The sequence below is a fragment of the Rhamphochromis longiceps genome, linkage group LG13 (genome assembly GCF_057381845.1).
Source record: "Rhamphochromis longiceps isolate RC_006_pf linkage group LG13, R_longiceps_female_GT1.1, whole genome shotgun sequence".
NCBI lineage: Eukaryota > Metazoa > Chordata > Actinopteri > Cichliformes > Cichlidae > Rhamphochromis > Rhamphochromis longiceps.
In genome coordinates, this window is record NC_140569.1 from 9,357,827 (window position 1) to 9,934,542 (window position 576,716).

General features: G+C 38.4%; 11 protein-coding genes, 2 long non-coding RNA genes and 2 other non-coding genes across 27 annotated transcripts in view; 7 read left to right on the forward strand and 8 right to left on the reverse strand.

The window, feature by feature from the left end:
* Positions 1–9,381: 9,381 nt before the first annotated feature.
* slc8a1b (solute carrier family 8 member 1b) lies at positions 9,382–158,430 on the reverse strand. Of its 4 annotated transcripts, none has more exons than XM_085427462.1 (12): positions 157,905–158,430; positions 142,011–142,933; positions 140,317–140,481; positions 138,801–139,594; positions 56,844–56,950; positions 39,580–39,725; positions 35,988–36,087; positions 20,368–20,451; positions 19,826–20,011; positions 19,595–19,684; positions 15,005–15,108; positions 9,382–14,707 (listed from the first exon to the last, which is right to left on the reverse strand). In XM_085427462.1, the coding sequence occupies exons 2-12, from the start codon at positions 142,884–142,886 to the stop codon at positions 14,435–14,437; spliced, it is 2,925 nt and encodes a 974-aa protein (XP_085283588.1). In that variant the 5' UTR covers positions 142,887–142,933; positions 157,905–158,430; the 3' UTR covers positions 9,382–14,434. The 4 variants fall into 4 exon arrangements, with proteins under 4 accessions (XP_085283588.1, XP_085283587.1, XP_085283590.1 ...); XM_085427461.1 differs by lacking the exon at positions 56,844–56,950 and adding an exon at positions 56,413–56,522 and having other exon boundaries at positions 157,905–158,426; XM_085427464.1 differs by lacking the exon at positions 20,368–20,451 and having other exon boundaries at positions 157,905–158,428.
* LOC146655354 (uncharacterized) lies at positions 86,465–92,302 on the reverse strand. The gene is made up of 3 exons (XM_085427465.1): positions 91,869–92,302; positions 89,947–90,048; positions 86,465–88,848 (listed from the first exon to the last, which is right to left on the reverse strand). The coding sequence occupies exons 1-3, from the start codon at positions 92,196–92,198 to the stop codon at positions 86,722–86,724; spliced, it is 2,559 nt and encodes an 852-aa protein (XP_085283591.1). The 5' UTR covers positions 92,199–92,302; the 3' UTR covers positions 86,465–86,721.
* Positions 92,657–423,594, forward strand: LOC146655355 (uncharacterized). 4 transcript variants are annotated; one of them, XM_085427467.1, is made up of 10 exons: positions 92,657–92,764; positions 93,291–93,415; positions 93,607–94,017; positions 94,108–94,193; positions 94,600–94,736; positions 95,191–95,250; positions 95,559–95,797; positions 95,911–96,058; positions 96,707–96,816; positions 97,257–97,998. In XM_085427467.1, the coding sequence occupies exons 1-10, from the start codon at positions 92,725–92,727 to the stop codon at positions 97,566–97,568; spliced, it is 1,668 nt and encodes a 555-aa protein (XP_085283593.1). In that variant the 5' UTR covers positions 92,657–92,724; the 3' UTR covers positions 97,569–97,998. The 4 variants fall into 4 exon arrangements, with proteins under 4 accessions (XP_085283593.1, XP_085283594.1, XP_085283595.1 ...); XM_085427468.1 differs by having other exon boundaries at positions 94,600–94,724; XM_085427469.1 differs by lacking the exons at positions 95,559–95,797; positions 95,911–96,058; positions 96,707–96,816; positions 97,257–97,998 and adding an exon at positions 423,306–423,594.
* On the forward strand, positions 345,100–376,439 carry mrps5 (mitochondrial ribosomal protein S5). The gene is made up of 12 exons (XM_085427984.1): positions 345,100–345,167; positions 346,754–346,906; positions 351,340–351,465; positions 351,997–352,110; positions 352,558–352,677; positions 355,688–355,722; positions 370,139–370,229; positions 370,864–370,910; positions 372,558–372,615; positions 374,462–374,524; positions 374,711–374,847; positions 375,847–376,439. Exons 1-12 carry the CDS (start codon positions 345,119–345,121, stop codon positions 376,069–376,071), a joined length of 1,218 nt encoding a protein of 405 aa, XP_085284110.1. The 5' UTR covers positions 345,100–345,118; the 3' UTR covers positions 376,072–376,439.
* Positions 377,279–377,372, reverse strand: trnai-uau (transfer RNA isoleucine (anticodon UAU)). Its single transcript has 2 exons — positions 377,335–377,372; positions 377,279–377,314 (listed from the first exon to the last, which is right to left on the reverse strand). It is a non-coding gene; the product is annotated as a tRNA-Ile (tRNA).
* trnai-uau (transfer RNA isoleucine (anticodon UAU)) lies at positions 377,719–377,812 on the reverse strand. The gene is made up of 2 exons: positions 377,775–377,812; positions 377,719–377,754 (listed from the first exon to the last, which is right to left on the reverse strand). It is a non-coding gene; the product is annotated as a tRNA-Ile (tRNA).
* On the reverse strand, positions 379,002–385,026 carry LOC146655359 (myelin and lymphocyte protein-like). Its single transcript, XM_085427548.1, has 4 exons — positions 384,856–385,026; positions 381,574–381,741; positions 381,357–381,479; positions 379,002–379,874 (listed from the first exon to the last, which is right to left on the reverse strand). Exons 1-4 carry the CDS (start codon positions 384,946–384,948, stop codon positions 379,800–379,802), a joined length of 459 nt encoding a protein of 152 aa, XP_085283674.1. The 5' UTR covers positions 384,949–385,026; the 3' UTR covers positions 379,002–379,799.
* LOC146655360 (myelin and lymphocyte protein-like) lies at positions 386,588–395,377 on the reverse strand. 2 transcript variants are annotated; one of them, XM_085428413.1, is made up of 4 exons: positions 395,169–395,377; positions 390,589–390,657; positions 388,787–388,948; positions 386,588–388,145 (listed from the first exon to the last, which is right to left on the reverse strand). In XM_085428413.1, exons 1-4 carry the CDS (start codon positions 395,253–395,255, stop codon positions 388,071–388,073), a joined length of 393 nt encoding a protein of 130 aa, XP_085284539.1. In that variant the 5' UTR covers positions 395,256–395,377; the 3' UTR covers positions 386,588–388,070. The 2 variants fall into 2 exon arrangements, with proteins under 2 accessions (XP_085284539.1, XP_085284538.1); XM_085428412.1 differs by having other exon boundaries at positions 390,493–390,657; positions 395,169–395,345.
* LOC146655361 (uncharacterized) lies at positions 403,330–411,422 on the forward strand. The gene is made up of 3 exons (XR_014914329.1): positions 403,330–404,780; positions 405,326–405,445; positions 411,316–411,422. It is a non-coding gene; the product is annotated as an uncharacterized LOC146655361 (long non-coding RNA).
* nphp1 (nephronophthisis 1) lies at positions 405,853–415,823 on the reverse strand. 3 transcript variants are annotated; one of them, XM_085428061.1, is made up of 20 exons: positions 415,659–415,822; positions 415,272–415,333; positions 414,866–414,926; positions 414,475–414,608; positions 414,029–414,236; positions 413,373–413,474; positions 413,009–413,148; positions 412,765–412,810; positions 412,540–412,627; positions 411,564–411,658; positions 411,353–411,481; positions 409,878–409,952; positions 409,623–409,733; positions 409,466–409,548; positions 409,210–409,286; positions 408,992–409,091; positions 408,699–408,811; positions 408,545–408,618; positions 408,252–408,296; positions 405,853–407,308 (listed from the first exon to the last, which is right to left on the reverse strand). In XM_085428061.1, exons 1-20 carry the CDS (start codon positions 415,722–415,724, stop codon positions 407,030–407,032), a joined length of 2,088 nt encoding a protein of 695 aa, XP_085284187.1. In that variant the 5' UTR covers positions 415,725–415,822; the 3' UTR covers positions 405,853–407,029. The 3 variants fall into 3 exon arrangements, with proteins under 3 accessions (XP_085284187.1, XP_085284188.1, XP_085284189.1); XM_085428062.1 differs by having other exon boundaries at positions 405,854–407,308; positions 413,012–413,148; positions 415,659–415,821; XM_085428063.1 differs by having other exon boundaries at positions 407,145–407,308; positions 408,238–408,296; positions 415,659–415,823.
* LOC146655363 (uncharacterized) lies at positions 416,860–419,734 on the forward strand. Its single transcript, XM_085428619.1, has 4 exons — positions 416,860–417,229; positions 417,549–417,726; positions 418,353–418,447; positions 419,099–419,734. The coding sequence occupies exons 1-4, from the start codon at positions 416,903–416,905 to the stop codon at positions 419,288–419,290; spliced, it is 792 nt and encodes a 263-aa protein (XP_085284745.1). The 5' UTR covers positions 416,860–416,902; the 3' UTR covers positions 419,291–419,734.
* A 3,853-nt stretch (positions 423,595–427,447) lies between the features above and the next one.
* pank1a (pantothenate kinase 1a) lies at positions 427,448–459,169 on the forward strand. Of its 2 annotated transcripts, none has more exons than XM_085427511.1 (8): positions 427,448–428,314; positions 442,583–442,729; positions 443,946–444,151; positions 445,791–446,044; positions 447,743–447,919; positions 450,198–450,321; positions 452,637–452,762; positions 452,918–459,169. In XM_085427511.1, exons 1-8 carry the CDS (start codon positions 428,026–428,028, stop codon positions 452,975–452,977), a joined length of 1,383 nt encoding a protein of 460 aa, XP_085283637.1. In that variant the 5' UTR covers positions 427,448–428,025; the 3' UTR covers positions 452,978–459,169. The 2 variants fall into 2 exon arrangements, with proteins under 2 accessions (XP_085283637.1, XP_085283638.1); XM_085427512.1 differs by lacking the exon at positions 427,448–428,314 and adding an exon at positions 428,766–429,010.
* A 2,045-nt stretch (positions 459,170–461,214) lies between these two features.
* On the forward strand, positions 461,215–472,037 carry LOC146655365 (monocarboxylate transporter 12-B-like). Its single transcript, XM_085428003.1, has 10 exons — positions 461,215–461,351; positions 463,747–463,821; positions 463,945–464,178; positions 465,793–465,896; positions 466,444–466,587; positions 468,578–468,673; positions 468,898–469,054; positions 469,392–470,111; positions 470,206–470,465; positions 470,825–472,037. The coding sequence occupies exons 3-10, from the start codon at positions 464,030–464,032 to the stop codon at positions 471,010–471,012; spliced, it is 1,818 nt and encodes a 605-aa protein (XP_085284129.1). The 5' UTR covers positions 461,215–461,351; positions 463,747–463,821; positions 463,945–464,029; the 3' UTR covers positions 471,013–472,037.
* Positions 472,038–498,972: 26,935 nt separating this feature from the next.
* On the forward strand, positions 498,973–529,541 carry LOC146655366 (uncharacterized). The gene is made up of 4 exons (XM_085427484.1): positions 498,973–499,130; positions 501,576–501,961; positions 508,590–508,711; positions 525,458–529,541. Exons 1-4 carry the CDS (start codon positions 499,120–499,122, stop codon positions 525,608–525,610), a joined length of 672 nt encoding a protein of 223 aa, XP_085283610.1. The 5' UTR covers positions 498,973–499,119; the 3' UTR covers positions 525,611–529,541.
* Positions 529,542–565,615: 36,074 nt separating this feature from the next.
* Positions 565,616–576,716, reverse strand: part of LOC146655367 (uncharacterized) — a 97,312-nt gene continuing 86,211 nt past the window's right edge. For all 3 annotated transcript variants that reach the window (XR_014914274.1, XR_014914275.1, XR_014914273.1), the window contains one exon: positions 565,616–567,063. This is a non-coding gene — a long non-coding RNA (uncharacterized LOC146655367). The remainder of the gene's footprint in view (positions 567,064–576,716) is intronic.

A 576,716-nucleotide genomic window follows, 5' to 3' on the forward strand; every position in this document is an offset into this window, starting at 1 on the left:
GGTGAGCAGGAGGTCACACACACACGTTCTTGTACATGCATACAGGTGCTTACACATACACGCACATAGTGCCTTGTCTTAGAACCATTGGGGGGTCTTACGAGGGGAGGTGCTTGTGTTGTATTGTGTATTGTAACTGTCATGTCAATAAAAAGGCTACGAGGACAGCTCCTCTTTGAAGGATTTGGGTTTGGAGACAGGTGAGGAGCGTGAGCTCCAAGAGCTGGTTCTGACCAAAGCTTCCCTCATTAGTGAGTTAAAAAAACGGTTGAAGATGTTCTGTTATGTCTTGCATTCTTCATGAGGAATTAGTCGCTAAACTAGCGAGGCATGTGGAAACACAGACCCAACAATGTTTATTGATAATGTTAAAGAAGAGAAAACCAGCTGGATGAACTCTGGAGTGTGCATGTTACAGTCCCATGAGAAGGACTTGGTGAGAAGTTTTAATAAAGGAATTTAACAAAGTTTCAGCAACAAGAAATGAATGCAGAGACAATGGTCAGAACATGGACTTTAGGTGAGTGTACCAGAGAGTGAGAGAAGATTTGGCGTTAAATAGTGACAGTGTGAAGTGAAAACATGTGTGGCCTGGGCCCTTCAGTGGCCATGTCCACTCCAGGATCAAGGTCAGAGCTCACACACACAGATGTGCGGGAGGGAAAGATAGATTGATTAGTTGGAGAAAAAAGGGGGGCAATAATAATGTAGAGATGTGCTGCCTCAGATTCAGCCAAATTATAGCATTTTATTTAAAAAGGTGGAACATTCATGTAATCTCAGCCTACTATATGTTAATTTCACTTACAGACAACAAAACTAAATACAGAGACACTGCCTTAAAGGCATCAGAAAGAATGAAGTTCAGATTCTGAGGAGAGAAGAAACTAGATTTGGCTGTTTATCTAGGCTTCACTAATGGAGACCCTTTGCTTAAAATGTTGCTATCCTTGTGTTCTTGTAAATAAGCTTGTTTAACTTCTAGTTTGGAGTTGGTCTTATGAGTCTGGACTCTTGGCCTATGGCCTATATTAATTAACTGTAGCATGAATAGGTTTTTCTTTGTTTGTTTGTTTTTAAACAACTAAAATAACAAAAGAAACACTTTACAAAAATATCTTTTTTTCTCTAGCCCTTCATTGTTTCAAAAAAAGCCAATGGAAAAGAATACAATCAACACAGTTTATTATAATAATTAGTTATTTACTTATTGGAAATAACCTAATAAGGACCTATTTAGACTAAAAAAAACCCTCATAACTGTATAAACATGTAAGCTAGAAAAGGTGTAGTCACATACACATCCATGCAATAAATACTGAAGTAACAGGCTTTAATTTACAGTGGAATGTTTAAGAAACACATGCAAGAAGAAAGACATTGCCACTGTAAAGAAAAGTGCATGTATACACACACAAGCATGCACGCACGCACACAAATCTGGTTGAAAAGTTCATGCTCTGGTAGTTCCCTGACATTTAATTTCAATCTGTTCCACGTGTGTGAAACACCTGCGGTTAGGTGCTCACACACATACACACGTGGGCTTAATGCGACTACTTTAAGCCTTTCAATCAAGCCATTATTTGCAGAGGTAAGTGGGCAAAATTTGGCCTGGAAGGCATCTACTAATTATTCTATGTGTGTGTCTGCATGCAAGGAAGAGTTCATGTGTGATGAGTCTACATAGACCTTAAGTGATGTCCCCCCCCTCCTCTTTCTTCTTTTCCCACAGGCCTGACATTTCTACGACACAAATGCCAGTTGACCTCCTGTATGCAGGGCAACGCGGTTGGAGAGAGTAAGGGAAAATATTTAAAGGGAAAAGATCAACACAGAGATATGTCAAGAGAAAAATTAAGTCGGAAATTTGCCAATGGCTTTTCTAAAATGAAAACTTTCAACAACTGGTTTAAAATTAAAATTTCTATATAGAAACAGTTATAGAAATAGTTTAATATAGAAACAGCTATAGAAATAGTTTAATATAGAAACAAACCACTATGTCAGAAGTCCTTGATGTTGAATTCTGGACCACCTGAAGATTTGCTGAGAGAGAGACATGGATGTGTTAGGCACAATAGCCAATGTGTATTTTTTTATAAAAACACCTCATAACATGTTAGGATGTAAGTTTAAAAAAAAGTATATATATCCTTTAATCTCGGGCAATTGCACTGGCAGAGTGCAATAACAGTTTGTCCATCTGTATTAGGAATCCAATCATCTTGCACCCTGCCGTTGTGCACTGGATTGTCTCAGGGGCATCTTAGCACAGCCTGCACCTGGAGTCTTGCCTGGTATATACATAATTTTACTTCACAAAAATAACATTTTAATTTTGCATGTGTAATTCAGACGTACATGATCCTGGAAGGATCCATGTCAGTGTTTTAGGTTTGCCTTTCCTTTTATTAAGTAAAACTTGATTTTCTATAAAATTATATATTCATGCATTTTGATGAAAAATCTCCACTTGCCATTTCTTGGCAAGGAATTACATAGCTTCACAAATTCAGTCCCATGTCACATGTTTAGGAAAAGTTGGTCTGATAAGATTAATTTCTTAATCTTTAAACAACAGCAACAAAAATGTCAGCATCTTGTCCTTGTAAATTAGTGACTTTGATCTCAAACAGGTTATAATTTTTCTTTAAAACTTTAAAATCTGAGTATTGAATAATTTTTGCTAAATGTTCAAATATATTCCACATTTCTATTTGCCCACCAATAAAATATACCATAAGAATACATTTAAATTACATTGTGAGCAAAGTCTCTATGGCTGTTTGACAATACATTTCTATTAGGAAATCTGCACACAAGCCTAGCTGCTATTGTTATTCCAGTGCTGACTAAGCTGTCATCCTCTGAGACAGAAGCAGATGTAAGAGAATAAATAAGTATATAAAGGGAATGAGTGTATGTGGAGATAAAATGACTGTCTAGACATTCAAAAATAAATTGACATATCGAAATATAAAGTGTCTCTATAGGCCAGGCACTTCTTCACTTACAGCCCTCTTGAGAAAATGTTGTACAAGAGTGGCATGATCCCAGGAAAACATTTAGACAAAGATGCTTACAAAAATAAACTCATATAAAAAGGTACTTTCCATCAGCACCTTTATATTAGAAGGACTTAACACAAAGAGGCCTCACTGAATACACGGTAAGGATAAAACTGATGTCAAGTATCTTCTGTAATTTTAGATAGAACAACATATTCTCAGAATATTTTAGACATGTTTTATTTTTATTTATTTCAAACATGTAAATAATATACAGATACATTTAGAAAAGAAAATAATAATAAAAACAATACATTTCAATATAGCTATCGTTCTGATTAATTTACATGTTGAAAGGGAGTGGGAAGAAGTAAACACTTATTTAATCCCACGCCATAAATTATCAGTTAATATTTAGTCAGCTTCCTTACTGATATAATTTGCAATAAAAAAAAGTGAACAGATTTCTGATATTCTATATACTATAATATCACATCATGATTTTTTTTTTTTTTAAATAGAGACATTCACTTAATTTCAATATTTTCCTTTTCTTTATAGTTCGAGGAGATCATATTTTTATAACTCTTTTTGAACAGTTTTATGTTTGGACATTGCTTTAATTCCATATTCAGACTGTTCCACAGTTTCACTCCATGAACAGAAACACAAAAGCTTTTTCTTCTAGTACGTACCTTCCAAACTTTAACTGAAGCAGGGCAGAGGTGTTTCAACTTAAAGCAAGGACACCAAACACAAGTTACCAGTTAGACTGTTGAAACCTTATAATAGAATGCATTTTAAGATACTCTAAAATTAATCACTGGGGAAAAGAAAGAAAATTAAATCTCACCATCGTCTGTTTTAAAGTCTCCTTTTTTTGGATTTACTGAACAGTCTATTATTTTTTTAAACTTTTTTTTTTTTACTTTAAATGGTCCGCTCAACTGTGTTAAAGTAACTTCCAAGAAAAAAAGAATCTTATTTATTTGGATTTACATAACAAATTTGTGTTTTGTTTTTTTTTTACTTACGTGAGTCATTTGTGTTATTTCAAAGCAATAAGGTGCATATTATGTAAAAGTCACGAACACTCTGACTGACTCAATAACCCCAAAGTTCTAAAACTCCTCTTTCATTAACATCAGCACAGAAATTGTGCACCTGGAGCTTCGTGGGATGAGCTTCCATGGCTGAGCAGCTGCTGTAGGTGTAATGTGTAAATGTCCCAGTACTGTTGTCCATATGGTGTATTTACAAACTGCATGTTCAGACTAATAAGTTATTATTTCACTGGACACACGTGCACACACTTGCCTTTTATAACTTAGTGAGGACATCTAATTGACATAATGCTTTCCATGCCTAATCCTAACCTTTAGCCTAAACCTAACCATAGCCTAACTGTAACCCTGACACTAAAACCACATTTTGAGTCTCAAAATGCCTTCAAAATATTTGGTCCTCACAAATATATATAAACATGTACACACACACACGCGCACACACACACATCTTTTAGTATATCTCTTTTGTGACAAAAGTCAGAGTCACAGGTCATACCTGTTAGGGAATTATTCAGTCTAATCCATTCCAGTAGTGTTCACTATTGCAAACCCAAGCAGATTAATCACTGTCCCATGGATAACTTGCTATTTTATTAGCCCGTTAAAGTAAATACCTGCAATGCTTCAAGATGTGCACTTTTAATCTATATCTTAAAGGTATAGTACAGCATACAACAAACTATCTTTAAAGTACTTGATTGTTTTGTAAAGCAACTTGTTGTTCAGAACACAGGCTTTGAATGAGCACTGACTGACAGAGAGCTAAAAGAAAGGATTTTCTTTAAAACAGAAAATCAAGGCTTGCCCTTTTGTCTCTCACTAAGTCGTTGCATATAGTTTGACAGCCAACTTTGACTTTCTGACAGTTTTAGGTTTTATTCAGCATTCAGGATCAACCATGCACACACACATACACATGCATAAATTCGCATTAAGTTCCCAGCATGTTAACCTTCAAGCAGTGGGCTGCCCAGACAAGAACCTGTCTAGAAATCAAATGTGACAGGCTAATGAGATTTCAGACAGACACAGCAGAGGGCAAATAATGAACAGCCAAGGCAAACACCTTTACATAAGTAACGGCATGAAACATGCTGCAACACGGTGTATTTTGCTGACTTATACGCAACCTTCAAACAACAAAAATAAAAAAGAATTTACCTAGTCTCTTGTCTCTTACCTAGTCTCTTGTCTCTTACCTAGTCTCTTGCACTTTAAATAACTACACCAGGGTTCACCTAGTCTCAGGGTGGGTCCATTGTTGTGTGGGAGTGGTTTGCCCCCTTGCCTTGTAGAGTGGGCCGACCCACGTTAGGATATCCAGTCTGCACCTGCAGGGCTCGTGGGTGCCCGTAGGCCAACTGGGTGGGATGGGGAAGCAAACATTGCTGGGTGCACCTTGTCTCAGACCCAGACCAGTTTGTCTTGTCCTTTTACTGTGTGTGTCTGTTGTTTGACTAGGTTGTTGTGGATCACCATGGATGTTGAAGGCCATTCATGTGGCTTTGCTGGCTGTACTGCCTGGCGACACCCTGAAGCACCACAGTGCTTCAATTCTGTTTGCAAAAGGTGCTAGACAGGACAGGATTAAAATAAATAAAACATCAGCCACAACTAAATGTAACAAACAGGAAGAGGATTTATTTGTGTTTGGAATAATCCATCATGCCTGCAGCAGAGAACGGGCATGATGACCATCATGGTGGCAGCTAAGGAAGAGGAGAAACCTAAACACAATTCATCTATCAATCAGCTCTTATAAAGGCTTTCTACTGACCATTGTGTAACTTTCTCTATATTTACATTCTGTTTATTTCTCTAAAAGCCCTGCAGTTTTTTCTTTTTACTCAGTTTCAAATCAGACCCCCTACTTTACCCGGAAGGCGTTTTTCCTAAGTGAGTGCTTTAGGCAAGTGTAACATGCCGTTTGGCTGCTTTTAGTTCAAATAAACCTAGAAGACATTCAGATCAAGAAAATAACAATTTACAGCAAATGGTTACACAGATTTATGAGGGAGCTCTCACAAAATGCCAATCACGGTCACACTATGAAAATCAATTTTGTCACGTGCAAGATTCGGCAAAATGTTTTTAACTAGGATAGACTGGGACTGAGCTGCAGCAGCAAACAGTGCCAGCATGGATGTATCAGGATAGTGACAGTAACAAGGTTGCATGTAATATAGTAACTGGATGTTAGGTAGTAAACACAAGTTAAGGTAGTGATTTGGAAAGGTAAGTGAAATGTGTGATGTCAATATTTGCAATGACTAATTAGTATTAAAAGGGTTGTAATATTAAGCCTGCATTCTTACTAACAACAGTGGAAAAGCCTTTTGTTGTCTATATGAACCTTTAGATCTCTCACTCTGTGACCTCAAAACACTTTTCTGATGGGTTTATGGCCACAGAAGCCCATTTACTGAATATAAAATGATAGCCATTTTTAAAATTATGGTACCGCTGCACCATTGAGAGCATCCTGACCAACTGTATAACAGTCTGGTGTGGGAGCTGCTCTAGCGTTGCAGAGGGTTTTGAAAACCGCACAGCGCATCGCTGGAGCACCACTTCCTGCCATACAAGACATCTGGAGGAAGAGGTGTCTGAAAAGGGCTGGGAAAATCATCAAAGACCCCAGTCACCCAGCACACGGGCTCTCCTGCCCTCTGGGAGCATCCGGACTAAGACCACCAGGTACTGGAACAGCTTCTTCCTTACAGCTGTATAGATCCACATTCTGTAATATATCTATATTATTGCAAAAGCACTTTCTGGATGGATGCAAACTGCATTTTGTTGCCTTGTACTTGTGACATGTGCAATGACAATAAAGTTTAATTCCATTTAGAAGGACTGTTAATCAAACATTACTGTGTGATTTAGCCTATAAGCATACAGTATCCCTTTGTTTCTCAGTTAGATCCTCATGTCCGGTTTCACATCAATGGTAATGGCAGATTGAAGCTTAATAGTGGGATGTCACTAACCAGAGGGGGATGTCACGATTCTATTCAATGAAATCTGGTTGAATTTTATTTATAAACTACCAAGCAACAGTCATCTCAAGGCTATACCAGTATTTTACTTCATTGCAAAAGTCACAAGCCAACCTTCAGCTCTTTGTGCTTTGCTTCCAAGAAGCAAAAGTGAATTGTGTTGGTCAAACCTCATTAGAAATATACTAATATACAAATTTCCCATTTATATGTGCAAATTATTTGCAAATTTTCCTCTTTTCCAAGCTATATATAAACAAATGAGTGGTGACTCAAGATTTTTGCAGAGTACTGTATATAAAGTCTATAACTACTATAAATTACACAGCAGGGGACATAATTTGTCAGATAATTAAAAAAGACCAGTGCAAATGTGAATTTAGAACATTTTTATACTCTAAAGGACAGATGTTCTATCTGTACTGCATAAAATTTATATAAGGTAGTCTCAATAACAGTCTATCCACTGGTAGATTTTTATTTTAATCCAAATTAATTATTTAGTTATTAAAATCCACAGTATTGGTACTATTGGACCTTAGTGTGGCATTTGACACCGTTGATCATGACATATTACTGGAACGTCTCGAGAGCTGGGTCGGACTCTCTGGTACGGCACTCGACTGGTTCAAATCCTACCTTAACAACAGGAACTTCTATGTGTCAATAAGCCAATTCTCATCACAAAATATAGAAATCACATGTGGGGTCCCCAAAGGCTCCATCCTAGGGCCCCTCTTATTTAGCATTTATATATATATGGATGTTCAAGTGTACAAGAGACACACAGATTCTATTTACTTATTGAATATGTAGCTAATAATAGAAACTGCATAATAAATATGTTTGATACTAAAGCTTTTAAATACAGACAGGATGTAACACAAACACACATGCTCACAAACACACACTGTAGAAAGGCAGTGCACTCACAGGGTCTCTGAAACAGGGTATCCCAAACTTTATTTTACTGGTTTTATCAGAATTACCATGTACCATGGAGAGCAGTCACAGTTAGTGGCAACACACATACAACAACTTTCCTCCTATCATTTGGTCTTGACCAGAAATTAATTTAAAAAAGAAAAGAAAATTAATACACGCACACACAGAGAAACAGCGGCAAAAAGAAAACAAATCTTAAAAATTATTACAAACATGATTATTAAAGTTACTGTTCCGTTAAGAAAAGAAAAAACCCCCACATCAAATCAAAGTGACAAACATAAAAAACCCTGAAACACCCCGAAAGTGCAAAGAGGACAGAGAAAGAAAGAGAAGATGAATGAAAGGAAGGAGTGAAGAAATAAAAACCAGAATTTGTTGGCACAAAGGAAGAATTTAGGAAAGAAAAACAAAAAGAGAATTATTCAGCAACCAAGATAAATGATCGACAGCTCGGAAAACAGATGGTTTAAATACAAACAAATTATCCGTTGAGAGACTAAATCAGATGCACAGGCAGATATTCATAACTATACTTGGATGTTGGTGAATAGAAGCAGTTCTAGAGATAATGATTTAGGGGGCATAAAAAGCAACCATAAGTGAGACACGAGTCAAAAAGACAAACTAAAAACATAACGCTGTCTGAATCAAACGACAACAATCACTGACAAAAGGCAATCTCAAAAGCCTCCAACGCCAAAATAAAAGTAAATGGAAGCAGATGGAAGGAAAAAAATTAACCAACCAAGAATGAAGAAAGAGGATGCATGGGAGGGCAGAGTGAGGCAGCGATAGAGAAATAAGCTCTAAGCAAACTACAACTTCTCCAAAAAGGCAATATATGTCATTCTTGAGTGTAGCGAGTGTTGTTGTTTCCTTTAAATAAATATGTAGAATTAATTCTCTATGGTTAGTGTGATGGTCGTATAGTCCACCTCACTTATAACACTGTACAGTATATACACATTATTATTATTATTATTATTATTTCTTTAATGACAAAATAACCTTTAGATATACATACAGTATTCCTCATCCTCTGTCAGAGAATACAGCCACAGTATTAGAAGTAGCAAGCAGTGTCTCTTTTTTTGTACAAATAACCCATGCAGCTCCCATATAGATTACTTATTTAAGATACATAACTTCTTTAAGATCTCATCTCTCATTCAATAACAGCAGATATTGCCTTTTTTAACAAAAAAACTTGATGAATTCATTAGTAATGTGCAAGTTACTCCAAAAAAAAAAAAAAGTCATCGCATCTTTGTTTAAATTAAAAACAAAATGTTGTTAAGCTCTACATACATTACAAAATGTAACTGAACAGAAAAAAAGGAAAACCTGAATCTGTACAACATTCAAACCTTTTTTAGTCAACACTAAGGAAATGGGATACAATTCTCTATAACTATATACAGACATGTTATCATTCATGCACAGTGTCAACAAGTAGCACATTGACATTCCAAAATATGGAAAACATGGCATAGGGAGACAGAGGGTAGAACGGGAGCTGGGAAGAAGATACGGAACAAAAGGAGAACTGCCTGTTTTGGTTACTTTGGCAGCAGTGAGATTGAGAAAGCAAGATAGAGAAAGAGGGTGGAGAGACACAGGGACAGATAAAGACACCATAACAATACACATGCTGGGCAGGAGAAGTCCACATCAGTCTCTCTGACCCAGAAATCAACATATGGCTGTAACTTCATTTTTTAATTATTATTATTATTATTTTCATCTTCTTTCGTGTCATCTTCTTTTTCTTTCTTCTTCTCTACATCACCATCCTTTTTTCTACATGTTAAATGTTGCATTTTAAGGTAGAGAATAGCTCTGGTAGCCTTTGTTTCCAGCGGTACATTTTTTTCTCTGTAGCAAATATTGCTCCGCTTGTACCAGTAGGGGCGTTTGTCCTTCCTTTTGCTCATTTTGTCTGTCCGATGTTGCTGTTATTTATTCCTCGGTCTGTCAGACAGACAGTCAGTTAAAAAGTGAATATGGCAACACAAACATATCGTCAACCCTTACATTAGAATCAACATTGTTAATGGTTTACAACTGATTCAACACCACTGTATTTTTACATCAGGTACATCATTATTATTGTGTAAATCAGAGACAGAAAACACAATCTCTGTTTTTTACATCAGAAGCAACTCTGTAAATGAACCAACGTAGTAGCCGTTTCACATAAGCGACAAGAACCAGTGCAATGCTTGTCCGTCATTTAAAAACCTGCCCAATTCTGTTTCAAACCCCACCACAGAAGAACAAAAGTTAAAACAAATGCAATCTACAGCTCATTTTTCTACTCCTTACTAGCTGTTAGTGTTAATATATACAGTGATGACCTGGCTAACTTTTGACCCTTTAAAATGCAGAATTTCAAACCAAAGCACGAAGCTGGACTCAAGCGTTATTGTGACTTGAGCTGGAACAAATTGCTTTACAGTCTTTGCAGGAAAGTTGCTAGTTGCAGATAGAAAAAAAAAAGTTAACTTCAACCAGAAAGTTAATATTTGATGATGTACAGCCAAGAAAAGTCTTTAGCTAAACAACAGCTAACAATGTTTAGTTTCCAGCCTTGTTTCAAACTCTGAACAGCTGTCATTAATCTGCCAATAAGGTTCATGTCAGACTAGCTCTTAAGCCAAAGTGAATACACCCAGAGAGACGGTGCAGCAACGCCAGTGCAGCAAAGCCAGTGCAGCAAAAGAGCTAAATTCCCATAAAAGAAAACTTTTAGCATTTAAAAAAAAAAATACAAGCCATAAATTTAATGCACGAAACTGCATTTTTGCAAGCATTTGATTCCTGCTCACGCTAGAGTTCACCTCAAAATATTAGGCAGCTGGCACATTTTAAGTAATTCCAACATGATTTAGCAATATCAAAGACAATACCTTACTGAAGGTACTCAAAAAGTGATGCATACAGCTTTAATATCGTTATTCCTTCTTTTTTTTTTAAAAGCAAGCTAGCATAATTTAGTTTTTTTACAGTGTATAAACCCTCAGCTCGTGCCAGTGAAGAGACAAATACATACAAATTTAAATAAAAAGATTTGAGTTCTGTTAAAACAACATCAAGCCTTTTTTAATGCTTTTCAGATTACTAATCAAATATGAATTATATTTGGTGTTTTAAGAAAGATCCATTGGTTAGAAAACCCTTTACAGATTGGACTGCAAACATTAATATCTGATATAAAGTTTTCCCTTTGGCAAAACAGGGGTAAACTGCCACTCCAAGGCCTTCACTTAAGAACAGCTACTCTAATGATGAGCCACAGATTGTGCTGAGTTTGACAAATGCAAGTAATGCAATATCTCATTATACTGTAGCTATCAAACGACATATACACCAAATGTCTTTTCTTAGTAGTTTTCAAACTGTACAACAAACAAAACTGCAGCAACAAAGCCATTTTTCTGTAGCACTGTCTTCTCAAATTTTCATCCTAGTGTTGTTGTGTAATTAATAATTTTTTCAAAAGCTATATTCAGAGTATTTATATCGTTGCAATTATCTGGATTTGCCAAACTCATCCAATCTAAGCCAGCCCAGGTCTACTTTCTCAGGGGTTAAAATCTGCCTTTTACAAGAATCCTGCCAAGTTTAAAATGGATTACATCTAGTCCGGACTACTTACTTTTACAGATGACATTATAAATACAATTTATCATATACATCAAGTAAAAAACACATTAGAAGCAGAGGAATTCTGGACTTATGGACTTTTATTATGCCTACATATACTGTAAGTTACGTGTATGCTGAGATCTTTGTGAGTTTAGCTGAATGTTGCAATAGTTAACAGTCTGAAGTCTAAACTTCTCTGACAGTCGAGACAGGCTTTAAAATGTACATAATTCTGGGCCCTTGGTGTTCGAGGTTTTGGGATCGATTTGTTGTCTGTCTAATACTGAATTACAGAAAGCAGAAGATTTCCAGACATTTAGTGTTTTGGAATTTTAGTTTGTGAGTCTTACGATCTGGCAGTAAGTTTGGTCTGCATGCAGTAGACGTAGTGTTTCATATGCCCCGGTGTCCTTTTAAACTACTAGCACACTATTAGGATGATAAATAAGTCCAAGTGGGCCTCTGTCACATCATGCACACAGACCAGGGGTAATAATTTAAGATCAGTTTACATTGTTAAACTAACAAAAGTAGGCTACATATATAATAGAATAACAGAGACTGTTTGTGCCCATGTCACAAAGAGAGATTATACACTTTAGGAGTTAATTAGCTTTTAACCAGGGTGGACTACCATGGTAACCTGGCTACTGAGAATTAAAACACTGGGCTATATACTCCACAGCAGGAGGAGATTTGTGGGGACAAGTGTTGTAACTGTATCCCTGTTAGCTTTCTGTTATTGCCCTGAAACCGGTGTGAGCTTGTCAAACACAGGCTGTCTGAGATTAGATGTAACCTGTGTTACATATCCACATTTACCCCGTCCTCTACGCTGACGTCCGGCCCAACAAAAAATCATTTTCAGCTATCCCTTTATCTGATGGCTTTTGTGTTAAGACTGAAAACTGGCAGATGAACTAATGTGTCAAGTTCAACAAGAATGAGTAAATCCCACAGATCACATTAAGGTTATTTGTTTGAAAGCAACTTACCTTTGAATAAAGAAATATGACAAAGCCAGATGGTAATTGCTTTCTTTAGGTTAAGGCCTTCGTCATCCAGACATATTATGAGTAAAATGTTTTTGACTAGTAGTGTTTTTTGGAATGAAAAGTTGAAGCCTTGTCTGAATGAGTACTTAGAAGCAGCAGGTTGCTTTTACAATATCTAGGAAATTCTTGATGCCTGGTGTGGTAACATAACAAAGACGTGCAGCTATTATCTCATGTAGCCCTGCGCTAGTTTGAAGCAAAGCTCTTTTAACTGAGAAGTCAATGTGTAAGGTTTACCAATATAAGCGCCTGTTAAATATTCCCCTTAACGACCAATCTATGTGAAACATTATAAATCAAGGGTCAGGGTTAGGGATTAGTGGTTATTACAAAGCCCTTGAAGATTTTGATTGGTCCAGCGACCAGCCAGGTTGGCGATGCACAGAGATAATGACTGAAGCTGTTAAGTAAACCAAGTGGCAGAAAATGAAGGAAAAGAAGGCCTATAATGGGTGCTAGCTAGAATTTTCAGGCTATTTAAAAGTTATGATTCAGAAATGATGGCAGCAATCCCACAGGTGGAACACCAGGTGGTTCCATAGTAAAATCAAAAATACCTAGATATTTATGCAGTGATAATAGTTTCTAACAGTTTTCGACGGTAGAGTGGCCATTTCGTCTTCTCAGACATGACCTTATTAAAGGTAAAAGCACACTAACCACTTCTTGGTTCAAATTAGTCCTTAATTCATTTACATTTACAGTATAAAGCAACAGAAAGAGGGTCCGATCAGGAGCGCATGGCGTAACCGAGACATTCAGAAGGAAAACCGTGAAGCTGTAATGTACGATCAGCTCTTTATATTTACAATTCGAACCTCAGTGACGCTTAAAACATTTCATCTCACTGAATTTGCTCTCCTGCGAAAGTCATACTCGGCATTTCTACAGGCTGGGAGAGCGAGAGTCAAAAAGACCTCGAACACGAAAGCATATCTCGCCTCACGCAGTGAGAGCAAGACGAGAGGCGTTTTTTTTCACAGTACTTGACCATCTTCCCACAACACACAAGCAGGGACACCCACTGTTACACACCAGCACACACACAGTTAGTTGTCATGAAACAATTGTGGCAATGTATCCGGTTTCTTCTGATTATGTTTTCAGTATTGTCTGGTCATGCATGCACATACTGATAAAGTTATTCTTTCTTTGTCTGTCTCACTCCTGCCTGTTACAGTGTTTGGATACGATGCACTACACTGAAAGAGGGCTCCTGCTGAAACCACTCGTTCTCAATAGGAGCTTTTATGGTGCGTACCTCTGTTTTAACCTCAGTCCAAGTGTTTAAATTCATTGTAATTCTGTAAGGTCGAGCCAGTTGGGACACGTTTAATAAGATGACTTGATTGGTTTGCACTTTTAGAGTGAGACGCGAATATATATCTTTGATTTTTTTCCTTTTCTCATTAAGCTTCCACCGTTCTGGATAATTTCGCTTCCTATTAATCTCATGTTTTTTGTTATCCTTCCATGCATCTGTACCTCTTTCCATTCTGTCTTTATCTGTTTAAATGTGCACTCCTTCATCTGTACATCCATCCATTCATCTATCATTAAATCTATTGCTGAAGGGGGGACTTATAGAACAACGAGACAGCCTTAATTCCTAAATCCAAATTCATCCATTCATCCACCTCCCCCTTGTTTTTTCCTCCATGTTTTCTTGCTTTGTCCCACCCTTCTCTTCAACATCTCCTATCATCTTAGAAGCCCTGGATGTGGCAGTAGGCTTCCAGTGAGGAGAAGAGGATGTAGAGGAGCCACAGGCTAACGAACAGCATGGTGGTAAGGGCCTTCGCAGTCCGGGGCCCACCCAGCTCTCCACCAATGTCTGGTCGCCGTCGGTACATCAGCATGGCGACACAGATAAAGGCAAAGATGGTGAAGAGTGTGACCGAGAAAGCCAGCGTGCCAGGATCTACCCTGAACTCCTCACCCCTGCTGTTGTGGTAGATGGCAGCAATGGACCACGCCACCTGTTGAACAGCAGCAAAACTGAATTTAATAACATGAGACGCGGTGAGCATGTACAACAAAGGAAACAAAAGCAAATATAGACTTTGCCAAAGGAGACAGATGGGTGTGACAGACCATACCACTTGTCAGTCACACACTCATTCATGCAGAATTAAAGAATAGGACTCATGCAGTAACCTATCATTTATACCAAGCACAACATAATAATTTATACTACAGCAAAATGACAAGCACTACTGCATTTTCTCTAAATAGCTATCAATCAATACATCTTTAATCAAATGTGCTGGACTTACCCCAATGCCCAGAAACACATTGACAGCATTGGAGCCTGTCACATTACCAATGGATGCATCTGCATACTGATCCTGGATAGCTGCTACCTTACTGGCAAATGTGTCTGGATGAAGAGAGAGAGAGAGAGAAAAAACAGAGTTGTCATTGGCCATAAAGTAACTGGTGATCGTTGTTACAATCTCTCATGTTCAAGTTAATGAGAAAGAAAAAAAAAAGATCAGATACAGCTGATCGCAAGATAAAAAACACTCTTAATTCTGATGATGACTTATTAAAAACTTTGACTTTCCTATTCTTCTTCCGTCACCAAGAAATGAATGCAACCGTTTTTGTGGAGTGAAAGTGTAAAGCAATAAATAAAACAAAATGTTCCATTCAGTGTAAATTAAGTGTTACTGACTAAATGTCTAACACTGCAAACAGACTGACATGCCTAATCACAAAATCCCCCAACTGTGCCTGTTGCCTGTAACAGTTGCCTTTGTTATCATAGAGTATTTGAACTTTTTTTTTTTTTTATGTTATTTCCACTTTCAACCAGAATAACAACAATGGATATCTATGCCAAAGGTACAAGGAGGGGAGGCAAAAGATAGATGAGGAGAGGAAAGAGGAGATATAAGTTGGATTACACTTTTATCGTCATGGACAAGGTAAGATTTCTGCACAAAAAGATGGATGACTTTGTAGCTCTTCTAAGGAATCAGTTTGACTTCCATCAGTGTATGGTTCTGCGTTTCACAGCAACACAGAATTAATCAAGATCCCATTGCTCCCACTGACAAACAGGAATAATCTAAGAGTGGTAAGAAAAGAAGGTTTAAAATACAAACGATGAAACACTGGTCACACTGCAGTGAAGATATTGGTCTGTTAGAATCAATGTTTCTCCAACAAACAGCCATGCTGCTGCTGGAAAACCCAGTAAGACTGTTACTGGAAGATTTGAATTATGCATCGTGCATTCTACGACTTTCACATGATTGAGCAGCTGTAATGGGATAATTTCCCGCTGTGAATTATGAAAATTATTCAGGATCTGGTAAATTTGCAGTGATTTCTGTGTTACACAAGACTGCATGGACAGATAAGGACACTTTTCATGCATGCATAATGTATATAGCTATTAATACAGACCACATACAGAGCACTATATAAATCTTGTTTTCTATTTTTAGACAGGCAACCTTAAATTAGGAGCCACAATCTTTAATCCAATTGCAGTGTTTCTTCTACAGCAGCCAGCATATGCACGATTTGCTCCGAGATCAAGAATTTACAAAGTTGAATTGCAGTTAGGGGGAACAAACAGATTTTGGCCTGGTGACTAAGAAGCAATGTGCTGCGTAGTCCTAAAAATTTCCCCTGCCTAATGTTTGCCAAACTACAGCAGCTCCAAAGTCATGCTCTTCCTTCCTGCACTGAAAGGAGCAACGGTGACTCTGCCAGATCTCAACAATAGGCTGTTTGGTGAGCAAATAGCCAAATGGTCAGTTAGCACTCTTTTCTGGCTAGCTTCTCTTTGTTAGTGATTCATGTCATCTTGCCTTTCTCTGCCAGATACAACAAGAAGAGACAAAAACTGTGATTACGGAAGAAAGAAAAAGATGAAAAGAGAAGGAAGGGATTACTTGAAGCAGCAGCCAACCTGGCTTTGGAAAAGAGGATGATGGGAGGATCAAGAAGTAGATACAGGGTGGTGATAGATATGACAATTGGCCTGTGAAAGAGACTAACACCTGTCTGCTGGGCTTATGGATGTGTGTCAACGCTCTGTGTGTTCCTGTTTTTGTGTGTGTGTGTGTGTTTTCTGTATTAAGAGCGCATACTGTATGTACACTGTGTCTCTGTGTGTTTGCGAAGTTTGCCACCTGGGTCCAATCTGATGCCATGTCTCTACCAGCTGGCAAAGGCATGCACGCCTGTGCATCAAATGGTCTTAGAGTGCTTGTGAGCTTGATTGAGTGGGTGAGTCCGTGGGTGTGTACGTGTTCAGCAGTGACGTGAGTGTGTGTTACTGTGAAACAGGTTCCACTCTGAAGCTCCTTATGTGACACTATGGCTCCCTGGAGAGCTTTTTGCCCTTTTCCACTACCTCTCTGTCAATCAGTCACTGCCTCGCTCTTCTCTTTTTGACGTCATGCTCCTCCTTCTTCCCCTCTCCCCTCTGTTCCTGTTTTTCCCCATTGCCTCTTAAAATGGAAGAACATGCAACTAATATGCTCAGGAAAATCTTGGAACGTTTATAGTGTTAGCAATAAAGGAGTAAAAACAGAAGCATTAATCCTCTGGGGACTGTGACTATCCAAAGGAAATCTGGCCCTCTTGAGATTCCTTATTATAGATCACTGGTCCACAAAATACTGAACAATACACAGAGGGGTATATAAATACTCAGGGGGTATAAACCAGTTGAAAATCTTTTTAAAGATATTTTGTTCTGAACTGGACAGTGCTGGGAGACTGATGTGTGGCAGCTCTTATTAGTTTAATTGAAAAACATTCAGGAATATTTATTAATTTGTTACTTTGACAGAGGGTCAAAGAGTATTCGAGTATTTTACAGTGACTGATCATAAATATCTTATCTATTTACATTTATTTGTCAAAAATCATGTCTTACATGACATATTTATTGTGATACAATATTGTGAGGATACATGATGACTATCAGCTTCACTGTCCTGAACCAACATTTATTGCACAATGCTTTTATCTTCTGTATGTATCTTTTTTTTTTTCTCTTTTAAATCCCTGCGTATTTTCCTCAGTTTATATGCTCGGATCAAATTTCTGAAGCCATTAGGAGTCATGATAATACACTGCACACATCAAGTGTACTGTGGAATCACGAACCAACAAAGTTTTACCTGAAATTTTACCCGAATACCCGCAAACTACAAAGAAATGTGAGCTTCTTTAGTTTCAAATTTTCCTAACAGCACCGCTTTAGTTGTTTTCTTTCTATCTCCCTTTCTCCATGTGTGGGTTAGCCTGGCTAACTGTGATAAACGAGGGTAACTGACATAGAACCACAGCACAGGATGGGTTTTATTAACTGTAATAGCCACAGAACTGAGGTCTGTTTCTTTGTGTGTGTGTGTATGTGCGCGTATGTGCGGTGAAGCCACAGGAGGCTCTGTTAATAAGGCTGAGAGCTTCAGAAAGGCTGAGCCACTTTGTTTTCATTCGGCAGCTCTACACATTGTGTGCAGTACTGTGACTTGAGCATCTCTGTGTATGTGTCCATAAATTCAGCTGATATCAAGTGCATATTTTTCTTAGTGTATGAGCATATATTACATGTACAGCCATATGCTAATGTACTATGTGTGTATGTATATATGTGTGAGTATAAAGTAGTATGGAGCACACGCTTTTTATCCCTAAGCTCCCTAAATGGGAGGCAAGGGAGCACCTGAGCCTGACATGACAAATAGCCTTATGGTAATAGCACATGGTGGTCACAGTACAAGTCATTGTGTGTGGGGGTGTGTGTACACAAGTGTGCAAAATCTCTTTCAAGCTTTAATGTTTTTCAGATAGATGAGTGTGCTTGTCTATTACTCAAGTCGTGCAGTCGTTTATGTTTTTCCATGTTCTAGTTTATACATCTAGCAGTCAAGTACACACTGTATGTCTGATGTATTTGTCTGTGTGTGCATGTGGGGACCAAGGTTAAAACATATAATCACCCAGCCATCGCATTTGGTCATTCTTCACACTTACGCAAGATGAGCCATGTTGCTGTCGGCAGACTGCACTGCTTTGTCTAACGGGGACCCATATGCAAAAAATATTGTGGCAAGACGCCGAGAACTACTGGGTTAGTTCTGGTACAAGTTCACTGAGAATAAGAGCTCGGGAAATGTGAGCTCTGAGGTTCTTTTGATCTACTTTTATGTTGTTTTTCTTTGGATTTGTAATAGCAGAAAAATAATATTAATGAACATCAATACAAAGATGCTTTCATGTGGAAAAGCTCTTCAAAGCTATTTGTGTAAAGCAAATTTAGTGAATATTATCATGATGCCAGAATTACGCCGATCATTTTCTAGTAAGGGATAATTACCCAAGTCCCATTCCCTGTTACTAAATAACCATGACATTTCTTTTCTGGATGAGTGAATTTGAGTTGAGACTGTATAATTTGCCATAAACCAACATAAAAATCCCCTGCATACTTTGTAGTCTATAGTGCAACAGATCACGCTGAAATATATCTCATCTTTATGAAAGTTGCTACTGTATATATAAGAATTACTAGTTACTTAGTGTTTCTCGAACTTGTGAAGTTTTAATAGCGTGCCTTGATATTCATTCCACTGTAGCTTTTGTTGATTTGTGTAGTAAATTGAGCAAAGAACTGAAAATATCAATATATATTCCTTGAGGTGGATCATTGATGAACAAAGATCTTTTCCTCATAATGACTTTACAAAGCTAAATAGCAAATATAAAGAGAGAACAGGATTTGATTAAAGCTGGCACAAGGTCCAGTAGATGGCAAAAACATATACTGTGATGGATTCATGTACGCCTACACATACATGTATATAAACATAAAGGATAAGTGCTCACACGCTTACCTGGTACTGAGGTTCCCAATGCAACAAATACTACTGCTGTGACAGAGTCTTTCAGGCCTACTGTGCATCCAAAGTGAGAGGCCAGGTCCCCTGTAAGGATAGGAAAGGAATAATTTCCATCACTATACTTCACAGCATATACTTAGAAGAAAACAGATGCGTTCAGCTGTTGAACAAACCATCATTTGTTGTGTATCTCTTGTCAATCCCTCAGGATATTTAAAGTCTTACCAATCATAGCGGTGAGCAGTCCGATCATGCAGATGGAGACTACAAAGCAGGCCCAGCCATTCCAATACTCTGTGGGCGGGACGAAGGCGAACAGAACCTTCCAGAATACAGTGAGGAAATGCATGACGTAGTCAAAACACGAGGGCAGCTTCTCCTCCCCACACTCCTCATCGTCGTCATCTTCACCTGGGAAGAAATAGGGGGAAAAAAACATACATGGTAGCTAGTTGAATCCTTGAGTCTTTGTTAAAAGCGCAGATTGTTTACACCAATTTAACCTCTTAAGCCCCAACGCCCCCTGATATGGGGGGAAAAGGCAGGAGATCAGGTAGGCTTGGGGCTTAAGAGGTTAAATAAGATCCACAAGTTTGAGACCCAGGCACATCACAGATCAGATTCAATGTCATCCCTGCACTCCCATGCCTTTCCTGTTGCTGTAGTTGAAAATGTTGTTTGAATCTATAGTCTATAGTGATTTAGCCTGATAACCTGAAAAGCAAAATCCCTGTGTGTTTGTGTGTGTGTGTGGTTGCAAGCCAAACCTCTGCTTTCAGAATCAGAATCATCTTTATTTGGCCGTGTTTGTACACGCGAACAAGGAATTAGACTCCAGTACACTTTGCTCCCTGCATGCAAAGAAAAGAAACATTTTTTTAAAAATAGGCTGTATGTTAGAAACTATGCAAACTGAGTAGTGCAATGTGAATATGTGCATATGGCCTGAATGAAAGCAGGGAGTTATTTCATAGTGTTCATGAGAGTCACGGTCCTGGTTCTTTGACTACGTTTTTGGGTTGATTATGGTTATGGTATTAGTTAGTCTTTAGTTTTATATTTCCTAGAGCCTCTGAGTTTTCATTATTTACAATTCTAGTTCTGTAATTCTTGTTGTTCATATTTGGTCCCTTTCTGTTACTTGTGTCTTCCATGATTCTCTTGTAGGTTCCGAGTTCTTAGTTTCCTCCTGGTCCAAGTTTTTATGTGTTTTTATATTTTTGCATTTTCATACTACAGCAACAAAAAGCAGCTTCATTCAGTTGATCCTTGGTCTCCGAGTCCTGCGTTTGGGTCTCACCTTACCTGCCACGGAGCGCATCATGACAATGAGAGTAACTGCCTGGGGGAAGAAACTACCTCTGTGGAGTCTGGTTTTCACAAACAGCGCTCTGTAGCACCTGCCTGAAGGTAGCAGTTTGAACAGTTTATGTCCAGGATGTAAGGGGTCTGCAGAGATGTTTTCTGCCCATTTACTAACCCTGGACCTGCACAGGTCCTGGATGGAGGAAAGATCAGCATCAAGAGCAATCCTCTCTACAAATCGGATTACTTGTTGCCGTCTGACCGGCAGCTCTTGTGGCAGGTTGTACTACCTGATTTGATGTGAAGTACAACCTCTGCTAGGTCTTCTTCCGGATAGTCTACATGTGAGGACCACTTCGAATACTGTGAAAAGGTGGTTCCTAGGAATCAGAAGTAATCCACAGTAGGTACTGTATTGTTGAGGATGGTGGAGGGGGGAGGGTTTCTCTGAAATTCCACCACAGCCAACCACGTTTGGTTAGGCTGCTATGTGCGGATCTGTGTGAGTGTTTGCTGAAAGAAGGGAATAGCTGGAACCTGAAATTTAAATTACTCTCCTCACTCAGTAAAAGAGAAACGCTCACATGCTATTAGAAGTCTGTGCGCTCGCTGTATAAGTGGCTGTTTTTCTGATCCATTTATAAATGAATGAATAAAACGAGACCACCTGCTGCTTCCATGAAACATGCTGACTTGGTGATTCCAGGGAAAGCTATAATCTCTTATTGATTTCACCCTTGTCATTCAGTCACTGCATACTATTAACATTCAAAGAGGTGGTGATGCATTAAAATGTTCCAAACAACCGAATAAAACCCCATTAGCACTCTAAACCCAGGCGAGTTTGGAGAGGTTTCAAACTGCAGCTGCTTTCCCATACGGAGTTGTATGAGGTCTGACCTTAAAAAATATATTTAGTTATGTTTTAACCTTACATCTTAACATTTAAATATATAGCATTTACACATTCATGATTGTCATGAACAACAATCCATTTGCATGTTAATAAACTGACTGCTGTTTTTTTGTTATGCTCATGAAACAACTGGAAATAATCACTGTCTGAATATTTTAAGTAACCTTCAAAAAGAGGCAGACAGCAAGACTGTTAAGATGCTTATTATTATGATATTACAAGAAGCCTGATATTTAAGTCTTAAACATACTGTACTGTGCAAAAGTCTTGAGCTGCATTTGATTTTTGATGCATATGTTGCATTCAACGAGTGAGACGTGGTTTTGAATAAGAGTTCTTTAGGCTTCTTAAGGTCTTTCAAAATTTTTGGGACATTGGCTGCTTTTTTACTCATTTTCAATCCAGTCGTTCATCTTGATCAATTTCAAATGAAATTTTTGGTTTGTTTTTTGTTCGTATAGCCACTTAATAAAAAAAAGGCCCCTCAGCCCATTAATAAACTAATCTACACATAACAAATAGCTGTTATCTATCTAAATAGAAAATATCTATTTCAAAAACAAAATTGTTTTTACTATTTTTTTTTTAATTGAATCTATGAAAAAATTCACAGTTTGACAGACTTAAAATAGTATTTTTGCATCAATAAGGTGATTCCCAGTGTGTCCATAAAAACTGGGGAAATTGGATAATGGGAGAACAAAAGAAATGGCAGTCCTAAAAACTATTTACAGATGGACAGTATCTGAAGCCATGTCCTGACACAGGACTCAATAGACGCATCAGACACTTAGGTTGATTCATTTAATGTTTGGCTCATCCGAAATGTGTTAATGGAAGGGTGGCTGTGAAGAAGGAATTCTTAAGAAAGGGAAATGGGGATAAAATGCTGAGGTCAATATGTACACAGGAGGTCAGCAGAGAGGTGCAACAGTATCTACTGCCATTTGTAAAACATAATAGAGGCTCTGTTGTGGTTTGGGGCTGCATTTTAGTCAGTAGTGTGATCTTTTATGAATTATGAACACAGTAGACCATCAGATTTTGATCCACCATGCGAAAGTTTTTGATTGGTAATGGATGGCTTTTTCAGCGTGACAGTGATCCCAAACACACTGTGGATAGTGCATACCTGCATAGAAAAACATACAGTCATGGAGTTTAACATTACAGCATCATCTTGGCAGAGAACAGAACAAAAGCCAGCCAACACCCAAAGAAGAGCTTTGAACATCCTCCAAGAAGCCTGAAGATCTATTTCCAAAGGCTACTTGAACAAAGGCTTGCTGAAGAGAGTTACGCTGTATTAAAGAATAAAAACAGTCCTATCAATACTTGACTTTCAAGCTTGTTATTCTTGTACAAAACATTTCAATATCAAAATATAAAGAAATGTGGGTAGTGCAAGACTTTTGCTGAGTTATGCACCCGATCTTGGCTGTGTGCTGTGCGGTTACTACACACATGAACTTGGATTAACATAAAAATAAATGAACTCTAATAAGGCCAATAATTTCCTCTTGGGTCACTGTTTAATGTCATTAAAAATAAATGTTTGAAATCATCAACTATAAATGAACATAAGGGCAGTGGAAAGAGCAATACCCTCATCTACAATAATGGTTTGCAGGACACACACACACACACACACACACACACACACACACACACACACACACACACACACACACACACACACACACACACACACACACACACACACACACACTCTGCAATGAATTATAAAACAATACTCTCTACCTGAGTTATGTCACTTTTCACTGTCAGCAGCTCTCCTTCCCTCCCACACAGTCTGTTACGGCTGAATGGAGCCATTTCTCTCTGGCTTTCTTTCTACTTCAGTTAATGTTTATATGTGCCCTTTTATCACAGCCTTGGTCTCACTATTTGGCTCTTTGGTCTTTTTTTGATTATTTATTTTCTAGCTCAGTATGTTTAGGTGCAAGCATCTGAGCGACAGAAATACCAGCACATTAGCAGACTGCTAATGTCCAGTAAAGTTAAAATATCTACTGCATACAGTCTAAAAACAATTTGATCTAACACAAGGAAAATATGCGCCGTTCCAACCTGTTTTGACTGTCTTGTTATTCTTTAAGTGCATCCTAAAGGGCTCAGTGTTCAATCAGTGCTTTTGACTCACACTGGGATATATGCAGCACACTGCTAGTTGACTCATTTGTCTTGAAATTTAGCATCCATTGTGTGAAAACAGGAGACAAGATAATGACTGCTGAACTGTTGTTCCTACATGCTCAATAATATGCACAAAAGCAAAAATCATGTCCAATTAAGTCATCTTAAAGGCCTTATATAGCAACAAAGACAGAGTTGTTCAAAAACTATGGATTTAATTCATTCATTTACTTTTACAACAGCATTAAAAATGTCAACTTTTCCAGTTTTCAAAGGGAAAGGGTTGCAAGGGAAAATGTGTATTCCCCAAGTGGTTGGCAGCGTTTTGGTTGCTAGCATGTTGGCTGCAGTTTTTTGCTACTATCTGTAGTACAACTTCAAAAAGCAAAGTTGTACCTCAGTACTCCAGCCAACATGCTCCAGCCAGCATCACTTCCATTCAAACAGGTGCAGTAATATGCTAGTGACAGGTGGTTGCCAGTGGGTCACTAACCGGTCTGTATTACTGTGTAAGTGGAGCTTCAGCATTCATTTTCTTAGCAACTGCCATCAGCCTTCACTGACCAGGGAATACTTATTCTTTACTCATGACTGAGGTTGCCAGGTAGTCGTTGACCATCTGTAGCCCTGTGAGGCTGGGGTCTTATTCATTGATCCTAAAGTGTCACCGTGTGATTGTCACATTTGTTAGTGTCGTAGCTGACCACTATGTTGTAACATACATAAATTTCTAAAAATTAGTAAAAAAAACCCCCCCACATTTATAAAACCCTTTCTATATAAGGATCACAAAGTGCTTCACAACAACAATGAACCAATGAGGAACAAGCAACGGATAACCAAACTGCACCCTCATCCCTCTATCTCAATCTTCTACTTATGCCTGACTTGCATGCTCTCTTTCGCCTCTGTTTATCTATGTCACACCTCAGTAACGTGTCATACTGATAATGTTTTTATACTAGAGTAAGTTCTCAATTTTCTCTTTTCATTCTTGGTCACATTTGGTTTCTACAGCAATTTTGTAGTTGTAATTTGTAATTGAATATTATGTTACTCCCCTTCAGTCGTCATTCTTCACTCAAATATGAGTGAAGAAAAAGCCAGAAAAGGATGGAGGGCCCACTCTGGGTCAGGGATGAGACCCTGCCCCAAGTGGAGGAGTTTAAGTATCTCGGGGTCTTGTTCATGAGTGATGGGAGAAGGGGGCGGGAGATCGACAGACGGATTGGTGCAGCGGCTACAGCGATGCGGACGCTGTACTGGTCTGTTGTGGTAAAGAGAGAGCTGAGTGTAAAAGCAAAGCTCTCAATTTACTGGTCGATCTACGTCCCTACCCTCACCTATGGTCACGAGCTGCGGGTAATGACCGAAAGAACGAGCTTGCGAATACAAGCGGCAGAATAGGCTTCCTCCGAAGGATGGCTAGCCTCTTCCTTAGAGGTAGGGTGAGAGGTTCGTAGAGCCGCTGCTCCTCCACATCGAAAGGAACCAGTTGAGGTGGTTCGGGCATCTGACAAGGATGCCTCCTGGGCGAGGTTTTCCGGGCATGTCCCACCTGGAGGAGGCCCTGGGGCAGACCCAGGACACACTGGAGAGATTATATCTCTCAGCTGGCCTGGGAACGCCTTGGTGTTTCCCCCGGATAAGCTGGAGGAGGTGGCTGGGGAGAGGGAGGTCTTTGCTTCTCTACATTTTCCAGCCCCAGCCCCAGATAAGCATAAGAAAATGGATGAATGGATGGATGGATGGATGGATTATGACTAAATGGCATTGTGAGTCTCTTCACATCATTCGGGGCATGTGTTTGATATCGTATTGGCATTCTCTGATATTTATTCGAAACTTTGTTTGCTTCCACAAAACAATTGCCTTTTGGGAGTGTATATAAAATCATAAAAACAAAATGAAAGAGCAATGCAAAATCACATAAAATAGTGTGTGATAAGGTTGGGCAACTAATCACTTTCTTAACATCAGGGAAGAATAGCGAGTTTAAGGGCTTTAAGAAATAAAAATTGATTTGTGGTGTGAGATGGGCTGAGGAACAGCTGTTTCCTGAGTCATCTATGTATATACATAATATGGTCTATTCACCCACTCCACATGCAATCAAGCTTTTAATAGGCCAACTTCATAAATTATAGTATAGGACAGCTAATGCATTCCTCCTCCCTCTATCTCAGTCTTCTCCCCCATGCCTTACTTGCACACTCTCTTTCCTCCATCTCTTCCTATGTCACTCTTCTGTTATGTGTCATACTGATAAAGTTGTTATTCTAAAGTTAGTTTTCAATTTTCTCTTTTCATTCTTTCATTTGGTTTCTACAGCCATTATGTAATTGAATACTCTGTGTTAAGTCCTTATTTCATCCCCTTCAGTCTTCATTCTTCACTCAAATATGACTAAATGGTATTGTGAGTCTCTTCACATCATTTGGTGCATGTTTGATATCCTATTGACATTCTCTGATATTTATTTGGAGCTTTGTTTGCTTCCACAAAGCAATTGCTAGCCTTTTGGGGGTTTATATAAAATCATCAAAACAAAATGAAAGAGCAATTTAAAATCACACAATGCTGAAGAAATGGAAGGCCAAACAAGCTAAAGACACCAGGCGCTGCCCCACATAGATATCAATATTTTTTATTTCTCACCCTACTACAGTAGTAGATATCTCTTACTTGTAGTTGCTCACTGGGCATGCCCAAAAGCTGTGCTCTCATAATCTAGGAAGAAGATAACAGACTGCAGCTCTTCTCTACATGCTTGCAGCCAAGCAGGATGCGTTTCCATGACTATGTCTGCCTATTGGAGTGTGTCCCTTAAATGATATGGTCAGTGGTCCTGGGACTTGTAAAAATCATGCCACTGTCTGTTTCTCAGATTTATAGACACACATCCAGACTCTAAAAAAGAAGCGCACAGAGGTTTGAAACTGATGTGGCCAAACAAGCTGTTTGCCAGAAAACCCCAGAGTTAAACAGATCACTTCCCATTACAAAAGAACAGAAAGAAACACTTTATTAATTCTGTCAAGCTTCTTTGCTGTTGCAAGAATTGTTAAAAAATGCCCAAGCGCATTGAAATCAACAGAAAAGGGGAACAATCCTTACAACAGGACTGTTAAGTCTAATTGTTGAATGTTTGCCATTATGCTTCTTAAATTTGTAAAGTCTGAGTTCAATCTGTAGGATCAAGACATTCCTTTGTCCCTGAGCACCTCTCCAGTCACTCTGTGCTGGGGGAGGTTTTATGCAGAAACATCCTATCTGAAAGATCTGTTTCTTGTGATGTTGCTTCCTGCTTTTATGATCCTTTTGGTGAGCAGGAAGTCATGCATACAGTGGAGACAACTGCATGTCAGTCATCCAGGTACCTTCAAACGTGGTGCTGTGATTTGTGCTGCTCGTTAGTGTGTTTCTTTGACACTTGTAATTTGAGTCAAACCACAGACGCAAGACACCATGGTTGTTAAAAATAGGCAGAACTCAAATTTCGAGAGAACCCCAGGACTTCTGAAGAACCTCCCTGCATTTCTGAGGACATGTCCATAATCTTCAAAGCCTCGTTTGCCAATAAAACAGATTTTAGCTAGCTCCTACATTCTTTGATCAAATAAAACCAGGGACCATTTTCTACTGTACTCTGACAGCTTTGAGACTGATTGTGTGTGTTTGGTGCGTCTATCAGAATTCATGCTGGCATGCTCATGTTTATATTCATGTTCCACTGGTCCTGTCATCCTGTCTGTCTAGGGCACACATTGAAACATACGCACACAAACAGACTCAGGCTGTCAGGCACCAGAGTCACAGGAGAGCTTCAAGTAGACACTTGACAGTTAAACTGGGCTAAATCTTTTCTCAGTATGACATAAAAAAAACTAATTAACCTAACTTTGTTATTCAAAACATTTTAATTACTGGTGAGATGGTCTTTTATTGCATCCAGCAAAGACTCATGCCATCCATGGATATGCTTTTGAATTTGCTTTATTTGTGCTGTCAAAGGTTTTGAGCAGCTGTCACATAGAACCCATCAGTGAATTTCTTCACTCAAGACAGACAGTAAACAAATAACAAAATCAACGGTGACTCAACCGTTCATTGTGATTCATCATCTAAAGAATGGAAATTACAGTTTGTGCACAAAAGAGATAGAAAAGTGGTGACATCAATGTAAGAGAAACAAAGTTCTTTCTTTTTGCAAACACCAGCATGAGAGTCACAGTTTGTGAAATTTTTCTCTCTGATGTTTGTCAAAAGCACCAAATCCCATAACAAAACTTAAACAAAGCATCAGCATTGGTTTAATTAGCACTCAGAAATAATAAAAAAACCTAAATCTGATGCATGAACGCACAATACAAAGACTTCTAAACGTTCTCAATCTGCGTATTTGTTCTTGTTGATAACATTTGTTGCCAGAAAATTCTCTTGTGAACATAAGTAGAATTCCATTTCTGTGGATTTATCTTCTTTCTGTGTTTTTTCCTCGAATACCTATGTTTCCCTCGGGTGTGGACGCACTCCCATAAATAACACACCCACATGGACCAGGTGATGAACAGCAAGATGTGGGCTTAGTAATTAGAGGGCAGTGGAGTATGGAGTGGTTGTACATCAATCTCTTTTACCTTGTTTCACTTTTTTCCAATCATTCCGTCTTAACAGTCCCTCTCTGTCCCCTTGATTTCCTTTCCATTGATTTTTTTGTCTTCATCTAGTTGTCCCTTTGTTTGCGTCTGTGCTCTTCAGTCGGTATTGTTCATTGCATTTAAACAAAACTGTGTTCAAAACTAAACCAGGGCCCGCATGTTCATGCAATCAGTGTGTTTATTGTTGTTTAACCACTTATCAGCCACCAGATCCACTGGCAACCCACTTAAGACAGATTAAGATCAATTTCTTTTCATGGAAACTGGCATACTCAAAGGAATAAGCTTGTGAAACAATAATTGCAATGCATATTTGACACCTTTTGGTTTTTAGTTTAATGTCTGAAAATGCCCTTTTTTGGCATGTGGCTAATTTTAACCTAACCTTCCCATATGGAAAAGAAATAGAAAAAACTTATAAAAGATTTGCATCAGCTTTAGCTTGCTTCATATAGTGAATCATATAAGGCTTATATGATTTACTCATGAAAGTGGCCACTTTCTCATTGCTTTCATATATTGTTTTAGGAAGTATCCAAAACATACAAGTTTCATTTATATAATTTTTCAAGGGATCTTATATCTGTTTTCACTCTTGTATGCTTTTCATACAAGTTTCACACAAGACAGATACAAACTTTATAAGAGTTATATATATCTTTTCCATATCGGTTAACCCTAAAGTGTATGGATCCCAGGAGACCTGGTGGATTTGAAAAGTGTGTGATAAGCTTGGGTAACTAATCACTTGCTTACCATCAGGGAAGAATAGCGAGTTCCAAGGTTTTAAGAAATAAAAATTGATTTGTGGTGTGAGATGGGCTGAGGAACAGCTGTTTCCTGAGTCATCTATGCATACAATTAATATGGTCCATTCACCCACGTTGCACACAATCAACCTGCTAATAGGCCAACTTAATAAATCTTAGTAAAGGACAACTAATGCAGCGCATCTGTGACATCTCATGCCAGTATACACGTCAGCCACATTCCTTCCTCTACACAGAAGGATAAATTAAAAATGCATTTCGGTGAAAGTGAAAAATTCACACTTGGATACAAGAATTTTGCTTAACTAATCTTCTGAGTGAAACATCACCCTCAGATCTTTATCGCTGCTATGCACCCAGCCGCTACAGAGACAGACAATTAATGTTTACGGGTCAATTTCAATCATATAAAAACATTCAAACATTGGAGCCAGTCTGCTAGCGCGTCAGCATGATGTCGCCTCTCGGCCTCGACTTTTCACGCTAACTACAAATAAACTAAAATCAGGCATGAAAATAAATTCTCACACTATTCCACAGATTTTTCACACCTATGCACATATGTGCTTATTCATCGCTCAAATTATGCACAATGGGAAATCATCGTCATTGGGATCTTTGCACTCATAGTGTGTATTCTTACTGGACAATACATATGGCCTCACCCTTTAAGAAATGCTCAAATTTTGAAACACAACATTGCAAATATAATGATAATGAGGATGAAATAAGAGCAAAAACTGTAACAGGCCCCATGACAGCCTGCAAAAGAAAGGAAAATAATGCGTTTGGGACTCGACACTATCAAGCTGCTCTCTAATGTGGATGATTTGGCCCTGCATTGTAAAGACACAATGTTAAATACATGCATAATCTCCGGCTATCTTCCAGCTTGTTTGGGGAATATTCTCCATGAGCCACACAATGCCAAAAAAGACACACACAGAGGGAAACAGGTCATTGTACACACACGAATCACAGTGACATTTGAAGGGAGGTGAATGCAGGTTTTCTGATTTGAGATGAATGTCATGGATTTGGAAGAATTAGGTTGGGACTGTGTGTCAGTGTAAGTGCCAGATTGGTTACACGATCTGGTGACCTTAAGGTCAAGACTTGGCAGACTTTAAATGTCGTTACAAAGCTGCAATCTTAGAAGAAAAGCTGTGCAAAATTTGTACCCTTCCCCATCGTTTCTTTGCGAACATACTCTCTGGAGGGCTTCAAAGGATGAGATCCTGATTGACTATAAAACTTGCGTTTGGAAGGCAGGACTAGGATGACAACAAGATGTTGTCTCAGTGATTTTTGTTTAAGATGAAGGAATATTTGAGGCTCATTTAAAGTCATTGTAATCTCAAATTCAATCTAATATGCTTGAGAGGAGATAAGACAAAGTAGGGAAGGATAATAGAGAGAGGGACAGAAAGAGTATAAGAAGCAGAAAAAGACCGACAGACAGAGAGCGGGAAAGGAAAGGATAGAGATGAGATTAGACGAAGCCAGCTTATCTCTCTGTGTGTTAAATCCACAGTATCAGTTACAGCCACTCTGGACTTGGTCAAACCAGCAGTGCGTGTCTGAAGAGATGAGCTGCCAAGTAACAGCACGTCTTCATCTGGGCTTCTTGTTTGTGTGAGAGTGTGTGTGTGTGTGTGGCAAGTTTGGAAAAATGTGTGTGAAGTTCACGTCATTTGTTCACAACAACACAAGATGCCCAAAATTAGATGTGTGAGATTATTGTGCCTCATTTCATTTTGTTAAGATAATAATTGCCCTTTCTTATTTTTATTCTCGTCTTTCTCTCTTGACACCTTTTAAAAGCCTGAAGGAGAGTTGTTGGAGCCATATTGAATCATTTTCCTTATGTACTGCAAGTTTCGGACCATTGTTATTTTTCCCTGTTAGTACTCCTGCCTTTTTGGTAATCTCTGACTGTAAGTGAGGAAAGCACACAAAAATGGACATTGTGGTAAACGTGTGGGAAATTGGTATAAAGTGAAATATTAAAAAATGTGCCACTGTTTCAGAAATCTAAATATTTCATTGCACCTCTATTCTTGCTATGAACTACACCGAATAAGCCTTGAGCCTTATTCGATTTATAACTTCTTGAGCGGCTCTATAGGAAACAATCCACAAAGATCTGACACAAGAGCTGAGAGATGAATCTGTCCCATCACTTGATCCACCTACTGTTTGCAAAGGACTCATCAGAAGAGGTGTCGTGGAAGGGTGGCCATCAGAAAAGTCATTCATAAGTACCCACGACTGGACAAATTTTAAGTTTCTGATTCAAACTGTTGTCAATATGTATGGAAACAATCAGGAGAGAGGTTCAATAGTGAGTGTCTACAGCAATTTGTAAAGCATGCTGGAGACAGTGGTGGTTTGGGGAAGAATTCCAGCCAGTAGTGTTGGAGATCTTGTGAAAATTGATGGAATTTTGAATATGGAAAAGTACAATCAGCTTGTGATCCACTGTGCAATATCATCTGGAAATGGTATTTTCAACATCTTTATTTTTATTTTTTTCATTTATACATGCTATTATATAAGATACTGTAACTTGTATACAATTACAGCTTTTGTATTATGTTTTTATTCTTTGGATAAGAGTCGTGCGGGTAATCCAAAGGATTTTGTGCTAACTCGGTAAGTTTTAAATATGTTGTGAATGAGTCTTGGTGCAAAACCCAGTGAATGAAGCTGGTGATAAGTGAATGGAGGTGTGACTTTTCAGTTGATTACAGCTAAACAAACATTTATACTACACAATAATAATATAGCAGAACAATTATTGTAAGCATTTTTCATACTATACATGAAAAAGCATTTGTTTCTATTTTCATTTATAATTTTCACAGCGTGAAAATTATTTGTTCCATCAGTTATTTTGGCTTTATTGTGTTTTCCCTCTCCTTCTCCTCCGCTTTCATTTCCACTCTCAGTTGTTTCACAGCTGGATGCAAACTGCCAGTTTGATCTACAAGCAACCAATCAGCTCGTAATCTTAGACACTTTGAACTCACACAGTGCAATCAGCTGCAGGTTTAAAGGCTCAGAAAAAACCAATCAGTCTCCAGTCTCCAGTCTGACATGATTTTGAACCTGATTTTGTTTGTCATATGCGCTTGTGTGGGCTTGTTTTTCTGTGTTACAGTTAACCTGTTCTAGTCTGCAAGCATTACAATTGTGGATTGTATAATAAAGTAAATACTATATTGAAACTGTACTGTATATGTGTGCAAGATGAACCAAGGGTGTGACAATAAGTCTGTCCTTTGGTGGAAGTTGCTCTCATTACCTTTAAACAGTTCTCTCTTTAAAACACACACACACACACACACACACACACACACACACACACACACACACACACACACACACACACACACACACACACACACACACACACACACACACACAGAGCACTCTGTCAGGCTAGACAAGCTAATCCCAGATAAGAGAGCAAAGACAACCCTTTTCATTAATGGCATCAGCTCACCAACAAAGGCTGGCTGACAGGCTGGCTAACTAAAGCACAAACAAACACACGCACGCCCACACAGGATAAAGTTATTTGAAGACACTAAAGTGACTGAGAAAGATCCAGGCAAACAATGCCCTGACAGAAACCCAGTTTTAAATGCAGCAGCAAATACGATTTCTTTCTTTAAATCCAACTTTGTATTTTGATGTGCACCGTAATTATCGGTGACATTTTTATCGCAACAAATCAACGGTCCCAGTTTAACTGTGTTAACAATGATTGACTTCTTTCTGATAGTAATTCAGCTTATATATACACAGTTGCTGAAATCCTAAACATTGTTGATGAGTTCGGGCAGTCTGAGCTGTGGAAAAAGAATACACGTTGGTTTATCTTGAATAATTGAAAATGTTTGAGTGCTCCATCCAGATACACTGATTCAACTTTCCGATTTTTCCTTACGTACATTATTGAGCATGCAGCAAACTCGTGCCAAGAAGGTAAATCCTGAAATGCTGAACCAACCCTTCATGTACTGAATAGCACTGGTGTATTGAATAGTAAGTGCAGCTATAAAGCATAGATGTTCAGTAATTTTTCAGTCAGTGTTACATTTGCGCATTTGAAAAAATCAGTTGATGAACATTATCAGTAGAAAGCAGCCGATGGAGATTCTCTGGAGCTGAAAATAAAGCCAGCTCTAACTCTTCCAGGCACAACTTCAGCCTTCCTTCAAAATGGAGTCAATCCCCATTGACTCTGATGTAATGTCCCAGCATTACAGCATCAATGTTTTTACAAGCCTGCTACATAAAACTAACTAACTAATAATAATAATTGTGTTGGGTCATGTACGGTTTGATTGATGTCCTGACACCGGAAGCTGATGCTGAGTGGTCTCTGCTAGCGTCACCTCAGCTAATTTGAGAGATTTTTAAAATACCTTTCGGGCTATTTTTAAATCGTTTGTCTGATCTTTATAAAGTCCTTGCAAGAAGTTTGAGCTTCAGCTTTGCTGAGTAAAATTCTAACATCCCAAGTCCATTAATTAGGACTAGCTAGCTAAGTAGTTTATGGAGGCAACTTGATAACCAAGCTAACTAGCCTTTAGCTGATAAATTAGCACTCCACTCTTTTTTCCTAATATGGTTTCAAAACTAACATGGTGGCATCTAGAACAGGAGATAAAGTAATAGTTCAGTCAAAATTTATTTAATATATAATCATCTCACAATACAGCAATTAGCACCATATGCCATTTTATTATAAAAGCTGCACCTCATCTATGACCATTGTTAATCTGTCCCTGGAGTCAAGCAGTAGATGTGATAATGTCCAAATACTTTGGAGTGAACTAAATGTGCAATATGCTATACTGTCCGTTGAGCAAGACACTTAATAACGAAAACAAAGCAAAGAAAGAACAAAACAAAACAAACAGACGCTGCTTAAGGATGTTTAAAGTTTAAAGAGCTGCAAAAGCTTGCCATTTGTTTGTGAATCCTTTTCCAAATAAAATCCACAACAGAACAGATTACAGCTATACCTTTCTACTCACTATTTCTCCTTCCTGCTTCCATTGATGAACTGCAGTAATGCCTCTCTGCCTCCAGAGGGCAAATTCCCACAAGTAACCACTGAACTGTGAAAATTCTGCAGTGAATGTGAAAAAATGCTGCCGTTCTCCCTTGTCCCTTTTCCCTCTGTCACTCTCTTTTGAACTGGGTGCCTCTACTTTATTTATTGCACGTGTTCATTTGGTGTCTAAATTTCCATATCCATAGCTAAAGCATCCTTTGTCGTTATACATGTTCTTTGTTCCTTGGATTATCTTTAAATTAATGCATATATTTTCTTTTCCACACTGTGCGTGTTTCTCAAAGGCATTTTCACACTGCAGGCGCATCACCTTCTGTTTGCATAATAATGTCTGATGCTTTCACTCTTCACAGGACACAACCACCTGTGCTTATATCAGATCCTGGCAGTGATGTAACATTAGTTTTAAATATTCTTCCCCCAAGATTAAGATTAGGATACACTTTATTTGGCTTCACCAGAAAAACAAAACACTTTTTCATTCTTCAGTTCTGTGAAAAATTATTTAAAAAAGCAGGGCAAACACACACACACACACACACACACACACACACACACACACACACACACACACACACACACACACACACACACACACACACGAAACAGAAGCCTAAAAAAAACTACACATTGGACAAACACCCATTTCCAGGAGCATCTTTCATTACTTGGCGTTTAGTGTCTTGATGCTGACAGGAATTAATGTTGTGTTTCAGCTGGTTATGTACCAGACGCTAGAAGCTTAAATTTACTGTATGAAATGTGGGTAGGGCCAGACGCTATTTTTTATACTTACTTGGTCAAGGCCTGCACAAAAATCAGCTGCAGGCAACAACGATTCTTAACACCAATGATTTTCATGGCAGATTTAATCAACTGGCCAGTTTGCGATTTCAGATGAACTCATCCCACAGCAGATGATACTCTCTCAAACTGCCTGGCAGAAAACTATCATCAGTTTCTGTTCAACACTACAGAGCTTCTTTCTCTACTCCTCTCTATCCCCAAAACACACACACACACACACACACACACATCCTTGTTCTTCTGCCTTTGTTGGGCAGAAACACACACAGTCACTCTCACGATTACTCTCGACGTTATCACCCATCTGGTTAGTGTTTGTCCAAACCACACAGGCCAATCCACTCTCCAGTAACCAAAACACACACACACACACACACAAACACATGATGCCATGAAACCACGAAATTACTCTAATTTGTTTTTAGACAGAGAGGGACATTTTGATTGAGGTTCCTGATATTTTAGGTTGCACCGATTGTTAGGGTGCAGGGAACAGAGGACGTCTGAGAGCTCAGACTGTAAAACTGCAGCTGTTCATACTAAAAAGAATTTACACCACACTCTCTCACTTTCTTTCACACACACACACACACACACACACACACACACACACACACACACACACACACACACACACACACACACACACACACACACAGAGTCTCGCCGTTGGTCTTACCTGCGCTTACAGTGATGGCTTCTATGAACTGGTCTCTCCAGCTGTTGGTTCCCACCAGCAGAGCCAGGTTGGTCTTCTTTATCAGCTTGTCCACTGTGTTCTGCCAAAGGAGAGACAGATTATCAGTCATTTGCATCTAGCATAGGAAATCTCTTGGATTTCGACACAGCATGAAATAAGAAACTGGCACTCAGCTTTCACAGGAAATGCATTTTTTTATGAATTTCCAGGGACATAATAAAGGTGAAAACATAAACATACTCTGTATCAGTTTCATACAATTCATGACTGAAGCTATAAGACGCACACTGCAGTGAAATATTAAAATTCAAGATTCTCTTACAGCTGCATCATTCCTGTGCATCGCTTTATACATCTTCCCCAGCCTTATATTTGTGATATTTCTGCAAGAATTCAAAATATAGTTTTCACTACCATTTATTAAATAAACATTTAGATCTACAGTAGACTTGTTTGTTTTTCTTTCCATATATGTCTCTGTTTACGTCCATTTTCCTTCCTTTTTCTTTCCACGGTTTCCTTCCATGTGCATTATTTTACAGTATTTACATTTTTATTACAGTCTTCTTCAATAGGAAGAAGCTAAAACAGACTGGGGTAACACAAACAATCCAGCATGCACACACATATACTAATTAGTGAGCACTGGGGGAATGCACTCTCCTTTTCTGAGGGAAGCTGTGATGCTACTTGTGTTGAATGGAGCTTAGGTGTGTAAATAGGGCTTCTTAGCTGTGGACACAAACATGCACAGACACAGCCAGCTTTACTCTGCCTATTGTATCTGGAGTGTTCGCTTAACTGCATTCACCTAGGTTTTGTGCATAATACCGTCTTCTACGATTGCCATTTTATCATTCTCTAATGCTGTTACTTTTATCAGCTTTGCTTTCCATCTCTTTTCTTCGCTCCCTCAATTACTTTGGACTCAGTCAGACTGAAACATGCATATGCATGGGTTTCCTGTGTGTATCCATGTGAATTTCCGCTTTATTTTGGGAGGGCCCCATGCTGGGACTGAGGAACGTTATGTATTTTTCTTCTGAAAGACACATGAAAAGACTTCTTGACTCTGTGTTTATCTTAGAAAGGGGTCAAAATCATCAAGATTGGTTTCATCATAGAAATCTAACAGACACAATGTTTGCTTTAAATGAGTGAAAACTAAATTATGTCAAAATCAAAAGAAAGTAAGTACTAGTGAAAATTATACTTGAGATAAAAGCTGCAATTTGCACATTGTAAAGTCAGTATTTTGTGGCTTATGTAATTTAATTATAACTTAACTAAAAATAAATTGTTTTTCCTTTGGATGACAGTAATTACATAACTACATAAATGACTTGAGAAGGAGTAAGTTAATATTTTGGGATGACAGTTTTTCTTACAATACTTTTCTAATCTTCAGTCAGTAAGCTGAACTGGAGTTTAGTTTTAATCCTCCAGCAAGTGGTGCTATATAATCCAGTGATGATTGAGCTAAAAGTCACAAGTAAAATTAAAAGATAACACAGTCTGACAGGCATAAAATTATACTTTTGTATCAACATAATTCCCAATGAGCTTTTATCCAAAAACTGGTATACAGGTCCTGAGTGAGTGCCTATACCCATCTGTAGAACAACATGGAGGCTCTGACATAGAAATAAGAAAGCTTGCCTAATAGAATTTAGATTGTGTTGAAGAGTAAATGTGGTCATATTGTAGATTGCAGTTCAATTTCATGAGAAGTGTAGAAATTCTCATGATTTTGAAAGTCTTATGAGAGACTTTTTGCCTTCTAGGCATTTCCATTTCTAGTCCCACATTTCAATAAATTGCTCCAGACATTTCTCATTTTCCCAGCACCATATTTAAAGAAATAATCAGTGGCTCAAGACTTTATTATTATTTATTTATTTATTATTATTGTGCTAAAAACACAAGGGTAAAAACATTGTAAAACTTTTTTTCCTTTAACCTCTCATCCTTGTTCAGTCTCTAATGTCACTCTACATCTGCCAGTGGACAGTACTTTAGATAACTATAGGATCTCTTTACACACACACATACACATACACACTGAACTACTTGACAAACTATAGTATCCTGTCAAGTGGCAAGCTATTAGTGGGTGCTATTAGCTGTCTTTTTAGAGTGATTGTGTAGGTGGAGCAGGAGCAAAGAACATGCATTAGTACACACAGTCCCACACATACACACACAAATGTAACATGGATGGTAATTACATCTGCACTCGTCTTAAGAGTCTGTGTGGGTGAAGGGAAAGGAGGAAATTAAGCAAACATAACAAATATCCAATTATTTCCTATATGTATCAGAAAAATTTGTGCATGAATATGTTATATGAGCTTTATTTTAATCCTTTGTTGCCCTTTTGTGAACATATTAGCATATTACTACACTCGCAATAGACAATAATAATAATAATACTAATAATAATAACTTTATTTGTAAATCAAAATCAAGTTCTCCATAGTTTGACTAAAACCACACAATAAAAAATAATCATACATGTTCCAGCATACAGACATGCAGTCAGCCATATGGTCTTATATTAATTCCAACATACACCCTTCCGTACACCAATTTGAGGGTCTCGAAAAGCGCTATATAAATGCAATCCATTATTACTATTATTATTATTAGATGAGAACTATGGCCAAAAATAATGGGAGAAAGATTAAGGAAAAGCTAACCTATAAAAAGGAGTTTTGAGCAGTCATGTAAAACAAACCACTGCTTGAATTGAAAGACAGGATAAGGAATACTGAGACATGTATGTGAAAACAATAATATATATGGGAGAAAATTAAAGCATGTATTCAAAGTTCCAAATTGTTGGATAACAGACAACACGTAGGTTTTGAAAGCAGACAGAGATATGTCTGCTTTTAAATATCCTATTGTGTCATGAAATCTTATTGTTCAAGGATGTTTGAATCCGAAAGTTATACTTCAGAGTAAAACATCCTCAGTTTTCCTGCCATCTAAACTTGTTTTATTGTCCTCAGATGAGATCTGTCATCTTTATCTCACCACACAAAGGCTTCATTTCAATCCAAAGTACCTAAACTGCATGCAATCTGTGTCCACTGCCATGTGCAAACTTACAAAAACTATGCAAACCAGTCAGCTGATATATGAAAAAGCATGGGATGTCTTTTTCTCCCGTTTGACTATATAGGCTTCGTTTCGGTATATTTGATGTCAGCAATGCAAAAGATTACACACTAAATGTCACAGTGTAACAGGATAGCTTTCTCCCTAGTATAAAGGGCAAATATAGCCCATATCCTTTTGTAAATCAATGCTAATGTGTCAAAGCACAATGAAAAAAGCAACACACAACTCTATATATGGCTACAGAGTTTTAAAAATGGTGGCTGCTATAAAATTCTGCTTACTCAACCAATCAATTCACCTCTACAAGCTGTATCCCCCGGAGTTCCTGTGAAGTGAAAAATGCTACCATTTAAACAGAGTCTTTTGGAGCTCTGACTTTTGTTCCTGTAGTAGAAACACACTTAGTTCCTGCACTGGAAATATAGTCAATGTGGCACCGCCTTACCTTGAATTCATATGATTCCTCGATGATCACCTCCAGTTTGACATGATCTCCCAACATTGGACGGCCCATTTCAGCTATGCGGCGTTCCTCTTCATCTTTTCCTGTCAGCGGCTCTTCTTCCACTTCTTCGTCTTTCTGCTGTTCCTCTGAAGAAACAAAACAGGGGACACAAACAGTTAGAAAAGAAACAGCAGTAAGCCAGTCAGTTGTGTTAATGCAGATTGGAATTTATGCAAGAGATTAGCTGAAAAAAAGATAATAAAGTGAGGGAAGCTAGTTGTGTAGCACACCAGAAGAAGTAGTTTCAAATAAGAAATAAGCTGATATTGTTATTTTATTTATTTATTTATTTATTTTTTAAGTTTTCAAAATCAGTTTTCTCAAAAGTTAGCATGTCAGGTGAAACCATGTCAGGTGAAGTTGTCAGGTACAACTTCAAGGTCACATTCTGAATGATCTTGTTCTAGTGGAGTGAAATCTCTTATACTACAATGAAGAGGACTTTCTTCTTCCAGTCTTTATGCCAGTCACACTGCAGTTACCATACCAAAGTGTGATGTAGCTGTTCAGGATGCCCAAACAGCTTTTATTGAGACCCAACATTGCCTCCATAAAACGGGGTTCTCACTTGCTTCATTTACCAACCTCTACACCTTTGGAGACAGAGCCTTCAGTGTGTCAGCGCCTACCCTGTGAATTCCCATCTGAGCTCGGCAGTGTCCCTTCATTTAACTTCTCAAAACCTTTTCAAACAGGCCTCCAACCTCTAGCCTGTTTACTTATTTCATCGTAGTTGCTGATGAGATGATGTGCGCTAGTGTTGTATCATCAGTCTTGTTTCAGCAAAGTATGGAGCAACGGACAGAGCACACAGCCCCGTGTGACCCCTGTGTTCAGTTTGATGAGGTCTTACTGTAAGCATTTACTGTTTGCACAGTATGCCAACTGTAAGGGCTCCAGAGAAGGTGGGAGGCTGGTTTTGATAAGATCCATGACTAGTCGGATGAATCTCTTCACATTAGTTGCACCTGCAGGTTTTCTTCTCTGGTGTAAGTTTCAGTGCCTTAAACCTCCCATAGAACTCATTCAGCTGGTTTTGGTGGGAGGGTTGTGTCGTCCACTTGCGGTATTATTTTACAGCCCGAATCTCCTGCTACATGAGCCCAGTGTCCCTGGAATCACAGAATTTGCTTTCAATTTTTCTTATGTATGCCAACTTAGTCTTCTTGATGGCTCAGTAGAGATCAGTTTTTGCCAACCTGAGCACTACTTTTACCCCCAATCAGAAGGCAGCATCCTTAATTCTCAGCTCTTTAAGGCTCTCTGATGACATCAGAAGAAGGGTTTGATAACTGTAACAACACACATACACTTGGAGCATACATGCTCCAATCAGTACTTGCAAAAAAGTCCTGAAGTGCTGTAGTTGTATCTGGCCAGGATGCAACTACTGGTCTGATCGGATTTGCCTTAATGCGTTTCAGTAATGTTCTCTATGCTGGAAAAAGCATAACAGAAATGTGATGTTTGTATACACCATATTAAATGTGTTATTGCGCCTGGTTGGAACACGCTATTGGAATTTGGATAGAACAATTTAAGTTTATGTATATGAAATCTCCAGCAACCACCTTGAAACTGTCTGAATGAACAGTCTCTAGCTCACTGATGGCACTGTACAGCTGCCACAGGATGTCCTGGGTGGTGACAGTGAATTACTATAGCTGGTAGAAGGGTTGGAATTTCACTATCATATCTTTCAAAAGAAAATGAGTTGTGACAATTCCACTGTTGCTGCACCACATATAATGTAATGTATACACACAGTCCTCCACCTCAGGTCTTACTGGTGCTTACAGAAGGCTGTTAGTCTGTCCAGCAGGAATGCGACATCAGAAATGTTGCTACGGAGTCAGGTTTTGGTCAAAACAAAAACAATACAGTGTCTCGCATCCTGCTGTGTGTGTACTTGCAGCCACAGATAATCCATCTTATTCTCTAAGGAATGAACATAGGCAAGTAAGAGTGATGGGACTGATGGTCTGTTTGGGTTAGCTCGGACGCTTTCTTCATTCACTTGTGTGTATGTGCACACTGCTTCATGTACGTCATACCCCACACAGCTCTGTCAGACCAGCTCAGTGATCTCAGCTTTCTTCAAACACAAAGTCTCCCACAGACTTCTCAAGGTTACGCCTCATTTTCAGCAGCATCTTTCGGTTGGTCCTTAATATGAGACACTCATGATGCTCAAGACAAACACAACAAATATGATGCCGTGTATTTTCCTCTAAAATTCCAAACTTTTTATCTGTAATGAATACACGGGCGATCGTGGCTCAAGAGTTGGGAGTTCACCTTGTAATCGGAAGGTTGCCGGTTCGAGCCCCGGCTTGGACAGTCTCGGTCGTTGTGTCCTTGGGCAAGACGCTTCACCCGTTGCCTACTGGTGGTGGTCAGAGGGCCCGGTGGCGCCAGTGTCTGGCAGCCTCGCCTCTGTCAGTGCGCCCCAGGGTGGCTGTGGCAACAATGTAACTTGCCATCACCAGTGCATGAATGTGTGCGTGAATGGGTGGATGGCTGGACTTTGGGGTCCTTGGGGACTAGTAATGCGCTATACAAATATTTACCATATAACACAAAACCCTCAGCGTACCAGGTACAAATACATTTTGATCACTAATTCTTCAAAGAGAGCTGGTGATCATATGCCATTATTGGCACTTTATTCATAATTGCCACTTCAAGTAGCAATCTTTGTCTTAAATTATTAACTAGAAGTGTCTGCAATTTTAACTTATTTAATTAGCTTTATATTCTTCAACTGTTTTAGCACCATTACTAAATGGAAAATACTTCCACTAGTTCCCCTGTTATCTCATTATCCCTGTCGCTCTGTCTTTCACACGCCACCCCCATCTCTTTTCTTTTCTCTGTCTTTATGGTCTGTGCCAGTAATTGAGATTCACCGTCGAGAAAGAACTCACTGCTGGTATCAAAGGGTGAGGCGTCAGACAGAATGGCCTTGATCATATTTTTCACGGGGGAACAGTTATCCATGCTGTTGCCTTCCATTATTGTGCACTGCATTGTGGGTCTACACCAACCCGTTGGTCATTTGTTCCCCTCAGTTGGGTTTGCTGCATGGAGCTTATAGCTCACTTGCACAAACAGCCATGCAAATGTCTGCCAAGAGCACTTTCATCAAACTTGTACTCCACAAGCAAGGGGCACAATTTAGAACTGTGGTGCCCAGCGTGTTCATGTAGCAACAGAGTAAAGTCTAGGGCAACCAAAAGGCAGCCTGCTATTTTTCTTTTTAATTACTGCAGTATACAAAAGCCACCTGTTAATAACAAAGCATTCACCAGGAATAAATTCCTAGCAGACTTCTTTGTTAGCCAGCTGTAGCACACAAAACAGATTAAATTAAATTAGCTGAGAATATCACCTGCCTCTTCAGTCTATGCAGATGCTTTCACTGTTCCTATACCTTAGAACCACTTTCAACACCACACTGTCTGCCCATAGCCTTTAAACTGCAGGGAAAATATAGCTGGTTCACTTCTGCCTCACTACCACATAGATAACAATGGTCATCTAACATTTCTGTTTTTCTCCTTTAATGGTGCAGTGTGTCCTGTAATAAGTCCAACATTTTGTTGACCTATCAGTCCACCCTGACCTTCACCATATAAGGATTCTGTGGCTTAAAATTACAGCTATGTCACCTCACTTCCTTTTTTGACCTGGCCAAAGGTCGACGGGTTACAATAAACTGTGTCTGTAAACAACCATGTGTATTTTTTATACTATTAGTCACTTCAGATATGACGGCAGTCTCTAAAAATAAAATTTTTATCTCAGCAGACTTTCAATGTTCGCTTTTTAGCTAACTTGAATTTACAATATAGTGATTAGCGCACACACATAAACACACACAGCTGCACCAAAGCTAATTTAATGAACTCTAATACCAGCATACAATAAGTCATATGTGAGATGAGGATGACCTGGCAGTATCCTCGTTAGCTACACTCCTTCTGTGTGAGCGTATCTGTAAATGAATCTGACAGAGGTTGAATGTTGCAGGGTAAGATGCTGCTTCTTGTCAAAGCTACTGTCTGCACAATTTATCATTCGGATTTCTTCTCCCGTTGTCCTTCTCTGTGCTCCTTTGAAGCTAATTCAATTAATACTACTGAATATGCTTTTAAGTCAGGACAGCTATACAGAAATATTACTAAAGCATTTAAATATGCGTTGAATTCAGCATTGTACATAATTAGATTCAAAATTGCATACTTTTAAACTTTTTGATAATGTATATTTGGATGAAAACAGACCTAAAATATGAGGATAGTATACGCTGTGGTATGTGTATTTTTGTTGCGTAACATTTTATACCTCCAACTCCAGCTGTCCTACTCTTTAAAATCTTTTTCATCTCCGGCTCTCATAATTAAAATCTCTAATTTGTATTCACCCTTTTCTCTGTTTGATTCTAATTTTTTCTCCTTCCTGATTTGGCTTTGTTTCAAGGGGGCTTCAGAAAACTGTGAAAGTTAAAAAACAAGGAACACATCACTAATTCAGGTAGCAATACTGACAATATGACGCAGCTCTCGAGTTAATTGTGCTCTGTGGCATATTCAGTGGGAACAAATGAGCCCATGAGGTACAGTTAGTACAGGTTAGTGCTCTCTGTCCCGCTAGCAAGAAGTCACAATTTGTACTTTTGAAAATGTAGAAAGATTATACTGTCAACTTTGCCTGCTAGGAAACAGAATTATTATTATTATTTCACTTTATTGTCCTTTCCTATCTTCCACAATGGACTGCAAATACCAATGCTAGACAGTTACAAGTTTGTATTTTATGCGACCTTTTGCAGATGTGTCTCTGATTTTTTTTCTTTAGAAAGAACCTTTTAATTCTAAAAATCTAAGCTCTAAGCTGTTTTCACACATTCATTGTGCCCGTTTTCAAGACATTATACAGTGTCCAACTTACCCAGATTGGACATCAAACTAATTTTTACTTTACAAGCTCCTAATAGCAAGTTCCTTAATCCCTGATTGATACCATTTGAGTGTGAGTAGTAGAACTTCCTGCATGGTTTACGTAAGCCTCACATGCATATCCAGTTGTGAATGTGCAGCTAGGGCAGCTACATAGAAATATAGTTGTAAAGAAAATCTGACATTTTTGTCTGGTACATGTAAGAAGGGGCGACTTCAAATAATTTCCAAATCTGATTTTTCTGAGACTGTTTGGAGTTCATGTGTGAAATTATCAAAAGAAGGCCACAAAAGAGCAGCTGAGAGGCATACACTTCACCAACCCCAATGTACTTTTATTGTTATATCAGATAACAATGATTTGGGGCTTCATATAGTATGGCACACCATAACAATTAGATTAGACTCAGTGATTACAGCATGACCATATTTGATATTCAACTATCCAACAAGAGTTGTTGTTGGATAGTTGAGAAGCTTATTGTAGAGATCAAGTAAAGAAGCAGGGTCTAAACTTGTTTATTTATTATGGCTAGCATATAAAGCTTTTCTATCAGCATAAAATTGATCCAGGTAAATCATCAGTCCAAATTCTAGGCAATAACATGTGGTCCAACACCATATACAGATGCTAGCTTCAAATGTACACCCTGGAAAGGAACATTCAGTTTCTGAACTTAAATAGTGCTAAATTTCACTCAGTCTACGTGTGTTTCTTTCTGAATTTTCTCCACGGTATTGTCTTTAGTTTAGGAATTGTGTCTGCCTCTTTGTCTGGGTGAAACATCTGTCAATACGTGTCTGACAGGAGGTAGCATGTGTTCGGTGTGCATGTGGGATTTCACACCTTGTCATGTTTGATGGAGCCCCTACTTTAACAGAAGTGATAGAAGGTGACTTGGAGGGGAAGGAGAGAGTAGAAAGGTTGAGTAAGGGGCAAAGATGAAGGAAAGAAAGAACAATCAGAGAGAAGAGAGAATTTTTGTCATGTTTAATTGACTCAAGATTCACTGGAGAACGTAGAGGAAAAAGAGGAAAGGCAAGAAGAGAAAAACAAAGAGCAGGAACAGAGGGGAGAAGCATCAGTGCTTTGGGAAGGAGGAGATATGCAGATGGAAGGAGGAAGAAGACAGGAAGGAGACAATTGAAGACAGGGCCTCTGACAGGATTAAACAGTACAGCAGGGGACAAGACGGAGGAAGAAGCAGTTGTTATACTGTCACAATTCTGAAGAGTGTCACAGAAGGAGGCACAAAAGCAGATGGACAAGAAGAACTTTTAAAGACTTAACACAGTTTTACCAGGTCCATTACATGAGATTAAGGAAAAGAAAGGGAAAAAAGAAGGAAATACAAATAAAGGAGAAGAGTATGGGGATATAGATAAGAAAGAATATCATATGGAACATTTTGAAAAAGCAAAAAAGAGACAAGAAAAGAGAGGGTGAAAATAAAACAAAAATGGGTAGAGGGCAGGTAAATGAATGTAGCAAGAGGAAAAAAACAGGAAGATGCATATGAAAGTAACAACTGGAGTTTATGCTGCTTTTCTTTTCTTTTCAGAGTTTTGTTAGAGTGACAACCCATGTTAGTCACTACAGTTAGGTACTTGTTTTTGTTTAGAATTGAAGGATGTCTGGATAATGTATCTGAGGCAGACTCCTGAAGTGCTGTGTGCTGTCAATAAGGCTGAGCTAGAAGCTGGGTTAAATGCTATCGCTTATTGTCTCCCCAGCAACACTTTCTAGTTCCTCCTGGGGGATCACAATGCATTCCTATGCCAGGTGAGAAGTAATATCTTTCCAGCAGGTTATGGATCTTCATCAGGGTCTCCTTCTAGTTCAGGGAAAAATCTCCCAGAGGAGATGCCCAGCGGGGATCCTAACCACCACAACTGACTCCTTTTCACACAGAGAAGCAGTGACTCTTGTCTGAGCTCCCTCCAGATGTCTCCTAACTCTATCTCTGAGGGTTAGCCCAGGCGCTAAGTTACACCCAGCAAGAATATGTGCTTGCTGGGTGTTGTTTTCTGTAGTAATTGTATAAGCTGTACAATACTGATTTCAAAAATTTACAATTGCTCTTATAAATAATCTTAACTTCTACAGATTTAATTAGAGTAGTAATGAGAAATTGAATGATATGAGGAGCCTGCAATTTAATTAACCTAACTTACTCTTCCATTTTAAACAATCTAGCACTGAATATGAAATAAAAAAAATAGTAATCAGTGTCCTCATTCAATAAAATAAACAAAACAACACAAGCATTAATGTGAAATGATCATTAATCATTGCATATGTGAAATTTACTTAGAATTGCATATTGCTGTATTGCTTGGTGATTTTGCAGAGTTAATGACTCTGTTTTGCAATCTCTCATTAAATAGATTTGTAATGATGTTTACTGTTCTGCACAACACAGGGTTCAGTGGGTTTGTACATTATGGATATGTAATGTACATACTAATAAACAAACAGAATATGGAGAGATACATAGAAACATGTACATAAACATACTGACTGGCATGATGAAGAGTATCATGTGTCCAATTAGTTGATGCTGTTTTGACACATGTACCATCTTAATCAATGCTGGAATTAACGATATGCACTATTGTATAACTAAACACTCAAAAATACTGATGCACACAGACGGGGGCTGAAAAAGGACATAAGGAAAAGGAGTATGAGAGGGGATGACATTGCTGTCAGACAAAATCTGTCACATATATTCATGCACATAATGTATCTCTATGCATGTGTGGGCACACTACAATGCACATATGTTTACCTCTGCATTAGTATAAATTGTATCTGTCTGTGCCTGTTTTATACTGTACACATGCTTGCATGTTTTAGGACATGGGGTCATTATTACTTTCTGCAGGGCATGTGTGTTTTCAGCCTTTTTCCTCTCAGCAATATTCCTTCCTCACGCCGCACTTTTTCCCCCAATGTGAAATATTTAGCTTCATGGGTTGTGGTGAACTATCTACTGCTTGAGGTTCCTCGGGACAAAATTTGAATGATGCTGTATCTGAGGGTCATCCAGAAACTTCAAAAATTCCATGTAAATTCAATTGAGTTTACCCTCAGAAAAAAAACAACTATGTGCATAAAACATGTGATCACTCAAAACATCTTCTGTGGGAGTCCAAGATCCATTTACTTTATTTAAAGAGAGAAACCAACACTTCACATCTGCAACAATACTGTCACCCAATTTGATATCTGCCTACACATGCAAACAATAAATATCCAGCTGCACCTGCACAAACAAGCCAGAGCTGAACAGGTACTCATACCTTCTCTCCAAAAGTTGTTGAAAGGGAGATGGAGGAAACTAGTACAAGAAGAGGATAAAATAATCGACAAAAACACATTGAAAGGCATCTTTTGTCAATGTGCTACGGTTCTATTAAGTAAAAGCAGACTCGGGTTGAAAAATAAGTGAAATTTAAGGCAGCTGAATGTTGAAGCACTGACACATGAACTTAAGATGCCTTCAAAATACTGGAGCCAAGCTACAGTTGTGGTAAACTGATGAGGTTTAAGCTGAAATCTGAGGTGGGGTGATGCTATTGTTATTGGCAAAACATTGCTCTAGGGCATCTGTGCATAATCAGTCATAAAGTATCTGAATATGCACAGACTAAATCTTGTGCGTCACGTTCTCTGCCCTGCAGTAAAGAAAATAAAGACCAGGTTCATGCAGTGATGTCTCTCTCATTTCATCCTCCTTATCACTACTGAGTTGATCACAATAAAAAACTTAGCAAACAAACCAGGTATGAGTAAAGACACTGCAGCATTCTGTGCTTCTGAATACCTGAATAACAAGAACAGCATAACAAGAAAAAATTTCATGGACTCCTATGATTGTATTTTATGTACTCTGCTTACTGTCCTAAAAAAAAAGCCTTGTTATCAATATCTCTTCTATTTCCAGTAAAGTCAAGTGACTACAGGAAATTACTGAACTACACGGTTCCCCTCTGTTCTCTTTGCATAATATGTAGCTCCTTATATCAGTGCAACAGATGTCAAACCAGTTGCCTGTTTAGACACTATATGAATTCTGTGAACCTAATTTCCTTTAAGCAAAACACAGGTAAATGAAACAGCCGCATCAAAAGACAAGAATATCAGCCTTTTATCTTTGGTTCAGAATAAAAGAACAAGAGATGAAACGGGACCTTGCTGGAAGAAAAGCTGACTATATTCTCCCAGTCATAAAACCTTGTATGTCAGAGCTGTTTTCTGGGATTCATATCTGACGGCACAATTAGCAAATTAATCAACACTGGAGAGTGAATGTGCCTCTTTTGGACTGTGCTCAGCAGCTGTCTCAGGGGTAGGACACTTAAAAGCCAATTTAAAATATGTTGGATTGTGCCAAAATGCTCTGAGAAAACCAATTCTACATTCCACAGTCTCTCTGCAGTACTTTGTACTAATTTACTGAGTTTACAATAATAATAATAGTTTACTGAAATTGCAACCTCAGTAAACACTAATTGGAAATTAAGAATACAAAACAACATAGTCCCATGTTTTCACATATTCAACTGTGTTTGTTATAAAAAGCTGCCAGTGCTACCCCTCAGCCTCCTGAACACCTATGGTATAAACTTGAAAAAATGTGGTGACTTCCTTCTTGAGTTACCACATTCATCCACAAGATTTTCTGAGAAAAGGTCCTCAGACTTCTGAGATTTTGACTTTTCTAATTCAATTCAATTCAATTCCATTTTATTTATACAGTGCCAAATAACAACAAAAGTCACCTCAACGTGCTTTATATTTTAAGATAGACCCCAAAATAATACATACAGAGAAAAATCCAACAATGATATGACCCCCTATGAGCAAGCACTTTGGTGACAGTGGGAAGGAAAAACTCCCTTTTAACAGGAAGAAACCTCTGGCAGAACCAGACTCAGACTCATCTGCTGCAACCAGAGATTTTTAATTTGAAAATCCTAGTTCATCCTTAGTTATTAGTAAGTAAGTAAGTAAGTAAGTAAAACTTTATTTATATAGCACCTTTCAAGATAAAAATCACAAAGTGCTTCACAGAAGCTAAAACCTAAAAATAAAAATCAACTAAAAGCAAGTTTAAAAAGATGGGTTTTTAGCTGTTTTTTAAAAGCGACCACTGAGTCCACAGATCTCAGGCTCAAAGGGAGAGAGTTCCACAATCTGGGGGCCACAGTTCCAAAAGCTTTGTCGCCTTTTGTTTTCAGCCTCGTGTGCTGGACAGCAAGCAAGCCCTGGTCACATGACCTCAGGGACCTGCTGGGAATGTATGGATGCAAAAGTTCACTTATATATGTTGGTGCTTGTCCATGCAGGGCCCTGAAAGTCAAGGTCAAAACCTTAAACTGGATCCTGAATTTAACGGGGAGCCAGTGCAGCTGAATCAGCAGGGGTGTGACATGAGAAAACTTGGAGGACTTGGTCAGAAGCTTTGCAGCAGCGTTCTGAACAACTTGCAGACGCTCCAAAGAGGCTTTACATAAACAAGTAAACAAAGAATTACAGTAGTCCAGACGAGATGAAACAAATGCATGAATGACAATTTCTAATTCGGAGCGCGATACAATGGGACTCAGCTTAGCAATGTTTCTCAAATGATAAAAACAGGAGCGAACCAAGGATTTTACATGGGCATCCAAAGTCAGAGCTGAGTCAATACTAACACCAAGGCTCCTGATAGATGGTTTTGCAAATGTAGCAAGTGGACCCAAGCTTTCCATAACACTAGGTACAAAATTTTTAGGAGCACAAACAAGAACTTCAGTCTTCTCCTCATTTAGTTAAAGAAAGTTTCCAGCCATCCAACATCTAATGGAGTCTATGCACTTGTGCAAAATCTGTAGCTAGAACAACTATAAGCTGCTTAGCCACAACCTTTTCTAAAATCTTAGAAATGAACGGTAATTTTGAAATCGGTCTGTAGCTACTGAGAAGAGAAGCATCAAGCTTAGGTTTTTTTTAACAGTGGGTGAATAACAGCATTCTTACAATAAACAGGGACCTGACCAGAAACCAGTGAGGTATTAATAATTGTGAGCACACAGGGACCAATAGACTGAAAGACATTTTTAAACAAAGATCCAGGTAAAATATCAAGAGAGCAGGAGGATGCTTTCATTGAATTAACCAACTTGACCAGCTCAGTTATCATGTTCACAAGAGTTTCAGAAAATCAGAATCTGACCTTGGTCAAGGTCATCATTATTCAAGCTTGCCTGAGACTCAACACTCTGTTAAATGGTAAATGGACTGGTTCTTATATAGCACTTTTCTAGTCTATCTGAGCAGTCAATGCACTTTTATTTGCCTTTACTTGCCTCATTCAAAGATATTTGGCATCCAGACTGGAGGGAATCGGACCACCAACCCTCTGAATAGCAGATGCCCTGCTCTACCACCTAAGCTACAGCCATCAGTCGTTCAGGCTGAATAAAAGTCTAAACCCAGACTTTATTTCAGACATTTATTTCTGTGCCTAACACAAACACTGAATTTGAAACTCCTCCTCTAGCGTCCTCCTAAAATAAATCGGAGAATCGTGATTAGCTGATGGCAGCTGTGCCAGCCAATTTCCCCTGGTACTGCCCCTGAACCCGCTACTGCATCCCTCTCGTGCAGTTGAGCCACACACCACATCCCACCACCATACTAACAGTTTTGGGAAATCTTAGGATTTTGCCTGCCTGCCTGTCCAGTGGAGTCATGCCTTTTATATATGAGGGGTAAAACTCCCAGGAGCTCAGCTATGAAATTACAGACCACTCAAAAGGTGGTGACTGCTGAGGTGCATGGAGCATAATAGTCGTAATAGTCACAAATGCCCTGGCAACTCAATAACTCAATAACCAGCAAAACCAACCTCTGCCATTAACATCAGCGCAAAGAATGTGTGCCGGGAGCTTCGCGGCATGGGTTTCCAGGGCAGAACAACCCTGTAGAGGTAATGTGTAAGTGGTCCTATGTCTTTGAACAATGCAATGCTGTTTTGACCAAATACAGAACATTTTTAAATGTTCAAATTCTTGAAAGAGTAGTTGTCAAACAGCTAACAGTACAGAAACAGCTTTAGTGAAGGTTACAAATGATCTTCTTATGGCTTCTGACAGTGGACTCATCTCTGTGCTTGTCCTGCTAGACCTCAGTGCAGCATTCGATACTGTTGGCCATAATGTTCTATTAGAACGATTAGCACACACTGTAGGTATAACAGGTACTAGGCTGCAGTGGTTTGTATCATATCTATCTAATCAACTCCAATTTGTTCACATAAATGGAGAGTTAATTATGGAGTTCCACAGGGTTCAGTGCTAGGACCAATTCTATTTACATTATACATGCTTCCCTTAGGCAGTATCAACAGAAGGCATAGCAAACATTTTCACTGCTATGCAGATGACACACAACTTTATCTGTCCATTAAGCCAGATAACACACAACAATTAGTTAAACTGCAGGAATGTTTTAAAGACATAAAAACCTGGATGGCATCTAATTTTCTGCTTCTTAATTCAGATAAAACTGAGGTTATTGTACTGGCCAAGAAAATCTTAGAAATATGGTATCTAACCAGATCTAACCTTACTCTGGATGGCATTAGCTTGGCCTCCAGTAACACTGTGAGGAAGCTTGGAGTCATTTTTGACCAGGATATGTCCTTCAACGCACATATTAAACAAATATGTAGGACTGCTTTCTTCCATTTGCGCAATATCTCTAAAATTAGAAATATCCAGTCTCCGAGTGATGCTGAAAAACTAGTTCATGCATTTATTACATCTAGGTTGGACTCTTGTAATTCATGTTTCCATAAAAGAGGGGCCTGAAAACTAAAGGCTCTGATGGACAAAGAACAAACATCAGCATCTGTGTAGAACTGATAAAAGTCAATTATCACTGCTGATGAAAGCTGTGTCTCACCACTCTTCAGCGGAAATGCCTGCAGTTTCCATGCCTGAAGAAATGATTTCAGAAGTGCAAGCATTTGAATGCTTGTTTCTTTTGACATTCACAGGGTTGTGCACCATGCTCTTAATTTGTCCCTGAGGGTCAGACTGTCAATCCAAATGTAGCAGGAGGAAGAAGAAGCCTAGAAGTGGAATATAGCTGCAAAAACATAGCGAGTAAATCAGGTCCACTTTTGGTTTTTCATAGATTTTATGTAACCCTGCAACATAAGAATTCTAATTTTAAAGACGTATTTCTAGAGATTTTTTTTTTCTGTCTAATCTCATCAAATACTGTTTTTTGAAGACAAAAGATATAAAAATATTTAGTATATTTGTTTATTACTAAACAGCAGTCTAAGCAGAGACACCCAGACCTCCCTCTCCCCAGCCACTGCTTCAAACTCACCAAGCTTGAGGAGGTGCTTGAACACAGAGGCATTACAATTGCAGACCAAGCGAGTCGAGGGATATAACCTCTCCCTTTGAGGTATGCCCTGAGCCTTCCTCCTATTGTGGCATGCTCAAAAAACTTCACTTAAGAGGCTTCTAGGAGTCTGTCAATCTCCCACCACTCCCCTCATTCTCCAACAAGATCCCAAGATATACTTAAATTCCTCCACTTGGGGTAGCAGCTAGGCCCTGACAAGAAACATAGCTGAGAACTATGGGCTCATACTTGGAGGTGCTAGTTTTTATTCCCACCACTTGACACTTGACTCCAAACCACTTCTCCAGTGCCAGTTGGAGGCAACCACCTGATGAAAAATCAGAACCACATCTACAAAAAGCAGAGACCAGAACAAGTGGAAACCATCTGCTACTTGGCAATTCCTAGTAATTATATCCGTAAAAATTATGACTGACATTGGTGAAAAAGGGTAACTGTGGCTGAATGGCCCTAACAAGAGGCCAGATACCTGGGCTAAGTACCCCTACTGGATCCCCTGCAGGACACAGTCCAATGCCTTCTCCATAAAACACACAAAACCTTGAAATACCTTCGGGAGGATAGAAAATTGGTCAAATGTTCTATGACAAAGACAAAAACAATAATGTTGATAATGCAAGCATACAGTGATATGTGTACGTGGCTATATGCATACAGAACATGCACAGATAAACAACAGGATGGACAAACACACGAAAAAGGGGTTAATGCCATTAAGAGATGTGCAGGGCTCATTTAGTACAGACAACCAGCACATCAGATCATAAAACACACAGACAGTGTGTGTTTGCGTGTTCCTGTGTATCCCGGAGGTGTGGTTGATCTCCTGACTGTGATAATGTGATATCCAGCCCTTGTCTTTGATCCCCTCATCACTATAAACACTGCTGATGCCTGGTAAACACATGCTGCCATTAGCACACTGATATGGCTGCTCTGTGTGAGTGTGTAAAACAGAGAGAGAAAGAACTACTTTTAATGAGTGTACCCAAAAGAGCTAAAGTACATTTAAGGTCATAAAACTCATTTTAGACAACATGTAAACAGAAAACTGAGGATATATCTCAAACTCCTTAACAGTATGTGATTTATCAATCTCTGTAGTGTGTGTCAAAATAACAATATATATAAAATGGATCATTTCTCACTTAAAACCCCCCCCCCAACAACTTTACAATAAATTACTTTGTAATAAAAAACAAGGGGGGTGAGCATCTCATATGAGATAATGGATAAACACACTGGAGATAGATTCAGCAAGTGATTAAGGGCAAACACAGAGTTGCAGACAAACACTAACATGCACATCTAAAGCCTAACTACATGGTGGAAGCATTGAAACTGAAATACTGTTTGATTCAATCATTAAATCAACATCATAGAACAACTTAGAATCAACATTTCAGTGTTATTAACAGGAAATACATATTATTATAGAAAATATATTTGGGAGCTTATAAAATTTCAATTGACTAAGCTACTAGATTACAAAACATTTTGATCACTGGTTTAACTGCACCAGATTGCTTAACAATGATGTGTGAAACATTGAAGCATTCCTCCTCCTGGAAGAGTAAAGGCTTGATATGACTCAAATAGGACTAAATTAAACTTTAGGAAACAGCTTCTGTCTGTGGAATATTTAATTTTCTAGAATGTAGAAAAGCTACAAAGTTCTTCATAAAAAGTGGCTCTGTGGAATGTCAACATGTCATGAGCAAAAGAAGAACAGCCCTGTGTCACTGTGGGTTTTTCCACCCATTAATATGTTATCAGCACAGTGAATGGCTATTATCAGTCATTATGACTCCCATAGATATGGGCCAATAGTTGCTCTTCCATCTACTAGCATGCCCATTATAATCAGAGAAGTGCTGTGTCAGTTATGTGTACTTAGGGAATTGTTAACCCCACAGTTAGCAGTCTGTTAGGTACTGCTTCTATATGTTTTTTTTAACCCAGTGATCCATAATCCAGCTGTACGAGAACATTTTGAATCAAGCAGTGACATTTTCAAACGCCAACAGAAAACATATCTCAGAAAGCTCTTGGCTGAATGACGGGGGGAACAAAGTAGATAAGAGAAAAAGGAAAGGAGAAGAAAGGAGAGGACAGGTGTAATTCCCGCTCAATTTGCTCAGGAGCAAAAAGACTAAGAATGAAAAAAATAAAGGAGGAAAAACAGAGAAGTCCAGAAGGGAGCAACACAACTGATCTGTGTATGCTCAGGCTGAATCCCAAATCAACAGACCTGCTAAATCAAGAGCAAACACAAGGGTGCTGCTCTGTGTCACTTCAGAAATATGCTATAAGTGTAACTGATGCTTTGATTTTATGTTTTATAGTGTTGCCAGCTGTAAAGTGTCAGTTCTTCCTTCTAACTGCAAAGTGCTCTTGTCTCAAATATCTTATCAGGGTTTACATAAAATAAATATGATAAAAAAGACTGAAACAAAGCTGGCTCGCTGACTCTGTAGTCTCTTTTCTTTGCTTCCATGTTTGGAGATTTGTGTAATCAGCTATGCTGGCAATGTGCAAAGGCTCATCCAGTTACAAAGCTGAGGAAAATCATGTTGTATTGCTTACAGTGACAAGAACAAGGCTTCTCTCGTGCACTGATAACCTGATGATAAAATCTATATTTTCCCTGGATATTGTTTGAGATTTTGTTTATATGCAAAATATATTATTTTTTAATTAATGTATGTTCTTTATATATGAGATATATTAGACCATGCCCTGCAGCGATTAGTCACCTTAATTATAAGTTATGTCAAAATTTAAACAGCTACTTTAATTATCAAACAACCGTTTCCTGTGGCGCAAACGTTTCAGATGCTAAAATTTACCGCTTTTCTTCGTCATATTTAAAAGTACATTTTAAATATTTAGGCTTTGGGTTGGTGGTTGGAAAAAGCAAATTTAGAAATCATAAAATAAATTCCAACATTTCAAGAACACTGCCAAATAAACTGAACAGAGACAGCCAAATGCTCCCTCCAGAAATCATATTTTTTACTTAGTGTTTCTGGAGCTTTTTCACCACCACCCACAACTGCTTTATATTTTTCTAGTTGGAAGTAACTCCATCATTTCCCAATACATAGCACTGTAATAGAACAGCGTAAAAATGAGCTTTAATTTTTGTCAATTATACGTTCTGAACATTTGAAAACTTGCTCAGATTGAGTATATTGCACGGAAATACTATAGTTATTCTTTGCGCAGAGATAACAGTTAACATTAACAGCCCACTCAGCAACTACAGTAACAAAGGAGAACTGCGTTATAAGAATGAATGAGGAACTTATTTCTGGTGATGGTCTGTTGAATCAGGATTCATGAAAGTGCATTCTCAGTGCTCATTAGTCATCAAACCTGTCTGTTCCTTCCTGTTTCGTCTCCACTGGGGGGGTTCAAGCAGAATGTAGAAGGAGGATAGCTTATTGTACTCCTCCCGGTCTAAGATCCTAACGGTTATGGTCTTCCTGTATGGGACAACACACGTACACATACATAGAGGGAGGTGGTAAATGCATGCATGATAAACAAACATCATGGCGAGGTATATACACAAAAGGCACACACAGACATGCACACAGACAAAGGTGTAGTGGATGTGGTTGATGAGATGACGTACAGTCTGCCGCATGTTCGCTGTCATATTTAGGACACAACAGCAGGAGAACAATAAATCCCCTCCTGTGTGCCTCCATGTGTTAAGAACATGCGGCCTCTGCAGTGCGACGGACACTCTGGGGTCAAGGCTTCACTATTCGCAGGATCACGAGGCTCACCCTCTTCCTGACCTTTGGTGCCATTGCTCTCCACCAGGCGAGGCTCCCCAATCTCTATGTAGAATGTTTTGTTCTTCTCATACTCCTCGTCGTCAATTATTTTCACCTTGATGGTTTTGCTGAAGAGAAGGAGGGGGAGGAGGGAGGGGGGGGGGGGAGAAGGGGAAAAAAGGAGGAGAGAAGAAGAGAAGGCAGAAAAGTGAGGAAAGGACAGGCTGGAAACTGGAAAACCAAGAGGAAACAGAAAAGAGCAGTACTCGACTTTCCCACAGATACACGTCCAGTTATCAGGTTACATAATATTTTCACATGGACGTATCTGAAGGCTGTTCTTTTGCTTTTAAAACTATGGAAAGTTTGCATATTTCCTCTGGATGTCATACTAATCTTTATTATTATGTTATTGGAGCAGCTCACATCCGTCTGGAATGATCAAACTGATATACTCTTTACTCTACCAGCATGATCAAAGCTCAGTTAAATCTTTCAATCCACCATGATATCAGGCATCTTCAGTATAGAGAAAAACAATCTTGAATGTTACCGGCTAAATGAACTGTGGAGAGTTTATCAACTCTGCTAGTCAGTTTGGTGAGTGAGCAGTCGTGAGACATGATGATGAATTTGTCAAATGCAATCAGTCAACTTTTGGGATGCAATGTTGACAATGCACTTTTTATTTCCACAAGTATTCCCTTTAAACCTTGATGACTGTGGGAAACTTAAGCAAACTTAACAATTCAATTTCCATGAAAATGTGTTGTATCTGATGTTAAAGGCTGGGATATCCAGCCTACATAAAATTAAGAATGCTACATGCATATGCTATAGCAAACAAGCATTTGTGGTTCTAGCTCTATTTAAAGTGTAGAAATTCAGCACATTTTTTAATTAGACATATCTAAGGCACTAGAACAGAAAGATCTCTGCAGCATTATTCATCACCTTCAATTAATGCTTTCAACAAGATGAGGTCAAGATTAGCTGTGCCTTGCAATTTAACACAAGAGAAACTGGCTAGAATTTAGTACAGTGCGAACAACAAACATGCTGACACGCCACGACTAAAATAGCACGAGCAAAATAACCATCTTTCTCTCTCAAAGTCTCAAAGTTCTGCAACTGGCTGAGATTTAACACAAAAACCAGCACTGAGAGTTTTATTCCACTGTTGGTCTCCATCTAAATTACAAACAACACATTGACCATTCTTCCGGCAAATTTTAACAGTGTTTTGTCAAAGAACAAAGACAAGGCAGGGATTTCTTTCTTTGAAAATTAGATTTCCACCAATAAAGTATACCAGCAATTCTGGAGAGAGAGTGTGTATCTGTGTATTTATTGTGGGAGTTGGCCTTGATCGCATTTGGCATGGCAGCTAATATTCCAGGTCACAGTGCTACAGAGTGGGGTGCGGTGAATGTAGCATTTGTGTGCTGTGTGACTGAGTGCCTCTGGACATATGCTTATGAGTGTGTTTATCTTGTGTTTCCAGTCTGAAACAAAACCCATATTCTAATCCAAATCCACTACAGGCAATAACAAAGACAGCTCAAAATCTGCCCTATAGCATGAGAAATGGGAACATGAACACACGAGCTTATATAAGCGTTATCTCTCATCGCAGACCTGCAACCAATGTGGAATCGTCAGCAAACACCGTGTTAGCAGAATTTGAATCCCTCCCTCTCTCACCACTGAGCAGCCATGTGAAAAGTAAAAGGTGTATGACAGTGCATATAACAACTTTCAAATAGAAACATGTGTCAGTCTCTAACATCAGAACAAGAAATATTCAGAAAAGGGCTTAAGGAGTAATACCATACAACAGAATTAGTATTTTTGCATTGCACTGTTATTCTATTTACAGTAGACTAAAGTAAATAATGATGCCTTTGAGAGAAAAAAAAATAATAGCAGTACTACACTGTATTTCTACAGTACAATACAGTATGTGTTCTTGCTGTACTGAAGAGTCATGTCATTGTACTTGGAAAGGCAAGAAATTGAATTCAGGTAACGCTGGAGAATTTATGCAGTTAGATTACACAGTAATAACACAGTAATTAAGTGTAAGTTAGCGGAGGAATTTGTTACTTTGTAATAAAGACTTGTGATTGAGGTGTAAGTGAAAGTATTCATTTTGCATAATGATTATTATATGATTATATCATTATCCATCCATTTCATTCTACTTATCCAATTCAGGGTGATAGAGGAGCTGAAGCCCATCCCAGGTGTTACTGGACATGAGACAGGGTACATACTGGTCGCCATCTATTGCATGGTTGACACACAGAGACTGACAACCATTGATACTTGCACATTCACACCTAACACCAGTTTAGACTCTCCAGTTAACCTAACATGAATGCTGCTGGAGTTAGGTAGCCTGGAGTAGCCAGAGAGATCCCACACAAAACACAGGGAAACGATGCAAACTCCACATAAAAAGGACCCAAAGACTAAATTAAACAGGTTCATATTTACTTCTTAAATTTAGTTGATCAGAAATATATAGCAGGATAAAATGATAATGACCTGGTAATTACAAATGTCCCACACTTATCTAGCTTATAGTTTTTAGGATTGACATCCTTAGCATCCACAGCACACCTCTTTTGTGACTGAATACACACAGCAGCTCTGATAATAATTTAATTATACACAGGAAGGCCAGGGGTTAATCATTGTATTACATATACAAACGCAGTGAAAGTCATTTCATTAAACTATTGAGAACACCAACACACACACATGCAAATGTCAGAGGTTAACTTATTACACTAGAGGGATTAGTCCATTTATCACTGTCCTATAACTGCAGATGGAGAGCAGTCTCCACCCTCTGGGATGGAGAAGATCTCATCCACAGGCTGCCAGCTAACATTCGCACAACAGCTGGAACAGCTGCCTCAAGGTGGAACCATTGAACAAGACACTGCCACTCCCAAATGATAGAGTGGAGACAGGTTATGTTTACTTTCCCCTTGTGAATAAATTCTGTTTCTACTTCCTATGAATTTACAATTACACCATCTGGACTGACACTATTGTCAGGTTTTCCTCAAGAGTAACCAACTTTGAGAGCCAATAACAGTTTTTGTAATTTTAATTCCTTTTGAAAGCAATTAACAATTTTGTGTGACCCATATTTTAAGCATGTTTTTTTTTTCCTTTTTTTAATATTGGCAGATTTGCACAGGATTGAGAGCACAGAACTCTGAAATTAACACAAATCACAGAGGGACCCAGAACAACAGCGGTCTCATGTGAATAGGGATCTGGGCTCCATTTTCCCCTAAAAAACAAAAGCATCAGGCACAGGCCAAATGTTTTGTATTATTACCCTCATCTGTCAGTGCCTTTGTAAAACATTCTATTAGTGACAGCTCGCGTGAATTTATATATGAATATATGAATATATACTTAAGACTGAAATGAAAGGTTTTGGATTCAGGCTTTTCTTCTGCAAACTTTGAGAATGACGACTTTTCTGTTGAAACTGGCAAACAGATGACCAGCTTACTGGAAAAATAAACACACACTCACGCACACACACACACACACACACACACACACACACACACACACACACACACACACACACACACAATGTATGTCTTTACATACTCATGACAAACAAGCATATCCAGACAGTGCATCAGCGCAGATATAATTGATTAATAATGCAGTGGATTTATCATCAGCACCTTCATCTCCTATCCAATCATCCTGGCTATACGGCACGCTGTTTGGTTGCCATGGTGACAACATGTTTGGGTAACCAACAGGGGTGGAGAAGATTGTTTCCAGACCAATAATGTGTGTGTGTGTGTGTGTGTGTGTGTGTGTGTGTGTGTGTGTGTGTGTGTGTGCGCGTGTGTGTGTCTTTGAGTTTGTCATGACAAGTGAGTGCATTTTAGACAAAGGCCAAATACTTAACATACACTCAACATTTTGTCATTCCCAGGCGGTTTAAAAAAAAACCTTCAGTTTTGTCAGTGGGGCTGGTAATAATGGACACCGGGAGCTGGAAGTTTGAAAAAGTAGAGAAGCCCTCATAAGGACACAGAGGGCAGAATGTGTAACAGCGGCTAAAGTCACGACCAGGCTACCAAGCTACTAAGTGACCCATTTAGCGTTTTGCACTCTGTTTTCCTTTGCTGTCTGGTCAAGTTTAGATACCAAATCTTACTTGGTTAGGTTTGGGAACATGGTTTGGTTTAAGGTATGCCCGTTCAAAATCGACCCTGCATTTTGAAAGATTGTAGCTAAAGGGTGCATTCAATATATATGACAAGTACCAACCTTGTGTGAATCTCTGAGACACCAGCAGGTTTTACAAAACTGTAGTATTTGACACCCTGAGGATGAGGACTGGCTCCCACACTACACTGATTTGTGTGCACATGTGTGAGAGGGACTTTGATAGCCTACACTGTTTGTAGTAACTAGTGCCTCTTTGCCTCTTCCTTTATAATATAATATAAAATAAAGCTGATGTGAACAAAGGTGTGTGATAGTCGCATATCAAATATACAGTTTATGGTTTTCATATAAACATGTGCAAACTCATTGAAGTTGTGCACTCTATAGTCTTTTAGCTTCACCTAACCAAACACTAACATTAGCCAACTGTCAAAAAGAAGACTCCACTCCCCTTTCCAAAAGTCATATTAGTCCCCACAGGTATACAGCACACACTCACTCAGACAGAGGTGGTATCACACTTGCATGGCAGCATTCACAAATGTATCACACTAGCACACTTTCACGCCCATGCATGAGCACACTAAATTTCAGCTGCAGGAATACAAAAATTCACACACACATGCAGATAAGCTCAGGCACGCACATTGCTCCAGGGAATACAATGTGTGTACATCTGTGTATTTCCACAGAGACGTCCTCCATCTGACTTTGCTAAAGCGTATGATAAACTAAGGGAACATCTGAGCAGCTGTGATCTCTACTCCACTGCTTCTCCAACACTCCACCACTCCTCCTTTTTCCCCTTTATTGCTTCCACGTTTCACCTCATAGCCTTTCATACATAGGATTTCTGTCCATGCTGGTATAACATCAGAACTCATCATGAAATAGCCAAACAGATAAAACAACAAATTAAACAGACAAAGAATTGCTCAAAAACAACTGACCTGAGTCACATAAACTACAAACACATACCTTTGGCACTGGGTGACCTCAATGTACCAAAATAGAATTCTCCCCCTCACTTTTCCTTTGTGGTGATCCAAGATACTCCTGTTTGGTTTCATTTTCCACAATGATTTTGTAGGTTCTAGTCTCTGGTGCTCATTGAGTTTGGACAGTTTGACAATAGTAGAGAAGACACTTAGTTACCATTTTGGAAACAGAACAAGGGAGACATCTCTCTTTTTTTTGCCTTACAAATATGAGTAATTGCTCTAAGCTTTAACTTTTCACCATCTAATTGGATCACCATAATGAGGGTACAAATTAAATATGTCTTAAAGTCTATGCAGCTCAGTGGTCTTTTGATTTTCTATCCAGTTACAGATGTGTGTTTAGCCTAAAATATATTTATATTATAGGGCACGCATGTGACACTAGGATAGCATTTTCCCTAGCCTCACACATCAACATCCCCCATACATCCACACAGGAAGTCGTAGAGCACAACAGGCATTAGCGCGGGTCACTCCCTTCTCCTCAGCAACCTGCCTTAGCGACGTATTTGGATTGGAAAATTTGAGGAACCACCGCTTTATTTTAAGTTTGAGGGGGAAAGTTCTGCTGCTCCGTTGGTGTGTGTGTGTGTGTGTGTGTGTGTGTGTGTGTGTGTGTGTGTGTGTGTGAAATGGACAGCTGGAAAAAGGAGGGCAGAGGACAACCAAGTCCAAATAACATCACCATGATGGAACAAGCCCGCATGTTTGTCTCTGTTTGTGTCGAAAGTTGTGATTAAAACCCTAATCACTTCAAGTGCTTTTAAAGAAAATGACATAGCTGAGTGTTTACAGCCAACATGTGTTTGTTTGTGTCAGGTTTGCCTGCCTATCTTTTGCCCAAACTGTTTAAAAGTGAGTTTGGAAAAGTAGGAGTTGAGTGTGGTGTGTGCGTGTGCATGTGCTTGTGTGTAAAGAACTAGCTTTTGAGACTGTGAACTGGTTTGTTTGTGTGGAACAGATTGCTGGTGGGTGGACTTTGGTCACAGACTAAACAAAAGAGGCAAGTGTGTGTGTTTGTGTGTGTATATAAGTGTACGTGATATGTATCTGTGTGTCAGCTTGTATGAATGTGTGTGCATTTATTTTAGTTTGAGCTAATTTCACTTTTGCATTAAGAGTCATTATGTAACATACAGAGAACAAGTCTATATATTGATGTCTGCACTTGCATAAATTAGAATTTGGCAGTAATTTTATAAGGAAGAGTATTGGTGATGCCACTTTACAAAAGAAAGGAGGTCTGTGTTGGTGTGTACCGTCTGCATGCAGTGTTTTTATAAGACAAAGCTGATAATGGTGCTGGCCTCTGTGGGAAACTACAACAATAAGCTGACAGCGATCAGCCATGCCTTCTCTAATAAGACCCACTCTGCTCACTAATACGTGTAATCCAGAGTGCATAGAGGCTAATGGATACAAAAAAGGTTACACAAACACACCTGCGATAAGGTTGCAATTAGTTCCTTGTGGACTATAGGGTTTCCAGTTCATCTGACTGCCTATCTGCCCATCTGACTATATGACGTTTTTGTTTTAACGTTATTTATTACTGGCTAAGAAAAAGAGCCTCTCATTTAACGTGTTCACTGATGCTTTTGATTACACAGTTGTGCCATGTATATACTGTTAGCCTGCAGGTCACAGATGTAATTTGCACGTTTAGCCTGTTTCTCAGTGTGGTCTTCTGAAAATAAGTGGTTGTAATTCTAGATGAGAGTTGTGACATACAAAGAAAAAAAATCCTGGCTTGAGTATGACTGGCTGGTTGGTTATAGCCAATCCCTCAAATGCTTAGAGGAAGAGTTTATCAAAAAGATTATCATTCCTTTGAAAACTTTTACATCTTCCAGAGTCAGCTAGAACTGTGTAGGTGTGTGTGTGTTTGTATTTGCGTCAAACCCTCCTCCCCTTGTGTCATTTAAGCTACTTTCTATCATCACCGGGAGTTTCCCTATCTTCTCTCTATTTCTCTCCACACTCTGTTTGGCTATCTCACTCCCCCTTCATTCCTATCTGCAGTATATCTTGCTGGCCAAATAAGGAGCTGGGAAAATCCACGGGACTCCCTGATACACACACACACACACACACACACACACACAGATTCTCAGAGGAAATGTTTTTAAAGAGCTTACATCTGATTAAAAAAAACATGTACGTACTAGTGTGTTTATATGTGTGTATATTTATTTATCTTACTGGGATGGAAATCTGTTTGCGTTTTGCAATGTTGAAACGTGCTTTCCTTTACGTAATGTAAATCCTTACAGTTATGGGTAAAGACAGCTCTAGCGTAAGAATTTCCCAGAAATGAGAGCATTTAAAGATACTGCCCACTACACTGATGGAAATGAAATGGTGTCTGAGTGTGTGCGCATGTGTGTCACCTATATCCAACTATTTCTTTACTTTTCGATAGGTGTTTTTTTTTTTGAGACCAGAGAGAGAGAGAGAGAGAGAGAGAGAGAGAGAGAGAGAGAGAGAGAGAGAGGGAGAGAGAGAGAGAGAGAGAGAGAGCGAATAAAAAGTGAGAAAATGGGAACGATATGGAGAAACTAACTAATGTTACCTTTAACTATTCCAGTCAGAATTAAGTAAGAGATTACTTTAAGATGCTGAGTTCAGCAAAGTACTAAACACACTCACATGCACATACACATACACACAAACTGCAAATTATAAATGCAATTAGACTGATAAAATAGTTAAAGTGAAGCATAGGAGAAGGATTGACAGATGGGTAGGCCACAGAACAGTAAAATGTAAATATAGGGCATACTTCATGCTCAGTATCTAGGAACAAACCATACATAATGAGATAGGATACAGAGACAGCCACACAGCATGTGTATGTGTGTATGTGCGTGTGTGTGAGTGAGTTAGATGGAAGCAGAAAAAGAGCAGGAGAGGATATGAATGCTAATCAGCTGATGCGGCCAAACAGGCTGCAGTGCTCCATCGTTACCAGGGCTTTATGAGCTTTAAGCTGCATGCTGGGATCAGCACTGATGGAGAGTGACGCAGAGTCAAGTGGACTGAAGAGCCTCTGCAGCCACAAGCCACAGTTGCGGCAGTGAAAACATCTCCCTTCAACCAACTGTGCCTTGATGTAATTGTAGACTGCCTGCAGTACAAGGAGCATTTGTTTAGCCCATAGTTAGCAAGCTCGTGCTCTGAGCCTCAAATCTATCATAGGCTTTTTAAAAATGTTGTAACATTTATTTACACCTTTCATGTTCTAACTTCAAGTCTAATTTGTAACATAATTGTATTATTATGAACAACTTATAGCAACATGCACAGTATGTCAGTTTGAGCAGATGTATATTGCTAACTGAAATGCTACGCTAGCTTGAAAAAGCAATGCAAAAATGTAAAAAAGGGGAGGTTTAAAAGGTGTAAAATGCAATGATCCAGCCAAAGGCTAAGAAACATTCTTGCATCATATTCTAGCTGCAATGCATTATATCTGTGGAGGCTTTATTAAAGAAGGTTCAAGGGAACTGATATGGTGCATCGGTGTAATCTGAAGATGATGGAATAGGTAAAATATTTAGCGATTGAAAATCTTCATATTCATTTAAAACAGCAGGAAAACACAAGTTTATCTTTTTATTGCTCTCTCCCAATCTCCCAGAGTGACACAGCCTTGCAGAGTTTCAGTACATTCAAAGTTTATTTTTTTTTATTTTTTATATATATATATATATTTTTTAAGTCAGATGTGAAAACCTTCACCTACACTGACACAACAGCACTTGTTGTGGGGGATCTCATTCCTTATCTATTTCCTCACACAACAAGACACAGGTGTCAAAACACTGGGCTGATGATTTCACTGGGGAAAACCATGAAGTGAATGTTTTCATCAAAAGACTGAATAGAGATCGTTTCATTTTCTTTGGTGTCATGTTTCACTTCGTGGTCCCTCTGCCTCTCCCTCTGTGTTTCTTTCTTACCTACAAGATCAACATATTTGAAAGTTTGCCGTGGATATTTTTTAATTAATGATTTTTTTAAAGGAGCATTTAAACCCAGGATTTAGATTAATTTAAGCTTAGCTAATAAGATCCAACCTCACATCCAGTTTCAGTAGAACAAGACTGAAGAGGTAAAAATAACAAATTGAAGGCTCCAAAACAGGTATGGTTAAGCCCACTTTCAATTTATCCTCTTTAGAATTTTTTACAATATTTAGAAAGTTCAAGGAAAATTATGTATTTCCATGTGGTTCAGACTGATTAAACTCAATACATCTGCTAGTTCTATAGCTATCTTATTCACTTGTTTTGATCACTTTATCTCCTTATACATACAAAACTCTAACCCTGATCCCGCGGTCTCCATTACCGCTATCACAGGCATTTCCCTTTTCAAAGACAGCTTCTACCTTTACATTATAAAAAAAAAACCTCTAAGGACAGAAAGCATCACCACAACACCCTCACAGCATAAAGATATGGACTTCTAATATTGATGTACATTGCTGCCACAAGGGAATCTAATCACAATCAGATCTTTATGGAAAAAGTGAAGCTATATATAAAAAAACAAATCAGACGTCACTTCACATTTATACATTGCATATGTAATATGCAATGAAGATGTCAGGTGTTACACATTCTCTGTCTTTAAATGCTCTCCCTTTAACATATTTATCACACAGGAGAATATAGTTTGTATAGCCAGGTGCTTTATATTCTCTGTGATTACATATTAATGGCTGTCCAACATGGTTTAAGGTTGTTAGTGATAAAAGGGTAAAGCTAATTCCATCTGTGGTGCATAGGTAGAGGATTACACCTCCTTTTCTCGCTCTCTTGCAATTATGCCTTTCATGATTCACTCTCTCTTGAGCTTGTGTATTCAAACAGCAACATTTTACTCTTCAGTATTCATGTGACTCTTATTTCCTTCCATTTCACCACTGTGCCTGTTTGACACACGTGGCTATGGTACATATGTTTACCACAGAATTACTGATTTTCTTTCTGTTTCCATTCACGTTATCCTCAGATACACAATCGATCAGTCAGTGAGCTAGGGGATGTATTTAATGTGTGTATGGAAGGAAGTTCAGACAAATATTCTGCAGACTAGAAGAGAGCAGTGACAACCCTGGGATACAAATAACACATTTCTGCAATACACACTATGTCAAAAGAATCAGACTCATTTTATGAAGTGGTGTACAGGCAGTATAAGCCTATATATTTACTGATCTGTGATGCATATTTATCTAAAAGTGAATTTGAACTGTTCAAAGTTAAACTGATCTCTCTTATGCTGCTTGACAACATTTTGCTGTCCTCATTCTGCACTGCACTGAGACCTGAAACAGTGATTTAAAAGAAGAAACAATCTGTTTGACCCTGTAAGCTTTGACAAGATGAATGACATTGGCATGTATAGAGACTGCAGGATCCACTACCTCATATTAGAGAAACTATAAACATAACCTAGTCTAGCAAACGTTCCCAAACAGCAACCTCCAGGCCTGAAAAATGAAGCCAATATGAATATGCCAAAAGAGAGTGAATCCCCATGGGAAAATGCTCAACTTGAGAACAGAAATAAACATGCCTGGAAAAATTTGTAAAAAGTTTTGGGTCTCTAGAGCTAATCTCCCACTTCAGTCCAGCTTTATAAAACCGATTTAAATTACATATTAAAGTTTTAAGTTAGCGAGCGTGCTGCTAGCTATCTGCTAGTCTATACTTTACTAATAGCCTACTAATTTAAGTCACTGAAATCTACTTCTTGACCCTGTAATTGGAGTTGGTGCCTTTTAGAGAGTTTTTTCTCTATGGAGTTTTCTGAAAAATGATATGGCTTTTAGAATGATTAAATTACTATTAGAGTAGAAGCCTGCTCACAAGTTCTGTTCACTGAAATACTAATATTTTATTTGTAGACTTAGATATCTGTGTGTGTGTGTGACGATGCAGCCATACAGTCTATGAATGCATCATCCTTAAGCCTGCTAAATAAAGCTGATAATTCCACCTTCTCATTCAAATATGGTCACTTCTGGTTCAAAATGCAACTCTGCAAACAGGTATGGTGTCTATGCCTATCTTTTATCTACAGTCTGTGGAATTAGCTCCATCCATTATGCTTTTAACAAAGTTTATTACTACCAAAATATTTCTTTCTTCAACTGATCCTATTTTTCATGTGCCCACCACAATTTAACTTGTTGTCCTTGAATTTAATTCAATAATAAGGTTTTCCCAGTATATAATTCCTGGGCCTTAATAGAGAATTTTAAACTCTTAATTAGAAATTAAGTGTTGATTGAAAGATGATTACATGAAACAAGCCTCCTTGATTTAATGATCTTTTATTACTACCCTGTAGAGATTTTGGACGTGATGGCAATGTTATAAAAACAATTATTTCGATAGCGATGTCACTGATTAGCATTTCCTGTCTGAAGCAGCTATTTTGTAAAACATTGTACATGCTTGGGTCTAATTTGCTACCAGGAAACAGCATGCACTGGTTGCTGATGTTGAGGCTGACCGCACAAAAGACAGCAGGGGCAAAGCAAATGGCAGCGCTATTCACAGGGCTGGAAACCACACAGTATGCTTCACTGTCTTTCTGTTAACGGCTTGCTCTGTGCCATTTTCCTTTACAAACTTCTGAGGGAGAAAAAAAACTATTTTCTCAGACATTTCCCCTCGTTTCTCAGATCTGCAAAACCTCTTCGTTCCTTCTTTTCCTCACCTACCTCTTCTTGTTGTCTTATTAAGTTTAGCAGTGGCACACTATTCAAGTTGGCAATAACTGCCTCTTTTTCTGCCACTTACACGCAGACTCCAAATCTCTTTCATTTCCACTCCAATTTTCAAATGAATTTTACTGGCATGAAGTGAAGAGGCCCATTCACCTCCCCTCTTCACCACCTCTCTGTTTCTGAGTCCACTTCAGAAAGCTTTATTGGCATGATTCAATGACAATAACTCTTTCACCCTTCCTGCTTCCCCCTCCCTTTTCCCAATTTCTTTGTTTCCCTCTGTCGATTGAAGCTGCTTTTTTGGCACGCCTCAAGATAACACTTGCAAAGACAGACCCAAGTGTATAAACTTAAAAAAAAAAAGATGCTATGCTGATTTGAATGTCATTTATTTTACTGCTTTCTTGTTTTTGTGTCATATCTTTGCTTCCTACACTTGTTACTGTGATGCTTTTATTTTGCTTTCGTCTTCTTTTTTGCTTTGTCTCTCCTGGCACTTTAAATTATTGTTACAGGAGTGAATCTATCTAGATTTAAAACCCGCTGTTTAATTAAAAAACAACAATTAGTAGGAGCCAATTTTCAGTTCCAATTTACACAGTGTGATAATATAGGTTGAATTATGTAAACAGGCATGGCATAGCTTATAAAGCAGTTGCCCAGCTCTACTCTGAACTTTTCTTAAATAACTAAAAATTGCATTGAGATGCCCAGGGGCATGACATGATATTCACTGAGAGAGAAAGAGAGAGAAGAATTTTGATATAAAAAATGTCAATTTTTTATTATGTGGACATTAATTTCCGAACCAGTTAAAAAAAGATAGTTTGATGAGTCTAGGCTTGGCCCCCACATTTAAATATTTTCTGGCATGGAAATAGTTGGTAGAAATATCCAACAACTCCTTATAAGGTTGTGTGTACATGTTTGAATGTATACAACTGTCAGCATGGAACCTGGAGTTTCAGGTCACAGAGAAGACAGTCAGGGAAAATTTACAGTCAGATCTCGCCTCTCCTCTCTCCTCCGCTCCTTCTGTTTCTGTTCTTTCCCTTTTTAACCAAACATGGTTGACTTGTGTTGATGGGAAATGGTCAAGTTAACTTAATTTAACGGCAAAAAAAGTATGGCTTTGATTCTTTTTTTTAAAAAAAGAGAAGAAATAATTTAAATGCACTGGTTTAAATTTCTCCTCCACTTTTAATATAATTACATATGCAAAACAGGACAAACTGCATGTAAAAAATTGATGTTACAAATGTGTAAATAGCAAAGTGTGCCTACACAGAAATGCTGTTGGTGATCATTCATCACAAAATGTGCCACAAACTAATAAGCTTAATTTACGAATGTGGTTTTACAACTTTGTTCTTCAACCAGAGGCGACCCCTGGTTGAGGTCCACTTGTATAAAATTCTGAATCAATAAATACTTTCCTAATGAAATTATGGTCTCAGATGTTTTAGGTCTAATGAAATACAATGTAAATTTGTAATCTATACCTGTCAATGTCAAAAGAAGCATAAGGCAGGGTCAGAAAACTCACAGCGATTCCATTTTAAAGACAAACCATCTCCTACTGAAGGAGAAGTAAACAAAAAAATATTTTTCCATGTTATATTTTGGCCTTTAAGGTAGGTCTACCTTTCTTCTTGTCATCACCTCACTCTTGTTTGAGCTGCAGGAGTCTAATCTTAGTCTGTAACAGATAGTGCGGAGGTCAGTAATTTGTTAAGAGTCTGATAGAAATGTTGTGTGAATGTTTTTGGCTCTTTGATGCAGTCAGATGAGGTCAAATGTATCTCTTCCGCCGTGGAAGCTTAGCTGACCGACCGCAGTTGTCATGCACACACACACACACACACACACACACGCACACACACACACCAACACACACACCAACAAAACACAAAACCAAAGCAGACACACACTCGACCTTGAGCTAGTCTTCACAAGTGTATCTGGGAAACTGCATGTGCATTTTGCTTTCATTCACACAGACACAGACTTGAGCACTGTGGCAATCTGATACAGCAGACATGTGAGGCACTTGGCAACAGGCAGGCGTAAATATGTGCACACACGCACACTGCTTCATCTTCAGGACATAAACAGATAGCTGACCCATATACAATCTTTGAGAGCACACACACACACACACACACACACACACACACACACACACACACACACACACACACACACACACACACACACACACATATACGCACACCCATATACACAACTTATGATAATATAGTCGTACCGACCGAAGATAAAACAGAAATGACAAAAAGGATGAGATTGACAAGGATGTAAGTATGTCAGTCTCCCCTGCATTACAACGGCATCATAAGGCAAATCAAGTGAGCTATAAACCGATGAGTGTCATCTGCTGATATGACTGATATAACATATTTTGAAAGACAACATTAAAGTGAAAAAGAAACTGAGTGAAAAATTGATAGGAGCCTGTTAAACAGACAAGATAAGATGGTAACACTGTGACTGACGTGAACAGAACTTAGCATGCTAAGATGGCTCCTCAAGGTCCGCTGGGCCACAGGAGTTTAATTTTGGAGAGGTAATTTGCGCACAAACAATTAATATTTGTGTCTGTTCAGTGTGCACTCTCCAGGAACAGTACACAGCTTTCTAGGACACAAGAAACAGAGTAAAGACTTTTCAGTCCAAGAAAGTAAACTTAAAAAACTATGATGAAAAGTTTCCCGTTACATTAAAATCCACGCATGAGGAAGAGTGGGTGTTAAACTTAATTGGGAATTCATAATAAGTCACTTTATAAGCCCTACATGACTGAATCAATATGCTGGACTATGATTAACATGCTGCCAAAGCTGGCATGCAAAATACCACGAGCCTTATCTATTGCTCATCTGGAGGACAGATTTAGAGCATGAGGGAGATGAAGAAGATGAGAGGAGACGTTTAGTAATTTATTGGTAATCACCTACCTCTGCTATCTAGGATGTGCACACAATAGAAATCTTGATGTGAAAAGGGACAACTCCTGGCTGATCAACGTCTGTCTATCGTACATCTTTTGCTTTCATAGCTTGTCTGATTAAGATTAAGTATAACATTAAGTTTCAAACCAGGTCACAAACTTCAGATACCGCCCTCAGCCTGCACAGCATTTAAGAAATCAGTCTGTCAGCCACACAAATCACCAGCTTCGCTTTTTAGCTTAAAATATGCCGAGCAAAATCTGATTCATGTTCCTGCTCTTCCCGGTTCTTGGTGCACATAGATCATCTATTTCCTCCACACTGTAAAAACACAGGTGATATCGGAGGGAAGAACAGGAACTGCTGGTCTGATTTCTATAGATGGCACTGAGAAGAGAATAATTGTGTTAGCTAATTACTTATTGTAAATATTGTCTTGATCAGTTTACCGGTAGTGGAGACTTGATTCATATTAAATCAAATCAGACGAAAGGTCAATTATGAAACTGGACCCATATATCAGCTTGGAATTCTCAGTGATAATTGCAGGATGAACTTAATGTTTGGCTCTCTGGGACTAAGAGAAAGAATGGAATTGAAGACAATCATATTTGCACACACAATCCAGATTACAATCGCCTCTAAACAAAATAAACCCCTCATCTAATTTTTCTATTTTGCCTCCTACTAAATGAGAAGGGTGCTGAAAGAGGGATGGCGCTGTCATTATCTTGAGATAGATGGATATTTAAGATTAAAGCCTCTAGCATCAGTTTTCTTTTTTCCCCATTTTGTCTTGCTATTGAGATGGTTTCATCTTCCTTTGTCACGAATAAACCTAAATGCTGAAAATATTTTTATTTGCTTTTCGCCTTTAAAAATCAGAATCCAACACAGTTTTAACAAAATTCAGTAATTGCAGGCACATTTAATATTTTATCAGCATCCTGGAGTCCAGCAAGGAAAAAATTAAAGCCTATGCAAAACACCACAAAGAAAGCTATCGCCATAGCAACATATATACACCCTAAAAGCAAGTTATTTGGGTTAAATTGTTAGAACAAACAAGCATTCTTTACCAAATCGAAATGTTTTGCATTCTGTTCACCATTGTCTGTCCTTTGGCTTAAACCTGTTACACAAACAGGAAGAGCTTGCCTCACTCAATCCCCACACACACACACACACACACACACACACACACACACACACACACACACACACACACACACACACACACGCAGATGACCCCACTCAGCTCCCAATGTTGTTTCCCTTGAGACTCAACTGTAGCCCTGCCGGAAACATGACATAGACTATAGATAGTGTGCTACAGATGGCTTACAAAATGACTAAATAACAACAATAAATTAATAGAATGGAATAGAATAGAATAGGTAAACAAAACATAGAAACTAAAAGGGGGTTTAAAAGGAACTTTATTGCCACTATAAGCTTTGCTCCAATAATATTAGGCGTTTACGCCAATTAAAAAAAATAATTTGTACCATTTTCCTTCATGCATGCTTTTGTTGTCATAAATTCCAAGACTCTCAAACATGACATTTAAAATTAGAATAATTTATTCAGCACGTTCTTTACAAAAGCACAAAGTCATCCATGCGCACAAAGGAAATTTGAACTTTCATGGACTAATTATTGCTTAGCAAACAACTCATTTTAATGTTGCTATAATAACATTTTAAACAAATGTTTAAAAGTCATTGCACTGGTACTCCAAAGGCAAGAAACTGTGTCACTGTAATTATATAACAAAACATGTGGAATGAAAAGATTCATGCTGAATATCTTAGGTGGTTCAGTCACTAGTTCAGGTGGTATCTTTGTTCAGTGGTCAATACATATACTGCATATACTGACCTAAACAATTAACACCCCTCCAGAGAGTGATTTTGGGTTCAAAATTCACAAAGGTCAAAGGTTAAATATTGACTGACTGTTACTATTGCACTTTTTCACAGTTATAACTAACCAGACAAGGACTGGTGTTTCCAACAATTGCACATATGTGTGTTAGAAAGTATATAGGCTTTTAAGTGTGCATGATTTGTATACATGAGATCTAACTCTAGTGCATTTGACTGTTTCCTATTCTTAGATCACTCTGTTAAGACTGCTTGCTCAGCATAAAACCATGAACAAAGATGGCCAATAAAAATAAAAGTGAATTCCAACTTGAAGCTTGGGCTTTATTCTCATCACTAAAGGTCAGTCCTGACAACCAGTTTATTCCTCTGCACCTGCCTCAGCTAATAGATTAAGCTCTTGTATCGATCGGGGAAAGTTCTATTGATTAGAGTGGCTGAGCTTTCCTAAGCAGGCAGAGCATTTTGATAAATGATCCGAAAATAAAATAAAATCATCGTTATTGACTTTCATCAGTCCCAGCTCCAAAAACTTATTTGTAAAGGTCACAAGGAATCTGATGTAAATCCACCAAAGTAACTTGCAAATAAATATATCAACTTCAGTTTCAGCTTTTCATTTTTCACCATAGCCATACTGTTAGCTTGATATTCTGAAGTCAATCCGCACCCTAAAATTACATTAAATTCAATGAAAAGGTGAGAGTATTCGACTGCCATTCTGATGCTGAAATTATTTGCTCATGGACACATCAGTGGGATGCTGCAAGACACAGGTCATGTCATTGCAATACATTTTTCAAAATGCACTTATGCAACTGTGATTCAGTCGTACAGGACCAATCTGAGGATAAACGGATGATAAAAACTATATGATGGGATTAATCTGACCCCATTTTAGGCCAGTGTAGGTTCTCAGTCATCCAGGTCATGGTAATCAGAGGATCTTGAAAAGTTGTTTCACTTCTCATCTCAGAAGAATCCTCAATTCTAAGAACAAATGGTGGAGAGCCCAAAATTCATTGAATTCACGTTTTTTTTCTTTTCTTCAGATTTCCCCTCATTGGGAGTCTAAAAAGGAAACTAAAACATGTTTAGGTAATGAACCAAGCCCAGCTTAATTGCTTCGTATTCTGTCTACATTTTTAATTACTTTTTATATATATGCTTATTTTTTCATTTTGTATGTTTTCCTAATTATATTGTCATAACATTACTGTTTGTAATGTTTACAAAACAGTTTGACTTGCTTTTTTTCTTTAAATGAAATAAAACTTTGTACAACTTCCACAATAGTTGCCTAAGTTTCTTACTGACTTTTGCGTTGGATTCCCGGGAAGTGTTCCCACCAAAACAAGCACAAAACTTTGCATGCAAGACTAACTAACATCATCGTTATGCCACAGTGACGGGCGCATGTTGACAAAGCAATCCTTCCTTTCCTGATGTTACCGGACACATGTCAATCACACCGGCCTGGCAGAGGGGTCACACTCACCCACACACAGTGCCAGTCATCGGGGCCTGCTGTCTCGGACCATTACTTGCTACTAAAGGTATGAGTGACATCCACTGCAAACTGTACTCACTGTCATACAAATGTGCAAAAAACACTGGAGATGGCACATGCACCTTTACATATTTCAAAAATATTTATTGTCAGAATTTTAAAATGTGACTTACATATACTGTAAGGTATTCAGTGGTGCTTTGTAATATGAAACCCGACTGAAAGAAGTGCTTCAAATCAGTCAGATTTTAGAAATCTATTTATTAAATGTATACCTCTCACAACTAAGGGAAATATTGGGGAATTAAGTTGGAACATTGACAGTGTGGCACACAGCAGGAAACACTGCAGCCATATTCTCTCTATTAGATTTACCCTGTTTGGGTTTGGGGAAAGTACTGACTGAGCAGAGCAAGCAGGAGGCAGGACACAGGTTGTCCACACACTCACTGAATTCACAGGAGTATTTGCTGTGCCATTCACACATCTGTGCACATTGGTGCATTAAATGGGCCTTGTACTAAGAGGCTGACAGGTTGAAGGCCCTTTTAATGTCTGATTTAAGTGCATTGGACATTTGCATTCTCACACAGCTGCATAGGGTAATGTCTTTGAGTTCAGGGCTCAAGTGCATATGCCTTAAGTGTCTTAAGTCGCCACATATCCTGAGATTTGCCTTTAATGTTTTATTTACATGGAATTATGGTATTTTGTCTATTTGTATTTGTTAAGCTTGAAGATTGCACAAATTAAAATATAATAATTTATAATAGTGCTGGAAGAAGAGACTAAGAAAAAAGAGATTGAGTCGCTGTGATTATGTGTAGGATGTATGTACACAGTGATTATGTAATGCGCATGTGCGTGTGCGTATTATTGTGTAAGACAGACAGAAGCACAGTGATAGAAATACAGAGTTGTTGACCTTGCCTGGAAGGTAACCAGCTCGTGACTTGGCAACTTTTCTAACAACAACACATACATATGTACACACACACACACACACACACACCACCCACTGCTGTTTTTGCTTATTGCTTGTTTTGCCTAGAAGCATCCATGCTGATTCAGATCATGTCACACTAAGACAGATAAACCTGAAAGTACTGTACACACCTTTTCTTTTTGTTTGTGAGCATGTATCTTTTCAAAAAGCTGCATGGTCTCTATATGCAGCTGGAAACACTGTACGTTGAAGAGAGGACAGCTACTCTTTATGTATGTGTATCAAATACCCCCAAAAGAAGGCTTATGTGGACTATATTTCTGAATTTGTGGGGTTTATGTTGTGTGTGTACGTGAGGGTGCCCGTGCAACCAACTGATAAATTGTTTCCTCTTTGGTCTTTTACATTAGCGACTTCATAATTATCACCCCATCTGCTCCTGGATTCAACTGTTCTTCTTTTCCACCAATGACTGTAGAAAACACTTTCTGTCCCATTTCACTTCGCAAAATAAAAAAGATTTCTAAACACAGCCAGGAGGATTGCTCAGTGACCAGCAAATTAATACTAGCATTGATCCACATGTAAGAAACGCTCCCCATGATACTCTAAAGTTATCTGCCTCAGGTCTCATCAAAGACTCTATCGTCTTTAGTCTAAAGGTAACTTGCTGACCTATGAGTAGGTAAAACGTTTTTAGTAAGAAATATAATGTGAAAAGTGTGTTTAGGCAGCATCAAAACCAAAGACAATCACTTGATTCCAGAGTTTTACTGAGTACTATGGCTGTTATCCATGTTTCCACAACAAGAAACTTTGATGAAACAATGTGACTAACTGGTCATCATAGTAAATCATTTAGCAGTTCAATAGCCAGAAATTTCCTTCAGGATTGAATACGCAACGAAAAAAGTAAAACACCAGCAATGGAGGATTTACACAATATATTGTTCAGTGTTAAAAATGTCAGAATGTCACTTTCATGCAATGCTGTTTATGAGAAATCTGAACATTACGTTTTTGACAGAGTGGGTCTTTGACCCAGGTTTTTTAGTTTGCTTAGTCTTTTGTTCATTTCCTGCAGGTTATTGAGATGCTAATGTTCAGTTTTGTGTTTCTAGTTCTTAGTTCTTGTTTAATTTTGTTCTGTTTCCCGTTCAGTCTGTCTTAGTCTCTCCTTGCTATGTCCTCCCCTGTGTCTCCGGTGCATAGTCTATCATGTGTGTTTATGAATGTCAAGTTTAGTGTCACTCTCTTTGTCTCTCGCGCCTTGGCTCTCTCTATTGTCTCTAGCTATTGGCTCCCCATGTTAAGTTGTTTGTCTTAGTCTTCTGTCTCATTGTGTGTTTCTCGTACTTCCTGTTTTATTCTGATAGTCACGTGTGTGCATCATGTTCAGTTTTGCTCCCCCTGTCTCATCAGTTAGATTATGTCCAGCTGTGTTTCCCAGGTGTTTCTTCTCTGCCCTTATTCCCTGTGTCTAGTTATCATCTGCATTTCCTTCTGTTCCTTATTGCAATCTCCTTCAATGCTGTGTGTTCTGCCTGCCTAGGGTCTTCCCAGTTTTCTCGCTATCTGCGAATCGGCAATAAAACTGCCTTTAAGTTCAGCTTTGCTTGTGAGTCTTGCATTTTTGGGTCCTATCCTGCCTGCTTCACACAGCACATATGACACTGGGGGGGAAAAAAAGAGCCAGGACACAGAGAAGCAGTCTGCTTTCATATAGTGTGTAGGTTGAAATGAACAGGTGGATTCCCAGCAGGGAGAAAGAGCAGCATCCATCTCCATTCTCAGACCAGTTAGACACTGCGAGGGGTTTCGAAATTAACAATGTAACGACGCTACTAATTGGCTGGAAAATTACATTTGGAAAAAACTGTCCACCCTGCAGTGCACTGTGGTCAGTAGGTGCACAGTCATAAAGCCAGCCTTTATGAACATGAGCATATAGATGAAGCTGTTTATAGTATGGGTAACCTTTGCGCCTGTGAAATTACAGATACATTCAGGCACATCCACAACCACGTATTCAGGTGATGCTTTTATATACTTAAAGATTTAAACAGAAACCAGCAAAAACCGACTGTTGCAACTTGTTCTAATGGACTGGAGTCATTGTATACAGTGAAAACTTACACTAACATGAATGTGCATACACATAGTATTGACATTCTGTTCATCCAGCAAGGCATCAATGTCAGCACACCTCTTAGAATAGAACTGCTGAGGTTTCAGAGAAGAAATCTGAGATGTTTTGGAGCGGAGTCATGAACCTGTGTTAATAAATGTACACAGATGAAACAGGAGGCAAGAAGACATGCATAAAGGAATTGTGTTATTGATTGACAGATAAATATTATGGAATAAGGTGGACCGACAGTAGAACATTCAAGAAACGCTTCATTCTTTGCACAAGACTTTATATTATTGGGACTGCCACACCCTGTACCACAGCTGTTCCCCCAGTGTGGCAGATGGTGGATTGCTTAGATATTAATTTGCAACATTCAATGAAAGCATCTATATGAACCTCCATTCATTCACTTCCGCTTATCCTTTCCAGGGTCGCGGAGGGGTGCTGGAGCCTATCCCAGCTGTCATAGGGCGAGAGGCGGGGTACACCCTGGACAGGTCGCCAGTCTGTCGCAGGGCTAACACACAGAGACACAGACAACCATTCGCACTCACATTCACGCACAGATTCACACCTATGGGCAATTTAGATTGATCAATTAACCTGTCCCCACTAACTATTGTGATTCTTTTCATAAAATCTAAATTTTTCTATGATTTTATATATTCTTCCCTTTATTGTCTTTTTAAATTAAAACTTAAAGCTTAAAGGTCTGTGTTTTCTTGCACTGCATTCTTGTCCTCAAACCAGAATGGCCAAATGTGAATGTATATTTATACTTATACTGAGGCAGCAGAACACAATTCTACCTTAAATATGGCTATCCATCAAGAGAATTTAAAGTGCTGTATGAACTCAAGGACTGCACATTAGTGGCCACCTCAGACCAGCTCCCGTCTAAAACACTGTATTCTCTGTTGACAATTGATTGCAGATTATGTGACCCTGGTTGCTGAGGCTTTATTGGTGAAGGATCAATGACCTCCTAGCTGGACTTAGTGGATCATACAAGACCTTTGGGATTTACACACAAACACACACATGCACATCCACACACAAGGCTTTGTGTTTCTAAGTGCCTATTAGATTTCTCCAGGCTCTCAAAGTGACTGTCATTCAGAGCCATGATGGCTGCCTGCCTCTCCGTAGGGACCTGCGCAATTACAGGCTATTACAGGTTGGCACATAGATACACGCTGCTGCAAGTAAATTTGGGAAAGTAGGGGACAATTTCGAAAATTAGATTTGCAAATGAGGAACTGCCTTTTGTTTAGATTTCTTCAGGCAGTATGCTACTGATATTATTTGTTCAATTTCCTCTGAGCAGATTCAATCATCATCTTAGAAAGGCTATACCCTTAAGATTCCATGAGTCTTCTAAAACAACAAGGGCTGTTCTTTGTATTAAAATTACTTTCATGTAAAGTGTAAAAAAATGACCCCCCCAGTAGATGAAAATGCAAATATTGTTTCAAATATACATTAATATCTCTTAAGGCTTAATACAGTTCAGTTTCAAACCTGTGAGGTTTTAATGGTGAGTTCTAAATAAAGTAGAGGAGTTACACAAACAGTGAGGTCTAAATTTTTTTACCATGAACCCAGCTGGGTGTGACCTTTGATAAACAGAAGCCAGTATTTACACCACTGCAAGACTGATAGCCTCTGCTTTCTCTGACATTTACAGAGTTGGGCTTGAGGTTGCCTCAGGCAAGGGAGATGTAAAGATAGATCAAAAGAAAAATGAGTTTTTTCTTTAAAGAAAATCTTATTTTTTCTCTTTTAAATCCTGATTTAACACAGTAAGACATAGTAAGCCTGCATTATGTATATTACCTGCCATTGATGTAATCTGTTAATATGTGTATTAAGTAATCACAGTGCTGGAATCATGAAAACCAAACAGGATGAACAACCTATTACAATCAGTCAGCCTTCATCAGCTCAGGTATGCCACATTCACTTCAAGATAGGAAGTCTAGTTTTAAAATAACCTATAACTGAAGCACAAAGCAAAGACAAACTTCTGATAAACTGACATCCTGTCAAATGTTGCACCTATTTTGTTTTAACAGTTATCACTCAGGCTTGGAAAATAGTCTTAGATACTATACTTAGATACTGAAGCAAAAAATCATCCAGAACAAATTTGTAGCTAAATGTGTGTTTTTGAATAACAGTGATGCTGTAATCAGCTGAGCCTGGTGGACGATGCCACTGTTCACTGTCGATACCTGGGCAGAAAATCGCTTCATCATGTTTGCTTCCAAAAGAAAAAGAGAAGATTTAGTTTCTCCAAACATTTTATAAAAAAAATGAAGAGAAGGTACGAAAAGGGTCTTTACTTAACAATATAAAGCACCTTGAGTTGACTGTTGTTATGATTCATAATAATAAAATATAATTAAATTGAATAAAATATGTATTTACCTCCTCAGAGCAGTAACTGGTGTTCATATAATGGCATGTACTATACTTTTATCTTTTTTGGGGGGCCTGCAAAAAAATAAAAAAATAAAAAATGAAATAAAAAGTATATTTCCAGCAGACTACTGAAAATCTATATTTTAAGGCGTAAGAATGTGCTGTTGAAAGTCCAAGGCTTAAAAGTCTTAAGGAGTCTGGTTTCAGGGGACAGATGGTCAAGGCAACGCAAAGTCTGTGATCTGATCCGACATATGAGATGAGGTGAGAGAAAGACAGAAAAAAAGCAGATAGTTTACTAAGCATAATACGAACAGGGGGCCAAGAAAAAGAATTAATTTCAGACATACAAAGAGAGAAAAAACACAGATCAAGTGTCTGTTGAGATTTAGAGGTCAAAAACGTCTCATGTATAATTTTTAAAAATCAAGTCACAGCTTTTATTTAGATATTAGCTGGACCTAATGGGTATTAGAGTTTTAAAACCCAATGTTTGGGCTATTTTTCTTATCCCAAGGTTTTACCATTGCAGCTTGCTTTAGTGTAAAAGCATATAAACAAACTGCTCCAAATAAATCAAAATTTTTTCCCCTTAATTTGCCAGTTGGACAGCAGCATAGCAGTTATTAGTGCTCCATATTACTAGGACCTGTTGGAGGATGCTTCACACAGAAGCTGCTGGGTGTAATCGCCATTAAAACTCCCCCACAACCACAGAAAATGCCACCAAGAGTCATGTATCAAGAATACAATAACAAAATTATTAAACAATACTTCTGGCTGTTTCTGGCCAGTGGAGATGATTTAGCTCTCAAATTTAGGGCTCCGCTGTGGGTTTTTCAACTATATTAGCGTGCTTGTTGGGGTTTATTGTTTTCTGATATCAGCTATCCTTGAAAATATTAAACCATCATATCTGCCTAGTGTTGTTGTGATTATGCCAGCAGGGGCTCTGCCAGTGAGTGCCTTTACAGTAAATATTTGTACAGTCCTGTGTTCATGCCTGATTCTATACACATTAGAATCCTGCTGCATCAGTTTTTGTTTTTTAGTTTCTTTTAATATCATTCAGCATTTTTTGGTTGCAAGAATCCGAAAGTGTTAACCCCAATCTGTCGCAGCAGATCCAGCACAGGTTTTCCATGGAGAGCAGCTTCTGAGGCAACATCAGTAAAGCATGCTGCTGCTGCAGAGCTTCAACAAGCTTACTTTAGTACACAAGCTGTTTGATTTCTTTATCAGTGTGTGACACAAATCTTCATCATGCTGAAAAGTTGGTGCACAGTTTTCTATCTATATACATTTAATGTGTCAGCATGTTTACTGTGTGAGAAATTGTTTTTTTTATATTTAGTAACAAAAACTGTGATGGCTGCTGTTAGGATACATCTGACAAATGTGACAGTGCACATGTTATTGGACGTATTAGAATTAATTATTTGCACTGACAGGCAAATAGCAGCCTTTTTAAAGTGATTTCATAAACAGAAAAGGAGGCAAGTCTGCTACGTGTTACTACAGTGTAACTCAAACCAAAAGGGTAGGTCATCAGTGAGAAGAGTACCACTGGAAAAATTACCACTGAGAAATACCTCTGTTTATATATGTGTGTTTGTGTGTAAATGTGTCATTACACATTTTCCATCTGTAAATGACTGTGTGTGTCTGTGCATGTGTCCTTTTACACTTTTTGTTTGCAAAGTCATAAAAAGGTTAAAAATAGCTCTCTGCATGTGTGCCTGTGTGTGAAGGAACACAGTAGGCTACAGTGCCACAGTAACAGTCAACATCTGTCATGTTAAAGCTAAACATGGAAAGTTTTCACCCCCTCTGTGCTCTCTGTGTGTGTGTCATATGGAAGCGTTTAACATGCTATGATTACACACACACACACACACACACACACACACACACACACACACACACGAATAGAAAGAAAGAAAGTAAGAGAGAAAAATACGTTTTGCACATAGCTTATTTTTATGTAATTTAGTAAGGGATTCCCCATTTGACCTTTTCTCCCTCTCACTCTCTCTCTCTCTCTCACACACACACACACACACACACACACACACACACACACACACACACACACTCCCCCCTTTATCTCTTCCTGCCATTATATGTTTTCTCATTTATTTCAATGTATAACAGGAACGGAAGCAGAAAACAAGTCATCAGATTCCATTTAACGTTTGAAAAAAAAGGCAAGAGCTATATATCTGTCATTGATCTACCCATGCAAACCCTGCCTGTTCTATTATTCATCTAGTTGGGGAGAAGAAAATGAAGAGAAAAGAAAAGGAGCATGATGGTGACAGAGAGAAAAGAAGAAAAAGAGCAGTGTTTTATACTTGAAGTGTGTGTGTGTGCATGTGAGCAAGTATGTATGTGCAAACAGTATGGCATTCACTGTAAATAAAAATGTAATACAATATGAGAGCACACACACACACACACACACACACACACACACACACACACACACACACACACACACACACACACACACACAAAGACCTCTTTTTGTAGCTGATATGTGAGAGCAGGCTGTAATGTGAAAACTGGAGGTTAAAACCTGAGCCTCTCCATCCCAATCTACATGTACACAGACACACAAACGCGCACACAAATAATAATATACTCCTAATATGAACTGCTTTTATTAAATTATTGAATGGTTGTATCACTCATCTTACTTTAAAGGCAATTGTATGAACAGAGAGAGAAGGAATGCGCAGTGCTGCAGTGAAGTGGTGCAGCAGCCTCAGCATGTGTGATAAGAAATTGGGTAAGTGTGTATGTACATGAAACTGCATCTGCTCATAGGCATACATTACTGCATGCCTGTGAGTGAGGTGATATAATATTAATGTTCCCTGACGTAGTGTTGCACCAGTTTCACATCAAAGCAAAGAAGAGTGGAGAAACAGCCAGATACAAGCTTCTTAAACAGCACAACAAAACACTGCAGGGATGGGCTGCATGTGTCTCAGTGCGCACGTGTGTGCTATTTACGGCTTTAATGGCTTACTTGTCACTGTGGTTATTAACCCAAGGAGGCTATACCATGGGGGTACAGGAGGTTTCTCCTTGCCAGTTATTGAGAGCCAACAAAGGACCAGTATGTATAAAACCGAATAATTTAAAAAATATTAAAAACATTACTAGAAATTTGACATCAGTGCTATCCTGACTGGAAAAACTGGAAGCTGTGGCCAGTGACAAAAAGTTCCAGCAAAGATGATCCTTTCTCTATCTTTTTCTTGCTCTCACTGTCGTTATGTTTGGATTAACACTTGACTGCTTGAAAGCTTTTATTGTAACAAATGTGGTGTTGCCCACTCCAATGATATCATTTCACTTCACCTGTGTCCTGCCAGCTCTACGTGTGATGTGTGTGAGTGAGGAGCATTAAAAGGAGGTGCACACGGACTGAGAGGAGGAGAGGATAACAGCATGGAGGATAGCAGTATGGAGTCTCACACTGCGCTGAAATGAGACCAGCGCAAAGAGATTATGTGAATAACACAAACACATTTTCTTTTCATATTTAACATTTCGGTTCTGTTTTTTACATTTTTACGACTAAATGGCAATTTAGTAATTGACATTATCCGATGCATTTGTTTGTCACATTGTTTTCTTTTACAAGGTTAGTAAAGAAATGTGTCCCAGTCTTTTCCTTAAAGTGAGCATTACAGTTTGTTCATTTAACTCTGGTTAAACTAAAACTAAAACTTAACTAAACTAAAGCTTAAAAACTGGATCAGTGAAGCTGGGTTTCAGTTATAAACTAACATTTCTTTCCTCTGTCGTGGACGCGCGACATTGACCTTACCCCACAGTTAAGCCAAACTGAACTCCTCCCTGGGTAAATGTGTGCAATGTGGTGTGAGCAGAGGACACTTTCTTTCCGTCTTTCTTGGGGGTGGGGTCTCATATCTTTATTTTCTTATACTAATCTTTTATTGACCAAAACACGTAAAATTGTGCTCCAAAAGAGCAAATAATCACAAACCACCACACAATACTGTCATTGCACCAGTCAAATGATAATTTCCAAATAGCAAACTAATATTGGCAGTAAATTCAACTTGTAGCTTGTTATTGCACCACTGAAGGACTCTCAAGTCAAAAACAATGATAGGCTAGAATTGGGGGCTAAGCAGTGAATAAAAACTCTGGTTTCTGCACTTTGGTTCATTCATTCCATGAATACCTTCTAACATCTGATTCTTTTCATTTCTATTCTGACAAGTACTTTTAGTTCCTCAGTTCCACAGAGCCAGGGAAGCTAAGAATTTTATGGAAGGCAATATCTGTTTGCATTTGATTGTTCAGGTGTGGATAATTCTTGGTCTCAAAAGAAAATGAAATACTGAGTAGTTATGAGCAGACACTGACTGTAGGTATTGACAGCCTTTGGTTTTTATGGGTCTTAATAAACCAAACTGTAAAACCCCCACTTCAGGTCCTTCAGCATTTGTGAGGGTGAGTGTGGGCGTTTCTCTCAAAAGCCATGAACCAAGTGTGACACGCTCCGTGTGCCCTCAGAGTGTGTCAGTACACTTTCCACAGTCAGTCAGCCATTTTCACAATCACAGTTTGCTCCATTTACTGTGGCTCTGCGTTTCAGTATTTGCATGTTCACGTTTAAGTAGGTGTGCTATGTGTGTAGTCTAGAGTTGCAGGTTGCTCTGAAGTGTGAGCCTGAAGTCATGGAAAATATGCAGCAAGTTTACCCTGGTTCTCTAAACAATGAGAAAGTGACAGAAAGAGAGTGAGACATACACAGGGACTAGGTGCGTGTGGGAGAGGGAGCAGGAGTGAGAAAAAAGATTGTGTGAAGTATAGCAAAGGAAAAAAACTGTGAGTCAGAGGAAGAGAAGGAGAAAGGAGAGTGATTAAGAGGAAAACATCTTTTTTGGGGGGCTCTGTCTGCCCTTCCTTGGCTGGAAAATCATATTTCCATGTGTGTGTGTGTGTGTGTGTGTGTGTGAGGGGCCTGTGTTAGTCAGCAGAACACAATGAAAGGCTGGCCAGTCATGTTTTAACATTCCCACATGTGAAACAGCCCGTGTAAGACTGTACAGCAAACAGCTTGGTGGTACACTGATGCAAAGGTCCTTTTTTAATGCTTAATATAAGTTAGTTTGTTCAATCACACAATTTTAGGTCTTGCTGAAACACAAATCAACATCATAATGTGCACGTAAGACATCAGTTATATTTTGGAACATTTACCACAAACTTTTGAATGGGATAAAAAAAAGGCAGCATCAAATGTTTCCCCCAGTGAGACTGGAAACTGTGATTTGTGCATCAAAGTAGATAAATGAAGGTTTTACAACAATTTGGAAAGCATGCAAGAGAGATCTGAATTATACCCTTTTTGTCCTGAATAAAAGAAAATGATCAAGAGACAGCAGGTCGGTGCTTTGAGAGGCAGAGAAAAACGCTATCAACTCTAAAATTGCATGTGCAAATACACTACACTGCAAAAACTCAAAATCTTACCAAGTATATTTGTCTTATTTCAAGTCAAAATATCTAATCACACTTAAAATAAGCCATAATCAGCTAAAGAGTAACGTTTCAGTGAGATATAGGAACTTGTTTTTAGACAGTGCATCTTGGATATCTTGTTAAGTGAAAAACTCTAGAAAACATATTGTTTTGAGTCATATCTCACACGAAACAAGCTTTTTTGGAATTTCATAAACGTTTTAAGCTGCTGTGTTATTTGTAAAAGATGTATCATCTTGTTTCAAGAAATAGACCTAACTTGAATCAGGACATCAAATCTACTTTATTGAGAACTGCAGGTTAATATCATGCCCAACATTGCATTATTATGAGTCTTAGTATCTTAAGCACAGTGTATTTATTTTTCTTACATACCAGTCAAACCATATCAATGTGACATTGAAAAAGAGGCAAAACACTGAAATTGTTTCCCTCACTGAACAGATTGCGCCAAAAGTAAAATAAAAAGTAAATAGAACAATTTTTTTGCCAGTCTTTAAAAACCTTATTTCAGCCCACATATTCACAAAAGACTCAAGAATAATGTTTGATGATGTCAGTTAGATCATACTTCACTGGAATGTACTTGCTGTTATTAAAGTTTACATAGTGGTATGCTGTATAATCAACAAGATTTCCAGCATCCACAAAAATATTTGCCTGAGCTAGACAGGGAACTTCTACCTCATAAGCTAAATATTGATCATTCCACCCAACTGTAGAGAGAGGCTGGCATTCAAAACAATACACAGATGCATTTACAATATAGATGTTTTTAACAAGTGCAAACTCTGGAGCATCATTTATGACATCAGAAATAACCAAAGATTTTTCACATGAATGTATATTTCCATGTAGCATAATCCACTGTACAGAAACTACATGTTCAACTTGCTCAATGAAGTCTTTAATCTTGCCTTCTACATAATGAACATTTTTCACCTCTTTGGCTGGACCCATGTCGACTTCACTTGAAAAAATGGGATGTTTCTCATGCACGTTCTGACTACATTCATAAAGTTGGTTGTGCTTCACAAGAGATTTACAAATATTCTTAAAACTACTTTTCAGAGCCCACTGCTTGAAGAAACAATGTTTTGACTCAAAACGCATACACATATGCCTCACTGTAGGACCAAGAGCCTTAATCTGAGAAGGAAGATGCAGTAAATAATGCTGTTTAGGTATAATATTTTCATCTGGAAACAGTTGTTTGAAATGTTTTAAATGCTGCTCTATTAAAAGCTTCAATCTGGAGAGAGTTGAGACAGCAATAATAGGTGAAAACAGAATTTTTATGATCTCTAACATGTTACGTAGCATTTGTGTGTAATGATTTTCTCCAATTTTGTCCATAAGAAATGGAAGGATCTTCAACAAAACCAGCATCTGCCCAGCTGACTGTTTCAATTTATTGTCATTTGATGACAGCGTACTGACAGATATGGGGCAAGGCTTATCCCTCACATCAACAGGAGAATAAGGGAAACACAAAATTGCACTATTGAATGAATCTAAGTTCATTTGCCCTGAAAGCACAAGATTCTTTAAAACACATTTGATTTCATATGGGGCAACGCCTTCAAGAATAACATGCATGATGTCTTGTGGGGTTTGATTGATTATATCAACGTGAGGAGATTCTGTTAACTTGCTTCTCCTGTTTATACCAAACGTTATTTTTAGTTTGTCTTTCAGAAAGTCCGTACTTGCCTTCTCAATGTCATTACATTGCCTGTTATGACTGGCCATGGTCCTTTTAACAAAAAAATCTTCATTAAATTTTTCCTGCATGTCTTCAAAGTGGCATTCGCAGTGCCTGCATTTACTGTAGGCAAAACCCACTCCTTCCTTAAATCCAGCCACTTCATGCTGAGCTAGAGTGTCTCCACACACAGATATGAGTGCCCCATGAATTGTCCTCTCACCACTTGCAGTGACAACTTGGACACCATCACACAGCTCAATTAAGTCACGGTTAATCCTCTCAAATATCTCATCTATACCACAACGGGAAAGATCTTTTGATTTTACCATGGCAAGCAGACGAATAGCAGGAAGTCTTGATCTGTACTTAGGGCTGATGTTACCTAAGGTGTAATAAATCAATAACAGCTTGTTCTTGTTTGCCCGAGATCCAAGAGGATTGCATAGTTCAATTTCATCTGTATATAAAATCAACTGTAATGCTGTAGGGACTTTAATAAACAGTGGGTGCCACTTAAAAATGTCTCCATCAATGAAATCATGAAGAAAGCCATCCTTGCATGGCTTTGGCCTCTCATCAATCATTGCAAGCATTCTTGGATGTGATAGCAGCTGCTCCAAACTTTTCACCAACGGTATGTAATGAAAACAATGGTCTTTAATGGCAAGAACTCTGGAGTCTCCACGCTTCGAATAACAGACTGTTTGTTTTGTGACAATAATCTCTGGTTCAACTGGTTTTAACAGTTCTTTGATGGTCTTGTCCTGCAAATGGGTGGAAGCAATGTAAGTGAAAGGGTCAACAAACTGGTCAAATACCCCCACTGCATCACTCTTTAGTTGATCCAGGTCCCCAGAATGTCTCTCAATCATGTCACTCATTTGTTGTTTTAGGTGCTCCAATAATACGGCCTGATATTGCTGGATTCCACTCACGATGTGGTTAACAGCTCTCTGTGGAAGAGGAAAAAACAAAGGAAAATCCTTAATTACAAAATTCATATGAGAACACAGTCAACATGCAAACTCACAGAGACACAATTTTTGAAAAATGAAACCTTCAGTTACATAAAGTTAGTGAGATGCAATGAGCAAAATAAGTTACCCCCACCACCCAAATTTTTTTTGTAAAGAATAATATTGCCTTATGCAACGTTAAAACCTTGTTTTCACTTAATTATAATGCATTTTGAGGAATCGGATCATAGGTGGAAATGCAAATTGAAAATTTGTGTTGTGTGTATTATGTTGTCTCTATTCTTAGCTCATGCTAAGGAAATATAGTGATAGGCAGATTTTGGATGCAACATACATGTCTATTTCCATATATAGTGGGGGAGTGAGATCTGAGTGGTCACCCATGAAGTACATGGAGACACATTCGAATGTCAGGTGTTTCACTCACATACCTATAGCTGTCCATTTATGATCAGATCATTCAAGATGCCAGGTCTGAACAGTGCCCAAGTTATAGCTTGAGCACTGTTAAGCATAAGTTAAGCATATTGCTTTTAGGTTCTCTAACAATGAAATACAATTCTGGTTGCCCATAGAAGCCAGGATAAATTTTAAAATCTTACTTCTTACATACAAATGTATCCATAAAACTGCTCCTTCATATTTGTGTGACCTACTCCATATCACCACTGTTTCCCGCCCTCTCAGATCATCATCTGCCATTCATCTTACTGTTCCGTCCTCACACCTCATTACTATGGGGAACAGAGCTTTTAGTCGCTCTGCTCCTCGGCTCTGGAACTCTCTTCCTCCTGCACTAAGAAATACTGACTCCCTCTCTACATTCAAGACACAGCTCAAAACACATCTGTTTAAACTGGCTTATTCGCTTTAATGCTGATTTTATTTGTTGTCACGCTCTGTTTTGTAATTTTAACTTATTTTTATGACTATTGTTCCTTTTATTAATTGTGTTTTTTGTAAGGTGTCCTTGGGTTTCTGAAAGGCGCCCTCAAATAAAATGTATTATTATTATTATTATTATTATTATTATTATTATTATTAATTCAATGGAAAATTAATGGCATAAATTACCTGTGTCAGTCGATGGGTTTCCTTGGCTTGAAGAAGAAATGCAGTTGCATGTTTATAAATGTCAAGATTCAGGTGACCCTCTCCATCTTCTTGAAATCCACTCTGAAACAGAATAACAAAAACATATCTATTAAAACAGAAATAAACAATTGCATTGATAGGTAGCAATCACCAAACAATATTGCATTCATTAGTTAGCTAGATTCATGCCCATAAGGTACAAGGTAGATGTATTTTTACTGACTGATGTCTTTAATTTGAGCTTTTAAAATGACAACTAAAATGACAAACAAAGCAGTACTTGATAATAGATTAATAAGACTAGCAAAGCACATGGAGAGTTCAGTACAGTATAGTTTAAATTCCTTGATCATGCCTGATCACCCCCAAAATTGAATTACTTGTTTATTGGCCCATTTGTGACATTTCCTGAAAATTTAAAATCTGTCCATAACTTTGAGTTATTTTGCTAACAGTCAGACAAATGCCACCAAAAACATAACCTCCTGAGTTACTAAGAAAAAAAGGTAAAGAAAAGAAAAACAAAAGATAGTTTTAGAAAAAAAAGTAACAGTTAATGTTGTCAGTAGTCTTACTGTTACTTCAGAAATGCAAATAGTTATTTATAACTGATTACTCATTTAAAAAATATACAAAATAACTTACTGATTGGTTTGTATGAAAGTAATTAGTTATGTCAGTTATTTACTGTCGGACAAGTTACTGACAATTTGAAATATGTTATATTTAGTAGTTTCACCTTTAAAAAAAATGACCAATACTGACAATAAAAGTAATATTGACTATAATGCTCCTATTAATGTGAAGATGAGTATTTTTTTGTGTGTTTAAATTTTTTTTTGACAGTAACTCTGAACAAATCATGTAATTTTGGTTTGCTTTGCCTAATAGTCATTCTCTTAGGCTACGTCCACACGTACCCGGGTATTTTTGAAAACGCAGATTTTTCTATGCGTTTGCACCTTTCGTCCACACGTAAACGGCGTTTTTGGTCACTGAAAACGGAGATTTTTAAAAACTCCGGCCAGGGTGGATATTTTCTAAAACTCCGTTTTTGCATTTACGTGTGGACAGAAAAATGGAGAAAACGCAGTGTCAAAGGTGTGCTCATTTTTTGACGTCACACTGTGCGCCACGTTATTATTTCGGTGAAATGAATTTCTACAATACTGTTACTGTTAATTCTACTCTCTGCACTGTTTAAATGCTTACATATACACACAGTTACTGTCCCTCCACACATACGACTCGGTTCTGCTTCTATGCCCCAGCTTTGTTTACTTTTTCCCACTGAGGCTTCTAGACTTCTGATTGGCCAACATTTCTGCACGGTTAGGAATATATCGCCACCTGTTGCTTTGGCATGTTCCTAGCAGTGTTTTCCTTCATTTCTGCCTTTACGTGTGGACGGGATTATTTTTTAAAACGAAAACGGAAAATCTCCATTTTCAAAAATACCCGTGTACGTGTGGACATGGCTTAAATTGACCTTGAACACATATGTAAACATGATAGCGACCTATTCAGTTAGCTGACTGACTTTTACCAGCTGATTTCAACACGTATTTCAACAATATATCAACTTTTTTTAAACTAATAGGACTTTCTGCAAAGTTTGGATGCATTCACCGGAGCGAACGAACGGATGACTGAAAAAAAAAAACAGTCTGACAAGACTGCAGCTTTGCGTTTCTGCCACAGCTCTCATTTACGTTTCAGGTGAGTTACTTAATTTAGCGAAACAACTAGTTCGACACTCATCACTGTTAAAATAAAAGTACAACATGAGTCTGTCAAAAACAACACATTTAATGGACGTACTTGGATCAGCCAAAGTAAATGCTAACATTATGTTACAGCTTCTGCAGCTCGTTTCTCTGGCTTTTGTTAAAATAACTTACCGTTAGTGCGGGGATGCTTGAGCCCTCGTCAGTTACTGAAGAACTGGCGTTAGTTTGGTTGATTGGGGCCGTCCTTTCACCTGCTCCAGGTAAACCGTGGCGGGTTGATCCATCCTCCTCATCCGCTTCCACTCCGAGAAGGTGACGCGCGTGTGTCCGCTTTACGTGATAGTAGAAAGAGTTATATACTCTGTACTCACTCGGACAGCCATCAATTCCACACACCACGCGAAAGTCAGGGCTGCGGCTGTGCATGGTATTAATGTGACTCAAAAGTTGTCTCAGACTCAATGCTACAAACACGTAGCATATAAAGCAACGCCAAGTCATGTTGGAAGCTAGTATGTTTCATTCGGTAGCGCGGGCTGCAGTTGTGCCGTAAAATAACTCGTTACCATGGTTAAACGCGCCTGCTAAATTGTCGTAAATGTGGGGGATAAAGTAAAAAAAATTTTTTATTAACCTATAATAATTAACGTTATTTTGCAATGCACAAAGACAGTTGTTTGGTTTAAAAACCAATCAATCATCCTTTTAGGATTTTTGGGCCAAAGAAATGTCAGGCAAATTGAAGACGAACTTCGTTTCTGGCTGTCGTGAATGATCTGGTGGACATCTTAAGTTCATGTAGACACGTGCCTGCCACTACTGTCCCAGAGTTCTTTGCATTCGCGTTTCATTGGAAGTAAGTTAAAATGTATTATACAGTGCTCATTTTTTGTACATATTACACTCCTTTCGAAAGTTCTAAATGTTTTGGTGTGTTTATATTGTGTAACGTTGCAGCCGAACAGTGACTGGACGAGGCAAGCTAACGCCAAAAAAAGCTAACTAGTGTGCTAAGTAGGCTAACAGCATGGAAGGACTGGATGAGGTCACAGTGTCGGTTTTAAAGGGTAATGTATGCAAATTTATTTTTAAACAGATTAAATGGACTTATGTTTTACATAGGTGTATGAACACGGAAGTGTGCAAATTACATTATTTTATAAATAATGTCGTTGATGATGTTTAAGTAATTTTTTTACCTTCCATTTCATGTGATCATTTCCTCATTTTAGGAACATTTGTAGTTATTTGTTTTACTTATGCAAGTGTATTTATTCATCCTTAGAGGTGGATAATTCTCAGTAACATTTACCAATTTACATTTAATTGATTAACTTTTGGGGAAAAAAGTACTTAAGAGTAGTTTTACTGCACTATAGTTTACACTTTTACTTGAGTAGATTTGTAAAGAAGTAACTGTACTCCACTACATTCCAAAAAGCTCAGTTCCTTTAATAATACCTAAAGCTGGATAAAAATTCAGTTCAACACAATTTTAATGAAGTGTCAACTTTCATAGTCTCATCTCTCATGCAGTTTCCTTTGTAGGGCATAATTTCATCTTGCTATGTTTTTCTTCCAATGTGTTAATAGCTGCAAACATCAGCGAGGGAATGATGGGCACCCTGTCTCGTGAAGACTTGCAGGATCTTTTCCCAGGCCCAGAGAACTTTTTACGGAGAAAAGCTGTCTGGCGTGCCTGTCAGGATGTACTGGAGGTCAGTTTCCCAGTCACTCACCACCACTTAAAATTGGCATCGTCGTGTTTTTGTCCGATTACAACTAGTTTAACCGTGGGCAGAGTTGAATGGCTCTTCACTATTCCCCCCTCTCCACACACACACACACACACACACACACACACACACAAATTGCGTTTTGCTTTTATTCATTATTATTTATTTTATAGGAATCTGGCCAAGATGACTCAAAATCTTCAACCAGCTCCTCCATTAATGAGTCACCCAAGCAACAGACATCCACTACTGTAAATGCAACTGCTTCAAAATGCACAAGTTCTGAAAAGGTTGTGAAGTTATTCTATCCAGAATATGTATTGCACACTGACACTGAGCTTGAGCAAGTCCGCCAACAATACTTTGAGTTGTCAAAGAAAGGTGAAGAGCGCAGCTGCAAAATGTCAAAGGAGCTCAGATGTCGGCTCATCCGAAACACCATGACTAGTATGATTGCAATCCTGAGGGCAAAAGGGGATGGAGAATCGCATAGATACCCATCAAAACCAGAAATTACAGCAATGGCAAAGAGAATAGTGCAGTACTACCCTATGCTACAGGACCAAGGCATCAAGAATACATGGGTAAGTGAAATGCATCCACTTCAATACCAAAGTGTTTCATGTTGGACATTTTAGTAGTGGTTGGAAAAATGTATTAAATGTCCTATACAGGTTACTGTGTACACACAGCTAAACAAAAGACTGCAAAATGTGAGATCCCCCCAAAAAGCCACTCCAGATGGGAGACATTCAAAGAGGTAAGGCTGCAACTAATTAATTTTAATTTTAACTATGATAATTCTGTTATTCATTTTCCTCATTAATTGATAAGTTGTTTAGTCAGTACGATGTTTGAAAGTTGTGAAAGTTTTTCCCCAAAAGTCTTCTTTTGTCCACAACCTGACAATTTTAATTTCAACGATAGAGGACAAACAAAAAAGCTAAAATCATGTTTGGGCATTTTATTAAGGAAAGAAAGAAGTGATCCAATGTGATCAATCAAGTATTTGGTGACCTGCCTTTAGTTTCCTCACCTGTTTTAGCATGAAAGGAAGAAGCACTTTGTGTTACACTTTGTATATATGAAAATGGCTATACAATAAAGATATGAATTGATTGAGTTTATAGTTGATAACTAATTGATTAACTGACTAATCTTCGCAGCTCTGCCAAGAGGCGATGTCTTGATCAGCCAAGTGACGTAGAAGAAATGGATTCAAGTGACTCAACAATCATTCTGGATCTGTCCACAGAAGGGAGGAGCAGCCCAGAGTCGGCCAGTAAAACAAGTGAGTTAGAAGGTGAGTTTCAACTTTACATTTACAAACTGTGTGGTCATCATAAAAAAATAAAACAAATATACCTGCATGTTGAGTCAAGATGGCAGTCCTGACATGACGGAAGTAAAAGGCTTTAAAATGGTCATCAGAAAATGATAACTACATCACATTTTTCCTGTTTTATCATCAGTTTGTTAACATTTCTGTGGAAATTAATGTTAATAAAGTATTGGTATTAATAAAAGCCAGTATATTATAAATTTAAAGAGTTTGGTACTGTGGTGTGTTTATAGTATAAGTCTGTGCAACATCACTGTCTCTAACCACTCAGTATATCCTGTAAAGTAATGTTTTTAAAAAACAATGTGCCTCACTAGAGGCTTTTCTCTTTTTAACTGTTTTTTAATTTAGGTTCCAAACTAATTTTTAAAGTGTATTACCCTGACACAAAATATCTCTTTGCTATGTCTTTAAGGAAAAAGGAAAGCACAAAACCTACTTGAAGAAGAACCCTCTACCCTGCCAAGTCCTAATAGTGAGTCCATCCAACTGCCGCTGTGTGTGTGTGTGTGTGGGCACATCTTTATAGGGGTGCACTTGTGTGCCTACATATAATTGTATATGATTGCATGACCATATGTAAATTGGCATTTACATGGTAAATATTTTGAAAAATGAATAAGTATTTAATAGTTAAGTTCAGAGCTGTATTTTTTTTTTTTTTTTAAGATTTAACTCCATTAAAGTATAGTCTATAGACACTTGTCATTTTAATGACATAATTAATGACAGATTTTTTTTTTAAAGTGAGAGACATTGTTTATGTAATTTTGTGTCTTGCAGCAAACAAGCCTGCAGATATCAACAGTCCAGACACCCACTGTCCAGCAACCTTGGCCAAACACTACAAGACCCTACAAACTTTGTTTAAAAGAAAATACCCAAACCAGCAGGATGTCTCTCAGCTCCTGGATTTGGAATTTTCAGCCAGAAGAGCATTCATTGATTCAAATACTATTCGCGAGGAGGACAGACACAAAAAGGTTCTAGAAGCATATCCTTGCTTCAAGGACATTGGACATGTAAGTCATTGTTGAATCCATGTGATTCAAGCCAAACAATGTTTATCATACCAACTTCTTGCTCCTCAGTGATGCATTGACATGTTTGTATTGGTATGCTGAATATTTTATAGGTGATGGAGGAGCTTCATCGCATTTTGGATAAAGAAAATGCCAACTTCATCAATGAACTGAAGGGAAGATGGCAAGATTTCTGCCAGAAGGTGCAGTTTTTTGGTGTATGGAAAAAGACGCTGAAGCCCCCAATGGGAATGGATAAAGGTAAGCAATGATGTTTTGGTGTTATTGGTCATCAGAGTATAGTTTGGATCTTTACGGACTACTGCTTTAACATGCTTAAAGTAATGTCACTGAGGACAGGAGGAGGAGAATTTGAAAATTTAAAGGCCTAATCCCCCACCCCCCCTCTCCTTCTTGAAGGAGCTGAAAGCCGCACCTTTACTAGTTACGCGCAGGGAAAACAGACTCAACGCTACAAAAGGCTAAAAATACAAACCAACAGGCCGGTTTAGGAAAAGGTTGTTGTGTAGGCTCACTACACAACATACAATGTAAGATAAATCCCTTTTTGTTCCCCCTCCCCTCCTCAGCATTAAGTTTTACAGACTAACATTAATGCAATGTAAGTCAATGTAGGTGTAGTTAGCATTCAAGCATAAGTCATATTAGCCTACTGTAAACACAGTATACAACAATTATCTACACCATTTAGCATTTTTTAGGTTACTGTGACAAGTTTAAACTATGGATTACAGCTTTAACTTTCATGTGCTAGTGTCTTGTTGTTCACCTTTTCAATCCACGATGGTTGTCACTGGCCAAATATTTGTTGTTGTTGTTTTGTTTTTTTTGATCTTGAGGATTTTGTTTAAGTGTGGTAATGAGATGATGATTCTTTCTTCTGTATAGCTGAACAGGCTCTTGAGATCCTACATGTGCTGCCATCACTGTTCCCATCCACCTCTGCTCCTCCAAAGAGGGCACGTGATGCGAGTGAGGCTCTGGTGCATGTCCTTGAGGTGAGTTGTGTAAAATGTAGTAGTTGTTTTTGTTCTTTTTGGGACAACGGTATTAAAAAATGCTTCTTCTGATGAGTGCCAAAGTATTTTATATTCACATATTATATGTTCTAAGCCTTCAAAAGGCACCTAAAACACATTTTTGGAATGAGGGTTCTCACAGGTTAGATCTCTGTGACCAGTAAATACAAACATGGATGCATTACGTGGTAGCACATTTTTATCACCTCAATGACACCTAATTAAATGTAGCCTTGATTTTCTGTTTTTCAGGAAGGCTGGACAGATGTGAACAGTAATTCCATCGAGAATAATTAAAAGTAGCAATTTCAGATGTGTTTTCTCAGAACCTCAACTTTTGTTGTAATTTAGCTTTAGTTATGTGTTTGAAACAAAAGTGCATCATCCTTACAAAAGTATGTCCGTGTTATGTGTTAAAGGACCAAGAAGACCCTAATACCTATCTGATGAAACGTCCTCTCTCCTGCCAAGTCCTGATTGTGAGTCCATCCAACTGCATCCTAGCGGTAGGAGATGTGTCAATAACCACGTTTCCAAAAGACTTGGTTACCGAGGGTGCTTTATACCTTATGGCCTACTATTACACCCTTCACCTTACATACCCAAAGTGTGTAGCCACTCTGCTTTCCGTCATACAGACGGAGGTTCTCTTGGACAAAATCCATGAGAGAGATCTCACATCATCTTACAAGAAGAGCATGGCTGAGTGGACTGCTTTTATTGGCCAGTAAAGCCAATATGGTCAGATGGACTATAGGAAAGCACTTCCTCTCTCCTTCCACGGCTACTACAGTCCATGTTGGTTGTGATTGATTTTTGTTTGTAATTTGGTCAGGTTAGCCCAGTGTTATAATTAAGGGTGCACAATAATATTGGCTAACATGCCGGCATTTTGTGTTTGGTTTGTGCAGTGCAGACAGCCTCGCTTTTAGTTAATTTTAAGATTTTTATTTTTTTTTTTAATGAGTTTAGACAGAGGACTATTCAGAAAATAGGCTCTACTGTGAAAGAGTAAATTGACTAAGCTGAGACTGACTAGTTTGGTATAAAAGTAAGAATTGCTTTATTGTGTATTGGCTAGTACAACTGTAAAATATTAGATATAGCTGAAAAATCAAATACTGTGCATCCTTAATGATGATGTTATGGTATTGTTTGAAGAATGTGGTCAAATGTTCATGTTAAAAGCACTTTGTAATAATAAACGTTACAGGTTGAGGAGTTTTAGCCTAGCAGTGTTTGTCTGTACTTTGCCTGTGCAATGCACATATGTTACAGGTGTGTTTAGTGTTAGATTGGGCAGGGGAAAAAGTCACTGCAAAATGGCTTTCTTTTATGTAGTCCCCTCTGTTTATGGGGTTTTATCAATAAAGTTGTTGCTTTTGAAGTCTATAGTTCTCTTTTTTTTTTTTTTTTTTTTTTTTTTTTTTGTCTTATAAGCAGTAGGTAAAAGTCTTGAATATGGGGTAAATGCACTAGAAATAGAGAATTATTACAAAAAAGATTGCCTAATACTAGTAAAAGAATGCTAACTTTAGTACATTTTGTCTCGAAATGCCAATTTCTAATCTTATTTCAAGTAAGGTGTTGGACTTAAATCTAGATGGGTGTCACGTTTTTAGAACTGAAAACAAGTTATATACACTGAAAACAATGAGGATGATGTTGGGAGGTTTATAGAAAAAATGCTTTTTTTGAGGCGAAAATACTACTTTTGAGCACCACAAACTTATTATGAGACACAAAAACTTCACAACACTAGTAAAATATAGCTAAGAATGAGTTTTTCCAGCTAATTTCAAGATCTCGTAAGGCTTGATTCACTGTCTTATTTCAAGAAATCTTGTCAAGAGAATTTTCACTTGTTCCATTGGCAGATTTTTTCACTTATTTCAAGCAAAAAATAACTTGTCTTAAGTTTTTTTTTTTCTTGTTTTTGGAGGGCCATTTTTTCCAGTGTACTCTCAAGACACTCATGAATATGAATGAATTAAACACATAAATGCAGCACAAACATAATAGTTGTAATTACATGCTCCACATCAATATACAAGAGAAAAATAAATCACAAGTATACACCGAAAGCCTTGTTAATGCCTTCTCGAGCAGCACATGGAAGTGTTTTCTGAACTGATGCTTCTATCTGATTAAAATCTCACCTAAATTTTTTTTGCTGTTTCCAACCTATTGTGCTATTTATCCATCTCAACCTCCTCTTTTTTGGGATTTCAACATACTACATTCTTATTTTCCACCAACACATTAGAGCAATAATTTCATGTGTCATTTTTGATGTGTTTATCTAGAAAGAAATGTGCAGTAAATGGCCACAAACCTGTGCATAAGACGTGAGATATACACCAAGCAGCCCCCTAATCAGCCACAACTTGTGCTTCATTTTCTCAAGCAACTGATTTCGAGGCTCAAATTGGAAACAGTGAGACTAAATCCTGCTTCTTGTTCCTCTTCTCCTTGTATTTGAAGGACCCATCTGGGCCCATCCATCCTGGCTGCCAGTCTGAATGAACAGCCCTCACTGACAACAGCTGCCAATCATTCTACCAGGCCAGTGGCCAATTAAGGAAAGGGTTGTCATAGTTACCGGAACACACTCACACTCTCTCATTTCTCACCTCCGACGATTTCCGCCTACTCATGGCATGGAGAAAGATATGGAGGGAACGATATGAAGATGAAAGGAGAGAGTGTGAAAGAAGAAATGAAAAAAAGGCAACGGCAAAAATCACATATATTCCTACATTAAAAACATTTAGAACCAAGTGTCAATGCTGAGTGCACATGCTGGAGCCTAGGACCTCAACTGCATTAATAAAATACGCCAAGCAGAAAAAAGCAAACAGGTTAAACAACTGTGCACTTTGCTTTATAGGACGTAGTTGTTTTCCAAAAGCAGATATAGTCTTCTATTGTGGTACAGTTTTATATTACAGTATATCATCAAATCCTGCTCTTGTACTTCTGTTACAAGCAACAGGAACAAAAATTTTCTGTCTGAACCATTAACATGGGTGAATACAATGCTACAATCTTCAATCTGAGTGGAGGACCCATCAAATTCACCCAAAGGTCAAATAATGCAATGCTCAGAGAAACTGTTTGCAAGTGTTGAAACCGACACAAGCACACACATGCACACCCTTCCAACTGGAAATGCTGCCTTAAAGGGACAATCAATAAAATTCTTCTTAAATTCCTGAGCTTTACAGAGAGTGAGAGAAAGAGAAAGAGGATGTCTGACAGTTGTTCCCACTCCTTGCTGATTCAATCTTTGCTCGGTATGGATGGGAGAAAGACAGTATGCAATGGGAAGAGAAAGAGAAACCCGTAGGAGGAAGAAAAGTGTGCGCAAAGGGAACAGAATCAACATTTACCGGAGGCTTTACAAAAGCACAGGGGTGGGGGGTGGGGGGTGAGTTATTCATTGCACTAAGGATAACAGAGACTGGAAGGATCGGAGAGTGAGAGAGGGTGAGGCAAACCTCCGAATCCAAGACCAGAAAGGTGAACGGATAGATGAGAAAGCAAGATGAGTTATTTGAAAAACTAAAAGAAGGCACGGAGATGGGGGATAAGCACAGGAAGACTGTGGGATCAGTTACTTAAAGACAAGAGGGCCTCTGGGAAGAGTGAAGGGAAGGCTGAGTGACTGAATGAAAACTAGAAAAAACAAGAATGTATTGAATTAATACATGAGTAATGACACAAAGAACAAAACACATATAACAATGACTTTTTACAGGCTAGACAAAAAAATGGACAGCAGAACAAAAAGATGGAGCTACGGAATGAGATCAAGCCACTGACTGAAAAGAAAGTGTACAAGAGGGTAAGGACTGAAGAACAAAGACAGCAAAATAGGAACTGACAATTGAGAAAAGACAGAGGAAGAGGCAAGAAAAAAGGAACATCAATGCAAGGATGGGAAAGAGAAAAAGAGAGTGGCTAAACTGGAAGCCTAGAGGGAAAAAAGAGATGGTAATAGAAATTAAAAAGGGGACAGAAGAGAGAGGGGGATGAAACCTTGGTTATCAAACATGTGGAAGAAAGAAAGGGAAAGACGGATGGATGGGAAACATCAATACATGATCAATAGTGATTAACTTGGGGCAGAAAATAGAAGGAATTTAGAGAGAGGTTATAAACTGAGTCAGTTGAAGAGACCATAAAAATACTAAAAAAACATCTGCTCAGTTGAGATATGATTCTCAATGACAAGCCCCATCAGCTGTCATACCACCAAATTCTTTCCTACTCACAGAAAGGTTTTTACAGAGATTTGCAGGGAAATACTTACAAATCAGTCGTTAATCCCCAACGTTATAGAACTTAATTTAACTCCTGATTTGTTATGTTGCTGATCTCCAAGGTATTTGAGATTGTCCCGAGTAAGAAAATCCTAATAACTCAGCTGTAAATGCACCTCAAACAGCTTCCATCAGAGCATGTGATGAGAACGAAGGTGTACTTTCAACAATGGGGACAGCTTGACTGATCAAAGCAATACTCTAACAAACAGAACTGCAGCTGAATTTGTACACCAATTTCCCCCTGGTGTGTTATTACTGTCAAAGGGGTCAGCTTTCAGTCTTCCTACCACTTTCTACATCTGAATGCATGTAACATTAAGGGCTGACACCAGGAGGGACCTTGGATTAAAAACTATATTTTACAGATGAAAGAATTAACCACAAAGAAAAGGTAAAAGTTAAAGACAGTGACAGAGTATGGAGCTAATGATAAATGAATTCAATTTAAAGATAATTCTATATCCTTGAAACGTGTTCTCTCTCTTGCTCACACATATTCTGTATACACCAGTTCAGACATGCTCCTTGTGAAACATTCATTATACCGACCACAGATCCCACAGATCTCTCTCAGCCATCCATCATTTAAAGCTGGAACCAGCTGCACATTTTGTAGATGGATGTGTCAATTTTTCCAAATCTCAGAGTGCAGCTAAGGACAGTACTATGGAATGTGGTGTGTTTCATTTGCTATGATTTTAGAGGATCTTTCCGCTTTCAAACATTTTTTTTGTCATGGACCTAATTGGACATGGTGCGAGTCCAAATATACACACACGTGCACTATCTAATAAAAAACTATCCAGCAATCAAGAAGTTGTAATCATTTATCCAAATGCTCTGCTTTCTAAAAGTAGCTTTTAACCTCATTTAGCATGTCTCAAGCTGACACACATGCAACACACTAGACAGTTGAGCTGGTTTGTAGCTAATTGATTCTCCATTGATTGCTCTGATTGGTCACTTAATTGAACCATCGAGTCTCCACTGATTAGAGCTGCTCCATGCACATTTGTCACGTTCCCAACACACACACACACGTATGCATGCATATTTAATTTCCCATCAAGCTGAATGACACCTTTCGTTTTTGATTTAACAAGAAATGAATCATGAAATTAATACCAAATAACTCAACTAGGAATAAACATCACTTCATTATGCTTTTTATCACAAAAACATGCAAACCTAATCACTCAAATAAAGATATTTTACCATAGCTAAACTTATTTGAATATATCAAAATCACCAAAAAGGACCCATTAGTCCCAGCATTACCCACAGCACATTGTAGTTGTGGCTCCTGAGATGCAAGTGAGATGCACAGCAAAGCTATTCCACCATAAACATCTTCTTCAGCTTCAAAATGTACGCTTTACAAACTACACAAATATAGGTATTAACCTATTATCCTCTAAATCCCTTTATATGGCAACATATGCTTGCACACAGACACTTCCACTCAACCATGGATATGAAATACAAAATTGCTGAGTGGCAGATGAATAAAAGATGACAGCAGAGGCTGTGTGGCAGGACCTATACTGTCACATATTACTTAAATCAAACCTTAGCTGGGATTTCCTCTTTCTTTGTGTTTATGGGGAAGTGTCAGAATGTAGCCACATGGGCAGGGTTACATTTCCCCTGAGTCTATCTTTAGTCTCCTACCCTTTGCTCCAGTATGCTTAGCTGACAGGTAGCAATGCTACATATCCAGCTGACCAGAAGGATCTCAAAAACAGTAGAAGGCTAGTTGTGCATATTTTCCTATTTAGATGCCTGCAGTTTTTCCCCATGGTTGAACAGCTTGTAATAATACAAGTTGCAGTTTAAAATAGGTTAATGTGCCATGAGGATTTATTGCCTGGCTTCTTTTCTAGATCCTGGCAAAATCACAGGGATGACAAGAGGTACTGATGTGGATTTTCTTACCTTCATTGAGGCAAACTCTTACTAGATTGTGAAAATCCTTTGAAAATGTGGTGGGTATTAATAAACAATGTACTGGGTTCTTTTTATAACTTCGCTCAGCATTTCACTATGGGAATTGCCTTGGCGTGACCAACTACGGAAGCTCCACTGACACCTTGTCTGTCCACGACAGACCTATCAAGCCATGTTCAGGGCTCCACCCCCTCAGCAAAGTTAGAGAAAGAACATAATCACTGGTTTACCAATACTTCCCTTCTTGCTTGGGCTCATTAGAATGAGTAGCCCTGAGCACAACTGTCATGGACAGACTTGGTGTCATTGGAGCTTCCGTAGTTTGTCACACCAAGGCCATTTCACCATGGTGAAATGCCTCACTCTGTTATCAAAGAACCAGGTATTACATTAAGTAACCCAGTGGGTTTTTTTTTTTTCCAGGATTCACTTTTATAACCAGCAGGTATCAAAATCGCATGGTCAGTGTGGCATTTCAGAGGCATCAATAATAGCACAAATGAGCCTGAGTTAACAGTAGATCAAATAAAATACTCCAAAGCCCCCTAGTCCCTCTGATTTAGTTACATCAGAAAAAAACATCCTGACAAAAACACAGATTCTTGACTTCCAGACTATGATTGCAGTGAAAAAACACATCTGGCTGATTAATAGATAATCCAGATGATCAATAAACCAATTTTTAAACTGGATTTTGATTAGAAACTACCTGCATCAGTGAAGCTATTAGAGATAGAAAAATAAAAAATAAAAATCAGCAGAGTGACAGAGGAAAAAATGGATATAAACTGAAAGAGATGCTGAGAGGATCCGGCTAACAGAGAGTCTTAGTGTTTTGGAGTATGTATGATTCAGCTGATGCACCCATCTGGTCCTCAAAGAGAAGCTCCAGGCTTATCTGCCTTCTAATGATCAACCACAGGACTTTGAATTCATTCCAGCAACTCAATCAAACTAATACAAACCTGCAGGGCTAAGGTTATTTTTAAAGTAATGTCCTCTGGTATATATAGAGCTCTTATTTACTGATGTACTAATGGGCATTACTCCTTTCTTATATTCCATTGTTAAGCTTTATAACATTATGGTTTATAATGTGTTTGTGATAGAGCAGTCTCAAACTGGGTTCAAGGGACTCTTTAATGACTAATGCATGTTTTTTTTCCAGGAAGAGACAATTAAATGTTCATAGATAAGTGAATGAATTTATTAATTTGATTAAATGCATGAATCTAATGCTTTACAGAGAACGCAGCAAATAGAAACCAATGCTACAAATGAATGCTACAAGAAACGTGACAGAATAATCAAATAAAAAACTGAAAGATAGTAAAAATTTTCATGAATGTCTAAAATAAATAAGAATGAAACAATGGATGGTAATATCACCTTTCTTTCACGTATAATAATCATAGAGTAAAATTTGATTTGTAGGCTCCGTTGTACGTCTGGCTCTACTCGTAAGATCTTCATGTATTTTAATGCTTCGAATACCGTGAGCAGATGATAACTGGTAATTGAGTACTGAGCAGGGTACACAAGTGACATCAGGGAGAAAAACATACTAAATACATGGTAACTAAAAATGATCAGCAAAAAGGGCACAATATTCTAGCAACTTTTAAACAACACAGAAATAAAAAACAAAGAAATAAAAAAACGATAAAAAAAATGAATCCTATGGATGGGCAGATGGAAACTAGGAAACCTTTCATGACCCACGTATAGGCTATAATACAATTATGTAACATCTATCAATAATAGAAACGTTTTTATAAATATATAATCTGCTCCTTGCTTCTACATATATGTGATTGAGCAGGCAGTGGGGGTGGAAGTACAGCCCCAGGGTTTTTCAGGCGGTGTCACGCAACAGTAAAGGGGAAGAGTCAGACAAATTTATGGTGAGAGAAGCTATAGCTCAGATGGCAAACGATGTAATAGACACGTCGGTAAACTGTGTCCATTTCACGCTCAAATCGTGAAATAGACACGCATGCAGAAGTTGCAGTAAAGGAGATATTTTATTTTAAAGCAACATAAAAATCATGACAAGAAAGTGTTTAAACAGACATTATTAACACATTTACTCATAAACATATATTAGCTGCTTAGCTTAATAAGGTCTCTAATTAATCAATTAAGGACACTGGAATGTACTTCATATGTTTTTTGGAGAGGCAAAGCGTAAAATGGTAACGGTGGACCAGCGTGTCTATTATACATTTTGCCATGATATTGTGTTGAGAGCAGTTAGATGTCACAGTGATGAAGTGATGTATATTTGTGTATACAAATGTACGTGATAGTATGAATCCCATTTAAAAATGCAAACACACATATGCATCTTCTTAGCTGTATGTATTGTATGTTATTTATTTCAGCCTATATTTGCAGGACAGAGTGGAGTTAAGTCAGCATCTAATGCTAGCAAGCATGCTTTGGAGGATACATCCATACACTGTATGCACTCAAGTAACTGTAACTGTTCAGCGTCAGAAGTTCATGCTTAATTTGAACATTTAAAAATGCAATGATTAATATGGGTCTTATGGATTCACCACACGAGCACACACACAAAACCTCCAGCCTGTTTGTTGTATTGTTGATTGGACCTGTAATATTCTAATTCTTAGGGCACAGTAGGTGTTCATCACATGCATACATGCTTAACTACAAATACGTGAAGAAAACACAGCTACTAATGGCAGATGTTAAGGTGAAAAAGTGACAACATTCAAAATAAAACTGCTTTTAAAATGTGTGTGTGGTGCTTGTGCTTCTCTCTGTCCCACCAAAACATGGAGAGCTGGGGAAAGGTCAAAGCAAATAGTGGAGCGTCTGACCTGCTTAAAAGGTTCAACTGCACACACACACACACACACACACACACAAATACTCAATTTTAGATTAGTCTGACAGAAAGATCTGGTCTCAGCTGGACTGTAGAATTGTATATCGTTGCATCTTTATCTGGCTGTATTCAGTACTAAGTTGGATGTTATCAGCCTTCTGGAACCACAGGCGGTTAAATAAGAGCCATTTAAAAGTAACAAATCAGTGACTAAAGAACTTAATTAGATTTATGCCTACATTTTTAAAAATGTATATAAAATCATTTTGCATTTGGTTCGATTGTGTTACCTGATTTCTTCTGTTATGGCCCATAATAAGATGCTGTGCCGCTGATGCATTTTGTCTTATTTAAGTTCACTATAGAAACGACAGTTCTTCCTGAAACATTCTATCAAACTGATTTACTTCATGACTTTGCAAAACAGACACACAGATCGCAGTTGAAAGCTACATCATTTTCTTTTATGGCTTTGGCAATATCTTCACTAGAAGGGCTTTCTTCAGTCTTGTTCCCACTACAGAAATAAACACCTAAACAATGCTTATTATTATCTTGAATGTCTATATTAGACCAACTGCAAGCTTAACAGGAGGGTATCCCAGCCTTGTTTTTGCAACACGGCCACAGAGAGCTAATCATGGTATACTTTAGTGTTCTTAAACAGAGCCAAAAGAGGGTTTTCAGTACTTACATTAGCTTTAACTTGGATTGAACTATACAGCTAAACAGCCATGCTCATTAAGCCTTTTTAAGGCTTGCTTCTCTGTAGGAACCAAGGGGACCAGCCAGAGAGGGTGAATGCTTATTTATTGGCTTCGATTTTTATATAATTGTAAAGCCACAGAATGGAGCTTGTTAGTGGCTTACTACTGCAAGGTTTCCCAGCACAAATAGCCAATGCTAACTTATTGTTGTTTAATCCCCCGGTTTTGTGACTTTCATCCTCTTCATTGTCACCATATGGACAAATACCAGCTCTTCTATCTTTGTCAGCTATACCACACGCAAACACATGCTTACACAATAGTCAGTTTGTACCATATTAAGACAATCTGATGAGAATGTTCTAGTAATATGTAGGGGCTAGACACAAAGTGGATAATGAGAAAAGGAAAACAGCACACTAATCATTCAGCTGCCGTGGGAATTAACAGTAACACACACACAGCCTGCTGCTTTTCTCCACCTGCCACAGTTCAAAAGTGAGCTGATATCCTACAAAAAAAATGTGTGTGTGTGTGTGTGTGTGTGTTAGTGTATACTTTGTATATTATTTATGGGTGCAGTTTGAATTTTACATGTGAGCGTGTGCATGACTGTGCACCACAGCTTTGTTGTAGCCCTGCAACATCTCTGCACTAATAGACACAAAGTTTTACACACAAAGAGAGGGAGTGGAGGAAAGAAACAGTGAATGTGAGAGGGCGAGGTAGAAACTTGCAGAAATGTCAGCGTGATTACTAGGACCATGTAGAGAAGTCTGCTAGTGCTGATTCAACAAAAAAGTTAGAAAGTTTTAGGGAGCACAGAGGGCTGCAGGAAAGGAATCTGAAAGACAGAAAAAGGCAAGTAAAAGAGGGATGGGAGAGGTGAGAGAAACTACTGCAGCATTTCCTTATGACATTACGCTACTATTATTATTATTTCTCTCCGATTGACAGCTTTAGCTGAACTTAAAACTTGGTTGCTTAACGGCTGCTGTTTTTTTGGGCCCATCGCACAGACGTCATTCTCTTACACAACAGACTAGAAGTGCTGTGCAGCTGTGCAAAAGTAATGTTGGATTATTTATGAGTAACTCTTTGGAGCACAATTTTCAGATTTTTTTATGCTACATTTTGTTATGCACTTTTGCACAATATGAGTTTATTGTGAAGCTAGAAAAACAAAGCTGGGACCATTTGTAAGCAACAGCCTGATAATTTTCTATATTATATTAAAAAAAATACACACTACCTAAAAGATTTTGGCTTAAGTTCATTTTAAAATGTGAACTTGTTTTGGAAAAAGCCAGATAAATAATTAGAGCAAAGACAGATTTAAAAGGTCATGGTTTCCCATAAGAGCTCTAATAATTTCTCATTGTCACTTTGACTCGCTCCACATCTTCAAGCGAATGTGCTCTAGTCATTCAGCTGAAATTAATTTCCCACCTGGAACTTATCTTTTATGGCATTCCAGGACATTAGCACATACATGGCAATTTGTCGGGAGCATAAGAATATACGTACAAGTGAAATTATGTATGAAATTGCCTTATGCCACCTGACACCTAAGTGAAAATGGAATCAAAGTGCATCAAGTACTCAGTCTTACGTGATTCACTGTACTTCTTACTCACAGCTGAGCCTAAATCATACTCCAGGTAGTAGCAAATTGGACTTCCACAGCAGACTGTAGATATTTTTATAGCATGATTAAAGAAAGGGGTAAAAAATGAGCTGGAAGTCTTCTGATGTGTCTAATACTACTGCTGTCACAAGTGGTTATCCTCATTTACAGTAGACTAGACTCTTCGTCAATTCCAGGAGAAATGTGTCTGCAATTCAGTCTGCTGCAAAAATGTTAGTAAAATATACCTTAACAAAATCAGATCACACATTTAGCATGCTGAAAATATGTAAACTGATGTGACTGCTTGGGATATCAGTTAATGGGATCATTTTCACTGTATTTCTTGGTTGGATCACATTGCTTTTCATGGTTATCACATGTATTCTGAGCCATAGGGCAAATCAAATGTGCCACATTTCCTACTGAATAGGTGGATCAGTAATGATCTTTTTGTTTGCCCTCAAACCTGAAGTGCTTTCCCCCCTTTTTAGCCACGAAATTCCACTTAAAAAGAGGCCCAGCTACAAGCAGTGTGTTGTGTAAGCCAGTGGTGATAGATGATTAGCAATGATAATATTAAGCTGGGGTAGAGTGAGAGAGCAGTGTCTGGGAGGGAGAAGAGGGTAACAAGTAACAAAATAAACCAACCTATGTGTTAGTTTTAGTAGATCTTCTGTCACCAAGTTTAAACAATTCATGGTAGGATTCGGACAACATTTAAACACCAACTTTGCTGTAGTGAACTTCACTAAACAGAAGAAATTCCATTCAGTACAGCTATGCAACGTCCCAAGTGAGCCACAAGGGAAGACAGCAGAGAACACCATTACATCATTTACAGCATAGATGAACGAGACTTTTCTGCTTGGTTTGGTCTCCAGCTTGTGTGTCTTTGTTTTGAGTGCCTGTGGTTCAGAAGGCTGATCACATTAAAGATTTGCAGCAAATACAGACAAGATAAAGATACAAGGATATGTGATTCTACAATCCAACTGAGACCGGATCTTTCTGTCAAAAGAATCTGCAGTTGTCTATTCGTGTTTGTGTGTACAATGGTGGTTAAGTAGGTCAGACATTGCATTGTTTGCTTTCACTTTCTCCAGATCTCCATGTTTTGATGGAATGTAGAGGAACAAGCATGTCCGCACACATATTTAGAAAGCAGCTTTATTTTGAGTGCGGCCACATTTTTCTTGTTTTGTAGCTATGCTTCCTTCAAAAACTTGCAGTTATGCTTATGATAAGTATGCATGTGTGCATCTGGTGAACACCTACTTTGCCCTGGGAATTAGCATATTAGAGGTCAAATCCGTAATACACCAAGGAGGCTGGAGGGTGTTTATGTGTGTGCATGCTTGCCATTTTAACCTCTATGACACTGACTGCACAACTATGACGCTTGCTCCCTTGTTAATGATGACCCCTATTGCATCAGATATATACACATACTAGACATAAATGTGAAATCCATTTACACATAGACACACACCCATAAACAGATACACACAGCCACACGCACTCAACACAGTGAACCACAGACATCAAGACGCTTTCCCAGAGGAATTCCACCCAGCTGTTGTGGAAAGCATTGCTTTAAAGTGGCGGCTTGGTGCCTCACTTGGTTATTAGGGGGTCAGCGTGTAGATAGAGATAACTACTGATATCTCTAAGCAAAAACTGGTTTTACAGTTATCAAACTATGTAGAAAGCATAACATAAACAAATTAAAGAAGACCATGTCACGGAGAAAATAGGTAATGCACAGTAATCTGATCAATCAATTAGTCCAGGTTGTTGGATGAATACTTTAGATGCTATTTCCCCCACTTTTTTTAAATAAAAAAAAATAAAAAAAGGCATTATAAAAATTATAAACATGCCTATAAAACTATATGTACTATATGTATATGTATATGTAGAGAAATGCTCACAGTAATTGTCTGACAGACGGTAAATTAGACCTAGTTTAAAAAAAAATCACTGATATTCAATTATCATGGATTTTATACCCATGAATTAAAAAAAATTGGAGGTTTTGCCTTTTCTAGACAATCCATTTCACTACTGCTCAACTTTTAATAGGATGAAACACACAAACACACACACATGCTCAGACATCACTGTAGGTAGGTGCTATTAATATGCGCCTGAACCAGGACGTGGAAGTGGGGAACGGAAGCAGGCCGGTATCCACTGGGAAACAGATCGCTGCCCCTGTTTTAACCAGAATACTGCTGGGACTGTCAGTGGGAATGACCAGTGGGAATAAGTAACGGGAAGACCGCTCATTCGCTGATAAAATCTGCGACAGCTCAGAGAAGATACATTAATGCTTTAGTCACTGACATAACAGTTGAAATTTTCGTCTCTTAAACAGTAAACCAACTTAAATCCTGTGCTTCAAATCATAACAGAACAATAACTATGCTGTGAATATTCTGCTTTATTAAAAGATCTTTATTAAAAGGGGAGGATGAGGAGAGGCAGTTTTAGGAGTGTGAGAGCAACACTCACAAAAACAAGACAGAACAACAAATATGGTGGTTAAACTAAAAAACAGATTTTTTTAAACACCAAGACAGAAATGGAAAAATATGACATATAAAAAAAAGCCCTACGTGGTCAAAGAGACACAACAGGGGAAAAAAGGGAGAGAAGATGAGAGTTTGAGGGTGAGAACTGTAGTGAGGAAAGGATGGGGCTTCATTAACTGCAACATAAAACACACCTGTTGTCCTGCTCTTTGTCTCTCCCTGCATGCATACTGTATAGTGTGTGCGAGTGTGAGGCTGTGTGTGTTATGACAGATGTTGTACCATGCTGCTTCCCAGCAGAGGACAGGCTTAAAGTTCATTAGGAGGGCCTCTTGACATTCAGCCTCGGATACAAGATACTTCTAAAACACTGAAGACTGCTGGTAGAATAATAAATACAAACCCAAAAGCAGTGTGCATGACCTGCGATTGACCAAAGCATCATGCACTTTCTTGTTCTCATTTTCAGTTTTTAAATGCCATTTGTACAGCATGATACAGCAAGAACACTGACAAAGAATCACTACAGCATAGAAGAATACATTTCATTTGCAGTGTTTCAGTGTTCAGAACAGTTGCACTGTAAGTATCACCGTAATAATACCCAGGGCAAAGTTCAAAGCCAAACAATGTTGAACTCTTTGTATGTATCTTGATATAAATTAAACTGACCTCAAGGACAGAGACAGAGGTAGAGAGAGGGCGACACATAGAGAGAGAGAGGGAGGTAAAGTCCAAGTCAGAGGCACAGAGTGCTATGTGCATTTAATGTTAGCCTTTGAACTCTTTTGTATTTAATGGAAGACACAGTAATTTATTCTGTAACCACCTGAGAGACTAGGCATGATCTTTTGACTGTGCTATATAATGAACTGATATTCATAGACGATTCAATCTCACGTCCATACAGACATGAGAAGCATGTCCTGATATCCTGGGACTTGAACTCATTTAAACCCAAGTCACGATTACTGAACAGCAGATCCTTCAGCTGTCTCTGTAAAATTGTCTATACATTAGAAGCCCAATGCAATCTCCACAGAGTATAATGAACAGTACTGACAGGCTGTTGAGATCCACCATCTCTATGGAGTCTGCTGATTATGCAAATCTCCACTTTTGACAGAAAAGTCGTTTACTGAACATTTAAATATCTCGCCGTCTCCATGGTCTGCTGAGCAGTAAAAGCCCAGCTGTTTCCATAATCATAAACTTTAGAACCCCTTATGTAGAGTCTACTAAAGATGAAAATCAGTCCTCTGCTAAAGACTACACCATTCTCTTGTGTGCAGGGAATAGAACATAACTGTACTGTACCTGAGAATTTACTCTACTCTGTACAAAATGCCTGTGACATACATTATATGGTAAATGGCCTGTATTTGTATAGCGCTTTACTAGTCCCTAAGGACCCCAAAGCGCTTTACACATCCAGTCATGCACCCATTCACACACACATTCACACACTGGTGATGGCAAGCTACATTGTAGCCACAGCCACCCTGGGGCGCACTGAACAAAAATATTAGGCCACACCTCCTGATCTTTGAATTCAGGTGTTTTCAGGTATAGAAAACCAAGCACCTGGACTTGCTGTGTGGTATTACAAGCATTTGTGAAACAATAGGTCATCCTGCAGAGTCATTATCATCTATAAGTGGTTTTATTTACATGGCAGATCACATAAAGTTACAGAACTAGACCTCTATCAAAAACTTTGTCAAAACTAAAAATTAGTCAGAGTTTTAGTTTTGTCAGTCAGAAATTAATTAAGCATTTGAAAACATTTAACCACTAAAACTACATTCTCTGTTCAGGAGCACAAGTAAAGAACTGTAATTTGGCATCTTAATCAAAAAATTATAATGTGCTGTACTGTTTTACTAGAAAACAGAAAATTAATGGGTGACAACAATAATTACATTTTAGAATTAAAAGTATTTTGATTCAAATGATTTGATTTCATTTTGATTAAAGAGCTTGTGTATACTGGTGGAGTAACCATTACAGGAGCATAAAATGATTTTAGTAATTACCAGTGTTATTAATTAAGGGCAGCTGTGGCGTAAACCTTACACTGGGTGGGGGTCTAATAAGTTTGTTAAGTAGTGTATTGTGCAGCGATGTCTGCAAAGACTCTACTCAGTATTTGAAACACCTGCTACCTCTGTATTCCACATGGCATTCGAGCCTTTTGTTTCCAGTAAATGTACTTGTCTCCAAGGTCTCTGTTAAATGTAACACATTAATGTTCTGCTGTCTCTATTAAAACCTCTCGTTACCTCTTGTCCGTTACATTTTGTGTCTCCAAAGAATCTACTGATGAGTCGAATCTTCAGCTATCACCAGTTGAGAAGATTTCATTCAGTCCAAGTTGTACTTAGAAATTCAATCTCTGTCAGTCAGTCTGCCACACACTACAGCCAACTTGCCTTCACAGAGATCCTTCTTCAGCTGTGTGCACTGACAGCATAAAAAGGAAAATGTAGACTAGCAGAGCAGCCTTCCGCTCCTTGCTCTTAAATGTTAGAGTCAGGATGGGAAATAAGAAGATTTAATGTCATGGAATTGGACAAATCAGGGTGAATTACATCACTGACAAGACTTATGTGATAGTATTTTATTAGAAAGATCCAACATGGTTAGGTTGAGAGGTTATTCACTGAATGGGAGACTCACTCATCCTTCAGGTCTGGTAACCCAAGATAGGACAGGGCAGCTATCTGGTAAGCTGCAAAGGAACCTTAACAAATGTACTAAATATATAACAATGCTGCCAAATCTTCTTAGACCAGAGATGAAATTCCCTTGAGAGTTGTGAGATGGGCCTTTAGCCTCAAGTTAAAGTGACAGGCTCTGCATCTAGCCAAACCTAACATATTTAGATGAGATCAAGTAAACATGGAAGAATGATAATTCAGGTCATGAATTGCGATTCTACTCAAAAAGAGTGTAATGTAATCCATTTTAGTGTATTTCTCTTTACAAAGAGTCCAAATAATAGTACTGTCTCTCCTTCCTGGTGCCTTTATAGACTCTGTTTAGCGATAAAATCCCCACAGAGCCTCCAAAACACCCCCCCTGACTCCACTATATAGAACATTATAGCTAGCCATGTTCCCCCAGGTGATATCGGGGCAGAGAACATATCTGAACAATTTAGGGAATAAAGCATTTTTGTGACAATTGCCCTGCTTTTATTTTTGGTTGTCTTGATATGTAACTGTTTCTGTTAAGCCATGCTCTATTGAATTCTTGCACAGTGTAGCATGACGATGGCCCATCTCCATTTGGTTCTGCTGTACTGAGACAGTGTTTGCACCTATTTCCTTTTCTGGTGTGTTAAAAACAACAGACTGTGCATGTTGCTGTTCTTCATTGGACAACTGCTAGAGGTGAGAGCATGAGAGAGCTCATTATTGATTTCCACTACAGAGCCACTTTATATGATCAGGAGATTTGAAAGGGGTGAACAAGGAGGCTGACTGACACCAGAGAGAAGTGGGGACATGCTATAGCACTAAAATTGTAATGTATCCCTGTATAAATATTGCATATTATAAGAGGAGCTTAGATGTTTAGGTAGCTTAGGTAGAGTAGGAGACTGTTTTTAAGGGATATTCTGCTGGTTGAGCATATTTAATGGTCATTCCTATAAGCAGGGGCTGAATCAGGATGACTATATGTGTTGTTTTATTTAAAAACAATCTTTGAATTTCAATGTGAAATTCAAATACTTCCAGTCATATGGGTTCACATTAGGTCCACTTTGATTTGGGATTTATTGGAATAAATTATCTGCTATTAGAGCAAAAGAAAGAGGACAAAAGGAGAGCCTGTGTGAGTAGACAGTGAATAATGTGGAGCAGTGCACTGAGCCCGCTGCTGTCTTCAATAACCAATGATGGAAGCGAGACCTGATCAATACCAGCGTGCGCGCACACTCACACACAGACACGCACACGCACGCAGAGCAAGAGAGAGACTGTACGCAAACACAAGTAAAGAAACATAAGATCTTTTTCATTTTTGTACTCTCCACACAGAAATATGCACGCAAGCAGGCAAACAAACACACATGCACACTGACCCCTGCAACTTCGTCTTTTTTTGAATGCTTGGGAATGGAAACATTCCTGTGAGAGAGTCCCCAGAGAGAGAACGAAAAGAAGAGAGAGACAGGGAGAGCGGGTTGGCAGTTTATAGGGATCTGACAAAGTCTTTGCTTAAAGGCACTCTTGCAGTCATTAGAGTTACCATACAGTATCAATAGTCTTCTTTCTTTACTCCCCCTTTACTTCATCCTCTATACACATCCAAAGTAACCTTCTTACTTCCTGATTTCTTTCCTGTTTCTCTTTAGTCATTTAACATTTTGCGTTTGTGCCTTCATTTTTTCTCTCTTTGATTTTTTTCTTCATGTCAGCACCAGTCTTAAAATAGTCTCGGTGTGGTGGAAACTGCTAGCATGCTAAGACTGCAAAACATACTTACCTTACACACACACAGGAGCAAGTGGAAATGAACGCCAGAGCACTGCAGGCCTTTTGTGTTTTCAATGGCACGGTAAAGTAATAATCATAAGTCTTACTAATTAAATATCTTGGTGATGTATGGTTGTCCCTGTGCACGGCATGTTTTATGAGCATCTTTTGTCTGTGAAGGTACTGAAGAGAGTTAAAGGTGTACCGTTCTTCTTCTGTTTAGGCAGGTATAAATCTACACTAGACAAAACCCAACGGGGATGATGGAATGCATGGATAAATGAGAGAAGGATGGTGCGAGGAAGAGCAGAAAAGAAAACGATAAAAACAAAGCATGGAAGGGGAGCAATTAAAGATAGAAAGAAGAATGGTGACATTTTAGCAGTCTGTGGTAAAGCAAAAAGCATAATTTCAGCTTTTGTCTTTATTTGGAAGGGGTTGCCACAGCAGGCTCTGCACAGTGAATTTGGCAGATTTTGAAGTTGGATGCCATTTCTGATGCAACCCCCAAGGTATTTGTGTCTCCTCCAGGGACAGAACCTGATCTATCGCTTAGCTGAATGTGTGAACCACTTAGTGGTGAAATAATAAAGCATTGCAAATTATGCAGCACTCTAAGATTACCCATGCACTAAACAGAATTCATAGGTCACCTGTGTAAATATTCCAGCTATCCCACACATTATTTAATCTCTTTGTCCATTTTTAGTCTGTCTTTTTTTTTTTAATAGGTTTTGGACTGCACATAGTTAGTGCAAATGCTGAAATAGCAACTTTTCCTGCAGGATATTCTGACATTGAAACAGTGTGCATGATTTGCATTTGAACACCAGACAGAAAATCCCTGTACTGGTTAAAATGTCCCATCTAGATTTTCCAAAGCTTAAAAACAGAGCTGGAGAGGCGATGTGGAAGTTCACTTCTGAACAACTGACATATAACAAGTGGAAATTTCACTGTACAATGGCATTTTTGCCCAATACCACCTACCTTAGCGTTAAATGTATTGTTATTTCTTTTATCATATTAAAACAGTAAGATTTTGTGTTGTACAGTCTTGTGAAAATGGGAAATTGACACACATAACAATAAGCACCATATAAGCTGCAATGAATTAAGCAGAAGTGACAGACATGGAAAAGGACAGATTAAGACCCTCAGGGACTGGACCAGCCATGTAGTAGTTGGTCCTACATCAGTGCAGTGAACTGTGAGGTGTCTAACAAAAGGCTGGTTTCATATCAGCAGCTACGTTTGACCCTCTCTCTTCTCCACTTTCTTTATGTCTCCCTGGAGGTCATGGGGGTTCTATTGATCCATTATAAACACACTGATGTAGCAATGTGGAAAACAAATCACTTTAAAGCTAGGATACAGCAGAAATATATACAGTGCATGTCGCATGGCACTGGAAGGCATGCACTCAGATAGCTACTTAACAAACATAATCGACCTTGTCTGGCATATGTGAAAAACCATACCAAAATACTGTACATTAAGTCATACCCACTCACACACATACGCACACATACTGTGAAATGACTTATGTCATTTGGAGTTTCCAGAGATGCACCACAAGCCAAGTCCAACACAACGACTGGGAGAAATGATTTCAGACCCTGGTAGTCACAGCTTTAATTACATATTCTGCTCTCTCTCCTTTCCTCCTCTCTCTCGCTCTTCCTTCATCACTCCCTCTCTTTAGTTCTGTCTCTTATTGGCTTCACTCTATGGCCAGACATTTGTCACGTTGCCATCCCCCTTATGGCTTCCTCTTTCCCTCTCTCTGTGTGAAGCAATGGAAACAGGATTTTTCTGTTCAGTCTTTCTTTCCACTTCTTTTTCGTTTACTCACCCCACCTCTCTTGCTCTTGCTCACCTTCGCCACTGACTCCTCACTATTTCAGGCATATTGAAAAAGCAAGCTTGTGCACGTTGTGCTTATGATTGCATGCAGCTGTGTGTGAAAACAGCATAAAGGTGACAAGAGTGGCTACAAATTGCGCAATGGTGACATGTGTACTGCTTATAGAGCATTTTATTGGTGTGCATATGCTTTTAAGCGTGAGTGCATGAAGTGAATGTATATAGATGTGCTTAGCCTCTGAGGATAGAGATCAATTATAAGCACTGTGAAGAGCACAATTGTGATTTGCATCACTAAAGCTCTATGTAACACTAAAGTGTTACATTTAGTATTCTCTTCAAAGTTGATAATATTTGGTGTTTTAAGCAGATTTTGAATGGAAGTAAAACACATATGGTATGTGAGCCCTTTTTATCTGATATGGACCAAGTTCACATGCAGTCCAAGAGTAAATGAGCTACCTATCAGATCGCTGAAGTGGAAATCCTTCCATTTTATCCTTCTCCATGGACATTGACTCAAACTGAGCATGAGCAGCTTTGCATATTTCTCATATTTGAGAAAATACATGCTGTTCCTAATCCTGGTAAAACATCCAATACATGCCTTCAGTTCTTCATATGAGACTAATGAATACATTTTTTTTTCCAAGAAAAGACTAATCAAAGAGTGCTTTCGGCATTTGAATAAATCTGAAGGACTGTACCCTGAGATCTTTAGAAAACAGAGAAGGCGGCTGGCAGTGCAGTCTGTGTGTGTGGGCCACTCATGTAAAGCTTGGTTTTACTGTATGGTGGAAGCAGAGGATGTAGGAAGAGTGTGTAATGGAGGAATTTTTTGTAAAGGCTCGGAAGTGGCACAGAGTGATATTCACACACACACACACACACACACACACACACACACACACACACACACACACACACACACACACACACACACACACACACACACACACACACACACACACAGGCTCAGTCCTAAACCACTTGCTGCAATTGTGCCAAGGAAAGACCTACCACACCTTCGCCAGAATAGAGAGACATTGTTGATCAGACAGGGATATAACACGCACAGAGGTCTGTGTTTAAACAGCGGGGCATGGCTAATGTCTGCTTGTCCCTATTTGTTCCCTGTGTGACACACAACAGACAAAACAGAAGGGCAACTGTAGGCTAATCACTGTGAAAGAGTGTGTGTTTGTGCACATTAAAACCATTTACCTCCGTTCATTATCTGCTGTCTAGCTATCACATGCTGTTTCAGCTTGTTAGTATATCTAAATGCTTAAATATAAGACAAATTAAGATGTTTTTAACACGGGTTTTAGCTAATTAGTCAGTCGATCAAATATTACACATGCTGAAGAAAACTAACAATGAAAACCGTGTGTTTTTTTGAGGAAGCACATTTTGCCACCTTGTTTGAAAAGTACAACCTATAAAACATTTGTATTGTATTTTGACCATTAAACATTAAACACTCTTTTAGCACTAAAATTAGCATCAATGTATTTTCCATTTCCATTTTCCATTGCTGGATACTGTCAGCAGACCATCCAAAAGAATCTCTGTCCTCAACTGCTTGTTCTTCCTCCCCTTCATTCACTTCTTTTAATACCAAGTTGGTTGTTTCATCTTTTGTTTATGCAGTGGTTTGTATTGATTGTCATTTACTCCCACTAGCTCGCAGAGTGGTGCCAACAATTCTGACTGCTTCGGGTTGCTTGTTTTTGAATCAAATTTAAGAAAATTCACAGCCAGAAATCAAAAACATTAACACGTCAAACACTCCCACAAACTGCCTACATTGATCCATGGAGGACAGTAGTCCAGATGATACATGAATTTTTGATAAAAATAAAATGCCCGATGATAAAATACAAAAAAGTGTGATCTTAAATATCGAATCTTTTTAACCCACTCTGTTTCAATTTTATAAGCACTTAATTTTTACCACGAGAACCACTGTAATATCTCATTCTATCGATCTGACATTGATAGATATGCTATTAGCAAAATCTCCCATCTCCCAAAATCTCTCCAATGAAAGGGTTAATATATTTAAAAAATCAACTTCTATTTCTCTAGTTGTCTCAGTAGCACAAAAACTACTACTGCCTTTGTAATCACTTTATTTAATGTGCAGATGCAGACTCAGTTTGCACCCTCCATCAGCTGCGTCCTTTGAAGCAGGTGGCTCTTGAAATGGGACACAATATTAGGCTGCTAGCATCATCTCCAGAGTCACAAAATAACAAATTGTACCTCTAACAGAGGTAGGTCAATGAAGAACAGGCACAGCAAAGCATTACTGAACAGAGGATGGATATGCGGTTTCTCCTTAGAAAAAGTCCACCTTTTACCCTATGGAGCCTATCCCAGCTACCACACTGTAAGAGGTGGGTACTCCCTAGACAGGTTGCCAGTCTGTCGTAGGACTGGCACAGAGACAGACAACCTTTAACACTTACACAGTATTCACACCTATGAGCAATTTAGAATTGCCAAAACTAACCTAACCCACTAACTGCATGTCTTTGTACTGTGGGAGGAAGCCTGGAGTACCTGGAGACAACCCACGCAGACACAGGGAGAACATGCAAACTCCACACAGAAAAGTCCCCGGCCCTTGCTGCCCTAAAACGTGGCATCTACTCATAAAAATGTAAAAACGAGTCGATAGATCATCTCTTTTAGGTTTTATGTATTCATACAGAGAATGAAAAATGTCTTTATTGTAATGCTCTTCATTGAGTATTACTGTGCATACTGAAAGCAAGCATAAGTGAAACAGTGTGAGAAAGTTCAAAGAGATCACATGAAAAGAGCTGAGAGTGATGAAAGACTTAAAGTATCCCTAAGAGAAAGTTAAAATGAGGGTAAAAGTGTGATTGAGGTGGACATATGAGAGATTGTGAAAGAGTACAAGAAGCAAGAGGAGCCGGAGGCCTTTCTCTCTCTCTCTCACTCCCAGTCTCTCGTCCTCTGCAGCATCATGGGAGTCAGTGTGCTACATTAGAAACAAGATCGGCTGATAGCCTACATCCACTGCTGGCCTATCTATGTTATAATACTACTCCACAGAAGTGTCTTTCTTAAAGCATTAGAAACTATCTGCAGTCACATAAACAGATATGGTAGAACATATTTAGATGTTAAACATCTAAAATGAGGACAAAAAGAGGTCACCAATGATTCGAATCCAGGTATTCTAATGCCAATTTTTTTTTTGTTTTTAACTGTAAAAGATCAGTTAACAAAAATATGTTAGGGGTACAAATACAATGGCTTTAAATGTAAAGACCTAAAACATCACATCTGCAACTTTCCTCCCTGGGAATCGATCTTAGTGTAATTGTGCTTGTGTATTTCTTTGTCTGTTTCCCTGTGTATGTAGGGCTGTGTGTTTGGAGATGATTGTGATTCCACCGCTACCCTTCATCAAGATTAAAGGCACCTCTCTGTGCCAGGGGACTACAATACCACTCACAAAAGTCTGTATTTCCACCAAGACAAAAAAGCTCGAATATTACTTCTCAACTTTCATCCTAAAATCACATTTAGACTTATTTTCCATCAAGGCAGTGAAGGTGTCGTTGAAGAACCACACAGCATTTCAACATTCCATAGCATTACATAGTGAAAGTTATGGTTATAAAAAAAACACACGAGCTACAAAATCTATGGGCTGCATCTGCAAATCACTGGTGAATTTCCTTTAGCAGTTCCTTACATCATCACTGGTGTTTTCAGTCGCTCCTATTACTTTGTCTCCAAACCACTCAATCTGAAGTGTTCCTCAAAGACAAGAGATAATAGAAAGCCCATTTTCCAGCTTCACTTCAAGACTAGACTATATTTATTACTCAGCTAGAGCCAAACATGCACAATTACACAATTATCTACTATAAAACAACAATCATTAAAATGCTAAATGGATGAAATTTTAATGTAGCTAAGCATAAATTTATTCATCTTCAAACTAAAAATTAAACTGCCTTCATTAAATTTCCCTTGACATCGACCGGTGCTCTCTTCCACTGGGCCACAATATTTCTAACTCTTAATATCTAGTCATGCCATATGTGAGTAGCCCGTGGAGCCCCAGTGATTAACCCACAGGTCTTAAGAACAGTCATTTATAATATGATCTAGAAAAAAATGTGGGGGAGTGGGTGTGCATGAGAAAGAGAGCGCATGTATGAAGCAGGCTGTTTCTCATTGTCAGTGTGTGAACTCATAAATCTTTATACACACACACACACACGGATGCGAGGCCTCCACTCACCGACAGTTCGTTCATCCACCAAGGAGACGCTTGTCACCGCGGAGACAGAAACCAGGACCACCCGGGGATTATGTGATAGCTCAGTCCTCCAACATATAGACAACCTGCCATTGCTGATAGATTGTAGAGTGGATTCATTTGCCCGTCTTCCCCTCCCTGCCTCACTCTTTTCATTTCATTCAACATGCTTTGCTGGCTGCCTCTTGTCTGTTGCTCTTCTTCTATCTGCCGGCTGCTTTCCTTGCTGTCTTGGGGTTTATATTAGTACAAATATTATGAATCAGCACGGCATGTCAAATCATATCGATTGCTTGGCTCACAGGTAAAGCTTGTAAAGATGTTTAGATTGTCACAGCTATTACTTTACTTTATAGGCACAAAATTACCTCATATTTCCTATGATTATTTAATAGGGGCATTGCATTTTTTTTGCCCTAAGAGCTGCTTATGCTGAAAGAATTTCATTAGCCTGCATTTCCATGGAGAGTTTGGTTATGATCTTATTGCCATTTTGGGGGTGTTTTCCATAGTGCCAAGGAAAAACTGTGTTTTTGTAATTAGTCTTGTATTAGAAAAAAAAAGTTGAATGTCAGCAGCTTCTCCTCCGTTTCTCTTCTCATGGATCATTTGTTATCGTTAAACTCTCAATAACCTCATTTCTCTTAATCATGAGCTGTCACAAGCTTTTCTAGAGTCCGGTCTGCATTGGTTACCACTCCTTTTATTAAAGACCTGTAATAACTCTTAACAAACCTGGAGACACTCATATGTTCAAATGCCTTCATCCTAAGACAGGAACCACGGGGAAAGAGGATATCTATCAATTTCAAAAACGGGGTGGCTCTGACCTTCGACCAGATAATCCTGGGTTCAAATTCCCCTGGTCAGGTAGGGTTTTTCTGTGAGGAGCTGCATGTTTCCCCTGTGCCTGCACCGATTCTCTCTGTATTCTCATGCTTTGTGATTGTAAATGCACAAAATACACCATAACAAACTCTGTAAAGATTCTATTGTAGCATCCCACCTCACTGCAGAGGTTGAACACTGATATTCAACACCTTACACACGATACAAGCAATAGACTGTCAGCCTCACACTTAGATTAAGTTCCTATGAGAACCACACATTGCTAAATTATGACAGCTCACTGTGATATTGAGGCATTAAGGTAGTAGTCATACACACCAAATCCTACTGCTTAATCTGCACTATTAAATTCCAGGTTGGGAAAAACTGCAAGGGAAATCCCAGCTGGAATTCCCGAATTACATTCTTTTTCCAGGGATCGCGGGAGAACTCAGTGAGGTCAGATCCCAGAGGACCCAAAATGACATAAAGAGTTATTTGTTGCATTGTTACACATGCATTATGGATATATACCAATCACACACACGTTTAAAAAAAAATATGGCAAATGCTCATTCTCCCTCAGTCGCAGAAAACCTACTTGTCAGGTCAGTGTTTAAACTGATGGCAAATCGTTAATTTGACTTAACAGGGTCCCACTTTTACTCCCGCTCAAAGATGTGGAAATGTTTACTTCGAGTAAACCTGACACACAAGCTAGCTTTTAACAGCCACAAAACCACAGAAAGTATACTGGCAGTGTTTTTAAACACACACACACAATTATATCCATACAAATCTTCTCTACAGTGTTTTGTACACTTCGCAGTTTGAAAACGAGCTTAAGGGCAACAGCGATGACAGAAAAAAAGCTCAGTGTCACATCACAACACACAGATGTGACACACAACACTGTGGCCAAAGGTCTCCAAATGCCACGATAGTTATATTCATCTCGGTTTCTGTTGGCATTATTTTGTTATTGGTTTTTGTAAAGATTAAGTTGAAGTTGAATTCCACTATTGTGGAAAATGTTAGATGACACAAATATAGCTCAGCAAAGCCACACTTTGTGGATTTTTTCCCTTAAGTTTAAACATAACTACTTAACATAAGCAATTACATTAATTAGCTATGATAGCTAGTTTCTAGCTATAGCTTCATAGAGGGAGTGATATTAGTACTGTTAGGTCTTGAGCTTTAATTGTGAATATGGTTTGCTTACCTTCTACTTTTGGCTTAGGATTTAAGTGTTTTGCACCATATGGGATTAAATTGAAGCCTCCTCTTGCTGCCAGGCCAAACCCTTTCTGGGATGTCATACTTCAGGATACAGAAAGAGCATGTGCATGTGCCTCGTGGCTAATTACACGCCTTTTATACGATTCAAATGTTTGTTAAAGTCATTAAAAAGCTTCTAGTGCAAACAGAAAGGCGCAGTGGAAGGAGGGAGTCTTCCTGCCTTAGGTTTATCGCCACAATCCACATCTGTTAAGTCTGAGTGTAACTGAGGTCACCAGACATTTTGGCACAAAGTCAAAGATTTGTTTGGCTCATCTGACAGTCACTCGTTCTCTAACACACACACTCCTCACTCACATCACTTACCACTTTTGTCACCTTGTGCGCATGAGAGCAATTATTTGGACTGGAAACTGAAGTGCACTTCATCAGTGCATTTTCAGTTTTTGGATAAAGACCTGCAGTTTGATGCCTGATTGTGTCAATGAGTGTAACGGGAGTAAGAGAAAAATTGTCATAAAAGGAAGAATTCAAATTCTTGGCTCCCCCAAAATAATATTTCAAATGCTGTCTTTAATATTTTTAATTAAATTTATGGTCTAAATTCCATTTTTATTAATAGCTTTACACAGCATCCAACTTTTTCAGATACTAGGCTGTGTTTCTAGGCTTGTCTGAGTCCGAGCACAAAATCCAGACACCGTCCCTGGCAAACTAGGACATCTTGTCATCATAGATTACATGGAAAATTCATCTAGTGGTATGACAAGGCTTTTCCACCATCAAGGAATATTATTTGTTAAACCCCTCAAACCAGGATTGCTGTACAGCAAATTTTCTTAGAAACAATGAGAATACTGGTGTTTTTTTATCATTATTATTCATTTCAAACCATTTAAACCTCCTATAGGAAAGTAAATAGCGCTCTTCTACAAATGCAGACAGAAGCTTTTAATCTGAAAAGGTAATGAAATAAATGCAAAGACCTGAGATTTTGCTTCCCCGGATGTCTTTCAAATCTTTAAGCTCCCTCCTCCCCTTTATCTAAATCCCAGCTCACGACTGAACAGATTTAATAGATGAAATCAATCAAAGAACAGAGCCTGGATTCTCCTGATCAGCCCATTTCGGTAAGAGACCATGGGGATGTAATATATTTACAGCTTTGAACACTACAGAAAGACACAGTCAGAGAAAGAGATGAAAAAGAGAGACAGATGAATTGGTATCAGATCTCTGTAAGCCCAGGATTCTGCACACTAGAGCCTGTACAGATTAGCTAACACTGCAGCTGCTGCAGCAAGAGTGTGTGTTTGAGGGTGTGTGTGTACATGTGTGTGTATGTGTGCCTGTCTAGCAGTGTACATTACTAGGGAGCATGGTCTGTGTCTTTTCTCTCCATGCAGCTATCAGAAGAGCAGAACTGTGGCTGTGAGCGTGTGTGACTATCCTCAGTGCGACTGCTATCAGATACATATTCAAGCTAAGCTCCAGGCAAGACTCACTCTCTTGCATCAAATCTGTTGCAGTGATATGGGCCACTAAGCACCATAAATCTGTTTAACTTTCACTTGGTTATCTCAGCTCAGTTTGTCCTAAGACATTTTTGTTTACTTTAATCACACAGGGTTTTACGTCTTCTTTGTACTGTACAGAGACAAACATCATAGTCACACTAGGTGCACCACTGTTTGTGGTTTGCTGGCATTTCCATCTGTGATGCAAACCGAAATCACTGATCATTCAGGTTTTACGAGTTTTGCAGACAAAATCTTCCAGTAGAAAAGTACGAGCTTTGCATTGCATCATAAATGTATTATCTTACACACATTTCTTTGTGTTATCTTTGTATGTATACAGCTGTAACTAAGGATTGTTTTGGTTGTCAACTAATCTGTCATTTTGCTTTGATTAGTCAACAATTACTTCAATAACTCTTACCTCAGCTTCCTACGGGCAAACTTTCTGTTCTTGGCTCCAGTACCAGTACCTCAACTGCTTAAGTCTGCGCGCCTGTGAATATCAACCTGCTCTCTCACCCACTTAACAGAAAATTTAAATAATGACCCAAGAAACATGATTTTGAAAATAATTTAAAAAAATGTAACATTACTCAATAGGACCGTCAGAATAAAATATAAATAAATAAAAATATCAAGTAATACAAATGAAAGTTTTAATGATAAAGAGAGGAAGTGGCGTTAGATTTGCGCATGCGTGGTACCGATCGGGTTTCCGGTACGGATCAGGTAGCGACAGTGACATTCTGTTTTGTGTTCACACTGCATTCTTCTTTTTTAGCACTAAGTGTAGCCTTGGCAGACAATAGAGGCCATATTGCCGTCATAGCTTCCTGTAGTGTATTGCAGTTACAAAAACACATTTATGTGGTATTCAAATCAAATCAAAATTTATATATATTAGTGTATGACGCGTCGACAATTTTTTACAGTCAATTATTTTTACAATCTTTGCAGCCGTAGTCATCTAATCATTTTAGATGAAAAATAAACAATCTTAAGTAAGATTGAACAATGTGTAACCTCTACAGATAGTAGTTCATACTTTAAACGACTGCATGTTACAAAAATGTTAATGGCTTTGTCTTAGACATTGTCTGCTAAGTTGAGTATGCAGACTTTTCCTCATTTTCCACCCTTTGCCTGTCGCTCATTAGCATTGCACATACATCTCTGCTGTGCTCATTAACAAAAAACCTGTTCTAGAGTCTAAGTGAAATACGAGAAAAAACAGTTTGCATCCATCTGAGCAATGAAAAAAGAAGGTGGCTCTTAAGTGTTGAACTTGTCCTCCTCTAAGTGGATTTTCTTATTTATTATTTTTCTTCATACAAGGGCATACAGGACAAGCTTTCCTTCCCCCAGAAACTACCATTTTTGTTTTTTTCTTCATTCAGCTGCTCAGGACAAATGCAAATCTCTATTGCTCAAAGCTGGAGCACCTATAGCGTATGGGAGATTACCTCCTCAGTAGGACAGCTATTGGTATGATGCCACAATTCCAAGGCCACTCCTTTACAACACCTGGTCATTGGGAATACATTTTACCATTGGGTTATTATTCATTTTTTTCCACTCAACACAGAATTACATATTAAAAGATGAGCAAAGATAACTGTTTTCCACTAATTAAAAAGGGCATATAATTAAAAGAGTGCCTTGCTTTTGGACAATATTAGAAGGCGAATTTGATTTCCACTTTTCCAAATCTTGCCATTGTTTAAAATTCCTTTTATATATTTCAACACTTATTGACACATTCTATCAAATGGATAACAGTGATTTGCACATTAACATACCAGTCTGCAGCCAGCCGCTGGACTCCTTACATCATTTACCACATCTGTACCAATGTTAGTCCAGTGTGGCCAAACATAGTCTAATCCTTTTTTGGGAAAGTTCCCCTTGTTGCTAACTGACCAAAACTATGTTGGCTGTGTCAACATGTTGTAAACAGAAAGTGGTTTACACAGGGTGTGAGCGAAGGAAAGGAGAAAGAAAGAAAAAGACATGTTTCAGAGACAGTCAAGAAGTACTTCTAGATACTCCATCACTTTGATTACTTGAGAATCTTTGCAGAAAAAAAAAAGATATGGGAATTGTACAGAGGGAGACGGAACAGAATTCCAGCCAAGAATCCATAAGCTATCATGTGTGATTATATTGTAGCAGATTTATTGGTGGATCTCACTGCAAGCTCACATCTCTCTTCATCACAATGAAAAAAAAAGGATCAAGTGAGGTACAAGCAGGTGATACTGTAGATCATGATTAATCCTCTGGGAATCATGAATCCTAGTGAAAGCTTGTCAAGGCAATAGCTGTTACATTTTACTTGAAATCACAAAAGTCAGCCTCATATTAGGATAAAACATAAATTCATCCTGATTATCGCCATTGTCTTAACAAATAATTAATTGCAATTAGACTGTGATTAAATATGTAAGTGTGGAAAAAGTGCTAGATAGACCAACTGGCAATATCTAGAATCAAATCAGAGCTAGCTAAGGTCTGGGTCATATACTCAGCAACTTCCTGGCAACCTGTTGTGTAGGAAAAATGCATATTCCCTGACTGGTAAGTGGTTGCTGGAGGTTGCTGGCTGTTGCTGGGTGAAACTTGTCACAATGAGGGCACTGCACCAAAAATATCCTTGTGATTTCTTTCCTTGTTAGCAGACTGCTGAAGTTACTATACTTTGTATAGAAGACGCACACTCACCAACTGCTGGCTGGACTGGATTTAAACCTGAATGGGAAAAAATGCTAAGGAAACAAGAAATGAAGAAAAATGACCTTTAAAATTTCTCCCTACTGCAACAAACATTTGCTAACCGAGGTACTATGGAGGTACGTGTCTCCATGGTTCACCATGGGGGCCACTGACAGGTCTCTAGGCCTGTGTGACTCAGGCCTAAGGTAACTTAAGACAGCTCAAAACCAACACTTTTTTGTTATGGTTCATACATTTGCACAATCACATTTGTCATCATTACTATTATTGTTAGACACGTTAAAGATGAGTGTATGTAATAGTTATATTATGAATGAAGATAGTGAGACACTGGATTAAGAGATACAGGAAATTTAGTAAGGATGAGGATGAGAAGGAGGTAGCAGAACAGTGCACTTTTATCTTTCACAACATTATTTTGTGGTCCTGCAGTTTGTTTCAAGTATATTTGTCAAGTTTTGTCCTTGTTTTTTGCAATGTGAGCTCTTGTTAGCACTCTCCTTTCACCTTTTCTCACTGTCCTCCATTCATTTCTCTATGGTCCTTTATTTGTGAACTTTTCTTCTATACATCCATTGATCTCTTGCTCTCTCCCCTTCCCTCTATACTCTTCACTTTCTCTGTGTGCACTGCAATAAGTGGCACACAAAAAGGGAGAGAGAGAGATGGAAAGAGAAACTCATCAAAGCGTGAAATAGTCTGAGCTTTTACTACAACTGGCAGCATGGCAGCATTTGACCACATACTGCACCAGCCATTATTGTGGTTACCCGCAGCAACACTGCGCTAAGAGAACGGCATGCTGAGAAAAAAGAAGTGGAAGAAAAAAAGAACACATACAGACGGTGTGTTCTGCATATGGAGCAGGTGTTAATGGACAAATTAAAAACATGCATGATCTCGCTTTCGCTCGCTCTCTCTAACACACACACACACACACACACACACACACACACACACACACACCGTCTGTCTTCCCAACTTCTTGTAAAACAAAGAAATGTTTTGCTTTGGGTTAATGTCTTTTACACAAAAGGCAGTGCAAGCATTAAACCAAGCCCCTTTCAATCAGCAAACTCCAAATCCTAGCAGTAAAACTGAGACCTATACCTGACCTGTCCTGTTGTAATGTTTTAATTACGTTCTCACTAAACAGAAGGATGCGATATGTGCTTGTTTTTGACACATACACAACATTTCCCATCACTTGCAATACCTTGGTTTTAAATGAAAATGAATGTGAACTAACTTTAGATTCTAAAAAATATTGTTTTCCTCGCTGAACTTGTTCACATTTGTATGTAAAACAAAAAATGTATGTAGAGGTGTGATTATTGGCCATACAGGTTATACTGATCATACAGAGAAGAGGCCTTTGCTAAATAATTGGGGATTTGGGGAAGCTCTCCTTTGGAAGGTTTTTGTATCCTTACAACTATTAAAGGCTTAAACTCTTTCCTACTCAATTTTCCTGCTGAACACTGCATGTCTTCAAAACGCATGACACGCAGGGCGAATTTCACCCAAAAGTAACTGCCAACTGAATCTGGAGATTTGGATTTAAAGCCACTCTGGTGATCGAAGTGTATGAGGGTAATATATCCTTTATTTATTCCTGTAGTGAAACTGATCCTTTAACTTGTCCTACACATTATGATGCAGTAGGAAGCCACTGTGCAGAGAATGTAAGCCAATACCTTCATGAAGAACACAGTGATAGGTGAAGTAAGTGAACATGTTTGTGATAGCATGAGCCCCCTGAGGAAACCTACACAAGCACAGGGAGGACATGCAAATGCAACTCAGAGGGACTAATGAGGAGAATATTGCTGAAAATGAACATGAATTAACTAAATCTAGTAATTGAACCCAGAAATCCATGTTTCCCAACGTCACAGAGAAAGGGATCAGAGTACTACTCTTGCACAGATTTCTATACAAACTGAAGTGTTTTTGCAACCACATGAGTCGCCCTCTGCTGGCCAGTAAAAATAACGCAATGAAATGACTTCACTTTTCAGACACAGAGGTTATATCCATCTTTGACTGTGGCAGCTGATAATATTCAAAGAACTCTCACACACAAAGTTTAACAAACGTAACCGAAATATCCCATGGTATAAACAACAATGATCTGTTTCACTTAACCTGTCAAGTTCATATACATACAACACACATTTGGCAATCTTCCGACCTCAGCGATTCCTCTGCGACTAACGTGAAGAATAAATAACCCAGTGGGATTCAGTTCCAATATCACAGACCCCGCTCACCAAAAAATTAACATCAACATAATAGCATTAGCCTGCTCATAGTCATCCATTAGAACTACTTAGTGGAGACAGACAGACAGACCAGGGAATATGCCAGTGCTCTTATTAAAGCCCCTCTTTCATAAGGATAAGCACCAAGCAAAGAGCTACACTATATACACAGTGATGCCACAGGTTTAAAAATGGCTCATGATACCTAAAATAGGTAAAGCAAGTGACCAGACTGACTTAAAAGCAGAATGCTCTTATGTTAAAACCACCACTTCAAAGCAAATGCCTCAGTTCCTGCTTTGTTGTAGGGATTAATTCATTAAGAGTCACATCCTTCTTGAAATTCTTTACTGTGAAAACAGCACTGCATGTTTGTGAGCTCAAAAACGTCGCTGTCAGTGTTTTGTCCTGGACTTGGTATCGGCAGTTGTAGATGCCTATACATGTTTAAGTGCTTGAATTCTTAAAGTGTGCAGTGGATCTCAACCGAGTCATCACAGGGTAAAGGGAGTGGCTGTTCAGTGGAAGCGCTGTTCCTTGTAGCTGAATGTGCTAGTTGGCAAACTTGTGAATGGAAGATGTGACACAATCAGTTGCAGCTATATTTGCCAGAGGGATAACAAACAAGTTGGAGGGCAAGTAAGTGAAAGCTGTAATTCAAGAATGGTTGGTGATGTATTGTGACATCTTTTTACATAGATCTACTCCTAAAAACTTCTATTAGCTTTTGTTAAAACTAGAACGACTGCAAAATTCCCTGTATCCTAAAACTGCTAAGATACATATTCATGAGCTGAGTGTGTTGCAATAGTGCATCAAGTACTTGTTTAGCAGCTAAAAAACAGTGCAAAGTTTGCGCTCATAGATTATAATCACGAAATTCAAACAACACAATTAGAAGCCACATCTGGCAGCTGTAAGAATAAATGAGAAAATATTGTTTCCCATCTGGCTTCTTAGTCTATGCCTCTGCTCTTTATCTCTTTACCCCAGACCAACCTCTTTTCCATCTTTCTCACTCTCCTGTCTTTTATCACTCTCTTGCTCCCTTTATGTCTCTGAGTATCTCTCTCTCTCCCCCTCTCACTCTCTCTCTCTCCATCCCCACCGTTGCCAAGGCAATAGTGTTTTGTGGAGGCAGCTGGTTAGGGTTCATTTGTCAAGCTGCTGACCTGCCCTCTCTTGTCCTCACCCCTTTCGCTTGCACTCTCTTCTACTTTTCTGTTATTCGGTATACAAAAAACACTGAAGAGCCTAATTGTCATACTTGTATATCCCAAACAATCATGCAGTACAAGTGGAAATGGCATATTTCAGTCCGGTCCAGTTCCCTCATTATGTTTATGAGTGTCCATCTAAAATGATGTGTGTTTTTCCATGTGAGCAATAGCTTGGCAATGATTTAGAGGTATATACAGTAAACAAAGCAACCGCTTATGGGTTAGCGTAATGAGCTTGACAAAGGATTCTGAAACATTGATTGTGCTCTCCTTCATGAGAAAGACTGTGGCAGCCTGCCGGAGATAAAAGCTGATTTTGTGGAAAGTAGGGTGAAAAAACGCCAAGATATGATGTCAGTCTTGAGCCTCTCTCCTCATTTGCTACATGTTTCCTACACTTTTTCCCAATGCTTGTGCCTTCATGTGACTGCAGCTATGATCTTAATCATCCATTAAAGATACTAATCTTTTTAATTAGTCAGTAAGTCATCCAAAAAATAAGTCACAGAACTGGAAATCTCAACCATGTTTGTGGTTTTGGTGGAACATTTTTAGTGGAATTATCTGATAATAGCCTGCTGTGTGGTACGGCCTTTCCAATAAAATTCAGCTTTGTTAAGTGTTTTATTAGTCTGCGACATAGCACTAATTAGCAGAGTCTGCACTGGATATGCACCAGTTTATGGATGTAGCTTGCTAACTAAGTTTGCTAGCTTAACACTGCAATCAGGGTGACTTCCAGCTCCAAAAAAACAAATGGGATGACATCAGTAGTGCTAACACTGAGGCAAAATCCAAAGCAAATGTGCAAAGACGCTACGGCTACATCCATCCTTTATATACAGTCTCTCATCTAAACACGTGTCAAGCTGTTACCAGAAAATGGCAAGCGAAAAATGATTGAATTTCACACAAAAGGACGTGATTTGTTTCAGTCAGTTTACTACTCCAGTCGTTTAAGCATTAGAAACAAAATCATTTCAAAGCTGAAGTCAAATGCATGCACGGTAAAAGCGCGCGCAAGATCACAGGTGTCTCCCACCTTTAGATGTGCGATAACAATGTACTCTGTAACACGAGAACACAGACTTCACACCTCATAAAGTGCAAGCTTGTTTGTGTGTCTGTGTTGAATGTGTGTACATGTAAGGAGGAAAAAGACTCAAGCAGATATTGTTTCACACTTTGCTTCATTGTCCAGAGCAACAGAGGAATTTATTAAAACAAATACGAAACACTGCACAGACACCAACGCACACACACACATACATAGTTTTAATCATCCGTCCTTAAGTGGAAAAACAAGTGCTCTCCCACAACACTTGTTATCTTTCTCTACTAATTAATTCAGAAATGTTCACTAATGGTACTGCTCTGACAGAAGGGTGCAATGTGTATGGGTACATGCATGTGACCTACAAACCCCATCAAGCCTCATTACCACCAGCATTCAAACGTATGCGTGTCCATAAATATGTCTGTTTGTTTATTGGCATGTGCATTTTATAATGATACAATTACATCATGCATGCTCGAGGTTTAGGAACTATGCAAACTGTTAATGAAAAGAAGGAGACAGTTTGATGATCTGCAGGTGTTAGCCAAGTGGTTTTTTTTATTGTGTGGTTCTCATTTAGGATTTTCTTTTTTGCAAACTTGACGAAACATTTAAAATATACATTTTACTGTGACGCAGTTCTCTTGAGCATAGAGAAACAATTCAAGTAAGGGAACAATGAAATCTATATCGATGCTACTGTGAATCTTAGAAGTAAACCTTGATCAAACCGAACCTCGATGACAAGCAAAATGTTAAAAAAAAATCAAATTTCTTTACCATCTGAATGTATTTTTAAAAAGCACACAGGCCTACTCATAAAAACACACAGACACATCCCACATTTCTATAGCTTCTAACCATGCATCTCAAAAGGCCGATCTGTCCTGGTTATTAGAGTGTGAACTCCCAGTCTGCTCATCGTGTGTATGCATGTGTATATGCATGTGTGTGTGAGTGTAGGAGGGAGCCTAATTTGATTCTCAACTACACCATGTTTCTCCACTTGCTGCCTGTTTATGGAAATTGCATAATTGGTATGTATCTATGTGTGCATATATTTGCTCCCTCGTGGGGTCAAAAAGTGACTGATTGCACAGCAAAACAACTGATGTTGTGTTCTGTAGAAGTGTGTGCACCACCAGTTTGCTTAGATGTGTAAGTATGCATGTTTTTCCATATTCGCATGTCATTGTGCATATTCACCTGCATGATCTGTTTACTCAACTTTTTGACCTCAGTATGACGGCATGTGAAACAAGGGCTCGCTCTCTTGGAAAACACTGCTTCGCTGATTACTAATGAACCACATGTTGATTGTACTTTAATTTTTTCTATATAATATCCAACCTGACTGCCCTTTCCATTTTCTAAAAATACTGTTTCAATGACAAGCTTTAGAAAAACTGAATTGCTGGCCCAGTTTGCATTAAGTAGTCTGCCAATTCCATCAGGATCATCTATAATAAAAATAGAGCCACTTAGACCGCTGGAAGGTGCTCTGGATAAAACTGCTCATCATAAGACAGGTGTTATGATACTAGTTTATAATAGCATGTATGCAATACAATAGCAGTGGTAATACAGGCATATACAGAAAAACACGTGCAAATTATTTTGTCCAATATTTAGTTTTAAAATTTGGCATTTATGTGCCTTTATTGTAGCTTCTTGTAGATTTCTTGCTACGCAAAACAAACAGCTGTGGGTGGAAGCAGTTCACTTGTTGATCAGATTGTTTGATGAGGGACTTTCATCTGCTTTTTCCCAGTAAAGGTTTTAATGAGGCAGTTTTGGATACTAGAAGCATTCTTTCTTTCACTCCACCTGAGCTCACCTTGATGGCTCCGCCTCTTTGCTGTCTGTGTAGACAGACTCCATTCTAAACAATGACAACACCATCCTCACTTTGGCTTGTGTTATCAGTCTTTTTGTGGGGCTACTTGAGGTTAATGTTGTATTAGTTTATATTCTTATGCACACTCCTAAATACATTTCCACTGCAGGTCTGATTTTAGTTACAGATGTAGTAGAAACGCTTACATGGATTAAATCACTGAAGCAAAGAATTTGGCCCAAGGATTTTTGTAATAGAGTTATTTGAGTTACTCGATGAGTTGTTGCAGCCCTAGTAGTAGTACTTTAAATTACTGCCTCCCAAGGAGTTCTTTGACTACATCCTGTTTGCACTTGGAAACCTTCATCACTGTATCTTGCAGTACTATTATTGTGGCAAAATCTGCATAGAGACAGACAAATAAACATCTCCCAAGGGCTCAAAACCATCATTGTGGTAATTCCAGCAACATCTTGTCATGATGACGGATAGACAGACCTACAAAGTGAAAACAATACCAGTGTCAATGTCACAGCTGGTAAATTCAAGCATCTGTATTGGCACATTAAACCACAAGGTGGATAGCAAAGTACACCCACACAAACACAAATGTGCAGCACTGAGCTGGTAGAGAGGTAATTTGACAGCACTGAGCACTGGATGTGGTGTTGTCTATGTGCTCTTCCTATTGTTCTCTCTCTCTCACACAAACACACACACAAGCACAATCATGTACATTTTCGTCTTTCACAAAACACACTAGGCAAGACCTCACAAGCTACTCTGGAGACAAATTGCACAGGTCCTCTTTCAGACGCAGAGATACAAAGGGGTGAAAAAGAAAATTGGAGAAAAAATAAGGCAGGGGCTAGTACGTATAGAAAATTACCACAACTTTAGAGAACTACAACTTTTCTCTTTCTCACTCCCTCCTCCGTCCACCCCACTACGCTCCCATCACTGCCTCCATTCACACTAATCTCTCTCCTCACAGTACCACCCCTATCTCTCTCTTTCTACCTCATTCCCTCTCCTCTGTCACAGAAAACAGAATCAGGGTAGAGTCAGCCTCGAGGCAATCATATTTAGATCAGCTATTTTGTAATTTCTTTTTTCTCAGCAAAATCGTTCAATGCTTTTCCCTAAAGGGACATGTCAGGGCCCCAATGGCTCATTTCTGACTTACACTGCGTATTTCTGTGGGAATGCATATTTTCTAAAAAAGCCCAGCATGGGACAAGTGTTGCAAAATAATTAGGGCCATAAATGGTATGGAACGGTAAGTTGTCGTTACTATTTGTTACCATATTATTCGTTACATGTATCTGTCCTTAAAAGTTTAGTTCCTTTGCTGTGCTTGCAACAGCATAACCAGTTTCTGGCCATATATCAAGAGCAGCTATTTTTTAACCGCATCACATTAAAGGCGTGAAACTTTATCCAGAAGACAAGGCACAGTGTAGCATCCTCCTTTTTATATGCAACAACTGCTTGACTCCAAGGCTTGGAAAGAAGGACGGTACAGTGAAGTATGAAACCACAAAGTTAAAATACTTTAACTAAGATTTATGCATGTGCACAAATTAAGTTACCATGTTGCAGTCATGTGTGTTATTCTTAAATGAAAGCTCAAGTTTTGGTTAAATTACTGTTAAAATTTCAGATATTCTATCGCTCGCCATGACATGAAGTCTTAATTTTTGGTCTCTCTGTTATTATTATTTATAATGCTTTGGGGTTTCCTTTTGATTTAGCACCTACAGTTTTAACTTATTCATATAAAAAAGTCACCACAGATGAGTTATAGGCACACTTACTCCCCAAGTGGTTAAATGACTTGTCTGGGAATCAAACCCCTGATTTCCCAATAGCAAAATGGCTTCTACATAACATAGATAACATTTGTGGCATGTTTAGAATACTTTTCACTTCAGGCACATCTCCTGTAGTCTACAGTCATCACTTAGCAACTCAGTCTTCCCCTAAAGAAACACACATATACACACACACACACACACACACACACACACACACACACACACACACACACACACACACACACAGTAACCATGATAGCCGGATGTACAGTCCATCATTTGATTTGGACAAAGTATTATTAAAACCCACTTATTCCTGGCTGTAAGCGCTATAAGCTGTGGAAACTATTCTGTCTGCCACAGGCTGAAAAAGCAAGTCCTGCAGACATCTGCTTCAAATCTGACCTAAAACAGTAGAGGCTGACACAGAAAGAGTTTAAGACTACTGTTACTAAGACAGCGTCTCTCCTATTCATTCATTATGGCAGCACACTTTGTTTAATGTCATTACAACTCTTCTTCCATCTCTCATACAAACTGAACATTTCCAAACAAGCACTGTAAGCAAACCTTTGGTTTCCAAGGCAAACTACAGTAACCAATAACTGAAGCCAGCCAGCTAAAAGAGCACAGTGCTTTCCATCTCTTTCCGCACTGCTAAACAAAGTCAAGTACAGTTTATTCCTGTAGTTCAATATCAGCTTTAAAATCTCATTTACTTATTATGAGACCACACCAGCAGCAGTTCACAGTCGTGCTCATGTTCTCTGTGAAGATAAAGAACCTCCTCCACAGCCAGAAAAGCTAAGATAAACAGTATGGGCAAAGACTCACTAACTAAACACTCTTAGCATCTGATTTATAGGTCAGAAATCCATTTTATAAGGAAGCAGTACAGTTGATTTAGTGAAATCATTTCATCAGTATACTCAGTATCAGTTACTTCAACCTCATTCCAGTTGCTATACTGGGATCGATTGAGTGGTCAACGAAACAGTGATGGTGTGGATATTTAAATGACGGTTGTTATACAGCCGGTAACATGTGATGATATTTAGGGATGATCACAGCTCCCATAAATAAACATAATGCCTAAAGGTAACAAGGTAAACTGCTGAAGTATGTTATAGGGTATATATATCTCGCTAAAGGTACAAGCCCAACAACCTTACAGAACAATGCCCAGAAATGATAATTCGCAAGAGTATTTCACCTTACTGTGAGAAATACACAATACAGAGCTCCTATTAAAAGAACCAACAGACATTCAGTTTTACATGTATACAGCTACAGGAGTGCATGTGTGTAGGCACTTTAGCAACACTGAATGACTGCATTATAACAAAGCAGACGTAACCATTAAAGACATGAGATTCAAGTCAATCACAGTTACAAGGAGAACAAATGTATACAAAACTATAGTCCACAGCAAAACTAATATGGCCACCAAAACTGGCTAAGAACCACCGCGTCAATGTGTAAATGAAGTCTGAACAACATAATGATACAATGAGCTTGATATTTACTGCTAACAAGGTTAAAACAGCTTTTAGGAGACTAACATACAAGGCTACAGTCTAAGTACAATACCATTTACCTGTATCAGCTGTACAGTTGTACTGTCAGCATGTCACCTAATGTTTTGGCAAAAAAAAATTCTTTATAATGGTTGGTAATGAAAGGACTTCAGTTTTGAAAAAATATATACACAAGAATAGAAGACTGTGGAATTATCTTCAGTTTCAAAGCATATTGACCAGTATTATACAAACATTAGACTGACAGCTGGAGCTAATTTCCCACACTTGGTGTGGGTCAGGATGACGACTACAGCAGCTGGCCGTGAGCAAAATCAACAGCGTGGTAAAAGTCCTCTTCAAATGTGGTCAAATAGCCATCACAAACCTCACCATGAGTCACCATCAGATTTTAAGCATTGGGTTGAGAAGAGCTTTAAACTGTGCCGCTCTTATTTCACAGCAGGGATCTTTAAATGGAGCTCCAGTGGAGTCCCTTTTCAACTAAGAAAGATGACAAATAAACTTCAAGCTGGCTTCGTGAGTGGTTTGTTCTGGGATGTTCTCACACATTATTAAGCCACCTAAAAGGGCAACTGTTGTTGTTTTTTTAAATCTAAATTAAGTTGACTAGATAGATGTCCCTCCTTAGCATTTCTCCAGCTCCCTGCTGTCTGTTGAGTTCTTGTACCTTTTCCAGTGTCTAGGTCCTCTTTGTTTTCCACTGCATGACTTACTCAAAGAAAGCTCAATGCATCTCGTTCAAATTCAGCGCTATGACATTCGAATTACTTGAAATTCAAACAACCGACCACCCAACAAATAATTCACTTTCCCAACTTCTCGGCACTGGAACTTATAAGTTAAACTACACTACAGAGTGCAAAAATCAATAAAATCTACAGAAGACTAACATCGCAGCACGGCAGAGACCAAGGCAGAGGTCTGAACAGTCTGATGAAAATAAAAGAAGAGCATAAGTAAGGCAAAGTAGGAAACAGAGACAAGGCAAAAAGCATAAAGGGGGTGGGGTATTGTTGATTTTGTTGTGTGCTGAGAGAGCAGTCCACCTTACCGCTCATCCCAACCACCACATCGCACTGACACCATCGCCTTTTCACTTCATCACCAATAACATTTGCAACATTACACTGACAAAATGCATAATAAACAATTACGAAAAATATGAGGATAATGACAGTGAAGCTGATCATTATCTACATGAAAACCAGTTAATGATTTTAAGAGACACTGATCAAAGTTACTCACAATATCTCATCGTTTTGAAATTCCAGGACGCCGTGAGAGTCTTCAAAGTCTTCTCCACCACCTCGCGCTGTTCCTTCCAACGTCTTGTATGGCAGCATGACCACGCCACGAGCCCCTGAGGTTCTCAGCACCTTCACCTCCATGGTGCCAACGCTCTCGCTGACATGGCATACGGGCTCCTCAAACGTAAAGATGCCGGCATGATCGTCGTCAAAGATGGTAACGGTTGCTGTGGATGGCATGCCGAGACAGGCCACTGAGTCAACGTGATTAGCTGACTCGCCCCCCTCCTCAGGTTCCTCGCCTTCTGATGTCAACACTTTGACACTGGAAAGGTGAATCAAGAAGTTTTCATCCTCCTCAAAGATGTCATCATCAATGATCCCCACACGGACCTCCTTCATCGTCTCACCAGGCTTGAAAACCACTACACCCTCGGTGAACTCGTAGTCCGAGCCAGCGTTGGCTGTGCCATCTTCTGTCCGGTACTCCACAGAAACCGTCTTGCCCAGGTCGCCGCCACGCCGCACCACATTCACTGCCACTGTGCCACAGTTCTCAAGACACTGGTAAGAACCGGGCTCAAAAAAGATTTTGGAGACAGGATCGTTTTCGCCAGTTTCTGAGCGAACCTCGTGCATGCTCACAGCCTTTCGTGCTTGATCAGCAGCATGTTTTTTCAGGATGTTGCCAGCACCTGTCATCAGTCGGGTGGCCTGGCATCGATAGAAAGCACGGCTCTTCTGCTGCTGGCTCAGGACTTGGTAGTTGGCAAGCTCAATGAGTTGCTCCACCTGGTAAGAGAAAATACAAAAAGCCACAAAGAGTGCAACAACATGCATTAATAGTAGATTTCCTGGGGGTATAAATCCCGACTCCCAGACTGCTGAAACAGTATCCTATTTTATGTTTTTAAAAGCTGTGTGTCACTGAACCAATGTGGTGGAGTTTCATCAAGCTCGGATGGATAAATAAGATCTAACTACATGTCACATCAATGACTACTGAACAAGAAACTGTCAAATAGCAGTAAAATTATAATGAGTCAAACACTTACAGTAAGTCAAGCACAGTCTGGGGGAAAAAAACAGATGTAAATTACATGCCAAGCCAACCACTTAGTTCTCTTTCGCAAATCCTTTTTCTTGTAGAAGGACAAAAAGTTTTTATTTGAAAATGTTTTCAGAATTCAGAAATTTCGTCTTTGTGTAAATAGTAAGTCTGCAGCATTTTCTTTGTGAGAGAACAAATAAAAATACTGCATATTTTATTTGGAAATGTCTTTGGTTTCCTATTAATTTTCTATATTCACCAATACATAAGTGTGAAATTCACTTGTAAATATATATAAATGCCTGAATTTATTAAGAATTTATCTAATATTCTGCAACAGACTGGTGATCTGACCCTGTAAAAATGAAAGCAAACAGCAGTAGTTTTATATATTGCAGATTACCTTTGGTCTTGTGCAACTAGAGCAGCAATAGCAAGATATATTTCTGACTTTGTTACAAACCTCTTTGTCAGGATGTTTCTGTTTAAGCTCCTTCAGGATCTTGGCCATATCTCTCCGTGTTTCCTCCTCATCCAAGTCCTTCTCATCTATATCTAAGCCCAGTGGACCATCAAGGAAGTCAACACCATGAGAGTTCAGCATCTTTCCATCCATCTCAATGTCCACCTTAAAACAGAAGCAATAGAAGGACAGAAGGAAGAAGTAATCAGTACACCTCATTTAAGATTTTGTCAATATCAATTCTTTAGGCGCTCTTCTGTAATCTCAAAGGTCAAGTGAGAACTGCATGTATGTGATGAGAACACAACAACAAGCATGAAATCAAATAGTGAGTGTTTGTGTGAATCCAGTCATGTGAACATGTTGGTGTCCAATAACACCCCTCAATCAAAGCAAAGAAGGGTGCTATTAGACACTGGTCAGTGAGAGTTTTATCTGTCAGTGTTTCAAAGCTCAGTTCTCACTGTTTTATTCTTGAAACTATTTGTTTTGTCAGCCACATTTAGGTCAAAAAACTTTTTCTTTCACATTTCCAAAGGTTTACTTTACATGTAACCATGGTAAGCTAACAGTACCAGATCCCAAAGGATGGGTAGGTAATATATTAGCCGTCAGTATTATTTTGTAGCTGTCAGAATAAAGAAGTATTCTGTTTTTCACTGACATTGCATTTTTCGTAGAGAATCATTTCATTGATGAAACGTCCTTCGTCTCTTTAAACGGGAAGGCAAGAAATACTCATTTTTTCCCCCAGGAACATATTTGAATTTAATTTAGTGATTTTTTTTCAGAAGATGAAATGAAAGTGTTCTTCATATACTTACGGAGCACTGATTCTTTATAATGCCATCAAGCAATAACACCATGGGCAATTTTCAAATGCAGAAGAAGAGACAACCAGGCTTCAAATTAACTGTAGCAAATCAACACAATCTACACCACAGTACTGAAGATTTAATTAGATGTGTGTGATGCACTTCATCTTCACATGTGTCATCAGATAATAGTCAAAATGAAAAATTAATAGCTGACAATACTTAAGAAGGTATTTGTGCGTGTTTCATAACAACAGTTTAGCATGGCAAAATGTCATTCTGTAATACAGATTTGAGGTACACATTACTCATGAACACTCTTCACGCACATACCTTAGCACCTTATCTTTTCCACCATGTGTTTGGATGAGGACAGCTTAATTATGTTTTTACTAGCTGACTCTTCTCACAGATATGTCGGATATGCTTTAGTTATAACTGTTAAGATTTTTATACGACACTAAGGAAGGCATTTTTTCTTCTGCAAAACTTGGTAGTAAGACATTGGTGCGATATGGGAATAAGAAACTGCTACAACAACAAAGTCTAACAGGGCAAATCAAGCAATTTAAGGAGGTTCCAAAAAGGAAAGGTCAGGCACATTAAAACTAATTTATTTGAACTGAAGATAAGAAAACTGTTCATTGTCCTGTCCTCACTCTTGTGTTCATTGCAAAAAACTGTACATGCCAAAGCATAGCAAAGAATAGTAGGTAGTAATGTGTGTCTTACCCTTTCTGACATTTTATTCAGTGCATTCCCCAGATTTCAGTAAATGACTAGTTAAATGCAATAAACAGTTATATGCTTTATACAAAAAATGTCTGTGGAAAATGAACCCTGGTGATAACGGCTGTGGCAACAGTGACAGCATCATACCTTGGAAGGAAGTGGACGATCACCCTCGGTCTCAATGATCATGCCACGCTGCTTGCCAGTGCGGTAGCGCTTGTACACATACTTGTAAAACAGCAGGCGGCGATCGGCTATCCAGGCGAACACCACACAAATGGGGAAGAAGAGGAAAGTGAGCAGCCCCTCCCACACCTGCACAACGCCAGGTGAGATCACTGACAGAATCAGGTAGAGCCAAATGTAGGCAAAAATACTCCAGGTGGCCGTGACAAAGAACACACGGAGGTGCTTGACCTTCCTCGTCTCGCCATCAGGAACGACATACACACAAATACCGATGATGACAAACATGTTGAATGCTGCAGAACCCACAATAGTGGAGGGTCCCAGTGTGCCAGCCTCAAACCCATGACCAATAATTTCTATAATGGACAGGAGGATTTCAGGTGCTGAAGAGCCCAAAGCCATGAGGGTAAGGTTGGAGACCGTTTCATTCCAGATCCGGACAGTAGTGGTGGTGGTTTCTCCATTGGGTTTCTTAATGGTGATCTCCTTTTCCTGTGATGTTATAACCTCTATTGATGCCATAAAGCGGTCTGCGATGATGGACACACCCAGGAACATGTAGACCAAAGCCACAAAGTAAACAGTTGCACGAGCGACCTTGTCTCCAAATGATGGGTTTTGGGGCTCCCAAATAGGCAGAATCACCCCATGTGAACACTGCTCAGGTTTACTGCATTCAGTTTTATTGGTGGACACAGCTGAAACAGAGCCACCCAGGCTTGCTTCAGGGGGTGCCCCGGCCAACGAGGGATGGAGATTAAGGAAGAGGATCACCGTAACAACTGTTAACCTCATGGTCGGGGACAGGCGGGAGGAGTGATCCCGACGGGCCATGTTGGTGTCAAGACCAGTACTCTGAGGTGTTAATGAGGATGTTGAACCTTCAGAGAGAAAACAACAGGAGAAAATACAAAGTATTATTAGAAATAAGACAAATGAATGTTGTTGAAAACAGGAACCAGTGGGGAATTCTAACATTTAAATCTCCTTTAACATGATTTTTATAATGTAGTGATTTTCACAGGAAAATATTTGTTTACTTCAATTTACTTACATTAAATGATGCTGCCTGCAAGGTGCCAATATCATGAAATATTATGATAGAATGTTGTACAAGAGCACGTCAGCATTGATAAAGTACATGATAATAGGGCTGGGCGATATGACCCAAAATTCATATCTCGATATTTTTTAGCTGGATGGCGATATAAGATGTATATCTCGATATTTTCTTTTTAAAGCCATAAGTTAAGAACAAAAAGAGAGTTCTTAGTCACACTGTGTCCCAGATGTCACACGGGCACTTTTATTTACATACAGCGTAGATGTACATGAAGAAATTACTCAAAAATAAATTATCAGCATTTATTAAATAATCATGGTCCATAAATAAAAGAAAACAATGTTGTTTTTGTGCATAACAAAAAGCTCACAATTGTGCAGTCAAAATGTAAACTAAGACGCTGAGCATAATAACAAAGAGACAGATTTCACAGCTGCACCACGTCTCTGAACAGGTGCCATTTGTGGTCCTTATACACACACAGTACGTATCACTCCGCGAGGCTCCTCCCCGGTAGCCGTAATTTTCCGAAAATCCATCAAGCGGTGCAGCTCCGTAGCTTAGCAAAGTCATATTAAAACATTTTTTGACAGATTGCTGAGCGCTGTGTACCACATAAAATCGGTTCGCGGTCAGTAAGCACAACCAGAATTCATACATAGGGCGCACTGTCGAGTTTTGAGAAAATGAAAGGATTTGTCGTTAGCGCGGTTAGCTCGTTAGTGCGGTTAGCTCGCTAACACGTTGACGCCGTCCAGCCCCACGCACGGGGCGATCCGCGGTAACTCGCTAACGGAGATTTTCCGCTTTCATCTTGTCATGCAGGTGAAGCTATGGGGGAGGGGGAGTTGTGTTCAGTGAAGGAGAGGCGAGGCCGAGTAACGTTACGTAGAGACAAAAGTGGACGAAAGAGAGGCAAACCTGCGGCTCCACAAGTATAATTATAACGTAACATAGACTATATCGATATAAACGATATTGTCCCATCTTATATCTCGTATGAAAATAAATTGATATTTTTAAAAAACTCGATATATCGCCCAGCCCTACATGATAATTTGGGAGTTGTGTGACTAAAACCAAATAGCTCAGTTCACATGAATGCCTTAGGACAGGGGTGGCCAACCAGTCAGAGACCAAGAGCCACTTTTTTTTTACTGTGTTACCGCAAAGAGCCACATCATACGCATGGGCACACATGAACATCACCCATCCTTTCCTCCCTCTCTCTCTCTCTCTCTCTCTCACACACACACACACACACACACACACACACACACACACACACACACACACACACACACACACCTCTGCTCAGCCAGATTTATTGTAAATGTCACACACCAACATGATAATGACAGAAATGGACTCCTACAGTACTAAAACCACAGGCCAGTCATTTTCAACAATGAACATTGTGTGCACTGTCTCACACACACACACGTTTGAAACAGACGGTGCAAATATTGCCAACTGAGGCTTGTCTTGTATATCACAACTCTCATCCAATGCGACACTAAAATACTCACATGCTTGAAGGTCAGAGTGCAACTGTGATTCAATAGCCGTGTTAATGTCCGATATTCTGTGTTCAACAGTGTGGCGGGACAGTTGGACGTCTGATACCATGCGTTTTAATTTGTCGTTTTCAGGAGACAAGATTCCAACAACATCACTGAGGCATTTTTTAACGAACTCCCCTTCATTGTATGGCTTTTTAGCCCGTGCAATGTTCCAAGCCAGCTGATAGGATGCGAGCGTTATGGTCTCTGACCGCTTCGTAAATTTTTGGAAAAACTGTATCTGCTTTTCTGCCTGACTTTTCAAAGTGGCCAACTCGTGCTTGCGAAGTTCAGTCCCTTTTGGAAATTCCTGGTCGATGTTAGCATGGAGTGAGCTGAAGTGGCGCTGAAGATTTGAAGCTTTGAAATGCGCTAATGACGTCTGACATATAAGGCAGAATGGCTTACCATTGCGTTCAACAAAAAAATATAAACTCTCCCACTCTGTTAAAAACGTCCTGTGTTCATCTTCATATTTTCTTTTTGCTGTGCATTTTTTTCCTGCCATTTTAAGGGCGAACTTGCTCCTACTGGGAAACTTTGCGGTATTTTCATCTCACACACATGCGCATTTGATGAAAAATACCGTATTGAACTCAAGCGAAGCGAACGCGCACATTTTAAAACAACAACATAAAAAAAATCAAAACACAAACATAAACTTTGATATGAACGTAAGAGCCGCATGAAACCAGGCAAAGAGCCGCATGCGGCTCGAGAGCCGCGGGTTGGCCACCCCTGCCTTAGGACCTTGTAAACACAACACCACAGAGATTAGCAGACATGTTTCAGGGCAGATGTTTGCGTAGTTGTTTAAGGACACCAAGTTTGAATAATCACACCAAAGATAAACTTGAGCTCCTGAGCTCAGCACTTTGGCTTTTCAAGGAGCAGCTTCTGAAACTTCCCTGCAGCGGTCCTGTAGCAATAATACTCTGCTCTACCTAATATGACACTGCTGGCAGTGGCCTTTATGAAAACAGTCTACTTCTCTCAGCAACAGTAACTTGTGAATAAGGTGGCTTTATTAAGACATCTTTTAAATATCACACACCCATAAGATGCCCACAGAGCTTCATCAATCTCCCCCGGTGAACCTTTCAGAGAAAAGGTGTAGCATTCTGAGTAATTATTTCAGATTGTATTTTTCAATGCCTGATTTGGGCTTATTGTTTCCAAAACACACTTTAGCATTGAGATGTGGGTAGTTCACAAATTAATCGTGTGCTTATTTGTGTTTTAAGTGTAGGCATTCACACAGACTAATCACTTTTGTCATAAAAAGCCCATGTAGTGACATTTAATGACAGGTACCAAAGAAAATGGGGGGGACATGCAAACTAGGGCTGCCACAAACGATTATTTTGATAATAGACTAGTCACCGATTATTTTTGCACCAGCATGCATCTGCTCTTATATAACTATCATTAGCTTACAGCTTTAAGTGTTTAAGGTATGTGCTAACTAAAAGTAAAGACAAGATGATAGTTAATTAAATGTTAATGACATTTGCAGATCGTTTCGGTGGAGTTTAATAAACTCAGCCGTCTGTTCCTTGCTATCTAAAATATAACAGTATATTCTTGAGCATCTCACAGTTCTGATAATCAGTTGTCTGCTTGAAGTTTATTCAGCTGTGTAAAAACTATAACTTTAATCTCAGCCAAACCGATTTACTCAGAAACAAATTAAATACTGAAAAAAGCCAAACAATAACATTTTTAAGTTATCTAAGTGACTTATATATGTTTAGCCTGAGTGGCGAAAGACGGCTTGGGTTTGAAAACGATTTGCCGGGAGTCCAGTGTTCTTACCGGTTCTAGTGAGCCTTGCCCCCGGCTAGCGGCTCTGACGTCTCCAAAAACGTCAGAGCGCTTTTGCAAATATGTGGTGTCTTGATAAACTGAGCAGATATTTGAGGTTTACACAGCTACATTCTCGCCTGAAAATATGTTAAACTTTATTTTGTGACCCAAAAAGAATAATAAGAGTAATATTAAAACTAACTAGCTGCCGCCATCGTTGACAACTATTCTGGGCCGCTATGAATTCTGGGACACAACTTCTTCGGGGTTTAACCAGCTGGCATCCTTGTACATGCAGTGCTGCCTTCTTCTGTTTCAGTCCGTTATTACACTCTTAAATCATACTACTCATTCCTGTGTCTTTTGGGATCTTACAAAGCTTCAAACAACATGTCGACTATTAAATTAGTCGTCTACGATTTTAATAGTCGACGTAATCGTGACTAGTGGACTAATGGCAGCCCTAATGCAAACTGATACAACTTAGTCCTAACATCAGACTCGTATCCGAGAACTAAATTCTTGCTCCAAGGTAAATAACATAATTGGAAATCTGGCATTGCAACACCTGAAATGTATCATCATAAATACAAATCACTGAAAAATAACATGGATATTTTTCATAAGGCCGCTCATTTTTTATGGGAATTAATCAAACATATTGGAGCATTGGGACTCTGCTCTATAACATGATGAGTCTATTAGTGGACTCAAGGCAATTCTCTGGCATGTTTCTATCTTGGTGGCCTTGGAGTCTTTGCCTCATCTGTTTCTGTATTGCATGCACTTTTGTATGCAACAATGTGATGGTCAGACAGCAGAGCAGTAGGCAAAATATTAGAAAGTACTTTATCTGAATGAAAGGAGGAACAGAAAATATTAAATTGCTCCAAGTGAAAGGATAAACTTAGAATTGCAATGTTCATGTGAGTTGTAAAAAAGTGCAGTTACACTGTAGTTTGTAAATACTGCACAGCTTAAATTCGAGTCTCCTGAATTAGTGAAACCTCATTTCATCAAAATTTGCATTACTATAAAAGGTGCTGGGTTGCGGATGGTTATATAATTTAGTTTAAACTTCAGGAGAAGAACACATATCCACTCCTGGACCATTCCACAGAATTAAAGCCACACAGATTTTGCACGTTTGTATCTATACTTTGAATGCCTCTATGTCTAAATACAATGAAAAGAATCTTGAAAAAAAATCCATATTTTCACAGAAAATTTTTTTTAAATGTTCTTTGCCTTTTGCTATAGCACAAAAGTGCTATAGCAAAAGTCGTCATGACTGAACCATAAAATGTGCTTGATTAAAATTAAAGGTGGCCTGTTGTGCTCATTTCCAGCTTGGTGTTACTCCCAGTTATAAATAGACTTTTTATGTGATTCTTGCCTTGGTGATGCCCCACAATTCATTCAGTTTCTGAAAAATTAGATTAAATTAAATTGTCTTCTGACTGGCTGCAGTTCACAACATACAGCACAGCTTGAGAGATCTGAGTTTGCCAAATGCATCGACCATGCTGAAACAGAACAAGTGTAGCAAATTAAAACTAATTTACACAAAACAGCAGTGTAAATTAATTTTACCACTTTTTAATTGTTTAAGAAAAGCAATAAAGCAATGATAAAAGAGGTAATCCATTGAATTAAAGAGCAATAACCAGAATTAAGAGACAAAACAAAGCTCAGATCAGAACCTTTTTCAAACAACCTTTTTTCTTTTTAACTATTCACCCACAAGTGGAGCATGCAACACCTCCAACCTCTCAGTGACCACTCTCCATTGCAAGCTGATTGCGGAGGTTGCCTGCAGGTAGGCAACCTGTCTCCAAACAAACATGGTCTGACTCAGACAGTCAGGTAATGTTCTCCATCTAGCACCTTTATCCATTTGCAGTTAATATAGCGTGGTGCAGCAGCTACGTCAGGAGGGATTTCAGAAAACCTTGTCCAGGTATGAGGTTCTGGCTGGTTTCTGAATGTAGTTATTGTGAATTTCTGTTTAATGTTAATTTTTCTGCACATTAACAGCAACAGTCTTGTGATTCTTGCCACTTTATCATAGATAATCACAGTAATATCACAAACAGACTGTATGTAATTGTTCATTTGATCCCATTCAATCACAAACTGATAGCAGACTGACTCTGTCTTACTGTTGTTTTATCAGTGTCTTGACGCACCAAAGTCTCCTTGAAAATGGCAAGTGACTGCAAGCAGTAAAAGCCCTGGATCTCATCTTTGAAGCAATGATTTAAAGGGTAATGAGATCGCATTGCATACATACAAATTCATTGCATACTGTCGCAATAATTTTGATTATGCTGCAGTTAGGAACCACTGTTTTTCCTATGTGACAATAGCTGTACACAGCACAATTTTGCCAAGCTACTACAATAACTATTATGAATATAAATATATTTTTTCAACATGAATAAAATTTTCTGTCCTATTAAGCCAAGAATCCATTCTGACGCTGTTCATAGCTAAACACACAATAAAAGTTCCTTCAAGAATCTATTGAGAATATAATACAGTATACAGTATGGAGAGTATTTGTGTGTGTGTGTGTCTCGCTTAATGGTGTTGAAGATGTTTGCTGGCTAAATCTGTTACTTTGTAATGTAAAATCCACCAGTGGTGAATTTAAATATTTGGGTTAAATGGACCAAATGTTTAACTGCTGCCCCGATGTTTACTGAGTGGGCTCTGCTGTGGTGTAAGAGCTTTGTGCTCAGACATTAGGAAAATCAACTCTCAACAAAATTACATGTCTACTTAATTAAACTTCAATTTGCCAAGGTCATAAGAAACCATTTCCCCCTTGGTTAATGCTAGTCAGCAGCTCCTTGCCTTATATGGGCTTCTTGTGTGGTCACAAAAGCCTTTATGTTACTTTTCCAACTGATCAATAATTCAGTGTGCTCTGGAATTTGGCTGTTTTCACTTAGAGATGTCATTTTTCTAAAAGGCAGATGGCTGAACATAACACCAAAAGCCAGTTCTTCTCCATTCAATAGAGTGTATGTTCTAAAGCTTCACGACACAATTGGAGGTTATAAAGGTCGCAAAATTTGTAGATATGGTCAAAAAGGACAAAAGAAAAATTACAACTGAACCTGGAACAGGGTAGGTTTGTAGAAATTCAGTAAACCATCCCTCTAAATTAGCCGTGAGTGGGAATTTTACTATGATTGATGTTGCTCAATTGGTGCAGGTACATTTTTATGTCAAACAGAAGCAGTATTGCTACAAGTCTTTGCATGTTTCCAGTAGTAATGTCAGAAAAGGAAGGAAAATGTGGTTTGTTTTCCTGCTTAGCGAGGTAGAGCCATTCATTTATTATTGCCAATTAGCAATTGGACCTTTAACGTTCCCCTAAAACATACAGGGTATGTGGGAAAGTGACAAGAAGTGTCTGGGTTGAAAAAAAAAAGGTGACATGAAGGTGAACTTGTTAAATTAAAGGTTTTTATTAATGTTTTTATTACGAATGAAACTGAAACAGACGGACAAACGACTATCACCTTTAAAAGAAAGGAAACAACCAAACCCAGGAGTTAGTCACTAAACTGAAAAATAAGTAAAAAAAAAAAAAAGGCTAAGTCAACAAAACACACACTCCTCTCCACAGAGCAGCAGTAAGCAGCCACCACACACAGCTCTCTAGCTGCAACCCAGCAAGGCTCTCTGGCACTAGAACTCACCTTTCTCTGACCTTAAGCACTCTCTTAATTGTAGAGTTATTTGCCACCATTTTTGTAACCTAAGGCAGGACACACCCAAACAAGGCCAAAATCACAGCAGGCCCTACTCCACAAGCACCACACTTGTTTATTTTGCGGGGCTTAAAAACATCACTGCAGCACGTTCATGGATAGAACTTGTTCAATGCTGTTCATATGGCTTATTTAGCCAGTCACAAATACACAACTGTGGCTGTCCTGATAACAAGTTTCACAGTTTTACTGCCGTTTACATGCATGCCGCCATCTTGGGTTGTGAAGTCAGGGTTGGTGAGGCTGCTCCAAAGTTTGTGTTCCAACTTTAGGGGGTGTTCCAGTTGAAAATTCCAACTGGGAACTAGGAAATTCAGCCCTCCAACTTAAAAAAACTGCTCTAGAAGTCCATAAGCACAGGAAAAAAACTACAAATGGCACAGCATAAGCTACTAATGGAAGGTCACAATTAGTGCCGTTATGCCTTTCTTATCTGTGATGTGGAGGAGAGCTCAGTCAGCTTTTGAAATACTTTGCTTTTGGTACTTTCTGGTACTTACTGGTCCACGGCAACTCACTTGCTTAAAAACCCACGGCCTTTATTGCTCACTATAGCAGTGGTTCCCAACCTTTTTTGTGCCACGGACCGGTTTATGCCCGACAATATTTTCATGGACCGGCCTTTAAGGTGTCACGGATAAATACAACAAAATAAAACCAGTACCGGTACCGAAAAAAAGAAGATTTATTCATAACACACGTGAAAAGACCCAGGAAAACCGAGTAAACGATAAAAACGATAACAAAATAACGCTGAAAACCGATAAAAACCCTGAAAACTATACATTTGACACCTGAGCCTCAACTCTCGCGGCCCGGTACCAAACGACTCACGGACCAGTATTGGTCCGAGGCCCGGGGGTTGGGGACCGCTGCACTATAGTGTTTTTCCTGTGTTTTTATCTGTTCAAATGATTCAGTTCATCTGTGCAATTTTGATGGGTCTGTGACCCCGAATAGGACAAACAGGAAAAAACATAAGGATGAATAAATTATTGCAGTGACAACAACACTGGAGCTGCCAGAGCCCTCTCACAAACAGAGGAAGGGTGAATTGTGTTAAACTGCACAAAATACAGCAGTTGCTGGCTGTTTTTAGATCGTTTGGTCATTTAAACTACTTCCAGGTTTTCTTCCTTTCCCCTTGGGGCTTGAGTCTCCTAGCTTTTACCATAAAACATAGTTAATAGTCTGCATTCTTAAAAAATAAAGCAGTAGATTATGTATATACTATCAGCTGCGCATGCCACAGTTCCTAATATAACACAGTTCATTGGCTAACCCTGGGTAAGCACTCCAGTTTCTGTTCCTTCCTCCATTTTTTCCATCTGGCTTGCTTAAAATTCATCCTCACGAACAGGAATCCTTGATAGACCTACCTTACACAGTTTTGGTTGCTTAACGCTTTATCAGAAGATTACACTTCAGATGACATAAGATAATCACCCACACTGTTTACAGTTCAGGGCTTGTTTCTTGCCTGCAAAATACATCCTGTAAGAACATCCTGTAACATTAATGGCCACTTGATAAAGGAAAAGATAATGACCTGGATCGTATCAGAGCCAAACTTTAGCGAACGTGTCTGTTGTTAGTGCTTGAGTGGCTTTGTGGCTGAACAGTGGCTGCTATTTTGGATTTTCTAATTGAAATATCAGGTTTCAGAATATCCGTCATGATTTTCCCTAGTGTTATGACCTCAAAAACTTGGCTCCATTTCAAGAAGAACACAGCAGACGAAAATCCAGCCTCAGAAAAAGACAACAGACACAGAAACTGGACCACTGAATCTTACTCCCCAGAGGCAACAGCAAAGACAGAAAGCGTAAAGTTAACGAAACGAAAACCATGTGCTGCAGCGAAACAAGCTGTTGCTTCTCTGGCCCAGAACTGTTATGTCTTGAGAGCCTTTGAAGATAGCACCCAAAGATGCCAAGAAGGCAGCTGATCAGACCAACAGGAAACAGAGCAAGGACAGAGAGAAGTCAGGAGGAATACATAAGACAAGACCTCACATTTTGCATAAACTTCTAATGTTTATCTGAAACTGAATCACATATTTTTGCAAATAACATAGTGGTAAAATAATTGAAAATTATTTTAAATTAAAATGAAATGCTGTGCTTGAGAATGCAGTGAGTGAAGGTAACAGCCTCAGCGTGCTGCTCTCAGCCTATCTGCGATGCATTTTCCTCACTATGGGACGGGCAGCGATAATGAAATATTTAAACCAGTGAGTGAAAGCGAGACAAAGAAATGTGGTAAAGTAAATAAGAATGGGAGCACAAGAGATGTAAGAAGAAAGGGACTGAAGGAGAGGAGTGGAATGTGGAAAACAGTACCATAAGGAGAATCAGAGACAGGCAGATGAAAAGAAAAAATACAAGGTAGCAAACAGGAGGCTAATCTAACATAATCTCACCTCTTCAAATGAAATAAAACCACAGGGATATTCCACTGAATGTGAGTGCAAGCACAGGCCAAAATAGACACACACACACACACACACTATCGCCTGGAAACAACTGAAGATTAATGGTCTGCATTTACCATCATTAGAATGATGTTGAGCCTTTTTATCTGGATCTCTCTAACAGCCAGTCCCCCGACAAAGACGTCCTGTCATATTATTACACTTGTAGAGGTGGAAATGATCAGACTGCCACTGCAGTACACTGGGTTATTTCCTACTTTTACGTCTGACCAATGACTATCTGAATACCTGGGTTGTGATAAAAGACATGAATGTGTGGGAGGGCAATGATGAAGAAACAGGAGTTGTGCAAGACCAAAAAAAAGAACTAAATTGTTAAAGGCTGAAACAAATTACCAAATGATTTCCCTTATTTACAGTTCCCTACTCATTCAAGAGATGGGAAATGATATAAGGCACATAATTATCTTCAACTTTGCCATCTTTAACCCTTTCTATGTTTATGGTATAATCCACATAAGGAAGCACGTGGGTAAAAATATCCTGCATTATGTACATTTTGCTAAAGAGATGACATCTTCCCCTTTCTTCAATAGGTTCAAATTTCACAAGAATTCTGTGGTTTTATCTTATGTGGTTATATAGTTTATGTCATCGGGCTTCCTAAAAATTAAGCAATTTTCTAGGAACATGCAGTAACAATGTTACACGCCACCAGCAGCCAATTAAATCTTCACAATAGCTTCATGTATTTTGTAATCTGAAATAGTGAAACATTGAAAAAAGTATTTTTGACAGTGCCCTTCCACCAGTCATGAGGTGACATCATATTGTGTAACCAAAAAAATAATTTCACAGTAGGTTTCTTCAGCTCTATGGAGCATTTTAGCGACTTCCAGCTCTGTTTTTGTTTTATTGCCTGTGACTGTGCCACTTTAGACCTCTTGCAGTACTGTCAAAAACCTGTTTGTTTGTTTTTTATCACAGGGAGGATGATATTATCAAGAAAATAAACACTAATAAAACCACTGCACACAAACTGCTGACAGACAATGTTTGTGACTAGCTTAGGGATCATAAAGAAGCATCTAGCAGCTTAAGAGTTACATTCCCTTGAGGAGCTGGACACAAGCTATTGTTTGTGTCAGTTGCTGTTATTTAACCTGCAGACACTACTTGGGTGCAATTGCTCAGTAAATAAAGGGAAGTTGAAGCTGATAATGAATACTGGACTTAGCATTTCCTTTCTAGTTAACAGTCACCACATGTAAATAATTAGATACGTCAGTGCACCAGTTCTCTTCTGAACAGCAATCAACAAACTATATAGCTTTATTTTTTAAGTGTCTAGTTTTGTCTTGTTTAAGCCAAGAGTTCCAAATATGAAAATGTTCTACGCCAAACATCTTATAAAAAGTCAAATGTTTTTCTTTGACACAATGCATGTAAACATAAACATATTTGGACCTATTTCACCGACACTTGTCTAATACTCAGTATTCAAATCAACTAATGACTCCAGAAAGCTTCCATTTCCTGTAAACGCTATTCACTCAAAAATAAAGGTACAATGGCCATTGGCTTTGTTGACTAAGACTAAACACATAGCACTTACAGAAATGAAGCCTATGCATAAGTTAGATAAGGAAGATCTGTCGCCACACATCTCTGCTTCCCTGATTTTTGCAGCTAATCTAAGCTTTACACCATTTCCAGTTTCCCATGCTGTCAAGCTGATTGTGACAACACTGATCAAGTCCAAACATCTTGCAGATGCCTTCATGCAACCAACCTCCTCCCTATTACTCAGCCTCCATTCAAGCCTGTGTCGTCATCTCCACTACCAGCATCTAAACTCCCGGGGGTCCTGCCCTAATCTCTATCACTGCTGGGATTAAATTCTGGTGTGATGGGCCAGCTGAGTCTAACCACTAAATATCTAAAACTGAATTTGAACATCAATAAATCATGTTCATTTCCTTCTAATGATCTTATTGAACTGAGTATTGCTTTTTTAACTTTCACAGTTTAGCATACTTTTAAAGGAATTAAAGAGTCTAGCATTTCTATAACAAAAACAACCGTTAGTGTATAAGTAATGATCTTTACAAAGCCTTTAATAAATTTTCTATCCACCATTACTATTTTAGTATTTGTATTTGACTTTACTGATATATACTCATGGATGGCACATAGAACACAAGGAGGAGCAACTCAGTGCATTTAAGTATATCAGGACAACCCATTCAAGTTGGGGAAGAACGATGACTTAAGTGAATCTGAACATGCCATGGTTGCTGATGTGAGACAGGTTCTCTAGAGTTTAGAGAGAATGCTTGAAATAAGAAGAAAATATCCAGTGAGTGGCAGTTCTCTGGGTGAAAATGCTTTGTTGATGTCAGAGGTCAGAGGAGACTGGCTATGCTGCTTCAAGCTAATAGGAAGGCGGCAATAACCACTCATTACAACCAAGGCATGCAGAAGGGCATCTCTGAACTCACAGCAGCAGAAGACCTCACCAGGTGTTTCTCCTGTCAGCTAAGAACAGCCTAATCAAAAGTGAACAATAGAAGACTGGAAAAGTGTTGCCTGTTTTGATGAGCGTCTGATTTCTGTGCTGATCGTAGGGTCAGAATATGCCATAAACAATACAAAAACATGAATCCATACTGCCTTTTCTGGTTCACACTGCTGCTGCTGCTGCTGGGGGATTTTTTAACACACTTTGGCCCTCTTACTATCAATAGAGCATCATTTAACCGCCATAGCCTACATGTGTATAGTTGCTGACTATGCCCATCTTCTGATGGCTGCTTCCAGCAGGATAACGAACATTGTCACAAAGGTCAAGTCATCTCAAACTGGTTTCTTGAACATGGTGATGACTTCACTGTACTCAAATGACCTCTATTGTCACCTGATCTCAATCCAAAGACAGCACTTTTGGGATGTGGGAGATTCTCATCACAAACTGGCAGTAACCATGTCATGTTATCATGTTAATATGGTCCAAAATCTCCCAGGATCTCGTTGAATCTATACCAGCATTATTTTATAGCAATACACCCACAAATTAAACTAAGGATTCCCACTAATCAGCATAATTAATTACTAAAAATAATGATAAATCTCAGTGACTGCACCAAACTGCACACTGATTTCTAATAGATAGACCCTGTCTCTGAGCTCATCTTGAATGGCTAATTACTTGCCCATTGAGTGTTGAACTGACTGTATTAGCATAAACACCTTGACAAAAAATGTGGCAAAACAGTGAAAAAGGAGCATTTACTTTACAAGGGAATGTCTGAGATGTAGCAAAATTTACTGTTTTTCTCATGATTTTCTCATCACCTAATTTGTTCTTGTTTACTTTAAACTATAGTGAACAGGGTCTCTTTTGCTGAAAGAAGCAGAACAGCTTAGGGATGTGTGGGGAAAAAAGATGAATGGAAATATTTTTTTCAAATGATGTCATTCTTGAAAAAAAGTCATTTTGACCTAATGTTAGCATAACCTAACAATCATAGAGGAAAACAAAGCCTTAAACTGAACTATTACTATTAGGATTAAAACAAAAATTCCCGTCCTTTAATGGAAAAAAAAAAATTCATATCCGACGTGGAATTTTTTTCAGTACACTCATGGCATTAATAATACAGAATTATTACATTTACATCAGATACAGTTAAACGTCTAGTCACAGACTCAGCTTCCTCTCAGACACTGAGCACTGACTTAGCTTTAGCTGTCACCTACAAGTGTGGAAGTTGCGTGCATGTGTGGTACATTCTCACACAACCAGGTTAAGAACAAGCCTAATGTACACCCACTGAGAGACGACCTGAATCTGGTGTCTGATATGGGAAAAGTTCCAATTTTATTATTGGAAAATGGGTCTGTTACCGAAAATCTTAAACTGTTTTGTCTTAATACCTACTCTGGATTAACACCACTGCAGCAGGACGAGTTCTTTAAAAATAAATAAATAAATAAATAAATAAATGCAGCACTGCTAGGAGTTAAATAAAGCTGTAAAGGCTGACTGACATTCTTTTTTTATTGTTAAAAATAAATATTTTATATCATCCACACTGAACGAGCTCCAGTTCCTCTGTGTCATGACCATTAAAGCCCCGACTCATGTCAGGTGAAAGCGAAATGCCTAGAAAGCCTACATGATACCTGCCTGATTTGCCAAGTAATCCTCAACAGATGAGACACTTGGAGTGTCACACGGGGGCAATAATTACTTTACGGTATAGGTTTACATTAACTAATATGTGAAGCTCTGCTACCGTTTGGTTTAAAAACCTTTGCCAAAAGCAGACAGAAAATTAAACAAAAATTAAGCCAGTTTTCCCCTCTGTGTCTTTAAATCCAACTTGTTAGTAAAAAAGTACTAAATCAGAAGCCCACTGAAACTCAAACACCGGGTCCACGCGCAGGTTTTCCCCGAAACCTGCTCTCCACTGATGCACAAAGGCACTCCATCACCTCCGAATTGCACTGCTTGGCGCACAGGACATGGAACCTGCAGAATTGCTCAAATGTGTCTTTCAATGCGCATTCACTCTTTACAAGGATTACCATACAGAGCAGGGAAATTTAGCTTTGGTTGCGAATGTTTGTCACCCAACTTCCACATTGAACGCCTATAAAAAGGTGAGAGCATGGCTGTCTGAACGTGCTCTGCATCCGTAATGACTCCTCTATAAATAAGTGGGGCAGGCGGCTAGAGGAGTGGAGAGCGTGGAAGGAGCGTGGATGTGTAGAGCAAATAAAGAAAAAAAAAAAAGAAATACACCCCATGAAACCATGCTGTCTGTTCACTTTGGCGAAAAAACATTGATAAGCACCTCCCATCGTACTCGGTTCTTTCTAAGCCCAAGCTTCAATCTATGTACATTCCCAAATCACAGTGGAAGAAAGGCGCAGTGTGGAAAGCTCGGTGGGGGAGAATGGGAGTGAGGGAACATCGTTTCCACACTGCATCCAAACCCTTCCAACGCATGGTGCTTTCAGTCTTCAGTCGGAGCTCCACGAGACGAAAGGGTCCGCTTTCCATCCCATTCACTTTACCTCCCTGTGTAAAACTTGCTTTTACCAGACAAAGCCGCAAAATGTATGCAAAGCTGCCCACCTCGCTATTAATGTCATTATCCGTAATGAAGCACACCCAGAAAACTGCAGAGTGCCTACCTTTTAATCCCTTGAGTGGCCACGATCCGGAGAAGTCCGTAGTAAAAGCTGCACTGTAGCTCTACTAATAATATTAGTAGAACAAGGAGTAAGAGGAGGAGTAGTAGTAGTAGTAGAGGTAAGCCAGTGGTGGGGAATGGTAATGGAGACGCAGGGAGCTCTTATATGCCAGCCAAGACGGCGTATCCACCGATCGAGACGCACGAAAGGAGGGAAGAGTCTGGATTCCCATGCAGCGCCTGGTTATTTGTTGCTGTTATCTTCGTTTGTTGCCTACTCCTCGTTTCCATGTAGTTCGACCCGGCTGACCTGTATGATCGGATGACCGGAGCGGTGCTTCATTAGCATGCCCGCATTTGTTGGGACAAGGCTCGCAGCAGATCGGACTTCTTCCTCATTCTTCCCTTCCCGTCCCCCCCCCCCCAAGCGCGAGTAAGAGAGCGAGAGTGTATGAGACTGAGAGTGTGCCTGTGTGTGTGTGTGCGTGTGTGTGTATGTGTGTCAGCGTGTGAGCAGGTCTCTCTTTCGCCTGTTCCCTCACAAACCGACTGAGGATCAGCTCAGCCTCTGTCTCTCTCTCCCTTCTTCTCTCTCTCTCTCCCTCCCTCTCTCTCCCTCTCGCTCTCTCAGCATGTGTGTTTATAGGTCCATACACACTGTGTGTTTCTCTCTCGGATACTCTGCCCCCCTCCGTTACTGGCATATTCGCTTACAGGAATGTCCATTTGAAAATAGTCCAAAAACATGTCACGCTGTTATGATAATCCATGTCTTAATTTTCTTTCTTAAGAGAGGTTTATCATTATTATTGGATCACATGCACAAGAACAAAGTATCATGTAGGTGTAGCAACCAGTTTCTTGACCATTCCCTCCCTGAGGCTTGAAGCTTTTGTCCCCTTATCCCAGGACTCTCCATTTAATCCCCAGCGTCTCCTCATCTCACCTTGCTCAGCCCTTAAAATGTCCTGTGCAAAGATTTTCTTTTATGTTGTAGTTGGAAAAGACAGTGCGTATAGGAGTGTTGCAAGGGGGAGAGGTCATAATGGAAACCAGGGGTGACTTGGACGCAGCTAACAACATCTTTTACAACAGACTAACATTCACATGCAGGAGTCGACTATGAGAACACCGAAAAGCAATTGTTTTAATGTCAGAACTTAGTAGTTACATATGAATGCAAAAGTTTATTTTAATATAGAGAGGTATCTGCCCAAGAAGTGCTCTGAAAGTGATCCCAAAAGAGGATAGAATCAGTGTCACGTGACACCTTTTAGAAGACCTGCATGGTGAGAAGCCTTGTAGGATGTTGGGCTGTTTGTAAAAGATCCAGGGATGGTTTGCTCAGGCAAAGGAATAACGAGTTACAATAATGAGTCTTTCAATCAGGATGTCTTGATCAGCTGTGCCAAAGGAAGAAGAAATATTCAACTGCACAACAACTGAATACATGGATTTGAGCTACAAATCAAATGTATGAGCAAGATGGGTGTTGAAACAGTGTTTTGTGAAAGAAAAGACTGCGTTCCAGCAACAGAAACCTCCATAGATGTAGAAACCACAGGACTACAGTTTTTCAAAAGATTAGTCTTCAGTAATAGAGTATCCATTTTTTTTTTTGTTTTATACAAGAAAACATGATTTGTTGGCACTCTAAGGCCAGTCATACGCTTCATGAAAACAGTTTGGTCCATCAGTCAGTACACGGTTCTGCACTGCAAACCATTCAATATGATCATCACTTAACTGGAAGGCGGTCAAAGATACCGATTTTAACAACAAGGAAATAAACAGATTCGAGGAATTGACTGCTAATGCACAAAGGTCAGATTCTGCTGTCAGGTAACATGATTCATTTTGTATTTATTCATATGAATCTTTTCATTAGAAGTAGCAGTGATTAAAGGAGTGATTCCCTTTATGATTACTGGTTAATTGGAATTTTACTTCATGCCATTCCCCTACTTCTCCCAGCCATGTGATGGGAAGATGACATCATTTTTCTCTCTGAGTTAGCATCTTATGCAATAATCATAAGGTTGCCGCATACAGCTAATAAGTTGATCCAAAAATCTTGTCTAACCTGTCAGTCCTATCAGATGAAGAAGGCGAGCACAGTATATTAATTTATGTGAAAACAGATAATCCTAATCCAGTTTTAGGTTAAGTGCCCTGTCACAGGGGGGAAATCTGAAGTAAAGCAAAAAATCACCAAGAGTATGTGAATTTAGACATCTAGTACACATCTGCATGTGTAAAAACAAGAATTTATACCTTCAAAAACAGACTTTTGAAGAGAGACCTGAACAAACAAATAAAGGCAACTTGGGTATAACACTTCAAAAGGCAGGATCAGCAACCATGGGGTATAGATTTGGATAGATGCAGACTGCAGCAGACAAAAGGGCTCTGAAAGGGACACTAAAACAAGTGACAGATACTAGCTTGATGGGAAAATATAGAATCAAGCAGTGAAACAGAATAGATAAGCTCTTGCTATGACTAAATCTTTTTCCTTTCTCATTCTGAGAAAGAGAAAGATTCAGACTCAGATAGAGTCAACACGAGAATCGACAACAGAATGGAAGCTGGGAAGTAATTTAAAGAGGAGCAGAAGCAAAGCTAATAGGCCAGAGGGACGTTTTCCCAACTCAGAGGCAGAGGGCAAAGCAAGTGTCACAGGTCTTATAAGAGAAACAGCTGGAGAGTCAGGAAGCAGAAAAACAGATAAGGTGGTTTACTGAGGAAGTGAATGGTTGGGTAATGAGGTTAGAGGAGTACAATCGGGAAACAAGAGTTGTCAGATGGGATGAATAATGGGCTGCATGATGAGTGTCAAAGAAATCGCAAAGAAGACTCCTGGATTAACCCATAGGTGGTATTAGGTGAAATCCCTGGAGATGATGAGCCATGAGCCCATAAATTCTGCCTGGTGATGCAGCCAGCTCACCAGCTAATTTACTACAGGCTTGGCAGGGTGATGCTATAGAGCAGAGAAAGGCATGGGTATCTGAAATGAGGTTTTTAAGGTTCGGGAAAGAGGATTTTGTTAACTTTGAAGATCACACTAACAGATGTACTAAATGGAAATTCAAACTGTTCAATTAATCGTTTCAGGTCAGTGCATTTGTTTTTACATTTATTTCTTCCAAATTATTTTTAAAAGGTGTTAATGAGGAAAAGCTGAATAGAACGCCCATAGACTGCATGTGCTCCATTGACACAGGAAGGTAAGAGCTTGAGCCTGTTCATTCATAATTCAGAGGTGTTGCAGCCCTGTGTGCCTCCTCAGAGCACAGAAATTCTCACAACTGTCAATCAAACAATCCTGCTAAAATTGCAGGAGCACAGCAAGCATATGCAGGGGACATAGGTTAAATAAAGGTATAGCTTTAAATTGATGGGATATGACACAATTGGAAAACAGGTAGAGGGACAACAGTATAAAATTAGCCATTTAGCAGACTGGGATCATTCACAGTTATGCTGATTAACGTGCATTGTCTCTGAGGCAAAAAGCTCAAGGCAAGAAACATTACTCCACTATCTCCAACTCCTTACAAACAGTAGCAACCTGAAAAACCTAATGTGTTGCAGAAAGAAAGGGAGAAATATGCTGTGAAATGTGCAATAGGCAGTGTGGTTGCAAACGGAATGCAGCCGTTTAGCACATTTCACTCAGACCGGTTTGTGACAAACTATTCCTATGGGCATAAATGCCACTATAGGCATATGAGCAAGAAAAATGAATGTGGTCCTTAGTTTAACTTCATGTCCCACTAATCTCAAGTAGAAAGGAGAAATTAGAAATACATTTAAAGTCTAAATACATGGTTACTGCTACAATAATTTCATGCATGCAAACTCTGGCTCGGTGTCTCTTTTATAACTGCTCTGCTTATCATACTCTGTTGAATCATGTAGAATATGATCTGCTATACTTTGTTGATTTACAACAACAGGATCAATAACATTAATATCAGAGAAATTCAAAAGATACCTTTGAATATAGTTGTTGACCTTTTTGCACCACTAAAATAAAAATATATGTACACAATTCTAAACTGTTAAAATGAATTGCCAAATTCTTCAAATAAGTACTTCCTATTTAGCCACAATCTACTTTCTTATGGAGAAATTATGACTCATCAGTAGGGATGGGTACCAGTATCCGGTGCCATTATAGCACCGGTTCTGACATAAACAGTAGTAGCCAGACCGAAAAGCAGCGCACATTTCGGTGCTTTTTTTTCCTGAGATGTCATACACTTTAGATTCTAGCCAATCATTTTACCTTTCCAAGGATAGTAGGCGGGCCCAGGTACGTACGTTCTTTTAGAGCAGAGCTACAGATTAAAAATGCCCAAGGCGAAGCGGTCAAAAGTCTGGCTGTATTTCACAGCAAAAGATGCAAACTCAGCAGCCTGCAACAAGTGCTTTAAGGTGATACTGTGCAAAGGAGGTAACTCCTCGAATCTGATGGAACACCTGGCAACGCATGGCGTTTTTTTAAAAGCCGAGAAATGCACCGTATTTGATAGCTTGCTGCGAGACCTCACACCGAGCACATCTACTGCGGGTGGGTTGCCTGTTATCGGACCCGAAGTTAGCAACATCCCCCAAAAACCCGAAGATTAGAGTCGTGGCCCGTAGCCCTGCCAGTGTAGCAGAAATGATGATGGATGATGATGATGGCAGCAGCAGCCGTTCTTCTCTGCGTGAGTAGCTTAATGTTGTTCATGTGTAAGCTAACCACGTTATTAAATTAATGCATGTAAGGTGAACTAGCAATCATCGTCATAGTTACATGTGGCTGTCTTCTTGTTTGATGGCAGATACTCCCTTCACCCTGGCCAAAAAGGCTAAAATGACCAAAGAAAAAGTGGAAAACAGCTAAACATGAGAGGTTTTTGGACAAAGTTTGTGTTTTTTCCATTGATTAAGCACTGCTTCCAGCCAAGAGTGATGCCATAAATCCTCTATAGCTGCAGAAAAGGCTAACATTGTTATCTTTTTACAAAAAAATCAGCTAAACATGAGAGGTTTTTGGACAAAGTTTGTGTTCTTCATTCTTTAAGCACCGGTTCGAGCACCGTTTAAGCACCGGCACCGCTTCAAAAGTACCGGTTTGGTACTGGTATCGGATAAAACCTAAACGAAACCCATCCCTACTCATCAGCAGTAGCGTGTTGGTAATCCATGAGAAGCCTTGGAGTTTCCTAAACTGAGGAAGTTAAGCACTAATGTTGCAAAAATGTGCATATGCTATACAACTCCACAAATGTTAGCGAGAGTATGTTGAAAAAAAAGAAAAGTTTCATCCATAAATGTAACTTTTGCACTTTTGTCTCTGCCCTTTCTGCAGAATGTTCAATTGAGACTGATGCCATCTGGTTTTTTAAAAGTTTTAGCTCAAATGTTAATCCTGAATGTTTAGTTTAATGTTTTCCTGCCACAAAGTTGCACAGTAAAGTGTCCATTAAGCAGCAAACATCCACTGAGACTGAAAAATTAAGCCAAAGTGGAAGTGCCACTTGGGGCTGCTCCAAATGCAAATAAATATCCACAGAATCACAGTTTAAAGTTTTGGAGCAGAAATGCACACGTTTTTAAACACACCAATGTGAGTTATATAAGAGCTTAGTATTGTATGAATGGCAGCAATATAAAGATGGACAGTTCCCATGAAATCACCTTTGGTCTTGAAGCTCCATTTTAAAACCCCAAGATGAGCATTTCCATTACTGTCATCTTTTTACTGTCATCAATTTACTAAATCGAATCAGTGTTTTACTTGGTGTGACCCAAAATAAGTGACTGAGCCCTTAAACTCATCAGGATATTGTGACAGTGGAAAGATGCTACAGGTAGGGTGAAATGGAGACAGACGATCGCTGTAGTGACCCTTAAGGGAAGCAGTCAGAAGAAAAGGAATTTCATTGTTGTTCACTTTGGGAAAAAGCAAGCAATTCAAAGTCCTGCTTGTGGTAGTTTGTCAAACTGCAATACATTAAAGTCCTTGTAGGATACAGGCTGAGACGTGGTCGTTATCTCTGCATTTTATTTGACTGTCATGATTATAATAATTCTAGTCTGGTGTTTTGAAGAAGGATAGTTTACATTTTGGTATAATTAGGATGTGGCAGTTTAAAAAATGAATAAAGCTTTATGCCAAAACCAGAAATTTATCATCCGGTTATGCATATACTTGTACACACATAAAGCCATACAAAGTGAGTAAGAATAGGAAACCCATATGTGCAATATGGATTTAAGTCTTGCTCTCTCGGTAACAAACACACACCCACTCGCACCTCTGTGCATACAAGGCCACACTTTTTAACAGGAATGAGATGCACAGTCATACACAAAAAGCCAGAGGGGGATGTTTTGTCTTGTTAAGGCACTGTCCTCCAGGAGTAGTTTACAGCTCCAATTAAACCTCAGTGATGTGATTCTTCTGGACACCAACAGCTAAGGTAAAAAAGCCACTAATGGCGTGTTACTCAAACTACTACTACTACAAAACATCTTACATAAAGTGTTTATACGTGGGCACTTAAAATACCATCAAAGCAAAAGCAGAGTGCTTAACAAATTATGTGAAAAAGTGCCAGTACGTTTCTCCAATTAATTGATTGCATCATCTTAGTGCTCATGCGCTAATGTAGCTGCACTGAAGAGTTTAACGGCTGATAACGGCAGCAAGGATAGGAAGCACATCTGTTAGAAAGGTTTTCTAACTGAAGTGTAAAATTAAAGAAAACAAAAAGTAGCTTTTTTCAGTTTTTGTTTACGTGCCTACTTGTGCATCACCTCCATCACTGTCAGTATAGAGGGAACAGTTGCTTGAGAGCCACACTAAACAGACAGTGGCAAAGTGGAAAGTCGAGGAAGGAACTTTTGCAAAGAACTTGAAATTATAGCCTTTTTAACACCTAGGCAACCTTTGGAAAGTTTAGGGAAGTATAAAAGCTGTTTACAGGACAACATTGATTTAGATGTTCTAGAAGAAAGTCTAAACAAGCAAAACTGTCAATTTATCAGTCGGTTTGTACCTTCACCTATGGGCATAAACTCTGAGTAGTGACTGAAAGAATAGGATTGTGGATACAACTGAGCTTCCACAGAAGGACAGCAGCGCTCTCCCTTAAGGATGGCAGGAGGAGCTCATTCTTGAGAAGCTAGGAGTAGAGGGGCATATCAACAAAAATCACTTGAGGTGCATCTGACTAAGAAGCCACCGGGTTTTCTCCCAGAAGAGGTGTTTCAGGCACGTTCTTCAAGGAGAGGACCCTGGAAGACACTGGCTATTGGTCGGCTTGGGAAAAGAGTTGGAGGACATGGCTGAAGAGGAGGAGGTCTGGGCATCTCAGCTTAGACTCCTGCCCCTGCAATCTGGACCCAGATAAGTGGCAGAAAACAGATGCATGGATGACTTGTGTATTTAGTGGCAGCTGTCTTTGGCGTGTTCCTATAACTAGAGTTTTCAGTGCCAGGAATGGTCATTTTGTGTGGATAAATCGTAATCAGTGCTGTATACACACTGATAAGAAATCAAAAATTCAATAAAGGCTGTTCTATCATATTTGCAAAAAGTCATATATCTATGCACACACACACACACACACACACACACACACACACACACACACACACACACACACACACACACACACACACACACACACACACACACATGGAGTGGGACTGTGGTGAATAATCTTTCCAAACAGAGTATCTGTAAATAATGCTGAGTCACAAAGCATCTCTCTCTCTCCTTCTCTGCAGAAGGTGTCAGCTGAGCTGGCAGAGAATCCATAATATGTTTGACATGTTCACCCAACTTTGACTGTTTTTGCACCTTTCGTCTCTTGTTTGTCACTTCAAGTGTTTGTCTTTTCAGTGCACACAAAACAATACAATTTAATAATAAAATGCTGTTAAAAAAAAAGCACAATCACATATGTCCACCAGTGTTGGGCAAGTTCCTTTGAAAAAGTAATTAATTATAGTTACTAGTTACTTCTTCAAAAAAGTAACTGAGTTAGTAACTGAGTTACAAGATTCTAAAAGTAATTAATTACTTGAAAAGTAACTATTGCGTTACTTTAGAAAGAAAAATGTTTAACCCTCCAGGGTCTAATTGGCCATTTTTAACTACTTTTGATTTTCCCTCTACATTTCACCTTTTAAAACTGTTTATTTGCCTTGTTTGGTATCATCCTTTTCAGCACAACCTCACGTGTCTGAATTTACAGTTATGTTTTCATTTTGACATACTGTATTAACACAATTGATCTAAAATCAGACAAAAAACATAAAATCCAAGTAGAAAACGTTATATTTTTTACTGTAACAACCACAAACATGTTTATTGAATCATATTTCATAACTTTAAATGCAAATATAAATTGTCAATTTTAAAATCATACGCACAAGTTTTGCAAACAAAGTTATTTGCAGCCATTTACCTTTTACCCTTTTTTAAAAAAAATAACCATTTCAAACTATTTACAGAAGAATCAGCTGTTCTGCATTCAATAAGATGCTTCTGTCCACTATAAAGGAGAACATCACAGCCTGATACCTGCAGGTCTGACAGCAGCAGGTGTATCACTCCTGTTCTCTACCTGGAGACAGCAGTCGCCTCATTGTTCTGACACACAACACAAAACTATCCACAACACTACACATTAACTACATACTCCAAACACGCTAAGCGTCATAAATCTCTCACATCTCAAAACTTGCTCTCTCTCTCTTTCTGCTGTCTTTAACTCTCTCTCTCTCTCTCTCTCTCTCTCTCTCTCTCTCTCTCTCTCTCTCGCAGTCACTCCTAAAACTTCCCCCTCTTCCTAAACAACCAAATGTCATGTTGCCATATAATTTTTTGATTGGTCGACATGGTGCATTTTTCCACCAACACAAAAGGGCAGGTTTTTTTTTGTTGTTGTTGTTGTTTTTTATTTTTTGGTCATAAGCAGAGAGTGCATGCTAGCTCTGTCCTTAAACAGCAAACGTGACGAAACTAGGAAAAAACTGGTATATGTCACCTTGTTGCTTTGTCATCTTGAAGTGGTCATGTGATTGGCTTACCACGACTACTTTATTTGTCCTCAGTCAAACAGCAGCACTCATGCGATTGTTTTGCCCCTTAGCTCCAGGTGTTGTGCCAAAAAGTGATCGTATTGTAAGAATTTTGGTTCTAACTCTGGTATTATGACTAGAGTTAAATATACTCTGCGTTGCCTTAGTAAAGATTTTTTAAAGCATGAATCCTGCACTTAATTTATCCTAAACAGAAACAGTTTCTAACACCGATTACTCTAAGTGCTCCAAAATTCTGGCACGTGCATGCAGAGAGTCGTGAGGTCCATACACGGGTGGACGTGGACACTGCTTTTAGTGCCTTGGTGCAGATACTGTACAGAATAGACTATAGATGCATTTTTGGAGTTTTTTTCGACAGCATACTCTGAACACAATTCTTTGTGTACTTAGTATTTGATGGCCATGGTGAGTGATAAATGGGGCAATGTTAACACCTATCTAAAACTAATTACTGCACTCTTTGTAAATGCCAGTCTTCCACCACTACACTAAGGAACATCATCACTTTTCTGTCTCTCACCTACAGTCAGGCGTACCTTGTCTGTATTGAAATGTTTTGTTTTTTTAAACCTAAATAGACCCACAGAAAAACTAAGTAAATGACAGGATGTAACAGTTCCCAAGCCCAATCGCAGGACATCGAATACAGCCGTTTTGTCAAACCCACTGGGTACTAAATATGCAAACGGTGTACTTTAAACTGCTGTGTAAGGGTTATGGCATGCATCATTTTGATGTCTTTATGGACACTTGTTTAGGACCACTTGACATCACATTTACCATAATGAAAGCCTCATCTGAATCTTATTTAATTTAGGTTTTTGGTTTCTAACCTTAACAAGGTTACCATAGACTGACAGCAAAAGTCAAATGCAAGTGAAAATTAACCTGAACTAAACATTGTGCAGAACAGAATTTCCAAATTCTTGTTCACTTGACGGAAAACATTGGACATATTGCTCCTCAAACCCTTCAAGCTCCAACTTTGCCTTCTCTTCAAAGGGGGGCCATTATCTGCTGTAATGTTTGCATGTCTGATGCATTAAGGAGCCAGCATTAGAAGACCTTTATGCCTATCTTCAGATATCTCCCTTCAGTGAGAATGCATTAAATTTCCATTTTCTACAGGTTGGATGATTGGATTGGGACAGGTGAAAAAAAAAAAGTCTACTTGGACTGAAATTTAAAACTATATTTCTTCCTTATACTAGCTAAAAACAGACCGGCTGTAATGTGGTTGATGTTTCAAGAAAAACACAATGCACAAATCTAATACCAAACAAGAAGGAAAGTGAACCAAAAATAAAGGAAATCTATGGGAATCTGTGAGGAAAGATGAGCAGGTTTGTTGAAAGGTTGCCCTTGCTGAGTGGTGAGGTTTCTGGAGGGCAGCGATGATCAGTCTGCCGAACTGAATTAGTCTGAAATGTCAAGAGAGAAAAACTGTAGCAGAAACAAAATGAAAGAGGGGAGAGTATCAGACATCAGCTGTGAGGAGAGACCAGCCTGCAGTCGGCTGTGTCCTTAAACACTGACTGAGATGACACACACACACATAGTGCACTTTCACTTTGTCCTCTTCTTCTCAGAGAAAACCTTCCAAGTCATGCCACAGGTCAGCAGATATCCAACCATACATTTAATCCCAGACATAAAAACCTATCAGTGGCATGTAACATCACCTGCTCAAAGTGTCTTTGTTGGGCTGGAGGCTTTTGACTGAGAATGCATTTAATACGATCATATATGCAATGCAACTGTTTTAAGACAATATCAAAGTGTGACCTTTAAACATTTAACAACTGTAGTAGAGCTCAAACATAAAACAGCTGTTATGCAACAGTCACATATGCAAGTTCATTCGATCTCTTTTTAAAATCTCCACGTAAGCTGCAGAGTTTCACCCGCAAAGGGTCAAGTTTCTGTCTGCAGCAACACAAAGGCCAGTACCCCACGCACATGTATGCATGCTTGTTTGTGTGCGTGTTTGTCAGTGTTAGTGATTTCAGATGCATGAAAACTCAGCTACACCATCTATGCAGACACTTCTTAATGAGGATCAAAGGTAACATCTCTCATAATCCCACACAGGTAGTAAAGTAATTCTTATACTTTGTGCATGACATTTAAAAAAAAAAGGCACATTGAGAGTACAAGCTTGTACTGAAAAATGCCCGTCTTAGTATCTTCCTGTTTGCTTTTATTAAAATGACCCTGAATTAGGACTATGATAATGCCCTGGAAAGAACAGTCATGTGTTCATTTCTCTCTCTCACCTGCAGCCACACTCCTGTTATTGGGGACAGCCTAAAAACAGGCAACTATTTTGGGGGTTGGGAGGGGATTGTGCTAAAAAAAAATAGCCCTGGGCTCCTCTTTTTCTTCTTCTCCTCCCTCCTTTCTCCTCTCATCTACTTTCCAGTAGCCCTGGGCTGCAGTAAAAACAGAGCAGTGCAAAATACCATAGTACCAAGTGGCACAGTCCAGAGCATTACATTAGGTATACTATATTACAATAAAGCCACGAAGATCAGATTTTAATACTAATAAAAATCTTCATTATAAAACATCAGATCCTTGTAGAACTAAAGAAAACACACAAAGGACCAAGAAAGGGCCATAATGTGAAAAACTGATATGTTTTTATTATATAGTTGTGAATTCCCCTATTTGAGATCCGTTTGTCCAAGGCTTTCTACAAAGTAGATTTGTAGTTTTGCAAATGAAAGTTTTTGCATTTTGTTGTGCAACCTAGCATAGCGTTTCTGCTTGTTTCTTCTATTTCTGGTGCTCTATGGTTTTTATCTTAGAAATTATTTTCTGACTTGGTAAAGTTAGAAGAGCTCAGCAATTCACCAAAGAAAAAATAGTTTGCACAGTTTATCAGAACAACTGAAGCAAAACAAAAAAAGAGATGGTAGGTAAACACTATCATCTATGCGACAAATTTGAAAGGGGATTTTCAGAAGAGTTGATCTCTGACTTTGAAGGCAGTAAACACATGTCAATCCTGGGGAAGAGATGTTTGTTTATAGGTTTGTCCTGTTTTACATGGGTTGCTGTGTTTTATCTTTTTTTTTTAATCTTTTCAAAATGATGAGTGTTTTTATTCTTACAGTTTTATTACATGCTTCTATTGTGATGTTTGTTTGACTTGTTTCTGGGAGACTCCTCACCTCTTTATCACTAATTTTACACACCAGTGGGAGTTCATGCCCTGGAAAGACTCTGCCATTGACAAATCAGGGTGAGCCTTGCGGGCACCTAAAGACCAATAAGAGGACCTGGCAAGAAGGATGAAAGAGCAATCATGGGGTGTTGGAACACGAAATGGAGACAGCCATGCAGAGCAGCACGTAACAGACAAAGGACTCGATGATGATGATGATGATGACGATCACTACCGGGGACCACAGCTGGAACAGGTTACAGCAATGTAGCCTGAAATAGAAAAGGAAAGGCACACCGTTTGGTAGACTGTGAGGAGGGGACAGGAGAGCATGGCTATCTCCTCGGATGGTGAGACACTAGCTACGCTTGTCAAACAGAGAACAGCGACAGGCAGAGTTAGGAGCTCTGCCCATTTAGGTACGTTCTGACCCAGTCGTTAGATGAAGGTCTGTTGGTAAATAAAAGAAAGTGACTGCATCTGTCCTCCTTTTCCTGTAGTTGGCACTGGTGCGAAGGAGTGGAGAGGAAGTGTGAGGACACTGCCAGGATTTGTATTTTAAAATGGAATTTTATTGGACTTTTACCTAATTGGCTGTCACTACTGGAACTGCAACCCCACTGTACTTCCCCATTTAGAAGGGTTTTCCCTTGTGACTGAACTTCACGACACACACAAGAAACAAAACCAACATACACTATATACTTCACAACTATTAATCCATCGTTATCTGGCAGGTGGCTTTAATATTGTGGCCGACTCCTGAGGTTTGGTGCCTATTGCAGTACAACTATCACAAAAAATAAATGCTGGAAAAAACATCAGCTTGTCAAACGGGTAGAGTGGAGAAGAAAGAAGGAACAATGATGCAGTCCAGGTTCATGAAGCCCAGTTAATAATAGAGATAATGGAGGAAGGCAGGAAAAGAAAGCCATTTCAATTGCCAGCAAAGCTCACTGGTTTTATTTACTTCAGATAAATCAAGTAATTATGTAAAGAAAGCAACAGTCTAGGAACATGAATGGAGAACAAAGGAAAGCAAAATGAAAGCATTGTAGGACAAAGGAACAATAAAATGACCAACTGATTGGGAGCAAGAAGAAAAGCTGAAATACAGCGAAGATGGAAAGGATTTTCTTTTTAAATGCGTTACCCTGCTCTTATCACTTTATGTAATAAGTACAATCAATTTTTTTATTGTCTAACACCTGGGGAAAAAATCTGAAGAAAATTAGATAAGTCTCCAGGGATAACAAAGTTCCTCAAAAATGTGTTTAAGCAGAAAGAAAAACAAAAAGCATTTCTTTAAGACATCAGTCGCATACTGCATTTTTTATTTTTTAACTCATTAATCATTCTTAGTGTGTTTTAACTACTCCTTCAGCCTTTTTGTCTTCTTTCCTCTTATGACTATCCTCTGTCTTAAAATATACAATAATTTGTATAAATATTATCACTTCCCTATCTTCTTCTTCTTTGTTTGTTTCATATTTTCCTCTTTTACCTCACTTCTTCTATCTTTGTGTATTAGGTCTCTGCTTGTGCTTTGCCTCCTCTCTTACACAATCTGCTCTTATCTCTCCACCACTGGTTGTTTCTTTCTTGCTTAATCTTTTCATTTGCAGGTTCTCTGCCCCTTTTTACATGTCCTTTCTCCCTCATATACAAGATTTCTCTCAGTCAAACGATCCACAACTTTGTTCATTACTTGCACTGCAAACAAGGCTGACATTTACACAAGTGCTAATCACAGCGGACACATCACTGTATGTTTCCGGTGAATCAGAAAATGGAACCAAACGCATCGTGTAGACACACGACACACACACACACACACACACACACACACACACACACACACACACACACACACACACACACACACACACACACACACACACACACACACACACACACACACGATTGCTAAAAGCTATATAGAATATATACTTCTTTTTTAAAGCCTAAATCAATCAGTTCTACACTGCCACTGCTGTCGAGTTCACAAGGGTGCTGAAAAACAATCAATAAAGTAACATGAATGATCTGTTAAAGTGAAGAGACAGGTGATATTTTCTATAAATTGATATTTTCTTTTTCTCTTTTTCCTCATCTGACGAACACCAGTGTAAGCTATCTGATTTTAAACTCTTATAACCATCTGACAAAAGAAGTGTTTATGTTGGATTAGAAACTCGTATATCAAGATTCTCCCAATATCCCGAGCCCCAGAAGACAAATGTGTAACCAGAAAAACAGTATAACACACATAAGATCTTAAACTTCCAAATGTGATCACTGTTGTGCTTGCATTATTGCAGTATCATAGTGCTATCATTCATCATGCTACTCTGAGTTGTCCAAGTTTTATATCTTTTTCTTCCCTTGTAGCAAACTAGTTTCTATACCTTGCAGATCAATAAAAATAAAAATTGAAAAGTCATCTATCCAATGATTATTGAAAATGAAACATTGCTCCAATTACTGCAACATTTACAAGTGTAATATACAGCCAGTGTTCGTATTTTGGCCTTAGAGAAATGTTTAATGACCAGTCTGCAAACATACCAGTAAATTTATTTAGTGGATCTCACATGAAAGTGACCTCAAGGGGCATTTGCAAAAGTGCCTTGAAGTGACTGTTGTTGTGATTTGGTGCCATAAAAATAAAATGAACTGAACTGAAAAGGGATGAAAATATAAAAGTTATTCTTGCTGGTACAGAGAGGGGGGGAAAGCAAGTATTAGTAGTTGGGTGATTAAAGCTTAATATTTGATAACCCAAATCAAATCTGTTGATCATACAGTGATACTGTGGGCCAGCTTTGCAGAAGCAGCTCTCCATGGCTGTGCATGTGTCACCAACCCTCCACTTACTGCAGAAATAGGGGGACCACGGTTAATGTGAAATGCACAACGTGTGTGCCAATCAACTGGCACTGCTTCCTGAATCACTCTTCTTCACCTCTCCTCCTGCCTCCTGTTATACACTGATAACTGGCTTTAGTGACATGGAATATCTCCTTAAACGTCTTCATTCCTACGTATGCATGAAATAGTAATGAGAGTAGTGCTTTTCCAGTGTTGGAAGTGCAGCAAAGATGAACCTGAAAGCTACTGAAGCCTGCAATAAAAGCTACTTTTAGCTGCTCCTTCATTCATAAGGGTTAGCGACAGCGGGTAGCTCTGCATGTTTGATTTGGCAGAGTTTTACCCTTCCTGATGCAACCCCAGAGGGATTTGTATCTCCTCCTTGGAGGGAACTGGGGGGTATCATCTAAATGTTGTTTTCGTGTACAATAAAGTGGTACATCCATTTTATTGTAGCTAATTAATTATTATTGACACAGAAATTTAGCAGAAGAGATTGTGTAACTGTTGTGTGACTCTGGAATCAAGAGTCTGTTCTGACAAAATGTAGCAAAGCGTGGAGTGAATCATAAAAAAAATTGAAATTCTTACTTTTACGAAAAGATATGAAAAGGGTAAAAAGTGCTTTTTGGCATTATAATAGCAAAGGTGAGGTGATATCAGAGATGCAATGTATTTTACACAAACTGTAATTCTGCCACCCAGCTGGCAAAAGCAGTGAAAACAGGTATATTAATTTTTTGGGTTGTTCATTCTTCCTACTCTGAATGCATTACAAGGCAGTTATTCTAGTTTATCTGTGCTTTTACACTGTAGGTGCTCTGGGCATTGCTCGGCATATTCACAGGTCATGGTGGGAGCAACCACATGTTCAAAGCATCTGAAATACAGAGTTAACATTCATGTGATGCTAGTTCACAGTTAAAATAGCTTTATTTTCTTGTTATAGCTCTCTTGTGTTTGCAAATGGACATTATCCCCTCACTTTTATATTTTCATTCACCAGCGTGACAGAGAAAGCCCTCCATTGTTAATTCCAATGACTTCTTTAATTTTTTTTCATTCCATTACCCCTCACAATGGACAATTTTTGATAAACAACATTAATAAAGTCCAGGCGGCTGGGCCCTGATTTGTCGTTTATGTGTCTCAGAGAAGAAGAAATTATTTAAGATTAGTTTTGCTTGAGGAGAGGTTAGGCTGAGGGTAGTTTTTCACTTTTCCACTATTAATCACATAATTCAGTTTCACTCATGCTCACCTCACTAGTCAATAAAAAGTTAAATTAGAAGAAGTGGAAATAAACTTACTAGAATCCACAACATGGTCTTATTATTGCTTTTATTGACAGCCAGGAGCTTTGACCTAGTCTATTTTTCCATTAAGCATACATGTATTTAAATTCAGTTTTTATATGAATTAGAACCTGTGACTGATGACTTTGCTGATTACAAATGTAGGAGACTGAGAATTCAAGGCCAATATATAGTAAATAGCATAAAATGATATTTGGCTTAGCTTGACAGGTTTGCATTAAAATAAATCACATTTATAAGAAAAAGTCTCCTTTTGTTAAATACTTCAGGGCTATTTTCATAATATCCAACGATAATCACCACAGTGGGCGAAGAAAACTGCCTGCGGCTGAAAATTGCTGCTCGGTAGAAAAAAGCATTTCATAACATTTCAGCTTTGGCGAAGGGAAGGCTTTAAAACTACAAAGTAGTTTTCAAGTCTCACAACAACACTAAGAGTCATGACCAGCACTTTCCCAAGCTGCCGTTGAGCATCATTACATAACAGGAGCTATTTCATACATGGGTCCTTGCCTCTCAAATATGTACGTACGTATTTTTCCAAATAGATTTGTTTGAAGGCAATTGATGGAGAAGACCACATGCTTTCACCTAATGGTTCGTATTAGACATAGAACAAATGACAACTTATAAGGAAAAAAAAGTAAAGTGTAGAAGAAAGGCACATGAAACAGAAATAGTTCTTTGTGTAAGAACTGCTGTGCTTCCTGAGTGACATTTTCAGATAATTAGATTTTACTGGAGATGCTTTTGTGGCGGTAGCCTATATTGCGCTCATTAGACCAAAGACATGATAACTTAGTTTGCTATTAACAGCATATTGGTACAGTATATCCTCATTACCTTAGTGCCATGAGGTCCTGACTAAGATTCCCAAACTGTTTTAACGCTTAGCTTATTTTGAAGATGTACAACCAGCCGCATAACAGTTTTGCACTTTCTCTCTCTCTCTCTCATATATATATATATATATCAACTGTAAGAATGCTTTGTACACTCAGTGCTGTGAATCAAACAACTGGCACACACATACAGAATTTATTGAAGCCATAAACAGGCTATAAAGAATTTCACTTTAGTGGTTGATGATCAGTTCCTTGAGGACAGCCTTGGTAATGTAATGTATTCTAAATGAAACATCTTCCTTTACCAGCTTATCCTTTTCCGATAATAGTCTCATCACAGCACAATCATCATTTAAAACTTTAAAAATCTTAATTTCTTTCTTTCCCTATGCGACAAACACCCCACACAATATCAGAAATTTTTCTCAGTGAACTTGTTTTGTTTACCAGACTGTAAAACCTAGTTTTTCTGCGCCAAAGTTAAGTATTTTAACATGGAAGAATATATTGATTGGCTTGTTCTTGAAACATGTCTAAAGTATTTGAACAACTGTACTTTTGGGCAGAGCAATAAGCAGGGCTACATAAAATTCATTAAGAGCAGATTTTTTTTAAAAAGAGCTAAAGAAACCGTTAGTTATGCCATATATAATATATATATATATATATATTTTTCTTTTTTTTTGTTACAATGTAAGTTGCAGTCTGTGTATGGTTTGAAGTATAAGAAGGTAGAACATAGAAGGAAATACAGTAAAATTAGGGGAATCGATCAGATTTCCTCATTGTCTGCAATCACACATTATGTGTCAGGTTTCAGTTAACGGACTCAGGCGCAGACCGGGACTCCTTACAGGATTTACAGATTTTATTTACACAACGACACCAGGTGATGCTATTTACAAAGTGCTGGAGGGAGGGGAGGGGGGTCCAGGGTTCCGGGGTATGTGAGGGAAAAGACGGGAATCTGACGTCCTCCAAAGGCTCTCTCTCTTCACTCCCCACACTGGGGAAACACCATCCACTCACTCGTCCACGGGATGACAGGCAGGCAGGGAAAGGTCCGGGATAGATCTGTACACAGAGATTATAGTTAGAGGCGAACAGACGGAACGAACTCACAGATCCTTATTTACAATCTACTGAGCGACTGACGCTGATAACTCAACGATCCAGCGACGAGTGACACAGTGCTGCTGTCTTAAATCGGCCTTGTGATTATCCCGATCGGCAGCAGGTGCGTGGGCCAGGGGCGGGAGCCCATAATGAGCATCGCCCCGGCAGGAGAGAGAGAGAGAGAGAGAGAGAGAGAGAGAGAGAGAGAGAGAGAGAGAGAGAGAAAACATGTTGCCTAATACAGAATCAGCTGGTGAGGCACAGGGACCATGACATTATGTCCATTTAAACATGAGGCAATTCTCATTTAGGGTCATGAAAATTACTCAGCGGTGCTTTTAGATACAGTGTGAAAGGCAGTTTATGCAGCACCATCCAAGTACTTAATGGAATTCAGCTTGGTCTTAAATATAACTCTGCCAATCAGGACTAAGGACCAGAAGAGAGTGTTTTATAATCTTCAGCAGCATCAGCACAGGTTGTGAGACACTGCTGTCCTCGATGCCTCTCTGGCGCTGAGCTGACAAATTTCTTTTGGATTTGAGAGCTAGACTGCAGGTGGAGAAGGGAAAAAAATCACAGAGGGCTAGTTTTCTGCTTTAGTGTCCCAATTTCAGTTTGAGCTAAACCTTAGCAAACAGTAGACAACAGCAGAAGTGCAAAGTACACCAAGTTATTTAATTAATTGCTGAATCCTGCCACACAAGAACCTGATTATCATACTGAGCAAATGGATTCCTAAAAGCTTGCAAAAGTATTGGCCCCCCTTGAACTTTTCTGCATTTTATCACATTACAGCCACAAACATGAATCAATTTTATTGGAATTCCACGTGGAAGACCAACACAAAGTGGTGTACACGTGAGAAGTGGAACAAAAATCATACATGATTCCAAACATTTTTTACAAATAAATAACTGAAAAGTGGGGTGTGCGTAATTATTCAGCCCCCTGAGTCAATACTTTGTAGAACCACCTTTTGCTGCAATTACAGCTGCCAGTCTTTTAGGGTATGTCTCTACCAGCTTTGCACATCTAGAGATTGAAATTCTTGCCCATTCTTCTTTGCAAAACAGCTCCAGCTCAGTCAGATTAGATGGACAGCGTCTGTGAACAGCAGTTTTCAGATCTTGGGTTTAGTACTTTCTGTGCGATAAACATTTGCACCAAAATTTAAATTCTGGATTTTTCCTAAAAGGACTACCTACCACAAACATGGACTTTGAGGAATTTCTACACAGTTTATGCAGTTTTGCTTTATGTACTTACTTTACTCTACACTCTACTGTTCTCTACAAGTGACTGTTTCAATGTGTGAAATTGAATCCAACTTGGATACATGACAAATCGTCATCCCACATATAGTCAGTTTCAACTTTTTAATATTTTGCAAAGGAAAACTTCCCACAAAATGGATAAAAAAAACCAGAAGGTGAGATGTGTTCTCAAACAATATGAAAATTCACTATAATCAGTATATCTATATTAATTGCACAAATAAATACCCCATAAATCATTATTATGCAAATGTAAGTCTTTTATATGTAACCTTATCTAAAGAAATTATTTGTGTATAGAGTTAATTTACAGCAACTTTGTGACCTGATGATGCTTTCTATTCATGAAATGAGGAAGTTACTTATGTTACATTATTAGTTATTTGGCACCAGCCAGAAATGATAATCAACAACAGACATATCATTAAGATGTTCACAGAAAATACTGTCTCTTGTAGGATTATGAACATAGTTCTATCAGGCTCTTTTTGGTTAATACTGGAGTGTTATTCCATCTACTGTAATTTCTATTTGTCAACATGTTCCGCAAAAGCCCCATCAGAGAACAGAGCAGGTGTCAATGTCAAGAGACATCACATTGATTCACACTGAAATAGCATGAATAGCATGAAATAGAGAACCTCGGGTGCAGCTAGGTTTGCGAAGTAGCTTGCAGAGGTAGCAGCATCTCTATGTAGGCTGACGCAGCATCAATAGCGCAACTGATATACCCAAAATGCTGGCTGAGCTTAACTCTGCAGCATGGCAGAATTAATGCTGTGCTTACTTGGTGGTAATGTTAAGATATGACTTTACTTACCTTGACATTGGGTCAAGGTGAATGAAAAATTGTGGCTGTGGTGTAGTTACTCATGACAAACATTTACATTTAACCAAAAAAAAACAAAATACCTTCCATATCCTTCACCAACAGCCTTTGATACTTGTCATCTGGTCTTACAATGTAATGTAAAGCATCAAATAATAATACTAAATGTATCCTGCAAGTAAGCACAATAAGTTATTTGGGTTTTCTGTCATGATGACAATATTAAAGGTGCTGGAGGGTTGATGGTTGGTGATGATGATGATGGTTGGAAGTCAGAAATTTGAAGTTTGTCTGTCAGAACTACTGGTTTCTTTTGGTTTCATTCATTCATTTGTTTTTACCTAAAATGTTACTTTTTTTTGTTTACACGTTTTAGGAAAAGATAATAGTTTGAGTAAAACTTGCACTTACCCACTGCTTTAAAATTCTTCTTTTGTGACAATGATAAGAGTGCGAGCCCACTGTTTAATTCAGTATGTCATGGCACATATAACAAAGAAGCACAATATGCTTAATTTGAGGCTTTGACAAAATAGAAGTATTTGACAGGCTAGAAATAAGGAGGTCTGGTTCTAACTATATCTTGAAAACCATTTAGGTATTTTGAAAGTACTTGTAAACATTCTGTCATGAAAATTGTTGCATGGGAACAGGAACACTTCCACAAATCATTGCCTGTCAGCACAGTTCACTTCGCCATCCACAAATGCGGGCAGAAGAAGTGAACAGGAACAAGAAATGTTCTGAGGTCAGATTAATCAAAATGTGCAATTCTTTTTCAAAAATATTCAGACTAAAGAAGAGAGGGATCACAGGGCTTGTTATTGGTGCTCCGTTCAAAAGCCTGCATTGCCAAAGGTATGGACGGTACCATCATCTGGAAAGGTAATATCAATACTGAAAGGTATAAGCAATTTCTAGAATTCTATTTGCTTCCATCCAGATTATGTCTTTTTTAGGGAAGGTCTAAAAAAGTTCATTGAGAGAATACTGGCAGCAGCATGGCTTCATTGAAGAAAAGTCGGGGTCCTGAACATTTCACCATCTGAAAACATCTGGCCGAGATGTTTTGTTGCCACTAAACTGAAAATGAGTAAATATAAATTAAAATAGTACATTCTATGCCCACTCTGCTGCGTGATGGCGTGGTGGTTAGCACTCACAGCAAGAAGGTCCTGAGTTTGACCACCATCTGGGTAAGGCCTTTCTGGGTGGAGCTAGCATGTTCTCCTTTCTCTCTGTGGGTACTCCAGCTTCCTCCCACAGTCCACAGACATACAGTTAATGGGGTTAAGTTAACTGGTTATTCTAATATATCCCTCTGTGTTTGTCTGTGCCCTGCGACAGACTGGCGATGTGTACAGGGTGTACCCTGCCTGTCACCCTGTGGTAGCTGGGATAGACAACCCTGTAAGGATAAGTGGAAGAGGATGGATGGATGGATGGATGGATGGATGGATGGATGGGGCATTTTCTCAGGTTAAACAACTTAAAAAAATGTTTTCCATGTTTTATTGTGATAAATAAAATATTGGTTTATAAGATTTGCACATCACTGCATTGTGTTTTTATTTACATTTTACACAGCTGTTTTTGTTGTTGTTGTTTTATATTACACTGGGGTTGTAATACAGGATGCAAAGAGGTTGTCTTGTGCAGAGGTTTTTCTTTTGTACTGTGGCAGCTTGATATCTTGCTGACTCTCTACTCATCACAGTGGGAAATTGCACATTTATTATACATTTTCAATAGCTGGCAGTTTACCACACAGACAAAGAAAAGTGCTTTGTTGTATTGTGTTAATGTCATGCAGCACTGTAAGCAGGTAGTCCAGGCTCAAACCCCATTTCTTGCTGTGGCTCTTTACAGGCATTTAAAGGTCATCACTGTATTTATCTGCATTTGCGGTCTCTAATTGGAGTGATGTTGTGGCCCATCAAACCATAATCATGCATGGTGGACTTCTTCATAACATTTGTGCCTGTTAGAACAAAGCCACAGAGGCCTCTGTGTTCAAGTGCACATAAAACCTCTTGCTCAGCTAATAACTCCCTCAAGGACTGCTTGCTCTAAAAGGAACTGCATACATTAAATTACTGCACTGGTAGATTTGACAGCACAACATAATGTGATGAGATGTTGATGAGACTGAATTTTCTACCAGTTTTCCATGAATTCAAGTCCTAATTTATGTGTAAACACTAATATCATTGTCCCATCTTAATTTAGTCTTACACAAGATACTCAGTGGGGAAATATGTCTTTGCCAGATTTTGAGCAAATAATTTTTCCAAATTAAACTTTACACACTAGACTTAATTAAATCATTTAAAAAATAAAAGAACCACAAGGGGAAAACTAAGCTTGACATGAAAAAGTAAAATCGCACCAATTCACTTACAGAAATCATGATGCTCTAGAATCAGCATCCCTAAAGTAAATTCAGTATCTTAAAGATGCCATAGTAATATGGTAATAAAGTATTTATTCTTCTTGCTACCACTCCAGTTCCAAGTTTAGATCCCTAACACATTGGGAAGCATAATCTCTGTATTTAAACAGTGGCTGTGTCTCCTTTTTTTAAAAAAATCCTTTTAACATTACCAAGATGTAAATGCAGTCAAATCCTTTTAATAGTGTATGTAGATCAGCTTCAGTCTTGTTTATCATGTATAAACAGCATTCTGAGCCTCAGGGGCACCACCAAAGCATAATGCGGTGCAGGCTGTGTTGCTATGCTGTACATGTCTCCCCTTCAAAGCTCCATAATTTTTTTTCTGAATGTATTAAAAGTGACGTGAAGTCTTCCCATAGGAATTTATTAAATATGTCATACAACTAATATTCTAATTGGAAAAGAGCCCATCAGATGAAGTGGACTTGGCTGCAGTTTGTCTCGCTCCGTCTCTCCTTTTGTCTGGTCCTCTCGCTCGTTCTCATTCACCTTTCTCTCTTCTTCCATTGTCCCTCCACAGAACTCCTCCCTCTCTTTTTGGAGTATTGCTGTAGAGCTGTCCTACTTTTTAAAGCCAGAGAATAAAAGAGAGGAAAAAAAGTGCAGCACAAAAAAATAAATAAAAAATAACTACCTTCACACTACCTACAGGGCAGAGAGAGAGAGAGAGAGAGTAACACATGATGAATTACAGCCGTCGATTCCTGTTTTTAATCCTCACCTTAGATTCTACAACTTTCTGTTATAAGAACTTCCAATTTTACCTTTTTCTTTCTCCATTGCTGAAAATCTGCAGTTTGCAGGTGTGCTTGGAAGATAAAAACTGAGCAATAAACCGTGTGTGTGTGTGTGTGGGTATGGAAGCATTTAGATAGTAAAAGTGAACAAACTGACTTAAACATACAGGACATATTTTACCTCATGACGACAATTTTTTATCACGCCTGAGCAGGCTGCTTAGCCAGCATTTCACCACACACATCTCTTCCTTTCTTTTTCCTTTAATTTGAATTTATCTCTTGATCAGTCTCGGTTCAGTCTTGATCACACTCTTTTCATACATACAAAGACACAGTCCCCAGTCTGACCAGTGCTCCTCTGTGTGCAAATTATTTGATGTTGCTGAGGAGACAGAAAGCAGCCAATTCCTTCATCAGTCCCATGTTGTGGCAGACAGGCAATGAAAAACTACAAAGCAAGTGAGCCAGCAAAACAAAGAAAGAAACACCTGCTTCTTTTAAAAACTTCTTTTCTGAGTCAAAGCAGAACAATGAGGGAGAGACATGTAGAAACAGGAGGAACAACAAATGGGATCCAATACAGGAGGCGAAGGGGAAAGGTGGGGGTATGAAGATGAAAAAGAATGGGAGCAAGAAAAGAAGAGAATAAAGTGACAGAGTTGAAGGGACAAGGAGGTGAGAAGATGATGTGTGTTTCAGTCAGAAGCTCTTACTCCAAACTGATTGAGACACTGAAAAATTGTGTTTTTGTGTTTGGAAGGAGCTTTTTATATGGGTCTTTCTGTGGGCAGGAAGTGTGTCACTGCAAATCTTGGAGAGAGAAGCACCTGTGACTCAGCCTTTGTGTGTTGTCACTGCAGCCAGTCACTTGTGACTTGAGGTCTTTGATATCAGGTTTATTTTTTAATGCACATTTTGACGTCTTCCTCACAAACATTTATTTGAACCTATAATATTTAAAGCAAGAGATGTAAAAGAAAACATTTCTTTATGTATTTTTATGGATACTGCTGTCAGTGGCAGCTGTCGAGGCTGCTACATTGTGTGTTTATGAAAAAATGAAAGAATAAGAGTCAGTACTTGTCTTTTTTATGTCGACACAGTAAGATGTGTGCATGCAACATAGTTTTTAGGAACAGTTGTTACCATTTACTAGTTTCATGTGAAGGAAAAAAGAAGAAACTGAATCATCTATGAAACATTTATGTTGTTTTAATGACTAGCTTATCTAAATGTAGGCTGGAGAGCATTTTCTACAGTTAATAACATTTTCTACAGTTAATAGGCTTTCTGAATAGATGCAATGCATGACCTCTAATACATAAAATCCATATTTTCACCCAGATTGTTGAACCTGATTGTTCTACTTGTAATTTAAAGAGCTTGGAGGGAAAGCTACTGGACTCCTTTGAGTTTCTTGAAGAGCTTCCTTATATCATTTCTTCTGCTTTCGAGTTCTGCTAAGTCACCGATCTTAGACTGTAAATGGCTGTTTCAGTGTGCCAGGATTTCATTAGCTGCTGAACTGTGAACGTTGATACTGAACATTGCAGCTTATGAATGTCAGCTTTATGTGTCTCTCATCTCCTGCGCTTCATGAATGACCACAGCGCTTCTGGTGCTAAACTGTACTCATTAATTTTGCATTTAAACTCATGCAGCCAATCTCAAATGACTTCTTTATTGCTTTCCCTTGCTTCTATGGTATATAGACAGGGTGAGCTCACAGAGCTGTGAGTTATAAAAATGTTTCAGGAATTGAGAATTATTGAGAAAAACAATACAGTTTGTCTCCTCTTGTTAGAAAAAGACCAGCTAGCTTTCTGACAAGAATCACAGCAGTAAGTGTGAAGTGAAATCTGTCTGCTGTAATACAATGACCAGAACCGGCTTAAATTGCATTCTGTACCTTTCTGTAGAGTTCAACCTTTGAGGTCTAAACTCCAGAGATGAAATATAATGAATCAGAAAGCATGCCCCAATATAAATATATATAAATATAGTGCAAGCAAGAAAACAGATCCATTCATGCACAGTATAACAAGAGTTCAAATATTTATGTCATCTATATTTATCACATTTTCAGTTCGGTCTCTAAATGCTTCGCTATAATCAATTGGTTCCGTTTTTACCATGACTTTAAGCACAAGAGGACTATTTGTATTTCATTTAAATTCCTATGAGTATGCCTTTGCCAAAAAAAAAAAAAGACTCACCACTTCAAGTCGTATGAACAGGGAATTATACAATAGAAAGACAACCTACTGCATGACATAAAACTTGAAAATGCAGATATGCACATGTAAACACTGGTTTTCACTGTAAAAAGAACATATCAATAGGTAGTAATATTGTTCATCTGATTGGAACATGAAACCTCAAACTAAAAACCGGCATGTTGTATTCCCACAGACAGCAAAACAGGATTTTGCCAGTTGCAAGGCTTTCATCATATTTGTGAAAAGAAGACAAAACCTGACCTTGTGTTTTCATCAAACGAGAAAGAGCAGTCAGCATTTAAAGATGGAGACCTTTTACTGGAGGATTTGAGTGATCAACATTTCAATGTGCTGACAAATCATAATTTAGTAACAATTTAACCATTTTTGGCATAAAGGTTGCTACAGTACAGGCTGTAGGTCCTATGATATTCTGCAGTTGTGTGTGTTACTGGGCAAAAACCTCCATTAGAAATACAAACTTATGGATAATAGAGCCAATACCCCCCAAAAAACCAACCAAAAAAATAATAATGAAACAATCTGTATGAAACTTAACTTGTGAGGTTGCAAAACTCTGCAGAGCACTGCTGAGTAAAGACACGCAGAGGCTTTTATGCACTGCAGTTTTCATTTTGGACTGATCTCCATCTAGAAATGTAAGTGAAAACCTGAAACTTTGCAGGTTCCTCTGCTCTCTGTAAAAAGTAACTTTATTGCCTGTAAAATCTCTTTAGCTTTTATGGGACTTGTATTAGTTAGCTATACACTACTTCCCACTGACACACCACATAAAATTTATCTACAAGGCATCCAGATGCCTTGTAGATTCCCAGATGCCCTAACCAGCTAAAGTGGCTGAGCAGCTCTACTCTGAGTTCCTCCTAAATGGCCAAACTCCTCATCCCACATCACTAAGGCTGAACCAAAACACCATTTGGAGGAAGCTTCGTGCTTGTATCTCTGATCTCATCACCCAGACTTTGTTGCCATTGGTGAGGACACCTCACCACACTGTCCATCAATCTCCCTCTCCCTTCTTCCCTCTCTAGTGAGCAAGTGACAAGTGTCTCCTTCACTTAGGGCATCATCTTATTCCCAACCTGGAGTGGGCACTTCATTCTCTCTTGGCTGAGAGCAATTGGCTTACAGTTGGAAGTGCTAATTCTCATCCTAACCACATCAACCCTCTGCACCAAACCATCAAGCTGGAAGTCATGGTTTGATAAAGCCAATGGAAGCACATCTTCTATAAAAAGTAGAGCAGCATCCTCAGCCCTTATCTTTGCTTTCTGTCACTAAAGATTGACGTGGAGTGAAAAAGCACTCCTGGTAGAGTCCAACACACAGAAACAAGTCAGACTTATTGCCAGTATGAACAATACATCCAAAAATGCAAATAGCCAGCACCAATGAGCCTGATACCCCATACTTCCCTTCTTGAAAAGAAGGACAACGCAATATCGCCAAGACTTTTCAACCACACGGCATCCAAAGCCTTAAGGAATTGGGGTAAACCTAATCTAGCCTAATCTAACTTTGCTACTTTACTACTCTGGTTACCTTATCCATAGCTATGTGCAAGTTATACTCTTCACCCCATACTCTTCCTCTGTGACAGTGGGATTGAGAAAATCCTTGAATTATTCCTTCAACCACCATACTATATCATCAGCACACCATAAACAGTTTTGTTCAGGAGCTACTTCCCCCCTAAGTTGCCTGATGATTTGCCACTGGGCAGCCTAAAGTCTTGCTCCGTGGCCACAAGGCGTGTGCCTGTCCTACATAGTGAATTTCATGAAGTGTCCGGGAAAAACCAGAGTGGGTCGAGTACAGTAGCTCAGCAGTCAAAAACGACTATTGACCTGCCCTTGAGCAAAGCACTTAGACTCCAACGGCTTAGTGATTTCTGGGACAGGACATTGCCAATTTCAAATCACAGCAGCTCCAAGGAAAAAATGAATAGATATGCAACTTTGCCATAGTGCAGCTATTTCCCCTGGATATTATTTCTAATAAAAACACAGCACGCTTGTTCACAAAGACTTTGACCAATTACATCATTTCCACATGCAAAAATAAACCCACACAGAGACAAAGACAGATGCTGACACAAAACAAGGGGTAGGGAGATTAGGCTGTTAAAAGTGCAGAGGCGTTGCAGAGGGAGTGCATGATTAGGAGTTTACTTTGGAAAGCACTTTAGCGACCACTTGCAACACCATGAGCAGGGTGAGGTGGGGAGTCAGATTAAAACTTAGGGCTGAAATGCAGTTTAACCACAATTGTCTGGCGCTTGTTTTGCTTGTACAGTATGAGTCAGAATATGAATGCGGTCTATAATATAAAGATGTAATAACAGAAGCTAAAACCCTGCTGGGCTGGTACCCAATGTCCTTAAGTTCCTAAAGCAAAGAGTAGGAGAGAAGGGTGCGGAAGAGGAAGGAAGTATTAATGATTTGCTTTGGCTGCTGCTCTCCCAGCTACTTAACATGAGGAAAGCAAATCCCCTTTCATAAATAAAGGCTCAGCTAACTGCTACTGTTGGCTCGGACCTCTTCAAATACTGCACTGAGCTGGCAGACTGAAGGAACACTTAGGGAGCTCATCACCCGCAAGCTTGTGGCTTACACTGCCAGTAGTTTTTTTAAATCTGTAGACAGGAACATCAGCATGAAATCTCATGAAAAGGTGAAAAAAGAAAAGAAAATACTAAGGTACAATGAATCTATTCCCTTCTGGGTTGTTACAGGCCTAAAATATTGAGAGCCCCTGCAGTATTTGGAGTAAATGCCTGAACAACTAAGCTTGTGAAACAACTGCTGTCCTTTTAAAATTCACACCGGCAGCACTTCTCCACTTTCTGACACTGAAAAAGATGCTGTATTCAGTAATTTAACTGACTCTGCCTAATTCTCTGCCTGACCAGAACCTGGTTGTTGCCAGTTATATACAACAGTACAATACTGTATTCATTTCACACAAGCTCTGCAAAGCTTTATGAGCTAAATGATAATGTCATCTTGTAGACTCACACAAACATTAACAACACACCGATAGCAAGTGAGCGCAATAAAATGTTATAATGCTTTCTATTTGCATGATACTGGAGTATATGGCGAAATGTGTATAACTAGAGGGTCACCAAAGTCATCTTAATTTACCTTGAATAAGCCATGATTGTGTTTACTAAAATGATTAGCAGTTTATGTAATCACTGTGCACTAAAAACCACAAGTGAATGCAGAAATCGTTTAAGCACCTCTGTAAAATGCACATGTGTTGCAGTTTCAAGGAAACCTTATTGAGCCCTTATCCCATAGGGGAAAATAGTTTAGATAACAAAAATAAGCAATATTGTTGCATTGTTCTCTAGTAATATATTGTGAACTCGGAAGAAGAAATATTTTGCACAGTACTTTAATTATTACAAATTCCAAGCTCTAAGCACAGCGGTGTGTTCAATGGCAGACTTTGCATACCTGAACCATTTCCACATCTCTTTTGTGTTATTTTGTCGTCATTAGCTGCTGTGTTTGACTGGCAAAGCGCATGTGTGGGTGTCACCAAGGAAACGGAAAGATGTTTTCATTACTCTGCACTCCAGAGAACTACTTCTCACTGCTAGAGTTGCTGTGTTTTGGAAGCCTGAAGAGGAAGCAGGCATTTGGATCTAGATGTTTTCTACATTATGCAAGAATACATTTTCAAATCACTTGCATTAAGTTGATATTTCCCAGTAACACATCACTTTGAATGAAGAGTATGAATGCAGTCAAATTTTTCTTTGCTCAACTTTCTCATTAAATCTTCTCCTAGAAAGAAAAGAAGAAAAACACCTAAATGTACATCGTACTGCTAGAGAGAAGCTCACCAGCTTAAACTGTGAGAAAGAAATTGGATAAGAAACAGGTGTTGAGGAGACAATTACTGCAGACAGAAAGGGTGAGCTGGATTCTGGATTAATGACGTCAAAGATAGAGCAGAGCAAATGAAGAAATGAATTGTTCCGAGACAGAGCTGAACTGATTTGTAGGCTCGATAGAGCAAGGTATGCTTAAAAAGTGTGTCTCTTCATATATAATTTACAGTTCAATAAGCCTCTATATTTACATAAAATCCCATTCAACACATTGTATGTGTAGGTTCTCAGTCATCCAGGTCATGGTGGTCTAAGGAGCTCGGAAAGAAAGCGACTGGACTTCTTAAAGTTTCATGAAGACGTTCCACTGCTTCTCGGATGAGAGGTGAAGAGAAAAATTATTAAAATGGGATTTGCCAGGTCAGGGGACAATCATTTTCTTTCCAAGCTCCCGAGACCATTCGTCACATTAAGAATCTTAGCTTTAAGCAGTAATAATTTGTTTAGCTCCACATAACTTGCTGAACGGTATTTTTTGGAGAAGCTACAAGACGAAGGAGAGAACGTCAACTACTAAGGAAACAGGATATCTACATTAACCAATACTGTTATATTACCAATGGGACAAAATACTCTTCTAAAAGCTGTTAAAACAGCTCATAAAACACAAGATGAGGTAAAGACTGAGACTTAAACAGGGATTTATTTTGAATTGCTAGCTAGAAATGACGGCCAGGAAAACATCACCAAGTCCAGCAACAACCATTGCCCCTCCTAAGCCAACTTCAAGAGTGGCTTTTTCTACACATTGTCAGGTCTGGACAATTAGCAATTAATCCCAGACAACACCCTGTCAGAGATTCACTGCCAGTGCAAGGAGATAAGGGCCCCCCCTCTCAAAGGCAGGCTCTAAATAAATAAAGAAAATGCTTCCCTAGTGTCTTTTCTACTGTTAGACCTGAAAGACAAAACAGGGAAGCCTGGAAACAAGTGTGGCATGCAGCAACCACAAATCAAGGTACTCCAGTGTACCAATCTACAGAAGTAAAAGGCAACCTCACAAACAAGCTTGAGACACCCCAGCATCGCTTTGGTATTTAACTACTGCATACAGAAAAATGAAATGCTCTCAGATAGTTTAAGTTGAATTCCCTTAACATACATGGATGCCCCTATATGAGGATCACACAAAGTTTACTGAAAACACAACAGTAACAGGAAAAAGTGGAGCACAGCCAGAAACCAAAAGGATTACTCTATACAACGCTGCCCCACATCAAACAAGTAGTAGCAAATAATCCAACTAAATGCAAGCCATCCTTAACCACCAACTCTACCATGCTATAGCAACAAAATTTGTTACTCTAGCAATAATATTCAACAAAGCAAGCACATTACAAATAGGTGACTTTGTCTCCCCTCCTACAGAGAAAAATCATTACAGGGTTAAAGTGGGAACCTAAGACGGGTGGTAGGGGTGCGCCTTGAGTAAAAGAATCAATTAGAAATAAGTGACATTAATTTTTATTGTGACTTCAAGTAGATTTTGTGTACAGGCTGCACAGGCAAGTGATCAGTTAACCTGTGTTGCAGCTCTTTGTGGATTTAGCCCAATGAATTAAATAACGTACACGCAACTGTTACGTGAGCTATCACGGCAGATTTCTAACCTTGCAGACAGAAAAACGTGGTATAAAGGTAGAATTCAGTTTCCTAACACTGATGATGAACACCACAGCTTCCCTGCACCACTATAACATAGTAGATCACTGTAAACTTAAACTTAACTAGTATTTTCATGCACCCTGACAAAAAGTTAGTAAGCTTAACGTTATTGAGCAACACAACACATATCACGATACAATATCTGCTGCTGCTAAGAAAATAGACATAGACATGCATGAATAGACATCACATGTACACTTTAAATTTCTAGGTCATCAAATGTTACTGAGCAGTCCTTACCTTTAAAGATCACCTCTTTCTTTTATATTTCGTCAGCTTTGAGTGACGTTGTCTCTCTGAGACTGTACCTTTGGTTAGTAGACATACTGTTTGACAAATCACACACAAGTTTACTATTTGTTGAGCTTTTTTAGAGACATTGCAAAATTGAAATTGTTGGCTTAAAAAGGGAGTTAAACATTATTCCACTTTATCTTCGCTTCTCTTATGTAGCACTAGCAAGATGCTGATATATTACAACTTACAGATATCTGCACCAAAACTATTCCAGATCATTCTGGCCCTCATTACCCCCGGAGTATAGTACAATAAATTATGCATAAGGTATATGTCTTTTTGTTGTTGTTGTTATTTTGGTTGGTTTTTTGCATCTCTCTTTTTTATCACACAAGCTCCGGTGATCAACCAATAAAACTGTAAACTACCCCCCCAACTTTTGCATGTACCCAACCTCAGAAACCCCATTTTTGAAAGAGGAGCATGAGTCTCAGTGTCGAACTTTTACTCATCTGTTTTGGACTTGTTCATTTTTATTTTTCAGCAAGAATGGTTTCAACAGATATTCTATGATGTGGCTTCAGCATTAAGTGATGCAAAAATTAGACAAAGACAGGTACAAAGACAAAAACAAAAACATTGGTCTTTTTGTATTTTTCAAATAAATATTGAAGGGACTAAGAGAGAGCAACTGCAGTTCACTGTAAAATTGACTGCATGTGATAGGCTGGACAAATTAGACATACCTCATATTTTTCAAATAAGATACAGGGCAAAATGAAAAAGTCTTAAATCAAAAGACTCCCTTTGAGAAATCTGACTGAGCCAGTGCTGGCAAGCAGGACCAGAATAACAAGAAACAAGACAGCTGTTTGTGTAGACGTCTCAATTCAGTCAAGACTTAATGAGAAAGGCAGTCTTATGCAGAAAAAGTGACATGTTTTCTCATTGCTCTTTTGTGCACATCTTTCCAGGGGTTGCTGTCAGTTCACATTGGTATCAGATCTGAGTTACATCCAAGAATAGATATGAACAGTCATCCAAAAATCAAAAATGAGCATCTATTCAGGAAGGAAAACCTGCAGTGTGGGTGCAGGCTCAGTCTTCAATTCACATCAGATACTTTTAATAATGCTTGCTTCAGCTGAAATGGCACAGCGAGGGATATAAAAGACAAGCAGTTAATTCTACAGTCTAGCTTCCCTTTTCATGTCATCAAGCTTAGCCTACTATGCTAATAAGAGTATTAGGGAGATAACCATATCTTCAAAATCTTCACTCATGTTACTCTCCCAGTGTTACAGCTTGTGTCTGCAGACAGGATGCACATTTTCTAATCTCTTTGCTTTTCTTTTAACTCTAGTTTCTTACACAGCACTTATTCAAAGCTCAAGTTATTTCAGGGGACTACATTTGAAGGTAGAGACCTTAAAGACCTTAGACAGAAACTGAACATTTCCCTACGGTATGAGCAGCACCTGGTTATGGTGATGATGATTAAAAAGAAAGAAAACAACAGGAAGAAACCTAAAGCAGAACCGAGGAGGATAGAAATGTCCTATAGCTGGATACAGTAGGCAGAGGGGAATGTGGGGAGACACACAAGGAAAAGCATAGAGAGATGACAAAAACAAACAATGTAACAATAAACATTGAAATAAACCCACATGAGCTAATAATACCTCCAGAAATAGCAGCTGTTTTATCTTCATGCAGTTGAAAGGTTGTTTTCTGACAATAAAAATGACAATAACAATGCGAACAACATATTTAAATAGAGCATATCTAATTGAGAAACCGATTTGCCTCTAGTGCATGATATTCTAATCCTCAATATAATTATTCATTTCTAGATTTTCTTTTTTCAAGTGCAGTGTCCCAAAATGAAACACCAAAGAAAAAGTTCAGCAAAGAGTTCAAGAGTTAAGTTCAAAGTAATAATATATTAATGTGGTTCTATAATAACAAACGTGAAGGGAAGACTAGAATTTGAAGGCGTGTGTGTGTTTGTACCTGATGTAAAGCTTTTTAAGTTCTTATTGACGCTGCAAACAAGTACTTCTTTGATTTATACACAGAGCTGCTTGAAACTCCAAAATTTATTAATGGCAGCATTTATATTTTGTGCACACTCATGCAGATCAAGTACTACGCTGTATATCAACTGACAACTTATCTAGAAGTAGCTAACCATTAATTATTCATAATCCATTCAGGGAGTTTCTGTACAGGAAAAGTGATCAGAAGTTTGCTTACTGTTAGGATTTTAAATGTTGACGTCTCATTAAATAATTGAGATGGAAACATTTTGAGGTTTTATCGTTGCTGATCTGTTTATTGGGATTTCGTCTTTTATCTGATGTTGAAGCTGCAGAATAGTTATGGCTTTCCTAATATATCTTAAGGGTTAAGGGTGAACCAATTAAAATCTATTTTTCTTTGATTTCCTCATTATGTAATCTGCAAATAATAATATTATTTTGCAATGTCTGTCTGTATCACAAACATACTTTGATTCGTTTTCCAGTTCTTCAAAGTTCGATTCATTTTAGAAGGCAAATATGTAGGACAGTTGGGCTAATATCTTTTAGAAATCAGTTTCATATTGCACATTTTCACAAGGAATATTGTATAAAAAGTATCAAGAATCCATGAATATTTGTTAGGAAAAAAGGCCCAAGCAGCCTTTTGAAATGTTAAAGTCCATGCACTTCCCAATTTAGGGCCAGGCTTAGCAAAAATGTGTGATGTCACAATCAGAAAAAAACATTTTACCAAGAGCAGCACAAATTTCTACAGAAGAGGATTGGAGCCACTGGAAATAAAAAAAAGAGGGCACATATTTTTTTTTTCTTTTCAAAAATTCTAAGAAAAAAGTCAAAATTCTGAGATTAAAGTCAAAATTCAAACTTTCAGAATTTGGAAAAGAAAAAAAAGACGTGTCCACTTTTTCCCCCCCAGTGGTCCTAATCCTCTTCCGTAAATTTCACACCAAGGTAAGCCACAGGTTTCAGACGCTATGTACCATTAAAAGCAACACATCTATTTGTAAATGACAATCTGTGTGGCTTATCGGTTTATGTCTAGAAAAAAAAGAGGAAAAAAGAAAATAAAAAAGACAAAGGTGAAGTGAGTGAAAGAAGGGAAATAAGGCAAGAGATGGAGCAAAAAATAAAGAAAACAGGATACTGAAGGGGGGGAAAGATGGGTTTGGTGTGTATCTGATAGTGTCACTTCCCTTGTGGACAGTCTGTCAGTGGTCAGCTGTCAGTGTCAGATAGGATTTAGGCCCTCGGGGGGCCTTGTCACTGGCCCTGAGCACCTCTGGGTGACGGTGTAGCACAAAAGGAAGCAATAGAAATGAGTGAGAGATGAAGGGAAAAAGACAAAAGGGCTGTGCTTGCATTCTGTCACTGACCCTAATCACCCCTCTATGTATGTGTGCGTGCGTGTGTGAAAGTGGATGTAAAGGAGGCCTGGCTTGCATCCGGCAGAACTGTCACTAACCCTCAGTGCTAAGGGCTTTGCTTGAAGTAGACCCTGGTTTGTGTGTCTGGTTTTGTATTTCTCGCCTTGTGAGAGACTTTACAGCAGTACACAATGTCCTCCAAACTCTGACACAAAGTGTTTTATTTAACTAGCAAATGAAAAAAGACAATTAATAAACTGTCATATATTTAAAGTGTTACCATAATCATACTCAGAAAGTATTCAGAAGAAGAAGTTTATTTCTGCACTGCACATCTGCAGAAGAGCTGGCTCATACTTTGGAGGCAGATAATCCAGTATCACCTTACCACTAATGGCTTTCCCAATTAATAGTCTTGCACACTGATACACGTGAATGAAAACATATGCGGCTCTTAGGATGAACCACATTAAAAACCCCATGAAATGATGGGAATCCATACAGGACAGGAGGAAGCACATTCATACGAAGCCTGTAGAAAATAATGGAGGTGTTGACATCTAACAAGCACAAGCCCTTTGAGCTCATTTAGATAAAGCGTGATGTGTGCAGCATTACAGAGCTGTTGATTCAACTCCCAGGGTGTTATCCCCGCAAAGAGAGATAAAAATGACAACAAAAAATGTGTGTGTGTGTGTGTGTGTGTGTGTGTGTAGGATGTCACTTCCAGCTGTGTATATCAAATGCAGACAGACCTCTGAAAGAGCAGATCAGAAGAAAGAACAACAGTGACATTGAATATTAATTTGTTACCACCTTTGATTTCGTATTACATATTTCATACATATCCATCTATAGTTTCTTTATTGCTTAACATTACATTTGTTTTAAATTATGTCTAATCCAGGCTTATGTGTCTTTGTGTTCACATTTTAGGAGCATCAGCTCAGCAATCCATGTTTTAAGTTCACCTTGAGAATTCATGAAGTAAGATATGTGTTAGATTCTCAGCATGAAGGCATTCCCTCTTTCTGTGGGTGTGAGTGGTGTGTGTGTGTGTGCTTGTGTGTATGGCCATGTGTTCTAACCCATCCCCCATCTGACTGGAATCCCTGTGTTGTTGTAAATTACACAATCTTCTCCTAAAACCAGCAAAACCCATTTATTTATTTTATATCCACCAAATTTATTTGAGAGATTTTCTGTGAGTTGCAATGACATTTCGAGGATGCTTATATGTGCTGTCACCTTGAAATGGATGTTAAAAATATATTTATCAAAGTTTAATATTCATTATTAACAAATATAGCCAGAGGATGCTACAGCCAAGAAGAACAGCCAAGCATGGTGTACGTTATAACGTTATTTATAGTGTTGAAATGAAAATCCTTTAGACATGTTTTTGTGCACTTCTACCTTGAAGAAGATATTTTTAAGTCTACTTCCAACACAGTATGCAATATTTCCTCTGTTTTTGCTTTAAGCTGCTGCAGTGTGAAATACCCTCCTGCACTCATCTCGGGATTGCTTCTGCCATTTTGTCATAAGCCTCTGGTATTACAGAGATTTGTCCTTTGGTGTCAGTACAGAAAGCAAAAGTTCCTGTATGGAAGGGTGGGTAATTGTGGTATAAGGACACAGGACCCCAGATTCCAGGGGTAGTTTTTGGAAGCAAATTCACTGCCTATATTGCTTAACGGTACTCAGTAATTTAAAATGTGATGCAAAAGGGTTCTCATCAAGTGTCCATATGTGATGAGTGTAGAGTTTGACCAGTTTCAGTACTGCCATGACCCATTCAACATCTAAAGACAACTTGTGCACATAACTGAGCAGTGTTGCCAACTTAGCGACTTTGTCGCTATATTTAGCGAGTTTTCAGACCCCTTAGCGACTTTTTTTCTAAAAACGTGAAAGCGCGTATCGCTTTTACTCTCAACAAGCAGCGGGTGCTGTAACGCAGTCAGTTCTTCTTTTACTCTTTTACTCTTATGCTGTTTTGTGGATCACAAGGTTTAAAACTACTTATAAACACACACACACAAAGTAACTCCACCAGAGCGCCTATTTTGGGTTACTTTTGCCAGTCCAAGCCCGGGTAAAGGAGCAGGGTTGGAATTGTGACATTAAAAAAAACAATAATTGCTAAAAGAAATTTAATTTGTAGTTCTAAATAAACTCTAAATGCATTTAGGACGTTTTTTACTCACTTTATGTCTCTTCCACGATGTTATTTCTCTCTCCAACAACATGGGTTACAATTAGATTAGCATGACCAATTATGCAAATTAGGCGATGACGTCATTTAGCGACTAATAGCGACTTTTAGGACAGCCAATAGCGATTTTCCTTACTGAGGAGTTGGCAACACTGTAACTGAGACAGATTTGACAGACCAGGGATATTTGACAGCCTACAAACTACAGAAAAACAACAGAGGCCATTTCAACAAAAACCTAATTTCTGTGATTGTTCTGTTCACAAAACCCGTGTTGAGCTGTATGTGCTTAGATTGTGTTCTCTGACTATATTTACTGGCCACTTTTATGTATGACCTTTGAGCCGTGCAGTTGATGACATGAGCCCATATTCATCAGAAGCAGGGAAAGAGGAAAAGATGATGGTGAGATAAGAAACAGCTGCCCCATGGAAAAAATGCTCTTTAAAAAGAAAAAAATATGGGTGGTGAGGGCTGTCATGCTTTCAAATCAGCAAAAATAGAAGATGGAGGTGATTGCTGTTCCTCAGAATAATCATCTCAGGCAGGTGAAAGGTGTCATTTTAAAGCTGTGTAGCTCAAGTGCCTATCAGAGTGCTGCAACTGCCAGATGAGACTAGTAATATTTCACATTCATTCAAACAATGAAACAAACAACTTCCTCCTCTTGCTCAGTTTTATTTTTAAAGTTGCACCATGTGAAATGTGTTGCAAATGTGATCATTACTGCTCGATAGTAGCTTTTCAGTGCAGTTTATTCAATTTTTAACCATGTAAAGCCGGAGCCATAAACTGATTGGCTGAAAATTCTAATTATTTAAAACCAGAGTGTTTAGTGAACCTTATGACAAGTAAAAAAAAAAAAATATATATAATCAGTTTTCATATATAAAATTGTGCTAAATAAATTGTGTAAATTGGGGGAAACACAAACACTCGTCGTTACGTTTTATTTATTTTTTAATATAAACCACAATACCTAAATGACAGTTTAACTAAAGACTTGCACATGTTGCCACTCAGAAGTCCTCTTGTTAACACCTTCAGACAGCTATTTAAGATCAGTACTCCTGCCTCTCTTATTCAGTGGTTACCAGGACATTAAAAACACTGTATTTATGGAATCGCCAATAAAATCTAATTGTAAAATTCTTTGTTTTTTTTAAATCATGGCTTTATTGTAGCTCACCACAGTGCGCTGACACAGTCAACATCTGGATCAAACCCCATTTGAATAAATGCCATGCTAATGAAAAACAGAAACACGATAAATACACTTCATACATCTTTAATGAAATATAACAAGTAGATATGTGTGACACCACACAGCTGAAACTAATATAAACCCACGAGACTGCATGCGGAACAACACAGTTGGTTAATACAGTACATGTCCATGTTCAGCTATTGACTGGCTTTGGATCCAGGAGCAGAAGCCTTTTCAGCACCATGCCTCTCTCATACACCATCTCAGCTCATGACACTGCTCTATCACACATGCTAGCAGACAAAAGCCATTGTATAGCAAAGAAAAATAACTATAAATAACACATGAAATATCATGAAAATGGTAATTTTATTCCTTGTTGTGTGTAAAATTAAGAGTTGCTGCTACTATAAGTGTAGAAGTCAAAGACTACAACCTGAATTAAGCCACGTTTGGCTGCTCCCCTGTCACAAGAGGTCGCAACAGCGGGTAGTCCACATGTTTTGATTTGGCAAAGTCTTATGCCAGATGTCCTTCCTGACGCACCCCAAAAGGGATTTGTGTCTCCAGCTGGAATCAACCAGCGACCTTTCACTTGTTAGGCGAATGTGTAAACCATCCTGACTAGAACTTTAGGACTGTTTTTTCATGCCCTGTCACGACATTCAACTCCTTTATGGTAGATGAAGCCTAACCATTGCACACACTGTGACATGATGCACACAGAGACATATACTACACACATGTGGAAATGCACACACATCTGCATCACTGAGCTGCACTAATTGCACACAGACACACATACACATTAGTAAGCGATCACACAAGCGTGTGTAGACCCCCCCACAGGACACATATGTCAGCACACACGATGTGTGAGAGCAGTGATTAGCCCAGCTGTTGTGCTTGTGCTTACTCTACATGGTTGAAATCTGGAAGTCCCAGTAGTCAGTAGGTTCCCTTGTCACTCAGGTTTGTACCCTTAAACAGCTGCTTTTGTTTCTCCTCTTTCCACTTTTCTTGTCTTTACTTTTGTCTGTTCTTTTTCCCATCAGATCAAATACTGTGCTGATCTATGTATTTGTTTTCCCACAATCCTTTTTGCGTCCTTCTTTTCTTCTTCTTCACAAACAGTCTGGACAGTGATAGAATTTTCAGAACTTTGCTCGAGGTTTAACAAAAATATTGCAATAACTATAACAGATTTGCTATGTGGCCATGGTGTACCCTGGGAAACAGCCCAGTCCCCTGAAACCCAAGAAAGCGCTGTTGTGATGTGGCGGTGAATTAGACAAGTGAATAAAAAGATGGATGGATGGATAGATGGCCTGTTACAGCCATTTTTACATGATATTTAATGCTTACATGATTATCTGTTTCAGTCAATTAATGCTGGATATCTGGAACTAAGTGACCTCACCAAATGCAGTTTCTTTTCTCGAAGTGTTTTCAAGGACTTTGCAGTAGTTGCCTATAGTTACTGCTAGTCTATGGGTCTTTCTGCTTGTGGTCTTCAGTAAGTAAAGAAAAGCATGCTCAACTGGAATGAGGGTAGGTGATTTACCATTAGAAAAATAAAAAATGTAATTACATTTTAAAAAAGGGCACTTCTTTGCATTCTAAATCCTTTAGATTCATTATTCATAGTCTGTTTGGGAAACACTGTCTTGTCTTTGTTGGAGCGTTTGATTAGAATAGGAATTGAGTATAGCTCTATATACTGCTCCCAGCGATTTCTGTCAGTAGTTATATCATCAGTAAACACTAGTGACCCAGTTCTACTGGCAGCCATGCATGACCATGCCATACCACTGCCTCCACCATGTTTGACAAATGGCGTGATTTGCTGTGGATCATGACCCTTCGTTTCACGTCATTATAGAACAAGAATATATTTTTTTTCCAGTAGAGTCCAATCCAGTCATTTATTCATAATTTATTAATGGTTTGCATCTTGTGAAAAGCCTGTGCATTTGCAGTACATTTAAGAAGACCTACAATACTGTGTCCTGAATCTGAATCTTAAAAATGATAAGCCCAGTTTCTCAAGAATGTTCTTGACTGGGATGTTGGAAAAAAAAGTGTCTAGGAGCTGCTTAGCGGGCTGAGAACAGGTGCACAGATGGGTTTTGAAATATGATGACTGAAGGTAGGAAAAACTGGGAACCGCTGCAAGGCAGAGAGAAAATAGACCTTGCTACAGCCTTGTCCTAGCATGAAAGATGTATTACCAGCGGTCAACAAATGAATCAGTGTACAAGGATATTCTCAGAATATTCTGAAGAGGTTTTGTGTGTTGTGCAAGGTCTTTTAGTGTACAGCAATTTCTGTGTGTTCATGTCCATGTGGATGTCTGTGTGTGTGAGTGGACATGCTTTTTCACACACTAATTCATAATTTAGCTGACATGTTGCGACACTGCTTTCGCTCCTCCTGCAACAAAAGAGGCAACAGTGACCTCCTACAACCCTGCACAGCTTCAGTTCACACAGACACTCATTATTGAAATGGATTTTCTCTCAATAACAGGTGCACACAAACACATGCACACGATTTTTTTTGTCAGGGAGGCTCTTATTAGTCTCCCAAGGTTTGAGAAAATTGTTTTACCAAGGCTGAATTTTAAACAATTAATGAATACGCATATCCATTTTGCTCCGTATCTTATCACAGTTGACCATTACACTATTTCCTCTGCTTAATTAGCCCTTTTAATTTTGCCGGGATTAAGACATCGATGTGTTACTTTGTTGGGCAGAGACACTTAATGAGAACGTCTTCAATGTCATTTCATTAGTAAAAGAATGATATCAGAGGAGACAAGCTAGAAAGATGTAGGGTAAAGTTATGAGGGGAACAGCAATTAGTCAGCTCTTCATGATCTACTGTAACTGTCATTCCAGAGAGAGATGAAAAAAACCCCACACATCCACTGTCAACAGCAGCACATTCCCTGACACTGAACATGTGGAATTCTTTCTGTGGCTCTCCATTTTTGCCTCGAGTCATTCTGTTTTTGTTCCTTTCCATTTCATATTTATTTCATGTGCTGCAAACAAAATGTATTCGAACAAGAACATCTAGAATTTCATTACTGTGCAACAATAGTGTACTAAAGCTACTGAAAATGCACTATTAGCTCCACAAACACTCCCCTCTGTCATTTATTTTTTTTTTGCATAATGTCAGGTATCTCATTCGACCACCCTGACTGAATCATCAATACAAACGACAAAACCAACATAAAGTGAGATGTTAGCTACCACCTAATTTTTATGAGAAACAACAAAGCAGTTTTCCGTTACTTTATGTGCAGCCCCACTAATGGTGGCAGAAATCCACATAATCTGCAACTTCTAGTACGAAAATTTAGCAGTTATTGTTTCTATACACAGCATTCAACCCCAGTGGTAGTTAGGCAACCTGGTGCATAAACAGCAATTGCAAGGGGAGCTGTTTCAAAGTCTGGCAATCTTATCCACTGCCTCCGCCCCATTTTATTATTTCCCACTAATTTCATGATGGTTATGGAAATTAACACTCCCACACCTCTCTGAGAAGGTGAATTTTGTGTGAATGTAGCCATGCCTGGTCCTGCCCACTGTGGGTTCTCTGTAGTGTAGTGCAGAAACATAGAAGAAGGAAGGAAGAAGAAAGAACACGTTTGTTGTCAATAGAGTTTGCTAACATGCTAACATCAACTAAATCTTTTTTCCCTTCAATTATTTATTCTGGCAAAGCGCTTTGTGTTGTGGAAAGACGTAGAAGTAGATGTTTGGGAGTAACAGCAGATATTGAAGATTAACAAGAAGCTGTGGCTGCAGGCTGCAGAGTACATGCAGTGAGCAGGAAACCAAACTCAGAGGCTGTAAACGGAAATGTTTACCAAGCGTTTTACGTTAATTAAATACAGCATACTCAGAGACATGAATATGCAAATAGTAAAAGGAGCAAATACACTTTGACGTTTGGATAATTTTGCTTTAATAATGTGAGAGAAAAAGAGATGAGAAAGCATCAGCTAATGATGATCAGCTTTAAGTGAAGCTAAGTCATCACAGTTTGGCACAGTAAAGCTTCAGTACAGAATTTGTCAAGAGTCACATGTTTACTTGTGTTATTTCTTCTTTTGAATTCAATAGAAAATAGGGAAGAGGACAGATGGTAGGTAGGCAGACAGGCAAGACGAAGAAGTTGGCAGGTAGAATACAAAGAAGTCTTGCCCGTCGTCAAAAGCAGCAAACAGCCAGACAGGCCAGTCGAGAGAAAACCTGACAGTCTTTAATCCAGTCCAACAAGCAGAAGAAGGAAAGTCAATTGTTTCTGAAGGCTTGCGGAAAGAGAGGGAAGTTCACAACCTGGCAATTTTCTCGCCACCACACATCTGACCAGTTCCTGTATGAAGGAGGTGCGATTATTGAATAGTTTCAGAAAGTTACAGAAATTTGGTGTCTGAAGAGTGTGAGCAGAGCTCTGTTTGCTTCAAAAGATGCATACAAAATGCCAGTAGCCAGTCAGTAAGGCACATAGTGAGAGAAGCAGACTGAGAACACACTGTAGGTCTGCAGTATACTTTGAAATTCCTTTTAAGTGTTGAACATGGAAATCTGCTTTCTCATCAGTTGCTTTGACTTCAGCATTGTTTTTGCAGTAGCACCAAGGAGATGTCTTGTTATGAGAAAATACTACATCAGCTTCTACTTAAACTACAAGCTGGCCGTCTTTTCCATTTGGTTGTGCAAATACAAAGTTTGAATTAAGCTAAGCAATTCGCCTGCACACACTGACTGAAATCAATTGGCATTTTTAATATTAATCCACTTCTGGAGTGTCTATTTAAGCAACTGCATTAAATTAAAGGAGAAACTGGACTCTTCATCTGTAACATACAGCCATAGCAGAAACTCAATACAGGCCATTAATAAGTTATTTGAACATTTGGTGAAAGCTGTACTTTTCTGATGAGTTCACCTTTTCCTTCACGGCGTGCTGGTAGTGGCAGCACAACGGCAGCAGTGCTGATGGTAGGGACTCGTGGGATTCACAGCTGAGGCAAGTTGTACAGCCTGGCCTTCAGATAATAGGACTACAGATTGAGTAAATTAATGTATGGATGACAATACAGCAAACCGCAGGCAAGCTGTCTGTTTGTGTTCAATTGTTAACATGTCTGTAACCCTTATTAATTAGCCACATGATTAAGTATTATTAAATGATTTAAAAGAATTGGAGTACTGTGCTTGCTTTGTTCTTCCAGTAGCCTGGAAATTCAAATGAAGGAACTTGAATCACTTTAATCAGATTTAAATAAGACTATATTTGAATTATTTACCTTATATTTTTTAATGTAGTTACTATTATGCAGTATAACTCCTGTGAAGTCTTAGGTGAATGATGAATGAAACAAGGCATAAACACAATTTTGTAATCATATTAACTGGATGCTGTAGATTTTATTGCACCATACAGTTATTAATGTAATATTATTTCCTACTGTTGAGAGGTTTTTATAGACTGTCTTTCTTCATAGACATAATTAATTCTTCTGTAATTTACTGAACATGAAAGCAGCTTCACAGCACACAAAGGCTGTTGCTACGCAAACAATCATAGCACCAAGCAACTGTTTCACCAGAGCAAAGTGCTTTCAAAAACTCTGCAAGGTTGAACTTTTCAGAAAAGGAGTGAGCGGCATTTTCTCTGCCAAGCATCAATGAAGGAGATGTTTCATGCTGTGTGGGAGGCTGGCTCCTTCTCCACAGCAACAGCAAAGACGGGCACAGAGCCTGTAAAAAACATGTTTAATAATCTGGGAACAACTAGTTTTTATTTGTGCTTTATCGGTTATAAGCTGGCTTGGTCATCCACTGCTTCTTCATTTTCTACTACACATTAAATACTGCAGGTCACAAATGAGCCAAACATGGCTTTTCCCTCACTTCACTTCTCATTTCAATTCTGGAGGTCAATTAACAGATTACTAGAAGAGTGTGAGCGATATCTCTATAAGGGAAAGGGTATGCAACAGACAATATGAGGCTAAAATTTGAAGAGAAAAGGTATAACTCAATATTACAGGTACAGCAAGTTGGCTGTGCAGCATATGATAGAAGCATGAATGTGCATGAAATCGGATGTGTACGTGTAAGGTAAAGTAAAAAAGTATGCGTATAGTGCAGGAATATTTCAGTGTGTGAAATAGGATATATTCCACTGAGATGCAGAAGCAGAGTGAGTGTGTATGATTTCCTCATCACACAGAAACAGATCGGTTGTGCCCTCTCCTAAGTAAAGATCAGATTTCTTATTAAGATAAACGTTAAGGAGAAAACAAAGAGAAAAGGACACTACACTGTAACTGACTTCTGAAATCTGAACAGTATCACACTGCTCAACACCAACAGTATGATACTGTAATAGGTTTATACAGTAATTTACTGTAAATGGCAAAGGATTATGGGAAAATATGGGCTGACTACTATAATTCTTTGCTACTATAATTCAATTTTAGAGTAGTAAACCTGGGAAATATGGACCAATGGTAGAGGAGTTTACTTTGAAAATTCAAAATTTAATAAGAGAACAGAGAACCTTTGTCTACTCAGCAAAAAGTTGGCATAAAATATCATTATTAATTTATGCAAATCTGAGACATTTTTACCTGTATTTTCTTTTGACTCATTGTTTGCCCACTGCCTTACATTTCTATATAAAATATATTTTAACACTATTTTGTCTTCTTTCATTTATATTTCATACTTTATCTATTGCATCTCTGTGCAACCTCATTACAAATCATGACCATATTAGCATGTGTAAGACAGACTATCAATCAATCTTTATTTATAAAGCACTTTTCATACAAAAAAAATGTAGCACAAAGTGCTTTACATGGACTGTAAAGACTAGGACTGTAACTGGTTAAATAACTGTGTAGAGTTATTCCAGCACTTTTAAACAGTGCAGAGAGGAAAGAGACACAGACACACAGGAGCTAACCTCCATGTCTTCACACGATGATAACCAAAACACCCTGAGCCAAAGTGCAGCCTCTCAAGGTCAAGCTTGTGTTTTCCCATTTGGGAGCAAGAGCAAGAGAACGGATGAATGCGATCACACACCATTAATACACCAGCGTAATAAGGAGATGCCGAAATAATGCAATTAAATTAAGCCACTCATGTGTAAAAGATTATCCACTTGGTTTGGCTGGAGAAGAAACAGGAGTTTAATCAAAGAGTCATTACAAAGGGTGAATGAATGGTCAGAGATCTGTGCACTGTGTTTTCTGTTTTTGTTTTTTCTTTGATGGTCTTCTACGCAACCTGACATAAAGTCTATTCTGTAACTGCTGGTTATCTTTATTAGTATGAATAGTAAGTTAGAAAAAGCTCAAACTAAACTGAAAATAAGAGAATGAAAGAAAAACATGACCATCCTATAAGGTAACTCCAGATCTCTATGTGGATATATGAAACTTATCTTCAGGCCATTACCTTTCAATGCAGTCCCACTGCATTGTATATGCTGTTTTATAATGTGCCAGATGTTTTCAAAAGGTGATACTGTTGGTTATGACTGCAGACATTCCAGCTTCTCACTCCTACTCATTTACAACAAAGCCAGGCTGTTGGAATATTTGCAAAATGTGGTTTAACGTTATCACCAATGTCTTCCATTAAAAAAAAAAGTCCAGCAACAATGAGGTCTTCCAAGGATTTGCAAGGTGCCAGTGTCATATGCACTCATTCAAACACAGATGCTGGTGAACTGTGTGCAGATAGCAAGCTGGATGTTTCCTTTCCTCATTACCCAGTGGACATGGCATCTATGATTTCCCAAAGGAATGTCATGTTTTGATCCAGCAGACCATAGGATGGTTTTTCAATCTGCTTCGTTCAGTCATAAATTAATAGCATCTTTTTTATGTGTACCTGTGTACCAGAACCTATTTTGTATGTCATTCAGGCGATTTTGCTTCCCCTTATTTCCTTTTATATGGCTTTCATTTGATAAAATCGCCTGCATTTGAAGAATGCTATTGAAACTGTGAATGTGCTTGCTCAGTCTGCACAGAAAGTACACTGACATTAAACAGGTAAAACTTCACTAATGTTGACTGTTTGGTCAAAAATGCCTGCGACTATAACAGAAATATAGCCAATAGTTAAATAATTGTGTTATTTTTACTTCTATTCTACATCCATCCATCCATCCATCCATTCGCTTCCACTTATCCTTTTCAGGGTCGCGGGGGGCGCTGGAGCCTATCCCAGCTGTCATAGGGCGAGAGGCAGGGTACACCCTGGACAGGTCGCCAGTCTGTCGCAGGCGTTCTATTCTACATAAAAATAAAAAGAACATTGTTTAGAATACAAAACAGATCTACTTTGCTAGAATTGTGACACTTATAATTATGATCACAACTGCAAATGGAAGGCAATGACAATTTAAACTCACGCAAATGTCAACCATTTTGAACTTTTTTTGTCATTAACGTGCTTTTTATTAACGATAAAGAAAAAAATTCCGGCACACAGTGAAGACATATGTTTGTGTTGGTCAAGTCTATTGGCATGCATTAGCTTAATGTGACATTTGGAACACATCGATAGAGCCAAGTGTCTGTTCGGCCCAAAAGTGACCTTTGTTAATTGAATGCATTAAATCTAACTGACATGGTTAGTTTAACTACACTAACATTGTGATACAATTGCACAAAGATACCTTAATTGGATGGGGGAACTGGTGACCTTGGTAACTGCCCATTAATAGGAGGTTGCAAAGGATGATAGAAGTGATGGAGCATTAGTGTCCTGAGGTTTACTAAACGCTTAGTAGAGACAAGAAAAGGAGGAATTTCCCACTTTCATTCCTATCGTTCCCATACCTATGGCTATTCACTCTGAACTGGCAGGATCATCTTATTGTCTTTCTTTTACCTTTCCCTAAATATCACAGAACACCAGCAGAGACACACTCCTTTTTATCAATGAAACATACAGTGATGCACACACACTCATATACACACAGGCTTAACAGCGTGCTAGCAGAAAACAGGAGTCTACAAAAGAAGATTAGTGATGGGCAGCAAGAGGAATTCAAGGTCAGTACTCCCATCAGATACACAAAGAGAAAGCAGGTTCTTTTTAGAATAAATCTGAGGGGATTTTAACACCAACAAACACAAGCCAGATTATGATATGTGTGCACCTCATGAGAGACAATCTGTTACTGCAATTGCAAAGAATCATGGGAACAACAGCAGAGAATTTTGTTTTCCCCCATTGCTCACATCTGTCATGCAGTTTGCTGTCAATAGGAACAACCAGTCACAATTTGAACTTAAGTCTGGTTTCAAATGCACTTGGTGGACAAGATGGATTTTAAGCATAGCTGGCCTCTATCACCCACCAGTTTGCAGTTCAAGAGTCCACAATTGAGTCCACAATTTTCCAAGCCCGATCCTCATATGTGTCATATGAGGATCAGCTGGGTTTTTAAATGTATTTATTCATTTAAATACAGGTAATGTATAGAGCAGATCAGCTACTGATTGGAAGGTTGGTGGTTCAATCCTTGACTTCCCCAGTCTGCATGTCAAATATCCTTGGGGAAGATACTAACCCCAAGTTGCCCTCCAATGCATTCATCAGAGTGTGAATGTAGATTAGTTTGCACTGTTTAGAAGTGCTTGTATGAGTGGGTGTGAATGGGTGAATGAGGCATGTTGTGTACAGCGCTTTGAGTACTCCGAGAGAGTAGGAAAGCGCTATATAAGAATCAGTCCATTTACCATTTTTGCTTTTAATATTCACAGGGTTATGTAGACTTCATTTGCCCAGTGTGCAGACTGAGATTTTAAATGACATTCTTCTTGATCTCAACGAGGACATTCAGTGGAAATTTGAAATGTGATGCACACCACTCGGAGTTTTTTGGTCAGACACACAAATGAAATTCACCATCTGCCCTTCTTGGAAGATTTGTTTCTGAAAATGAAAATAAAGTTGAAGTATCACAGATTTGTCACACTGCATGAGATCCAGCATGCATCACAGTTGAACAAATGTGAGGCCAAAAAAAAAAAGGAGCAGGAGCACAAGAAGATAATCTTGAAGCAGACTTTAAACAGCTCTGAAGCAGATGATTATTTAGATTTCTGATAATACCTAGTATAGGGATATTTCCTAACAGTCCTTTGCACATTTTTGTTACTGTTCTTCAATTTTAATCTCAACCACCAGAGATGTGAGGAGAAAGTCACAAGAGAGAGAAAAAGGGATTGAGGCTAGATTCTTTTAATCTTTTGAACTATGTTTAATTGCATTTACAGTGTAGCACAAAATATTCTGTTGGTTTTCATTTCAAACACAAACATACAAGTGGTGAAAAGACACGAAGACTGTTTATTCAGTTGATCTGATAAAAACCAAATTCCTAAATATAAGAGTCTATTTGTTTGAAGAGTCCTTCCATGATTCTCCTTCAGCTGTATGCATGGACTGTTCTACAATGAATTAACAAACACATTTTCAATAGATACACCCTTGTATCCTTAAATATAACTCATCAACCTTCTCTCTTTGCTTTGCAGAATTTTATGAATTGAGACATTCTTCAATAAAGCATTTGAAGTGGAGCTCCAGGTTGCAGACAGCAGGACAGAGGATGGAGGTGGAGATGAAGAGGCGTAAATTAGAGAAATGAATACAGCCTACAGTCCAGCCACATTAAATTGTTTTCCTCTCTTCCTCTTTCTACAAAATTAAAAAGAAGGTATAGGTCACAAATACCAAGTTGAAGACAAAAAAAGACAGCTTTTTGTAAGCTAAAATATAATATACTGAGTTAAAAATAGGTTCCATGACTGTAAAAGCCAATTCATCTTACAGCCACACATTCATCACAATGTATCCTTGAGCCAAATCAGGATTATAAACTGCACTGATTATGTATTCACTAAATGGATATATGAGTGCTGCTTCATGATAACAATGATAACAGGGTAGCATATGTTTGCATCAATATACAGCATTTTGCACAGATGAGAACATTTACCAGAGTATGGGTGGGTGTGTGACCATGACATCAAAACAGACAAACTCATCTGTGCATTACAAATGAGACAATGGATTTAATAATAACTGATATTTTGTAGCATACATATACTGTATGTATACATTATTGTGTGCCTACACAGAGGTAGGTTTTCTTTTCATTTAAAATGATTGAATATTGGGACGCTCCTCAATGTGTGCTTTGGCACATTCAGAGAACATTCAAAGACAAAAATGTGAACATTCGGAGTGACCTTTACAATGGCACACAAAGAAAAATATACTAAGCTGGAAATTAAATAGTGAATCAATCAATCTTGCAGCAGGTGCTAGACTGATTGATTCACTGTTTTCTCTGTTTTCTTGGTGATAAAAGCTGAAAAGCTGTTGATGAAAAAATAAGATAAAAGTTAGAGAAAACAGAGTCTGTAAAGAGAGAAATGCTGACTAAAGAATTAGATAAAATCTGGATGAATTGGTTCTGGGTCATAGACAGAAAATTGAAAAGGCATGACTTGTCATAATGGCTAAACTGGCAGGATGGAAAAGCAGATCTGGAGACAGCAATTTTACTAATGTTTATTACAGAAACAAGTGAAACTTTCACAGAGTCAGAGGTCTGTAACAGATAAGTGGAATTAGGAGAAGCAGAAAATCTGCCAGAGAGAACACAGGTTAGTGAATGTTAGGGGTATTCTGAATATGTCAACATTTACTGTGCAGTGTTTGAGTTGGAGTTCTTATATGGCCATTACTGCTTAACATGTGGTGAGGTGGATAAAATTGACATAACTGATGGAAACCAGAAAGAGATGTGGTGTGGTGGAGAGTGTGCAGACAGGTGAGTGGAACTTCTTTCCTTCACATCTTGTGCAAATTTGGAAGTAGTTGCAGATGGAGAGAGTAGTTTCTGTTGCAGACAGTGACCAGTTTGAAAATCAGGTGTGTGGTCACAGAGGACTGAAACAGGCTTAATTTGAGAAACATCAAAGGTAGAGGGAATCCTCAAGGAGGGAGGAAATTTTAGATCAGCAGATGGGCTGATTTAAAGAGCTTGGAAAGAAAAGTGTCTGGACCTCAGTAAATCACATGATAGGGTGGGGCTAGGTTTCACAATGGGTTCATCCGAAACCCTGGCTGATTGTTACCCACACCCGTTTTCACACCTTGGCTCGTGTGATTAGGTAGAGGATCAATAGGGAGTCCATGACCCTCTTGGGCACACTCCCATAGGGCTTAAAATCTGGGACTCTCCACCATTGCCATTAGAACTGAAGAAGCTTCTCGGATGAGAGGTGAAACGTCTTCAAGAAAACTAGAGAAGTCCAGACGCTTTTCTTTCCAAGCTCCTTAGACTACAATGACCTGGATGACTGAGAACCTTCACAGACTGATGGGCTGATGATTTTCTCCGTTTCATACGGACCAATGTATCTAGGGGACAGCTCCTTTGAGCAGGACTTCAAAGGAATTTTTTGAAGAGAGCCAAACTTTCTGACCTGGTGAGTTTTCTTGAGCTGGGGTCCTCCATGAATTAGCTAAACAATGGTTCTGATGAGTGGTTTGTAAGAACCTTCATTTACTACCAATACCAAGGGTTGTTGGTACATGGAGGTTTATAGGAGAAATAGTCAACAAAAGCTCAATTTAGAATAAACATTTTGATTTACTGAGTGTTAAAATGGTGCTGCTGTTACATAATTAAAGGTGCCCCAAGGAGGATGTCTGTAAACAATATTTTTTCATTATTTTTGACCAAGGTGTAGTCTTTAAAGTTGGATTTTTGCATTAAATCTACGCCATAGGCATGTTGTAATCACAAACCCCTCTGAAACCCTGACATGCAACTAGGCAAATAATTACTGTTAATGGCCTGTTCAGTACGGTCGTTGCCTTCTATGCATTCTGGCAATTTCTCCTTGTGCAACTGACAGAGAATTATCAACTCGAAAACAGTATCTCCTCCACCAAGTAGTGTTGTAGCAGTGAAACTGTAAAAAAATGCAGGCATGCCAGCTATGTGAGTTGCGTCCTAGACTTCACACACACTCACAGAGACCTTTCTTACTTCTTTGTGCATTGCTATACATCTTATTCGTAGCACTGACTGTCTGTTGATGGAATTGTGTCAGGAATGCATTCATAATAACACAAAATGTTAGACAAACTCATAAAAACCTTGCTTAATAGTGCTCCTAGTGATAATGAATTTTACACTACATAACTCCCCATTGCTTTATTGCTTCACTAAGCAAGCATGCTAAGATACCCAAATAAAAAAAATGTATTTCCAAGGCCAAAAGGCAAATGTGTCACCTTTATAAGTGTTAATCTGATGTAAGCAAAATCTATAAGGATCCAATGCATGGAATGGAATTAGCATAATGGCTAGTGGCAAGAGACATTATGACCATGTGAAAAGGAATTGGCACAGCAGATAATGCAGTTTGGTTATGAGCATAAAAGGCTAAAGAAAAATGCAAACCATGCTTCTCTACTTCTCTTCACTCTTCACTCCCCTTTCTCTCTGCTATAATACTCTATTCTTCGTGTATCCATTTGGGTCATGGCTCAACACTTCACATATCTGTCTCATAAGAAGGTTTAAGGCAAAGGAAATGTCTGAGCCTTCTGGCTCAAGTCTGCCATTTTTCAATATGGGAGGGAAGGAAGCTAAAGGGAGAAGGAAGAATGGAGTCATAGCAGCTGGGCCTTAGAGAAAAGACACACTGAAGAGGAGGGGGAAAATGAGTATGTCATTGGGTTCTCAAATACAGTCCATCAACCACATCCAACAACTTTCACTCTAAAAGTATAAAGAGTCACCCAGAAAGATTTAGAGTTCACTGTCAGTTATGTCACTGGCAATCTGGATTGGGAAAGACAGAACAAGAGCAAAAACTGGAGAATGACACCAAATTTAAAGGGATGACCTGACAAATGAATGGAAAGACCATATATTTCATGACAGTAGCTGAAGAATAGGGAAAAAAATCCCCTCCAGCCTGACAATAACCTTCTTGGTTCTTAAGCTGGTTCAAATCCTGAGCTACCATTGGAACACATATTTAAGCAAAGTAGGAGGGTATCTTATCCAAAAATATTAAATGCAGAAAATGGATTGCAGAGTGGGGTGGTGGTGCTACTATTGACTGAATGATTAGGACAGTAGATGAAACGATGGAAAAGAGTGCGAGTGCTAATGATCACTAAAAAACTGCAACTCGGGGCAGCTAAATCTATCACTCTCTTGGAGCCTTCCTTTAATATCAGAGTCAAGTTTCCTCCCTTATGGCAGACGGTCTAACAGGAGGGGGTCCTCTTATCTTCACTGCCAGAAATTTGCTTGAAGGGATAATGTGTGAGATATTTTATCTAATAAATCACTGTTTTGCTGCTCTCTATCTTCATCTGATTTAGCACAATAATAATTCACATTCCCTTAATGCTCAAGTTTGAAACACACCATCAAGACGACAGATCAAGGCATTAAGCATCATCAGGTAGCGAGGAAAAAAACATTGAAATGTGCAACACCAAAGGATAATACAGGAATGCACAGGTATCAACACACCATAACACAATAAACACAGACAAGCAACATGGGAAAGAGTTCCAGTGTGTACATCTGATCTGGGACCGCTACAATCTTTCGACTGCGCCTCCAGCTGACCCGATGTCCACATCATGGGGGAGGTAAACGTTGGAGGTGGCGTTGGATCCGGGGTAGGGAGGGTGAAGCGTCAGTGAGTGCTTATCAGTATCAGTATATGTATATGATAATGTTTACTCTCATTCAAATGACATTTTGCTCAGACACTGCTTTGCTTCGTTGTTGATTTCCATCATGTTACCGTAACCTTTGTCTGTTTTGCAATGGTTCCTAGTTACAATTCTGTGTTAAAATCTTTCTCTCACCCTCCCTCTCTTGTCCACACTTTGCTAGGAAGAAGCTTGAGTGTGAAACTGATGAATAAATCAGCAGTCTCTGTACTTGCACAAGTGTATGTCTGCGTATTGGCAGATCTTCATAAATTTTAGTTCAGTGAAAATATTACATCATGTAAAAGACACAAAGACGTTTTGTCTTTTTAGGTCTGGAAAGCTACGTTTAGCGTCAGCCAGAACTGCACGGTCAGAGAGCCACTTCCAATTATGATCAAAATGGAGACAATTTAAACATCGTTTCTATTTACATTTATTGCTAACCATAATTGCAAATGTTGCTAATAACATTGGAAAACAATAATTATACTCACTATATCAGATTCAAAAGAATGCCATGAAAGTGAATACTTGCTGTATATAGTGCACTCTATCATATTGTGATACTTTAGACACTACATCAAGTGAAATGTGACTACAATAAATATTTGTTAAATAGTATCAGTACAAATTTAGTTACATTAGAATGAGCTAGAAGTTAAATTTAATGTATTAAACACATACCTTTGTATTAACATATTTTATAATTAGCAGGGATATTTGTTTGTGTAACTGTTAGTAGGATCACCCTGAAAGTTACAGACTAATTAGCAGGAAAATCTGGCTACAGGTGAGAATTACTGGATCCTGATCGATTCTTTACCTTCGTGATTTCATTTTAGTATCACATAGAAGAAAAAGCTGTCTGATGTTTGTCCATTAATTTAACTCAATTACACTAAATACAGTTTAATTCAGTTTACTTCAAGTCAAATCGGTTCAGATCTTTTACACAGTGCCAGTTCACAACTCCAGTCAATTAAAGATGCTTTACATTGAAAGGTAAATCCCTACAAAAGAGCTGATGATCAACTGAGTTCTTACTTCCCAACATAGTGAGAAAGAATAACCCTGTTTTAACAAGAAGCGACATCTGGCAGAATCAAACTCAGGTAGGGGCAGCCTTCTGCTCTGACTCAATGGAGGATACGGGGAGAAGAGAAAGGAAATAAAATATTGCACATCAAGGGCAAAGTAAACTCTGGAACAGAGCAGGCAAAATTTAATGTCAATACTGCATGCCATAATGCAACACTGGTGAAAATAGTGGAAAGTGGAGAAAGAATACTGAGAGGATCATGGAAAGTCCCAGCCAGCCTAAATCTGCAATTCAGTTTCATGTTATTGTTAACATTCAGCCATGCATTTCCTATATCTGCTAACCCTTAAAACCTGAAGGGAATCTCAGCTGACTGTGAGCAAGAGGATGGACGGCAGTCCCGTTAATCAAAGCATCGTAGACACGTCACAAATTTCTTATAACAGGAAAAGGTATGGCCAGACTCACCTCACTGAACCAATACTTTAATCTCTCAAACAGTCTGCCTTTATAAAATAAGATGGTTTTGCCCTTTTGAAGTGAGAAAATCTGCCTTGTTTTACCAAAACAGCTCAGTCAGCCCAACTATTGTTAACAATGAACATCTACATCGTTTTGGCTTCACACTATCAATCACTTTTCTTAAAATTTAAAATGGCAATTTAATGACTGCTGAATATAGAATTTTTAAAATCTCCATCAAAAAGGCCATTCATGCTATTAGGTGTAACTTTCAAGTGGAAACAAGTCACTAAAAATATATTTACACAGGGCATAATGTTGAAAGGTCTTTTCCTGGTCTGACACTTACATTTGCATACGCAACACATATGCTGCGTGCTGTGACTTAAGAAAACTACAGGATGTGACCATCCAGTGACCTTGAACTGGCACATGCAGTAACACATTGCACACTGAGAGAAAGAGGAGAGTGGAAACAACCCTCTTGTGTCTACTCTGGATATTATAACTGAAGGGTTGGGCTTGTCAGTGACAGCTGGCCTCATGAGTGCCTGCAGAGAAATGCCAAGGCGGATCAACAACAGAGCAACAGAAAGAACAGGAAGGGTTTAATCTGAACAAGAACATTTTTTACATCTTTTATTTGAAGAGGCAGGTCGACTGGAAACTAGAGATGGACCGATCCGATATTACGTATCGGTATCGGTCCGATACTGACCTAAATTACTGGATCGGATATCGGAGAAAAATAAAAAATGTAATCCGATCCATTAAATATCACGAAAGCACCTCACAAAACTTGCAACACGCCGTAACTCACCTCAGAACGTTAGCACGTCGGAGCAGTATGCATCACGTGATAGAGCGGCTGTGGCATGCGGGACCTGTCGGTGGTCTGGATAGCATTTGGAGCTTCGCTAGCAACCCGGCATTTCATCTCCGACAAAGTTATCCCCGAGAGAAGTAAAGCAAGTGTTTATGTCCATCTCTGAATGTTTGTAAAGCATTCCTGCGTTAAGCTTAACAAATGATATATGGAGCGACTGCCTCTTCTTGCTGCTACTTCAATCATGAAACTGCTTAATGATCAGCTGATCAGCTTTTCTGTCGCGAGTCCGTCTGTCTTGTTTGTTTTTGCCCCACTTTGCACCAGAAAGAGGAAACCAGCAGCTGAACAACAGCAGCACGTTTAAGCTTGATAAGCTGTTGTTAGAATTTATTTAATATTACTTTCTACTCCAGGATCTTTTTCTACGTAGCTGATGTAACTGTGCAGGGGCGGATCTAGCAAAGTTTAGCCAGGGGGGCCGATAGGGCATGAACAGGGAAAAGGGGGCACAAAGACATACTTTTCTTTCTTACTCTCATTTAAAATGTCGAGCTTTTAATAAATAATTATCTGACACCCAAAGTTTTAATTTGATGTAAAATGAATAGAAGTCAATTACTGTATATAGTGACTATTAAGTCTAATATATATACCCTAGTAAGCTATAGTACTTTTTCCTTTGGGATGGTACCATCTGTGCTGTCTGCAATTTTGTTGAAGAAAGATGCTGAATCTATTTAATATTTCTTGAAAAATAATTGATTTCTGTGCATTTTTTTCACACTTCATCAAATTAAGGTTGATTACGTCGATTAAGCATCATGAGGTGGCGCGTGAGGGGTGGTTCCCTATTTTTTATTTATTTATTTATTTATTTATTTTTGTTGTTGCTGGGAGTTGGAACCCTATTAGTTAGGTTGCTTAATATTTACGCTAAGTACTCTTTAAAATACCAGAATAGTGAGGATGGTGTAGGTTTAAGTTTATTAGATTGATCAGTATTGCTGAACTATGAAATATTTTTTTTTGTATACAGGTATAACAGAATAGCTTTAGTGTAGTTGTTGTTTTAAACTTGAGTATGAACTTGCAGACTTGCAAAATGCAGCAAGATATTTTAAAAAACAGTTTTGTTGATTAAAAAACACTATATCGGATTCATATCGGTATCGGCAGATATCCAAATTTATGATATCGGTATCGGTATCGGACATAAAAAAGTGGTATCGTGCCATCTCTACTGGAAACACAAGGAATTCAGCTGAGAAAAGAAATATTACTTTACCAGAAAGTACAGGGGGGTTGGTATTCAATTAATAAGTAGTTAAGCAAATTGTCATAGGAATTATTTATCATCATATATTTATCAGTAATTGACTGAATGTATTCACTCAGTTACTTACACTTATTTTTAAACGAAATAGCTTAAATCAGCTACTTTTGGACATTAAATACCCTTTGATTTTGACCCAGAGTGAAAGTTCATTTTGTCATTCAGTCCCTCACATGCAAACGTGATAAAGCTCATGATTTAAATCGCTAGTTTCCATCATCGTAATCATTTTATTAATCTCTCACGCCCATCTTTATGCCAGTGTACCAAACTAAAGAAAGCATGCGTTCCTTTTCCACCCATTGCATTTTTTCCCCTTACTTGACATTTAATGAAGCATCATACATGTGTATCCTATCAGAACTACTGGTTGTACTTTCACGGGCAGTTCTAGCATTGTTTAATATATCAGCTCTTTTTAGCAGTGCAATTCGGACTTTCTGGTTGATACAACAGTAAATAAATAGTACTACAAACCTGTCTTAATGCTCTTGCTTTCTTTTCCTTCAGTGAAGTGGAGCTAAACTGTTTTACTCCTTGCATAAACTAACCAATTTTAGGAAGTCAGTTTAACTTGACTACTGTTGATCTAAAAAAAATATCTTTATCTATCTATATCAAAATAAAACCACATACACAAACATTTTCCAATGTATAGTGTTTTTGTTTTTTTAACTTTCTGTTCTTCAGACCTGATAACATAGTAAAAGCTGATATCTTGCTATGTAAGCATAACATGAACAGATAAACATAAAGCACTTAGTTGCTAAAGAGGATGATATTTCAAGTGAAATTAAGGCTGAAATCAGCTTAAAAAATACAATACATTCTAACCTTTTGAGAACTTCTAATCAATGTCAATGTAGCTGGAAGCATAAACTCACAAGTACTGCTGTTTGTCAGTGACTGTAACACTACAGTGTCCCATCACATTGCAAACACACTGAGTGATTAACATGGTCTGCTTTACATTACAATATTGATCAAATTCTTGCACATGCAAAAATCATCTTATGCAATGCTAGCTCTAAGGCTCACGCTCTATCTCAGTGATGTCTGGCTAATGACGTCAGCTACCCTGTGAAGCTCTTGCTTTCAGCAGCCATGAAGCAGACCCTGTCACTAAATACAGTGTGGTTTGGAGTACTCACACAGAGCCCTAGGTGAGCAGAGATTTGTGTTTGATGCATTTTTTTTTTTACATTTTTTTTGTCCTCACAGAAACAAAATCCCTGAAGAATCAGTAGCATTAGAGTTGTTTTGGAGACATCTTGGGAAAATGTGTTATTCTCAAACTAAGGGTTGCATCAGGATAAGGCCTCCTTCAGGGTATAGGGATGATATTTCTATTAAGAAGTTATTCAATTACTCAGTAAATGAAATTCCTCATCTGTCCAGGATGAGCTATGTTCACTGTGATATTTGCTATTTGGATGGCTCCAGGACATCTGTGTCATGGCTGCATACTAAGTATCCCAAGGGTCACAGGCCTGCGTGTCTGGAAAAGGTTGCAGAGACTTCAAAAATTAGTTTGCATCAACAAAAATGAAGAAAAATGAGAGTCAGAAATGTAGAGCAAAGATAATACAAGGGAGGGAGATGAAAGAAACAAATGTTAAGAAAGGGGAGGATCTCTGAGGCAAATGAAGAAAACGTTGGAGGAGATGAGTGTGAAAGCTGCGAGGAACCAAATGAATAATGCATGGCTTTCTTCCAGCTCTCTCTCACCAGCATTTTCTTCGTTCACTCTTTGTAATAAGTTCTACTGAACATAAATCTCTGCTTGGAGCAGCTGTAATGGGTTTCGCTCATTCTACAACTCCCTCTTTCTTCATCATTCCATCTTTCTGTCATATTCACTCCTCCTCTCACTCTTCATTTTTTCTAATCACCCTACGTATGATTGATAACATGAGTGAAAAGAAGGAATGAGCTTTATACAGCATACAATGCTGTGTGTTCTGTTACCAGAAGAATATGATGAAGGTTAACAAAAAGATGTCTTAATTGCAGAATGCAAACTTTGTACTTCTACATGTTTTCCATTCAGGCAAACTGCTTTAAGTATTGGACATGGTTCTTGACATTGATACTGCAATATAAGCTGAATGAGAGTTCTTAGGGATACTGGTTTAGTTTGGAAGAAGTTGACATATTCCCTGTATCCTACCAACTATTTTACTGCTAACTAGGATTTAAAACAAAGAAAATCAGCAGTTTATTACTCCTTATTTCCCATAAACCATGTTGTTTCCTGAAAAATATATTGCATATTCCTCCTAAAACATATACACTCTGAGCAACATAAAGACAGTTGGTTAAAAAAGGGTTTTGAAAGGAATGAAGAAAGTTGTTTTTATTTACTGATTTATTTACCATTTCTTATTTTGCACTCTGATCACCAGGAGGCTGATCATCTTGGAAAAGCTTGTGTGTGGGTCCTGATTTGAACTGTACTTTTGTGTGTGTCTGTTTGTGTGTGTATATGTGTGTGTCAGAACTGACCTTGGGTTAAGAGTACTGGGGTTGACTGAGGCAGCACTGTCGCAAAGAGAGTCACTCATCTGACAGACAGCACCAAACCCCATGGTTTTGTGTGTGTACATGCCTTTGTTGCTAGTGTATGTACACTTATTTTGTGTGTTTGTGTGTTCTATTTCCCTGCAGGCTCTTGTACCTTGGAGCAGCCAGATATCTAAGAATAAACCCATGTGTCAAGACAAGGAACTGGCTAGTCTGCACCACAATGTGACACACACACACACACACACACACACACACACACACACACACACACACACACACACACACACACACCTCATTAGTTCCAAGCTGTCTTTTTGTTTCTTACTACATTTTTCTTTTTCTTTGTGTATTTGTATGCCTAATATCTCAGAAGCACTCATTTTGGTTTTAGAGCTTGGATAAGTGAGCGCATTTTTAAAATGTAAGGATATTTCAGGTTTCCTGGCATTCAGATGGACGTTTTAAAGGAACAGTCAGTAATTCTTTGAGATTATTTAACTGACCCCCCCCCCCCCAGGATATTTTACTTATAAATATACACTGAATGTCGTGTATTTATGTCAGCATCTTGATGCATTCTCATAAACTTAGAATTACTCTAATAAAAATACCCAGGAGTGGAAGCAACCGTGTCCCCCCCCCCACCCCACACACAATATTTGAATAAAGTGGCCAGGAAAGACACTTCTCATACTTCTGACTATTAGCCTTTTACATGTGTGGCAAGAGACTGGCCACATATAGAAAAAACCAAAGACAGAGGAGAAGACAAATCATGGCCATTGAGTCTGCACTTTCAGACTCAAGATATAAAGATTCATATGTTTTGTCCCCTTTATCAAATAAATGAAAACATGAAGGAAAAAGACAGCACCACAGGTATCTTATTAAATGTCATTTTCTTCTTCCTCACCTCAAACCTCATCTTCTGAACTTAAATCGGGACTGCAACACATGAACATTTTATTCCCGATATGGTCGGAATTACTTAATAAGTACAGATTAGACATACAACCCTGCCCTCTTCAGATAGCTGACAACCAGTTGGCTAAACAACACCAGCTTACTATAAGCTAGCATTATCCCAGCTAATGTTAGGCTCGGGTAGGGTTGCCAACTCCCTGAAAAATAAATAAGGGACACCTCGTGGCCAGGGCCGGGTGACCCAGTTGTCTTCACCCTTCCCAGTGTGGTGAATTTTCTAGCTCTTTTTTTGTGTGTGAAATTATTTTTTTTAACCCTTTGACTTGAATTTGATTTAAGTAGATGTGTATTCTTTGTGATATGAACACATGTGAAACAAATGATCATTTAGCCATTTATTTTTAGCTCAAAATGACAACATTAACACAATAAAACAGGTCTCTTTCTTAAACAGAAGCCTGTCATGCTTAACTTTTGAGAATATAAGTAAATCTTTCTTTAAAAGAACTCTGTCCTGCTTAACTTAAAATAATAGAAAACAATAGAAAGAAAAACATTCTTGTAACAGTGCACATTTAGTGCATTTAGTACAATCGGCTTCAGTTGAAATATTATTTCAGCTTTTCTGATGCTAATCAGCTGCTTCTGTTTGTAAACCCGCTTGTTCCCATGATTACGCATCTTAACTCATCATCATTATTCATCTATGTATTACTTTTATGTATTAGTGATCTATTTGTTGTAATCATCTATCCTTGCAGTTGTTTATTACACAAAATAAATTATATTATCACACTTCTGGCCACATAGCGCTGATATTCACTGCACATGCCCATATTAACTTTTTCCAGCCAGGTGTTTTCCTTTTCCCATTCTTCCCTTTGTCTGAGGGGAACAAACATTGCTGCTCTAATGCTGGGCTTACACCGTGCGGTTTTAGGCCCATTTTGAGACTATTTTTGAGTGATCGGACCGATTTTGGCCTTCATCGTGCATCGTGCAGTATACGTGGGGTAACCTCACGACCAGCTCCCGATCATCAATCGCTCGTGAGGTTCTCACCACAGCCGCTCACACAGCGCAAACACGTAAACGTCGGTGAAAAAGACGTTGCAGCACGGCTGTGCAGCGTGTGATCTGGACACAAGCGATGGAGGCACAACTTGTAGAACTTTGGAAAGCTCATCCGAGCCTTTTCGATGTGGCATCACAAAATTATCACGACCACAACAACCGTGAAAACAGTTGGATTTACATGCTGCTCAATCACAGCTACCTGATGAGTGTTTTTCATTATCAATTTAGCAAAGTTGATGGTGGTGGTGTGTCTGTGTGAGTGTAAGACGGAGAGAGAGAGTGACAGATTTTCTGTTATAACCTTCATGTTATGGAGGCACAGTGTGAGCACTCAGGTCGATCAGAGCATCGGGCGGTATAGTGTGAGACCTGCATCGTGACCTACCAACTTCTAATCCCTGCGAGTCAATCGTGCAGTTTGAGCAGGAGCTGAATAACGTGACTGAAAAAATCGCACAGTGTCTGCCCAGCTTTAGGTGTACTGTCGTCCGAGACTTGCACCGCCGTGTCGGCATTTGTTTCCCTGTTGGCCATGCTTCTTGTTGTGGTCATCTGTTGTCTTCCGGTATTTTCTCCGTAAGCGACCTTTCCTCGACCAATGAGATGAGCGGTAATCTGAATTGTCATACTCGAATTGTCATAAGTGTGCTGTCAGCTCATTGGTCACAAAGCAGGAGAGGGGCTGGGAATTATGTTTTCAAACAAAGCGTTAAATCCATAAACATTTATAGACTACTTTTGATTCTCACTGTATTACGGGACAAAGTGCGTCCCTTATTAGCTCAATACGGGACGTGTACTTTTGTTTCGAAATACGGGACGATTCCGTATTTTAAGGGACGGTTGGCAACCCTAGGCTCGGGTAGCCTAAAAATCTCTGTTAAACAGTTTGATTACATTTTCACATCTTTTATTTATTTATCAAATTCACATCAACTTCCAAAACTGTTTCAATAACAACAGCTAACAACGGTTAACAGGGGCTAAAACAGTGGTCTTACCAACAGAAAAATTCAGCATATCCTCAACAATTCAGAGCTTCTCTGACACACTGAACCCTATAGCACTCCTATAGCACAATGTTTTACAGCCTGAGGGTAAACCTTTGTAAAGGCAGATATTTGTTTACCCTTTCTAACTCAGCATTGACATAATCAAATCAGCTCAGAATCAGCATACTTTATCAATCCCTAAGGAAATTAGATGGGTTACAGTTGCTCTAGTATAAATAACAGTAACAGAAACAGACTAGACTATTTAACAATACAATATGTCACAGATTTAAGAAATTTGAAAAGTAACACAATATATACAAATCACTCAATAAATATCAAGAATTGACAGAGGTGATTATAAATAAATATCAAGAATGTTGACAGGAATATTACAGATTAGAAAAGACCGTGTGCAAAAAGAATGCAGTGTTTACAGTGTGTTAGATGGAGAAGTTGTACAGGGAGATGGCCACGGGCAGGAATGATTTCCTGTGTCGTTCAGTGGTGCTTTTTGGTAATCTCGGCCTCTCACTGAACATGCTCCTGTGGATAGCCAGCATGTCATGGAGTGGGTGGGAGGTATTGTCTTTATCTTGGACAACATTGGCCTCTCTGACACGACCTTAAGGGAATCCAGCTCCTTCCCCACAACATTACTGGCCTAACGGATCAGTTTATTGAGTCTGTTAGCATCTGCGACCCTCAACCTGCTCCCCCAGCATGCAACAGTATAGAGGATAGCACTGGCCACAACAGACTCATAGAAAATCCTGAGCATTTTCCGACAGATGTTGAAGGACCTCAGCCACCTCAGAAAATAGAGACGACTCTGGCTTTTCCTGTAAAGTGCTGTGTTGCTTTTAACCCAGTCCAGTTTATTGTCTATGTGTACTCCAAGGTATTTATAGTCCTCCACAATGTCCACGTTGACCCCCTGGATTGAAGGGGGAAGAGGCGTCAAGGGTTTCCTGGTCTTTCTAAAGTCCACAATCAATTCCTTGGTTTTTGCCACATTGAGCTGCAGATGATTCTGCTTGCACCACATGACAAAGGAGTCAACCACAGCCTGGTACTCTGCTCTGACTCATCACCCTCACTGATGCATCCAACCACCGCAGAGTTATCAGAAAACTTCTGAAGATGGGAGGTCTCTTTGTGGTGGCTGAAGTCTGTGGTGTAGAGGGTGAAGATAAAGGGGAAGAGGACAGTCCCTTGTGGTACCCCTGTGTTGCTGATTACCTTGTCAGGCACACAATGTGGAAGACACACATATTGTTTGATTTACAGAAAGAGCAGCTTTTAAAGAGCAGGGAGAGAGTGGGTGAGTTTTAATGTTTTACAGCGCTCAGTTTTAGAGAAATACATCTAAATCAGACCCTATCATGTCATGTTTAACCTAAGAAATGCAAACAACCATAAGGATTTGATTAAATGAGATTGAAAATAAACTATTAAAGATTTAAAAACTTAAAATATTTTGTGTATTTTTGGTAATTTTATGAGAAATCATCAAATTTATGCTAAACAATTGACATTTAGGGAACTTTTACTGCTGTCAAATGTCAAAACCGGTCAAATCTGACGTTAACAGTACATAAAGGTTAATACTTAGTTTTAGGGTAAAGGTTAGAATAAAATGGCCTGTGACAGATGGGATAGATGCCCATGTCCCTGAGACCCCAAGCTGTGACTGTTAAGAGTTAATTTGTCAGAAGATACAACTGAGTGTCCTCACAATGATAGAGGCACAACATGTGGAGAAACAGTGTAAATAAAAGTGATTGAAAGTGAAATTCAGAACCTTTCTCCCCTCCATACATTGGGAATTTTTGCATGAAACAGGTATAAAATCTTCTAAATTCAGCTGTAAGGAAGATGTTATGAAGCAGATTTCAGGACTATTTGACAATCTGAGAATCAGTCCCGATGAAACTGACTCCACTGCATAACTGTAACAAGGTAGAGCGTACAGCCCTGGGAAGCCAGATCGGGGGCCCCCCTTTCAGCTCTCCTCTCTCCTATCTTGTCCCTTTTGTCTCACTTCTCTCTATCGCCTTTTCTCCTTTGAAGAAGTGAGGCTCCATAAATGCTAACGAGGTAAGTGTTAATTCTCAGTTGCAGTGAATAGATAGGAGAAAATAAACTGTAGAAAACTAAACAGAAGAAAGAATAAGAGAAATAACAATTTAACATAAACCAATGACACACTCCGGGGCCTGATTAACCCTGGCAGGGCCTCCTTGTATGAGGGTGTCTAGTGATAATGGCCGAAACATCCGATGAATCCAAGGTCCACTACTGACAATGTGTCCCAAATCTTAATATGATAACCTAGATCAGATCTCTAATCCCCCCCAAAAATGGCAGATTAGCTTGGGTAAAAGACCGAAAGTTAAGGCACACAACGATGTGTGCTGCTGGTAAGGTTATGTTCTTTGTCTTTAATTTGAAATTGTGCAAATATGCTCGCTCATATTGTTTTGCTTGAAAATATAATGTGGGTGTTGTTACATTACATCAAACGATCTATGGGGTTTCGGGTAATTCCCGGATAAAGACCATTTCCAAAAGACAACCTTGCGTAGTAGGGTATGTAATTTCTTAAAAAGCTCAGTTCAAACATTCATCCAGAAGCTATTTAATCATTGTTCAATCATCAGGAAAGAGTTTATGATTTTGAGAGCTGTATGTTTAAAAAGAAGCTGCAATGCACTCTGAACAGCCACCATGTCCTTGACTAACCTCCACTGTTAAAATAAATAATGGGGTAATTTGGTCAAGCTCATGTTTCATCCAATTAACCTCTGTGTGCATGATAACACATTTTATGTTGGAAGTGTGGGTCCTACAGACAAAAGGAGGATGATTTTCAATGAAATAGGAGGAGAAAGAGTGCAAGTACTAATAGCAAGCGTGATACAAAATAACACGACTGCAATCTGACCCAAGGAAACTTTACTAAAAAGGCTTTTTCAATAAAATAAAATAAAAATGAGGTAGGGAAGTGACAAGTTGAGGAGGTGGGTGAGTGAAATTTAGAATGTTAGAATAATTGCTTGAGAAAATGACACAAAAGGACAGAAACACACAGGTACTGTAATTTCTTCTGCAGACGAGTCAGTGGATTGAGATGCAGTTGCTGCCAGGTGCAACAAATCAATAATACAGGCACGTACTGCAGAAACACAGGATTTGTGAATGGATGCACACATAAATGCACTCCCACTTGCTGAGCAGAGCAAAATGTGACTACTGGGATGTGAATCATGATAGAATATGAATGAATTCAGATATGGATGGAGGAGGCAGAAGGAACAATTAAAATATATTCTCCCTTTTTCAAAGTACTCCATTGGGAAGGAGCGAACAGTTCAGAAAACAGCGGAGGCACAAAAAGGGTGTAAAGAAAATAAATGACTATATGAAGATAGCAGGATAGAGGGAAACCATGTAATTGGTTATCGTCGTTACTTATTACTGCTGAGTGTGTATGTCATCCATAACATGCCTAACAATAGTTTTTCTTATTCTTTTGGTTTAATGTTGTGTCAGTGTGTGGGAATACTGAACATTTCCAGTGTAATATCATGAGCATGATGAATTTATCTTTTTATCACAATTGCATGACTGAAATCAAAGCAGTAATATTTCAGTTACATCAATAAAAAATAAAATGATGCCTTCAACTACTGTGGCTTTGCCAAGGATTGTTTAATTCACATAAAGCAATCATCATTCTTTATATCTTCTGTCCATGAATTTGTGAAACCATTTGGCAGTTTGGTGGAATACATCAAGATTTAGAAAAGCTAACTTGTCTCTTGAATGTTTAAAAATATGCCGACATTGCCTGCAGCCTTTTAATTAATTAATTAATTTTTCTTTTTATTTGAAGATTATTCACATAGTTACAGCTCCCCCCCCCCCCCTCTTGTTAAACTGTTATATCATGCATGATCCATGATTTCTACATAGTCTGTGATCTTGCTTACAAGGTTTCAGGTGAAAATGTCAAAGCTGAGTTACAGTCAGTGATTGCAATTTTGGGCCCCTTGCTTCTGAATGACAGTGCAGCGGTCTGCAGCAAAGTGTGCAAAGGAGTCTTACTGTGTGTGGGAACGTATAGTCTTTTTCTCTCTCTCTCTCACACACACACACACACACAAACACTCACACAGCAGCACTGCATTTAGCATCCGTCAGATGGAACTTTATTAGTGTGAAATAAAGCCCCATTGCAGAGAAACTTCAGAGCTTTGATTCACTTTGAACATCTAACTTCAGACTGAATCCATGTTCCTCATTAGTGCATGTGAGTATGTGTATGTCCATCCCTACTCAACAGGGCAGACTGTGTCATTAGCCAAAGTGTCATGTCATCCCCACTTCACACTGTGGGTCAGGACCAATTAAAGTTCCACTTTGGGAAAACGGTTGTGTGTTAGGAGAGGGGAAGACAAGCAAGTCAAAGGACTATTCTGGGAATGATTGGAAAGAAGGTGTGTCCATGTCATGCATCTTTTCTCTCAGATGGGATAAATCTCAATACCACAGACACTTAAGGTTGTCTCATTTTAGCAGCTATTCATTATTTTTATGACCCAGATGATAATTGAAAGTAACTGTTCATTTAATCATCATTACACTGTCATGACCTTAAATAGCGAATACATTAAGCAGATTCTGAAGCAGGACCCAGGAAACAGCAACTCAGAGTTCACACTTTTTATTGACACCGAAGGTAATTTCACAAGTGGAATGTGCAACACGGGGGACTGAACAGGACCACAGTCCTGGAGAAGGAGAGATGGGCATTATTGTAGATGCAGGAATATCTGTGGCTAGTATTAAATCCAGTTCTTTGTATTCTTTAACAGCCAAAAAAGGCACGGCTCAAAGCGGCCTAACTCAAAAAATGATCCTTAATTTCACATTTTCCGGAAAATGGAGACACACACAGAAACGCCAGCTCAAGTCTGAAAAAGCAGCAGCCAGTCTCGCTATATATTTTGCAGCACGTCACACATAGTTTAGATACAAACAACTCCTTATATGGTATAAGTTCCTCTTTTCTTTGTGTCAAATTTCCTGTGCAGCTTGCAATAACTTCCCCTTTCTGAGGTCTGTTGCCAGGGCAACCTGTCACCCTTCGTCTGAACTTAGTTTCACTCTCTGTCTGCTCCTCATATACTGCAAAAACATGCAGTTTCCTGTCAGCCTGTGACCTCGTCAAGTCCGGGCCTCTCATAAAACAATCTAATCAGCAAATAAGCATTAAGAATATATATTTATTTCTTAACAGTTTCCCCCTTTTTAACTAATTTTATTAGTTAACCTAATTAACTGACTCCCTCAATAACTACTGTTAACTAAAAACCGATATAATTAGCTTTTCCTTGCTTTTCCTCTGCGGTTCAGAAATCTCCTGTAAAGGAAACAAAACACCTCTCCCTGCAACGCCTCCATAACTTATTACGTTCATCAATTGTTCTCTTAATTCTTCAAACTTGGTTCAACCTATCATGTTCGGGACTCTCTAATCAAAAGGATTCGCCTAATTATGTGTGTAAGCATGTTGGCATTTATCCATCGGCACTCAAGTTCATCCCTACAATATATCAGCTCAGTCAGTCACGCTGAACGACGTTTTCGACCTTCACTTGACCAAGTGACAACTCCTATGAGCACAATTGCAATGTGTGTATAAACAATCATTTATACATATATAATCTTCAATGTTATTCATTTGGGTAAGCGACACTTTTGACACCCTTTTAACAAGCTCTCTTCTTCTCTTATCTGATCATTAACATCCTGTACAAAAACCTGTTGCTCTGCAAGTGCAAAGTTTCCAAGCAAACTGTCTTAACTTCCTGTTATCTGTCTCTGCAAGCATTTTGTTTTTACATTGACCTTTTACTACACACTGTCACCTTTCACTTATTCTACTAAAAGATCACAGAGAAAACAAGCATTTTCAATTAAGTTTAAGCATAAAAGCAATTACTTATGAGTAAGTTTTATCATAGCTAAATTATCAAACACCCAGAAAGTCATTTTTATTTCAAATTAAACCCAAAATCACCCCTTCTTGACACATCTTATGTGTCAAATAAGCTAAAGACTTATTTGACACATAAATAACTGAAACTGAAAATGCTTCACCACCTCTTCTAAAATTAGAAGAAAAAAGTTAATCATATTATTTCTCTAAAAAACCCTCAGCAATTCTCCTCTCAGGTACACTTCCTCCGGACCTCCAAACCTGTGTTCAGGAATAAAATCAGTTTAATCCTCATGTTAAATGTTTTAAACTCCTGACTCCATTCAGAGCTGCCTAGAAACAAAACCTATTGTTAACTTCATTTAAAAACTCAATTTTCCCACTTGTAATGCAATCTGTGTTATAACAAAACTTAAGACAGAACAGTTATCAGTCATGTTCTTCATACACAATTTCCATATTTTGATTTCATTTTGCTCCTCTTAATGTAATGGTACATTTTGATTTTACTTTATCAGACTTAACCAAAATATATATATATATATGCCAATACCAGCTCTTTTAATAATTTACTGTTTTAAAGGGAAAAAAAATCAGTTCCCACAGGTCGGCCTTTCCTCAGCCCATTATAATCTGGAAAAGCTCACCTTTTATTTGCTCCCCCAAAAATTTTATAGCGCTGTTAATTCAATCTTGCAAACAAAAAATGAGAAAAAGGAGAGCTGATTATTAGCTCATCAAAGCATAAAACATATTCACCTGACAGGTTTTTTTCTAAGTGCACTGTCACAATTATAAAGGGCCCAGTTCTAAACATGTCCATGATTAGTAAAACTCCCTCTATTAAAATAAGAAAACAACCCAAACTAACTGACAGAATCAACCCATCACTAAACCAACAACCCCAAAAATCTTAATCACAGAAAAGTTTTGCTTATTAATCTATCAATATGTTATGGGGATTAGAACTCCAGGGCCACAAAAGTTTTGTCCTACTCTTGGCTTAATTAATACTTACATAGTCTGAAATTAGACTTAAAATCACTCCCTCTGTTCATTTCCCCACATCATATTTCAGTGGCCAAAGGTTCTTCAGCGTCCTGACAATCTGAGGTCAACTGACATAATTTCACCTGCTAAATACCCAAAAGATCTTGTTAAAAGCCACAGTTTGCACAACAGTAATATTCCCCTTTAAGCACTTTCTAAACACGTTATAACAATGTGTCATCACTAAATTATAAATTTCTTGTCCAAATCTGCACTTCTGGACAGACCTGACCACTTTATTTAATTATCCTGTATTTTACCATTATATATTTTACCAAGTAATTCTTCTCAGTCACTGCTATGTTTCCTTCATTGAAAGCCTCAGACACACAGCCAGACAGGAAGCTTCTTTGTCACCACGGGTTTCAGCTAATTTGCATACTGAGTCATATCTCAAGAAGTTGCCTTGACAAAAAATGCATATTTAAAACATTACCACATGATTAAATTAGTTTTATTTTTACCGTAGTCACTTCTTTTGCTCAATCGGCACAAGAGCACTTCCAATTCATTATTTCAAAACTACTTTAAGCCTTTAATCACTAGTTTATCCTTTTTCCTTTTTACAAAAGTCACTCTATTGTCATGGAGTTATTCCTCAACCTCAAGCTTTAAGTATGTTAAATCGACACCACTTAGCACACTTGTCATGTATTCACATTCATGAATGTAAGCATGTCTTCATTGTGTTTATGTTATGTGTTCATATTAATATTTAGTGTAAGCTGATCTTCATTGGATATGTATTTTTATAATCAGGTTTAATTCATGCATCTTTGCACTGAGCTGTGGATTCAAACTGTCTCATTTCTGATTCTCTCTACAAATACTTTCACATGTAACAGTTTGTATATGTGTCTTTTCTATTGATTCAGGTACTTGTTAGTTTATTTCTTTCTTTATCTATTTTTCTTTTAACCCTTCTGTTGTCATGTTCTGGACATTTCTAAACCTCCATCAGTTCAGTCTCAATTTTAAATCCAATTTCCCATATGCTTTCACTATATTACCCCAGATTCACCTTTCACTCGTCCTCGTCCCTGTTCTCAATCAGCTGTGTGGCCTTGCAGATCAACACAGGCCCAAATCAGCTGTTTCTTCTCTCCATTGCTTCTCTCTTGATCTTTTCAGTCTTTTCTTCCAGGATTACTCCCAGCATGGCAAATCTGAAACTCAGTGTCCAGTGCTTTCACACAGTTATACCACTGTTCAACTTCCCAGCTTGTAATTCAGAGTGCATGTTCCATCAAGTGTTTTCTTACACGCTGCTGCTGGAGTCTTCAGTGTTATAGGTCCGTTTCACTGTCTTTTTTGCCTGCTGTTAATTCTTCAAGTACACGATGTTCTGTCTGTCTTCTGTCTTCATCAGGAGATTGACTGTCCTTTAAGCTTCTTCTCAGGATGAGGACAGAATGAAAGGTGAAGCTGTCAAATTTTAAGCCAAAGCCTGGCCTGTTTTTATCCCACTTCTGTTAATCTATCATTTTGCCACTGTACTCATGCAGCCTGTGACCTCGTCAAGTCTGGGCCTCTCATAAAACAATCTAATCAGCAAATAAGCATTAAGAATATATATTTATTTTTTAACACTACTCAGTGAAGTTACTAATAGATTCAGGGAGTCTCAGAATTTCTTATTCAAGAGAAACTTGAGGAACACTACAGGAGGAGCCACTGGTCAGGTTTCAGAGGTAAATTGGATTTGAAGGAAGGTCATCTGGTAGTGAATAGTCTGGCAGATTAGTATTTAGTCAAGTACTTTAAGAGAAAGCAGTCTAGGCCCACAGAGACAGGTAGGTGAGTTTGGAAACGATATCACTCTTCAGTCACACAGGAGACACACTCAGTAGTAGATGATAGTCTGGCAGAGACTGTGCTGGAGCTGATCCTTAAATGCTGCAGGTGATGAGGCTGATCTGAAACTCAGCTGCCAATGCTGAGCCTAGGAGATCAAGGCTCTTCTTCTTAGAAAGAAGAATGTGAAGTTTACAGGAAAAAAACAAAGCTGACCAGTGCAATACAGTCAGGTTGTTGTTTTTTTTCCAAATTCAGCTGTCATACCATAAACAGAATAAAAAAATGCTTCAGTTTTTTGCTCATCACTGTGGAAAAGTGGAGTTAAATTGAGTGACAACTTTTTTAACCCCAACTCTGTTTTGTTTTGATTGAACCCTATATATAGTTTTAAGAGTTATTTTCTCTTGGAATCTCTGGTGTTAGCTGTCACATAGACTGCACAGTGTAGAGATCTGAAAACCTGTTGGTATTTTAGAGAATATCTCTTCTCTACTTGGAGCAGCAACATGTCTCTGACCAGGAGTAGACACTCGACCCGTTTCTGGCTGATGACCATGGCCTCAGACTTGTAGGTTAAAATTCTCAATCCTGCCACTCTGCTGTGAACCCCTCCACTGTGTGCTGGAGGCCACCACTTGATGAAGCCATTAAATTTACATCATCTGCAAAAAGCAGAGACGAAATCCAAAGGCCACCAAAGTGGAAGCCTTCCACCATTTGGCTCTGCCTAAAAGATTTTGTCCATAAAAATTCTGAACAGAATCGGTGACAAAAGGCAGCCCTGCTGGAGTCCTACACCCACAAAAATGAGTCTGATTTATCAGACCAATGGGCACCAAGCTCCTGGAATACTTGTGCAGGGACCAAATGAGTTGTAGAAATGGGCCAGACATTCATACTCTCAAAGTACCTCGCAAAGGATACTCAGAAGGATGCATTTAATGCCTTCTCCAAGTCCACAAAACACACGTAGACTCTTTGGGCAAACTCCCAGGCACCCTGAAATATCCTTGAGAGAATAAAGAGCTGGTCAAGCATTCCAGACCCAGGATGGAATATGTTCCTCCTGCATCTGAGGTTCAACTAACGGATAAACTCCCCTCTCCAGGACTCAAGTGTAAAGCATCCCAAGGAGACTGAGGAGTGTGATCCTGAACTCCTCCCACACCAGAGTTTCTGCTCCAGCTGAGCCACATTCCAGACTTTTATTTCTTTATCTTTGAACTCTGTACGTTAGCCACAAAGAGCAAAAGGGACACAGGGAAAACAGCAGGAGTACGAGGTAAGGGCACAGAATCATAAATCCAGTTTAGAGAGGGCTAATGATTAAGTGTAGACATCCAGAGACATCTGAGCATCAAGCTGTAAAGATCAAATCATATACCACTAATACACCAACGAGACTGCAGGAGACACAGCAACTCAAAAAACAATATGGCTTTATGCATCTATTTTCAGGATCAGTGGCGCTTTCTTCAGTTCCCATTCATGAATGCTGTCAATCTGCCTCTATTATTCTCTTTTATTTGCAATCTATTTCCTCTCCTCTGCTGTATCCACCCTTGGTAGACAAATAAACTATTAGTAATTTATTTTTTTGTGGATAAACCTTTTGTACGTGCAGGAATTCATCTTATTGATGTTTTCTTACTGCTTTGGTTCAACAAATCTCTCTTTACCTCACTCCCCACTTTCCCTCCAGGTCCTTCAGCTGACTTATGATTTTTATTTTGTTTTCTTACCTTCCTGCCTGAAAGATTTTTTCCACTCTCTCAGGTTCTCAGTGTTGTGTTATCAATAGACATTAGTTTAAAGTGTTTGATGTCAGTCAGTAATAGATTAAAACAAAGGTATATGCCTCAGAAAGCTATTGATCTTCAGTCTGCCTTCAGTGCAGGCAGATCTGCACAGCTCAGCACTCAAGTGCATGCCACATGTTTGCTGGGCTGTATATATGTGCATTAATTTATGAAAAGTAAAAAAGTACAAAACCTTTAAAAAAAAATTGGTTTGGCATGTTCAACAAGAAATATATATATATATATATATATATATATATATATATATATATATATATATATATATATATATATATTTATTTATTTCATCCTAAATCTATAAGGACAATGAGAACATTCATATGATTGGTCATCAAAGCAGGATAAATCCACATAGGATAAAGGAAATGATGGCTCTTGAGCAAGCACTGCACCAGAGCAGTCCCCAACTGCTTAGGTGGAGCTATTCAGTGGGTACCAGATTGGGCTGTGGTTGTGTGGTGTGAACCAGCAGCAGTATGATTGATGAAAATCAGTTCAGCGAACTAAAAGTGCCCTTTTTCAGAATACGGCAAAACCTTTTTTATAAAACCAGCCATTGTTCAGTTAACATAATGATGTTAAGTAGTAGTATCAAAATATACTGCTACTGTCAATAACAATGGTACGTCAAAAAAAAATCTGTTTATAACACAAGTACAATAAATAAAATAAGCGTAACTAATATTAATTAATATTAAATTCAATGTAATAATAAAGACAAAAAACGATTTGAAATAGGGATATTTAATTTTTTCCCCAAACCCAATTTCAGTAATTGTGAAGTATTTTTACCATTACAATCCTCATTTGATCATGTCATGTCATCAGTGATGGGAATAACGGTGTTACAAGTAACGGCATTACTAACGGGGATGGCACTTTCTGCCCGACGATCACTTTTTGGCACAACACCTGGAGCTAGGGGAGCAAAACAATCGCATGAGTGCTGCTGTCTGACTGAGGAAGAATAAAGTAGTGGTAGGCCAATCACACGACCACTTCAAGATGACAAAGCAACAAGGTGATATATACCAGTTTTTAAATTGTGTTAATAGGCCATGTAAAACCAGAGTCATGATAAACAATATATATGCGTGTTTTTCCTCAATAGTTTCATCACGTTTACTGTCTAAGGACAGCGCTAGCAAGCACTCTCTGCTTATGACCAAAAAAACCCAAAACAAAAACCAGAAATTTTAGGAGTGACAGCGAGACAGAGAGAACAGAAAGAAGAGAGAGAGAGTTTTCAGACGTGAGAGATTTGTGAGGTTTAGCGTGTTTGGAGTGTGTAGTTAATGTGTCATCTTGTGTAGTTAGTGTGCAGTGTTGTGGATAGTTTTGTGTTGTGTGTCAGAACAATGAGGCGACTGCTGTCTCCAGGCAGAGAACAGGAGTGATACACCTGCTGCTGTCAGACCTGCAGGTATCAGGCTGTGATGTTCTCCTTTATAATGGACAGAAATTTTTGGAGTGGCACAAATAATTTGTGTGGCATCTTATTGAATGCAGAACAGCTGATTGTTCTGTAAATAGTTTGAAATGGTTATTTAAAAAGCGGTAAAAGGTAAATGGCTGCAAATAACTTTGTTGTTTGCAAAACCTGTGCATATGATTTTAAAATTGACAATTTATATTTGAATTCAATTTATGAAATATGATTCATTAAACATGTTTGTGGTTGTTACAGTAAAAAATATACTCTACTCGGACTTTGTTTTTGTTTTTTTCTGATTTTAGATTAATTGTGTTAATACAGTATGTCAAAATGAAAACATAACTAAATTCAGACACGTGAGGTTGTGCTAAAAAGGATGATACCAAACAAGGCAAATAAACAGTTTTTAAAGGTGAAATGTAGAGGGAAAATCAAAAGTAGTTAAAAATGGCCAATTAGACCCTGGACCTCAGAGGGTTAAACATTTTTTTTTAAAGTAATGTAATAGTTACAGATTCTAAAAGTAATTAATTACTTGAAAAATAACTCAGTTACTAACGCAGTTACTTTTTTGAAGAAGTAACTAGTAACTATAACTAATTACTTTTTCAAAGTAACTTGCCCAACCCTGCATATCATTACAGCTGTAATGCAGAAGCGTTAACCTAAATTCACTGAATTCAACAAGAAAAATGTTTCAATTTAGCAGTGACTCGAGACTGCATTAGTGACATTAAGTCAATGACAGAATCAAAATTTATGTTAAATTATAAAGAATTCAACTGTGATGTGGCTTCTTTGAAGATAAGCTTTATCTTATACTTTTTCCTCCTCAGTATAAAATAATGACAGTACACCTTACAATTAGACTTTTTGAAGAACATCATACAACGTATATTGTTTTTTAACCGCTTGAAGTTTTTTCTGTTTGTTTCTGAAATTCTGTTGTTTCTGCAACAGAATTCAAGTTTTAAACCAGCTGTCTAACCTTCAAGTGACTACACTGGATCAGGACACCAGGTATATTATTTATATGTCGGTATTTTAATTAAATACTTCTCGATATGAATTTGTCAGCTAGCCTTTCCTACAACTTTTGAACATTTTTACAGGAATTTCCGCTTGATTTGGCAAGGAGAACTGACAGTTATTTGTGAGTTACTTATGAAAGTTGTAATTTATACATTTTTTCTAACATTATAGCTTTGATTTTATCACAATTTTCCAATTTTAATGTTTTACAGTAAATCATGCTAAACAGACATGGGGTTAGCAAGATGGAGAAGGCTCAAGGCTAACCCTACAAGAAAACAAAACAATAAGAGGATAATTAATTACAAAAGTGTATTTCAGATTTTGTCATAGATAAATAAAAACAACACAGGTATAGGTAAACAGTAATGGAGACAATAAGCATTCCTGTATAAGACAATGGGATCATAAATGTTAAATAACGTGCAAAAATATTGGTAACAAGAATGAACAAAGAATATGAGGAAGGAAGAAGGTTGACAGCGAGGGAGCCTGAGTCTGCAGCAATTTCTCAAAAGAGAGCGAACAATACCCAACTGGCCAAAAGAAATCTGAACCACAGCTATGACTCTCACGGTGATCAAATTAAGCCAGTCTGGATTTGTACGGTGTTATTAGCTTAATGATCTTGCACTTCGCTGACCTTCCTGAGTTGCATTAAAAGCAGAAGCAAATGTTCTGTTTAAACAGATGGTTTGTATTTATTTCAAAGATCAGAGTTTATTTAGTGAGAATAACAGTTTTTTCCACATCATATTAAAACTCAGGTATTATATCAAACACATACATTTCTTCGTCTTATTTTCTGTAGCTTACATTTCAAATGAGCAAATGAGCAATGACTACATGCACAAAATATTTCCCTGGAAAAGAAAACGCAACAGTTTTAGGTAAAAGAATGGTCAACACTCTATAACTAATGAAAAAGATTAAATGTAGTTTGATGTATCTCATGAGACAATGATGCAATTAAAGTTGTCAGCATATTGCATCCTCAATATTACAACCAAGTCAGTTCAAGTCCTTGGAAAATGTTATTAAAGAAGTTTATGTTTACTGATGCATATGTTTCCATTCTACAGCATTGTCGTAGCCTATGAGCTCTTTATCTGTTTGATGAGTCAGCAACAGTCTGTGTCTTGGTTCCCCCACCCCACATACTGCTGCTCTTTGACTTTCCAGCCCTGTTGTCATTTTAGCTGATGGTTAAAATCTAGAGATTCCTAATGCTTTGACTGATAGTGGTATAAATAAACTCAAAATAACAAAAGAGATAAGCGATGTTTGGTAATGGCTGTAGCAACAAGACATCTAGAGACACCAAGACAACTTTCCAGAAGGATTATTTCCCCTACATGACACAATTTAAGCATTATTCTGTTTGGATTTTTTTCTTTGCTCTTTTCTTTGTGCCTTCTTCTGCACTCCCTTTTTTAAAGATTTATCTGTATGTGTAAATTTGAGCCCACAACAGCATAATAATGCTGCTTACTAAGCAATGAGCATGGATTCTGAGAAAGCTTAGAACTGTCCTCAGTAATCTATCATAATAATTACATCAAATGGTCAAATAAGCTTTCTATTTCCTTCAACATTTTAAAATGATAGGATGTTAAAATTATTTCCAAATCATTTTAAAATTTATGCTCTGACAGTTTCTTTACATCTCTGTTTCAAACCAATGGATAGTAGGGGTGATGGGTTATAGCCACAGTGCTCAAAAAATATTCCTGTGAACTTCCAAAGATCATGTACACAAAATATTTCCAGGAAAATATGACAGATGAGAGCTAAGGTGGAAGGGCACATATAAAACAAAATATTACACCGTTTATCTAAGATGTGGTAACATTTTGGTGCTGTATCAATGTCACTGCTATATCTTCAGGACTGTGGAACATTTCCAGCAGGACAAAGTCAGATATTAAACAGTGAGAAGATTACCCACAACATATTTTGGCTGAACTTAGACAATGTGCAATCAAGTACTGCGCTTGCAGCTTTTAACAACATCACTAAAGCTTCTGTCGATGAGATCTACAGGGAATAGTTCAGGGTGTATGAGTAATTAATGTCTGTATGCCAAGAAGTTGTTTTCATGTAATGCCAGATTTAGAAAGGCCAGCTCTCACTGTGAGATCAGTCGTTTCTAATATGGAGTTTCTGTTTCAATTTTCTCATATCAGCAGAACAGTTCAGTTTGTACCCAGCTGATAATAAAGTCAACAACCACACTTAAAGTAATCAAAGTGGGAGAGAGAGAGCTTGATGGGAATTTTCTAGCACAGCTATGACCTCAGATGTTTTTTCAACTTGGTTATTGTTGTTCTTGACGACTGCAGAACAGAAACTCATTTTGTTGCTGCAAACGTGTATAAATGGGATGTGTGCTCAGCCCTATTATGCCACCCAGAGACCCAGAGTGAGAAAGACCACATCTACGAGTGTTGACAATCTACACAATGGTGTCGTGCTGGCACGCCATCACATGATGAACATGTAATAAAGGTCCACTACTCTCAGATTTCTATGCTTTTCAAAACCCTAAAAATAGATGCAAAAACATTTGTTTTGTTTTTTTAAAAATCAACCTCTGTTACAATAAAAATATATCATAAATATGCTTGAAATAGGAGAAAACGGTGATGTGAAGAATACAAAGCCTTTACTGGGAATTTAATATCCTAGTTGCATTTGAATTCAGTAATTCAAAATGCTCCACTTGACTTGCCCTGCATTCGTTTATAAAGGTCATAATATTATAACATTCCTTTGATTTTACCTCCTGTCTAATGACTGCATTACTCATATGCGATCGTGGCTCAAGAGTTGGGCGTTCGTCTTGTAATCGGAAGGTTGCCGGTTCGAGCCTCGGCTCCGACACTCTCGGTCGTTCTGTCCTTGGGCAAGACATTTCACCCGTTGCCTACTGGTGCTGGTCAGAGGGCCAGTGTCCGGCAGCCTCGCCTCTGTCAGTGCGCCCCAGGGCGACTGTGGCTACACTGTAGCGTGCCATCACCAATGGGTGGATGATTGTGTATAGTGTTAAGCGCTTTGGGGTCCTTAGGACCAAGTAAAGCGCTATACAAATACAGTCCTTTTACCATGGTATATTCTTATCACTTTTTTTTATGGTCTATTTGATTCACCTTTTATTGTTTATTTTATTAATTTTTTTATTTTCACTTGCTAGATACGGGACAGACTTGAATGAGGAAAAGAAAAGGGAGAAAGGAAGAGGGGTATATTCTTATCACTAATTTGAATTTTTTTAACATGAAGTTGAGTTTGATAGTAATTTATACGATCAGCAAATTAATCTGTGTGCTGTTTTATGATGTTTAATAAACAAAGAGAGACACTTCAACAGGTCGCAGGGCTGTATATGCCAGCCTGAGCTTTTCGTGCGAGCTGTATATTTTCTATTTCTGAATCTATCTCAATGTTCTGTGTGCGTGCGTGCGTGCGTCCCAGGAGGAGAGCCTGTTAGCTGACAGAGTTGCCCAGTTGTTGTCACTGTGCCTGAAGCTACCTCTGGGACAATCTGGCCTCTCTGAAAGATCCTCTGCTGGAGCAACATTAGAGCTAGCATGCAGGGGAAACCAAAGAGAAGATGATGCTTTAAGAACAGCCAGAGCTGCAACAGGGGAGAGCAATGAAATGGGTTAAAATCTCAGTTTGCAGTGTTTGTTGAAAAAGGGTGGAAGGAACAGAAATCCAACAATGACAAAGCAATCTCCATGGTCAAATATGTATTCAAACAATAAAGAAAACAACTGTGCATTATTGGATACTACTCGTGAAAAATGTTCCCAGTAGTGATGGTGCTATTCCCTTTAAGCTTATACTTGTTGAATAAAAAAGGCCACACTGGAAAAGCCATTTTGACAAGCAATGTAACCTGGCACATGACAACAATTGTCTACTCTGGCTCCTTGCAATAATCAGAAGATATAAATTAAAGATTAAAAATGTTTCAGGCATTTTCTTGCCTTAAGGTCTGTTGCATGTATTGATGCTCTGAAGTGGGGAGCTGAAAGATTAGTATTATTCTTAATTAGAAATGTTACATATAAATATAAGATTAAGACTGTGATAAAAGGAATGTCATGTCCTGCTACAGTCAATATGACCAGGACCTCTGGGAAATAACCAACCTCATAAAAAGCCATCTGCTCATGAGTCCTGTCAGCAGCAGATTAATGAGATGTGGAAAAATAGCTCAATATTATTATCTCATTACAGACTACACTCAACTCAGTGAGAGGCTGCCTGAAACTGTCATTACCTGTAGGTGCCAGGATGGTTTTGGTGGTGACATTTTATGTCCCTAAAATACTTAAAACACATGATCTTAAGCTGTTTGACATATTTAGTGTAACACAGGCAATGAGTGATACCGATGCGATTTTGCAAGCCTGTCTTTTCTCAGCAAACACTGGGTAGAGTTAACTGTTGACTGAAATACATATAAAATTAAGTAAAGTGAATTATTACATGACCTCGGTCTCTTGAACAACCTAAATCTCTGCAGTAACAGCGACCATCAGTGACCTCTTGTATGTGGATGATATCAACCTTTGCAAATGAGTGAGACATCGACTCATTGATCCACTTCACCAGGATCAATCATGTGGAAGTCGTTCAGATTGGCTGAATGGTTGCAAAACAGTGGAAAGGTGACACAACTGAAGCGATGGAGTTACCCAATAGCGGTATAGTTCAGTCTGAGCTAACAAATACCTGGGTATCCCAAAGGCCAGCAGGAACCATGATGAAGATGTAAGGTCGGACACAGCCAAACACATTTAAAAGGTAAGACTCACCAGTAGAAATAAGATCACAGTATCAATACAAATGCCCTATCAGTCACCAGATACCACACTGGAATAATAAGCATGGGGAAGTTGTTCTTTTCATAAAACTGCATAAAGTCCTGTGAAAACTTTTGTACATGACTGTCAGGCCTATTGACATAAAATCCAGGATGAGGATGAGTTTTAACTACTCCACATTACAACCTGAAGAACAATATACATTGATCAAAGTGTGCACTAAAATATTATTTTTGTGTCCTCTAAAATGTATGGTGACCTTTCTGAACTTATTGCAGGGTTGCAGTGATTTAATACTGCAGCAAATGCTTTTCTTTTGGCATCTGCTGCACTGTGAGAGTAGGTGGCTTTCTCATAGCTCGACCTCTGACCTTCCCTTCAGCTTCTTATCGCTTAGCTTAACCTCAATACCTCAGAAAGAAAGTGTCAGATTTCTTAAAACTAGCAGTATTTTTCTTTGTGTGATAGCTATACTATTGTCTTTGGCTTGCACTCTCATCCGTGTGTGTGTTTTGCAGTTCAGCAGCACATATTTGACCTTGCGGCCACATGTAGAGGGATCAGTGACAGCAAAGAGAGAAGGGGATAAAGGTGAAGCAAAGGCAGGGTGGGTGGCGTGCAGCAAGGATTTATATCGTGGGAGAAAACGAACAATGTGATATATAGAAGCAATATAGGTAGACAAGAGGGATTATTGAGACAACAATGAGGGAAGCTCATCATAAATTAGCTGTAGGACAAAGGGAAAACAAAGATAGATTGTAATTATTAAACGGTATTGCTATCACATTAAGACTCTGCTATAAGGAAATTTAAATTTTCTGCTGAGCTCGATGTTTTTGTTGTCATTTCCTGGAAAACGGCATGGTATATTAAATGAAACCCAAATTGAATGGAAGTGTGATGAAAGAAAAACAGGTTCAGAGAAGTGGAATGAAGGGAAGAGATTAAAATCTGCATCTGTCAGACAGATGAGACAAAGGATTTACTGTGGGAAATCACACACACACACCAATTCACTGAGTCATTGCATGCCCCCTCCCCCATCCTCACACATTTCCCCACGCCCCTCCCTGCACCAGCACCACACAACGCCAAAGGCTAGAGGTTTGAGCTGAATAACCCTGGCTTGTCACAGTTGCTGCTACTTGTAGGAGAGGAGCTGCTCACGGACACACACAAACACAGGCTACAGATTGCATGACAGTGTTGTTAACATGGTGTCAAACAGTGTGGGTGTACGTGTGTGTATGGTGTGTGTGTGAAGCGTTCATGTTTTCTCATACCATGTCACAGTATAAAGAACAAACCATCCTGACACGAAACACTGATGATGATTATGTTAGAGTCCATAGTGACAGACACGTTTTTTCCTCATCCCCCTTCCAGTTTGATCTCTAACAAATCCCCCAGAACGTCGCCACATCCACATCATTGCTCGTTCGAGCCACTGATGTTCCTTAGGTTAGAGCATTCAGTCATGCATTCACACTCCCTTTGTGAGCCTTGAGTGCGTGATATTCTCTGGCATGTACGAAATTTTCTCATCTAGTTTGAGCAGCTCTAGGACAAGCCTTGAGAGTGTCAGTGAGTGACAGCAAGGGATTCAAATAACATGTTTTTGGTTTGATTCCTTTGTTCATCTGTGCCTGTGAGGGTTGAGTGAGTACTTACTCAAAATGTCTTTGTCAGATTCGGTAGTGATTGTGCCACGATATTTTTGCTTACGCAACTGTGATACAGGAGATGCTGCTGAGGATTTCTAAAATCTTGTGGTCTTAGATTAGCATAACATTTTCTCCATGAGCTTCAGTATCCCTCCTTTTTTGTGAAGACTACACAAAATGTTATTTTATCTGGATATTAGTAAATTAGAATAAGTAAAAACTACATTGAAGAGTTAGGTTACATATTCCTGACCATGTGCACGTGCATTTCAAAAATGAAAATATTGCAAAAGTTTGTTTTTTTCCCCCAATTTGATTTGAAAAGAATAACTTTAATATATTCTATATTAATAACTTTAAGTAAAACATTTCAACCTTTTTTGTTGGCTTATAAAAATCCAAAATCCAGCACCTCAAATTATTACTATATTTAATTTCAAGGTTCTGAGTTAACTGAGTAAATTACTATTCATACAGTATAAACAGTACCTCTCACAGTATCTCAGGTTACTTCAGTCATAATCATAGGAAAGACTGCCGACTTCCTAGTTGTCCCGATGATGATTGCCGACACAAAAGGAAAGTATGCCATAGAAGTTCATTACTAAAAGGATTGGCTGTTAAGAGTGCTAAACCAAAGCATGTTAATAGAAATTAATGGAAAGGTCAATTGGGAGAGTGAAATGAGACTCCTGTCAGTACATCACGAACCACCACACACAGACATGTTGGAGAAAGGGGCTACGGGCTACAGCTGTTGCATTCTTAATACCGAGCCACTCCTCAACCAGAGACAAACATCAGAAGCATCTTACTGGTGTCAAGGAGGAAAAGAACCAGACTGTTGCTCAGGAATCTGAAGAGAAAAAAACCCTTATTTTCTGTTGCCTGAGGGTGACTTTGCCTCTAAAAAGAACAGTGTGTACAGTCAGGGGTTAAAGTGGGATTTAGCAGGTGGGGGAACCCTAAAATTGGTTGTAATGACTCATAGTGGGGAAAAGCTGCTGCTCTTTGTGGATGTACACAACTGAGTTCAACCAGATGTCAGTAGATGTTTCATAAGATGTGCTGGCTGTTTCCGTCCACGACACTGACAGTACACTGTTTATGCTGTCTTTTTTCTAGATGGTATAAAGTTGGAATGAGGGTGGAATTCAGTGAATGGATCTCAGCATCATCAGGTAAAATTCATATGAATCTCTGCTACACTCGATGTAAGCTTACTCTGACAATGAAACCGCAGCCGCTGTGCACCAGTCGCACACTGTTCTTTACTTTAAATCCATTACAGTACAGGAAACTAACCTGTTTATCCTGCAATGACGTGCGGACCATTTTCAGGCACCCTTTAAATAACACAGTCTACTTGAGTTTCATTTGCATGTTTCACAATGTGAAAAAAAACAACAGAATGTAACATGTACAAACCCAACATCTGATTTAAAAACATGTGGACTTACATGTAAACTTTAAACTTCCACTTTTTCAAATCCCACTGAGCGTCCTAACCTCTAAATCTAACCTCTCTTCCTCCTCTTCTGTCCTCTTTTTTTATGTTCCTCCATCTCTGAGTGAAGTTAGCTCTTTTTCTATTCTCTCTCAGTGAAATACAGACGCTGGACCACAAACAGTTTGTGTGTTTGCTGATGTTTGTTGAGCTGATAGCTGCATTTGAAATTACCTGCCACTTAAAAAAAGTTACTACCTTTATCTTCATTCCTAGATGTTGCTAGATGTAGTAAAGTATTGCAACCTGGTTCTGGTGTTCCTGGTCATTAATAAATGAGAATTTTTTTCTTCATGTGTTACTGTTTAGGCTTAAATCGGTTTGATGTTTGAAGGCTCGCAGTGATGAAATAATAACTCCTCCCAAATGCGTTAAAGCAAATGTAATGAGCCTGTTTTGAAAATGTAAGGAGTAGAAAGTACAGATATATATATTTTTTAAATGTAGGGAGTAAAAACAAAACATATTCAGAAAGTAAGAAGTACAGATACCTGAAAATTCTTCTTAAGTACAGTAAAAAAGTATTTGTAATTTGTTACTTAACAAAGTAACAAAGTATTTGTGTGCCTAATAAAGTATTTGTACTTCTTCCCACCTGATTACTTTTTTAAAATCTATTACTTCTCAGACTATTATCACTTTTTTGTGTGTAAATGCTTTCAGAATCTATTCTTTTTTAATACTTTTTCAAATCAGACACTAAACAACGATTTTATTGGCCATTAAAAGAACATTAAAGCCCTAAAAATGTCAAGCTATGCCTCTAAAGATCTATATGTACAGCATTTTGAACATGCATAGGTTATAACCAGACTTACCTTTTTAAGACTGCATGTGTTTACTGCTATTCCTTCACATTACCAGGACTACACAGGACATCAAAACAGTTTCACCTCATTCCTGTCAAGTACTTGCAGAGACAAACTTGTAGAACTTCCCCAGAATGTAAAATGTACACCACAAATCGGAATATATAATGTGATATCTGTTGTGGTAATATCAGCATCCGTACTCAGAGTGTGTAAGAAACTGCCACATCAAACTTATAGCAAATTAAACTTTTATACAGGCAGACAGTGAAAGCAGAAAAGGAACACTCTGCTGCTTCTTCCACTCAGACGTCTTCCAAACAGTGAAAATGAGTTCCAGTTGATGAAACTCTTACCCAGGAGGAATTTAATATCAAGAAACAAATATTTGATGGAGCATAGGCCACAGAAAGAGATTTCTCAGACAACAGGGACAGAGTAGCTCGAAAAATAGAAATCTGACTAATTCAGGAGCAGAGGGCTTTGCGCTCAGTAAAGTCTGCACCAACAGATTACCTCCCACACACAAGCAATCAGCCTTCTGGTCAATTTAACCTAAGCCTGCTAGTTGTCAAACTAAATCCTCTTATACAATAGAATATGGTGGGCATAACTTGTAAAATCTCTGATTTTTATTAATTGTTTCATTTTTTGCAGACAGAAATTAATCTGTATTAGAACTCAAAATATGGGAGTCCTAAAATACTTACAAACATTGCTACAAGTGCATTTTTAAAACTATCAAAGGAACAACTTATTTGGGAAAATACGCATAGTTGATGGCTTATCAAGCTTTAGATTCAAGAATTCATTCATTTAAATGAGTTTGCTTTTTTGTGTTTTTGTTTGTTTTACATTTACCTTATCAAGCAGCAAGTGAAAGTAAAAAGATTTTCACTACTAGGAATTCACTTTCTCTCCCTGCGTTTCTTATCGTTTTCATCTTTCTACCCATGAAAGGTTTTAAATTAGTATCATGATCACAGTGGATATTATGGTATCATGATCTCGCTTAGATCAGTGTCAACTGTAGCATTAACGCTACAGAGCAGAGGCCAAATCCATGTCTAAGAAGAGTAAAACTAGCCACAGGCTAAAGACAGATAGTCATGTATTTTCTGACAGATTGAAGACCATATTCTGAGGATATAGTCATCTGGTTGTTCTGGTTTCTTTATAATAAGCAGGAAAAACTGCACCGTGAATGGTAAGAGACATACAACCTTAATAAGGTGACCCATATAAAACCAAGGTATGGAATAAGAGACGCCAAGTTTTCAGTAGATTCAGTTTGTGCAAAGTGACAGAAATACAGGGGTATTTGTGCCTTGTAATGCAGAATCCAGCATTATATAGTAAGGATCACATTGCTCTACAGGGACCTGCATTCTCGCTAACAAAACGTGGCAGAAGCTAGTGCAGTATTCTTTTGCATCTGTGAAGATATCTTTTAAAGAAAATGGCTTGTGTGTTTCTGATGTGTTTTCTGTGAATGTGCACATTGATCAAAGACGCTGACAGGCTAAGCATATTGCTGTGATGTATGAGAATGAGACCGACTCTGTCAGCTGTGAAAATAAATGTATATGTTTGTGCTGTTGGTCCTATCGTGCATAAACAACAAAATCGGCCGCTGTGGTCTATGTTTGTGTGCTCTGCAGTGTGTATGTAGTGCATGCATTGTATAATGTGGAACGTATTATACATTATATACAGCAAAATTACTTGTGTCTACTGCATACTTCATATTACTGTGCATGTGTGCATCATTTTGCATTGTCTGTGTGATGACAGGTAGAAAACGAATACCAGGGATTTGTGATAAGTGTATACAAATCTCTGAGTACACTCAGTCACTAAAGAAGTAGTGATGACAACCTTAGAAGCCAACAGCTTAGATGGGATTATTTCCTACAGTACTACAAGTCTATATTAAATGTAACAGTGGGATTCCTTCCCTGTGATGAGTTTAGCTCATGTTAGCTCATGTTTATGTGGCAGGGTTGGTTAGGCATTTCACAGAGCCATCATTTTTCCCTGGCTTTTCTAAGCCGTACTCCTTTTTATTGTATCTTAACACTGGAGTAAAGTTTGGAAAATTAGACTTAAAACTGAAAATTAGGACAGGTATGGAGGCTTGAAATGGGTTATAAGTACTGTGTAATCACTTTTTGTTCCAAGGGTTGAGGAATTCTGCAGTGCATCTGTGTGTTATACTTAAAAAAAGCAGAATGGTGCAGAAAGTATGGTGTGACATATCATAGGCAAATACATTTAAGAAGTGGAATTTTTTTTTAATGGTTTTGCTAGGTGAAGTACCATTTTGTTGTAGATTTACAGAATGGTGTTGGACTGACGTATAACAAGAGGCAGGGTACAACCAGTTCAGCAGATAATAGTTAAAAACTATCAACACAGGGTACTACATAGATTACCTTTTTTCCCCCCCATAACTGGTAAAACTTGTCAGCATTAAGGTGAATATAATTTATAAAGAATTATCACTGTGGGGGTATTTTTTTTATGGTAAATGGCCTGTATTTATATAGCACTTTACTTAGTCCGTATAGACCCCAAAGCGCTTTACACTACATTCAGTCATTCACCCATTCACACACTGGTGATGGCAACCTACGTTAGACCCACAGCTACCCTGGGGCGCACTGACAGAGGCGAGGCTGCTGGACACTGGCGCCATCAGGCCCTCTGACCACCACCAGTAGGCAAAGTAGGTGAAGTGTCTTGCCCAAGGACACAACGACCGAGACTGTCGGAGCCAGGGCTCGAACCGGCAACCTTCCGATTACAAGACGAACTGCCAACTCTTGAGCCACGAACGCCCCAAACAACTGAGTTACTTTAAAACCCTGCTCATTTTTCAGTTATCTCTATTTTTTGCTATGATTTTTTAATGAAAAGAAATAGCTCAAGGTATCAGGGATAGAAAAAAAGGGCCCAGGACTTAATTACGTCAAAATTCCATGAACAAAGACGGGAAAAGGCACACAGGCATACAAATGGCAAAATCCAAACTCTTGGGCAGAAACATGTAGCACACAAGGGAACAAACACAAAAAGACATCAAACAGACTCTCTAACAAGAGACAAAGGCAAACTGAGGCTACACTAAACCTGAAGATACATCGAAGGCAATCAAGGGAAAAAGAAACAGGTGGGAAACTAAGAACAGCTGAAACTAATAAAAAAAAAAGACAAAAAAAGCTAAACTAAATACAAGACAATAGAGACAAATGACTGTTAAAATAAAAACAGGAAACAACTACACATAGAATCACTGACAGAGACGAAGACTTGACGAGGTAATGCATGAAGGTACAAGGGAGGCAAGAATACACTAATTACATGGAATCAAATGTTAATAATCCCCAAAACACAAAATCTAAATCTTGAAACCAAAAATCAAACAAAAGTAACCCAATAAAAGTAACAGAACTAAGACTCAAGTTATGTAAGAGTCAAATAATGAGGAAAAACTCAGACTAACAGAAGCCAGAATAAATGTGATAAACAAAAAGAAATTAATATTAACAAAAGAAGCAAAAGAGAGAGAGAAAAAAGTAATTATACTTGGTCACAGTGAGCTTACTGCTATGCATATTATGATAAGTGTAATTTCATTACATGTGTAGGTAACCAAACAAAGCCCAATTTAATGGGCAACATTTGTATGCACAAAAAACTGTAGCTATTAGGTGGCCTGCCCTGTAATAATACTACGCTGTAGTTTTTAAATGTTTTATTTAACACATCACAAGGAAAGATTAGGAATTTAAAGGTGTAAGGGAAATGGTCCGTGTTTAAGCTGTCACGCACAGAAGGCAGATGAGCATGATGGTGAATGTAGAAGCATCAGGACATGAAGGCTGCGACAATGAGCTAGTGAAACACATTCAGAGAGCTTATGACAGACAAAAAGAGGGGAAACTGTTAAATATACAGCTATAATCCTGAAAAGGTACAGTAATGAGGACATGTGCACACGCAACCTGACAATCCAGATGGTTTGTTATACTAAACCATCTGGAAAGCTAGAAAAAGTTTGGAAAAGGGTTGACAACTTAAAAAAATACTTGATAGATAATTGGATGAAAATTCTATATCTATCTATCTATCTATCTATCTATCTATCTATCTATCTATCTATCTATCTATCTATCTATCTATCATTTAAAACATAACCAGAGCTGCCATCTTAATGGCAATTACTTTTACTTGGGACCCTCTTTGATAAGAACTGACCACAATTACATTCATCTTCAACTTGGCAAGCTTGTATTCAGGACCTCTTCCGCTTCATAACAATGTCAGTATACATACTGCATTCATACACAAATAATCAAACAGGCAAAGGCGAGCCCACAATCAGAAGGTTACATTTATTCATGCCAGATCGATTAAACTGTGGGAAGAAGAGGCCTCCAGTTCCAGATGTAGACATTCTGCTTCAGTTGTTCTGTGGAAATCTTGGTGTTATAATCTTTGAGTAGATGCAGAAATGCACTGACAAACTTTTATATATATTGAAATCCTCACTGAAATGCTTTAAAGGAGCATGAACTGCATACATGTCCTTAACAATTTCTGCTGCAGGTCTCATCCATCTTTATGGCTGTTTTTCTTTACCACCACTTCTCGCAGGGGGCCGTGTGATTGTTTGCACTCTAATACTAAAGGGTCTTTTTTACAATATAAAATGCCTTCAGGAAATTCTTGTAAATTTGAAAATGTGTGCTAAATAAATACAGTATAACTGAATTACTGCCAATTTCTCAAGTTATATTAGTTCTCACAACCAGAAGCCCTCTTCTTCTTTATCCACCCACACACACACACACACACACACACACACACACACACACATATAAGGCTTGTTTTGCTTATCAACGTTTCCTCTTCTTCTCGTTCTCCTCTTGTGTCCTTTGTTCCCCGTCCTCTCATCATTGTCATTTCTAATCATCTTCTCTGATGTTGCCTGCTTTCAAATCAGTGCCATCACTGTTACAGGCAGCATGATTTGTTTTGACCATATGTATTCACTATGGAGATTAAAGTATGCACAGGCTAAATGGGCTCTCCATTTTATGTATGTTTTTTGCTCTGCTATACAACAACGTCTTGTTCTAGGTGTAGGCCACACAGCATGTGGAGTGTGTAACAGTTTGTGTGTGGGAAGGTATGAGAATAGAGACATGGCAGGCATGATGAATGCCCAGGCGTAAAGAAATATTCACCCAAAGCATTTACTAGATCTGTCACTAATAATTTTACTCCAATCAACACATGCAGATGCGGGTAAAATGCAGAAGGTACATGCCCCCAAATATTTTAAAGTATACAACTGTCTTCTCTTCTCTTTTCCATATCTCCACCCTGGACCATGTCTCTGTTTCCTTTTAGCTCAGAGTTATGCAAATGTCTGAGAATGTCAGTTCACTTTCCTATAAATCTCACAATAATCTCACCCGTTCTGCCTACTTCCATCTACGTAACATTAACAGATTGCTTCCTTCTCTTTCCACCCAGTCTACCTCCATTCTTGTCCACAGTCTTGTTACCTCCTGTATTGACTACTGCAATTCTCTTCTGCATGGTCTCCCCCAAAAATCCCTCCATAAGCTTCAACTGGTTCAGAACTCTGCTGCTCACATTATCACCAGAACCCCCTCCTACCAACACATCACCCCTGTTCTTCAGGAACTTCACTGTGAAATTCCGGATAATATTCAAACTTCTTCTGCTCACCTTCAAGGCCATTCATAACCTCGCTCCTCCTTACCTTTCTGACCTGTTAACCACTACCTGTTCTGCCCATTCACTCCGATCTTCTTCTATCCAGCTTGCTGTACCTTCCTTCCGCCTCACCACCATGGGAAGCAGAGCTTTCAGCTGCTCTGCTCCCAGGCTGTGGAACTCTCTGCCCCCAGAAATAAGAAACTTTGGTTCTTTCCCCCAGTTTAAATCCCAACTCAAAACTCATCTGTTCAAATCTGCGTATTCACTGTGAATCCACTGTTTGTTAATTTTATCTTGTGCTTTTGTTTTATTGTTCTTATTCTGCCATTGTTTTACTAAGTGTTTTATCCTATTGTAAAGTGTCCTTGGGTGACTTGAAAGGCGCTCATAAATAATAATAATAATAACAATAATAATAATAATAATAATAATAATAATAATAATTATTATTATTATTATTATTATTATTATTAATGTCAGATGAACAGCAAACCTATCCAGTGTCAGAATGCTGTTACAGACTCAGACCAAGGATCTCAAAAACTTGCAGTTTCCAAGCAACAGCCAGCACGTCTCGACATCATGACTTGACACACTGTGAAACCTCTGGAGAGCAAACATCAGAGCAGCAGAGCCATGACTGCCTACAGTGATTCTGTGTCACTGTGATGGAAACAGAGGTGAGCGCAGCCGATATTGCAGGTAAAAAATTCGTCGGAAAATCAAGAATCTTCAGCCTGGGTGCTACAATTGAAGCTGAACTGCACAAACTTACTGCAAAGAAAATGACAATAGTGAAAATCACTCCACTGCTGTGGATCCAGGTCAGTCTAAGTGACAGGAAAAAGACTGACGTGCAGACAAGAAACACCTTTCTTTCTCGTGAAGAAGAAAAAATGTCCCATGCTTGTCCCTCTGGCTAAAGCACTCCTTAGAGCTTGTGCTACTTCTGTCTGTAGGGGCTCTGCTTTCCAGCAGCTATGAACACTCATCTGCCAGAGTTGTCAAGTTGCTGCTCATATTCTTTCATTTCTGTCAAATTCTGCTACTGATATACTTTGGCAATAGTATCACTATAGTAGTGATTCAGACTGGGGCTTCTTATTTCAGAGGGGAAAGTCTTCTTTCCAGTTCATATAATCTCACATTTATATTTTTTTTTTTAAATTGCATTTATTTTTAAAATTAACATAACTTGAAAAATAATAGCTTGGCTATTTTTTGACCATTTTTCTTTCTTAAAACCCAACACCATATATGGACACTAGAAACAGAACTATGTTGAGAAGTGGAAGGCAGGAAAGGCTGTCACATTCGTCCCAATAGGCTCAAATGAACTCTAATGTAAGATGCTTTTGTATAAATCAATGGCTTGCTTTCCTGTTGGATAATTTTGTGGTTTATAGGAACTAGCAAAATACAAATCTTTCTTCTAGCCGTTGCAGTAACACACAAGCAAGACACTGAGATCATTTAAAAGTGTAAATATTCATCAAAAGACTACAATAAGCCATATAAGGGGGGAAGTTAAGTATTTGTTTATTACAGTTTTAAATACATGAGATGATTTACAGTACATGTTGCTCATTATATCAATGCAAAATGTTACATTATTTTTATATTTTTCACTTTCAAGTTTAAAATTGACTTCTCAAAGTTTTTTTTGTCAATTTCTCCTCTATTTTTACTAGTTTAAAAGAAAATGCATGCCTACTTTTCATTTCTAACATAATTCATCTAGTTTTTGGCATTTTTGAAGTCTTCACAGCAAATTTCAGTTCAATCTCCTTTTTTTCTCAATAGAAATCTACTTGCAAAATAGTGAGTTTTTTCCCCCAACAGTGGGCAGTTTGTCCTTACACTGATTAAGGCACAAATGCAACTTTATTAGGTTTACGGGAAATCTGTTAAAAGACACAGTTATAAGCAGCATTTCAATGCGACACAACAATTGAATAGTGGCAGTGTTTTGTCCACTGCAACCCCAAACTCCTCTTTCTCGTGTTAGAAGCCACTAGAGGCCACTATCACTAATGGGTTCTCATAAGCTGCTTGCACAATTTACTTTCAGACTTTTTTTCTTACAGGATCTCAGTCCAAGGTTGTTTTTTTTGACAGAAGTTGGCAAGGGAAAGAAGACAGGCTCATATCAAAATGCTGGAGTGGGGAAAGGAGAGAGGACTTCAGTGAGTGGACATTGCTTCAACTAATAACTGAAGCTGCCAAGAAGAAAATTGCGAGTAAATTTAGAATTGCTGCCCTGTAGACACACTACACAGAGTCACAATAAATCCACCCACATGAGCTAATCTATATTACATGGGTTTTATTTGGATTAGGGAGAGTGTGTTTTCTTATACGTTCAGACTTTCAGAGTGATGACATTCAGTGCCTGTTTAAGAGAAGGGTGGATACTGGTGTGGGGTGTCATAGTTATTCAGTCGGCTATAAACAGTGCTGGATCTTGATAAAGTTTCTTGTTTCTAGTTTTAAAGTTTGATGTAATCCACACCTACAGTGTATTCAACCATGAGGCAGTTATCCAACTCATCATCAGTGCCATGTTCACCTTTAATATATCAAAACTGTGAAGTGCTGTGTTCTAGTTTGGCTTGGGGAAGGTGTCTTCTTGTGCTTTCTTGAAGGTGTAATTTATTTTATGAGTGTGTAGTGGATTTAAAGTATTTTTCTGGCTCTATGTTAATGGTTTTGGCATCACTCCACTCTGAGATCGAAAACATTTTATCCATTTGATTAAACAGGCAAAACATGTCCTGCAAAACTGTCAACAATGAAATTTTAATTAAAATGCTTAAATTAGACAATAATTTGTGCAGCGGATGCACAACACCCAAATTCACAAAGTAATGATTTTCTCGTGCTGCTGTAGAATTAGTAATGAGATTCTGCAGCGATAACATCTTGGTGCAAGTAGAGGTGAGCAGGGAAGAAAATAAATGAATAAACAGCTGCTCTCAGACTACAAACACTGTTCTCTCTACAGCTTATGGAAAAATAGACTGTCTAGTTTCAGCACTTTAGATATACTTTTTTGTAAACATGACTTTAATTAGGTGCCATTCGAACAGCAGTTTTATATTTATATATAAAGATGTCGTAAGTTACACAATTAATAGATTTTCATATTTACTTCCATCCCTTATGATTTCTTCAGTATGCCACAAAATATTATATCTGTCTTATTTATAGATTTTATAAACTTATCTTGTTAGTAGGCTTTCAAATCCAGAATTTGCTGCATCACTGAATGGTTTGGTTGGTGAAGTTAATTTCTTAGGTGAAAAGAGAACAACCTATCTCAACAATGTCCAATGTTCATTTTTCACCCTCAAACTTGTAGTTTATTATTTTCACGCTTTGTATTTGCTAAAAAACAACAACAATAACAACAACAACAGAAAAAAAAATAGTAATTTTGACCACAAATTTTCAGATTGCTCATCACTTATATTACATTCTTTATCTAACCATTCAAGTTTTTCTAAAGCAAGACGAAGCCAAAATGCTTGTACTGTACCAAAGTTTATACCCTTGAATGTTCCTCTCTCCTTCTCATTTACATTTTCCATCTAATTATTTGCCTCTGTCTGTCTTATTTGTTTCTATTGTCTCCCCATTTCCCTTTGTGTAATTCTGTCTGCTCACCTATACACCCACTGCCTCCTGTGTGTGCTCTGGGATAATGAGGTTACCAACTGAACTAAGCTTTCAGTCATTTTGTCAAAGCTTAACTTTAATTAATCAAACAGGTTGTAAATGAGCTCTGTTTAAGTTCCCAAGTGCCTCATTTAAAAGTTCAGAAGGGCAAACTGTTTGCAAGTTAAGCTTCTAAAGTAAAGAAGAAGAAATTCTGCTGAAGGCATACTTTTGTAGAAACATCCTTGAAGTATAATCCTCCTTATTCTCCTATATAGAGCATTCATTTCAATATATTGACAGCTCGTGTTTCAGGTTAGAGAGCTTCTCTGTGTTTTATCCTACCTAATCATATATTCTTGTTCACTGTAGTCATTTTTGATCAAAATAAGACATATGAACTCTGTTGCACTCTGAACACTTGAAAAGTGAGACTAAATGTTGGGGGGAAAAATAGCCTGGACCTCAGGGTAAACTAGGCTTTTAAGACTTGGCAAAGCTGATGCCACTTTTCCAAATGAAGAACCCCACCCATCAGCCAACACACCAACCAGCAAAAAAGTCCTGATACTTAATTTAGAAGCACTATATGCACCACTTCTGCTTCTTTAAAAACAGAATCATGCAATGTATCTGTGGATTTTGATATTGACTTACAATTATTCACCAGATGATGCCGGGTAAAGTGACTGTGGCAAAAAAATTAAAAATTAAAAATTAACTAACATGTTCCAAATCCTATAACTAATTAGTAAATGAAGATTAAGTTTTTTTTTGTCTCTTGTTAGTTGCAGTTTTGTTTAAAAAAAAAAAAGAAAAAAGAAAGTGGAGTCATTTAATAATGTTTCGTCTTCATTCTCTTAACATTGCTTTGTGTATGCACATCGTGTCAGTATGCTGTGTATCTGTGGGAAATTAAAATAACGACATCAATTGTCATAGACTGTGCAGTCATAAAACTAACAGTGCCTTTCATTACTCTTGATGACCTTAAATGAGCGCTAAATTAATTAATATGCATCCCCATATAAACTCAGTAATTTACTCTTGTAGCTTGGATGTGCGAAAATGTGTTTTGTTTGGCATTTCAGGCCTTTCTGTTGATGAACCATTCATGGTGGGAAGCATTATGAGATAATGGCAGATGGGGAAAACTATTAGCTGGAAGGCTGCTTGAGAAATGGAGGCAAAGCAGCAAAAACAACATTTAAACAAAAAAAAAGTCATTATAGAGTGCTTTAAATAGGGTTTTTGGGAAACCCTCCTACAATGATTGAAGATGGTCTGTTTCGTGGCCTCCAGTGAAAGCTCACTTATGACTTCAAATTTAGCTTTTACGCCATTTCTGGGGAGGAAAGGCAATATTAATACAGAATAATGTGCTAAAATACTTTAGATGTAACAGATTTAAACAAAAAGGCATGCCACCCTGCTCACAATGACATATGTTTACAATGCTAGTAGGTCAGATGTTTATAACTGTCCATAATACATTCACTCACATACTAAAATATATATATATATATATATATATATATATATATATATATATATATATATATATATATATATATATATATATATAATGTATATTATATATACATTATATATATGTATATTATATATATATATATATATATATAATGTTCTTCCTCTACAGACACCCCCCCCCCCTATTTTTGCACATGTCGAGGAGCGTGTCAGGCTACATTTCACTGTGTGTTGTACTTGTATAACTATGCATGTGACAAATAAAGAACCTTGAACCTTGATATAATATAGCTATGTCACATATCATGATAAGTCATGATACAGTTTATTAACGCCCCTAACAAACATCCTTATGTTAACCAAGCCTATTCAGATTATTTGTTTTCTTATCACAAATCTGTATAAATACAAATGTATATATTTTAGGTGAGGACTTGGACATGTTGGCTCCTAGGGAACAGTTGGTGAGTCCTGTCCTAAATGATTTAATGGTAAATTAGGAGCGTGTAATAACTGGATGCGCCTTTCTTTCAGTGCATCTTCTTTTCACAAAAAGCAAAACACTGGTATTTTTCAAAAATTGACTAAGTTCTTAAATGATACACAATCTAATTTCAGAACTCTTTTGTTGTTGACAGAGATCAGCGTTTATATCATGCCTCTCCATCATGCACAGACCTCATTTCCAACAAGTACACCCCATTCATTAAATTAATTAAACCTTTGTCTTGTTATATTCTTTAATCCCTTCTCTCTGGCTTCACCAGCCTGTGCCTCTCAAACCAAAATGAATGGGAATGTCTGCTAGACTTAATATTTAAGCAAACTTGTTGGCCACATCTCATTGCATTTAGGCATGTAGAAATGGTAAAGATGATCTGCTGAAGTTTAAACCAAGCATTAACGAAAGGTGATCCAAGTAACTTTAAATGGGGTTGTTAGCGCCAGGTAGGCTGGTTCGAGATCTTTGACACTGCGGGTCTCCTATTATGTTGCTACACAACCATCTGTAGGGTTTAGAGAGAAGAAAAAAAAAGAGAGAGAAAAGCGAGAAAATATCCAGTGAGAGGCAGTTTTCTGGTGCCACAGGAGAGCAGCCAGACTCCTTCGGGCTGATATTAAGGCAATAGTAACTTACACAACCAATTGTGACAACCAAGGTATATAGAAAGAAGATCATCTCTGATTACATAAAATATCGAAGCTTTAAGCAAATGGACTACAGATACAAAACACCACGCCAGGTGTGATTCCTATCAGCTAAGAATAGGAAATTGAATCTACAATTCACACCAAAACTGGAATAACTGCACATCCTTGGACAGTGGGAGGAAGCCGGAGTACCCGGAGAGATCCTATACAAACACGGGGAGAACATGCAAACTACACACAGAAGGGTCCCGGTCAGGTGATGGAATTGAACTCAGGACCATCTTGCTGTGAGGCAACAGTGCTAATCACCGCGCCCCTAATTAAATTATGAAAAAAAAGTTTGTCAACATATTCTCACTTTTTGAGGTGTATTAGTAAATATGAATGACTGAAGATGTTGAAAACAGGGGAAAACATGAATCCTGAATGTGAAAGATGTCATTTTTTTCTTGGCTAATTTTTGAATTTCGGTCAATTCTAAACCCGTTTGCATTTTCACACAGATTCAACCTACTGTTCATGTACTATGAGTTCAGCATAATATAATGAACTTTGTGCCACTTAGAAAGGCTGCTGCCCAAGATGAAGGGTACTTTGTCTTTTCTTTATGAGTGATGGGATGAAATTGAAAATTCCAGGACCATAAATGTGAATTAACTAATTTCTTGAAGTGAATTAAAAAAAACCACAAAAACAAAACAAAGACACAGATTATGCGAACACACAAAATACACAACCCCTCCAGGGTGACAAACACACACAAGAATAAAAAGTGATCCACCTGTTCTAAAAAAAAAAAAAAATCTGTGCTTAGAATTACCAGATATTTTCATTTGAGATATAACTGTTGAGATATACATATATCATGTTATTCAAATTTCTGTTTTTAGACAAATAGCAGAGCACACAAAATGTAAAAATGTAGAATGTAACGTTAGAGCTCTGGGAAAAAGATGCATTAACACAAGACAGAGTGTAAAGGTCTGTAAGGTGGGGAGCAGAGGCTGGTGTGTGCATGTGCACACAGGAATGTGTGTGAGAAATCTAAGACATCCAATTCCACTAAGTGGTACTTTCTGGACACCACTTTCTCATCTGAAGCCTAACAAGGCAGAAGGAGAAGAATACAGATTACTGGATGGATGAGGGGACACACACACACACACACACACACACACACACACACACACACACACACACACACACCTCATGTTATATCCGTAGTGAGTAATTTCATGTTCACCTGATTGTGTATTTATGGAAATTTACCCATCGATCAATAATGTAAACCGCCAATTTACAATTCAATGAAACCTTTGCAATAGTCTGGCAACCTGTTCAGGGTGTAACCCGTCTCTCACCCCATGTTAGCTTGTATGAGCTCCAGCCCTCCCATGATGCACGGATGGATATCAGAGGGACAACTCTGGTTAAGTGGTTTGGAGACAAAGTTACAAAGTTATCCTGAGATGGTTTGGACATCAAAAGGAAAAGACGAATACCACAGAGTAGATTTATGGCTGTAGTGAGAAGTTTTCTGTCAGGTTAGTTTTCTGTCAGTTTAGAGAAAATTGGATGCATTTGACCTGAAGTGTCCCAAGAACTGTATATGCAAAAGAGTCTGTAAACTAAAACAAATAAGATCAAATAAAACACAGAACTTCACTAGCACACAGTGATGAAAAAAAAAGATCATCTGGTTTTACTTTATTATCCATATTTTACAAGTATGTTTTCCCTTTCTTCAAAAGAACCTCTCTATGTTCAGATTGTTGAGTCAAAGTGTCTTCACTGTTACCCTTTTATTTACAAACATACATACACAATTTTCCATAGCTAAAACGATAAAAGCGTAATAGTCAAACACAGACGAATCTTCCCCAGTTCAGAAGGACATTTGTATGTGAGATGTAACAATGGCTAACACTGAGCAGTGCTGATTTTCTAACACTGGAAAATAACTCAAAATGTTAGAAATATTCCAGTGTTAGAAAATCAGCACTGCTCAGTGTTAGTCTTTGTTAATCTTCAAAACTGACTAGGTTACTTTTAAACATATAACACTGTCAAAAGTGTTAATTTAACACTCAACAGTGTTGTATTTAACACTCAGAGGTGCGGACCCATATAGACACTCTCCAGTGTTAATTTAACACTGGAGATTTTGCTGTGTACATTACATGTATGTAACATAAACCTTAGTGCGCCACCCTCAGTGCGCCCCAGGGTGGCTGTGGCTACAATGTAGCTTGCCATCACCAGTGTGTGAATGTGTGTGTGAATGGGTGGATGACTGGATATGTAAAGCGCTTTGGGGTCCTTAGGGACTAGCAAAGCGCTATACAAATACAGGCCATTTACCATTTTACCATTACATGTACATATATTAAATATAAGGTTCCAGATTCCAGTGTATGTACAATGTTTTTAGATTTTCACAAGTCAGTTTAAGTAAACCATAAAACACTTCAACACTAAACCTAAATGCAGGTGTTTAAAGGTCATTCACTTGCTCCCACTATCCCAGGGCTACAAGTCCTAAAGAAAGGGAGTGCATCCCAAAGTTATTTTTTTTCTCTTTTATTGCAGCTGTGAGGGCAACATTAAATCATGTAATACATGAAGGTGGGATCAGATCAAGTTGTTGTGAAAATGCAGAGTCAGACATCCTCATTCAATAATTCCTTCTGTTCTTTAGTTTCAAGAAGAAGAGTCTCTTCTTTTAACTGTCATGCCAAATCAGGTTCTACAGTAAAATGCCACGTCAGGATGACTGTCAGTCAGGATGACGTCTACAATGACATTTTAAAATGCCACTAATATGTCGCACTTTACTGCATCTGCTATGTAATTATTGTCAGACTTTTTGGTTCAGTACGTTTGAACTCCAATGTGTGCTTCTCCCTCCCTCGATATTTTTTCTTCTGTTTCATCTTTAACCCTGCCACCGCATAAAGCAACATGTGTTTTGTCAGAGTTCTTTTGGATCACAGAGTTACAAAATAAGGTGCCCTTTGGTGCCGGGCAATGCTGGCATCTGCTTGGGGCCTCAGACCCCCCCCCCCCCCCCCGAGGTCTGACAAACTTTATGCTAAAACAGTGGCAGTGTGACAACCTCCCTCAGGAGGCCTGACTGGACTTCACTCACTTCAGTAGCAAGTGACATGCATAATTCTGTTTAAACAAATCTAATGACAACAACAAAAACTACTCATCAAAAATGAGGAACCGTTATCCTTCTGGGAGTGGGGGAAAAAAAGAAAGAAAAAAAAGCAAGTGGGAAAAAAAGCAAGACAGTGAAGCTGATAGTAAAAAGTAATTAGAATAAGTATTATTGAGGTTATCAGAGTTATTGTTGCAAGAATCATAATAATAATAATAATAATAATAATAATAATAATAATAATAATAATAAGTTGAAGATCAAGTTAATTGTGTCACAGGAAAATTTATTGCAAAATAATGGAAATGTACAGATTTTTTGTGTCCGTTTAGCTGCTTAATCAGAATGCCAGTGTAGGGGTAACCTCTACATAAAGACTGCAGCTCATGAACAACATGTTCACATAAAATAATTTGGCCCACAGCATGTCCATTACAGTCTAAAAGCTTGTTAATTAAAAAACCTTTGGTATTACTTTGCTTCAGAATAGTCTGAGAGATATATTGGTTGGGTTTGCATTTTGGGGTTGAGATTTCCATTGCGTGAGGCATTCTGCATCAATCCAGTGGCAGTAATTGAATCTATTGGCGAATCCTCCCTTTGACTTAATCAGAATTTGTGCTCTTCAGAATAATAATGAAGTGCAATAGTTTAACATTTTTTAGTAAAGACAATACAGCAACAACGCACAGAGAGGGCCTTTGTTCAACTCTATGATAGAAAACTAGATGAACAGAATGAAAGTGATTTTGTTTTCACCTTGTGATTCTGTGTGGGTGCATTATTATGGCAACCAGTGATCCCAGATGCCTTTCCCAGAGATACCAGCTATAGTGGGTGCAGGGGGTAGTGGGTTTGTTGACCCAAATATCTAATCAACCAAGAACATGGCAGCAACTCAATGCATTTAGGAATGTAGATATGGTCAAAATGACCCCCATTGTGATGCTTAAACTGAGCATCAGAATGGGGAAAAAAGCAGATTTAGAAATCAAGAAACTGCTAATCTAGATTTATTCATGGTTCATTTTTTTCCATTTTCCTCAGCAGGTACAGGGTGAAAACGTCTCATTGATTCCAGGGGTTAGAGGAGAATAGCCAGACGGCTTTGTAAGAAGATCAGTAACTCAAATAACCACTCTTTACAACCAAATACTGCAGAAGAGCATCTCTGAAAGCATAACATACCAAACCTTGATGCACATGGGCTAAAGTAACACAAGACCACACTGGGTACCATTCCTGTCAGCTAAGAACAGGAAAGCTGCTCTGATGGTATCATCAGAATATGGCAAAAAGCATGTATTCATCCATGGATCCTACAGTTCAGGCAGCTGGTGGTGGTCTACTTATGTTTTCTTGGCACAGAGTGCCCCCTTAGTACCAGCTGATCATTGTTTGAATGCCGCAACCCTCCTGAGAATCGCTGCTACCATGTCCATCCATTTATGACCACAGTCCACTGATGGCTGCTTCGAGCAGGATACCAAACCATGGTACGAAGCCCAAATCATCTCTAACTGGTTTCTTGAACATGACAGTGAGTTAATCCAATAAAGCATCACTGGGAGGTGGGGGAAATGGTAAAATTTACATCATATATATGTAGGCAACAAATCTGCAGCACATGTGAAAATTATCATGTCAGTATGGATCAAAATCTCTGAGCACCCAGCTGAATCTGTGCCACAAAGAATGAAAGCAGTTCTGGAGGCAAAAGGTGTTCAACCTTGAACTAGTGAGAAATGCCTAATAAAATGGCTAGTGAAGATAAATATGTCAACCTTTTATTTGTTTTTGGAGAGATTTTAATCACACAAATAGTATCATATGATACAATCACAAAACAAATCAGGTTTGTGAGTGATATGAAAATTAAAATCATTCATGGTTGGTGTTACACTTTGACAGAAGAATAACACCAAAGTTTGATTATAATCTTGGTTCCAAAAGATTTGTTGATATATAACACTGACAACTGAAGCGGAAATTGAACAAAATATACATTTACTCATTGTGTAACAAAGAACATATGGCAACAAAAGCCTAATTCATGCAGGAGAAAACAAAAATCACATGATGCATTTAGTCAGTGTCTATATAAAAGATGATTGCTATGAAAGAGATTTGGTGAATCTTTATTCTTTATCCCCTTGCTGTTTTCCCCATCTGATTCAAAAATTGTCATCCGTTTACAAGGATCCCATATGTTGCTGTTTCCTGCTGTTTTCCCCAGAGAGAAACAGATAGACAGAGATGAGAATGGAGATTTAGAGCAAGTGGAGGACAGCTAACAGGGGGAAAAAATAAGAGCTGGAAAGGGAAATGGGCAAGTGTGGAGTGAAATACAGGTTGTCACAATTGGTAGCAAAAGTTAAAGAAAATAAATAAATAAATATATGAAGTGGTAAAGAGACAAAGAAAGAGACGTACGGGAAAGTAGATCAAGGGGTGAACAAAGCACGGGTATATTTGTCTTTGGTAATTTAAAGCATTTAACACTGAACTAAAATTTGGAATCCACACCAATACATCCTTTCAGGGTTTTTTTTTTTTTTTTGGTTTTTTTTAACACACATTTACTGATTTAACCAAATAAGTGAACACAAGCAACTATTGGCTTAGTATTGCAGCTGTGAAGCAGTAGCCAGAAACGGAACAGATTGGCAGGGAAGTCACTATTTAAGCTTGAAAGCAATCAAAACATGCTATAATTAGCTCTGTAAAGCTACAATGGCACTTTTATTTATAAATTGCGTGTGTCGTGTGTGTGTGTGTTTGCACATGCAAATTTCCCATTTGCATTCTACTTAGCTAATTGTCCTCAAGGGGAAATGTTTTTTTTCACAGCTTTGGCACATAAAAACCCAAACAGTCACACGGTACATCTCATTCACAACGAACATCAAGAATTCAAGGTGTCTTTATTGAACAAAATAATCAGATCAGCACAACAGGAGAAACAAACGATTCTGCTGAAAGACGTAATGATGACAGCATTTATTAAATGATAAATACAAGTGGATCACCAGAGAGGACAATACTGATTCGTTTATGTGTGTTGTGTATTACTGACATCCCTGCTGTGGCATTATAATGGGCATTTTTATATAGATACACTCACTCACACAATCAGCAGCAACATTATCATCTACCTAATAGTGTGAAGGCCCCCTACCTCTTACTTCCAAAACAGCTTTTGGACACTGAGGCATGGACTCCATGAGACCTCTGAAGTTGTCCTTTGGTATCATGTACCAAAACAAGCAAATCCTTTAAGTCCTGTAAGTTGCAAAATGCAACCTCCATTTTTGAGCCAGACATGAAAAAAAGACTCTCAGGAAAGGATTGTGCCCCCTTAGAATCTGTCAAAATTATGTTTTGACTACCAAGAAATCAGTACAAATACCTCGTGAAATACAATAAAAAATAACTCCATGAGTAGCATAATGTAGCCTGGACCTAATTTAACCTTCAGAACTGCCTTAATTCTTTGTGAATTAGATTAAGCAAGGTGCTGGAAATATGTCCACAGCAACATGACAGGATCTCACAGTTGTTGCAGATTTGTCGGCTGCACATCCATGATGCTTCACCACATTGCATGTCTTTTGTCTGTGTACTTGAAGTGAATGTTGGTGGCTGGCTAATCAAAACTATTCCACAACCAATGAAAAGTTTTCTTTTTCAAAAGAAAACTTTAAAAAAAAAAATAGTTTGCATTTTGTATAAGTTCCATTAGCCCACATGTCCATGGATGCTTGGTGGGTTAGTTTTAGTTGCCTCCAAGATAAAAACAAGAGGAGACATGGTAAGAAGAAACCAAGTGAGTGATGTTCAGCATGGGGTGTAAGTGCTTTCCGATTGAAGCCTTTGCTGATGAGGTCAGAGTAATAGGAAACTGGGAAGCCAATTATATTTGATGCTGTGTGGGTGGTTTTAATGAATCTATTTCTCTCTCCAACTGAGATCACAGCAGGGAAAAGAGAGAGCAAAGAGAGAAGGGCAGAGTTCATTATACCGAAAGTACACTTAGGTCTATAAGGTTTTTTTTGGAATCGTGACACCTTTTTGTGCAATTTTGATTCTGCACAGTATCAGAAAAACTTAAGTATTCAAGATGAAATTGAAGAGCAGAGTTTCAGCTTTAATTCAAGAGGGGGCAACAAAAGTAATGTATTATCTGTAGAAGAATTACAGTTTTATACATACCATTTCCAGAAGTTCAAAGGTAACTGAAGAAACTAATTTAAAGATTGATTTTAATCATTTGGACAAAAATGTGGCATTCATGGACGAAGTCTAGAACCTCACCAAATGCTGAGATGATCTGGCAGGCATTTAATACTGAACACTTCATTTACTTGTCTGTGGGTCTGTCTACTGTTCCGTTACAAACTCATGCCATAACATTGCTTCCACCTCCTATAATTTTAGTACAAGTTAATATTGGTTTCCTCTGTCCTTGTTTTGTGTATTTCAGAATCTAGACAGAATATTTTAGATGTAATTTGGTACAGTCCAATGTGGCCTTTCTGTTCTTAAGTGTAACCTGTGGTTTGAACCCTTTTGTAAACAATCAGTATTTCTGTTTAAGAAGGGACCTCTTGATTGTAGACTTTGATAACAAATTTATTGATGATGTTCTTGACATAGCTACCAGCTGTAAAGAGGTTTTTCATAACAAGGGAATAATTTGCCACAAATTTTGGTCTAATGATGCCCTTGTTACTTGTGCTGGCATATTTATGATCTCGTATTGAGAGTTCAATCAACCAAATACAAGTTCAACTTAACATAAAATAAGAGCATAGACCTCATGATTATCTACTCGTTTTTCTACACGGCCAATGCGTAAACCTTTAATTCATGCCTGAATTAAAGACTCAACTCTAATTGTCTGGTTAACAATCTGTGGTAGTGTACAGAAGCAAAATCATCAAAAACTGCCATTGTGGAAACGCTTATGGACCTGCCTGTGCATGCAATGACCTATGTGTAGTGCTAGATGCATGCATGACTTGTTAGAAACCAGTTTCACATGAGATGCTACCTTAACCTGGCAGCTTCTGAATGTGTCAGCTTGATGCCTGTACATCTGGAAGAATGCACTCACTCCAATATGTACATACTGTTATGTCACCCATGTCTTAAAAGGGCAAGAGAGAGTGGATGTGTGATTGCAGTTGTAAGTCTGTGCAGAAGCATCTGCACATACAATGTACAATACAGCCAAAACTGAGCTGCAAATCTGATTTAAGTTACCACTTATTGTTACTGACATCAGGGAAGAATGCTTTCTAACCAGAAAAATGATAAAGGATGATGTCCCTTCCCTCAAAACACTACCACAAAGACAAAGGGAAAGCAAAGCATTCAGTCAAGTGTTATATGAACCCATCCATCTAACAGAGGTTTTTTGACTTATCCCACTGCTGTTTTTGCTCCAAAGTGCTGAGTTGAAGTATAACAATACGTTTTAATCTTCATCAAATCAAATGAAACATCCCTTTCTACCTAGACTTATGCATGAAGTAAGAGCCGGCCAAATAAAATGAGATAAAAACATTATTTATAAAGTTCAAATACAGTCCTTTCACCTTTATTACTTTAGCATGCACTTTTAAGATGATGGATACCTTGAACTTGTAATACCACTTATTAATGCAAACATTTCTGATGGTTCCCCCCCTTCTTTAGTATATGCTCATATCTGCATAATGCATTAACTCTAAGCCCTGCATTTGTTTTATTAGTTCAGCCATGCCCTTGTGAATAATGTATGTAAAGGAAAGCTAGCTGGCTGCCAACAGCTCCCCCTTAAGGAGAATCTGCAGCCCGCAACACTAAGCCGACGTTTGTGAATGTGTGAGTTTCATTCATCCTACCATTCATTCTATTCCATTAACATCTTTCTCTCACACTGACTCGTTGCCCTCTTATCTCGCTCATTTTTTCAGCAAGCCAACAACCCCCCTTGCCCTTCTTCCCTCTCTCTCTCTCTCCCCACTGTATCTCTCTCATTCATCACGGTAAGCTCCAGTGACAGGGGAGCGCTGCTTGGTGGCAGTCCGCTTAGTAGAGCCTGACACACACAGCCTTGAAGACAGCCTTGCAAAATGAAAGTGAGAGAGAGAAGGAGAGAGAGAGTTGATGGTGGAAGTGGGGGGTGGTTGTGGTGGTTGCTGGGAGGACGCTAGACCAATAGAGAGAGATGGAAAGAAAGACAACGAGGTCACATGTATTCCCAGTGGAGTTGTCATTGGTCAAAATGCTCCATACTGTGTGTATTTTGTGGGTGACCTTGGGAGCTATGCCCTTCTCTATTTGTATTTGGACTGTTGTAAGGCAAAGGATGAAGCCTTCTTGAAATATTCCCATTTAAATATTTTAAATCTTGATCTTGATCTTTTCTCTTGAGGTGTGTAAAAATTCCATTTTTAGGGAACTTCTCATAATTGTTCCTCAGTCTGACTGCACAAACAAGCAAATGGGGAAAGTAATAAATGATGATATTTTATATTTGAGAACTGAATATATTATATAGAATATATTGAGTTTAAATAAAGTTATCTCCAGTCAGTTTACTGTCAAAACCAGAGATTTATCCACAATGCGCATACCACCAGATAGGAAAGGACAGATTGTTTTACTTCAGTAGGTTTTAATTTATGTCTATTTTTAGATTTGACAAGGCAAGCACTGCTTCCTTTGCTTGTCCTGATGGAGCAGCACTAATTGACAAATTTAATAGACTAAAATCTGTTTACACAAATGTAAAAAAAAAAAAGAACAGAAAGAGAAATAGTCCAGAAACAAAGTAATATCTAATTTCTTGTGTCATCCATTCCTTTTGTAGGAAATGAGGCACGGAGGGACAAGACATTTTAGCTGATTTAATAAAAAAAGAAAAACAAAGAAATGCCTACTTGTAACTTTTGTGTCACAGGTAAAAGCACTTTTGCAAGACTTTTGCAAGCTTCCGCTCTCCTTTAGATGCATTTTTAAGATTTAAGAATTGAGATATCCTTCAAGATGGCACACTGAGATTGATTTCTCTGTCAGAGGACACAGTAGACATAAAATAGAGAAATGAGGAAAAACTCATATTTTCTCACCCTGGCTGTGCCCTCTACTCTCCCTGTGTTTCATTGTATTCTCTTTCTGCTTTCTTGTTTCTTGCTTCCGCTGTCTGTTTTTTGTCCCATTGTTAATACGTGGTATTCACTGGGTCTTTATCACCGTTCCAACCAGTTTGCACACCTGTGCCTAATGATTTTTTATCTCCAGCAGCACATCTACCTGGTATTTTTCTGTCATTCTTTGCAACGCTGTTCTGCCCGCTACCATGGTGGTTATGCTTACAACTTATATTTTTGCATAGTTTAAGTTTGCTCATCTTGTCTTTTCCTCTGCACCAGTTCAGCTCTCTTGTGTGCAGAGCAGCCAACTCATTACCAGCCTGCCCAGTCAAGCTTCTACTGTTCAGCTAAAGCTCAGCAGCATTCACCTGACACACCACCCTCACTATGCCTTTGCCATTTGTCTTCCTGCATGCTCTGCTCATTTTGCTCTGGTATTCCACATCCTGAATGCTTCATCTCCAAAGACCCTGAGCAAACTAAATGCTTTGTTAATGCATAACACAAAGTCCATGACTGGAGAAAGTAATATACTGTTTAATTTCCTATTCAGTCAATAGATGGGCATAAACACCAGAGGAATAATTTTAACTCAGGGACTATTCAAGTCTCTGGATGCTACTTGGGTTTGGACACTCCATCCTTCAGAGGCAGACATAATTTTAAAGATTTCATACTGGAGCAAGATAATTAATGACCTCTTGAGAACTCCAGAATCAAGTATTCCTTGATATTGATAGTATTCCAAACTTTGGTCACTACCTGATCATGCTGGGATTATATGGATCATCACAATGTGGAGCAAATGCCAGCTAAAGTAGATGTTGTCTTTAAAGAGAAACACGGGGGGAAAAAAAGAAAACAAAATACAAACCCAATATGACCTTTATGGACATTTTTCATAGATTTTTCTTTTCACACTAAGTATGGAATAGAAATAGATGAGGGATTCAGTTATCTCCTGTTTATGTGAAGAGCAGAGACAAAATATTTTGGCACACTCAGTTATTGCTGGTGCAATAAAGTTCTGTTAGTGTTGTCACATGCATTGTGAGCAGCATGAAACAAACATGCTGAGTTTGCATTCTTTAACATCAAAGCCAAGGTTATCTGAAAGTATACAATGAAACATCCAGGGAATAACTGACTTCTTAAAAATTGTTTTTAGTACAAATAATCAGTTTTTCTTCTGTGAAGTCAGAATTCACGGTTCTTGTTTCTTAGTGGTCATAATTCTTTTCTTTCTCAGGAATTATTTGGGAACATGGAGACATAAAAACAGTCACTCAAGGACAACTACAAAGCTGTAGTTTGTACTGCAACAATGTAGGAGTTTAGTGTAGTGAATGGAAGAGGAGTTGATGATATTCATGTCATTGGATAAAAATAAATAAAAATAAAGATAAAAAAAAAATCTATTAAATTTTAAGTTATCACTTAAAGGATTAGTATTTTGCTCTACTTTACTTTATTATAAAAAAATAAATAAATTCTTAAGCTACAAAAAGACTTACAAATCCAGGCCTGGCATGTGCTTCCTCTTGCTTCACGTAGAATCATAATCCCTTTACAATTAATTCCCATTTGGATTCAAGGTTGAAGATTTGAAGTAGCAAAAAAACTGATAAACAGAATCATTGCACAAAGCACTTGAGAAAACCAGGAACATGTGTTAAACATTGTTTTTGAATATGTACTTCAAATGAAAGTCTTTTTCAGCTGAACCAAAAGCTTCATGAATAAACAGTAAGCAGCTGCTTTTGCATCTGCAAAGTGTAATTACTTTAAGGAAATCCCTTGGCTTCCATTAGATTAGTCTTTTCATAAGAGCTCCTGGTCGGTGGTTATATTCAGAGGAAATCGATGTGTTTACACAACAAGGCCAGTCATTGCTCGGCTTGCCACCTTTGTCAGCGAAACTGAGGCTGAAAGACAGAATAGTCATCACTTCAATTGGCCAAAATATAGAAGAAGAAAAAAAGAAAGTCTACAACCTCTTTACTGGACATTAACTCTTCTTTAGAACGTTCAGTTAGAACATTGCTTTAGTTGTACGCCCGAGGGGGCACTATTTTGCTACTTTTGGTAAATTAATTAGTGTTTACTTCTGCAAAAGATTGGCTTTGGGTTTGTTTGAGTATAAGCAGTTTTTTTCTTAGCAAGTGAAAGTTTTGCAAAGTTTGAAAAGTGAGATGTGAGAAAGAATAGCCCCCGTATTCATTGGTAGTAAAGGAGGATGGAGTAAAACAAAGGAAAGGAGATTAATTAGAAAGAGATAAGGACTGAATTCTTGGGTGCTTTGCAGACTAACAGTAGTTTAACAGATTGATGACAAATTAGGGTTTCCAGTAAGGAAAAATAGATTTATCGTCAGCAGGGAAGGATATGTGAATTTTGGGGGAAAGGTATAGAGGAAAGGAAAAAAAAGGCAAGTAGAAATAAATCAAATGTAAAAGATTGAATCCCAAAAATGAATTCATGTATGGCTGCAGAGAGGAGGGGATGGACATGGAGAGGTGGCCACAAGCAAAAATGAAGTTTGCTTCTTTCTGCACCCAGGGAATATGAGAAAACTGTGAGCTGCGGCTAGTGGAAAAGAATGAGACAGGTAGAAATACAAATAAAGAGGTACAAAGGGCAGTGAAATTCAATATTTAGTAAAGGATCATTATTATTATTTTTTATTATTTTTCTTAAACAGCCACTCAAGAGCTATGAAGCTTTCTTATGTTACCTGATTAGGGTAAATGTTATACTGGAGCACTGAATGTGACATTGTTGACATTCTGACAACTTTCTCATTTATTTGCTCCTTTCTTTACACATTATTTCAGGAAAGAATCACAAATTGCTGAAAGCATAAAAAAACAAATAAATCTGGGTTTAGGGAATCTGTACCTCGGCTGTTTTAATGGTATTTGTGTTCAGGCTCAGTGAAGATGGAGCTTTTGGCTTTCTTATTTCTACGCTTGGTGGGAGTTAGGGATCAATAATCCATCTTTCCATTCAGTGTTGTGTAAAAGTCTTGCATCATCTATCATTTTAAAAAAATATTTTATAGGAAAATGAGACAGGTGCTTGTTGAAATCTCCAAATAACCTAAATAACCCAAATAACCTAACATTCATGGCTCTGGACAGTGAGAGGAAGCCAGGGAACCCACACAGGGTTCATTCTCCTTGTGTTGGTTCAAAATTCAATGTGCCGAGTATCTTATTTGTATTTTATTAACCAATTAACAAAGGACACTCTCAAAACATACACTTTTCCTTTTGATTATGTTTGCAGCCATGTAACTGTCATCTAACCGTTTGTCACATCAGTCAAACCAGAACAGACACAAAGCAGACACAAGTCTTCTGCAGTTCATGCACTGTCACTGGTAGCAAATATTTGTGTGTGCGTCATCTTTTTTGTCTGACAAAACTGCTTTACATTTGCTCAAACAACAAGGCACCTGGCCTGAAGAAAGCATTTCTTTGTGCCAAATGAATTTGGACAGACAGGGCGTGTGTGAGTATTCTTGGAGCCCAAAAAGTCAGCATGTCCTCATATTTCAGTTGAATGAACTTGAAGATAGGAACGGTGAGGGTTTAGAAAATGACACACCTCTACAACTGTGGAGGGTACTTTATGAATCGGGTTTAGTAACACAGTCGAAAATATTTTATGTTTTCTTTTTTCCCCTTAATATTTTCTTTATCGTGTGATGATTATTGTTCATTAAAACTAAATGCAGATGGCTACACTCACACCACACATCAAAGATCAAAACTATAATCAGGCTTTTCTGTCCAGCACTCTCAGGTTGGGTATTATATATAAACTGTTGCATATACACAGGGTTCAAAATAACTTATAGGATAAATACCACTTTTTACTGTGTGTGTTCAAAACAGAATATTATTAATGCAAACTACAAATCTACAAATTATAGCTGACACTGTGGGAAAATAGTGTTTGGCTTGTGTTCTGGACAGAGGAAAGAACACGAAGAGGGCTTTGTGGTGGAATGAAGAAGTGTAGGAAAGTATTTGAAAGAAAAGGGAGATGAACGTAGACAGGACTAGTGGGAGGCTAGGTGTATGAAAAAGAGCAAAGGCAAAGGCTTATGTCAGCCTTGAAGGACCTAAGGAAGGAGGAAAGGACTGAAAGATAGTTCAAGGTAGAAAGGATGTGCAGCAGGTTATGATATATAAGGAAATGCACAAGTGACTGAAGAGAGTGTGCTGAGGAGGTGGAAGGAGTACTTTGAGGATTCTATAAATGAAGAAAAAGAGAGGGCAAGATGAGAGTGCAGGCAGAGTGGAGCAGGTGGAGAAAATTGTCAGAGATGATTTATGACAGAAGGATAACAGCATGAGTGAAAGGAAAGGTCTACAAGATGGTAGTGAGAGCTGCTATGATATATGGTTTTGAGAGACTGGCACTAATAAAAAGACACATGACAAAGCTGAAGGGGCCAGCAGGGACAGGATAAGCAATGAGTATATCAGAGGGACAGCTCAGGTTGAGCAACTTGAAGACAATGTTAGAGACGCAAGGAAGAAATGGTTTCGAAATGTGCAGAGCAGGGATAGTGGATATACTAGGCCAATGATATTAAAAATGGAGCTACCTGACAGGAGGAAGTGGAAAACAGGAAGGTTTATGGAGGTTTATGAAAGTCGTTTAAGAAGGGCACGCAGAGGGTTGACGTGACAGAAGAGGATGCCAGGGATAGGGTAAGAAGGAGGTAGTGACCCTTAAAGGGAGCGGCCAAAAGAAGACAAATCTACAGCGTCTAAGTCAGACTCTTTGTGGTGGGTTTCAGTGATTTAAAAGCCTTGAGCAAAACCAATCTATGAGCTCCCCCAGCCACACTCTGAAGTAGAGCTCTGTCATTCTAACTGATTCATTCAAGGCACACGTCAACCTGAACAGAGTGAGTGTAAAATCTGTCCGGTGTGTTTGGTGCAGTACTCTGTTATGCAGTGTTGGGAAGGTTACTTTTAAAATGTATTCCACTACAGATTATAGAATACATGCCCCAAAATGTAGTTTGTAACGTATCCCATTAAGTTACTCAATGTGAGTAACAGATTCTGAATACTTTGGATTACTTAATATATTATCATGCTTTTTACAACTACATGAATGTACTATTTAGTAGCCTTCAGTAATCGTAATAAATTACACAGCAATAGTACATCGAAGATACTGAAGTGTCATTTATTTCCATTTATTTCAACAAAGTAACTGTTCTAATTATCGCCTATTTAAACAGTAACTGTAACAGAATACAGTTACTCATATTTATATACATAACGCCGGTACATGTATTCTGTTACTCCCCAACACTGCTGTTATGTGACCTCTTATTTAAAAAAAAATATGAAAGAAAATTTAGTGGAGCACTTATGTAGCCATGTAAAATTGTTAAACATATCAGTCTTTCACTCATAAGTAATACTTTTCTTTAATCTAGCCACTTTTCCCATATCAAAGTAAAATTTTCCAAAATGTTAAATGATAAACTGGTGAAATGCACATTCAATTACTTTACAGTTGCCATGATGTTCAAGTTGCCAACTCAGTGCTGCTGTGACTTCCCAAGCTGTAAACCACCCAGTGATACTAGTTCCACTTTTCCATTACATTTAACAGATTACACCTGCACACTAAGTCTCTGTTTTTATTCCTCTCTTCATATCTGCACAGAAGCACCACAACTCCACATGCAGCAGGCCTTAGAGGTCTGGTAAATCAAGTTTAATTGGTCAGTAAAGGAGAATGTTAGCCCTGTGACAGACTGGCGACCTGTCCAGGGTGTATCTGCCTCTCCACCTGTGATAGAGCTGGGATAGGCTTCAGCCCCACCACGACTCTGATAAGGATGAGCAGAATTGAGCAAAAGAATGAATCGATGGTTTTAAAACAACACAAGGTGAGAAAGCCATTACAGAATATGTGCCCCCCCCCCTTTTTTTTTTTTTTTTGTTAAACGTGCACATATGATTTTTTTCTGATTTAATAGGTGGGCTGTTAAATTTTACGAACAAGTTTTATTTATTAGCTTGTTATTCCTGTTTTATAACAAAACCTGGTGACTTCATGTATTAAAAGCCTTATATGACCAATATTATTTTTGGCTGAATTCCAGATTATAATAAGTCAAAACACACCTTATGTGGCATCTTTATAACCAACAGATCCCTGACACATTTTTAAAGAGGTGCACCAGAATCATTGTAGAACCTATGAATAAATTATTTGAAATACATGCAGAACTAAAAAACTCTTTATTATCTATACCGATCTTTCACTTAAAACTTGTTTTGTTTTCTTGTTTGTTTGGGGTTTTTTTGCTTGTTGCTTTATGTTTGCTAGGGAAAAATTGGTAATATAACATAAGATCTGTTAGTTCATTTTCTATATCAGAGGTGACAGACTGTGTAAATGGCTCTACAGATTATTCGGAAACCTACCATACACCTGAGAACATAACACTAGGTAGCCATCTTAAAGAAATTAATGCATCTACCCACTTTCATCACCTTGCAAGAATGCATTTCAACCTCAGTTCTGAAATTAGCAGTCTTTCACATCTGCAACACAAGCTGCCCAAGACATGTGACATGCTTGAACGTGGATGAACGTGAAAAGTTGACTCACTGTGATGCTTACTGTTTTCCTCATCCCTGAAACCCATTCTTTTAAAAGGGATATCTTATTACGAAAGGTATAGCCAAAGAGTGCAGTGAAGTTACAGGTGTGACATTATTTGACCTTCCTCAACTGTATGAAGTTAGGACGTTGACGTAGGCACAGTCATCCTATCTCTGGATAGGATTGAACTATCCCGGCTTGCCCACCAGGGCTATAGCTCAGTAGGTAGAGTGGTGGCCCCATGATCAGAAGGTCAAGGGTTCAATTCCCCTGAACAGCTAACCCTGAGGTACCCCTGAGCAAGGTACCATCCCTACACACTGCTCCCTGGGCACCCAATGGCTGCCCACTGCTTCACTGAGTGAATGGGTTAAATGCAGAGAGGAATTTCCCCATGGGGATCAATAAAGTACACTTACTTTCTTTCTTGTCTAAGTAGCTCAAATTGCTTCCATCTGGCCACAGACACACAGTATGCCAACATGCAGGGCAAACAGACTCAAACTAATTTGTCCCAGCTGCCACTGGTCTTTTAAATAACTCGATATGTTTTTAATGTTGCCATTATATTCTGTATTTTTAAATGTTGTGTGTCATTGTTATATTTGTTGTTTATTCATAACTGGTTGCTTGATAACAGATTTCTGGTGACTGTACAACAAACTGTAACCGACAAATAAAGATATCCTTAATTTACATCAATGATTCAGATTCAGCAATGCCCTTTTATCACACATCTGCAAATCAGCACGCAGAAAATACATGAAAAAGTAAAAGACAAGCAAGTCATCTTTTAAAAAAAATGTAATCAAACAAAGAACCTTTGGTGTCTCACTTTCCTCTTATTTTATTTAGGCAAATCTCCCCTTTTTAATTATTATTCAATTACCATATGGTCTAGTGTGGCTCTTCACACATGTTGTTACTTGCCCACATGTCTAAAAATCTGGATTTCATGTTGTTTGTTCAGGAAGTGATTTTAAAAGGAACCGAGGGTACCAAAAGTTGCCCTAAAAATACTTGTCAGATCATAAAACACACCTCAGTGCACTGGAAGGAAACACAGAGACCCCCTGTCTGAGTACATTTACACAGATACGCCACCAAACAAACTAATGGACCCTTCACTCCAAGTCTCCTCCTACTTTTGCATCGGTAAAGTGCATTTTTCAGAAAAGGCTAAATTAAAATGCACAAGTATACACACACACACATTGTAGAAGGTGAGGACGCTGGCGAGAGAATGCTGCCACACGAATTCAATGCCACTTGAAGCCATTTCACTTATGCACACACATGCTGTTTGGCCATGCACATCCATGTAAGAAAACAGGCACACACACAGATTCACACACAAGTGAAGCCATTTTATGAATCAAACGTTATATTCTATACAGGTGAATGGGAGGAAAAAGGAGAGGGAATGATTAAAGTGGCAAGATAGCAGGGAATAATGGGTGAAAGGAAGAATCAGAAACAAAGAATCTTAGCAGGAAATAAGTGAAAGTGGGTAAAGATGAAAAAGGGAGACAAAAACAAAACAAATCAAGGAAGGTAAAAAGGATAAGGATTGATGAAAAAGAATTGATCGTATGAGGCATTTAAGTCCAGAGCAACAAACTACAGTACAGTAGTCTGTCAACAACAAAACCATTATAATTCTCTGTGCTTTTTCTGGACTTTAATAACATTATCTTAGAATCATGGGAAAACTGATGTACCTAAAAATGCTTTTACTGGCAAAAATATGCACTGTAATTTTGAAGATCCTAAATAATTATTTAATAAACATGAAATAATAAAGCACGCAAAGCAATAGTGTTGAAATGTACATTATAAAACTTTAATGTTAAAAGAAAGAAAAATAAAAACATAAATTAATATAATGTAGAATCTAAGGGAGAATTTACTGTGGTTCAGTGAACAGTTTTACTTGTGGAAATTTACTTCTGACAATTTACTGCAGAGCAGCTACAGAAGAATGAAAAAGCTAAGTGAAACATAACTTTAGATCTGCAGGTAATTAAAAAGTAGGAGGGGGTGTGTCTGCAAGTCTGTGGTTGCGCCTACTATTCAATATTTTTTTAATATGCAGCCAGGTTTACTTAGATAAGTATATTCTGTGTGTGTTCAAACTTAATCAAAATGACAGTGAAGTCTGGATGAGCCAGGAGAATTTGATTAATTTTCTCCATCTTATACGCGTGCAATTTTTGGAACTAGGACAGACACACATACACATGTACTCCCATACAGAAAGATTTAAAAGAAAAAAAAAACAAAGAAAGAAAATTCAGGTTGACACAGAAATATAAACATGTCAGGAGTGACATGTGATATCACGATGTTTCTGTATTTTAATAAGGAAAAACGTTTTATTGAATCAAAACATCACTGACTTTTTGATGTCAGTTTCAAATGATCAAAGTAGATTTTAAAAATGTTTATTTCATTTTAAGCAACTGCTCTTCAGCAATAATACATGCAAGGAAAGTATTGTAAAGAAACAATAATAAGGTGGATCAATAATTAATATAACATCTGGTTGTATTTTGAGTAAAGTTTTCACACCTCTTTTTCTCAGGTAGAAGAAACATTCCCTGTAATCCCTGCTTACATACCATTTTCCCATCATTAAGCTTACACCTTTGTTCTCAAGTGCATCCCGTAATGTTTCAGATAAATTATATATTCAGCCTTGATGAATCGAGTGGCACAATTACCTCTAACAGATGCAAGACATGTATAACCTTTAACAGACTACTGACCGCTGTTCCACTGCCATTCATAAAAGAGTGGATCCAGCCCAAGGCCACTACAGCATTGCCAGCATACATCACTGCCCACCCACTTGTCACATCTGATGTCTTTACAAGTGTATGTTGTTTTTGCTCTGAAAAATGAATGGCAACACCGTTATAATATGTAGCCACTCCAAATAATTCTCTAGACAGTTCCCAGAATGTTGCATCTGTTCTTGTGGATGTTGACTTTTCAGCAGGAGAAACATTTAATCCCTCATTCAAGTAAAAGATTAATAGACAGACAACTGAATCAAAAGGCTCAAATAGTGTGACGTGGTTAATTGAAAGCATCTGCAGGGAGATTAAAAATATTAATGAAAATTTCAGATGCCATAAGTAATGAGTAGTAATAAGTAGCAGTAAGTAGTAATACCAAAAGCATTGATTAAACTTGGTAAAAAGGGATTTTTGTCTGACATTTTAATCTGAAAATGATGGTTGAGCCTGCACTCGTTTAACTTGACATGGCAGAAGTTGCGATTCCTTTTCCATCATCAAGGTTGTGTTTACGACTAGCTTCCAGAGAATAGCCAGCTGCAGCCACAGGATGGCAGTACGGGAAACACTATAGGACACAAAACTCACGAATAAGAGGTGAGATTTCTTTCACTTTGCTTTGGTTTGTTTTAAGAGATATTTTTAGATTTGATGGGACAAGCATGGTTAGCCTTGCATGCCCAAATGCAACGGCAGTTATATATTAATTTTTAAATAATAACAATCACCATCATCATCAATAATATTTTAATTACTTTTAATGAGTGTAAAGTGCTGTATTATGACAGTTTAATTATGTTCTTAGCATCCACATCTGATATCTAAACTATATTATAATATCAACCCCTGAAAATGTGCTGATTGAAATCCAAGCTGCTGAACTGTGTGGTCACAGACAGATATTTTTATGCCAAGAGGTCAAATATGTAGAAAATGTCAAGGAACCAGTAAAATGCATGGAAAACATAAAAGGCGTAAGTTGTAGTCAAGAAACGTAACGACAACTGACATAAATGGTTATTTACACTATAAATTATTCAACTTTCTGAGCTGCCTTTTAATCATGCTGTCCCCTGACGCACATCAAGCTAACACAAACTAAATCATGAAGCATTCATGAGTCTAAAGATTATTGACTTCACATATTCAGAGTGACATGAAATGGTTCAGAAGGAAGGAAGATTTGTTGCTTCAAAGCAAGACAGCCACAATTTGAAAAGTAATGAGGCACTGACTCCCCACAAATTTAGGACTGGAAGAAGATAATAACTGAAACAGAAGCATGAGAAAGAAAGAAAATGTAAAAAATAAAGTGGAAAACAGACAAACGAAAGAGGGATATAAAAATAAGGATATACTCAAAGATTAACAAAGGAAGCATGCTATGCAAACTGAAGACATATTTGGACTTAATAGTCCAATATGTCTTACATTTTTGCAAAGATACTGTCAATATCTGGGTGAGTCACAGTAATTTTCCACAGTGCCTGCTCTCCTCCTCTGGGCAGAGTCTTCATCACTCCTCCCAGGATCACTACTTGAGATTAATCAATGCTGTATTTAAGACCAGCGTTCATAACCAGCCTTTGCCAGATTGTCTGCAAACCTACATTAGTTTGTGGCTTCGTGACTCTCACCTTACTCATAGCTCTTGTACTTACCTCTGCTCTCTTGTGTTCTCAGTGGTTCCTCGGAAACTCATTCATCATTGCAATAACCTCACTCACTTGGACGCTAATCTCCTTTCGCTTCTCTGCAGCCAGTATCTTCTCAGTCTGTTCTCTCCAGTCTCACCTGCCTGCCTCCCTGCCCCCTCTGTCTACAATCTCGGATCATTGCTCCACTGGACTCACCCAGGTCTCTTTTCCATGCTTGTACCTCCTGTATAACTCCACCTGGGAACAAGTAAGGCTGCTTCAGACTACTGTGGATCTACCTTGTCATTTCTCCACGCCAGTTCTGACTCAGCTCTTCCTCTGTTTAAGTGCCTTTCCACCACCGGCTCTTGTACCACTGTTCCCCTTGCTGAGCTTCGCCTGTCACAGTTCATGTTCAGTGTTTCACAGCATCATACTCGCCTAGCTTGACATTGTACATTTCATACTCATTTGCTATAGTCTCATTTCTAGCTTTAAGATTTGTAACCCTTGTATTCACCTCGTCACAGTAAAGTACGTAAAAGTAAAGTTCTTGTTCACATCATTCTGAGCCTCCACTTTGACTCTGCTTTTGGGTCCACATCATGTTCTGGCCTTGACAGATACAGTTTAACATTAGAAAGATGCATATAGTCTAATAAGGAACCACATACAGTGGGGCAAAAAAGTATTTAGTCAGCCACCGATTGTGCAAGTTCCCCCACTTAAAATGATGACAGAGGTCAGTAATTTGCACCAGAGGTACACTTCAACTGTGAGAGACAGAATGTGAAAAAAAAATCCATGAATCCACATGGTAGGATTTGTAAAGAATTTATTCGTAAATCAGGGTGGAAAATAAGTATTTGGTCACCTCAAACAAGGGAAATCTCTGGCTCTCACAGACCTGTAACGTCTTCTGTAAGAAGCTTTTCTGTCCCCCACTCGTTACCTGTATGAATGGCACCTGTTTGAACTCATCATCTGTATAAAAGACACCTGTCCACAGCCTCAAACAGTCAGACTCCAAACTCCGCCATGGCCAAGACCAAAGAGCTTTTGAAGGACACCAGGAAAAGTATTGTAGACCTGCACCAGACTGGGAAGAGTGAATCTACAATAGGCAAGCAGCTTGGTGTGAAAAAATCAACTGTGGGAGCAATCATCAGAAAATGGAAGACATACAAGACCACTGATAATCTCCCTCGATCTGGGGCTCCACGCAAGATCTCATCCCGTGGGGTCAAAATGATCATGAGAACGGTGAGCAAAGATCCCAGAACCACACGGGGGGACCTGGTGAATGACCTGTAGAGAGCTGGGACCAAAGTAACAAAGGTCACCATCAGTAACACACTACAACGGCAGGGAATCAAATCCCGCAGTGCCAGACGTGTTCTGGTGCTGAAGCCAGTGCATGTCCAGGCCCGTCTGAAGTTTGCCAGAGAGCACATGGATGATACAGCAGAGGATTGGGAGAATGTCATGTGGTCAGATGAAACCAAAGTAGAACTTTTTGGTATAAACTCAACTCGTCGTGTTTGGAGGAAGAAGAATACTGAGTTGCATCCCAAGAACACCATACCTACTGTGAAGCATGGGGGTGGAAACATCATGCTATGGGGCTGTTTTTCTGCCAAGGGGACAGGACGACTGATCCGTGTTAAGGACAGAATGAATGGGGCCATGTATCGTGAGATTTTGAGCCAAAACCTCCTTCCATCAGTGAGAACTTTGAAGATGAAACGAGGCTGGGTCTTCCAACATGACAATGATCCAAAACACACCGCCCGGGCAACAAAGGAGTGGCTCCGTAAGAAGCATTTGAAAGTCCTGGAGTGGCCTAGCCAGTCTCCAGACCTCAACCCCATAGAAAATCTGTGGCGGGAGTTGAAAGTCCGTGTTGCTCGGCAACAGCCCCAAAACATCACTGCTCTCGAGAAGATCTGCATGGAGGAATGGGCCAAAATACCAGCTACTGTGTGTGCAAACCTGGTAAAGACCTATAGTAAACGTTTGACCTCTGTTATTGCCAACAAAGGTTATGTTACAAAGTATTGAGTTGTATTTTTGTTATTGACCAAATACTTATTTTCCACCCTGATTTATGAATAAATTCTTTACAAATCCTACCATGTGGATTCATGGATTTTTTTTTCACATTCTGTCTCTCACAGTTGATGTGTACCTCTGGTGCAAATTACTGACCTCTGTCATCATTTTAGGTGGGGGAACTTGCACAATCGGTGGCTGACTAAATACTTTTTTGCCCCACTGTACAATTTAATATGCATTATTTTTCCTCGCTTCAGTAAAAGTAATAACATGTCATGATTGTAGCAGTCTTGAAGGTCTGTGTGTGTTTGGGAGACTCAGAGAATACAAAGCAGTAGCGACTCTGGGCTTGTTCTGTTCTGAAACTGCTATCACAAAATGTGTTTGTGTGATGTTTTAATTCAGTTAATTGTTAATCTGAACATGTTGATTTGCTTCATTGCTACATAGCCTGAAGTAATATACTGCTCTAAATTTGTTTTTTTCCATCAGAGTTCAAAGACTCTGAAAGGTATGACTGCAGCAAAAAGGCTCAGAGACTATGGAGCTGGTAAGATTATACCAGTCCTATTCTCTGAGCACCACCCACTGATAGTGGGGGATATTTCTTTTTTTTATTATTATTTATTGTGCTGATGTTCAGCAAATCAGCAGCAGCATTCAGAAGAACAAGGCAAACATTTTGGTGGGAAAGGTTACGAAATGCTTGGCTGCTGAATCAAAATGCCATGGTTGGGTGCGCGAGTACTATTTTTTTGTATTAATATTTGAATTCCTTTTCAGTTTTGTATTCTTTCTGTAGTGGCTATTACTTCATGATTATATTAATCTTGAAGTTTTATTAGCTATGTTTGCTACCTTTCACATTCTGAAAAAAAACAAAAACACAAACAACACGAATGCCTGCGACATGGGAGGTTAGCAGTGGATAGAAAGCAGATAAACCAACAACAAACAGAAAGACACAGGGCTTAAATACAGAGGGATAACAAGGTAATAAGGCACAAGAGGAGAGCACAGTTGGGAGCAATCACAACTAAGAAGACCAGGCAAAGCAAAACTTAAAACACAGGACATTATCATACTCTCAGTATCGGGACTTTTCTAAATGCATGATTTCAAACAAACTTTGAAATCCCTTCATTACATTTTCTTCTTTTCCGTGTTATTCTTAAGAAAGAAAATTCCATTCCATGTAAACACTGAATACAACTTTCACTCACAGCCTCCAAGGCCAGACTCTCAGCGAGAGGACTGTTTAGAATCATTATTATAGTCTTTTATCCATTATATCAAATTAACTCTAGATAATATTCTGAACAATATTAAGCAGTTAACCATGATTAACTATCAGCAAAATCACGTGTCAATTATGATTTTGTGTTCAACAAGTACATCATACTTAATACCATTTCTCTTATTCAGAATAGCTCAATACTTGTTTAAAGTAAATCTTTAGCGATTTAGATTTTCACAGACATTGTAAATGCAAGTCAGAGAATGCCCATGAACTTAAAAACATTCTATTATGACAGCCAGTCATCCGTTTTTAGATGTGTGATGGAGGCAGTAATGTCTAAGGCCAAATGCTGTCCATTTTCAGCTGACAAATATTGTGTGAATAGTGTTGAGTTTGAAAGCTCTTATCCGGGACTCCACTAAGACTTTACCTTTCTTCTGTGAAAATACTGGAACCGTTTTTTTATGTTGCTCTGTGACACATTACTGCGAAGCTGATGTGTGTGAGGAGACAGATAAGAGTCTTCAATCAAGCGTCTGCTTAAGATTTCTTCCTTTCTGCCTCTATTACATGTTTTTTGTCACATTTTATGGGACTAAACACTCTATATTCAAATACGCATTCTGTCACGTGACTATACATTGCAGATAAGGTACCAGTATGAATCGATGCCTACACTATGAACGCTGTTCTCATGATCATATACCTTGACCAATCAGTGAATCCAAAATTTGCATTTAGAGCTGCATAAATACATCCCTGAGTTAAGGTGACACATTTGAAGGCATTCGAGAGACATTGCATCATAAGAGTTGAATGTAGATACAGATGGCTGAACCAAGGACCGGAAAACCTAAAAACAGTACCACAGCCAGTGGTATGAAATATTATGTAGGTTAAATCATTTACAATATTTACAGGAAAAGATTATGTTACCAGTAATTATCACTGTCGTTAAAGTCATTCAAATAACAGCTAAGGCCTTTGTGTTGGACTTTGCATGTTTTCGATTTACATAGATGAGTTTCTTGTGGGTGCTTCCTCCCACATATCAAGGACATGCATGTTAGGTTAAGATTAATTGGCCCTACTAGGATGAGAGACGTCCAAAAACAAGTATTCTCTTTAACACAATGAAAGCTAAAAGAACTAACGTTAGCCTAGTGCAAGTACCTTGTTATAGTTGTGGTAGCTACCTGGGTTATGTGCCACTTCAGTATCTTCGATGTACTATTGCTGTGTGATTTATTACCATTACTGAAAGCTACTCGCCACCAAGCTAACATCTTATGTTAAGATGTCTATTCAGGGAGATTCGGGCTTAACAGGCAATTGGTAAAGAAAAAACATACAAGAATTTGCAGGATGTGATTGCATTCATGTAGTTGTAAAAAATAAATAAATAAATAAAAACACACATGAAAATATATTAAGTAGTCCAAAGTATTCAGAATGTTACTCACATTGAGTAACTTAACAGAATATGTTACAAACTACATTTTGGGCCATGTATTCTGTAATCTGTAGTAGAATACATTTTAAAAGTAACCTTCTCAACACTGCTCATACTCAAAACAGACCAAAACACTGAAACCAGGCAAATGCAGTGATCCTTTGTTGACTTTAGCCATTAGATCAACTTTAGAGTACAGATACAGATGAAAGAGAGGGAACTAAAAGTCAAAGAAAAGTTGCAGAACTTTGATGGGAATCCCACTGTGTATCCAACAACTGCAGAGGTGCAGATGAATACCTGTGATGTCTGTTGTTTTGACAGCAGACAGATGGGAGACTTCCTGCTAATTGGCCAGATGTGTGTAATAACGCATTACATGTTGTTGTGTGCGTGTGTGTTTACTTTCTGCTGGCCCATTTTTTAAATATCAAACAATAGAGACCAACCATAGAGATAGAAAGCACGCCTCAAAGACACATCATACACACACGCAACAAGAACACATGCAGAAATAATCACACCACCGGCAATAAATTGCATGTACTGTACTCACAGCAGGATACAATCAGGGACATCAGTACACACATAGGCATACATCACAGTAAGAGTTCTTCCCACCATCTCTGCAGTTAGATAAAATGTCAAGCATGTGATTCTCCTCCCCACAGTATGAGACATATGGCACATTATACTTACAGTTTACAAACAGTAATGAAATTAAAAAAAAAAAAAAACAGCACCAACAAGCAGCTAATGCTTTCAAACATACTTTACATTTATCTTCAAGTCACGTGAAATTTAATGAAGTCGCAATTATTTAAACTGCATTTTGCTCTATTAAAACTTATCATCTTTGAGATAAACAGGACTGAAATATGCCTTAACACTTCTGACTCACTATCAGCTGAGTCACACTTAGACCCGCTGAGATCATTTTATGCAGTCAATGTGCAGAGAGACTTTATGAAAGACAAATTGAGTGGAATCATTAAAAAATACTACCCCGCTGATGGTCATTAATTTGATTCACAATGGTTATCGCAGCTCATGATTTAATCTTTTCTTTGGCCAAAGAGCTGAATGGATTTAAGATTATTTCATTTTATTTGTGTCAAAAAAATCCCAGAAGGAAGGACAATAAGGAAACTGGGAAAATCTATCTTTTAGTATTTTAAAAATATATATATCCTTTCACTGTTAGTAGTGTATATTAACAACAGCTGGTGAGAGTCGTTCTTAGCAATTGCAAAAATTCGAGTGTCAATAGCCAACTATGGTTATAACATTTTCAGCATTTGATACATTATGGGACTGAATATGTTTGAGATGTAAGGAGAGGGAGAATACTTTCACTTTGATACATTTTAACTGCTCATTGTTTTTAGATTTAACTGGGCAAGTACTGCTGCCTTTCTTACCTTTAGCTGTAGTGGCACTCTCAGTTGGTACTGGCTTTCTCTGCAGGACAATAAATATTCCTGTCACGTGAGGTGCTGTGGCAGGCAGGATAAGGACCCAAATGCAGGACTCGGAACACAAGAGGGCTAAACTGAGAGAGGCAGCTTTATTGGCTGTGGCAAAATCTCGAACATTACAAATGGGAAAAAACAATACCTAAAGTGGGAAGCTAGGAACTCAGAATTAAACAACTAGAAAACAATAACATGAGGTGCTCGGAATCACGAGGTGACACAAGGACCACTGCAAAAATACACATGACAACAGAAAACACAGGGATTAAATGTACAAGGGAGTAATGAGGGAATGAGACACAGGAGGAGAGCACTGCTAGGAATAATCTGATATAACGAGACAGGGAGCAAGGAAAACTGAATACACTTAGCACAGGACAAGAAACTATCAAAATCAAACAGGAACCAAGAGACATTCACATAAACATAGACTTGACACTGAGACATATACACTTATTGCATTGAGCTGCAGGTAGAAGGAGTAAAGAATGATGTATTTTTTTCCTCTGAAACTTTTCATCATGACAATATACGGCACAAGCAGTACTTTGCCCATCTAAGTCTAATTGCAGAAAAAAGCAGTGGCTGTGCCATGTGTAGTAATCATCACTAAATGACCCTCACAGCGAAGACTGTCAAAGGATCTCCAGCTTTTACACTGCCCATTATCTTCTAAGAAAATTGCAAAGTAGTATGCATGCTTGAGGAAAAATAAATAAATGTGAAAAATGAAGTAAGCGCTTACGAAGCAGCATATTAGATGCGTCTGCTATAATGATGACACATTACTGTTAGACAATGTTATGTGAAAAATGCATCTGAATATATTTTCTAATGTACAAAGAGAGGCGAAGGCCTAAGGCAAATTAAGCAATGCAGATGTCTCCTGCCTTCACAAGCATCATACAGCAGCTTAAATGGACATTAACTTCCCCATAAGAATATCCAAATGGGCAGACAAGACACCCACAAAGAATATCTGTAGCACTCACTTTGCTGTGAAAACCAGATGAATTTTACTGACTGTTAGGAAGCTCAACTAAAGGGATTATTTTAGGGTAGATATTTGCTGTGCTGTGTAGATGCACTGTAACATGCAGAAAACTGACATGTATTGTACTGACAGTGATGAATAGGACACCACCAAGTCAAGCCCTTTAGGTTGACGAAGTGTGCATGCAAATTTGACATAATTAATATAATATATACATATATATATAAATTAGTAATATTCACTAATATTCATATCGTTAACACAAATAAATTCTTAATAAATTCTGGTCTTACCCACAGCAAAACAGGACAAAATCTGTTGCCTAAACCGACCACATGTTGTACTCATTCAGTGCATATGGTATATAATGTTTTTCATACTGAAAAAATAATTGCCAGGCAATATGTAGGCAGCAGCTAAATTACAAATGAAAATTTATTGATTTGTTATTCTAGGGGAAAGGTTTGCTCTTGTTGAGTTTTACCTTGAACAGTTTTAAAAGACTAGAGTATGATGCTGTCGCAAGGGTGAAGTGAGGATCAAAATGCAGATGCAAGAAAGCAATGAATGACCTGAAAGCAAACTTTTACTGGACAATGTAAACTATTCAAAGAAAGAAAAATCAAACAGGCTGTACAAACAGAAATTCAAACAGTAACATCAAAGTCAGGAGATCCAAGAAAAACAGGGATACACAAACAGGAACATAGTGACCATTAAAAACTCAACATTTGCATTTTCACCGTCTTAGTTTCAAAATACCACTTATGGCACTAGAGTCACAGGTCTGACTATTAAACTGCTCTTAAACAACTTAATCATAAGTCACTGGTCATTGCATGCTTGGTCAAAATCCTCCAATTTGAAATATAGTATGACCAAAATGGACATAAGTTTTATTACCACAAATTAATTAGTATGCAGATCATACTAATCTACCATATTATAACAAAACACCTTGATTATATAGAGTATGGTAGGATATAGTCATGAAAAATCTGAACTGTCTTAAACCCAGATATCATAAGTGTAAATAAAAGATGAATGAAAGAATGAATAACATATGAATATTTGAATGTTTTAGCCAACATTTACATCTCTAACCTGTAGGGCATGGAAACAACTGATACAGCTGGCCGTGAATTCCAGCAATCACATTTATCTGAGTGGGAGGTGAAATTTCAGTGTTTTAATATGACACTTGTAATCACCTAGAGGCCTCATACATATACAAACACTCACACGCACAATCTCAGAGACACCAACTCAATCCTCAACACTTAAGTGGCCACCCACGGGAGGCTTAAATCACACAACACACACACCTATGAGTCACTGTTTGACCTTGGCAAAAACCGCACTGCTGACAGTGTAAATCTGCTGGTTGCCTGATGGAACACAGATGAGAAGGGAGAACACAAGGCCAGTTACAGCCATTTTCTAAACCAGTTAATCACACCAGAGATTCTCCATATGTCATTAGGTAAATTTATTTACTGATGTTAATCAAATTTATCTTTTTATTCCTAAAGTGGTGTTCAAAAATTAAAACGAACCTTGTGACAACCAAACCCTTTCACATTTTCTATATTTACACTTGAAAAAACCACTAAAATAATCAATAATCAATTAATCTTCTCTAATAAAGAAATAAAAAAGAAATGCAAGTTTATGTTTTAAATAGATTTTATAGACCAGGTGTATGGACCAACCCATTTGTATGTATAAAATGTGTTTCATATGAAATGTTGCCTCCTCTGAACATGATGCAAACAGTCTTTTGCCTGTACAGCACAAGTCTTGTTGAGCAATTGCTCCTGGATGAGCGCAGATGTGCAGTGTTCATTAGTTGTGGCTGCCTCTGATGAAAATGTCAACCCAGCATGTTCCAGACATGTTCAATACTAGACATATTGGGACTAAATGTCTGCCAATGACATGTCTACATATGCTTCTCATCCAGAAAGACCTGCACTACTTTGGCAAGGTTGAGGCCCACATTCAAGAACAATCAGATCAGAAATTGTGCTCCCATGAACATGCAAGGCTACAGCAAAAGCTTGGACACACATCCAACATCCAGCATGCCAGTATGCCTCAGTCAGCTACAATCAGTCATGGCACTGATGACACTGTTATGCATACACTGAAATTTATGTTGCAGTAATGCAGTAAATCGAACCAATTTTGATGTGTACAGTTCAGTTAGTTTGTAATTGGAGAACAAATTACTAATGTGCCATTTACCAAAACTCATTAACTGAAACCGCAAACTACTTATAGAACATCTCTTGATGCATGCTCAATAGTCCATGTAAGGAAATCCCAAAAAGTTGATTATGTTTATCTGGATGTGACCTTTTCATTGGGAGAAACGTTTAGTCTCTCACCCAAAATGACGACTTCAATCCCCCCCCCCACTGAGACTAGAGAATCTCTTAGTTTCAAAGCACTTCTGGGGGGCTTTTAATAAGACTAGCCTACACAAATAGATATTGTTAATATCATGTCATTATTAAACCTGATAGATTTTTAATCAATGTGGTATCACCATTTTCCAGATCTCCCAGATCCATGTGGACAAAGACTCTCGGAGCTGTTAAACTTTTCAGCTGGACACCACACTCACACTCTGGGCAATCTAATTGGAATATATATGAAAAACACGTTTTCATAACTGGCTTTTGGCCACAGAAAATCACATAAATAAAAGGATTTTAACCAGGGCTGTCGGCATTAGTTACAATGACGCGGCATATCTCTGCTAACGAGTTAAAACGGATCACCCTTTGCATGGGGCTGGACGGCGTCAACGCGTTAGCGCGGGTAGCTCGATTAACGCATTAGCGCCATCCAGCCCCACACACAGAGTGATCCGAGTTAACTCGTTAACGGAGATATGCTGCGTTAAAGCGGTTTTGGCATTAACATCATTTTAACGCGAACAACACTGACAGCCCTAATTTTAACACAGTTACATGTGTGCACTGAATTTCTGATCAAATTGACCAAGCCGCATATTCATTTCAACTTTCTGCTAAAAGACTTTCATAGTTTACACAAGTTCTACACAATAAAAATGTCCTTATACCATTTTCCCTTGTCTGCTGACAGTTAGGATTTGCAAGACCAAGTCAAAACAGTAAATCTGATGACGTCTGGCAGTATGAGTGCGAGATCATGACCAGTCATCCTCAGATGATGAGCTTTCTTCCCTTCGTGTATTGGAGCCCTTAATAATCTGGTGACCTTTCTCTGACATTTGCACATATTAGCATTACTCTAAATTGTCTCTGTAGGCATTATATGGAGGGTGATGCATATAGGATGGAAAGAGCTACATGACATGTACATGCACGCAAGTTTTGACACTGAAAAAGAAAAGGCACATGAGTCATGTCTGTGTCAGAGTTTCATAAATAAAAAGTAGATGAAAAAGATGTCGACTGAATGCACCAGGAAATGATAATCTCTCTTTCTCACACGTTCACACACTTGACCTTGCAAAATTTGCTCTGCACACAACCCCATTATATAGGCTGGTGTAATTAGATAGGTCCATCCTGTGGGACATTTACTCTCTTCCACCCACCCACACACACACACACACACACACACACAGAAACAATATACTGCACACTATGTCATACAGTAGATGCCCGCATTATGGAACACATGACACAGCAGATATCTACAAAGTTAAACTTTAAGCAAACACATGCAGTCATTTGTTTTTACTTTCCTTTATTCTATCTCTATTCATCTATGTGGTAATACAGGCTGAAATGAAGACAGTCCAGTCCTGTCATTAACAATATCACACGCTGCCCAGGGACAGACCACATCACCATATTTTGACAATTCTTTCTTAATTTAAAGAAGAAAAAAAACACACATGCATGATTCAGACATGTTTGTGTGTTAGGCAGACCACCATTCATGTTCACATTCACACCGACAGTCAATTTAGAATCACCAATTACTGTAACGTGCATATTGTTGTTAGTTAGAATACCCAGAGAGAACCCACTCAGGCACAGGAAGGACATGCAAACTCCACACAGAAATACCCCAGGCACTGTTAACAAAAAAAAAGATTTTACAGTGCAAAAAGTCTGCAGTGTCTAAGCCTTCAGGTAGTTACTAATTCTTTATTGATTTCTCCATCAACAAAGAATTAATAACACTTTATTTCTGCTAATGTGGTGTACTTCTGTAGATAGAATGCTGTTTTCAACATCGATTGCTGATTACCCTTGAGTACTGCCTGAGGGGATCCTTTGTCTCTATACAGAATGTTTCCAAGTCATATAAGGAATGAACTGCAAAAGTTGTTCTCTATGATGTTATGTGCTTTAGAGCTGAATTGTATTTGACACAATTGATGGATAAACCACAAAAAGACACAGAACTGAGGGGAGGTTGGAGGGAAATCCAATTTCGGAGGACACGGGACATTGCTTGTCACTATCCGTCAGCATTTTATACATTTGGCCTCGGAGACAGCAGCAGTAGGAATGCTCGTCCTCTAAGGCTGCGCCAGTGAAGCTTGTATTTCAACTTCATAATGTCCTGATGGCAAGAGAGCGACATAGACAAGAAAGAGTAGAGATAGGGCACCAGTTATAAAGTGGCTGGGTCTGGGCCATCTATCTGTCTGCATGTCTTTTTATCTAGCAACTCTATTCTGTCTGATTGACTTGATTTAAGGCTATATTTAAGGGCTAAGACAAAAGCCTTATTTGAATTTAACTTTAACAAGCAAAGTTGAAAAGTAAATGGCCAGAACGAGTTTTAATAAGGGGCCATTAGCTATAATTAAATGTTGGTTTGCACTGTTGGCTTCATTAGAGCACCACAAGCTTATGTAATGGTTATGATGTTGCATTAATGCAAGAATAAATGATGAGTGGCTACTAAGCACAGCATCAAATTGAGTCCACAAAGGTGAAAGGAAACTGTAGCAAACACTGAAGGCTTGTTAAGGTAATAATGCATAGCCACATTTAGAAATCTATTCTTACAAGCACATTGCACTAGTACGGGTGTAACTACTGTATGCAGGCCCAGCTAGGAGAGAGTCTGGCCTACCTATGATCCTGAAGTGGATAATTGGTTAAGTATAAGATAACTGGTTAAGCATCTAACAATCTCTGTGCTTCTTTGTTTTGTTTGTTTGTTGGATTTGAGGGGTGGTTGCATGACCTGAAGCTCTCAAGCAACCTTGTCTGTATCTGTTATCACAGCAGCTGTATTACAGAGTTATCTCTTCATCATCCTTTTTGGATGATATTGTACTCAAAAACCATGAACCCGTTTCAACTTGTTCATCAACCAGCACTGTAGTGTTTATCATCTGAACTGACGTCTCTACTGGAATAAAGCGGTGAGCTGTTTTTTAATGCAATTCTAGTGTGTCTAAGTGGTGCATTATATATTTGAAAATATATATTATTTGCCACTTTAAATCAAACAGCCATGATTGTCCTGGAACATGGAACTTACACCTGAGCTGCTGAATTGCCAAGAGACCAGGCAAAGGTATTTATTTTGGCAATTTACTGTATGCACATGTTTGCAAAAGCTGGGCTATTTTTCCAAGGTAGAATTTATTGGATACAGCTGAATAAACACAGCTTTTTAAACCATATTATTAATTCACTTTAAATCATATTATTAATGCTTCAGTGCAACAATGTGTGGACTCCTTTTATGGTGTTTTTGTTTTACTCACTATCACTACACTTCCTGTATTCCACTCCTGCTTGTAAAGTGAAGGTTTTCAGTGCAAAATTTAATCAAAGTACATGTCGTTTTTTCTCTAAATTGTAATTTCTCAAAGGTAACAGATAGGTGTCGCATTGGGGTAATATGCAATGCTAAAATTCAAGGAAGTGAGGCTGTAATGTAAAGCCCCCGCATGGCTTTGCTATAGCGAAGTATTGAGTAATGCAGGCTGGAGACCAATGCGGCCATGACAAATTGAGGCTGCTTTTGAATTCCTTAAACCATCAGCATCTCTGAATCAGGGGAAATAGGCCTGTCAGACTTGCGTGATAGATTAAAGCAGTCTATATATATATACAGTATATGTATTTACTGAGATACACTTGGCTTCCATTTTATAGCTGTCAGGCAGTGGGTGTATATTAACATGATAATTTGCTTCAACACAGGTTTATGCTCATTTATGTGTGGGTCCACATGTGTAAATATATATGCACTCTGCAGCGGTTAACGTGTGGATGTGCATGCATGTAAGTCTGTGTGTGTGAGAGAGGGAGCATGCTTGACATGCATGAGGAGAACACTGGCACAACACCTTTAGTTACTGCTATCTTACACATGCACTCAGACCAGGCAAGCTGCTCATGCATTTATAGATGAAAGTAAGGTTTGAGGCTGGCTGAAGACAACATTGTAGATGGAACAGATGTGTTATGAAGACATGGTGTATAAAGCAGAACAGTAGATATTGAAAAAATTAATGAAAAAGAGAAAAAATGTAGCGATCAAGTTGTTCAGAGGAGGGGAGAAAGAAATCAGATTAAAGAGGAAAAAAGATCATGTGAAAAATATAGATTTAGAAAGTTTCTAATGACAGGACAAGAGAATAAACAACATTTTGGACTGCATGAAAAGACTTAATGTATGCAGGTTTATCTCTTAACAGACACATGATTTTCCATTACATTACCATACATGTTCATAATGGTTGATTTCAAAGCTTTACACACGATATACTTCAAAGATGTATTAATGCAAAGCCCCTGAAAGGATAAAAGGATGCAGGATTTCCACCAAGCAGCATCAATTTGTCGACTATCAACTAGCAACTACAACAAGGACAAACTGCTCAGTGAAATTATTTATCTCCTGGATGCTGATTTTTTGACAGACTCAAAACCCTCAGGAATGTCAAGCAGTCATAATAGGAGTGGTGGGGTTGCCCGTTTATATAGTGTCCTCAAATCAGGGCAACATGCCTAAAAAAATTATATAAACTGAACATGGTGGCCATGAGATGTAAGTAAATTATATAATGCAACATTGAAATGTAGGGAAACAGGGAAACGTAGCACAGAAATTACCTTTTTTTCCCCCATGATTACTAGATATTAGTAAAGATACATTTGCAAATAAATAAATAAGAAGAAGAAAAGACAGGTGGAATAAGAGCAAGGGAGAGAGTTGCTAAGGAAAGACAATAAATGACAGAGAAAACACAAGAGATAAAGAGCAAGAGAGAAAATCAATATCTAATTCTGCAGGCAAATATCCTCACAAACAGAGCTGAACCTTGAGAGGTGATCCGGTTCATTGCTTCAGCCGGTATTTGATGTTAAGTGTGAATATTCTACACTGTGCTCTCTAATTGTTCCAGAGATGAACATTGCATGATGGATTAATTTTTACTCACCTTCCCGCATCTCTGACCATTTTCCTTTGGCCTTCGCGGATTAAAATCTGTTGGTGATAAGTGGCAATCAGAGAAATCAGATGAAAGGACTAATGAAATTAAACATTGCTTCAGACTATATCCAATGACCACATATATTATAGTGGCTAATTTTGAAAAGCTGTACAAGTAATTCTTTTCAGTGGAAGAAATATCAAAATTATGGTATTAGCCTGACATTGTGCTTTGATTGGAACAGTAGTATCCCGGTTCACTGGCAGTTCTGATGGCCAATCTCCTTGTTGAATAAACTTGTGCTCCATCAGGAATATAAAGGTATTTAAACCCATAATAAAAAGTGGTATGATCTCTTGTTCTCAAAACAGGTAACATTACACAGACTTTGGATATGTTGAATTGATTTCTTTTAATATAAATATCAAAGAGAAAAAAGAATGAGGAGTTTATTATTTGTTGCATCATCCCTATGTTGCACCAAAATCATTTTGCTGGGTGGAAGAATGAACAAATAAAGCATCATAAATAAGTATAAAGTGTAGAACTTTAAATAAACAGAAACAAAACAGAAAACAGAAACAAATATAGTAGCATCATTTCAGCATATTACAAATATATCTAGTATTCTTATGAGTTTTTATGACAAAAACTTATTATCAATATCAACTATATACATCAACAATGAAAGGAACACTTGACATTTAACTCTTAGTATACCCACAATAGGCATGTTAACAAACTAGGTCACCATAACTAATGCACACACACTCCCTTGCTTGCTTTGGAATTCATATGAGTACATATACATTTAAACCTAATGTGTCTGTAACAGGTATTACAATTAAACAACATGAGATATGCATTAAATTATTGTCTCAACGACTTTGGACCAGTATCAGAAAGTTCTAGGTAAGACTATGGAGCCTTGAAAGGATCAGCAGAGAAGGAACCACACAATGATAGAATAGATGTGATTTGAGTAGAAACTGTATTGAAAGTTGTAAAGTTTACAAACCCTGCCTGTCTAAAGCCGGCTTCCTACAGTGCACAAACGCACATTAAAGGGCCCAAAAATAAAATCAAAACAATATCCTCTTTAAGGAAATTCTCCAAAGAGTTTCAATTAAAGAGCTTCCGCTCCCGTTGCTCAGTCCACTTCTCTTTAGAAAGAGAAATTAGAGTTCCTTGTGTGTGTGTGTGTGTTTCTGTCCATTGGTTCGAACACTACCCGGGTAGATTTTTAAAGTGTTAGTCTTATCTGTATCAAGGAAGGTAGTAATAGTCCTGAGGTTCGCTGAAGATGGATCCCACGGCTGGCCACACCGCACTCGGGTCCGTCGACAGTCACTCTCTCGGGATTGGCTCGCCACTGAACCCACAGGGTTCAGATCTCAAATGATCCAGTCCTGGTCAAAAACCAATCGGAGCTCGTGGTGAGATAGCTCGTCCAGCTGACGCAGCTTCCCACGGCCGTATTTCACAGATCTCAGATCCAGGATCTTTCAGCTAATTTGGCGGTTGCCTCGTGAGTAGCAGTTGCCTCGTGAGTAACGGTTGCCTCGTGAGTAATGGCTTCCACAACAGGAAATGTTGACTAACAGAAAGTCATCTCAAGGCATACTCGCCTCCTAGCGGCGGGGAGGGAAAATTACACCTCCAACCTTATGCAGCAGCACAACCCACAAATCTGATGTGGGTTACACTCTCCCCTCCTGAACTCTTGCACGTCCCTGTGCATGACAAGGTTCACACAAATGTTTCTTGGGGGGAAAGGCAAGGGAAGAAGCAGGTGCTTCACCTTCATTTACCATGTCATTCCACACATCGGTCAACCCTTGGAAGAAAGACTTCACCACGGTGACAATTGGTTTCCCCAATTCAGTGTAGTCGAGCCTCATTGGTGGTTGACGATCCCGCTCAGACCTCCTGACATGGATATCAGCGTTAACCCGTTCCTCTACTTCACCACTCTCCTCTTGTCCTTCAGTTCCAGGATCATTCATCACATCCTCCAACCTGTCCGGGAGGACTGGTATCTCTTTAGGTTGGTCCTCACTTAAATTCTTGGCCTCGTTAAACAACTCATCTTCTCCTGAACTGCTATCCAGCGGCATCCTTTGTCCCTCAGATTCAGTGGATGCACTATCATCCATCTTTGCTTCTCCCACAGATTCATGGAGTTCAGGTGCTGGTACGTCCGCAGCAGGAGGTGAGGTCTGACCATCATCTGGAGTCTGCTCATCGCCACATTGATCTGTTTCATGGTAAATTGATGTGGCATCAGGCATAACATTGGCACCTTCCGGAACATCCGTTGACTCAGCGGAGATTGATGTCAGGTTATTCTTGGCGTGACTGGAACCTAGGTCTCTTGGGACATTTTGCCTTGCAGCACCCCCAGTCGTCTCAGAGACTGGTTGTGTTTCGAACCAGGCAATGGGAACAATGTCCTCCTCGTCTGAAGACTGGTCAAGCTCCGTTGTGCTGTTGGGAGTATTCTGACGTGTCCTAGGCTTTCTAGCTCGTTTGGGCTGAGCACGCTCCTCCGTTGGTGCGGCAAGAAATCCGCATGGGAGTAAGAGGTCACGATGCAGCGTGCGCTTGGGACCCTCGCCATTCTCTGGTCTAACTGTATAGACTGGGAGATCTCCAGCTTTCTTTACTACCACATGGACTGTGGACTCCCACTTATCAGCGAGCTTGTGCTTTCCTCGAATACGCACGTTTCTGACGAGTACTCTGTCGCCAACGCCTAAAGCAGGACTCACTCGCTTATCAAACCGAATCTTATTCCTCTCAGCTACCTTGGCAGCAGTTCTTGTGGCAACTTTGTAGCTCTGCTCAAGGCGAGATTTAAGGTCTTGTACGTATTGGGAATGTGACTTGTGTCGCTGTCCTTTCACTGGTAACCCAAATGCGAGGTCGACAGGCAACCTTGGCTGGCGTCCAAACATTAGTTCATATGGTGTGAACCCAGTCACCTCACTTCTGGTACAGTTGTACGCGTGGACCAACGGCTTTACAAAGTCCTTCCAGTGAGATTTTTCTTGACTTCCCAGAGTGCCAAGCATGTCTAATAGAGTGCGGTTGAAGCGTTCCACCGGGTTGCCCCTCGGGTGGTATGGTGTTGTTCGCGTTTTGCGGATGCCCGCAATCTGACAGAGTTCCTTGATCAGCCGCGACTCAAAATCAGGACCTTGGTCACTGTGCAGCTTCTCTGGGAATCCATAATGGATGATGAAATTGTCCCACAACCACTTTGCAACTGTTCGAGCCTTTTGATTTTGTGTCGGTCCAGCTACAGCATACTTGGTGAAGTGATCAGTGATCACGAGGATGTCCTTTGTGTTGCTTCTGTCTGGTTCAACAGACAAAAAGTCCATGCATACTAATTCGAGTGGTCGCGTCGTTGTTATATTCACCAGAGGTGCAGCTCTCTCGGGTAGAGCTTTCCTGCACACACACCTGGTACACGTCCTTATTTTCTTCTCAATGTCCAAAGCCATTCTTGGCCAGTAGAATCTAGCTCTGACTAGATCCACTGTGCATTCCTTTCCCGTGTGACCCATGTCGTCGTGCAGACTGGTCAATACCACGTCCCGAAGTTCCTCAGGCAAGACTAACTGATGTTGTGGGTGTCCCTCTTCTAGGCGTGTTCTATAGAGGATGCCATTTCGGAGCTCAAACTTGTTCAATTCTCTCAACAAGAGAGGCAGATCTGGAAGCTCGGTTCTTAGACTAGATGGTGGTTTCACTCCGTGCTCAATCTGGGAAATGACATGCTTAATGCACTGATCAGCTCATTGCTTGTCTCTGAGGTCCTCTTCTGAAAGGTTTGGGATGATGGGTAGTCCTCCAAGCCCGTCCTCATGACCAAAACTGTCAGGCACCACATCTGCAGAAATGGCCAGGCTTTCAACCAGGGAGATACTACCATCACAGTCCATTGCATTGTCGGCGCAATAGACAAGTTGTCTCTCACAAATGGCTTGAACGACCTCTGGATTAACCATTTCAATGTCTCCTGGGTCAGATAGGTGATGTTGAGTGAAACGACGTATCCTGTCCCACTCTTTCTGAGATGGTAGGTCATCACGCAGATTGCCGTGAGGGCGTCTCGACAATGCGTCAGCATCTCCATTTTGTTTCCCAGGGCGGTACTGGAGCTTAAAAGAGAAGGTGGAGAGTGCAGCCAGCCACCTATAGCTGGTTGCATCGAGCTTGGCAGAAGTAAGTATATAAGTGAGAGGATTGCTGTCAGTGACCACCGTAAACTGATTGCCATACAGATAGTCACTGAACTTCTCTGTCACAGACCACTTTAATGCCAGGAACTCAAGCTTGTGAGCCGGGTAGCGGGATTCACTACGTGATAACCCTCTGCTAGCGTAGGCAACAACACGCAGCTGCCCCTCCTGCTCCTGATACAAGGCCGCTCCGAGCCCGGTGGAGCTTGCATCCGTGTGTAGGATGTAGGGCAACGTGGGATCTGCAAAGGCTAGAACTGGGGATGTTGTCAGTTTGTCTATAATCATTTCAAAGGCCTGCTGGCAAGCGGGTGTCCAACGGTCCAGAAATGGTTCTTTTGGGTGGTAGTACTGCCCACTCTTGTCTTTTGACTTGGGATGCTTCTGAACAGGTGGGTACCCCGATGTCAGGTCATTCAGAGGCTTTACTATGCTTGAATAGCCTTTGATGAACTTCCTATAGTACCCGCAGAATCCCAAGAAGGCTCTCAGCTCTTTTAGGCGGTGAGGAACTGGCCAGGTCCTTAATGCTGCTATCTTCTCTGGGTCTGTTTCCACTCCCCGCTCCGACACCACATGTCCCAGATAACGAACCGAAGACTGGAAGAACTTGCATTTTTCTGGAGACAGCTTCAGCCCGTACTCCTTCAACCGGTTGAGAACCTTGATGAGTCTGGCTTCGTGTTCTTCTAAAGTCTTTGAAAAGACTATCAGGTCATCCAGAAAAACTACAACCTCCTTCAGGTTCATGTCGCCCATGCACTTTTCCATCAGCCTCTGGAAGGTACTTGGGGCGTTCGTCACTCCTTGAGGCATGCGATTAAACTCCCAAAAACCAAGCGGGCAGACAAAGGCAGTCTTGGGCTTATCAGCTTCATCAACCTCAATCTGGTAATAACCAGACTTGAGGTCGAGAACACTGAACCACCTGGAACCAGAGAGTGCTGTGAAAGTGTCGTCCATCCTTGGGAGTGCGTACGCATCCTTCACTGTCTGCAGGTTCAACTTCCTGTAATCAATACAGAGGCGAACTTGACCATTTTTCTTCCTGACCACAACAATAGGAGATGAAAATGGAGACTCGCTCTCACGAATCACTCCAGCATCAAGAAGTTCTTGAAGATGTTTTCTGACGGCTTCCACATCGTTTGGGTGGATTGGCCGGGCCCTGTGCTTGAATGGTGTTTGGTCAGACAGCTTGATGTGATGCTTTACTTTATCTGTCCTCCCAAAGTCAATATCATTCATGGCAAAGACTTCAGGCATGCCATTTAGCTTTTCCACAATTCTGTCTCTCCACTCTGGAGAAATGTGAGATTCCCCAAAGTCAAAGACCAGCTTAGGTTGATCAGGGGACTTGGATCCAGGTAGCTTGGTTGGCTCCTGACCCTCCGTCGCACTCTGTTTGTGCGGTAGAATAGCCTGGATTGCATTGAGCTCAGCAATCACGCTCTTGGCCGGAATAGTGATGTCGTGCTCAGACGCATTAGAAATCACAACTGGTAGCCTGCATGGGGATCTGGTCGGTATGTTAAGGAGGCAGGTCTTTACTAGAAGTCCTCCAGGCAGAGATGATGTAGGGTACTCCACAATGGCACACTTCTCCGATTGGAGTCCCTTGACTGCTACAGTTCCCTCTAAAACAACAGTTTCTCCAGCCGGAACAACCTTCTTGTCTTTCCCATGCATCCTCACCACTCCAATGTTACTGTCATGACATTGTTCATGTCGCAGTTGTAATACTTTCAGCACAGTCTTGTAGCCATCTGCTGAAGTGTGGTGGATCACTGGACCTTTCTCTTTGTGCATGTTATATGCCACATCAAGGGTGTTAGTACCAATCAGTACATGAAAGCCAGATGTTCCACTGTCTGGGACCACTAAGGCCAAGGTTGGGACATCACACTCCTTCCCCAGGAATTGTTCTGGGAAGGTGATGGTGATTTTAATGTAGCCCAAATAAGGCACGGGTAACCCATTGGCACCTTCAACTTCCAATAGATCATACAGTGGCTCTATCTGTGTTTTGAACAGATGTTGATCAAAGAAGGACTTGGTAACCGTAGTCACTTGTGAACCTGTGTCCATCAGACAGTTAAACTGTTTATCTTGGATCATCACTTGGCATGTACTCTTTGTACCTATCAGTTTTGGGGAAACCTTCGAAAGGTGTTTCCTGACATTACACTGGTTCAAAGCAGCACTTAATTTAGGTGTAGCGTCTTTATTAACAGGGCGCTGGTGAGTTGCTACAGCCTCAGTTTGCCCTACAACTGAGGCTACATCTAAAAATTTTCATTGGGAGTTAGATGGTCGGTTGCATCCCAAAGACGCTGCTTTTCTTTTAGCTGACTTCTTTTTTCATCAACGAGAGTGGGGTTTGGTTCGTTAGTGCAAGTTGAGGAAATGTGGCCATCCTGACCACACTTGAAACAATACCAGGCTTTTGGCCTTGCATTCTGTTTTGGGTTGGATGACTTCCAGCTTGGTGCTCTAGGGTTAAGTTTAGGTGGTAGTGGTTGGCTGGATGTGTGCTCAGCGCTCCCCTTGGGTTTCGAGGTCTTTTGGGGTTTCTTTGACATCAATGCGGTAAGCTGGCTCTGAAGAGATGCGACCTGCTGTTTGAGTTCCGTCAATGTGTTGGACTCGGATGGGATCACTACTTGCTGGCTGCAGGCACATGTGCTTTGCGAGCTAGTAATGGCCCGCTGTCGATTTGAGCCGAGGTGCTTCTTCATGCGTGTGACTTTGGCTGCATGTCTATCCTCTTCAGTACGGATCTGTAACAGGAGCTCTGCAAACGCTGGAGGGTGACTTTTCTTTTCTTCTAGGTTGAGGTCAGAGAGCAAGATGTTGTCCCAACAACCGCGGCAGAATTGCTTGAGAATATATTTGTCTGCTTCTTCAGCAGCAATTCCTCCCCTCTTAACAGCAAGGTTTAGAACAGCCTGGAGGCGGCAGAGGTAAGACGAAGCCTTTTCACCAGGATCCTGAAGAGTGTTCATAAACTGGGCGAAAAGTTCTTCGCCATCTTCAACAGTTCCAAAGGCTGCATCCAGCAGTTGAAGGTAAGTTTCAGGGGTAGCTTCAGGACTTAGCCTTTTAACAATATCTGCTGCAGGGGAGAGCAAGCTTTCAACCATTTTCCGAGACTTCTGAAGATTGGACAGAGTGGGATCTTTCCTGAGAAGCTCAGCATGTGATCGCCATGTGTCGTAGTCGGTCTCATTACTGGGTCTTGGGGTTTTTCCTGAAAATGGGTGGAGCTTGATGGGAAAATGTGGATATGTGTTACAGTCACTTTTCCTTACAATGTGTTCAACGATGACCTTTTGAACTTCAGGTAGATGCAGGTCACTCTCCCTGATGGGTAGATTTTGCCTCAGGATGGTAGGTGGCTTTGGTTTGGGGCAATCCTGACCGGAATCTGTTAAGGAGGGACTTCTGAACATCCGGTGCTCTGAGGTTTCAACTGTTTCAAGAGATGTGTCGAACGGTTTGGCTACAGATGCCTCATCAATGCTGTCTGTTCCAATTGCCTCACTGATCTCTGACATCATGTCTCTCAGCACTTCTTCGTAGTCTTTCCCACTTAATTTTGCCAATTTCTTTATCTCATTGAGGTAGGTTTTGGTAACATTGCAGCCAACCTTCGTAGTGTAAATGCTAGCCAAAGCTTGAACGAGATACCTGACACTTGGGTTCTCTTTGAGTTCATGTGTGTAAGGCAAAAGAGAAGATAAGGCTTCAATGGCGGCACCATCTTGATATTCAATAATCAGGTTTTTATAAAACTCTGATTCAGCATCAGTTACTGAAACAAGCCTAAAAGAACCAAATTTCTTCAGAAAGTCTATAATCTCCTCATCTTCTGGCGATTCAAGCAACCCACTCACAATCACTGCATTAGGGACTTTGATACCTGAGTTAGCTATGAACTCCATCTTTGGCAATGACAAACAACTTTTAAACAACTTTTTTTTCATACAATTCCCCAAACTTGAGATATGTTTCACTGCTGACACTTAACTAGGCTCCTGGCTGGCTCGCCATTTTTGTAACAGGTATTACAATTAAACAACATGAGATATGCATTAAATTATTGTCTCAACGACTTTGGACCAGTATCAGAAAGTTCTAGGTAAGACTATGGAGCCTTGAAAGGATCAGCAGAGAAGGAACCACACAATGATAGAATAGATGTGATTTGAGTAGAAACTGTATTGAAAGTTGTAAAGTTTACAAACCCTGCCTGTCTAAAGCCGGCTTCCTACAGTGCACAAACGCACATTAAAGGGCCCAAAAATAAAATCAAAACAACATCCTCTTTAAGGAAATTCTCCAAAGAGTTTCAATTAAAGAGCTTCCGCTCCCGTTGCTCAGTCCACTTCTCTTTAGAAAGAGAAATTAGAGTTCCTTGTGTGTGTGTGTGTGTGTGTGTGTGTGTGTGTGTGTGTGTGTGTGTGTGTGTGTGTGTGTGTGTGTGTGTGTGTTTCTGTCCATTGGTTCGAACACTACCCGGGTAGATTTTTAAAGTGTTAGTCTTATCTGTATCAAGGAAGGTAGTAATAGTCCTGAGGTTCGCTGAAGATGGATCCCACGGCTGGCCACACCGCACTCGGGTCCGTCGACAGTCACTCTCTCGGGATTGGCTCGCCACTGAACCCACAGGGTTCAGATCTCAAATGATCCAGTCCTGGTCAAAAACCAATCGGAGCTCGTGGTGAGATAGCTCGTCCAGCTGACGCAGCTTCCCACGGCCGTATTTCACAGATCTCAGATCCAGGATCTTTCAGCTAATTTGGCGGTTGCCTCGTGAGTAGCGGTTGCCTCGTGAGTAACGGTTGCCTCGTGAGTAATGGCTTCCACAACAGGAAATGTTGACTAACAGAAAGTCATCTCAAGGCATACTCGCCTCCTAGCGGCGGGGAGGGAAAATTACACCTCCAACCTTATGCAGCAGCACAACCCACAAATCTGATGTGGGTTACATGTCCATGCATGAATATACTAAGTGAAGTTACATGCACAAGTACACATGGACAAAACATATAGACACATGGTCAAATCATTCTAACACCTGACTCACACATGTGCACATGTACATATACAGGCATAAAATTGCATTGTCACATAATCCCAGCTGCTACTACCCTGTTACTCCAAAATATTAAAATTCCATTTTATTCAGCTATCTTGTTTGATCATTATTGAATCTATCTAGAATATTCAACAAGTCCATCTCAGTTATAACTTGACGTGGAGAGATGGTGACTGAGCCATGTAGCATGGCAACAGGAATTTCAAAAGACTCAGTGCTGGGATTATTTTTCCTCCCTCTGTAAAGAGACAAGGTCAGATATTGTCACATTTTTCAATTCTTATTCAACTGCTACCACCTCTGCCTATAATTTCCCCACATCATTATAGTTTACCATTGACAGCAGTAGCATTGGTAGGTAAGGTGTGACTGAAAACACCTTTACATCCAATGGGATCAATCCATTCTTCCATTCTGACTACTCTGCTTCTTTTCCACTGGTTCTCCATCCTGTTCACAGTGGAGAGATAAACTGGCCAGCTAAGTCAGCAAAGCAGGGCTCTCTTAACTTTCCTATTAGCATGAGAGCAAACCTTTTCACACTGCTTATACATTTAACTGATGAATCACACTATTCTAAATACTGCCTTTTGGGGGGTCTAATCCAATTCAACAGACTGTGGGTACATTCTGTTTTTACTTTCATTCCATTCATTATTCTTCCCTGTACCTAAAAATAACACAGGACATGAAAGCACATCATTTTTATGATACGAAGAAAATCTAAACAGTCATGTTACATTGCTGTACATGATTTTAGTTGCGTGTTTGTCAAATTACACGTAGCTTTTGTGTCTAGTTATGTTGAATGACAAAGTAGCTCTGGACAAAAAGATCATATACTATCCATTACTAAAGTTCTTCTGAAGATTTGGCAAAGTTATTTGGGAAAAGTAAAACGTTACTAGTACTTACAGCTTTCAGCCTCAAATATTATCAAATAACTATCAGAAAAAAATAGCAGTAAGAATTTCAAAATGTCAGGGAACATGTTAGAATCATTTATTGAGATTCTGATTGCACAGCGGAGGTGATCCTGCACACCTCACCTAATACACATGCACTCAGTCAGAGATGCTGACTGTGAAATGAGTTGAATCCACTGTGACTGAAGCAAGCCCATCAGGCTTTGGAGGGTTGACTCTCTTTCATTTTTTTCTGCTGAAAGTCACATGGTAAACCGAATCTCTGCCACTCCAGCTACCTGCTTGCGTGTATATACTGAACTGTGTAGACTCACCAATTCTTTGTGTCTGAACAAAAAAAGACAGTGAGTGAGATGTGTGTGGGTGGGGGTCAGAGCTGCAGTGGGATTGTTTAACTAGGTGGGAGTGCATGTACTTTTGTATACTGCAGATGCGTGTGCGTGTCCTGTGTGGGCTTTGCACAGCTTCCTTCTGCCCTCTACTGATTGCAGCGCACTTCCCCAGTCTTGTCAAAGAGTGAGATGACTGACAGTGGTGGCTCCACAAAAACAGTAGAAGTATATACATAAATGAAAATGTGTGAAAGCAGGCGGAACCTCTGATCTGAGCCAAAGGGACAGTGAGAAGGGAAAGATCATTAACGAACAGTGCATCTGCTTTTTGGTGATTGATGATTAATTAGACTTTTCATTTAGGATCTTTTCACACCTGTGCAGTTTAGTCTGTTAAAATTGAACTTTGATGTGGGGTTTTTGTTGTTGTTTTTTTGTTATGGCTTGTTTCTGTAAATGTAATTGCATTCGGATGCAGATCAAAAAAGCCACAATGTGACCCTTTGGATAAATGGCCCAGTTCCAAATGAACTCAGAGTGGTTAATTTATGATAAGAACATGATAAGGACTTGATCCAACTCAACTACCAAGTGACTAATGGCGCAAGTTTAAGTATATGCCTTCACGTAGCCGAGCATTATTTGCATTCTACTATGCAGCAAAGCACCGTAGATGTATAGAGTACAAAAACTATAGCACCTACTGTGTCCTAACAAATGTAAGGAGTAAATTCTTCATGACATTCACTACCCCAGAGCACAGCACCTTCTTCCTATATTTACTCTAGCTCCTCCTGTTGCAGATACATCTGAGCAATAAAATAAGGAGAGATCATTAGAAAGAATACAGAATTCAATTAAGCTATTTGGTGATTAGACTGTCATGGCACATCACAGCAGAACCAAATCCCAGTGGGGATAGGAAATGGGGCAATTCGCTGACCCTTCAGAGTCTAGATACTGGTGGTGGAGACGAAGAGGCTTGGATGGAGCTCGAGTAACATAGAAGAGGCTGAGATCAGCAGGAGGTGGGTTTAAAGGGAGAATGACAGATGAGATTTAAAGTACGCTAAGTGGAGGTTGATTGCCCTGAAGAAGGCAGACAGAAAGATGATTGGACTAGTCCAGTGATGTCGCAATCAGCTTGACAGCGTGAGAAAGTGGATGTGCCGTCCCCGAGTCCAGTCTGGAATGATTACAATAGAATAAAATAACTAATAAAGATCAAATAAACTATGACAATCAAGTGGACCAGTATAGCAAAAGGCCCACTTGGGAAAGTAAATCTGTTGGGCATTTTTCTTGGCCTTCAGACAATAATTCTGATTGCTACAGTGCCAGACAGGACACAAAAAAAAAAAAAAAAAAAAAAAAAAAAAAGAGAAAGTGGATGTGATGTAAAGCTTAAATTAGCCACCAAAAACCCGGAAAGAAGACAGATGTGTTACCACAGATCTTCGTTACTGAACTTATGCACAAGCTTCATTAAGCAGACTGATGATCTAGAGACACATTTTGGTTGGCTTAGAGTTTTGCTTGTGTGAAAAGAAACCAAACCATATGAAAAAGCAACAAATTTTGATCAACTGCTATTTGTTAATGGACCAAACCATTAACAAATAGCCTTACCCTCACATTTTTGCCTTTCTGATTAAACATTCACACAGCTTCCTGAGTTAAAACTTAGCAGATGACTCCCCATCATGCCTTGATAATACTCATGATACCAAGTGTGTATGTGATGTACAGTTACAGGAAGTTGCACATTCTTCTGACCCATCTTCCAAAGTTTAGAAAATAATCATCTAAGGTGTCACAGACAAAATAGTATGAGCTGGATCAGTCATTAACGACCACAAACCACAGAGAAGCTTCACAAAGCTCAACAAGAAACAGGAACCTTATTTTGAACAGTGACAGAACAAAGTACACCTGAGCAGAGTTGTTTAGAGTTGTTTATGCTTCACATTATAGCAAATCGATGTAACAACCTCAGCAAAGCAAAAGCAGGGTTTTTATTTCTCTACATGTGCATCACGTTGCAAGACAAGAACACAGGCGGTTATATTAAAGGGTCAATGGGTGCACCCAAAGCTATAGTTGTACCCAAGTAAAAATGGCTATTGCTGCAATACGGTTTCAAATTTTATTTACAAAAAGAAAAAATTCTCACTCACAACTCAGAAACTTGAGCGACTTAAAAATGTGCAACCTGTTAAACCCTAGATGAGCTACAGAGCTACTACATCACAGGTCCACATTAGCTCTTGACAGCCAAAAAGAGACTTACAGGTTCTGTTCAGAAAACTCAAATTTAAACTTTTAAAGCAGCAGCCTCACAGTATATTTCATTTCTGCTTTTTTTTTTTTTACCAAATGTGCTGCTACAATAATGAAGACAAGGCTAGTGAAGGCAGATATCTTTCTTATAATTAACAAACAAAAGTCCCTCATTAGAGGTATGTTGTGATCACATTACAGGACAGCGTGTGACAGGGAATGACAACACACATAATATTAATTAAATCACAGCAAGGAAAAAAGGAACTTGATTGGAGGTGGATAGGAGTTGCAAATCAACCTCCAGAGGTAGCAGCAACTGTAGACAAGCAAAAGCAATTTGAAATGCATGGCCACCAGAGTAATTACTTGAGCTTCCATTCAGATCAACTGTTATCAGGATTGCAGGCTAAGCTTGACTTTGTAACTGGTTTTGGTGATGAGATGCAAAAGTTAAGGTCACCCTCATTAAACTCATGAACGAGCCTGCATTGCATTGCTATTGGCAATGGACATAAGTTGTGGAGAGCATAACTGTCCAATACGCTTGTAAATCTGTAAATAATAAAGCACTGGATTAACACCATGAACATTTGTTTTCAAGCCATCTGTCACAGTTTCTGTGCCAGTTCTTTTTATTTTTTGCCAGTCTGCCCTGGTCTCCTGCCACTCTCCAGCCTTCCGAGTCCAGATCATTGCATCATTAACACTCTGCATTTTGTTTTGTTCTTCCTCCCTGGTACAGATGTCTGTCCAGCTGTAAGCTTTCACAAATTCTTTAAAAAGTCAGTTAAACAAATTCTGCTGGTCTCCATCCTTAATTATCCCAAACAACAGTTTGTACTTAAATACACATTACCCATTAGGGCACCCCAGCTGTCAACCTTTCGACAAGATAGTGACAGGGGAACCAAATTTTTTCAGTGGATGTGTTTTTAACACCAATCCTGCAATCATTAGTATGCCATACTTGAAGTAACACCATGTCTTGGGAAGGTCTTCCATCAAAACATATAAACATGATACATGAAAACTCATGGGTGTTTCATCAAATTTTAAAATGTATTCAACCCTCTGTAAGATTGGAAGCCATTAGTGAAATAACATTTTCTGGAGATAAAACACTTTTTATTACCGTCAGTCAGTAATGCAAAACTGGTATTTCTTATTCCTATTGTTGCACATCTGATTCCTGCTACATTCATTATCTTGGTCCGTTTTATTGTATTCATTTTGGTGTCCAAACTGTCAGATCTGCACAAACACAACAAACCGGCATATAAAGCCATCGCTTGGCACATACTGTAGATTATACATATTATAGTTGATGTCATCAGGGAAACAGCAGGTCTGTTTTCCATTTGTCTGTCAGAGCTATGTGGCTGAGCTGCCATCTTTTTAGACAAATGACTCCAAAAATGCTGAGGAAAAAAGAAAAACATAAAATGCAGATCCCTTCATCCATATGCAACCAGGTAGATGATAGATGGGTCTGTTTACACCCTTGGAGAGAAGGATGGAGGGAGATGAGGATGGATGTAGTGAAAAAGCAACAGACAGGAAAGCAGGGGCAGAGATAATGAGACAGAAGAAGGAGGAGGAAGAGGTGAAAAATCAAAGAAGGACAGAAAGATGAAGCAGAATCTTCACAGAGAGATGGAACAAAGGGGAAGCCAAAAGAAGAAAAAAGTGAATGAAGAAGTGATGGAGCATAATAATTGAGCAAAAATGTTAAAGAAACAAGTGAAGTCACAAGTTGGAGTGAAGATAGGATCGAGATAAAAATGGTTCTGCCAGCAGGAGGTGAACAATAGTGCTCGAGTTAGGTGACGCACGCATGACATAAAGAGGAAGACAAGGACAAAAAATGAAGACTGAGAGAGAAAGGCAGATAAAGAAGGATGAGCTCAACCATTGTGGCAGTTGATTCACTTCATCCAAGGAAACTAAAAACTTATTCTCAAGTCAGGTTAAATTTAAAGATTATAAGATGCATTTCTGCTAATGGCATGGGCTTAAATTCAACAAGCAGGACTTAAGCATTCAGTAGTTAAAAGTGTCACTCTGTATAATATACAGAGTGACACTTTTAACTACTGAACTAAAAAAGTTTAACTACTGAACAACTAAAAGTTGCAACAAAAACATATTATGTTTTTGTTGCAACTTTTAGACATGCCTCTAAAGCTTCACATGTTGGTTTGATTTATTTTCACATTTTTGATCATGCTGCCATACAATGTTTTTAAGTGTACAATACATACGTATTCACATGTTATTACACTATTCGCAAAAGTAAGGATTTATTTTGTTTGTTTGTTTGCTTCTTGTTCTAGCTTCTGTTCTGTGCAAAAGAAAATCTTAAGTAGAGAACATACAGAAGCTCAGTGACACTGTCCCACTAAATGACTTGTGTAGAAATCACACATAAAGTCCTACAAGGACCTTAACATGATTGTGATTCTGTCACATGAAAAAACAGTTAATATTGAAAGCACTTTGACTAACAATGGCTTGGAAATGCTAAAATAGGAATAGGGCCACTATTGTTGGAGCATATAGCCCCAAAAATATGATGACTTGTTAAAGAAGATATTGGAGTTTCTGCCTGTTGATGATTTATTGGCCAAATAATATGACTCAAGCTTAGGCACAATGCCACAAATCACAGAATATAATAGTAATAAACTTTGGTTAGATCCACTGTTGAGTTAATTTAGAGGGGCACTAGCCTCCAGACAGTACCTTTGCATCATTCAGTTTAAAAAAAAACTTGTAATCTTGTAATCTCCTTTAGTCAAAATCAAATTTAAGTGCTTTCTTCAGGCCAGATGTGTTCTTCTAGATTGTTAGCTGCCTCAGTGGCTGTCAAGTAAATCTGGCTTGTTCAGATTAAATATTAAATAGCAACCCAGTTTTTAAGGTGTCACATTTCTCAGCAAAATATAGATAACGACACTGCATGAAAAGTAGCCAAAATCTGCCGTTTTTTTTGTTTTTTGTTTTTAAGAGGTGATCTTATTGTATGTAGGCATGTTAGAACAATTCAAACTGGTTGAAAGAGTGACGCTATCTATCACGACATGATGGCAAAAACTGCACCACAAAGGTTAGAGATCCAGTCAGACCACAAGCAAGGAATATTAATGAGTTTATTGCAATGAAGAAACTGAATGTATGCATTTTTGTTTTTCAAAAATATGACATTTAATTGAGAACTAATTTAGTTAATAAATCATAGTAATTTATCAAATAAACAAATAGTCACCTTCCTTTCCACATAGATTAGTACTACCAGACTATGTTTATTCATATAAGAACCATTTTTAGCTATTTATGCTTATATACATGTAAATTCTGTGTCTTCTTTTGCATGGTACATTTCATGTGTCTGGACTGTAACAGCCATTACCCCTGATGTCAGTATTATAAGCCTGTGAAATGGTGCAGATATTTTTTCTTGGCATTCTTACGCTTCACTCAACACTTCACTCTGTTTTTCAGTGAGTGGATTTTCAAAATACTTGCTGATGTGGTTTATCCTTAAGGTCTCTGTGTGTATCTTAAGATTAAAAACAATGAATTGGAGTTGAGTTTGTATTAAACTAACAAAGACCAAGTTCTGATGTTGCACAATACCAAATGTGATGATGTTGGTACATAAGATTAGATTGTAATGGTGTTGTTTGTCATTTATATTAACATTTATAATTTCTAATATGTGATTCACTGCATTTAATTTAACTAAGACTAGACTGTTTTACAGAACACAAAGATCATATGGCATTTTCTCGTTTATTTCTCTTCTCTTTTGCTGCTATTGCCCTTTCCCCTCATTGACCTGGTTATCCTGTGTTGGCAGATGGAAATCATAGGACCTTTGAGCATTTTTTCTCCTCTATAGCAAGATGTTGCTTACTGTATTTTTAACACCCTAACAGTTATTTGTAGAAGGAGGTGAAGGCCTTAAAGCATAAATGGACTGGATTTGTATAGTACTTTTTCATGTCAAGTGCAATTCTTTGAACAGTCTCTAAGACAGGTTACAGACTATTCAAAGGATTTTACTTGACATTTATTTTGCATTCATCCAGTCACACAGAGCAAAATTACAATATATGTTTGTTAGGTACAACAACACAGAGGTCACAAAATGTTGAAGATCTTAAGGTTAAATGCAGAACATTTTACGATTAGACATTAATCTGTGACATGCCTGAGAATGACCCAGCCTGCCAGAAAGCATTCATGTAAAGGCTTTTGTTTAAGTATTAGCCACACAAGAGTTGTGTACACAGCAAAATGTGTGCTTAATTATAGTTTTTACACCTATATTTACACTAGAAATTGTGAAACTCTCAGTCTTGCTTTTATTGGGTCATACAGTAACTATGTCTGCATGCACAGATTTCTAAAGAGACATGTAGTTCACAGAAACCCTTTTTTTAATGTTTCATAAGAGATATTCAAATTCATCTAAACCACCCAAGCCACAAACTTTCTTACCATGCCACAGCAACTTTCACAGTTAGCAAATTTACTGGACTGGCTCAAAGATACTTGACTACAATAAAGAGCCAAAGAATAAGAGTGGAAGGATGTTCTGTTTTATCTATTTTCATGCTCTGTCTGCTCGCATGATGATCGACAGCACACGTACTGTTCATTAAGTTCAGCCTTGTTTAACAGAAAAGCCATCTGTTAAACCAAAAATAGAAATTAATGGCATGAAATGTATTGTTTACACAGAAGTTATGATGTGAATTGTGCAAGAAAGCAGGTTTAATCTATTTCATGATGGTAGCAGGTCAACCTTTAAATTAAACTATTGAAACAATAGGTAAAAAGTGGATCTCATATATATCAGATCTTTACCATTTATCATTGATAATTGATCCTAATTTGAAACTTGTAGATGGTAAATCTAAACAAAACCCCATACTCTTTTCTCTCCCTCAGCATTATTCTTCAGCTGTACATGATGAATGAGGGGGGAATTAACCTTTCATTACTTCCTACCAATATATTTTCATTTGTATAAATAATGAATGTCATTAATGTATCTTGACAACTGTTTCAGGCAAATCTTGTTTTGGCAGTGTTTCTTTTTTTCCCTTGGAGGGAACTTTGTGAACAAAGGGGACCCAGAGCAGGTTTTATAATGGATAGGTCACTAGAAGGTCAATCAGTCACTGTAGAAAATTCACATTATGCTAATCACCTTTATGCTAATTAACTTTATGATAATCCTCTTAAAGTACACAGGCTTAACCAAGATCAGTTATGAATGTGTAATTATTTGTGTTTTCAGGTGTATCTTTTGATGCATGTATGGAGAACATGGATGCCATGTGACTGGGTCAAAGTGTGTTACTGTAAGCATGTTTGTAGAATTAAATCACTCTGCATGAAACTTTTCATTCCCCTGTGACACCATAGCCTATTCAGAGAGCCAAGATTGGCCTACTACTAATCCTAAGGTCTTATAAAATTATTAATGTGCTTTTTTCATTTCCCATGTTGTGGGGAACATAAAGTACTGTGTAAAATCACTGAGCCACTCTCATTACTGTATAGTTTGCTTCCGGGGAGAAAGATTTTGATGACAGTATAAAAGGGCACCTAAATCAAGATGAACCAGGTTTTTTGGACTAAAAATGTACATCCTGGCCTTCAGTTGATTCAATTCAATTCAGTTTTATTTATATACTGTCAAATCACAACAACACATGTTATAAGGTCAAGACCATACAATAATACAAAGAAAACATGTGCTGATTGGCAAAGCCTTATCAGAAACGGTCTCAGTTGAAGGGGTGCTGTCAAAAGCTATTCATACTGTAGGGAAACAGGAAGAGAGGGCTGAGGTATTCCAAATTACAGAGGAACTGGAATGAAAATCGGTGGCAAAAGGTCTTATGGAGTGATGAAGACAAATTTGAAATATCTGATTTGAATCATCGTCAGTATGTGTGGAAAAGGCAGCCAAAATATAGAAAAGGACATGAAAGCACAACAGTTAATGTCTACAGCCACCTTTACAACATGGTGGAGGATTTTGGGCCACATTTCAACCAGTGCTGGTCAAAGCTTGTCAAAACTGATGAAATTATGAATACAACAGATTTAATTTTCAAAATGAGATGAAACCGAACACACTGTCAATGCAGTAAATGTATACCTTCATAGAAAAACTAAGCTACTCCCCAGAGCCCAGCATTGTTAAAGTGCGGGATCATATTGATAAAGCAAAAAACAAAAGGTGGTCAACATCCAAAGAGTTTTAAATGTCCTTCAAGAAGCCTGGAGAACTATTTCTTAAGAGTTGCTTGTTAAAGTTCAGTCTTTTAGTGAATTACCATTTTGAATTTTCTGAGCAAAATATAAAGAAAAAACAGTTGTCTCAAAAGTTCTCACAGTACTGTGTACATATGTACACATATGGTGAGGAGCTTCCTCACCTTTGGGGATATAAAATAAGACACCATAATGTAAACCTTTACAGTACAATAGCATTGGGAAAACTGAAGCTATGATGAGGTCAAGCATAATGCAGTGTGGTTGTTGGGAAACATGATTTCTATAATACAGACAGACATTTTTTGTCTCTTTTTTTGGCAACTCAGCCCACTGAGAATATAATTTAGGATTTATTATTTAGTCTGATTATTATTGTGTCTGATTATTACTTAGTCTGATTTACTTGAGGGTTGAGTTTTATATCTCCTCTTTGTTTGATAAATTTTAAATGTGTTATTTATATACTTCTACTACGTCTAGAAGATATCAGGTTTAGCATAAATGTAGCTTTCGAGCCTAAAATAGAAAAAAAATTGGTCTATTTTCATAAGAGGCATTATTTAATTAATCTTGAAGTGAAAAACCTGCAATAGTTGACATTCAGAGGCTAAAACTTATCTCTCATGTCATTGTTTCCTCTGCATCAATACTGTGAACCAATATTAGGGAGGGAGAAATGAATATTTCACAGTTTGTCTGTCTACGAGATTAAATTTTCACCCCTGCAGGGGATGGTGACTATTAAATCTAGAAAAGCAACTGGGAACAACAACACAATCCCAGGAATAAAAATACTTTAAAATAAAATCCAAGGCAATAAATTGGTTAATTCCATTAAATAAGATAATTACAATCAATTTGTGAGTATTACATTGTTCAGAAGGGAATTTCATTCTTTCAGTCAGTCTTACATGCACTGAAATGTGGCTTTAGGGACAGGAAACAAGTAAGTCTGCTCGAGTATGTAAAAATACATCCTGAAAATGGCTGCTTCATCACCTTGGTTTATTTATTCTTGCAGAATTGCAATATCCTCTGGGTGCACATGAATGTCCAAACCAAATTTCATGCAAACCCATCCAATTCCCAAAGTTATGGAGACATTTTCCTCAAGGTTATAAATGAGAATCTCATATTGGCACTAGAGGAAAATTAATTTCACCACAGTTCACAAATAAACCTTTTAGTGATATTAAACATGAAGTTGACTGAGCTTATCTTTTATTGACCCTAAACAAAATCTATACAAATTTTAAAGGGATTCCATCCTATACTGGAGGAAATATAGTAAAAATATTACAGTCTGCACTAAAGTACCAAACTGGTAGATAAGACTACAGCACTTAAATCGCTTTAGTCACTATGTCCCTAAGTCCCTACCAAATATTCTTCCCTGCACTACTCATTAGTTTATCCTCTGTTATCATACTTGACAACCATTTAGTGAAGCATGACAGCTGATTGAGATTTCATGTATAATTACAATAGAGATATTTTTCCCTTGGTCTGACCAGAATACATTCATTAGCAGCAATGAGCTCTCACATAGCTCCATGCTTACCACAGAAGTACATTTACATGGTTTTATAGTATATGAAGACAAAAGAGCGGTAGCAAACTGCAATAGATCACATAACCTAATCTTTCAGAATTACAGCATTTCTCAAGCTGTCATGATTAATAACCACTCAAAATGTCCTGGTTGTACAAAGTGAGATGATAAGTGATTCTACTGGCTATAAAGACTGACAGCAGATTTTCATGGGGGGTTTTTTCTTCTTTTTTGTCAGCACTTCTATCAGCATTCAAAGGATATCTAATCACAAACCGAAATAAATGTTCTGAAGTTGTCACAACAAAATAACGATGTATGTATAGATAAATTTCAAACTTTACATTTCATGACATTTCTCAGTATGTAACATATCTGAAAGCAGAAAGTAGTTAATATGCAAGATTATACAACAAATAAGCCAAATGTGTTCCACTGCCAGTCTGAAACCATTAGATTTAAATTAAGACTGGAGGTTATTCAGATGAGTAAGATATATCCATGATCCTGTGTGCACAACCACACCTAAGAAAATAGATCATTAGCTTTTTATTCTGTAGCTGCAGTTAATTGTGTAATTTATATAGACCTGGGCTGGATGTATTTTCATAGAAAGAAAAGCTCTGATAGACACTAAATAGATCTTTCAGACTCACAATGAAAAGATCAGTTTTTAATATTACAAGGCTGCAAACATAATGTTCTTCCTCATTTGAAATAGTTCTGTATAAAAGCCACATATACTGTGCAGCACAGCCTACAATAGCTCCACTTATCATTGAGGTGACAGGCACATAATAACATGGCTGTATGGCTAATGGCTCCCACACACTCAGGGCTTAAAATGTATTTCTCTGACTATGTAACTCCTGCCCTCCTCCTTCTCAAACATGATGGGATAATACATCCAACAAAGGCAATGATTCAGGGGTAATGACTTGCGTCAGTGTAGATGGACTTTTTCTTACCCTCCAGCTAAAACCTTTACAAAATTAGTTTTATGCTTTTGTTTGCTGTCAGATATATTTTCATAAGCGCATAGATTTGTAATTTGTTGTGCAGGTAACAACTGTAATTTAAATCTAGTGTCTATACTGATTGTGTTGCTTTTTAAAATTTACATTTTATTTTATTCTGTTTATTTTTATTATTTTTTTTAGTTTTTATTTTTCCCAGAGCTGTACCACTAATAATTCTAACACAAGTAGATGATATAGATGGGGATTACAGAGTTTTGTTATATCCGATATACTTAATTTAAAAATAAATTGTTTGTAATATGTTATCATGTGTTGCTGCCAAAGATCTATAATGTTTGCAAGTGGACTGAAAAGCCACAGGCAGAAGTTCCAAATACCAAATAGCATTCAATTCAGGTTCATCAATATATAAGACCAAATCACAACAGCAGTTGCCACAAAGGGGCTTTAGACTTTAAGGTAAAGACACTGCAGTATCCTGGAGAAAAAAAGGACAATCTGCCTTTGAACAGAAGAAAAACTCCAGGAAAACCAGGCATAGGGAGCAGCAGCCATCTATCCAATTGAGGTGGGGCAGGGGCAAAGAGAAAAACAAATGTGTTTAGGTTTCTGCAGGTTATAGTTTTTGGTTTCTTTTTGCACCTTATTTTTCACATTTCTGCATTCAGCCTAATAAAGCTTGCTTGTTGGTAAACTTATCCTGCCTCCACACTTATGATACATCATCCTCATACCCTGAAGACGCTGATGTATTTTTTTCAGGACATGTGTGCAGTTTAATTCACTGGTTTGTGTCATCCAACGTCATAGATAGATATAGTTGGGCATCATCTGCATATTGATAAAAATGTATGTATAAAATACAAAAATATTGGTCCCAGCACAGAACACTGTGGAAGTCCGTGGCTAACTTTCATGTGTGGAAAAAGACTCCCCATTTATGTTCACAAATTGCAGTCTATCAAAAAGATACATTTTAAACCACTGAGGTACATTTCCTTTAATAACAACAGTATTTTCTATTCTGTGTAGCAAAATATTGTAATGACATTGTAAAGGACAAGCACACAGAGATGAATGCAGTGTCATGGGCCATAAGAGCTTTCACTAATGCTGTTTCTGCGTTAAAATGCACTCTAATTCATGACTGAAATGTTCAAATAGCTTTGTTTTTCTGTTTTTCAGTAATAAACAGTAAAATGTCCAAACTTTGTAGATGGCTTATGAGTTCTCTGCCAGTAAGAAATGGTCAGGCAAAAGAGACCTTTCAGGAAGACTGTTATATGATCAGTTTCTATGCTATATGTCAGGACAACATGCAGAGAGTGATTAAAACAGCAGACCAATAGAGTCTAATGATAAGGTAAATGCAATGTCGAGGCTGTCATTTTTAACATATATATGAATGGTAAAATCATCCACTATATTTATTTTATCAGAACCGAACACTAAAGAAAATAAACAGTCTAAGAACTAGGTGATAGATAACAAAGAAAACACATTTTTTTTCAGTTAAGGCGAACAAATGTAAGAGTGAGGCTTTCAGATGAATTATAACTCTGTCTAGATCTGTTTTTATTACTAAGCTAGAATGAAAGATTACTACCACTCCTCCTCGGCCTGTGCTATGAGCATTCTCATAGTTAGCACAGCTTGAGGGTGTTGATTCATTTAAATTAATTCTGTTGCAGCCAGATGTGTTAATGCAAAATGAATCAATACTTTTGATGAATTATTAAATTGTGTGCTAACCAGGACTTAGAAGAGAGTCACCTAATGTTTAATAGTCCACATTTAATTATTTTGATCTTAGTTAAAACTGAAAAAGTTATTTTTCCCCCTATCTTTGTGATTTTCCATGATTAAAATATTTTGATGATAATTCATTTATTTTTAGGTGGTCTTAGAGCAGATATAGTCTCTCGGGGGGTTGCGTTTTGGAGGTTATGGCGGCATTCTGTTGAAATATAAGGTTTTGCAATCTTAAAGGCAGTCTTACAGTTGGGCCAGCTACTTGAAAAATGATTGTGTGTGTGCGTTTTGTGAAATTTTATTAATTATCTTGATAATTAATAAGACTGTAAGTCAAACTGTACTTAGAACTTAGAAAAAACATATTGAACTCAATTTTTTAACAACAACTGATCTGGAAGCTTAAAAAAATGGAACAAAAACAAATTGATTTATTTTTCAACACCTTTCAATGATTCCATATTCCCTCAACCTATCTTTTCATCAAGTCTAAAGCTTGTAACTCACTTTGATCTCTAATTTACCCTCTGAAGACTTCATTCCAGGATTGATAATAGATTTTACCATTATTCCAAAGTGATTCCTTCAACTTTATCCACACACATGTGCAAAAGTCCTGAGTTACACCTAGTTACCTCCGCCAAGGAGTTTTGCTAGTGTTTGTGCGGTTGCATGCACGTATCTGTCGTGTGTACCGTCAACATATATAAAGTACCATATAAGATTTTAAATATCATATCATTTATAAACTCTGACCTCTCCGCCAAGGCCATGAGATTGATCTTAAGGTTAAGGTGATAATAATGCTATGTGAACGTATTTAAAACAATGTTGCATCCAAATGTCATGTCACAATTGACATCTCTGATCTCACTTTTAAATTGAATATCTTCCTGTCTTTCAAGTTAACTCCAATATGCAAAGGCAATGCAAATTCAAGAGAAAAAGAATGATCTGCCAGGCTATTTAGAAATATACTGCAGTGTAATATTATACATTTATAAGTTCAATTTATGCATCAATCGCTATCTCTTATCCATTACCTACTCCAAGATGATGTTTGTGTAACCAAAGTAAACATCTGCCATGCTATCCTTGTCAGATTTTTACTGATCTATAAAATTTATAACATACATTTAAACAGAATGAAGAAAAGGTAAGAAAAGGCAGAGGTTTGTGCTCTCAGTATGTATGACAAAAACTGAATTTGTACAGTTCTAAGGAGCCAGAAAGTCTTGGGGAATAGTTGCCCAAGCTTCTCGAAAACATTCCGAAGCTATTCTTTCAATGTTGGCTGCCAGCTGTTACATGCTGATGATGATTTGAGCCAAACATTTGGTTTCATCACTACATAACACCTGTTGCCACTGATTTTCAGTCCAGTTCTTTTGCAATTTGGCATGCATTGGCCTTTCTTTCCTGTAGATGGATCAGCTGAAGGGTCAGATGCATCTTTCAGGTCCTGTGAAAGACATTTGCTCGATTTCTTTTCTGTTTCTTAAAGATGTGACATTTATATACTGTTCCTCTGCTAAATAGTTTTTTAGGCTTGTTTTGTCCACTACTTTTTAAGGACACACTGCACAATAAAAAGATTGGTGTTGAAGTCATTACGTCAAATAATGTATTACATATTGACCGTGCTTTTGTCCTGGCAGCCCCTAATAACAATCCTCCTGCTGCTATTCGCGCCTCTGATTCCATTCTTTCATTTAAATCACGATTAAAAACGTACCTGTTTGACCGAGCGTTTTTGGTTAATTAGTGCATATTCCCTATATTTTATCCCTATGTCATTTACCTTTTATTGATGTTACACTGTATAAATTCCCCCACCTTATAGGTATGAATACTCAGTGATTTGATCTCCCAATTACACTCAGATGTTTTATTTCGTCTTTTACCTCTATTGCTTGTCTTCATAGCGTTTCTTAATGTTACTTTATTTATACTCTGTTATGATCTTATATCTGTTATGTTTTAACCTGTTGTTTTGATGTAAAGCACTTTGATGTACCTTTTGGTTTTATATGTGCTATATAAATAAAGCTGTATTGCATTGTATTGTATATTTCTCATTACTATTCTTAAAGGTAATGCAGTAAATTAGCCAATTACTTATTGGAGAACATCATTCGTTACACTACTCATTACATTACTTTCATGTTGACTTGATACAAATAGAATGTCCTTAAAAAAATGATCAATAATTACTATTTACCACTATATAAACATTTCACTACAGTTCTGCACAACAACACAAATCCTATTCTAACACAAAAATCACCCCAAAGAGACAAAATGATCACCAGAGTCATTCTGCCCTGGTGGCATTTTACATGTTCTTTCTTGCTCATATCCACCACTCAGACGTTGTAGACCACTCCACAATTTTCCTCCTCCTCCTTCAAGCAAACTGAAATCTCTAGAGTGCAAAATCCAATGTCCAAAGAAATAATTTGAAAGACCTTGAGAAAACCTAGATTCCACAAGACCACTTTAAAATGATATAAGAATTTCAGGATCTTTGGCAGCATTAAGAAATGATGAGTAGTTAAAGAATTTTGCACACTGCTGTATGGTGGTGGCATCACTTCTTTGCCTTTAGTTATCGATTAAGCAGAAAGCTTTTCTGTGCTTGAGCTGCAGATATGCTCTAAAAATCATTTGATCAGTGAAAAGCTTTGTTTATGAACATACTGCTTATAGTATGTTCATATGATGTATTTATGACTGTATTGTGTTTTTACCTTGTAAAGCACTTTGTGACACATGTCTGTGAAATTTGCCATATAAATAAACTTTACTTACTACTCACTATGCTGCTACCTAACAAAAGCAGCAAACTACAAGAACAAAAATCTTCTGAATCAATATTGATCACATCAATGTGACAGACATTTTTCTAAAGAACTCAAAAGCTTCTTCCTTAAGTCAAAATTTCACACATTTTTATAACCTGTGAGACATTAGGATCGAATGAGAAAATGAAAAGACTATTTATTCAGACAGAACGGAAACTGTGCCTGAGGTTTATGAAAGCGACAGTGAGAGAAGGACAAAAAAGAGAAACTGCAGGGAAATTATTTTAAAAAACTGGCATTTCTGGCAAGTTCTAAGGTGAGTCAGAGATTGAGCACAAAGCCACTTTCTGCTAAGTATGAACAGACCCTGAATCTATCAATTCAGAAAGAATTTGCTGCTACTGTATACAAAGAGGGGAATAGAATAGAATAGAAAGTACTGTCTGCCATGGAGGAAAATTAGCTTTATACACCAATAAAGTGCACAAAGGGAAAAGAGCTGAAAATGCTACCAGTCACAACACCAACAAGGAAAAAGCTGCTGCATTACAGTCTAGAGCAAAAGAGATGACATGGAGAAAATAATTAACTGAAGCAAAGACTGTGAGCTACTTCATGGAGCTTGAACTACAGTTTCCAGGCACAGGTACTTAAATTGCATAGTTATCTTGTTGCAACACAGTTCCAATGCACCCTTTCAATCATGGAAACTTATATAAGTTGTCAGTGACGTGTTCTCTTTGCACACTATCCAGAATGTCAGTGATTTAGTAGTTCATCTAGATCATGATACATCACAGTTCACAAATTATTGCTCATAAAAAAACTAATGTGATTTGACTTGGACTTTTTGGGGTAAAAACCCATTACAAGATCGTCAGAACTGAGAGGTAACATAGCAGAAATACTTCAGTGCAGTTCTTAAGTAGAATGTTTATTTTTCCTTTTATTTTACTTTACTCCCTAAATGTTAACACAAATGTTCTCTCTACTACTTTCTAATCTTACATTTTCAAAACAAGCTTCCAAGTTTTGATTTAAGACATTTGAGGGGAGTTATTTCCTGGCACTGTAGCTCTTCAAACACCAAACCAAAGCCAACCTAAACTGGGGGGAAATAACAAATAAAAGACAATCCCATTGGTGTATCCATTGTTGGTGCTTATTGCACACAAAGAGATAAAAGAGGCAAAAACACATGACCCGTGTATTAATTGTGCTATACTCAGGTTAAAGATGGGCAGAACTATCTGGAATACCATTTATGGTTCAAATGTCCTCAAGTTTTGGAATATAGTACTTCAACATCCAGCCAGAGCTGCAGAAGAGGAGCAAGGATAAAGGGAGAAATGTTTTTTAAGTGGCAGGTAATTTAAAATAAGTCTGTAACAGCTCAATAAATATAATCAAACACACAAATTATTTCTGTACAGTGTGTCACATAATGTGTCTGCTAGCAAAAGGTACATCTGCTTTATTTCCCAGAGGGAGAGGATAATGTGAGATAATTTAGATAACTCAGAGATGGAGACAGATGTAAGAAAGAAAGGAGAGGAAAGGGTTTACTGACTTTTTTGCTATCTAAAGGTTACATGATGGTACAAAGTGTAGCGTTACATTAGTTAGTTTGCAACATATCGCTGGAATGGAGCAAAGAGCTGTGGCAGTCAATGTAAGTTTGAATAAATTCCAACGGTACTGTGTTCTGAATGATGGATGAAGGGGTGGATGACAAACATCCGCTACATGGTCCTTCAGTTGGATGGGCTAAAAATGCCTTTTATCAAAGAAACCTTTGAATGTGATGCATGTAAATGTACAATGCATAATGTGGCTTTTATCATTCATAAAGTCAATGTGCTCGATCGATGGCATGAAAAGGAAAAAGGTCAGGCTACTTAGTGGTAGTTAACTGCAATCAGATGTTTTCCATACAGAACCGAGTATCTTAACACATCAATCACCATGCTGCCTTTTAATGCCAGAACCCATTTATGAGCACTGGTACTTCCAAAAAGCAGCTGGGCTTGTTAGTTGTCATGCAAAGGTACTGGCTTCAAAGGTTGCACTGAACCCAGGACATGATGACACATTAGAAACGCTCTTGATTTGATTGCTGATTTCCATTTGGCTGCTGTTTTGAATACTGTTGCTGTGTCACACTGTCACAGCTCACTGGAGGTCTCTTGAAGGGAATTTTAAAATTTGATTCTTACTGTGAACCACAAAAATACTGAAAACTGAAGTTGTCATTATAAGTTGTATTATCTAATTTAAGATTTGACAATAAGCTCATTATACTGTACATACCATTAAGCTTGCACATATTTTTCTAAATCAACACAGTATGTATAAAAGACTCCTGTTGTCCTGTTGTGCTGATGTGAATACAGCTGGTAGGTAAACAATACAACTAGCTATCTTACAAGATTTTCTACAGTATGATAGCTGGGATTGGTTCAGACAGTAGGACTTTCTTGTTGGAGAAATATATAAAATCAAGAGTGATATATATACAAAACAAGAGAAAGGCACAAAAGAGAGAACAAAGTGATAGAAAACAGTCCTATTCAGAGCTCTTTGTTAATGCAGACTCACCAGGAGTTCGAATATTTGATATTAGCATGTTCTCTAAATATTCATTAGCAAGAATTCTGTGACTGAACTAGACTTCAGGGGATAAAGTTGGATGGAAGCAGCAGATCTCTATCAAAAGAGGAAAAACTGGCCTCTCTGTAAATTCAGAATTTTGCCATTTAGTTATCTTTTGTATATTTTTAACTGGTTAGCGAGCCTATTTCTGCCCTTTTTTGGGCGGGTAGGTCATTTTTTTTCATATTCTTTTGTCCTAGCAGCATGTCCACAGAGATGTTTCTAAAATATTTCTAACATTTTATTAGTTTTATCATGCATATACTTCTATACTTCTGTCTTTGTCTCTGTGCCAATCTGTGTGTGTATGAGTGTCTGTGGATCCTCTTAGTGATAAACTGTATAAATCGCTGTCCCCATTGATTGTTTGGATGTTTGCGTGATAACTCAGACATGCTACAGAGAGCCATAAGAGCCATAAAATCAAGGGGGAAAGATCGTGTATGCCATCAAAGGAACAAGGTTTCAAAATGTTCAAATGCAAATGCAATGAATGTATACAAGTGCATGTGTATCTAAATGTTTTTAGATTTAGAAAACCTTTGGGGGGAAAGAAAGGAGAGGGTTAAATTATAATGTGCATTTTATTAGGACATTAAAGGTTTGCAATTCTACACTTCTTCTAAATTTACCCATATATGGCAAGCACATACCCCGTCATGCGCATATATAGAGCAACACGATGTGTTGTGGTCCACTAAATCTTGATATTATTACGGTGTAGTGAACATGAATTTGTAGGTCTCGTATACATTGCTTACTATTTAAGTGTATGTGTGTGTGTGTGTGTGTGTGTCTCCGTGTGTTAGATGAAAGTAAAGGACATCTTGCCATTATCATGCTGCACTGAACCGTGGCTGTGCCCAAAATTGCTCAAAGGTCAAATTAGTTCCATTTGAAAATAATAAGGAATGAGAAAAGCTGTTTGGGCTTTTTGTTAGTGTGTGTGCGCGCGTGTGCGTGTGTGTGTGTGTGTGTGTGTGTGTGCATGTGTGTGTTTGTAAGGGAACCAAGAATCTTTATCACCTCAGTGTTAATTCAAGATGTTTTATGGCATCCATAAAGCGTCAGCAGATGGCATGATGGCCTCCTCTCCTGCAGTTCACTGTTTACTGTCCTGTTGGTTAAAATGGCTTAAACCATAAATGACTAATGATGATGGCTGCATATCTGTGTGTGTGCTTACATGTGTGGATATTTGCTTAGTTAAGTGAATGAGCTGCTGGGCACAGTTTCAGCATTATGACATCATTTGCCCTCAGCTAGACAAGAACATCCAAAACTGATTCCCTGGACCGATGACGAAACATCATTTTTGTGTTTGTGTCTCTTAAAAGGTTATAGAAGACTGTGTTCCTCATCAAGAGACTGATGAGGCATGACTTTCAATATATATGTGTAGGTCTATATGGGATTAAAGTAAAATATATGTTTCGTTGAGTTTATTCAGTTGTGGCTGTAGTTACATCCACCCTTAAAAATGAGAGATGAAAGCATGTTTTTCAGTCTTTATACAGGGACTACAGCCCCAGTTGGAGACCACTTTGAAAGCCGATTTCACTGTCTATCTGAATTATGGGTTTGGGTGAACAAAAAGCTTTAGTTGGTACAAATGCATTTCAGGATGTTTCCTTGACAACACAGTCAGAGTTCAGTACCTGTGAGAGGAGTTTAGAGAAGGTTATGCAAAGCAACAGCTTTAATTCAAAAATCAGTGCAGAAAGACAGTGAATCCAGTAGAAAGGCAATATGTAACAGTGTGGTTTGAAAATCAAGAGACAGTATTGACATTTTGGAGAAGTCAAAGGAATCTTAGCACCCCTAAAAGAGGCCTAAGCTTCCTTAGTAGTAACTTTAAGCGTTATTAAATACAATAATGATTATGCTGCATTGCATCATGCAAAACAATAATAATATTTGTAATTAATGATATTAAAGGTACATGAGAGTGCCTGCTCTCATCAGTACAACTGGTTTAATCCTCTATTTTTAATCTATAACAGGTTGTATAAGATGATTGTTAAATCATTTACCATCGTTTCCCAATCAGACACCATTGTGAAGCAGACTGCCACTTTGCCATCCACAAAAAAAGAAAAAGATTTCAGAATAGAATGCATATGACGAACATCTTCCCACTCACAAGGCTCTGATCTTTTCTTTGATTTGTTGAACAAGACAAACCCAACATATGAAAGATTATTTTCCTGTGTTCTGATTATTGTCTTGAGAGATTATTTCTATATGTTGAACACCAGTGCTACAAAGTAGGACTCCACTTTATTCAGGCAACTTTAGGGTTAAAGGTGGTTCCCTCCTTGTCCTATAAAGGCACCATATTGCCATAATGTTTTATGCTGTAGGCTTTGTAGCTCTGGAGCAAGCTATGTTCCAGATTAGAGATCAGCTGGTATGAAATCACTCCCTGCTGGCCAATCAATTCCCCAAAGAGTAGTGTCACCATTCCTGGAAGAGCCCTCAGATCTCTCTAATACTAAACTACAATCACACTGCTGCTTTGCAGATGTGTTGCTTACAGTCTTTATATCTTCATATTATGTTTTTTACCTGCCTTTGTAAAATTAGACACTCTGCTGCCAGTTGACATCAAAAAATGTAATTAATCAGATGATGCTAACCAGTATTGGTCAAGTTACATGAAAAAAAGTAATTAGTTACTAATTAATGATTACTTATCCAAAAAACGAATCCTGTTACTTTACTGATTACTTAATTAGATACTTTATTACTTAGTAACTTTTTAAAAACATGATACACAACTTGAATACCTAATAGAGCAATAGAGCTTTCAGCCCAATTCTATTTTTTCTGCATAATCCATCATATAAAATGTAATCAAATGAAAAAGTCTCTTTTTAAAAATTGTTTTATTAGTTTTAATCTTTTAACTTTATGCACATTGCATCTAGCAAAAATTAAATTATATGGAAGAAGAAATTTGTTTAACATTTAAACCTATTTTCTGCATATTCCAGCATATTCAATAAAATAATTTTTTGTGTTTATCTCGCTCTTTCAGATTGATGCAAGTAAAACACAGCAAAAAATAAATAAAATCAAACACTCAGCTGCACTGAGTCTTGTTGCTCTTAAATCTATTTTCACCTGTTTAACAGGAGTGGGGCAAGTGGAGGTTTGCCCGGTGCCGCAGCAGTCATGTCAGTGAATTTCACATTGCCGTGCCAGTTTGCTAGATGCTTGCTCAGATTTGAAGTTACATTTTTTGCTGTAGAAAGAAGTTTTCCTCCCATGCTGAGTACAGCGGACGCTAATGTTTTTGTAACTTTTTAGAGAATCAAACTCTGCATGGTTGCACTCCATATTATCCATATGATCCATTGTTGATCTACACACGTCTGTTGCTGCAATGGACGTCACACGCACTTACATCATTGTCATGAGACTAACAAACAAAATAATGGTTTAGAAATGCAGTAGCACAGCGTGCTTGTGGGAAAGCAACAGTAATCAAATTATTTTTTTCAAGTAACGAGTAAAGTAAGGGATTACTATTGCAAAAAAAGTAATCGGATTACAGTAGTGCCCATCTCTCATGCTAACACAACTCCTTGCATGTGAATGTGTGGAGGAAGCCCTGGGATAATTTAATTGATAACCAGCTTGGTGTGACCCTGACTGCTGATGGTAGGCTCACTGAATGCAGATAATTGAAAGATACCCTTGCTATGTAAGCTTGTTTCATAGTGTAAGGCCTTGGCCACTAAGAAATCCAGAGCAAAAGATAAAGTAGACCTCTTAAACATTACATATATATGCTGAGTAACAATCTAGTTTTTGTAGCCTGAAACTTTGAAGAAGCTTAAGTGCTATAATCAAAAGCACCAATTCAGCAATTAATTTCACTATGTAGTCTTGTTTTTCAATGTCTGTTTCAGGGATGAACTTTGTCAATCAGTCCAACTTAAGCCAATCAAAGTTAAACATAAAGCTCAGTTTAAGTAGGGAGCAGAAACGTCCCTCAGCAGTTGTCCCATTGTCAGTGCTAATTTCAAAGGTTGATAAAACTGTTGCTGTTAAAACCCCGCCTGAAGCACCCCCTGTGCCAGTAACACACAGACGCTGACTTTCCCTGTGCAAATATAGTTTTGTAATGGGAATATATCACTACAAGCCAAATTCAAAACCGCAATGTCAGAAGTTACATGACACGTGCTCTCACTTGCTTTGTCCCCACCCCAGTGTCTGTTTTAATGATAGGCTGTGAAGCATTAGCGCCAAGGGTGTCAAAGTTCTGCTCGGCTGTCAGAGCTCCTCTGTGAAAGTGTAGATAGATACAAAACGTGACTATAATTACAACACTTGTCATTTATGTAGAACAAAGCAAACCGGGGAATGAGAAGAAAATTGAAACACAGAAAGAGAGAAACCCAGCTGAGATGGAAGAGATATTCAGGTAGAAGCTTATACTATTGTTCCTCTTTGTAAACAGCATTATGAGCACTGCATATGTTCTTTTAATGGCAAATAGATTTCAAATATGCACACACAATTTACTAATTTCTGGATTTACACTGCTTAGTTAAATTAGATTTAAGCAGATGTTTGTAAGTTGTCCAGATTGATTGATTTTGCAGCATGTTTCACAGTATGAAAAAAATGTAATGTCACATGTAAAGACCCAATATCTCATTTAAAAACATGAGGACTTACATATAAGCTTTAAATTTCCAGTTTATCAAACACCACTGAGCCGTTCTCACCTTTTAATACAACCTGTCTTCTTCCTCCTTCTTTCTCCATCTCTGAGTGAAGTTAGCTGTTTTTTATTTTCTCTCCCTGTGAAATACAGCAGCTGGACCTTTAAGCTAGCAACACACTGTGCAACAAATTGTAGACATAGGCTGTGTGTTTGCTGATGTTTGTTGAGCTGAGAACAGAAATGCTGTTTTTGAAATGACCTGCCACTTAATAAAAATCATTCCCTGGGCTCAAAGATTAGTGATGATTACAAGGAAAGTTTCTAAAAAATAAAAAACAAACATGAATTTAAAACCATGGTAATGATAAGTGATTAAAACAAGCATCAGAATCTGGCATGAAAATGCTAATGAAGTTTAAAAGAATAATATGGTAAAAATATGTCAGGTGGGAAAAAAAGCTGTCATGGAACACATGTTTAAAATATCCAGTAAAAAAATAAGATACCATCCATATTCTCCCGCTTGTCGACCATCATCCTGTGCTGCCTTCATCACTGATTGACCTCTAACCATCCAAAGATCCAGCCTCTCCTGCAGAAAGTAGCAAGCCTTGCATACTGAAAATGTTTAAAGTTTTTCAAAATAAAGTTTTAAAAGAAAAACAATGTTAAAGCCAGCATGATAACTGGAAGTTCTTTGAGCAACAATTTCACTTTTACAAACTGTCCTATCAAAAATAAACAACAACATGCACTATTGTAATTTATGTATAAATTAAAATAATTAATTAATCTTTTTCCATTTCTGTCCAAAATAACATATTGAAATATTTAATGTCTATCATTATCACTACAAAATTCACAGGGGGTCGTATAGCTATATTCTGAGTACACCACATCTCCAACACCCTAAGCTAAATTGTTGAAAGTAAAGTGCTTAATTTGGAGGCAAATACTCTAAATATCATTAGCCACATATCTTATTTTGAAGTATAACTAACTATATCTAGTTCTCTATCCATATTTACAATAATAATGGGCAGCTTATTTCAAGACAACCTTACTTTTATGCAACCCTAATTTTCACAACTACTGCGAGTATTATTAGCCAAGCTGACATTAGCTGCTAACCTACTGTTAGCTTCTCTTTTAGTGGTTTAAGTTAATAAGTAGAAGAGACACAGTCCTAAATGTACCAAAAGGATTAAAAAAAAGGTTTTTACGTATCTTGCAGTCCTACAGTAGTAAGTAGAATGTGTTTGATTCAAGATATAGTGTGCAAGCATGGATCTGCAAGCTAAAAAGGAGGCAAATGAAGGCTAAAATTAGCAGCTGGCGCCCCACTTCTTCTTTGTTGAGGGATAAAATTGAAAGTGCAGACTCCCAGCTTTTGATTCTGAATCATCAGAATCAACAGCATAGTCATATTTTTGGTGGAATCATTGAGACTTCTACCACTCACGCACAATTTTCCTGCATGCTTGCATGTCTCTCAAAAGTGACTACACTATCATCAAGAATGTGACTAAATCTCAGCAACCAAAGCTTAGATTTCTCTAAAATAAAAAAATAATAATGTCATAGAATACGAAAATAACCTAAACTTTCATAAAATCTAAAAATCAAAACTTTTATATGATTTTTTAGACCTACATGACTTTGGAGATCCACCCAGGGGTGCTGCAGAGCTCGAACCCTCAGCCTTCACTAGCTCACGCATGCGTCCTCCTAATCCAGTTTGTTTGAAGACTTCTGTTCTTTTTAGATTGTCATAAACCAGATACAAGGGGAAATGTATGCTGAATAACACTATGATGTGGTATCCACTGCCAAATAAATAGGAATGATTTTTTTTAAGCACAGCGAGGTTATTCAGCCAACATGTGCATTTTTTCACCATTATTAAACAAGCGAATCATTCCCAGTATATTTATATAGTCTTTCTTCTTCGTAAGAACACAATCCTGGGATCTGATGTCTGAAAATGTTGCTGGCGGTCCATGACCCTTCACTGTCCCTGACCCTCAGTAGGGGAAACAAGCGCTTCCAGCCAGGCTAACAGACAGATGGACAGAGACAGCGTAACAGGATTATTTTATGGTGGATGTGGTTCACTGATCTTAATTGTAGTGTACATGGTGTGGCTCACAGCTACATTGCTCCATGTCAATGAGAATTAAAGTTACAGGAGTTCAAAGTAACTTTAATGTTCATCTGCAGTGCCCTCAGCTCCACATGGTTCCACTTTTATCTGCCTGCTAACTCTTCTCAGTCTGCATGGATTCCACTGCAGGCCACAGTTTACTCATTACACTGTTTACTGAGCAGGGCAAACATATTTAGAAAACATTTTCTTATGTTTAGGGGCACTTGTGCCCATAAGCATAGCACTGACCTTCCACCTGTTTCATTGGAAAAGCTCAATTAAAGGCTTGATGCAGAAAGGACTCAAATTAAAGAAAATCAGGAGAAAACAGAAACTCTGATAATGCATATGTACGTACATAGATATGCATGTGTGTATGTATGCGCCTCTGCTGGGCCTTTCCCTTTCCCATGCCTTTCCCTGCATGTGTCCCTATATTTTTGTAGGTTTGGTTACTCCAGCTTCCTCTCATAATTCAAAGATATGCATGTCAGGTTAACTGGTAATTGTTTTCTGCAGTTGTGTGCGTGAATGGTTGTTTGTCTCTCTTTGTGTTAGCACTGAGATAGAGTGGCAACTTATGCAAGTTGTGCCCTGCCTCTCGCCCTGTAGCATCTGGCACAAGCTCCAGCAACCCCACGACCCTGAATAGGACAAGCGTGATGAATGGATGGATATGTGTGGCTAATATAAACCTAATTCAATTCGATTCAATTCAATTTATAAAGCGCCAAATCACAACAACTGTTGTCCCAAGGTGCTTTAATTAAAAATAGATATAATACAATGAGTTGTGAGTGTTGTGGAATCGCTTGAAGGTTAAAATTGGTCAAGCTGCAGAGGAGAGAAAATGGCGTGAGGAAGGGATTTCATGAAACGTGACATCACAAGTGGAGCATTCCCATAAAGTTTGCCCAGTGGCAACACTTAAGGGGTGTTTCTGTCAGTTTCATGCTGACATTACAAGCTATTGAGGATCATTCTGCTCTTGCAGAGAGGACAGAATTTTTCATGTGAGGCATTAGTTCATTCTTATCTAATAAGTGAAGATGCTGACAGTTTGGTTAAACCTGTTACAAAGAGATACAATATGCCGCACAGCTCCCACTGCTTCGATATTACCTGAAATCACAGAACAATTGGCAACAACAATGGGAATAATTTGTGCATAATCATGCCATGTGTGAGATTTTTAAATAGGCTCTACTTAGGAACTCTTTTGTTCTGCCAATTTGCATGAAGTTACCATGCAAGAATCACCCAGTAATTTGTTGACAACCATTTTGAATTCTCAGATTTGGTATTCTAGCCCTCTGGGTTTGGAGCCAGTACCATACGGTGAGTTTTGTGTTCATCAAAGTAATTCATGGGGAGTTTCTTTATCCACAAAGCCCTGCATTTTGACACTGGTGATTCTAGCTAACTCTCAAGTGGCCACATAAGGAATGTTTTTCACACTCCCACATTACCTTTATATTTTAGCCCTGAGGGTTGCACCTTTGTTTTGAAATAAAGAAAACTGCAGTATTAGATAAATGCTTGTGTTGAAGATAGTGCAGATGTGACCAAACAAAGAGCCACATCCAATCACGGATACATTTAGGGTACAAAAATTAATTTAGGTTTACATTTTACACTAGATCTGACTATGGATGAGAAACAACTATCCATATCTGACACTTAATCAGGAAAAAAAGGAATTGTTGTCCAGGTTTTTCCCAAGACCCAAGTTTATCATATATCTATTAATCTGTCTGCTATGGTTGAGATAGATCCTGATTTGCTGATTTGGCTATAATGTATAATGTAAAACTTAACAGAAACAAAGCATCTTAGATTGACTGAGGCAGTAAAGCAATAGATTATAAAAGAAACAATTATAAAGTTTTCACTTCATACAAATACAAATTTAAATGGAAGCATCCTAAAATGGAAAAAGGTGGTAAGAATTGCTCTCCAGCAAAACACTTGTGCATTAAAATTGGGCTTGGGATTGCACCCATGCATTTAGATGTGCTTGTGAGGGGCTGGAGAGTCAATCAAACATGGCCAATTTATATTTGCCAATCAACCTCCATTTATAACTGTTTATTTCAATGTTATTATTGAAATACGAGCTTGATAAGTCCATTATTCGAGCTGCAGGTAGAAGTGTTTGGTTTTGAATACACAGAATTACAAACTGTAATGCTATGAAGATAGAAAGCTTCTCCAAAAATTCTTAATTTACATCCTCATCTTTGAAAGCCTATTGCCACTTTCAGAGAGTTCAAAATAGATGCTGTTACTGGAGAAAAAGATCATATTTTATCTGAAAGGATTGTGCTAAGAAGAAGTATGTCTGCAGAGGACAAAGCACTCGGACTGGATGTAGAAAGCGTTTCTACTTAAGGGAAATTATGACTGCTGTAAAACATCCTCTCCTGTAGCGCAGCGGCTATTAAGTGTTGGATTCAGTCCATGTTCTATGAACAGGATGCTTGAAAAGACCGTTGGTGTATGCGGCATGACTCATTCTGGATGGATAGAGAAACATGATGTGAATTCTGTGTTTAGTATTGATCCGGTTTCACCGTGACCAGATTAAAAATATCTCTGGTTGCTGTGTGTTGATAGGGTTTGTATGCTTTTTTCCCCTCACCATTGCTGCTTTTTTGCTGTCGGATTTTAAAACGGTATTATGCATGTAATCTGACGTTGGAACCATTTTTTGTGACCACGTTTGTTGTTTGTTCCTACTGACTGAAACGATATATACAGTAGAGTGTCCACATTTAAAATCTGTTCTGGCCACTCCAACAAAACCGCTGAAAAAGCCTGAGACTGAGTTGCCCAAATAAATGTTGCTTCATACAATAACTGCCATTTTTAAGCACAATGTTTCTCTACAGCCATGAACACATTTAAACAGCACAGTGACAGTTTTATAATTACACAATTAGCTTTACTGAAAAACACCAGCAAACGTTTTCATGGACTTATTGCTACTAAAGCCTCTTAATTTGAAATCTGACTATACGTTGTAAAAACAGGTTGCACAAATTACCTACGGAGGCGATTGTTGTGAGGAGAAAATTTGCACAAGAGCACCCATAATCAAAGATGGTCTGGTGTATGGTAGCATTAATTAGCTAATGAAATGTGTTGCATTTAGAATATGAGATCACAAGCTTTAATGGTGGGGCTAATTAAAGATTTTACACACACTGCCGCGCTTATTTTATCCTAAACAGCCACCGACTTCACAAAATAATTATGCTTGCAACAGCAAGACATGAAAGGATATTAGCCCAAGTGACAGTATGTTTAAACATCCTTAGAATTTGAAGGGGTTAAGTTCATTCTAAAGTTAATTTCTTTCTCTTGTTGCAGTCCTCTCTGACTGTCAGCTAATTGTGAGCCAGCAATTATAACACGAGCCATTTTTATCTCATAGTAAATAATTCATCAGCTTACATTATTCAACAAGTGTAATAAGTGCAAAATACTGGTTAAATTAATAATTGAATGGCAATCATTAAAAAGAACACATCTCTCTCTCTTTCTCGTTTTTTTCCTGTCTAACTGGTCTAACTTTGCATGACTGCAGGGCATTTAGGCTGCTCGCTCGAGCCGTGCTGTTTGTGTTCTACTTGATGCTGCATTACTCACTATAATGATATCGATGTATTCTCTGCTAAAGCTCACAATTAACTCCTTTGCACAAGTGTGGAGTATAGAATATGTACATTTTGGATCTTCTTTCTGTGTCATTTGAAAATAATGACAGACACATTCCCTGAGTTAAAATATTCACAAAAATGACACCACAGGTATTTTATTTGCCTGCTAAATATGAAACTATCAACTACCAGATGCCAGAAAATTGGTACATAATGTTTTAAGATAAAAAAAGAAAGAAAAGAAAAACAGCGAGAAAGTTTGTTTTAATATTCTGGGCATTTTTAGATACACTTTAAAATAGCATCAGTTAGATGCTGATCCTGATCTTTTTCCCTTGTAAGGTAACTACTGTTGTTCCATTGGCTTATCTCCAGAATCTGCTTATTTTATATGTTTATGACAACAAAGGGTGCAGAATAGCCCACAAACAATAACTTTACACAAAAATAAAAAGCCTTTGTGCCTTTTCTAATCTGCAAGTAAGCTAAACTTAGCTGACTGTGATGTAACTGTAATAAGTAAGATCTTTTCAGATGAGCCCAAACAGTGTCTGGCTGTGTCATCCCAGTGTCAGACAGAATGAGTAATTATGAATAGTCCTGGCCATGGCCAGCTCATCATCACTGCAGGTGAAAATGTGACACTGTCTCCAGTTTTGGCTGCTTGGCCCTGCTCCTTTTACCACTCTGTGCGATGACACAGTGTGTCTGACATTAAGATAAGTCGGCAGAAAGAGACAAATAGTAGATGATGAACAGATGCCCACAGGGAGGGTACTGTGGCAGAGTGAGGTTCAGATTAGGTTAAATGTTGAATATATTTGGATGTCAAGCAGTAAGATGTCGTGCGGTAAATGAAAAGCACTTATCTGAAGAACAGGACAACTGCAGCTAATATAAGCAAAGCCAAAGTACAATGTTAAGCTGTTCAAACTCTTCAAAATGTTTATCAGGATCTAGATGACATAAAGACTGAACCAATGCTTAAGTATACGGTGTGTAAGTAGTACAATTCTCAGCTGATGAAATTCAAATTCAAATTCAAATTTTATTTGTCACGTACACAGTCATACACAGTACGATATGTAGTGAAATGCTTGGACAACTGCTCGTGACCTAAAGAAAACAAAAAAGGAAAAGGCTATGAATAAGATAGGAAATAAATATGAAAAATTAAAAAGGGTAAATTTAACTAGGAAGGAATAGAATATAAATTAAGGTTAAAAATGAAATAACTGTACAACACAAATTAGATGATGATGAGATGATCTTACTAAAGTTATACAGCAGTTAAATCATGCATTAGCTGCAGTATCCACAACACCAGACCAAAATAAGTAAAGCAGCAGAGGTTTTCTGCTCCACAAAGAACTGCGAGAGATCGACTGTCAGCAGCGTGATGTAGAATCTAATAAGCTCCAACACAGATGTTGCCAAAGCACTTGTTTCTCTTCAAAAAAAAAAAAAAAAAAAAAAAAAAAAAAGAAGAGGATGGACCCTGAAAAGTGAACAAAACAAATTCAACAAGAGAAGGCTTGTAACTTTAAGTTCCCCTCTTTAGCATATTTTTTGACAGAGGTGACACTCACTTTTGTCTCCTGTCTTCACCATCTTTTTTCTAATTTTTTGACTTAGCCTATGATTCATTTGTTCAGACGGGGATGAATGTTATATAACTGTAAGAGACACTATGAGTCCTTGGGCTTTAAACAGGGGGGACTCTTAACCATAAAAAAACTGAAAACTAATACATCTCATCACACAAAAGTGGAGAGCCGCTGATGTGTGTGTTTACTGCTCTGTAGTTTCTCTTTCCTAAACGTTGTCTTTTGTTTCATGCATTTTAAAAACTGAATAATTCCCATTTATCTCTCATTCTTTACTCAGTGCCTATATGATTTTCAGCTTATATATTCAACCCCTTTGTCTTCAGCACTTTATGTCTCATTAACTTTGTGTTGCTTTTCTGCTTCTCTGGCTTTTCCTCTTCTTTTTTATATGGTCTTAAATTATTTTCATTTTTTTAATCTCTCTGTTTTTTTTTTCAGGTGTGCAGACCATATCTGCCTGAAAATATATGCTGGCTACCTTTCCAGCTAGCATGTGCTTGCTTTTCTCCTATGCCCTTTCCTTCTTTTCCTCCTCCTTCTTTCATTTCTGTTGCGCTTAAATTGTTCAACCTCTTTATTTCTTTTCTTTTTTGACATCGTCATCCTCATTTTATGAATCACTACCTTCACCACTGCCCCTCGCTTCCTTCGTTCTTACAAATTTCTTTTCATTTACTGTATTATCTGAAACTGCCCTATCCTCTTTACTTCCTTTGCTTCATCCTGTCTTTTATACTGCCCTTGCCATTTTGGACATGACCATGGACTGACATTTATAGAGCTTTTCTGCCTTACTGCCCCATCAAAGAGTTTTTGTTTCCTTCACTCATGACTGCCACCTGCCTCCTTCTTTTTTCTTTTTTCAACATTTCCTCCCTATTTATGTCTTTATAATCCCTATGTTCTTTTATAAGTCTATTAATTTCTCCTGCATTATCTCTTCCCCGTGATTGTGACTTCTTCCTTACAAATAAATAAACTCCTTTCCAGTTTATTTTGCTCACATTGATTTTCCTCCCACATTTTCTCTGCCTTTCAGTTCGCTTACTCTAACTTCTCACTTGGTAACTTTCTGCATTTTTCCCCATTTCCCACTCACTCTGTTTACTCCTTTCCATCTTTGCTCACTCCAACTCTCCCAAATTGAGTCTCCATTATAGTTTTTACAGTACATGTATCTTTTCCTTCTCCACTCCTTGAAGACAAATGTTGAAGTGCAGTGAATTTCATCAGATTCCTCCTCTCCTCCACCACCTCTTACTAAGCCTCTCTTTTCCTCATTTCCTCTTTCTGGGAACAGTAATGCTTTTTCCTACTCACTGACTCTTCCAGTTCCAATCACCTCCTAAATAACAGCTTTATCAGAAAACCTGTCAAGCTTGTCAGCAGCAAATAAGAATATTCACACAATTTACTTAAAGATATCCTCTCTCCAGTTGTTTTTGAGTGCTAGATATCACTTGCTTTCACTGAGGGCTTTTCAGATGAAATGTTACATCTTGCAGGAGAGGTCCTCTGTGAGCTTCTGATTGCCTTCATTTCACAAAATAGCTTCTGATATTAGAACAATTTAGCTCTGGGCTTATTAGGTTGAATCAGATAGTCATAATAGATTTGAGTCTGCAATACATTTTAGGATACTTTTGGAAATAGAAGTTAGTCACTAAACAAAAACACCATGTTATGGATTTAGGAAAAACAAAGCTACTACAATTGTTGCTTCTGGAGATATCGGTAAAAGGTCAAGTTGCTTACATCAGGCCCTTTTAACTGCATTTAAAAAAAACCACCATGGACCAAGCCAGTTGCCGGGCAGGATAAAGTAAAAACTATGAAAAACTGCAGATGTTAAAAAAAAAAACATTCAGTTTTCACAGTAGGAATTATGGTAAATAATTATCAATTCAAATAAAATCAAATATGCAAAGCGACCCTGAAAGTAGCTTACTGTTAAATCTGGCATTCCAAAAATCACTTAGAGCAGAGAGTACAATGCATTTATTTGCTCTTCAATTAACATAGTGTTAGGATTTGGGGCAGATCTGGGAAATCTTTGTCTGTTTAATTTTCCCCTCCCTTGTTCTCTCTCTCTCTCTCTCTCTCTCTCTCTCACTCACACACACACACACACACACACACACACACACACACACACACACACACACACACACACACACACACACACACTTTTCTTAGAGAGAGGTGGGCAGATTACCTGAGCCTCCATCCACAGGCAGAGCTGCCTAATCCTTGGTCTGCTCTCTCACACCTGTGACTCATTGCGTTCATCGGTAAGGTGTATTTAAGTACACACAAAGACTAACCTGGAACCGAATCTCTTTCTTTCACCTCTGAGCCCCAGCCTGCTCACTAGCTATCACTCTCATGCTTCAACACACTTCACTGACAATTAAGGACTCAAAGTTTAAATTGATTGAGCAATTGCAGCCTTCCTCTTCACTGTCATTTGTTAACTACCTCGCTCCGTCTTCGCAGACTCTCCTTGAACACTTCTTAGCAATCGTTAGGGTAACCACCTGTCCTCTATTCATCTTAATCCTGGTGTAAATAAGACTCTGTGAGCCTGCTCCTTGGGTCTCGTCTCTTTAAAACCATGACACAGCATATGACTTTCTTAGAGGCAAACAAGCTCTAGGGGGAGTATATTCATTCAGTTTCTTACAACACATTGTTGGTGATTTAAAAAAAAACTACTGTTGGTATTTACAAAGAGAGCACAGTGACAAGATTGCATGTAAAAGGTGGGACCTCAGAGATTTTTGCAACCGACCCGCTTGCATATGCATTTTTCAGATTTCCTCTCTAAAGGTGTAAAATATATCAATGTATAAGAAATAAAAATAAAATAAAGTACAATAGTATTGCATTTGAATAAAAGTATAGAAATATAGAATACAGAAAAGAATAAGAATCAATAGATTCAATGGTACACTTGTCAGTTTATTTGGGATATTACACTAAGATGTGACGAAAACATACAAATTACCAAGGCACCTCATCTTAGATTTGCTTTACCTGGAACCTCCAACCAAATGGAGTCACATAATATGAGCAGTAACAAGGTTTCTGTAACGCTTCAATTTTTGGTGTCAGGTTCTTTTCAACAACTGTGGCTGGAATTTCACAGCCTTCGCAGTGGGGTCCACAGTGAAATGAAGTGAAATGGCTTAGGGCAGAGGGATGACTACACTGACTTTAGACCCTATCTGGAAAATAATCTGGCCTTTAATGGACATCAGGCACAGGTCTCAATATTAGCTCTTCATTCATCCTGATGTTTTAATTTGCTTGATAGCTGATAGCAAATGCAGATCTCATGAGATGTGCTTTTCTGATTAGAAGCTGCTCCTGTCGTGTTAATAAATTACCCGTAGTTGAATATATCCCTTAGTTTGCAACTTTATTCTACATAGATTTCCAAAGTCTAACCCAATAAGACGAATGAAATTATTCTCCTATTGTCTGATTTTGATGTGCCCATGTGAACTGTAGCCTTAGTTTACTGTTCTTAGCTGACCATAGCTAAGAGTGTTTGTGGTCTTCTGCTGTAGTAGTCAATCTTTAGCCTAAAGTTCAATATGTTATCCATTCAGAGATGCTATTCTGCACTTAGTTGTAATGAGTGGTTATGTAAGTTTTTGCCTCCTTCCTATGAGTTTGAAGCAGTCTGGCTATTTTTCTCTCACCCCTGGCATCAATAAGACATTTTTGATCTGAGAACTGCCACTCACTGGATATGTTCTGACCATTCTCAATAAATCCTATATGGTTGTGCAGGAAAATTCCAGTAGATCATCCGTTTCCTACAAAGCAGTGCCTAATAAAGAGGCTAGTGGATAATTATTTCCAGTTGCGGTTTAATTTTATACAAGTATAGCATATTATGTCATGTACTGTAAGTGTGACATTTTCTGTACTAAGAATAAGAACTGAGGAGCAGTCTAACTATTCATTTACTTCTTTTCTAGCAAGGAAGGGAATGTTTCCATTACAAATGTTGTAATATTGTAACACTATTGCAGCAATAGTATAAAAAACTAACATATAGAGCAGAATACTGACAAATACACTGAATAGTCATTTAATACGTAGTTAATTAGTGAAAACATCTTAATTTAATTTACAACCAAATATAAAGTTGTTGTTTTTTTCTATTCATATCAAGATAAAAGAAGAATTATTGGATATACTGTGGAGATAAGAATGGACGACACGGAGCTCTTAGTTCTCACTCCTTCTTTATTCCTCCCCACACATCAACTGAACACATCGCGCCGCAAAACACAGCAACACACTTCCTCAACACTGGGTGTGAGTGGAGCCCTCTAGTGGTCCACCACAGTTTTAAGAACCCACGGTTTAAGAACCCTGTATGGCCCATCATATGGTGGATGCAGCGGAGTCCTTTGGGCATCGTGCCTGACGAAAACAAAACGAGCAGAGTCCAACGACCTCAGAACAAAAGTGTCAGGCAGGCAGTGGTGCCAGGAACAGCAAAGTCCTGAGTCCTTTGGGGGGCAAAAAGGCAGCACAGATGATATCGAAACACGGGGTGGGGGCTCTCAGGTAAGAATTCTCCGGGGAACCGGAGGGGCTGGCCGAGGACCAGTTCAGCCGGGGAATCCCCGAGGTCTTCTTTAACCGCGCTACACAATACCAGCAAAACCCACGAAAGACGGTCGACCCAGTCGTCATCCTGTTAGCTTGCTGTGGTGCGGTGGACCTTGACCCCCAGGCCGTCAGCCATGGCAGAACAAAGCTCAGAAACAAACTGGGGGCCCCTGTCCGAGGTAATGTCAGCAGGGGGACCGAAACGCGAAACCCACGTTGACAAAAAATGCTCTGGCCACCGTCACCGCTGTCGTGGACGCCAGGGGTACCGCCTCTGGCCACCTGGTCGTGCGGTCCACCACAGTCAAAAGATGCGTGAAAGCCTGCGACTGTCGCAAGGGACCAACCAGGTCCACATGAATGTGATCGAAACGCCTACCGGGGACGCAGAAATGTTCAAGGGGTGCCTGCGTGTGCCGGTGGATTTTCGAGCGTTGGCATGAGATACAAGCCGCAGCCCAGTCTTTCACTGTTTTGCAAAGGCCCGGCCAAACAGACCTGGCGCTAACCAGCTTGACCGAGGCCCGGACGCCTGGATGAGAGAGGGCATGCACCGAGTCAAAAATACGACGACGCCACTAAAGGGGAACCACCAGGCGGTGGCAGCCGGTGGAAACGTTGCAAAGCAGGCGCGGACCGCCGTCCCACACGGGGGTGTCCTCCAGCACGAGGCCCCTTTTTCGTTGACTGAAGGGCATGGACGTCCGGGACAGCACATTGCTCAGTGGCCATGGCAGCATAGTTGACGCCGACATACACTGGAGAAACCAACACGCGTGAGAGACAGTCAGCGACGTGATTGGACTTACCAGCCACATGCTGAATGTCTGTGGTAAACTCCGAAATGGCCGGCAACTGGCGCTGCTGGCGTGCACTCCATGGGTCAGAGACCTTGGACATGGCAAACGTCAAAGGCTTGTGGTCAGCGTACGCAGTACAGTTGCCACCCTCGAGGAAAAAACAAAAATGTTGTGTCGCGAGGTTCAGGGCCAGCAACTCCCTGTCGAAAACACTGTACTTGTGTTCGGCATCCCGGAGCGTACGACTGAAAAAGGCAAGCGGTTGCTAGAGACCTGAAACCCGCTGTTCCAACATGGCACCCACTGCCACGTCGGATGTGTCGGTGGTCAACACAATCTCCGCCGATGGAAACGGGTGGGCCAGCAGGGTAGCGTCAGCCAGCGCAGATTTGGCTGCGGAAAACGCCTGGATGCGTTCAGACAGCCAGTCAACAGGATCTTTGGCTGTTTTACCTTTTAAGGCAGCATAGAGCGGCTGTAGCAGGTGGGCAGCTCTGGGGAGAAAGCAGTTGTAGAAATTGATCATCACCAAGAACTCCTGCAACGCTGACGTGGGACACGGAAAAACCAAAACGGCCTGGACTCTGTCGGGCAACGGAACCACACCCTCAGCGGAAATGCGGTGCCCGAGGAAATCCAGAACAGGCAACCCAAACTGGCACATCAACTGGAAGGGTTGATGATCAGGCCGTGCGCTGCCAAACGCTGGAAAACCTGGCGCAGATGGAACTGGCGAAAAGGAGCTCTTAGTTCTCGCTCCTTCTTTATTCCTCTCCACACATCAACTGAACACATCGCGCCACAAAACACAGCAACACACTTCCTCAACACTGAGTGTGAGTGGAGCCCTCTAGTGGTCCACCACAATACCTTCGCTTTGTCCTGAATAGAAATGATTTTCAATTTGACCTCAATTTAAAATGACAACACATTTAAAAAGAACAACAATAAGAGCTAGGAGCAAAAGCTTTCTATGAAAGGCTACCAGGGAACTGGTAGAGGCAAGGGAAACAAAATATTTTAAGAATTAAGCAAATTGCTTCTTAGTTCACATATTTAAATTAAATAATTAAAATAATTAAATTTAATTAAAATATTAAATGTTCAGTCAAAGACTTTTTCTTACAACACTACTCCATGCTATTTATCTCTATTAGAATCAGAATCAGAATCAGAAAGGGGTTTATTGCCAAATGTTGAGCAGGTTTACAACATTAGGAAATTGCTGCGCCTCTGGATTGCAGCCCATCTTGCATCCAAAGTTCACTTAAACCAAATGAGTGAACAAAAACATCTACAGCCAGATCTGAATATAAGGTGCTTTTCATATGTTTTGTGAGAGATTCCCTGCACTAAGAAGAAGATTAGAAGAAAGCCAGGAAGGATTTGCTGACAGTTGTTAATTGGTTTGTACTGTTAAAGCCAGGTGCGATGTCACCTCCTGTCTGTGAGAGGAAAGGAGCAGGAGGAGCAAAAGGCAAGGAAGAGGAGGTGTCAGAGAGGGGACAGCAGGGAGCTGGAGTATCGATCCACGTCACGTTAAGATGACCTACAGACAACTCCGCTGGGAGAAGCTGTCAGCTCACTGTCTAAGTATATGCCTTCTCTTCCTGTTTGCTGCTAGTTTGGGCTTTTGCTCTCTCTACCGGTCTCTGACTCCTTTCTTGGGGTAAATTCAAGGCTCTTTTGAATTTCCTAAAGTGTGAGTCCAAACTATAAATAAATGTATTTGTTCAGCTATTCAGGACCTTCGCCGTTTGCAATGGTTTATTAGTTCTGTACTATTGTAGAAACATGATGTTGCAACATGGCAAACTGTAGAATTTTTGCTAGTCGTAGTTAAAAAAATTTTGATCTTAACACTGACATGACTAACATATGAAGGGATTGCTAACACTAGCTGCTTGTTTCAAACAGGGCGTAGCATTGTCTTGCTAAAATATGCAAGGCCTTCCCTGAAGAAGGTACTGCCTAGATGGGAGCAGGTGTTACCATATATACCTTTCAGCACTGATTGTCCATTTCCACATGTGCAAGTGGCCAGTTCCACTGCACACCCATGCAATCACAGAACCAGTGCTGAGTACTGATAACAAGTCTAATGGCCCGTCTCCTCTTTAGTCCAGAGAACCATGTTTTCCAAATATTCTGAATCATGTTCACTTTTCACGGTGGAGCTTTAATTAACCTAAATTGGTTTGCATAATGTTCCTCCAGCTGTTTCTCTTCAGTACCACTGAATTTTCCAGCCTTTTGTGTTGCTCTCACATGAGCTAATATTTTTATTGAAATGGTGGATTTTCTCATTTTAAACATTTGATGTGGTTTTTATGTTCTATTGTGAATAAAATGTGGTTTGCTGAGGTTTACAAGTCTTTGCATTCTGTTTTATTTGCGTTCTAAGTGTACACAGTGTCCCAATTTGAGATTGAGGGTCACTGAATATGAAAAACTCCATGCAATCACCAAGCAACCACCATTTTCCCCCTTTTTTTGTGGGATTGACACTTGACAAGACAGCACTATGTAACATCCTGAGAGCACGCGGAACATTCAGCAGACATGAACCAGCCATCATTCTCATTGACTGCCCATCCTCACCTCATCATCCTTTTGCAGACTTTTCTTTGCTATCACTCTTTTAATCCAGATGAATGGGATTCTGGAACAATAGCCTTCATGTCAAAACTTGAAGTCAAAACAAAAAGTGCTTTAAAATGTAACAGACCCTCACAAATCATTTAAAGACTTTGGAATGAGACTGTTTGTTTTAGCTGCAGGATTACGGAGAAACATCAACCGCAGGACTCCCAGAGTAATGCTTAACTTTCAAACATTGACTTCGATATTGTTATATTTTTGCTTGCATTGTTTTATTTTTTTTTTTGCAGTTAAGGATTTAATACTTGGCTGCACTACTGTTTCTTACACTACAGTGTAAAAGGGGTTATAAATAAAGTTTTGTTGGGAATTTACTTTTTCTGACACACACAAGCAGACTAAAATCATTATTCTCACACACAGGCATCCCAACTTCTGACTCCCTGCCTAGAGGGAGACGGGAGTCTTTGACAGGCAATGTTATATATGTCTAATCTCCAAAGCCAACCTGGAAAAGATGGATGATACTTTTTTCTTTCCTCTCTCGCTGTGTCTTTGTGCTTCTGTCTTTGACTGCCATGCTCCTCCTTCCTCAGGCTGTTTGTACTCAGTGTTTCAAGTCAATGTGTGTGAGCATGTTGTGTGTGTCACCAGTACACCTTAGAGGTCTTTAGATGAAAGTCTGTTCATTGACATTTTAAAGGCCAATTACTAAAGAGCTTTCTAAAAAAACAATTCTACTGTGCTTTGTATATATTAAAAGCGTGGCAAACACGCTTTGTAGGCTAAATAGGTGTAACGTACTGGCTAAGTTACAGTAACAGATTTCTAGATATAGCCAGTGCCAGTCAGTACTCTGTGTTTAAGGATAATATTTGTTGCCACACAGCTCAACACAGATTTTAATCGTCTCAAGAGGAAAAAATGACAGGAGCATTGAAGACTCCCAGTTAAAAAAAACTAAGCCTAACTTAACAGTGCACAGACTCTGAAAACCCTTAAAGTTTTTCCTCTCAATTCTGTTTGTAAATAATGTATTCTGAATTTAAAAAATAGTACAACTTGATTTGAATATTGATTTTCCTCTCAGGTAAAACCCGTTTTAAAATGTTTTAAAGAAATTTGGTAGCCAGTACAAACATGCATGCACTCTGAGATATTTTATACACACCCGCATGTGTTTTCACTTGATTGGTTTGATTAGGCTCCTTTTAGAGGCTGTGTGGGCATGTACAAATTGGTCTTTCTCCTGTTGCACCTGTTTGCAATCTTAAGCTATAGACTGTGCTGAGTTCAAAATGACATATGCAAGGGTGGTTCATGACTATCTTGTACATTTTAAAGTCATCTTAAGAAATAGTTCTTAATGCTTTCTGGAGGCACCTAACTGAAAGCACAAGCCAGTGTTGTGTTTACGCATATAAAACACATATATTACGCATATATTATTAAATAACCAATTTTAAATTGTATGTTTGGGCACTTTCTTTCTAACAGCCTGTTGCAGAAACATATCATTTGTTGCTATTTTTTTCCAGTTGAATATGAAAAATGTCAAAGATACATTAGCACAGGGATAAAAAGGTAGTTTTGATCCAACAAGGTAATTTGCAAAGAGCTATCAGCCAAAAACTTAGTATGTCATGTGATGGCGTGCAGTTTGTCCTGTGTATCTGCAGCAGAGAATAGCATCTGAAATTAATGTCCTTAAATAATAGAAAAATAATCCACCAAAGACCTGGCACAAGTCCTGAGAGATACATCTTGCCCTTCGGTTGATCCATCAGCTGTTCAATGAAGCCTCATTAGGAATGGTCTCAGTGGAAGTATGGCTGTCAAGAAGCTATTCTTAAGGAAGGGAAAGAACAGAAACAATTTTGGGAGCTTGTTAAAATTGTACTGCTTTTGCTTTTCATACTGTATTTCAATTCAGTTTGATTCGTCTCAGTAAATAAAGGTAAACATGATGTAATATATAACCTTCTGTTGCTGCTATGAAGAAGAAATGAATGAGAGGCTACATTCAGAGCTCTACTATATGAGCACCTTTTTCACCTAATTCCTGTGAGATTATAATATTATTTTATGCCATGTTAGACCCCTAATTAAAGTTTGTGAATTATTATGTAGTTTTAGTTTGCATTATTCTCCTGAATTAGAAGGTGGTAACTATTGCATTTGTTAAACTGATTTGCATTACATTAGACTGCTGATTTATTGTGAATGAATGATATTGTTTTATGATGCATTATACTGCTGAGTTATAAGAAATACTGTTCGCAGAAAGTCATCGCCTTATTTGTCTGATTAGAAGAGAACAGAACATACTGGAGTTTTCTGCCCCATCTCAGCAGGAGCAGATAAACAGGGAGCCAAGGTCGTAGCTTAGACGCTGTGTGAGAGAAAGCATGTGAATGTTTAGGCTTTTATGATAAGGTGGGGGCCACTAGAGGCTATAAGAGTTTGATCAATGCTCCACCATTTTGAGATCTGATGCTGTCTGCGTACGGTGTCCATCTCCCACGCGTGTGATCATTAAAATCAGCGTTTGACTCAACCCGGCCGGACCAGTGTTGTTATTGTGGTTTTTCCTCTTGTATCCATCCCCAATATTTGAATCCGTAATATTCCATTAAAAATGCTTCAAAACATTGTAGAGGTCCAGATGAGCCTTATTAGTTACCAGAAGTAAAACCTAGCAGACAAAGATAGACTCTTTATGTGCATGCATAACTGTCAGTCAAATGCAGGCGCACACTGCTTTAAGCTTTAACAGAATATAAATAGGTATAATAGGTATGAAAAACTACAAGGCTATAAACATAATAATTTTATCTTTAATTTTGAACACGTTAACATAGCAGCCTGTGAGGTTTGACTTGTTTTTGCAGCCAGTTTGAAGTGACTGTTCAGTTCAGTCTAATAGCCTGCTCCATATAGAAGACGATGCTGACCCTTCTGCTCTGACAGGAACCAAATTACATTACCAACATTTAGCAGAGCTTGTGCATGACAAACTTCTCTTACTTTGACTGAAGTTGCGCTGAACTCCAGCAGCACTGTGTTTACCTCAAATATATATATATATTCCCACTCTTCACTCCTCCGCTCTCTTGTACAAAGCCAAGAAAAGTGACTCACTCTTTTACATAAAACCCTGGATGAAGCTGTCATTATGGGGCAATTATTATAGAAAAACTTACTGTATGAAAGCCATTGATCCTTTCAACAGCAGGGAGCTCCCATCTCCTGCTGACACACAGCTGGACGGCTGTCCTTTCTTCAGCAGCTTTTTGATTGCAGATCTACGGGGGAAAGGGCTGTAATACTGAGGAAATTATGTTGAATAAGGTGAAATTGAGATGCATACAGGATAATTATCAATCACTCTGCTGCATGGCAATCATGGCCAAAGGCACGAGGCACTGATTGGTGGCCTGCTGCACATGCTTAGCGACAGCTGTGTGTGTGTGCGCTGTAGGTGCTCGCCACATGCTTGCATCATTATACAAATAGCATGCTTGCATGTTCAAATGGATCAAGCATCACTGCTCAGTTTCTGTTTCTAGATGCTCACATACTTGTTGAATGATTTGCACAAATACACTTCAAAGAAATGGGAAAGGTTTGGGTTAACGACAACAAAATTACAGTGCATACTGACATAATATGGGTATTAAGGTACGATTTACAACCACTCATAAGATGCCATTATATATACAGTAATATACAGAGTCATGAAGTTTTGATATTCTTTTTCCAGTGACCGATATTTTTTTAAACCATGTCTAGATATTTTCTGACTGTCAGAATGTTAAACTATGCATTTCTTCCCAGGAGAGTCCTTCAGATTGCCATTGCAATTCATGCTGTGTGCATCATCGACATCCACCTCCTTTTTCCTGTTCTGTAGACAGCATTTCATTCCTCCCTCTCATCACAGTTTGTTCTCATGCCTTCCTCCTGTCTTTCTACCCACAGCTACTTCAGCTCTCTCCTGCATCTTTTTCTCAGCTTCTCAACATTGTAATTACCGTGTTTTCTCTCCTCTCAATGTGAAAATTAATATCAAAAGAGGAAAAACTAAGACTTTGTTGAGTTTCATGTGCAGCCAGCAGACATCCTCATTGGAAAAAAAATCTTGTTTGTTTTCTCCTTCTTCTTTCAGACATAAGAGCTTACCAGAAAGCCACAAACATATCATTAATGTTCAAACTCTTCACTGAGTGTCTTTTTGAAACTGAGTGAGATTGCTTGTTAGACTTACACACACAGTTATAAAGAGAGCATAGTCTTTTTGGTAAATAAAGGAATCAAAGATATGATTACGTTATTTACAAATAGAGAGCTGTGCAAAACTCGTGAGCCAACACGGTTTATATTTTGCTAAGAAAAATTGGTGCACCAATTCAATGAAAAATGCAATTATGGCAATTTGGTATACAAGGGAAAAACAGAATGTAGGGTTTGAACAAACCTCAAAGTCAATATCTGGTGTCATCAAGTTTATTCTTTAACACCTTACCTCTCTTAGGGAAACTGTCTTTAAATTTCTTCAAGCAGCCTTAAGGAATACTTCTTGAAGGACATTCCAGAATTCTTCTTTAGATTTTGGATGCCATTTCTTTGGCTCTCTACTAATACAATCCCACACTGCTTCAATGGTGAACTCCAGGCTCTGGAGAGGACAATTCATGAGTGATAGTATTTTTATATTTCAGTGTGTTTGGCTTTATTGTTATGTTGAAAAATGAAGCTGTTGCCAATCAGATGCTTTCAAGATGGCACCCTATATTGCCAAAGGCTTTTGCTCACCTACCTTTGCTAACATATGCGACCCCATTCTTTATCCATAGGATTTAATATGATTCCAGCCCACCACACACATACACCAACACACCATAATTCTCTTTTCCACCAAACTTTACACATGGCACAATAAAGACAGACAAGAACCATTTTCCAGACTGTGAAGCACGATTCATCACTCCAGAAAACACGTCTCCACTGCTTTAGAGTCCAAAGTACTTTACACTACTTGATCCGGCATGTTTTATTATGCTTGGTGATGTAAGGCTTGGATGCTCAGCCATGGAAACCCATACTATGAATCTCTGTATGTACTGTTCTTGAGCGAATCTGAAGGTCACATAATTTGAAGGTCTCTAGTGATTGACTCTGCAAAAAGTTGGCAACCTCTGTGCACTATGTGCCTCATGTAACTAAAAGTTGACAGTGGAATATTTGTAGCAAGGACATTTCATAACTATTCTGAGCTTCATGCAGAGGTGATATCCCACTTTAAAAAAAAATATATATATATATATATAAAGTCTGACTCCTTGTAAGCAAAATATAAAGAAACAAGATCAAAGATCATTACAGGAAGAAAATTATACTCAATCACTATGAAATGGAAATTCGCTGTATTTTACGATTTTTCAACAGGCATCGTAAGACACCCCCAGTTGTCCTGTAAGAGGTCCTTCAGAATTCCAAGATGGCGGCATCCATCGGGGTGTGCTGTGCCCTCCGCATCACACTTGGAGGTGAATTATTTCTCCCTTTTTTCTGTTTCACAGCTTTTTAAACATAGCCCATTTTATAAAGTGCAGTGTATTTATTGTCTTGATGTTTTTGAATTGTTACTGTTTTGCTCCGGTTTGCTTAGTTGACCCGGAAGAGCCTGTCATCATCACTCACATCGTGAAAATTGCTCACTTCAGCCAAAAACCTGAACTGCATTCACTAACAGCAGCATCCAGGGAGTTAAATTGAAGACATATTCAGCAAATTGTGTTCATTTTTGGGTGGTACTGTGTCTGTGTTGCAAGTTTCGGGTTACACGTACTCCACCATTGCTCCCTAATCGATTTTGCTATGCCCTAAATATTGATCAAGTAACAGAATGTAATGGTTTAAATGTGAAACTGGTTGTTCTGAGAATTATTTCTGCGAAATAGACTTGAAAGAATAGCTGTGTGCTTCATAAAGTGTCGCCTTTGTTAGGTACACCCTTCAGGTGTATAATCTAGTGTTTGTAGCCTTAAAGCACTTATTTCTAAGCCTGTTTGATTCTGCACTGCTTATTCTATAATTCTTTACCGTACGTTTAATTGTATGGTGTTTTCCAGCTGTTATTTTTATGCATACTTCAACTTTGGTATTTTACTGTTCTTGGGGGTCTTGAAAGGCGCCTACAAATAAAATGTTTTATTGTTATTATTTATTATAATAATTTCTGACGATTAAAAAAGAACAAAATGTGATAAATAACATTTTATCAGTGATTGCCATTGCTGTTTTAACAAGTGTCATTGATGACAAAAAAGAAAGAAAGTGTCAATCTCTTGCCACAAAGTGGCAGCAACATTATATCCAGTGACACAGCATAGGACAAATATGAGCAGAAACGTAGCCCAGGTAGTGTTTTCTCTGGAAATCCTACGTGAAAGTAGAGTGTAACTGCTTAACAATAACCAAAGTAACTTCACCTTGTAGCTCTTCAGGAGTCTGCACAGTATTGTCACATATAAAAACTGAAAAAAAAATTTTTTTTCTTTTTAACCATCTGCTTACAGTTCACCTTTTCCGCCGTGCGACTGCATCGGTTACACCTTTTGCTCTTACTGTTATATGGCATTTAACTAGCAAGTGCTCCAAAGATGCTTGAGTTGAGTGTTGAGTATTTGTTGTGTGCCTTCATAACCTGATTGTGCTCAATGGTCCGCTTTTGCCACGAGTGGCAGAACATGTCTGCTGTTTTCACTTTCAGCAGAAACAGTTGTCTCGTATGTTTGTAAAGTATTGTGTTTTGCTGAAGTAGCTCCCTTTTTACTAAAAAATTGTGGAGGCTGATGATCTAAGATATGCCTGGACTTGTGACTTTGCTGTGTATGCTAGGGAAGTAAACCCTTAGCATCATATTTTTTATATCATGTGAAAATGTACCTAGTGAAATTCTACAACAACTTGGTGGTTTATATATCCTCATTTAATGTATTCTCTTTGGTTATTAGCCCAGCTGTTGACTTGAGTGGACATACTTTCATGACTTTATCTTTGCATGTTGTCATCATGAAAGTAATGCAGTTTTAATAAGATCTGCCTTTTCTTTGGTGTCTTTGGTCTACAGGTGCAGCATCTCTCCGTGCTGTAGGAGGAGTTGTACAGGCGTCTCTCTTGGCAAGTCGAGCCTCAGCTGCGTCTCTGCAAAGACACCCTGCACTTTCACCGCTCCCTCCAACAACATCGCAGCAAACAAGACACGGCAGCTTCTTCAACAAGCGTAAGTTTATGAAATTATGATTTTGAAAACTCTTCTCTCCAGCCATCATCCTCCCACTATAATATTAAAAGTACACCATAGCATGACTTGCAAAAGCATAGCTGTTTAGAATGTTTTAAGTTGTCTCCTTATATAACACAGGTTATAACAGGGATGGCCCTGAGTTTCAAAACTTATCAACTACTCCATTTCAAAAATGAAAACAGTAGCAAAGCACAAGTATAACAAATCCCAAAACAACAAAAATGAAAAACACAACAGTTCATAAAATGTATTTTCCTCAAGTGTTGTGAATTAATTGGATCAGTGGAACATATTAACATTATTAACACTTACTCATGGTCAGTCTGAATGGGAGAAAATCTCAGCAGTGACGTTCTTCAGGCTTTGCTTAAAGCCTGTACAACAATCGAGACAGTTACAGGTGATTTCTTGAAACCAAATGTTAATGGCTGTAGGGCTGGGCCATATCATACCGTTCACGGTAATACCGGTATAATGTTGGGCAACGACAAGAAAATGAAATATCGCGATAGAATGTGGGTAAAACGCGCATACGCAGTGCCTGTGTTTACATACGCACATGGCTGCAACGCAGAATGAGAAGAGCGAAAGTGGATCGTTAAATGAAGCGGATGAACCAGAATGGGTTTGTAATAATGCTGCAGCTTCAGTGGTGTGGAACTAGTTTAGCTTTCGTCCGTCAGATACACAACAAAGCACTATTTTTGGTAGAGCATGCTAGCGGACCATCGTTATTACTGTGTTGTTTGATTTTAAGTGTGCCGTATTTTCCAATCCTTTGATTTTTCTGAAAATCGACAGTGCCCCTTATAATCCGGTGTGCCTTATATATTAATTCTGGTTTTGTTTACTGACCTCGAAACGATTTTATGTCGTACACGGCGCTCGAAAATCTGTCCAATGTTTTAGTACGACTTTGCTAAGCTACGAACCTGCACCACTTGATGGCTTGTCGGAGCATTACGGCTATATTAGGCAGGAGCCTCGCGGAGTGATACGTACTGTGCTTCAACATAATATTACCGTATTGCGTGTGTATAACCTCTTTTTCAGTTTTGTGGATATTATACATGGTTATGCTGAGGATATGTCGGCCAATTTCCACTGGAAATGCCTTTTGGTTAAACTGTCAGCGAGGAATTTGCATTTGCACTGTTAAATTTTTATATAACTTTAATGCACATAAAAAAAACAGCTCCTTGTTTAAGTGAAAATACATTGATGGGTTTTTTTGCCCTAATAAAATTGTGGAGTTGTAAAGTATTTTGTCTAGAGATGGACCGATCCGATATTACGTATCGGTATCGGTCCGATACTGACCTAAATTACTGGATCGGATATCGGAGAAAAATAAAAAATGTAATCCGATCCATTAAATATCACGAAAGCACCTCACAAAACTTGCAACACGCCGTAACTCGCCTCAGAACGTTAGCACGTCGGAGCAGTATGCATCACGTGATAGAGCGGCTGTGGCATGCAGGACCTGTCGGTGGTCTGGATAGCATTTGGAGCTTCGCTAGCAACCCGGCATTTCATCTCCGACAAAGTTATCCCGAGAGAAGTAAAGCAAGTGTTTATGTCCATCTCTGAATGTTTGTAAAGCATTCCTGCGTTAAGCTTAACAAATGATATATGGAGCGACTGCCTCTTCTTGCTGCTACTTCAATCATGAAACTGCTTAATGATCAGCTGATCGGCTTTTCTGTCGCGAGTCCGTCTCTCATGTTTGTTTTTGGCCCACTTTGCACCAGAAAGAGGAAACCAGTGGATAAACAACAGCAGCACGTTTAAGCTTGATAAGCTGTTGTTAGAATTTATTTAATATTACTTTCTACACCAGGATCTTTTTCTACGTAGCTGACGCTGGTAACTGTGCAGGGGCGGATCTAGCAAAGTTTAGCCAGGGGGGCCGATAGGGCATGAACAGGGAAAAGGGGGCACAAAGACATACTTTTCTTTCTTATTCTCATTTAAAATGTCTAGCTTTTAATAAATAATTATCTGACACCCAAAGTTTTAATTTGATGTAAAATGAATAGAAGTCCATTACTGTATATAGTAACTATTAAGTCTAATATATATACCCTAGTAAGCTATAGTACTTTTTCCTTTGGGAAGGTACCATCTGTGCAGTCTGCAATTTTGTTGAAGAAAGATGTTGAATCTATTTAATATTTCTTGAAAAAGAATTGATTTCTGTGCATTTTTTTTCACACTGCATCAAATTAAGGTTGATTACGTCAATTAAGCATCATGAGGTGGCGCGTGAGGGGTGGTTGCTGGGAGTTGGAACCCTATTAGTTTGGTTGCTTAATATTTACGCTAAGTACTCTTTAAAATACCAGAATAGGGAGGATGGTGTAGGTTTAAGTTTATTAGATTGATCAGTATTGCTGAACTATGAAATATTTTTTTTGCATACAGGTATAACAGAATAGCTTTAGTGTAGTTGTGGTTTTAAACTTGAGTATGAACTTATACAAAATGCAGCAAGATATTTAAAAAAACAGTTTTGTTGATTAAAAAACACTATATCGGATTCATATCGGTATCGGCAGATATCCAAATTTATGATATCGGTATCGGACATAAAAAAGTGGTATCGTGCCATCTCTAATTTTGTCTAGTGTCAATTACATCGTCAGTTATATCGTTATCGCAAATTTTCAAATGTATATCGTGATAAATATTTTTGGTCATATCGCCCTGCTCTAAATGGGTGCATATTATTATAGTGTCCGGATTCATCTGGCCATGTTCAAAGGGATGTTCTCACTGGTAAATGCACGTTAGCAGAGCTTGTTTGGAATTCATGTCAGGACTGATGACAGTGTTTGAAGTGGGCATATATGAAGCTGTCAAAACATCTCTTTTTATCTCCTGCTTTCTCTGCCATGCTTCATCACCCGCTTCATAACTACTCCTTTTTTCAGTCTTAATCATTTACAGTCAATGCCTCAGCATTTCTCGTGTAATTAAGAAAATGTTGTGCCTGTCAACACGTCACACTTTCAGTTTGAATTGTGATTACATGAAAAACACACTGTCAAACAGCCTGTCGCGTTACATTGACTCTGTCCCTGGCTTGTATTTCTCCAGGAAGACTCTTTAAGTATTCGCTTATAAATATTTAATTGGGCTATTTAACTTTTTATTGTGCATGTTGCTTACTGATTTTCAGATATGTCTGAATCAGTGGATGTACTGCAGATCCTTACTTGGGCCTTTGGTGATGAATTACCACTTTACAGTGATTGCTGTATAGCCACTGCAAATTTATTAGCTTTTAGTTACGGTCCCTGGTGCTCCCTTATGTCACTTACTGAACATCCTTATTTGTGGCTTTTAAAGGGGCAAGGCTCCAAGCATTCTCACATTACATTAGTTAGATCTTACATTGTGAGATTACTGTTTAACATTTTTATTTGTCAGCTCTGAGAGGACGGACCCAAATTCTGAAATGTTTATGATCTTTTGACTCTTAAGTGTTTTGACTTGGTGAGTTGAGCGAAAGTCAAGGTGAAGGTGTGGCAGATGAGTAGTTAAATCTACTCTGCTGGCAGCATTTTTCCTGCTAGCAGAAGAGACACTTGTTTTAATAAGACTGTTTCAGGTGTGTCTTATATTTTAATCTGTTTCAAATTGTTGTCACTGCTAACAGTCCTCTGGTATTAGCTCACTCAGTGAGGTGCTGAAAATAACTATCGTCTTGTTTTGTCTGTCCAACAATTACAGGAAGCCCCAAATACAAATTTACCCCAATGTGAGACCAAGAAAAGCAGTGAATTCTCACATTTGAAAACGTATTTAATATTTTCATTTTTTAATCAAAAGTCATTTAAGTGATTTATCAGCTGTCAAATACTAATCATTTAGTTTTATCTTTCGTGTATGAATTGTTTTAGGTCTCAAGTAATCAGAAAAACAAATCTGTCATTTACTGACAGTGAAATTCTAAAACCTTTAATGCATTTGGAGAAAAAGGCTAGTTTCATACAGCTAATCTGTAGAAAACAAACATTTAAAGCCTTTTTTACATTTTCATGTAAGAAAAATAAAACTTTTAAATATGTGAACCATAAAAGATGTTGAGAAAAGACCTTGATAAGAGTGATAAGAACTAAACAAAGGTAAAATCACAGACAGTCTGAAAGATGGTTGTAACTACCGGGACTTTAACCATTGGTTTCTGAAGTCTCTAGATTTTCACCACCATGTTAGTCATAAAAAGACAGATGTGACAAGAGGTGTGGCTTGGACTGTGAAACCGCTTCTTCACTGCCTAACGGCTTGTCAGTCATAACTCAATAACCATCCACAACCATAGATAACCTTTATTCTCAAACATGGTATGACCATTTTTGTTTAATGTGTGTGTGTTTAACTGTGAGTGTGTGTGTTTACAGTAACGGCTGAAGAGCTATGGAGAGGTGTGTTGGCTGAGTCCGGTGCTGGAGCAAGAAAGGGTCGAGGGAAGCGTACCAATCGCAAACTAAGGAGAGATCTGAACCGAGGACAGACCATTGGAGAGGGTGAGACTTCCACTGCGTGCCTTTCTTTAATTCACTTCTTGACAGAAGAGTAAAGCTGGTAAAACACAGAAAATCTAATTCCTATAATTTTCTCTTTAAATAATACAATTGAATTGTCTAAATGATTTCCTTTGTTCTGAAGTGCATAAATTTCTCCTGCTCAGCTGTTAACACAAGCGCTGCCAATCACACACTGACACTCACGCTGAAGCTAAGAAGCAGCTGATGAGGATGACAAACTAGAATATTCATTACTTAGTGTTAAATTATTAATGCTCTGCAAGAGAGCATCCATCATTTTGGAATCCCGCAGAGCTCTCTCAGGTATGGAAGATAATGGGAACAACTATTTTCACTCGGTGTCCACAGCTGTCAACAGCTGTTTTTATCCACACACTGCAAGTATCATGGCCTTAGATCCATATATACAAAGAAAATACAAATGTTTGCAAAATAATTAGTACTAATTTCTCTTCCTCTCATTCTTTATTCCTGTAATTGATTTCCTTTTTTTCTCTTTTTAACCTCCAGGTCGTGGCGGTTTTCTGTGGCCTGGACTCAACAGTCCAGTGTTGAAGGATGGCGCTTTGCAGAGCATGAGTCGAAGAGGCGAAGCTGAGCAGCAGGAGGTTCAAGCTGAACTAGGTGAAGACACACAAATATCCCATCACATGTCACTGTTATCTGCGCAGAAGCACAAAATGATCACAAACCTGTGCAACTTTATGAATGCACTGACATTTTGCCAGCTATGTTATCCAATATCACAGCTGTCCATCAGTTGTCAGCTTATATTCCGCTTCTGAGCGTTAGAAAAGCCAAAGAAAAATCATTTTTCTGGAAAAATAAATTAACTTTTCACGAGCCACCAAGAAGGAGCGGTGGGGGTAAATGAGGTCTTAATCTTGAAAAACAAGCGCCACTGTTGGGACATAGAAGCCGCTAATTTGTCTCCACTGTGATCTCATTTGTTAATAGTAATTACACAGTTAATTTGACATTGACAGATAGCACCTTTGATGTTTATCGTGTTGTGCTCCTTGTAGTCAGCTGTGACCTCTGCAAAAATTCGTCTGTTGTGTTTTTCTGCAGTGCGTCAGAGGGATGAGTGGGAGAGAAGGAGGAAGATGAAGGTGAAGAGGGAGAGAGGTTGGACAGGAAACTCCTGGGGGGGAATCAGCCTGGGGCCGCCTGACCCTGGACCCAATGGAGGTAAATCATACCTAAATGCTCACAAAGTCTTGCTGTTATACCGTTACACTGTTAAAATTAATCAACTATGCTCAAAAAGTATTTCAACCGGAAAACCTTTTGTCATCTTAATAATGCTATATAGAGCTATTTATCACTTTGACTCTCAGGTCAATCTGTTGACAGCAAAGGAGAGGTCAGAGGTCAATGATATTTGAAATCGTCCCACAGTACTGTAGTTAATTATGTAGATATAGTTTTAAGGCTTTTTGTCAATTTTCAACTCTAAATCATTAAGTTGTAGACCGTGGTGGATGCAAGCCAAATTTTAATGGATTTTTAATATGACCCCACTCATTGCTCTACACCCATACAAAGTTTTATCAGAACCTTTCGAACTACTGCGTTTACAAGTAAAATGAGCCGTAAATGCTTTCAAAAACATGACCTACTTGGTTTAGGTAACAGTGTCCTTCAATTTGCTCCTTGTTGTATTTACAACAGTCTTTAGTGAATCCAGAAAAGTAGCAGAACAAAATACAACCAGCTTGAGCTGACCGTCACAGTGCAGACATCTCCACCTCACTCTCATGGAGTAACAAGAGTCTAGATCATGACACAGCAGGTCTCAGAGGGGCACCTCACTTAGATATACACTGAAAGACACAGCGAGACGTTATGATGACTATAGTGATGGAGAGAGATGAGGTGGATGAAGCAATACAAGTGTAATAAGAGGCATGCTGGGTGTGTATGTGTGCGATAGAGAGAGAGCAGAAGGAGGTCAGCATGGGGGCTCACTGCTAGAGATGAAAATGAGAATTTGACAAAAGTGTCAAATGGGACAATTTCCTAATTTAGAAAGACATCCCTCTCTTTTTTGCTCTCTGTGGCTTTCCTGTTCACTCTTTGTCTTTTTACCCCAGATTTCTTTTCCTATTCCCATTCCTCATGTCTTCCAGTCATTTCTCAATTCATTATTTTCTCTCTTCCATTTCCTTTTCCATCACCCTCTCGGCTTCTCTCGTTCCTCCCACGCTGTTTGCCTTTTCCCCCCTGTTCCTGTACAAGAAACCCAAATGACCACACTGTTACTTTGCAATGAACCATGCAGGGCTGTTGGTCCATCACACCTTGAATGGAATGTCTTATAACCACAGCCTTAAAACTCAATTTACAGCACACCACAGCTGTAACCTGTAACCTGATGTGCCACTTCCCAGAAATGTGACTACAAATCACAGTCATGTGGACCATGACAGCAATGATAGGTCCTTATAATTGGTTGGGACAAGGATAAAGTCTCTGTGAAGCAAAATGTAACAGACTGTAACTGTATGTAGCTTGTTCAGAATGCTAACACAAGCACCAGTATTTTCATCACATTTTCTTGGTATAAAGTTTGTATATGAAACTTGTTATTTTTAATTCTTTTTACAGATCCAGATGTCAGTCTCCTGACACATTTTTGCCTAGGATTCTGTTGTTTTTGTTGTTGCACATTATCTCCCGAATCAGTTGCCTCTCTGGTGCTTTTTGAACTAAAGGAAAAGTGATTATTGTAACGTTTACATTATTTTTATGTAGACTTGGTACCGACTTCGGAGTTATCCTACTAGAAAGAAATCGCATAATGAGTGTCATGAATTGCCGATAGCTTTAAAACATCCTATTGTGATTGTTCTTGAAACAAATTTGCTTTTGCTGATCATTTAGTGGGTTTAAAATCCATCTCCAACCCCTTTTACAGTGGAGCCCATAAGACTTTAATTATTGACAACTAATGATCAATTAAAACTTATGAAAGGTAATTTAAAATCTTTCACACAAAGTTTGGTCAATATATTCCACAGTGACTGTTGATGTATTCTTGCTAGAAACATAAATGCACTCTTATTTAATAGAAATAAACTAATTTTGTGGAGATTTTTAAACCAAAGAACTCAGTGACAGGATAATTCAAAAAGTAAACCGCTGATGAAAGTTGGGAAAACAAATATATTTATATCTTTTGTATGAATGTCTTAAGTTTGTATCTTATCCTGTGTCTGTGATCATCTGATTTTATTTGCTTCACGAGTGATTAACAAAAAATCCAAAATCATTGGAAAATGAATCTTTTTCACTGGCCATACGATGTACATGTGTCATGCATCATAGTCCAATGATCAAAAACTATTTTTAGAGTAAAAACTTAATATGATAATGTAACCAGCTGTTCGGCCAAATGCCGGTGCATATAGAGAGCTTTGCTCTGAAGCCCGTAGTGTTGGGCTCCTGCCCAGTCAACTCTTCATCTGAAACTCTGAGGAACACTGTTGGCTAATTCCGGCTGATTCACTGATGAAGCAGCTAGCCTCCTGTTCCCAGCCTCATTATATCTTTAAACATTAGTCTTTGCTGGAGTTGAGCTTGTTTACCTCGAACCACAAAGGATGAGGGAACAAGATTCTGCTTGGTTCACATCCTCCTTAGTTTTATATCTCTCTTCCCTTTGCACTTGCCTCTATGCTAACAAGCCCTCTCACACCTTGACATACACACCTTCCCCCCTGCATGCCCGAACACCTTCTTTCACGCGCTGTCCTGACGTTGTTGTTCTCGCGCTTCCAAGGATACACTCGGGGTTTGGTGAATGTGATGTGAAGGGAGCTGGAAATTGATTACTTCTCTCTGATCAGCTTTGGTCTCCTACAGATGTTGGGTCAATATACCAGCTGTGGTGGGGGTGTGTGTGCGTGTGTGTGTCCTCCCCTTGGAGCCTTTGAGTCAGCTCTCCTTTGTTTGTTGTTAATTGGTTAGAAGTGAACGGGGTGCATTTGGGAGAGTAACATCCTTCAAAGGTCACTGACAATGAAAAGTGCAGACCCGTTACGCTGCTGCAAGGGCTTCTGGGTATTTGTTACGCTCGCCTGGTTAATCGGTTTATAGTGTATGTGTGTACGGATGTGTGCGCTTAAATGCATTTGCGTGTTAAAGCTTTGTTATCTGAACTTCTTTCTTTCTTTGTCTTTCTTTCCTCTGTCCACAGAAACCTACGAGGATTTCGATTCACGTGTCATCGAGGTTAGTGTCTCTTGTCCCTTTCTGTTTACTGAACGACACACTCTACAACGTTTTCGACAATGTTGATTAACAGTTGCGTTTAAATTGTTTCAAAAATGTAAAAAAGGCTGTATTGTTAATAAATGAGGATGATCCCTTGTGCAGCATTGTCATCAAATTAACAGTTTTCATCAAGAGAATACGTTTTTGACGGTTTAATTGTTTCACTTCATTTTAATTGCTGGTTTATTACCCCAACCAAGTTAATAAGAACCGTTTCATCTCTCTGCATTAGCTGACTGGACAAAATACAGCTGTACTGATAGCCCCCAGACTCCTAGGAACTTCTAGCTTATTTTGTTTTATGTGTCATTTTCTAAATAAATCTGACTGTACATTAAAATATTGCAGAAAGCCTCAAAGGGAGCAAACAGTTTTCAAGTATTTCAAAGCAGTGGAAAATCCAGTGTGGTGTGTACACATGGATGGTGATAGGGGCAAATTTGCTGAGCAAGGGTAGCTCCATTTGAGAACTAAGCAGCAGCATTTGAGCAGTTGGACTGGTTTAGCACTCCCTGAAGTCAAATAGTGTAATATCTAGGTCACGTTTGCTTCATGTATGAAACCAAGCATACAATTAGCCCTAAAGCAAAGCTGTTCATTCAAGAGTTTGGTGGATATAATTGCAGTTTTTTTTTCTTTTAGAATTTCACACAGTATGCAGTTTATTAAGATCACAATTGACCCTTAAAATCCTGAAGACCATTGGAGGTTTTTAGTATTCCTGAAACTGTCTTGCAGTGTAACTTTTATGCTGTCAATATAAGGCAGGGGTGGGGCAACCCCAGGCCTCGAGGGCCGGTGTCCTGCAAGTTTTAGATGTGTCCTTGATCCAACACAGCTGATTTAAATGGCTAAGTAACCTCCTCAACATGTCTTGAAGTTCTCCAGAGGCCTGGTAATGAACTAATCATTTGATTCAGGTGTGTTGACCCAGGGTGAGATCTAAAACCTGCAGGACACTGGCCCTTGAGGCCTGGAGTTCCCCACTCCTGATTTAAGGGATATTTTAATTGTAAAAAAGCTCAGTCTCTCCTAGTTAAGTTATGTAATGACTACTTTTTGAAAATAACAGTAAGCTGGATAAAGAAGAAAATTTGGTCATTTTAGTTTGACCTGACGATGTCACATGCGTCAGTGGAGACATAATAACAAAGAAGAGAGTTACCATCACACTAATGATGGCACTGCGGCTGGATGTCAGGTTCAGATTAGAGCAGCGTTGTTTTTGATATCAGACGGTTTTGATTGTAGTTTCTCGCCAAAAGAATGTCTATGAGACTGTTGACGATTAGGAATTGCCCTTTAGGCAGTCATTAACTAGACTGTAGAAGCTGAACTGGACAAGAAAAAGGTAAGACTAGTACCATTTTGTGTCATTTGTCCCATGATAAGAGAACTGTGGAAGGAATGAAGTTGTAATATAATCAGTTGCCTTTTCATTACTGGTATGACATTTTCAGGCCAAATTTTCCAACCGTTGAAGTCAACGATCCAATAAACAAACATTCTCCTTTAGTCTTGAGTGTTTTACCCAAGACTGGAGAAAATGAAAGTGGCACCAAGACTTCCTGAAGCTGATGCAAGCCAGAAAAGTGTTATATTGTTTCCATCCAGGTGATAAATAGTATAGGGTTGTGCAATTAATGAGCAGCATGCTAGAGATCCAGTGAACTGCCTTTATTTCAGTCCAATAATTATAGCTTGAAATTAATAAGCTGCATTTACGTCAAGGCACCTCGAGACTTGACTTCAGGATTGCTTTGCTAGAATGTTGCATTCAAATACAGTTTGTAAATTTACTGAATTGGTATTTATTATTAAGATGATAAATTACTGTGGGACCAGAATAGACAAAAGGAAAGACAAAAAGTGCATTTATGTTATTCCCCCAGTTTATTTACATGTGTTTAATTGCAGCGCGATGTGACAGTCATTACTGCATAGCATGCTACTGTCATGGGCTACTGTCTTGCTCCATGTTTTTCTGTGGGTGCACAACCTCGTACATTAAAAATGGAGCTAATGAGACACTGGTAATGTGAAGATAACAGCAACTGAGTTGAAAGAAACAGTTATGTTAACAGGGGTACAATAAAAGCTTCCTAACAAGCAGTAAAAGTGATGTAATATAGCAAGAGGCAAAGGAGTCTTTCTGTTTCAGCTTTTGTTCGTTTTATTTCACAAACTAAAGAATGAAAGAAAGAGGCAAACATGCCGTAATAAATGCATGTTTGCCTTTATTACGGTTTTAGCGTGTGGTGGCACACACGCTAAAACCCTACTAAATGCTGATGTAGCTGAAAGTACCTGCTTCACTGCTGACGAGTGGTGTAGTAAACATGGAGCAACATAGAGTTAAATGGATTAAATTGTCCTATAGCCTTATAGCATGTAGTATATCCGTCTCCACTGAGAAGATTAATAGATTTTTAAAACTTGATTACCGCTGATGCTTAAATCTGAATATTTCAGCATGAAAAATATGGCCTAATACTACATGTAACTTGTAAAAGATATGAGGATTCATGTTGAAATCTGGTGAACCTGGTAGCTAAGTGACACTTTGCACTGCAGTCGTGTGTGCTTCAGGATAAAGAAAAATTGTATTTTGAAGGCAGTGTGTGTGTGAGAGAGAGAGAAAGAAAGAGAAACAGAATAAAGCTACACTGCATAGACAGTTCATTTAGATTCTGTCTTAGTGATCCTGGAACTTACCTTAATTCAATTAGTGCTAATGGACCCTACTGAACTAATGGGGGTAACACTACAAGGTCACAGATGCAGGAAGACCCAGATGTGCAGCAGAGACGGGGGTGCACACACGTGGAATATCTGATTTTCATTGAATACCTGTTTGTCTATACCTTAAATATAAGTTATATATTTTATATACACATATGTATGATTTTTAATTTTTTGTGACTGTTTCCAGATCTATTCCATACACACATGTCATTAGAGTGTGTGTGTGTGTGTGTGTGTGTGTGTGTGTGTGTGTGTGTGTGTGTGTGTGTGTGTGTGTGTGTGTGTGTGTGTGTGTGTGTGTGTGTGTGTGTGTGTGTGTCATTGATAGTCTTCCCTACAGCTCCTGTCTGCATAAATAAAAGTGGTGTCACAGGCATTAGGCTTCCCCCTGGAAACCGATGGACGCTTTTATGGTGCCATCGCCTTCTATAAATATACCCTCTGTGCGTGTGTGCGAGAGTGTGAGCGTAAGTGTGCACCACTATAAATCCAGGCCTAATGAAATGAAAAAGGCTTACTGGAATAAAAGGCTCGTCTCCCAAGGACGATCATGCTGGCATGCCATTAGTGAATACATCCAGCAGGAGGGAGGGAAGAGGAGGGAAAGAGAAGAAGTGTAAGAGAAGGAAAAGTTATGAAAGTTATCTTGAAAGTCGAAAGGTGAGAAGAAGGGAAACAAAAGGCTGGAGCTGTGTAACATTAATAAGACTCATTAAATGTAGATAAGAATAAGTACATACTTTTGAATGTAATGGTGAAAAATTTTTAAAGTTTAAAAAAATGTATGTTTGTTATTTCACATTTTATTTTAATAATAGAATGTAGATGCATACATTCCACACATCCTTTTATTGTTATTTTAAGGTTGTTGAAATGAACTTACTCCTTGCTGTCTGACAGTATCAGCTCATTTCAGTTGATGTTTATGCCAAGAGAAATACTTAGAGATCTACTCATCTCTCCTTCAGTATCTGCTAAGTTATATCTTTGTAGGCGAGTCTTTACCTGTCACACTGTTCATACTGTCTCTTTTGGATTGGATTGTATTTCCAGTACGCGGTGCTTCTGGCAAATTACAGACTGTAAAAATACATAAAGATCTCCTGGCAAGCCAAAAAATAGGTGCAACAAAATTCATCCATAACTTAAAGGTTGATATTTCAGTTTAAGATGTCCACATTAAGGATGATAAGAACTGCTTTGTTTAGTTCAGTTATTTAGATGTATTAATCCCAAAAGTCACATAATAGGCACGGTGACAGCAAATTTACACTGTTGTACAAGCTGTACACTGACTTGTACACTGACTACTTTACATTGTATCAATGTGTCATGTCTTTACTGTTCTCCCACGAAAAGATATATAACAAAATATTTAAATAAATGTGAGGGGTGTACTCACTTTAGTGAGATACTGCATGTGCTTTATTTATTATCAAAGCAGGCTATTTTTGTAGGCCTACATATTCATTGTTTTTGTCCTGTAACATAGGGCTGCTCAATTAATCGAATTTTAATCACGATTACGATCTGGGCTTTCAACGATCATTAAAAATGACTGAGCCGATTATTAGCCCCTCCCTCATGCTTTACTCTCGCGCTGCTCCGTGTGGCAAATCAAGCGCACTGCTCTGCATTTCGAATACTTAAGAGGACCCGAAGGAAGCTCGGAAAGCTAAGCAGAAGTTATTTGGAGAGGAGAGTGACTGCCGTTGGTTGAAAAGAGAGGTAAAAAAAAAAAACCTTCAGTGGTGTGGAAACATTATGGGTTCGCGGAGTCAGACGTGGATCAAGTAGACACAGTGTGTAAACTTTGCTATGGTGTCGTAGCTGCACCACAGAGCAACACTGCAAAGTTTACATTTTTCATTTATTTCTTATATTGCAAACATTTGCACTGTTATCAGTATTTGCACACTATTTTATATTATTTTTTAAAGTCATTATTCAATACATTGTTATTGTTAACCCTTTAAAGCCGGTCAGAGCAGCATGCTCGTTTTGTGTAACTATTTTTAAATCCCTGTAGAACCTGAACCGCTAAGCTAGCACAATAAATTTTTCTCCATATGAAACCAGAGGAGTTGTACTTACATCTTATGCCATCAGCTTGTCCTAGGTCACGGTTTCCTTCCACATATAGCTTTGCAAAAATTGCATAAAAAGCGCTTGCAGGAACAAAAACATAATATTCCAGAAACAGGCTTTGCCGATCCGATCAGCTGGTTCTATGGTAGATCTTAAAGGGTTAAATAAATATCGTCAAATAATCGTGATCTCAATTTCAGTGAAAATAATCGTGATTATCATTTTTGCCATAATCGAGCAGCCCTACTGTAACATGATACATCCAACAAAAATGTGGTATTAATATAGGGAAACTAGAAAGTTAAATATTAGATAAATATCAGTTAAATATCAAATAATACTACTGTAGAATGTTTACATGTTGTAAAGGATTTTATTTGTGCTTGTTAGTAATATGGAAAGGAGACTAGGCTTTATTGCCTTCACTTTAAGGTCCAAATATCTTTTGTGGCTCCATACAGACTTTTAGGCAAAAACTGTTCAAAATACGTCTTTTGGTTGCAAAGCAAAGGTTGCTTTGTCCTATGTTGACTAAAAGTAGTGACAAACCAGTGCTGAATTATCCCCTGACTGTACAGCTGCCCTCAGCTCATAGGCTCTTTTTAGTACACTATTTTGGTCTTCCTGCTGAAAACTGTACTACTATTGTTCAGTCTATCCACCCTGCCTTATTTTAGCCTGCAGCTCTTATGAAAAGCTCTGAAAAAGCCACTTTCATGTTAAGACTGGGCAGTTAATTTAATTTAATTTTTATTAATAAGGCTGGCTTACAAAAATTCCAAAAAATGAAGATAAAATGATCACTGCTGCCCCCCCGCTTCATACTCATCCGCCTCCCCAAGCAGTCAAAAAATAATTTGTGCTCGTATGTGAGGACATGCTATACAGAGAATCGTCAAATGAAAAATGTGCACCAAAATGCATCTAAATCATCTAATCCAGTACAATTACACTAAAAACCTACAGCTTCAAAAATTCCCATTAAGTTAAAGCACACGGCTCTGGCACACTCAGTGTGATGAAGAATAGAGCTAGAGATGACGGAGAGCTGAGGTAACTGAAAAAAATGGAGAAGAGTCAGAGCGACGCAGACAAAAGTGATGTTCATGGCCTCTCTCCAAGTACAGCACACACTTGGACAAGACTCAGTGATTTCATTAACGGAGATGGAGTGTTGTCAGTGTCAGAAGAGGGTTTCTTTTTTGCTTTATACTCCCTGAAGTCAACAACCTTGAAAGTTTTGTTGAAAGTAAACTAAGAGTAGGCTGGATGAACTTTGTAGGAACTTTGAATTGGATTAGAGCTGTTTACTACACTGAACTGTCAAGGCATGTATTCATACTAATATCAAAAGTGAAATTCACAATAAAGAAGTCAAAAGCTACTAATGCAGGTTTATTTGTTTCTTAACACTACAACTACCAACGTTCTAAACCCCCAGAATCACTGCAACAGCACCAGTCTTCTAGCTGTAACTATGACTTTACGAAATAAGTACTTCAAACAAGAACTTTTGGGGGTTTTATTAGATTTACAAAGAGTTTGTGTGATTTCATATTATTTCATTACAGATCATAAAGTTGAAATATGTTTAAGAATCCACAAAGGAACAACAAACAACAATAACTAGAGAGTCCATAGAAAGTGAATGATATTTAGCAACTCCAAGGAATTACTGATATAATAACTACTGGTGATGCAAACAGAGAAGGATCCATGATAAAACCTTTAGGCAAATTACCAGTGAGAGTATACTGTTGAAAGTGAAGCAGGTCATTGCCTGTAACTTACTATACACCACACAGTTGGCCACAATAAAATAAGAAATGCATTTAAATAAATTAATTGCTGTAAAAGTCGATCAGTGAGTGTTTATTATGTTATCCGAGAGCCTTGTTCAATCTACAACACCACCCATCCTAGTGTGCAGCCTTCCTCAGCATTGACGTTCAACTCCAAAACCAATCCAATTTGGCTGCTCTGCACCACATTTCACTCTTTATTTGCTCAGATTAGTTCTCCACTCTCTGCGCTGTGCTCTGTTTGGCTTCTCTACATAGCCAGCAACCTGCTTGCTTCTTTATATGTTTCCAGTCACACACTCCCTCACCTACCCGACCCATTCATCTTTCTACCCATTTTCTTCCACTTATCCAATTAAGAATTGTGGTTGACTGTCCCTGCTACCATAGGGTGGGTGGAGGTGGGGTACACCCTGGACAGAGTGCCAGCCTGTCACAGGGTCAACACAGACAGACAACCATTCATGCTCAATTTCACACCTACAGCCAGTTTAGAATCACCAGTAACCAAACCCCACTAGGTGTAAGTCTTTGGACTGTGGGAAGAAGCCAGAATACCCAGAGAGATTCAGTCAGTCGTGCAATAATTCTTCATTTTTTATTTTAACTGCACTCCACTATATATTTTCTATTAGTCACATCCAGAGTCATAATTAGCCAAAGCATTGGTGACATCTAGCTACCTCTAGGTTATTATATAGCAGCCTTCATGTATGAATCTCTGTAAACAATACATGTTGCTAGCCAACTGAGCATGCCACATTGTTGAGCGCAGCATTTCCCATTGATTTCTGTTGGGGTTAATATAACTCTGTTGGCAGTTCCTTTTTATCCCATGTGCTCCAAGATTAACTACATTATAAATAAACTCATTTTTAGAAAAAGTGGTGAAATGTTAGATGATGGAGTTTCATATAAATGGAGTGATTTTTAAAATGTAAATTAGTCAAAATGAACCTTTTGGCAGTTCTAGTATTTATTAGATTTGTGCTGGTGAAAGTTCAGCACTGTTATTTTCATTTACAGTTTAATATTTTCACAGAAATGACAATAAAGAAGATGAGATAATTTTGCATTTCTTCGGGTATTATTACATTTGAAAGTAAAAGCTTGCAGTCATACATCACCGAGTTATTTTAAAAGTTAATTTAGAGGAGTTAGATTCTTTTAATTGGGAACACGGTGTTCACTGAAGTTGACCCAGCAACACATAGTTTATTAAACCTCATCCAAAAGTTGGATGTTGAAGAATCCTTGGGGAACACATTTTTTATCAAATCTAATTTAAAATATTGCCTTCAGTTACTGGATCAATTAATATATCTCCAAGTGCATTTTAATCTCATGATGGTGGCTTGTATCTGAATCAACCATGATGCCAAGTTGTAGAGTAATACATAGTACAAATGAAAATGTTCTACATTAAGGAAATGAATAGGAAAGCAAATTTTTCACTCGCCCTATATGATCAATTTAATTTCCAAAAAATACTTTTACAGTTGAATGTGAATTAAGTCCTATTTTCGTCCCTTCAGTCTCACAAGCACAAACATGCATGTCTGAGTCATTTGCATGACTAACGCACAGTTCCCTACACTGTTATAAATGTTGTTTTCTTGCTAAGTCTTTAGACAGCAGTTTGTCATCTCATTTGAACACACATTAGTCCAGAAAGGGATTTTAACTCTTTCCTTTTCTCCTTCTCAGTCACAAATATCTGAAAGATTTTTTTTTTTTTAAATTAAACTTAGTGGAGAGGGGCCAAAGAAGAACTTGACACTTGTGCTATAATATTCAAATAGCCATCTACCATAGTGTATGACTGCACTCTCTTTTCACGATTAGTTATTTCATTATGTAAAAGAGCTGATTACCTTTCGCACCACTGTTAGAAAAAACAGGCCTGTGAATCTAGCGTTTTGCTTCAGATATGGCCATCTGGCTCTCAACACATCACATGTCACAATTACACAAAGAAATCTAGCAGAGTTTAAATTATGCACCAGTATGACTAATTATGGCAATTGTAGCTATGCCTGAGCAAATAAAAGCTGTTAACTATTCACTTGTTGATATCTTTACTCAAGATACTCGAGAAAAAAAATGGTGTTTCTATGCAAGAGCAAGTCAGAGAAGGCATTTGTAGTCATGCAGTACCTTCTGGTTTCATGTGGTTAAAACTCGTCCCTTGTACTGCAGCATATAGACTGATGGAGACAGGAAAATGTGCAGCAACAGATTGAGAAAATAAGAGATTAAACAGAAGTGAGAGCGAGTTAGAAGCATCCTCCCACTGCCATGCTGTTGCTCATCCGGCAGAGAAAAACTCAGCCCATCTGCTCTGCTGTGAACACTCCTCAAAACTACTGCATCTTCACCTCAAATGACAAATGTAAAGCCCAGAACTCAACATCACTGGAGGCTTTTAGACACACTTCTAATTGAAACTGGCTGCGAACAGCCATAAGTCACGCTGAAACTTGAGAGTTAATAACTTGTTGGATTTTGATTTACAGAAACGCTTCATGTGCCATCTGGTCCGCACCTGGCATAAAGAGCAAGTTTCGTTACACACTTAAACTTGACAGTAAGGGAGGATATGTTGCTGCCTCCCTTTAAGACCTGCTGCCACATTGTGCAGAAAAAATGTCCATGCATTTATTACGGCATGTACTTTTTGGAGCATTATGTGTGTGCACCTTTGGTTTGTAAAGGCTAGTGCAGGGCAAAAAATATGTGAGGCATGTGGAGGTGTCGTTAAGTCACTGTTTTTGTGCATCCATGTGTTTGCATGTGTCCTTGGGGTTGTCTTTTCATTGTTTTGGTGTTTGCTTCTGCTCTGACCCCAATCCTTGTTCTGTGGCCCTGCAGTCATATTATAAACCCTTTACTGAAGTGTATGTTACGTAACGAGCGACGCTCAAGGCACATCTTGACTTTGAAGTTCCCTCTGCTGGAATTCAGCACTATTTTATCACTTGCGCTCTCTGACAGGGATAAAAGCCTCAAGGTGAACTGTTTTTTGGAGGTGGTGTGGGGTTAGTCCAATGAAAGGGCGCTAGTGCAAGATCTATTCGCAGCTCATAGGAACAACATAAGGAAATGCATACAAGCAGGCAGGAAGTACTATTCATATTTCCAGGGATCAATGTCCTTCATTTCTGTGATGTTTTACCTCCCTTTCACAGTCACAGCTGAAGGTGTTTTGAATGCATTCTGTCAGAAACAAGTTGGTGCTATGTAGTGGCTCCTATAGACTTCCATTTCAAAGCGTTAGCTTGACTCATAAATACATTTTTCCCACCAGTCATGATATGCCCTTTAGCTAAATTCACTCTTTCAGTTTGCTGGTGTAGAGAGAGATGGAGAGACTCAGAGAAAGAGAGGTGGAGCATGAGGGGAGGCAGAGAGAAGCCCCTTGATGAGGCAGGCCAGGCAGGTCCTTCACTTGGGATTGAGTTGCATTCACTCGTATTGTAACAACTGTTTTTTTTTGTTGCCACTTATCACTGGAGTATGGAATACATTTACATACTCAGACAATTTCACACTCGATTGGCTTGTTTTTTATTCAGTTTTTAGCTCATAATTATTATGGCTTGTTTTCATTTTGCGTTTTTTTTTTCACTTTGTGTTTCTTTATGTTGTCTGTGGTTATCTTTATGTGAAATTCTAATACATAATATGTATTATCATGTATATATGTAGTATCATACCTTGATCTTTACCTAGCACAATGATAATCATGTACAGCCAAGTCTATAAGTATTTATACAGGGTACATAGTCCACCTTTTTGAGAGGCATGAAAGTCAGTGAAGAGTTGACCAGTATTTTGACCACATGAGGTTGGTTCCCTCATAATCTGGCAGATGAAAGAGCTGGAGTTGATTCCATGTGTTGAACTTAGGTAGTTATTCAGTTATTCAGATCAGCAACACCAAAACACCTTACAAGTGCTATAAAACTAAAAGTGCATGATGACATGAATCATTTCCCAGAGTTGTTTAAAGTCAATAACAAGAAGATTCAATTTGCCAGAAAACAGCTGAAAGAACTTGTAGTTCTTGGTGAACAAAGTCTTGTGACATATGAAGACATATGAAAACAAGATTAATTTGCACTAGAATGATGGGCTTATGAGCTGAAGAATACCACATCATTGTCAAATGTGGTGTAGGCAGTGTTGTTGCATAGGCATGCATGGCTGCAAGTGGAACCTGGGCATTCATGTGTATTGATGATAGCATAAGCATAATAATGACCCAAAGTACACAGCAAAAGCAACCCAAAAGCTCAAGGCAAAGAAATGAGATATTCCTCAATGACTTTCAAGCATGCATTAAATGAAGGCAGCTGTAGTAGGAGACTTTGCAGGGAGGAAACGCAGCATTTAGTGATGTCCATGGATTCTAGACTTCAGGCAATCATTGGCTCCAAAGGATTTTTTTCCAATTACATTTGCAAGTTTAATTTTGTGTCTCTGAAACTGCAGTAATAACAGTTAAACCACCTGAATTAAGCTTAAAATGCACTTCAGTCACGCCCAAATTCTTATGCTAACTCTGAGCCCTAACTCTGAGCCACAAGGTTTGAAGTTCTGGTTCTGGCTCCAACCTGAAAAGAAAACTTTACTATACTACACTCAGGCTGTAGTGGGAAATACTGTAAATGCATCAGTGCTTAATTGTTGGCTCTTTTATTGAACATTTTTCTTGTCTGTTTAAAATCAGCTGAATGAATTTTGTCCATTCACGTTCTTAGTTTTACATTTTTTGTACTATTATTGTTCCCCTCTCATTCACACTCGCACAAAATGAGCAAAGGAAGCTTTAATATTTGATTTTCTGCCTTTACTAGAGAATAAATAAATATTTGATGGGTGTTTTATTGCTGAATGTACAATCGCTTCTTCACTTATCTTTCCACCTCAGTAATATTTCTGTATTTGTGTGTATCGTTGAGGGAATACTTTTAAAGCAATATCCAACTGTGGAGTTGAAGAAATAACCACAGTGTTTCCACATCAATAAGACAGATACTAACACAAGTGCAACATGAACACCACAAACCACTGCCATACATAAGCAGCAAAGTAACACAAAGTGCCGCCAATGCTTAAACCAGTATTGAACTGTCAAAATACTGTACATAGATACACAGATTTTTCATATAGACCTTGTGTGTAAGCAGTTGTGTGACCTGTGTGTGTCTGTATGAGAATTGTCTTATAGTCAATATTTAAACCCCTCCAACTCAATACCTGTTATTGGAAATCACATCATAGCTATTATATGCTTAAAGCCACAGGAGTCATTGTTTTTTCATATGAACAGTGAATTATTGAGTGATTTCAATATGAAAGTGGATTTGGCAGTAGTGCCAAATTGCAGCTCTTCAGTATGTTAGCATCTTTTTTTGCTGCAGCAGACCCTTTTTTCAGTCATAAAGCTTTCCATAAGCGTTTGATGGACATATTCAGAGACAAGCTGGTGAACACAGTACAGCATTTAGCTAGTAATAAGTCAGATATTTTCCTCCTTTTGAATCCAAAAATGGCTTAAATGAGAGTTCCAGGAACCAGGTCTTAAACTAGACTCTAAAGTACCTGTTGTTCTATTTTTGCAGCTTGTTGTGGAGTTCAGTGGTAAAATGAGCTTTTAATTTAGAGTAATCCTAAATGAACATTTTATTAATGAAACATACTGTGAAAGGTGCTATGACAAAAAATATTTTCTAATTAGACCAAAAATATTTTCTAATTAGCACTATAATTATCTTAATTAAATTTGCTTAATGAACTAGTCGGGATCGCTGGTTATTCTGTATCACTTTTCACTGTGCCTCTTGGTTTTGAGCTGAATTTATTCCGTGTGCATTTATTGTAGTTCTTCTTGAGGCTTCTTTGAGTGTTGGTACTTTGCACATCTCTTATTAAGACAAAGATGCAGACACATCCGTTTTCAGATGTCACACACACAAATGGATGTTTCATTTCCACACATTCAGGCATTTCATCAGGATTTTTTGAGTCAGATTTTAGAACATTCACAACAAATAGATCTTTCACCATCTAATCATCATTTTTTCTTGTTCTTTGATTTTTAAATGGTCACTTAGTCTTGAGGAAGAATCGGTTAAACTTTGGTGGTCAAAGGTCAAGTTCAGTGTGATCTTACAGAGCATGTTTTTGACTATAATGCGAATACATTCACTTATTACAAGATTTCACACCAATGTCTAATAATATCAAGTAATGAAGTGATGACATTTTGTATGAAAAAGGTCAACTTCACTGTGTCGTCATAATGTTCCACAAGAGCTCTCGTCAGGCCATAATTCAGCATCATAACTGACACAGAATAGGAGGCTGTGACGTGATCGCACATTTGATGAGATATTGAATTGGTGACACTAATCCTCGGTCCCCACATATTAGATTCTTTGAATTTGAGAGTTGTCACTACATTTATATCTAGTCTAAACTGCAGCCTTACACGCTGGATCTGATTCTAGTTTCATTTGTTGTTGTTCTCTTTCTGTCCCTTGCCTTCTACCCCTCATCCGTCACCTCTTTTCCTCCCGCTCTTCTTTCAAACCTCTGTAGTGGATCTATGCTGCCCCCTGGTGTTTCAAAATCATATTGCCTAGAGTTGATCAGCCTGTGTGGATAGGATATGTGTGTGCTTCTGAGATAGATAGATGACTGCCGCTTTTTTTACATAACAGATCAATGAAAGTCACTTAAATCTGGGAAGGCATGCGGGTCTGGATTGACCACAAATGCACAACTAATAGCTTTGTTGTGGTGCTATAGCTGCAGATGTTTTACTCCACGCATTTGTTTTTGTCGGTTCATTAACTTGTCTGTTATTGACTTGAGCATAAAAGCCAAAATGCATAAAATCAAATGATACTACGCCGAAGTTATACAACAAATGCTTGTTTTCATTCATCTTTTGAGCTTTGGAAGTTAATCTGTGCCATAAAAACAGATGACAGTAGTTGGCTGATTTGTTGTCCTGATATTTGATCTCAGTATATAAATTAATCTCAGTATGTAATTGCAAGAGTTTATAATGAGCAATAACAGTTGTAACATATCATTATGTCATTATTATCTGCTGCTGCTTATCCAGAATGTGGCTGCAGCTGCAGCACACTAAGCAAAATAGCCAGCTGGACTGATCCTTGGCCACTTGCACCAGGCTAGAACGGATATACAGTCCCTCCAGTATAAAAAGCCTCTCTAGGGAGGTTAGATGCGCAAATGTATTCAGCTGACTTCTTTTAATGCAAAGGAGCAGCATTACTGCTCTCACTCATCACTCCATAGCCCATGTGAGGAAAACTAATTATGACTTTCTGTGATCTCATTCCTTTTTCACTGCCCAGACCTCACAGGTAACGATGGGATGGTAGATGGGCTCATAAATTATGAGATTTGCTTTGCCTCTCAGCTCCCTCTGTCCCACCTAAGGTACTAGAACTGCTTCACTTGAGGTAGAAATTCTCTTCCAGACTGCAGGGTTGTTTGCCAGCAGAGGACTTCAGTTATAGAGTTGCTTATCCTCATTCCAGCTGTTTCATAATGGGCTCACAGCCAGCAGAACCACACTGACTGCAGCACGTCTGCAGAAAAATCTCACATTTTTATTTATGTTTATATTTGCAGTGTGTATGATATAATAGCTACACTAGAGCTCAAGATAGTGTTTGTTTATGATTGTTGTTTTGTAGGTGAAGAGTGTGTTCAACATGACAGCCAAAGAAGGCAGAAAGAGGTCCATCAGCTGCTTGGTCGCAGTGGGAAATGGCAACGGAGCCGCAGGTTTGAATCTCTAAAAAATAAATAAATGAATGAATAAACTCTGGAAGCAACTTATGATGATAAATCCAGTCTATTAAACGTTTTGTCCCTGATAATCACGTTTATTGAAAATGCAAGGTATTATAGTGTGAGGAAGAGAGATAAGAAACATAATTTAACATGTTTTGAATTCTGTAGACATGACACAGAGCCAAAATTGATTTTGACAGTTATTTTAACTGAGCTTTTCTAAAATGCCTCAGCCTCTGCCGATATGGGGAAGTGCAGGAAATGGGTTTGACACTTTTCATCCTCAAGCAGCAGCAAAAAAAAAGGGAAAACTGCTGACGAAACTCTGCATACTTTCCTGAAGCTCGCCTACACTTAACCTCTTATTATAGAGTGTGTCACTGCTGCTTTTCGAAAACTTCATCATGTTATTGCTCATTAGCATAAAGACTCAGTCATTAGTTTAATAACACGGGAAAAGCATCACAAGCTGTGATTTCTTCAAGAGAATCTTGTTTAATTTTTAATGAATCATACTATGATGAATTTTACATTTTCTGTTACACTGAGCTTCACAAGCATCAGTGACTACTCAACACTCTGCACTCAGAGGTGTTTTAAGACCAATGTTCTTTCCTCCTTCCAGGCTTTGCTTTGGGGAAAGCAGCAGACAGGAACACGGCTCTGAGGAAGGTAAGACCACAAACCATATATCAGTGTAGCTTCAGATGCCGTTTATAGGTTTGGGACAGCTTAAGGTCACATATCCTGCAAGTGTTTTGTTAAATAACTGTCGACTGAGGTTTTCGACTGGTCTTGGCTAAAAAATATCTCCTAAACGAAAGATTTTGGAGATGTTATCGCGTCATCTGCTGGACGTCTATCATAGACTTTGTACCAGAAGGTTTTGAAAAGGATAAGCGACACATGAAAAGATTCAAATTTATGATTGACCTCGCATTCTGAAGCCGCTGAATAAGCATATACAAGTGACATCAGGGGGTGATGATTGTGTCAGTCCAGACAAGTGGCAAACACTCAGTGTGACAGAATCCACATCAGCATATGCAGAAATCTGATGTTATCATTTTAAAGTGAGCATCCAGTCTGTGTGTGTGAAGAGGACCTGTGCACGTAGCTATGTGATATCCCCGTGCTGGTGTCATTCCTGCATCATCATAATGATGTTGGTCCAGCATCAACACTGGAGCTGACCAATAGTGTTGTAATATTCTAGTTTTATAAAGTGGAGGAAAATGGGGAAAAAATGTCTTTATTCAATTATTCAGTTATTTTCTTCATGAATGTCTGCAAGATAACAAATATATTATCAAGTTAGGCTGGTGATAGCTTTTTGTTGTAGCATTAGCTAACTTGGCCAAACTTAACTGAAGGCTCAGGCAACATGATAGGTACACTGCAAGGTTGATACTGGAACCAAGATTGTTATGATGATGTAGAAACAAGACCAACACAGGGATATCAGATCTGATTACAACCATATAGTAAACTAGTCTCAATAAAATGTTGTTATATTTAAAAAAAACAAAAATAAACAACAAAACAAAAATGTGCATTTCCTTTCTTTATTGATATGATCATAGTTCTCACGTTGTAACAGACTGCCTGACCAGACCACTACGCTTCCCAGGAATAATATCTATAATAATAATGGATTGCATTTATATAGCGCTTTTCGAGACCCTCAAAGCGCTTTACAATTCCACTATTCATTCACTCTCACACACTAGTGGAGGCAGCTACAGTTGTAGCCACAGCTGCCCTGTGGCAGACTGGCAGAGGCGAGGCTGCCATCGGCCCCTCTGGCCATCACCAGTAGGTGAAGTGTCTTGCCCAAGGACACAACGACCGAGACTGTCCGAGCTGGGGCTCGGACCGGCAACCTTCCGATTACATGACGAACTGCCAACTCTTGAGCCACGATCACCCTATCTATCTATCTAATCATCTACCATGCAAGTTTTTAACTTTTGACTAGGGAAATAACATTATATTTCAATATTGTTATATTTCAACAGTGTTTTCTGGGTAAGTGCTGTTGAAACCTGCAACATAAACAGGTTTTCAAATCAAATCAAGCTTGTTTAAATAGCACATTTAAACTCACTTTATTATGGTTATACATTAGATGATTAGGTGAGCTAAATGGCATCTAAAGAGACAAGACTCAAGACTTCCTTTGATGCGTTTCATTATGTTTATAATAAGGACTTTACTACACGGCCTTTTTCTACTAATAGTATTAATATATTTTCCTATATTAATGTAACTGCTGGATTTCAATCTGTGTGTCTTTTGTCATGTAACTCTTATTTGCAGGCCAAGAACAGAGCCATCCACTACTTGTACTATATAGAACGATACAATGACCACACCAGTAAGTGACTTTGAATCTTCGTTTGTCCTTTTGTTCTTCCTCTCTTCCTCCATAAAACTGCGGTCTGTTTATTCACATTTTAAATTTCCATCTGTTATTATATGCTTATGTTAACTTAGTATTACATGCCTGCCAGCCTTTGTCTCTGTAAACAGAATCTGATGAACACGATACAGAACAATCAAAATTTCATGCTTCATTCTACTTTGAAAAGGCTATCTGATTATAGCCTTAGTTGGGGGAGATTGCTGCATAAATTAATTTGCATGTTAACGAGGAAACTCATTTCCTGAAAATTGCTTTTACTTCTTAATGCCACGTATGCAGTATGCAAAGACAAGCATGATGGTGTGAAGAAGTTTAATTTAGTGTAAGTTCTTATGTAAGTATTAGAGGAGCATGGGTGAAGGGTTTAACTGAAGAAGACATGAGTACCAGGAAATTTAGAATTACATCTCCCTCTTCTCCCACTCTTCTCTGCATCACTTTCATTCAACGCCTTTATCTCCATGTACTCCTCTGATTCAACACTGTACCCTCCCATTACCTGCTGGTACTCATACAAAGGATATGATCTATAATATTCATTTGTAAAGAAAGGTTTGGGAGTTAAAATGCACTGCTTCTCCGTTCTAATTGTAAGACTTAATTTGGCTTCTTTGGCCTTCTTTGGAGAGCAGAGCCTGAGAGATTAATGAGCATGAGTCATCGGCCTCCACTGGCCCACCGGAGGAGAAAGTTAGCTTCCAGCTCTGGTCTAAAACCAGAAGAACTGCATGTGTGTCAGTGTCTTTGTGTGTGTGTGTGTGTATATCGTTGGTTCTGTATTTCAACCAGCTTGAATTGGAAACTGAGAAAATGTTTTTAGGCTCATGGAAAGATGATGCTGCCACATGCCAGCTCTCCCTATGTGTCCATCTGCAACCTGACAGTGTGACTCATTTGTTTACTTTCTTGTTTTGAATGTTATAATTGTATCAAAGCTCCAATTATGCCTGGATAAATTTAACTTTCTGTCGCCTTTGTTGCTCCATCGCTCAAGTTTTATTTGCTGCAAGGTTTTAGCCAATCTGTTTGTCTGATACTCAGTGAGCTGCACTGATTTTACAGTGGCTACTGTTTGAATTTGAATTACTTTAAAGCCAGTAGCGAGTTTGGTTGTGTTTGATTTAGGTACATTTTCACCTTTGTTGTAAGAGACCAAAACATCCTGGGATGATATTACAGTCAATTCCCACACTCATTTTAACTGGTTTGAACTAGGGTAGACTTTTATTTCAGTGTTTCAGTTACTTAAGTATAGAAAAGTGTTTCCGATGTGGGAGTTAGCAAGATTTCTTTCTGCTCTGACTTTGTCACTTTGACAGAAAACAGCGGGACCTCTTTCAGCTGCTACAAATTAGCTCTCTCTACATGTGATCTGATTATTCTCCTCATCTACAATGTCCTGTGAAGTGTGTAAAAGCGCTTTAGCGCAAGAACAAGATTTTAACCTGAAGCTATAATATCGGCTTCATTCAGCAGCACACAGTTCCCTCTCAAGGACTGTGTGTCACTGAATAACTAATTAGCCACAGCTGCTGCAGTGAGCAGGCAATACTGGCATGTGGAAGGACATCTGGTGGGCAGGTAGAGAAACAGGAGACCTGAGGGAGAGCAGGGGAAAAGATGCATAACAAAACACAGGTGCTTTCATTCAGAAATGGCACAAAGCTTGTAAAAAAAAAAAAATTCAATTTTCTGGCATCATTTTGGTCTGATTATTATGTCTCAGTACAGCAGCTTGTTTTCTCTCTGCTCTGCAGCCAGTTAGTATAATTAAGCTGTTGTTCTTCTCTTCCAATAGTTTACCATGACATTGATTCCAAGTTTAAGAGGACGACGCTCTGCATGAAAAAACAAAGCAAAGGTATATTTCAGTTTCCAAAATGTCCTCTTTTATTGCACGATTTTCTAAAGTCTAAAAGAAAAAACTTTACATTTTCCACCAGCCTTAGTTGCAAGTACAGTTGACCTTTCAGCAGAAAGATACCTGTTTGCACATTCAGCAGCAGTTAAGATATCCGTGGTGTCCTGAAAATGTCTGTGTCTGCAGGTTACGGTCTGCACTGCCACAGGGCGGTCATCACTCTTTGCAAGCTGATCGGTATAAAAGACATGTATTGCAAAGTAGAGGGATCAGTCAATCTCCTGAACATCACCCGGGCTCTCTTCACCGGATTAGCCAGTCAGGTAAGAAATGTTTGGGGGCGTTTTCACAAATTGGTTTTATGGTTTTGGAAAAGCATACAGGTTTTAGCAGGAACATAAACTTTCATGAAAGCATAAGAGCTCAGATTCTTATTAGCTTTCTTAATTTTATAAAGATCATTTTTGCCATTTGTTACTCCACTGTAACAATAAAGAGAAAGAGAGAGCAAACATGGGGAAAGAGAGCAGTGGATGCAGCAGGCTTGCAGTAAAGGTCTCTGATGGAACTGGACACTCACTGCTGATGTCATTTGCACCATATCAGGTGGCCTTCTGAATGCTGAAAACACAATAGTGACATATTATCACCTTGTAAGTACAGCTAACCTCCCAGCAAATGGATGCCTGTTTAGACAGGGGTTGTATTTGTGTCCACCTGAGTAATGTTACTGCAACATTACCTCCACCTGTAGCTTTTTCTCAGTTTATCCCTGAGGGGAAATATCTGGCTTCTTAATAATTCTGGCCAACTAATCTTATTTTACTTTCAGTTATAATTTGGGGCTTCAGTGGTGATGAAAACAAGACATTTGAGATGAAGCAGTTATTGCATTTATTTTTCCAATAGTTTTCTTGTTATGTTTTCTGTTATAAATCCAGCACATTTTCTAAATGGCTGTTTCACCCGAGCTCTCTCAGTGCAGCTGTAGGTATCATTATTTTGCTCTTCACAGTCTGAACCTAACTTCTCTTTCTTTTGCTATCTCCACTTCACTGGTCTTCGGTCAAAATATATTTAGATTTCAAGCAACTTTTTAACTATAAAAATGTGATGCTTTAAAACTTTATGAAAATAATGTTTAAAAAATTGTCTAAATATTGCTGAAAATACTCATTTGGATTTTATTTCCCAAGTCACTAACTTTGTAGTTCCAAAAACTAAAAGTTTATGGAAAAAGTTTATATTATAGAAGCTGCTAAGTTCATAGCCCCAGTAGCAGTTTCCATATAAAAATGTCTACCTCTTCTGTTTCTCCGTAGGAAACCCACCAGACTCTGGCTGACAAGAAGCAGCTCCATGTTGTAGAGTTTCAGTCGCAGCGTGGCCTTCTGCCCATGGTGGTGGCGAGTCCCAAAGACGGCGCACGACCCAACCCAGAGTCAGAGGATGAGATTCCCAACACCCGGCTGCACTGGGATGACGTACGAGCTGCACAGGGGTTGAAACGCTCGATCTGGGCAGGTGTCAAACGCACCATCTGGTAATGCGTGGGAAGGCTGATGCTTGGATAAGACCAAAGGAGACTTGAGTGGACTGAAGGAAACCAATAGTGTCAAATGGATTATCTGACTTGTTTTTTTTCTAGTAACAGTATGTGTGGAACTTGTTTGCTAGAATTTTGGTTTTTGTTAACGTCTCAAAATGTGATGGACTCTGTTTGTAAGAGTCCTCAACTGAGGACTAAAGTTCAGTGCTTTTCAGTATAACACCAACTTCATTGTCCATATCAAACCTATGATACTGATGCAGTCAATGTTACAGCAGAAGAAATATTTTACATTCTGACTCTTGAGAATTAATTTTGAACTGTTGCAAAACGTGCTAATAATAAATTTTAAATCTATTAAAGTCATTGGGGGTTTTGTCCTTTTTGCTTTGGATATATTTAGTAATGCATGAAATTCCTGATTAGCTGAGGCTGATGGATACCTCTTATGTTTTACTGCAACTATGGAGCAAAGAAATTGAAAAGTGTTGAACAAAGGTTATATTTTTGTCACAGTAATATATATTAATGATAAAAAATAATGATAACCGCATGTTCACCACGAAACCTACAATCTAAGTGCCACCTTGTAGTCATAGTAGCAACTTGTCATGTATAACAAAGCCACTCCCTAAAGCATACCTGTCTTTCTTTTTCTTTAAATGGAGTCAATGATTTGCAAAGTTAAAATGGTCATATTCTTAGAACTACAGATATAGGTAGTGATAACCAGGTGATATAAACTGAGCTGCAAAGTTTAAACTAGGGTTAGATTGAACAAAGTAATTCCAGAAATCCTGACTCATTTTGCAAACAGAGGAGTCGCCTACTGCTGGCTGCCATTGTCTCGGTAGTCAGATTTTTACACAGTTGATTCCTAAATGCAAGTTTAATCTTTTATAAAGCTGAACATTTCACTAGCTAGGACAACATCCTCGGTAACAATGGGGAATGAGGAAGTGTGAACTGGTGCTGCGGTTTGGGGAAGGCCTCGAAGGAGACTGGTGACGGCTCCCGGGCCCAACAGATCCCCATGTACTAACGAGAAATAAATGAAGGAAAGTAAGAGAGGGGAAAATGGGGGGGGGAACAGCAGGTATTTGAAAAGGGGGTGTCAAGGAGGAGTGGTCCCACTCCTGAAATTCAGATGACATTTCCACTAAAAATGTCTGTGCCTCAGCAATTCAAAGACCATGAAGTCAAGATGCTCCAGGTGAGGCTTGAACTCACAACCTCGGCATTGCTCTACAAAGTACTGTCTTATAAGTACCGCGCGCTGACCGATTGCGCCACTGGAGCTTGTGTGCTTGAGGCATTAGTCAAGTCTAGATTCTGACGTCTTCTTACAACTCAAGTCACTGCTGGCTTCACTTTTTTGACCCAAAACCTCAGACGTTACTGAATGTAGCTTCCAGGTTGATAAAGCCAATACATAAGCAGCGACCTTTTTTACATCAGTTTTAGGGGTTATTTTGTTTTGTTTGGGGGGGTGAGGGGGTGGGGGAGGTATGCAACCAAGATGACGACAGTTCAAAGCGAAGCTCTCATCGAGTCTTTCTTTAACACTAGTGATGCCTGTTCTTATCGATACCTGGACCTAAAAAGAGCTCAGATTTCTATCAGAGGAACTACCAAAGAACACATTTGCTCCAGGTGAGGCTTGAACTCACAACCTCGGCATCGCTCTACAGTGCACTGTCTTATAAGTACCGCGCGCTGACCGATTGCGCCACTGGAGCTTGTGTGCTTGGTGTGCTAGTTATGTCAAGACATTCTTACCAGAGGATTCAACACTGGCTATTAGAGACAGTTGCCAACAACAACAACAAAAATGCCCATGCATGCGCCCATCTTTGTAAGATCAGGTGTTTTTGTTTAGTTTTTTTTTTTTTTTCTTGCAACCAAGATGACAACAGCAAAAACCACAGGGTCCATCTTTTACACTGATAATGTCACTGGCTTCACTTTTTAAACCCTAAACCAAAAAATAAAAAATAAATAAACATTGGAAAAGTCAATGCAATTTGCCCTCCCTTGTCATATAAGTTTTTTTACAACCAAGATTGCAAAAAATGAAAGCAGTGCCGTCTCAGTATTCCTTCTTTAACAGTGGTGATGCCTAAGTGCAAGTGGAATCTTTTATATAACTCAGCCTTGACAGGTCTCTGCCCTGGTGTTTCAAGATGAACTGAGGACATCTGCTCCAGATGAGGCTTAAACTCACAACCTCAACATTGATCTGCAGTGTACTGTCTTAGAAATACAACACGTTGCCTGATTCCAACACCGGGGGTGGGGGTGCACACATCCAGAGGGTTTATACTGGTAATGTAGAAAAGGTCGTTCTTATCCAATACCTGGACCGAAAACAGTCTCAGAGAAAGCAACCCTCATGAGAGCAGGTGGGGTGCCGCAGTTGAGGTTTGAATTCTCATCCTCGGCCTTGCTCTACAATCTACTGTCTTATAAGTACTGCGTGCTGACTAATTGCACCATTGGCGCTTGTGTGCAACTCATGCTCATCAAGTCAAGACATCCTTACCTCCGGAGTCAATGACGATACATTCATGATGCCTAAATGCAAATTTAAACTTTTATATAACTCTGTTGTTGTTTTATGTGAAGACAAGTAGTCATTTGATATTTCATTTCTTTTGACCCCCCATGACTAGAGTATTTTAAACACCGTGAAATCTCTTATTCTTCTTTTAATTTTAATGTGCATGGTTTTGCAATAAAAGGAAAGCTGGTATTCAAAACATCAAATTATGTTTGATGTTGGTACTGAACATCAGCTCTGAAGAAGAATAAGGATAACAGCAGTTAAACCAAACTCCAATGAGTGCAAATGCCTCTCACAAGTAACTCAAAGATTCTTTTGATGTTTTATAGAGAAAATGGAGCACATAATGAAAGAATACAGACGAGTGTAGTTCATTTTCCTTATTTTAATAATCTTCAGAATACAAAACTATAAAAATTTAATCCAGCAACATTAACTCTGTTCCTCTTATTTTGTCTTTTACTCTTTGCTTTTTAATTTTTTTAATGACATGCATGTATTTGATTTCTTTAATAAGTCCAGTTATATTATTAATATTTCAACACAGATAATACAAAGGGAGAAACATAAAATATAAGTATGCATTTAATGTATTTAATGCTACCAGCTTTGTATGTTTGTGATGAATTTTATTCTACAATAACAGTATTGACACCATATTCTCTAAACTGTTGAAAAAAATGACCCATTCTTTTTGTGAAGATGTAATCACTGGCTCGACAACATTATTCTGAGGTTTGAGGTTAAAAGAATATGACTTTTGTCTAGTTGATCATTTACTCTTTGAATTTTATAGTTTATAGAATATAAGTTTTGATTTGTTTACGTCTTTTCTCTGCTTTAAAATCTATAGTTCTCCTTTACAAAGTCGTAACCAATTTCACAATATACTGTGTTATGCCAAAAAAAGGATGGGATGCAGTTTTTCACTGTGACCTCAGGTATGTGCTGTGTGAGTTTTTGTATGTTAGAGTATTTGGTATTTTGATAATGTTGCAAAGCAAGAAAGTCATGCTCTCACATACAGTGAAGACCAATTCTGACCAATCTAATGTGACTTAAATACATTATCCAACAGACAAAGACACACATAGACAGTCAGGGACATAGATGTGCACAGCAGATGGAGTGTATTACTTTCTTGCAGCTCTGCTATTCACTCTTCAGAAATATTTCCATCGGATGGCTGAGAGAATGGCATGGATGAAGTACAGGAGTGTGGCCACGAAGGCGAACACCTGAAACACAAACAAACACAACCAAAGAACATACTTAAAGCCAAGTCCATCCTTTGCATCATTATTGCTGTTTGAGTTTGCTTTTTAATCCAATTCTGGGAAATCCATATTTGGTTTATTGCCAAGAATTACATGGAATTCTAGGTATAAACGCCAGTTAGCTTAGCTTAGCATAATAAGTGAAAGGAAATTCACATGAGGTTTCCACCTCTTTAAGCTAATAATCAATGTGTGTTCATAAGTACCCTTGGCTCCACCCAACCAACTAGGTCACTGATTAATGTTGTTCTGCATGTCCTGTTTGAATTGAGCAGACTCACTGGTTTTGGGTCAGGTTGAATTAAAAAAAACATGTTGAAAATCTACTTCTACCTGCTGCAGTTTGGTTCTTTAGATGATATACTGTTTATAGCAAGGCCTCGAGGGCCGGTGTCCTGCAGGTTTTAGATGTGTCCTTGATCCAACACAGCTGATTCAAATGGCTAAATGACCTCCTCAACATGTCTTGAAGTTCTTCAGAGCCCTGGTAATGAACTAATGTGTGTTGACCCAGGGTGATATCTAAAACCTGCAGCACACCCGCCCTCGAGGCCTGGAGTTGCCCACCCCTGGTTTATAGTTTATTGTGAAATCTCTGATCACTTTATCTCAACATTAACATACTGTCCAAAAAAATTAAAGGAACACTTTTAAAACAAATCAGATTTCAATGGAAAAAAAACCATTCTGGATATCTGTTTTGATATGACCTAGGTTATGTGTTAGAAATGAAAGGATGCCACATCATTTTCAACCTAAAGATGGCTGAATTCAAAAATAATGCAGCAGCCTGGTCCATTTTTCTGAAATTTCTTTGCAGCAACTCAAAATGGAACTCAGTATTTTGTGTGGGCCCTACGTGCAGACGCATGTGCTCAAGATCAGCCTTTTTTCATCTGTGACAAGCACAGTGCACCAGTGGACCAGTGGCGGACCTGCCAATTCTGATATTCTATGGCAATTGCCACTCGGGCTGCACAGTGCTAGGCAGTGATCGCAGAGCCAACTAGAGGACACTCAGATCTGAGGCAGCTGTTGTAAAGTCTGTTTCTGATTATTTGGTACAAGATATGCACACCAGTGACATGCTGGAGGTTGTTTTTTAGGGCTCTGGTAGTGCTCGTTCCTCCTTGCACAAAGGAGCACAAATGCCAGTCCTGGTGATGGTTTGGGGGCCTTCTACGGCCCTGTCCAGCTCTTCCAGGATAATTGTCTGTCTCCTGGAATTTCCTCCATGCTCTTTGAGTGTCTCCCAGACTTTGCTGGAAAACAGTAAACCTCTGACTATCGCATGTATTGATGTGCCATGCTGGAGGAATTGTATAGGTATATTTCATGAGTATTCAAAAGAAGTCAAAATAGTTTTAAATAAGTGGATTAATAAAATATATTAAATAAAAATAAATTTGAACAAATATTTTGGACCGCTCTTATTGTACTTACCACAGCAGAAATGTAAGTCCGGTAGATTTTAAGGTCACCGTCTTTCTTCTCGAGGGTAACGATAGCCAAATCCACCCCTGCACTTAAAAAAAAGAGCGCTGCCAGGCCATGGTAAGCAAAATCCTTCAGAAACAGAGACAAACATTTTTACAACAAGGTCATAACCCATAAATTTTTCTAAATTTTATTCCCTGTCTGACTCTTGCGTCTCTCTTACAGCAGCAGCCCAGTGAGAACTGTTTTTATGACCTCCGGCAGCGAAGATGATCATCCAGAGGAAGGTCATGACGAAGCAGAAAACAGAGACGAACATCACCCACCCCAGAGGGTTCGGTGGGGCCACGTGTGTCGATGCAACAAGAATCCAAACCAAACCACCAAATACCTGCAGAGATGAAGAAGAGAGAGCGTGAATGGAGATGGCACATTGAATTATAACATTTATGAGAACTAATGGGAATCCATCATATTCTTTTTCTGGTGAAGAGTTGGACATATTCAGTGAATAAGAATCTACAGCCAGCACATTTAACCTTAGTTTACCTAAGCTTAGCTCAGCTGGGCTTAGGTAAGCAAGAAGACTAGAAACAGTAGCAATGGTAGCAAAATGTGAGCTTTCTAAAAAAGATAAAATATGTAACAAAAAAACACCAAAACAACAACACTAACATAACATTAACTTGAATTGAATTAAAAACAACTAAGTTTGCACATTTATTAAACATTGCATGGTCAATTATAAGGAGGCTCTGTAAAAGCCATTTCAATTTTATTTTAAACTAAAAATAACCATAAATATGATCTAAGTGCATAATGCAAAACACACGACATGCTTAAAATAAGTTACTCTTGCATAAAAAGCAACCAGTAATTAAAGACTTTAAAACAGGTAGTCGTGTGGGATTTAAAATATAACATTGTTACTCTAAAAGAGCTTTATCCTGTGCTTACTGTGCAATATGGATTGTTCCTTCAAGCCAAACTTGCCATAGAAAGAGAAATTACATCCATCATTTAAGGATTTCTGTAAATTATCTGAGTATGAAGAAGGGCCACAGTGCTCAATAGCTTCAGTGATGTCATTTATTAACTCACAATGTTGGCATTGCTCTGCAGTGTACTGACTTATAAGTACCACACGCTGACCAATTGTGACACTGGAGCTTGACTGATGTGGAATTTATAATCACGCTAACTCATAACTTGCAGTTATTTCAGATTGCAATCTGAAATCCTAAATGAACATTCCACGTGTTCATTAAAACCCACAAAAGCCACAACTGGGACATCGCAGAACAATGATGTCCACAACTGAAATCCAGGGGAAATCTAAAATTGAAATCTAAAACAGACTTAGCCAGCAGATGGTGGAAGCTTTCTGATATTACAACATCATAAATAAAGCAATCACAAAATTAGCTTCAACTTTAGTGTACTTTAGAGCATTGCTAAGGTTAGGAGTTCACGACTTACTGGGAAAATGTTTGTTCCTCTATTCAGACAAAACACCTCAAAAGAAATACAAGGATCAATGTTTCAATTTTGGGCTCATCTAAGACTAATGGAAAAAAATATCTGAAATACACACTTAAGGGTTTATTTTACCACACATAAACATTGATGGTAATGTTGATTTTCAACAGCCCATTCAAACACTAATCTCTGTCTCTACTGTTTCTATACATTGCGTTCACCTTATCAGTCAAGCTTGCCATCATTAGCTAAGCATAACATTCAAATATGATTGTTTTTATTTACCTTTAGTCTAAACTTAATTAAAGTTCCTTCATAAGTCAAGAGCTGTCTTTTAAATTCTAATATCATAACCAGGAAATAAGAACAGGCAACAGTGCATGAATATAAATATCAAAAATATTTATCTGACTCATCGAATATAAAACACAAGGACATTTCACTGACAGCTTAAAATGGGAGGCAAATGGGGAGTGTAGTCTCTCTGTTCATTGTGCCAGTAGGTCACAGTAAACAGAGGTATCCATAAATGTATGGACATGGTTAGCAACAAAATTTAGGTAGGATGTGGTATTTTAACAATTCTGAATTGGTACTACATGTGCTAAGAAACTATCATCCAGACTTTTACACCAACAGGAACCTAAACTGTTAAAACAATGCAGAATGTAGCCATGTTTAGGCCAGATTCAAAGCTTACAGTAAATTCAAGGCTCCTCGGGACACACAGCACTTTTGCCGTCTTCTATTGTCCAAATTTGGTGATCCTAGCCTGGGTTCCCACCAAGTATGGTACTCTGCTGCTTGTCACCCATACTTTACTTCGAGGATAGGCATTTAGAGATGGCTGGAAAAAAAACGGCTATTTGACTTACTGTTGCTTCAGCATGAAAGAGTTCTCTGGCATTTATGTTTTTCTGGCCATTCTCTATAAACCCTAGACATTGTTTTGTGGGAAAATAGCAGCAGATTAGCAATTTATGAAATACCCATAGGAGCCCATCTGGTACCAACAATCATACCGCACTCAAAGTCACTTAAATCACCTGTCCCCATATTGACACTCAATTCAAATTTCAGTGGGTCATCTTGACCATATCTATGTGCTTAAATCCATTATATTCCGGCCACACAATTGGCTAATTAGTTCATTAATTGTTAAATGAACTGTACACTTTGGAACAGGTAAAATAACTTGTTTATACAGCAAGTGTTTCCAGTTCAGTTTAGTCATTGGTGAACTGAAACAGTTCATAAAGGGCTTCTTACTGCATTCGCATTTTGTGTTCGAAACTCATCAGTCTTCAAGATATGAAAATGTTCATGTTTTTAACTCATACAATATAACAGCATGACTGGCTGAGCGGAGCCAAAATAAACAAACTAAAACTTTAGCGAGGGTATTGGTTGTGAGAATGAAAGATCTTTATCCGTGCAGTTTTGTTTTTTAGTTGTTATACGAGTGTCCTTTGTAATCAGTCAGGGTGAAGAAGAGTAGGCTGCATTCTTTCTTATTAACAAAGACACAATATAAGTGAAATGTGAGATGTGAAGAGAGATGATGCTCCTCCCACATGAAGAATTATCTCCACTGACTCTCTATCTCCAAATTGTGCATTTTTATCCTAAAACAGTGTGGCTACTATATGGAGATATAGGCCCACTGAGATATAGGACCACTAAATTATCAGAAATACCAGCAGGTAATTTATTTTGGTGAAAAGAAGTTTGAGTTTTGTTCATCCTTAAACTCACACCCAATACATAGCACTGTTACCAATTGTCGTTTATCCTGTAAAAATAGTTTAGGCATCAATTTTAGGCATCATATGAAGTATTTATATGAGCCGAAGGCTTATTTAACTCATATATATATATGAACTTGTTGCCATGGCACACCTTAATGAAATATTTGTCGTATTTAAAATACTTTAAAATGAGAACTATAAAATTGTAACTGCATCCTGAAGAGAATACTTAATGACCTGAAGATCATAGTCATTGTTGTCTGTCATTGCCCACTTACCAGTTCAGGTATGTAAAATATATCCGGTGCAGTGGTGCATATTCCCAGTCCACTGGGCAGGCTCCCCATGGGCTGAGCAGTTGTTGCAGCCATCTCTGCCTCTTCCTTCTCCCAGTGCTGATTTAACAGTGAGCACCTTGCTCTTTCCTCTGGACTAACGGTGCGGCAGCAGGTGTAAATGACCCTTTTAAGAAAGTCAGGTGAGCAGTCAAACCCGTTCTGCTATTGTGGGGGAGAGATCCCTTCCCACAACAGCAAACCAGACACACCCTTCACCTTACAGCACTGAACGCTGCCTGGAATTTAATGTGAACTGGTGACTTGTGACGGGGCTTTCAAAAAACTTGATGAGAGATCTTGTGGCCGCAGGCTAAGTTGAGTCTACTGATCTTTGCTGTTGCTATTGAGTAAAGACACACTTCACTGACTTTTCAGTTCCCACTAACCTATAAACCCTTTCTTTGTGTTAGAAAAATGCCTCAAGCCTCTATTTGTATTGCACACAGAGACTTTAACAGGTTTCTTTTCAAAATATAGATTCTAATGATTGTGGGTTAAGACAGTCTACTTTGATCTCACAGACACAAGGCTTCGTTTTGAGCTGCACTAATCAATAATTAATTTCAACAATGGATCAAATGAGCATGTCCAGTGTGAGGGCTGACAGGCCTCGCATCTCCCTTTAGCATTTATAGCAACATGTTTCTAGTTGCTGTTTTGGCTTATGAGCTCAAAGTGTTAGTGTTCTACATCATTACCTCCCCTGGTATCAGTTTCCAGCAACAGTAGGCAAACAAAAAACTTTGTTTGCAACTAGCTGGTGGTGGAGCATTTAACTGCTAACATTGGATATTTTTCTAGGAAATGAGTTTCTGTTACATCAGCTCAAAGCAGTCTGGTTGTTCTTCTCTGACCTCTGGAAAATCCCAACAGATCAGCAGTTTCTGAGATACTCAGACCAAGCCATCTGGCACCAACAGCTCTCAAATTCAGTTAAATAAACTTTTGTCCCCATTTCTGATGCTCAGTGTGAACTTCAGCAGGTCGTTGCCTAAATAAATAACCAATAATTGATTGGTTATTTATGTTCACCCACAGTTGAACAGGTGTACCTAACAAAGTGGCCAATAACATTATAGCAGTCCCACACAAGGGACCATTTTTAAATAGAGCAAAATGTAATATTGGATTACAGTGTTAGTTAAATTACAACATCCAGTGTCTCTTTATCAGGCATCAGTTTACTGCTAACTTCAAAAGCATATTTCCTGATGCTGCGTATTACTAAAACAACTCACCTTACTCTATTTTATTATGTAGGTGAGTGATAAAGGGAGAACAATAAACCAGTGGGATGGTTTACTGACTCCTTGTTCTATTTTATAAAGGGTACGACTGGTATAAATGTTCTTGGAACATTTACATCTGTATTAAAGCTGTATTTTACACCATTTGATTGGACAATCTTCACCAGCCTGTAGTTTTAATCAGTCAAGTCAAATGGGGATTGTATAAGTTTTTGTTGTCTTTTTTATCTCTGTGCAATTAGAAGATTTACCTGACAGCTCAGGTCTGTTGTTACATAGTATTTCATTGTTCGAAACAATGAAAACAATGAAATTGACGCTGTTTCTTTTCTCCCACAACATGTGATCTCTGACTCATTGCATGACATACTGTCAGTCTTTGCTAATGTTGACACCCTCAACAAACAAAACACATAATATTCCAATGTCCAATTCTTTTATTTCACAATGGAGATTCCAAGACAAAAGTGTGAAGTGAATCATCTAGACATTTACATCATCAAATTTCAAATCGCCAGCCATGCCATGCATAAACACCAAGCCTTTGAAAAAGGCACAAAATCTAGTGTATTGAAGTTGGTTTAAAAGGCTGTCAGCAGGAAGCGTTATCTCCTTTACAGAAATGAAGCTCTAATAGTGGTTACACTGCAACACTACACTGCAGGTAACTGCTACATCACTCTATGATTGAAAGAAATAAGATGAGAGCAAAGAAACAATGAAACAAATTAATATATCTATATAAATAAAACTCAAGTGTTGCTAATCCAAGACAATTTAACATTGTAAACACAGTCACTGCGGAACTATAGACAACAACACATGCATCTGACAATGCCTCTAGTGTCAGTCCAATCATACCCTTGTAGCGGCTCTCATTTTAGCTGAATAAATGGGTAGATCACCATCAAAGTGATCATTATTTTAGCTTGGGCCATCAAGTTGCAACAGATGAAATATAGAGCCCATTCCATTTATCGTTGGCCTTGTCTTCTGTAGGAACTAAAGTCACAATCTTCCTGCTTTTCCTGCTTCAGTTTTATAAATGTTTTTTGTGAGAGCAAACTAAAAGTCTAACTGTGTTAAGCTGTAGAAGTAAGTTGTGTGACAAATGTTGGAAATATTTAAATGCTGTGGTGCTGGTTTAGCTCACACGATGAACAGGTGACTGTATGCCACAAGGTTAGATGCAATTCTGTTAAACTCTAGCCTAAGGCTGTATGTCTTTCCCTTTTTGTCCCTTCTTCTCTCCACTATCTAATTCAGGCAAAACAGATATATAGCAAATATTGAAATTTCAGCTATCATATTAGGTCATGTTACTAGTATGGTAGATGCAGAAAGATTTGTCTTTAAGCCAACATCATTGACGTGGTTTACTTACAGAAATTGAAGGAAACATCTTTTTTTTTTTAAATGTCTCAGAAATATATTTAAAGAAAATTAGGACAGATCTTGAGTTTTAAAAAATGCATTTGTGTTTTTTTGTGTGTGGGTGTAAAATTTGTGAACTGAGCTTTTAAATTGTATACTATTGAAAGTTACAGTGAAAAATCAAAGAAATCAAAAGTTATGATAATATCATTCCTGCTTCTGTTTAGATTAGTAATTTCATTAGTTATTTACACTCATCCATCTTCTTTAAACAACATTTAATTCTGAAAACTTGTAATTCTCACTTCACATGGATGGATTCTAAAAAACAACATTGAAAATTGTGAGGTAGGCTAATGTGATAATGTAATTTTTGTTTGAGTGTGTTTTCCACTTTTTCATCAATTTGATGTTTGGGCATATTGATTCAAAATAAATGCATAAAAATAATTTTCTTCTCAATGTATTTGTGAAAGCTATGTGATTATTCGTTTTTTTGTTGTTGTTGTTTTCCTCTTGAGTTGGTGACTTGTTTTAGGACCTCTTCCATCGAATGGCAGAGAATATGGCATGGAGGAAGTAGAGAAGAGTGGCCACATAGGACATCACCTAAAAAACAGACAGAAACACAGATGGATGATGGAGATGGTCACTTTGAGGTACAAGACTTTAAAGATTTTAACTTAACTTATAACTTTGATTTGATAACTTTCCTTGTTTTAGCAATTACAATTTGAGACACATATACTTTACTTGCATATTTTCAGTATCTTCCATAATTACATTTTCAATTCCTTGACATTAGAGAAATGTTTACACATCTACATTTGTACTGCTCAACAAATTACATTGTTAAAACATTTTAAAGCTGTGTTCTTTTACAACTACTTTAAAAATTACCAAAAGAGTTGGATAATTTCAGTATGTTGTGCTAAAATTGTCCAGAATAAAGTGAATTTGTCAGAAATACAAGTACAAGATTCGTTATTTCCACTTGTTTTAGTAAATAATGATATAATATTACCATCAAGCGGTTCATTTATTATATAAGAACTTATCTTATTTCATATGCTGCTCAAAAAATCATAAATAAATAAACAAATTAGGGAACAGCAGTCATTGTAGAACTGACATATTTTTAATCCAATTTCAAAATATGTCAGTACATACTTTTAATTTGGATATCTCATTCTTCAAGATCTGAGAGTTCCCTTAATGTTTTGAACAATAAATTTATGTGTTTTACGTACCACTGCAGAAATGTACAGTCGGTATATTTTGAGCAGTTCAGCTGGTAGTAATGCTAGAACTTGTGCAAGTTTAACTTCTTGTCCAATCCCATAGGTAACATAGGCCAGATCCACTGATGCACTGAGGAAGAAAACCACCGCCACAAAATGATAGCCTGCATCCTGCAAATTGAAATATAGAGAAAAAATAAGAAGAAGGAAATTTAAAAAAAAAAAATAATAATAATAATAATAAATGGAGAAGATACTATAGGGCCTTCGCACTCTCAAAAAGAGGAAGGGGAGCAAAAGGGAAAATTTTCAAATAAAGTGGGGACAGGTTGATGGACTGTGTAAAACTTGTGGGAAAGTATCCCCCAAAACCCCAATTGCCACCCTGTGGTACCTCATTTTTAAGAATATTGCCAGGTAATAACCCTTCTTTAAGATAGGCCCTAAAAAATGTCCTTAATTGTCAGGTTTTCTGCTTATCGCTGCATTTTTAATAGCAACATTCAACAACAGTGTCCATTTTTCCTTAGTGGCAACAACAAACACCAAAGGTTAACTAAGACTGTTTATTGTTTACACTGAGTAAAGACAGTTCAAATTCTCAAATGCAAGTACCAATTTTACTTTAGTAATAAATTAAATTTTCTTCTTTTTGTTGTGGTATTTTTTCAGTGTTTGATGTCTAATATATTGGTGCACATTTCTCAATGTCTACACTACAGTCACATGAGAAATGGAATTACACCTTTTATTATTTATTTATTATGTCTAAGTTTTTATGTAACAAGACATAAAAGAAATCTGGTCCTGAGCAGGTTCTAAAATAATTTAAATATAATCTCAGATGAACAACAACATTTATCAAAAATTAAGCCTACTTTTAGCCCCAGTAACTAGAAGTCATCGTTTTCTGTATGACTTTATCAGTCTTTCATATCATTGTGGCGGAATTTCGTCCCACTGTTCTTTTACAACAGCTAATTGTAAAGAACAGTGGGCATTCATTGAGACTGGTATGCATTCCTTTGTCTAAAGTCCAACACATTTCAGTCAGATTAAGGTCTGAACTTTAACTGGTGATTCCAACTCTTGGATTTTTTTGTAGATTTACTAATGTGTTTGGGATCATTGTCCTGTTATGTGACTCGTTTTCAGCCAAGCCCTAGGGGTTGGACAGATGGCCTAACATTTGACTCTAGAATACTGGTATACAGAGAAATTCACAGTTGGCTCAATGACTGCAGGATACCCAGCTTCTGTGGCTGTAAAATAATCCCAAATCATCATTCTTTCACCACACATAAAGTGTTTGTTAATGTTGTGTTTGGTTTTTACCAAACACTTCATATCCCGCTAACACATAACAATGCTCCGGACCAGTACACTTCCAAAATGTCTCTTTTTCCAGAGGTGGCCACACTTGCTGATGATCAATCGATCAACGAATTTTCATTACTACTTGCTCTCTTAATTCCTATAAAAGCATTGCTTTAGAGGAGCATACATTGCCTCTGCATTTTTGCTTAAGTTCTGTTAAATTAAAAAAAATACTTTTTAATATGTCAAGCATTGTTCTTCATGTGTGGTTTGATTTACATAACTGTAAGATCTGCTGAGCACAAGATGATTTGGAATTTAAAGAAGGTTTACTTCATCGATCCATTATTAACTGCTTATCTAATTAGGCTATTAAGCAGTCAGTGGGAGTGTCTAACCAGTGCTGGCCAGATGCTGCTCTGATTGCCTCCGCAGAGGAAGATGAAGAACCAGAGTGTTGTCATTACGAAGCAGAAGATAGACACAAACATCACCCAGCCCAGAGGGTTAGCCGGAATAACTTTAGCCGATGCCACCAGGATCCACACCAAACCACCAAACACCTGCAGGGTCACACAGAGGAGGGGAAAAGAGACAATGATTGATGATATTGCAATTCAGTGGCTTGATTTCCACAGAGAGAGAATTCTACACACCCACTTTGTAAAGTTTTTTATTAGAAATTTATAGTGTTGAGTGTAAGCTTTAAGCTATTTTCCAGCCCTCTGAAAGGTTATTCAGAGCTTCATGTAAATTGGTACAGTGCCCTTTAAACTAAGGCTTGGTCACACAAACACACACATAATGGCCATGTTGTCACTCTTGGGTGTATTGCCTCAGCCTTTATATCTCCTCCTTTGGCAAACATTATGCTTGAAAGAGTCTTTGGTATTTAGATGGAGCATGAACCTTCCACCATTTGTTCCTTGATAAGAGGCACATTAAAATGCTTTACCATAGGTCACAGATAGTGTGCGCAGGAAAAACATTTTTATTCATTGTCATTCCTTATTTTTAAATAAGCAACAGAAATTTTTGACTGTTTCATGTTAGGCCATCTTCACAGAGAGACGCCAATGTAGGAAAGCTCAGGTGTAAATAATAACATTTCTACATTTTATTTAGCACATTCAGTTCCGAGGTCCTAAAGGCTTTCTGAGACACACTCTAAGACTAAACTTGTGCTTTCACACTAAAACAAGTGAACATGTCTGCTATGAAAAAGATCTGTTTTTATCCTGTCTTTATATTAAAGGCTTCATCCAGACACTCTTCAAGCCAATCAGCTTCGAACCTTCAAGTATCAGGTGCGCAGGAGCTGAGCAAGAGGAAACAGCAGCTGAGGCTCATTCAGTCGAAACTGGCATCTTGGTGTTCCAGTGAGGACATTTTACACAAGCGCCAAAAACAAAAAAGCCCTTCTGCTTCTCAATAGCTCAGTAGTATATCATATCTTCTGGGAGATAAAACAAAAGCCTTTTTCAGTTTTATACTTTTTCTCAGATGAGTATTTTGGGAGGATATCTGTAATAATTTTTATTATTTTATTAATAGTATATACCCAAGAGAACTTTAGTCAATTTATTTTAGGTGAAGATCTAAAATGAACATTCTCCATCACTTATTTAATCTTCTGATTTTTCAGTTGCTACTTAAGGAACCTGAAACAGGTCTGTTTGTATTCAGAACTGCTCGAGTCTCCTCAATCAATTTGTCTAGCAATCATTTTTATAAATTTAGCTGGACTCAAGTCTAGTTAGGTTAGTTCGGTATAACGTAATAAAAATAATAAGAACTAAAATAATAATCCTTCCCATAAAAACAACAAAATCATGTTCAGTCAGCTGTGCAAACACAGAGAGCTCAAATTATGGACAGCCTATTCCTAATCTATGTATTTTTTTTTCAGTGCCCATGAAGAACATGCAATGTCCTGGATTAAACACTGTGAAAGACAAACATTGCTCTACTCTGCTTATTCATCTCAAATGGTATATTTAAAGTGAGACATGTCTCCTCCAAGTAAAATAAATAAAAATAACTGCATTTACTTCCATTTATGTAGTGCTTTTCTGGTCTTGGTGGCCACTTGAGGTATGTTAGAATGCTTCTTAGCTGTCATTGTCAATTGTTGTTTAAACAATCCACATCACAAAAAAGAGTAAAAAGATGAATAAAGAATACACAATATTCATGATATCATTTTTTAAATGCAAAGAAGTTTTGGTTTATTCACTACTTGTGAATCTTATTTGTACAATGTCAGAATATTTTTTTAATTGTCAAAATGTGAAGTAACAACTGCCTGTTTTTTTCTTTAAACCTTTAATAGGCGAAACTCTGGCGAAATTTCTGACAGTGAATCATGAAGGAAATGGAGAACAGAGTAGTAAACAATAGGTGCTTCTACATACAAAAATTGTTTTAATATATGGACAAATATTACACAAGCCTTATCGCAACTTATCTCATCTAAAACCACACAGGTGAAACATATCCATTTTATATCCATTCCAGGTAAAAGGGAACGCACCGTGAATATACAAATTTATACAAAAATATATGCAAAAAAAAAGGTGGGTGGGGCTTCTGTACTCGCAGTCAAAGCTTGACTGTTTACTCTGACTGAAAACAACAGGAAAAATGTTTATAATGGAGCATTTAAGTCAGTGTGAAGACTTAATCTATGACTCAATATTTTTATCAACCTTTTTCCATCTTTAATGTGATAAAATTGCTTGTTCGCACAGAGGTAGCTTTGGATAGATTTAATTCCTTAATAAATGAAATCATTATTTTAAAACTTTGACCAATATTAAAATTTGTTTGATGATCTGAAGCCTTTAAGTGTGAAAAATGCTTTTTTCACACAACAGTATGCACACCTGAATGGGTGGCTGGCTAAACCTAAATTAGGTATACTAGTATTTTTTAGCATCTATATCTGTTGTGGCAAATTTGTTGCCGTGACTGAATCACAGCTGAAATCCACTGTTGTCAGTCTAGACTGAATATAACTGCTGTTTCCATGCCAACAGGGGGTGGTGAAAGCGTTTGAGTGGAGTATACCTTTAAATCAGCTGGACGTGGATCCTACAGCCATGTGGTCTGAGTTTATGGTCTCGGTGATTATTTGAAATAACTAAGCTTCAAGCTGAAAACTAGTGTTGAATATGTTTGTGTGTGATGGTAAGTTAGCTTTGAGGCACAATTCATTTGAATTTCAGTAGTGGGACCACACCTCACACACTCCCCTTCCACTCATATATTGTGAAATGTCCTCCTGCCCTACTTGCAGTTTGTTCTTATTTCTGTGCCCCACCCTCCCAGCTCTTGTCTTATTTCTCACGTCTCACGTAGATACCAAGAGTGCTTTCTGCCCAGAGGGCCCTGAGGCCCTCACCAAATCGACAACTTTGCTGACTCTGTCCGCCATTTTCTGTCAATAAACACTGTCCAGTGAAGTCTGATCCCTGCTAGTGAATTATAGGTTTAAGGACAGTTTCAATTAAAAAATGTTAAAAACATCAAGCATCTTAACTGTTGAGGAGATTTTCAATTCATTCCTTCACTTTATTGCCATTGCTTGCCTTGTGCAGGTGTTTTTGTTCTCTAGCGTTTCCTTTTTTTTCCTCACAGTCCTTCACAGTACACAGTAATTCCAGGAAAATGACTTGGTTGCCAAAAACTAAGCCAAACTCACCCACATTTGCCTTTTTTTATCCGTTATCAGTTAAATTTACACTGACAACAAGAGTAGGTAAACTTTATCAGTAGATTTCCATTCTTGTGCAGCAGCAAATAATTCTGGCACAACAATGCAGGAGCTCCAGCAACACTTAAAAGGAAATAGGAACAACTTTATTAACTGACCAATGCGTTTTGGCTTGTGGCCTTCATCAGGCTGGTGCAGCATAATGTTTCATGAAAAGTGAAATCCATCCAGTGATCCATGAGGGTTTATGACTACTTTGATATATACTTTACTGCACTTAAATCTAAGGGTTACTGGTGCCTTTCCACGTGTTATGCAGATTTAATCTGTGTGTTGCATGCATCAAAAGAAAACGTAAAGATAAAGCTTGGGTTTGGTATTTACAGCTTTAGTGCCATTTTAATGAGGAGCATGCATGCCAAAAAAGGTGACAACTTGTTTGCTTTAATTCTAAAATATCACAGAATACAAGTTTTTTTCTTTGTGGTTTGAGCAATACAGAGAATGTATTAGATAACAAAATGTCTCTATATGACATTATAAACAAATAAGAAGTACTAATACCTATCCCCGCACTCTCACGTTTAAAGTAATAGCTGTTATGCAGGTTTAAAGATATTGCACAAACTTTTTTCAGGATAAGTTTATGAAATATATATTTTTAAAAGTCAGTCCTTCTTCATTAACAGCTCAAAGTTAATACTTTTTTCATCCTATTATTTTCTGGATTGAAAAACTAAACAAAGCCTAATAATCTTCACTTTTCAATATAATACAGTTCAGTCCATCACCACCTGTTACATCCATGATTGTGAGCATAGAGGAAAATCGTGGTGAAAGTGAAAGTGAGGATGCCAGTGACAACATAAGTATTGTGCAAATTGCACAAATATTTTTTTTATTCATTTTGAGGGTATAAAAGTAGAACTAATGGCTGATTAGTGCAGATACTGCATCACAGATGTTTTCTGACAAATAAAATGTGTGTTTTTTTGATATTTAGCGTTTTCCTGTTGCTATGGAAACAATTTATTTTCACCAAAAAGGCTGCATTTTATTAACTCGAATTATAAAAAAGTGGTTCCAGCTGACCAGCAAAACAAGATGAGAAAAATCTTATCAGAATGGAGACCTGCTCCAACAGAGAAATGAGAAGAAGAAGATGCTACTTTAAATAATGTTGGCCTGGTTGAATAAGGAATGAAATAAGGAAAATGTGTTAAACAAACATATGAAAGAGAATAAAAGAAAAGGCTGTGCAAAAATAAGACATGTCTGAACCACAAAAGAGGGTAAAACTCAACATGGAAAAGTAACACATCCCTTCTAACAACACAAATTACAAAACAAGAAACTCACAAACTCGGGGATGAAGAATATGTCAGGAAAGCTGGTGAAGATCCTTCCGCCTGATGGCAGAGCATCACCTGAGGTGGTGGAAGCCATAGTCCAAAACAGTGTGCAAACACGTATGAGGTGTCTTAGAGAATGAGATGTGTAACCTGTTTCAAGGTGCCTTTAAAAACTGTCTTTCTGTCTCGTTTTCCCTCCTGCACCTCCCTCTATTCGTCCTCTACTCCACCTCCCCATCCATTCCTACTGTTCAAACTACCAGTTTGACAGGTGCGTTTCTTTTTGTTTGTGCAACAGGATGATGTATCATGACCCTCTTTGCATGTATGTGGTTCTCCGTACAGTTTTTATGTGTGAGCCTCCATTTCTGTGGTATTTGTTGATGGTTCTCTATTAATAATATCAACCTGTTTACATGCACACAAAAAGGAATAGTGAAGCAACTCTAAGCACTGTTAATTCTGGATATAAAAGGAGTTTCAGCTGAATGTTAGAGTAATGCCGGCTTTACTCCAGCTCTCACTGAAATATGATCACTTCATTTAAAAAGAAAAAACACACACACAGTGGAAGCCAAATGCAAATGCTGAGGCTTCCCAAGCCAGTTGGTGACATGGTTGCTGCTTCCATCTATAATCACTTTACACTTCTAATAACATTTTTAACTGTTGTAGGTAATATTAAAATAAACTCTTATCCAGCTAGTCGTCATCTGATCAGCCTCAAACCATCAAATGGGTTCCAAAATTTATTCTGCAGTGTCACAACAACACCAAACATACAAACAAGAGAATTCACTGCTTAAGAAGAAAAAGCTGTTCTGACCGCCACACAGTATAGGTGGAGGTCAAAATCTTGCAGCCAGACTGGGATTACAGAATATACATAAGCATGGTGGCAGTAGCATAGTATATGGGCATGATGCTTGGAAGCTCATTGTCAAGTACATTAAACATGAAAGTCAATTTACATGTGATTTGAGGATTTTTTTAAGGCTCTGATACCATTTTATATGACTGACCTGTTAATCATATAGTCACTGACATCTGAGTTAATGTTTGCTTTTGACTTTATGTCTTAATGTGTTTGTGTAGGATCTGACTGAAGTGCATTCCTCTTAAACTAGTGTCTTTTATTAGCTGTCTGCTGAAACTGCAGAAGTTTAGGTCTAAAAGACTGGGCGAGGGATGCATAGACTGAAGTTTTGTTTGGTTTGTTAACATAAAGTGCACATGAGTCTGAACAGGAAAAAGTAGAGACTTAAAGGATCAAACGCGCAGATAGATAAAGAGGTCTGAAATGAAACAAGAGAACAAACGTGAGAATAACCAGCGAGAAACAGGGAAGTTGGGAGTGGCAGGAGTTAAATTGATCAATTGTTACGTCATATGTTTCCACTTGGCAACATTTCAGCACTTTGGAGTACAGCACTTTTGTTCCTCTTCCTCTATTTCTTTTTTCCTTCTAAAACAAAGTAATAGTTGCTGTAGGTTAAGCCTTAGAGGTTCTAGCAGGTGAATTTCATCACCTTTAACTCTTTAAAGTCACTAAACTTATATGAATCCTTTCAACTAAATCAAGTGACAACCCCAAACTGTGAAGTTACAATATATTGAGAACAAATAGGTCTCTTTGTGCTTTCATTTCCAAGTCAAACTGTCAAGCACAGTGTGACGGTTTCCAGGATGAGGGATTAAAACCCTTTACCATATGCAAAACATCTTGTGTGAGACAAGCTCAAGACCCTTCCACCTTTTTTAATCATTGTCTGTAGTCACCAAACCTGTTTTGTTACCACAAAATAAATAACATAAACAGCATATGAATTTAAATTATTACTGCTACACATGCATCACATGGGTGATCCATGAATTTTACTTCCTATCATAGATACATTGATTAACGGTGAATAATCGTTTTGAGTTGTAAAATCTGAAGCCTAAATATATCTGAAGAATTTTAAAAGAATTCTGATACACTGTGTTAGTGATAATTCAGATCAGGGTTGCAGGTGGGCTGGAGCCTAAGCCAGCTACCATAGAGCAAGAGGCAGGGCATACCCTGAACAGATCAGTCTGCCGCAGGGGTAAGCAACAGACAACCATTCACATATACATTCTCACCTATGGACTATTTAGAATGACAAATTAAGATAACCTGACTAACAGCATGTCATTCGACTGTTGCAGGAAGTTGGCAAGAACCCACACAAGCACAGGGAGAACATGCAAATGCAAAAAGCCCCCGGCCAGATGTTGGATTCAAACCTAGGACCTTCTTGCTATGAGGTAACAGTGCTGCCTCTTCAGTGCATTCCATTACTGGTAATATGAGTTGTGAAACAAGTCTCTGCCTAAGATTATGTGTAAAAAAAAAAATGTGTGGAGCATTAAAAAAAATTGGCATTTTTAAAAAATATAATCAATATGTGATTTGAAGGTGAGTTCAAATCAATCCACACATGAAGTACATGCCAAATTTCAAATTTCTGATCTTCCCAGCTGTCATTACATATTAGAGGCAAATGATAACTTAAGATTGACATTCTACTTCGCATTTTAATATTTGGATATATTAAGCAAAGTTTGCAAAGGATGTACATTTTTGTATCTAAATCCATCCGACTTATTTATAAACTTGTAAAAAAGAAGCTTTTGATGATAGCATCATATTGGTGTAGGCAATCACATGAAAAGAGCAGTAAATGATTATTAAAAAGAAGCGGTCCTTAGATGCAACCCTGAGGTACCCCTCTGTGCTGACTAATCATACTTCACACCCTATTGCACAAATAGCAATGAAAACATATCAATTTATTCTAGGAAAGGTTTGTACAAAAAAAGATCATGATTGACCAAATCAAAAGCGTTTTTTATATGAATAAACACTGGTCCTCATACCTATACATTTGAAGTTAGCAACATGCAAGAAAAGGACAGGTTTAAAATAGTGCCATCAGCATTAATCTCGTTAAAATGACGTTAATGCCATAAAATCTCCGTTAGTGAGTTAGCATGGATTGCCCCAATAAGTTTGATGTGTTACATGGCCCTCTTCCTATTGAAAAAACTAAAGTTGTATCCAAGATGGCCGACTTCTAAATGGCCACCATGGTCACCACCCATCTTGAGGAGTTTGCCCCCTCACATATACTAATGTGCCACAAACAGGACTTTAATATCACCAACCATTCCCATGTTATTACGGTGTATCCATATAAATGGCCCACCCTGTAGATTAATGCTGACAGCACTAGTTTAAAATAGAAATAAATGTTTTCATAACTTGGCTCTAAAATGAACCAATACTGCTTCTCAAAACAAGGAGACCTTTCTGAGTACAGCTAGTGGTTCTGTCATGATCCTGGGCCATGTTGGCCCAGCATTCTTAGTTTTCGTATGTTTTGTATTTTGTTCTTTATTTATGCCTTGGTTCCTAGGTGGTTCTGTTAAGATGTTCCCTATTTGTTTTCCCCATGTGACTTTACCCCCTGTGTGCCCATCTGTGTATCGGTGAGTCCTCGTCTCCCCTCCTTGTGTTTTATTCCATGTTTCCCCAGCCCATTATGTCTGTGCCCTCCCCGTGCTCTCTCTCTCTCCTCCTGTCTGCACCTCTTGGTACTTCCTGTTTTACTTTGACAGTCTACCGTCAGTGTTGTGTTTACTCCTGCCGTGTCTCGTTATGATTATCAGTGTCACCTGTGTCCCCCGTGTGCTCCTACTTCCCTCGTTAACCCTCTGTGTATTTATGTCCACGTCTTCCTCAGCTCAGTGTCGCGTTCTCCGTCATTCAGGGCCCTGTGTTTCTCTGTGTAATACGTTATAGTTTCCAGTTTAGTTTGTATGCTTTTTCTTTCCAGCAATAAAGCTGTGTTTTGAGTTCATGCCTGCCTCCGTGAGCTTGCGTTTGGGTCCAATTCCTGCCTGCCACACAGCCCAATCATGACAGGTTCAGGGTCTTGCTGAGCACAGATGATCTTGTATTATTTAATAGATCTTTGTTTTAATTGGAAACTGACAGCCTACAAATTTTCACAAAAACAGTAATGTGCCTAATATGCTTTGGAACTTTGTAAGATGAATTTCTGAGTTAAAGATTAGAAATTACTGGGAAAAAAACATGGGTACAATTTCTAATTTCATGTAATCTTAACAGCATACATTTCTCTCACCTCAATAACACATTTTACTTGAGTATACTTTGATTTACTACTTTCAAAACTAGTTGTATAACAATGAATTAGAAAAAAAAAGCTTTGAAATTAATGTCTGTTTTCCTGTTTAGTATATTCTGTGATTCCTGTTTAACATGCAATTTCAATATTGGACTGTGAGTCACTCTGAAAGAGTAGCTTTCAAACCTTCCACATGCACGTTCCCTCTTTCAGTGACAAATACTTGTTTTGTTCTGCTGATGCTGACACACCCTCTGTCAACCCATTTGTCTGTTAAAGCTAATACGTATAAGGACATGTTCCTGTTTAACGACAAAACATGCGTCAGGTACACTATTCAAGTGAAACTGAAGCAAGGATTTTGTTTGCCATGGTAATGTGATCACCATGGCAAACATTTCTTCATTTATAGAAAATATATTTTATTTAGTTTTATTTGCACAAATAATCCTGCTGAGGGTTAAATAATAACAATAATATTAAATAATATATTAAGTATATGACTAGTATTAAAGTATACGTATTAGTATTATTCACAGAAATGCACCATTATTTAAAGTTTTCTAAATAAATCACTCAAGCCTGAAAGACACTTCACTCAAGGATAAACTAGTGTTGTGTTTACACATAACAATAAACCAAATTTTCAAATTGTCACTTTGCTACTAGCTGCCCATCATAAAAACATATCATTGGTTCCCATTTCTTTCTTGAATTAGAAAAAACTAGAATATAAATATGCTGTTTGACAAGCATAAAATTGTATTTTGACACCAAGGTGATTCCCAAAACACTATTAGCTCATAAACCTAGCCTCTCATGGCACAGTGTGTCACATGTCCTCAAAAAAACTGAGGAAACTGAGCAAGTGGAGGACAAAAGAAGAAGTGGCAACATGAGAAGCTTGAGAAAAACCAAGGACAACACTACCATATTCAGAACAATAGGTAGGATTTTAAATCCCAACCAAGGGCATGCATCCAGTAAGGGCTCCAGTCTAGGTCCCCCCATGTTACCCAGGCCTACCTCAAAATATGATTAACAGACACATAACTGAAGCCATGCTGCCCTTTGCCCATAAGCTGAGGAACCAGGGCACACTGATGAGAAGTGGGCTACTGGAATAAGCTAGTGGACAAGGCATGAGAATAGGGAATTGTTGAAGTGCTACTACGCATCTAACCCCAGCAAAAGGTGATACGTGAAAGAGATATGGAACCTATGGATTTTTTGACACCCAACATCTACACTAACATTGAAACGACTAGTACCTCAGTGTTCGAACATTCGGAATAAGCAAGTGCTGTCACAACTAGAGATTCTCCAGGTACAACACAAATGTTACGGGAGGGCAGAGGTATAATTATCCTCACACTCTGAGATTGGGTACCAAGCCCTAAAGAACAACTGGCGGTCCCTTTTAACAGCAAGAAACCTCCAGCAGAATCACGCTCAGGGAGGGGCGGCTATCTGCTGCGACTGGTTTAAGGTGAGGGGAGAGGGATAGTAACACAGAGAATGAAAAATGTGAGTGAACGAGAAACAGTCAGTGCATCATGGCTGTAACAGCCCAAACTTATTGTAGTGTAACCAATGCAGGATTCAGGTTATCCTATATGCTTGCTCAAAAAGGACTGGTATATGAAGAGAAGGATTTTAAATTTGATCCTGGATTTAACAGGGAGCTAATGAATAGAAGCCAACATGAAATATGCTCTCTCTTTCTAGTCCCTGTCAGTACTTTTGCTGCAGCATTTTGTATCCACTGAAGGCTTTTCAGGGAGTTTTAGGACAGTCTGATAATAATGAATTACAGTAGCTCAGCCTAAAAGTAATTAATGCATGAATTAGCTTTCAACATCACTCTGAGACAGGATATTTCTAAATTTAGAGATATTGCACAAATGCAAGAAAGCAGTCCTACATATCTGTTCAATACACGAGCAGGTCTTGGCCGAAACACCAGAGGGGCAAAACACCAGCTGCTGGTATATATCCAACCGTCATCGGGGTAAAAGCACATTAAAGAACTTAAAACCGCAATCCTTTTCATCTTTGTGCAAATTCATTTAGTCTTCATCTGATTAGTTTGATTTTAACTTGCACAAATAATGCATTTTAGATGTGACTTTGTGGCAAACACAATCTTAGAATAACTGTTGATGTTGTAGCTATCATATTGCAATATAAAACCCCCTCAGTCATTACCACCAGACAAACACACAAGACAGAATAAGCAGACATGAGACAGACACACCTTGCACTAGATCCTCTATTCTGGATCTAGTTACAGGATACACGTGCACACACACTCACATACACAAATACACACAAAGACAATGACAGAAAATGCATTATATTTTGTGTCCTAAGCCTGGACAACAAACCCATTGCACGTCCAGGGACTCAGGACTCCCCCAATGCTGTGAACTGTAACCTCGAGGTAACCTCGAGCTGCACCTATATATAGTAAACTTAGCCTGTTTTTTAATTTACACGTTTGCTCTACTAAGCTTCATAGGATTTATTCTATAGCTGTCAAATGACCTATACCCTCAAACATCATTGAATGCATTACAAACATGTTTTAATCAAAACTGGATGTTAAGATCTAATAACTAGATATGTAGTAAACACTGTGTTCCTGAAAATGTCTGAAGCATTTTAATATCTTTCAGCTCTTTTAGTTGGCTTACTCTCCGTTTGGTTAATGGTCCAAACATCTAAAACTTTTCAGCTGTGTCAAGTTCTTACAAAATGTCCACTGAATGTTACTTGAAACAAAATTAGAAAGAAAGAAAGAAAGAAAGAAAGAAAGAAAGAAAGAAAGAAAGAAAGAAAGAAAGAAAGAAAGAAAGAAAGAAAGAAAGAAAGAAAGAAAGAAAACAAATTAAAACTACAATAAGATGCAAAACACAAAGGCACACATTGTAACCCATTCACCTAGCAATTTTGTGCACAAGCTCTAATTTCAAACAAAAAGCTGTTTAAGCCATTAAAAGATAGTTAGTCTCCATTTAAATTAAGGGAAAACTCTTTGAAAACATGAGATAGACACCAAATAATTATTCCAGCACATTATAAGGTAACACAAAGTTTCCGTTTCCCAAACTGAATCTGTGATCATGATAATTCTAGATCCTCCACTATGAATGTATTTTTTTTCTTTTAATAACACTGATAGGACATTAAATCTGTGTGTGCATATTCTAGCATTTAACTACTTACTGTGTGAAATCCCCACCACTATCACCTCTTCTACTTCTTCCTCCTTAGACAACAGTCCACCTGGGGCACAAAGAGAACTGGGTGAGAACGTCTCAGTTTTTCCATGTGATAACAATCAGGTCTACAGTTTTACAGTTTTTTCAGTCTGCAGTCCAGTATCATTTATATCTACACAATGATGGTCCGTGTTGAGTGATCTGCAGTGGAGTTAATACATTATCTTCACCTCTATAGTTAGCAAAGTGAGCTCGATATGGCACAGATAAGATTTTTCTTTCCTGTTGACCACAATTTGAAAAAAGGAGCATCTGACAATACACCACTGCTTTCAAATAAAGTCACATTTTACTCTCTTTTTAAACAAACTCTTAGTACCATGAGATTTAATAGTGATGCAGCCATTCAGAGCCAGCCTCTACTAATCGGTGTATTCAGTCTATTGGTGTCTCTGACACTGCTCCCCCAGCCGAGTATCCTACACTTAACACAATTGAGTGATGGATAATCTTAATCACTGCGCTGCAGACTTGAAAAGATCCAAAAGAACCCTTTTCGTATAAAGCCTCTGTGTTGGTTTTCTAGTTTAGCCAGTTGTCCGTGTGGACATCCCAATACTTTTACTCCTCCGCCACATCAAAATCCTGTCCCAGCACAGCTACAGGTCGTGTAGCCATCTTCTTCCATCTGAAGTCAATCATCATCTCTTTGGTTTTACTCCCATTCAGAAGCATATGATTTATTCCAGACCATTAGTCCCCTGTATTCCTCCTCCTGCTCATCACTTATATATCCAATCACTGAAGAATCATCAAAGTATTTCTGTAGGTAGCATGAATCAGAAGTACGAGGTTACAAGGTGATAAGGAATGGAGATGGCACAGACCCCCCTCTACTGCCCACATACTGCCTTATATACCTGTCCACCACCACGTTTACTGACATTGCCTGTAGTTTCTCTCTCAGTAGCAGCATTTACCAATGTCTAGAATGTCTGTTATTATGAAACCATCATATAACAAGAAGAAACATTTGAGCAAACCCAGAAGCTAGATCATTTTTGGCTCACACCCCTGTCAAGCAATTTTCATATATGGAAAAAAGTAGTATATAGCAGTCAGCAAAGAGGCACAGAAAAGAAGACCAGACACCAGCGAAGGAGGATAAGAAGGACAGACGCAACAACATTGTCATCCCCTATGTAGCCGGTGTATCAGAAAAACTCAGGAGAGTTTTCTCCAAGCATGACATCCCAGTGTATTTCAGACCCAGCAACACGCTCAGACAGAAACTGGTTCACCCGAAAGACAAAACGCCAAAACACAAACTTAACAATGTGGTGTATGCTGTACAGTGCAGCGAGGAATGCTCAGACCTCTACATTGGAGAGACCAAACAGCCACTTCACAAGCGCATGGCACAACACAGAAGAGCCACCTCCACAGGACAAGACTCAGCAGTCCATCTGCATCTTAAGGATAAAGGACACTCTTTCGAGGATGCCAATGTTCACATTTTGGACAGAGAGGACAGATGGTTTGAAAGAGGAGTGAAAGAAGCCATCTATGTCCACTGTGAGCGACCGTCTTTGAACACAGGCGGTGGTTTACCACACCAACTGTCTGCCATCTATAATCCAGTTTTGAGATCCCTCCCCAGACGCCTTAACGCCCACTCACATCCTGGGCCATCTGACCTCAGGAATTCGCATGATAAGGTGGGGCCAGGTTTCACAATGAACTCACCCGAAACTCTGGCTGATTGGGTCCCACACCCAATTTCACACCTTGGCTCAGGAGATTAGAGGATCATCAGGGGGTCCTTTTGTCCCTCTGTGGGGGGTCACTCCCACTAGGTTTATATCTGGGACTCTCCACCATTTGACCTTAGAACTGAAGAAGCTTCTCGGATGAGAGGTGAAACGTCTTCAAGCAACTTAAAGAAGTCCAGACGCTTTTCTTTGCAAGCTCCTTTGACTACGATGACCTGGATGACTGTGAACCTTCACAGACAGTATATAGCAGCTAGTGACAATTAATTAACACATACAAAGTGTCCACAATAGTTCAATATTGTTTCTCCCCCTGGTACTGTCCTCTTTTCTCTTTGAAGCTAGTGGAATTCTACACAGGTGACCTCATCACACAGCGAGCACTGGAACGATACTGTACAAACTGGGAATAGAAGCTGGCAAGGCACAGTGGGCGAGTTTAGCAGTGGTTAGTACTTTGCTGTTGTGTTGTGTGTACATATTTAAGAAAATCACTTTCCCAAGTGCAATATAATATTTTAATAGATAATTTCTTGACTAATCTCAAATAACATTGTCTCATCAACCCTGGAAATTTACTCAAACACATGTTAGATGATCAGACCCATGCTGACTAACTGTATGATATGAGGTTTCGGAAACACCATTAAATGCCACTCTGGATTCTGTTTTCTTTACAGTGTAGCCTCACTACCTCTCTATAGGTACATAGTAAAAGCATTTTCTGTTTAATCTGTAAGACTTAAATTTCATTAATTATTATTTTATTTTATTATTTTACCATCTAGATACCATGGGAAAAGCACATCTTGCTCATTGCTACTGTCAATCAAGGGATAATCTAAAACCTGTAAATATAATTCAGGACCAAATGCTTCTCTGTCCCTTCTGGGCTTCACAAAGAGTTTCTTTTCCCTTTGTTTGACACAGCCCTGGGATATCTTACTACTATTACCCTGATGGTAATCCAGTTTTGTTTTGTTTTTTCCAAAGCTTATCAACGCTCCGGTCATCAGGGACAGCATACAGCAACCGCAGCAACTGCACTGGAATGTGGAAATACAGGATGTGGAATATGAGTCGCCTGCAAACAGTGCACCAACAAAAGGCTTGGTATGTTTATACACATTCAGAAAGACCACTTTAGGTATTGGGCTGGGGACTTGGAATATCACTTTGGGGGGGATAAAGGCTTTATAGTCAGTGTTCAGTTAAACAAGACAGTTTGAAGTTCAAACAGAAGGTTAAATGTGTGTTAGTTTCAAGGTTAAGATCATGTTAGACGATGAGGGGATGTAATAGGAATTACTAACATGCTAATAGGTGTTTGCACTCTTTGTCATTTTGGAAATATTCTTACTGGCTTTGTTGCTTTTCTTGAGTAGCATGACCTGGCAGATATATTCATGCCTTTAGGGTACAATTAAATTACTGTAGTCAGTTGTCAAATACACATGGGGAAATAAAATATGCCCTTAAGCATTTCTACTCACCAATTAACAGGCTACATCTTATTCCTTTCTTTTTTATTCAGAATGTGTTGGGGGATATATGTGAAGAGTTTAAAGAAACATTTACTAACATCTTCATATTACAAAACCAACAGTGTAAATAATATGGATTTTTTTAAAGGTCTTATCTCATAAATTAAATTACAGAAGCCTTAAATGCCTTTCAAACATCTTTTTCAGATTTTATTCCCAAAGAAATATGTTTAGTGTGACAATATACAATTTATCATAAAAAAGTATGTTGAATTGCTGTAATAAATGTTGCTTTGGACGTGAAGCCGTAACCGACAGCACCCAAACTGACCCAACCTCCTAGTGCTCCTTAGCTTTTATACCAGGCTATAAAAAGAACACAGCGGGCCAATTATTAACTCCTGTAACCCTACACTACAGACCCTCCCAAACAAGCACATACACACAATGATGTTGAAATAATGGGTGGGGCTCAGTACCCAGTGAGATGACAGGGCTGAAAAAGCACCTTTGTGGATGTAAATAAGTGATAAGAACACAATTTCTTTCATAAAAATTAAATTAAAACATGCCAATAATGTTACCATTACTGGCATCAGTGGCACTCATTGTCCCTTTTTTAATCCTGTAACACATTTTTTTATCTTTAAGAGGAAGGACGTTGATTCTGTGATTAAATACAAAATAAATAAAATATTTTATTTCACAGCTACACAGACTACGATCAGTGCCTTTGGTAAACATAAGGTTCGCAAAGACGTGTATGCTCAGTAGTTTAGCAGAAGCAGAAAGGAAGTAAAGCGTGTTGGACATGTGAGTTTTGTCTTGTTTTCAACAAATTCAGTGAAAAACCAATGAAGAATCGCCCTATCTTGTCACATGTTTTATCTTAAGTGTATCTAAAATATGACATATTATATATCATCTGTGCCATGGACCAAAACTAAAACTATAATAACTACATGAAAGACTAACTAGGTTATAGTATGTGATATATTGTAATGAAAAACAGCTACTAAAGAGGAAGCCCGGTCTTTCATTCAAATTTCAACCACTGCTGGTTTTGGTCTTCTTCATTAAAATTTACTAAAAATAATAAACATATAGAATATTGTGAGTTTTAACCTTTAATTATTTTCAAAATATACGTGAAAATTAGGATAATTAACTTCAACCAAATAGCACCTTCAGCCAGAGGGAGATGACGTTATTGTCACCACGCCACACGGAGAAGGTCAAAAGTCAACTCGGTAACATCAAAAGCGAGATGCGTGTGAGCGCCATCAACAAAGACCTCAGGAACTCCTGACTGGCCGGTGTTGTTGCGTTGGTTTTTCAGCATTTCCAGCATTGCGTAGATGACTCTTGCGCGTTGTTCCTCAGAGAGCGGGTCCGCCCAACGATAACAGGGCAGCGATGGAGAGTGGAGCAGGAAATACACAGATGACATGTAGACTTTAACAAACTCCAGTTTTAGATAGGAGAGGTCCCTCTGTAAACACACAGGGAGAAAGCTTTAGTTCATATTCACATCTCAGTGTAAGCCACCCAATCTATTATACTGACAGCATCCTCTACAGGTCTGAGCTGATATTACGCATCCAAAGATGCAGACTGTTACTGTAATAATGTGTAATGTATTAATGTGTATGCGATAGTCCCCGTAGGGAAATTGCTCCTCTGCATTTAACCCATTCACCCAGTGAAGCAGTGGGCAGCCACCAATGCAGCGCCCAGGGAGCAGTGTGTAGGGACGGTACCTCAGGGTAACCGTTCAGTGGAGTCGAACCCCCCAACCTTCCGATCATGGGGCCACCACTCTACCTACTGAGCTATCCCTACCCCACTGAGCTATCCCTAAACTCAGTAGCTATCCCTACTGAGTTTAATTAATTAAACCAGGCAATCAATACTTCTTCAAAGCTACCTTTTACCTAACCAAAACATTCTATTTCCTCTTTGTTCCCAAAAAGAAAGCAGATCCCCAACATATCACTTTGTAATGGGATCTGTGTCCCAAAACCCTGTTTCCAAAAGAGTTGTAATAATGCATAAAATGTAAATAAATCCAGAATGTCTGGCCTGCAAATCATACAATCCCTTATATTTGATTAAACATGACAAAAAGACATATTAAAAACCTGGAAGGAAAAAATAATTAAAATTTTTACGTTTCAAAATAGTTGGTACAGGCCCGATTAATATATTTACAGGTTTGCATATGCTTCCATCCAGACACAGGGGACGCTAGACCACCGAGACAACTACACTTAAACTCAAACTCAGCAGTTTTTCAGTCGTTTTATAATGACTGCCATTATACTATTTAAGCAAATATGTAGTTCAAATAATTTGCATTCCATTTTTTATATTTGCACCGGGCAAAAATGTGTTTGGACACAGAGTTGTATAACTACACACCTACACGCACGCACCTTTTGTGCTCTGTTCATGTTAGTCTCAGCATCCAGCCAGGCACTCTGGAAGAAACACAGTTATTTGAATATTCAGTTGTCCTTACCATCAAACAAATGTGATGGGTCATACCACTTAACAAGCTTTAAACTCTCTCTATATATAATCACACATTATTTTTACTATGAGAATATTAAAAATAATCTCACAGAAATCATCTTCAACAAGCAGAATTTCAGCTGTGTTGATAAAGCAACAAAACAAAGGAGCAGTTGTTGAATCTTATTTGAATGACAAATGTGACTTTTCTCACCCTGAGAGCATCTAACAGGTCTGGCTGGTCCAACAACACAGGGAAGGTTGAAAGTATAGGACTGCATATTAGATCTGAAAGAGAGATAATGGTATTAAACCCAGAGCTGTGAATGTGATCGGTTTGGATAAGAACCACTGACAGTGCGAGCTACCTGCATTCTGCATTGTGGGCCTGTCCATCAGCAGTGCGTCTGCAAGCAGATGCCTGTGCAGAACCAGCAGATGGATGCAGTTTAGGCAGTGGAGGAGAGTATCTGGAAGGACACTGAAGAGAAAAAATGTACTTATTACAAACATATACATGCACGCACATACATACACACAGGGATATATCTGAGATGAGTCAGGAATGAGTCCAAATAAACAGAGGAAGGCTTTATGGATAAGATATTCTACTGCAGGTGTTCAAGCACAGTGGCAGTCTTTTTTTCACTGATCTTCTAACCCGAGCTGTGTTTGCGTCCGGCTGTTGGCTGATTTCAGCTTAACAACAAGTTTGGGCTGCCGCCTGGCTTGGAGCATCTGCTGGAAAACACCACTTGGAGCTGAAAGGAGAGGAGATACACTGATTAATATAACATAAAAACTATTATTTTGTTTCTATTGTTTTTTCCTTATATTATTTTAAGATCAAAATGTACTGAGTCTGCCATTTCTCCTTACATCCTCTAGTGGGTGACGCCTCCACTGCTACATCCTTCTCATATGGAGTGCCACCATTCACAGGCAGTTCATAGGTCCTGTACACAGTAGATAATTCAATTTTGTGCGCGCTTAATAATGTCAGTGGTTTTGCGCTAGGTGTCATTTTACTTTGTTAATCTTTTCACTACTGTAGGTGTCTAAAGAAAAGATATTCTGATATATTTTCGCAGCTTTTTCTGCATATGTCTGGATGAATGTAAAAAAACACATGTACCTGTTCGGCACAGGATTTCCTGCATCATCGGTCAATTTGAGGAAAGCCCAACCACAGCTTAGGTCTCCTCTCTCCCCAGTAGACTAAAACAGAGACACTTTTTCTTTTCTTTCCTTATATACATTTTTGTAATTCGCAAAATTGTATGCACCCTTACATTTCGTATAAAAGTGACTCCTAATTCAAAGAGGATCCCGAGGTTAGGAGACGCAGAGTTGCAGCGCAGAAAACAGTCTCCATCCAAGAGGGTGGGCAAGATACCGGTCACCTTGAACAGACACACACATGAACACATGCTAAATTTCACATTTCTCACAATTTCTTTTTTTGTCTTCTTTTGCAGAGCCTCAGTACAAAGAGTCTGCAAATCAGTTTGTGTTGTAAGGTTACAAACATAGCAACCTCCACATACCCTTGGAGAGAAGCTCCAGGTCTTTGGGCTCTTGGCGTTGTAGGCTGCCCTTATTATGTGGATGTTACTCAAAACCTGAAACACAGTGAAACTCATGTTGAAAAAAGCAAGAGAGCAAGGGAATTAGATACAAAGAGTTAAATCTGAAAAAAACCCTGCATAAAAATCTTCCTGTTTTATGGCAGAAACGTGTTCTTTGTTGTCTGAGTTGAGCTGAAATGTGACTGTTTCATAAGCTTACACACTTAAAGAGACCAATACATGATTCCTGCCACTAAAGTAATCAAGGATATGAATTACTACATCCACACTAGCCCGGTTAAATTTGAAAACGGCATTTTGGTCTGAAAACGCTCCGCGTCACACTATCGTTTTCAGTTGTTTTCACAGAGTTGTTGATCCATGGCCGAAAACGATTACGTTCCAGTCCTGCGCATGCATGAAACGCAAGACGATTCGACCTGCCTCATTTCTGTCTGCTGCTTATTTACTTTCCGGCTCTCTGAAATGTTGCGACAAAATGTTGAGGAAAAGCACCAAGTTTTTTAAATGGACTAACAATGAGGTGAGTTGTTGCTGCGAGTAACACAAAAGTACAAAGTTGCAAAGCAAGTGAGAATTAAAGAATTTGAAGAAAAGCTATCTGGAGCATGTGCAAACTGATCTTTAATAGGGCTGTCAAAATTGAGAACAAACAAAACAACTGCTGTATAATGCCCTCCGCTATCATAGTTTAATTGGTCACATGACTGCATCACATGACAAAATGTATCATCAACTTCGAAAAAGTTCCGGGTTCGCTGTTCACACTGCTACGCAAAAACGGCGTTTTCGAATGTATCCGCTTTGAAAAGCGTTTTCAGAACGCTGCGCTTTCCTTGACCTGTATGCACCCTTACATTTCGGTCTCAGTGTGGACAGAAGGCCAAAACGGAGAGACAACGATGCCCTAGCCGTAATGTTTGACACCTGTTTTACCTAATACACCAAAAGTATTAATAAAATTCATTATACTCTGAAGACATTTGGAGAAATTAAAGAAGTGCAGTAAAACATTACAGTACAAAAGAACGTAATAATGATCGCTCCAACCAAGGAAGAATGGAAGCAAATGTTCCCCTGATTCTGTTTGTACTAACGACAGTGGTATAAGCTTTCTGCACAAGCAAATATGCTAAGCCATAAATTCTAGATGTGCAGATAAGGTTGAAATAGCTCTTTTTGCAGACGACTGTACACCACTTTATACAGCACATTTGAGTCTATTTAGAGTGACGCAAAAAAGAAAAAACTTCATATAATGAAGCGTTCAGGATCTTTCTCAGTTCTCTAAATGTTTGTGACTTAGTACCTTTCTTGGTGTGTGGCATAAATTTATGTTGTAAATATCTCATAATGGTTTTAAATGATTTCTTTTTCATTTTTTGTCATGGACTAGTGTCTAAAATAAAAGTATACAGAGACAACCATGATACCTGAGTTCCGTCAAAGGCGCAGAGGCGGACGTGCCGGCTGAGGACTTGAACACCAACCCCAGGAGTAGGAATCATCCTGCAGCTCCACAAACTGAAACAAACACTCGTGCTGACCTGCCGAGGACGAACCTACACCACAGGAGAATCACACAGTAGGCAGGTTTATGACTATAGTTGCTGGTAAGTGTCAGAAACACAGGGACAAGCTCACCTTGCCAGTGTCTGGGTCCAGGAAGAGGTCTTTAAAGGAGAGCTGTGATTGGCTGAGCTGAGGCTGAATGTAATGACTTCCTCTGTATGTTACACCTAATAAAGGACACAAAGGGTTACAGCTTTGCCCTGAAAGTCATGTAGCATTGGCTTGTTAGATAAATATTACTATTTACAGTGACAGCTGCTTCTATCAATACGGTAACAATAGGGTAAAAATTGTGCATCTAACTCACCATTCAACCTACTGTACCAAAACAACTACAGTAATAAAAATAACATCCAGTATAACTCACCCAGTATAAACTCTTAATTGTTGAAGCCTGTGCAGTTATGAACTTGAATAAATTAAAATGTCTTTTAAACCAGCTCCTTTATCTCACAGTGTAAGCTGTTCAAGCTGTTTTAAGTTTTGGGTGTCATCTTAGTTTAAATCCAAATTTCCATTAAGATGCAACAATTTGTAGAATTGTTGATTTTTCCAAATATAAATGTGACACATCCTGTGATTTCTGCTTCACTGATGCAAGGATTTGTTACTACCTTGGAATACATTACTTAGAATTGGGGAAATGTAATCCACATATTTTGCTGCTTTATAGAAAAATTATACATTGACAAAGTAATTGGCAGAAGTTGAGTAACTGGCAATGAAAACAGTTTTCCCCTAGCCTTATAACAGCCACTTAACCTGTAGGATGATGTCAGGCAGCACTAAGGGAGGCAGGTCTGTTCACCACCAGTGGACCAGCAAGCTCTAGGATTTACTGAATTCTGCCAGTGCTTCCAAAACTGCACAGATCCCCCATTGTGGGCAGAGTTTACTTCATATTAATTTGTGAGTTTATCCAGTCTCTCTCTCTCTCTCTCTCTCTCTCTCTCTCTCTCTCTCTCTCTCTCTCACTCACACACTCACACACTCACACACTCACACTCACACACACACACACACACACACACACATGCTGCATAATGACCTTCCTCCACCAGTAATTTATTGAGAGTTGATGGTCTGAATCCTGAAGGTATAGCACCCATGGCGGAGAGCACATCTGTTGCATCAATCTGTCACAGACACACGATAAAACCATAAAACGTATTTAACACAGCGCTAAAGATTGTGAATGCAGTATTTGTTGTTGGGAAAATTAATAGCAGTTTCAGTTCTTGTAGTTATAACTGTAGAGTATAGAAAGTCGCACCTCACTCAGAGCCTTTTTGACTGTAGACCAGTTAGAATGTGAAGCACTGTCAACAAAAACAAAAGAAACCAAGAATAATTATGTTATTCATTCACACCAGTAAGTAATATTTTTATGTTGCCATTAATCTGGATAAATGTAGTTTTCAAAATTATCTTCCTTTTAAACAAAGTCTCTCAAGTGTAGGGAAACACAGACCCTGGAAGCTTAATGCCATTAAATAAAAATTAAATAAAAAACTTTCAACCTCCATTTGTCTGGATCATCAGTTAATTCTTCACTATCTTGATTTTCCTCCTCTTCCGACTCCTCCTTGTCATCATCATCTTCTTTTGAATCATTGTCATCATCATCATCATCTTCCTCATCAACACTAGAGCCAATCTAACACATTATGGTTACATTTAAAATATAATCAGAAATCATATCCTGTTATGGTCTTGATCTTTTTTGTCAGTCTATACTAATATTAAAAACACAATGAATAAAGAAAACTGCTGCAGGCTGCATTTTAATGTTCTCAGTAATGTTTTATAATTCCTTCAGCTAAACACTTGTCTAAATGAAAATTCATAATGTTGGACTTGCTATCATTGCAGATTTTGTACCTTCAGGAAGGTTTTTGGAACCACTCCTCTGCTGCCTTTAGTGTTCTGAGCCAGCCACCATCCATCTGCTGCCTTCCTGATAATCCTCAACACCTCCCCCTTCTGAAACAACAGGCCACAGAACACCATGTAAGTTCACATAACTCACACATTTATAACAAACAGATGAGATCAAATGCAGTTCATCACAGACATGTCTAAAATTCAGATGTGAGGATAAACCTATCTTCCTAATCGGTTAAGTACTTGATTAAAAATTAACCGGCAATGGAATAAGATTCATTAACACAAAGGGATATCAAATTGGATAAGTGGAGATGGATGGATGGATGGATGGATGGATGGATGGATGGACATAACGATTAATAAAGCTTATAAATTACACTACAGTGCACTAGACTACATGCCAATATCTACCAGACACATCATAGAAATGTTTAAAATTAAAAAGGTAAATAGTTTTCAGAAATATGTAAATTACATTTGTTACTTAATTCAGGCCTGCAAGACTTGAAGGAGAAGATTTGGATGGCTAGAGCGCCCTCTTCTGTTGAAACTAAATATTATACAATATCACTTTTAACATGCAAGGGGAAAGAATCCAAGCTCTAAACGTCCTAAATATATTGCTGACATCAAGGCTGTTTGTGTTTTACCCGAACAGACAGATCTCCTTCCTGCTCTCCTTTGAAATCACTGAGGACCATGTAGATGCGAGCATCTGACTGAGATGGCGGTTTCAAATCTCGCCTCTCATCACCGGCAATGTTGTTAACAATTTCTACATGCTCTTCTTCATTGTCGTTACTGTCTTCGTCATCGTCTTCTTCAGCACTATTTTCACTATCTTCCTTTGAAACATTACTGTGGACCAGGGAATAATTCAGTGAAAAAAGGTATTCTTGGGTCAGATTTGTCAATCAATTATCATTGAATCTGTCAGATAAACTGATGCTTTGCAATGAAGCATGCAGGTTAAATTGTTGTGGGGAAGTCAAGCCCCCTGCAGCATGGACTATAAAGTACATACACAGATCAACAACAAAAAAAAACTCTACCGTCCCAGTTTTCCTTCTTTGCACTTAACACACATTTCACTAACCCTGCTTCAGTGCTAGGTCCTGGTGGCGACAGCTCCAGAGAGAGAGTTTTTAGACGCTCCATGATGTTTTGCACTCGTCGCTCCTCTTCCTGTTTCCTCTGATCATAATTGCCCACTGGAGCCAGCTCATCACCCTGAAAGATCAAGCGTTAGCTTATGATGGCTAATTAGCTACACTGCTGTCAACCATGCAACATTTTCCACAAAGATAAATTAATATATCGATTTGCTGCCGTAAGTAATGACAACTGCTTTAATAAAAACAACTAATATTAGTCAAGTAATATCACTGATTGCTTCCAATTGTTGGCATCGAAAGATTATATTAAATCTGTGTACAATAATAGTATTTGAAAAGGTTGAAAAGTTTCTTAAAGATTAGAAAACTAACCTTGCTCAGTTTCTTCAGTGTCCTTAGTGTCTCCTCTGCTGACATTTGCAGTTTTTGGCATCTGTTTGCAAGTAGATATCAAATTTTCAAGCATTCCATAAAGTAGGTGATCAGGGCATGTGGTAGAGAGGGTCATCATGCTGAAATATCCTTGGGCAGACTGATAGCGAACTCACTGATGGACCCATTGCAGTCTGAGTACGTGTGTAATTGTTAGAAAATGTTTATAGATACAATCCTGTATGGATTTGTGCGTGACTGGGTGAGTGACACTTTTAGCAGAAAACCCTTTGAGTGCTCAACTGACTACTAACTACACACAAGGATTTCAATGTTAAAACAGGTGAGGGTGCTCATCTTAAGGAGTAAGGAAGGGCACTGCTGGTGCTCTACCACAGTTGGTTACCTTCGAAAGGCCTCTTCAGTGGATCCAGCCTGGCTCTGGACATCCTTCTCCAGACTGTCAACCTGTGAAAGTGTTTAAATCAATGTACAGTTCAGCGTTTATATTGATGATTATGTCGGTTTTTATTCTGGTTTACATTGCTAACTCACAGCAGTGCATCATAATGAATTGTTACGAACAGATGCTAATCAATATTTATGCTAGCGCATGCCACGTCGGTAAAGGGCTTATAAGACAAAAGTGTTTAGAGAAACAGTCGAGTTCAAGCCTCGGGATCACATCATTTCGAAAAAGCTCTGGTGGTACATGTGCAACAACTGTATAACGTTCAGTCCGAACAGTTTGGTGCAGTCGCACCTAAGTTTAAAGCGTCGTTCTTGAACTGACCTGTTTTTTTATTTCATCCACTTCTCTCTGGGCTAGCTGCAAAGGTCCTCTTCTTTTTAGTGGCATTTATACACTTTTTAGGGTCACACGGTACGTGTGTTAGCTGATCTTCTAGCTTGCTAACTGACGCTGGGCTTCCAACAGTTGCTAAGCAACTGACTTCTTCTTCTTCTGTATAAGGTTTATTGGCGGTTGGCAAACAGCAAAATGGTGCATTACCGCCACCAACTGGTGTGGAGTGTGGACCGAAAAAGCAACTGACTTCTTCGATTTTTTTTAATTGTCAATGTAATTTCCGTGCTCATTGTGGGTTTGTTTTAGTCAGCATATTTCGCTTATGTAATATATTTTTATATATTCGTAAATGAATGAACGCGATATTAATACAAAGACTATGTTTTCTGTTTGTTTTTTTTTGCAATTATTGGCAGTTTACAAGCTTACATCAAGCTACCGCCGCCTACTGGTCTGGATATTTTCTCACGATTCCTTGAAAAATTACTGACGTTACTGCGACTTCATAATGTTGGAGTTGTTTGTGTTTAATGCGCATTTAATTCAGATTCAATGCCATAAGCGTAAAAATTGATCGGTCTAAAGCCAAATATTGGATCAAAAGGCAAAACTACCATTATTGATTGTAATCATATATGAATCCAAATACCCTCCAAATTATGATGTAATGCATTTCCATTTCCTCTAATACTAGTTTTTAAATCCTAGATGTTTGATGCTTTTACAGGTTTTATGTCCAAAAAAGATAACATAAAATATTACTGATATTTTTACTTCTCTCCCGAATCGAGCGTGAATTCCCCCCCCCAATAATCCTCAGCTTTTGACTGATCGAACCCATCCAGCACCACATCTACAATACAATACAATCTTGGTCAATACGCCCTGTAAAATGATATCACTCTTTCAAAGGACACTTGCAATGCACAGTTGTGTAAGTGCTTTCAGAAAGACCTATAGGGGGCGTACGTTACGTCCTTTGCCTTTCGTGTTACCTTCACTGTCACTTTTCTTTTCCCCAAATTTCAAATGTATAATTTCAAAACATACCACCACTGTAACAGCGTTGGGTTTTTTTTATATAAAAAAAAGTTTAAAGGTCGCTTATGAGCCCATTTAAGATGTCGTTCGGCAAGCGTCCTCGCTAAATTGCCCCCGATTTTCTAAGTTACGACCCTTTGAGTGGCAGTGAAGGCAGCAAACACTGTTAGTTATGTCATTTATCAACCATGGCTGCACCCGTCGCTCTTATTCAAGGTGCGAGCAGAGGACTGGGCTTTGGATTCTGCAAATATATACTTAAAAATAAATCACTCGCTACTGTTGTAGCAACATGTCGAAACCCGGACGGGGCTGCAGAATTGCGGAGCCTGGCCGGCCAACACCCGGGCCGACTGATGGTCCTCAGACTGGACGTGAACCACGAGGAGGACATCCGCGGAGCTGCAGAGAGGGTTAAGGAGAGTTTCGGTCGGCTGGATCTAGTCGTCAACTCCTCGGCAATGCTTCACCCTTCGGGGAAAGGAGAGACCAGCTTGAGGGATGTTTCTGCACAGGTAGACCTTTGTTTTAGTGTGAGAAGCCACATTTCCGTAAAAACTGGAGTAAAAGTTAGTTTAACTCACTGTCGTGAGTCAAACCGTTGCCTGTGTAGAAAATACATGCACAGAAGTAGTGCAAAAAACTTGGTGAGACACCATCATCATAGAGGCATTTGGATTTCCCCCTGTAATGGTACATACATTGGACTTTTTCTAACAATCTCTGGTGGTCCTTAAACTGTGCTGGTGATGTCTGTGTCCAGCAAGAGAGTCTGAAATCGGCAACACCAAATTCATTAAATCCTTAATTAAGTAACTTTTTTCCCATTTTCAGGGTATCATTTCCACCTTAACGACTAATACAGTGGGTCCTTTGGTCATGGCCAAGTATTTCTCCCCCCTCCTTCTTAAGGGCAGTGGTGGATTTGGTCAGCAGCCTGCAGAGAAAGCCAAACAGCACAGCGGGATCATTGTTAACATCACAGCGAAAGTGGGATCAATTGGAGACAATGGTATCTGGTGGTTCCAAAACACTTTGTGCATACATGTCATGTAGGCAGTGGCACTTCCAGACCAGATTTATCAGTGGGACCAGTGTTTTGTTTTGTTTTTTTAATCGGGGCACAGAACAAAACAAAAAAGATTTTTTTTTTTAATGTATTAAGCACATACTGTACAGGATTGACAGTCTCTGTTTCTGATCCCTCGTTCTTTGCATCCTCTCCAGCTAACTCCTCTTTCTCTCTTTCATCCCCTCATGATCTTCATCCTCTCTCTCTACACTGTTCTTTGTTAACAGGAGAAAAACCCACCAGCTAAACGGCTCCAAATTTAAAAGAGCAAGTGTGCAGCACCCTAAACGGTCCACGTTGAACACGTCAGCAATTTAATTCCAGTTACCGTGCCACTGCATATCACCATAAGAAATCAATTAATTATTATCTCTTGAGCACAGAGGCCAGAGCTAGTTCTACGGGGGCGTTGGCCCCTGTCTAAAACCACCTATGCACGTAGGCAGCACCACTTTTGTTACTTAGCTGAAGGACAGAGCATAGTTACAAAGCAGATATTTATCTTTTGTTATAATGTGCATGCATGCACAGTGGTAAAATGTTCATCTCTAACACTTTTTTCTCAGGTCTTGGAGGTTGGTACAGCTACAGAATGTCTAAAGCAGCTCTTAACATGGCCACTAGGAATTTGTCTATAGAGCTGGGCCGCAGTCGACCCAAGGTAAGTGTTTTCATACATGCTGCATTAATGTCTTGATGCATGCTCAATCATCAAGTTAAGGAAATCCCAAAGTTGAGTCTATTCATGTGGTTGTTTGTTTGGTTGGCGTTTTCAGTGGGAGAAACATTTCGTCATTCGTCCAAGTGACTTCCACCCTTATGTGTCGGGATTATCAGAACAACTGAGACGCATTTTCTCTTAAGACTGGGTCTCTGTTGGTTTCAAACCCCAAGACACACTGTGCCAAAAATTGGTCCACCCAAAAGATATGTCACAAATAGAGTAATATAGTGTACGCTGTTAAGTGCCAGGAGGATTGCCAGGATTTATACATCGGGGATACCAAACAACCTCTGGCTAAACGGATGGCACAGCACACAAGAGCTAACTTGTCAGGCCAGGACGCCGCAGTCTGTTCACACCTACAGGCCACGAGATACTGTTTCAATGATGAGGATGTACACATCCTGGACAGGGAGGAACTCTGGTTTGAGCAGGGAGTCAAGGATTTACATGAAAAGGGAAAAACATCTCTGAGCTTAAGGTCTAAGATGCTTGTTACTGGTGTTTGTATCTTTCTTTTAGAGCATGGATTAGGGCATGCCCTTGTACATAGATCCCATAGCCCATAATGATGTTTTTTTTCCCCAGGTTGTTTGTGTGTCCCTACATCCAGGAACAGTGAACACAGACCTCTCCAGGCCTTATCACCGGAATGTGCCACAAGACAAGCTGTTCAGCGCTGAACACTCTGTGAACTGTCTAATGAGCATCGTTGACACACTAAATATAGAAAAGACTGGAAAAGCGTACAGCTGGGATGGAACCGAACTTCCGTGGTAGAATTTCTAAGAGATGAATTTCACCACTTCTGGTCTTAATGGTGAATTTCTGAGCAGTGTTGAGACAATGTGGAGATGAGCTGGACTTCATGCTATTGCTGTACAAGACATTTGTGCTCAAGTGACAGTTCAGATGGTCAATGAAAAAACTCTTTTACTACCTCATAATTATCCAAAGTGCTTAAATCATCTGTAGCACATACAGCTTTTGTGTGAAGCCATTATTGACAATGTATCTGGTTTCAATATTTCATACAACTCTCATATAGTTTAGTACTGCTCATTTTAATGGTAAAAATCATGTAATATCTCACTAATCTTGACGTCTTTACCCAATTCAGTAATATCATCAGGTGGTTTGTATTAAAGGTGAATAAATTATCTGACTGTTTAAAATTTGTGGTTGCATTACACACACAAGCAGTCATTTTGGAAACAAGTGCTGTGGACATGCAGTATGTTTTAAGAAAAAAAGATTGCATGGCTGGAGTTAATCTGCTAGTACATTCTACATGCAAATGTTGCACAAAGACTAACTCCTAAAGATAAAATAATAAAATCCTTTACATAGGATCTGTAAGAATTTTTTTTTCATCCACATCAAGTCTGAAACTGATTGTGGTAAAAGTTAATCCCAAAGAATCTGACTCTTTATGAGATATAAAGATGAAGCTATTTGGCAACTGGAAAAACACTGGACTGCAGCAGTCATGGCTCAGTCTGTTGCAATCTTCCACCAGAGGTGTAGTCACAAAACAATTAGTGCTTTCACTACCTCATATATTCAGAAAAAGTTAATTTAATATGTAATTATAATAATGGATTGCATTTATATAGCGCTTTTCTAGGCACCCAAAGCGCTTTACAATTCCACTATTCATTCACTCTCACAAACTGGTGGAGTTGTAGCCACAGCTGCCCTGGGGCAGACTGACAGAACATTCCGGTTACAGATGAGCTTCCCAATCCCCTGAGCCACGGTCGCCCCGTAATCATAAGAAAATGAATACAACTCCAATAATGTAAATAGATTACTGCATTTGTAGGCTTTTGGTTTTGTAAGTTGCTTTTTAAAACAAGATTTACACTTTAAATTAGAGATGGCACGATACCACTTTTTTATGTCCGATACTGATACCGATATCATAAATTTGGATATCTGCCGATACCGATATGAATCCGATATAGTGTTTTTTGATCAACAAAACTGTTTTTTAAATATCTTGCTGCATTTTGTATAAGTTCATACTCAAGTTTAAAACAACAACTGCACTAAAGCTATTCTGTTATACCTGTATGCAAAAAAAAATATTTCATAGTTCAGCAATACTGATCAATCTAATAAACTTAAACCTACACCATCCTCCCTATTCTGGTATTTTAAAGAGTACTTAGCATAAATATTAAGCAACCTAACTAATAGGGTTCCAACTCCCAGCAACAACAAAAATAAATAAATAAAAAATAGGGAACCACCCCTTAGACTTGTAGTCAAGACCGCCTAATCCGAGACCAAGACAAGACCAAGACCAGAGGGTATCGAGACCAAGACAAGACCAAGACCAGAGGGTATCGAGACCAAGACAAGACCAAGACCAAGACCAAGTTGAGACGAGACCGAGTCGAGACGAGACCAAGACCAAGACCGAGACAAAAAAAGTCTTTAAACTGCAGCCAGATGCTATTCTATATACATATGCAGGACACCTTAAACTAGTTTTTTAATTAAGCAGCAAGGCAGAACAAAGTCGGGCCTGTATCAAGACACAGGGACTAAACCCCAATTCAACCAGACCCAGAACTGATCCGGAATTAAAACAGGACTACAACAGTAACCAAGACAGAACCAGAATCAGAACTAGATGATAGTAGCACTAAAAAATCATCATAGACCTGCACTACACTTATTTTTTAATTCTACCAAAGTACAATATTTAGATTGAGAAAAGTTTATATAATTATTTAGCCTTGTTGTGCAAACAAGCCTGCAGAACTTAATAAATATAGAATTTGAAAAGGAACAAATGGTATCTAAAAAGAAACACTAGGTATATGTTCTGATGAGTTTTGGCAAACAACCATTTGACTAACATGTGTGTCTCACCTGCTCTTGTTCCATCTCTGTTCTGTCCTCATTCTCTCTCTCCCTCTCTGTTCCTCTCTCTCCCTCTCTGCTCCTCTCTCTCCCTCTCTGCTCCTCTCTCTCCCTCTTTGTGCTGACAATCAAGCCAAACACCAACATCATCAAATACAGTGGAAACCAGATATTTACACACTCTTCAGATAAAAACACAAACACTTTTTAATTGTAACATCAAATCAGACTAAATGTTTATTTTTTTAGATTGATAAATATAAAAAACATATTTGTTAACTTTGAGAGTAAAGAGAGAAACTATCTGTATTTCTTAATTGCAAATGGAACCAAATTGTATTCAAAATTGAGCCACACTTATGGAGCTCCACAGTTCTTTTCCTGGTCTTTTGGTTGACATCTCTTGATGTTCCCATGTCACAGAAACAGGCTCTGTGTTTTGCCTTATATGCATCCACAGCTGTGCCACCAGTTTACTCACATGGACTCTACTAACCTATCAGAAACTTCTTCAGCTCAGAATCGAATCGTCTGGAGTTTCTTATTAATTAACAATAAACTTAGTGTATATGTACTCCTAAATTTGATGAAAGTGATTAAAATAGACAGCTCCCTCTTTTTATTCTGACATTCAACTAATTCAAAAGATATTTCAACATTTATTTATCTAAAACAAAAGTTTACTCTAAATTGATGTTTAGCAGTAAAAAAAATTTATGTTTTCTCCCTAAAGTGTATGTAAATATCTGGTTTCAACTGTGAATATACTGCTGTGTATTGAAATTCCTCTTGTTTTGCATAGATATACTAAACAACATCCAAAGCATAATATATAAAATAGCATCTACCTGAGTTTTTTCTTTGAAAGAAGCTCCTTATGTCCATTGTTGTGTTCATCAGTACACAATTGAAAACCGATTTAGAGAGTTTGTTTAGCCGTGGAGGGTAACAACTGAAAATATGAAATGTAAGCTAAGACTCTCTAAAAAATCAGCATTGCTGTTCGGCTTTTTATTTATCCATTTTTTGATTCACTCGAAGAGCAAGTAACGCAACCAAGTGATCAGTTTGATATCAATCTTTTGTGATACACCGTCATATTTACATTATTAGTTCAGTACGAATGATTTGCTTTGGTACCTGGTCAAACTTAAGCTCTCCTCTGTCTGCAGCAAACTCGCAGGCAGCAGCTTCTCCCCCCTCGCTCACATGGGTGCTGTGCTCAGTCGCCTAGTGCCTGAGCTCGGATCATACCAAAATTAGGGGGAATTTACGACGGTGCGCTCTGTGCTTCGTGTGTTGTTTTTGTTTTATACAGTTGTCAGTCAGGCATCTAACTAAAAAATTACACTCCAAAAGACCCCATGCTTCTGAAAAAATGACCCAGTGGCCCAGTAAGCCACCCCCCCCCCCCCCGCTCCGCTGATGGTTGACTCCAAATCTCCCGAACACTATGTCGATTTGAGAACGCAGGACCGAAACAGCGAGACCAAGACCGAGACCAAGACAAAAGTCCGTCGAGACCAAGACGAGACCAAGACCACGTAAAAGTGGTCTCGAGACCGGTCTCGAGACCAAGACCGGTCTCGAGACATCCAACTCTACCACCCCTCACGCTCCACCTCATGATGCTTAATCGACGTAATCAACCTTAATTTGATGCAGTGTGAAAAAAATGCACAGAAATCAATTCTTTTTCAAGAAATATTAAATAGATTCAACATCTTTCAGTGTTCCGCGACCAGGACGAAAACCGCATTGTTCCTCCTGTATCCGAGGTTCGACTAACGGACGAACTCTCCTTTCCAGCACCCTGGCATAGACTTTCCCAGGGAGGCTGAGGAGTGTGATCCCCCTGTAGTTGGAACACACCCTCCGGTCCCCTTTCTTAAAGATGGGGACCACCACCCCGGTCTGCCAGTCCACAGGTACTGCCCCTGATCTCCACGCAACATTGCAGAGGCGTGTCAACCAGGACAGCCCTACAACGTCCAGAGCCTTCAGGAACTCGGGGCGGACCTCATCAACACCAGGGGCTCTGCCACCAAGGAGTTGTTTAACTGCCTCAGTGACCTCGCCCCCGGAAATTGGCGGGTCATTCCCCTCATCCCCAGACTCTGCTTCCTCCTCGGAAGACGTGTCAGTGGGATTAAGGAGGTCCTCGAAGTATTCCTTCCACCGCCTGACAATTTTCTCAGTCGACGTCAGCAGCGCTCCGCCAGCACTATACACAGTGCAGGTAGAGCACCGCCTGGCTTGTTGCCAAAAGCAAACTAGAGACACGGACTCGCGACAGAAAAGCCGATCAGCTGATCGTTAAGCAGTTTCATGATTGAAGTAGCAGCAGGAGAGGCAGTCGCTTGTTAAGATTAACGCAGGAATGCTTTACAAACATTCAGAGATGGACTTAAACACTTGCTTTACTTCTCTCGGGAAAACTTTGTCGGAGATGAAATGCCGGGTTGCTAGCGAAGCTCCACATGCTATCCAGACCACCGACAGGTCCCGCATGCCACAGCCGCTCTATCACGTGATGCATACTGCTCCGACGTGCTAACATTCTGAGGTGAGTTACGGCGTGTTGCAAGTTTTGTGAGGTGCTTTCGTGATATTTAATGGATCGGATTACATTTTTTATTTTTCTCCGATATCCGATCCAGTAATTTAGGTCAGTATCGGACCGATACCGATACGTAATATCGGATCGGTCCATCTCTACTTTAAATAAAAGATTTCACTACATATAAGATAATATTCATAGTTACACGGTTACTTCTATGACTAGGTGGGTCGGTTTTGCTGTCAATTATAAAGCATGTGTCTTTTTGTTTAATTGTTGTTGGTCAATAATTGTTAGTCAACCTATGTTTCACAAGTAGTAATAAAGTCAACCACACCTCATCACTGTGTTTTTGCACGGAGGATGGTTTTTATTTAGAGCATGTAAAATTACATTAAGGATCAGCTCGGAGCCTCTTCTTGTTTACAGTGGTGATGGACAGGTTGACAGATGAGGTCAGGCTGGCGTCTCCATGAACTGTAATGTTTGTAGACAATGTCAGAGTAGGGAGCAGGTGAACAGGAAGATGAGAGATGAGATAGCCTTTATTTGTCAGTTGCAGGTCTTTTGCCCACAACCGAGATGACAGATCTTGCCTACCGTACATACAATACACAAACATCACATTGGGGAGACAGGTCAGGCTATGTAGCAAGGGGGGGAAAACATCGAAATGTGTAACACAAAAGGATAATACAGGAATGCACAGATATCAACACACCATAACACAATAAAACACAGAAAAGTAACATGGGAGAATATTCCAGTGTGTACAGCTGATCTGGGACCGCTGCAATCTTCGATTGCGCCTCCAGTTGATCCGGTGTCCACATATGTCCGCTTCTTGTTCTTCGATAAGCCAGGTCCAAGCCAGCTCCAATCAGCCTGAACTCTGTTATCGTGGTTCCAAATTGGTAGATGTCGTTCAATGTCCTTCATCGAGAGCGTTGCCAGACACACGACGCAACCGACCATCAAGTATCCGGCAGCAAACGTCTCTGCAGGACAATTGGGCTCTCCCAAGCCCAGCAGGGTGTCAATTCCATTACAGGACCAGTTGATCAAATCCATAATTCTTTAGGTTTTAGAGAACAAGACTGAGAAACTCTTTGAGGGTAAGAGTTAGACGAGACGAGACAAACACAGAAGCACCAGCAGGGAAGATAAGGGAGGGAGAGGGGGAAAGATGCATCCGCCTCCTCCGAGAGCCAAAGAAGAGCCAAAGAACAGGAACCTGGAGAGGTGAAGGTATGCTCTGCAGAGAAGATGAATGAAAGCCAGTAGAACACAAAACAGATGTGTGAATGAGAGAGAGAGACAGGTGTAACAATGATCGTGGATGAGTTTACAAGATGGCAGTGATACTTGCTATGATGCATGGTTTTGTGGACAGCGGCACTGAAAAAAAGACAGGTGGCAGAATTGAAGATGTTGAGGTTTTCACTGGGTTTGACCCAATGACTGTATAAAAGATCTTTTATACAGTCATTGGTTTGACCAGAGTGGACACGATTAGAAAGGAACATATCAGAGGGACAGCTCGGGTTGAGTGGTTTGGAGACAAAGTTGGAGAGACAAGGCTGAGATGGTTTGGACATGTGCAGAGGAGGGTTGTGGCACCTTTGCACAAGCCAAAACTACTTTGAGAAATAAAATAACTATTTAAAAAATTAATCACATTTTAATCCTGTTAACACAGATTTGTGTTTGCTGTAGAGGAATTTAAGTAGGGGCCCAAAACATTTCTGTAAAGCTGCAACTTTCCAGTTTCTACATAAACCTGGCAGATTTCTTCAGATTTAGAACTTTTGCTTAAGTGCCGATTTAAAATATTTTTTTCTTTGCTAAATGAATCCTGTTTTATAAGATTATAGGCAGTTAAATTACTATATTTGTTAAGCTAGTGTGATTTCAACAGAAATTTTGAAACAACACTGAATCTTTGCCAAAGGCTACATTCAGACAGCATATATTTTTGTTTATGTAACTTTGTGGGTTAGAGGTCCACCACAGTCAGAGGAAAAAACCCAGATTTATAAACTGTATAACAGGGAGCATGACACCAACGGGAACAGTTTTGATATTTTAAATAGACTACCTTAGTAGATAAAACTGATTGTTTCCCTTTTCTGTGAACATTTACTGTGAGGGAAAAAATCTGATAAACCACATTCAGGTCAGTATGTTATGGACACATGGACATAAGAAGAGTAGAGAAGAGCCTTAAGGCATAGTGAGCTTCAACTAATTGGCTGGGTAATGACTGAACTCAACCCTGTTAAGAGATTTTTATATAAGGTTGACCGGATTCCTACCAAGTCTTGGTTACCCGGATGTCTTTTAAACCTATACTACAACAATATGGTGCAGCCAGTAAAATAATATACCTAACAGTTACTGCATGGTATATGGTGTTTTTTTGTTTGTTTCCTTTTGTTTTTGGTCCATATCAGTCCATGTTACATTATGTCACTTGTAGTTTCAACAGTGGGTTTGCTCATTTTATTTTTGCTTTTGTTGTTTACAAATGTGTAATTTTACGTTAGTTTGTATTTTTGGCGTTAGTTTTCTTCTTTTTGGTTATTATAATTTGTTTCGTTTTAATTAATCATTGTAAGCTCAGTATAACCAAAGCACCATTTAACCAGAAGATGGCAGCAGTACAAGACTCCATCAATTTGGGGGGGTAAGATAGTTTGGCTTTATCTTAAACTAGCTGGCCACATAATGGGAATTTTGAGATATGCTTGTTTATTGTGGCATGGTGGTCTCAATTATAGTGTAACTATAGTATTTCAAAGAGTGAAAGAGGGACTGCTATAACTTGTATCAATATATACACGTGACTGAGACTGTTCTAAATGCTCTGTGTATGGCTTCTAAAATTATAGGGAGTCCAATTGTAGCATATTTTATTTATGTATTTTAAACCTTTCATTGTATTTATCACGTAATGATATCAGTTTGTGGTGATGTGTCTGTAATGGGATATTTTATGCATTTCTTTTAAGACCTTTACAAACCGTCTTTCTGGTTTGCCGTCCGTATTAGTTGCTCTAGTCTGTAGTTTCTTTTTTCAAGCTGATATTGCTGTTTGACCTTTGTATCTTATCTGAACCGTGCTCATTATATAATGTTCTGTCCATTGTTTTCTCTTTGCCCCAATGTCTTACGTAAATGATTTTTTCTGGCTATTTATTATAGATTATTTTTTTAAATAAAGTTTGTAGGAAATGGATTATAAGAGGGGCATAATAATAAAAAATATCAGATACTGATTTTAAATTATTCTGCGGCAAAAAATAAACAAACAAATAAACAAACAAAAAACACTGCTCAAAAGACAGATTTTTCAGTTGGATGTGCGTTTTTTTGCATGCAACTTCAGGGTCACTACGGTTCATTTTCATGACTGATACATTGACTGGCAGCTTTGTGCGCGCATCACGCGTGGAGAGGACTACGGGGAATGAGGATGACGGCCAACGGCGACGCTTATAAATAAAGCGCCCACCGCTGCACGGAGTGGTACTGTAGACTTTAGTGAAGAGTAAACCAGCAGGGAGCGGCCGCAGTTCATTGTTGCATCGAAGGCGACGGGGAATGAGTCCATTCTTGCATGTCTCTGTGTTAAAGCGAAGAATTGCGGTGCATCTCCTGCAAAAAGCAGAGGAAACCGGTTAGAGGAGGTGAACAGGTTCAGGCCTTGACTGGAGGAGCTGATGTGACGTAGCAGTCCACACACGCGCGCGCCGGCTGCTGCTGCCTGCCAGGATCTCAGTTTAGGGAAATGACCGCGAGTGACCTCAAGGGAAACACTGTATTTTAGCAGCTGTTCGCAGTTTTGTTTTTACGGACATTATAGTAAAATATACGACACAATTTAGCCACATACTTTAGATTAAAATACGTTATATTTAGACGCTAGCTGATCGCTAGACTGCCTCATTACGTTGGAAGACGGGCTAGTATTAGCTGGCTAAGCTAAAGTAGCCGGGATAGACACTGCTAGCGGCTGGGGCTCTTACGTTTTGTTTCCCTCACAGATGCTAAGCTACGTTCGGCTAGGGTAGCTGCTGCCATGGATAAAGCCAAGTCAATGGTGGATAAGAAAGGAGCTTCGGGACCCTTTCATGTTAACAATGGGCAGAGCCAGAAGGTTTTTCACAGTCATGTCATGGTGGCCACTAACGGCAGCTGTTGCAGCAGCAGCAGCAATGCATTCGGCTCAAGCACCGTACCCAGCGGCAGCGGCACTTTTGAAAACATGCATCATCTGCACCGCGGGGATGATGCAGAGTGCAGCGGGTCCCCGGCCAAGAGGTGCAGACTACGGAGGAGGACCGAGTCGGTGCGAAAACACAGACCCCGTAAGTTGATTTTTTTTTTTCGTTCTGACATGATTTTTCTGTATCTGCTGTCATTTGTGCCAAACATGAGCCGGGTAAATGCAATACCAACCGGCCGGTGTTTGCACAATCGTGCAGTGTTGCAATGACAGGAATGGAAACGCTGTCACTCAGCACGAGTTCTGCCTCATTGTTAACGATTAATAATTTATTATAACTGTGTTATCTGCTTCAGATCATACTGGTGTCCGATCAGAATGCGTTTCGAACTGTTCTGTCCAATCTTCAAGCCCTGCCGTCGCCAGGGAGACCCCCTTTTGTTTTTAATGAACCCTCAGGTTGCATTTGGAACGCTGTGATTGGTCGGTTTCCGGTGGTGAAAAAGCTCCTGATAAGTGGGCCTGGTTTACCGCAGCCAATAAGCACTGGACTCTTGTCTACAAGAGTCAGGGCGAATGAGCAGCAGTCCCGCCCCATTATTTACCGAGTATGTTCTGATGATGGGAGTAGGTTCATCCGGGTAAAGTTGGAAGTTTTAACAGAGAATGTGTGAAAGTCTCGTTTTATTCAACGAGCTAAGTATTTTCTGATCTCCGGGACTGAAGACTTTCTGCGGAGATACAGTTTTTAACGTTTTTCAGTTGTTATTATTATTTTGTTCACACCGTGAGACGATATATTACACCATTATGAAACTCATAAATGAGAAGAAGCCTGGTAAGTTTTAGTTTAATTTTATTTGTTGGTACTGAGGATATCTAGGCATTACAATATATGTAGAATTACTCTTAATTACATGGACATAGCAGTCAGTAATGCTGTCGTGCACAGCTGATTCCCAGCCATACTTAAGCATTCAGTGAAAGCCACTGGGTTTGTTATGGCTGAGTGTGGCTGTCATGGTAAATCTCGTTACTGCTCTGTGGAGATGCTTGCGGAGTGACCACATGGACTTTTGAATGCCTTTGTTTATAAGTAAGCATGACAGCATTGCGTGAGTCTGTTAGAGACTATTTGGGAGAGACAAAGGCTGATGACATAATTCTTGGTTTTCAGTGGATTTTTTGTCACTTTAACCTGTTACAAGCTTGTTCTATATTAATCTCCTCCCTTATGAGATCTCAAATACACTATATGTACACATATTTTTAATAAGTGCTTGGTTTTGTTTGCTTACTAAGAAAACTGTTACATGTTGTTCTAATGCATTGCAATCTTTTTAAAAAGTGATGTGAGTATTGAAATATATTTAATTATGCTCTGATATTTAAAGTTCTTTCATTGTTACTTTGTCACAATATTTTTATAGTACTGCTACACTTTACTCACTGATGGACAGAAATCAACCCATAAAAAAGTTTTTATTATTATAGAATGACATTGCAATCTGTTTGAACGACTTATCAGAGAATAAATATTATCAGTTGTTATTCTGTAGGATGAAAAATCAAGTTCAAAAAGATAAGACAGAATAACTTCTTTTGGTTAGATGTACCCCTGCAGATGTATAGTATGTATTGAGGTTTGTATCTGTGAGTGATATGAGAAAAACTAATCAGAAATTCTGAAAATGACCATGATAAAATGTTACTGTAGAATAATATAACATACTTTTTATATTTCACATCTTGATCTGGCTTTCTGTGATAACTGGTGCATAAGTCATAAGAGAAGTGGTGCCACTGGAAAGAAGAACCTACACCAGAATTAGCCCGGATTACAACATTAAGGACTATTTCATCTGTAAACTTTGAAATGTCCGGTCAGAGCTGCTCTGCTTAATGGTTGAGTTATCCTTGGATGCAGGCCAGCCATTCTGTCAAACGGATAACTTTCTAAGCTTTTCTTCAGTGAGGGCTGAACCTGGAATGTGTTTCCCTCGGGGGTGTGATTTTTGAAGTGGTTTAAGGTTGGGGTTACTTTCGGGTAACACTGCCTGTAGTACCCTTTATTTGCACCAAAAGCAACTTGGCAGCAGTTAGCACATGCAGTTAACAACAAAGCAGAAACTTGTCTTCACAGTTTTATATTAGTTAATGTTTCAATTTGACCTTTTAGTTTTAAACCAGCACATACGATTTTATCCTGTTTGTTCAAAACAGGTATTTGTATAAGTTATATAAGTTGAAGACAATGTTTCAATACAGTACAAATATACAGTAATTACATCCATTACTGAAGTGCACTGTCGCTCTCACCCCAACCAGGTGTGGCAGATAGTTGTCCCTCCCTAAGCCCAGTTCTACTGGAGAATTCTTTCTATTAAAAGTGAGGTTTTCTTTCCCACTGTCACCAAGTGCTTACTCAGAAGGCCATCTGATTGTTGGGGGTTTCCTCTGTATTATTGTAGGGTTTACACTGTAAAGCACCTTGAGGTGACTTTTATTGTGAATTGGCAATTCAATAAAATTGAATTTAATATGTTTTAAGCTTAGTTAAATTAGTGTGAGGATCTCATACCAAAGTTTTCCTGAAACTGTTTTGGCATTTGTGTGTATGTCCCTTAATTAAGGGTGTACTAATTGTCATTTTTATTTTATTTTTGCCACTTTAGTAACAGAAAACATATATATCTTATATATAGAAGTGTCTCAAAAGCATTCTCACAAGTGAAACCCTTGATAGTTTTTGGATATATTCAGGTTGTGACTTTTTGATTTAATGTCAGAAACAAACAGACAGACAGAAAAAGTAACAGTGTCATACCCAGTTTCAATCTCATTTGAGTCAGCCTGTTCAACCTGAGCATAATTTAGTAACATAGTTGCAGTGATAAAGAGATACAGGTTCATCCAGGTGTGCCACAGGTTCAGTCAGTGTTCTACTATTGCCTTATTTAATGGATTGTGACTAAGACATGATGACGAGTTTCAGTAAACGTTTAGGAAATTTGGGAAGGTGTTTCAGAGATAATGTAAATTCAGATGACGGGAAGTGCTTGACCTATGAAACCCAAAAACCAACCAAAACTTCTTTTCCAGACTGAAACTTCTCCTCCACGCTGAAACTATGTGGAGTCCTACAAGTCTTCTGATTTCCATTTCTAAAGAGTAGAAAAGTGCTATTTGCCTATATATGTCCCCATTGTCCCAGCGCACTTGAAGGGGTTTTCACCCAATGAAAACTTGCTCCCATGCAGTCCCCCAAAATCCCAACTGCAAATTGCTGGTTTTTGATGATGTTGTGCAGTGGTTGAAAGCGGATTGGTTGACAAGTGTTCCAGAATAGAGAATGGTGTTTGACAGGAATGGGACAAGTGAGGGGAAAAAAAGAGATATAATATAAAAAACATTAGGTATGAAAATTACACACAGTGGCTGCAGTGGACACACTTGGCCTCACTTCAGCTCTTTTATGCTATTACTTTACTCTTCTCTTTGGCTGGCTGACACCAGCAACAGCTCAAGGAAGAGTAGCCCACAGACCGGTTGTACCACATAATTTGTACACTGCCTCCATCAACAACATACAGGTAGAAAGTGGTCTGCAGCTGGTTTAAAATAGAAATAAGTTGTTTCCAGGGTGTGTGTGTGTGTGTGTATTTTATATTTGTGGTATACAAAATAAATTGCTCAAAGAATAGTCTGCAATGAAAAAAGTAATTTCCTGTGATATCACAAATTGATACTTACAGTACAGAATCTGGAACAAGGGAATACTTGAGATTTAAATCCAGGATTTTTCTTTTATTTAAAAAAATTTGGTGGTCAACCATGAGATTTTTAACATACATTTTTGTTGAGAACATAACAAAAAAATACTCAGGCTTTTGTTTATTGAGGTAAGACAGACTCAAGGCCAGCCTGCCCATGAGGAAACATGAAACCAGACGGACCAGACTATGTGGTAACAGCAGATGATGCTTCAAATAATGACAAAGATTTCTCAGTAATAAATTGATTGTGTTGTTGTATTGGATATAAAAATACACATCTAAGTAAAGTTCAAGTGTGAGAAATGATGGATGTAATTAAGTGTTAGCAGTAACAGTGAAGGTGATGGCGGTACTTCTCTAATTGTAACTATAATAATATGTAGGTAATAGTAAAAGTAAAGTGGATGCAAAAAGAGATGAAGATAATGGTGAAACTCTTAATCTTAAGACTTTAGAATATCCAGAACAAAACATCCTTATTATCGTCGTACGGCTGTTTACATCATCCCAGAATATAAAAAAGGCAACCTCTGGTTAGCATTGTAACGTGTTAAAATCTTTTAAATGAAAAAAGATGTAATCTGTGACCTGAAGTAATGCCCTGTCATTACTAACAGTAAATATATTGTCTAGGGTATGCAATAGTGTACCTTTTTAGTCTCTCTCACTCATTTTTGTCATGCAGGGCAAAAGCAATACTTTTGTGTCATTCCCTCTTCTTTTTACACAGTTTGCTTCCACACACATACAAACACCAAACCCTTCTTTGAAACCTGAGCTTAAAGGTGAAGCAATGAGAAATGTTATATGTATGTTAGTGTGTGTGTATGTGAAATCTGTGTATGAAATCTGTGTATGTCATGGGGACATGCAGTGCAATATTGGTGTTTGTTAGGCCAAGGACCTTTTACCTACATCTACACAAATCAGTCTTCATGCCCCAACCTTGCTCTTTGGTGGGCAAAGTGTGTTTGTGTTATATGGCTCTGTATGCTCTTTGAAGCCTTGAATAAGTCAGGTGTTCCTGACTACTTGTTTTTTTGATGACCCTGAAATTGCTAAAGAGCAACTCGTAGAGAGATTTAAATGCTTTGGATACCTTAAATTAGAGCTGGGCGATATATCGAGTTTTTAAAAAATATCGATATATTTTTATACGAGATATAAGATGTGACAATGTCCTTTGTATCGATATAGTCTATGTTACGTTATAATTATAGTTGTGGAGCCGCAAGTTTGCCTCTCTTTCGTCCACTTTTGTCTCTACGCAACGTTACTCCGCCTCACCTTCACTGAAGACAACTCCCCCTCCTCCCCCATCGCTTCACGTGCAGGCAGCGACAAGACGGACACGGCAAATCTCCGTTAACGAGTTACTGCGCATCGCCCCATGCGTGGGGCTGGACGGCGTCAACGTGCTAACGAGCTAAACATGCTAACGAGCTAACCGCGCTAACCCTAAAATCCTTTCATTCTCTCAAAAGTTGATAGTGCGCCTTATGTATGAATTCTGGTTGTGCTTGATGGCCGCGAACCGATTTTATGTGGTACACGGCGCTCAGCAATCTGTCAAAAATGTTTGAGTATGACTTTGGTAAGCTACGGAGCTGCACCGCTTGATAGATTGTCGGCGCATTACGGCTACCGAGGAGCTTCGCGGAGTGATACGTACTGTGCATCAACGTAATATTACCGTATTGTGTGTGTATAAGGACCATAAATGGCACCTGTAAGAGACGTGGTTATGAAGCGGATTTCAAACTCCAGGCTATCAGTCACACAGTAAAACTTGGGAACAGAGCAGCTGTGAAATCTGTCTGTCTTTGTTATTACGCTCAGCGTCTTTTAGTTTACATTTTGACTGCACAATTGTGAGCTCTTTGTTTAGCACAAAAACAACCTTGTTTTCTTTTATTTATGGAGCATTATTATTTAATGAATGCTCATAATTTAATTTTGAGTAATTTTTCATGTACATCTGTGCTGTATGTTAATAAAAGTGCCTGTGTGACATCTGGGACACAGCTTTGACTAAGAACTCTCTTTTTGTTCTTACTTTATGGCTTAAAAAAAAATATCGAGATATATATCTTATATCGCCATCCAGCTAAAAAATATCGAGATATGAATTTTGGGTCATATCGCCCAGCGCTACCTTAAATAACTTTCTACATAATAGTAAAAGAGTGATGGAAACAGCTAACAGTAGTTTTCCTATTTGCCTTGCAGTGAATCAAGTTTCAGTATGTAATGAAATCCATCCACTCAACCATCCATTTTCTTCAACTTATCAAATTCAGGGTTCTGGTGGTGCTGGAGCCTATCTCATCTATCATAGTGTGAGGGGGCAGGGTACAACCTGGACAGACTGCCAGTCTATCACAGGCATGTCCATGAAATTCAACAATAACAAAAAAAATTCTCAAATGACTAGGCTATATATTCATATTTGCTAATAGAGCAGGGCGATATGACCAAAAATATTTATCACGATATACATTTGAAAATTTGCGATAACTATATAACTGATGATATAATTGACACTAGACAAAATACTTTACAACTCCACAACTTAAACAAGCAGCTGTTTTTTATGTGCATTAAAGTTATATAAAAATTTAACAGTGCAAATGCAAATTCCTTGCTGAAAGTTTAACCAAAAGGCATTTCCAGTGGAAATTGGCCTGCCTACGGTAGCCGTAATGCTCCGACAATCCATCAAGTGGTGCGGGTTCGTAGCTTAGCAAAGTCGTACTAAAATATTTGACAGATTTTTGAGTGCCGTGTACCACATAAAATCGTTTCGAGGTCAGTAAACACAACCAGAATTCATACATAAGGCACACCGGATTATAAGGGGCTCTGTCGAGTTTCAGAAAAAATCAAAGGATTGATTTTAAGTGTGCCGTATTTTCCAAAAAACACGGCAATAACGACGGCCCGCTAGCATGCTCTACCAAAAATAGTGCTTTGTTGTGTATCTGACGGACAAAAGCCAAACCAGTGCCACACCACTGAAGTTGCAGCATTTTTACAAACCAATTCTGATTCGTGTGTTTCATTCAACGTTCCGCTTTCGCCCTTCTCATTCTCGGTCACCGCCATGCTTTTTCCGCCATGTGCGTATGAAAACAAAGGCACTGTGCATGCGCGTTTTACCCATATTCTATCGCGGGATTTCATTTTCTTATCGTTGCCCAACATTATACCGGTATTACCGTGAAAGGTATGATATGGCCCAGCCCTATTTGCTAATAACATCTCTCCCAGGAAAGCATCCTCGCAAGTTGGAGATAAAGACACCCTCAGGACAAAACGGTGACATATCAGTCAGGAAATGCATTTTTCATGAAGTGGAAACTTTGTCCCAACACAGCCAATGTTAACATGTTAGAAAAAGTTGGTGGTAGTCTGTCTTGACCTATTGTGCCAAGCTGGCAGAAGGGAGCATTTGTATAAACAGTATTTTTTGCGTTTAGTTAACTTCATATCTCTTTGATATTCTTTATTTTTTATTTATGCTTTATTTAGTTACAAAGTTCCTGAAGACATACCAGGTCTCTTCTTTTAAGAAGTCCAAGTCAAATAGGCAGTGCAAAAGGTTACTGAAAGAACACAAAAGTAACAAAGAGAAATGGTAAAACAAGAGGGGCTTTACAAACCTTAATGCATTTACTAACAACTTTAATCTCTGCTATCTATTGTCCCCAAACTTTGGATTTACAGTCTTTTTAGCCTCTGATTTCCACACACAAAATTGATGGTGATTGATGACTACCTGTGCTCTATTAGTTCTGTTTCCCATTGATGTAGTGGCCTTGTTGAATAAAATGTAGCATCCCTCATTGAAATCCAAAGAGGTCCCTTTGTTGCTCTTTCCTCGTTTTCCCCTGTCCACTAAGCCCTAAAAGCCCACTTTTAGACACAACCTCAGAAGAACTGTAAAGCTTAATTTTTTAATTTTTATCCTCTCTAAGATTGAGTACATTTATGATAGACTGAGGTGGTATGGAAACTGTCCGGGTGGTCTGTCAAATTAAAAAGGGATTTATTTATTTTTTGCTTTTTAAAAAAAAAAATCATGGATGCTGTGTTTTTTGGGCCAGGGGTAGAGGGACCTTTCCTACTTGTGATCAGCTTGAAGTTGAAAAGCTAGTACTTCTGACTGAATGAGGCGTCATATAGTACGGATAATTTGCACATTTGTGAAGGCTTCATTAATGCTGAACAATATGTAAATATTTTATGGAACAGTGTCTTCTTCAAGAAAGGGCTTATTTAGAAGAATAATGCCACACTAAATTCTCCATGTAATACAACAGCATGGATCTTTCATAAAAGACTGCGACTGGAAATGTAGACCTGTCACTTATTGAAAGCATTACAAAATAAAAAGTATAACTGAACTGCTGAGCAGCTCATATCCTTTATTAAGAAAAAAAATTGGTCAAATCAGTTCCCAAATAGTTAGTTTTGTTAAATAAATGCAATGCAGTATCAATCAAATGGAAGCCACAACTTCTCATTTTCAACATTTAATATCTTGTCTTAATGACAAAGTCATTTTCAATTATTGCATTTTGGCATTACATTTTGTACATTATCGCCAACAGGCTTCAAAACAGGGTTACAGTTTTCTCTTACAATGTATTTGTGATTTTTGCCTCTTGTTCAAGGCAAACACCAGTGTTGCAGGCGCTGTGCCTGATACTTGGCTGCCCATGTAATGGGCCAAGCAATTTCAGTGCTTCAGGTTCCGGACATATGACATCAGCAGAAGGGGCTGGAGCTTGAAACACCAAGCTTGCAATTAGTGGACACTCTGCTGTACCATCTGAACCATAACTGACATCTTCCTTACTAACATTATTATTGTGGCTTAAATGTAGTTTAAAGAATTTCCACAATGACAACATAAAACCCTAAAAAGGGAAACAAGAAGTTTGTAGTTTTCACACAGATCATTAAAAAGTCACAGCAGTGATGTTAACATAGTTAGAGTCTCCAAGCAGCTCAAAATTGATAAAATTAAAATCCTTAGATTATTTATGTTTATCTCAGGGAGGAATTCATGATTTTTACAGTGTAATGTTAAATAAATATGTTTGTTTGTATAAATTTAAATTCTGAATTTGAATAATGTCATGTACTGCTTGTGAGTTTGTTTTTTGGCTGGGATTATGGAGAAAAACATGACTGTCACTTGAGACAGACCCTGTCATCTACCCTGGCTGGCTGGCTTTTGTTCCTTTTGCTTGCAGTGTTGCCTTTCATTTTGTCAGAGTGGGTTCATTTCTTTGAAGGTGGAAGGCAGAAATGCTAGTAACAATCCATAATACTTGTGCAATTTTACTTTCTCTTTTAAACCATTAATCTTGATCTCAGTGGTGAGAGCTGCTGTCTCTATTATAAGCATGTATTTCCTTTATTAAAAAACCAGAAAAAGGAAAAAAAATTCTCTTTGTTTGGCAGGATAAAATGATAGTAATGAATCTAAGAATCATTAGTGTCACACTCAACAAGAGGGATGTTTGAGTTAAAAATCTAGCAGGTGAGATTTCCACAGCAGGCATTGGAAAATCAATGTCTGTCAGTTCTTATTTACAGACATGAGAGAAGGTCACTGGGTAAGAGGGCACAGTGGCAAAAAAGTGCACTAGACAATGTGGTGGGTGACTGAAAGGCATTAGCCACTGTAGTGGAGTTGGAGCAGGTGTAGCGTTGGGTTATCAACAGATAACCTTAACAGGGCTAAAAGTCATAGAGTTGGTTTTGGTTCCTATTAGTTAGCTCAGTTTTCAATAGACAAAGGTGTAAAAGTATTGCACGAGTTTACATTGTTCTGTGCAAATCATTTTATAGATATTAAAAATAATGTGAAACCTGAGTAACCTTTGGTTATGACAGTTTGCTGACATTAAAAGCAATATTAGTGGTATATCATTTACAAAGCCTATCCTTTATGTGTTCAAAAGAAAGTAGATTTTAGTAGGTGTAAAAGTGGAGACTGTGACGTAGTTTCATCAAAAGTGAGATGTTATACTAAAGAGATTAATACTGAAGTTACTGTTGCGCATTCACTTTTCTGACAAACCGTAAACAGTATCGTATAAGGACACATCCCCCTACAGGATCTGCTTGGCCAAAACCATTCCACGAAGTCTTGGTGCACAGTTTTTGTGCTGATGTTTACTCTGAGAGGGTGGTTTGGAACCCTGTAGTTATTGAGTCAGCAGAGCACTCGTGACTTTTACACACTAAGATCCTCAGCTCACAGCAACCCTGTTCTGTAAGTCTTTATGGTCTGCCATTTTGTGGCTGAGTTGCTGTGGTTCCTAAACCCTAGCACTTTGCAATAATACCACTTACAGTTGATTGTGGAATTTTTACAAGGGAGGACATGCAGCAAACTTAGTTTTTGCAATCTTGGCATCCTGTTACAGTACCACACTCGAATTCAGTGAGCTCTTTAGAACGACACATTCTTTCTCAAACATTTTTAAAGGCAGACTACGTTGTTAGGTGCCTAATTTTATACACCTGTGTATAAAACCTGTGGATTTAAAACACCGGAATTCAAAGATTAAGATATTTGGCCCAATACTTTTGTCTGTATAGTATGTCAGTTTGACATAATTTACCATAAACATTAGATCAAGGGTCACATGTGCATATGCTTGTGTTGCTAACACTAATTGCTAACAAATCATAAAGTATGTGTTTACAAGTGATCATCCTCTGAAGTGGAATCCTCAGCTTAGCTGAAAGTGGTCTTTGCCTCAGTAAGCCAGACATTCAGTCTGTTCCCTTCACTGGTCAGTTGTGAAATAGTCACTTTGATCATCATGCAAGGGCCACAGTAAAGGCGCAGAGAGGGCAGTGAACAGTCACGTGCTGACCTTTTTAAGTCCAAATGGTGGTAAATTAGTTCAGTGTTTAACTACTACTGTCATGAAGGTAAAGAGTCAAATATAGCAATGTTCTAAGTCTGATTTACTTGGATTTGAAACAGTTAATTAATGAATTATTTATGAATGTTGTATTTACTATTTATTCTTTGTGTTATTATTGAGAGTTTTTGAAATTGATAGGAAACTGATGACTGCAGGGACACACTCTTTTTACAGTTAAGTGATTAATCAGAATCAGAATCAGAATCATATGCTGAACTTCTATTCAGAGGTAGCTGCTTCAGTAGAGAAGCTTACTGATCAACATTTACTCTCATTGAAGGTTTAAAATAAAATGTGTTCTTAGCATCTAACAGTATTCAGTGAACCAAATCCAAGTTTATACGCCTGGAGTCTTGAATTGCTTATTCTATATTTACAGGGAAATATATATTGCTCAGAATGGAAATCAAGCTGATGTATAAAGTAAGGACACATCACAAGTGTCAGTGTTTGGGTCCCATAATAAACTGATCAGCCGAGGGGTTATAGAAGCATGCTTCATTTGTTTATCATCTGTGTTTCTGTAGGATTTTGTTTACATGTGAAAGACATTATATATTGTCTCAGTGTGCTGTTTACCAGTTATGTACTAAATGGTTGGCTTCAACACATTCTTTTGTTCAATGCTGCCTTCCACAGCAACACAGTTTAAGTGAGCATGGTTGTCTTGAACACTAGCACATGGTTTCCATTGTACCCAACTACACACTAAATGATACAGCCAGTATTAAATGTCATGTGCGAAACCTTCCTTTTCATATTTGTCTTGCCTCTCTACAGCGCAGCAAAACCTTAAAACTAAACTTGAGGTATGCCGAGTGTTTTTCCTCTCATTTAGCTCTGTGTAACCTCATTTTGTTATCAAACCATTCTTACCAAAATTTCAACCAGAACTTTTCTCTTTGCTGAAGTGCCAATGCAGTTAGCTTCTAAAAATAGAAATACATTTTGTATGTCTTGAGAAAAATCAATAAGAATACAATTTGATGTATTGTTTTTGGAGGCAAATATCCGTTGCTTTGTGGTGAATTAAAAACATCCTGCAGTATCACTTATGTCATCCTGGCCATGTAAATGTTAATTTAATTAAAGTGACTGACAGATGAGATACAAGGGAAAGCTATAAGGAGGAGTGGAAGAGAATGAAGCTGGAAGAAGATGGTGTTCACTAAAATAAAAAGCTGAAAGGACAAAAGGGAAAAATGTGTGGTGAAAGGCAAGAAACTCCAAATGAGAGAATGCTGATGGAGATGGAGGAGGGGAGGAAGTGGGAAAGGTCGAGAAAGGAAGATGGATGGTGTGTATGAGACTGTGATAAAGGCTGAGAGGTGGAGAGGAGAGGAGAAGCTAAGGGAAAGAGAAAATAGGAGGCTGAACAGTGTATGAGATACCGAGCGAACAGGAGATGATGGGGAGTGGTAACTGTTTCTATGGCAATCTTGTTGTGCTGTGGTAGCTTTTTTTCCTAGCCAGTGGTGCTGGAAGATTTTCATTTTTTTGTGCTGAACTCAGTGTTCTACCCGAAAATATCAAGTCCAGATTGTTTCCCCTTGCTCGAGTGTTGTTGTTTTTTTGCAGCATTCGATGTACAGTGTTCCTACTAGAGATGGACCGATCCGATATTACGTATCGGTATCGGTCCGATACTGACCTAAATTACTGGATCGGATATCGGAGAAAAATAAAAAATGTAATCCGATCCATTAAATATCACGAAAGCACCTCACAAAACTTGCAACACCCCGTAACTCACCTCAGAACGTTAGCACGTTGGAGCAGTATGCATCACGTGATAGAGCGGCTGTGGCATGCGGGACCTGTCGGTGGTCTGGATAGCATGTGGAGCTTCGCTAGCAACCCGGCATTTCATCTCCGATAAAGTTATCCCGAGAGAAGTAAAGCAAGTGTTTAAGTCCATCTCTGAATGTTTGTAAAGCATTCCTGCGTTAAGCTTAACAAACGACTGCCTCTTCTTGCTGCTACTTCAATCATGAAACTGCTTAACGATCAGCTGATCGGCTTTTCTGTCGCGAGTCCGTGACTCTAGTTTGCTTTTGGCCCACTTTGCACCAGAAAGAGGAAACCAGCGGCTGAACAACAGCAGCACGTTTAAGCTTGATCAGCTGTTGTTAGAATGTATTTAATATTACTTTCTACTCCAGGATCTTTTTCTACGTAGCTGACGCTGGTAACTGTGCAGGGGCGGATCTAGCAAAGTTTAGCCAGGGGGGCCGATAGGGCATGAACAGGGAAAAGGGGGCACAAAGACATACTTTTCTTTCTTATTCTCATTTAAAATGTCTAGCTTTTAATGAATAATTATCTGACACCCAAAGTTTTAATTTGATGTTAAATGAATAGAAGTCAATTACTGTATATAGTAACTATTAAGTCTAATATATATACCCTAGTAAGCTATAGTACTTTTTCCTTTGGGAAGGTACCATCTGTGCAGTCTGCAATTTTGTTGAAGAAAGATGTTGAATCTATTTAATATTTCTTGAAAAATAATTGATTTCTGTGCATTTTTTTTTCACACTGCATCAAATTAAGGTTGATTACGTCGATTAAGCATCATGAGGTGGAGCGTGAGGGGTGGTTCCCTATTTTTTATTTATTTATTTTTATTGTTGCTGGGAGTTGGAACCCTATTAGTTAGGTTGCTTAATATATATGCTAAGTACTCTTTAAAATACCAGAATAGGGAGGATGGTGTAGGTTTAAGTTTATTAGATTGATCAGTATTGCTGAACTATGAAATATTTTTTTTTGCATACAGGTATAACAGAATAGCTTTAGTGTAGTTGTTGTTTTAAACTTGAGTATGAACTTATACAAAATGCAGCAAGATATTTAAAAAACAGTTTTGTTGATTAAAAAACACTATATCGGATTCATATCGGTATCGGCAGATATCCAAATTTATGATATCGGTATCGGTATCGGACATAAAAAAGTGGTATCGTGCCATCTCTAGTTCCTACTAAAACCATCCTGGAAGCAAGATTACTGTCTTGGCAATTTGTACATCGTAACTGCCTTTGGGCAGTTATTTTGCAACTCCTATCTAAATGAACGGGGAGACATTAGTAATAAACTCCAAAAAAAAAATGACAAAGGATGAACTGAAGCTCTGCCATCACGTAATGTCGCATACTGCTGTTTCTGATGTCATTTAAAAAAAAAAAAAAAAAAAAAAAGTAATAAACTCCATTGATTGAATTACTGGAATTTGCTTCATTTCCTTTATTCATTCCTTTATTATGATATCCATAGACTTGGATAATAATGAGCAGATGTGCCTGTCACATCACAGTTGAAAGTGTGTTATGATTCATGTATCTGTGCAGCAACACAGTTGGCTCATATGTTTCCTGCTTTAGCTTTTAATTGGCTTTTGGCAAAGGGATTGGGGGATAAATGCCTTGCCGTTATTGAGTTCTTCCATAGATTTCTATTAAGGATTATTACTCTGAGTCTCTGGTGCTTATTTCATGCAACTTTGGTCTAGAGCACATCATGGTTCAGGGGTATGTCCTTATCATTTGCAAAGGAAATAGGCCTGTATTTATTTTTTATTAGCATAACAACCAGAATTCAATATGTTATGCAAAAATGTCTGCATGTCTTGTTTTCCTTTTTAAAGTAACAGTTTAATTGTTTTTCCATTACCTTCTCCAGCCTTCCCCTGGTTTGGTATGGACATTGGTGGAACTTTGGTCAAGTTGGTGTACTTTGAGCCAGTCGATATAACTGCAGAGGAAGAACAGGAGGAAGTGGAAAACCTCAAGTCAATCCGCCGCTACCTCACCTCAAACGTTGCCTATGGTATGACTATTTACACATGCAGATTAGGGCTGCCACGATTTGTCGACTAGTCACGATTACGTCGACTATCAAAATCGTCGACGACTGATTTAATAGTCGACGCGTCGTTTGAAGCTTTGTAAGATCACAAAAGACGCAGGAATAAGTGGCAGGATTTAAGAGTGTAATAACGGACTGAAACAGAAGATGGCAGCATTGCATGTACAAGGATGTCAGCTACCGTTAAACCCCGAAGAAGAAGAAGCAGCTGTGTCCCAGAATTCATAGCGCGGCCCAGCGCAGTTTCCAACAATGGCGGCAGCTAGTTAGTTTTAATGTTACTCTTATTATTCTTTCTGGGTCACAAAATAAACGTTTAACATATTTTCAGGCGAGAATGTAGCTGTGTAAACCTCAAATATCTGCTCAGTTTATCAGGACACCACATATTTTCAAAAGCGCTCCAACGTTTTCGGAGACATCTGTTACCCACTAGCTCGTTAGCGAGCCGGGGGCTAGGCTCACTAGCGCCGTGAGAACACCGGACTCCCCGCAAATCGTTTTCAAACCCACTGCCGTCTTTCGCTACTCAGGTTAAATATATATGAGTCACTTAGATAACTTAAAATGTTATTGTTTGGCTTTTTTTTTAGTATTTTATTTGTTCCTGAGTAAATCAGTTTGTCTGAGATTAAAGTTCTAGTTTTTACACAGCTGAATAAACGTCAAGCAGACAACTGATTATCAGAAGTGTGAGATGCTCCAGAATATACTCCAGTGTCCTGTTATATTTTAGATAGCAAGGAGTTTATTAAACTTCACCAAAACAATCTGCAAATTTCATTAAAATTTAATAAACTATCTTGTCTTTATTTTTAGTTAGCACAGACCTTAAACACTTAAAGCTGTAAGCTAATGATAGTTATATAAGAGCAGATGCTGCTGGTGCAATAAGCTGTAGTTTTACGTCCAATGGATGATGATCTGATTAGTCGACTAATCGCAAAAATAATCGGTGACTAGTCGACTATCAAAATAATCGTTTGTGGCAGCCCTAATGCAGATGGATATAGGTATCTCTCACTGATATATTTTACAGTTTTACAGTTTATGAGATGAATTTTGTTATCAGCTTCAAATTCAGCTTTTGGGTCACTTGAGTGTTCAAACGAAATTAAAAGCATAACACAAATCAGGAGGCAATGCCATATGGTAAAATTATTCTTTCCTTATTCAGGTAAAACAGGTGTCCGTGACGTTCACCTGGAGCTGAGGAATCTGACCATGTGCGGCAGGACAGGAAACCTGCACTTCATTCGCTTCCCAACACAGGCCATGCCCCGCTTTATTCAGATGGGACGGGATAAGAACTTCTCTAGCTTGCACACAACACTCTGTGCCACTGGAGGCGGGGCTTACAAGTTTGAGAATGAGTTCAGAATGGTGAGTGTGCAGTATATACAGAGATAACATCTCAGTATCAGTGGTACTGATTAAACATTGTGACATAATTACAGTGAATAGTTGATTAATCAAATACTTAGTTGATTGAAAATAGATATGTGGTGTAGTGGTTACCACATTCGCCTAACATGTTAAAGTTCCCCAGTGCAAGATTGGGAGGAGACACAAATCCTTCATGTCTGAAAATCTGTGTCAATTCAAATATGCAGATTAATTCACGGTGGTTAACCTTTGCAAATAACGGCAGATTTAGAGTTTTGTGCAGTGACTCTTTATACAGCCCACGACGTAACCAATGCAAGCAACCAGCACTATTGCAAGGATTCATACTTTGCGTGGTGCAATAAGTGTTAATTACATTTTGGTCATGTCCTAGTATTTTACAGTATTTGTTTTTTTTTTTAACCTCCTAGGACCTGGCGTCCACATATGTGGACGTCACGTTTTTGGTTGTCAAGACCAAAATACTAAATTTTGCTCTACAAGGGCCTGATATCCACTTACGAGGACATTATACTGCCACTGTTCTATCAAAATTTAAAACGAATGCCCTCTTATGTGGATCTCATTTTTCTTAGAAACAAAAATCAGGTTAAAAAGAAAAAATCAGGTAATTCTTTGTTTTTACATTCATCAGGTCCCAATCAGCCCAAATAGCAAAGAGAAATTGAAAATGCATGCCATTTTTCTACATCTTTGTCCATTCTGATAGTTTCAGCAGTCTCTCTCCAGGAGTTTGCTGGTAGTCGTGACTACTTTTATTGAGGTTTTGATTATTTCTTATATTGAGGTGACTTTTAGTCTCTCACTGATCCATTCAAAAGTTGCAGTGAAAAAGTAGCTGGAAATACACAGGAGTAACCACCTGTACAGAACAAGCAAAGGGAATTTACATTTCTAGGGAGGTCAATATCAGTTTGTGGCATATAGGGTTTCAGAAGGGGCCTTTTTTTTTTTTTTTGTCTTTGGTGCCCATTTTTGATATGTTAATTCAAACTCTAGATAAACAATCAAGAAAATGGTTAATAGATGAATAAATGGGACAAAAAGTGCAAAAAATCTAGGTCATTTGTTTACAGAATCGTGTTTCAATGTAATTTCATCAGAAATTCTTGCCTTCCCTCACAGTACCTTTTTACCTAGGTTCATTGACCATGTCTGCACTTCAGCAGGATCAGTGAAATCTCTGACACTGCACAAACTGTGCTAAATGTCATCAATTCAACCCCAATGTGTTTTAAAATATTTTAATGTCTCACGTCTACACTCATGTTTTTTTTCTTTATCTCTAAAAGTCATAGCCCATAGTTCTTGGGCTCTACTATTTTCTACAAGCAACCAGTTTTCTTCTTAATTTTTACGCCGTTACCATCATGCCAATTTACAGTAATCCACATTGTATACTTTTATAGGAATGTTGATAGTCTAGTCTGCATTTGGATAAGGAACTTTTTAATTTTTAAAGACCATTTTCAGTGAGGTTTTGAAAGTCATTTTAATACTATACAACTGACAAATCAAGGGTTTCAAGGAATGTTTTACTTTAAATAATCAGGAACAATTTAGCAGATAAAGTAGTGCCTTATCAATGTTTTAAACCTCCTACATTTGTGAGCAGATGGCTGACCTGGAGCTGCTTAAGCTGGACGAGCTAGACTGCTTGATTCGTGGTCTGCTGTTTGTCGATCGGGTAGGCTTCAACGGACACCCTGAGTGCTACTACTTCCAGAACCCATCAGACACCCAGAGCTGTGTGAAGAAGCCCTGCACTTTGGACAACCCCTTTCCTATGTTGCTGGTCAACATTGGCTCAGGAGTCTCCATACTGGCTGTGTCCTCAGAGAACAACTACAAACGGGTGACTGGTACCAGGTGAGGAGAATGGGAACCTCTTTAATGGTGCACACAGAATATTTATAAGCAGAGTGGAAGAATATAATAATAAGAATATAATTTTTGAAAATTCAAATTAGATAAGTTTTAAGATAATTAAAAAAAACTGATCAAGAGATTAATGATGCAGTGTGGCTACTGTCACAGGCAAGTGATGGTGTGTAGAACAGTCCATGTCAGTAGAAGACAATACCAATAAGTTATTAACAGAAGTATTAATTAAGTACAGAGAAACTATATTGGAGTTCAGCTCCAATAATAATTTAAGAAAAGTAAAAAATTATATATATAGATAAACTATAACTAAACTATAAACTATAGACAAGTGTTTATTTTTATTTTTCACTCAATAATAGAATATACACATTATTCTTCACATTAACAAACTTGTTAAAAAAATGTTTCTATAACCCGGCTGTGAAATAAACTCATTGTTTGAAGCAAAATTTATGGAAGAAAAAGTGCCAGTGATAGAAAATAGGTGCTGTTTCAACCAAGTGATTTCCAACCTAATAAACAACAGAAGGATTACAGCTGTTTGTTGTTGTGGTGAACTCCTCTTAAGCCCTACATCCGTGTTCTTTGAACATGAAGTTCTGCATGAGAAGTATTTTTCAAGAGTATGTGCAAAAGGTGAAGGTGGCACTTTTATGGCTTTAGTAGATCTGGCAGATATGCCAGACTCAGTTGCTTTAGTTGCGACAGTCATATTCATTATCACCTTGTGTACCTTAGTACTTACAAAGTTGTAGAACTAGATATGATCATAGAATGAACTGTAAATATTTGTAAGAAATTGAAGTTACTTCTACCCATTATGAGTTGTACAAAGAGTTTTTCCTTTGATGATATTAGGATTTACTCAGCCTCCTGAGTATTCTGTAATACAGTGAAATCATATTTGACCTTATAAACAAATTTTTTCAACTATGGCCAGTCGCTGTTGTCGCAGTGTACCTCTGGTCATTCTTTACTTCCTTGTTCTGTAAATGGCAAGTGTGTCTTATTGCAGCTACTCACCGTGACATCAGTGTTTATGTGTGCATGTACAGCCTCCATCTGAATCTATTGCACTGTTCCAGGAAGAGAAACATGATCAAACAGAACTCACTTGTTGTGGGTGTGAGTAGTGTGGGCTAGTTGAGGCACAAAGGCTTTATACATTAATGTTGTATAAAGTATTTTATTTCAAAACAGCTGTCTCATGTTGGCTCTGTTTCTCCTCACTTATTCTGGCACCAACTAGGTGTTTATTTTGTAGCATATTTTAATCGAATGTATTTATATAGCCAGTTTAAAAATATTCTCTAGCATATGCAAAGATACAAAGAAAAATAAAATGAATAATATGGAGTTTAAATAAAGACATAAAAGTATAAAAACATAGTAAACTAAATCTTGAATACTAAAATGACAAGTCACCCAAAAGCCATAAAAACCATAGATGTGTTAAGATTTGTATTATGAGCTTTATTTTACAGTTGAAGCATAATGTGTGAGACATTTTGTTGGCCTAGGACTTAACATTTGTTCCAAGGTTGGAGTTGATATGGACATTTTTTGTGTACTGTCAGTGTTAAAGTGTTCACACCGTTTCAATTGCTTCATTAAACTTCAGTAGCATTTTTCTCCCTTCTTTTTCTTTGATCTATAATTTATGTTGTTTACACCCTTCAGTCTGGGAGGTGGTACATTCCTGGGGCTTTGCTGTCTGCTCACTGGCTGCGAGACATTTGAGGAGGCTTTGGAAATGGCTAGCAAAGGTGACTCTACAAATGTGGACAAACTGGTGAAAGATATCTATGGGGGAGACTACGAGCGATTTGGTCTACAGGGCTCTGCTGTAGCATCCAGGTAACATCTCTTTTTTTTCTTTCTATATTTAAAGCTTCTTGTTTTTGTTTTTTAGCGGTACAATGAAATACAGACTGATCCCAGGAGTGTTTGTATACATACTATAAAATAGACAATAAATAGAACAGTGTGATGCAATGAACAGAGCTGTGTTTGGTTTGTATTACTGAACTTTGACCAGGATGCACATCTTGTATTTGTCTGGTTGTCCGGTGTCTTCGCTTCTGACATGATAATGAAAACCAGTGAATTCATGTGAAACTGAACATTTTAGTTAAGTTCATTTCATGATTTAGTAGCTTGGAGAACCAGCTTTAGAAGCACTAACTTGAAGTAAGCATTATCTCTGACTATCTGCTTGACATTAAGAGGCCTGTCCCACCAAGTCTGGACTTTGACTGGGCCGTTGCAACAGCTTGATTGTTTTATTTCTCAGGTGTTCTGTTTGCTTGGGATCATTGTCCAGTTGCATGTCCAAATTGGGGCCACGTTTTAAATGTTAGACGGATGTCCTCACATTTGACCTACTTGTTCAGTCTTTTTCTTATTGTAGTGAATTTTAACATGCTAACTGAGGCCTGTAAAATCTGAGATGTAGCTCTTAGGTTTCTAGCATGTCCACTCCTAGGAATATTGTGGCAGTGTGTTAAAACTAACTTGAACACTCCAGAACAGCAAACTGGCAAACCATCTGCTTTTATATAGGTGATCACAGCTGCAGATGATTTATAAAAAATTAATCTGTTGCATTTGATTAGGAGAGTCTGTCTGCTCTTTATTTCTGTGGAAGCAATAAGAGTGTACTGTAGTTTTCACAATGTTATGCTGTTTCACATGACACTGTTTATGTAACACTTGTAATTTTTGTAGATGTCACAGGAGATGTTATAGGAGCTTATTTCAGCTGGCTGCACTGCATCTGTGGTGGACTGCATTGTTTACTGTTAAAATACTATTTGGTTATTGTAACTAGGGCTGTGCGATATGACCAAAATCTCATATCCCAATATAAGACATCTATCGTCCGATAACGATATAAATCACAAAAATTCAAAATTTTCTGAAAATTCTGTGAATCTCGGGCAGCTCGACTTGCGTGAAGTGTTTCAAGCTGGGCGTTGTGTACCTGGAGTCGAATGTTTTAACCGATGCATGATACTATACATTTTTAGACATAAGTTGTAACGGCTGCGGTTTTCTTTGTGAGTATTTATTACACGGCGTGCTGCGGGGAAAAGCCTGTTCTAACGTTTGAGTCAAAGGTTTATTTTTTAGCACCTGACGGCTCTTTTTTGCTTCTCATCCGTAAATACTCTGCATACTCTTTCACGTGATTTAGTTTATTTTGAAAAGTCTCAACAGGATCTTGAGCTTTATTGTGAAAGGTTTATGTGGAAAATAAATAAGCAGACATGGAGGGTTTTACCATCGTCGTTGTTAACGACAACGCATAAAAAACAGGCACTTGTCCATCGGTAGCGTGGTTATATTAAATATAGGAGAAAGAGAGAACTTTAAGAAATTAATATAGCCACTACAGTGACAAAACGATGAAAAAATATTGCCGTAAACAGTTTATTTTGCGACACCACAAAACAAACGATAGCAATGTTTTTATATCGTCATCCGATATATATCGTTATATTGAGCAGCCCTAATTTTAACTATAAAAGATTAATAAAATGGGGAAAAAACACGTTGTAGATGCAGATACAACACTAGAGTAAATCTTAATCTGTGTCTCTGATTAAAAGCTGGAAAACCTAAACTGATATTTACTCACTAAAATGCACACCTGATTAATCAATAATCTAATTGTGTAAAGTGGATGAAATTGCCTTGGAACTTGATGAGTGAGCTAAAAGCTCTGATTTATGTGCTCACATAAATTGCTCATTTAGCACAATGAGATAAGAGGATAAATTATCCAAAATTGTGTGGACATTGTTTAATTGCAAAAAAAAGCAAAAACATACCAATAAATGAACAGTTAGTTATAAATATTTTACACAGAGACACACTGTGCTCATGTTAAACTGAATTTACCATGTATACAGTAAACCTGCAGCTCTGGGTCCAAAGTTGATCCATAAAGCATTGTAAAAACACATGTAACACCCAGTGACAGTTGCTTCAAAAGGTTTTTAAATAATTTATGGGTTCACTTTTTTTTTTGTTTCCATTTTTTGTTTGTTTGGTTTTTTTAATGTGAAGAGTTAATCAGACTTTGAGGAAAATGTCTTTTACATGTTGGGTTTTTTTATGGTCTCTTTTATAGTTTTGGTCACATGATGAGCAAAGAGAAGCGAGACAGCATCAGTAAGGAAGACCTGGCCAGAGCCACTCTGGTCACCATCACTAATAACATAGGATCCATAGCACGCATGTGTGCAGTCAACGAGGTACACACACACACACACACACACACATGCTGAATCAGTCAACTATACCCAGCTAATCATAATAGCCATATAAAGGTTATGTAATACAGATACTTGCATGAGTTTATCTACTGTTTCATAAACCTCTAAGATAGTTTCTTTGAGTTCTTAGAAACAGACACCCAGACCAGAATTTAGTCATTGCATCACCCATCGACACTCCTACACCTAAACTACTCTTTACTGGCTACTCAGGATTACCAAAAACATAAAATCAACTAATTGTTCTTTACAAACACATTCAAAAGTTACATCTTATGGCTTGCTATAGCTATTTAACAATAGAAAAGAAAAGTTCTTTGTTGTTGTGTGTGTCCGTGGTGGTGGGTATGGAAGCCCGTTTCCGCCACTAAAAAAAAAAAAAAAGGATCCATAACTCAAAATTTCGAGTTATTTTCTCGAAATTTCGAGTTATTTTCTTGAAATTTCGACATATTAACTCAAAATTTTGAGAAAAGCAACTCGAAATTTCGAGTTAGCGCTGCCAATCAGTAATCTACGTGAATGACGTCATTTCCATGTTACCCGGAAGCTGAAGCCCTCAGCTACAAATGCTACAGCTAAGCTACCGGTATTACATCCAGTCGTGAATGCACAGATTGCTGAGTGTTTTCAGCCTGGCTTCACAAATGATGAAATCCCTGTGTTATTAGCAGAATCACATGGTGTTACTATCAGCAAACATACTTTAATTTGTTGGGATCCGTTTTTGAGTGCGCGGTACTGCGCCATATGCTTCCGGGTAACAAGAAAGCGACCTCATTCACGTATATTTTTGATTGGCAGAGCTAACTCGAAATTTTGAGAAAATAACTCGAAATTTTGAGAAAATAACTCGAAATTTTGAGAAAATAACTCGAAATTTTGAGAAAATAACTCGAAATTTCGAGAAAATAACTCGAAATTTCGAGTTATGGATACTAGCTTTTTTTGTTTTTTAGTGGCGGAAACGGGCTTCCATAGGTGGGGGGTGGAACTTTTTTTTTTTTGTTTAGTTTTTTTGTTTTTGTATTTTTAGAAGTCCAAATATATTCCTTAATTTTAAGTTTTGTTTTTTTTTTTGGTAAGGTTGCTGGATTTGTTTATATTTTAAATCATGCTTATGTTTTGGGGGGTTTTTTGCTGGCAAAAACAAAATCACCAGATTTCACACTTATGTTGTAATATTTTGTAAATAGCCAGCTGTAAGCTATAAAACAATTCTGGGATTGGGGTTACTCGTACTATGTGACAACAATTTATTAGTTTTAATAGGCAACTGTAAAATTAATTTAAAAACCAAAACCATAGCAGCTAAAGCTGAAGTAAAGGATCAGTCTGGAGTATTTCTACATGCTGTGAGCTTCTTTACAGTGTTGCCTTGTGGCATGGCAATCAAGCAGCATTGTACAGGGCTATCACTGCATGCAGAGCTGCAGCGAAGAAAAACGTGCATATATAGGGTTATGGAGGGTTTCTTTTAAATGACTTCTGAAAGCCTTAGTAATAAAATTAAGACCCGCATTTTATCATAAACAAAAATCTTGATAACTGGATTTTAGTCCTGTATTTGACCATTATATTGGCAAAGAATTGTGCTGTTTAAGCTACATCGACAAACACAAAGTTACCCTGCTAAATTTTCAGGAGGAATTACATACTTGCATACACCACAGCAGGATGTTTTTCAAGATTTTTGTGTCTTTGGTATTCTACCAGATTTCATCAGTGTTTGTTTATTGGTTCTCTAGCACCACCATGTGGTGGTGCTAGAGAACCTTTATTTTATTTATATTTTCTTTATTACTATATTTGCAGATTATATGCCTTTTATTATAGTCAGTTTTTAATCAAATTTGCATGGCATGGATTAACTGTCAATGTCATAAGAAACATTTACCTTTAAAATATTTTATTTCACCAAATGAAAGACCTGGGATTTAGTATCACTTTGGTGACCGTGTCCAGGGACAGAGCGGAGAAAAATAAGAACTCTGCAGTTCATTATTCCTTGTTAGGTTATATGTAAGAATTTTAGTGTCACACTAATAAAGGATTTTCAAAGCCTATAAAAATATTAGATCTAAAAATTAAGTATATTGGCTGAACTCTTGATAAAGAGAACATAACCTAACATTTTTTATGTGTAGCTATTTATGAGTCATTACTAAGATGACAGGAGCGTTTAGAAATGACCTTTCTTCATTATCAGAACAATTTGTGAATTACTTGTTTAAACTCTTGTTTGTTGGGTCTCAGTTTCTCTAAAATTATTTTTTTCTTCTTTTTCTCATAAGAAAATTGAGCGTGTGGTGTTTGTTGGGAACTTCCTCCGTATCAACACAGTGTCCACCAAGCTGCTAGCTTATGCCATGGACTACTGGTCCAAAGGCCAACTAAGAGCTCTCTTCCTTGAACACGAGGTGAGCAAACGGCTGTCCTTTTATTAAATTAAAGCGATTGCTTAATGTGTTTATAATAATTATAATCATTATATTTACCCTCAGAAACAAACCACTGGTTGGTTACATGATAAAAGCCTATAAGATATATTTATGTGCTTGTCTTTTTGCTCCAGGGTTACTTTGGAGCTGTGGGAGCACTGATGGAGCTGCTCAAAACAACAGAGGACCCCTGAAGGAAATTCTGTCAGGACAACATCAACTCTTGACAAGACGATGTCACCTGCCCTTGAAGGCCGTGATGTCTTAATGCTGTGACATCATCAACTTTTGAAGCTGCTGAAAGGTCCCATTCGTCGAGGCCACAAAAGGAACACTAAGAGAGAACACAGAAACTGATAAAAGCCATTTTTAATAATTTAACACCTGTAAATAACAATGACCTCTAATATTCATCTCTTAAATTTCCCATCATCCCCCTATCATAGACGTTTAATATTGTAATCTTTTATTTATGGTTTCCGTTAATGGGGTCTGCTGATTCGTGTAATCAGCCCTATGTCAGGAAGCAGAGACAAAAAGTATTTTGGTGTATTTTGTTATTGTGTTTGTGTGAATAGCTACTGTAGCATTACATCCTGGGGACAGTAGTGCGCCGGGAAACAATTTGTGCAACAGTTCTTTAAAATGGGATACCTTTGCAGAAGAGTTAACTGCTGAATGAGGGATTTGTACCACCAGCAACTCAAGGAAACATCACCTTTGGGCAGCTGTGGTTGCCGGTTTGTTGCACAAAAAGTAGCCCATTGCTCTACTGTTTCTGCAGAGTGCACTGAAGCCAAAACCTGTTGAGATTCATACTTTACCTGCCTCCTTCAGCTCCAATGGGAAGCAAAAAAACAAACAAACAAAAAACGGTCTTTATTTTGCTCTACTGCATATGGCCTTTGCTTTTTGTTTGTCTCTCCTTTGTCTGCCTATATGTAAGCAAAACTAGCACCACCAGATTGCCATGCATGCATACTCAACCTGCTGAGTTTAGTGTTAGGTGATGGGACCAAGACGTTGTCTTCCAACAGATTGCAGTGCATCATTGATTTCTGTTCTGTTCTGTTCTGATTGGCATCGCCAGAACTACTGTTGAGGACCCAGTCTGACTCGGCTGCTTGTGTTTGTGATGTATGAAATACTTGATCTGATCTTTATATTTATTTCTGTTTTTCTTTAACTTCCCTGTTTTCTGTCAGTGTCAGGAAGATGGAAGCTTCATTCATCCTTTTCTGGCTTTTCTGCCACGCTGATGCCTTGTTTGGGGATTTGTAGTGTGAGTTTAATAAATGTTCAGACTCAGAATCCCAACATAAAAAATAGTTAGCTGATGATGCAAAGGTAAAGTGTCAGTTTGGGGGAGACAGCTAGAAGTCATCCCAACATGTTAGACTGTTTACCATTCTGGTGCCGACACTGTTGGTAGCTGTTTTAGGTTTGGACCATTAATTGTATTTTCCCCCAAACCCCAATTACTCATCTCTAAAAACAAGCACTTACAGAATTTTAAGAGTTGCCCAACATTCCCAAGAATTTTAAACAGGTACTTTATGCTTGCTGTGAAACAACCATAAAAACCTGGAAAATATCCAAATCCAAATTGTCTAAATTGAAATAATTGGTGAGTATTAGCCACAATTATGTGGTAGACTTTAAACAGAGAATGGGCTTCATATGCTATTGCTGCCTGTTTGCACTGATCTAAGTCTATATTGACACTAGAACTATAAACAAGTCTATTTTTAACACTTAGGGTAATACCCATAGGATCAGAGACTCAGACCCTTTGAACCGAGAGCCAGTCCAGATTTCTGCACTGAGGTAACCGGGGCTGAAATAACACACTTGTATATTTATCATATACTTGAAAATGGCACATAGAGCTTTAATATGTAATAATTTAGCATTGCCATTTTTTTAAAGGAAACATAGCGTGATCTGCGATTATTTGAGAATGCTGAAACTTAGTTAACATGAGCGCATGTTTGCATGGACACAGGAAAGGTTTGTGTTATTTACTAAGCTTAGAAACAACAGTTGTAGGGAGTCCCACTACTAGTAAGTTTTCCATTTGCTATAAGAATTGTATAGTGTTTTTCGAGAAACAGACCACAAGTGTATTACGCTGTTATGTCCCACCCATCTTCACTTCCTAGCCTGAACCTTTCCAGCCTTTCTTTTTATCATAAAAGCAGCTGAGCTATAAAGCTGGGCAAAGCAGGAAATACTGTCCACTGTTTTATATTAGGCGTAACTGTCTACCTGCCTTTACTCTCCCGAATAGGAACTATGCGCTTTACGCAATCTCGAGTTAGTCGTCGCTTAATTCGCCTTCAATCATTAGACTTTTTATCAACACTCACACCTCCAGCTGTGTTCAGTATTGCGGATTTTTGTGAAAATCTTACCTACAGTACCTGAATAACACAGATATAAACTTAAAATTACAAGGGTAAAATCCTAAGGATCTAGCTTAATGTAGCCTACTAAAGTATTCTGAACATTTTATTGACAAATATTGTCCCCACTTCACCATCTAACACAGCGGTCCCCAACCTTTTTTGCGCCACGGACCGGTTTATGCCCGACAATATTTTCATGGACCGGCCTTTAAGGTGTCGCGGATAAATACAACAAAATAAAACCAGTACCGGTACCGAAAAAAAGAAAATTCATTCATAACGCGTGAAAAGACCCAGGAAAACCAAGTAAACGATAACAAAATAACGCTGAAAACCGATAAAACCCCTGAAAACGATACATTTCACACCTGAGCCTCAACTCTCGCGGCCCGGTACCAAACGACTCACAGACCGGTCCGAGGCCCGGGGGTTGGGGACGCTGATCTAACATACACACTGACTACACTTTGACCCTGACCCTTAAGCTGCTTTGCTGATCTGTTTGTGTTTAACACATAGGAGGGTAGGATCATAGACCACTTTTTGTGAAACGTTTATTTTAAACTGACACCCATAGTGCAATAACATCTAAAAAGATTTTCTTGTGAATTGAAAATGCATCATTGTTTCCCATTTGGTGATTGAACAGAATCAAAATAGATAATTATACTTTTTTTGTGACAAATTGTTTGGGTTATCTGTCTCATTGTAGTCCAGCCAGTGTGATTCATACTAAAAGTTTGTATTCAATTTCTGCTGAAAGGTTAACAGGCTTTATAAGCTTTGTAATGGCTTGAACAATGTAAATGCCGTCACTTATGCAAGTGTTTTGAGTAACAGTGTAGTGAAATAATGGAGGCATAATATTGTGAAGAGAGGTTTTGCAATTGCTTCCTCAAAAATGATCAAGGTTTCCTGATGTTTTCTTTTAGCTGTGATGACACTGCAAACTGTGACACAAGCTATGCTTTCTTCTCTGTGTGTTTTTCTTTTTCTGTTTTCCCCCCTTTGCCTTGTACCAACTGATGTTTGGATGTTAATTAGTGACCTCAATCTGTCAGGTGCCACTCTGCTTTAAAATCAGGCTGGAGTTTGATAACTTGTGCCACCACTTCATTTAATCTAAAAAACCAAATCATTTGCCTTTTAACATGTGTTAGCCTGGTTGCACCGTGTTTGTGTCCTTCAGTTCCCTGCTACTTCACCTAATTTTTACAAGTTTTAAGTTTTACTCTTGCTTTTTTTTTTCTCCTTTTCATTTGTACTGTAACAGAAGATTCATTGCAGTTAATACCCATTCAGAGTCTGAATATCAAAGTGTCCACCTGCAGTCCCAAGTGGATCTTGGTACATAAACAACATTAACCTTCAGTGCTAGCTTTGGTTTCCTTTGTTTTTTATTTTATTTTGGTAGAGGTTGTGACTGTCTTTTGTTTTTAATCCTTATTTTTTGTGGCCAGTAAGAAGTGATAATGTGAGTTGGCATCTTTTTGTGTGTGTGTGATTTCAAAATGTCTAAAATGCCTGTTTTGTTTTTTTTGTTTTTGTTTTGTTTTTTGTTTTGTTCTCTATTGATGTTTCCATTGATTTCAGTTGGCACAACAGACCAGTGTAATTGCTTCCAGCCGTCATAATCTGTCAATGTGCAGAAATCTGTGGGAAAGCGTTGAAAGTTTTACTTTTTGAACACACATCACCACTGTCTGCAGAACATTGTTTCGCAGCACAGGGGAACATCTTTTTATGGAAACCAGTGGTTGTATCTTTTTACTTGGTGTTAGGGGAAGCATTTTGAGATGATACATAATCACTGTAGAACATAAATGATATGTTGTTAATTTTACTGTTTACCCCTATATCCCCACTAACAATTGCAAGCTATTACATAATTTTCATACTCCAGAAATTTGAAGCTGGTGTTATAGACTGTTGTGGGATTATGGGATTATATTGAGTTTAGATACGTTTAGTATTGTTGAAACTAACTGGTGTACTTGCATACTGTTGTAGCTTCACTGTTTCTAATGAGAACACTTGCTGGGTTTTAAATTCTTCAGATAAAATGTTTATGGAACTGCATCATGCTGTAGATAAAATGTGAAACAAGAATTAAGTCCTTTTAAGGAAATGAACTACTAAGTGGTGGGTTTTTCTGTTATCATAAGTGATCAGTGTGGGTCTCTGTCTGCTTTCACAGCAGTCTGAATTTAGAGTTTGCTGTTTGAACATCACTAACACTTTTTTGGTGTTTTATTTCCCATAGGAAGGGACCATCTGTATTCAGACCAGTATGTATTTCTATGTACTGTACAGAGTCTTGGCCTACAGCAGGAGTCCCCAATCTCAGTCTATGAGGGCCGGTGTCCCTGCAGGTTTTAGATCTCACCCTGGGTCAACACACCTGAATCACATGATTAGTTCATTACCAGGCCTCTGGAGAACTGAAGACATGTTGAGAAAGTAATTTATCCATGTAAATCAGCTGTGATGGATCAAGGACACATCTAAAACCTGCAGGGACACTGGCCCTCGTGGACTGGGATTGGGGACCCCTGGCTTACAGTGTCCACTGAACTGCAAATCTTATGTAATCATAGTGAAATCTAACCAACAAGCTATGCAGTATCTCGTCTGTTGATATCTTTATCCCCACGTCTCTTCTTCAATACCTACCAGAGTTGATTTGACTTGATGTTACTCTAAAAGATATGCAACCCTGTTAGCTTTTCCTTCTGAGAAATCCTGTTTGAATCTTGACAGAGAGTGAGTTTCTCCTCCTGAAGTTTCTGTCCTGCTAATTTAGTTAACACTAATCAAGGTGGATGCTCGTAATCAGGATGTTTCAGACCCAATTATGCAGCAGAAGAAGCTCTTTTTCTTTTCTTTTTTTTCCAGATGTGTGTGACAGTTATTTTTGAATGGTGCCAGGTGTTCTTCTAATCCAGTCTATCATGTTGGATGGATGTTTGAGGGGGAAAAGTATTTTAAATGTCCTGGAGCTCTGTAGTGTTAGTGAAACCTAATATTAAATACAAGCCACTGTGATGACATGTTCCTCTGACCTTTTGCTTGTCTAATATCTTTCACACCATTTTCCTAACATTTCCTCAGAGGTTGTTAATCTGGTCGAACATCCTGGTACGAGAAGACATCCAGCCTTTTAACTGTTTTCTGGAATGCTTGACTGGCGGGGCAGATATTGTGTATTTGATTGTACAGAGATTTTGTAAATATTAATATGATATATTCTACACCAGCAATCTGTCCGTTGATAAAGTTGTTTTAACTGTTCAGAGCCAGGTTTCCCAAGCACGACTCACAATCCCAATGCAGACAGAAAATGCATCATGACAAGACAGAGTTATTACCTTTGCTAATAATTCTATTGGGGCTGTAATTTAAAACTGTTGGCTAATTGTGCTGTGACTGATTAGATTAACTAGATACTAAGTTTTGTGACATTAACATGTAATTGTGTTAAATTTGCTAATTGGATATAGAATTAATATATATATATACATTTTACATTTATTACCACTTGTTTGTATACATTTCCCCATTGAATTCAAATCCATTTTACTTCTTTACCAAGGTTATTTCTTAATCTAAGTTCAACTTAACATTAGGTGGCGATGAAAGATGTAGTTGTTGAATCAAAGCTTGTTTGGATGCTCTTTGGTGGCCTCAGTGGGGGGGAGGGTTGCCTGTTTTCTGTCTGCTGGATTTCAGTGCTGGTTGTTCACCTTGGCTCGCCTGCATTTGGGAAGTTTTGGGAATCCCAGTGCTGGTTGTCAGCGTCAGTTCTGCTGCTGCTTTTAACTCTGATTTGGGGGGGAAATGGTTTTTAAAAAGTCAGTTTAAAAAAATGGCTCCCTGCCTTGTGCAATGTGTATGTACTGAAGTGAAGAGATTTTTTTTTTTCTAAAGAGAAATAAAACTAAAACTGGATGAGATTTTTTCTGGATATTTCTTTATTGACCTCGAATGAAAGGTACACTGCAATCTATACAGAAAAAAGATGAAAAGCATGAAGTAGTTAGAAAAAAACGCTAATAAACTATAGCTAGTTTAAAGGTGAAAGCTACAATTAGAGTCCGTAACTATTTATTTATTTGTTATTTTTTATTTTAAAAAAAACAATTTTTTTCAAGCTGACTGGATGAGATCTCATCCCGTGGGGTCAAAATGATCATGAGAACGGTGAGCAAAGATCCCAGAACCACACGGGGGGACCTGGTGAATGACCTGCAGAGAGCTGGGACCAAAGTAACAAAGGTCACCATCAGTAACACACTACAACGGCAGGGAATCAAATCCCGCAGTGCCAGACGTGTTCCGCTGCTGAAGCCAGTGCATGTCCAGGCCCGTCTAAAGTTTGCCAGAGAGCACATGGATGATACAACAGAGGATTGGGAGAATGTCATGTGGTCAGATGAAACCAAAGTAGAACTTTTTGGTATAAACTCAACTCATCGTGTTTGGAGGAAGAAGAATACTGAGTTGCATCCCAAGAACACCATACCTACTGTGAAGCATGGGGGTGGAAACATCATGCTATGGGGCTGTTTTTCTGCCAAGGGGACAGGACGACTGATCCGTGTTAAGGACAGAATGAATGGGGCCATGTATCGTGAGATTTTGAGCCAAAACCCCCTTCCATCAGTGAGAACTTTGAAGATGAAACGAGGCTGGGTCTTCCAACATGACAATGATCCAAAACACACCGCCCGGGCAACAAAGGAGTGGCTCCGTAAGAAGCATTTGAAAGTCCTGGAGTGGCCTAGCCAGTCTCCAGACCTCAACCCCATAGAAAATCTGTGGCGGGAGTTGAAAGTCCGTGTTGCTCGGCGACAGCCCCAAAACATCACTGCTCTCGAGAAGATCTGCATGGAGGAATGGGCCAAAATACCAGCTACTGTGTGTGCAAACCTGGTAAAGACCTATAGTAAACGTTTGACCTCTGTTATTGCCAACAAAGGTTATGTTACAAAGTATTGAGTTGTATTTTTGTTATTGACCAAATACTTATTTTCCACCCTGATTTATGAATAAATTCTTTACAAATCCTACCATGTGGATTCATGGATTTTTTTTTCACACTCTGTCTCTCACAGTTGAAGTGTACCTCTGGTGCAAATTACTGACCTCTGTCATCATTTTAGGTGGGGGAACTTGCACAATCGGTGGCTGACTAAATACTTTTTTGCCCCACTGTACATAAAATGAGATGCTGAGCTTCTTTAGAATAAAATCTGCAAAAATACTGCACTTTGCCAGAGGGGGTGCTGCAGATTCATACAGGTTAATGAGTTTCTGAACATAAATTTCTGAACATATTTCTGAACATAAAACATATATAAATAGATACAGATCTGTATGCACTGGGACTGAATATTAAAGTGGGCGTCCAGTGTATCTCCACTAAAATATTTCGGCAGGCATTCATTGGTAAGTCAGGGCGAAAATTGGCAAAACAATCCACCTCTGGGAGAAAACATTTTAAAATCAATTGCAAGACAGATTTGAAAAAACAAATTTTGAACATTTTTAAATATGGCACTGCAAAAAAGTGAAAATAAAAAAATACATATATTTTTTCATTATTATAAAAACCCAGCGGTATATTAGCTGGCAGATATTATTACAATTGTTTGCCGACCACTATCGGCAAACAATTGTAATTTACGTGCCAATAAATACAAATTTTACAAGTAAAAAGTCGGTGGAAGAAACGCCTTTCGGCCATGTTAAAAGAGTTGACTTTGCATACACAAAACATAGATCTGAGCAGAGTTGGGTAACGAGAAAAAGACTCATTTACGTGTTGTTGTGACATTAAAAAACGTTTAGGGTCGTTGTAAGTACTCATAACTAAATACACACAACAAATGCTTGGGAATCTGCTGGTTTCGTGTACCTGAATAAACAATATTATTTTTACTGTTATCACTATTGTTGCGTGCATAGCGTTTTGTGTAAGTCTAAAAAAACTCATCTTCAGTCCTCCAATGGCGGAAGCGTAGCTCCACTGCAGCGTGCTGATGCGTCGAAGGATCAGCCAATTAGCTTCCACTTCTTATCAATGGAAGTTCTCTGTGTTACTGATGAACACTTGAGTCATGGAACGGTGACGGAGGGGAGCGGAGATTATCTGGAGGCTGTAAGCAAACACCCGTACTTCTCACTTGTTTTGTGTTTTAGTCTTGTTCAGTACTGCTCTGCTGTTTCTGTTCCTGCTCGTTTTTCTTTCCAGTTCCATTCCTTGACCCTCTAACCCACATAGGCTATGTGTTGATGTTTACTCTGTTTTGACTTGTACTGCAAAAGGCTGCTGCGAAAAACAGCAGAAAAAATGCATTTACCTGAAAAAACAAAGCATGCTTTTAGATGACAGTCATAATAAATGAATTGTACTAATTTACATTTCTTATGGATGCTTTCCCCTTTTTGTTTTCAAATGAATATAAAGTGAAATCAAATATTCTGTGGCCACATTTTACAACAAATTACAGTCTTCAATGACTTAATGTAAACTTTTTAGTGTTTCAGAGCCAAAAGGTTTGCATTTTACTGCAGGGTGGAATTTCTGTGTTTCATACGTTTGCTGGTAGCACAGGCATGCAGACTAACAACCTGTTATTTTGTCAAGATAACATTTTGAGCAACATATGACATAACAAAAGAAGCAGCCATCATGGGGTGTATCTGGGATGATCAGGAAGAGGAGTACAGAAGTCTGGTGAGGAACTTTGTCGCATGGAGTCACACAAACCACCTGCAACTCAACACCTCAAAGACTAAGGAACTGGTTGTGGACTTCGGGAGGTCTAGAGCAGGTCCACTGCCGGTTCAGATAGAGGGGGAGGAGGTGGAGGTGGTCAACAAGTACAAGTACCTCGGGCTGTGGGTGGACAATAAACTGGACTGGTCATGCAACACAGAGTACCTGTATAAAAAAGCCCAAAGTCGACTGTACTTCCTCAGGAGGCTGAGGTCTTTTAACATCTGCAGGAAGCTCCTGAGGATGTTTTACCAGTCGGTGGTTGCTGGAGTACTTTTCTATGCTGTGGTGTGCTGGGGGAGCAGCACAGCAAAGAAGGACTCATCCAGGCTGGAGAAACTGATCAGGAAGGCTGGCTCTGTGGTCGGCATGAAGCTGGACACTCTGGTGACAGTGGCAGAGAAAAGGACATTAAAGAAACTGATGGACATTATGGACAATGCCAGGCATCCTCTGCACACGGCCATAAACAATCAGAAGAGTCTGTTCAGTGACAGGTTGCTTCTCCCAAAGACAAGAACTAACAGACTTAAAAACTCCTTTGTCCCACACGCCATCAAACTGTTTAACTCCTCTCTGGAGGGGAGAGGGAGGGGAAACAGGAGGACAAAGGAGGGGGGAACAACTAAGCTGTAGTGCCTCTTCACCTCACTGTGCAATACCTTTTGTGCAATACTTTTGTAAATAGTCAACGGTGCAATAGACTCAATACTTGAAATGTGCAATTCACTTGTATTTTTATTTTTATTCCTATTTATTCTATTTATCCCCTTCGTATATTTTATTTATATTGTCTCTGTATTTATATATATGTGTGTGTGTATAACTCTGTAACTTCTGTCGGTGCTGTGCTTTTTTGGAAATCGAATTTCCCAGAGGAACCCACCCGAGGGATTAATAAAGTTCTATCTTATCTTATCTCTCTGCACACAAACCTTTGGACAAACACATGAGTGGAGTTGCAAAAGCACAGATAGGCCAAGTGCAATACTTTACATTTTAGTCTCTTGTTAAGGTTTTAATTGTCTGTTTTTTTTCTGGTGTTTTATTTTGAAGGTTTGCTGTTCTACTGGCTATTCTGTTGTATTTGTCACCACACATAAAGCTAAGACCCAGGAGCTGATTTGTAAACACAAATTTAGCTAATGTGAAACCTGGAGCTTAAGAAATGGAAAATACACATTTTGCATATCAACACAATCTGACATTGCACAGACTTTGTACTCAGGAGCTGGCAGGTTAAAGACTGGCTAATGTTCTCAGCTGATCCTCGCCTGTGAATCGAGTTGGCTAATCATATATAGGGTTCACTATTTAAGCTGTTTGAACCTGCCCATATCTCTTGCACTGCTGCAAGCTGTTTTGCAACCCACTTCGACCCCATCCCTTGCTTTCATGCAATATTTAAATAAATAAATTTCATATTGGTATCTTTCTACCTGCCTACAACAGAGCCATAACAACACATATAAATTACTTCAGGTAGAAATGACAGTCCCATACTAAAAATATACAAAAGTTTTAACTTAAAGGATCTAAGTGAACTACATATGCACCGTTTGTGGCATTTGCATGGTCAGTGTTTACAATAAATGTACTTTGTTTGAGTTTCTTGACCTACTTTTCAACCATGAAATCTGTGAAGTCGGTAACTAAAACAACTGACTCTAAACTCTAAAGGCCATTATGGTGTCCAAAAAGACTACATCATCTTTCTTTGTTTTTTGTTATTAAAATGTTCAGTAATTGCTTCTTTTGACTGCTCCCATATTAGGAAGGGGTTGGCACAGACTTTTACGCTGCAGCCATCCTTCCTGACACAACCCTCCCAGGGATTTGTCTCCTACTGGTATGTGAATGTGTAATAAAAAAGTTTTACACTGTGTATTTATGTGACATAACAATAACAAATACATAGGAAAATAGGTTTAATGTTATACTTATTGATAATGTAATTTCTACAATTTCTCAGGAGGTGGCAGAAGGCACACCGACAAATGAGGGTGATTTAAGAGACATGTAACAGACAGGTTTGCTGACATCAGCTGGTTCTGTAAATGGCTGGAGGGATGGCAGTTACCAAGCAGGAGACACTTGAAGGAGGCAAAAGTGCATCTGGAGTCCAGACCGAGCCTGAAGGAGGCTGGGGTTGGATGATTGTCGCTGGTTGTTTTCTCGCTACCATCTGCACCCGAGCAGTAACCAGGTACCAGTCCTCACTTTGAAGCTAATTATGCTTAAAAACTACAAAATCGCTTATCCATAGATTTTGCTGTGATTTTCCCATTGTCACTACTGGGCACACTCTTTATATGCTTGTGATACAGCTTCCATTTAGTATTTCACTGTATGATTTAATCTGTTATTAATTTAAGAGCACCAGGCCAACAGCAAATTATTTCCACTCGTTGGTGCACTTAAATCTTTATTCTCCACAAACTACTCAACATGACTTCACCTCCAGGTGTACAAAGCTCCAGCTTAGCCTTTTGTAGCAGGTGTAGGATTATTACTATGCAATATGCAGTTTTGACATGTAGCTGTACTTAGCAAGACTTTATGTTCTTAGATTATTAACACCTCAAAGTTATTACTTGGCAATAATCCATTCTGACTCACTTCCAAGGTTTAAGCGTCTCAGCAGCCATATTTTTTTTTCTACTAAGACTTTGAAATCCTGCAGAGATGTTTCCACATTTACGTCACTGTACATTACTTTCACAGGTCTGCCACAATCTGGTGTTTGGCTTTAATTGAAGGTTATCTCTAGATTTACACTATAGAAACTGACTGGGTGAACAAACTGGGTGAAATGTGTAATTTTTAAAAAAAAAAGTGACCTGTATAGTTTACAGCATGTGCTGGGAAGAAGACGTTTGGTGAAGTGTTGTGTTTTTCCATGTAATTTACTAACATGTTCTTTATAATACTCAGTATTTCCCAACCACCCCAGCTCACGCAGGACATAATGTCACTTGCCATATATCTCAATAGATAATATAATCTTTCAACCCTGTGAGGTCACCCCTATAGTTTACATTTGCTTTTGAAACCGTAGATTTTCCTGGGGGGAAAAAATATGTTTTTTTGTTTTGTTTTTTAACACCTAACAGGATGTTAGAGAAAACGTCTTAGCTTGTAAAATTGAAGAACAAAGCCATTCATCCTCTAGTTTGTTTCTCTGCCTGAAATAAAAGCTAACATTGCTAAAGCTTTTGTAGTACTGGCAAACAAAGTACAAGAAATGAAAAAGTGTGTAATGATGAAAATAATAATGCATCGAATTCTGTTTTAATGTGAATTTTATCAAGGCGGTGAGTGATTTACAGCACTGTTCTTGTCTGAGGCTTCAAGAACAAGAAGTCCTGCCTGGTGTTAAGTAACAGACAGCAAGGGTGAATAAAAATACAGGTCATGGAGTGCAGAGCCCTCCAACTGTTTGATATAAATGCCTGTCATAACCTGATAAACATTATATTGGTTGCCAAGTCTGACAGACTAGGATTTGGCAAGTATTAAATAGTCTAATTAATATTGCATTTGGCCCAAATCATCACCCAAAGTTAATATATACATGATATAGATAGTGGATGTAAGATCCCATCTTAAACTGACCTGAAGATACGGTGTTAGCCCAACTGACAGACTAATTATGTTTTATCTGTTCTTCGATATGAAGACTTTCTCTTTTCTTATTGACTTAATGTAATAAACCTCTTTGAAGTTGTTATTGAGGAAAGCTACTAATCCTATTATCATCAGTTTATTGCTTTATTTCACTCTTCCTTATTCATGTCACAAACAATCTCTCTGTATGCAGATGTGTCTCCATGTTCTTTGTTGAGTTTCAAATGCACTTTGAGAAGGATTACTCCAACACGGCCTGGATCCACAGCCTGATAGACTCCACCACTATGCTTTGTGGTAAGATGATCATTTGCACCAGTTATCAAAAGCACTTCAAAGGCTAACAGTGTATATTGGGCGATCGTGGCTCAAGAGTCGGGAGTTCGCCTTGTAATCGGAAGGTTGCCGGTTCGAGCCCCGGCTTGGACAGTCTCGGTCGTTGTGTCCTACACTTCACCCGTTGCCTACTGGTGGTGGTCAGAGGGCCCAGTGGCGCCAGTGTCCGGCAGCCTCGCCTCTGTCAGTGCGCCCCAGGGTGGCTGTGGCTACGATGTAGCTTGCCATCACCAGTGTGTGAATGGGTGGATGACTGGTTGTGTAAAGTGCTTTGGGGTCCTTAGGGACTAGAAAAGCGCTATACAAATACAGGTCATTTTTTAAAATTTTTATATTCTTATCAAACCATACACAAGTTAGGAGGGTATAGTTTGGCCAGAAGGGGAAGAAACAAATCTTGTTGCGATTAACAGGCGTCTACACAAACTTGCTTTCCTTTTGAAAATGAGGCATTAATTGGAAAGAAAATCTTATGAATAAAACAAATCTACTGAAACTGTCTCTGCAGCTCCTCTGGGCAGCTTTCTTGGGAACCGTCTGTCCTGCAGAGCTACAGTGATTCTCGGAGGCATGCTGTCATCTGCTGGTCTGATTATCAGCTCCTTCGCTAACAGCCTGGAGTATCTTTATATGTCTCTGGGTGTCCTCACAGGTACATGTTCATGATACTCGGCTGTTATCTGTTATCTGTTGTGTACTGCAGATAACAGTTAACAGCCGCATGGGGGACTGCAGCAGTACTCCATGTGCACACGATCCTGTACACACATATCTAACATACACAGCATGATCTTAAATGTAAGCACAGAAGATTAAATGGTAACAGCCATGCGTCAACAGGGAACCTGCCTGGTTGTTGGAGATCTTGTCAAAATCATCTGGAAGGCTCCTGATTGTCATGGAGGGACAATGATGCCACCCACATTGCCAATGCATTAAAAGCATACCTGGATAGAAAAACACGCAGTGTAACATAAGTCATGGACAGAGCCCAAACCTCAACATTATTGAAGCATTGTGGGATCATCTTTATAGTGAATTAGGGCTGCCACGATTAGTCGACTAGTCACGAGTACGTCGACTATCAAAATCGTCGACGACTGATTTAATAGTCGACGCGTCGTTTGAAGCTTTGAAAGATCACAAAAGATGCAGGAATAAGTAGTAGGATTTAAGCGTGTAATAACGGACTGAAACAGAAGATGGCAGCACTGCATGTACAAGGATGCCAGCTGCCGTTAAGCTGTTAGTTTTAATATTAGTCTTATTATTCTTTCTGTGTCACAAAAAACATATTTTCAGGCGAGAATGTAGCTGTGTAAACCTCAAATATCTGCTCAGTTTATCAAGACACCACATATTTTCAAAAGCGCTCTGACGTTTTCGGAGACGTCTGTTACCCACTAGCTCTATAGCTAGCCGGGGTTACAGGCTCACTAGAGCCCGTGAGAACACCGGACTCCCGGCAAATCGTTTTCAAACCCACTGCCGTCTTTCGCTACTCAGGTTAAACATATATAAGTCACTTAGATAACTTAAAAATTTTATTGTTTGGCCTTTTTTTAGTATTTTATTTGTTCCTGAGTAAATCGGTTTGGCTGAGATTAAAGTTATAGTTTTTACACAGCTGAATAAACATCAAGCAGGCAACTGATCATCAGAAGTGTGAGATGCTCGAGAATATACTCCGGTGTGCTGTTATATTTTAGATAGCAAGGAATTTGTTAAACTTCACCGAAACAATCTGCAAATTTCATTAAAATTTAATAAACACTATCATCTTGTCTTTACTTTTAGTTAGCACATACCTTAAACACTTAAAGCTGTAAGCTAATGATAGTTATATAAGAGCAGATGCATGCTGGTGCAATAAGCTGTACGTTTTACGTCCAATGGATGATGATCTGATTAGTCGACTAATCGCAAAAATAATCGGTGACTAGTCGACTATCAAAATAGTCGTTTGTGGCAGCCCTATAGTGAATGAAACAAAAGGTGGCCAAAGAAGAACTTCAAAAGTCCTTCAAGAAGCCTGGAGAACTATTCTTGAAGATTACTTAAAAGAAATGACAAGAAAGCTTGCCTAAGAGAGTTCAGAATGTGTTGTACATATTCTGCTACTTATATACTGCATTTCCACACGTCTGTACATTTGATGTGTGGCTCAAGACTTTGACACAGTACTGTACAAACATCTATATACAAAGACACAAGCTACTTTTGACTGGTCGCTACAGCGGGTAGCTACACATGTTTGATTTGGCACATTTTTACTACAGATGGCCTTCAAAGGGTTTGTGGGTTAAACCATTTAACAGAAAGATACCACCGACAGAACCTCAGGGAGCCTCGACCTATATTGTGACCACTTGAAGGGAAAGGGAAACAGTTTTTTTTCACTTGTTAAAAAGGAGAAAAAAACAGAAGCATTTTTACAGGGGAAAATATAATGATATGAGCCGTGAACGTTAATGATGATCTTACTGTGGCGTTTAAATATTGTTATACCAAGTTGCTTTGGGGGAAATATTTGCTAAGTAAATAGCAGATTGTAGAATGGCACATATGAGAGCTTCTGATGAGATTTGGCAACATATGGCAGATCTCCCAAACTACAAAAACCCTTTATTCATTCTCTGCAGGTCTTGGCTTTGCTCTCAGCTACACACCAGCCATAGCGATGGTTGGGAAGTACTTCAGTGAGAGGAAAGCTCTGGCTTATGGCATTGCTCTGTCTGGTAGTGACATCTTTACTTGTCTTCATTTTTCTTTCTTTTCACTGATACTTTATTTTTCTCACCTCACCTGTTCATTCTTCCTTTCACCGTTTCCACCTGTATGTATTTACTGTGTTCCTCTGTGCTTTTTTCAGTCTGCTTTTAAGTTCCTCATCCCATATTCCCCCTTCACTCTTTTCGTGTTTTATTTCATTCCATCAAATCCAATGTTACCTCATCTTTAGGCAGTGGCATTGGGACCTTCCTCCTGGCTCCTGCAGTGCAGCTCCTTATAGAGTATTATTCCTGGAGAGGAGCGCTGCTCATTCTTGGAGCATTTGTGTCCAACTTGTGTGTCTGTGGTGCCCTGATGAGGCCGCTGGAACCAAGAGGAAGTCAAAGGTAAGTTCTTGGGTATTTTGGTGTATTTTACTTGGATATGAAAGAAATATGTTGCCAAAGTAAAACTACTGACAGGTAAAATGGATAACATTATTCATCTCATTACAATGAAATGTTCTTCTGGTAAATGTTACCCAAATGGCAGCTCATGACGCAAAAACTGCTCAAAGAGCCACAGTTGTTTACCCCCAAATTCCAAATATCCCAATTCGATTAACTACCTACAGGATACACTAGGAAAAAAACCTGATCCATCTTGCCACAGATTTAAAAGATCACCTAATCCTTAAAAAATTGAAATCTAATTATTTTCTTATCTTTCTCACTCTATCTGAAGGACATGGGAGAGCAAGCTGACAAAATTTGGGAAAAACTGCATGAAGACAGTGCTGGATTTTAAAGTCCCTGAACAAATATCTGCTGATTGTATCCAAGTGGACCACAAGCAGCTGGATGTAAAGAACTTAAAGGGTCCTCAGGGGCTCCTCATACCAAACGGAACATTGAAAAACTTTGGACTTGAAAAGGGCAAACTAGGTAACATAGCATTTCTTCCAACCCTGGAGCCATCTGATCAGAAGTTAATAGATCTGAAGATAGGGAAATGCTTTTTATTTAGCAACTCACTAACAGACACAATGCTAGGCAACATTGAATTCTCAGATCTTAAGCTACCCAACACGACCGAGGACTTGATATTGGTGGAAAGCATTAGCTTGAGCAAAAACTTGGCAGACGTGGATGGAAAGATAGAAGACTCAGAATTTAATGAAGCCAAACAAAGTGACAATAATCCTTTAGTAAACCCTTCATCCAGAGCTCAGTGCTTTTGTTTCGAGTCCAGGGAGGAGTTTGGCTTCCTTTTGATACCCAGCTTCCTGATTTTGTCCATGTCATTCCTGTTTATGGCGTATGGTTGCAGCCCTCCAATAGTTTACCTGGTTCCTTATGCCCTCAGTTTGGGGGTGCAGCCTCAGCATGCTGCTTTACTCATGTCTGTATTTGGAGTCTGTGGAATTGTTGGCAATATCACATTTGGATGGATCACAGATAGGGGGTAAGTATTAACCTGGAGTGTATTTTTGTTAGTTAATAATTAGTTTGTTGTATTAAATTCAAAGTTCAGTGGTGATGGATTTCCTTCGTTCTAGGTGTGTTAGGAGGTTTCGCATGCTGAGCTACACGGTGGCGATGGCCATGGAAGGCCTCTGCTGTATGTTCATGCCTTTCCTTAGCTCCTTCTCCCTTCTCGTGCCTTTTTCCATACTCTATGGGTACTTTGATGGTGCATATGTAGCACTAATACCAGTGGTGACTTCTGACACTGTGGGCTCCACCTATCTCACCTCAGCTTTGGGTGTGGTTTACTTCCTTCATGCCATACCCTACCTGCTCAGCCCTCCCATTGGAGGTAAGGATTCATGAATATACTACAGCAGAGTTAAGAGTCAAACTTTGTTTGTTCATCCTAATTATTCCCCCATGCATGTTCTAGCCTCTATACCAACCTTTTTAGGTCTTTTTTGCCTTCTAGAATCTGCTGTTTGCAAAGAACGAGCAGCTCTCTCCACTTGTTTTTGTTTCATAAGCCATAAGGCACCACCTAATTTTCATTCTTCATGCTTTTACATCCATATTTTCAGAAATAACTGTGCAGAAGTTTGAGCATAAACTCTGTAAAACAATGCCATTTTGGAGGAAAATAAGTCCTACTTTAAAATATGGATTTTAAAAAAATGTGTTTATCTTTTTTCTTTCCTATTTCTCCAGGTTGGTTAGTTGATCGGACGGGAAACTATGCAGCAACTTTCTTCCTCAGTGGGGCTTCCTTTATCTTCAGCTCTGCAGTCCTAGCAGCAGCCATGTTAGTCAGACACTGCCAGAGGTCCAAGTTGAACTCAGCTGCACATTTAAACCCCAGTCACACGGCCGCTGCAGCTCTGCAGAGCATCCTATGATATGTCAACCTTGCTTCTTATTCACTGTCTGCACAGGTGCCGCTGGTCTGTGGGTGTACTAAGATAATAATAATGTGTGACTGGGCTAAAGATCAAGAAGCAAGTGGCCAGGAAGGAAAAAATATAGAGTTTTAGTTATTTCACAGTGACATTTTCCTGTTTGTTTGTTTTTTGTTGTTGTTTTGTTTTTTTAATGACTGGATAAATATTTTCTATAGTAATTAACAGTATAGTCTACTAACTGTCTGAAGTAATTTTGCTTTTTAAAAGATGATACTTGAGAAGTGCCTTCCAACATAATTTAAAAATGAAAGTTCCTCATGTCTCTTTATTTCTGTTTTTATATTGAAGACCCGCTGAATATGAAAATGTAAGCTAATTCTAATTGTTGTTGGGTTTTTTTTGTGTGATTCTACAACTTCACCTCCAAAAAATGTTGGCACGCTGTGAAAAATGTGAATAAAACAGGATTGCATTCATTTGCAACCCACATTTCATTCACAATAGAAAATAGAAAACATATCAAATGTTTAAAGTGACACATTTTACTGTTTCATGAAAAATAGCTCCTTATATTCAATTTGAAGACACAAAAAAATTGTGAAGACTTTAAATACTTGATGTCATATCTTTTCGAATCTGGAAAACCAGTATTGGATGTCTGTTGTCTTTAGGCTCTGAGACAGCACTGCATTGCAAACAGGCATGATTCTGGCATAGAAATCACTACATGGGGTCAGGAAAACTTACAGAAATCATTGTCTGTGAGCACAGTTCACTTTGGCATCCACAAATAGAGGTTAAATATCATGAAAAGTGGAGTCCAGAAAAACTGCTGTCATCTCTGGGTCAAAACTCATTTAAAATTCACTTAAGCAAATGGAAGCCTGTTCTGTGGTCAGATTCATCAAAATTTGAAATGTATGTTTTTTGGAAACCATGAATGCTGCCTCCTCTGAACAGAAGAAGACTGGGACCATCCGGCTAGCTGCCAGCACTCAATTCAAAAACCAGTCCAGTGTCTATAATGGCCATTTGCAATATAGAAAGACACCATCAAGCTTGAAAGGTATGTGCAGATTTTAGAGCATATTTTCCTATCCAGGTGCTGTTATTTCACCTCATCTTTAGGCAGTATTTTCTGCATATTTCAGCAAGACAATGTTAAACTACATACTCCAGTTATTAGAACAGCATAGCTTCTCAGTAGAAAAGTCAGGGTGCTGAATTTCCCTACTTCAATTCAGCCCTTTTACCGACTAAAAAGATTGGGAGCATAAAGAAATGAAAAAGACTTTATTTATACAGCATCAAATCACAACAACTGTCACCAAGGCGCTTTATATTGTAAGGGAAAGACCTTAGAATACTACATTCAGAGAAAAATGCATCAATCATATGACCCCCTATGAGCAAGCACTTTGGCGACAGTGGGAATGAAAAACTCGCTTTTAACAGGAAGGAACCTCTGGCAGAACCAGGCTCAGGGAGGGGCGGCCGTCTGCTGCGACGGTTGGGGTGACAACACTGCTCTCCTAGAAGTCGAGCAACAGCTCAATTCCCAGACATTTTTCGATTAATGTTAAAACACGAGGGGAAGCTACACAGTGGTAAGCACAGCCCAGTCTCAACTTACTTGACACACATTGCTGCCATCAAAATTAACAATTTTTTAAAAATGATGCATCATATTGATATGTAAAAAAAATTGGAATGTTCTGTTGTGAATAAAAAACGGGTTCACTGCATTCTGTTTCTATTTGCAATTTACGCAGCATCCAAACTTTTCTTGGAAAATTACATCAAGGTTAAGGGGGTTGTTTTTAGCCACCAGGGGGCAGTAGGCCCATGTGTGCACTGTTCACCCTCTGTCACTAAATCATTTAATGCATTTCAAAAAGTTCATTCAAAACAGATGTTCTTGCAGAGACTGCTTATTGATGTGGGGAAGTGTAAATTCAGCTTGAGGAAACCAAAACAACAAAGCAAAATAAATGAAAGTTTACAACCGAAATTCCCTTGTCACCAACAATTATGAAGTCTATGCTGTTTTAGAATGAATCTAAACTAGGACCGTATTTGTGCTGAATGTGCATTGTTTGATCCCTTTATTGGAAAAATAAAGAATACAGAATAGCTATCTTTACAAAAGTGGAAGTCAAATTTAATGTTAGTACAAACTGTAAAAATGGTGACAATTTAAACAGGTTTAAATTTGGACCTTTATGTGTAATAAATAATTCTGTGTGAAAGCAAAATGTCCAGTTAGGGCTTTTGTGAATCATCTGAATGCTGGACATACACTGAATTTGTTTATGATTTGTGGTGTGTTATCTATGGATTTAGAAATGTGCATCGTGTGAGTTGGTGCCTGTGCATTCAGGTGTGTGTTTGTTGGTAGGGGTGGTGTGGGGTGGGGGATGTTCACTAAAGAGAACATCCCGTTCTGGGTGTATCCGCCCACACACGGGGAGCCCTGCATTGTTCCGCTGCTGAAACCACCATTTGTGTGTGTGTGTGTCTGTGTGTGTGTGTGTCTGCTGGGTATTTTTTTTCTTCTTTCTTTTCTGCATTCTGAACAGTGACTTTTGTGTGTCTGTCTGTGTGTGTTTACCTATCACACAGTAAATGCATGTGTCTGGCTTTTTAAAAAATTATCAGCACCCTAATATCTTCAGTTATTCTTTGTCATTTTTGTGTTTGTTAAGCCAGAACCAAGTCGTCACACAGAAATGACAATAAATTAAGCATTTTTACGACAAAATACTACACAACTATACTTTTAGATCAAAGGAAAACATCAGTTTATCAATCAATTAAAAATGGTAAATGGCCTGTATTTATATAGCGCTTTACTAGTCCCTAAGGACCCCAAAGCGCTTTACATATCCAGTCATCCATCCATTCACACACACATTCACACACAGGTGATGGCAAGCTACATTGTAGCCACAGCCACTCTGGGGCGCACTGACAGAGGCGAGGCTGCCGGACACTGGCGCCACCAGACCCTCTGACCACCACCAGTAGGCAACGGGTGAAGTGTCTTGCCCAAGGACACAACGACTGAGACTGTCCAAGCCGGGGCTCGAACCGGCAACCTTCCGATTACAAGGCGAACTCCCAACTCTTGAGCCACGATCGACCCAATTATATCAGTATCCGTCAAAAAAAGAATGCCGTCCATAAAAGTATTTTACCTCTACATTTTCACAATGAGCCCACCCGAAACCTTGGCTGATTGTGACCTACATTGTGACATGTTTTCACACCTTGGCAGTGTGATTAGGTAGAGGATCATTAGGGGGTCCATTATCCCTCTGGGGGGGACACTCCCACAGGGCTTAAATCTGGGACTCTCCACCATTTGACCCTAGAACCGAAAAAGCTTCTCGGATGAGAGGTGAAACATCTTCAAACAACTTAAAGAAGTCCAGCGCTTTTCTTTCTGAGCTCCTTAGACCTCTACTTGCAACATAGATTTTGTTGATCTGTCACAAACATCTTTTAACCTTCAGTGTGTGAATGGGTGGATGACTGGATGTGTAAAGCGCTTAGGGGTCCTTAGGGACTAGTAAAGCATTATACAAATACAGGCCATTTACCATTTACCGAGATGACTTCATACGATGCAGTGTGCTGTGAAAAACGATTGATAGCACCCAGTCTAGAAAAGGGTGAGCTATTCAACAAAGGTTGTTGTGGTCTGTCTGTAGCTGTATACAGACGTGTGATGTTTTCTGTGAAGCTAGAAATCTGATAAGGTAGTTCTGTTTCCAGTAAGCAGTTTTGTGTTAAACTATGCTGTAATCCAAAATATACAGTTGCATACATTAGGTGCTCATGAAGGTGAGCCACTGCATTTGGCTATATGGTTATAGTTTCTCACTTTTAGTCTGAAGTGTGTGAAAGAGAATCCACCTCATTGATTCACTTGTTTTTTAAAGCAGCTGGTGAATGTTGTTAGTAGCACACAATTGCTGTCAGATAAATGGTGGCATAAAAAATACACAAGTTCTTACTTCTGTAATTGTTTTGTTAAGTAGGAATGCTAAAGTAAAATACAGATACCTCAAATCTGTAACTGGGTACATGACTTCTGTTAGATCATCTGAAAGCCTTTACAGGTGGCCTTGGTGATTAAACCTTGTGTGTGTGTGTTTGTTTGTGTGTGTGTGTGTGTGTGTACTTTTTAGTTAGAAGTTTCCAATGTGTAGGTGGATGCGTGGGAGGCAAGCAGAGGAGGGGTTTCCTCTGAGGTTGGCATCCCCGAAGACACCAAAAAAAAGAGAAAAAATACAGAAAAAAGGACTTCCCCTGTAATAACTCAAACACACACACACACACACACACACACACACACACACACACACACACACACACACATTTCTCCTTCCTGTTTCATGTTCGTGCTTGCATAAATTTAACTGATTAGGCCCACATTAGAACTCCTCATACATTTGCCTGGTTGCTTGTACAAGAGTTTTTTTTAGTCTCATTGCATTAGCAGATTTTCACGTATTAAATATAACACATTTGTTATGTCATCATGATATTCTTTCTTCTTAATGTACTTCTTACGTTTGCTCCAGGATTCAATTAGATTACTAATCCACATGAGTGGGCAAAAACCATAATGATGTTTCAAAGTGTCCTTTGATACTTTCTTTGATATTCTGGGAGAATTTCAGAATATTAAAGAACAAGTCCTCTGCAATACATTCAAGCACTTTTCAACTTGTCCTTTAATGTGTTTTTCTCTTGTTTTGCATATATTCCTCTTGTTTGTTATTGATTCCTGGTGTCTTACTATTTATATTTTTTGCACTGTTGATGTGAAGCAACCACAACTTTATTGTACATGTTTAATGACAATAAAGGGCTATTCTATTCTAATTTGCAACCATCCCCATTAATGTTATGCTGCTTTGACCCCTGCAAGTAATACAACTGTGGCTGGCTGTGGAGAAGCTTATCTTTCTTGCAGATATTTAAACCAGTGTCTGCTTAATATTTCATTCCAAGAACTCAGTGTGGGTTGTGGCTAACAGAAACCAATATCACACGTTCACAGGAGGCCAGCACATGCAGATTTACTGGGTGCTTACTTACTGCTTTACTGCCTTAAAACAAGATTTTACCTTAGGATTGATCTGCCTTTAAATTCAATAAAGTGAATTATTGTAATTTAGATTTAAATAATATCTTTTTGCTGTTTTAAAGACCGATACTGTCTAACTACAGAACAGCACTGCTGCTGTGCATGGGGAGAGGTGATGTCACACATACGCACACATAGACAGCACCTGCGTTGTTGGTTTACACTAGATTCACTCTCTGATAAACTTTTGTCATGCAGCAGCCAGGTGCATAATGCCACTGTATGTCTCTGTGTGTGTGTGCTTTACCACATCACTCACACACACTTCTCTGTGGGAAGACAAACACTGTGAAAAAACAGAAGATGCTCCTGAGGAAACACAGGTAAGAAGGACAAATGTAGACACGCATGCATGCAGACAGATACTGTATGTTCCCTCAGTTGTTATGTTTACTCTGGAATAGCAACCCGGCTTGGTTATTTTGTAACATTCTGTCTGCCATGTTTGCTCTGAAATAGTGACCTATCCACTGTGTGCCTTGTCTCTTAACCATAGTTAGCTGAGATAGGGTTTAGCCCACGTGGAAAGGGTTTAAAAATATGCATGTATGACATGATCATTTTTCATTAGATGTCTTCATCTTTATTTTCATATTGTTTTGTGTTAGGGTTAAACTTTTAATACAATCTTTCTGTTTCTAGTCCTGTGGCTGGCTGTTTGTGTTTGTTTTGTTTGTGGCCTCAGGTCTTGGGTGTTTTTGGAGGGTTTGGTTCACAGGGTTGTGTTTTATGTGCTTTTGCAGATAAAATGCTCTTGGTTGGCTTCCTCAGCTGTGGTACAGCAATTTTTTCCTTGGCTATTTGTTGTAATTTTAACTGTGACTGATCTGTCCTCTTCACTGAAGTCCTGTATTTGGATTCACGTTTGCTACAGATGTTAAAGGCACCAGTGTGCATAATATGTCCTTATATAAGATAATCAATCATGTAGGAAACTATCTAGTCCTCATTTAATGCAGTGTCTGCATATCTATTAATTGTATGCGTGTATGTTTTAAAATATGATTGCATACCACCTGAACTGATAACAAGCCGGATAAACCTTTTCCTCTTCAGTTCAGAGGACGTGGCAACAGTTCTCCACTTTGCCTCAATCCATTTTATGCTGCTGAGAAGACGGCAGCGTTTTTGGATTGATTTCACATATGGGTTTTAACTTGCATTTGTGAATGGTACAATGAACTGTGTTCACAGGCAGTGATTTCTGGAAGTTGTCCTGAGCCCATGCAGTGATTTCCATATCAGTATCATGCCTGTTTTTAATGCAGTGGCGCCCGAGGGACCGAAGATTGATTTCTCCGTGCACACAGAGATTTCTCCACAGTCAAGGAATCTTCTGATGATATTATGTGCTGTAGATGTTGAGATATTCGATGTCTTTACAGTTCACGGGTGATCCGAAGGGCCAGCTCTGTTCTAGGATGCCCTCTGGACCCAGTGGAGGTGGTGAGTGACAGGAGAACGGCGGCTAAGCTGTCATCCCTGTTGGACAACATTTCCCACCCCATACAGCAGACTGTGACAGCACTGAGCAGCTCCTTCAGTGGGAGACTGCGGCACCCACGGTGTGGGACGGAGAGATTTCGCAGGTCTTTCCTCCCCACTGCTGTCAGACTCCATAATAAAGACTTTAACTGATCAAGCACACACACATCCATACATATGCAATAATACTAAGTGCAATAATCCTTTCTGTCATCGTTGTATTTTTACTCAGTTGTATATAGTATTTGTATTTGTATTCTATTTTTATCTTATTGTATATTTATTTTATTTTATTCTACTGTATATAGTATTTTATTCTATTCTGTACAGTTGTGTACTGTATTTATTCTTATTGTATTCTAATTTTTGCCTCATAACTTTTGCACTGTCCACTTCCTGCTGTGACAAAACAAATTTCCCACGTGTGGGACTAATAAAGGTTATCTTATCTTATCTTATCTTATCTTATCTTATCTTATTTTATTGAGGACCATAATTCTGTATTTGTTCCACAATTTGTGGATGTAGCTTTTTGCAGAGTGGTGAGCCGCTGCCCATCTTTTCTTCAAAGAAACTCTGCCTTTGTAAAATGCTCTGTCATGCTGCTGACTCATTGCCAATTCCAGATCTAATGACTTGCAAAGTTCCTCCAGAAGTTTCATGCCAATATTTCTGACACACATATTTGTTTAGATGTTACACAGCATTCTAACGTTTTTGGAACTGGGATTACAATAATAAGGCTTTCTCTTTAGAGCATTGTAAATAATCAAAGTTTTCTTGGATTCATGTTTCAGAAGTTGCTATTTCTCACTATAAATAACTACATATATCATTTCTGTAATATTTGGAATATAAATGTACTTCTTAACATGCATATTTTGGCTGAGGACTAGCTTAGAAAAGATATGGCTGGACTTTACTCTCTTTGCCTTTTAAAATAGGATTTTAACAAGCCAGAACTCTAAACGGAACTCTTTGTCCTTATGTGCAGCAGGCCACTCTTCACATTCAGTCACAAGGCTTCAGCTCCACTCAACATTTGAAAGCAACTTTTGTCAACTGCTGAAGCCAGAATGCATTAAGTGACCTCTCCCAGTGCAGAAAATCAGATTTTCCTTGCTCTGATGACAAGCAAGAAATTCAGCAGGCTCACTTAGGGTGATGGCTGATCTGTGGAGACATGGCCTTGTAATTATATTAACCCATCACTTTGTACATCTCACTAAAAACCACATAAGACATGCAACTTGCATTTTCAGACCAAATTACAGAACCAGCTTGTTTCTGTAAACAAAAACAGCAGATCTTCATGGGCAGTCCTAAAACAGTTCTCATCAATCCAAGGATAAGGAACAAGCAGATGTGATCCGCTCTTCTGCTGCTTTTTGAGTCGACATCAGGGACTGAGTTGTGGTTCATATAGGGCTACTAACACATTGAATAATGATTAAGGTAAAGCTCCACGGAGTGAATAGCTACTGACTCGCTTTCAACCAAGTAACTCAATATATATATATGATAATAATAATAATGGATTGGATTTATATAGCGCTTTTCAAGGCACCCAAAGCGCTTTACAATGCCACTATTCATTCACTCTCGCATTCACACACTGGTGGAATGGTGGAATATATACTACATGCACTTTATATACACTCGTCGACCACTTCATTAGCCACACCTGTTCAGCTGCTCGTTAACACAATCACATAGCAGCAACTCTGAGCATTTAAGCTTGTAGACATTGGTCAATATGACCTGCTGTAATTCAAACCAAGCATAAGAATGGGGAAGAAATGTGATTTAATTGTATTTGGTGCCAGCCAGGCTGATCTGAGTATTTCAGAAACTGCTGATCTGGGTTTTCCCTACACAACCATGTTTACAGGCAATGGGTGGAAAAAAGATAATATCCAGTGAGTGGTAGTTCTTGCTGGAGGAAAATTGTCAAACTGCTTAAGGCTGTTAGGAAGACAACAGAAACTCATCTCAACTCATCTTTGAATGCATAACAGGTGCACATCATACTCCAAAGCAGATGAGTTAGAGCAGCAGAAAACAACCCCGGGTGCCACCCCTGTCAACTAAGTACAGGAGACTGGTTACAATTTACATGTACTCCCCAAAATTGGTCATTGGAACATTGGAAAGACATTGTCTCAGTCTCAATTTCTCTTCTGCAACATTTGTTGCAAGGGTCAAAATTAGGTGCCATCCCACCTTCTATCAACATTTCAGGCTGCTGGTGGTGTAATTATGTGGGGAACAGTTTTTTCCCCTTCGTAACAGCTAGCCATCATGTCAGTTCCTTTATGACTTCAGTGTACCCATCTTGTGATGGCTGCTTCCTGCAGGATAATGTTCCTTGTCACAAAGCTCAGATCATCTGAACATGACAGTAAGTTCACTGTACTCAAATGGCCTCCTCAGTTACTAGATCTCAATCCAACAGAGCCCTTTTGGGATGTGGTGGAATGGGAGATTGATTTCATGGATGTAAAGCCGACAAATCTGCAGCAACTGTGTGATGTTATCGTGTTGAATTCCTGATGAATGTTTCCAGCACCTTGTTGAATCTGTGCCACCTAGAATTAAAGCAATTCTGAAGGATAAAGATGGTCCAAGTGGTTGGTGAGGGTAGCATACCATTATAGTGATCATTTAATGAAGTTTTAAAGTCTCTCTCTCTCTCTCTCTCTCTCTCTCTCTCTCTCTCTCTCTCTCTCTCACACACACACACACACACACACACACACACACACACACACACACACACACACACACACACACACAGAGAGAGAGAGAGAGAGAATAGTCTAAATGGCTAAAAGCAAATGAATTAACCATAATTCTCTCCCCAAACTCACCATCAGTTCCTTGCTTCGAATCTCAGTGATTTACCATCTGAGAAACTCTCAAATACTCTAAAAGAGAGTGTTTATTATTTTTGGCCCTATTTTGTTGAATTTTCAACAAATAATATGGATTTGAAGATCTAATGCTTTTCAATGTAGAGAGCACTGGGGATCTAAATAAATAAATTGCACTTAATAACCTTTGAGAGGCGCTGTTTATTTAGTTTAGTGTGCTTGTGTGCTGTAACATGACACCTTACTGAATTGTGTTGCCAAATTTACAAACTAGAATGTGTGATCTGTGAGCGGGAACAATGGCTACTACTACTACTACTACTGCAGTTGAATGTACCACAACTAGTGGCTTAGACACCGTCACATGATATTAATGAAACATAGAGGGGGGAAAAGTGGACAGACTTGCTTAAGATGTGACTCTTCATGGTGTCAAGTGTTCCTGGAGCTGAAGTATACACACAAACACGTATAAAGAGCTGGTAATACTTAAGTTGGTGAACAGCCAGTGTGATACTGCTGGCTACTGATTGTTCGACTAGTTTGTGTGGATTTGGATTGTAAAACTGATGCACTATTAATCTGTAAAAATTAGAATGTGATGTTCAAAATATCAGAATTTTGTCAGCCAGCTTCACACACACATTAAAGCATGATGCTATTATCTCCCGTGCCAGTATCAGTGGTAGTCATGTGTTTCTTTTACCTAAAATTTTGGCAGGGTGTGCAGTAGACACAAAGTTAGATTGTGATTAACTTTATGCACACTGCTTCAGGCGGTCGAGGTAAAGTAAACCACACTTTTTCACACCCCAAAGGCTATAATCTTTCCAGTCCCCTTTCTTTACCCTCCCACACAAAAATGCGCACACCTTTAGAGAGTTGCAAGAGGTTAAAAGAGAAGAGGAAATAAAGAATAAGGAGAGCGCTGATGAGAGTGACAGAGACAGAAAGAGACAAAGAGAGGCAGAGATAGCGAGTAAAAAAAGGGATTTGCGTCTAAATTTTAAAAACCTCACAGCGTGCAAGCAACAACACAGATGAAAAACAAACAAGGTTAGAAAAGAGACACAAAAAGAAAAGTTAAAGGTGTGCTGCTTTGTTGTGGGAGATTTCTCTGCCTTGCCGGTTGTTGCCGATTCTCACCTGCTGTTTTATGTTCACCACAAGAGTTTTGATTACAGTATTGCAGTCTGTAAGACTGCAATACTGTATGATAGCAACTCAAATTAAAACTTACAAGGCATACAGTGAAGAAGGTTTTACCTGAATGCTTGTGTTAATCTTTAATTACAACTAACACTACACAGTATTTTTTGCCATAATGTATATTTATGTATTTAATATTTTGTACATAATTTGTCCTTTTTTACTCTTTTCTGTCTGCTGTTTAATCTTCAAAAGACGCAGATGGGCAGACCCACCTGCTGAGTGGTTATCACACATAATACAAGTATACATACAAAGTTCTGCGTCTCCTTGGATGATCTAAGGATGTAATACAAGCTAGCCTGGATAATAGTATGATTATGTTCAGAATCAACAAAAAAATAAAGCGATAGATCTTACAGAATATTTATGGAAAAATAATCTTATTATTCCCATTTTGCAAATCTTGCATTGGAAAGCATTTTTATGAGTCTCAAAGGAAGTAAATAAAGATATAAGTCATCTAGAACGGCTATTTTTCTATTACGTAAGGATAACAGAGTATAGATGACAGTTGTTCCATCCATGTGTCATCCCAGAGTCATCCCATTATGTGCTCACGGGCGAGCGTTATCTCTGTCGACATGTCGGGATTTTGCAAGTGTAGCATGAGCAGGTTTTACTCTTTGCAGCAATAGCTCTCCAGCGCAGGGATACTGGTTTCTGGATGGTGTCGTTCAAGTTGATACAGCTGTCTTTCTGCCGCTTCTTTAGTCTTTAGTCCATTTTCCTCGTTTGTGCATCCACCATCAAACTAAAACGTCAGCTTGATTCAGACAAACAAACATACAGCAACCAAAAAGTCAACTCACATAAATTTGGGGCCAAATTCAAAACTGAATACCATCCATGTAAAGTCACATGTCTTGGAAAGCTTACATGAGTTGACACTTTGCTGCAACTCAATTGCAGTAATCTCTACAATGGAGGTGGTGAGAACAACATTAGCATGAACCACAAAGCCACAATAGCCACATTAATGGGAAATACACCAGGGAGAAATGAATAGAAATGATCTGTTAAGACTAACGTTTATGTAAACAAACAAATTGACATTCTTTCAGATTTTAAAATAATGTAAATTCAGCTCCCTCTTTAGACATCTGATCTCTTCTGATGAGTATGTTGGTATTTTAGTTGCTCTAATTTCTACAAAGACAACACTGTGTTTGCCTCGGCTGTTTAATGGTGTGTGATGTTACTGCATGTCGGTTTCACATTACAATATTCATGTGTCAATGTCAGTGTCACTGTGCTTTGGATTCTTTCATTTTTAGTGCATAATCTTTGCATTATTGAATATTGCATGTGTGCATGTCTGTGTGAAACCAGTTTTCCACTCATCTTCTGTCTCAAAGGCTTGTAGAGGAAACAATGAGTTTTCATTTTGAGTCAGCCCACTGTTCTCAATGGAAACTTCACACACAATCACACACAAACAAAGAGATATGGTATATGATGGAACATGCTGCTAACATGTGTGTATCTGTCTGGTTTGTTACCAATAAAACCCTGATATTTTGATATGAACAATACAAACAAGTAATAAGCATGCTAAAGAGTACTGGCTATATTATTCCACATTCAGAGTATGCTGTGTTGTCCTTAAACCTCAAACAAAAACCTTATTTCTTGCATATTGTGTTCCTTTGTACTAATCTGCCCATTTGCAAGCAAAATGAGGCATGTGAAGAGGAATCACATGCCTCACAACAGTTGCAGCAACCTGTATTCAAATTGACCTAACTTTCCATCAGCTTCATAGGAAGCTTTTCTCTTCTTCTCTCGTGCAGACACCATTAGAATTGAGGAAGACAGTTGTTTCATATATGTTCTTTTTACAGAGTATCAGTTCACAGCTTAATGCAGATTCATTGTTGGGCAGAGAGGTGTATCGGGGGAGATTCTTGTGTATTCCTGAGGCTTATTTTGTGGTTAACCAGTCAGCAGTACTTCAGAGGAGCAGGGAGATGTATTTTACTGCTCATACTGAGAGGATGTAGTGTTAGGGAGTGTCAGTACTTGGCTGATAACATTTCTGCAGGCCAGTGTTAGTTCGCAGCAAAGCTGCTGTAAATCAGTGACATGCAATGACATCTAATCCACTCACAATTTACGCAAAACAATTCCACATAACTGCAGACCATAATCATGATACAGAGAAAACATTTTGCTCATGTCCAGACTGGTTCTGTGGCTTGGACTGCAGCTCACTTGCACACTGCTTTTAATGAAATGCTAAAGCAATAAATGGAAATGACATCTAGCAGTCAGGCTCACTACCTTTTGGCAAAATGGCAATGAGTTTCCTTTGATCGTAACTGTTTTTTCTAAGTCTGTCATTCATTGAAAGTCAAGATATGATACATTACTTGTGAGAAATCTATCATGACTTTGTGACTGCTTGCAAACTCAAATTGTGTTGCCTTCAGAAGAGTCCAGGTCTATTTAAGAGTAAGTCCACCTCATATTGAGTTATTGTTTCAGACGGTTAGCAATGGCGGTCATCTCCCCCTACACAAAATCCAGCATTTTGGTTTTATGTCTTCTGCTTGTTAGAAATTACATTTGGTTTTTAATTTTCCTTTAATAAACCAAACTGCAGGTTCCCTGTTAAAAATATTACATCTCTTTCAAAAACTTTTGAGCATGCTTATTTTATTTATTTATGTATTTATGTCATAAAAATGCTAATATTATAAACATAAAATCGAATCGCAATTTTAGCTCCAATGTATTAACGTCACTGAAAATACAGAAACTTGCCTCTTATCTCACAATCTCATTAGTTTCCTAATAATAAAAACAAACAAACAACATTTTTAGTATTATAGCACAATGACATTGATATTTTTTGCTCTATACCCCAATGTGGGACTAAAATGACACCAGCCCTCTGCGGGGGGAAACACCGAGTGCATATTCTGTTTCTACTTCTTTCATCTAAATATGCATACCGTCTCAGAATATCACCTTTTGGGTTTTTAGGGGAGTTTGTGGTGGGTTTATTTTTCACATGTGCTGTGCACGTGTGCTGCACAAGACAGAAATTTTAAACACACACGTACACGCACACACAGAGGAAAATTCAGGTAAGAAAATGTTATGAGGTCATGTTGTTGAAATTAGATGGCTCCAAGGTAGACCGCTTTGACATTTCAGCAATCCTTTCTTTGGCAACATGCTTTCGCATTATGTTTTGAAACTAAAACAAAAGCTTTTTTTGGTTGTTGGCATGTTAAATGCCATGTCTTTTTGTGCAAATAACTTTTACAGCAGTAAAAGGGGATGTGTGACTGATCTTTCACATGCAGGTGTATAATGTGTGCTTGCCCTTTTGTTACATTGCCTCATCTCAAAATTTCAAAATACCTGCTTTGAACAAGGCCTGTGGAATGAAATTGTGGTGTAGTGACAACGTGTATCTGGCACCAATTTACCACAAGAAGGCTAAAATGTTGCTAAAATGAAATTTTTGTAAGAAAATTTACTAACGTTATGCTGCTATCTGTATCTACACAAACCCATTTTAAGCCCTGACAAAAGTAATTTTTATTAACCAAACTCAGTGCTTAGAACAAACAAACATCCTGACACGATGAAACGAAAGACTGAAATGTGCATAGAGAGATGAGCTCAGAACATTTTTTTTCCAATTATTGGGTCAAATGTGATAACAGCACAAAGGTGTGTGTTTTTTCCACTCTTTGATTTGACCACATGTGGCAGTTAAGATACACAAACACAAACATACACAGGCACTGTAGAGACCATCTATTAGAGCAACCATGTCTATTTTTCCATTTCCTCTGTTCACACTAAGCTGTTGAGGTACCTCTCTAACCACGTGCTTTTCTTTTCCAAAAACGAAATTGACTTTCACCTCACAAAACGCAGCTCATTTTCTTTGTTTTGCACCTTTGTGTGAAGCTGTGCACGTGCACTGCTCAGCACCTGACGGTTTTAATAAATGTGCTTTTTGTTTGCTTTGCTGCTTCGTAAACCCGCCGTGGCCCTTCAGATGCAACAGTCCCCAGGTTCAGCAACTGCTAAGGCAAAATTCGCCCACACAAAGTTGCAGCCGTGTTCAATATATATAAAATCAAAATAACCATACAAGACTTCGGTTGGAAAGATCTCATGCATAATCACAGGGACAGACAAATTCAGCAGCTGAAGGACTCAAAATCAGTCAATTAAAATACTACTGCAAATACTTCAAAGGTCAGCCTGGAGGCCACAAAAGGAAGCAACAAAGCCATCAGCTTGAACTTGAAGTTTGTAGAATTCACGTCATGGAATAGTAAATGTTCGCATTTTTATTTAATCTACTCAACGCAGATTCTAGTCAAGGACCCCTTTGCTATATTAATGTTTAACTTGACCTAAGGTTTACTTAGCAGGAGTTCAGTTAAAAACTGTTAAACTACATGTAGATATGTAGTAAAATATAGGAAGTAGATATGATAAATATATACACTAGTGTTTATGGGTATGCAGTGTGAGTAAAACATGGTCTTTATGATGGCTAACAGTGAGCTGGATTAATAAAAAAAAAAAAAAAAAAAAAAAGACCATATCTGAAATGAACCACTTTGCATGTGCACATCATGAATCTGAAAAAAGCACTAAGATTCTTTGATATTTTGATTTCGATGGTCTCTCTCTGACTTTTCCCTGCAGTCCATGTTGTTGTTGCACTTCTCATTCAATACCATGAGGGTTCTTTAAAGCTAAGAATTACAGCATGTGTTTAACAATCAAACCAACATGTTGCTTTGAATGTATGTTATTAGTATAAAATCCACTTTGTTGTTGAATGTGAGGAACTGGTAATTTCCCCCAGTCAGCGTCTTTCTGTCTTTTTTCTTCTTCTGCCGCAAGAAAAGAAGCTTAATTTTTTAATTGTATTACAAATAACACATGCAACACTTCTGACAGGATAGTTACAAGAATTACAGAGGCATTTTTTGCGTTGCTTCATGTTGGGCACTTTGTGTTCTTTCATTGTATTTTAGAATGGTTCATTCCTTTAATGGAGGCACAGAACACTTGAACGTATGCTGCCCATCAGTTTACATCTTTGTGGCGTACTAAAAGTGCAAATTTCAGCAGAAATTGCAAACCAGTATTTCTGTTGGTCTTTTATCTGTTAGCCTTTGAGGTTTGTTTGGTGTGTCATGGCCTGAAGGATAAACAATATGCCGAAAGGGGTTCCAACCCAACGTGACAACAGAGTAAAGTATTTAATTAGAATGATCCACGACACAAGGTGTGTGTGTGTGTGTGTGTGTGTGTGTGTGTGTGTGTGTGTGTGTGTGTGTGTGTGTGTGTGTGTGTGTGTGTGTGTGTGTGTGTGTGTGTGTCACTAGTGTTTGATCACAGCAAAGTGAGAACAACTGTATTACTGGACTGCTGGAGCAAAACAAGAGTATAAAGGATTATAAGCAGAACTGCGAGATGAGGGTAGAGACAGAAAAAAAGGCAAACAGGGAGCGGTTACTTTGGTCATTGTGCTATACAGCTTCCTGTATTTGTGTCTTGCAAATCAGTAAACAAATTTATGTAGAGTGAGCTTCTTTTACAGGTTAGTTAGGCTTCCAGTGAGGTTAACGAGTGTGGTCATGAAGCAACAGACTGCAACTGACAGTTTCTCATCAAAGCAGAAGATCTCCTACAGATTTTCCAGGTAACAGATAGAGTCTTTTGTCCCTCTGGGGGTAGAATTGCATAATAAATAAACTTATTCAATTCCCAAGACAAGATGCGTAGATGTATGATCTTAAGCTGCCTCGACTGGATCTAGATTCTTTTGCGTGTTAGTGCATTTTGGGGAATAATTGAACCCTAAATCTTTAAAAGTAAATATGAGTGTAGCAAAGTTTTAAAACATTTTAAATGATTTTGTTCTATTTTTATGGCTTGTTTATTTATTTATTTATTTATTTTTAATCAACATTTTCTGTGCTGGCATAGATTTACCAAATGAACTGGACCATTGAGACGAGACAGTACAGAAGACTCACTATTTGGATATGTTTGAAAACATATTTGGATGAGCTAGTGGACAGACATAATTAGTCCACCAACATACTACGAGCATACTGAGGTGAGCCTAGAATTTCATTCACCAAAAATGGATCACAGATTCTTTAAACACAGTCTTATGTGGCGTTAAACAGAAGACTGCATAATCACTGCACATGAACAAAACCTCAGGAATGCACCAACACCACAAAGTCTTCTGTATCAGCATTTACCCGTCATTCGAAGTGGCCACACCCCTAATTTTAAGCTTTACTTTCATTTAAAAGGCTGAATTAAGAAAAAAAACATACCTTTTTCACTCATCTTTTTCAGCAGACAGGACAGAGGCTACTGGATCACCTGGTATCTGATTATAATCTAAATTTAAACAGATGTCATGGGCAATCACCACAAGTACATGAGCTGGATTCAGATGTTGCATGTGTTTTTTTTATATATATAAAATGATCTACTGTGCAAGTGCAGGGTATTATATTACTAATGTAACAGCCTCTCAACCTTTATGTACCAATTTAAAAGTATCTCTGTAGCATTGTTTGTTTTTTGTATTTATCTTTAAAGACTTATTAACAGAATTATGGGAAAAAAAATGAACCCTTTTACACAAAAATGCTTTGTGTGTCAGGCTGTAAACATTCTTGCTTCTGCTTTGATGCTAGTGATTTTCTCAAGAGTCTAATGGGACTGACTTGCTTTGGAGCCAGCCTCAAGTGGCCACTGGAAGAATTGCAGTTTCCCTTTTTTAGTTGTCCCTAAGACAACTAAATCCTGTTTGAGCAACAAATCTTAAAAGTTACATTATCGTGATATTTTGGAAAATATTCAGCTTCTATTAACAACTTACATTTTTCACATAAGCAAACACGCTGTTTGTTTAGTCTTTTTTGTAGGATAAAAGAAACAGTTCAGCCTCTTTCGCATAAAGTGCCCAACTCTTGATGTTCAGAAGTAAATAGTAAAAGTAAACTGTCCTTTTTTTCTTCTCTTTTCATCATTTTGATATAAGGTGAGTGTCCTGAGTTGCTTCTTTCACAGCGTGTCTTCATCTTGTCTTCCTCCTCTCACCCCAATTGGTCACCCGTCCTTGAGCCTGGTTCTGCTGGAGTTTTCTTCCTGTTAAGAGGGAGTTTCTCCTTCCCACTTTCGCCAAAGTGCTTTCTCAGTGGGTGTCATATGATTATTGGGATTTTCTCTCTTTTCTTTGTATTATTGTATAACTGTTGTAGTGATTTAGAGTTATACAGATAAAAATGAACTGAAAAAACTAAAGTCCAGAGTACTTTGTTGCAAAGCTTAAATAGTTTCAATTGTTTTATGAACGGAAATCTTTTTCATTTTGAAATTTGGTAGAGCTCCACATCCTGTGCTGAATTTTCTGAGGTTAAACCTTGATTATTAACATGGACACATATTTGTGGATTTCCAGTGTAGAGTCCAGAAAAGCAATGTATTACACATTATTGGTAGCATGTTAGTCAACTACTAACTGGAGAAAGTAGCTGCTTACAGTATATTTCTTTTACACTGTTTTCTTGTTAGTCTGAAAAATGAACTGAAACACATTATCTCTTAATGCAATGTGAGACAATATCCATCTTAGACTAAAGTCCCACATAAAACACAAATTCCTATCCTAATGAGGACAATCTTTCTTTTGTTTTTTTTTTATGTATGATCAGAAAGCTGACAGCTGCATAGCAGCCTTAATTCAAATCAATTTTATTTATATAGCGCCAAATCACAACAAAAGTCGCCTCAAGGCGCTTTATATTGTACAGTAGATACAGAGAAAAACCCAACAATCATATGACCATAAGAAACTTTAAAGTGATTCTGTTTTAGAAACACAAAGAGGCAGAAATGTCCTGCTCATCACTACTTCTGTTACCTGATCAACATCAGGTTCTGGCTGCTGGACTTAGCTTTGAAATCACTCTAGGTTCTTGGCTAGCTTTGTGTTAGTATGCTGTCTTTGCAAATGTTTGCAAAGAGCCAAAATTTTGTTAGCAGTGTAATAGTTGTTTATGTCCTGCATGAAGTTTCCACTTCACCACTGCGCTCTTGTCCTTTTGGTGCAATAAAAACAAAAGTAATATCCACGTCTTCACTCTTCAAAAGCTGTGTGGCTGTATTGCTCCACCATTTTCCTCCTCCCACACACAAACTGAAATTAGCTGATGATAGTGTAAGTGCTAGAATACGGCATGTCTGATGTTTTTTTTTCTTTCTATGTGCCCAGAGAACAGACAACAGAAGAAACTTTGTAATGCAGAAAGAATGAATAAAAGAATGTTCTTAAGAAATGCATTAGTACAGTAATGCGTTACAAACTGTGTTACTCAAAAAAGGGAATGTGACTACAGTAATGCGTTCCTTTGTAACATTACTTTACATTACAATATGTTACTTTGTAACGACCCAACATTGCTGATGTCCTGAAGGACACTGTGACTTGCTGCGTTTTCTTTGCCATGCAATCCACAAATCTTATGTTCTTCTCATCATTAAGTGTGGTTTAAATAACAAGAAACAATACACAAGGAGCTAAGAAACATTTAAGAATCAACCAATCAGTTACTTTTGATTCCTTTTTCTGTCTCACATAAAATTCTGTCTGTGTTGCAAATCCGGTAAGCCAAAGTTTATAAATTATTTTTTTTAAAGTCCATGATTTTACTTCAAGGAGAGTGTGTAGAGGCACAATGCCTAATGAAAAAATAGAAAAAAAAAGAAAAAAAAAGTAAATGTGTGTGCACATGTGTATGCGTGTATGCGTGAGTGTGTATGTGTGAGTGTGTATGCGTATGCGTGAGTATGTGTGTGTGTGTGTGTGTGTATGTGTGAGTATGTGTGTGTGCTTGGAGGTGGGGGTGGTTATCACATAGATGTGACCTCTCTCAGCATGGTGTTAGGTCTTCAGAGCCACAGTGCTATTGTGTCCTGACCTCTCACATTACAGCCGGTCAACACTAAGTATTATGGAAATACTTGCATGCTTGGACACTCACAAACGCACACTCATACACACACTGTTGGTCCAGGTGGTCAGTATTGTCTTCTTGGGGGAGGGGGATGCTTTGCTTCAATGCTTGAGCACTAGCTGGTAGTTTCCATTACCACTCAATAGCCTGGTAATCACACTTTTTTAAAACTCAGACTTAAATATATGCCCGTTGCTCCGCTTCCTTTTTAAATAATTTGTTTTAACTCAGAATGCCTCTAATAATGGTTTACATTATTAATGTATTTTTCAACTAATTAATCATTAATCACATTGTCTAGAAAAGTGCTTGAAAAGTAAAAGAATGTTCAGTGTGAGAAATAGTAATCAAAACTTTTCAGCACCCAAGATGATTTCTTGTGTAACCTGAAGGGACTCAAAGCGTTAATTATCATTTTGCATTGCAGAAAACTCATTTTCTGTCAATCACTGAATCACCAAATAGTTTCAGCTCTAATATTTATTATTTGAATAAATAGGCAGCAGGTGGCAGTAAAGTTGAACTTAGACTGTATAGTTTCCAGTATAAAAAGTGTTGCATGTTATTCTTTCTGATTTCTTCGTTTACAATGTTTGGCAGAAGTGATTTTTTTTGTATCTCTGTAACAGCTGAGAACAGGGCAGGACCAAGTGGGCAGTGTTTGGTAGAGCTTAGGTAATGGGTGATACACAGGACACTAGTTACTTTCTCTCTAAACTGGTTTAGGCAGTGAGTAAAGCTTGGATGGATATTTTATGACGCACGTGGCCCTCTTCCCACACACACACACACACACACACACACACACACACACACACACACACACACACACACACACACACACACACACACACACACACACACATACAAGTTAAAACTACAATTCCAGCTTTGAGTTCATTTGCAGTATTGATGTCCACAGAGGGAGAAACTGATTCTTCAGTGACCGTTCGGTGAACGTTTGCTTCCTGATTGGGCCTTCTCACTCAGTTACTGTCCTTCCTTGATTCATTGCGCTGAAACAAAGCAACAGAGCCTCTACTTCCTGTTTAGACTGGCACATGCATACCCAGTGAATGTGAATTGTCATGTAACATTGTGTAATAGTCCTTATTTCTCAAATGGTGCCGAAGCATTTTGTAACCTGAGATCGTTTTTGTTCTGCAATGCAGTTTTGAAATGAAAGTGCGTTATCATTTTCTGCCTCTGATGCTGCGATGTCCGTGTACGCCGTACAGATGGAGGTTCAAAGAGCTGGTTACAAGGCTTGCTAGGCGTAACAGTTTGCTGCTGCAACCTCATCTATTGCTAAACAGCTCTGATGCATATGTTCATGTGAATCTTAATGTGTTTCAGAGAATGTGGTGTATCACTGTATATTATTGAACATAGCTCTTTTTTTCTATTTAATGCTCTAACGTTCTGCCTGTGTGTTGTTAAATTTGTTTTTGACTATTTCTAAAGTATATTTGCTTAATGTTTACTTTCTTGACTGATTAAAAAAAGAAAAAAAGCTTCTATGTACATATATTTAAATAGAATATATAGGTTTTCAAGGCCAAAAGAGTCCTGTCTGTACACTATAAGTTGTGTCTTTCTTGCTGAGTAAACAGCGAGAAGCCTGACTCAAATTTTCAATGCTTCATTGACTAACACCTGGGTCGATAAGCTGTAATGAAGCCTGTCCTGAGGCAACATATTTAGTGCAGTGACAATAATCACAGCAGTAAAATAAGCTTTAATTTGTTTATTACCAACATTACCAGCAACTACTGAGGGTGCAGCTGTTAATATCTCCTGTTTCTCAATAGGGAACTGATGCCTGGGGGAGTGGACTGCCATAATAACTGTTATAACACTGATAGAGTTTGTGGACAAACTGTGAAATATTTGTCACCCCCAACCTACTATTTATCAGGTCATATAGACAGGCGACCTATGGCCATCATTTTGTTAGTATGACAGAATTGCTGAGTTGGCACTGCAGTAGAATTAACAGCTATTTGTGTGTATATTGTGTCGACTGTAGTGAATAATCTGTAATTACTGTTAAATTCCCTGGGGGCAGCTGAAAGTTTCAGTGTTCCTGCAGTGTTGAGCTCCAACAATGATTTGCCTGTTTAAACCGATTTGCTGAGGAGAGCGCAGGCAGCCACAAACATCATTGTAAAGCGGGAAGCACTTTAACAGCCGTGAAATCAGCCATGCGTGAACGTCTCTCTTTCTTATCTCGCCCCTCTGTTAACTCAGCAGAAGTGATAGCGTGACAAAGGCCACGTGTATTTCAATTACCTTGATGGCATGTTAATTCCACCCAGCTTCTATGACCACCTTAAAAAATGTCATCATGCTATCATGCTGTTCCTTGAAAGCACATTACTTATCGAGGTGCTTATCTAAGTTTAGCTTGTTAGCATGGTGACACCTGTAAGTACAGGTGAGGTTGTATAATAAAACTTAGTAAGTTTTATTCTCCCTTTCTGATTTCTCATTTTTGTCGCACTTACATCCAAAGCTACCTAGCCCTATTTTAATAAAGTAATTGTGCTCATTGTTAAATCATGAATGAAGAAACCATCGTTTTTAGAAAGCTGAGATCAATTTTACTGGCAACACCCAGGCCTGGTTACTGCTAGACCTGTGGAATTAAGAAATCACTTAAGTAGAACCTGTCTGGCAAAATGAAGCAGGCTAAAAGATCTCTAAAAGCAACATACCATGCCATCAGTTTTAAAAGAAACTCAAGAATAGCTGAGAAACAAAGTCATTTATCAGTCTGAAAGGGTTACAAAGCCATTTCTAAGGCTTTGAGGCTCAAACTGCAACAGTGGTGCAGTGGTGATGATTTCCAGGATTGACCAGCCTACCAAAATTAGTCCAAGAGCACAACAACGGCTCATCCATGAGGTCACAAAAGAACCCAAAACAACAACTAAAGAACTGCAGATATCACGTGTCTCAGTTAGGATCAGAGTTCATAATTCAACAATAAGAAAGAGGCTGAGGAAAAATGGGAGCGTTCCAAAGTGAAAACCACTAAAACAAGACAATGGCTCAGCTCACATTTGGCAAGAATGCCATACCTGCAGTCAAAGATGTTGGTGTTGGTCTGATGGTCTGGGGCTCCTTTCCTGCTTCAGGACCTGAATGACTTGCTGTAAGTGATGGAACCATTAGTTCTGCTTTCTAACAGAGAATCCTGACAGTTATGCAACAGGACATCGAAAACAAACCAGTAAGTCCACCTCTGAATGGCTCAGAAAAATGAAGTGGAGAGGCCCAGTCAAACATCAGACTTAAATCCAACCGAAATGCTTTTCACAACCTTAAACAGGCTCTTCGTGCTCAAAAACCCTCTAGTGTGGCTGAACTAAAGCAATTCTGCAAAGAAGAGTCCTCTACGGAGATGTGAAACACTCATTTCCAGATATCACAAATGCTTGATTGCATTTCTTGCTGCAAAGTTGTTAGATTAAAGAGTCACTCGTTTTTTTCACACAGGGTAGGTCTGGGTTTAGATATATTTTTTTCCATTGGTAAATGAAATCATGATTTAAAATGTTTTTATTTACTGGGGTTCTCTGTAACATTGTAATGTAACAAATATATATAAACTAAGAAATCAGAGAGAAAAAAAATTTTCTGCTCATTTGCTAAAAGAAACATAATGATGGTGTGTTTTCAGGGTCATGGCTGTTCATTGCTTTCAGCAGACATGAGTATATGTAACATGAGCCAGAATAAAAATACATAGGCCTTTGGGGAATGGATTCCAGTCTGTAGAAATTCCTTTGTCAATTTAAGAAATCTAGACATGTTTCTAATACGGTCTGAAGAATCCAAGACTGTACTTATTGAACCATTCAAAAGTAGCCAATGGAAATAATTAGTGTGTTTTAATATCAAACAAAATCAGGGACACACACATTTTATTTTAACTTTCTTGTATTCAGGCGTTACTGCCCGTGGCATTGTTGCAGTAATAAAACCATTTTAAATTATAATCAAGGAATTGTTAAAGTTATTACACGAAATTAAAGTATTTACCTAATTTCATGCTCATTAGCCAGTGTGTATTTAGTGGTTCCATTGTGTAGTGATTTGTACATTTGCCTAACAAGCAAAGGTTTCCTGGTTTGATCCCCAGAGGACACACAAATCCCTTTGGGGTTGTGTCAAAAAAGGCATCTGGTATAAAAATCTAACATGTGGTGACCCCCTGTGATTAAGGGACCAGATGAAAGCAGCTTATTTAGATAAAGCTCCCATATTCACCACACCCGGTAGCTCCTCATGTTTTGGCAAAGTTTTTCTGGTGAATGCCCTTCCTGACACAACTCCAAAGGGATTTGTGACTAAACCAACAAATTATAAATTCTGTAGCACTACATAAATGGTAATTATATTAGACCATAGTGCTGAAAACCACTGATATAAGATATTCATAAATATATTCTTATCGATATATTTTTTTTATCTTGCTCAATTTGACTTATAACCAGTTATCAGCAGGTGGGTTTTGTAAAACACTTGATGAAGATGAAGGTTATTATGTTGTTTACCACTCTTGCTATTTTGGTCTCGTAGTTCTTTATATTATCTTTCTCATCACTGGCACCATCGACAATATCACCTGCATCATCATCATCACAATAAACAGAGTTGTAAGCCTCCCAATGAACACAAAAAGGCAGAGTTGTAGAGCAGTTCACACACATTTTTCCCACACTCTGAGCAACTGATTGGTATTGATTACATGCAAATGGTACTGAGTGTCTCACTCTTGTCTGTTCATACTGATTTGTCTGTGTGTGTTTGTGCATACGTGTGTGCAACTTTTCCCTTAGTCCTTTATCACTGCAGGTGCTGAAGTTGTGTAGATTGGGCCTCCCTTATTGTTTCTTGGCAGTTGATACTGTAATGCAACTTTTCCATTTTGCAGCAAAACTCCTCCGCGCCTCACTGTGCACAATACAGAGCAGGCGCTCGCAACGAGATGGGAGACTTGTCTGAATGCAGTAGAAATGTGTAAATGTCAAATGTCTGCTCATATACGGTGTGAACCTTAGCTGAAGAAGGAATACAATACAAACTTATGGTTACCTGTTTGATTAAATTATATGTATATATGTGATCAGAGGTTTCTGAGAACAAGTCTATAAAAACTGAAAGTTTTAACAAGATCTAAACAAATTCTTACAACTCAGGGTCATCGCCTCATGCCCCTTAGGACCATTATCTGTGCTGCTATTTGATGATTTCTCAGTTAAAGTCTTGCTATATTCTCTTGCATGTGCTTCTGTGATGGGCACTTGATCTCTTCCAGTGCGTCGAAATGCTGGTCCTTCGACATGACATTTTTTTTTTTTTTTTAAGAAATTGACAAAGGTTGATATAGAGAAATGGATAAAACTGCTAGATTTTTAAAGCCTACTGTGGCAGCATATGCTAGTAAGCACACCACAGTTCCTAAAATGTCTTCTGAATCTCTTTCAATAGAAATCAAAGGATGTTAGAAACTGTGTGCTGACAAACTCACTCTTGTATGCAAAATAGTGATGAGAATGATGAGATTTCTTTCGGTCTTTCATCTCACCTGATTTGAAAGTGTAAGTGTAAGCTCTCATTAATATATTTCATATCACATTTGCTTTCTGCCCAAGTTTGAACTCTCAAAGTAAATTGCGGATTATACAGCAGCCATGCTAGAAGCTGCTTGGTCAAACCTGAGAAGATAAACTTGAGTATGAGACTGGATAACTTTTACAGGTACACTTTTGGACTTTTATGGATCTTTCACAACAAAATCATTAAGCGGTCACGTGGTGAAGGAATATATTATATATTAATTAGAGAATGGCACACCAGAATTTAAGCTTTTCTTACCTGTGTTTGAATCATTCCATTATCTTACTGTATGTTGTTAATCAGAATCAGATATATGAACTTCCTGCAGTGCAGATATAAACTGTAAAATCCATGTTTTGTTGCATCCCCAACTAACTTCTTTAGGTGTTTTTTTTTTTTAAATATCTATCTTAAGGAATACAGTTATGGTACTAAGACGGCCTTAACGATGATTCATAACAGCAGTCCTATCTCATGTGTACTTTCACGCTAGCAGTCATATGTGTAGGTGTCAGTTTCATCCAGATTGTGAATGTCTCAATTTCAAATGCAGAAGATGCATGAGGCCAAATGGCAGTTAAAAGGAAAAAGTAGTAGTAATTTCAGTTTATGAATTTCTTGAAGAAGTGTGTGGGGGTTGGGTGCACAGGGGCAGGTGTTAATTTTGCAAATCATTCTGTAGTTTTAACTAGACCGAGTGCGAAAGCCTTGAGAGACCAATCAGTTCTTTATATTTTGCTTCCAAGGTGTCAGATGTTCTTCTTTTTTAAAGTGCTCTTCAGCAATATTTCTTTAAGTTTCCTGAATGTCTTTTAGAGTTTTTCTTTGAGAATTGGCTGCTTTTTCATTCATTTTTAATCCAGACCTTATACCTGACAAGGTACTTAACACTACTACAAATCATTCAAGGCACCTAACTCAAGGGATGAACCACTGGACTGTCTACACATACCAGACAACTTAGCAATGAATAAGTTTTAAATGGTATCTTTAAGCACTTTGTAACTAGTAGCGTGTTGCAAAAAGAGATACTTTGTTCCAGTTTCTTTAGTCAAATCTAATAACAGGCCGAAGATATCAAGATGTGAGCATTCTCAGGTTATGTGTCAGATACCTGACACATAACCTGAGAACGCATCTGGGCTTTCAGATGACCCATCTACTGTTAGCTGAAGCCTCATCAGAAATGGTCTCAGTGAAAGTGACTGTCTTATGGAAGGGAAACAGCGAGAAAAAGATTAGGTATTCCAAATTACACAAAAACTGAACTGAAAATCAGTGGTAATCGATCTCATGAAGCGATGAATCCAAAGTTACAATTTTTAGTTCAAATTATCAATATGCAGGGAGGGAGTCAGGAGAGAAATATAACAGTGAGTGACCACAGCCATCTGAAAAACACAATGGAGGCTCTTTGGTACTGATCTTCTCATAATTGATGGAATTATGAATGCAGGAGGTGTCATCAGATTTTGTTCCACTATGTAATATCATCTGAAGAGCTCAATTTCTCTGCATGATAATGATCCCAAGCACACTGCCAATGTGCTAAAAGCATACCTGGACAGAAAAACACACAATAGAATATTATCATTCATGGACTGTCCTCCTCAGAGCCCAGACCTCAGCATTATTAAAGCAGTGTGCAACAAATGCATCCAAAGAAGCTTTAGAATGTCCTCCACAAAGACTGGAGAACTATTCCTGGAGACCATGTAAAGAAATTAAAAGAAAGCTTACCTATGAGAGTTTAGACTGTAGTGAAGAATTATGGCATAGCATTTCAAGCTCATTGTGGTTGCAGAAACTTTGTTTTTGCCTTATATACTGCACTTCCATTTATGTTTCGATGTTTCATAAAAAACTGCTGCACAGATTTCCCATTTTCCTAGCAAAATACAAAGAAATGATGGGTACTGTAATTTTGTATACAAATCCTTACATCTGGACTGTGCCAGTGCACTTTACCAGATTTATGAAACTTGGATGAGCAAACTTGTACTTGCACCTTTTAAAAAGGGTGCAAAAAGAAGAAGGTAAAGTATTATACCATTTATTTTTCATCTTGTTAATGTCCTGCAGTGGAAAAAGGGAAAACCAAAAAATCCAGCAATAGGCTTAAATCTTATAATACTGAATAATGTGTATAAATGTAGGCAGATGTAAAAGTGCCAGAGAGATCACAGAGTGCCCCCTCCCTGTTTTCAGTCATTGTTCCAGCGTGCATACAGCACTTGTTTAAAATTTGGGAATCAATCATTTGCCTTTGCCAAGTTATAAACACAAACAATTGGGGCCAGATAGCCTATGGCATAATGAGTGCAATGACAATTTTGGTTTAACAAAACTTTTTGTAATTACATTGCAAATTTTGTTTCTGTAACTTTTAATAATTGGTGTCCTTACATTGAGCACAAAGAAAGCCTCATGGGTAGCCACTGGAAATGCTCCTCTTGACATACAGAGGTCGTTCAAGAGCTGTAATAGGCTTTAAAGCATTGGTCCCTCCCAGGGGCGGACCGACTGTTGGAGTAGATAGTGTACTGTTACGCACAGTTTGCCTTATTGACGCGACATAGAGAAAGGGAGAGGAAGCAAACAAAGGGTTGAGTTTGTTTACAGGTTTGCAGACTGATTAAAACACTTCATTCTTTTTTGTTGTGTTTTCATGTTACTTTTTTAAGCTCTACTTGGATTATGTACTCAGAGGCACGATCCTGAAATGCATTCAAGGTGAGTTTTAAGGACGGGCTCCAAAAAATATGTGTGTTACTTAAAAAAAATACACAAATCTTTACAAACGTGCTCTTTAGATGTTTCAGTCGCTGTGTCAGGTGTCACGTTGCAAACAGCCGACACCTGCCTAGTATATTGGTAGATTTGTGGAAAAATCTAGAAATCAGTAGATCTAAATTTGAATTATTCATATTATTGTGAAATGTCACTGCAATCACCATGAAGACATTTTTGTTTAAAAGGTGTTTTAAACAAAGGTGCTCTTCCCACGCATGTCTACTAAGTGGTTACTAAAGCAATTAACAAAGTAGTGCAGTGGGTGTTTGAAACGACCGTCCCGTGTTTGATGGGACTTTCTTCTTTTACATTAATCTGGATTTGGGTGTGAATTTTGCAGCGACCCTCTGACTCCGCCGGTATATTTGGCAACGCGGCGCGCTGGCTCGAGTTCAGCTTATTAATCTGCTAACTCTGTAGACGGGTGAACGTCTGGTTTCACCCGACATCGGTTGTGTTGACTGTAAAGGAGATGCTGTCAATGCCGGTGTCCCCAGGGATGCAGAGAGGGGGAAAACATGCGTTTTATTTGCTCGATAGAGTGACGACAGCTTCTTTCAAGAAATAAGCACACGCTCAGTGGGTTGAGGATTTAAGCGACAATTCTCCATTTAAACTCCTCAGAAGAGCTGATTTTTTTTGTTTGTTTTTTTGTTTCATCTTTCCCTTGTTAAGGGAGGTTAAAGAGTTCGTCCGCGTTTCTACTTAACGGCTACTGTCAGGCGATGACGCCCGCGTGGGAGATTTTTATCCACTCCGGCTAGTTGGCTTGAACTTTTCTCCCATTAATTCTTGTGATAATGGGCAATTACGGACACTAATGGATATGTTTGGGCATGCTACTATGAGACTCCCAGGACTGGAGATGGCGCACGACACCACTTGGTTTTGCAGATAACCATGCGAGGGATAGCGAGTAAAGCCGTACGCGCACACGGCCGCTCAGCTATTTTGCTGTTTGTGTTTTAATAGTTAAGTGAAACCTAATATGTTAACCGAGAGGTCACTTTCTTCTATCCGATGATAATGTCAGCCGTCACCCACGAAGACACGGAAACCTCTTTGTGTTCATAAAGTTTCGGTGCAGACGTGTCGCCGAGCGAATTTTCTTACATCTTCTGCCCTGTTGCACCTACATAAAACACACCGAGTTAGTGTTCTCGTACCGGCTTTGCGGATTTTTCTTCCTTCCCACTGTGTTGTTTCCCTCTTGGCGTAGTAGCCGCACGAACGTGTCACTGTTATTTCTCTAGTGCGCAAACTGTCTCCGGAGGCGCTCGGATCGGTACTGAAACCCACAAGGAAAGTAAAAATTTTCATATGGTTGAAGTACGGCCATCGCGCCCGGTTCACACAGTTGTCGCTCCTCCTCTGCTCCTCTAAAAGCAACGCTATGATGAATATTTACATTAGAGATGTGCGAAATAAAAGCGCGAATACCGGCGAATAAAAAAAATGTCTGCCTAGAATTTCATTTTGGCAGACGCCTTGCACTACAGGTCATTACAGCGGGGGATTCGTGGGCCGAGGAAGCTGCAGTTTATTCTGGACAAACAGGAAGTGCCGCAACAAAACATCATTTTCATGATTTTGTTTTGTAAGACTGTCACATTGAGAGTCTGAAGCTCAGTAATCCAAACGGAAAATGGCACATGTGTAAATCGTTATCTCAGCGCAAATCACCTTAAATAAACTGACTTTGCAGAAACCAGTAGACTACTTGAGTGAACTTGATTTCACAAATCCCTTTATTAACTGCTAATAAGCACCGATGTGAGAAATTCAAGATTGTTATATTTTACTTATTTGAAAATGCTGATATGCAGGCTGATTGCGGTCTGTTGCGGCGCATTTATTTCTGGCTGTTTCTCTGTGACGCAGCTGAAGTCACTCTGGGGCTTCCTCATGCTTTTCCTATCAGGCAAACAGAGATGTGCCGCAATCAGCTAATTTATTTTCAAACAATGGAGGCGCACCGGGCAGCCAGTTGGACAGGAAACCTGGGCCACAGAGCAGGAACACGCTCAGCGCACAGCCAAACACTCGCTCCTGAACTCCCTGTGCTTATCTGAGTTTCAGCTACACAGAGAAGTAAGTTACAATACAGTACCGTTTCATAAAAGTCACTTATTGTTAGCACGTTACATCTGCTATGATTTGGCAAAAAAAGGAGAGAAAAAAAGTTGGCGCGTGTGTAAAATTAAGTTAAGTGACAGAAGTCCCGCAGTTCTGATGGGATATTTGGAAACAGAGTCACGTCCTGCCAGCGGATCGCTGGAATACGTGCGCCTGAAACTCCAGACGAAACAACAGCGAGAGGCTGTTGGCTGTTTGAGCACAGGGATGACCAGCCAAACTGACGGTGCCGCTCTGTTCATTCAACAGACCACCAAATTCGTCCGATGGCTCGACCGCAGTAACAGCATCGGAGGCCAGCGGAGGAGATCTACCACCTGTCGGTGCCACAGGAGCGCAAACGTCCCGTTTAAACCGCGGCTCTACCGGAGGAGGAGAACCGGATTCGCCTTCCTGGTGCAGAACCCCGAAGAGCTTTGACGTTTTTCAGAGCCGGACGATATTCCGCTTCCCTCGCCGTTCCTCCAGTGGATATTTTTCCTCTGACTGCGACTCATTGCCAAGCTCCCCGCTCTCCCCGAAGCCAGTGATGTCTGACAAAGCGATACAGACCCCGAGCCTCACCGGACAGGTGCTAATACACGCCCTGCAGCGCATGGGTGAGGTGCACGGTGAAGGACCGGGCACGCAACACGGTGAGCACAGACTCTTCATGTATAACTCCCGCATTAATGTGAGTGCACACACGTGGAAGATGTTCAGGTGTCTTTTTGTAAAGTCGTTTCCCAAGTGATGGAGTGACAAACCGAGATGCAGGAACTCCATTTGGTAATGTAAGGTGGCTGTACTTCACATTACGGTAAAGGTGTTTCTCGCCTTGCGCCTTTCGTCATGATGTTGCTGTTGTTGTAGATGGTAAAAGAGGACATGCACACAGTACAATTTTCATGCTCACAATAAAGAATGCAAATTAAAGTGTAGGAATTTGTCTAAATGCCTAAACGCACTGCTAATACTGTTATAGGTGTGGGTGAAAGTTTGACCTGACTCAGTCAATAAAGACTACCCTGGACGTAAGACGGCTGTGTGGGTATGCAGCTTAATAGGAAACTAGATAGGAGTCTACAACTAGTTCCCTCACGTTTCCTCTATCAAAGATATGGGGCTTTGGGCGGTCGGTGGTGTTGAGTGTTACCAATGATAGTGAAAAGATGAACAAAAACATACTTAGGATGTTTTTATATCTAGTTTCATACTTAAGATGTGTTTGTTTTCACCCCTTTCTCACTCTAGAGCTTAGTCATGAAAGAGAGCCGTTTTTCCACTACCTTGATGTGCTATGCTTGCTATTCTCACATGAGTAAGGCTGTTGCTTTTTTGTTTTTGAGATTCTGGTTTATTGACTAATACTCTGCATGTGCTACTCTGTTTGCCCTTGAAGAGAAATCCAACAAATCCAGGTGGAAACATGCTTATATAAAACACACTAATGACTCCTCCATGCTGCTAAATCCACTTCTGCTGCTTCTCTGTTTTCATTCCACTGTAGTAGTACTTTGTTTTTCTGGCGAGTAATGCCTGCTGCCTTCAAGTGTGTAAAACCTTTCTAAAACCTGCAGGATACATTTGAATAACATTCTCAGGTTTAATTTAAAAGGAAACTGTTGACTTGTTTATACAAAGGGTGAGTGATAGTTATAACATTGTGGACAAAGGTGGATCCAATAGGTTGGATGTGTGATTTTGTTTTGCAAAAAACAAAACAAAAAAACCCATAAAAAAAAAGCAGAAACGGTGACAACTTGTATTCACATTAGTTTTCAAAGTCTTAATCCCACCCTTACTCTGTAAGGGTTTGTCATTTTCATCTTCACATTGGTGGTTTGAGGGAGACAAACACATAATGGTGTAATGCGTGATGACCATTCTGTACCATGTTTCTGTTAGGAGTTGTTAATCCTGCTGATGTTGGTTTGTTTCAGACGTTGTCCTGACTCATGGCTAGACTAACAGGGCCATGCCCAGGAATGTGTGCATGTGTGTACTATTCCACACACAATGTAGGAACCTGTCAGTGAACCTAAAGAAACACATTTCTACTGACATCATCGTTACTGCCACGCGTAATGGATGTCAGATTTATATACACTTTTATTAGTCAAACTTAAAATGATGTGAAAGAGTCATAATGTATCAGTATTTCATAATGATAATTGAGTCTGTACTCTTAAAGACTCTTGACTCCTCAAAGTAAGCATTATTTAGCGTTCGCTAAGTATCACTTAGCAAACTTGCAGGTGAAATGCAGATGTGAAACACACAAACATTGAGCAATGGCTGAGCATGATATTTGGTAATGGAATCTTTCTGGTTTCAGTTTGTAGTCCAAGTAGTATTGGTTGGTCACATTTAAGTGGGCTGTGTTTGCATGCTTTAACAGTATTAAAGATGGCTGAAGTTTCCTGCTTTGAAAAGTGACAACACAGAAGTACCTTAAAGCTGCATTCTGTTTAATGGCCAGTAGGGGTGCAACTGAAGGTTGGCAATAAACTTGTAGTTGTAAAGTATAAAAGCCTATGTGGGAAAATAGGCCTCAGCTCTTTTGCTCTTCAACCTCAGAAGAGACTTACCCAATGGGGTAATTGCTGGTTTAGGACACATTTATAAAAAATAAAGTTAGTTTTTGTAAACTGTCATTACTGGAGTAAAAAAGAAAAGTGTTCATCCTGGATAATCTTATTGATTATAAATAATAAGTCAATCATAAGTGTGGATGACAGTGAGCATGTGGTGTCCCCGGGTTTCACAGTCAGATCCACCTCTCACCCATTATATTGCAGAAGTTGACAAAGAACATGCTCAGTTCTAGGATTCATAAACTAAGGTTAAGGTCAGGTTGTGTTTTAGATAGTCTAGGGTTGCATTCTGCTAAAAAAAAAAAAATGTGTATAAGCTGAACTACATGTTGATTCTCCAAACTGCACCAATTTCGTGTCATACTTTAGCCTCCATCAGCATTGATGCAGACTCAGGTTATACCATTCCACAGTGTGAAATACTGTTGCTCCTCAGATGCTGCTGTTGTTGCAGAAAAGGTGTCCATTTGGTGTTGGACTCTTGTTGGTTAGGTTTAGGCATCAAAAGTACTTGGTTACACTGAGTTAAAGATGAAGAACTTTGTCCCTTCTCAACATTAATTTAGTATGCTGAAACATAAGGCTTACCGAGTGTGTTTAAATGTGACACTAAAAGTATTGGACCACACCTCTTAATCTTTGAATCCAGGTGTTTTCTGTCTCATTGGTACAGGTGCACAAAAGCATGCACCTAACCAAACCATGTAGCCTGCTTTTACAAACATTTGTGAAAGAATGAATCGTTTTAAAGAGCTTACGTTGATGCCACCTCTACAAGTCAGTTTGAAATGTCTTCCCTCCTAGATATTGCATGATCAGCTGTAAGTGGTATTATTGCAAAGTGAAAGCGTGCAGGAACCACAGCAATTCAGCCACATAAAGTTACATAGCAGGGTCACCAAAGGCAGTGGTGCATAGTGTGTAAAAGTCACCAACTCTTTGCTGACTCAATAACTGCAGAGCTTCACGGCATGGGTTTCCATGGCCGAGCAGCTCCAGCAGGTGTACTGAGTAGGTGGCCTGGTACTTTTGTTCATATAGCATATCTGATGAGTGTGGATTGAGGCCCTTATTGCTAGTACCTTTATCCATATGTCCTCTGCAAACATACCGGTAACAGCAGTATTTGAGGCCTTCAGGATGCTAGCAGGTTGTTACTAAGAATTTATGTATTTCCCTTTTTATGGAATTAATATATCGATTGAGGTGTAAAGTAACTAAATACATGTCAGTTAGCTGTTAATTAGAATGTTCAGTTGATACTAAAGTAGAAGTAGAAGCTGTTTAACTTATCCAAAGAGCTTAAAATGAAATTCAAATTGCCATAATAAAAGATGAAAGCAGATAAAGTTTTAAATATTATAAAACAGGAAGTGCAAGTTATGAGCTTAGATTATATCATCATATAAACACATTTTCAAATGTGGACATTAAAATGTTGTGCCAATATTATTTTTTAATCTCTATACCACAAACTCATTACAAATTATTCGTGCCACCGTTGTATTTAGATGCTCATTAAACGTTAAATATTTAGTGTATACTCCCACAGCAATTTTATGACCAACGGTTTTGAGCATACATTGAGGGATTCCCCAAAATGTTTTTATCGGTTATCACAGCCTGGATCCTATTTTTATTGTTTTCTGTTTATTTCAATCCCAAACAGAAATGAAAGAACTGCCACCTCCAGCATCACTGGTCTAAAATAGTGCTCCAGTTGTCTTGTTTACATCAGCACAGCTTAGAAACAGAAGGCTCATACTTTTAGCTGTGATGCTGTTGGCTAAAGTTGCCCATCCTGTTGCTTGGTAACAAACAAAATTTTGCCAGGAGGTTAAAACTTGGCAAAAAAAAAAAAAAAACAGATAAAAGTACTAACAGAGTAAATGCCTTCACAGTGTTGCTGCAGTGGAAGGCAAATAAATCTTCTATGGAATAATGCTGTTCTGTCATCTTAATGAGAATAAACCTATTTGTTTTGCTCAGACTGGTAAAATTGTGCGGTTACGTTACATTACAGTCTAACCCTCTCTGTTTACATCTCAGCTTTAATCCTTCAATTTGTTTTTCTAAACACAATGGGGTTTTATTTTTTTGTAAATATCAAAGTAATCTCCTAAGGCTGAAATAAAACTTCTGAAAACCTGAGCATATTCTCTGCTTTGTATGTGTCGCTATTCTTTTTCATAATAGCAGCGAGTAGCTTTGCTGATTGCCTTGTGTCTCTTTTATTCTCTTTCACTGAAGCCAGACAGACAAGATAGCAGTCAAAACAGAACAGTCCATGTGTGTGGTTACGTGTTGTTTATTAAGTAAGCCACTCAAAAAAGGACTCAGTATGTGTGTTTAGTAGCCAAAATAGGCTTCAGGTCTTTTGTAAGATGCAGACAGTAACTTGCATCTCAATCAGTCCACTGCATTTGCAAGATAGGACCAATAAACACAAACTGACTTGTGCAATAAGTTACACATTGTCCCCCCAATCACACACAAAAGTCTCACTTATCAAGATTGCTAACTTGTTTGTGTGTTAGATATGGTGCAGGGGCTTAAGGAAGATCTGTTTATCTTGTTGTTGCTGCTCGACATCGCAGTACTTCCTCCTGCAGCAGCAGGAAGATCACACTCGCAGTGCAGTCAGGTTTCTTCAGTTTTAGAGCAAAACAGATGCCTCTTGTGAGTTTTTGTCCTTAACACAGTCTAATTATAATACAACCTCAGGGCTGGATGGAACAAAGATAGATTTTGCCTGAGGCTTTGATCTTACAAATAAACTTTAGCTGAAATTCAAGTTACTGAGCTGCACAAAGCCGACTTACTGTCTGTTAGAGGAATTCACTATTTATTCAGGTTACTCTGGTACTCTTTTGACCTAAGATGCGACTGTTTGCTGGCATTTGTTTTTTGCTTTTTAACTGAATGCCCTTCGGCATGAGCAAACTGTGGATTATGAGCCAAAATCGGTTGTCAGCAGATTGCATTACAGCAGCCAGGTTGATGTCTTAGAACTGCTCCTATACAAAATCAGTATCATCATGTATATATACTATGTATAACTGTCGTTTTGGTTATTGTGGTCATTGTCAAAGGAACATCCTGATAAAGTAAGTCCTCGTGCATGATACAGTATTTAACCCGCTAAGTACATGCAGTGTTACTTAAAAGCATCTTGGACGTCAGTACAGAAATCTTTGAAAGGAGGAAACAAGTAACATATGCAAAACTTCATAGGAGTTCTTGTTTTGTGTTTTAAAATTCATTATTTGATGTCTTGAGCATCCTGGCATCGCCTACCTGCACCGTTCGTAGCTTCCAAACCCGAATAAATCAGTGAGATTCAGTGATTACTCAGCATTTATTACACTTTGAGGCATTGTAGCGTAGCTCCTTGCCCATATCGCCATTAAAATCCCTCTTGCTGATGCTGCAGTCAGCAGCTTGATGGATTGATTGCTGTACTGGTCTCGTCAATATCAGAGGATGTGAGAAATATTAAGTCTGGGTTTCATAATGGCGTGCATGAGTCATAAGCGGAGATCGGTAAGAGGTCAGAGCCTTTCATAATCGTATTGTAGTTCAGACTGAAAATCTAACAGATTAACCACGAAAACACACATTCACGCGCACTGACACATGAACGCACTCGCACTTTTCCTCATCCTGGTCAGCTGGCAACTGTAACACCATGAAGCACTCAAAGTGCACTAAATGTGTCTGATAACCTTCTCTACTGTTAATAATTAACAAATATGTTTGTCATTTACCTATTCTGTCTCACCTCGTTGAATAAGTACCCTGATTTACATCTCCTCTGGGGTTTTTATTATGTCACTGTGAGCATGCATCGATTATAACATCAAATAAACTGAACTGGGTCAAAACCAAAGGAGTCTCACTTTATGAATCACACTCTGATTGTTTTTCTTCTTTGTCTGTCGTATAGTTTCTTCAAAATTTTACCATTAAAAGGAGTTTATTGGTGTGTTTTTTTGATAAAAGCAGTCATGGATTGGCGGGAAAGCCGAACATGCACATCACATATGATTTTCTCCAAAACAACAACAACAACAACAACAAAAAAAACGATGAAGGTTTGAGTTACAGTGCTTTTCTGTTACATCTGTTCATGTTTTTTTTTTAAAGATTCAATATCAACAAGTGAATCAAGTTCAAAGGAACTTAGCTTGGCTGCAGTGAATTTGGTGTAACCACAGTCTGAGCCATGTGCCCGGTGATGCCCAAAAGGACTTTATTTTCTTTCTGGGCAACCTATTGTTAACATAAGTTACGATCAGAGAGCCGCCATTTTGAAACACCTCGTATGTAAAGCTATGTAAATACATGCGCTCGGTTTCTGTGTTCCTTTGTGGTTTCTCTTAATCTTACAAGTCATATTTCAAATATCTTTGTGCTGAAGTTTCACAGTGTTTTCAAGTCTGAACCCCTAACCACAAATAAAGCTCCAAATACTTTTTGGTTATGCTTCACTTATATGAAGCATAAATAAACACATATTTTGTCTCGGTGGTTAAGTTTTGAGCATTTAACCTCTTCAGAAATGTAATGAAAGATCATGTGAGTTAATGCTGTTGCACCCTGGAACTGACACGCAGGATGTATAACAGTTGTTTACCTGATCATCATATGCAAAGATGGCATGTTTTCTTTTTACTTTGTGTTGCAGATCCGTCACCCAGCCCCTCTAGGACGTGGCAGCAAAACGCAGCAGGGGACATGCAGGCAGAGACATTCGGACAACAGCTCAGACGAATAGGAGACGAGTATAATCATCTCCTATTGCAAAGGGTTAGTGATCACTGACACTATTTCTGTGTGTGCGTGAGAGAGAGAAAGAAGTCATATGTGTGTTAAAACCAGCCTGCAGCAGGATACATTTTTACATCTCTTGACCAGAAGGCTGAACACCCTGCAGCTGTGGTAGTGAAGCTGATCAGCTGACAGACAAGACTGCCATTAACTAAAGGATATAAACGACTTTTGCCAAATCATCTCATCTCAGCAACTCAAAAATATATAGGCTGTTGGAAAATTGCCTTTTTCATTCAGTGTTTCTCTGTGAATCCAGATTTGCGGCTGGATGCTGCTGAAATGAACCACATGTTCAGCAGGGCAGGAAACAAGAAAGGAAAAAAAAAACAGGACAAAATGTGTGTGTGTGTGTGATCAGAGTCTCTTAGCAGCTGGTCATTTCCACTCTGCTTTGGTTGATAAAAATAAAAAGACCTGTGATCAAAGTATTACACGAACAGACAGCCTGAATCTGCAGAAAATCCAGATGCCACAGTTACCACTGTAGTTAAAAAACATACCAAAAAACAGGAAAACAGCCTAATGATAGAAAAACCTCAACAGTGCAGGAGCAGGTGATGGATAGGTTAAGCGTAGAGAGAGGAAAGCAATGTTTACAGAAGTTGAAAAGAAACAAAAATAAACCTTGTGATACAAATTGACCTTTTAATGTGGGGAGAGTGAAAGAAGTTCATTATGCAGCACACGAAAACACATATGTTACATAGATGTATTTGTAAATGCCGAAGGTGAAATTCATCAGAGCTTTTTCAGTTTATTAATATATATCGCATTTGAGATGTTAAATATTTTCTGCATGCTATGCTGCTCTAGCCTCTCAGTTACAGTATTCTTGAAACTTCCTACTATATACCCTTTAGGCCAAATCACACACAAAAAATACAGGTTTAAGAAAATTCCTATCACCTTGCTTGCTTCGGTACTTGTTCCATGAGATTGCAGTTGCAGTATTCTGACTATTGCTCTGCTAAAGAGACGTTCATATTATTCTTGGGAGTATAAATCCTGTGAATGGTGCAGTTGTGAAGTTGTAATCAGACTTAATTTCCTCTTGGCTTCTTTTCCTTGGCAATATTTCGGCATATTGCATCACTCCGGCTTTATTTACTCCTCTATCAAAGAGCTGACTGGAGCTTTGGGAAGACAGAGAGGAAGCGAGAAGAAAACATGATCTAGTTTAAATTCACTTTAATCTCATCACAGAAATGGGTTAAAAAATAGAAGTCAAGAAAAATGCATGACAGGCCTATTATATCTCAGTAAGGAGCTTAAAACACTCCCTCAGTGTCAAAAGCTTAACAGTTACAAAGCTGCAAGTCTCCATTCGAGTCTTTTGATGCATGAGAAATCTGCTTCACTCACTGAGTGTTTTTTTTGTCTGTGTAACTAATGAGCTGCAAACAGGAATAGAGTGAACCTTTTCTGCAACTTTGCTTCTGCATTTTTTCCTAACCAACTCATATATCTGATCTCTAGTGACCCTGTGCTTACGTATTAGAGATTCAGCCGTGTAAACTGCTAATGCATTAGTAATATAAACAAGCACAAATGTAGAAATCAATGATTAAAAAATTATTTTTCAACATTTGTTAATATTTCTCAGCATTCTAATGTTTAGGTTTCCTCCCCCACACACTAAACAAACCTAAATTAGCCAGTGCTGTAATCACTGACCATACAGTTACTCAGCTACGGGAATCATGATTTTGGAATGTTTTCAGTAAAAAAGCAGTAAAAAAGCTGGTGTTTCTCACGTCCTCTGTGAGCAATTTCCATTATTCAGTGCTGAAGATGGTGAGGAAAGCAGAGTACAGGCTCTGACTCAGCACCTTGTCACACAAGTTTGGAACGTGTGTGTATTTTAGTGCCTCCGTTATCTTGATTGCAGAACCAACCAGAAAGTGAGCGCATGTGTGTTAGGTAACTTAACAAACTTACAAAGAAATAGGCTGGGGATGTTATCCACTGTCCTGACATTGTGATCGTTCACCCTAATCTACTCGGCTAACTGGCAGTTGCACTGAAGCACTGAAGCTTACGTAGCTTGCACAGGAAGGTCAAACGTTAAACGTAAGGCACTGTGACTGATTAAAGGCCCAAACAAAGGAGCTCAGGATGCGATACCCAATGAGGCAGAATATAGTTTACTTTTACATATATGTAAGTGACATAAAGTTGCATTTTTTAATGTTAAAAAAAGTAAAGGCTATGTTAGTTCTATTGCATGTAGATACCTTTATGATATAACTATCAGTTTGGGAGGGGTTTTTTTGCTCTTAAAGAAATAAACACACTGACTTTTCGATCAGTCAGTTTAATCAACATTTTAAATTACTGATGTTAAAGTGACCTGTAGTTTGTGGGACTGATTCTATATGTTCCTCAAAAGTATTAGCTTACTATAGCCCACTTTAGTAAGACTGATCGGTTCATTAAGTCATATATTAATGCCACACATGTGTGGAGATTTATAGTTGAATGAAGGAATATGCAGTGCTTGTGGTAAAAGACAGACTGTATATAGCCTTGACACACCCATGTTGTAGTTTTTGTTTCATAACATCTGAAACAAGGCAGCACGGTGGCACAGTGGGTAGCCACACAGCAAGAAGGTCCTGAGTTCAATTCCACCATCAGGCTGGGGTCTTTCTGTGTGGAGTTTGCATGTTCTCCCCGTGTTTGCGTGGGTTGCCTCCGGGTACTCCGGCTTCCTCCCACCGTCCAAAGACATGCAGCTTGTGGGGATAGGTTAATTGGATAATCCAAATTGCCACTAGCTGTGAATGTGGGAGTGAATGTGAATGCGAATGGTTGTCTGTCCCTATGTGTTAGCCCTGCGACAGACTGGCGACCTGTCCAGGGTGTACCCCGCCTCTCGCCCTATGACAGCTGGGATAGGCTCCAGCACCCCCCGCGACCCTGAAAAGGATAAGCGGAAGCGAATGGATGGATAAACATCTGAAACATACATAATACAAAAAGTACTTCCTCATGAACAGTGGCCTCCAGCCCCTTTAGTTTTATAGCCAGCATCACCAAACAATATGTCAGCACCCAGCCTGTAATGTAAGTGCTAACGAGATAAAGTGAAAGCCTTCATTTACCTTTATTTGTTTTTTTTTTGATGAATTAACTCCATCTGCCTTAATAAAATATAATGTCACTATGCTGTTTTCACTAAGGTAGGTGAGACTGGTTGAACTCAAGAGCTTAACAGATTACAGTATTACAACTCAGTGCACTAACGTCGGGGAAAGTATTTAATTTAGTCCATATGTGAACAGTCCCACGAGCTGGGATTTAGTACGTGATAAGCGTCAGTGGCGTGAGCCTGCCATGGCCTCAACGGCTTCGAAACAAACTTAAACACAAAGAGGCTGGATACATGTGAGAACAAAATGAGTTAAGGCTGTGACTCAACACCTTGTCACACAATCGCACTGCTGTGGAAGACAGGAAGAGATAGGTGTGCGCGTGTGTGTTTTTTTTCCAGTGTGTCTTAGTGGGAAATCATCTGTGAACGTGGTTGCAGAATCATCCAGAAAGTAAGTGCAGGTGTGTTTGTTCTTGCTGTAGAACAATAATGAGACGGAGAAAAGAGGAACGTGGAGACTTGTTCCTTGTTCTCTTGCCAGGTGTTGATGCTGCAGTGTATAAATGCACATGTGTGGTTACACATAAGGTTGACCAGGTTTCTCACTTTATGGGTGATTGCACAGTTTTAATCCCTCGCCTTTCATCCCACATATTGAGACAACAGTGCGCATTTTGATTAGCTCTAGTTTCCAAAAACCAGGACTGCGACACAGGCACACTTCTGATGTCTGGATTTTATCCACTAAAGAAAGCATACAAGGAGGTCATTGTGAGTGAAGTGCTGTTTAATCTACTTGAGCTATAGCTAATTTAAAAAATTGCATGCAATTACAAAACCTCAGGTCATACAGATTTCAGTGTAATATGATGGTAACTACAAAAAGGAAAAGGAAATTCAGCTGTAATAAACAGTGAAAGAGAAACTGCTCAAGTTTCAGTGAAACTGGTGAGAAATGATTGTCAGAGATCTTTTTTCCAGTTTTTAATCATAGTTATCTTGCAGTTTTGCAAGGATGAGAGTATGAAAGCAGTCTTACAAGAAATATGCGGTTTACAAAAAGATCGGGCTATCTGTCGATGCATCTTTATGAAACAGAACAGTAGCTGAAATAAGAGTACACTGATCAACCTTAAAAGCATTAAGTTTCAACATTAGAAATAAACATCTGAGTGCACCAAGAAGTAAAATAAACATATGAACTCATGTTGATATATTTTTCTACCACTGTGAGTTTGTGATGACAATTAATTCATAAAATTAATGATTTTCTGCAGCGTAATTCTCTTGTCTACTTTGCAGCTGCAGGGTTGTATTTTACTGTTATATTATTTCTGTTCTTTATAGATATCTATCACCCGTTCCTCTTGTAGCACCTCGTGCTCAGTTGATCTATTTTGCGCAGAAGAGTCAAATGACCCATCAGAAGCTTTGCTTTATGTGAGCGCACTAAGAGCCTAAAGCAGAAAGCCCGAGTTAACAAACAAATCCGATAACCACCATTGTGATACCAGTTTTCTCTGACTAGATTTTAGACTTTTTCAAGCCAGCTGATACAAAGAAATCCTGGCTATGTTGAGCATGCTTCATAGTACGTCCTACTGGTCACTCAAAATACTTACATTTTCAGAAGGTCAGCAACAAGACATTTTTTAAAGATAATTAAATCCATCTATCTGAATAATGTGAATTATTACCACTTCAAATATTGAAGTTTTACATTTAGCATTCTTTTTATGGTTTTTTTTAAAGCCTTTATTATGACAGGAAAGCTGGGAGAGAGCAGGGGGAAGACATGCAGGCTCTAAAATAGCCTTATTGCATTATGAGTCACCTGTTCAACCCGGTGAACTCAAATGGCACTCCATTCTCGTGTAATTCAGAAAGCAAATTCTCAACAGATGTTCTCTCACATCCCTCAGGTTTCTTATGTCTTATCTGAGTGTTTGTGAGTGGCTGTGTCTGCGTTGAGATATCCTGGTGGGACTGCATCCTTGAAGTGACCTGGAGAGTTGAACTTTAGGAAGATTTCTGAATACAAGAAAATATAAGAAGTCTTCAGCACTGCCACGAACTTTACACCGTAATCAAACCGACACAGCAGTAAATGATGAATCATCTGGCTCCAGTACAGCCGGGCTAGACAAGGGTTGAACTGAGGTGATTAAAGCATGTGGTGTGACTGCCTGCAACCCTACACCCTTTTGACCTGTTGCTCCTTAAAACTAAAACAGTTTTCACTTCCAGCTTCCTTAACTCAAAAATGCCAAGCCGGCTGTGAGCATTTCTTCAAGTTGCATTATTTCACATACATTTTTGGATCTCTACTGATCCAATAAAACCATCTAAAAATATAAGATCAAATTATCAGTCTTCTTTTCTGCACATTTACGTGCTCCACAGAGAATGATTTCTACTAATGTTGATGGGCCTCTAACTTTTCTTCCAGCGGATCTAAAATGCTGACATTTTGTTTGTTTTTTTACCAAAATTTCCAAACAGTTTTTAATTACAAAGCCACAAAATTTGGTACATGGTACACGGATTGTCACATTTGGTAAATCACGGTTCCAAGATGATCTATCCTTATGTGACTTTGCTGATATGCTCTTTTCTTCTATAGTTATTAGAATTACGTTTCTGGTCGTGTGTGAAACATTATAACAGTTATAAGAAAGATTAGAATGAACTTAAACTCTTACCACCAGGTCAACAGTTGAGCTTGAAGCTGTCCAGACCTCTGGGTTATGATCAGGAAAACTAATGACACATCCAACCACCCTGTTTAGATTCATCTCGCAACCCTGCTTCTTTGGCACTCCTCAATTTAGGATTGCGAGTCACTGATCCAAAGGTGTCTTGAAATATCTATGAAAACAGGATCCAGTTAACAAAATTTTATACTTAATAGGGGAATTTATTATGTTTTTAGCTTCAAAATGAAAAACATTATTATCAGCCCGTATCACATTACTTTTGAACACTTAGCTGCCAGCATTGCTAAGGTTGACAGAAGAGCTTTATTCGACTTCATTGCCTGAAGCCTAAGAGATGCCTGAAGGATAAGAAACAGTCTGCCTCACTTCAGACTGCAGAGTGACTCACAGAGACGCTACACTGACACAGACTCTGGGTTTAGTTCACTTTACTGCCTGAGAAGTTTGAAAAGCACTTACTACTGTAACATACCATGCAACCATACTATGTTATAGTGGTTAATTATTTTGCTGGAAAACATATGCAGCAGTGTATAATCTCAAATGTAATGAGTAAGCATTTGTTTTTTTAGTAATCTTCCACACACTTAGCTTTTTCTCCTTTGCCCTCAGTTAATCCATCCAATCTCTCTCTCTCTCTCTTCCTCCCTGTCTTTATATCTGTCTCTCTGTCTCTGTCAAACATTTACACAATGTGTGCATGTTTGTTTTCAGACTTCTGTGAACATGCCCAAAATGGTGTCCATGCCCATGTGTGTTTGTGTGTGTGTGTGTGTGTGTGGTGCGACAGCCCAGTGTCCGTGACAGTGTAGATTCATTATGGCTCAAACCTGCGGTTACAGAACTCTAAGGGAGCAAAGCACAAGGTCTAATTATCCTGTCCAAACACACACACACACACACACACACACACACACACACACACACACACACACACACACACACACACACACACACACACACTTACAGAAACTCCCAACACACACTGTCTTTCAGTAAGAGGTACAAGCCTTTGTCCTGAAGACAGAAATAACTCTGAGGAACACTCTGGACCAGTTGGGTGTCACTGGCTGGCTGCTTGTATTTGTGTGTGTGTGAGAGAGTGATTGAGTGTGTATGAAAGACAAAGGGCAGGACAATATTTTTAACCCTTGCTTAACCATCTAGGTTTGCCTGTTTCTGTGACTACACAGTGCCTGCCGTAGGTTCTGCCTGTTTATGGCCTGCTAGCTGAACAGTTGTTTTGTTAAAGGCGTTTTCTGAACTTAAACACCATTATCAATTTCTGCTGTCAGCTATTGTAACGGAAGGAACTTTGATGTCTCAAAGTTTCAAAGAAACTAGGACAGTAGTCACTGAGAGAGGAAAGTTATTTCAGCATCAATACATTTTTTTTCTATTTGGGGGCTTCAAATATTTCACTATTGACTCATTTGAAATATTGACTAATTTCAGGTTTCTAATATAAATCTTTATAAATGCATAATCACCTATTTCTCTCAGTCATGGCAGTCAACACCACACCTCAGTTTACTTTATTACTGCAAGATTTGGCAACTTATCATGGCCTTTTATCAATATTTACCCCACTCAGGATAACATAAAATCTCTAGGTCAATGCTAGCACAGCTTTCCCTCCGTTTCTCGAGTGAGATAGCAGAGAACTGCATCACTGTGATGTTCACCCAATCTGGTGCTTCGAGCTTTCTCTCAGAGGAATAATTTTACTTGTAAATATAGCGACAATGGTGAATTAATGTTATGGTAACTATTTGTTTCTGAATACCACCACCTCTCTAAAGCCCTCAAAAGAATGGTATTCAGAACACCCCAACCTTTCACCCATTATTCAAGTACACACAGAAAAAGTACACAGAAAAAAAATTAAATCTTTCAACTTGTCATGGCTCGGCTGTGTGGCAGGCAGGAGGAGGACCCAAAATGCAAAACTCACACACACGGGGATGAACTCAAAAAGCAGCTTTATTGCTGACAAAAGATAATAGGAGATACAAAACTAAACTGGGAAAAACTAACATAAAGCTCACCAGGAAACACGGGGGACTCACACACAGCATGAGGGAGAACGCGACGCCGAACAGAGGGAGACTCAGACAGAAATACACAGAGGGTAAATGAGGAAAGTGGGCACACACGGGGAACACAGGTGACACTGATAATCATAACGAGACAGGGCGGGGTGAACTGAACATGACATGTACAGGCACAGAGGTTCAGACAGGAGGAGAGAGAGCACGGGGAAAACACAGACATAACGGGCTGGGGAAACATGAAACAACCACAAAGGGAGACGAGGGCTCATAAATACATAGAGGGCACACAGGGGGGAGAGAGAGCACGGGGAGAACTTAGACATAATGGGCAGGGGAAACATGGAATAAAACATAAGGAGAGACGAGGGCTCACAGATACACAGAGGGGCACACAGGGGGTAAAAGCCATGAAGGGAAAACACTTAGGGAACAACACAACAGGGCAACTCAGAAAACATGGCCTAAATAAGGAACGAAATACAAAAATACAAGGAACTAAGAATACTGGGCCCACATGGCCCAGGACCATGACACAACTCAGTAGCAAGAGTTGGGCATTGTTATGCAAGTATTTGTAGCCGTTATTATGCATATTTCCCAGTGCAACTCTATGAATGTCAGTTTGGACAGATTGTGCAAGATCAATGAGTAGATGTTCAAGCTGACAGTAAAGACATCTTTTACAGGAACAGGAACTTGTTAATACTTGGTTGCAGTACTTTTGCATTCAGAACTTAAATTTTACATTTATTTTAGCAATGGTATGTGATTAAGTGAAGCTATAGCATGCATGTAAGACCCATGGCATATTTTTGTTTTAAAGCTTTTTTTTTTTTTTTAAAAAAAGAGAGACAACTGAAAAAGAAAAGAAAAACACTTTAATTCAAAGTGGCACAGACACCACAGAGATGGTAATAGTAGATAGAAAAATAATGTAGCAAAACCTGAGTCATTTTGCATTGTGTGCATCAGTGTGTGTATGTGTGTGGTTGAAAGTGTAGCCTTGTTTTGAAAGCTATTTTTGAGAAGCAGCATAGTAAGTTGTGGTAACCAAATAAAATCACACGAGCTCTTTGGAAGTGGCTGACTCAATGTTTCCACTGTGAAAGGAACGAGGCAAGAAGAAGAGCAAGATAGAAAGATGAGAAACTTAAAAACCCTTGCATCAGAGATGTCTGTCTTCAAAGACTTTGGGCAGAAACAATCACTTGCAGAATGCGCACAACTTGGCTGTCTTTTCATTCGCATCACCTTTTGCATCCACAATTTTTAGATTTCTGGATCCAAAGTGCATCTTGTCAACTTTTAATATTTCTCAGTGTCATGGTAACACTGCAAAGGTTTTTAAATATGCTGCATTCAAAAGCCAGTGGGGAATCTTCGACTTCAAATCTCCTTTAGTGCTCTAAAACTGGCAGAAAGGCACGATGTTAACAGTAAAGGATTCATTTACCTGTGGCTTCCCAAAACAAACAGACCAAAATAATTCACTGTGCAAACATGAAAGAATCTGCAGTAATTGTGATAAACTGTTTTATCTCTAAGTAGATGAATTGTATCATCTTGTTTGACTGATGGGCTGAATTCTGTTTTTTTACTGATTAAATGCCTGACTGGTGAATTGCCGATGATTGGCTGACTTCCTGCCTTTCTGAATCTGTTTTTGTGAAAGTTTGGCTTTTCGTCCTTTGGCATCTTTGTCACAGTTTGCCTGCTGTTACATCCCGCTAGCAATTACTGTGGGTGTGTGCGGGAAAATGCATGCACTGTACACGGTACCTTCGTGTGTTTGCACGTGCTGTTTGAATTACTTGTTAGGAGCCTGCAGAGTTGCAGTGACAGCAGGAAAATGATTTGTGGCAGCAGGTTTTCTATTCTCAGATGAAGGATGAGGTTATTTGAGGTAAGAGTTCAAATGAGGAAACTATTAGAGAATTACCAATGTGTGTCTGGGTGTGCATGTGCGTGTTTCCTTTCTGTAATCCTGAGGTATACAGTAAGCTTGAAAATGAAACGTTTTTTGGGAAACTGGTTTTGGCTTCATGTCAGTCTCTCGGCCCGCAGTTTGTCAGCTAAAGGAATACATCTGCTTCTGATTGCAGTGCAATTCAAACCTCTTATACTGACTGTGAAATACAACCAATCGTCCAGAGTAACAGATCAACCCTATACACAGTGTTTCTGATTTAAGATGTTTATTGGTTTATCCCTGGATTTACAGTAATGTTAAAACAGCAAAAGAAAGTAGTTAAAACATGTTAATGTGTGATATTGTAAAGCACTGTTTGCTGTTCTTTATCATAAGCAAAGCTAAAAACGTTCTGCTCTCATACTCAAAGCATGGACATGACACTGAGATCTTCTCATCAAACTGCCAGCAAGAAAGCAAACAAGTCTGTTTGCCAAAACGGCAGACTATTTCTTTGAAATCTATGAAGTAAAGAAACTTCCAGCATGCATGTTATCAAATAAAGTATTATTAGTCCAGTTCTAATTATAGCTTAGATGCAGTTAATTTGATAACAATGAGAGGTGGTTTTAGATAGTCTGCATACAGGCTCCTCTCAGGTACACCACATCCTCCTGTTATGTTGTCATTCATAGTTTCTCAGCTTTCATTTGCAGCCAAGCATGACTATAGATCAGCACATACTGTGATTTGGAAGGTCATTCAGAAGTGGCATTTTGGCCTTTTTGATCAGGATATGAAATTAATCCAAATCCTTAATTTGGAATAAATTCACATGCTGTGAATCCAAGCAGTTCCTATTGAGCTTCCCTGTTTTTCATTGCACTGGTTTTGATAAACCACATAACCCATGTTCTTCAGTGTACCAAAAACAGCTAATATATTATAATAGTATCTAGACATCAATGGACCATTAAATAAAACGTTATAATGAAAAAAGCTTTCAGTAAGATTGCTTTGCGTCATGAGACCCATACATCTGCCAACAGGAGCCCTTCCCTTACTCTGCAAGCTGAAGACCATCATGACAGTCAAATCATTACAGTGGTTGGTGAGGTGACGAAAGAGCGCAGAAACGCTGCCAACTAAAGCAAAAAAAACAAAACAAAAACCCACAAACCTTGTGTCTGTGTTCCAACGCTGCTTTGAGGAGAGACAAGTCTCTAATGTGCAACATGATAAACATTGCTGCAAGCAAATTAACAATAATAATAATAATCTCACTGTTTCCATAACAAGAAGGTATAATAACATCTCTGAAGGCCTAGAGAAAATAAGTTGCCGAAGGAAAATTGCAACTCTTTATTGCTTTTACAAAAGTTCTTATTCGGGTTGAAATCCAGTGTAATATTCTACTATAAACAAAGGCAAAGCTCTAATGGTAATGTGTGATGTGAGACGCCAATTTTTGATGCCAAATGAAAGGGGAGGCTGAATTAATGGGTATTAACTTCACTCAAGACAAGAGTCTTGATATATAGTAATGGCAGACGTTCAGGTTGCGGAGATGAAACTAAATTGCCAAAAAAATCAACATGTGGAGAATTTACTCTTCACTTTGCTGCCAAATACAACAGTCCCCTGATGACATTCAGGGAAACTGAGCCTTAGAGAAATCAGTCTTACTGTATTGACTCTCTGCCGGTGATCGGCTACTTCCTACACTGGTGTAGCTGAATTGTTGATTTAAAGTTAAAAAGTTCATAAAGTGATGATTACTGGAGGAAAAATCCACAAAGGAAGAAAAAGTATCACATGTCCTGTCAGAATAAGATGTTTTTCCAGATGTGCAATTTTTTTCCCCCTCTGTCATGGTGAATTTGATTTAAACCACTGACAGATAATAAAACTTAGTCTTCAGTCCCACCAGCTCTGTGAAGCTATTCACAAGGGTACTTGAACCCAAATGCTAGCACCACAATGCTAACAGGATAATATTTAACAGATATAATGTTAACACCTTCCAAGCGATTGTCTCCAGATTGCCGTTACCATTTGAGAGCATTTCTGTCAGGAGATGTTAGTAAAGTGGGATTGTTATTTCCATCTACAGCAATTTATATTTGGCACCACTGCTATGTTCTGTGGCCTTCCCACCCTTCTATACCCACACAGGGAAAGCCTCAAGTGGGGAGAGCATTAGCTGGGATGTAAGTGGCAAATGGATCAGTTCTTTTATAGCACTTTTCTACAGTACCTAAGGGGTCAAAGCACTTGATATAACTTGTCTCATTCGCATAAGCACCTTTTTCTATACACGTGCTTCCTATCTAAGAAACATTCACAAAGGATGCATTGGATGGAGAGCAACTTGGGTGTTCCAACAATCCAGGCTCTTAATATCTTGTCGGATATTTGGCACACAAACTAGAGCAACCAGGGATTAAACTAGCAACCTTCCGATTAGCAGATTACCTGCTGAGCTACAGCCACCCCAACTACAGAAACTATATGCATAGATATCTTAAATGGCACACCAACCTGTATGAGATTAGCTCTAGGAATGTTATCAGCTGGTACCCGTGATTTGCCTGCCAGAACTAACCCTACGGTTGACAAGCTATACCCCATTACCTTCACCTGCCATAACTGTTTCAGTGTAAAAAATCAGGGTCATGTCTTCTTCAAATAAGCATTCTGCTAGCTCTTTGGTCATCTAACTTGCTTCTTTGTTTAGTCAGATGTGGAATTAGAAGCACATTGTGATTCATTTCAGGGTTAACTAGTGTTCCCCTCACCTGTTTCCTCCTCTGGCATTAGAGGCTTCTGTGGCTTTTGGCTCACTTTTCAAATTAAACCACACAGCTTTTATATCCCTGTTGCATCTGTAAAGATCCTGTTTTTCAGAGTACAGTGTGGCCTGGGGCAGGCAGCATTATTTTGTGCCAGCGGATATCTGGATGATGTTGCACAGTCTGTCCATCCGGGCTAAATCTGAAAGGCTTAATGCCACAACGTGAGGGAAAAGAAAAAAAGATTCTTCCTACCCTTGTAAATTCCTTAGCTGCTCTTTAAATTATTCATGTATGGCAGTTTAAGCAAACATTTTGTACGGAACTCATTAAAACTCACACCTGAAAGCTGCATTTCAACCAAAACCATCCACTGTTAGCTACTCCGGGTAGTTGTGGCTGTAATTTCCAGCTGTTAATTATATAAGAGAGGATTCAGTTACTCAGGTGTTTTATTCTTAAAATAGGTTTAAAGTGGGTGAAGAAAATACATTCAGTAACTTGCACAACATTGTGTCTGAGTGAAGTAGCTAAAGTCTCTGTTGTTGTTGTCTAAAATGGCTTTCTGTGTACACAAGTTACTACATAATTTTCATTGTGGGGATCCCCTTCCACAGTAACAGGAACCTTGTTGTTTCTGGAGAGAGGTTTTTTTTGAGCATCCACCCTGAGGATGTGTTCCTGTTCTACTGACCAGGGAGATTATTACTGAAAAGTTACTCTTCCTGCTGCTGAAGAAATGGACTGAGGCCAAGACACTGAGCGATCAGCTGCAGGGTTACTGTACAGAAAAGAAAACACCTGTTTCAGTCAACAGCCTGCCAAGTGTATCTAGATGACTGAGGCAAGGAGTTACAAATAGACACAGCTGAGGGGCACAGTGTGAAACAAGGCAGGTGATTTCTGTTATAACATGCAGACAAGAGGACTGGGCACCCAAAATCCAACCAGACTCAGCTTTCAGCTTGTTTGCTTCAACTTTTATTTTTTAATGATTTGAAAAAGAAAATTTGAGCAAATTCAGCTTGACATTGTGATAATGCTTGAATGTGTCACTGGAGCTACAGCAAGTATGGGGATCAATAAAGTATCCATTATTATTATTATTATTATTATTATTATTATTATTATTATTATTATTAAAATAAGTATTGAACACATCACCAGTTTCCTAAGGAAATGTATTTCTAAAAGGTGTCATAATTACCATGTAACAGCATTAACCTGAGGCTACAGCCCTACACACCAGCACAAATCTCTATCCAAATGAAGACACGTGTGAGCTTACGTGTGGCTGATTTCACCACAAATAATGGCTCACTTTATCACGGTGCTGTGCAGGGGTCCGCATTTACTCAGCTTTAACATCACCCTGGGCTCTTGGCTAGCTTAGCGTTAGCATGCCGTCTGTACAGGTGCCTGCAAAGAGCCAAACTTATGTTAAAAGTATAATGTAGTTGTTTCTGTCCTGGAGCGGTTTCCACTTTACCATCACACTCTCATCCTTGTGCAATGTATTTGTTAATTGATTAATTAATTGTGATATCCAGTGCCCTATTTTCTCCAAACGTGGTGTGTATTACGGCATCCAAAGAGTTTAATGTTGGTTTCATCTGACCAGACTACATTCTCCCAGTATTTCACAGGCTTGTCTTAATGTTGTTCAGCAAACTTTAAACATGCTTCAACATGCTTATTCTTCAGCAATAGAGTCTCGCGTGGTGTACGAGCACACAGGCCATGGCGGCTGAATGCATTACTTATTGTTTTGTCTTTGAAACAATTGTACCTGCTGATTTCAGATCTTCCTGTAGCTCCCCACATATGTTCCTTAGCTCTTAAATAACACTTCTGATAACTCTTTTCATTCTTCTTGCTGGGAGCACCTGGTTGTGGTCGTCACAGTGAAATTATGTTCTTTCCAACTCCACATTATGGCCCCAACAGTGCTCACTGGACCCTTCAGTAGTTTAGAAATTCTTTTGTAACCAGCACCATCAAGGCTACAACGGTCTGCTCAGTAACTTTATCAATCACAAGCGGTTTCTTGTGTAACACCTGGGAATGAGACCTTTTTATAGGCCAATCAGTTGGGACTGAAGCAGCTGATTTTAATTTGCAAAAATTGGCAGGATTGCTTTCTAATTACTAATAGATTTCAGCTGGTGTCATGACTTTGCATGCTTTGTTACGCCTCCCTTTCTTCATGTGTTCAACAGCACATTTAGAAATACATAGAAAATTGGTGACATGTTCAGTACTTAATTTACTCGCTGTATTGACAATTCTCTTTTTAGCAGAGTTGACTGAACAGTTTATAAAGCAATTAACTAATTAGGAGTACAGTAGCACACCCTCATTCACAAAAAAGTTGAGAAACTCTATGAAATGTAACAGTAACAGAAGACAAATATATCTAATTTCATTAGTATTTATTTATTTATTTTATTATTTTAACAGTTTGCATAATATGTGTTTGTTAAAACATCTTCTGTGCTCAGATTATATCAAACCAATCATCTTCAGTTGTGCTTGGCATTTCGGCACTTGCTGTATCAGGCATTTCCTAAGCTTAACCTTAGAGGTTTTCCTGTTTCACATCTTTGTATCTTGCTTGGTTTTCCACCACTGTATGGAAGTGCAACATTAAATTACCATTTTAATACATTCTTGTACTGAACCATTTCATTGTCACTGTAGAATACATACAGCATTAATGTTTGACATCTGCTGTGGGCTTTTCTCAAATGGTAACATGAAGTTTATCAGGCAGCATTGGGCAGTAGATGGGGCTTTTGAAGTGCTGCTAATATCGGCTGCAGCAAACTTTCAGGTTAGCTACTGTTAATTAAAAGTGTGCTGGAGTGAAAGGACTGTGACAGCTTTTGTTACAGTACCACATTCCTTGTTCTGGGAATGTGTATGTATGCTCTCATGTAAAGGTAGTTAATATTCTCAGAGTGTGATCAACTGTATAAATTCTGCTGTCATGCAACATATAAAACAAGATTTTAAAAAAGTCAGAACTTGAAAGATCAGAAGCTTTCATACGAACCCAAAATATAAGAAGACATATACATATATGGGGTGACCGTGGCTCAGGGGGTTGGGAAGCGTATCTGTAACCGGAAGGTCGCCGGTTCGATCCCCGGGCTCTCTGTCCTGGTCGTTGTGTCCTTGGGCAAGACACTTTACCCTACCGCCTACTGGTGTTGGCCGGAGGGGCCGATGGCGCGATATGGCAGCCTCGCCTCTGTCAGTCTGCCCAAGGGCAGCTGTGGCTACAACTGTAGCTGCCTCCACCAGTGTGTGAATGTGAGAGTGAATGAATAGTGGCATTGTAAAGCGCTTTGGGTGCCTTGAAAAGCGCTATATAAATCCATTATTATTATTATTATTATTATTATATAAACACGTACATTCAAAAATGCACTCACACCGGGAGATGGAGAGAGTAAAAAGAGAGTTGTGGCAGGATGTTGAGAACTATACTTACATGCTTCCTGTAGACGTAAACATACAGTAGGTGTCTGCCCCTTTGATTTAAAACGTCAAGTGATCACAGGGTGTTTACATGAGCTTTAGATCTACATCACTGCACACTCAGAACATTTTGCGATATGGCAACACACTATGCAAATGCTAATGCAAATTCTTCATGTAGATATAATTTTTTTTTTTACTGTACATGTTGTTAAATAAAACAGTTTAACCGTTTTATTAAGTTTAGGCATATAAAACTGCATACAATAAATACTTTCTTGGTAATTACTTGCACAAGGATTAGCACCAAGCACCCTCACCCTAAAATACTTACCTTTTTGTCTTGATTAGACAATGATTAGTCTATAGTTCCACATCAAGAAGCTCTCAAGTGAATATTTAAGACATGTCAAACAGAGTTGTTGTTGTCAAATAACTCAGTAAGAAGCAAAGTTAAGTAACACCAGACTTGTTAACCAACTCATGGAGCATTGGGTTGATTTTATATAAGCCCACATATATACAACAAGATATTCTAGTAAGAACAAGGAGTTAGCTTTTGTTTCAATAACTGGGTTTTTGTTACATTTTAATGCAGTCACATGTGTATTCTATGAAGCATAACTGTCATTAACTAAAATATCTCTTCTTCTCTCTGTTCTTTCTGTTCCAGAGGGCACCTAGACCGGTTGTTCTCCTGCCGAACATAGTGCCTCATATCCACCAGGAGCCTGTCACCCTTATCTGTGTAGGCCTACTGCTGATACTGATTGGGCGATGGATTTGGATACAAGGCAATACAAACACCCAGGACACCCAGGTTTAAAATGAGAGTGGTAGACCTAGAAACCCGGCAGATGTAGCATTTTTTTACTAACTGTTTTTGGATCTACGTTTTTTGGGGGGGGAACTCATTTTTAGCCTCTACTCTCTGCTTTTCCATTTGCAAAAAAGACTGCTTTTGTCTCCTGGAACTCTAATCCTTTTTTGTGTTTGCACCAATGTTTTTCCGTCATGGCCTCAAAGATTTTGTGATGCTACCAAAGAGGCAAGATTTTGCAATTCTTTGTGGGCAGGGGCAGTCGCAATACCTTAATATGCCTCTGCAAAATGACGCCTATGGAAATTCAAATGTGCCTTGAACAGTTTCTCGTTTACTTCGCTAGCTTTCCATACAATTTTTTTTTTGTACAAAGATTATGTTCTCCCCAGGTCAAAATATCTGTCAAAATGGATGACTTTGGTTTGGAATTGCACCTGCATCACATTCATTGCCATCATGCAGCAGACTCAGGACCTCTGTAGGAATCAGCCGGACCAGACTTGCATCAGTATCCAACATGTTTTTAAAAATACTTGTGGCAGATTGACAGCACACCAGCATTTTAGAACTCAAATGAATTGGGTATTATGTTTTTCTTGAATCTATAATCTGGATTATTATCCCTTAAAAGGTACTTTTAAGTTACTGATATATAGCAGGAGACATCTGTATGAATCTTCATTTGTTTTCTAAACATATATAGCATAGAAATTTGTTGTCTTCTAAAACTGCAAAATTGATGTTTTATCGCTGTGTTTCATGACTACTTTAACAACAATTGGTACATAATATACAGCACAACCTGATAATGAACTGAGCCCACCCAAGTAGATTTTACCATCTGCATCTTTTAGACTTTATCAAAAAACCCTTAATCATAACACAAGATGATATTGAACCAACTTCCTGCAGTAGTAGATACAAGTCTTCCAATCTCCACTAGAGAACTCAAAAATGGGTTATACCACCAAATACTATCTGTGTACATGGCTTCCTACAAGATGACATCAAAATGCAATAACAGTTTTCTTCTTTGGTCATTTTGTATTCAGCATTAAAGCAAAGAAAAAGAGTGTGTTAATAACCAAAATCTGAATGTGAGTGTTCCATTTTTGTTTAATAACAAAATTGGAGGAATTGTTACTAAGTTGAAATCCAGTTAGCAGAGTGGTGTTGATGAACAAAGTGAACAACAAAACTATTAAATAGTGTCATTTCACAGTGTCTTGTTTATGCATTATGCAACCTTTAAATGTAAACTAATCAACCATTACTGTCTTCCACCTTCTTCGTTAAGCATCTGGTTTTACCATTAGCAGGCAGAGTGCAATGGTTTCTTGACAAGGTCACGATATCCGTATATTAGCACAGTGATTCAGACCTGGCCAAGTCTCCATACGCTTGCCAGGTCATTAAATAGTTAGTTTGAGTTTTGGACAAACACCAAACATTGAATAGTGCAAGTCAAAGACTCTTAAATAACTAAGTGATTAGCGAACAGCGGAAATAGAGGCTTCAGATTAAAAACATGTATTTGTATCTTTGAACTCTTGATGCCAATGAAAACCTTTGTTGTGTTATAATGTAAGAATTCATGATCCTTAAAAAAATAGATATTGGGTTATGTTACGAAAAAATAAATGTTACCACTTAATCCTGATTAAATCTGAAGTAAATACAAACAACTGAGTACACTTGTCTGTGTTTACAAATATCAGAATTTACTCCCATTTGAATGTTGAGGGTAAATATAAATCAGTCCATTTTCTTGACTTTGAACATTGTTTGCTATCTGAATATAATGTGGTGTCAATGGATTATGCAAAAATACATTTAACCGAAGCACTTTATAATACCAAAAGTGCATGCTTCTACTAGGAAAGTTGAAGGAATCAACTGTGCACTACAGTTTATTGGAGGTGCGAAACCAAATCAACCAATACTTCTTATGTTCTGATTCATGAAAATTAGAGAAAAAGACACAAAGATAGAATTCCCGCTCTGTTTAACTGGCTTTTTTGAGAATAATCACAACATCCCTACCTCCTTTAAAGCATGGTGCACAGCCAACTCCTTGAACTTTTCTGACAAACTTTACCAAGCAAGCAGACTGACTAGGTTTGGTTGGAGTAGTAAGCATTAAACACTGTATTTCAAAGGTCCAATGTGAACACTGACCAATTATATTTGTGTACAACTCGTGTTTTCCATGTTGGTTTGAATGGTACAAGTTGAATATTCCCAAATTCATTGACATAATATACGTTAACTTGATCGGTACCAATAATAATAAAATGACATTGCCTAGTGTGCATGTTTGTTTAAGCATGGCACAAACAAAAATAGGGAAGTATCTTTTATGCCCCTGTGAGCAACCTTGGAGATGTACTGTGCTATTATGTGTGATACATGTGTTTGATTTAAAACTTCAGAATTAACGTAGTTCAATCACTGTTGACGACTCCCTGTGAGGTTAGCCCAAAAGTTTGTTGTAACACAGCAATAATCAAATGTACGTTTGCACAGTTGTGTCAACACCACTGAAAATCACTGATACATTAATGTGCTGGTATTTATCACTGCTACATAAGAATTTCAGCTACTCTGTCAGCTGTGTAATCTTACATTTTAATAGCTATTCATCAGCTATAAGTAATCATTTTCAAGCTTTCTCCTATGATATGATGAGATGGTTTAGGACTGGTCACTAATTGAAGGTTTTGCAGGCGTTATCTAAAGATATTTAGCATTACTTGTAGTGGATAAAGTCATTAGAATAATCTGTACTTGTATTGTTAAAAATCCACTTCTGACAGCAGTGTCATATAGATTATATTTGTCATATAAACATCACCGTACACATCTGGCTTATTGGTACAAGATTAAAATAAAAAATCGCAACAAAGAGACATTAATGGCCATAAAAAATACATTAAAAGATACAAAGAGATGTAACATAACCACAGAAAACCACAAAGAGCTCTTACCAATGTATTGTTTATTTCCGAGAACCACATTTGTCCACTTATGTTAGCAAAACTGCCACAGCGCAACCTAAACAGAAAACGCAAAAGCTGTTTTACACTACTTTCTGTTTCTGGTTGTATTTCCTCTTTGTTCTATCTTTTCCTGTTGGAGTAATGTATTGCATACCATGTAACCTTTCTGATTTGTCTCTGTTTGGAATTCAACACGTTCCAGGTGTGTGTTCATGTGCACCAAACCTAAGTGCTTTTGCTTTTGTCTCTGCTGTGACACTGAGATCGCTGTAACTGCGTGTTGATTTTTGATATCGTGCCATGTGAAACCTACAACCTCATTTTGAAGTACTGTATTACAGCTGGAGTGTGAGAGAAGAGCATGGCAGGGAGGAAACTGAAAGATGAATTAACGGCTTATGAAACTGATATGGAAACCTGGCAATGTGCAGATTCTCCGCCTATCATTTGTAGGTGTTAGAGCACAGAAACACTTGTATTACATTCAGGGTTTTACTGACTCGCTTTAACCCTGCTCAGGCTGCGTTCGCATATTGTGCTGTGCTCTTTGGGGCTTTAAGATAACAGCTATTATCTACATACAGTTATGTGAAAAAGCAAGTTGCAAGTTGTTAGCTTTTTTGGCATATCTTCAGTGCCGACTGATAAAGGTGGTCGACATGACAAGAATTTTTCAATCATGAATTTGACAAAAGCATGAACAGATGTAATGATGTGTGGAGAAAGAGAGTCACCGTTGGTCTTGGTCCCCTTCGGCAGAAATCATTTTTAGCAGGTGTTTTGTATAATTGTTATAACTGTCCTTGCTAAATGTCTAAAGTTGCAAAAGTTTTTAAGGGTTTTACTGATATTGCTGCACTTTTCTAATCCCCCCCATAACTTTTAAATGGGATCATATTTGGGTTGTTTTATATGACCTTTCATGGTTAATCAAATCCATAACCCTCAACATGTTCTTTTTGAGGCATTCCTTAGTAGACTGGCATAATTTATGGCACGTTTGGGCTGCTGAAAGGTAAACATATTTGCAGCTGAATCAAAGACTAGACGGGCAGGCTAGACAATAACCTAGGTGGGAAATCAACAGCAAAATTATTATCCACTATACTCCAGAATTGAAATTGCATAGGCTGAGAAGTTAAAATCTCCCCTGTTTCTGTTTGTTGTCTTGAGTTTTGTTTTGTTTGGGAATAGCAAAGGCTTTTTTATGAATGAATAAATACAGTTGAGGTCCAGTGATGCATACATGTTGATGCCAACAATTATAGGCGATACCTTCAGAGTTTGTGATTACAACTTTTAGATTTATGAAAACTTCAGTTTGCATCAGTCTGCCTTTGTTTGGAATTTAAGGTGGTTCTAAACCCTGGTTGAAATGTTCTGGTTTTTGAAGGTGTGACGAACACCTTTTCCACTCAAATTATTTACATGGAAAAATTACATAGTACATTTATCCATAGGCATTTTATGAAATGTTTAACAGATATGCCAAAAGAAGCCAGACTATTAAGACTATTCTCATGACAGGAAAATAAGATAAAAATAAAAAAATCAGTGGAATTGTTAAAAAGATAAAACACACAGTATAGTGGACCCAGAGACATAGCGGTTTATTTTGCTTTTGCTGAAAGTGCTGTACAGAAATGCATCTCTTGGATGGAGGTTGTTTGTGCAAGAACTGAGACAAACAATTCCAAATGACCCAGTAAAATTGTAGCAACTTTGTCTTTTGTTAATATTGTAACTGTACACTGAACATGTAATTATTGCTTCAATTTAAAATAAAGCTTTTTACATTCAATTTAATCAAAAAATCAGAGCAGTGTGATTATTTGTCAATACAAACCATCTTTTTATTCTAATTTGCATATGTTTGGTTATAGAAAGTTGTTTATTTAAATAAAATTTAGTTGTTAATATGAACAACTGTGAATGTGTAACCAATGTAAAGGTCAGACTTTGTTTGAGGCAGTCATGTGTACATTTTCTTTTTTAAAAGAAAACAGAATCCCCCTATTTTTCCCCAGTAGCCCATTTGCAGCTGAATTTTATGCATAAAGACTCTGACTTTGAGAGATACTTGTTTGCCATACTCAGCTGAAGGCTTTTATATCACATCCACACACATCCAATATGCTCACTTTATTTGGAAGTATTAGTGAAACATCTAAGTGAAGCATATAAAATCTCTTTATGTACATCTTTCAGAAAAGAAATTATAGAAGTAAAATATATTTTACTAGCAAATATATTTTATTTTTATGAGATCTGTATTTGATCAAACATCAGTTTGTTTATTGGCATAAAATCTCAAAAAAAAAAAAAAAGAAATAAAGTTGTTTCCCTTTCCTTTTGTGTTTGTGTGCGTGCGTGTGTTCGTGTGCTCATCTGCAGTACACGGAAAGTACGGTGCCTTCCAGAACTTGGCAAAAGCACATGCTCAGATAATTATATGTCTTCCACATTCAGACTCACATACACAACTCATTAACACACGCACACTTGGTCACACACACAAATGGTTTCTACACGCCTGCAGGCACACACACACACAGACACCAACACAAACACATTCATACACATGTGTGAGTCAGAACTGTAGTCCAGCCGGGGTGGATTCCTCCATCTGTAGAGAAAGAGAGAAGTAACAGTTTTAACTCTTAGTGGTTTGAAGGTAAGAGAACAAAAGGTGTCTAAAATGACTTTCATATAGCAGGTTTGTGTTGCTCAAAGTTCAACTAAAATGAAAATGTATGACTGTTTTCTGACGCAGCATACAGATCTGCTTTGTAAACACAATTCAGTATTATATGGTGTGCACTCTTTAGAAGTTCAACATGCACTTCAGTTGCACTAATGTCCTATGTACAGGTCAATGAATTGTCGTATATTTAGTGTTTAGTCTGTTTCGTAATCAGTACTACAGACTTTTGTTCTTTTGAGAAATTATTTTCCCTCAATGTTTTACATAGACCAGGAGTCCCCAATCCCAGCCCCACGAGGGCCGGTGTCCCTGCACGTTTTAGATGGGTCAACACACCTGAATCATGTGATTAGTTCATTACCAAGCCTCTGGAGAACTTAAAGATGGTTATTTATCCATTTAAATCAGCTGTGATGGATCAAGGACACACTTAAAACCTGCAGGGACACTGGCCCTCGTGGACTGGGATTGGGGAACCCTGACATAGACCCTTAAAGCCTAATCCACAACCATGACACATGTTGATTCTATTGCATCTACTATTCCCTAAGAACACCACTGCCCTTTTCAGGATCAGGACAGGTAAGATAAGATGAGATAAAACTTTATTAATCCCTTGGGTGGGTTCCTCTGGGAAATTCGGTTTCCAAAAGCACAGCACCGACAGAAGTTACAGAGTCAGACTTAACTTATCAACAAAGTCTTGATTGTATTTTTTGTTTCTAAAAGAAGAGAATGAATTAGCTCTTCGGAGTGTAATGTGGTAAAGGAATGCTTCACTTTTTGTAACGCTGGTTTCAGTAGTTTTAACAAGGAAGTAGCATTTTGTGTATTGCACCTGACCTGATAAAAGTGCTATCACTTACCTTCAGTATGAAGGTACAGTGTCTGAAGATAATTATTTAGACTGCGCCAACAGTGATTCAGGACAGTCACTTTAATGGTTCAAGTAGCAACTGGTTTGTGGGAAAACAAGTGTGCTCTTGTTTTTAAAATTTGGATTATGCACCACTAAAGTCCAAGTATCAACTGCCATGATTCATTATCTCTTTATGCCTCATCTCAGTTTTATAAGGCAGGTCAAGGACTTCATCGTTACATGACGTATTCTTAAAAATGTTTGTGTAATCAAAGAACCATACTGCAATTTTGGCGCTTTTGCAGTCATTCAACCAACAGTTTGTTGACATTTCTTAAGTATTTAGGGCCAATTGTCAGAAATTCCTGCTAATAAGAAGCAGTTTTAACAATAAAAATTTAACACTAAATTTGAAAAAGTATTTTGATTATGATTTTTGGCAACAGTGGCACTCATGCTGGGCACACTATGATTATATAGGAAGTACTTATAAAAATGGTTTGTGGTTTGACTCCTTCAGACTACACTACCTACTGTGTAAAACACAGCAGGAACCAGGTGTGCGCATAGTTTCCTCACTGCTGCTTTTCACACATACAACTAGTGTAACAGAGTTCTTTCTGTATTAGGGCCAAGAGGAGACATATTCAGGATGCTGTGGTCAGAGACCTCCAGTCTATTCTCTTCCTGTATTGAGTGCTGTTTGTGTGAAAAGTGAACCACAGGAAAAAAAAAAAAGTCCTGCATTTAAGGGGCAAGTATATAAGTGTTATCGACAAAGAGCATACATAAAAGTATTCACATCTAATTGATGTAAAACTTTGGCTAGCCTATAATAAGTTTTTATATTAAGTATAGAGTACAAAATAACTACATTTCCACAAGTGCAAAACAATGTATACACTCAAGTAGAACAAAAATGGAAACTACTTGCAGTTGTCAGTATATAAAAACAGATGTTCCTGTAAATCATAACTTAAAAAGACAAAGTGAACTTGTTAAGTCTGGTGAATTTCTGCTGAATTTGACACTCAGGTTTTCACAACAGCACCTGCATGTGTAAATAATGTACACATATGACTCCAGCAGCACTTTTAGTGAACTTCATGTCTCTGAGCAAAATCTAGATCTTGAAATGTATTTGAACAAGGACATGTAAACATGTTGTTTAGTGCTTTTTTAGCAAACTAATAAAATGCTGGAATTTCTTCATTCACCAAAACAAACCTAAACTCTTGGTTGGGATGTTTTTTTTTTTAAATTTGTCTTCTATTTGGCAAAAGTTGAATCTGATAAGTTCAAAAAAATAACCTTAATATTTGAATAGAAAGTAATCTTTTAAAAACATAAAATAAAGTATCTCATTATGTGGCCTTTACTGAGCAAAATGAAGTAGAGGGTGCAGAAAAGCCACAATGCAATGTCCCTATATAAGTATCAAGGGTCTCATGGTGCAACATGTCAGCCACACCACTAATAATGGAAATTTTAAGTCTTCATTTGAACTGGTAGACAGAAATAAGCTATAGTATGTCTGTGATTCTGTACATAAGTTAATGTTCTTATGGAAATGTGGGCATGGAGAGGGACTTGCTTTGCCTATAGTCTCTATTTCAGGAGCTGTGATTTTTGGCACTTTCACACAGGCTTTTATTTTTTGTTTGTTTAGCCATAAAAGTTGCTGCTTTATTATAATATAGATTTAAATTACACCCACTAGTAGAGTATCCTGCTGACCCTTGGCTACTATTTTATGCATCATCCCACCCCTCCACATACTATACAGATCTTTCAGAAACTGTATTATGTTCAAATATATGATAACTTTTTCTTTTTGTTTCACCACATTGTACTCACAAATTGCAAAGTACATCTGGAAAACCTTTTTAAGCATAAGTACTTAATAAGAAAAAAACAACAAAAACAAAATAAGAAAAGCATTTTCTGGTGTTTCTCTATTCATTTATTGTGTGTTGTCACACACACAGACACACACAGACACCATACATGGATGGTTAAAACATTACATACAAGAAAGCTTTCTGTAAAAGGCGATATGTCACAATAACAAATTTCCCCACAAAGACTCTGACTTCCGTGTGCCTCACAATGCACAGTACAGCTATAGGGACAAACAGATTAGCCATCTTTTCATAACAGAACTCATAATCAGTATCTCCTAGTGGATATTCTCTTTTTACATAAGATAGCTGTACACAAAGCTTGTGGGTTCAGTCGGGATTAGTCAGTGGCAGCTAACCCTCTAAATGAGTGAGGATCACAGAGATATCAGAACACATCTGTTTCCTAGTTTTGACTGCTGACGCACACAACCATGTGCATGTAGGAAGAGTAAAATGCAAAAACCGATTCATGCTTGTGGCAGAATTTAACTTCATGAAAATCTGCCTGATTCTGACTGATGATACTGCTGATGAAAGTGGAATAAGTATTAAAGTACTTGTTGTTGTAATGTAATGTCACTAATATATTACACACACACACACACACACACACACACACACACACACACACACACACACACACACACACACACACACACACACACACATATATAGCTTCAGGGGCAAATACTTTGCATGCAAAACCTTTAAAGGATATGGCCAGCTTTCCTCTAAATACAACAAACCTTTGGCTATAAAGAGATTCTTCTTAGTCTTTACTGTTGGGTTTTCTAGCACGACAATAACTTCTATTTTTTTTTCACTTCCATCATCAAAATGTTATCAGGCTTTGATTCTTTTTTTACACCTTTGAATTTTGAGAAAATGCTAGCTTTATAGGTATTTACAGCAAACCACTCATTTGTACTTGCAGCACACCTCAAACTAGAGAGACATGCGATGCAACACGTCGAGTTGAGATAAAAACAAAATGCAGCATTTTTAAAATTTCAGACCCAGCTACAAATAGTCATGAACCAAATATTGATGAGTGAAAAATACTTCTTATGTGTTAAATTTGAATTCAGTGCCAGCAGCACAAAAAATACTGCGTACATATAATTATACTTACACATACTTTATATATTAGTCTAATAAACAATATAGGCATGAAAAGAGCATGACAAGCATGGTAAAACTGAAGATGAGCATGGGTGATTGTAAGTTAGGTCTTCAATTTTAACGATGTGTCCTGTAATCGTCTGTTACTTGAGGTCAAAACAGAGCAGAAAACATGATGAAGAGGTTTGTTTATGTGTGGTAGTCTCAGTTTGTCATAAACTGCTGAGTCCTCAAAGCAGAAGTGGGTACAACAGTGCTCTTGGGAAAAGGAAACACAATGGCCTTGCTAGTCCCAGCTTCAGACAGCTGCAGAGAAACTACGTACGTAATGCTTAGAGCATTATACATCTAATGTCTTATCTTAATGTTCAGTACTTAAAAGAGATAAGCAACAATGACACAATATGTGCTCAGCTTTGACTCTGGAATGCTTTTGATACATTTTATGATAAAACAATGTAAATATGCTGTGTAAAAATATTTCCACAGACAATGCCGAGAATGTATGCACGTTTACTAGACTATTTAATAGATATACCTGGATATTTATTCTCATAACAACGTTAATTTTAGTTAGCATTAGGCTGCGATGCTGCTGCTTAATGCAATAATCTTCATTTTTTTGTGATGCATCTACACACTTTAGTAACTGCAGTTGAAAAAAATAAAGTAAATGACTCAGTCCTGCTTGCAATACACGATGTCAGTGAGCAAGATTTCCAACAACCTGAACTCTAGCCAGCTGATGAATGCAGTAACATTAAACATTAATTTTTATGTTCGGTCTGGTTTTGCTTCCCATCATCTCTGGAAGGAAATATCTAGTTATCTATCTGCTAAAGCTTCTGCTGTTCAGTGGTTAAGTATTCCTTGTTGCTTGGCAGCATTAGCATAAAGGTTTCATCAAAGCCTTTTCTGTCTGAAGGAGAACAGTAAAGCTGCTGTTCTCCAACAGAGCTAGGGAAGAGAACTGCAGATGTGAGTTTGGTTAAGCCCTATTCACACAGGCCTAGAGAGCAGTCGGTGACCTCCTGGCAACTATTGGTCACAAGAGAAAAATGTGTATTCCCCGACAACAACCACCTATCAAATCAATATTTTCATTTTAGTTTTTCAATAATTGCTGGAAGTGGTAAGGGATTAGGGTTCCTGGGAAGTCACTAGGCCTATGTGACTGCTGTTTTGTTTAGCAAATTCTAATGAATATTCCTATGGTGCCTACTAGCATAGCATGTTTTGTTTTGTGTGCTTGAAATAATTTATTTTAAACTTAAGTTTATCTTTGCCTGAATGGTTTTGAAGAATCGCAGCAAAATATATGATGAGTGCAATTAGAATTATGCATTAGTCAAAAGAACAGGACAAGAAGACTTGAATTTGTCTTTAACCCTGTTTGTATATGCATCCCATCCAATATGCACACAATCAATCGCGTATTTGCTTGTGACTTTGACATGTCGGATACAAAATTTAGAAAGAAATGGGCATATGACTTTTGATTTGTGGTTGTATTTGCCATATGGGAAAAAGAAATATAAGAAGAATACACTGCTACACTGGTTAGTCATATCTAGCATCAGGACAGAAATTCAGAGAGAACAAAAGGAAGACTTTTTTTCATCTCTGTAAGGGTGAGTGAGGGCAAGTCCACTTTAAGGAAGTTGTTCTCTTGGGCCCCAATATACACACGGTATCAGTGGAAATACCCCACAGTGTGTACAACATTCAAGAGAAGAATGTGGCTAAAAACAGTGAGTTGTAGGGAAGCTGTTGTTTCCTGTTATATTCTATTCATGGCATGTTTCCTTGTGCAGAGTTTTACTTTTTAACATCATATTCATGTTTCCTCATTAAAATGTAGAGTGCTTCCTATTATACAAGCTCTCCCTTTGATGACTGCAGAAAAAAAAGACTTTGCTCTTCAGAAGGATGTGGCTTTCTAAGAGAATCTCTTGCTGTCTCAGTGTATGTCTACGCACATACAGCATATGAGCTGTTTTAGTCATGTATCAAAGCATCTTTACATGTGAGCAGCGCAGTGTCAGGCACACTGTTGCAGCTATTTGGCTCAGTGTTACATCAGCTTCACTCCGGCAGATATGCCACTCTAGAATAGTCCAAGCCAGCATGTACCACCAGATTCACTGAGGCAAATCAAGCTAGCCACTCCAGAGTCAAACTCACAAATCCAAGCTAAAGAGGGGACAAACCACAAGTGAACCCAAGTGAAGGAAATAAAACCAACTTAAACAACCCACAGCAAAGAAGAACAGTGACATGTAAGAGGGCAAACAGAAACATGCAGTTGGTACGCATGAGTGATAATGCTGGGTAATGAGACTAATTACAAGAGTCTGACATACTCCAGCCCAGGACAAAACATGTCAGAGTAAATCAAACCAAAAGCAGCCCCGGCGAGTCCACAAACAGGATCCAGATCAAAACACCCAAATCAAACAAAGGCTACACAACCTGGACACAAAAAACCCCATGGAAATACAGGCAGACCAAATAGATCATATCAGTTACCAAATCAACTAGCCTGCAGCTAGCTAGCCAATCAGCCAAAACACTGTAATGGTTTAGATTTTCTGCTGTGCTTTGTTTCCTGTTTTTATTTTGTAACAACTCCCTTGAGTTTCTTATTGTTTACCCTTCTGCTGTGCCCGTTGTGCATTCTTGGGACTAGTAAAAACAGTACAAAGCTTAAAGTAGATTAAGTGAGGATATTCGTACCATTCTGGCAGACATGGAAATTGAGAGTTAGCCTGCTTCAGACCAGACAAACAATCATTTTTTGTTCTCAGGCCTGCATTATAAAGCAGGCTTTCACCGTATCCAGGTTGCTTCAGAGTTAACTGAGTGCTTTTTGTTGGTTCACTTTATATTGGGGTAAGTCGCCAGAGTAACTTCTGTTGCAAACCCAACCTGCTCAGGCGATTAGATTCCAGATTTAAATCCATTCCTACTATCCAGTTCTATGGAAAAGAGCATTGCCACTCCTGGAAGATTCCTCAGACTTCTGTGCATGAATAGCTGGTTCCTACAAGGTTTTTCAATAGTATCTAAAGTCTTTGTGTTTCCCTGATAAGTATGACAATTTTATTACTTGACTTTTTTCCTGTTGGCAACAAACAATTTAACAACAATTTTACTGTTCAGAAAATGTTGACCTTGTATCAAAGTTGTGCAGAGCCCATGATTGTATTCTGTTCCAAAAAAAGTCAAAAATGTAACTAAAATCACATTTAAAAAAAAAAAAAAAAATCACAAATCAGATTAACCCACATTTTTTCCACAATAAAGCATAGAAAGAATTCCTACTATTTAATGGCAAAGATTAGCTCATCTTCAATTGTCCTGGCAGCAATACACCTCAAAAAAGTTGGGAAGGAGGCAACAAAAGGTTGGAAAAGTAACAGCTAGACAAATCTTTGCTCTACCAATTTGTTTAACTCACAGCAGGTCAGCAGCATGACAGAGCAACTTAGACTGGCAAAGGTTCTCAGAAGTAAACTACAAATTGCAGTTGCAGTGTAACAATTACAGACTAATGTTTCTCAGTGAAAAGCTGAATTTGAATATCTCATCATCTGCAGCACATAATATCATCAAAAGAGTCCTTGAGCTCGGAAAAATCTCTGTGCACAAGGGATGAGACCAAAATTCAGTAATGCATATCCATTATCTTCGGGCCCTCGGGCGCCACTGCATTAAGACTAGGCGTGATTCTGTCATGGATTCAGTACATGGGTTTAGGAACACTTCCAGAAATGAGTGTCTGTGAACACAGTTTGTGTCCACAAATATAGGTTAAAGCTCCGTCATGCAAAGAAAGGGCTATATGTTGACATGATCCAGAAACTGTGCAGTCTTCTCAGCAGCATAATACAGCAAAATGGATAACTGGTCAGATTAATCAAATTTGAAATTCTTTTTGGAAAGCATAGACATCATCATCAAACCTAAGAGGAGAGGGTCAATCCAGCTTATTATCAGGCCTCAGTTTAAGAACCTTCATATATGATGGTATGGGGTACATTACTACCTGTGCAACTGGCAGCAACTGGCAGCTTGTACAAGCAGTTGTTCAAGCAACTTAAAGAAGTCCAGACGCTTTTCATTCCAAGCACCTTAGACTACGATGACCTGGATCACTGAGAATCTTCACAGACATGACAACAAATACTTAATAAAACAAATATCTGGCCTACAAAGTGAATTGATTTTCAGTATTTAGATCATGGCCTGCTGGGAGCTCAACAACAGAAAGATTAATGGTTTCCACTGTTGCTTCCTATCAAGCAGGTTCTGGGTTTGATTCCATGCACGGTCTTTCAGTGTAGAGTTCACGGTTCTTCCTGCTTAGGTTAATGATGTGCAGCAGGAAATCTCTTCAGGACTTCTGCAGCACTCAAACTTTTAAAAAAAAACCCCAAATACATGAAAATACATAAATATATAAATACAAATCAAAATAGATAAAGAGTCAAGCATAATTCATAGATGTATGGTAAATTCAATAGAATAAAGCAAATATAAGGCTTCCAAATGAAAAGAGATGTACAGATGTACAAATATGACAAACATTTTATTAATCCATTTTGGACTAATAAATAGCATGCCTCTAGTCATAACCTCTCCCCCTGTTTCCCCCATTTTCCCTTTCCTTTTGTCACTTGTTTTCTTTTTGTTTCATGTGTGAGTCACGGGAGAGCCACGCCCTTCTCCGTCTGAGTGCCTGTCAGCACAAACACCTGTGGCTTATCGCCTCATTACCAGCAGAATATCCATTCCTGCTCGCCATTCTCATATTCTCAACTTTCATATGGTTGTGTTAATTACTGTGGTAGAGACACTTAGTCCTTTGTGCTTTGTTTTGCTACATTTGCATGCAGTGTTTTCACCTGTATGGATCCTTTTCTGCTGTGCTTAGATTGGTAACCTTTACCCCTCCAAACATACCACTTGTCATTGTGGCCACGGAGCTCAATCTTTGCCTTTACTAACCATAAATTTTTCTCCAGAAGACATTTGAATTGTCCTGCAGCTGTACATTTCAGTTGAACTTAAAGGTGAAGCGAATAAGTAATATACCACTTTGTACAGAAAAAGAAGAAAATTAAAAAGTGAATAAAAAAAGACCATGGCAGAGACAATTTCATGCTGTTCTATATATAACAACCATGATTACTGCAGCTTGTTTGTATTCAGTGCCAAGTACAGTATATTGTGTAATAGCTATTATGGTAATCTATCTATGTCTACTAAAACCTGCAAGGCTGATATAAATGTCTGTGCATATTAAAGAAAATTCTGTGGACTTTGGACTTATATGAAAATATTGAATGATGGGAATGATGAACTCATGTTGTGAATTTGATGTTTTCAAGGGTAACGTTTACAGGAAAAACAAACACTAACTAGAAATGACTCAAAGCACTCATCATACCATTTATATATCCACTGAAATATACGCAAGTTGACTACTATATTTGTTTGCATAACACAGAGGCACACACACACACACACACACACACACACACACACACACACATCTATCTATCTATCTATCTATCTATCTATAAATGATAAGATAGGTTTAGGGAGTGTCACTGACACTTTATATGGATAAATAAAGAATTACAAAAATTCTATCATTAGTTGTGGCTGGGAGACTAAATCTGCATTTATCAGATTTGCCCTCTATGCGTGACAAACACAGAGACCTGTGTGACAAGGCACAAGAGAAAGGACATTTTCTTCACAGTCTAATAGTAGGTATTGTTTATATCGCTATATTTGTTACTTACTGTAACAGGTAACAAACTGAAGTGAGTTATTGGAAATGATAAATTCTTTCTGACAGATGCACTTCCTGTACTGGCTCTCTTGCTCATTTTTAACTTCCTGTTTACAGCTCCAACATCCCACAAACCCCTGCTCCTCTAATATAGGAAATGCTAGACAGAGGCCCTCACACAGGCCCAAAGTCTGCAGCTACCTGAGTGTGACTAAGCCATTTAGAGATTATTGTAATTTCATTTCTGCTTTACTGTGAACTTTGTGACGCACGCGAGTGGGTTTAAAAGGCCAACAATAGGTATACTTGCATGTCTGTAGTTCAGTATTTGCAATATTTTGCTAAAAACTACTGTCGGTGCAGCACCATTCTCATATAACACTTTTCGGAAGAAGAAACAACACTATTTATCTTCCATTTGTTGCACTTTTAGTCTCCTTTGTACTTGTATGGGGTCCTTGATTTGGATCTTATTACTGCCAAAAAGGTCCCCACTTCCCTTACTTTTTATGAAAGAGGAATACTTTTGTGAATGTGGAATCCTTCTTTTTTGACAGAAACAAACAGGAAATTTGCACTTTGGTAAGATTATAGTTTTACTTACCACTACAATTGTTTTGCATCACTATTTGCTCTCACGCCATATCAGTCTGTGCAAAACTGCTTTTACTTGCCAATGGGAAGCATTACAAATGCTTCCTGTGCAGGGGACTTGGACTAATGACTGACATGTACAGTTTTCACACATTTATATGCACAAAAGAATCATAGCTATAAGGTTGGATTTCCAGCTACACCTTGGACTCCAATGTTCTTTTTTTTTTTACTTTTTGTGTGTAGTATTTTGGGTAGTAAGCTTTTGTCTCTGATGTGACATGTAAGTGTGACAAATGTGAATGTGTGAATTTGCAAAATGTCAAGAAGTCATTCAGTTTTCTCACCAAATCCTGAGAAAACAACGTGCCTGTTTTTAACCATTTTAACTTTGCTCAGGAGGAGTTTGTTGCTCAGCCCATGCTGCTGTGCCCTGAGGTTAATGACAGGTTTGTCTCACACAACATATAATCGCTGGCAGTTAGCAGAGCAAACACGTCATTCAGTGACTCACAGCAGAATTCAGTGTTTCTCTGTCTCCTGATATCACACTAACAAAAGAGCTGTAACAAGCCTTTAGTTTAAGAAAAACTACACAACTTTACATCGTTACTGTATCAGATTTTGTTTCAAATTTTATTATGTTTTAAGATCTAGACAGAGAATTAAACTTGGCTAAAAGATGGATTCAATTACTTACATGGAAATAATGTCAGGCTGCGCAGTAACTGATAGAGTAAGAGCTGCATATTTCATAAAAACATGATACTGAATGTAGCCAAGGTAGTGATGCTTTTTTAAGTTAACCCTAATAGAGAGGTAAATTCCAGGATTTTTCCATTAGAGTTTGGTGATTTTGACAATGATCCTGCAAAACTTCCACATTTTTGGCTTATTTTGGGAGGAGGAACTCATTCTCTGCAGTTAATCTATTCCAAGGATTGGTATCATACAATGGACGGCCACTGTGCAATGCCTAGGGACCAACTCCATTAATCCAAAAAAGCTAAAGTATGCAGAGTTAGTTATTTACCATTTAATGAAGGAGAGCTGCACAATCATATCCAGCTAACGTGCACTTAGCAGTTTATATGAAACTGCTTTTAAAATGTAATTATTAAAATTTAACTATGTAAAATGAAATAAAACCCGTCAGGGTTCTGTAAAAGTCATTGTGATATGGAGTGTTCTGGGTAAATGAGCATATAGGGATGCTTTACTGAGCACTTTGAAATGTAAACAGTGGGAAAGATTAACAGTCTACATGCATGTGTGAAGCTCTAGTTTAACTGCAACACATGTTCTGGTTTTCCATCACAGGATTTCCTCCCCTCCTGTCATGTGCCTCATTACACCACACTGTAATATTTCATCAGCCATTTGACTCAGTGTATACCTCTAAAGCAAACACAAACACATCTAATCTCTGTGAAGCTGGCAAAAAACCCTTTAAACCCCACTTAGGGATAAAAACTCAGGTGCTGCCTGTTGCAGAAACTCTACCACAGGTTTCAGAATCAAAAGGTTTCACATCTTCAAAAACAAAGGTATCAAAGCTAGTACATTACCCCAGGCAACTAAACAGCCTCACAATCCTGGAATGGCTGAACTCCGGGGAAAATAACGTGAGGAGCTTCACCTGACTAAAGTGAAAAGTTGAAAGGCTTGTGCAACGTTCTTGTTAAGGTGTTCATTTAGGGCCTTTTTATTTTTATTTTAGATATGCGGTGCTTCTTTGAGGTTCTGTGTTGCATTGTGTTGCATGTCATTGTTGTTGTGTTGTTTTGGTTTTGTGTTTTTGCATCGTGTCAGGTTGCTCTCTGTTGCGTTATATTGTTTTCTGCTGTTTTTAAAAATGCACAAAAGTGAGCTGAAAATTTACCTGAAAATCTCTGCAAATTAAAGAGATGCCAATGGTTCTCTAAACAGGGTTTGGTGCACTTGTCACAACTCTGCTGTGTGTCGGAAGAGTTAGAGTCATCAAATACCGTTAGTGATAAAATGGAGTGCTGGTAAAACCCAGCTATTACTAAATGTGATGAAATATCCTACTTTGTGGAAGTGAAATAATAAATTCTCGTTAGAACAGAATAAGTGGCTCAGATAGTTCACTTAGATTGGAAATACTTTTATAAATATGCTGACTCATATCAAACAGTATATGCAGGATAATCCTGCATATACTGTTTGATATGAGTCAGCACTAATATGAACCTCTGGAAAGTTCCCTCTCAAATTTATTGGAAATCAGATGCTCAGAGATTAGTTTCCTGCATATGAGAAACATTTTGAAGTAATTTGCAGGTGTAGGTACAACTTTGAAAGCAAAAGAGGAAATGATGTTGTACAGCACTGCAATCCACAGAGGGACAAGGTCTTGGTGGTTGGTTGTAGAACATTGTACAATGAGACCACTATTTGCTTCCTATTTTTTCTTAAAAAAAAAAAAAATCTAATACAGTCAGTGATTTTTTTTTTAATTCAAAGTTGCTACAAATGAAGGCGCCATAGAATAAAGATTTAAGCACAGGCCAGAACATTCTTCATCAAGTCATTTGAGTGTCTGATTCTAACCACCTCAAATAAATATGTTTTCTACTTTACTAAATGTCTGTCGTGGGTGATAATATTTATAAATTGTATAAAATGCACACTGAACTGACATCTGAAATTTAAACTCTATAGTGAAAAAGCATATTGTGTATTTCCTGATGCCTGACTGTGCCCAAAAAGATACCTTGGTTTCCCAGAAATGGAAACTAAGATATTCCAAAAGAGGAAGTGATGTTTATCACACTGTAAAGTGCAGTAAACTCATACATCAGAATTTTGCTCATGACTTACAGTCAGCTACAAACTGGTAAAATGTAATTAGGCTACTGTAAACGTGTGGATACTTGTCGGAGAAAAAAAAAGGTGACATACAAACAATAGAGAGAAACATCTGTAACATAATAGTGCTGGCAACCAGAGTTTTTCCTGTTCTATATTTCTATACCATGGTGGTTGCGATGCAGAAAAGTGAAGTATGTTGTTACAGTCCAGGAATGTGCACGTCCCTATAATTGCCTCATATTCACTGACAGCTGAACCGTCGCAGCTTCGGTAGCTGTAAAAATGAACAGATAATTTTTAATCTAACTACAGCATATCTTTTCCTAGAAATATTTTCTTATTGATATTTCGCCAGTCTCCGATTTCCTTTAGTAAATTCAGTGCTTGAACGTAGCGTCATTGTCTAGACACTCCTATGAAAGTGTTTATATTTAGGATGACAGCTCCCGAGAACAAAACTTAATGTTAAGGCTCCTTGTTTATGAGGTGGCTACTATTTCAACAAGTTAAAACTAAAATATGTCATAAATGTACATGTAAATATAGTTAAAGCACACTTATACTGTTTAAATATTTATACAGCAGGTACATTTAGTTTTCACTGCATGTTCTAATGTCACTATTATTTATCAGATTAATATTTTCTGCATTATTTTTGAACTGGATTAATTATATCCCCATTTTTAACTTTTAGTTGTTGAGGTGGAGTTGATCTTGTGCTCCTGTCTTATTTTTTTTAATGCTATGACTTTTATGTGCAGCAGCCAATATTATATATAAACTTTAGCTGCATTGTTTTACTTTGTAAAGTGAAATGAAAACATTTCACTTTAAGTGCCTACTGGATGGTGACAGAAGAGAGGATGTCAGTGAGGTAAAACAAACAATGTATAGCTGCACTAACATGAGGGCAGCTTATTTGTTTGTGTCTGTCCATTGCCCTATTTCCCCGAATAGGTCTATGAACTTATGATGAAAAAAGCTCTCAACTTCCTTGTGTACTAAAAATAATAATTGTGTGTAACTGTATTTGGGGTGGCATTTCTGTGTGTGTGCTGGGGATTTACATAGTGTGTCATGCAAAATGCACATCTGTTGATTTTTGTTAGACTCTATTCACAATAAAAAACAAATATTCAGAATGGCTTGAGTATGAATATTAGTCAATTTGAATCCTGCTATCTTCTGTTCAAATCAGTGAGATTTATTTTAATAGTGATGGTCCCCTCACTTCAGAGGACATTAATATAAAAAACCCTTAACCCTTAACCTAATCTTAACCCAAGAAATTAGCCTGAAATACAATGATTTATATGGTTAAAAATAAACAAACAAAACAAACAAAAAATGACTTGCATTTTGTCCCACAAAGGAAGTCAGTGACAAAACATAAGCCTGACAAATTTATGTCCTCACAACATCAGTAATGCATGTAGAAACACAGAGTTGACTACACTTGACCCCGTGTTTACTCCTGTCCTGTCTGAAATCTCCAGGTACTTTCCATATGGATGGGTCCTCACTTACTGGTAATCACACCACACAGAAAGCTCCGCCTTTTTTGTTCTCAAGGAACCAATCAGAGAGGATTGTGTCTCACAGCCTGAGGTTAATCTGATCTCTTCTGAGAGTGCAAGCTGGTGTAGCTGGTTCTTGAAAAACTTCCCTTCTCTGACTTTCACAAGGTCTTTGAGTAAGATCTAACTCACAATATTCAGACAAATGTTATATGACAAAGTAAAACAAAACAAAAAATTATTGTATATATAGAGACCTGCACCTGCATTCCAGAGCACATTACAGAGGCATGGCAATGTAATGAAAATGAGAAATTAGCTGTATGAGGTAGCATGTGGGAAGACTTATTATCTCACCAGCATACACAGTTGACCCAGATTTGCCACCATAGCATAGCATAGAGCCTGCCTCAGAGTTATGGAGTTATATGACTTTAAATACAAATATCTGATTTTAAATTCTTAACTTTTTCCTTCTGCTAAGCTCAATGGCTCATGCTAGCATCAGAGTGTATAAAGCTATGACTCATACTTCTTCTGTAGTGCATTCTTTCATGGGAATTTTCACTTCACTTTTTGTGTGCAGTTAACACCATTTTTAGGATTTTAGAGGAGTTTAATTTGACACAGTGTGTACTGTGTCTTCACAGTCTGGCTTTAAAAATATAGAGTCATAAAATAAACACCAGACAATTCATCAAGAATACTTTGTTAGTTTGAGGATGGACCCCCTTCTGCCTTCGGGACTGCTTTACTTATTTGTGGCATAGATTCAACAAGGCGCTAGAAATATTTTTGAGATTTTGGTCCATACTGACATGACAGCATCATGCAATTTCTGCAGGTTTGTCAGCTCCCACCCCCATGATGGGAATCTCCAGTTCCACTACATTCCAAAGATGCTCTGTAGGATTGAGATTCAGTGACTGTGGAGGACTTTGGAGTACTCTGAACTCACCATCATGTTGACCTTAGTGACAATGTTGGTTATTCTATTGGAATTAGCCAAACGTTGAAGGATCAGCCTGCAGCCTGAGCAGTTGATACAAGGCAGAATGGTTCCATGCTTTAATATTGTTTATACCAAATTCTGACCTTACCATCCAAATGTCACAGGAAAAATTCTTCTAGAATTTAGATTGGATCCTTTAGACCAGGCAATCCACAACAAAGACTTTTGCAGCTGATCAAACCCTCACACGTGCAATAAGACTGCTATATGTGCAATTCTTGTACAGTTCTTCTTCTGACGAAGTTGTACTTTTGTATTTTCTTACTCAGTTGTATATAGCATTTGTATCTCTATTTTATTCTATTGTATATATTATTCTATTCTATTTTATTCTATTGTATATAGTATTTTATTTTATTTTATTGCATTCCAGTGTTTTCTAATTTCTGCTACATAACTTTGCACTTTTGCTGTAACAAAACCAATTTCCCACCTGTGGGACAAATAAAGGTCATCTTATCTTATCTTATTAGTTTTCAGTCGTCTGTTGTCCAATTTTGATGAGCCTGTGTGAATTATATCCTCAGTTTCCTGTTTTTAGTTGGCAGGAGTGGTACCCAGTGTTGTCTTCTGCTCCTTGAGCCCATCTGCTTCAAGGTTTCACTTGCTGTACATTCAGAGATGTCCTTACTATTGCCTTCCTATTAGCACAAAGCTCATAACTCGGAGCAGCTAAAAACCATGCTATAGTAAAAGTCACTTAAATGTCTTCCTGTCCCTTTCTGATCCTCAGTCTAAACAGCCATCTAGCCCATGTCTGTGTGCATAGAGCTGCTGCCATGCGATTGGTCAATTAGACATTTGCAAGTAGTTGAACTAGTGTACCTAATGAAGTGTCCGGTTAGTGTACAAGATTCCTTTTAGATACTTAGCATTGCATTCTGTACAATGGCTTTCTCTCAACTAGACTACCAAAAATACCAGCACTTACAGCAGCAGCCTCCTTGGAGAAATGATGACTCAGAATGGTAATTTTATAGTAGTCATTAGCCTGACTTACATTAGAAGTCTATTAATTTAATTGGGTGCAATCTGAACTTGACATCCGAGTTTCATGAATGCAGTCACCCTCTTATAAAGCAGAGCTTAGTCAAAGGTTTAATACCAAGACACACAGAGGGATGATGATTTTTTTTAGAAAAGCACAAATTAAGTATTTTTTATTTGTAGAGGTGAATGGTTCTTGAGCTGAAAGTATCTGGCAGAGAAAAATATCTCTGCAAAGAAAGTAAATATCAAGCTTTCCCGAAGTTGTTATCACTGATGCCTAATGAATGAAAGCATTGTGCTTCATTATTTTTTTTTACCAAGGTGAACTCTTGTCCCATATGAAAGTACCTGGCAGCAAAGCTAGCTCTGATTCTCATTCAAACAACAATAAAAAACCCACCTGCACAGAAGCATGCATAAACCTGTATGCACTCAACTGAATGTACCTTAAAGTAAAAAACAAAACAAAAAAAGAACCTCTTACTTTCTCTGCCCTCTGCACTGAGTTTCCCCTAAAATTTCTCCTCATAATCACATTACTGTATTGAATGTGATACTGTCTATGACACATCACATGATTTTCCTTGCTTACTTTTCTACTTATAGTGAGAATAGAAACTGCCAATCCAAAGACTGGGCTAAACTTTGAAATCTGACAAAATCGTGGCTTCTTTCACATTCTAAATGGAGAGCTTCATACTATCACTGAACAAAATTACTTATGCATGAGCTGGTTAAAATAACAACACCAGGTTTAATTGGAAAAGCTTTTTTTTTTTTTATTATTGTAGGGTCTTTTATCTTACATATAATGTGCCTTGAGGCAGCTGTTGTTGTCATTTGGTGCTATATAAATGGAATTGAACAGAAATGAAAACTGAATCGTAATGCCAATGGATGTTGTCACTGAGCTTCCTACTATTGAATGACAGACAGTTGTGAAGACTTTCAGTTTCATTTACCCAACCCATAACCTCTGCAAAACAAACAAAAACCAAAAGAGCCTTTAAGACACAATAGATAGCATTAGATATCATTATGACAATTTTACAGTAGGAATGTGGGGGGAGCAAAACGACTTCTATGTTACAATGGGGAATGCATATATCAGGCAGGGCCAATGATTCAAATTATGAGGTTATTCCTGTGATCCAAGGGCTTGAGTTGAGGAGCTGCACAAAGGACTAGTTAAAAAAAATAATATTATTGAACTACAAATCATATAAAGCTACACCAGTGTTTAAAAAATTAAAAATATCACTTCAACAAATACATGAAGCAGTAATTTTTGTGGTTTTGTCACAAAGGTAAGCAAACTAATGTGATGCATGCCTACACTCTACTTTGTCTTGGTTATTTGTTTTGTCTGTAAACACTCTATAGTGAAATGTTTATCAGGATATGTTTAGAGCTGAAAATTCCCGAGATATTAACACAGAACATTCCTGCTGAGCATTTTGTAGCATTTTCCACTGACTCTGGAGTGAGTATAGATGTTATCTTTTGTTCCACCAAGGCGAGACCTCAAACACAAAGAACTGACAGAAGCACGCCCTTACGCCGTTTCTGCTGCCTAATAAAAATCCTCTTAACAAAACACCATGGAACAATATTTTCTATTATTTATTTTTAGATAAATAAATTCCTCCACAAGTGATAAATGACGAGTCTCGAGTAAAATAAACTATACCCATCAAGTAGTTTAAAACAAAACACGAGGTTCGCATAGATCCTTACACTTGCAGCTGTGTGTGTGGGTGCAGGGGAATCCCTGTATGAAGCCGCAGAATATTTAGAACCAGATAAACTGTTTATCACTGGTTAATGGTGGACATTTTATGGTAGATTATGAACCAAAATAAATAAGATTGTTGTCATTGTTCAGTCAATTTTACAGCTGCTCCCTTCCAGCTGTTTCCAGTCTTTGTGTACATTTTACTTCTCAGTGATTTTGTTATTTATTGACATGATGCTCATAGAGTCGTCAACAAAGGCAGATTCATGTCAAAATTTGCCCGAACAACTTTAATATATGAGGCAAGAATGCTTAAGATAACAAAGATGAAGTGGATGCTTCATTGTATCATTTTTGTACCATATTTTCCTGGTATCATGTAGTGGTCCAATATTTAATGTCTTACCCATATACTGTATTCCTGCACTGCGAGTTCCTATAAACTCACAATATATTGTGTTCAGGCAGCAGCTGAAATTTGTTTTGCTTACTTTTTATCTGCACTGTTTTTGTATCAAAATAGTCAGTGTAGCACGATATTTAACAATTGGTAAACTTCAATATACCTACTCTTTTTTATTGGACATTTATTTGGACTTTCAATCTGTGTTCCTCTAGTGGCACACAGGGAGAGAGAGGAAAGCCTGCAGCACTTTATATTCTAAGTTAAAGATCCTACAATGTTAGAAAGAAACCCCAACAATCACACAACTCTCTGTGAGCAAGTAGTTGGTGACAGTGGGAAGATAAAACTCCCTTTTACCGGAAGAAACCTTTAGCTGAACCAGGCTAAGTGAGACGCAGCCATCCACTATGACTGGTTGGGGATGAAGGGAGTGCAGAAAGCTGCTCTTACAAAAATGTGCGAGCATTGATGGAAAACACTTTGGTTGATATTGTGGTTGTCTGACAAAGCTAAAGCTACTGTTTGATTTGCATTGACTATTTTGAAGTTTGAACTGCATCTAGTAGTTTTTTCTCTAAGTTAACATTCAGTTAAGGTGACAGAACACGTAAGAAGAAATGTGAAGAAAACAGGAAAAACATTTAAAACATTACAATAAACAGGAATGGTAAGACAGCTTTATTATAATGTACAAAAGTAATCCTTTGTCACTGGATGAAATTACAAATCATATTTCATTTCTGTATTCAGACTGTAACAACTGTAAGACTCTTGAAAATAGTCAGTATACAGCTTATTAGTTAATAGCTAAAGTTAAAACTGCTCTACTTTCATTAACTATGACACAGTCATTCATTTTCTTCTTTTCTATGGTGTTTCTCAGGAACATAAACATTCACACTTGTCATTGGTTGTCATGTCCACCAATGAGACACTGTTGCCTGGTGATTCAGATACTTCTCACCAGTCAGCTGTCTACTTTTATTTATTCACTGTGACTCATCTCCCTAGCATTAATGTGGCTGCTGATTGGGGGATTCAAAATACCTGTCTCTGTTTGTGATTGGTTGGGCTATTCTTGTAGAGCTATATAAACAGAGCTGAGATTTTGTGACCATGCTCAGAGTGAAGTAAGCATACCCACTGCATGTGCAAGCTGAATAAAAGTGAAGAGATTGGAAAGTGATTCTTTGGCACATATAGTCACATCTTGATTTCCATTCTGATAATTAGATAATGTTTTATCCATCCAGAAAAAAAAAAAAAAAACTACTCCCAAATTAAGCTTACTAGTTTTTAGAGGGAGGTAAACCTGCTTAAAAAGAAACATAAAGACACCCAAATTAAGGGAAATTTTTTTATTTCTTAATGGCTTCATACACACATAGTCACCTGAATACATTTCTTGACAAAGTTTAAGTTGCAGATGAAATAAAGTTCATAATATAAAGTCTAAAAGCCAGCCTTGCCCAATTTTATGAGCACCCAAAATTATGCTTGTGGACACAATACGGTCATTGTGGCCCAGTCCTATAGAAGCTCTCTGTCACTTTTTATTTTTGCATATTTGTCACAATTACATGATCAAACAAAAAACAAACAAAACAAAAAAATCAGTTTTTAAATTAAGATTTATTATATTAAGAGGAAAAACGTATCCAAACCTGTCTGGCCAAGTGTGAAAAACTAATTTACCCTTTGTTAAAACATGATTTAACTTTGAGTCATCATATGTTTTTTTGAGAAGCTGATTTCAGTTTCACTATCCACAGGCTAAAAGATCTCAAAAAACAATGTAGCATGCTACGATCTAATGAAACAGCTGGACAACATGTCATTAACATCTATTAGTCTGGAAAGGGTTACTATCTAAGGTTTTGGGACACCAGTAAATGGCAGTAAGAGCCATTATCCATAAATGGCAAAAAGCTGGAATTGGTGAACTTTCCCAAGAGTGGCTGGCTTACCAACATTACTCCAAGAGCACATCTCATCTAATAGGTCACTAAAGAATTCTAAACAGCATCTAAAGAGCAGTAGGTCTTACTTGCCTTAGTTAAGGTCAGTGTATCCATGAGAAAGTTAAAAGGTGAAACCACTGCTGACCAAAAGAAACAAAAGAATTAATTTAACATTTGCTAAAAGATACCTTGATGAGTCTCAAGATTTTTGGGAAGTTTTTCTGTGGACAAATGAGACACTTGGAGTTGCATTATATCTGACGTAAAACTAACAGCATTTCACAAAAAGAATATCGTACCAACAGTCAAATATGGTGGTGATAGTATAATGCTTTGCTGCTTTATGACCTGGATGACTTGCTGTAACTGATGGAACCATGAATTCTGCTCTCTACCTGAAAATCCTAAAGGAGAATGTCCAATCATCAGTTCATGCCTTGAAGCTCAACCATACTTGGCTTATGCAGCAGGACAATGATAAGAAAATACACCAGCAAGTCCACCTCTGAATGGCTCAGAAATAAATAAATAAATAATGGAGTGGCCTAGTCAAAGACCAGACTCATATCCAATCAGGCTGTTCACACCTGTAAGTTTGATAGATTTTTCCCTTAATGAATCATCATTAAAATACGGATGAACTTTTGCGCGATCTCGCAAAAGTCCGTCTTAATTTTTTTTCCTCCCGTGTCCCCTGCGGGGCTCCGTATAATATTACTCTTTCTGGGTCACAAAATAAACTTTTAAGATATTTTGAGGCGTGAATGTAGTTGTGTAAACGTCAAATATCTGCTCGGTTTACAAGACATCACATATTTGCAAAAGTGCTCCGACGTTTTCGGAGATCTGACACCCACTATCTCGAAGCTAACGGGAGGTTGAGACCTACTACAGCCGGGAGGAACACCGCTCTCCCGGCACATCGTGCATCGACCTCCCGGTTGGCTTTGAGCTGGCGGCCTCCGAAGAATGCGGCTAAAAGTTTTGCGAGATCCCGAGTTTGTTTTGCGAGATCTTGTTTTGCGAGATCTCGCAAAAGTCCGTCTTAATTTTTTTTTCTCCCATGTCCCTTGCGGGGCTCCGTATTAAAAAAATGCATGTTGTATTTACTGAGGTTATCTTTGTTACAGTACCCAGTGTTTGTCTTTGGATTCTAGTTTATTTGAGATTTAGTGTATATTCTTGGTTCTGGCTCTTTTAGTTGTTTTTCTGCTTTGTCTAATATTTTTAGTTTCTGGTCTTGGTTTTGTCATCTGGTCCTTTGGTTCTGTTTCCTCTGTGTTCCACGGTCCTTGTTTTGTCAGCCTTGTCATCATGTTTGTTTGAGTCTTGTCTCCACCTTTGTTGTTCCCTTTCTATCTCCCCAGTCAGCATTGTTCCTCCGGTCCCATTGTCAAGCCCGTCATAGTCTTTGTCTCCGTGGTTATTTGTACTTCCTGTTTTATTTTGAGAGTTGCCTGTGTTCAGCATGTTCAGTTTTGCTTTCCCTGTCCTGTTAGTCTGTATTAGTTCCAGGTCCTGTTTCCTATCCTGTCATTAACCTGTGTATATTTAAGCCCCCTGTTTTTCTCTGCTCATTGTAGCATCATCCCCACGTTTGCTTCATCTCCCTTGTTAATTTTATTTATTTATTTTTTTAAAGAAATCCATAAGGGGGTAAATACTTTTCACAGCACTGTGCATTTGCACTCTGAAGCTTGATGTTGCCATCGCTGAAAGCATCTAAAGTAGGCACCTGAATCTGAAAACACATTAGAATCAGATTATGCCTATAGGTATATGTCATAATATAGTAATAAAATTATAATAAAGAAAAAATTGTATTAATAAAATAATATACCTACCATAAAACTGTTTTTAACAACACATTCGCTTCATCCCTGTTTAACCTTATTTTTTCCTTTTGAAAAGCAGCTCAACAAGTAGGGATATATTTATGCCATGCTCTTTGAAATTATGTCATGGTGGATTGTATTGTCCACTGAAAGGTTGATAATGGTCTTGGCATTCATGTGAATGTTCATTTGTAATGTACCACCTATCTAAACACTGTTCCACAGCCTTGAATGGCAGTGGTATTCCCTGATGGCACTATGGCCTCTTTCAGCAGGAGCATCCTGCCTTTGAGGTAGGCGTTTTGACCTGGAGGTGTTCATTCTATTTAGTCACAATGACTCATCCTTCTCACACTGCCAACCCAGCAGTTCATCTTCTACACACTGAATAGCAATTCTTGTACAGATATACAAACACAGCAGAGATTTTGCAGATTTATTTACAGAAAGAGAGCAGGGCAGAGAGAGGCTTTTTTAAATTCAGATTTGCTAAAGAGAAAATCTTGTAAATTTTCTAATGATAGCCATTGTTCCCACATTCAGCCTATAAACCAGGGGTGGGCAATGAATTTTACCATGGGGATAAATGAGAAACTGGGACTTTTGTAGAGGCCTAGACCAACAAGTTCACTAAATTCTGCTCAATATTAATTTTAGCTCTTTATAAGTTTATTGGTGTGGTCTCCAACAACAGTCCAAGTTTTTTCATGTGGCCCTTTGGGAAAATTAATTGACCACCCCTGCTCTAAACTACTCCAGGTTACAGAGGAATATAAAACATCATTAAATTATAAACACAAACACACACACTGTCGTGTTTCCATATCCTTGTGGGGACATCTAACTGACATAATGCTTTCCCTAGCTGCCTACCCTAACCACCAAAAATGAAAGCATAACCCTAACATAACTAAATTGTAACCCTGACTCTAAAACCACCTTTTGAGTCTCCCTATGTGCCCTATGTACTCAAACAAATGAATGCTAAATCCTGATGCATCTTTTAACTGGCAAAAAGATGGCAGAAGATCTCAGATCAATCTGTGTTTTGCTAAAAAAAAATTGTATGAGGGCAAATCTTCTAGCTTACCAATTTTAATTTTATTTAGCTTATAGAGCACATAAATACTTCTAGGTTACAAAGGATTTCCTGCTAATGTTTTGGTGCCCACCTTTAGAGGTCTTGTTGAATTCATGGCTCATCTAGCAAGTGTCTGTTTTTGCAAATGCAGTGAGTTTACTATACCCAGTTTACTCAGTTTACTATCCTGAGTATAGTTTACTATCCTTTACTATAACATATGATCCAGGGGTAAAGTGCTCCATGCCACCTGCTCTGTCTCATTTCTCTATCCTTGCCAGCTTTGCAGTGCATAGTCATTGCAGGAGCCCATAAATTCAAGAAACCTGCATATGCCCCCTCTATAATGAGCACCTCTTGCCCAGTCATAGCTCTTCTGACTGTGTACTTGAAGTTTTCAAAAGCACATCTGTTGTTATATATCACACTTTTTTCTGTCCCTTGTTACAGGTTTTGTTGCTTAATGGATTTGGGCTCTTTTTATAGCTCATTCTTGCATGTTAGTTTTCTTGGTTCGGATTTTTTATTTGACTTGAAACTTCTTCATGGGTGCCCTAAGTGGTTTTCATATGTGCAAAATTCTCCAAATGCCCAAAGCTGATTTGTTAAATCTTAATTACTGAAGGCTACTACAAAATACAAAATCAGACTGAAAACAATAAACTATTTCAATATGGACTTTTGACACAGCCCTTTAACAAACAAAATTTATCTAGTCCTTGCTGAAGTTTTTAACTGCAGGGCATGGTTTGGAATGTAAATACATGTAATAGCCACTAAATAAATAAGGACAGGTACAGAAAGCCCTTCTCATCTTATATCCCTGACACGAAAAAGGAATTGCTACACTTCCGGATGACATCACACATGACTACGTCAGTGTGAGTATGACTGTGCAGTTTCAGATTTCAACATGTCCGCCTGATGTCCGGTTTGTTAAAAAACAAAAAGAAAAGAAAGTCAGCACCTTCCCTAAACTCACCAGCAGCCTTACTACACCATATTGGGGGATGTATACGTGTGTGTCTTCATGCCTCCTCCGCTACACCATTTTAACCAGAGTCTTCATTTTCATGTGTATGTGGGTTGCAAAAGACTTTTTATGCCAATGGTTATTTTTTGCAAAATGCAAGGGAAAAAACATTTTCTTTACTCTGAACAGAAGAAAACCAGTGACCGCATGTCTTTTTCATGACAGGAAAGCACTAGTTTGTGTCTCGTTTTGTTCCAAGTGAGTAAACAATTTTTAGACAGATCATAATTCACTAAATTCCTTTTTTTAAATTTAGATGTTGTAAATGTAGACACGTTTTCATCTTTTCTCATTTGACTTTGATATCACAAAAACACAGAGTGCAAAGCAACAAACTAACAAACATAGATCTGACATTTAACGTTTGCAATGGCCACACCATATGCCCCACACCACTGATGCAAATCTTATCTACTCAACAACTTTCAAAATAGCACATTGTGTCACATTTGTATGTGTGTATCTGTGTGTGGTTTCACATGTCAGGACTGGATTCTAATCACTCAAATTAGTGTGACCATTGAGCGCTACGAAGAGTTCCAACTTTACACATTTTAACCTTGACAGTTAACGAAAGTGGTCACGAAATATGAAATATGAACTCTTTATTAGTCACAGATGCATGAGATGCATTTCTGTTTATGCTGAGTGAGCTCTCTGAACACATTTCAAAAGCTCTCCCTTATGATTCAGCAGCCACTTTTGCTTGTAAACCAGCTATTATTTGGAGCTGTAACTTCATTCCAGAGGAAAAATAAAATAAAATGTTTAAGTAAAACTGTAAACTGTGGGCACCATTACAAACCCTTCTGACCAAATCCAGTTTTCCTTTCAGGCAAAGATGCCATATGGAGTGCCAGTGGTTAGATCTATGCCTCAGCTCTTCCTCTTTGATAAACATATTTCACTGAACTACTAGCGTCAACAATGACAAGGGAAAAAAAGAATGTCTTCAGAGATAAGGCTTGATTAGTTGACAACTACTTTATAAAACGAATGACTTGTTTCTGACACATTACACAGTAATTCACCTTTAAATGGCAGTTCTAATTTGTTACAACTTGCATGTATTTCTCTTTGTGGTGTTCAAAGTAAAAAGTCCCTTTTGCAACATTATTTTGCTTTGATTGTGTTTATTACTGATCATGATGAGAACATGTTGTTATTGACGGGTCATAACATGTTAATCCTAAATGTATCTGAAATATATGTATTGCAAAAATATTAACATGTTGCCTTATAATGTCTACTGTTTCAATGCAATATCTACTCATAGTTGAACTGTACTCTACATAGTTTCTAAGCATGATTAAGTATGAAGGTTAGGAAAAGTTTTGTATTTTCTAATCTCATGTTAGCATTATTTTCATGCATAAAAGGACATTGGGATATTGTCCAGAGTTGTTCTCTTTCACATGTACTGGAGCACATGGTGAGAGATGGTCTCTCTTCTGGAAATATTACATTTGGTTTTGATAAGAGTGCTAGCTGGATAGTGTGCAGTAGGCAGGACACATAATGTGCATAATAATGCAAATTCTTCAGACTGCTGTTTTTGCTAAGAGATGCCAATTAGATGCCACATGGGCTAGCCCTGGTTGTATCTGATGATTGTGTCAGATCCTTGTCAAATGCAGATGCATCACAAAAGTGTTGAGAAGACTTCAGGACTACAGTGCATGTGGGAAAATGACTTGAGAAATTACATTGCTATTCAGAATAAACTTGTCAATAATTGAAACACTACATTTTTGAACCGTAGTAGAGTTTGCATAAGGTTAGGCTGGATGATAGGGTGTACAAAGTGTGTGACTCAGTCCCATTTGTGGCTAGTAATAAGCAAAAACTTGTGTCATGTCGGGAGTCACAATCTTTACCTAAATTTAAAATGAAATGCTGTGCGTGCTTAAAAAGGTTTAATAAAGCTGTAATCACTGCAAATGGAAAGTTTTTGGTGGTGGACTTGCCAAATATTGTAATTTTTATCTTATTAATCAGAAACTGATTGCACTATGCTTCTCTTGAAACACATTTGCTGTTGCAATTTATTTGCATAAGGAAGTTGTAGAAAATGGCACAAGTTTGTCTTGTGACAGTGGAAGTGGATGTTTGATATAAAATACTCCTGATCCTTAGTCTGGCTTTTCTACAGAAAGGAGAACTTCGAGAGGATTACATTGTAGAATAAAGTAGTGTCCTAAGCTAAACTAACTCCACTCCATTTACCCTTAAATATACTTAACTGTGCAACCACAAATGAAGCACCTGAAAGCCCTTGGTTTTTCCATTAAATGTTGTTGCTGAATGAAATCATGAGTCTTTATTTACTGTACTGTTAAGTGTGACAGCACTTGAAATGATTGCTCAGAACAAATTCATCTGCTGTGTTGCCTTCCTTGAGCTGTGGGATCGAGGCCAGACGATGTGTCAGCTAGGCAGGAGTTTCAGAAAACTGAGTCAAACAGAAAGAGAAACTAAATCAAAAATATTTCTCACATGAATCTTTCCATCCCTGTCTTAAAGTCTGCAAAAACGCCTTCCTTCCTTCCTGTCTTCTTCCTCCTTCTGTCTTTTGTGTCTTAGCTGATGACATTTAAGCCTGAAAGGTCTTCATCATACTTCAACCCTAATGCAAATATTTTGTTTTAGACAGACAAATTATGTAAAAAAAACCAAAAAAAAAAAAAACAAACCACCACCACCAACAACAACAAAAAGAGTACTACTTTGGTAATAATAGGTCAAATACTGGCAAACATTTTAGCCAAATTATAGAAAACCAGACCTCACAGAGTTACAGTTGCAGATTTGTTTTGAAATAACATGCACCACCCCAAAGTCAGTTTGTAGAATGTGATAGAATGTCAATTAGTCCAAATATGTGTCTTTTAAATATAATTTTTCTGTATAAATTTTAACTGTATACATTTTTGTCACAGCGTAAACTTATATCAGAGTATAAATCTAATTCTGAACCGTTCAAAACATAGTTTAAGGTTCCTTTCACATCATGTTGTAGATCTCATTTTATATACCCATGATTGTGAGTAAACCCTTCTTTGGCATTACTCCTTCCTTCAGCTGACTCTGACTGGCTGGTTTTACTCATGTCCTAGGTGCTTAAAAAAAAGAACAAAAAGAAAAGCATCACATTGCAAATATGCTTCTTCGGAAAGATGACCATGAATGCATCAGAACCTTGTCATTTAGTACATGACTGAAACTTACCCGAATCATCAATACTGTTTGCCAAGCACAGTGTCTGCTGGTTTGTTTTATGAACACCATGGCATGCTGGAGGCTGCTAACTGTTGCTAAATAAAATTGGCTGCAAAGAAGATACTGATTTGTCTGCAAACACTTGCCAACTACTTCCAGAACAGAAGTAAACCTAAGAGAAACTGCACCACAAACACAAAATTAACAATGTTGACTGTCAATGCAGGACCATACCTCTGTGCACCAGATTAAGCCTGGTGACTCCCATCTCCAACTGGTTGGGAAACACACACTTTTCATACTCCACCTGTTGTTGCCAAGGGGTTAGTGACCAGTCTCTGTGCCTGCATGATTGCAGGACTGTGTGACTGTGTGACTGGAGCCCAACCTTTACCACATTTAGCAAAAAATATGAAAGTCAACAATGTACAGTGATTTCTCATAGTTTGAGTGATAGTTATGACAGGGAAGGTTGTGTTGTCTGCTAACACTGAAGTCAGATCAGATATTGTTTCTGTTTGTTTTTCTAGAGCAGATTTTCAACATTTTGATGACCAAGTCCTGCTTTAAGGAACCAGCACATAGCTAAAAGCTGTACAGGTAAAATCCACTTTAATATAGTATTTATGATTTGTTTGTTGGTGTTTTATGTTGGTTTAGCTGTTTTATATTTTTTAACCATTAGTGAGGTGGCTGTTGGATTCCTTGACACCAACTGTAGTCTGTTTTCAAAGTCCGTGTATGAAAACTCAAAAGATTTGAAATGGTCTCATTCTGCCCTGCTGTTTTATAGTATGATATGAACTGTAGATGACTTAAACGTACAGCAGTACACTTTCTTTTCTCTCCGTTCCCTCACAAGCCAAATAAATTGTTGGCACCACTGGCACTCAGGCTGTATTTTGGAAGCACAGGAAAGTGAGTGTTTCTCATCTTCTGCGATAGATAGATTCAACTTTGAAAAGCTCACATAGTTATTAGGAGGAAGTATAGTATTTTGGTTAATTGATTTTCTTATTTGAAAACAATCAATTCTAAACAATAAAAATCCAAAAAGTATTTACTACAATATGAGACTAAGAAAAGCTGCACATTTTCACATTTATCTATCAAATCAGCCATCGCATGAATCATCTCTGCAGCTCCGATGTTGATCATAGTTAAGAAATTTAATTTAATTACTAGAAATATACAAAATGTTTGACATTTTGATGTTTAGCCACCATGACTTCCTCCATAAAAGGGTTGCTGGTACTCAAATGTCCTACTTCTGCATTTAGTTCTGAGACATTATAGACATGATTGGCACAACCCAAAGAGGTCATTTATCAGTAAAATATAAGCATATATAACATAATAAAACACACCATATTTATTTTTCCCAAGCAACATTTCCTCATATTTAATGTGGGTAAATTTAACAATATTCTATAAAAAGATTTCTGTGGAAGCACCCTTGGGCTTTGCTTGCTTTCTCTTTCTTATTGTCAAAAAAAACCCCATTAGCTTATAGGTATATGTATATATATATATATTAATATATACGTTCCACTTTTTAAAGTTATTTCTCCTTTTCTTATTATGGTACTTCCCTTTTACATGATTTATCTAGAGTTACATGTAGCTGGCAGCTCTAACCAGAGTACAGATTTTTTTTTCTTTTGACAGTACAGATGAGCTAGTAACTGCATGTTTAATGTTCTCTTATGTTCTGCTATCTGTTGTTACAGATGTCTTGCTGCTGCTTTTCATGCCTGATGCATTCTTAACACATGCAGAAGGGCAGAGAGGTCATTAGTGCTACATAAGATGATTAATTTATGCAGTTTTAGGCTATACTGCAAATAATTATATTCATATATATGGCGAAAAGACCTAATGAAAAAGTGACTGCATTTATATTATTGGCTGAGACTGTTTTCACATTCATGATGACACTGATAACTCTAGTATCACAAATTACTGTGTTAAGCTGTTTGCTTCATTAATATACTGGCCTACATATGCAGTTACATGATTACCTAATTTATTACGTGTTGTGAAGGCGGTTCATAACAAGCCCATAAATTCTGGAGGTTGTCCTATATCCTGCTGAGGATGACTATTTCTTCATAGATAAGAATATTTGCTACCATGGAAAACCCCACTGTCAAGGGTGGAGGAAACAATAAGGGGATGTACTCCATATTCAGTATCTGAGTTTATGAAGGAGTGTTAGTTTGCTGCATTTTGTTGAATTAACATCAGATCAAAGAACTGCACCTGATTCCCCTGATCTTTCTTATTTTATCTTTTCAATTTCCTGATGGTAAAGATGATATGTAGATGGATTTACAGGGAAACATTTTTTTTCTTTGTCATCAATATTGCAAAATTGTCTCAAAAAAATTTAATAATAAAGCAGCCAAGTACAAATGGGTCTCGTGAATATTTCCTGTCTTCAGTAAACAGTTCCCAAACCAGGAGTATAATTAGATATGACTACAAATGTGTCATTGCCATTTCATTTGTACTTTGGATAGAACAGCACATTAAAGAGGGCAGCTTGTACATTTAGGATTTTTCTAACTGGCTGTTTGAGGTCAGCGGTTGTTGTTGAGTTTACTAGTAAGTGAATCCATGGTGTGAGAGTGGGATTGGACTGCCTTATCTGGGCTGTAAACCAGCTGAGCAGCTGGTTTAACCACAGTCCATGGCTCTGTGTGCGTATGTGTTGCACCTAAGAGTGTGTGTGTGTGTGTGTGTGTGTGTGTGTGTGTGTGTGTGTGTGTGTGTGTGTGTGTGTGTGTGTGTGTGTGTGTGTGTGTGTGTGTGTGTGTGTGCGCATGTGTGCGTGTGCCTGTGGTAATTTTGTTCTTGGACATGTCTGGGCGTATTCTCAGTAAGTGCCGCACAGAGGCCTAAGGCAGTACAATGAGTGAGGTACACACAGACAGATGAGCTGTCATATAGTTTTTTAACATTCAGTACATGGAAATCTTATCCAAATCTAATCTAAGCCAAAAGAAAACACACTAAACACACCTTAGTAAAAGGAACCCCAAAAAAGTACACAAATACAAATCCTTCCCTTTACTATGCGGTTTTCAGTCTTTAGCCACGTTTTATAATTTTGTGTGTGTTTCTTTAGTTTGTTGTCATGACTGTGTGTAAAACAACTTGACAGATTATTCGTTTTCTTTATTTATGTAACACTGTCCTTGTGATCAACACTGTAGTCGGGTTCAGTGTAATGTGATGAAATCTTTGTCATCTTGACACATTAACGTCAAAACTGGTCAGCTCACTGGCAGCTCAAAGTTACATCCAAGCATAAAACATGTAGGGACAAAATTAACAACCTTATGAAATACTAGAGAGAGAAATTTTGAAGTAGAGAAAAAAATCTGCCTCAAAATCTGAAAGACTGGGTTTCTATACTTACTTGGAGCCTTAAAAACAATGCTAGAGCTTTCACTAGTTTTCACTCCCTTGTCCAAATAAAATGATTTTACAGTCAATAACATTTGTAACCATGCAGCCACATTTCCTTTAGATACACCAGCCTTGTTTCGTCTCCCATTTATTCCCGATGATTGTCTCCCAGTCAAGATAAAGCATTTATAGGCAGATGAATGGGATAAACTGACACTGTGTACTGGCATTCATCCATCTGTTGGTGTATCTTGTGTGCATCACTGCACATGACCTGATCAAAATGTCAGTATTACAGCCAGTCCTTTTTAGTTTCTATTGTTGTCTGTCACATCTAATCTCTGTTTATTTCAACTGATCAAACCAAAGCCACAGACACACCAAACTTTCCAGTCTGCTCTTTGCTCTGCAAGGATGCATAACAATAAGCTGTCCAATTTGTGGACTCATTTATTAACATTTTTTATTTTCAATCTTAGTTTACTGGGAACAAAGTACTTTACAACACTGCATTTTCTTAGAGTCTGCAAGCTAAGAGGTTGAATGTGATGATTACTGAAACTGTTATTGGAATTGACAAATTAGTAACTTTGTTGAAATCAAAAGAACAGTTTCAAAGAAACACAGAAGACACCCTCTGACATGTGTAGAATCAGCAACCAGTGCCTGTTTATGCATATCTGTGACCTTATCCAACCTCAGCTTAAAAAAATGAACCTCCCATTTGTGAAACCAGTGAATTTGATTAATGATAGATTCAAATTGAAACTTTTACTCATAAGAGGTGTATCTGTTTCAGACTAAACTTATTCAAGAAATCTCCACTGCCTTTTCCCCCCACACCAATAGTGTAAACTGCTGACAAACCATCATCACCACCAACTGACAACTATCACTGGATTACTTTTGTTCTTAAGAAAGTTCTCATGTTATACAGAGCTTAATTTAATTTGTATTTTCTAAATAAGTATCTGTGGTCATTTGTCCAATATAGATTTTATGTATGCATATTAAGTAGAAGTTGCGTTGAATCTAAAATTACATGTATCATGACTGCTTAATGTACCTAAACGTCAGTGTGTATGTGTCACAGCTGCTGTTGCCTCTGGTGTAGCTGTAGCTACGGAAATGACATGATGCCATTCTCATGCATTTAGAATAGTACTGGTTGCACACAATTAGCACCTTGTAAAAACTTGAAGTGAAATAAGTAGCAGGCAGATGTTAGCTACACATCACTGAGCTAAATGACCTTTGAACTACTGAGGTGAAGTACCTTCAAACCATTTAGTGATCTGACCTTTTAAGCAGTTTTGTATGATCTCAACAGCTTTGAAGAACACTGAAGAGCAAATGAACACTATAGAATAAAGGGGCACTCAGGTGTGAGTTTTTCCAGGACTCCAGAGGAGATAGCTGAAAGATTTTTCAGGAAATAATGCTTTATACTGAGATTTCGAAAGTTTATGGATGCATATTTGGCTCAAACTAATCATATTAGCCTCACTTGCAGTTCACTGGTAATGGTAAAACTGTTGTGTGATTGTTTTGGCATGTCCGACGTCCCACCTCATTTTTATAGTTTTTATTAAATACTTTAAAAGTCAGCACAGGAGGTGGTGATGACAAAAATAGCTAATAATAATAATAACGAAAATGATCGTCATAATCTATCTGTAAAATAATCTGTACAAAAACAAAAACAACACTTTATTTGTTTATTTTCACAAGTCAGTTCATGGTCCAGGAAAAGAATTGAGTTAATCATGTCACTTGTAGTTCAATTGATCTAAGTGCCAATGCTGTAAAAAAAAAAAAAGGTCTATATTTGGGAGCCAAAGTGTCCATCTAAAAGTGTGAGAACACAGTTTACATTTGAAGCTATCAACAATTGCACTCTATGTCCTAGCCAAGAGGAAGCAACAGTCCCTGAATAACACTGATATTCACCTATCCATTTGAAGCTTTGTCATCATAAATATTTTAATAGATCAGGAAAGAGATACCCAATTTGTAGTAAACATCTCAGTTATTCTTTCCTTTCCAGTTATACTTGCCAGTCCAGTTAAAACAAACTGAAAAAGGAATGTGAACTGAATGAACTAAACCAAATGTACAGAATGTGAACATCTTTTATTGAAATGTGAACTGTGGCTCCTTAAAGTGTACCAACAAACACAACAGACAAGTTCCTCAGTTTGAGATGCTTTATTAGTGTATTGTCATCATTTCTTACAGCCAGGATTCACTTCTGCCTAAAATGAGAAGCACGCAGAGCTTTATAGGCAGCTAAAGATATACGCCCTCTCTCACCACTTTGTCTTTCTCTTTTTCACATGCACTCTTCCTTCTTTGGTCTTTGTCCCTCTTTTAAGTTTACACGGTTCCTTTTACAATACACAAACACACACACACACACACACACACACACACACACACACACACACACACACACACACACACACACACACACACACACACACACACACACACACACACTGCAAATGTATTTTTTTCGTCTGCATTACCCATATGAACAAACTGAGCTCTTTTCCTGTCCACTCTCTTGTATGTACCATACTGATCGGCATATTGTGCGAGAAATTACACCTGAACCTGAATGTCCATGCCACATTAAACTCCTCAGTTCACCGATCAATCACCCACTTGCTTTAAAAAGTGTCACTTCACTGAAGCATTTCCTAAACATGATACCTGAAAACTCCATGACTCTTAAGAAAAACTGCATTTTATTACATTTTTTTATTTCATAGCAAAATTTCCTTGGTACTTCATACATTACAATCTTACATTCTGTGCCACCATTTTCAACATGGGGAAAAAGACAGGGCTATGAGAACCTGCTTCCTGCTCAGCACTCAAATATCACTGCCTCAATGTAACAGAGGTCAAACTAAACCAAGTCATGTTTTCATGTTTTTTTTCTATGTGTGTGTGTGTGTGCGTGTGTGTGTGTGTGTGGTGTGTGTGTGTGTGTGTGTGTGTGTGTGTGCAGGGGTGTGGGGTCATATATTGACTATTAATTGACTATTAAAAGTGTTGATTTGTCAAAGCTTCTTTTAGATTATTGATTGGCCCATAAGAATAGTGTATGCTTCTTTTTTAATAATTAACAGCCAAATGTATCAATTCCATAGGCTAGATAATTAGTTTATTAATTAATGGTAATGTTAGAGCAAAACAAGTACAGGGAAAAAGTAGGTGAGACAAGCATCCACATCAGGCCTTGAAATTCAAGATTGTAGGTACAAGACTACATGTAGTCTTCCCACTGCATGTTGTAGAATGGAAATGTTACATGTTACAAATCTTACACATACAGAAAAAAAAATTCAGGCACCAATCTTTATATAGTTAAGGGAATAAATGGTAAATGGTAAATGGCCTGCATTTGTATAGCGCTTTTCTAGTCCCTAAGGACCCCAAAGCACATAAATTAGTGTATATCAACATTTTCTAAGGTCAGGGTTTTCTAGGCATGACTCATTTTTCACGTAGTTTCTATCCACTCGTGTTAATGCCAATTCCTATGAATGCCAGAGTATGGATACATTTAAAAAGTAGAAAAGAGAGGAGTATGTCTTTCTCTTAAAACACAGAAAAGAGGAGCTCTTTAGATCTGGGGTTTCTCCAAACAGAAGCGGAGTCATTACATTCCTACAAGGAGGCGCCTGTTAAGCTCTTTAACACCATCTAAAGAAGTTCCCTAACATTGCTGAAGTCATACCTATGACTCAGGACGGATTAGTGGAAAATTTTTCAAAACCCTGCTCAAAACATGCGAATTTTAGGGTAAAAACCATTTTTTCCTGATGTAGTATATTTCAGGAGAAGTGGGGAAAAAACAGTTCCTATCATGTAAAATGTGTGCACATTTCTGATGAATGACATGTTCTCAGCAATAACGACTTTTTAAAATTTTACTACGTGGTTGTAATGTGTGACAATAGCCATGAAGCCCACTCGCCCCATGAATGGCAGCCTGTTAATGGTTTTAAAACACTGTAGTGTTACTCAGCAGTGTCAGTCAACCAGACCAGTTAGTCCTTAAACTGTGGAACTTAATCGCTGGTGTAAAAAGATATTTCTGATTAAAAATAATAAATAAATATTTTTTTAAAAACAGTTTCTCCATCGATTACGAAATTTGATCTGAGATACATCTAAGTCACAACTACAGACAAACACAGTCTGAATCACAAATACCTCTTGAATTCCTTTTTTTGTTCATCCTTTCAACCTTTGAGCAAATAATTCCCTGAGGCATCTCCACAGTGCAATTTATTTTGCCAAGAACCAGCAGCTGCAAACCACAACACAGCACCACCTCTTCTGTAGCTGCCTGCAGTCACCAGCCTTTCCATCTCATGATGATGAGGTCATAACCACAAAGTGCCTCAGCAACATCTCAACTGGAACAAACCCAGAGAAAAATATTGTTAGGATGCAGGGCAAGACATGGAAAACATGGAAATGATGAAGTGTAGGAAAAGACATAAAGAAACTGTTAAAACATAAGGAGACGCTGCATTAAGCGGTCATCTGATATTATTAGGCATCATTAGTACTGTAGTTAGAAAAGCACACAATGCAACACAATCACAATCACAATACGTTTTCCAACATCAAAAAAAAATGTTTTAGAATAAACCCTTATAAGTTAGCTACAGCACTTGTTGTAGTTGGCACCACGCGTGCATTCTCGTTATATGCAGCACAACCTGAGCTGCATTTGCTGAGTTCAATTACAATTACACATTTTCAGTTATGTTCATGCTCAACGTCTGATTATTTTCTAAAAGCCTTTGGAAATTTTCCTTTGAAGGATCAAATGTCTTAGTTAGACTTACACTCCTAGGAGATGAGGGCATGTCTCCCTCTCAACTGATACCACACTGACAACATTTCTAAACTCATCAAAAATCAATCTATTTATAAAGCGCTACTAGATTTATTTACTACCACTTCACAACTGTTGTTGTGAAAAGAACTTCATCAAACAATTCACAGGACTGCTTAAATAGCAGCATCTTTTTTTATAACTCTGAGCTCTTTCTCGGGCTACTACACACTGCATTACTGATGAAGGTTGGTGCATAGTAATGTATGTATCAGGCTGACATTCAAATCAAATTCATATCAAAGCTGTAAGTGTCTCCAACATCTGAACGCAGAAGCCTACTCCCTTTTAACCAGAGTGGCGGCTGAATCATCTCTTCAATTTGCGACTCAACAGCAGGAGGAATATTACTAACCAGTTTAAGTTTTACTTGCCATTTCATTTTGTTTTCTGGCCACATTTAATCATTAGAACTAGTTAGATTTATGTTGAATATTTTATGAGTATGTTTACTCCATATTCTTTAGTTAATCAGTGTATTTTGTTAAAAGGTGTAAATAAAACACGAAAGGAAGGTATCTCATTGTGTCAAGCACAAGAATCTTGGTCACAGCGATTGCTATTTTAGAAATGTTGCATTTATCTCACACGGAGCGTTTCAAATTCGAGCGAATAGAATCCGTCTCAGGCGAACGGTGTGCTTGTGTGTGCGTGTGATGATATTACACAAGAGTAATCCACATACAGCTCTGAACACAGTGGCAGACAGAGCACCTGCACCCTCAGGCTTTCCTCATGGGCTATTGACGCATAGCATCGCGAGGCCTCATAAGGAGACTTATCAGTGTTTGAGCCACATAAGGAAGTAGTAGTAGGAAGTAAGGGAGAGAACTGGAAGGTATCTGAATATCTGCCGCCGAGGAACCCAGGGCTGCTCCGTTTCTGATTCTGTTCAGTCTGCGCTTTATGACACATATCCTTTGGCAATATTCTGTAGACTGTTGTTTTAGCATATTAACCTACTATAATGCCAAAATTAATTTCAATTACAAAACTATAAAAAGATCTAATATACACCTATTCAAAATTTTTCACCCAAAAATATACTTGAAAGCAACTTCTCCTGCCCTGCATGCTAAAAATTGATTCCAAGCCCAGTGCAGTAAACTGTGACTGTATCTGAAACGTTGGGAGTGACGCTCTGCTCATATTTCCTTTTTAGATACTAGAACTGAACAGCATAAAGACATGCAAAGTTCTTTATCAGAAAGTATACAGCTACAGTTTAAAGTTTGTAGGTTTTTAATCTTTAGACATGTCTGTAGAGTTCACAAAAGTTTATGAAATGTATCATTTTATGAGCTATGTATAAAGCTAAATTATGCCACTGAAACGTAGGCTACCGCACAATTTGATCTCTAAAATGTTTCGGTTCTCAACTGTTCATATGTAGTCATTAGCAAAGTTAGGAGACTTAACTTTTTCAAACTTTAGGAAAAGTGAGCTTCTGTGCACTTAGAGTAGATAAGTACCCCCTTTGCAAACACAAACACAAGTCTAGACAAAAAAAACAACTGGACTGCAAATGTAGTGGATGTTATTTCTTTACTACAACCTAGTGTTTATAAATTCACCGAAACATCTGTGTCAAATTGTCCAACATCTCTGTAGCTTCCCACTTTGGCTCCACACACACACACACACACACACACACACACACACACACACACACACACACACACACACACACACACACACACACACACACACACACACACACACACGGCAACGATCATCAAAACAAAGGAAAAATTGGGCTGTGATCATGACTAAAAATACAATGTAATTCACAATCCAGAGATGATTCTCCACTCTTATTAAACTTATTGGTGTATGTCGTTTCTTTTCCCTTCCTTTTTCCACAGACAAAGCCACAGCAATTAGAGAAGTAAGTTAGGTTTGGACATGAAAATAATTAAAAAGACACTCACTTTTCAAAGATATCCTCCCATCATCTATTCATTTTCTTGTTTACACCAGTTTGTCCAGACTACTAGGCATAATACGTTGGCAATCTGTTTATAGGTGAATATGTACCATGCTACAGTAGCTTGTGCGTGTGTGTATTCCACTAATAATTGGAACCTGGAGAAAAGTTTGGATAGCTACCTTTACCCTGACCATTTAATCTAACAGATTAGCTTGTTCATCCTTAATTTATCTGAGACTTCTCACAAGCATTACCAGCTCTGAAGCAGGTGAGATTCTGTGAGCTTCTAAGTTAAAGGCATTAACCAATTATAAATTGGTGGTTATTTCTTCTGTTACACAATCTTATAACACCCCATAGAGCATACAAGTATAATCTCTGCCAAGAAATACAGTTAAATTATAGTCAGTAAAATATTACAGGCCTGATATTATTTACTTTCCATTGAATGTCACGCTCTAACTTTGGAGTTGTTAAAATAATGAGTACTTTTTCATAATTAAAAACAAAGTTTAATGCATGTGGGGTCAAGGTTAAAGTTTTTGAAACTTGTACTTGCTTAAACAGAATTTACCATATCAGATTTAGTTTTAAGGCTAATTATTAGGATGACGGTTGCTGTGCTAAGTCACAATGGACCCTGTCTGCACAGTCTAAACAGACTAAAACAAAGTGTTTCTGTGGCTCTGTCTGAAGAAAGAGCCTTACAGTTTTGGCTACACAACAGACAATAGAAACCCTAGCTTTGTGGATCGGTGGAAAAGATGGAAAAAGATGAAAGCTGTTAGCAGACATTTACGCTTAAGGCCTTTAGCAGATGAATTTTTTGGAAACCTTATGCTTAGTTGCAAGTGTTTTAACTGAGGATGAACCATATGTTTTCCGTTTGATTGAGGTTACTTTTTAACACAACATGCTGATCATTAAGACTCGTCATTCATGTTTCCAGTCTCCAGTTCATTTATTATTTTTACTATTTTTGTTAATTTATGTCTTATTTCAGCAAGAAATACATGTTTTCTAATACAGATCCACTTGCAGCAAGGAATTTCTAAAATCACCTGGGGGTTTTTTTTCACAAATAATGTAATAATTTGTATTTCCTGCTCGTCTCTGCACACTATGTTTAAAGAGCAGCTGCCACTAGCATTTTACACAACTATAAATGTTCTGCTCTTGGCTTTTATTTAAAATTAGTTTTGGGAGAAACGACACAGCTAAAATCCCCGGAAACTGAGCTCTCTTATGTAAGTTTGCACAATATAAAACAGACACAGTATACAAAGTGTACACAACCACATTATTAAGACAAATTTCTACAGTTGTCCCCTAACTGACAGGATCTCCTCCTGAGGATGAATGTCTTTAGCCATCTTAAAGTACCATAGGTGAACACTGTGATTAAAGACTTTGTAAGACGTGCAACAAGATAAATTACAGTCTTCCATTTATAACCCACCCTTTCTCCTCACACTGCACCTATTACAGGCCGGACGGCTAGAAATTTTTTTGCTTTGGTGATGCTGTTAATCATTCTGCTAAGAGCTAAGGAGATAAATTAGTCTGTTGCCCTTTTAAAGTGGAGGCCCACTTAGTTTCAGACTCGGTATTGCTGTGAAAGACATTTCAGCATGCAGCTTAAGCTACATTTTTAGGGTTTGAGATTATTGTCAAAAGCATAGCTGCATAAGGTCGGATCTCAGGACACTGAGAAAAAACATAGTGTTTTATATCCGTTATATAAATACCCTTACTAATTTGTACAATAGCCCCAGAGCTCAAACTGCTCACACTCGCAGCACTTTTACCACAATCTGCTTCTCCTCAAAAGTAAACAACTTTTTGAAGAAAGCGGTATACAACGGGAGTGCCCGTTCACTCCAGTGATTCTTTTCTCTCAGGACAAAAACACAAGTTTGATGAATAATTTACTGAAGGTACAGGACTAGATTAACCAGTCTGATGGATGAGTGGGTGCTTTGTCTTCCCTGTTTGCTTTAGTGGATCTGCATTTAGCTCCTACCGAGTGCATTTATCAAAATAAAACTGAATGTGTTAAGATATTTAACATTATCGCATCTCTGTATGAATAAATAAATAAATATTAATCAGTTCATTTAATGGCATCATCGCTGTGCTTTCTAACTTTTAAATATGAAAGGTTTCGGTTTTGACAGATTGCCAAATGAATCATTAAGAAAATTAAGTTTAGTATTCATCTTGACACTTTTTTTTGATGCGATAACAACCAAAGGCACTCCTTTTAAATTAAGAATTTGTATCTTTAAATTGATGCCGTTTGTGTGTTTGTGACAGCAGATTGAATTTATCACGATATGCGTTAGGCAGATTTAGTACCCAGTATGCAGAGTAAAGGTAAACTCATGAGACTGGGACTCAAGGAAATGCAAAACAAAACTAAGCTGGAGCTAGAAGTGCAATCTTGGAGTCAAAAGGGAAACCACAGAAGGAAGGCGCACAGAGCATGTAGGAGAACACGACAAGGAACTGAGGAAAACTGAAGGCTTAAAAACACACAAAGTATCTGAGGAGAGGACACGGCTGTGGAAAATGAGGCACAGGTGAAGAGAATCTAACTAACAAGACAAGAAACCACAAAACTGAAGATGAGGGACTGGCAAAATAAGGAAACAATGAAACATTAGAACTCCTACACTGAGGGAAGGCTACGAAAAATAACAAGACACTATACCAAATTACCCAAAGCAGAATGCTAATAAAAAAAACATCACCTCAAATTTTGGTAACTATTGTCCATGATGTGAATATGTAAACATTGTGTTTCTATTCTGTGTCCTGTTCTGTTTGTATATGTGTGTTTTTGCTGCTGATACACCAAATTTCCTCTTGTGGGACAATTAAAGGATTATTCTATTCTATTCTATTCTATTCTATTCTATTCTATTCTATTCTGTTCTATTCTATTCTATTCTGTTCTATTCTATTCAGGAAACTAGAACTCAAGCACAAAATCCAAACATAATTATAAGCACACTGGATATCATAGATAAGAAAAATCTTAACTGAAATAAGAGAACAATCTCAAAATACTGAGTCAATGACCCAGGAGCCATGACAGAATTTTCTTAGGATACAAGTTATTTTGCTTTTAAAGAACAATGTCAGTGCTCGATTAAGCCGAAATGCACTGAAGCTGTTCTTTATATTAAAAGCACTGCTGGAGCTTTAACCTCTTCAGACTTTGTGCTCTTTTCCATGCACCTTGTATGGAGCTGTAGCTCTTTCTCTTTCAAGGAAGATGAATTTTAGCAAAGCTTAAAGCTTTTTTTTGTGTTTTTGTAAAGACAAAAAGAGCAGGAAATTTGTGCAGTTTTGTTGCATATGAAGACTAAGTTCCATTTACAGTGAGAACTGAAGTGCAACAGCTTTTCTCTGCCTATTAGTCATGATCTTGGAAGATAAAAAGAAATGTATCTGTACTAATTTAGTCTTTGCTTTTAAACCAAGATAGCCAAAGAGAAGTAAACTGCAAAGAAATAACAAAAATAAATAAATAAATCCTGTGAAAGGAAGAAAAAAAAATCACTGGCCCCAAAAACAGATCAAATACAAGATGAGAACAGAAATCTAGGGACACATGCTCTAAATCCAGAAATGCAAAATAAAAAAAATGTGTCATGAGAGCTCCTGAGCGATTCCATTTCTGGGGCTGTTTTTTAAAAGAGCTGTTCCAGACAGACATGCATAATTGTTCTAATTCTAACCTCATTAGGTTTTGATATATTTCATGAAAGAAAAGTAACATCCGTTGTATCTCTCAATATAGGGAGTGGTTTCCTTTAAGCACTTTCTAACTATCATGCTTACCTACACTCAGACAGATGTAGGGGGCAATTTTGGGGTTCAGTATTTTGCCCAAGGACACTTCAGCGCTAACCTTCTCATTAGCATACAGTCCCATCTGCCTCCCAAGACACGGCCGACATTCACTGGTGGCCATAACTGGCTGCATACTGTCAATGTAAATGATAAGTTCTTTTTAGACTTTTGTTAAAGTCAGAAAGAGTCAGGGTCCAAAAACTGTAAACAAAAAACAAAAAACAAAATGATGCAAGGACATAATGTTGCAAAGAGGAGTCCACATAATTTTCCAATATGCAGCACCATCTGCAGTACTGCTATGGCAGCTAGGTGTTTACAGTGTAACAAATATACTGTGTTTTTTCTGTGAGGGCTGACACACTAAAGGAAGAAGGGATTTTCTTGCACTTTCAGATTTGGATTGAAGGTTGGGCAACTGAAGCTAACTGATGTTCACTTTTAATTTATTATGTGCAGCCTGTGAGTGTTAACACAAATTGCTTACTGGTTAAAGATCAAAGGTTATACCATGGGATTTCTCAGTTAAATCACTCTATTCATTATCGGTGGAAGTAGATGAAGCAGCTTGATGGATGAATGGATTTATTCTCTTATTGTCACTTTTGATAAATTGGAAACCTGCATCAGCGATAAGCAGGTTTCAGAGTACTTAGCACCAGATGTATGAATTGGCTGGAGATCAAAGGTGAAAACAAGGAACTTGTGCAGTGGATAAGTTATCCTCCTGTCAGTCCTCTCTGGCAAATTGTTTTCCTTTTTTGTCTGTATCTCTCAATTTTACTTCCCAATAAATGTGTCTAATTTGGCTAAGAACACACACCATAGGCAGTTAATAAAGTAAGGTATATATATGCAAACACTGGAAAGCACATGAAGAAAAACTACTATTAATATTCAAACTAGCAATGAGGCAAGCTTTCAGAGCTCAGAGATGCCCATCGTCATAGAGCATGCAGCAAAACAAATCAACATTTTAAGTTGGCTTACTGATCCCTTGTGATCAAATGAAGCAAAAGCCGCCTACAACAGTGCAGAGAAACCACATAACATTTAACACAGCTCAAAGCTTTGAAAACAACAATCCTGTCAAAAAAAGCCTGTTTGCTTGGTTGATTTACAACACACACATGAGCACAGTCCTTGATGTTCACTTTTATTTTGTATTGATTGAAAACATAACAAAAAAACATAATTTCTATGATTTTATTTGCATTAAACTAGTCCTGGTTTTATTTCACAATATGTTTCTTCAGTGCTGAGAGTCAGTTACATTTTGTTTGAGTTAATAAGTGTATTTTAATATCTACACAAAGGGCTAGTGAGATACTGCAATGACACTGTGCACTTGTGCATGGTGACTGTAAATGTCCTATTTCATAATTTTCCAGTTGAAACTACAAAAATAATACAATTGCTTAATTACTGTATGTCTATGTGAGTCTATAAGTACTCTGCTAATAGAGCAGGAGTGAGTGATTTATTTTCCACTGGACTTGCTTTCCGCTTACATTTTTACAGAAAAAGGAGTTCACTTGCTGACTCGAGAGATGGATGTGGAGATAAATGGCTCAGCCAGAGACCAGAACGAGAGAGTTGGGACATTTACCACAAATTGTGATATGGTCATGCACACACACACACATGCACGCAGCTGTCAAAACAAGTGAAGGAATAGAGGTTGTTTTGCACAAGAGGGAAAATCTATAACATCTGCTACTTTTTTGCTTATTGGGTGCATGTATACTTGCATTAGTCATTTTGTAGAGTCATAAAATCAGTTTATCACAATGTAGGGAGTCCGCTAACTATTAGTAAGGAAAAATAAGTCTCCTGTAGATGTAAATTAATTTCGGGGAGAAGGCTTGGTTTAAGGTAAGTAGTGGTTATGGTTGGGGCGAGTCTCCAGGAAGTGTGCCAGTGTCCTCTTAAGTGATGCAAACACAGCCATGTTTGCACATCTGTGCGTGTGGAAGAGTGAAGACTGGAAACCATCATACTACACTTGCTCTCACGCACTCACCCTGAAGAGAGTTGGCTAATTAAATTATGTGGCTGTCAGAATAAGGCTTTGCAGGTCTGCATTCAATTTTCACTTTTCATTTAAAAGAATTAAAAACACAATACTGACCAAACCCCAGGGACTGGTCTCTGTGTAGTGTACTTTATTCTAACTATTGGGACTAAAGCAACACTTCTAACTTAATGCTGATCTCACTACAACTGTGCAGTTGAATCAAATCTGTTAAAATAATGCAAATTATGTTAACAGAATGTAACATCATTTATAGGCTATTTCACATAAATATTCAGGGAAGACAATTATTGTACAGCTGCACCATTTCTGGCACCTGTTTTCCATTGTTAGACCTCCGATTAACAGTACAGTTAAACTTATGTTATACTATAACTTTGGACACAATAACACTGTTCCCCCAAATGCGACAGCCTAATTACTACTTGACGTAGTTGCAAAGCAATCTTGTTTATATTTCCTTCCTTGTCTTGTATTTCTGTCTTTATGATCCAAGGTGAGTGAAGTGAGCACAAGGCAGGGTCTCCATCCAACAGAAAGTTATCCGGCTATCATGGAATGGTTTGCAAAACTAAGGACATTTATCTCGTGGTCACAAAACTGGACTTCTCTCTAGATCTTTACCTTAATATGTAAAGGGCCCTTTATTCATTTTCAGATGTGATTATCTATTTTTCCATTTGTTTTTGACTGCAGTAACCGATTTAGCAGTTTTGCCAACAGTCTTTGTAAGAGACATGAGATTAAAATCTACAAGCAAGCCTCTTATACTTGATATGTTATGCTTGCAATCCTTCCAACAAACTGTCAGGAAAAAATGAGCTGCTATTGTCACACACTCCCCACTTAATCACACTTAAAATTACTGTGATAAAGGTGCAAACATGTTGTGGCTGGTGGGTCAAATCGCAGTAATCCAGCACAAATAATCACAGTTTTATAATCAGTTGTGTTTGTGGGAGTTCCAGAAAGACATTTTTTCCCTTTCTTTGACAAATAGGTTTACTTACATTTGGCACTACAAAGAAACGTGTCATACGATCTCAAATAAATTTGTAGTTTTTCTTACTTGCTGCTCTTTTTTTTTTGATTCAACCTTCACCTTTTTTGGAAATATTCCTAAAATTATTACCAGTTTCATATTTATTCTGTTTATATGTCACAGAGACTGCCTCGGTTTCCAGATAGTCTCTATGAAAACACACATTTAGATGTATTTTACACACATACTTTACAGTATGAGCTTCACCTCGTGAGAGTTGCATTTTTTTTGTCCCTCCATCTGACACCTTGACGTTTACAATATTGACCATTAACACGCTGATGAATGAACAGAGTC

What these genes read in the sequence shown, in the direction of transcription:
- LOC146655363 (XM_085428619.1), top strand. Translation starts at nt 416,903, where the DNA reads ATGGCTGCACCCGTCGCTCTTATTCAAGGTGCGAGCAGAGGACTGGGC. An exon ending in TGAGGGATGTTTCTGCACAG is followed by an intron (nt 417,230 to 417,548) that starts GTAGACCTTTGT and finishes TCCCATTTTCAG; the next exon opens with GGTATCATTTCCACCTTAAC. An exon ending in TGGGCCGCAGTCGACCCAAG is followed by an intron (nt 418,448 to 419,098) that starts GTAAGTGTTTTC and finishes TTTTTTCCCCAG; the next exon opens with GTTGTTTGTGTGTCCCTACA.
- nphp1 (XM_085428061.1), bottom strand. Translation starts at nt 415,724, where the DNA reads ATGCCACTAAAAAGAAGAGGACCTTTGCAGCTAGCCCAGAGAGAAGTG. An exon ending in TGGATGAAATAAAAAAACAG is followed by an intron (nt 415,334 to 415,658) that starts GTCAGTTCAAGA and finishes ACACTTTCACAG; the next exon opens with GTTGACAGTCTGGAGAAGGA. An exon ending in CACTGAAGAAACTGAGCAAG is followed by an intron (nt 414,609 to 414,865) that starts GTTAGTTTTCTA and finishes TTGATCTTTCAG; the next exon opens with GGTGATGAGCTGGCTCCAGT.
- LOC146655355 (XM_085427467.1), top strand. Translation starts at nt 92,725, where the DNA reads ATGGAAGGACTGGATGAGGTCACAGTGTCGGTTTTAAAGG. An exon ending in GATGGGAGACATTCAAAGAG is followed by an intron (nt 94,194 to 94,599) that starts GTAAGGCTGCAA and finishes TAATCTTCGCAG; the next exon opens with CTCTGCCAAGAGGCGATGTC. An exon ending in GCTTCAAGGACATTGGACAT is followed by an intron (nt 95,798 to 95,910) that starts GTAAGTCATTGT and finishes AATATTTTATAG; the next exon opens with GTGATGGAGGAGCTTCATCG.
- slc8a1b (XM_085427461.1), bottom strand. Translation starts at nt 142,886, where the DNA reads ATGGCCCGTCGGGATCACTCCTCCCGCCTGTCCCCGACCATGAGGTTA. An exon ending in TTTCAAAACGATGAGATATT is followed by an intron (nt 56,523 to 138,800) that starts GTGAGTAACTTT and finishes TGTCCCATACAG; the next exon opens with GAAGACCATAACCGTTAGGA. An exon ending in AAACAGGAAGGAACAGACAG is followed by an intron (nt 39,726 to 56,412) that starts GTTTGATGACTA and finishes TTGTTTCTTCAG; the next exon opens with AGGAACAGCAGAAAGACGAA.
- LOC146655366 (XM_085427484.1), top strand. An exon ending in AGGACCGGGCACGCAACACG is followed by an intron (nt 501,962 to 508,589) that starts GTGAGCACAGAC and finishes TTTGTGTTGCAG; the next exon opens with ATCCGTCACCCAGCCCCTCT. An exon ending in ATCATCTCCTATTGCAAAGG is followed by an intron (nt 508,712 to 525,457) that starts GTTAGTGATCAC and finishes TTTCTGTTCCAG; the next exon opens with AGGGCACCTAGACCGGTTGT.
- LOC146655365 (XM_085428003.1), top strand. Translation starts at nt 464,030, where the DNA reads ATGGCTGGAGGGATGGCAGTTACCAAGCAGGAGACACTTGAAGGAGGC. An exon ending in GGATGGATCACAGATAGGGG is followed by an intron (nt 470,112 to 470,205) that starts GTAAGTATTAAC and finishes CCTTCGTTCTAG; the next exon opens with GTGTGTTAGGAGGTTTCGCA. An exon ending in GCTCAGCCCTCCCATTGGAG is followed by an intron (nt 470,466 to 470,824) that starts GTAAGGATTCAT and finishes CTATTTCTCCAG; the next exon opens with GTTGGTTAGTTGATCGGACG.
- LOC146655360 (XM_085428412.1), bottom strand. Translation starts at nt 395,255, where the DNA reads ATGGCTTCCACCACCTCAGGTGATGCTCTGCCATCAGGCGGAAGGATC. An exon ending in GCAGCATCTGGCCAGCACTG is followed by an intron (nt 388,949 to 390,492) that starts GTTAGACACTCC and finishes TTCAATTTGCAG; the next exon opens with GATGCAGGCTATCATTTTGT. An exon ending in GACTGTACATTTCTGCAGTG is followed by an intron (nt 388,146 to 388,786) that starts GTACGTAAAACA and finishes TCTGTTTTTTAG; the next exon opens with GTGATGTCCTATGTGGCCAC.
- mrps5 (XM_085427984.1), top strand. Translation starts at nt 345,119, where the DNA reads ATGGCGGCATCCATCGGGGTGTGCTGTGCCCTCCGCATCACACTTGGA. An exon ending in CCTCCGCATCACACTTGGAG is followed by an intron (nt 345,168 to 346,753) that starts GTGAATTATTTC and finishes TTTGGTCTACAG; the next exon opens with GTGCAGCATCTCTCCGTGCT. An exon ending in TGACCCTGGACCCAATGGAG is followed by an intron (nt 352,678 to 355,687) that starts GTAAATCATACC and finishes CTCTGTCCACAG; the next exon opens with AAACCTACGAGGATTTCGAT.
- LOC146655359 (XM_085427548.1), bottom strand. Translation starts at nt 384,948, where the DNA reads ATGGCTGCAACAACTGCTCAGCCCATGGGGAGCCTGCCCAGTGGACTG. An exon ending in GTTCTCACTGGGCTGCTGCT is followed by an intron (nt 381,480 to 381,573) that starts GTAAGAGAGACG and finishes CTGTTTCTGAAG; the next exon opens with GATTTTGCTTACCATGGCCT. An exon ending in GGACTTACATTTCTGCTGTG is followed by an intron (nt 379,875 to 381,356) that starts GTAAGTACAATA and finishes TTTGTGTTTCAG; the next exon opens with GTGTTCGCCTTCGTGGCCAC.
- pank1a (XM_085427511.1), top strand. Translation starts at nt 428,026, where the DNA reads ATGGATAAAGCCAAGTCAATGGTGGATAAGAAAGGAGCTTCGGGACCC. An exon ending in GGTGCGAAAACACAGACCCC is followed by an intron (nt 428,315 to 442,582) that starts GTAAGTTGATTT and finishes TACCTTCTCCAG; the next exon opens with CCTTCCCCTGGTTTGGTATG. An exon ending in AAACGGGTGACTGGTACCAG is followed by an intron (nt 446,045 to 447,742) that starts GTGAGGAGAATG and finishes TACACCCTTCAG; the next exon opens with TCTGGGAGGTGGTACATTCC.
- LOC146655354 (XM_085427465.1), bottom strand. Translation starts at nt 92,198, where the DNA reads ATGACTTGGCGTTGCTTTATATGCTACGTGTTTGTAGCATTGAGTCTG. An exon ending in CAAGCATCCCCGCACTAACG is followed by an intron (nt 90,049 to 91,868) that starts GTAAGTTATTTT and finishes ATTCTGTTTCAG; the next exon opens with AGTGGATTTCAAGAAGATGG. An exon ending in AAACCCATCGACTGACACAG is followed by an intron (nt 88,849 to 89,946) that starts GTAATTTATGCC and finishes CCTCTTCCACAG; the next exon opens with AGAGCTGTTAACCACATCGT.